This window comes from Engystomops pustulosus, chromosome 9 (assembly GCF_040894005.1).
Source record: "Engystomops pustulosus chromosome 9, aEngPut4.maternal, whole genome shotgun sequence".
Taxonomy (NCBI): Eukaryota; Metazoa; Chordata; class Amphibia; order Anura; family Leptodactylidae; genus Engystomops; species Engystomops pustulosus.
In genome coordinates this window covers 31,061,007-31,637,722 of record NC_092419.1, presented here as the reverse complement: position 1 = coordinate 31,637,722, position 576,716 = coordinate 31,061,007, and the positions used below count along the sequence as shown (strand labels likewise).

The 576,716-nt window shown below is 41.5% G+C and overlaps 2 protein-coding genes across 6 annotated transcripts; one reads left to right on the top strand and one right to left on the bottom strand.

The window, feature by feature from the left end:
* The first annotated feature begins 254 nt into the window (after positions 1-254).
* IL13RA2 (interleukin 13 receptor subunit alpha 2) lies at positions 255-18,448 on the top strand. The gene is made up of 10 exons (XM_072123229.1): positions 255-312; positions 3,123-3,264; positions 4,460-4,611; positions 6,809-6,962; positions 7,469-7,586; positions 9,613-9,797; positions 11,469-11,614; positions 12,537-12,681; positions 16,705-16,813; positions 17,788-18,448. Exons 2-10 carry the CDS (start codon positions 3,144-3,146, stop codon positions 17,864-17,866), a joined length of 1,209 nt encoding a protein of 402 aa, XP_071979330.1. The 5' UTR covers positions 255-312; positions 3,123-3,143; the 3' UTR covers positions 17,867-18,448.
* Positions 18,449-113,615: 95,167 nt separating this feature from the next.
* LOC140076866 (5-hydroxytryptamine receptor 2A-like) lies at positions 113,616-468,197 on the bottom strand. Of its 5 annotated transcripts, XM_072123626.1 has the most exons (7): positions 439,975-440,691; positions 380,821-380,884; positions 353,470-353,620; positions 288,598-288,718; positions 178,788-179,395; positions 129,562-129,762; positions 113,616-114,838 (listed from the first exon to the last, which is right to left on the bottom strand). In XM_072123626.1, the coding sequence occupies exons 5-7, from the start codon at positions 179,170-179,172 to the stop codon at positions 114,003-114,005; spliced, it is 1,422 nt and encodes a 473-aa protein (XP_071979727.1). In that variant the 5' UTR covers positions 179,173-179,395; positions 288,598-288,718; positions 353,470-353,620; positions 380,821-380,884; positions 439,975-440,691; the 3' UTR covers positions 113,616-114,002. The 5 variants fall into 5 exon arrangements, with proteins under 5 accessions (XP_071979727.1, XP_071979728.1, XP_071979726.1 ...); XM_072123627.1 differs by lacking the exons at positions 380,821-380,884; positions 439,975-440,691 and adding an exon at positions 467,825-468,197; XM_072123625.1 differs by lacking the exon at positions 380,821-380,884.
* Positions 468,198-576,716: the final 108,519 nt, after the last annotated feature.

The following is a 576,716-nucleotide window of genomic DNA, read 5'->3' as shown; positions in this document are numbered from 1 at the left end:
AATCATTTAAAATTATTATTATAAAATTTGTGGGCAAATATTTTGTTCCTTTGTCATCGGGAATCCAGCAATGTAGAAATGTGCATATTTGCAGAGGGATGTATGACTGATACTTGGAGCTGGTGATACAATGTGTGGGGCAGTATGTGCTCACACTCCCTGGCACCAGCTGAATGAATAGAATTTGTAAGTCTTGCCTGTGACTCAGGAGAGTGCTGCCCTCCTCTGACCACACCTTCTCACTGTCTATATTTATTCCGCTCTGTACATTGTAACAGCAAGAAGGACTGGATACTGATTCACAGCTAACTGGTGAGTTCTTAAATCTGGGATGAGTTATAGGAGCACCTCAGGTACTATATGTGCAACCATATGCAGAACAAGAATTTCCAATATTTTTGTATTTTTTTTTTTAATTTGGAAAGGAGTCAAATGGATTGGTTCAACAATTCACTGGGATATCTACTTTGCAAGAATGTGTGCAATTATATATATATATATATATATATATATATATATATATATATATATATATAGATAGATAAGTAGAGAGAGAGGTTTTTTTAATGTATTAATTATAATTTTAATTAATTGGCAAAATTGTATTTGTGTATCAATATAGTTTTTGAACTTTTTTGTTTAGTTGCTATTTTAATCAATTTTTAGAGAATAATGTATATACAGGCGGTCCCCTACTTAAGGACACCTGACTTACAGACAAACCCCTAGTTACAGACGGACCTTTCTGCCCCCTGTGACCTCTGGTGAAGCTCTCTGGATGTTACTATAGTCCCAGACTGCAATGATCAGCTGTAAGGCGTCTGTAATGAAGCTTTATTGATAATCCTTGGTCCCATTAAAGCAAAAAAATGTAAAAGTCCAATTGTCACTGGGACAATTTTTTTTTCTACTGGAGCTACAATTATAAAATATACAGACCAAAGAACAAACCTAAAGAACCGATCTTGTATGTAACCCGGGGACTGCCTGTATATTATAATATAATTGCTTTTTAATGTTTTAAAATTAAAATAATAAATAGAAATGAATGCAGTGCTAGCCCGCGGGCATAGGTTTTTTTTATGTCTTGCTGGTTTATTGGCATCCGGAACATTTGCAGTAGTTTCATCATGTTCTATGGTTGGTTTATTTGGTGATATTTGCATAACTGAAGTGATGCAATGCTTTACTTTTTATCAATTTTATTATTCCTACATCAATAGTTAACACTTGAAATTGAAGAAATATTCTATTTACTGCACAGATGATTCACGCTAATATTTGCAGACCTTATTGCCTTATGGGGGGATATTTATCAGGACTTCTGCGCCATGCCAAAGGTGTAGACACTTTTTTGCCATTTTGAAAAATATAAAAAAATCAATAAAAAGTGATCAAAAGGTTGCACAGTCCTAAAAATTATAGCAATGAAATTGCCATCAAATGTTGCAAAAAATGACACCAAACTCAGCTCCGGTCACCAAAGTATGAAAAAGTTATTGGCGCCAGAAGATGGCAAAAATTTTTTAAAATTTTTTGTACAGGAGGTTTACATTTTTGTATATGTATGAAAACATTAGAAAACCTATACAAATTTGTTATCCCTGTGATCGGACCGACCCAAAGAATAAAGTAGACATGTCATTTGTGGTGCGCAGGGAAAACTGTAAAATCCAAACCCGCAAGAATACGTCGCAAATGCGTCGGAATTTTTGCATTTGGAATTTTTTTCCCCCTTCCCAGTACACTGCATGGAATATTAAATACCATCAATAAGAAGTGCAATTATTTACGCAAAAAAAATAAGCCATCACAGAGCTCTTTATGTGAAAAAATAAAAAAAGTTATAGATTTTTGAAGGTGGTGAGTGAAAAATGGAAGTGAAAAAACTGAAAAGGGCCAAGTCGTTAAAGGGTTAAAATATTCATGAGCACTGGTAAAATGAGAGCTGTAATTAGTTGTCATGGGCAACTAGGAACACTGTGACTTTTAGACAGCTTGATAAATCTTCCCCATTGTCTGTAGAGTAAAACTGGCAGAGATTTTGATGCCTGGCTGCGGCACAAGGAGTGAGGTCATTCATTACTGATCTCTTATCAGTTCTTCTAGGATTCTTCCTACTTGAACTTAAGTGAACTTTGATTCTTGTGAAGTAAAAGGTAATCTCTTTCTTTTTTAAAATACTGAGATCCAAAGCTGCTATAAAGGGAAACTTATATGATTTTACATATTTGGCTAGGAGGAAGTGGTGCATTCCAAATGTTTCATCGGAAAAGCGGAAATCCATGATTTGGTGTAGTTTAGGGGAACTAAACTTGTTAAGATATTAAAAAAAACAAAACTTTGTGAATCAATATTAAAGGACACAAGTACAGGCAGTCCCCGGGTTACGTACAAGATAGGGTCCAGAGCTTTGTTCTTAAGTTGAATTTGTATATAATTCGAAACTGTATATTTTATAATTGATCCAGACAAAAAAAAAATTGGCCCCAGTGACAATTGGAGTTTAAACATTTTTTGCTGTAATGGGACCAAGGATTATCAATAAAGCTTCATTACAGACACCTTACAGCTGGTCATTGCAGTCTGGGACTATAGTAACATCCAGAGAGCTGCACCAGAGGTCAGAGAGACCTGTCTGTAACTATGGGTTGTCTGTAAGTCAGGTGTCCTTAAGTAGGGGACCGCCTGTATATAAGACTTGATCTAAAGTCCCTAAACAAGCAGAGAGATAAAGAGAAGCTCATGACATTTAGTTCCTTACAGGCATTAAAATAATTCAGGTACTTTAGATGAATACTATCCAGGTCTGTAAAGAAAGTCAGCTTTATCTTTAAACAGTCTTCAATAAAAATCATCCTCATTTTACACTGTAAAATTAGAATAATTGTAAAAGAAAGGAAGGAGGCCATGGATAACAAATATAAGAAGATAGATCCAGGCACTGTGACTGTGGTTATGAGTAAGTGTCCCTGGTTTATCATACTTGATTTTGATGGTAGATTTCAGGACAGGACCCCTATTTTACAAATACCAGTATTTGCAACCATAGCATTGGTCAAATCTTTTTGCTTATCTTAGAACCCCCCCATTTAATTTTTCACGTTTTTCCCCCTTTTTAGGTACATTTTTTGTACAACAAAATGTGGAACCTAAACCATTTATCTCTATATAATGTGAGAAGAGCTTGTCTTCAGTGGATAACAGGATTTGTTATATACTCCAACCTTTATGTTCAATGTACATCTTCAGTATACTTGACGGGTAACTATTATCTTTTTTATATGCTTATTAAATGTGTATCAACAATTTGTACCCCGAAAAGCCACAAGAGTTTACCCAAGAGTTTACCCTCTCTAACCTTACCTTAGGCAGCAGATTTCTTGTGTATGTTATAAGTATAGTATAGATGCATCTCCTCCCTGTAAGTCTATATTACGTATATACGGCCCCCATAGATGGCAATGTACGCATGGCGACGTTGGGAGCGGTACGGTGCAGCACACGTGTGGCACCATACCGTCCCGTAGCCTGGAGAGGGATAGGACATGTCCTATCTTTCCCCGGAATATGGCGTCGTGCGCCATATATCGCTGTGGAGAGGGGTAGGGGTTAGCAGTGCTATGGTATGGCAGGCACACAATTGGGGCACATTTACTTACCCGGTCCATTCGCGTTCAGGCGGCGGCTTCTCTGACGAGTGTTCGGGTCTTCCGGCGATTCATGAAGGTCCTGCGCCCGATGTCCACCAGGTGGCGCTGCTGCGCCGAAGTCCGCTGAGGTGCCCCGGAGTTCATCGTCTTCATCGTGGTGCATGTGAGTATGGCCCGTGCGACCAATTTTTTTTTTTTAAATGCGGCGGTTTTTCCAAATCCGTCGGGTTACCGATCGGCCACGCCCCCCGATTTCCGTCGCGTGCATGCCAGCGCCGATGCGCCACAATCCGATCGTGTGCGGGGCAATACAGGGAAATCGGCGCAAATCAGAAATATTCGGGTAACACGTCGGGAAAACGCGAATCGAGCCCTTAGTAAATGACCCCCATTGTGTGAATGTATCCAAAATATGAGAAAATCCTACTCTAAGCATAGTCTTGCAACCGTGTAGATGTGGCATGCACACCGCTTGCCATTCAAGTCTATTTAAGCCCCAAAAAGCCAGGGCACTCCCAAATACTTGGTAACAAGCATCCTCCATCTACCTTGTATGGCTGTCCTGGGTTAGGTGGACACAAAAGACCCGTATTTATGACATGAACTGTGAAAATGTCTGAGATACCCCCACTACATTTTGAGAAATGAGAAATTTAAATTTTCAGTTCCGGGTTCTAATCTCCTTATATTTATCCTTCTAATACCTTCAAAAAATGGTGTCCACCAGGCATTTATAACTAGAATATGACACATGGGATATCTCAATCTTCAAAAAGAATGATAATTTTAATGGTTTTTGCTTCTAGTTGACCCACCTACTAATATACAAGTTAAAGACCTTGGGACTTTGGGGATATTAGAAGTAACATGGCAGTCTCCAGCTTCTACGAATAAAACAAGCGAATGTACTCCAAGATATGAACTAACCCATCAAGTTGTCAATGAAGAAAGATGGAAGGTAAGGTAACAGGAATAGATTGACAAAGAAAGTGTAATCACAAGTTGATGTGAAGGTTCCTCCTAAACGAGTCGTCCGGGATCCTTCTGAAAATAGAGGCTTATCTGAAAAAAATTCAGAATTCAGTTCTATTCGAGTTGATGTAACAGCGTTAGGACTGTCCTATGTTTGGAGGACAAAACCATGTTTTTAGAATGTTGGACAACCCCTTTAAAGGGAACCTGTCAGCTTCCTGATCAAATATGAATACATATACCGTATGTCCATGTAGGTCATACTTACCTCCCAGCAATGAGTCCCAACAATGTGTAACTTCAAGGATATTCAAACTACTTGCTGTAGGCCTCATTCACGCGGCCCCCATAGACTTCACTGCTCCAGGTCACGGTGCGGTGAGTACACAGGGCAGGACTTGACCTATACTTTGCCAGATAGGTGGTATAGCCGTTCCTCTGCCTATGGTGGGGGAGGGGTGACGAGCGCTCACTCCTCCCCCTCCTCCTCCTATCGACTTTGTGCTTGTCCGGGATCCGGTCTAGGTGTGCACACGGCTGTGTGAATGAGCCCTTACTTCCTTTCTCTGCTTTCTGTAGAAGGCATTGAGATTTCTCTGAAATACAGGTTCTCCTTATTCTCCACTTCTTCCTATTGATGGAGCATGAGATAGGGGAAAGCATTTCTAGGAATCTGATTTTGCTGCAATAGCTTTGTACTGCCATAAAGAGTGATACATGTGATGAGTAAGCAGACTTGTAGAGATAGTGACCTGTGATTACATCAGTCTGGGCATAAATTATATTAGTGTCTATCAATGTACCAACAGAGGAGGAAGGGGAGACATGCCAAATACAATGCGAGTTATCAACCTCGTATGATCATGTGCAGTTAAAGTGACCATAACCAATGTACTGGGGGTCATTTACTAAGGGCCCGATTCGCGTTTTCCCGACGTGTTACCCGAATATTTCCGATTTGCGCCGATTTCCCCCGGGATTTTGGCTCACGCAATCGGATTGTGACGCATCGGCCCTGGCATGCACGCGACTGAACGAACGAAAACGTGGGGCGTGGACGAACGAAAACCAGACGGATTCGGAAAGACCGCCGCATTTAAAAAAAATGTGTCGGGGAGCTTGCACTTACCTTCACTCAGCCCGGCTCGGTTCATTCCAGTGCGTTCCAGGGAACTTCAGCGCATGAGCGCCACCTGGTGGACGTCAGAGGAACTGCCTTAATAATCCCGGCCTGACCCAAATCCAGCGCAGTGAAGCGCCGCTGGATCGCGCATGGACTGGGTAAGTAAATCTACCCCAATGAGTCCTCACGTAGTCATGACATCATTATTATCAAGGTCTCCTTATTCCATAAGGATTCAACATCTCTCCAGGGGCAGGTTTTAGACTTTGTACATAATCTAGACTTGTGGCAGCCATTTTATCACATACTGGGCTCCAGAATGGATAAATGGAGGAAACTGTTATAGAGCACAGGTTATAGCTGAAATCTGCACTAGGCCGGACCTGGTAAAGATTGCAATTCATTCTGAACCTTTAAGTAATTTCAGCATATCCCAAACCGTGCTGATTATTAAGACTGATGCACAATGTGCTGGGTCTACAGGGGTTGGCTACTGTTACAAAACTTTATCAGGGGGAGTTCAAGATCCTAATAGGGTTTCCCATAGTTCTTACCCTTATAATTGATATGCCCAGAGCAGAACTAAGGACTTCCTGTGATGTCCTATGTTTTGCTGCCTTCCATTGGATGGAGGGGGTTGTGCAGTCATTATTGTGCTATAATCACTCCCATATTCATGATTGGAGGGGCATATGAATGTACTTAGCACTCCCCTACTGAAGTGGTTATGACGGAGGGGGAGTGCTTACAGTAATGACTATACAACCTCCTCCATCCCCCAGAAACCGGGACATCACAGGAAGCCCAGAGTCCTGCTGCCTGTGGGTCACCTGACCTGCTGTCCCAGTGGCTTAACAAGAACTTTACCAGTGTAAGTGCTATGTGGGCGACACTATTAGGTTCTTGTACTTACCATAGTAATGTTTATACCCGTAATTATCTGACCTCAATGACACGTTACAGGTTCAAAAAGCGTCTTTACTAAAGAAATTATGGATGTTGATTTTTTTTCACTGTATGTACACTTTCCATTTTTTAATGTATTGTCTTTTTTACAAAGTCAGTTAGGATGAAACATTTAACATACAGAGGAACCTTCGACCTTGGTAAAAATGTTGTTGTAAAAATGAGAACATATTTGAAAGGCCCGTGTACAGAAGAAAATGAAGTATTGAGCGAATGGGTGGAAGTCATATATCCAGAATCCTCACAAGGTAAGAGAATGATGATAGGGTACCCCATATCTGTGCAGCATAATTTTACCTCATATATTTGTGGCATTTCATAGATCAAAATACCAAAAATCCCCCCTCCCCAAGTCACCACATTAGTCCTAGGCTGCAATGATCAGCTGTAAGGTGTCTGTAATGAAGCTTAATCGGTAATTCTTGTTCCTACGACAAACCAAATTTTTTAAAATCCAATTGTCACAGTAGAGCTACAATTATAAACTATATCTGTTCCAACTTACATAAAAATCCAACTTAAGTATAAAGAACTTATCCTGTACATTACCCGGGGACTGCCTTTGGATACTAGAACTAGGGACGAGGTTGGGGTTTCTGTAGTTCTCTGGATCCACACTGCAGGATTTTACATTGCACGTGATGGATCTCCTTCCATTTCCAACCTATGATACTTCTTTGATTCTGAAGGTTTTAGTTCAATTCTGAAATGGTCTCTAAACAGGCAACTTTACCATATTCCTTGTTACTTGCAGGATCTCTGGAATCAAAAGTAAAAAGTTTTCAATGCATCAATTTCAATTTTGTAAACTTAAGATGTGAATGGGAGGCAGGGGATCTTGGCAGAAACAGCAACTATGAGCTAGAGTACTGGTAAGTGCGTTATATCTACATCTAATTTGGATTGAAGGGATATTCCATTTGCAAATCATGTAAATTCTGGTTGAAATAAATATTTATATAAATTTCTCTTGGTTTAAAAGACCTTTGCATGCTTAACAATCAAGACTATTGCCCAGGTTAGTAAATAACTGCTCCTAGCTAAAACAGAATAGAAAGGGTTAACAAAAGAGATTTTATATCTATCTATTTCTGCCTTTGTCTGTCAATCTCTATCCATATTACCTCACACATAAGCTGTGTTATACTTACTGCTTATAGTAACCAATCAAAGCTCAGAGCTCATATTAATGACCTGTGGCAAATAGAATCTGAGCTGTGATTGGTTGCTAACTGCCACAGCAGCAGCAGACAATGGCTCCTGTATATGTTAGTTAATAAGTATATTTTGAAAAGCGAGAGGTGAAAATTTTCAACTTAAAACCTAGTCTATGATATTCCCTGAGTCACAGAGAACAACGCTGTGGGGATTTATATATTAGATTAAAATATTCCCTTAGAAATGTCTCTTCTCAAGACTAAATGCAATTAATTTATTTAAAGGGAACCTGTCATCAGAAATTGGCCTTATCTGTATTTTAACTTTGTATAAAAAAATAAAAATAAAGTATTTAATATAACCCTCCCAAAAAAAAAAAAAACTCGCCTAATGAACCACTGCAGCTGAACAGATTATAGATCATGTTTCTTTCATGTCCAAGATGGCTGGGATCATCCAGAAAATCAACTTTAGATCAAAGTGGGTTGGACTTGCTGCGGCGTGGTACCACCAGGTTGTTTCGCAGGTGCGACTTTGTCCGTGGTGGCAGCCAAGGTTAGGTACACAGACGTTAAGCAGGATCGTAGTCAGAGACAGGCAGGAGGTCAGGACAGGCAGCACAGGATTAGATTTGGGGACAATAACAATAGGTCAAGGCAAGCAGCAGAGGAGCGTAGTCAAGAAGGGAACCGGGGTCACAATGGGAATTCCCAAAAACAGCAAAGGGCATGAGACAAAGCTTTCTCTAAGGCACAAGGCAAGAAGATCCGGCAGGGTGTGCAGGGAGAGGCAAGTTTATATAGAATTCTGGGAAATGGCCAGCGCCAATTAATGGTGGGCTGGCCCTTTAAAGGAGACAGGGACGAGCACACACAGTCAGAGGACCGGGAACAGAAGTGGGGCAGGTAGGAAGCATGGGTGCTGCGTCAGAGGGGCATGGGTGAGCCATGACAAAAGTCAGGGAGGCCGAGAGCTTAACATTAAAGTCAAGCTTTCCTGTCTCTGAATACTTCCTCCCATGTGTTTACTGTGCATGCTGTCAGACGCAGGACCATCAATTATAGTGAAGGAGGCATTTTAAGGCAGGGAAAGCATGACTTCAGTGTTAAGCTCTCCGCCTCCTTGACTTCATAAAACTCAGCTGCTTGACAACACACTGCTATTGCTTTATTATCCTTTAAAGTGGTTTTATGAATTATTACATTTTTGAATATATTTTAAAAATTTTGCTTTAAAATAACATAAAGTTAAATTGTTTTTGCCTACAATCTAGGACCCCTAGCTCCAGCAGTGCTACCCCCCTGGATCACCAAGGGGAAAAACAAGCTTATAAAAACATGTTATTTTAGTAGCACTTACTAGCACTTGTCCTTTACAGAGTAGGTCATGGGGGTCAAAGTTCTTGTTCAAAAACCTGACAAAATTCTGCTTTGCACATTTCTTTAAGCTTTTACCTCATTATTTGCTCAACAGTTTGAACGGCTTTTACTCCTTGTTCAACATACGGAGAGATATTTCCAATTTATTGATGAGGAGGTCACATTAGACGTCTACAAAAATAGTATGACACATGTAAATGCTTTATGTGTATAGTCAGGTCCTGGTACAATAACCAAAAACTATTTAAGATGTGAAATATTGAAATTGATAGACATTGACTCATTTGTGCTTTGTTATGGATCACTTACTCTTCTGCAAACACTGAATTTCCAAAGTTCTTGATGACCTTTACTTTTTAAGGCAAGAAGGAATGTCTCAGATAAAGAGCTGTAAAAAGTACATGGCACCGAACGGAATAAACATCGGATGTGATTTTGGAAGAGAGAAATTTGAGCTTTTCTCGGACTTGTTTATTCGTGTCACTGGCGTTCCAGGCATGGACCCAATAAGACCGTCATACTTTATTTTCCAGCTGCAGAATATAGGTGAGCTAGAAATGAGCAATAATGTATAAAATGAGTATAAAGAGGGGAAAAACATGAAAACCATACTTCTTTGATAAGTCTACTCTCAAAGGGAATGAATGGGATTGGGTACCCATATCAGTATTTGCGCCAATTGGGAGTTTTATGCTATTAATGCACCCAACAAAACCGTAAGTTGAGGTTCAGTGTTGGAGCTCACTCCTGCCGGTGACAATGGGATCAGACATTGATAAATATGGTGCACTTTGCTTGTTTCTGGTTCTGTATCTATATAGTAAGGTGTAGTTTTTATGTAGTAGCCTTTGTTCTGGTAACAAATTATAATTTATTTATAATTTATTTAGTAACCTATTTATCTAGTAAATCAATTTAGTCATTGTTCTTTGTTCTTGCACTGTATCTGTATCGAAAGCTTGATTCTGATGCTGTATCTATGTAGTAAACTTGGCTCTGGTAACATATCTGTGTAGTAATCTTGGCTCTCATAAGATATTTTTTTAGTAATCAAGATTCTGGTAATCTTTCTATCTAGTAAGCTTAGTTCCTCCTCTAGATCGTGATTGGTTTTGGTTCTGTCCCTATTTAATACATTTAGTTTCGTTCTAATTTTTGCATAACTGTTTTTTGGCACTAAACCTGAGATGAAATACTTTAGACCACTGGGAGGCCACCATCTCTTTACAGCCCAGTGATAGTAAAATCCCAACCTCTGCCTGAAGTTCCAGCTGCTGGTAGTCCTGTGACTCACGGCTTCCCCTTCTGTCCAGTCCTCCACTGTAAGGAAAGTCATAAGAAAACCTCTTCTCCTCTTCTGCTGTTGAAGTTGCCGGAGAGGTTCAGATATTGTTCTTGCACACTTAGTACTGTTCGGCTCTTATATTTGTTATCCATGGCCTCCTTCTCTCAAAAGTCAACTTTCAAAATGATGCTCAGAAGTCACTAGGGTTCTTGGGGTTGTTATGAGAGCCCCTCAGTGCTGCAGCTTCACAGACTATTACACTGTGCAAGAGCTCTTCCCCGTCCACCTTGTGAGAATACAGCAGTCAGAGGGAGGGAGAATTGCGGCTGGTAGTCCTGTGACTCACGGCTTCCCCTTCTGTCCAGTCTTCCACTGTCAGGTGCAGACGTGCCCCATGCTCTCACCACAGATAAATCTGCAGGTGGCCTCTCTCAGACAATTCTTTTGTGATGTAACTAGTGCGATGCTGTAACAGCTGTGGGGCCCCTTTCTCCTGCGGGCCCAGTTGTGGTCGCACCCCCTGCAACCTCAATCAAAATGCCCCTTGTATATACAGTATTATTGCAATATTAGTTTATTAAATGTTTGGTACTTTTAAGGAAAATCAATAAGGAATATGGATCAAAAATACATTGAGTGAGACCTTGCAGGAGTGACATAAATGGAAGGAGGCACTTGCCAATTGTCTCGTATACTGAAAGCCTCGGCTTGTACTGCAAAAGCTGCTTTTGCTAAAAAAAACTCTGCACCCACAAAAATTGTAAGATTTAAAATATAAGACTGATTGGTATCATTTCATACAAATATTATTTAAAAATGTATTATAAATCTATATAATCATAAATTATGTTGGATGAAAGTTTCCATAATTTGCCATGTATAAGACCTAAGTGTAAAATACGGGAAGTTTCAGTTTGCGCTGTGTTTAATAGGTAAACCTGCTTCCCCGGAAAATCTGACCATGACGATGGATGCATCGGATGACATCATCTTTGAATGGAAGAAACCTAATAGCAAAATTCCTGCACATTGTTTTCAATATGAAATCCAGTCTAAAAACCCAATGAAAACGTGGCAGGTTCGTAACATGATGTGTATAGTGTTTAAAGGGAACCTGTTGCCCAGTAAAGAGTGAACCCAAAACCAAAGTGTTCGGATCACTGCCAAACCTTGCAGTTTCGAGCCTCCCAAACCCCGGGCTTCAGTCAGAAGTTTAGTTTGGGGTTCAGTCTTCTCCCCTTCCCTGCCATTTAACACCTGCTATCGGTGCTGGCAACTCTTTAAGCCCTTGTAATGCCCACCATTTTCCTGGAGGTTGTCACTCCCCAACGACATCACAGGGATCGATGATCCCCAGGAAAATGGTGGCGCACAGGCTTTGCCGGCAGCATATGAATCATGGAGTCATAAGTAAACCTCTTCCCCTTTTTTGCTGTTGCAGTTGCCGGAGAGATTCAGATATTGTTCATGAACACTTAGTACTGTTCGGCTCTTATATTTGTTATCCATGGCCTCCTTCACTCTAAAATCAACTTTCAAAATTATGCTAATAAGTGACTAGGTTTCTTGGGGATGTTATCAGAGCCCATCAGTGTTGCAGCTTCACAGACTGTTACACTGTGCAAGTGCTGTGGGATCAGGGGATATGGGGACAGGCCTAAAGATAATGTCCATTCATTAGCATAAATATAAAAGTTGATTTTAGAAGGAAGGAGGCCATGGATAACAAATATAAGAACATTTCACAGTCACACTGCCTGGATCTATGAGTAGATTTCCTTTAGACCAGTGAGGACCACAGAAGTATTTTGTTTAGCATATTCACTGCTGTCAGATTTAATTTTTCTTTTAATCCTGACCCACCCCTTTAATTACAACCTAAATAAAATTTAAATAGTCAACTTTACTTGTAACTACCAGTATCCTGCAGGTTAGCTTCAGGTTATGTTCTGTTTGATGTCCGACATCTAATTCCAACCTCGTTATTCTTATGTTTCTAGACTCTTTCCACGCAGAGAGAAAATAGATTTAGCTTTAACACATCTGAGACATCTAAACCTTGTATACGTGTCCGAGGAAAAATAAATATATATTGTGCGGCTGAAGGATATTGGAGCGAATGGAGTGAAGAAATGTGTTTGTCAGGTAATTACATGGACAGAGAAATATCGAGTAGTAGCAAAATATCTGACGTCAGTCATTGGTTTTGGCTATAATAAATTACAGACAGTGTTGGTTATGAGCTGTGTAACCATACTTTTATATGTGTAGTAAGTATCAGCAGGGCTGTGAAAGGCAAACTTTTAATCCAGATTCACAGGTGCTGCAAGTGCTCTGGGAGTGTCTTTCAGCCAAAAGAGCTTTTGACTCTTTGCAATGAACTGTTCCACAGCCCCTCCTCTCTGCTCTGAGTGACTGCTTTATCATGATTTTGGTTGGATACTTACAGCAGAGGGGAGGGACTATGGAACAAAGATCTTCAGGGTGAAAAATCTCCACCCAGAGCACTTGTAGGAGCTGCAGAGGTGGATTATAACTTAACTTTTCACAGGACTGTCTCTACTAACACCCAAAGACATGAATACAAACATCTCTAGGACCACTACCTTAAGCTATACTCACATGACCGTATGGGGGATGTATATATGGCCAACGTATATATGCCATATATACGTCCCTCATAGACGGCAATGGGGGAGCGTCATACGGGAGTGGTAAGGTGCAGCACCGTTCCGTAGCTGGGAGAAAGATAGGACATGTCCCATCTTTATCTGGAATACGGCACCTTGCACCATATATTACTATGGAGGGTTTTGCATGGTCAGAACTGCTGGTTCCCTTTAATACACAGCATTTTGAAAATGACTACCCTTTGATTCACAAGGCTATAGCTGTGCTCCAACTGCCCATGTGTAGGGAGTATAGGTCAATCACGGGCTATGGGATAGTTTGAGATTCAGTGATTGTCTCTCTGCAGCACTCCCATGCAATGCTTCCCCTATCTATGTTCATGGAGACATTGAAGATTGGGCTGAGACCCTTTACCAGGATTGTGCAAAATATTTTTTACATTAATCTGTACCATGTAGAAGGCCCATTGTCCACCCATTTCATACTGAGGGGCTTGGGCGACCTGCTGCTATTTAAAGCTTAGTATAAAAATTAGTCTGTGCCCTATGCTTGACAGAACTTTGTCCAGCCGGGCATCCAGCCGCTATACTGAGCTGAGTGGTTAAGATTCACTGCTGGATGTTATTTGATGCGGCAAACCAACTACTAGGAGAAGTGAAATAATAAAATATTATCTAAGAGGAATTTTGAAGTCCAACTTTAGCTCTAGGTTCTGCAGGTGAGGAGGGAGGTGGGACCAGTAAGGATTAAAATCATGCACTGATGCACCTGCAGGTCCCCAAACCCGAACCTAGACTTCAGCCAGAAGAGACGCCCATCAACCAGATTTTCACGCCCACGGCTAACACCTCTGATCAGTACTGGCACCAATCAGAGGTGCTAACCCTTGAAATTCTACTAGCAAAGCCACAGGGAGTGACTATCCTTTGTAAAATGGTGGCACACACAGTTATGCTGGCAGCATTTAAAGGGAAGGGTTGACACCCACAAACGGTGTGTTCGAGTTCGGGCTCGCTGAACCTAAACCAACTGGGTCCACACATCCCTACTGATGACTCCAAATTTTATTTTATGTTACTAAAGTGGATATAATATTTAAAGATGTATCATTGCAGTGGTGGCTTTGGGAGTTATTTATCATAGGTCTCTTGATGTATTCGATGGAGTCCTGCGCAGCATTTATCACTACGCCAGGCCCTGCCAGGTGCAGAAATAAAAATGAAAATTCATTTTATATATATATGAAAATTCGCCGGCTGCAGCAAGTGCATAGGAGCGGGGACATGAACGCCCGGCCGGTCCACTTCAAGCTGGCCTTGCCTCGCTCAGCCGGTTGTGCCCCCCCCCACTTTCACGCCCCGCTGACATGAAGGTGGTGGATTGGAGAAAATAATCGCAAATGCTAGCAATAAACTAACATTTGTGATTATTTCAGGGCTTTTACGCCTCTGACCAGGCGCAGAAGCACATATTCCCCAAGTCTAGATACAAGATCCTTGCTGCACCTTTAAAATTCACAAAAATGTAATTTTTACAAATAATTCAGAAATCCTCAGAGGTCATGTGAGGGGAATGATCATCAGTGGACCATAAAATATTTAATTGAAAAATTAAATTGAAAAATTAATATCTGGATTTTTTATTAAACCGTTGAACTGAAGAAGTCACGTTTCAGCGCACTAAAGACCAGATCTACTATGACAGATTTCCAATTCCACAATAAGAGAAGATCATGCACAGTGGGGACTAATATATTATATGTATATATTAGATTATATAGTGTATATTATACATAATATATAACCCTTGTAGAAGTCTACTTTCAATGCTGGATATTGCTTAGTTCTTCAGATACCTGGAAGGTCCAGTCCAAAGTTAGCTCCCATCCAGAGGATAGGGAGGGATAGGGGCTAACTTGCTGATCGATGGGGATCTCAGTGATGGAACCCCCATGGATCATGAGAACGGGAATCTCTTGTACACCTGTTGTACCACAAATGAACAGAACGTTACCCATACGCTGTTCTGCTCTATTCATTGCCCTGTACATGGAGTGGATGTGTGCACATGAGGCCTCCCACTTCATCATTTGGGGTGCGACAAGGGTGCAACAAACCCATTTTTGGTGATCTCTCTGGGTCACATCACCAGATTCCCTCCAATTAGCAAGTTAACCCTTATGCTATTTGATTTCAATTTTGATTTCCAAAAAGTTGTACGGTATTTATGCCACCAAAATATAGGTCTAAGTAGCACAACTATAGACTTACAATGTTTCACACTGTATATAGTGTCTTGGTGTAAAGTAGGAGAACTATTGATTTAACGATCACCTTTTTCCATCATTTAGTAGATGTGTTACCGCTAATTTATTTCTTTAGTAGTCAGGACCGGCGGCAGCCCTGGGCATACCTGGGCAAGTGCCGGGGCCCAGGGCTGCTGGGGGAGTCCACATAAGGTTATACATAAGGAATCCATAGGGGTGAGGGGGTTTTATATAAAATAACCATGAGGGGGCAATTTGTTTTAATAAACTAGGGAATATTTTATGGAACAAGGGACTGTTTAAGCTTCTAAATTTTTAATGCCGCCATGTGAATTCACTACAAAGGGGCCCACTAATGCTCTGACGTCCAGGGGCCTACTGAAACCTGAAGCTAACCCTGTTAGTAGTCACCCATATCTACAGCTCTTTACTTTCAGATGAGCAGTGGCAGGGTGATAGCTCCAGCACAGAAGTTCCCATCTGCCAGTAGAGTAAGATAGTAGGGTACTCGGACTGAAACTATATACTAACTATTCTGCCAGGTGGGTGATATTGGGCAAGAGAGAGATGAAAATATTCTCACTGATTGCTCAGGAATGGTGGAGATTGAAAAATTTCAACTATGTCGGAATCAGTGGTGCAAAATCTAATAAAGTAAGGGAAAAGTCGGAGATGATGGAGGTGGTGAGAGGTCCTCTTCAGGACACTTCCAAGTAACTTAGTACCTAGCATGGTTTTCATAAGAAAGGAATCTGTTAGTTTCAAAATCATTTAAGTAAATAAAATGAATCCTTTCTGGAATGTTTCCTATAAACAGACTCCATCAGATGTGATCCAGGACATGGAGCGAGTGATATGTCATTGAAACATAAAGTAACTAACTACTTGGCTGTTTGCCTATCAATGGCATTTTTTACACCTTGCCGACACACAGTATTCCCTGCTATGTATCTATATCATAATGTGTATGTTGGCCCATTGCCGTTCCCCCAGGCTCTGACTAATTCAAATTTTTTCTGCAGAAAAGCCCAACACACGGAAAATAAATGAATCTTAACTCGGTCACAAACTCTAGAAACGTTTTGAACTTTTTCAGAATTTAATACTATAAAAATGTTGAACTGCTCGCTATCAAGCTTAGAATATATTTTCTCATGGGAAATGGGACGATAATGACACTAAATACCATGTACCTTTTCTTCTTGACTCGTTCTTAATCATCTTCCTCTAAAGCCCTGATCCTGCAAATAACTTTTTCTTCGTAATTTCAGAACCTTCTTTTGAATTTGACCTCAAGTGGTTATATTGTGTTGTCGCTGCCATTATAATATTGATGGGTTTTTGTGTTGCCACCATCATGTACACGGTCATAAAGAGAAGGTAAGGTCCTTAACATCCACATTACGGTATATATCAGCTCTTTAGTCCATTAATGTCGCTTTAAAGTTGCAAATACCAATTATCAAAAGATATTTAGAGATTAGCAAACCAGAACTTTAGGTTCAAGTCCATCCCGTGCAACCCGGACATATTGCCAGATTAACGGCAGTGCAACGAATCAGGCAAAATGGAAAATTAATGCCCCTACCTATCGGCAACGGCTGTGATTGGGCAGGGGTGACCCCCCCTGGTCAATCACAGCTATGGTTAGTAGGTAGGGGCATCAAATTTGCCGGATTGGGTAGTAGGCCCCATGGGAGGCAGCCAAAGCTAAACCTAAAACCTAAAAATCGATTCTACTCATCTCTAGATATGTAGAAAGTTTTTTGTAGGCACTTGTACAACTAACAAATGAAAAGTATGTTGAAAAGTCAGCATGACATACAGTGGGGGGGGATTTACTAATTGTGGCGCAAGCACGTCTGTCGGCATTGGAGATCAGTCTCCGCAAAGCACAGCCCGATGTATTTAAGTGGGGCAAGGCTGTTAGTAATTAATGGGTTGACGGAACTGATCAGTCGGGCGCCATAAAATGCCGACATCAATGAGATGTGCACCAAAATCTTACATGGACTGCGCCTTCATTTTGCTATCTGACCAATTTTTTTTCTGGTCTATCGTGTGCCAAAAATTGCGACTAAAAATGTAGACAAAATACACATAAATATGGAGGATAATGTGGAAATGTTAGGCCACGCCCACTTGCGCCAAAAAAAGACTGAGGTGTCGGGGTAGTCAGAAACATCTGTTCGTTCTGGCGCAAACTCATTATAAATGATCCGCAACATGTGCCCCAATGGTGAGACATTTATGCAACACATTTCACAGCAGGTTCTGTCCTGTAGGTGAACTGATGTTGCTGTTCTCTGACAATTACGAGTGTTCTTAAAGTGAACTTTTTTCTTCTTTTTTAGACAATGGTCAAAGAAATTACAGTACGAGGCACGAGAGCTGGTGTATGATATCCATCCTGTACAAAACCCTAAATGCTAATTTTAATAAACCTTCATTGCTGCTATAGAACATTTAGTAACTGCATGTGCTCAAGTTGCAACGGAAGAATCCAGCAGGAACTGCAGTCTAAAAATCCTGGTCCAAAATTGTGCCCACAACCACCGGATACATTTTATGTATTGTAAGGCTGTATCTATATCCATACTACTGAAGATATGCAACAAATACTACTGAATGATTTAGTAGTACATCAAGTCCACCAAAGAATCACTGCCTGGCTTTGTCTATATGGAGATCAGGACACCAACATTTCCAACCCCACCCGGATGTCCGTATACTATAATATGGGATATGGGGACAATGTTGGAGCAACGTCTTTAAAACATTTTTTAAGAAAGAAATTGTATGTATATGTTTCTATGGCTCCTAAGGACACTTATATGAGACAAACATTACAGGTGATTTGTGTTGTCATATTCACGAGGGAAATCCCAATCTCCAGTATGATAGTTGTATGTATAAATACATTGTACGTTTTTCTTTTTCAGTAAAATATTTTTTGTTTGTTTATATATAGTTTTATCAAATGTACTTTATTTTTAAATAAAAAAGTTAAAACCATCTTGTCAAGTTTACATAATGGGGCTCATTTACTAAGGGTCCGCACAGCGCATTTCCGACGGGTTTCCCAACTATTTCCGATTTGCACCGCATTTAAGAGGAGATTTTGGCGCACGCGATTGGATTTTGGCGCAATTATGCGAATTTCATGCAACACAAATCGGGGACCATGGCCGTCAGAAAACCCGACGGATTTAAAATTCAAATGGTGTCACAAGACATGCACTTACATGCACTGGGACGAAAAAGGCGGACCTGAGCGGGGAAGCGACACATGAAGGATATTGGGCACACGATCTTAGTGAATCGCTCCGGATTTCATCCTCGTCGGACAATGCACCTAGGGGATCTCCACAGGATCGGGTAAGTAAATGTTCCCCATTATGTGTTATGTCTCTAATCTGCATAACCTTTTCCCAGAATGGCATGGCCTTTAAGACATCTAATGCTTCATGGTCTCCTTAAGGAGGAAGATAAACTTCCATTGGAGGCTAATCAGGAGCTGCAGAATTAAAGTTTTAACATCCAATTCTCCTAACAGCCTTAAAAGAGTTTCTCAGGAATTCTAAAAAATCTTGTGTGGGGCAGGGATGGCAAAAAGGACAAATGTCTACTTACCCTGCTTCAGCTTCATACGTTAAGCTGGTCTTCCGGTCTTCGGCACTGATGGTTTGGCCAGAAGTACTGGGAACACAAGACCTACTGGGGCCAATCAGTTGAATACTTGGACCACAAGATATTACTTTCCCTTACATGACAGTGGCATCCAAGTTGTACTGTTGTTGCTATAGAATGAAAGACCAGAAAAAATTGTGACATGAAATGGACTTTGATGTGTTCCAAGCCATTATGACAACTATGGTCTGGAAACATAGAAATGAAAGACTCTTTCATATTCTGGCTGTGCTGAAGAGGCGTAAGCAATTCAAATCTGAGTGCACACCGGCGTCTTGCTTTGAGCAACATAAACAAGATGTTGTTTATTATGGTCTGGAGTGCTAAGTCCCTTCTAAAATAAGGTCCTCCCAATTTCTAGATATTTTTAAAGGGCATACCCATCCTAATCTAGAATACTCTAAAGTGGGCAGAACATCATCTGAGAGTGAATAGTGACACATATCTAGACAGGCAACCCCCTACCTTCTATGAGTCTTAAAATACATGGTAAAACCGCCAAGAGATTTAGAACTAATCAACACAATCATATCTGGTGAGGGACCTTGTTTGTGTGCATTGACAACCCTTAGAAGGCAAGCTTTGGGGAAAATACCCAATAACAGTAGGGCTGTGAAAAGGCCAGCAGGATCAAGATTTTTCAGTTAGATAGACCTTCCTTAGAATGGCCAATAGATCCTCAGGACACCTTATAGAGAATGTTCTACACCAGAGTATTAGATTATTAGGAGAAGCCAGAAAAAGCTTCAGCACATAGAGTGAAGGGCTTGGGACTGTGTACAAAGATGTACATGGCTCCTCCACTTATGAAAGACTGTAACTGTCAAGTAAAGTTTTCCACAAGCTTCCTGCCAACAGAGGAACCACGTTCCATCGTCCTACCCCAGACAGGGTGCTTACCATCCCTATTACATGTAGTTATGGATAGAGGACCAGCTGTAGCCCACTACCCATTGTTATAGGTGCATAAAAGCCCATCTGTGAAGATGAAATGAGAGATGACAGAATAGAGATTGTACACTACATTTGGTTTTGATGTTCTATCTTCTTTCTAGGAGACCTCCGTGTAACCTCTGATTAAGTCCTTGGAGAAATGGACCTCATCTCCTTCAGTCTTATCTTATCAACCCCAGGAGCATGCATCTACATTTTGGCATTCTTGAGGCTTCCTGATTATATTGGAGTCTTTTGGCTCCTCTTGTTTAGCTTCCTCTAACCTTTGAAATTACCTGGAAAAATAAAAGGCTGAGAACGACATCTGGTCAATTCATTAGTGTAATACATGGAGCCGATACATTTCCCTTCATTGAACTCATCTAACAATGTCTTTAATTCTATGAATAGGAACATAGTTCTAGCCTATGACTGGCCCAGTGGTCATGCACCTCCGATGCGGGAAAATGCCTGTTCAGCTGAAAGCTATTTCTCTTGCTCCCCAAAAACATATCCTTATTTGGCTCAGACAAGTGTGCATGTGCTCTGGATAGGTATAGTGTAGTAAGAGTAAGCTGTATTTGATTAATTCCTCTAGCACACTTGTAGATTTTGGCATTCATCTTTAAAATTTACTGTAAAAAAGGCTGAGACCAACATTTGGTCATTGTTTTAGTGGGATACAAGGGGCACTGGACAAGCTTGGCATCATTGAACTAATATAGACTATGACTAGGGGCATGTTCTTGGCTACCTATATAATAGGGGCATGTTCTTGGCTACCTATATAATGGGGGCATGTGCTGGGCTACCTATATAAGGGGGGCATGTTCTGGGCTTCATACATATTGGGTTATTGTGCTATGTAATTAATGAGAAGCTGCTGGTGTTAAATATGAATTAATGTTGGGGACAGTATACAGTAATGTAATGACAGAATACGAACAGGACTGTGAGCTCTAATACTGCGTCCTTCAAGCTGTTTCCTGCCTACTTAATGTGCCCACCCTAAGCGGTGGACAATAACTGGGTGCTGAGAGTGCACACACAAAACAGGACAAACAAAAAGAACACAATATGGGGTGGTAAACACTCTGGAGTTTCAACAGACAGATCAAGAGCCAATTTGCCAAAACAAGAGAATAGTCAGTATACACAGAGCCAATGCCAAAAAAAAACAGAAGAAGCAAAACACAAATATCAGAATATATCACAGAGCTGGGAAGACTAACTGTGTGACCATCAAGGAAAGCTGGCACGCGCAGCCGAAAGAGAGGCAGAACTTTGAATGTGTGCAAGGCTTAAAGGGGTTGTCCACTTTCTGTATTAATTCCTCACAATTTTCTACATCTCTGCTTGCTGTCCCGCTATAGAAAGCTATTATGTTTACTTCCAGTGGAAAGAAATCTGTCCATGGTCACACAGGTGCACGAACCGTTATCAAAGAGTAATCAGAGCTGTGTGATAAAAACGTCTCGAGCTCCTGCATGTCAATCAATCAATAATCAATTTCTATTCACTGGAAGTAAACACAGAAGCTTTCTGTAGAAGGACAGAAAGCAGAGATCTAGAAAACTTTTGGGTATACATTTATATGTTTAGTATTATCGCTGTATGGACATATTTTTCTGTTGGTGCTACATTTACTACTGGTAGTAGTAATTGTAGATGATCCCATGGAAGTTGGCCTCTTAGATTTTTTTATTATGATTTCTTATAGGGATGGAGCAATTTTATTTTACCCCTCAGGATCGGCCCTGATCCTGCCAATTTTATAGAGGAATGGGGGCTCAATTTTGTTTGTATGCTTAGAGCACCAAAATGCCTTGTCCCAGCTCTGCCCCCAACTGGGTGAGGGCTGGAGCATATATATGAGGAGTTCCTGGATGCCTCCCCAGCAGCTGATAGGTATGAGTTGAGTGATGGAACCTGACACAAACACTCAGCTCCAAAATGAAACCACCCAGCTTTCCCACAACACACTCCAAGCTCAGCCAAGGGAACTGCAGAGAATGCTGTCAATTACAGACCCAAGCCGAGCAACCCAGGGGGTGGTACACAAGCTCAGAACCCTACAGACAGAACCCGATCAGAAAGTTATGGCAGGAGCACAAATATAAGTGGAGGAATGTATGTGTATAGATTTTGCTGCATTTTTTAGACCACTCCTTGCCTTACAGATAAAAGCTCTTAGCTTGCATTACTTGCTACTTGCACAGCCCTAGATATTACAACCACATTAGATATATTTTGCTTTTGGCCTGGAAGGAAAATTCCTCTGGTCATGTTGTCCTGTCTATTGGCAGCGATCCATTCAATTACACAGTTGAGAAATATAATCCTGTTTTACACTGTAACAATGTCCAGAACATGAAGAATCCAATTACTCAGCAATTTTCACTCTACTTCAACATCAGCCAGGAGCAAACTTACAAAAAGAAAAAGGTGCGCTACAGGACAACTCTTAAAGGGGTCACACACTCCACTGCCCTGGAAGGTAGCATTTATCATATTATTACATGGTACTTTTTAAAGCCATGTATTTATAGTATATTTAGTATTTTGTATATTTGGAATATTTTTGGTATTTGGTTTATTTTTTCTGGTCCTGCAGAAAAGTCCTAAATTTACTAGAAAAGAAAACAGAATTTATATTGCCATAACACATAGGCTCTGCCCCTTGCCTGACAAGCAGGGGACAGAACTAATTTTATTGGAGAGCAGCACTGTTCATAAATCACAATGTGGGGAGAATGACTGAGCATGTGCGTCCACCAGCACTCAGTCCAGTAGAAGGGCATGCACATTGTTATGCACTTTAACCACCAGGTGGCACCATACAGTGTGAATCATTATCATAAGAATTCACTGAATTATTTTTCATGTATGTTATTGGAAAACAATGGTTATTCCCCTATGCAATTGATGTCAAAACCTGATTCTGAGAAGACACATTTATCAGGATTGTAATAAGCAATAATACAAGTGATTGTTTTTACTTCCCAAAGCATGTTCTCAGAAGGAAAAGATGTGGTTAATATAGGAAGAGAAGGTTTTGTAATACGTGAATTACAAGAACACAGTTGAGTGATAGAATCTGACAAGATAAAGTCTGACATTTCTCAAGCACAAAGTCTCCAACAACCTTTTTTTTGCGAAAAACAGCAATGACTTATGAAACAACCAAACAAAATCAAAACCCAAAAAAACACAACTTCACTACAAAACCTGGATAGAACAAAGGATTCAAAATAAAATTCAAAGAGAATAACAAATTCTGATATTTTAAGATTATAATTTAGTTGGGGTGAATGTAGGTGCAGTGGGGCAAATTTATCAAGTGTCTGAAAGTCAGAATATTTCCAGTTGCCCATGGCAACCAATCACAGCTCAGATTTCATGTTGCCAGTGCTCATGAATATTTTAAAGGCGAGCTGTGATTGGTTGCCATGGGCAACTGGAAATATTCTGACTTTAAGACACTTGATAAATCTGCCCCATTGTGTTGGTCAGTGGATGTGTCTACCCTGGTGTGCCTCAATACATTGTTATTTTATTTTTATTGAGGCACACCAGGGTACAACCTTTAGCGAGAGGAGGAGATAGATCCAGGGTACGTGTATAGAGTAAAAGCGTTGCGGGCACCGCCAGCCTAATAACGGGTCTTGTCAGTCAATGGGAGCAGTGGACGGGTATGTGCGGAGATAATGGCTATTCACAGCGGTTGTGCTCTATCTCCTTAGAGTAGACCAGCACGACAAGCAAAAACGAAGAAACGGAGTGGCACTCACCGTTCGTGAAAGCAAAACTTCTTTATTCTTGGTTCATGTGAGAGGTACACAGGGGGGCACGCAGTGCCGCAAAGCCGACGGGCCGTTTCGCCTAGATAGATCCAGGGAGTTGCGTGATCACAAAGCATTTTGGATCTTTCGCCTGGATACGAGATACCTAAAATGTCTTAATGACGAGAAATTATGTTTCATTATTGAATACTGTTATATACTACTGGGTGTCCATGTCTCTTCTGTGGATGTAAGGGGATCCAGTCGTTGTAATCGCTTAATTTTTTGAACCTGTTTTCCAGTATATGAGGGGTGTGAACGGAGACCTTGTTTTATACACGGTCTGTGATCTTACCTCTCAGCCCTCCTGTTGTTATGCTGATGGTTTTCTTCTACCATGTCGGTTTGATTGTGCTCCCTAATATTTAATCTTAGCATCCAAACTTGCCATGACTAGTGCCGGAGTATCAAACCCCGGACTGGAAGATATGTCATAACTGTTTCTTTGGATATACTCGATACTATATGTATATGTATGCAGCTTGAGACAAACATGTGTAGCTTTGATCCAAAAGATGGGACTACCTTTTTGATTTTTTAACGTTTTCTCATTATAGCTTTTAAGTATGTATTATGTGAGATTTGTATCAATTGTATTATGTGCAGTGCTGGCATCTGCTCCGCTCTTTTGCTTATACCCGGGTCAGATGACAGGGGTGTTGCTCTGGAGTGGTATATTATCCTGCACATTCAATGAGAGATCAGCCATTACTAAGGGTGCATAGTGCCCCAGAAACGCGTAGGCTTTGTACTTTCTGGGATTATGCTTGCTGTGTTTTAAATGGATGTATTCTAAGTAAGGGTGCTTCACAAAAAAAGAAAACATACACCAGTACAGAGTTTCGTTTTCCTCTTTCCTGTGGTTCAAGTTACACAAACTTTTTGTAACTTGTATGCCAGACAAATTGGGGTCAAGGCATGATAAAAGTCTCCAGTGTGTGCGTATCATAAGGCATATTATTGTGTTTTTACAAAAATTATAAATACCATCTTTAGATTCACATTATTGGTATGGGCACAAAATGTATTAATGTTTAGAAAACTCCTTAAAGGGGTTTTCTAGCACAGAAGGTAGAATGGTCCCATCACCTCTCTCCCCTGTGAGACCTGTCTAGCCATAGCGGTCATCAAGACATTAACAGTAAAGCCAGAGGTGTCACCAAGACAAGAGTAGACCACACTACAGGGCCAGATCTCCACATCGTAACAGAGTACCAGAGTAGGGAATGGGCATCCAATCGCAGCATGTCAATTTATTGCAGCAGATTCTGGGTGCCAAATTTGAAGGTTGATCCCCCACCATTTAGGTATAAATACATCTTAAAACTGTGATAGAAACCAATCAATTTTGTAATGGCTAAAGTCTGGAGTTATTTTGGACTGTATGCAATAATCAAGGGTCGATGTCCTTCACATGGCCCAACCAATAGTGATTTTCAAATATAGGTGGGTTGGCCGCTAGCCCGGGGTCCAAGAATTCCAGGGGGGCCCATGGCCACCCAAATCACCCACCATTTATAGGCTAAGAAGGATCTTCACCAATGAAATCCTTGTACATTTTTTCCTGCTCTTAATACACATATACATAAAAGCCATTTCAGGACAATAGAAGGTCCTCCAAAGGTCCTGAAACTGCAGTTTGAAAGCAGACAGGGGCACATCCTTCATTCACAATAAAGCTTGATTCAAGTACCATATGTAGGAAGCGATTCCAGACTTGTAGGGGATATAATATTCATACAGCCCAGAGCTCATGGTAGTCTAAATCCGCCCCTGGGCCCCACCTATATTGATCTTAAAAATATAAAAATACAAATCCCCATATTCTGTAGAAAAAAAAAACCCTGAAAATTCTTTTTGCAGTGGAGCCACCCATACAACAACAACAAAAATTTTTTTGTGATTATAAGATGTACCTCGGATTTGGACATCAAAAATAGAGAACAAATATGTGACACTAAAAATTCCCAGGTTGTCACACACACATCTCTACAATGGTTCCCAGACACAGACATCTCTCAGTCTGCAAAATATGGTAAATTGTAAAAATATAAAAACAATAAATTGCATAGTTAATGGTGTATAAAAATACAGATCTAAAAATTTTTGGAAACAGCTTTTTATCCAATACCGGAATTTTTCCTAGTTTTTCCCAACCCATTGTACAAAACATTACTTGGTGCCTTTAGGAGGTTAATCTTCTGTGCTGAAAGCAAGTCCTCATGTAGCTCTATAAAAAGAGAATTACAAAAGTTATGGTTTTTGGAAAGCGAGGTGTGAAATTCTATTTTTAAAGTAAAGGGCTGCAGGGTTAATGGCTGACAGTAACACATTCTCTGTCAGTAGCTGTCATTTCTGTTATACTGTTTTATGGCAATTCTGTGTAATTTTCTTACTTTTCCTCAGAAAATGAACAGCATAACATAGCTTCATAATTTAGATACCTTCATAATTCAGAAGATAAGACATCAGCGTACATCTCTATAGTACAGACTGCGCAGAGCTGTGGTGCGCATGAGCCCTAGGGGGCGTTTCCATAGTTTTGTAAATTACATGCGAATTCTGGAAGATATCATACAACAATCACAAGGGGTCATGAGTCGCTGTGTTAATTAATCTTAGGAATGAAAATAATTTTAATTGAAAAACACAAAAAAAATATAAAATATAAAAAGTGTAGCCTACAGTCACATCATGTTTTTGTACACCCTCAGTATACATGGAGCATATAAGCCAGGAAAGCTCCAGATGTAAACCATCAGCTGAGGTAATTGGAGGCAATGGGGGACGGATGCAATGTATTGCATCAATCCCCTGGCCTCTGCTGATCGTACACTCTGAGAGTTCTCCAATGATGTAACCGTCCATATAAGTTCAGTGACATGAACATTGACAGCAGCCAATCACTGACTGCTGTCACTGTTTACTCCTCCTCCTTTTTTCAGAGGGGAGGGGGAGGAACAGAATTACATATCCCAATTTATTTGCATACAATGGGATAACTCCTAAGCCTCCATTGTAAGGACTTATTGGAAAATCTCTCCATTTATCCTTATAACGCGGGGCCAAAACCTGATGTATATGCAGCTTAACCTTCATTCGATGAGCTAGGAAAATTTTAGTTTGGTCTGTGTACCTTATCAGTAAGGCATACGGATGTATATGGACGAAAGGCGTCCAGCATACGGCTGCCATGGAAGTGCATTGTGCACGGCACTGTAGGGTGAGCATGTTACTGTGCCATCACGGACAAAAAGATTGAGTGAGCATGCTTTATCTTTCGCCAATAATACAGCACGGCTGGAAGGCACCCTATGGAGGGGGAGGGATGGGGTCCCTGGTCCGGGCATAACTTTGTACTTCCCAATCCAGATAATTAGCAAGGGTCTCCTATGTCAGATCTATGTCAGATGAAAAGTACCTTGTAGTTAGGTCATCAATATCCTTACCCTGGAAAACCACAATATTTGTGGAACAACCCTTTAAGTCCCCAATATTGCAGAGGTACTACTGTGGACTCTTTCTATATAAAGCAATTAGGAAGCAATCAGAGTGCCTCTAATTACAGAGATGAATTAAAAATGATTCATGTATAAGCCACATGAATAAGCCCATAGCACAGGTGAGACATTATCCTCCTGCGGTAGATTTATTGTACCTTCTTGCTGGTTCGTCATCTGTGATTTCAGGCCATGCCGAGAGGAAACAGACGCATTGCATTACGGATGCTGAGACAGCAGTCAATCTTCTGCCACAGTTTAGAAAAAAAGTTTGCAAACAATGCCCTGAGCCGTTAGGTAAAATTATCCAGGAACTAAGAGTAATGAAAGAAGACGGCAGATAATACATTGAAGGGGATGTTGTTTTTGGTTGCAATGCTCAAGATTAAAAATTTCTCAGGGTCGTTATCATAAATTTACTGAAGCATCAATATGGGGTCAAATTGGCCATCGCACCTTCTATTTCAATAATAGTCAGTGTAGGTAATAGGGTAATTCACATACATTTACTCCCAAAAAAACGTATCATGTATGGGCACCATGATGTGTTTAAAGGAAACCTTCCGTGAGGAATCTATCAGAAATAGATGTAATGGTACATTCCTCCTGCTGCCTCTGCCCAAATCTGTAATTTAATAATCCTGGAACCTAATTTGTTTAAGCAAATTAACTGCAGAGGCTACTGGGGCGTGTACTAACCCGGCCAGGTATTGTGAGATAAGGCTACTCCACGCCCCAGTAGCCTCTGCAGGTAATTTACATATTAATAATATAAAGTTTTTTAACAAGTTAGGTTCCAGGATTACTACATTATAGATTAGGGCAGAGGGAGGCAGGAGGAATATAGCATCAGATCTACTTCTCATAGTAGATTCCTCATGGTAGGTTTCCTTTAAGGGCATCTACAATATTGTCCTCTTGAACATCAGATGTTCATGCTTGAAGAAAAGGACTGGCGGGAAAGAGCTACAATCTAATTGAGTGCATACTTAATTTATCACTTTTTTAGGCTGAATGGTCTGGGTTGGGACCCCTTTAACACAATGGGTCCCAGAGCAGCTACTATTGCTGCTCCAATGGTAGTTACATTTTTTAAAAAATGGACACTATAAGATATCTTACAATTTTCTGACCCAAATAAAACTTTTTTATTTGCTCATTAATGTACTCTCTTTACAGAGAAAAAACAGAAATGTAGAATTTTTTGCGAATGTATTAACCCCTTAGTGACACAGCCTGAAAAGGCTCTATTGACCAGACTATTAATATTTTTTGTGCATGTGTGTTTTTATTTTACCGTATATACTCGAGTATAAGCCGAGTTTTTCAGCACAAAAATTGTGCTGAAAAACCTCACCTCAGCTTATACTCGAGTCAAGAAAAATAACCCAGTGTACTCAATTCTGACGTTCCCCCAGGCAGGTCCTCTTCTTTAAAGCGATGCTCTGGCATCAGCTCCATGTTCCCGCACTGCCCATTCCATTGATCGTGATGTCAGTCACTCGATGACAGCCAGCATTGGTACACACTGGGACACATTTACTTACCCGGTCCAGTCGCAATCCAGTGGCGCATTCTCCGACATTGATTCGGGTCTGCCGGGATTCAGTAAGGTCCATGTGCCCGATATCCACCAGGTGTCGCTGCTGCGCCGAGGTCCGCCGGAGTTCACCTTCTTCTTCCCGGTGCATGTGAGTGCTTGATCTAGCGACACAAATTCTTTTTTAAATTCCGCAGTTTTTCCCGAATCCGTCGGGTTGTCCGACGGCTACGTCCCCTGATTTCTGCTTTGTGAAAGCTGGCGCAGATGCACCAAAATCCGATCGCGTGCTGCAAAATTCCGGGCAATTTGGCGCAAATCCGAAATCGCCGGGAAACCCGACGGAAGTGCGCGATTCGGACCCTTAGTAAATGAGCCCCACTGTGATGTCAGCAAGTGGCGGACATCATGGTGCCTGCAATGGACAGCGCCTGAACACGGAGCCGATGCTAAAAACATCGCTGTATAGAACTATATACTATATATAGTATATATATTTATATATACGACAAGGGGCTTGCAGGCTATATACTACAAGGGGCTGGCAGGCTATAAACTACAGGTGGCTGGCAGGCTATATACTGGGGGGGGGGCTGGCAGGGGGGGTCTGACCATGAGTAAGAACTAATATTTACGTTTTAAACGCGTAGGTCTAATGGACTATGCACTATGACCACCTTGTTTGATTTTTATGGATTTTTGAATAAAGAAGATTAAGATTTTAGCCAGCCTGGAGTGCCGGTCTCTACCTTTTCCTGTTCTGTGATTGCTTCAGGGCGTTCCGACAAGCCCATTTGGGATACGTGCACCGGACTCCACAGAGGTGTTTCCTACGGCTCTTCAAGGTCCACTTGAGTGAGCGGCTTGCTCAAAGTGTTGTTGTATACTGTGACAGTAGCTATGACTGGGCTGTTGCTATAGATCAGTGATGGCTAACCTATGGCACTGGTGCCAGAGGTGGCACTCAGAGCCCTTTCTGTGGGCACTCAGGCCATCACCAGAGATGACTCCAGGTATGTTTCTGCAGTCCCAGAGAGCCCAGGACTTGCTGTGCACAGAGCTATTTTAAAGTGACAGCTCTACCAGGGACTATTTTCTGCTTTATTGGTGTCCTCAGGTGCTGGTATCACTGAAAGCTGTGACAGAGAAGGGAGTATAAACCACAAATTAAATTTCTGTGTTGGCACTTTGCGATAAATTAGTGGGTCTTTGTTGTAGTTTGGGCACTCAGTCTCTAAAAGGTTCGCCATCGCTGCTATAGATGGTTATAGTCTTTTTAGAAAGGATCGTATAAATAAAAAAGGGGGAGGGGTTTGTTTGTATGTGAATTTTTGCCTCAAGCCCGTCCTGCGAGATGACATCAGTAACGCAAATGTGGAGTCCCTATGGGTGGAGATAAGGGGAGGGAAAAAGAATAATAAAATATTACTAGGGGTTTGTTATAAGGCTCCAAATATAATGGAGGCAGCAGAGGAAATGCTGATAAGTGAAATGGATGCGGCTTCAAAGCATGGTGAAGTACTTATCATGGGGGACTTCAATTACCCAGATATTGACTGGGGGGCAGAAACATGCAGGTCCTTCAAAGGCAGTAGGTTCTTGTCAACAAATAAAGACAATTACCTGTCGCAACTAGTCCTGGAGCCAACAAGAGGGGGGGCACTGCTGGACCTTATCCTTACCAACAGACCTGATAGGGCAGTGGTGGCGAACCTATGGTACGGGTGCCAGAGGCGGCACTCAGAGCCCTTTCTGTGGGCACCCGGGCCATCGCCCCAGCACACCAGACAGGACTCAAAGAATCTTCCTGCAGTTCCAAGCAACTTAAAACATGCTGCTTTCAGAAAGAAGCTAACATTTTCCATCTTTCTACTGTGTTGTTGTCCTCAGGAGGCCGGTATGATTGAAAGTTGTTGAAGAACAAGGAGCAATAAGTTACTGCTTTAATTTTTGGTTGGCACCTCGTAATAAATTAGGGGGGTTTGGGGTTGCTTTTTGGGCACTCGGCTGCTAAAAGGTTCGCCATCACTGTGATAGGGTATCAAAACTACAGGTTGGGGGGAACCTGGGGAATAGTGATCATAATATCATTGATTTTGTATTACGCTTTACTAAGAGCGCTAGGGAAGCGTCAACCAACACTCTAAACTTCAGGAGGGCAAATTTTAAGCAACTAAGGGAAGACCTTAAAGGCATAGACTGGGATAATGTTCTCAAAGACAACCCCCCCCCCCAAAAAAAAAATGGGATTTTTTCTCATATATTCTAAAAAAGTCTTGTGAGAAACACATACCTTATGGGAAAAAGCATAAGAGGAACAAGAAACAGCCTATGTGGCTAAGTAGTCTTGTAAGGAAAGCAATAAGCGAGAAACATAAGGCGTTTAAGGTGCTAAAACATGAAGGTACTGATGAGGCATTACAGGATTATAAAGAGAAAAATAAATCCTGTAAAAAGCAGATAAAGATAAAGGCTGCAAAAATAGAGACTGAGAGAAATATTGCCAGGGAGAGCAAAAATAATCCCAAATTATTTTTCAAGTACATAATTAGTATTATAAGAATGATAAGAAACTAAAAACTGAGAGTGTGGGTCCCCTTAAGAATAACATGGGGGTCATGGTGGAAGGAGATGAGGAAAGGGCCAATCTACTGAATGTCGCCTTCTCAACTGTCTTTACCCAGGAAAATCCCCTGGTGGAAGACACAATGAGGAATAATGTTAATTCTTTTTTGGATGTCAACAGTTTAACCCAGGAAGAGGTACGGCGCCGCCTCACAACCACTAAGATAGATAAATCAAGGGGGCCAGATGGCATACACCCCCGGGTTCTGCATGAACTATGTACGGTGATAGACAGACCGTTATTTTTAATATTTGAAGATTCACTGAGGACTGTTTATGTTCCACAGGACTGGCGCATAGCAAATGTGGTACCAATATACAAAAAAGGATCAAAAAGTGATCCTGGAAACTACAGACCTGTGAGTCTAACTGCTGTGGTGGGGAAAATATTTGAGGGGTTTATCAGAGATGCTATCCTGGAGTATCTCACTGTGCACAACCTTATAACCCAGTGTCAGCATGGGTTTATGAGAGATCGGTCCTGTCAGACTAATCTGATTGGTTTCTACGAGGAGGTAAGTTCAAGACTGGATCTGGGGGACGCTGTGGATGTTGTATAACTGGACTTTTCAAAGGCATTTGACACCGTGCCACATAAAAGGTTGGTATATAAAATGAGACTGCTGGGAATAGGAGAAAATCTGTGTATTTGGGTAAGTAATTGGCTTAGTGATAGAAAACAGAGGGTGGTCATTAATGGCACTTTCTCAGATTGGGTTGACGTTACCAGTGGACTGCCACAGGGGTCAGTATTGGGGCCACTTCTTTTTAATATTTTTATTAATGACCTTGTAGTGGGTTTACACAGTCAAGTTTCAATATTTGCAGATGATACTAAGCTGTCTAAAGTAATAAATACTGAGGTCAATAGTTTAGCATTACAGAGGGATTTGTGGAAGGACGGATAAGTAAAGTGATGCACTTGGGCCATGGAGACAAAAAGTATAATTATGTTCTAAACAGTCAATTACTTGGTAAAACTGGAGCTGAAAAGGACTTGGGGGTATTGGTGGATGGAAAACTTCATTTTAGTGACAAGAGCCAGGCGGCTGCTGCTAAAGCAAATAAAATTATGGGATGTATCAAGAGAGGAATAGATTCTCATGATAAAGACATAGTTTTGCCCTTATACAAATCCCTGGTCAGACCACACATGGAATATTGTGTACAGTTTTTTTGCTGTCATAATGTGGTATTATATATTAATGGGCAAAAATAAAGAACTTGTTTGAACTCATCAATTGGCTGCAATAAAGCAAAAGCAAAAGAGTAAAAAATGTCAAGGGGTCTGAACAGTTTCTCTACCAGATGTAAATGCGTGGTATCAAAAAAATGACTCCTCCATTATCAGCTGTTTCTTGAGGGATTTAGAGGTTAGTAGTTTTATGAGTTTTTTTGTGGTTTATGTGGAAATCTTAGTAATAAGAGGAATTCTTCATAATCATAGGAATATGAGAAACTCTCACCAGCATCATCAGAATCCAAACTATTTGAGATAATTTGGGGTTAGATCATAGGCCACAGATCACTGTACAGCATCACTTTGTTGGATTGTAGTCATAGCCTTAGATAACAGGATATGACTCTCTTAACGTAAATACAAAGTAAAGTAATACAGTTGCAAAATTCTGTAATTTTACAGAAAAAGATAACGACACTTTTACGTCTTATGATAACGGTATCAGTAAGGGATATGTCTCATGCGGATGAGGAAACTTCCAGTAGTCTGTGAACAACCATTGAAAGGTGTACAAACCCCATAGTAACAAATGTTCTGCAATCCAAACATCACATACAGAACCAGAGATATTGGCAGGTAAAGTCATGGTTGGAAATGCAAGCTGTCATATTGGGGCAGATTTACTTACCCGGTCCATTCGCGATCCAGCGGCGTGTTCTCTGCGCTGGATTCGGGTCCGGACGGGATTTATTAAGGCAGTTCCTCCAACGTCCACCAGGTGGCGCTGTGGCACTGAAAAGCATCGGAACGCGCTCAAGTTCACCGGCCTATTCCTAGTGAAGGTAAGTGCAAGCTCTGCGACACATTTTTTGTTTTAAATGCGGCGGTTTTTCCAAATCCGTTGGGTTTTCGTTCGGCCATGCCCCCGATTTCCGTTGCGTGCATGCCAGCGCCGATGCCCCACAATCTGGTCGCGTGCGCCAAAATCCCAGGGGAATTCAGGGGAAATCTGCGCAAATCGGAAATATTCAGGTAACACGTCGGGAAAACGCGAATCGGGCCCTTAGTAAATGACCCCCATTGTGCCAAAGATAAGTCGGGCTCAGAGGTTGGATGGTCACATTAGATACAAGCAGCAGGAACTAGGTCTGGTTCTGTAGCTCACAGAACTACAAGTCTTATGCAATTTGAAAGATGTGATTCTCTTTTTTTTTTTATCAGAACTGAGATTCTGGTTTCTATGGAACCTAAGATATCGGTGTCCAAGGGGACCCTCCAGCCTCTGAATCCAACTCATCTTTGGCAAAATATGACAGATTTATTTTCATTTCACATGACTTTGCAAGAGATTTTTTTTATAGGGAAAAGGGCAAAATTTCACATAAAAGAGAAAATTCTAGAGAGGACATTACGACCCCTACCTGAGGGGGGCTAGCTCAGTAGAGTAAAACCCACTGACAGTTTGAGCAGGCTCAGATAAACCCTTGTAGACACCGAACCCAAGAAACCCAATCCAACACTCAATTATTCAGGTGCCCACCCTTCATCCATTAATGCATAGAAAACAGAACTGAGTAGCCTCCAAACCGCTAGAAGCCATTATTGCTTTGGCTACCAGATGATCCTTATTTCTCTGGTGGGCAAGTCAGACACTATTCTTGTCTCAGACCAGACTCTCCCTCCAGGAAACACCTGCCCAAATGAAAAGGTTCAGGAAACTATCATTGCTGGTAACCTACAGTAGTTATGTGTTGGTTACATGATGTCATCACTATACACAGGTAACCAAAGCCCAGTCAGCTTAGTGAGCAAAAGAGTAGACTTAAAAACCTTTAAGTCTCAAAGAAAACCCCATTTAGCTTCATGTTCTAAATGAGTTATCATTATTCTTATTTACTAGAATCAGTCTCTATTGGATCTAAGGGTGTTATATTTGAGTAACAATTGTCAGTCAAGGTCAACACGTGTGGAAAGGGTCATCAAATTATAACAAATTAATTATCTGAAAAAGGAATTTCCCAAAAGTTATCAGGCATCAACTTTGTTGGCACATGTTGAATATCTGTAGAGTTGTAGGAAATCTATTCATGATAAAGGGGAGTCTTACACCCAACAAGCCCCGCCAATGTAAAGAGGGACTGTCTCTGCCATGTTCCTCTTTGTCCTGTGGGTTTGGAAGTCTAATGTGTTCTGCTTGTACCTTCTGGGGTCTCCTTTTCTTCTGATGGTTTCAGCACTCCGGAGACTACAGTACATTGGTTATGGAACATTGAGAGAGAGCTCTCTTACATTTCGAATAGCGATTTTCCGTATTTTCAGAATTGACTATTTTGGGGATAAATACTGTTTGAAATTAAATTTTACATATTTAGCATCAAAAACCCCCTATATAACCAACCCATTTTCAAATCTGCACCCCACAAACTATCAGAAACAGCATTTACAAAGATTGTTAACCCCTTGAGATCTTCATAGTAATTGAATCAAAATGGCGGTGAAATTTAGAATGGTCAAATTTTGTCGGTTATATGTTCATTTAGCCCTAAAATTTACACATTTCCAAAAGATAAAAAGAGAAAACCCACCATAAAATTTGTTCCACAATTTCTCCTGAGTGCAGCGACCCCCCACATGTGGATATTACTTGTGTTATGGGAACACAGCGAGGCGCAGAAGGGAAGGAGCACCCTGCAGCTGCCAGGATTTTAGTTTTCTCATTGCCCCCTTTTGAAGGCTATAAAATTTTCGCTTTTCCGTTATTTGGGCCATTTGACGGCATTTTTTTTGCGCGATGAGATGCTTTTTCAAGTGTTACCATTTTGGGGGGTTGGTATCACCTATTGTTGAAAATTTTGGAACTTTTTTTGAGGTCATGAGTAGAAAAGCATCAATTCTGTACTGGATTTTTTACTTTTTTTTTTTTCGTGTTCACCGTATATCCTAATAATCCTGTTATCTTTATTCTATGGGTCGATACGATTACGGAGATACCAGACATGAACATTTTTTCTTATGTTTTACTAAATTTGCCAAATAAAACCCTAATGTGGGGAAAAATCTATCATTTTTGCATCGCCGTCTTCCAAGTGGCATAACATTGTTAAGTTTTTGGCTACAGAGCTGGTTGATGGCTTGTTATTTGCGAGACATGTTGTTCTTTGCAACAGTATCATTCTGGAGTACATATGTTTTGTTGATCACTTTTTATTGCATTTTTAGTGGGATATAATTGGTAAAAATCATAATTTTTGGCGGGTTTTTAGTTTTTTTTACGGCGTTCATCATATGGGTTCAATAGTTATTTAGTTTTATTCTATGGATTGTTACGGACGTGGTGATACTATATATGTGGGGTTTGTGTTATGATTTAGACTTTTTTGAGCGTTATATGTCTCTTTATATGTTTTGGGGCTTATGGGCATTTTTAGTGATTTATAAAGTTATTTTTTATTGAAAAACATTTTTTTTACATGTTTTACTTGATCCACCATGGGATATGAACAAGCAATCATCTGATTGCTTGTTCATGATAATACTCTGCAATACTGATGTATTGCAGGGTATTAGCAGTGCCAGCCTGTGCAGATGCATAGGCTGACACTTTGCCTTTAAGATGACGTCACAGACGCCATCTTAAAGGCACTGCCTTCAGGCTTCTCTGGGGTCCCGATCGGACCCCAGAGGTGCCATAGCAGTGATCAAACCCCCCCGAAAACAGCGCGGGAGGGGGGGGCCCATCGTGGGGTAAAGACCCCCGGAAGGCATGTTAAATGCCGCGGTCGTGTTGACCGCGGCATTTAAAGGGATAAACGCTATGCAGCGCTGAACCGGCATCGTCTCTGCGCAGTAGCTGTACTGCTCTGAACGCTATTCGCGGGACTCAGCGCAGTACAGCTACGGCGCAGAGCGCTAAGGTGTTAATATTGTTTGCAGCACCTATAGGTCCAGCACTTTTACCTTTTTATATTAGGAGTAGAGATTTGCTGGAATTACACATACAGTGGGTACGAAAAGTATTCAGACCCCTATAAAATTTTTCATTCATGGTTTCATTGCATCCAATTGGTAATATCAAACCAGTTCTTTTTGCTCATTAATGTATACCCTGCACCGCATCTTGAAAGAAAAAAAAAAACAAATGTAGATATGTTTGCTAATTAATTAAACAAAAAAACTGAAATATAACATGGTTATAAGTATTCAGACCCTTTGCTGTGACACTTACATTTAACTCACATGCTGTACATGTTGGGATGATGGGGTGATTGTCACTATGGCGCACACTGGTAGTCAAAATTGATTCGGAGAGTGTATCCAATAAACAGATTTGTTGTGAAGTACTCTTCGAATCAATTTTGACTACCAGTGTGCGCCATAGTGACAATCACCCCATCATCCCATGCATCTGATCCAGACCGGTGTGGCTACTGCGCTACAAAACAGAGGCTTCAGAACATCTCTGTGACCATTCCTGACTGGCCCTGGAGAGACTTGAAAATGGCTTCCACCAATGTTCACCACCCAACCTGAGGTTGCTGGAGAGGATCTGCAGGGAAGAGGGAGAGGACCCCAAATCCAGGTATGAAGAACTTGTTGCATCTTCCCAAGAAGACTCCTGGCTGTACTAGCTCCAAAGCTGCTTCTACTCAACGCTGAGCACAGGGGCTGAATACTCCACTGAAAGAACAGTATCAGATAATAGATTATTTAAGAACAATTTTAATGCATGTCCCAGTTAAACCTTTATCTTATCTTTGCCATCTTAGTATTAAAAATGTTAAAATCAAAGTATTGCTTTTATAGAGAATTTAGCTAATTTCTATGAGCTGAATGTTTTCAGGCTCTTTGTGAACAGTGCTTGATGCCATCTAGTGTCTCATTGCAGATGCGCTGCCAGCACATGGATTGTATCCTATACAAAGGGGATTTCTTTTTTGGTGTAGGGTAGAAGTTCTCCTTGAAGTCACCATACAGCAGCACTAATCGGGAGTGATAAAAATATCATGGGGTATTTATAAGCAGGTAACAAAAAATCAGAAGACAGAACATCCATGTTCCTTTAAAATTACTGATTCTGAAATATACACATGGGGAAGATCCGTGTGCCGGAGTCCCACCTCCTGCTGCCAAAGCTTAGACCTCATTTTGTATTCACCAGCCATGCTGGCTGGTGAGCAAACTACACCATGTATGATCTGGCGTAGTTTGAAGGAATAACGCCCCATTAGCCCACTCCGCTGACAGATACGCCCCTTCAGGCCCCCTGGAAAGGGCGTGGTTGCCACAATCATAAAACTTTGGTAGAAGCACTGAAATCTCCCCCATGGATTTTCAATTTAGGGAACCTGTCACCTCAAAACTCCATTATAAACCTCAGACAATACCTGACAGATTACAGTCTATTCAAGCTTCTGTTGTGAGCTAAAAATTGCTTTTATTCCTTTTATTCCTCTGTATCCAGTCACGGAGGAGAGAGAGCTCTCAGATCCAGTCAAGCTCCCCCCCTCCTCTTTTACGCCGTATAGCTCCCTAAATCCACCCCTCCGCCCTGCCCTCTTCCCCATGTCACTTAACTCCTATTCGTAATGGCAGCGCATGCGTGGCGTGCCTGTAAATTTGGAGCTAGATCCAAGATCTCTCGCTGAATTCCTGATTGGATGCACAAATTAAATAAAGAAGAATAAAAGCCGTTTTTAGTGCACAGCAGAAATGTACAGAAACCCAATACAACTGTCTGTAAGGTATTGTGTTTATAACGGAGGTTCCCTCTAAGATTCCTGGAAAACCCTATGGATAAGCAATAGAGATGAGCGAACATGCTCGTCCGAGCTTGATGCTCGGTCGAGCATTAGGGTACTCGAAACTGCTCGTTGCTCGGACGAATACTTCGCCCGCTCGAGAAAATGGCAGCTCCCGCCGTTTTGCTTTTTGGCGGCCAGAAACAGAGCCAATCACAAGCCAGGAGACTCTGCACTCCACCCAGCATGACGTGGTACCCTTACACGTCGATAGCAGTGGTTGGCTGGCCAGATCAGGTGACCCTGGGATAGACTAGCCGCTGCCCGTGCTGCTCGGATCATTCTGTGTCTGGATGCCGCTAGGGAGAGAGCTGCTGCTGGTCAGGGAAAGCGTTAGGGTGTTCTATTAGCTTACTGTTAGGCAGGAGTGATTCTCAAAGAACCCAACAGCCCTTCTTAGGGCTACAATAACGTTCTACTTTTTTAATTTAATTTGCATCTAGTACCATTTTGTGAGGAATTAGCAGGGGGACTTGCTACCGTTGTGTTTAGCTCTTAGTGGCACACATATCCATAGCAAAGACCGAAGTGGGAAAATTTAGTAGGGGTTGGATTTCAATTAGGCACTAACTCAGTGTCATCTCATCTGGCATAGTAGTGTGCTTTGATACTTGGCTAGAAAATAGCCATAGGAGAATACAAAGAGCTTACTTACGCATACAGTAGCGTTCTATATATTTGATTTCTGGTTGATCTGCTGGTGGCTGTACTTTCTGCAGTGCATGTACTAGCCAATTCTGAGCAATTTGTAGTGAGACTTGCGACCGCTGTGTTCTGCGCTTAGTGACGCACATATCCATAGCAAAGACCGAAGTGGGAAAATTTAGTAGGGGTTGGATTTCAATTAGGCACTAACTCAGTGTCATCTCATCTGGCATAGTAGTGTGCTTTGATACTTGGCTAGAAAATAGCCATAGGAGAATACAAAGAGCTTACTTACGCATACAGTAGCGTTCTATATATTTGATTTCTGGTTGATCTGCTGGTGGCTGTACTTTCTGCAGTGCATGTACTAGCCAATTCTGAGCAATTTGTAGTGAGACTTGCGACCGCTGTGTTCTGCGCTTAGTGACGCACATATCCATAGCAAAGTTCGAAGTGGGAAAATTTAGTAGGGGTTGGATTTCAATTAGGCACTAACTCAGTGTCATCTCATCTGGCATAGTAGTGTGCTTTGATACTTGGCTAGAAAATAGCCATAGGAGAATACAAAGAGCTTACTTACGCATACAGTAGCGTTCTATATATTTGATTTCTGGTTGATCTGCTGGTGGCTGTACTTTCTGCAGTGCATGTACTTGCCAATTCTGAGCAATTTGTAGTGAGACTTGCGACCGCTGTGTTCTGCGCTTAGTGACGCACATATCCATAGCAAAGACCGAAGTGGGAAAATTTAGTAGGGGTTGGATTTCAATTAGGCACTAACTCAGTGTCATCTCATCTGGCATAGTAGTGTGCTTTGATACTTGGCTAGAAAATAGCCATAGGAGAATACAAAGAGCTTACTTACGCATACAGTAGCGTTCTATATATTTGATTTCTGGTTGATCTGCTGGTGGCTGTACTTTCTGCAGTGCATGTACTAGCCAATTCTGAGCAATTTGTAGTGAGACTTGCGACCGCTGTGTTCTGCGCTTAGTGACGCACATATCCATAGCAAAGACCGAAGTGGGAAAATTTAGTAGGGGTTGGATTTCAATTAGGCACTAACTCAGTGTCATCTCATCTGGCATAGTAGTGTGCTTTGATACTTGGCTAGAAAATAGCCATAGCAATAGGATAGCATTGTTTGGTTTTAAAAACTCAAAAAAAAACAAAAAACACAAAAAAAAAACAAAAAAAAGTTAAAAAAAAAATAAAGTTATAACTCTCATTTTAAAAATGTTTAACCCGAGGGCTAGGGGTAGAGGACGAGGGCGGGGACGTGGGCGTCCAACTACTGCAGGGGTCAGAGGCCGTGGTCCTGGGCGGGGTGAGACACCACCTGCTGATGAGGGAGCAGGGGAACGCCGCAGAGCTACACTCCCTAGGTTCATGTCTGAAGTTACTGGGACTCGTGGTAGAGCACTGTTGAGGCCAGAACAGTGCGAACAGGTGATGTCGTGGATTGCTGACAATGCTTCGAGCAATTTGTCCACCACCAGTCAGTCTTCCACGCAGTCCACCCATGTCACCGAAATCGCCACTCCTCCTGCTCCTGCACCTCAGCCTCCTCCCCCCCAGTCTGCCCCCTCCCAGGAAAATTTGGCATTTGAACCGGCATACTCTGAGGAACTGTTTTCTGGACCCTTCCCACAGTCACAAACCACTTGTCCGGTTGCTGCTGAGCAATTTTCCGATGCCCAGGTTTTCCACCAGTCACAGTCTGTGGGTGATGATGACCTTCTTGACGTAGTGGAAGTGTGTAAAGAGGTGTCCGACGATGAGGAGACACGGTTGTCAGACAGTGGGGAAGTTGTTGTCAGGGCAGGAAGTCCGAGGGGGGAGCAGACTGAGGGATCGGAGGATGATGAGGTGACAGACCCAAGCTGGGTTGAGAGGCCGGGTGAACACAGTGCTTCTGAGACGGAGGAGAGTCCTCGACCAGAACAGGTTGGAAGAGGCAGTGGTGGGGCCAGACGGAGAGGCAGGGCCAGAGCTGGTGCATCAGCGCCAAATGTGTCAACTAGTGAAGCTCCCGTGGCGAGGGCTCTTGCGGCGAGGGCTAGATCTTCAGAAGTCTGGAGGTTCTTTAAGGAAACACCGGATGACCGACAGACTGTGATGTGCAACATTTGCCAAACCAGGCTCAGCAGGGGTTCCACCACTACTAGCTTAACTACCACCAGTATGCGCAGGCATATGAATGCTAAACACCCCACTCAGTGGCAACAAGCCCGTTCACCTCCGGCCGTGCACACCACTGCTCCTTCCCCTGTGTCAGCTGCTAGTCAGCCCCCTGCCCAGGACCCTGCCACAAAAACCCCATCGTCGCCTCCACGATCCTCCACAGCATCCACCAGCGTTCAGCTCTCCATACCCCAGACGCTGGAGCGGAAACGCAAATATAGTGCAACCCACCCGCACGCCCAAGCCCTTAATGTGCACATTTCCAGATTGCTAAGCCTGGAGATGCTGCCCTATAGGCTAGTAGAGACCGAGGCCTTTCGCAGCCTCATGGCGGCGGCCGCCCCTCGGTATTCGGTCCCCAGCCGCCACTACTTTTCCCGATGTGCCGTCCCAGCCCTGCACCAGCACGTGTCAGACAACATAATCCGTGCCCTGACCAACGCCGTTTCTGACAAGGTCCACCTGACCACGGACACGTGGACGAGTGCTGCCGGGCAGGGCCACTATATATCTCTGACGGCACATTGGGTTAACTTGGTGGAGGCTGGGACCGAGTCTGACCCTGGGGCTGCTCATATACTGCCGACGCCGAGGATTGCGGGGCCTACCTCGGTCCAGGTGTTTCAGGCCTACTATGCCTCCTCCTCCTCCCACCCCTCCTCCACCTCCTCCTCCGAACTACCATCCGTGGGCACGGCGCCATCAGTCGGTAGCTCTAGGCACAGCAGCAGTGCCGTCGCTAAGCGACAGCAGGCGGTGCTCAAACTGCTGAGCCTAGGCGACAAAAGGCACACCGCCCAAGAGCTATTACAGGGCATCACGGCGCAGACTGATCTGTGGCTGGCACCGCTGAACCTCAAGCCGGGAATGGTTGTGTGTGACAACGGCCGTAACCTGGTGGCGGCTCTGCAACTCGGCAGACTGACACATGTGCCATGCCTGGCCCATGTGTTAAATCTGATAGTTCAGCGTTTCCTCAAGACATACCCCAATCTGTCTGATTTGCTCACGAAGGTGCGCCGCATCTGTGCGCATTTCAGGAAGTCCAGCCCAGATGCTGCCACTCTCAGGGCAGCGCAGCGCCGCCTCCAACTGCCCGCTCACCGACTGTTGTGCGACGTGCCCACGAGGTGGAATTCAACACTGACCATGTTATCCAGAGTTTACCAGCAGCGCAGAGCGATTGTAGACTGCCAGATGTCAACTTCCACCAGAACTGGTAGTCAGGTCAGTCAGCTTCCTCAAGTCTACAATGAGGAGTGGACGTGGATGTCTGATATCTGTCAGGTGCTGAGTAACTTTGAGGAGTCAACACAGATGGTCAGTGGCGATGCCGCCATCATCAGCCTCACCATCCCGCTGCTTGGCCTGTTGAAAAACTCTCTGGTCAGCATGAAGTCGGAAGCTTTGCGCTCGTCACAAGAGACAGGGGAAGAATATTCCCTTGTTGATAGCCAAAGCACCCTCAGGTCTGTTTCTCAGCGCATATCGGAGGAGGTGGAGGTGGAGGAGGATGAGGAGGAAGAGGAGGAGAATGTTGGCGAGACACAAGAGGGGACCATTGTTGAGTCCTTTACTGTTCAGCGTGTATGGGCAGAAGAAGAGGAGTTGGAGGAGTTGGAGGAGGAGGAAATGGACAGTCAGGCCAGTGAGGGGAGTGAATTCTTACGCGTTGGTACTCTGGCGCATATGGCAGATTTCATGCTAGGCTGCCTATCCCGTGACCCTCGCGTTCAAAGAATTTATTCCAGCACCGATTACTGGGTGTTCACTCTCCTGGACCCACGGTACAAGCAAAATCTTTCCACTCTCATCCCTGCAGAGGAAAGGAGTGTGAGAATGCATGAATACCAGCAGGCCCTGGTGCACAAGCTGAAACAGTATTTCCCTTCTGACAGCGCTAGCGGCAGAGTGCGTAGTTCTGCGGGACAAGTAGCGAGGGAGAGTAGGCGAGCAGGCAGCTTGTCCAGCACTGGCAAGGGTACGCTTTACAAGGCTTTTGCCAGCTTTATGTCACCCCAGCAAGACACTGTCACCTGTCCCCAGTCTCGGCAGAGTAGGGCTGATCTTTACAGAAAGATGGTGAGGGAGTACGTAGCTGACCATACCATCGTCCTAAATGATCACACAGCTCCCTACAACTACTGGGTTTCAAAGCTGGACATGTGGCACGAACTGGCGCTGTACGCCTTGGAGGTTCTTGCCTGCCCTGCCGCTAGCGTCTTGTCCGAGCGGGTTTTCAGTGCAGCTGGTGGCATCATCACCGATAAGCGTACACGCCTGTCGACTGACAGCGCTGACAGGCTGACGCTTATTAAAATGAATAAAGGCTGGATTTCTCAGAATTTCCAATCTCCACCAGGTGAAGGAAGCTCAACCTGAATAATTGATCCACTCCTCCTCCTCCTCATTTTCCTCCTTCTCCTCCTCTTTGTACAGTAAAGCAGAGGAAAATGGCTATTTTTTGACAGGGCCCACTGGCTCTTGCTATAGTACTTCATGCATTTAATTTTTCTGGAGGGCCACCTACCCGGTCCTCTGTTTGAAACAATTTTTGTGAGTGCCACATACAGGCACTCAATCTATTCCATTTTACTGCAGGGCCACCTACCTGCTCCTCTGGTTTGAAACATTTTTGGGACTGCCACATACAGGCACTCAATCTATTCCATTTTACTGGAGGGCCACCTACCTGCTCCTCTGGTTTGAAACATTTTTGGGACTGCCACATACAGGCACTCAATCTATTCCATTTTACTGCAGGGCCACCTACCTGCTCCTCTGGTTTGAAACATTTTTGGGACTGCCACATACAGGCACTCAATCTATTCCATTTTACTGGAGGGCCACCTACCTGCTCCTCTGGTTTGAAAAATTTTTGGGACTGCCACATACAGGCACTCAATCTATTCCATTTTACTGCAGGGCCACCTACCTGCTCCTCTGGTTTGAAACATTTTTGGGACTGCCACATACAGGCACTCAATCTATTCCATTTTACTGCAGGGCCACCTACCTGCTCCTCTGGTTTGAAACATTTTTGGGACTGCCACATACAGGCACTCAATCTATTCCATTTTACTGGAGGGCCACCTACCTGCTCCTCTGGTTTGAAAAATTTTTGGGACTGCCACATACAGGCACTCAATCTATTCCATTTTACTGCAGGGCCACCTACCTGCTCCTCTGGTTTGAAAAATGTTTGGGACTGCCACATACAGGCACTATCCAAATTGAATTGTCTCCATAGCAGCCTCCACACGTTGTCTCCATTGCTACCTCCAAAAGTCGTCCATATAGCTGCCTCCATACATCGTCCCTTTATCAAACGAGGTGTGTCAGGCAGAAATTTGGGTTGTTTTCATGGATTCCACATCAAAGTTGTTAACTTTGTCGCCACCCTGCTGTGTTATCCACAAAATATACTGGCAAACTTTTACCATTTAGGGATATTATTTCAGCGCTTCTTGCGCATCTGTTTACATTCCCCTCACCCGGCATATCCTAAACTTATAAGAACGCTACTACACTTGATCTTATACAAAAGGTTCTTAGAAGTGCTGTTTGGGGAGTAGCCTAGAGACAGGGGCTTGAATTGGCGAAAGCTCGCCTGGCAGCGGAGCGCCAGCTCCATGCGCATCATGCGCTTCTTGCGCATCTGTTTACATTCCCCTCACCCGCCATATCCCAAACTTATAAGAACGCTACTACACTTAACTTGGTGCAGGCTGGGACCGAGTCTGACCCTGGGGCTGGTCATATACTGCCGACGCAGAGAATTGCGGGGCCTACCTCGGTCCAGGTCTCAAAGGCCTACTATACCTCCTCCCACCCCTCCTCCACCTCCTCCTCCTCCGAATTACCATCCGTGGGCATGGCGCCATCAGTCGGTAGTTCTAGGCACAGCAGCAGTGCCGTCGCTAAGCGACAGCAGGCGGTGCTGAAACTGCTGAGCCTAGGCGATAAAAGGCACACCGCCCAAGAGCTATTACAGGGCATTCCACATCAAAGTTGTTAACTTTGTCGCCACCCTGCTGTGTAATCCACAAAATATACTTGCAAACTTTTACCATTTAGGGATATTATTTCAGCGCTTCTTGCGCATCTGTTTACATTCCCCTCACCCGCCATATCCTAAACTTATAAGAACGCTACTACACTTGATCTTATACAAAAGGTTCTTAGAAGTGCTGTTTGGGGAGTAGCCTAGAGACAGGGGCTTGGATTGGCAAAAGCTCGCCTGGCTGCAGAGCGCCAGCTCCATCCCAAGATCCAACTAACATAGTTGCAGCACCTTTAATCTACTACTAGTTCACTGCCTCCATAATAATAATAATAATAATCTTTATTTATATAGCGTCATCATATTCTGTAGCGCTTTACAAATCATAGGAAACAAATACAAATGTAATGTAACAGAGCACAACATTTGTATGGAACAACAGGAGTGAGGTCCCTGCTCGCCAGAGCTCTGTCAGGCAGAATTTTGGGTTGTTTTCATGGCTTCCATGTTAACTTTGTCGCCACCCTGCTGTGTAATCCACAAAATATACTGGCAAACTTTTATCATGTACCGATATTATTTGAGCGCTTCTTGCTCACCTCCTTTGGTTCCTCTCTGACACCCATTGGTTTGAAGCCTGAGTCCAATTAGGGTATGTCGCCATGCCACTCTCTAGCCTGCTGCCGCTGCCTCTGCCTCTGCATGCCGTCCCCTATAGTGTCAGGGTCAATTATTGGATGTTTTACATGCTATCTAGCTTCATTCTGTCACTCTGTCATGGCCATGCTGTTGCCCATAATTTTGGCATAATGGTGCGATTAAGCAGCCTCAGAGGCATCCATGCATGCTGCCCCTGCTGTTTCCTGTCCATTTCCGTGGTGTTTCCATCCTTTTCTGAGGTTCCCAGGTGTTTGGCCAAGCTTCCCTGTGCAGAGCCTTGGTCCCCTTGAAAAATGCTCGAGTCTCCCATTGACTTCAATGGGGTTCGTTATTCGAGACGAGCACTCGAGCATCGGGAAAAGTTCGTCTCGAATAACGAGTACCCGAGCATTTTAGTGTTCGCTCATCTCTAATAAGCAACAACAAAATTACTTGTACTTATTGAAGCTTTGTTTACATTTTTCAAAAGATTTGGTTCTGATTCTACTCAAATCTTTCCGAAATGATGTTGTTCCAATTGATCCAGGTTAGTTGGAGAAACATCACTTCCGGCCAAAGCAAATCAGATAAAATTGGGAGAAAATATTTGTACCAAATCTACAAATCACCTCATCGATTCGCCCATCTCTAGTTACTGAACTCTTCTCCGGCTTCAGGGTTGAGGCAGCTGAACGTTCCTTCTGCACCAGCACTGACTTTACAACTTTACTATTTCGGGAATGCGTCAACAGACATGAAGTAAGGTAAGAAAAAGTTTGTGATCCTAAACTCCAGCTTTATGAAGGGGACACAATCCTAATGACAGCTTCCCTTTAAAAATAGAAGAAATTTACATAAGATACTAAAACACATTGGGGCACATTTACTTACCCGTTCTGTCGCGATCCCCGGCGTGTGTTGTCCGACGAGGATTCGGGTTCTGCCGCGATTCACTAAGATTGTGCGTCCAATTTCCTGCATGTGTCGCTTCCCCCGCTCAGGTCCGCCGGAGTTCACCTTCTTCTTCCCGGTGCATGTAAGCCGGCGCCGATGCGACACAATCCGATCACATGCGAAAAAAAAAACGGGGCAATTCATGGCAAAATGGAAAAAAATTGCAAAACCCAACGGAAATGCGTCCGACGGACCCTTAGCAATTGAGCCCCTTTAAGTTACCTGTTTCATAGCCCAGAGCTGGATGTTATCAGGCTTTCCAGATACTTCCCAGAATCCCTTACCATCTTGAAGTAGCATTGATTTTTTTTTTGAACAACATTCGGAGTGGTGTGGTCTTTACAGCCGAGAGTGTACAGCAAACTGAAAAACTGTAAGTTAATATATTATGTTAGCTCTGCCATCTGCTGGTCCATGGCTGGCACATTTCTGGCAACTGAAAGGTTCGCGCTAATTTTTGTAAATTGACTATAATGATGTGATAAATATTTATTTAGCATGTAAATGAGACTCAGCCACTCACATAGAATTTTACACGACAGTTGTAATTAGCTATTGGCCCACTAGGTGGCAGTACACGATCATCCAAATAATTGTGAAGTTTGGGTTTATTAGTTTTGAAACTATTTCCTATATAATTAGACTTTACTTCTGGACTGACATGAGCAAAAATAATGAATGTGTTTCCACAGTCTTTATAGCACAAAAATTCACCATCTTTCTGTGGGTTATATTTAGATTATGTATAGACACCATTTATAATACACAATTATAGAAATCAATTATTGCAGTTTGTACCTTTGCGGTTAAGGATTGTAGAATTAGTTCCAATCCAATTCATGTAAATTAAATTGATGGAATTAGCTTAGGTTTTTCTCAGGTTATTTATATAACATGATGTGATGGAGTTTTTCCACCTTATATTATGTGTCCCTTGAATAGGAGAAGTCATAAGCACTGAATGGGAGATGTGATGCAGTGAAATCCACATAATGGGCCACCTCTTTGAGAAGACCGTAATCATAAGACCAATTTGATCCCGCAAATCTACATATAGTCAAGACTTTGTATAGTCATAGCTACAGGTTATATCCACTTTCCCATAATCAAATATCATTTAGAGTGTCAGCAATCATAACAAATGGCAGCTACAACTCTCCGAAGTTCCCCAGGTAAATGCAACCTCGATGACCTGTTCTCCATTACGATATCACTTATATCGGGATGACTTAGCGGTCTTGAAATTACCATAAGTGAATAGAGTACAGCTCTGGCAGGCAGCATCAACACATTTACTTACCTGTCCGAGTCGGGATCCCCAAGGTGCGTTCCCCAACGATCCTGCACTGTGCCGTGATCCACATAGATCCTGCGCCCGATATCCTGTATGTGTCTCTCACCGCTCAGGTCCGGCGGAGTTCACCTTCTTCTTCCCGGTGCATGTAAGTGCTTGGCTTACAAAACAAATTTGAATGTTAAATCCCGTGCTTAGTACGAATCCGTCTGATTGTCCGACAGCCCGCCCCTTTTTGTCGCATGAAAGCCAGCGTCGAGGCGACAAAATCCGATCACATGCGACAAAAACCCCTTCTAAATGTGGTACACATGGGAAATCATTGGATATTCGGACGATAGTGCGGTCCGCGGATCCTTAGTAAATGAGCCCCTCTATTTCAATTTGGCCTCTCAGGGGATCTGCCGGCCCCCGCTCTCTAAGCAGTTGGGTCCAGTGACCATACACTTGTATGGGGGTGGATACAGACATTCAGGAATCCTGGACTGTATAAAAATGGTCAAGTCTAATTTGTTAATAACGATCACTTCATATGGAACTAGAATCAAACTACTTTGATTTGAAAGGAGGTGGTCCACTTTCTGTACACTTGTAGTTCTACAGTTTGAGGACCTTCAAAGGTCCTGGAAGTACCCTTGTATAAGTATACATTAATATTAAACTTTATGATTGATTCAAATGGCTATAGGCCCCCTAGAAGCCTTGGGACCCAAGCGGTCACTCAAACTGCCTTTATTAAGAATAACAAAAAACAGCTCACCCGCTCCTGGTAGCCAAATGGAAGGATGGTGTACAGATCCAAAGAGGTACAACTTCAAACATAGATAGAAAAAAAAAAACAGCTTCACGTCCTCCGGCAAACTTTATTTCAGCATACTGCTTGTATTAAAATCGCCTATATTACTTACAATCCACTTACAATCCATGTAAGTGTAAATTTTTGGGCAAAATCCCTTTAAATTGCATATAGATATACATTTTTGCCCTCTCAATTGTCCCATTGTGTATCAGTTTTCCCCTATGCAGGCTTGGTCTGTCATTTCCGGTTGTCTCGGAGGTGAGGAATGGAGACTAGCTGCTATAATGTCTCCCATACACTACACAAAGAAAGTTGGGATCAATCTTCTCATTACTCTGTGCTGGAGCACATTTCCCCCATTCCTCTACCAGCTGCAATTTCACAGAGTGGGAGGGGGAGTGCTCCAGCACAGTGTAACAGCCTGTGAAACTGCACCACAGAGGTTCTCTGATAACACATAATTAGCTTAATTTTAAAGGTTGATTTTAGAACAAAGGAGGCCATGGTTAATAAATATAAGAAGATTACCACAGTCACGGTGCCTGGATCTATGAGTAAGTGTCCCTAATTTATCATGATGGATTTTGAGGGTAGATTTCCTTTGGTGAGAGTAAACTTTCCTACTAGGCTCAAGCTGCATCAGTCTGTCCTATGGGGGAGATTTATCAAGACTCTGCCTAAAAGACTTTGCTTAGTTGTCCTGCAACCAATTACAGCTCCCCTTTAAAATATTAATGAGCACTGGTAAAATAAAAGATGAGCTGTGATTGGTTGTTATGGGCAAATAAGCACATTCTTACTCCTAGGCAGCTTTGTAAATCTCCCCCTATGTTCCTACACTCTTGATTCCTACTAATTTCTGTCCCTTCTCTTAAATCTTCTATAGAATTTGCCAGGTTCATCAGAGATTTTAGAATTTTGGCTTATGAGGGAGTCATGGGGAAAATATCCAGATAAGGGGGAGCTGGGGGCGGAACGCATTTCTCCTTGATTTTCCTAACTTTCACTTGTGCAGCGGATTTATGCACCAATTGTAGTGACCACTTACATGTAACCTGCCAGGGGATTGGGGACATCAATTTTCTTTATGGACCAGTGGGTTAGTGTCACAAATGGTTGGTGTCCAAGGTCAAATTGTGAAGAAAAGCAAATACACTTATCGGATTCATCTCTATGAATTCTTTATTGTTTCAAAGCAGCCCCCAGAACGCACTCATATTAGGCAAAACTGGAAAACTGAACCACTAGTCCCTTATGATTTGGTGCCCAAATTCACCAATCAGGTTCCCTATAAGTACAGATAAGGAAACTACATTATCTACATTCCCATAGTCCCAAGTTTGGCAAATAGATGATCTGTAGGATATACATAAGGACAGATATCCTGACAGAGATACCCTTTAGAGTGACATCATGCGTCATTGATGTGGAATATAAAGGAGGGTGTTAACACTGGAGAAAAGACACAGCTAGTATAAATAGCATAAATTCAGCACCATATATGTCAATTTGGCTCTAAACTGTTAGGTAGGTGGTCGTGGGATGAAGAAGATAGCCTGGCACCGCCCATCTGACAGCAAAGATCCAAAAATGATGACATTTCTTGGGAAAGAAAATGTTATCTATGCCAGAATCAATGGAAATATGTTAACTGCAGCTTGAAAAAAGTTGGGATTGCGGAAAGTTTCCTTTTAAAAACCTGTCATCAGCAAGTGACCTTATAAACCACTACCAGAGTATTGTTAAGCATTGTAACACCTTCCAGTTATTGTTTCTTTCATGGTCCTGTGTGGTGGCATAATCCACAAAATCAACTTTGAAGTGAGCTGTAAATAGGTTGTATAAAGTCAAGGAGGCGGAGAGTTTAATGCTGAAGTCAAGCTGGGGAGCTCTGAACGCCTCCTCCTCTGTCATTGACATCATGCATCAGACTTCAGAAGATCTGGTTATTGATGATTCTTGATGCAGGACCATACATTACAATGACGGTGGCTTTCTGAGGAAGAGAGCTTGACTTCAGTGTTAAAATCTCCGCCTCCTTGACTTTATACAACCAATTTACACCTCGCATCAAAGTAGATTTTCTGGATGATGCCACCACAAAGAAAGAAACATGATCTGGAAGGTGTTCAGCTGCTTGACAATGTACGGGTAGTGGTCTACTAGGTTAATTTCTGCTGACAGGTTCCCTTTAATTACAAATCCAGAACATTACAGACAAATCATAGATTTATTTAATTACTATACATTCATAATATTCTAAAAATAAGAAAATAAAATTGTGGTATTTAAGTTTAAGCTTTTCACATCAAAAATAAGGACACATCCTGGTTTTTCAAGCGGAGCGTCTCAAATCCATTAGCGAGAAGTATATTTATAAATATACAGTCACGATGCGCCATGTCTGAGTCAGTGATCAAGGTAAAAGGAGAAAATACTGAAAACGGGAAGGAAAATGAGAAGGAAATGAAGTGATGTTAACTCTTCCAGTCTCAACTTTCTCGGGAGCACAAATGTCTCCTTTTCTTTCTCAATCGTTATAATGTATTGATCATATAAGAGTAAAGGTGAGTGAGTTTACACCCATCACATGACAGATCCAGCACTGGTCATTACTTTTGATGAGCGATCCTGTTAAGATTTGTGTTCGGCCGAGTTCGTCCAAACCCAAATTTTACAAATCTGTTCGGGTTCGTTTTTTGGTACCTGCACTCAAAACAGTAACACCCGCAATCCTGTAAGAACTGTTTAAATGCCACGTTAACGACAGGGAGTCGTCCCCGAAATTCTAATGGGTCCGGGGGACCCAAACCCGACACTCATCATGACTTCAGTAATGTGTGAGAATAGGCCACATCATATAATTCCTACATCCTTCCCGGTGGCCTTATAATCCTGTAGTGTATAATATCTAGAACATTTTGGCATCTATAGTGATGAAGACGCCTTAACTGACATCCGTTTTTCATAGTGATCGAGGGTGGTTATCGAATAATATCTAATATTCTAGGATTTTCAGGGTGGTTTAGTAGTTAACACTTATGGTCCATGCATAGAGAATGGGAAATATTGCATTGAGACGGTAAAGAAACTTAAACAAGATCAATGTTCTCCATGGGGTTAGGGTCAAACATTTTTTGAGTATGACACAAATGTCCAATATGGGCAGTACCCTTTAAATTATTGGAACATTGTGAGTGTAAATCCAATGATTTGGCAAAAGCTTTCAAAATAACTCTGTGCCTTTGGATTGGATGACTTGACCACATGTGCCTTTAGGAGGCAGTTAGCTCATGTGTTGCGGTCATAACCTACTCGTGCTAGAGTCTGCCACAAGGCAGAGGAGAAAGTCAATGCCCAGGAGAAGATAAGTTTTGAGTACACATTAGTACATTACATAATGGGGCAAATTTACTTACCCGGTCCTGTTGCGATCCCCGATTCGGATGGTCTGATGACGATGAAGTCTGGCACGATTCATGAAGATCGTGTATCCAATTTCCTGCATCCGTCGCTTCCCCGTCGAGGTCCGCTGGAGTTCACCTTCTTTTTCCTGGTGCTTGTAAGTGCATGTCTTGCGACACAATTTTAAATGTTAAATCCCGCGTGTGGTCCGAATCCATTGGGTTGTCCGATGGCCCGCCCCCCGATCTCTGTCGCGTGCAAGCCGGCGCCGATGCGCCAATATCCAATCGCGTGCACAAAAAAACCTGTTAAATGCGGCGCAAAGCGGACCCTTAGTAAATGAGCCCCATTGTGGTCAAGTTGCTTAAGCCCGATAAGCACTTCATGGTGACCTTGTATGAGTGGGTTGCAACTCTATTTGGTGAGGACACCTAGTGCTACTTCAACACAGCACCGGGAGGGAGTATGATGCGTCCAGACAAAGTGGTACTATATTGCGTCTGTTGTATTGCATCTCTAGGGAGTTGAGGCCCAAGGAAACGGGGGCTAAACCTAGCAGCAGGGGTGCCATTGGGTCTCTCTCTCTGCAGGTTGTGGTGTTTTAAGAAGATGCCATGTGGTATTGCATACAGACCCACCAATACGTCTTTGCAATTTGTGCAAAATGTCTACTAAGAACGTTGTGTTTAAATCCATTAATTTCGAGCTTTCGGCAACAGATGATTGTAGATTATGTGGATGAGCGGTCTCCATCCAGGCTCTTTTATGTTGGACGATCATCACTACACTTTCCCTGAAATGCCAAACCATTCAAGAGTCAATAGTAGCTGTTAATAATGCAGAAGTCTGTCCGTGATCTGGGTAACCTGAAAGTGCCAAGAGTTGCCCTTTAATTAAAGAAGCACTTGAAAGGAAAGGAACAAACTCAGTAATAAGTTTCTACTAATAACCGAAAGAAGAAAGTTTGGAGTTGGAGATAAGATACAGTAAACAGTAGAGAGCCGCATTGATCTATGACTCAGAAATAATTGAACTATTAATTAGTCAGTGACTGCAACATAATAAAAGGCTCAATCGGTTGCTGTTAGCGAAGCAGTCATCCACCCATCTCGGCTTAATATAGTCCTTTTAGTTAAATCTCTGTTTTTCCTTAGGATACGACTTAAAAGTGGATTTTAAAGGATATGCCAGGCTTGCAGAAAATAGGTCTTTCAATTATTAAATGTTAATTATAGGAAGAAAGAATAAAATATCACCAGGAAGAAAAAAAAAGTGTTCTGTAATCACTTTCTACTTTTTTTCCAATGAAGGCAAAAGAAAAAAAAATGTAAAGTTTGCCGACTTGTTTTGCGAATCTTAATTAGCTTTCCTACAAAGGCAACTTATCCCCTATCCATAGGATTAGGTATAAGCTGTGGATCAGTGAGGGCTCTGACCATTGGGACACCATAAAGCACATGGGGTGCACTGCAGGAAATGGCACACAATGTCCAGTTGACCAATAGAGATGAAAGCGGGACAGTGAGGCTGTGTGAATATTGCTCCATTCAGGCTGTGGTACAAGGAACCATTCTCTTGATTGCTTTGGGCCCTGCTGGTACCCCAGAGACCCTCCCCCACACCACTGATCTACAATTTACTATAATGTAGAGCTGAGGATAATATAAGTCTGTAATATTCTTTAATCTGTTTCTGTGCCTTTCTTCCTTATCCAAGCAGTTTCTGTAAACCAACTCCATGTAAAGTAACTTGATAATGCGTCTACAAGACTTAAAGGGGTGTTCCCCTTTCAGCAAATAAATATCATTGTTTGTATAGTAAAAAATTATCCAATTTTCCAATATTCTTTCTGTATGCATTGTTCATGGTTTCTAGATCTCTGCTTGCTGTCATTCTACAGGAAGCTTTATTGTCATGTCATGTCCCACAGGTGCACTGTTTGTTATATCCCTGATAATGTGATGTCACACAGGTGCACACTTGTTATATCCCTGGTAATGTGATGTCACATCTTTGCACAGCTTGTTGTGACCTGGGTCATGTGATATCACACAGCTGCACGGCTCATGTAACCCTGGTCATGTGATGTCACACAGTTGCATGGATCGTTGTAACCCTGGTCATGTGTTTTCACACTGGTGCATGGCTCATTATATATTCCTGGTCATGTGATGTCACACAGGTGCACGGCTCATTATATATTCCTGGTCATGTGATGTCACACAGGTGCACCGCTCATTATATATTCCTGGTCATGTGATGTCACACAGTTGCATGGCTAGATATATCTCTGGTCATGTGATGTCACATGGGTGCATGGCTCGTTGTAACCTTGGTCATGTGATATTACACAGTTGCATGGCTAGTTGTAACCCTGGTCATGTGATGTCACACAGTTGCACGGCTCGTTATATATTCCAGGACATTAGTAAATTCAGGTCCCTGAGCTTTAACATTAGAACACAATGGGGGTCATTTACTAAGGGCCCGATTCACGTTTTCCCGACGTGTTACCCGAATATTTCCGATTTGCTCCGAATTTCCCTGAATTGCCACGCGATTTTGTCGCACGCGATCGGTTTTTGGCACATTGGCGCTGGCATGCACGCGACGGAAATTGGGGGGCGTGGCCGAACGGTAACCTGGCGGATTCGGAAAAACCGGAGCATTTAAAAAAAAAAATTGGTCGCACGGGCATGCACCACGATGAAGAGGATGAACTCCAGGGCACCTCGGCGGACTTCGGCGCAGCAGCGCGAGCTGGTGGGCATCGGGCGCAGGAGCTTCATGAATCGCCGGAAGACCCGAACGCTAGTCAGAGAAGCCGCCACTGGAACGCGAATGGACCGGGTAAGTAAATGTGCCCCAATGTCCTAATAATTGAATAAACTAAAACGCACAATACACAAAACATCTTGGGAAATCCTATTTGTCAATAACAGCCGTCCCTATTTCTGATGCATAAGAATCAAGGCCACCTATTAAGCACCAGTCAAACATTAACTTTCTACTCATTTTTTTCCCCTTCAGCCTTTTATTACTCATGAATTTTAATGGATATATTATACCGGGTTATCGGCTGGAAATAAGTCCTTACCTCCAACTTTTTATATCAATCAGTCTACGATAGCGAATTGCAGACATTCACTTAGTATGGAGGAAAATTATTCTGGCTTCGACATAAAAAGTGGTGTTTGTTTTTATGCAGCTACTTATCAAGTCTGACTAATAAAACATGCAGAGCTAGATTTGTTTTACAAGTAACCTGCAATCATACGAGAAAGCTGAATACTTACAAACAATCGCTCTAATCCCGCTATTGTGTTGTAGATTGGCATCCGCTGATGTTAAGAGCCACGCAGCCGTGATTTCCCTGGATGGGCCAATATAACAAATTTTTGTCTTCTTTTTGAGAGGTTTACATTTGTCAGTCATCACACATCACAAAAGTGTACCTAATGTGTAATGTCCTACAGAAAAAGTAATAACAAAATAGGGTTTCACCAATCCAAGATACAAAGTCTTGACTGGTTTTGCATACAGATCTAAAAAAAGTTTAAAAGTTTTTAGGTACAATTTACAAGAAATTTCTCTTGGATCCCATCCAAGCTGTAGGCACTACTGATGCTCATCAGGCAACCTGAGTTTGTCCTCCACCTTGAGCTAAGACCCGTGGTCTTCTTTACGAAGGCAGAAGTTGATCCTCCCCACCAGAGTATCAGAGAGGAGCCTCCAGTTGGCCCAGACCCTAACCCAATACTGGACATCATAATTTGGAGGTTGGTAGAGTTTATTTTATGATGAAAGGTGGGTTCACAGTACAATTTTATCTGGTGGACACCAGGAGCTCCGATCTCCAAGCTCTTTGTGTGATATTTTTTGAGTAGCATGTAAAAATCCTAACAGGAATTAGTTTTTTTACATCACAATTTTTTTTATTCAATCAATGGTGTGTAGAAAAAGTTCTTTAAATATGTTAAAAAATGTTTTTGCTGCCATTTTTTTTGCTGCCATTTTTGAATTTTTTCATTCTATTTTATTAAGTGACAAAATAAACAGCAACTTTGATGCTGTATTTTGTTTTTTTATGGCATTCCCTCTGTGGGAGATAGAGTTGGTTGTTATGATTGTGATTTTTCTTTTTGTGTGATAAAAGAATAGAAAAATGGAAAGAGCTGATATGGTGAAGTATCCTCTCTATATCTTCTAATATACTTCTCACGTAGACTTTATCCACAGGGCAGCTTCAGATGACCCAAATCAATGGGTATTGTTTTGCATCTCTAACAGGGACTTGGGGCGAAATCTTGGGCCAAAAAAAACTCTGATTAGGACGCTTCAGTTCGTCGAAAGGTTTAAAGCCTTTAATTCATAAAATACATTTGCTTAAAGTGCGTTCTTCTTAAAAATATAAAATATGAACCATGAAACGCGTTTTGAGTCCTGGTCCGGGACAATTCTTGCATTTTGTAGTGCCACATTCCCTTTACACTGAAATTAAGATGCTGATAAAAAGTAACTTCGATTATCTCTGAGGAAACAAGTTGCAGTTGAGAAAGTTCTTGTATTGACTACATATTCTAATTTTATAACGATCTTGGGGTCTTTAAATATGATAAAAAATGTGATTATTAATGTGCATACTTTTTTCAATATTTGCAAGATTTTTGTAAAGTCAAACATTTTATATCATTCTAAACACCGAGTTGTTTTCCAACATATTGAAGTGATGGTGTAGATCGTCCCTGGGTAATTATACACTAATGATTATTAATGATACACAGATGGTTATGTTGCTGTCAATGAGATGCAAATACACCCTGTACAACCTGGAAGGCGGCCAATGAGAGTCCAGTAGCTATCTGAAGTCTACAATGCTTTAAATCCATGCTTCCCCGTCTCAGCTCATCATTATATCATCTCCCTAGTGCACTTAAGGTATAGAGATTCACAAGATGTACCCGTGGAAAGGCTTTGATCTGAAACCCACAATCAGCGGAATTATTGATGTCAGCTATTACCACATCGTACATCTAATCAACATAACAAGTGATACTTCTTATACATTTTTCTGCAGCAAGGGAATGAAGCCTATTTCAAAAAAGTTTTACGTTGAAGTTCTAGTTTGTAGATTACCATCTGAATAAATATCTTAGAGACTATAACAGAAAACTTAGGTCAGATCTAGTCTGAGCCTGAATCTACTGAGAGGCTAGAGCCTGGACTACCAAGGAGGTGGGGGAGGGGGGCGACTTTAAGACTGACGTGTCCGAATAAATTTCCCCCATGGTATTTTTGTACTGTAGACCACTTTTTAAAGGAAACCTACCACTTCTGAAGGTAGGTATGAGATGCAAACACCGGGCACCAGCTCAGGGTGAGCTGGTGCCGGTGCTTAGTCTCGTTAGTGTTAAAACCGCGGTATCGCGGTTTTAACACTTTTTAAACTTTATAGTAGAAACTGCTTCGGCGCTGCACGCTACCGTGCGCGTGCAACGCCTGCGGCATTTCCAATGTTGGCGCGCGCACGATCGCGCGTACGCAGCGCCGAAGCAGTTTCTGCTATAAAGTTTAAAAAGTGTTAAAACCGCGATACCGCGGTTTTAACACTAACGAGACTAAGCACCGGCACCAGCTCACCCTGAGCTGGTGCCCGGTGTTTGCATCTCATACCTACCTTCAGAAGTGGTAGGTTTCCTTTAATTTCTTAAAATGAGCAACCTTTTTTTCCCTTGTGCATGAACCTCTACTACAAGCTCCAGGAAATCCTCCTGCTCCCCTACATCAGTCATACCCTCTCCCCATTTCACAGCAGACAGCTAAGCCCAATACAGCAAGACCTTCTGTTTCCCTTTTTCAGCTATGACCCCTCCTCATCTCACAGCATATAGCTCAGTTTGATATAACAAGTCCTGCTGCTTGCCTCCCTCACTTACGACTCTCCCATTTCACAGCAGATACCTCAGCCTAAATCACAAGACCTCCTTCCTTCAGCCACACCCTCTACCAATCTCACAGCATACAACTCAGTCTGTCCTGCTGCTTCCTTCCCTAAGGCATCCTCTTTTCCCCTCCCATCTCACAGCAGACACCTCAGTGCTCCTGCTTCAATATCATTGTGGACATTGCCATAAATTGAGTATGTAATCAATAGTACACACAGTTCAAGGGAATGTTAAAAAGCAGTAAGAGAATGTATGTTTGCAGGGAAGCTTACAAGCCCCTAAAATCTATTTCTTGGCCCAGCTAACATCTGATATACCCAAATAGTAGCAACCTAATTGGTCAGGCTTATATGTTACTAACAAATCTCAGCTCAGTTCAGTATGGTGGTTGTATAGTCGTTTAGGTCTACTTGCGAGAAAATTCTTTAGGTCACTACCAAAATCTGATGTCTGTTTTGTTGCTCTGGCCGCACTTTGCCTTTGGCGTCATATTCTATTGTTTTTGCCCAAAAAGAATGTTTAGTGCCGCACATTGTCAGTGATTGTCCCAGGGGGTTGTGTTCAGGATTGCTAAAAAACAGGTGTTCAAAAGATGATTTCCAAATCATTTTACAGCCACATGTTTATGACAATTTATGTTTTGCACATGCAATATCAATCATGCCCAATACTCATTATCAGGGAGAGCGCAGGCGGCGGAGGATCTTCCTCCAATGTTATGTTGTCGGCTGCTGCTTAGACAAGCCTTTGTTTATTCCAGACCGTGACATGTATTCTCTGACATTAACCACCTGTTAGGTTTTCTTGGCCAAATATCCTGCTTCCGAGTTACTCTTCAAAATATGAGCTATATGAAAGATATCTGCGGAATGCCTTCATCAGTGTCTGATATAATACCTTAGGGTCTCTAGACCTTGTCCATCCCTCTTTAGGAATACGTTTAAGCTATTGTATTACCCCAGTACAAGCCATCATTTATATGTTAAAATGTTATTATTTTGAGTGTTCAAAAGCAAAGAACGGTGAGGGCTTACATTTTAATAATGAAAAGGATTTTGAAAATATCCTTTTTTTGAAGCATAATTTTAGAATTTACATTTTTATGGGTTTTTTCCTCTACCCAAGTCCCTTCATGTACAATATAGTCCATTTACGCTGATCCAATGCTTATTTGTTTATTGTAAATAAAGCTGCATTCACACAGCCGTATGGGGGACATATATATGTTCCCCATAGCTGGCAATGGGCGCACGGCACCCTATGGGAGCGGTACTGTAGAAAGAACAAGAAGAAGTGTCATAACGACCATGAATTGTTAACAATCTTTATTAGAATACATACACAGAACAAGAGACCAAAAAAATAGATAAAAACACTTAAAAAGTGTACTGGTATACACTGCAAAGACTCAGTGAGGTGAAAACAATATAATCACCATCACAAACCCCTCTGGCTGTAACAAATTCGCGAGGGATAATGAACGAGGGATAATCAACACCTAACTCAGCCAGGAGGTGTGAGAATTCACCCCACGCCGCGTTACGTCACACGAGGTGACTCCTCCTGATGATGGGTAGGCGGCTCTGACCCCCTCCTCTCGCTGGCGCCGATGTGTGCCCGCTGTGCTACGGTACGCCGGGCACAAGTCAGTGTGAATGTAACAGAAAACTTTCAGTTTTCAAATAATGACCTTCTTCAGACATGGTTTATAGATAAGGGTAGAGAAGTGGAAACTGTATATAGCACTGTATGTGGATAAAGAGGGGAGCACTTCCCTAACCAGCGACTAATGCTGCTTTACCCACACATTGCCAAACACTGCTTTATGCAGCTGCTACTCTTCTTCCATTATCTGTAATACTAATTCTAAACATGATTACTGAAAAGTAAATTCCAAAAAAAAGTTATTTCTGCTATTTTAAATAGGCCTGTTTGTAGCATTTTTTTTTTTCAAGCTACAGTATGCGGCCTGGATAATCTCCAGCTTTCTGTAGAGTCAATTAATAAGTATGTGAATGAAACAAGACAGATGTGTGCAGATTGCATCCGGCAGCGAGACCTGCATTTCACCTCCTGATCTTCAGGTAACGGTCTTCAAGACTGTAATTAATACTTTCACACTTCCAGGCTTGGCACAAGTGTAAGGGGGGACTGTGACCTCTAATGTAGGAGACAAAACGTTTTATATAAATTATATCTATCTAGAAAATACAGGCGGTCCCTTACTTAAGAACACTCGACTTACATACGACCCCTAGTTACAAACGGACCTCTGGATATTGGTAATTTATTGTACTTTAGTCCTAGGCTACAATGATCAGCAATGAAGCTTTAGTGATAATATTGATTCTTATGACAACACAACATTTTTAAAAACCAATTGTCACAGAGACCAAAAAAGTTCTGGCTGGGATTACACTGATAAAATATACAGTTCCGACTTACATACAAACTCAACTTAAGAACAAACCTACAGACCCTATCTTGTATGTAACCCGGGGACTGCCTGTAGTGGGAAAATTACAGCACTCCAATGAAGTAAACAATCGGGAGGGTTCCCGTGGTTTTGTTAACTTGGGTTAGAGGTCCATAACAATCCAAATAGTAATAGAAAACTGCAGAACTTCACATGTTCAGGTGATAAACCACTGAGCATTATTTATTCACCAAAATGCAACGTTTCAACGTTATATACATTTTTGTCAAACATCAACAATGAGGCATGTAGTGCTTGAAAAAGGCGTCTGTTGTGTTGAAACGTTGTCTGTTGGTGAATAACTAATTTATCACCTGAACTTGTGAAATGCAGAAGTTTCCTATTACTATTTGGATTTCCATGCATCCATCTTCTAGGCACAAAGGGGGGGGGGGTGTTATTAGGGCTTGTACACCAGTTTTCTGATTTACAAATCCTGAAATAGCCATACGCCAGGAGTTGCGCACATTTCCCATGTGCCATGGAAAAGTGTGAAGGAGCCATTACCACCAGACGTCTGCTCACTACCTATAGCCAGGTCCAGGGATTTGATGCAGACTTTAGCGCAGTTGAACTCCAGGCCGGTCGTGCCGTAGAACTGCCCTGTCACACACCAGATGCTAGATTTATCTGATGGCTTGATATATCCGGCTCATGCAGGCCGTGGAGGTGGACATCACATGTTGGCTGCAGTTTTTAATGCCAGTCTATCTTTGAACTATCAGGCCAAGCATTTATGGATTTATTTTTATTCTACATGTTGTTATGATTGTAGTGATAAAAAAATATGTAGAAACAGATAGCGAGACTGACAGAGACAGACAGAGAGTCTGTCCGGGCCCATCTCTTCACAACCTATGCAAATACCCACTATGGGTGCTATGGTGGTGGTTTTGCTGTCGCTATAGAATATCCTTCACACTGCGGCACGAATAACAAAGGGCAACAGTCATTCAGTCTTAGCACCAGATCAGTAGAAAAGTTAGAAGAATAGACTATCTGAGGTCGTAGGAGCGGCGTCTGAGGGCAAGCGACAACTGCAACTCATAAGGAACATGAATACACTACAAATGAGCAATGTGAAACTGGCTACATAATAGATGTACCGCAGAGCTCATACCGGAGGTGATCATAGCAGGTGCCCATGAATAGTCTCGCTGACTTCTTCAAGGTGTTGCAGTATTTCGGATAAAGATGTTGTATGTACTATAGAAATAGTAAGAAAGTTAGCTTTTATATACATTTATATATTGGGGGAATTTATCACGGCTTGTATTCCTGAAAAAAAGCCACTAATTAGTTGCAGGAAACTGCCTCAAATCCAAAATTTAGAGTATTGTCCACTCCTGTATATAACCTCTCATGTGGCTTGTGTCCTCTCCTGTATATAACCCCCTCACATGGCTTGTATCCTCTCCTGTATATAATCCCTCACATGGCTTGTATCCTCTCCTGTATATAACCCCCTCACATGGCTTGTATCCTCTCCTGTATATAACCCCCTCACATGGCTTGTATCCTCTCCTGTATATAAACCCTCACATGGCTTGTATCCTCTCCTGTATATAACCCCCTCACATGGCTTGTATCCTCTCCTGAATATAACCCCTCACATGGCTTGTATCCTCTCCTGTATATAACCCCCTCACATGGCTTGTATCCTCTCCTGTATATAACCTCTCGTGTGGCTTGTGTCCTCTCCTGTATATAACCCCCTCACATGGCTTGTGTCCTCTCCTGTATATAAACCCTCACATGGCTTGTATCCTCTCCTGTATATAAACCCTCACATGGCTTGTATCCTCTCCTCTATATGAACCCTCACATGGGTGGTGTCTTGTCCTGTATGTAACCCCTCACATGGCTTGTATCCTCTCCTGTATATAACCCCCTCACATGTTTTGTGTCCTCTCCTGTATAAAACCCCCTCACGTGGCTTGTATCCTCTCCTGTATATAACCCTCTCACATGGCTTGTATCCTCTCCTGTATATAACTCCCTCACATGGCTTGTGTCCTCTCATGTATATAACCCTCTCACATGGCTTGTATCCTCTCCTGTATATAACCCTCTCACATGGCTTGTGTCCTCTCCTGTATATAAGCCCCTCACATGGCTTGTATCCCCTCCTGTATATAACCCCTCACATGGCTTGTATCCTCTCCTGTATATAACCCCCTCACATGGCTTGTGTCCTCTCCTGTATATAACCCCCTCACATGGCTTGTATATTATCCTGTATATAACCCCCTCACATGGCTTGTATCCTCTCCTGTATATAACCCTCTCACATGGCTTGTATCCTCTCCTGTATATAACCCCTCACATGCCTTGTGTCCTGTCCTGTATGTAACCCCTCACATGGCTTGTATCCTCTCCTGTATATAACCCCCTCACATGGCTTGTGTCCTCTCCTGTATATAGCCCCCTCACATGGCTTGTATCCTCTCCTCTATATAAACCCTCACATGCCTTGTGTCGTGTCCTGTCCTGTATATAACCCTCTCACATGGCTTGTATCCTCTCCTGTATATAACCCCTCACATGCCTTGTGTCCTGTCCTGTATGTAACCCCTCACATGGCTTGTATCCTCTCCTGTATATAACCCCCTCACATGGCTTGTATCCTCTCCTGTATATAGCCCCCTCACATGGCTTGTATCCTCTCCTGTATATAACCCTCTCACATGGCTTGTATCCTCTCCTGTATATAACCCCCTCACATGACTTGTGTCCTCTCCTGTATATAACCCCCTCACATGGCTTGTGTCCTCTCCTGTATATAACCCCTCACATGCCTTGTATCCTGTCCTGTATGTAACCCCTCACATGGCTTGTATCCTCTCCCGTATATAAACCCTCACATGCCTTGTGTCCTGTCCTGTATGTAACCCCTCACATGGCTTGTGCCCTCTCTTGTATATAACCCCCTCACATGGCTTGTGTCCTCTCCTGTATATAGCCCCCTCACATGGCTTGTATCCTCTCCTGTATATAACCCCCTCACATGGTTTGTATCCTCTCCTGTATATAACCCCCTCACATGACTTGTGTCCTCTCCTGTATATAACCCCCTCACATGCCTTGTGTCCTCTCCTGTATATAACCCCTCACATGCCTTGTATCCTGTCCTGTATGTAACCCCTCACATGGCTTGTATCCTCTCCTGTATATAACCCCCTCACATGGCTTGTGTCCTCTCCTGTATATATCCCCCTCACATGGCTTTTATCCTCTTCTGTATATAACCTATCACATGGCTTGTGTCCTCTCCTGTATATAACCGCCTCACATGGCTTGTATCCTCTCCTGTATATAAACCCTCACATGCCTTGTGTCCTGTCCTGTATGTAACCCCTCACATGGCTTGTATCCTCTCCTGTATATAACCCCCTCACATGGCTTGTATCCTCTCCTGTATATAAACCCTCACATGCCTTGTGTCCTGTCCTGTATGTAACCCCTCACATGGCTTGTGTCCTCTCCTGTATATAACCCCTCACATGCCTTGTGTCCTGTCCTGTATATATCCCCCTCACATGGCTTGCGCCCTCTCTTGTATATAACCCCCTCACAAGGCTTGTGTCCTCTCCTGTATATAGCCCCCTCACATGGCTTGTGTCCTCTCCTGTATATAGCCCCCTCACATGGCTTGTGTCCTCTCCTGTATATAACCCCCTCACATGGCTTGTGTCCTCTCCTGTATGTAACCCCTCACATGGTTTGTATCCTCTCCTGTATATAACCCCCTCACATGGCTTGTGTCCTCTCCTGTATATATCCCCCTCACATGGCTTGTATCCTCTTCTGTATATAACCTATCACATGGCTTGTGTCCTCTCCTGTATATAACCCCCTCACATGGCTTGTATCCTCTCCTGTATATAAACCCTCACATGCCTTGTGTCCTGTCCTGTATGTAACCCCTCACATGGCTTGTATCCTCTCCTGTATATAACCCCCTCACATGGCTTGTATCCTCTCCTGTATATAAACCCTCACATGCCTTGTGTCCTGTCCTGTATGTAACCCCTCACATGGCTTGTGTCCTCTCCTGTATATAACCCCTCACATGCCTTGTGTCCTGTCCTGTATATATCCCCCTCACATGGCTTGTGCCCTCTCTTGTATATAACCCCCTCACATGGCTTGTGTCCTCTCCTGTATATAGCCCCCTCACATTGCTTGTGTCCTCTCCTGTATATAACCCCCTCACATGGCTTGTGTCCTCTCCTGTATATAACCCCTCCCATGGCTTGTGTCCTCTCCTGTATATAACCCCTCACATGGCTTGTGCCCACGTGGATTTGAGACATTTGCTACAAAAAATCTCAAAAAGAAGCCAAAAGTTGCGCCTGTCAGGATAGGAAAAACTGAACATGTATCACAAGTAAAAAGACATGATCATACATAAGGCACCAAATGTCTCAATTATACACCAAATGAAAAAAAAAAAACTAAGATACATGCCCCCCAATGAGTGTAGAACTTTATGGGGCTCATTTACTAAGGGCCCCTCGAACCGCACTTTCATCGGACATCCCGACAATTTCTGTTTTGCGCCGCTGGGACAGGGATTTAAAAGGGGTTTTTGGCGAGTGGATTTTGGCACAATCGTGCCGGCTTTCAAGCAACACAAATCGGGGGCAGGCCATTGGACGATCTGACGGATTCCGACAAACTGTGGGATTTAACTTAAAAATTGTGTCGCAAACCAAGCACTCACATACACCGAGAGGAAGATGGTAAACTCCGGCGGACCTGAGTGGGGAAGCGACACATGCAGGATATCGGGTGCACGATGGACAGTCGGGGATCGCACAGGGACCAGGTAAGTTATTGTGCCCCTATGTGTGTATTAGTGTAGAAATTTGTGTAGTTGTATAAACATGTGTGAGTGTACAAATATGTATATATATTTTTTAAGGAAATGGTGGGCGCCATGCAGGAGCCTACATACTCATGTGATCTCTTGTTAGTTCCCCAACATGTTTGAAACAACCTCTCTGCTGTGTGCAAGTCCATCTTGAAGATATGCAAAGCCTATTCTATAAAGTCATTCTCACCATTGCAGCCTGCCTAAAACTTCTGCACAGCACCGCATGTGTGATAGGAAACATTTCACGAGTCTAGTTTACCTTGTATAACATTTGATGTTTCCTGGTGACATCTTTGAAATGCCACGCTACGACACATGAACAAGGTCTCTTCAATATTTTGTCAGCGAGTGGTATTCTCAGCGGGCACAATGAAAGCGTTTCGAGAATCTCCTGTGTTAGGAATCCTCGCTATAAAAGACACATTAACAACTAGAGATTAAGGGTTGATTGATCAAGAGACGTCACCAGGAGATCAGACCACAAACATTATATTCTACAACGTCTGTTGTGCGTCGGGTAAGATATTAGAAGTTATCCGGTGCCGTCTCCATCAGCTACTAAACATGCTATGTTAATGAGAGTATAATAGTCTCGTCATTTGTTATCACAGAGGCAACATCGAGCAAAAAGCCCAATTCTATCACTCCCCTGACAGAGCCTATGATAAGGCTAATAGCCTCTCACCACATAGATCAGATATGTCGAATTAAAGGAAATGAAACACATTCCGGAAACAGATTTCGAGTTTGTTAAAGCCAAAATTAAAATTTTAGGCTAAACATCTCCACTCTGGGTATTTCACCCTCCTATTTTTTTGTATATAAGATTGACATTCTTCTATATATTCTGCAAGATATTCTACTTTGACAAGAGGCGCAGATTTGGATTCACTACTGAGGACTATGCGGGGATGGAAGGGAACGCAGAGCTACTTCTGCAAAGGACTGTGTCTCTCAAATCAAGAGGAGATCCTATGCCTTTTTTTTTTCTTCATCAAGAACTGTGCCCAGACATTGGACTTGTATCTGAGCTCTCTGAGAGACTGATAGTCGCTACACTGTAAGGAAAAAGTTTATTGATATGCACTTTATGCGTTCCCTTTCAGGTAAAAAGGGCTCTCATTGAATACTATTGTTTGTTATCAATATTATGTCTCCTTTTAAAGAAAAGGACATTTCTATTGATACTAATAGTAGCCATACTGTGTAACGTAGGGACAGCAGGGACAGCAGAGAGCTCAGGAGCAGAGTACAGCAGAGACAGCAGAGAGCTCAGGAGCAGAGTACAGCAGAGACAGTAGAGAGCTCAGGAGCAGAGTACAGCAGAGACAGCAGAAAGCTCAGGAGCAGAGCACAGCAGCGACAGCAGAGAGCTCAGGAGCAGAGCACAGCAGGGACAGCAGAGAGCAGAGGAGCAGAGAACAGCAGGGACAGCAGAGAGCTCAGGAGCAGAGCACAGCAGGGACAGCAGAGAGATCAGGAGCAGAGCACAGCAGGGACAGCAGAGAGCTCAGGAGCAGAGCACAGCAGGGACAGCAGAGAGCTCGGGAGCAGATCACAGCAGGGACAGCAGAGAGCTCGTGATCAGAGCACATCAGGGACAGCAGAGAGCTCGTGAGCAGAGCACAGTAGGGATGGCAGAGAGCTCGGGAGCAGAGCACAGCAGGGACCGCAGAGAGCTCGGGAGCAGAGCACAGCAGGGACAGCAGAGAGCTCGGGAGCAGAGAACAGCAGGGACCGCAGAGGGCTCAGGAGCAGAGCACAGCAGGGACCGCAGAGAGCTCAGGAGCAGAGCACAGCAGGGACTGCAGAGAGCTCAGGCGCTGGTCAAAGTAGGGACAGCAGAGAGCACAGGCGCTGGTCACAGCAGGGACAGCAGAGAGCTCAGGCGCTGGTCACAGCAGGGACAGCAGAGAGCTCAGGAGCACAGCACAGCAGGGACAGCAAAGAGCTCAGGAGCAGAGCACAGCAGGGACAGCAGAGAGCTCAAGCGCTTTTCACAGCAGGGACAGCAGAGAGCTCAGGCACTGGTCACAGCAAGGACAGCAGAGAGCTCAGGCGCTGGTCACAGCAGGGACAGCAGAGAGCTCAGGCGCTGGTAAAAGTAGGGACAGCAGAGAGCTCAGGCACTGGTCACAGCAGGGACAGTAGAGAGCTCAGGCGCTGGTCACAGCAGGGACAGCAGAGAGCTCAGGAGCAGAGCACAGCAGGGACAGCAGAGAGCTCAGGAGCAGAGCACAGCAGGGACAGCAGAGAGCTCGGGAGCAGAGCACAGCAGGGACAGCGGAGAGCTCGTGATCAGAGCACATCAGGGACAGCAGAGAGCTCGTTAGCAGAGCACAGTAGGGATGGCAGAGAGCTCGGGAGCAGAGCACAGCAGGGACCGCAGAGAGCTCAGGCGCTGGTCAAAGTAGGGACAGCAGAGAGCTCAGGCGCTGGTCACAGCAGGGACAGCAGAGAGCTCAGGAGCACAGCACAGCAGGGACAGCAAACAGCTCAGGAGCACAGCACAGCAGGGACAGCAGAGAGCTCAGGCGCTGGTCACAGCAGGGACAGCAGAGAGCTCAGGCACTGGTCACAGCAGGGACAGCAGAGAGCTCTGGCGCTGGTCACAGCAGGGACAGCAGAGAGCTCAGGCGCTGGTCAAAGTAGGGACAGCAGAGAGCTCAGGCACTGGTCACAGCAGGGACAGCAGAGAGCTCAGGCGCTGGTCACAGCAGGGACAGCAGAGAGCTCAGGTCGTGGTCACAGCAGGGACAGCAGAGAGCTCAGGAGCAGAGCACAGCAGGGACAGCAGAGAGCTCAGGCGCTGGTCACAGCAGGGACAGCCGAGAGCTCAGGCGCTGGTCACAGCAGGGACAGCAGAGAGCTCAGGCGCTGGTCACAGCAGGGACAGCAGAGAGCTCAGGAGCACAGCACAGCAGGGACAGCAAAGAGCTCAGGCGCAGGTCACAGCAGGGACAGCAGAGAGCTCAGGCGCAGGTCACAGCAGGAACAGCAGAGAGCTCAGGTGCTGGTCACAGCAGGGACAGCAGAGAGCTTCAAGAAGGGTCTAGATGCCTTTTTACACCTAAATAACATTGATGGTTATGTTATATAGAATTGTTTTCTCTAAATCCCTTCCTCATCAAATCCCTTCCCTTCCTTGGTTGGATGTACAAGTGTCTTTTTTCCACCGTATAAATGACGGTTTTTTGATCCCTTTTTATTGCATTTGATATGGGACAAAATAGATAAAAATCATAATTTTTGGTGGGTTTTTAAAAAATTTTTTACGGTGCTTATTGTGCGGGTTTAATAATGATTTTGTTTAACCGGTTAAGGACCGGGCCCTTTCCTGTTTTTTCATGTCCATTTTTCACTCCCCACCTTCAAAAATCTATAACTTTTTTATTTTTACACGTAAAGAGCTGTGTGACAGCTTGTTTTCTGCGTAACAAATTGTACTTCATAATGATGGTATTAAATATTCCATGCCATGTACTCGGAAGCGGGAAAAAAATTCCAAATGTAATGAAAATGGTGAAAAAACGCATTTGCGCCATTTTCTTGTGGGCTTGGATATTACGTCTTTCACTGAGCGCCCTAAATGACATGTCTACTTTATTCTTTGGGTCGGTACGATTAAGGGGATACCAAATTTGTATAGGTTTTATAATGTTTTCATACATTTACAAAAATTAAAACCTCCTGTACAAAAATAATTTTTTTGATTTTGCCAACTTCTGGCGCTAATAACTTTTTTATACTTTGGTGTACGGAGCTGTGCGTGGTGTAATTTTTTGCAAAATTTGATAATATTTTCAATGATATAATTTTTAGGACTGTACGACCTTTTGATCACTTTTTATAGATTTTTTTAGATTTTTCAAAATAGCAAAAAAGTGCCATTTTCGACTTTGGGCGCTATTTTCCGTTACGGGGTTAAACGCATTGAAAAACCGTTATCATATTTTGATAGATCGGGCATTTTCGGACGCGTCGATACCTGATGTGTTTATGATTTTTACTGTTTATTTATATTTATGTCAGTTCTAGGGAAAGGGGGGTGATTTGAAATTTTAGGTTTTTTTATTATAATTTTTTTTTTTTAAACTTTTTTTTATTTTTATTTATACTATTTTTCAGACTCCCTAGGGTACTTTAACCCTAGGTTGTCTGATCGATCCTATCATATACTGCCATACTACAGTATGGCAGTATATGGGGATTTTCTTCCTCATTCATTACAATGTGCTATCAGCACATTGTAATGAAGGGGTTAAAACGAAATAGCCTCGGGTATTAGCACAGGGTATGACAGGATCTTACAGGCATTTACTATGGACAGCTCTGGGGTCTTAGCTCAGACCCCAGGTTTGCCATATCAACGATTGTCTCCCCCCGAAAAAGCTTTGGGGGTCACTGATCAAGCATGGAATCTCTGGCCCTGGGTGTTACACAGGGATGTTACACATGGCTGTCAACTTTTATAATTAGAAAGGGTGCCAATTTTGTAAAAAAAAACACAGGTTAGTGTGTGCGCGCTGCCCCTTTAGCTAGAATGGAGAGATGGACTCTAAATAGTAGAAAGTATTTTATTTTTTTTCAATAGCGGAAGACGCGTTTCAAGGACGTATCGTCCTCTTCATCAGGTCCTTTAACATAATACACTGGATGCAAATATGGTCTAGGCGTATGTTGTTGAGATAGCAGGGAGATGGAATAATGATGATACCTGCTACGGTGGTAGAGCCAGAGCACGGGGCAACGTCCCTTGTAATTAATGGGGGATCAGCGTCACTGGCAATTGGTGAGAGAATCAATGCCAGCTGGCCGGAGGTAGTGTTGCTCATGCTGCACGCCAGACTACACTCTGGCGCGCAGCGCGAGCAACACTACCACCGGCTATCTCCCTGCTATCTCAACAACATACGCCTAGACCATATTTGCATCCAGTGTATTATGTTAAAGGACCCGATGAAGAGGACGATACGTCCTTGAAACGCGTCTTCCGCTATTGAAAAAATAATAAAATACTTTCTACTCCCTGTCTCTCTTTGTACTTGACTGTCTCTCTCTGTACTTGACTGTCTCACTCACTCTCTCTCTGTATCTCACTGTCTCTCTTTATCCATATTACCTCACACATAAGCGTTTCAGAGCTCATATTAATGACCTGTGGCAGAACAGTAACCAATCACAGCTCAGCTTCTAACTGCCCCAGCAGCAGCAGCAGCAGCAGCAGACAATGGCTCCTGTATATGGTGGAGAATGAGTGGATTTTGGAAAGCGCAGGGTTGAAAATTTTGAATCAAAATCCGAGTCTCGGAGAGCGACGGTACAGATTCCTTTACCGGACATATAAACACATACATACACATACATACATATACATACACACACCCACATACCTACAGGTACATACACACACCCACATACATACATGAGTGCAAAGTATGGTTGGGAAACCAACGGAAAAAAACTGGTACGGCGCTATTGAAAGGGTAGTCTTCACGTAGGGTAACAGGTTTATTATTTCCAAAGTAAACGCGTTTCGGGCAAACTGCCCTTCTTCAAGTACAATATGGAAGGGGATTTAGTGGTTGGGCTCCGGGGTCGGGAAATGTTTGAGCGCCAACACATGTGTTGGCGCTCAAACATTTCCCGACCCCGGAGCCCAACCACTAAATCCCCTTCCATATTGTACTTGAAGAAGGGCAGTTTGCCCGAAACGCGTTTACTTTGGAAATAATAAACCTGTTACCCTACGTGAAGACTACCCTTTCAATAGCGCCGTACCAGTTTTTTTCCGTTGGTTTCCCAACCATACTTTGCACTCAACTATACCGGTGAACCGTTCCTCCAGACGGACTACACCGGCTACCTGATGGGCAGCTATTGATGTAACTCTATGCGCTTTTTTAGCGCACTAAGGTGAGCATAACATATAGGGGGGGTGTTATTTACACCCTCCCACAGAACGACTTTGACGCCTATTGATATTTCCTCCTACCCCACAATAATACACGAGGCGCCGTCCTCTTGTTTTGCCTTCTTCTCCCCCCTTTTTTCTGTCTGTTGTTCTAGCACATACATACATGTACATACACACACCCACATATATACATATAGATACACACACCCACATACATACACACATGTACATACACACACCCACATATATACATATAGATACACACACCCACATACATACACACATGTACATACACACACCCACATATATACATATAGATACCCACACCCACATACATACACACATATACATACACACACACACAATTCCCCCCTCCCCATTATCTCCAATCACTGAACATTCTCTATGATGTATTTCTATTACTGTGCTGCCACCTGCTGTCAGCGAGGGGTAATACACTGTATAATATAATCCCAGCCTGTAGTGAGGTATATGATGGAACACTTCGGTATCACTGATAGGACAAGATAGCCCACATTTATCAAAAACAGTGCAGTGTGTACTGTATGTGCAGGGGGGTGTACTATGTGCAGGGGGCGTACGGGTTGTGCTGTGTACTTTAGTCAGACTGTGCACCTTTTTTCGGGGCTAAACCGTCTTGCACAGGTATAATAAGTGTGTGCGCTGGGATTGTGTCGCACGTGACACTTGTGGCGCAGCTGCCATGTGACACAAACTAGGGGGGGAGCTGTCGGGCAATTTAACTGATTCGGACTGAGCGCAGGATTTAACTTTTGAATGGTGTCGCCAGGGGCGTCGCTAGGTCAAAAGATCCGGGGCTCGTGCCCCGGATCTTTTGCCCGGTGCCCCGGATCTCCCTGCCTGGGCAACCTCCTCCCTCTTATCACGATCCATGTCCTCTGGACATACACTCACCGGCCACTTTATTAGGTACACCTGTCCAACTGCTCGTTAACACTTAATTTCTAATTAGCCAATCACATGGCGGCAACTCAGTGCATTTAGGCATGTAGACATGGTCAAGACAATCTCCTGCAGTTCAAACCGGGCATCAGTATGGGGAAGAAAGGTGATTTGAGTGCCTTTGAACGTGGCATAGTTGTTGGTGCCAGAAGGGCTGGTCTGAGTATTTCAGAAAATGCTGATCTACTGGGATTTTCACGCACAACCATCTCTAGGGTTTACAGAGAATGGTCCGAAAAAGAAAAAACATCCAGTGAGCGGCAGTTCTGTGGGCGGAAATGCCTTGTTGATGCCAGAGGTGAGAGGAGAATGGGCAGACTGGTTCGAGCTGATAGAAAGGCAACAGTGACTCAAATCGCCACCCGTTACAACCAAGGTAGGCAGAAGAGCATCTCTGAACGCACAGTACGTCGAACTTTGAGGCAGATGGGCTACAGCAGCAGAAGACCACACCGGGTGCCACTCCTTTCAGCTAAGAACAGGAAACTGAGGCTACAATTTGCACAAGCTCATCGAAATTGGACAGTAGAAGATTGGAAAAACGTTGCCTGGTCTGATGAGTCTCGATTTCTGCTGCGACATTCGGATGGTAGAGTCAGAATTTGTCGTCAACAACATGAAAGCATGGATCCATCCTGCCTTGTATCAACGGTTCAGGCTGGTGGTGGTGGTGTCATGGTGTGGGGAATATTTTCTTGGCACTCTTTGGGCCCCTTGGTACCAATTGAGCATCGTTGCAATGCCACAGCCTACCTGAGTATTGTTGCTGACCATGTCCATCCCTTTATGACCACAATGTACCCAACATCTGATGGCTACATTCAGCAGGATAATGCGCCATGTCATAAAGCTGGAATCATCTCAGACTGGTTTCTTGAACATGACAATGAGGTCACTGGACACAAATGGCCTCCACAGTCACCAGATCTCAATCCAATAGAGCATCTTTGGGATGTGGTGGAACGGGAGATTCGCATCATGGATGTGCAGCCGACAAATCTGCGGCAACTGTGTGATTCCATCATGTCAATATGGACCAAAATCTCTGAGGAGCTTCCAGCACCTTGTTGAATCTATGCCACGAAGAATTGAGGCAGTTCTGAAGGCAAAAGGGGGTCCAACCCGTTACTAGCATGGTGTACCTAATAAAGTGGCCGGTGAGTGTATATACTGTATAGACACCCTGACACCATGCACACACTACATATATACTGTATACACACCCTGACACCAAGCACACACTACATATATACTGTATAGACACCCTGACACCAAGCACACACTACATATATACTGTATAGACACCCTGACACCAAGCACACACTACATATATACTGTATAGACACCCTGACACCAAGCACACACTACATATATACTGTATAGACACCCTGACACCAAGCACACACTACATATATACTGTATAGACACCCTGACACCATGCACACACTACATATATACTGTATAGACACCCTGACACCATGCACACACTACATATATACTGTATAGACACCCTGACACCAAGCACACACTACATATATACTGTATAGACACCCTGACACCAAGCACACACTACATATATACTGTATAGACACCCTGACACCATGCACACACTACATATATACTGTATAGACACCCTGACACCATGCACACACTACATATATACTGTATAGACACCCTGACACCATGCACACACTACATATATACTGTATAGACACCCTGACACCATGCACACACTACATATATACTGTATAGACACCCTGACACCATGCACACACTACATATATACTGTATACACACCCTGACACCATGCACACACTACATATATACTGTATAGACACCCTGACACCATGCACACACTACATATATACTGTATAGACACCCTGACACCAAGCACACACTACATATATACTGTATAGACACCCTGACACCATGCACACACTACATATATACTGTATACACACCCTGACACCATGCACACACTACATATATACTGTATACACACCCTGACACCATGCACACACTACATATATACTGTATAGACACCCTGACACCATGCACACACTACATATATACTGTATACACACCCTGACACCATGCACACACTACATATATACTGTATACACACCCTGACACCATGCACACACTACATATATACTGTATACACACACTGACACCATGCACACACTACATATATACTGTATACACACCCTGACACCATGCACACACTACATATATACTGTATAGACACCCTGACACCAAGCACACACTACATATATACTGTATAGACACCCTGACACCATGCACACACTACATATATACTGTATAGACACCCTGCACACACTACATATATACTGTATAGACACCCTGACACCATGCACACACTACATATATACTGTATAGACACCCTGACACCATGCACACACTACATATATACTGTATAGACACCCTGACACCATGCACACACTACATATATACTGTATACACACCCTGACACCATGCACACACTACATATATACTGTATACACACCCTGACACCATGCACACACTACATTTATACTGTATACACCCTGACACCATGCACACACTACATATATACTGTATACATACCCAGACACCATGCACACTTACATATATACTGTAAACACACACATAGATTAACAAACAGTACATATATACTCACCTATGTCCAGGAACAGATGTCTTGACCCTCAGCACCCAGGGCAGATATGTGCAGGGTAGTAGGGGATGAAAGCACAGGCAGGAGCTCACAGCTCTCCTTACCATGTGCTTTTCTAGCTCCGGGATGTGCCCTCCCCCTCCTCTGACAGCTCCAGGGGTGAACTTATGTTGAAGATAGGAGAGATAAGGTCATATTAAGATCAGACCTTGATGTTCCCCCCGCAGTCTGCCGAATGAGCTGCTCCTTTCATTTACAGCAGCTGCAACAAACTAAGGTTGCTTTTCAGCAGCTCCAAAAAGTGCCGCTCTGCTCCTGTACGGACCTCTCATCCAGCAGCCTGGAGGTGCCACGGTAAGCACGCCCTGGCTGCTTGGAGCATAAAAACAAGATGCCGGCGGAGGCTCAGTGGTGCGCCCCTGACCAAAACACATATTTGGTGATTAGGGCAGCCATGTGTCCACCCGATTCACCCACACTTGGTGGGGGCCCCTTTAAAGGCAAAGTGGTGGGGGCCCGGGGCTCGAGCCACTGGAGCCCCCCCTATGATCCGGCCCTGGTACCATGTACAGTGTCCTCCCTCCTGTGCAGTCTGTGCTATGTGGAGTGTCCGCCCTCCTGTGTAGTCTATACTATGTGCAGTGTCCTCCCTTCTGTGCAGTCTGTACTATGTGCAGTGTCCTCCCTCCTGTGCAGTCTGTACTATGTGCAGTGTCCTTCCTCCTGTGCAGTCTGTACTATGTGCAGTGTCCTCCCTCCTGTGCAGTCTGTACTATGTGCAGTGTCCTGCCTCCTGTGCAGTCTGTACTATGTGCATTGTCCTCCCTCCTGTGCAGTCTGTACTATGTGCAGTCTTCTCCTTCCTTTGCAGTCTGTACTATGTGCAGTGTCCTCTCTCCTGTGCAGTTTGTACTATGTGCAGTGTCCTCCCTCCTGTGCAGTCTGTACTATGTGCAGTGTCCTCCCTTCTGTGCAGTCTGTACTATGTGCAGTGTCCTCCCTCCTGTGCAGTCTGTACTATGTGCAGTGTCCTTCCTCCTGTGCAGTCTGTACTATGTGCAGTGTCCTCCCTCCTGTGCAGTCTGTACTATGTGCAGTGTCCTGCCTCCTGTGCAGTCTGTACTATGTGCATTGTCCTCCCTCCTGTGCAGTCTGTACTATGTGCAGTGTCCTCTCTCCTGTGCAGTCTGTACTATGTGCAGTGTCCTCCCTCCTGTGCAGTCTGTACTATGTGCAGTGTCCTCCCTCCTGTGCAGTCTGTACTATGTGCAGTGTCCTCCCTTCTGTGCAGTCTGTACTATGTGCAGTGTCCTCCCTCCTGTGCAGGTTGTACTATGTGCAGTGTCCTCCCTCCTGTGCAGTCTGTACTATGTGCAGTGTCCTCCCTCCTGTGCAGTCTGTACTATGTGCAGTGTCCTCCCTCCTGTGCAGTCTATACTATGTGGAGTGTTCGCCCTCCTGTGTAGTCTATACTATGTGCAGTGTCCTGCCTCCTGTGCAGTCTGTACTATGTGCAGTGTCCTCCCTCCTGTGCAGTCTGTACTATGTGCAGTGTCCTCCCTCCTGTGCAGTCTATACTATGTGGAGTGTTCGCCCTCCTGTGTAGTCTATACTATGTGCAGTGTCCTCCCTCCTGTGCAGTCTGTACTATGTGCAGTGTCCTCCCTCCTGTGCAGTCTGTACTATGTGCAGTGTCCTCCCTCCTGTGCAGTCTATACTATGTGGAGTGTTCGCCCTCCTGTGTAGTCTATACTATGTGCAGTGTCCTCCCTCCTGTGCAGTCTGTACTATGTGCAGTGTCCTCCCTCCTGTGCAGTCTGTACTATGTGCAGTGTCCTCCCTCCTGTGCAGTCTGTACTATGTGCAGTGTCCTCCCTCCTGTGCAGTCTGTACTATGTGCAGTGTCCTCCCTCCTGTGCAGTCTGTACTATGTGCAGTGTCCTCCCTCCTGTGCAGTCTGTACTATGTGCATTGTCCTCCCTCCTGTGCAGTCTGTACTATGTGCAGTGTCCTCCCTCCTGTGCAGTCTGTACTATGTGCAGTGTCCTCCCTCCTGTGCAGTCTGTACTATGTGCAGTGTCCTGCCTCCTGTGCAGTCTGTACTATGTGACTTGTCCTCCCTCCTGTGCAGTCTGTACTATGTGCATTGTCCTCCCTCCTGTGCAGTCTGTACTATGTGCAGTGTCCTCCCTCCTGTACAGTCTGTACTATGTGCAGTGTCCTCCCTCCTGTGCAGTCTGTACTATGTGCAGTGTCCTCCCTCCTGTGCAGTCTGTACTATGTGCAGTGTCCTCCCTCCTGTGCAGTCTATACTATGTGGAGTGTTCGCCCTCCTGTGTAGTCTATACTATGTGCAGTGTCCTCTCTCCTGTGCAGTCTGTACTATGTGCAGTGTCCTCTCTCCTGTGCAGTCTGTACTATGTGCATTGTCCTCCCTCCTGTGCAGTCTGTACTATGCACAGTGTCCTCCCTCCTGTGCAGTCTGTACTATGCACAGTGTCCTCCCTCCTGTGCAGTCTGTACTATGTGCAGTGTCCTCTCTCCTGTGCAGTCTGTACTATGTGCAGTGTCCTCTCTCCTGTGCAGTCTGTACTATGTGCAGTGTCCTCTCTCCTGTGCAGTCTGTACTATGTGCATTGTCCTCCCTCCTGTGCAGTCTGTACTATGCACAGTGTCCTCCCTCCTGTGCAGTCTGTACTATGCACAGTGTCCTCCCTCCTGTGCAGTCTGTACTATGTGCAGTGTCCTCTCTCCTGTGCAGTCTGTACTATGTGCAGTGTCCTCTCTCCTGTGCAGTCTGTACTATGTGCAGTGTCCTCTCTCCTGTGCAGTCTGTACTATGTGCATTGTCCTCTCTCCTGTGCAGTCTGTACTATGTGCATTGTTCTCCCTCCTGTGCAGTCTGTACTATGCACAGTGTCCTCCCTCCTGTGCAGTCTGTACTATGCACAGTGTCCTCCCTCCTGTGTAGTCTGTACTATGCACAGTGTCCTCCCCCCTGTGCAGTCTGTAATATGCACAGTGTTCTCCTTCCTGTGCAGTCATCTCCTTCCTGTGCAGTCTTCTCCTTCCTGTGCAATCTGTACTATGTGCAGTCTTCTCCTCCCTGTGCAGTCTTCTCCTCCCTGTGCAGTCTTCTCCTTCCTGTGCAGTCTGTACTATGTGCAGTCTTCTCCTTCCTGTGCAGTCTGTACTATGTGCTGTGTCCTCCCTGCTGTGCAGTCTGTACTGTGTGCAATGTCCTCCCCCTGTGCAGCCTGTACTATGTGCCGTGCACCTGTGTGACCATGGACAGATTTTTCTCCAAGCAGAGATCTGGAAATGATACAGAAAGTATATTGGAAAATTGTATAACTTTCTCATAAAAGGAATGACATTAATTATTTTCCTGGGACATTCTCTGTTTTGCTCTTGTATAACTTCCAGGTTCTTCAGGTCCTCCAGGTTCTCCAGTCCAGGTTGTGCAGGACTCCATATATGAATTGTGTTCCTATTTTGGTGACGACCCCAGCCGCACCTGACTTTGAGGCTGCCAGTCCATACCCTTGGCTTCCCTGAAGCTTGTCTCGCTTGGCCTGTCTCTGGCTTAGTCCTCTGCCTGATCCCCTGGTGCTTCGTGAATACTGGACTTTATACTGCTCTGGGATGGCCGTATTCCTGGACTTCTCCAAGTGGTGAAGGCCTAGTGGTCCCTTCACAGTTCATAGTAATAGGATGAATCCCAATAGGAACAATTATATTTACTTGGGGGGGAAGCCAAAAGTCAAAGCATTTAGGTGGCACAGTGTCACGTACAGCCAGTGTCACGTACAGCCAGTGTCTTCTACAACCAGCGCCTCGTACAACCAGCGCCTCGTACAACCAGCGCCTCGTACAACCAGCGCCTCGTACAACCAGCATCTTGTAAACAAACATCATAACTTCAGACCCATAGTTCTGCTAGAAGATTTGTTACTGAGACAGGTACTGTTCTCCTCCATTGTCTACATAGCTATCCTCATCGTCCTGACTGAACTACCACTCTCATCAGGAAGAGTCTTTGTGCGGAGACGTTCAGACATCACTGACTGCAGCATGAAATGTCCTCAAGCAGATGGCATCCTGACGCTCTCCAAAGAGTGTGGACATCAAGAGATGGATCTTATATCTCTCTGGTGTCATCGTCTCCATATCCAGAATAAATATGAGCCCAGACTCCACCTGGACACGAGCAGCGGGTGCTGGAACCTGACAGACGCCAGGAAGGACGACTCATGTGTGTATAACGTCACATTTCACAGGAAGCAAGAGACTTCCCTACACTCCATAGACATCACTGTACTAGGTAAGAGACTTCCCTACACTCCATAGACATCACTGTACTAGGTAAGAGACTTCCCCACACTCCATAGACATCACTGTACTAGGTAAGAGACTTGCCTTCACCCCATAGACATCACTGTACTGGTTAGAGACTTCCCTACACTCCATAGACATCACTGTACTAGGTAAGAGACTTCTCTACACTCCATAGACATCACTGTACTAGGTAAGAGACTTCCCTACACTCCATAGACATCACAGTACTAGGTAAGAAACTTCCCTACACTCCATAGACATTACTGTACTAGAAAAAAATAAAGACAAAAAACAGAGACAACGGAGGGCGGCGCCTCGGGTGATATCGTAAGGCAATTAGTGAATGTAAAGAAAGTCCCAAATTGGGTGCTCACCATTAGCCACCTTGGCTAGTATGCATCAAGCCCTTTAACAGGGTAGCAAGGGAATGGACGCGGTCCCGGTCTGCTGCTCCTCTAGCCCAAAAACGAAGACGCCAATTCCAAGAAGCGGAGTCAGCGGTATACAATATATAAGGATGGGTTGGCTAGATTCTAGGGGCGCTGACCACCGACTGAGAGTATCAGCGAATGTATCACTGGTTACAAATCCAAATAATTTATTGATAAAACCAGAATGGTAAAACAAAAGTACAGGAATGTATAGTATATCCTCCTAACGCGTTTCGGGTCGAACGACCCTTTCTCAAAGATAGGAATTTCTATCTTTGAGAAAGGGTCGTCCGATCCGAAACGCGTTAGGAGGATATACTATACATTCCTGTACTTTTGTTTTACCATTCTGGTTTTATCAATAAATTATTTGGATTTGTAACCAGTGATACATTCGCTGATACTCTCAGTCGGTGGTCAGCGCCCGTAGAATCTAGCCAACCCATCCTTATATATTACTGTACTAGGTAAGAGACTGACTCGGACTGCAGAACTAGCGCTCTATACCCAGGACCTAGACTAGACAAGATGATGTCACATGACTGATAGTGACCAAACTTCTTCTTATACTTCCAGAGCCAGTTCTAATCTGCAACATAACCAGAACCTCCATCATTCTGGGTAGGACATTGCTGTGAGCATCCAGTTCTCTGGAGTGGAGGCGACTGTGACCTGGGATGTGGTCGGGGGTCGTCTCCCTGACTGGTACCGATATATGATAGATGACAATAGGACAATGATTATCCCGAGCGCCCAGAGAGACGATGCCGGGTGGCAATCAGTGAGGAGAAACGGGAATACCGGCTGAAGATTACAGGTAAGAGGGGTATTACTGGGTATTATACCCCATGTACTGGAGATTACAGGTAAGAGGGGTTTTACTGGGTATAAAGCCCCATGTACTGGAGATTACAGGTAAGAGGGGTTTTACTGGGTGTTATAGCCTATATAGTGGGGATTACAGGTAAGAGGGGTATTACTGGGTATTATACCCCATGTATTGGAGATTACAGGTAAGAGGGGTATTACTGGGAATTATACCCCATGTACTGGAGATTACAGGTAAGAGGGGTATTACTGGGTGTTATACCCCATGTATTGGAGATTACAGGTAAGAGGGGTATTACTGGGTGTTATACCCCATGTAGTGGAGATTACAGGTAAAAGGAATATTACTGGGTGTTATACCCCATGTAGTGGAGATTACAGGTAAGAGGGGTATTACTGGGTGTTATACCCCATGTAGTGGAGATTACAGGTAAGAGGGGTATTACTGGGTGTTACACCCCATGTACTGGAGATTACAGGTAAGTGGGGTTTTACTGGGTATTTTAGCCCATGTAGTGGAGATACAGTATATACAGCCACTACCCCACAGTAGATGATATATACAGCCACTACCCCACAGTAGATGATATATACAGCCACTACCCTGCAGTAGATGGTATATACAGCCACTACCTCCCAGTAGATGGTATATACAGCCACTACCTCCCAGTAGATGGTATATACAGCCGCTACTCCGCAGTAGATGGTATATACAGCCACTAACCCGCAGGAGATGGTATATACAGCCACTATCCCGCAGTAGATGGTATATACAGCCACTATCCCGCAGTAGATGGTATATACAGCTACTACCCCGCAGTAGATGGTATATACAGCTACTACCTCACAGTAGATGGTATATACAGCCACTATCCCGCAGTAGATGGTATATACAGCTACTACCCCGTATATTGGGGTGCAGATAGGTGGAGTGGAAGGACGTACCTGATCCCACTGATGACTCGCTCTGCTCCTCTCCTGTCCTCTCTGCTCGACTCCTCTCTGCACAGGTCGTCTCCGCACGGCTCTTCTCTGCTCCTCTCTACACCACTCCTCTCTGGTCTGCTCCTCTCTTTTTGCCGCTCCCTTACCTTAGGGCTCCGACATCTGCCGCCTGAGGCAAGATTCCCCTCTCGCCTCATGGCAGATGCGGCTCTGTTAACCAGAGCACTTAACCACAATCCCATTGCCTGGATCTATGAGTATCTTCTTATATTTGATATCCTTCATACCAAAATCAACCTTTATAAATATGTTAATGAGCATGAGCTACTGGGGTTGTTCCCTGAATCCCTCTGTGTTCGCCCCTTCCCTCTGCTGTCAATGATAAAAGTGATCTCAGGTGACTGTAACTCTTATAAGGGTTTGTCCAGGATAAGGAGATATGTACACTTTACTCTAGAAACAGCGCCCCCCCTGCCCATGGGTTGTATGTGGTATTACAGATCAGCTTTGTCTCCTGGTATTACCCTCCTATGTGTTGTCTCTGATCTGTAGGACGTCCAGGAACCTCTACAAAACAATGTCCCCCAAATGTGCAGCTCTGCCCAGGACTCGCCCCCATTACCTGATATATTATATGGGGAACTGACGCCCCCTTTACCTTAGAGGTGTGAGAACTCTACCCCTTCCCACCAATTATATTGACTTACATAATAACAAAACACATAAAGAATGTCATCAAATTTTTTTTTTTAATTTTAATTTTTTTGTCATGTCCGGTAAAAAGTCTATGACTGTGCGGTGTGTAGGGAACAGCCAGCAAGTCATGTTTGGTAATAAGAAGGTGCGGTTGCAGCCTTCATGTCATGTTTGGTAATAAGAAGGTGCGGGTGCAGCCTTCATGTCATGTTTGGTAATAAGAAGGTGCGGGTGCAGCCTTCATGTCATATTTGGTAATGAGAAGGTGCGGGTACAGCCCTCATGTCATATTTGGTAATAAGAAGGTGCGGGTGCAGCCTTCATGTCATATTTGGTAATAAGAAGGTGCGGGTGCAGCCTTCATGTCATATTTGGTAATAAGAAGGTGCGGGTGCAGCCTTCATGTCATATTTGGTAATAAGAAGGTGCGGGTGCAGCATTCTAACAATCAACGCTAGTCACAGAAGGCACAAGACGCAACCTTTCTGTAACCATGGCTTCTGCCTAAAGGCGCAAGATGCAACACTTTAGGTGAGTCATACGTGATTGATTAAGTCTTTGGCCATTTACTGAAGCCGCAAGACGCTGCTCTCCAGTATATAGCCAACGGCGGAGGGTGAAGCAACTGCATGAAGGTGCATGAGGCGACACTTCATGAGCCACTTCTTGGGTAAAGTCTTATGAGCGTCTGCACTGGTGATGAAGATCAGGAGCCGGGGACACAGCAGGAGACTTCTTACTTCTGGGGAGACCATCTGCTGAAGGTCCTGCTCATCCAGTTCTATCACTTGGTGACCTTGTTGGCCCTGTGGACTTCTGCATAGTAATCCTGTGACCAAACAGGAGACACAAAGCTGATATTATTGAACATTTCCTCTCAGTATAGTCCAGTGTCTCCTTCACTTTCATGTCTACGGCAATGCTGGTCAGAACGGCCGGTGGGGTGACTCTTGTGGCCTCAATGGCTTTCCAGTTCAGCTCACGAAAGAACTGGTGCGTCCTGACTGTCTCTCTTACAAGGCGCTTAAAGGGGTTTTTGTGCAGAAGTCCTTGGAGGAGGCAGACGGCCTCTGCAGTGAGGGAGTCTGGGTAAACCGGACAGGATTACTCCAATAGCGAAGTAGTCTACAGCTCGTCCATGGGGCATACCCAAAATCTCAGGAGGAGCATATCCTGATGTTCCTCTGCAAGGGTCTCTAGTGAACTCGGAGACACCACCTACAGCAAGTCCAAAATCAGAGATTTTTACATGTCCATCACCTGTCAGCAAAATGTTCTCTGGCTTTAGATCCCTATGCAGAATCTCGTGCAGATGGAGAAAGTCTGTTCCCAGGAAAATCTCCGCGGTCAGGAATTTAATAGCCGCAATATCCAAAGGAAAACTCTGCAACATGAGGTCAAAAAGACCCCCCCTGGTTGCCAGCTCCAGCACATAATATATATTATTAAGGCTGTGGAAGGCGGCCAGGCCCTGGATCAGAAAGGGGCTCCTGTATGAGATCCTCAGTACGTTGTTCTCAATGAAGCGGAGTCCATGATCTGTATGGTCTCTCTTATCCACCACTTTTAGAGCCACTCGCTCCTTCCTCTTCGTCGGAAGCCAAATAAACTTTTGCAAAACTTCCGGAACCCAGGAGTTGGTGGAAGTTGAAGCAGTCCAGAGTAAGCAGCTCTGTGGAGGTGGAGGCTCCTGCAGCAGTGGGTCCTGGCATCAGACTGGTCCTTGGCACTGGGCACTGCTCTGCAGCATCGCCTATGGAGAAGCCAGTACATATAATATCAGTGACTGGACATGGCATATTATAGCGCTAAATAACACAATTAGGCAAAAGAAGGATGAAGATGATGAGTTTAACCCCTAATACAACAGCCTTCAAACTTGATAAAGTTCCTTTAATGCAATTAAAATGTTGATTGTATTTTTTCACACTGTACAGATACTTTATACTAAATGGCATTGCACTGGACTAAGGGCACGTTGCCCAATTTCTTAAATGTTATCTTTTTATTTACTTTTCCTACAATCCATCAACAAGACACCGAGACACAATAATGGCATTTTGGAAGGCAAACAAGATGACATTTCTCAGTTTTGAGTGTATTGATGTATTTATCGAGCACTTCAGCCTTTTTTTTGCTAAGTAATATTAAGCGAGCGATGGTAATGAATGATACGGTGTGTATGTGGCCTTGTCTTTATGTCCCATCAATACACATTGACAAGTGGTATAATTAACCGTTTTATCATTACTTCTTGGCTTCATCTAAATATTGAATTTCGTTAATATTTTTCATTATATTATAATGGCGTCGCCCATTAATTACCAACATAGGTTCACATTTCATGAAAATGAATGCGCCACAATATATAATGGAATCTATTATTCTGAGCTTCAAATGATAAACTCGTCATTATTCCTATAAACACAGATTTTTGAAAATCAACATTACTAAAATGAAGTTGTGTCCAGACATTGCTTTTAGTGAACAACTGAGCGAGATTGAAGTTTGGTGTTGCCCTTTTAAGGGTGGTTACAATATAAAGCAGTGTATACCATGACAAATCCTATACCTAATCCTATATCTACAGGCCTGTGTTAGGCCATGATACCAACGGGTCAACCTTAATTTAACACCCTTGAATTATCTTAGTGCAACACAATATCCATCCACTTGTGCTTCTAATATCTTAACATCCATATCACTCCACTTATGGCTAAAAAGTTGTATTAGATAATTTTTTTCTGAATTCTTCCGTTTTGCGCCGAATTCCACCGGGACTTTGGCGCACGCAATCAGATTTTGGCGCAATCACGCCGGCTTTCACGCAACAGAAATCGTGGGGCGTGGCCTTCAGACAACATGACGGATTTGGAAAAACCGTGGAATGTAAAAAACAAAATGTGTCGCAAGATCAAGCACTTACATGCACCAGGAAGAAGAAGGTGAACTCCAGCGGACCACGGCGCAACAGCGACTCCTTCTGGATATCGGGCGCACGTCCTTAGTGAATCCCGGCAGAACCTGAATCCACACCGGACAACGCGCCGCGGGATCGTGACAGGACCGGGTAAGTAAATGAGCCCCAGTGTCTCCTTCTGCAGGTAACATTTGTCTCTCAGTTGTCTCTAACATCATATCCTCTCTCGGCTTAATCTTTCTAAAACTGAATTTCTTGTATTTCCACCATTTAATAATCTCCACTTCCATTGGAGGTACCACCTGATATCCAAGTAAGCAAGACTGCTGTCTCCTGGCTCTGACCTTTTGTTTGCGCCATACATAGAATTACTTGCACGCTCCTGCCACACCCACCTAAAACACATTTCCGGAATCTGTAACTAAACGCTAATCATCTCTAGGACTGTGACTAATCAGTCTTCCAACTACTAAACTCTCTCCTTTATAGTCTATTCTTAACACAGTAGCCGGAATGGTCTATCAATCCTGATGTGAAATGAATGCCACTACTCTGTGTCAGTCAAGTGACACGCATTACCTGAGGTATTCAATTCAAATTAATCACCCTCATCCAAAAAGCTCTGCACAGTGCTGCATCCCGCTACCTCTTCTCTGTCCATATCTCAGTCTGTCACCCAGCTGTGCCTTATGATCCTCCAGTGATCTGTAATTACCTTCTTCCTTAATTTGAGCGTACCACTGACGACTTCTCCTGAGTTGCACCTAATCCCTGGAATGTATTCCTATTCTAAGAACTTCCAGGGCTGTGGAATATGATAGTTATAATTATTTCATTATTTATAATTATTACTATTATTATTACCTACAGAGAAACCCAATCAAATTCTTGGGGCCCCAGATATTATTTATAGTATATAAATTAGTCCCCATTTTGCATGGACTTCGTCGATCTACATAGGAAGATCTTTTCTCTTGATTCTCTGTGTTTTGGAATTTAGATACAGTCACTATTAGAGCAACACAACCTCAAAACCATTTAGCTTTAATTGTCTTGCCGTTGCCTTGCTGTGTAATTGCATTAACACATCTCTTGAGTCCAGTGCAATTATTCAAAAGATATTCCATGGGAAGAGAATGCCCTTATCTATGCACCACTGGATTCTTTTTAATAGTAAGAGTTTTCTTCCAAATAGCTCTTTTTTCTTAGTACAACAATACCTTAGTACTGGCTAGCTTAAAAAAGTTTCTATTGTAAAAATTCATAGAAACCTTATATTCAGATTAATCTTTGTGTAAGGGTCAAACACAATAATTTGTGTGTCTGTAGCCAACAACACATATAATATACTGCCTCTGATGGTGGAGTGCTGATTAATAACAGTGCCTTCAGAGGGTGCTGGTTATTGCAGTCCCACTCCTTGTCCTTGCTTTGCTATATCTTTGCAATTCTGTGTCTGACCTCAGCTATGTTTATTCAACCATTCTCTCTGTATACATTTCTGTGCCTTGATGCCATCTTGGTTTTGACAAGGTTTTGTCTGACTATTATGTGTTGTTTGTCCCGCTGTGTCTTGTCCCTCCTGTGGTGACAATGTTTTCCCTGACTCAGACTTGTTTTTGGTTATTGCCTTATCACATTTCTGTGTGGTTGTGTGAATACTGACCTGTTACCTGTCTGCTCCCCCAACCAACTGCTGCCAGATGAAGTAAGTTCCCCTCTCACCTTTCAGGGTCTCTAAAGGTGTGTTACCAGGTTCCTGATAGTGGGTTCAACCTCATCAGGGCGGTATTATCTGCTGTAAGCAGGGCCCGGGTCCTCAGGGACGTCACAAGGTTAGTTCGCCACCACTTACCCAGTCTGACAACTGGTGCCAAGTCTGTGGTTGCCATGTTTGCTGGATAGGTTCGTGACAGCAGCACTCCAACTTTGAAAGTTGGAAGTGAAAACGTGAAGTTTTATTCACCCATATAATGACATTTCAGTTGAGCAATACAAACTTTTTCAAGCTTTGAGAAAGATTGTGTTTCTCAACCAAAATGTCATTATATGGGTGAATAAACCTTCAAGTTTTTACTTTTTCAAAGTGAGAGTGCTGGCTATTTTTGTTTTATTTCAAGTGGACCTGTTTTATCATGTCCTAGTATAACACCCACCATTCCTATAGATATGCTACTTTCAATTTTTTGTATAATTTATCTGTGGATATGTCATAAATAATATAGATTGAAAAACCCCTTTCATTCCTTTTTTTGGTTGATAGTGTCCTCAACTTTATGGCTTTTTTGGCCCTGTTACTTGGACACTAGATAGGCATGATATGGTTGTCAGTACATGGTTTGTATGAGACGCCTGGTAAATATTTAAGTATAAGCATCTTCATATGAATGGGGATGACAGAAAGATGCACTATGAAAAACCATTCAACCAAAATCTGGCTCTAAATGTAACCAGGTTATGGGCCATCATCAATCTTTAGAATTTGGGCACCACTGGCAGTTCTGTACTGCATCTCTTCTTTTTGGAAACCCCCTAAGGACTGGGGCAGGTATAAACAAAAATAATGTTTACCTTGCTCCCGCATCTAAATCCGAAAGAAAACCAATTCTCCACTCACCCCTCCACATGACGACATGCAAGGAAGCTCCCGAGACCCAGGAAGAGGTTCCCAATGGAAAACCAATGTTCAGCAACTTCCAAAGTGGGTAAAAGTCTCTTCTTTATTATTAAAACTTCTTAAATACAGGCATAAAAAATACTTGTAGTACAATTGAAAAAAGGTTGACGCGTTTCAGCCCCTTCAGCCTTTACTCATCATGCTCCATCTCCTGGTTCCTGTATTTCCTTAACCTGGACTAGAGTACAAGGTGTAACTAGAGATGAGCGAGCACTAAAATGCTCGGGTACTCGTTATTCGAGACAAACTTTTCCCGATGCTCGAGTGCTCGTTTCGAGTAACGAGCCCCATTGAAGTCAATGGGAGACTCGAGCATTTTTCAAGGGGACCAAGGCTCTGCACAGGGAAGTGTTAGGATTGGGTACACAAAAGACAGGGGATAGTGTGCCCTGAGCTTGCCCCAGCCTCTGTCCCTTCCTATAGCCCCCCCACACTAAACCGTGGGGCGACTACTTGAAGACTCGGAATACTCTGGTTTAAAGGGAACCTACCACCACAAATCTACCTATAAAGGTAGATTGGGTGGTAGGTGGATCATTGGGACGTGAGGATAGCCCTTTTAAGGGCTAATCCTCACGTCCCTGCACTTTTTTGAGAACTTTAATTTGATATTTATTCAAATGTACTTATGTGGCTACCGGGGCGTGGAGTAGCCGCTTATGAGATTACACGAGGCGGCTACTCCACGCCCCGGTAGCCACTTTACTCCTCCTACTCACCCATCTTCGGCGCGCAGCTCCGCGTAGCTGCGCGCCCTCGTCCAGCGAGCCTGCCGTCTGCGCATGCGCAGAAGAGCAGGCCCGCGCCTGCGCGGTCACAACTCCGAAACAGGCGCGGGCCTGCTCTTCTGCGCATGCGCAGACGGCAGGCTCGCCGGACGAGGGCGCGCAGCTACGCGGAGCTGCGCGCCGAAGATGGGTGAGTAGGAGGAGTAAAGTGGCTACCGGGGCGTGGAGTAGCCGCCTCGTGTAATCTCATAAGCGGCTACTCCACGCCCCGGTAGCCACATAAGTACATTTGAATAAATATCAAATTAAAGTTCTCAAAAAAGTGCAGGGACGTGAGGATTAGCCCTTAAAAGGGCTATCCTCACGTCCCAATGATCCACCTACCACCCAATCTACCTTTATAGGTAGATTTGTGGTGGTAGGTGCCCTTTAAGTGCGGGAAGGGAAATACAAACAGACTGACGAACATAAAACACAAAAGAATCGTAAACTAGCCGGAGTCACAACGGGAGGGTACGTCAATAGCAAAGTCAGTAAGCAAATAGTCAATGTCAAAAACTAGCCGAGGTAACAACAATACAGATACCGAGCAATACAACCTAGTGCAGCAAGCAAGTGGAGAAAGAGATTTCAAACACTGGCACAGGTGACTAGTGAAGCTGCAATTTATGCAGCCAGAACTCCACCTCCAGAACCTGATAGGAGCTGGACAGCATCTGGGAATTAACCCCTAACGGTGCAGAACAACAGGCACCAAGCAGAGGTTCAAAGTCCCAGCCACTCCTAGACAGCGCGAGATCTTAGCAGCCGCTGCCCAGGACGAGAGGTGGAGTTTGCGCGGACACGCGCCGGGGTTCGGAGAACGCTGCTGCCACCACCAGAAGTCCCAGCATTCTCCCTAGCGAACCTGACAGGAAGCTTGGCCAAACACCTGGGAACCTCAGAAAAGGATGGAAACACCACGGAAATGGACAGGAAACAGCAGGGGCAGCATGCATGGATGCCTCTGAGGCTGCTTAAATGCACCATTATGCCAAAATTATGGGCAACAGCATGGCCATGACAGAGTGACAGAATGAAGCTAGATAGCATCTAAAACATCCAATAATTGACCCTGACACTATAGGGGACGGCATGCAGAGTCAGCGGCAGCAGCGGAAGGCTAGAGAGTGGCATGGCGACATACCCTAAATGGACTCAGGCTTCAAACCAATGGGTAGCAGAGAGGAACCAAAGGAGGTGAGCAAGAAGCGCTCAAATAATATCGGTACATGATAAAAGTTTGCCAGTATATTTTGTGGATTACACAGCAGGGTGGCGACAAAGTTAACATGGAAGCCATGAAAACAATCCAAAATTCAGCCTGACACAGCTCGTTTGATAAGGGGACGATGTATGGAGGCAGTGAACTAGTAGTAGATTAAAGGTGCTGCAGTTAAAACTATGTTAGTTGTTTCTTGGCATGGAGCTGGCGCTCCGCTGCCAGGCGAGCTTTCGCCAATCCAAGCCCCTGTCTCTAGGCTACTCCCCAAACAGCACTTCTAAGAACCTTTCGGATAAGATCAAGTGTAGTAGCGTTCTTATAAGTTTGGGATATGGCGGGTGAGGGGAATGTAAACATCTGCGCAAGAAGCGCTGAAATAATATCCGTAAATGAAAAAAGTTTTCCAGTATATTTTGTGGCTTACACAGCAGGGTGGCGACAAAGTTAACAAGTTTGATGTGGAATGCCCTGCAATAGCTCTTGGGCGGTGTGCCTTTTATCACCTAGGCTCAGCAGTTTGAGCACCGCCTGCTGTCGCTTAGCGACGGCACTGCTGCTGTGCCTAGAGCTACCGACTGATGGCGCCATGCCCACGGATGGTAATTCGGAGGAGGAGGAGGTGGAGGAGGGGTGGGAGGATTTGGAGGTATAGTAGGCCTTTGAGACCTGGACCGAGGTAGGCCCCGCAATCCTCTGCGTCAGCAGTATATGACCAGCCCCAGGGTCAGACTCGGTCCCAGCCTGCACCAAGTTAAGTGTAGTAGCGTTCTTATAAGTTTGGGATATGGCGGGTGAGGGGGATGTAAACAGATGCGCAAGAAGCGCTGAAATAATATCCGTAAATGGTAAAAGTTTGCCAGTATATTTTGTGGATTACACAGCAGGGTGGCGACAAAGTTAACAAGTTTGTTGTGGAAGCCATGAAAACAACCCAAAATTCTGCCTGACACAGCACGTTTGATAAGGCGGGCATGTATGGAGGCAGTGAACTAGTAGTAGATTAAAGGTGCTGCAGTTAAAACTATGTTAGTTGGTTCTTGGCATGGAGCTGCCGCTCCGCTGCCAGGCGAGCTTTCGCCAATCCAAGCCCCTGTCTCTAGGCTACTCCCCAAACAGCACTTCTAAGAACCTTTTGTATAAGATCAAGTGTAGTAGCGTTCTTATAAGTTTGGGATATGGCGGGTGAGGGGAATGTAAACAGATGCGCAAGAAGCGCTGAAATAATATCCGTAAATGGTAAAAGTTTGCCAGTATATTTTGTGGATTACACAGCAGGGTGGCGACAAAGTTAACAAGTTTGTTGTGGAAGCCATGAAAACAACCCAAAATTCTGCCTGACACAGCACGTTTGATAAGGCGGGCATGTATGGAGGCAGTGAACTAGTAGTAGATTAAAGGTGCTGCAGTTAAAACTATGTTAGTTGGTTCTTGGCATGGAGCTGGCGCTCCGCTGCCAGGCGAGCTTTCGCCAATCCAAGCCCCTGTCTCTAGGCTACTCCCCAAACAGCACTTCTAAGAACCTTTTGTATAAGATCAAGTGTAGTAGCGTTCTTATAAGTTTGGGATATGGCGGGTGAGGGGAATGTAAACAGATGCGCAAGAAGCGCTGAAATAATATCCGTAAATGGTAAAAGTTTGCCAGTGTATTTTGTGGATAACACAGCAGGGTGGCGACAAAGTTAACAACTTCGATGTGGAATCCATGAAAACAACCCAAATTTCGGCCTGACAAACCTCGTTTGATAAAGGGACGATGTATGGAGGCAGCTATATGGACGACTTTTGGAGGTAGCAATGGAGACAACATGTGGAGGCTGCTATGGAGACAATTCAATTTGGATAGTGCCTGTATGTGGCAGTCCAAAAAATTTTTCAAACCAGAGGAGCAGGTAGGTGGCCCTCCAGAAAAATGGAATAGATTGAGTGCCTGTATGTGGCAGTCCAAAAAAGTTTTTAAACCAGAGGAGCAGGTAGGTGGCCCTCCAGAAAAATGGAATAGATTGAGTGCCTGTATGTGGCAGTCCAAAAAAGTTTTTAAACCAGAGGAGCAGGTAGGTGGCCCTCCAGAAAAATGGAATAGATTGAGTGCCTGTATGTGGCAGTCCAAAAAAGTTTTTAAACCAGAGGAGCAGGTAGGTGGCCCTCCAGAAAAATTGAATAGATTGAGTGCCTGTATGTGGCAGTCCAAAAAAGTTTTCAAACCAGAGGAGCAGGTAGGTGGCCCTCCAGAAAAATTGAATAGATTGAGTGCCTGTATGTGGCAGTCCAAAAAAGTTTTCAAACCAGAGGAGCAGGTAGGTGGAGCTCCAGAAAAATTGAATAGATTGAGTGCCTGTATGTGGCACTCCCAAAAATTGTTTAAAACAGAGGACCGGGTCGGTGGCCCTCCAGAAAAATTAAATGCATAAAGTACTATAGGTAGAGCCAGTGGGCCCTGTCAAAAAATAGCCAGTTTCCTCTGCTTTACTGTACAAAGAGCAGGAGAAGGAGGAAAATGAGGAGGAGGAGGAGGAGGAGTGGATAAATTATTCAGGTTGAGCTTCCTTCACCTGCTGGAGATTGGAAATTAGGAGAAATCCATGCTTTATTCATCTTGATAAGCGTCAGCCTGTCAGCGCTGTCAGTCGACAGGCGTGTACGCTTATCGGTGATGATGCCACCAGCTGCACTGAAAACCCGCTCGGACAAGACGCTAGCGGCAGGGCAGGCAAGAACCTCCAAGGCGTACAGCGCCAGTTCGTGCCACATGTCCAGCTTTGAAACCCAGTAGTTGTAGGGAGCTGTGTGATCATTTAGGACGATGGTATGGTCAGCTACGTACTCCCTCACCATCTTTCTGTAAAGATCAGCCCTACTCTGCCGAGACTGGGGACAGGTGACAGTGTCTTGCTGGGGTGACATAAAGCTGGCAAAAGCCTTGTAAAGCGTACCCTTGCCAGTGCTGGACAAGCTGCCTGCTCGCCTACTCTCCCTCGCTACTTGTCCCGCAGAACTACGCACTCTGCCGCTAGCGCTGTCAGAAGGGAAATACTGTTTCAGCTTGTGCACCAGGGCCTGCTGGTATTCATGCATTCTCACACTCCTTTCCTCTCCAGGGATGAGAGTGGAAAGATTTTGCTTGTACCGTGGGTCCAGGAGAGTGAACACCCAGTAATCGGTGCTGGAATAAATTCTTTGAACGCGAGGGTCACGGGATAGGCAGCCTAGCATGAAATCTGCCATATGCGCCAGAGTACCAACGCGTAAGAATTCGCTCCCCTCACTGGCCTGACTGTCCATTTCCTCCTCCTCCAACTCCTCCAATTCCTCTTCTTCTGCCCATACACGCTCAACAGTGAAGGACTCAACAATGGTCCCCTCTTGTGTCTCGCCAACATTCTCCTCCTCTTCCTCCTCATCCTCCTCCACCTCCACCTCCTCCGATATGCGCTGAGAAACAGACCTAAGGGTGCTTTGGCTATCAACAAGGGAATCTTCTTCCCCCGTCTCTTGTGAGGAGCGCAAAGCTTCCGACTTCATGCTGTTTTTCAACAGGCCAAGCAGCGGGATGGTGAGGCTGATGATGGCGGCATCGCCACTGACCATCTGTGTTGACTCCTCAAAGTTACTCAGCACCTGACAGATATCAGACATCCACGTCCACTCCTCATTGTAGACTTGAGGAAGCTGACTGACCTGACTACCAGTTCTGGTGGAAGTTGACATCTGGCAGTCTACAATCGCTCTGCGCTGCTGGTAAACTCTGGATAACATGGTCAGTGTTGAATTCCACCTCGTGGGCACGTCGCACAACAGTCGGTGAGCGGGCAGTTGGAGGCGGCGCTGCGCTGCCCTGAGAGTGGCAGCATCTGTGCTGGACTTCCTGAAATGCGCACAGATGCGGCGCACCTTCGTGAGCAAATCAGACAGATTGGGGTATGTCTTGAGGAAACGCTGAACTATCAGATTTAACACATGGGCCAGGCATGGCACATGTGTCAGTCTGCCGAGTTGCAGAGCCGCCACCAGGTTACGGCCGTTGTCACACACAACCATGCCTGGCTTCAGGTTCAGCGGTGCCAGCCACAGATCAGTCTGCGCCGTGATGCCCTGTAATAGTTCTTGGGCGGTGTGCCTTTTATCGCCTAGGCTCAGCAGTTTGAGCACCGCCTGCTGTCGCTTAGCGACGGCACTGCTGCTGTGCCTAGAGCTACCGACTGATGGCGCCATGCCCACGGATGGTCGTTCGGAGGAGGAGGTGGAGGAGGGGTGGGAGGAGGAGGAGGCATAGTAGGCCTGAAACACCTGGACCGAGGTAGGCCCCGCAATCCTCGGCGTCGGCAGTATATGACCAGCCGCAGGGTCAGACTCGGTTCCAGCCTCCACCAAGTTAACCCAATGTGCCGTCAGCGATATATAGTGGCCCTGCCCGGCAGCACTCGTCCACGTGTCCGTGGTCAGGTGGACCTTGTCAGAAACGGCGTTGGTCAGGGCACGGATTATGTTGTCTGACACGTGCTGGTGCAGGGCTGGGACGGCACATCGGGAAAAGTAGTGGCGGCTGGGGACCGAATACCGAGGGGCGGCCGCCGCCATGAGGCTGCGAAAGGCCTCGGTCTCTACTAGCCTATAGGGCAGCATCTCCAGGCTTAGCAATCTGGAGATGTGCACATTAAGGGCTTGGGCGTGCGGGTGGGTTGCACTATATTTGCGTTTCCGCTCCAGCATCTGGGGTATGGAGAGCTGAACGCTGGTGGATGCTGTGGAGGATCGTGGAGGCGACGATGGGGTTTTTGTGGCAGGGTCCTGGGCAGGGGGCTGACTAGCAGCTGACACAGGGGAAGGAGCAGTGGTGTGCACGGCCGGAGGTGAACGCGCTTGTTGCCACTGAGTGGGGTGTTTAGCATTCATATGCCTGCGCATACTGGTGGTAGTTAAGCTAGTAGTGGTGGAACCCCTGCTGATCCTGGTTTGGCAAATGTGGCACACCACAGTCCGTCGGTCATCCGGTGTTTCCTTAAAGAACCTCCAGACTTCTGAAAATCTAGCCCTCGCCGCAGGAGCCCTCGCCACGGGAGCTTCACTAGTTGACACATTTGGCGCTGATGCACCAGCTCTGGCCCTGCCTCTCCGTCTAGCCCCACCACTGCCTCTTCCAACCTGTTCTGGTCGAGGACTCTCCTCCGTCTCAGAAGCACTGTGTTCACCTGGCCTCTCAATCCAGCTTGGGTCTGTCACCTCATCATCCTCCGATCCCTCAGTCTGCTCCCCCCTTGGACTTCCTGCCCTGACAACAACTTCCCCACTGTCTGACAACTGTGTCTCCTCATCGTCGGACACCTCTTTACACACTTCTTCCAGTACGTCAACAAGGTCATCATCACCCACAGACTGCGACTGGTGGAAAACCTGGGCATCGGAAAATTGCTCATCAGCAACTGGACAAGTGGTTTGTGACTGTGGGAATGGTCCAGAAAACAGTTCCTCAGAGTATGCCGGTTCAAATGGCAAATTTTGCTGGGAGGGGGCAGACTGGGGGGGGAGGAGGCTGAGGTGCAGGAGCTGGAGGAGTGCCGATTTCGGTGACATGGGTGGACTGCGTGGAAGACTGACTGGTGGACAAATTGCTCGAAGCATTGTCGGCAATCCACGACATCACCTGTTCGCACTGTTCTGGCCTCAACAGTGCTCTACCACGAGTCCCAGTAACTTCAGACATGAACCTAGGGAGTGTAGCTCTGCGGCGTTCCCCTGCTCCCTCATAAGCAGGTGGTGTCTCACCCCGCCCAGGACCACGGCCTCTGACCCCTGCAGTAGTTGGACGCCCACGTCCCCGCCCTCGTCCTCTACCCCTAGCCCTCGGGTTAAACATTTTGAAAATGAGAGTTATAACTTGAATTTTTTTTTTAACTTTTTTTGGTTTTTTTTGTTTTTTTTTGTGTTTTTTAGTTTTTAAAACCAAACGATGCTATCCTATTGCTATGGCTATTTTATAGCCAAGTATGAAAGCACACTGCTATGCCAGATGAGATGACGCTGAGTTATGAAAAAAATAAACGTAAAATAAAAAAGGAAATGGCAGACTGTGCCTAATTGAAATACAACCCCGGGCCCTAATAAATTTTCCCACTTCGGTCTTTGCGATGGATATGTGCGTCACTAAGCGCAAAACACAGTGGTCGCAAGTCTGACTCCAAATTGCTCACAATTTGCTAGTAGATGCACTGCAACAACTACAGCCACCAGCAGATCAACCAGAAATCAAATATATATAACGGTACTGTAGGCGTAATTAAGCCGTTTGTATTCTCCTATGGCTATTTTCTAGCCAAGTATTACAGCACACTACTATGCCAGATGAGATGACGCTGAGTTATGAAAAAAATAAACGTAAAATAAGAAAGGAAATGGCAGGCTGTGCCTAATTGAAATACAACCCCGGGCCCTAATAAATTTTCCCACTTCGGTCTTTGCGATGGATATGTGCGTCACTAAAACACAGTGGTCGCAAGTCCGACTCCAAATTGCTCACAATTTACTAGTAGATGCACTGCAACAACTACAGCCACCAGCAGATCAACCAGAAATCAAATATATATAACGCTACTGTAGGCGTAATTAAGCCGTTTGTATTCTCCTATGGCTATTTTCTAGCCAAGTATTACAGCACACTACTATGCCAGATGAGATGACGCTGAGTTATGAAAAAAATAAACGTAAAATAAAAAAGGAAATGGCAGACTGTGCCTAATTGAAATACAACCCCGGGCCCTAATAAATTTTCCCACTTCGGTCTTTGCGATGGATATGTGCGTCACTAAAACACAGTGGTCGCAAGTCTGACTCCAAATTGCTCACAATTTACTAGTAGATGCACTGCAGCAAGTACAGCCACCAGCAGATCAACCAGAAATCAAATATATATAACGCTACTGTAGGCGTAAGTAAGCCGTTTGTATTCTCCTATGGCTATTTTCTAGCCAAGTATTACAGCACACTACTATGCCAGATGAGATGACGCTGAGTTATTAAAACAATAAACTTAAAATAAAAAGAAACTGGCAGACTGTGCCTAATTCTACTCAGACCCCTAATAAATTTTCCCACTTTGGTGTTTGAGGTGGATATGTGTGTCACTAAGAGCTAAACACAACGGTAGCAAGTCCCCCTGCTAATTCCTCACAATATGGTACTAGCTGCAAATAAAAAAAAAAAAAAATTATAACGTTATTGTAGCCCTAAGAAGGGCTGTTGGGTTCTTTTAGAATCACTCCTGCCTAACGTTAAGCTAATAGAACACCCTAACGCTTTCCCTGACCAGCAGCAGCTCTCTCCCTAGCGGCATCCAGACACAGAATGATCCGAGCAGCGCGGGCAGCGGCTAGTCTATCCCAGGGTCACCTGATCTGGCCAGCCAACCACTGCTATCTACGTGTAAGGGTACCACGTCATGCTGGGTGGAGTGCAGAGTCTCCTGGCTTGTGATTGGCTCTGTTTCTGGCCGCCAAAAAGCAAAACGGCGGGAGCTGCCATTTTCTCGAGCGGGCGAAATACTCATCCGAGCAACGAGCAGTTACGAGTACACTAATGCTCGATCGAGCATCAAGCTCGGACGAGTATGTTCGCTCATCTCTAGGTGTAACCCATCTGGTGATTTCACCCACACGGTGATGCTTCTGATTTTACCAGTCCCCAGGGAATGGACTCCCCTCCCCCCGAAATTATGCCATTTCCAGGTTAATAATTTTTAATAAAGCACAGACAACCAATTTTTTACATTTATATGGGAAACTCGAACTACATTCATTACTGAATTACAGGACCATCTGAGCCGCCTTCTCACTGTTTGTTAGCGATTCTTTCTGAGTTAGCAAACGTTGCAGGATAACACTGGATTATCATCCGCCATCTGTTGAGAATTCTTTCCTTACATAATAACAATTCAACACATAGCCTTATAATGAATGAGTTATAAAAGGCAATTAGCTAAAAAGAATTGATTTCTTTTTCCCAGTAAAGATAAAACGGAGTTGTCTGCATGCAGAGATTGTGCTGTCTCCAAGTGATTGAAGAAATTAAGTTTATCTCAGTAAGTTAAAAAAAAAAAATAAAAAAATTTAAGAGCGTCTCATAAAAGGCAGATGGGTCCATTCTGAATTGTTACATTTAGATTTTCAGCTGGTTTTGGATTCCATCAATTCATTCTAAGAAGAATAAAACTTTATGTAAAATGCAGACACTTTTTCTTCTTGTGTGAATTTAAGAGGTTGTTATTTCTATTTTCAGAATTTTTTTTCTTTATATTATGGGGCATCTTACCTGGCGCTGGGATTGTTGATTGTAAAAATGCTTTTGTCTGGATTCTGAATCACCTCAGTACTTTCTAAAATTTTATTTCCCATTACAGGCGGTCCCCTACTTAAGGACATCCGACTTACAGACAACCCATAGTTACAGACAGACCCCTCTGACCTTTGGTGAAGCTTTCTGAATGCTTTACTATAGCCCCAGACTGCAATGATCAGCTGTAAGGTGTAATGAAGCTTTATTGATAATCCTTGGTCCCATTACAGCAAAAAATGTCTAAACTCCAATTGTCACTGGGGCCAAAATTTTTTTTGTCTGGATCTACAAATATAAAATATACAGTTTCGACTTACATACAAATTCAACTAAAGAACAAACCTCCTTGTACGTAACCCGGGGACTGCCTGTACTTGGCTTCCTGCAACATGTAGTGAGTCCTGGGGGAGGGGCAGCTGAAGCCTGTGTGACTGTATCTCAGTCTCCTTATGCAATTAAAAAATGCCTTTGTCACCATTCTTATTACTGCCACATTTTTATACCACTAGAGGGTAAAGACAGCGGAGGTTCCTTGTAGAGGCTCTATAACGCCACTTGTTGTCTGTACAGACAGTCCCCGGGTTACGTACCAGATGAATAAAGCTGAATTTGTATGTAATTCGGAACTGCATATTTTATAACTGTAACCCCAGCCAAAATTTTTTGGGTCTCTGTGACAAATGTTGGGTTTTCATCAGAACCAGGATTAACAATAAAGCTTCATTACAGACACCTTTTATAACTGCTACAGCTGATCATTGTAGCCTAAGGCCAATGCTAATGTACAGTAAATTACCAACACCCAGAGGTCCGTTTGTAACTAGGGGTCGTCTGTAAGTCGGGTGTTCTTTAGTAGGGGACCGCCTGTATGTCTAATAATCTTTTTGGACTTGTTGGCCAATGAAATCCATTAGCTCAGATATGTGCAGCACATACAATAAAACAGACAGAAGAAACAATTGACCTCCTAACATACTTGGCCCCTGTGCATCTGCTCCTATGTTATATCTGCCCCTGCTTCATGTGTTTGTACATGCATGGGTAAGAGCGCCATTTCTGGTGTTGATAGGTGTTTGATTAAATATTGTGGTATACGAAAACAACAATTCTTGTACAATTACATTTTTGCCACTCAATTAAAGGGGATCTTAAATCGTAATTTATGGCCTCAGGGTCGACCATTAATAGGATAGATGACACCTATTTTCCACACCTTCATCTGTTCAGGCCTTGACTAATACAGGACAAAGTATGGTTGTAGGTGTCAGAAGTGCAGTCTTGGCTCCCACTCAAGTAGGTTGTGTTGCCTGGCTGTGAGTATTAGATATTAGCTATGGCGTAACTCAGATCATGAAGAAGTAGAAGTCCCTTTGCTTTGAGTAGAGGCCGGATTCCATTACTGCGATCTTTGCTCCACTTGAAGTGAATAGCATGTGCCCCTGCAGTTACACCTCCTGGCCACTACAAAGAGTGTGGAGTACATACACTGCTTCTTTGTACTTTATTGTATCATGCACTAATCAAAATTCACCTTGATAAGGGGCACTTACTCATAGATCCAGGCACTATGACCTTGGTAATCTTCTTATGTTAATGAATCAGAAGGGCCATGCTACAATCTCATAGGCTGTTACACTGTCTCAACCTCTACCCTGCTCATTCTGCACTTCCCCACTCCCTCTGCCTGCTGAATCTTCCTGCAGCAGAGGAAGTTCCATCACACAGTGGGAGGGGCAAAGTGCTTCTTTCACACTGTAAAAGCCTATGAAGCACAGAGGAGTTCTTGTGACACCTACTTTAGCATAATTTTAAAAGTTGATTTAGAAGGAAGAAGGCCATGGATAACACATATAAGATGATTACCACAGTCATTGTGTCTGGATCTATGAGTAAGTGCCCCTGGTTTATCATGATGGATTTTATGGTATATTTCCTTTAATGTTGTTCTGCTAAAATTGGGAATAATGGTAGTAAATAAGATCACATTGAAGATAATGGGGCAGATTTACTTACCCGGTCCATTGGCGATCCAGTGGCGCGTTCTCTGCGGTGGATTCGGGTCTTCCGGCGATTCACTAAGGCAGTTCCTCCGACGTCCACCAGGTGTCGCTGCTGCGCTGAAGTCCGCCGAGGTCCGCCAGAGTTCACGATCCGTTGCTGGGTGCAGGTAAGTGCGTGTCCAGCGACCCTTTTTTTTTAAATGCGGCGGTTTCTCCGAATCCGTCAAGTTTTCGTTCGGCCACGCCCCCCCCCCCATTTCCATCGCGTGCACGCTGGCGTCGATGTGCCACAATCCGATCGCGTGCGCCAAAAACCCGGGGCAATTCAGGGAAAATCGTAGCAAAACTGAAAAATTTGGGTAACCCGCCGTAAAAAACACGATTCGGGTCCTTAGTAAATGACCTCCAATGGCTATGTATAATGCATGCTGCAAAGTAAAGGTAAATAATCTTCACTATTGTAGTGAAATATAGTTTCCATAGAACAATTGTAATATGGCCAAATTTGATGTGTAGCACCAAAAGTTTTGAGTGTGAATTCGGTGAAAGAGGCGTCAGATAAGAGGAGATTCTAAGAAAATTCCTTATTCTAGGCTTGTCCTATTGTTTTGTTTAATGGAAAAATAGAGATGAAGCAGCAGTTCCTCTTTTACATGTAGACCATAGTGTAAGCTGAAGATCCAGATTGTGACACAGCAAATACCATATCCTCCTGGACAACTTCAAGCCTCGGTCTGTCTTCATGTGCCATAGCCATCGTCTGTCACCGCAGAGCCCTGTCTGACAAGTTATTTGTCTCATGACAGGACAGAAAATGTCAGAGTCTCCTGCCGCTGTTGTCAAGACAAAATGTACTAAATCATCACGAGTTACAAATAACGGGAATCTTTTTTTTACTTTGATGACACAAATGCCTTTGTAGACAGAAATCTCAGTTATATTAATCATAAAACATTTTTCTGAATTAGAAAAATAAGATCCAACGTTCCTTTTTTCATGCATATATTTTTGAATTTCAAGCCTAGACATTTAAAACAATGGAAGAATAAAACAATAAGGTCCACTTTAGATGATGTTTTGTTGCCAACGTCTTCTGCTCACGTCACGGATCACAGCACTGAAATGGTTAGAGGGTAAAACCCTTCTTTCTTCAACTCACCCAGTCTTAGGGTTGTCATGATACCCGGGAGGACAAACAATGGCCTCAAGGCTGCCAGCTAGGTAGATGCCTAGTAGACCCTAGTATGGTGGTGGTGGACCTATGCCATGGGAGCCAGAGGTGGCATTCAAAGTTCCCTCTGTGGGCGCCTAGAACATCATAACCATGACAGAGTTTGCGAGAACGGACACACGGCCTCCTAGTGGAGCCCTTCGCATCCCTAGACCTTCTATGCTCAGTGTGGCTTTAAAGCAACATATACTTGGCTTCATAAGATTGCAGGTAGAGGAGGGTCTGGCGAGGGCTGGATTATTTTTTGCTCTCCTGTTCCAGGCCCTATGATTCTTCCTGACAAGGACGACCCTAGAGGGATGCTTTAATGATGCTCTGAATTTACCCTCCTTTTTTTAACATATTGGTGTCCTCAGGGCACTTATGTCATCTAAAGCTAAGGCAGTAAAGTTCAAAACAAGTTACTGCTCAAAAGTGCCATGTCGGCATTTTACAATAAGTTAGTTTTGTTTGAAGTTCGAGCACTTGGGCTCTAAAAGGTTTGCCATTTGTCCAATAAACTGGACCCAACGGCAATATGTATCTGTTATGATATGCAATAAAGTGCAATACAGAAGTATAATAGCTATTGTACATTGTATATGAAAGCAAAGCTCATAGGTTCTAAATCTATTGTTTCAACTGACGACTATTTTATTACCTTGTAACATCTTATTTTGTTTGTACTGTATATTCAACCCATGATCTATAAAACGCAATACAAATAAAGTTTTATTATAACCAAGTGATTGCATATAAAAGTCCCCGTTTTTTGTTAGTTTAACATATATTTGTAAATAAATAAAAAAAATTAAAAATTGCCCTTTTCCCAAGTTTTGTATGAATGAAATAAAACACAATTAGCATCAAAAAAGAAATAAGAGTAATATAAGAAAATTAACATATTTTCTGGTCACTTGAACCGAAAAGAAAAGAGATAAAAAAGGGATCAATTAGTCATAAGTAGAAGAAAATGAGATAAATAAAAACTACAGCTTAACCCCCACGTTGCTGCTTTCCTAGGAATTAATAGAGAAAGTGACCTTCTTGGACAAATAACACATCTGAGGGCCAATAGGGACTGGATGAGTAAAGGAATTTTTTTGGGGACTGGTACTTTATAAGGGTTGTTAGGATTAGAACATTTTATAAATGTGATTTGGGGGGGGGGGGTGTAAAAGTAACAAAGAGCTGGTAGTCAACTTCTCTGTTGCGCCTTTTCAGCTGTGGCACCGCATGTTACTACCAGTCTCTATTTATGTCCAGAAGCTGAAGGTGATGTCACATCGACAGTGCATGGGCCTGCCACATCCTGCTACTGCTGCTGTAGCAGTTGCATGGATGTTGACATCATGTCACTGTATACAAACAAAGGATGGTAACGGGAAGTGCTGCAGCTAAACGTGAGCGACACAGAAGATGTGTATTAGCTATTTATTATCACCCGTACCCAGAACCACTTACATAACAGTTTCTTAGTCAAACATTCCCTTTAAAAGATACATATCATCAGGACACACCTAATGTCAAGTTCCCATATTCTACTATTTCCCAATTTGCTTTTATAACTAACATTAATGCTAATGTTTACCTGGCTCCCTGCCAGCACACTGCATCGAGCTACAGAGGTATTGGACTCTCTGCTGTCATCATCATTATCTCCTCTCTGCTGTGCTACATCTCCCTCCATGCTCCCTTCCTCTCCCTTCATGTAAGCTGAAAAAAATTAGCTTGGAGCATGGGGTCAGCTAACAGCTGCATTGGAAACAAAAAAGAGGGAGGAAGGAGGAAGAGCAAAGAGAAGATAATGATGATGATGATTACAGCGTTGTAACAGCCCCCATCAAGGAGCCAGTGATGTTAGCAGCAATGGAATCAGTAATGTTATTTATTAAACCAGATTGGGAATTGGTATTAAATGATGATGGGAACCTATCATTAGGTGAAACTTTGTGCCTGATGACATGTTCCCTTTAAGTATCCTATGTTGTATCTTATAACTGACGGTTGTTTTGGAAGCCATAAAGTTCATGCACAAATATAGATCATTGTGTACAACCCCCAACAAGACAAATACTGATGGTTATCAGATGCCGTGTTGTTTTGCAATTATCGCTACATTGAAACAGGAAGTTTTGATAAATATTTCACATCTCTAATGACCCATCTTTATTTCAGACTTGCCATAAACTGCGCTTTCCACAGGCAAAATAATTTCATTCTCATAAATATTTGCAGAGCTGCAAAATCTCTGTCTTTGATTTTGACAGGACAGAAAGGATGAAGAAAAATGACTTCAATTAAGTCTCTTTAATAAATTACAGCAATGTCGGCAGCTAAAAACCCTATTTGTTTGATGGCCTGGAATTTGCGCAGTTGAACATTTGGAGAATGATATATGGGAAATAAATGGTTGCGAGAAATTAATTAAATTATCATCTTTTGTATTAAGTGAAAGCAGCGCACCACCAGAATCCTTGGGCTAAATATATATTGGGTTGATACTTATCAATGTAACATCTTGCAGAATGGGGATGTTACAGTTAGGGGTGATTTATGGGATGGACCAACGAGCAACACTAATAAGCCATCATCTACGGTATTATATTTAATAACACAAGTATTTAATATAACAAAATATACTTTGGATGAAAGGAAACAGACAGCTCCATTCACAGTGTAGTGGCAGAACACAGTCATTGCAGCCTGGCTGCCATTTAAAATAAATAGGAGGTAATCTGCAGTAACCTTATCTGACCACTACTCAGGGGATGGAGCTGTCTGCCGCCTCTTTTATTTTCTGATTACCCCCAGCTTCAAATTGCTGATCTGCAGGCGTGCTGGGTAGTGGACCTCAAACGAAATTGACATGGAGGACATGATCTATGAATGGGTTATCTATATGCAGTAGCAGATAGTTGCACATGATCATAAAATGTTTGGGGCAGATTTATCTACTGTTTATAACAGAATACTAGCATAATCATAATTTTCTCTAAAAACCCCTTAATTGCCAGGCCCAAAATGGTTGTAATGACCAGAGCATTTTCAGTGAATTTTCATGCATATTACTTTATGAAACACAAAGCATGTAATATTATGGCCCAAAATCAAGGACGTTTTTGCCTCTGGTTCACTCAATATTCAAAATTTATCAGCATGGCTGCGAACTAAAACTTATATTTTTATTAGATATACCTTAAAATATACAAAGGTCACAGGTTGTGAATTCTAAAAACAACAACAAAAATCCGTACTATAGACGCCGACCTAGGCGACTATACTGATCACCACAACCCCCAACGGTTGTGGATCAAACAATGGGGATACCACGTACCTGCAAATCACGGTGCCATGCACCATACCATCCAAAAAATACCTTGCAAAGAGGAAATAAAAGATGGTTCTTACCACAACTGGTAATGGTCTGTAGTTGTGTCCAGTGGTCAGCTGTGCTGTTTCCAAAGTACGTGTATTGACGGGAGCATTAAGATGGTAAAGGACATACCTGTATATGTTAGATCCAAAAACGTCACGAACTGTAACAAGGCTACAACTGTCCCTGTCCCCAGGTGTGATTAGCTCCCGCCCTGACAAGGGCAGTCCCAATAACTTGCCCTAGTTTAGAAAAAAACACCCTGCATTCCCCTTCCCTGACGCGTTTCTTCCTGCTGTAGGTTCTTCAGAGGGATTGCGGTGGAATCAATAAAACATGGGGTCTCCAATGTAGAGGAGCATCCCTTGGGGTGTAGTAAATAGTCTGATAAACCCAAGTGTAGGGTCATCTACTGGGTCCCTGGTGTGGAGCCCCAGGCGTTGATCCCTATCTGATGGTGTAGGGATAACTGTCCCCATCAACTGACGGATAATATATACTCTCCTTAGTACATCCCCCTGTGGATCACTCACCAATCGGGGATCCTATCACACACATGTCCGTCTGTGGTGCCAGCTGCGTTCTGTAATTACCACACGAGCTGCCCTCACATGCCGGCGGAACTTCCGGTCACATGATACCGTCACGTGATCACCAGTCACGTGATCCGGTCACATGACCGCTCGGGGTGTATCTAATGTGGTTGTCATGAGTGCATGACGCTGTCATCTGTGAGAGCATCAGCTCTCTACTGATGATCCTTACACAGTTTAAAATGGCTAGTAAAACTTAGCGACCAGATCGGCTGAGCAACAAGTGTCTGAATAAGTGAATTTTTTTTTTTTTTTTTTTTTTTTTTTTTCTCCCTTCTTTATTTAAAAAAAAAAAAAACAAATAAACAAAAAAAAAAAAAAAAGAGATTTATTCCTTTGTTTACTAATACAATTTACTAATACAAATTAGTCATAAGGTATTTTTACTAGGATTATTGGGCTGGTGGTTAATCTCGGCGCTGTTGAGGGGTAGCTCGTGTGGTAATTACAGAACGCAGCTGGCACCACAGACGGACATGTGTGTGATAGGATCCCCGATTGGTGAGTGATCCACAGGGGGATGTACTAAGGAGAGTATATATTATCCGTCAGTTGATGGGGACAGTTATCCCTACACCATCAGATAGGGATCAACGCCTGGGGCTCCACACCAGGGACCCAGTAGATGACCCTACACTTGGGTTTATCAGACTATTTACTACACCCCAAGGGATGCTCCTCTACATTGGAGACCCCATGTTTTATTGATTCCACCGCAATCCCTCTGAAGAACCTACAGCAGGAAGAAACGCGTCAGGGAAGGGGAATGCAGGGTGTTTTTTTCTAAACTAGGGCAAGTTATTGGGACTGCCCTTGTCAGGGCGGGAGCTAATCACACCTGGGGACAGGGACAGTTGTAGCCTTGTTACAGTTCGTGACGTTTTTGGATCTAACATATACAGGTATGTCCTTTACCATCTTAATGCTCCCGTCAATACACGTACTTTGGAAACAGCACAGCTGACCACTGGACACAACTACAGACCATTACCAGTTGTGGTAAGAACCATCTTTTATTTCCTCTTTGCAAGGTATTTTTTGGATGGTATGGTGCATGGCACCGTGATTTGCAGGTACGTGGTATCCCCATTGTTTGATCCACAACCGTTGGGGGTTGTGGTGATCAGTATAGTCGCCTAGGTCGGCGTCTATAGTACGGATTTTTGTTGTTGTTTTTAGAATTCACAACCTGTGACCTTTGTATATTTTAAGGTATATCTAATAAAAATATAAGTTTTAGTTCGCAGCCATGCTGATAAATTTTCATATTACTTTATGCCATAACATTTTTATGCATGCTGCCGTAAACATTTGTGGCATTTTTTGGACTTTGTTAGGGTTTATTATAAAAAAAAAAAGTTAAAGGATATTTTTTACATTTTTAATATTTTGGGTTACAAAAAAGCAACAAAAGTGGGAAAAAATACTTTTTTTTTATATAATATATATATTTTTTAATTTTCAAATTAACTCAAATGATTGTTTTGATATATAATATGTACAGGCAGTACAAGGTTCTGCAGGTTTTTTCTTAACTTGAATTTGTATGTAAGTTGGAATAGTATACTTTATTATTGTAACCCCAGTCAAAATTTTTTTGGTCTCTGTGACAATTGGATTTTAAAAATGTTGGGTTGTCATAAGAATTAGGATGAACAATAAAGCTTAATTGCAGACACCTGTGATAACTGTTATAGGGGATCATTGTAGCCTAGGACTAAAGTACAGTAAACTACCAATTACCAGAGGTCTGTTTTTTGTATAATGTAGCAAGGAATTAAAAAAAAAAAGTTTATTGGAAAATATTCATGTATATTTCTATATAATTATTCATACTTTGTGTGCACATGATTTTTACTGTAATTACCCCCCATATGGTCATAAAAGACCCCTGGTTGAGATTGTTACAGTATTTATTTATTTCCTTACAAGTTTTCCAGGGCAACCTCATATATCTATCAGTCCTATCTGTAAAGTCATCTCAGTTTCTCCTGAAGTGGGTGGGCACATCCTAGTTATGATAACAGCTGAGGGCACTGAGGCCAGAGCACTGGGACATTCACGTGAATGTGCACAGGCAGCGCAGCCAATCAGGACACAGAACCAGCTACTGTAGAGATCCAGTGCAGAGCAAAGTAGGGAAGGCACAGAGCTGACAGCACAGAACACTGGATCTCTGCATCAAAGTAAGGAATGATCATACAGTAATCTAAAAAGATATATTAAAACATGAAAAACAGGAATGTAGAGATAAAAACAGGGCAACGTCACAGTATATAAACATGGAAAACTCTACAGAAGACTGAGAGAACCCCACTGTAAGAAACAGTTTTTGTTATTCAATTACTGATTTTTTATTTTTATTGTTTTATTCTTTATTACAGACCACCCCTTTCCTGTGCAAAGAGATCTTCTCAAAGGGAAACCTGACCTCTGTCTTTATTTAAACTTTCACACATTTACAATTTTGCTGCATGTATATTTTCAAACACATCCAGCTCTGCTACATACAATTTCAGGCACAGTATGCAAAGACTTCTGTGAAGACTGTAGCTTGTTTGTAATTGGATGACCTGAAGCATGTGATCAATTACATGCTTGTGATATCACTCAAGGTGAGAGTTTTTTACATGCTGCCATAGTGAGGACTGATATTCTCCTGCATCCAACAGCTTAAAGGAAACCTATCATTTGATTTATTGCATTATGAAGCAAACAGACCTTTAAAATGCTGTAGCTACACTGATGCAGGATTATATATTGGTTAATCCCTGTGCTGAATGATTTTTGCTGAAAAAACAGATATAACATTATGATAATGAATCTCTGTCGCTTCTATGGCTCATTTAACGCTTGGTTCAGCACTTGTCCTAACAGGTGAGTTTTTCTATGCAGGAGATGATGATGCAATCACTTTTCTCCCTGCCAGACAGAATAATCAATTGCTGCACCATCCCCCAGCTGCTGTGTATGAGTGATCCAGCTCAGGTTGATTAGTCATGCTTGACTAACCTCTATTTGTAATTACAAGCTCAGTATCTAATGTGTTGATCTAGGCAGCCAGCCTGACCCAGCTTTCCCAAGGTCCTGAATGTTATAATTGTTTTTTCAGCAAAACCATTCTGCTCAGTGGTTAACCAAGATATAATCCTGCATCAGTGTAGCTACAGCATTCTCAATGTATGTTTGCTTTATAATGCATCAAACCAAATGGTAGATTTTCTTTAAGATCATCTCCTAGTGCCCTTCCTAACACAATCCACCCACCCTCTTCTCATCTCCAGTGTACAGCTATGGATTCCCATGTCAACTAAGCAAAACAAAGGCAGGAAGAGCAGCCAGGGGGATGAGGTAAAACCCCCGCTAGCAGCTTTTGTGGAGGTCTGAGTAGCATTAGGAGATTATAGATCTGGTATTGGTCTATGTGGGATTGGAGGTGTGTAGACTGCCCCTTCATTCCCCTGAGGTAACTCACATTAGTTCTGTTTCTCCTTGGTGGTGGTTGCTCTTCTATTTTAGAGTGTGAAGTTTAATTTTTATGACCCTTTCCTTCAATTTACTGAGCAATTTGTGACACAACCATACTATTGAATGTAGGGACAAGACAAGCATATCTTCCCCTTAGTAAGAACGGTATCCCCGTTCTCTGAATTTCATGACTGATGGGGGTCCCAACAATCGGACCCTCATCAATCTACTTTTTCAGGTATAAGTTGGCACAACCCCTTTAAAGCTAAGTTTTACTTGACAATTGGTGTTGACTTGTCTAAAATTTTTCTGATTTTTTTCGAGCTGTCATTAAACAAGGGACACAAATAAAACACGTAAATAAATACATTAATCACTAATCAATTACTTATTATAGTTAGCAAATTATGATGTGTGTTCTATAAAAGCAAAAAAGTTTGAAAAATGACTTGTCTTATGTTTTTTTTAATGACATATTTATAGGTTTTCTAGAAACATGAGTCATTATAGAATCTGAATGTCAAAATACTGGTTTGGGTCGTGATTGCAGATTGTTTATATACTGTAAATCTGACACGAACATCATCAGAAATGCCTGGCAGGAGATTAGCGATCCAGGGGTCAAGAGATGGTAATTTTCCTTGACAGGGCAGTCTACATTTCTAACAATATATGGCTACGTTTAATAACCGCAGACACATTTATTTTTATTTTAGGCTTCTTAAAATTATGACAAAAAGTGCTTTATAATAATGTTATTTTCTGACATGTCAGTCATATATTCCGCAAGGACATTGGATGTGTTTATTAACATTGACTAGAATTCTCTCAAGTATTTTGTTCAAGAAAATGAGAAATAATTATATAGGAAATGTATTCATCATGTAATGTTCTATTTGATTCCATATGTTGGCACAGAAAGAACTTTTATGAATCAGGAATTAAACAGATGTTCAAGATGGTCTCTAGAGCCTAAGGTGTTCAACATCCCGGGTAACTACTCTGTATTTTCTGCTCTTAATTTCCTGGGATTTTGTTTAGTGGTTGACCAGGAAGTACTATTGATGGTCTATCCTCAGTATCGAGATTGGCCACTGATAATTAACTGGTGGGGGGTCTATACCTGTCCAACTTACCGACCAACGGTTCATTGCTTGTGAAACATGCTACATGGAGCCAGAATGATGGCTTGCCTGTAGTGGCTGAAAGCTTCAAGAACAGTGAATTATAGAATGTGTTATTTTGTTATCCTGAGTATATTTAAGATTCTTGTTTTTGTGGGAATACCCCTTTAAGTCTCTGAATTGGCCACCAGTCAACCCAACCAATGAGTCCAGCTGACCAACCAATCAAACTTTCTCATCAGTAGGCCATTTAAAGTGCTCTATTGAAACTTCTTATTGTACTGGTCCTGTGAAAGTTATATTCTATAGGTCCTGGTGTGCAATAAGTAACTTTCTCTTTATCTACCAGGAACATGACCCTTGTTTGGTTTTCATTTTTTAAGTTTAGTGGTGTGTTTGTAGGGATCTGGTTGTGCGATGACCTGGCCCGCTTGTCATTGTTAGCATTAGTTGTGATAGAGAAGAAGTCTACCTTAACTATGGACCACAGCTAGTCAGTGCTCAATGCTTTCAGGACCATGATATCTTAAATAGGGCAAACACCAGTAGACGTGTAATTAAAAAAAAAGAGTGGAAATAAAATTGCTGAAAACAATAACTCCAATCCTACAGCTAATGTGAATTAAGAGGTGGGCCTTGTTTTTCATAAGTTGCTAATGTGCCTTTTCTGCCTTAATAATAATTCCTGAATGTTCATCAAGGGATTTAGCATTCCTGATACTTACTTTATTGTTATCCACAAACTCTCTGTGGATCTGTATTTACATGTCTGAGCTCTGATGAATAGGAGAAGCCTACACACAGAGATTATGGCTCATTCTGTTCCCTCCCACTCCTCTCTTCCTGTGTCATTAGGTGAGAGGGACAGTGAAAGAAAGAGGCACAGTGGGTGACGCGATGAGGACGGACTGAAGGAGTGAGAAACAGGAAGTTGTGTATATATGCAGAGGACAGCATGGTGAGAACAGTGAAAGGCTAAAGCTTTCAAAGGAGGCAAAGGTACACATAAAATATACATGTAGAGACATGTCTAATGGAACATATTTATTGTAAAGTGGCCAGTCCCTTTAATGACTTCAGCGTAAAGAAGTAAAGTTTGGTGCATCATATAGAAAATATACTTGGGAAAAATAATAAGAAAAATTATGTAGTGGACCTACTTATACTCCATGTAACAATTACAATATGAAATGGTATTAATCCAATGAATGTATGAAGCTATATTAAAAAGACATTTAAACATTTTTTAAAATTAAAAATAAAAGTCTCCTTGATCTCCGTAGTACACAGAACATAGAGACAAGACTAAAAACATAATAATAAACATGGAACATATTAATGGGGGAGGGGATTTTTACAATGTATATCTAAGAGACCATGAATTTCCCTTTGAAGAAGGGGTATGAAAGGGTTAATGGTAGCCATAGTTGAGATTGCAGTACCCAGAGAATCAAAAATAGAATTTGTAATGTTATGTGATGGTTTCCTGGTTCCAGTCCAGGTTCCTGGTTCAGTTTCTTGGTATCACACATAAAGCAAAGCACTTACCTCTTTGTTGATGACCTCCATGAAGAGATACTAATTGTTTCTTTTGTCTTAAAATCCAAGGAAATATTTTTACACTAATACTCATTAATGGGATTCTCGTTGGTATTTTTATCTGTGATTCAGGGGCGTTACTACAGGGGTAATAGCATTAACAGCTGCTATGGGGCCTACGGTGTCAGGGGCCCCCGGCATCTGTGGTATTGGGTTTGTTTGCTGTATATCTGTATATGGTATTGTATTTTTGTATATATGTGATGTGTATGTGTATATTATATACTCTGTGTAAATACTACACAGAGAGTGAAACCTCTTAATGATGACATCCAAAATTCCATTAACTAGTATTCCTTCTGAATGCTGTACCCAGTATGCTTAATAACTCATGAAACAGAAAATCTGTCACAGGATATTTGTTCAATATGAATATGGTCTTCTAAAAGAGTGGGTCACACTGTGTGCCAAAAACCTAAATACCTTAGGCCTATTACAAAATTGGAATAAAATTCCCATGGCTCCCATAAGCAGTAAAGAAATCACATGACTATGCTTTTAAGGTCTTGGGAAATTGATACAGTGAAAAAATTGTAACCCAGCACCAACCTTGATAGACAATTTTAAACATAGCTTATAGCTTTTGTTTATTGATAAAACATTAAAAAATAAATGATGAAAATGATGAAAGTTCTCAAACCTACGCATTTCAAGCGCTATTCTGTGCCCTTATTCATGGTTATCTAAAAGCCGTGTTTTAAATTGTCTATCAAGTCTAGTTCTGGATTACCCTTTTTCTTGCTGTTGATGTGCTCCATGTATCCAGGGGAAATCTGTGGTACATGCCGACGATGCTAGAGGCTAAGCTGTTACAATTTGTTCTTGTACTAAGAATTTTCTGGTGAGGATCTAATCTGTCAAGTTCCTATATGCCTAAACGGAGGGACAGATGTGCATTTTAGTCTCTATTGTTCTTTAAGGTATTGGCCAAAATAGTGAAGTAGCTGGAGCTGCATAGACATGCTAGTCCACAGAGATGAACGGGATGATCTCGAGATAAATAGAGGCCACCATGTATGGGGTTCAAACATCTCAGACACTTATTTCCATCACTTGCATACCTTATGCATTATAAGTGCTTCTATTGAAGTGGTGGTGAACCTATGGCACAGGTGCCAGCGGTGGCACTCCGAGCCCCCTCAATAGGCACCCAGGCCATTACTCCAATTCCAGAGCTTGAGAAACAAAAGACAAGGTCTCCTCCATCCCAGGACTTTCGATGCTCAGTGATGTTTTGAAGCAACACATGCTTGGCTTCTGAGACTGCAGGAAGAGTGCGAAAGTTTTGGGAAGGCTGGATTATGTTTGGATCTCTTATTTCCAGGCCTTGGGACTCTTCATGTCAAAGGCCACCCTGTTGGGATAGTTTAATGATATTCTGAAATTCCCCTTCCTTCTTTCAATGTGTTGTTGTCTTCAGGGCGCTTATAAAAAGTTGGCCGTCTAGTTGAACAGCCCATTATGGTTGTGTACACACTAAAGGGTTAGTCATGCACTGTAGAACTACTCTACCTTATCTTCTATACCAAATCATGAGAATACTGTAGGTAGCATGCATAGATATTTCCTTTTTTGGATGCAGATCTCACATTGAAACCATGACTAAATCTGGAATGGGGCCTTATTGTTTTTGAAATATATGACAGATCAGACTTTGCATTGAAGATTAACAGCAACAACCCACATTCCCGGTTCCTAAAAATTATTAAACTAGAAAAGAAAAGGAAATCAGACATAGTCTTAGTAGCGATTGGTACTTGGAATGATTCTCCTTTTTAATGAATCACTTTGCGTATGCAGCTGTTTATTATATTTTGCATATCAACCTATGATTTATTCGAAGCAGATTTATCATGCAGTTAAAGAGATGGCCGTCACATTCTGCCAATCATTTAACCAAAATAATTACTATTTTGTCTGTTCTGTTCGAGAATGAGCCATTACATGGATCATTGGACTGAAGCACTGGACTGCAGAAACGTCTTTAAAAAAATGTTTTTTTGTTTTTTTTTATGAAGAAATATTTACATTATTATCATTATTCTGATGTTGACATAACATATAATATAGTTTTCTTTACATTTTAATTTAACACAAACAATTGAAACTGACCTAAGAGTGAAGGTTCATTGGACCTTCCTTCAAACACAACTAACTCGTTCACTTACGACATTAGAACTGTTTAATGATATTTCTGAAGTCCCGATTTGCATCTCTATCGCCTCCTCCGTCTCATCCATCTCCATGCTAGTAAGTTCATTGCCATTCCTGTAATGGTTTAAATTAAGGTCCTTGCCATATATGACCGTCGAGGCTGGGTTATGATGGCATTGGTTCTGTTGAATCACTGTCTTTTTGTTTTTGTAATACCGGCAGCGAATGTAGTTGGAAAAAGCTCTCCGATATGTTCTATTAAAAAGTGTGTAGACTAGTGGGTTGATTCCCGAAGAAACATAACCAACCCAGACAAATACATTCAACAGTTCTACCATGAGGTCTTTATCGCAGGCTTCTTTACAAAGTACAGACATGATGTTTGTAATGAAAAATGGGCACCACATAATGAGAAATAAGAAGAAGACTATGCCCAGGACTTTCGAAGCCCTACGTTCATTGTTTATGGATTGCATGGTTCCCTTTCGAAACAGCGCCCCTTCTTTGTTGACCGGTGAGTTTAGGTGAGATGCTGCCTCGTGATTTTGGATCATTGAAATATTTTCTGTGTTGTTGTCTTTTTTTATGCCACTAGTGCTGTTCTTTCGCTGCTTTGGCACTTCCTCGTACATGAAAACAGTAGCCTGTTTTTGAAGAACCTGAATGGTCAAGCAGTAGGTAAACACCATGATAATAAGTGGAATAAAAAATGCCACAAAAGATCCCAGGAGTACAAAATTTTCATCATTCAACACACAACTCCCATTCACAAAAACTCTGGAGTCATCCTGAAGGCCAATGACTGGAATTGGCATTGAGATACCTGGAGCGGAAGAAGAGAGGAAAAAGATTATTTATAGTCAAATAAAAGTTCAAAAAGTTTACCCCCTTAAAGACCAGGCACTTTTTCATTTTTGTGGTTTTATTTTTTACTCCCCACCTTCATAAATCCAACTTTTAAATTTTCCATGTAAAGAACTGTGTGTTTATTTTCTGTGTAACAAATTGCATTTCATAGTGACAGTATTTAATATTCCATGCCGTGTAATGGGAAAGGGCCCAAAAAAACCAAAATGCTGTGAAATTGGTGAAAAAATTGATTTGCGCCATTTTCTTGTGGGCTTGGAATTTACAGCTCTCACTGTGTGCCCCAAATGACATATCTACTTTATTCTTTGGGTTGGTGAGATCATGGGGATAACCAATTTATATAAGTTTTCAAATCTTTTCATACATTTACAAAAATTAAAACCTACTGTACAAAAGAAAATTCTTCATTTTGCCTTTCGGGTGCGGAGCTCTGGGTGGTGTAATTTTTTGCGACTCTTGATGATGTTTTCAATGCCACCAATTTGACGACTGTATGAACTTTTGATTACTTTTTATAGAATTTTTATATTTTTAAAATTGGCAAAAAGTAGCTTTTTTGACTTTTGGCGCCATTTTCCGTTACGGGATTAAACGTTGGGAATAACAGATATTATATTTTGATAGATCGGACGTTTTGTCTTTGTGTGACCCGAGGCTGTCATAGCAACAAATCCCTGCTCTCCGATGATGTCACAGGGAGCAACAACCTTAGCCAACACGGCAGCGCCCACGTGCCATAGGCTTTTTAATTCTTTGCCAGCTGCGATATGCCACAAACTCTCACCGGCTATGGAGAGGGCTTAGTCCTTGAGCCCCCTCCAATCACCAGCAGCCGACGTAATACGACTTTAATATGCCACGGATTGTTAAGGAATTAAATAATTGAAAGCATCTTTCAAAATCACAAATCAATGATTTGCATTGACTATTTAGGGACCCATCCAGGCAGGTTGCCGAGGCCAAGCCTGCTCCTAACAAGTTTGTTTAGATTCCATTACCCAAACACTCATCCCCTGGGGTCCTGACACTGATGGCAGGTGTTGCCCTTTAATTGCTGCCGTCAAAGCTGACGCCATTATTCCTAGGATCGTTGCTCTGCATGACATAATTGAGGAGTGCATTTCTCCATCTTGCATATGATCATGCAGTTTATACATGTAAAGAACAATGGCAAATAATACCTAATTAAGAGCACCATACAGTACTTTATATAAAAGCATTGCATTACATTGGCTAAATAATATTTCCGTACACCTCCCTAAATGACACTAGGAGACTGAGACTGCTGCAGCTCCCACTTAACCCGGGATTCACCATACTCTGCTGGCAGGGAGCCAGGTAATGTGAAATAAAGTTTAATAAAGTAGTGAAATCAATCAGAAGGCTCAGAAAGGTATTTTTAAAATCAGCATAGCATAGGCTATGGGAACCTGTCACCAGCTAAAAATGGCATTCCTGGTGCCAGGTTCTCTTTAATCCTTACTCCCATGACAACCCCAAATCCATGGAACCTATCACCAGGAGCCCTTTTAATGGCTCCCCCATGTCCCCATAGTGTAGACGTTGTCAAAGTGTTTTTATAATCAAAGCTTTTCCCAATAAAAGTTTACCTTTAGATGAAACTTTACCATTCTCTCTGCAGAGCAGTGTCCCATGGGAGGGCCAGTGAGAGGCAGTTTCACCCCCATCCTTGGGAAACTGCTCCGTCATATATCTATTTGAAATAGGAGATTATGGATGTTTTGAAATAGACACATGACGGAATGGTGTCCCGACGGTGGCAGTGACCACTTCTCACTGCCCACTCCCATGGGACACAGGTCACTCCTCTGCAGCGAGAAAGGTAAACTTTCATCTAACTTTTTTTTTTTTATCGAAAAAGACAGTTTTCTTATAAAAACACTTAGGCAAAGTACACACTGGGGCTTATTTACTAAGGTCCCGCGGCCACATTTTCGTCTGGTTTCCCATCATTTTTGGGGATTGTGCTGGGAATTGCGTCGCACGTGATTGGACACAAATCGGGGGGAAGGCCGACGAACGATCCGACCGATTCAGAGAATGCGCGGGATTTAACATTTAAAACTGTGTCGTAAGCCAAGCACCGGGAAGAAGGTGAACTCCGGTGGACCTGATCGGGGAAGCGACAGATGCAGGATATTGGGCGCACGCTGGTAGTGAATCCCGTCAGACTTCATCCTCGTCCGACATTCAGGATCGGGGATTGCGGGGGGATTGCGGGGGGCTCAGGGGCTCTTGATGACAGGTTCCCTTTAGCAAAATTGTACAGTGTACAAAATATACCTGTTCTGACTTACATACAAATTAAACTTAAGAACAAAGCTACCGGATCTTGTACTTAAACTGGAGGCTGCCTGTATTAACCATCCCATTAATATTAATTGGTATGAGCAAATTATTTATATAGAAATAGTTACATGTTATATATAATTATATTATGAATTTCATAAAAAAAGAAACCTCAACCTATATAAAAGCTTTGACACCAGTCATGCTGTTTTCTCTCTTGTTCCTGGAAGGATTAGGAAATGTCTTGACCCCTAAGTGATTTTCACTCTGTTATCAGGTTCCCTTTCTTTCCTCTTGCAGTATGCAGACTCAGATCCGTATCATTTTCAGCTTATTTCTCTAAGATGCTGATTACTCTTTTTCAAGGAAATGTCTTCTAAGAGCCCTTGAGTTTTGAATTCCAGACACTTTTAAGACTATTTGCCTTCCATGGAGAGGGGCTAAACCATAGCTTACATAGGGGGTCATAGGGGGTTTCCACTTTAGAGGAGAGTGTTGCGGAGGACAGAAAATGAAGTATGTCCCTCTTCTGCTGCTGTAGAGCTATAATGACAGAACTCCTTACATCCAAATAATATTGATTCTTGCTATAAAATGAGTGGCAGAGTAATTTGGAGCCAAATTATTGGAGCCAAAGTGCTGGAGTCTAGATTTTCACGTAACTAAACCAATCCCCTTTCCAGTCCAACTCCAACTTTTAAGCAGATTCAGCCTAATGCTTCCAGGTTATACCCCTACTGTTCCAGAGCCACCAGTGCAGTTAGTTCTCATGCCCAATATACCTTTTAGGCCCTCTCCTGTCAGATGGGCTGTGCCACGTTTGGTGCTCTATCCCAGGCCCACCCACTTGACAATCAAAGTCTAAATAAAATATTTCATACTGAAACCCACTCATTGCTCCAGAATATTGGGGGCTCGAAGAACTGGAGAAAATATTAAAGATCGTGGTTAAACATTTAATTTTTTTTTAATCCACTAAAAATCTTTATGCTCCATAGAATACATGTGTATTTGACGCATTTCGGGCAAACGTAAGAAACCCAATAAAGCCCTAAGTCTTGACCAAGACTTGACTTTTCCCATATTTGGACTTTCCTGCAACCCAAGGCTTCATGCCGCTGCATAGTGGGGACCACCGCCATCTGTGATCAAACATGAATCAAACAACAAGGAAGGGTGAGATGTACTGGTTTTCCTTTTCTGGCTGTACTGGAATCTATGGAGCATGATCTATTAAAATGTGCAAAGAGTTGATGTTAGGAGAATTGGTAGAGGGTCCTCTTGACTAAAAAGAGAGCTACAAAGAAGAATCCTTTAAAGAAATCTACCAGTAAAATCCATCATGGTAAACCAGGGACAATTACTCATATATCCAGGCACAGTGATTGTGGTAATCTTTTTATATGTCTTGAATATGGCCTCCTTCCTTCCAAAATCAACTTTTAAAATTATGCTAATGAGTCAGAAGGGCTGTAAGGGCCTTTACCAGAGTTTTGTGCTTTAGCTTTACAGGATGTTACATAGGAGGTTGTCTCCTACTCCCACTGCAGCCCCCTTCTCATGTTTTATGTAATCTCATGCAGTCAGAGTGGGGAAGTGCTCCTGCACAGTGTAACAGCCTGTGAAGCTGCAGCACGGAGTGGCTCTAGTAATGCTCACCCAGAGACCTTCTTGTCCATTTACATTATTTTAAAAGTTAACTTTAAAGAGGCCATGGATAGCAAATAGAAGAAGATTACCACAGTCATGGTGCCTGGATCTATGAGTTAGTGTCCCTGGTTTATCAAGATGGATTTTCATGGTAGATATCGATTAACACATCTACTACAAGGATCAAGGATTGTAAACCAAGCACAGTTGCATGCATGTGTGTGTCCCCTCTGGCAGGATCCAGTCTTTTTTTTAGCTTCTTGTACCCTTGTTTTATTTTTATTTTTTTTAAGTTTTAAAAATTATGCAAAAAACATGCAAATGAGCATCGGGGGCTCCCAGCTCAATTAACAGCTATGGAACCCAGAGCCCCTCGGGTTAATTTAAATATTTGTAAAAGCCTTTTTTTGAATATCGAGGGCATAAGTAGCTAAAAGAAGAGCAGATGCTGCCAGAGGGGGCACACACCAGTATATCAGTGTGCTTGGTTTACAATCCTTCATCCTGGTGGTAGATTTCCTTTACATAAAAAGTGAATTAACATAAATTATCATGTGTGCCAGATGTCATTTTCATAAATAGGAAACCTGGCTTTGATATACTGTACCCCCCAGTGGTTTGATGTTTATGTGGGTTCTACATACTGTAAGTCCTGGCTGATGTTGACTTGTAGACAATTTAATCTGGAAAGTATATATAGCATTATTCCCAGTGTACATAAATTAAGTATAGAGAATGTGTATATCTCTCACAATGAATTATTCATAGTGTTCCTACTGGTGTAAGGAGTGGTGGTTCACATTACATATGTATGTAGCTGAAAACGTTAATAAAATTTGTTCGGCCAAATATATGTTTCTGTATTTCAGTATATCAGGATAACAAAAAATAATTTGCACGGCTTGGTCTTGTGAATTAGCATTGTTCTCAATAGAAAGTCAGAGTAAACAAATTTGCAAACTCTATTACAGTACAGGCAGTGCCTGAGTGAGATAGGTTCTTTAGGTTTGTTCTTAAATTTAATATATATAATTGTAATTTTTTTGACCCTGTAAAAAAATCGGATCTTCAAAATGTTGTGCCGTCATGGGCACAAGGATGATAAAAAATAATTACAGACACCTTAAAGCTTATCATTGCAGCCCAGGACTAATGTAAAGCATCCAGAGAGAGATCCATCCATCTGAAACTAGGGGTTGTCTGTAAGTTGGGTTTCCTTAAGTCGGGAACTTCCTGTATTAGGTACGACTTCAAGCTTTGTTCCGGTCCTGCATCTGTGAGGCTGAAACTAAATATTTTTATAGTTTTACCCCAAAAGATAAAAGTGGAACCTAAAGCCTGTAGTTACTTGGCTTAAACAGTCATTCATGGTAATGGTGGGCGTCATTACGAAAATTTGTAATCTCAGGAATTAAAAAAAAAAATAGTACAAAGATCTGTTCTTTCTTTTCTGCAATCACAGAGTTAAAGTGAACCTGCAGTTTCTACTGCAGCAACTGAGAGCAGGATATCATAGTGGAACCTGTGAGCTAAGCTTGGCATATTGGCATGATTTTTACAGGTGCCTTCAAGCTACACACAAGCCTTAATAAATTTTATTCTAAAAGTAAGGGGCATAACTTAAAGTGCAACTGTAACTTTTTTTTCACATTTTTTTCTTTGGAAGTAGAAAAACTTTGCCTATTATCGTTGTTGCCTATATCCAGCAGTTTCTTTGCTATCCTCCTCAGTTTAGCCTGGCTCTGTAGTAGCTGAGTCTCCTGCTATTTTTGGTTGCGCATATGAACCGTATATTTGTAAAAAAAAAAAAAAGTGTGGAAGACGGTAGGAGCTGCAAGGTCATGTGACAGTGCTAAGGGCAGTGCGCCAGTTTTCTGTCAGACTTTGCACGTTCTTTTCTGTGCAAAATGCTTACACATGTACTTGAGAAGTATCTGCGCCACATTGTGTTGCACGCCACCCTTTTGTGACGCGAATGCACTATTCTTTACGCAACATAATTTTCTGCACTGTAGGGGTGCTAAGTCAGACCGTGTGCCACAATTAACATGCAAAGTCCGACAGAAGTGTGCCCCACGCCCCATATTAAAGGTGCACCAAAAAAAAAGTGGTGCACTCTGTCGGAGCAGTGTAGAGGGTGCCAGAAATGTATGAACTACGGGTGCCAGAAAAACTGCACATAGTGCAGAACTTTTTTGATCTTACCAATTGGCTGCAATGAAACAAAGAGTGAAAAATGGAACGGGGTCTGAATACTTTCTTTACCTACTGTACACAATGCAGTGTTCAGATGATTTACCTGTAGGAATGTTACTGGATTTCCCCCTAAATTACTCAAGGTATCATCGGAACTATGTTCAGAATTAATTGGACAAGGGGAAAATAGTCTCCACCCACTTATACTACCGATAAGAATTATCATTGACAAGCACTTTAAGAACAGAAAATGCCATAACAGGACAGGCAGCACAATATGGGCATTGTTCTGTTTATTTAAAAATGGGGAATCACATGTGACAATTTGGCAAAATTGTTGGAGTTTGCTTGAAGGGGGTACAGAGGGTTTGTATAGATCCAGGCCAATGGGGTCCTGTCAGGTGGGCCTTCTCCCTCCATGAGGAGACCAGTGCTGTATGATACATTATACTGTGGGTCCTGGTACAGAGTTTGCATTGGGGCACAGCATCATTATTTTATTACTCTGGTAAAAGTGCTTAATAATCAGTTCATAGCAATCTGGATTGTAAAAGAACAAGGTAGCTCATAATCACACTCCACATAAACCATACCATTACTATAAAATAATTAACTTTCTGCAAAATCGTAAAATAATTGGCTTCTATTACAAGAATTAATATCACATAGAATATAGAATGATTCATGAGCAGTAATACAAATGGATTCTTATTTTGCCTATAAAGCAGAATGAATAAGTATTTCCTTTATTCCTCCTCGCTGAATCTAGAAGAGTTTACAAGAAGAAACGTCTACACGAGCAACCAATCACAGTGCTGCTTTCATTTAAATTCTTCTGTTAAAAAATGGTAGATGTGCGGCCCGGTGTGTCTTTTTTACGGATATTTTTCAATTTTTAAAACCTCTTTTTTGGTGCAAATGAATGAATAATAAATGAATATGTTTCAAACTAACAATTTTTGGAGGTAACTAAAATATATAGTAAGGATTTGACTAGAAAATTGTTAACATATTAAGAGTTTCCTTGTATCTTTATACTCATTGTGGAGGGGGTAACCTTTTTTTAAATGCCTTTTTATTGTTTTTTTTGTGTGTAATATTTTATCACGCAATTAAACACTTGCCCCAGTCAGCGCTACCAGATCCAAAATCCAGAGAATTATAACAAACAGACAAATATACAAGATAGGCATATAGTAAGCACAATAAATGTTGTGGGCTTTGACCACAAGAAAAGATTTCAGATCTATAGGGGAAGGTGTGTGGAGGTCGGGATGAACCAGTAAAGAAACATTGGGAATGGGGTAAGAGGGGTATGAGAGAGGTAGAGGATGGACACACTCAATGACGGGAGAGGATGGACACTCTCAATGACGGGAGAGGATGGACACTCTCAATGATGGGAGAGGATGGACACTCTCAATGACGGGAGAGGATGGACACTCTCAATGATGGGAGAGGATGGACACTCTCAACAATGGGAAAGGATGGAAGCTCTCTATGATGGGAGAGAAAGGACAATCTCAACAATGGAAGAGGATGGAAACTTTCAACGATAGGAGAGGATGGACACTCTCAATGACGGGAGAGGATGGACACTCTCAATTATGGGAGAGGATGGACACTCTCCCTGATGGTCAATGATGGAAGAGGGTGGACACTCTCGATGATGGGAGAGGAACGACACTCTCAATGATGGGAGAGGAACGACACTCTCAATGATGGGAGAGGATGGACACTCTCAATGATGGTAGAGGATGGACACTCTCAACAATGGGTAAGGATGGAAGCTCTCTATGATGGGACAGAAAGGACAATCTCAACAATGGAAGAGGATGGAAACTCTCAACGATAGGAGAGGATGGACACTCAATGATGGGAGAGGATGGACACTCAATGATGGGAGAGGATGGACACTCTAAACAATGGGAGAGGATGAAAACTCTCAATGATGGGGGAGGATAAACTCTCTCAACGATGGGAGAGGATGGAAACTCTCAATCATGGGAGAGAATAGGCACTCTCAATGATGGACACTATCAATGATAACAAGTGGTAGTGGTTGGGTGTATAATGGTGAGTGTTTAGATTAGCACCATAGAGCTGGTTAAGTTTGAGTAATCTTGCAGGCAGCATATTATGGAGTAGGACGGGATGCTCAGATTGTACATAGTGTCCTATCTGCAGGCAGAATCGTGTAGAACAAGGGGAGCTGAGTAGACTGTACATAGTGTCCAGTCTGCAGGCAGCATGTTATAGATCAGGAGGGGTTGAGCAGATTGTACATAGTGTCCTATCTGCAGGCAGCATGTTATAAAGTAGGAGGAGATGATCAGATTGTACATAGTGTCTCGTCTGCAGTCAGTCTGTTATATAGCAGGAAGAGCTGAACATATTGTACTTAGTGTCCTGTATGTAGGCAGCATGTTACAGTTCAGGCAGTGTTGAACAGATTGTATACTGTACAGTGTCCTATCTGGAGGCAGCATAACTGCAACCCCACCCTCTGTATAAAAAAATCACTTTTTCAAACATGTACAAAGGTAAAATAGAGTGTATCATGCCGTCCAAAGGATGTTTTATATCTGTTTAAAGGAAAGCTATACTACGACTTATATGGCTACCATTGCCTCCTATAATATCACTTACCTGCCTACTCATGGTACAGTATATCCCCAGTCCATTATCACTGTATGAGCAGAAAGGGTTCTAACAAAAATGAGCTGGAACCATTTGCAATGACTGTAAATGTGATTATTTAGGATCATTACCATCACATTACATCCTTGTAAGGCTGATTCTATTCTAAAACCACAGAAACCCAAAGGCCTTAATTTATTTTCTGTGGTGTATCGGAGGCCGATACTCCTACACAGATTCATTAAACATGCGGCTATACCGATAGCCTGAGGCTTTTCAGTGTACGGCCATTAATAACGCTTTGTGTCTAGTTAATTGTATACAATTGTAATGGAAAAACTTCACTGTACAGTTTAGAAAATGAATAGAATCAAACACTTACAAATGACTACAAGCGGGTCTGGGGACACCGTCACAATCAACATAATTCAGGACAAAGGTTTTTATTATAAGAAAAGATCTGCTACAGATTTACAATTAATAGACTAGAAAAGTTGATTACATTCATACGTGTTCAATAAAATGTTAAAATTTATGTGATGTAGCATTAGGTAAATGTTCTTTGCTTCTTATAACCAATTCTGAAAAATTGTATTATTTTTTCATCCAATTTTAGGTACATAAGGAAAATATATATGGAAAAATTACAGTCAGAAATTAGTTTTTCAGATTCTGGGCCATATGGGGGCCTCCAAGTTTCCCTTATAGGGAGACTACTTAAAGGGAACGTGTCATGAGCATTTGGTCTAATAAACCACAACCAGAATATTGGCAAGCAGCGTAACACCTTCTAGTGTTTGTTTCTTTCATGGTCCAGTTTGATGGCATCATCCAGAAAATCAACTTTGAAGTGAGCTATAAAGTCAAAAAGCTGTGAGTCATGGAGGCGGAAAGTTTAACACTGAAGTCAAGGTGGGAAGCTCTGAACGCCTCCTCCTCTGTGGTTGACATCATGCATCAGACTTCAGGAGATCTTGTTAGTGATGTCTCTGGATGTAGGACCATTAGTAACAGTGAAGGAAGAAAAAACTTGACTTCAGTGTTAAAATCTCTGTATCCTTGACTTTATACAACCAATTTGCATGTCACTTAAAATAGATTCCTCCCATACTGGGCCATGAAAGAAACATGATCTGGAAGGTGGCATGCTTGACACATGCTGGTAGTGGTTTATAAGGTCAATTTCTGATGACAGGTTCCTTTTAAAATACAGCTACAATGCTGAAAATTACAGCTGGAAATCTGGAAATGATATTTCATACCCTTCTTGAGGTGGACTGGTAGTTTACAGCTGAAAATGCTGATGACAAAGTCCTGTTTACAGAATAATTCTAGTAGACATTTTTGGCAGTAATTCAGAAACTGGAATTTGAATCCACAGTAGAAAAGCTATGACCCCTACCAGTAAGGTTCTAGATCTGAGCAGTGAAGGAAGTATCCTGTTGTCTAGAACCTGACGAGTAGGGTGGGAAAAGCTGCGGCTACCCACCAAAATGGATGAGTAACAGAGATTCAACTCTAAGAGACGGAGAAAGCCACAGCCGGTACAGTTCAGTTCCAAGAAATCTTTGTTGTAACATCATCCAAGCATAAAAACTGCAATGTTTCGATTCCAGTTGAATCTTTCTCAAGCATAGACATCATTACTAAGATTAACACATATATATAAAATAGTGATGGTGACATCATTTCCTGTGTAGCGTGGTCATCCAATAGAATTCATTATCAGTGTTCAAGTTTACAATATATATATAAGCGAAGATATAAAATATACAATACACATCTTAAAACACCTAGTGCCCCATAAAAATATATAGTATCTAATGAGAAGGATAAAATGCACTAACATAAACAACCAACTCCGTGTGCCTCGGCCCCACAAGTGTGTATTGTTAAAATTGTCGTTGTTATGGCAGTCGAGTCATCCAATTGGATTCAGAGGGCTCCAATTGGATGACTCGACTGCCATAACAACGACAATAGCTACGCAAACGCAGTAGGGCTCTCGGACCTCTGACGATAGGACGGGCCAATTATTTTAACAATACACGTGTGGGGCCGAGGCACACGGAGTTGGTTGTTTATGTTAGTGCATGATGTGTATTGTATATTTTATATCTTCTCTTATATATATATTGTAAACTTGAACACTGATAATGAATTCTATTGGATGGCCACGCTACACAGGAAATGATGTCACCATCACTTTTTTCTATATATGTGTTAATCTTAGTAATGATGTCTATGCTTGAGAAAGATTCAACTGGAATCGAAACGTTGCAATTTTTATGCTTGGATGATGTTACAATAAAGATTTCTTGGAACTGAACCGTACCGGGTGCTGTGGCTTTCTCCATCTCTTATGCTGACTATGGAACTCTAAACACCGGACTCCAACTGCGAGCACCACTCAATCGTAATTGGAGTCTAGGATTGCTGTCTTCTCTTCCTCCTTTAGAGATTTTACTCTAATTATAAAGGTTTTTAACATTATGATATACAATCCTAATCACAGGCTGTAATGTTTTCTTTAGAATCATGGCTGGTTCCTTCAGATGGATCCCATATGTTATATCATGCACAGCCCATGCACAAAGGAAGGGCCTTTTATGAACAAAATTCACCTAACTTTTTAAAGCCTTATCCAATTGCTCAACTATATTTAAAACATTTGTAAAACATGTATTCCAGACGCACAACTATACTATTACATTTTCAGTGCCACCATTAAAGGGGTTTTCCCATTAAAAAAAGTTCTCAAATTTTAATGCCCTAGCGATGTTTACATAATAATAATAATAATAGTTTTTAACCCCTTACTTTACAATTGTATTCGGTTTTGTTGCTGTTTTAGCTTCTGTCACTCAGTGATGGTCAGTGTAAGATTCCAGAGATACTCTAAGCAGACACTTCTCGATTCCTCTGTGCTGTGAGATGCTGTGTGCTGACAATGTGCTTAGATTATCAGGGTATAGGTTTATCTACACTTTAATTTAGTTTATGAACATTGTACTAGCATCTGACACATAGAAAGAGAGATGAGACAGATCAGAGATGAGATGATGAGATCCATGAGATGCATATAACATGTAATGACATACTGATCTCTGCTATATCTCAGCCATAACATACTCTGTCAGCTCTACTGTGCCTCCCTCCCCTGGATAAAGACCCTATCTGTCTGTGGCTTGCAGATTTACTCTCCTCACGCTGCTGTTTGCCAGCAGTAAGTGTCTGTGTGTCAGCTCATCTTGGAATGCAAGGGGGGAGGAGCAGAGAAGAGCTCACTGCAGCATCAGAGAACAACAATATATCCTGCCTGACCCTAAACTGCTGATTTACTGTCAGATCCCAGGGCTACCGAAATTGTAAACACCAGGACTGATAGAGACAGGCTGGAATTATATCTGTGAAATGCTGTATTTTTGTTAATAACAGTGAATTAGAGAATGTAATATTTTGTTATCCGGAGTATATTTAAGAATCTTGTCTTCCTTGGAATACCCCTATAAGTTTAATATCTAAGCGAATTACTTGAATTAAAAGAGCAGTATTCACCACACCACACCGCCAGCCAGATCGCCAGCCATATACTGAATGCTAAATGAAGTTACAACTAGAAAACACTATTCCCTAAATAGGAATCATTTGAGTGAACTCTGCTCCGACAACATCTGCTTGAGAAATATAAACTGAAAATCGATATATATTTTCATTTACCAATTAAGTCACATAAAATATGGATCTTGTCTTTCAGCCATAGGTAACTGAGGTCAGGAGGACTGTGAGCCCTGCAGAAATGCTTGGACAGGTTTTCTTTCATTTTTACAAATTACTTGTTCAGATATTTGTTATGTATCTAGCAGATACTAGAGGGAAGATAGTGTATACTCTGTTGGGAATTGTTTATGGAAAATCGTAAAGTGCAGACCATAAGAATACCTGACTTGTTGATGCCAAACAACATGGAGCATGAAATAATGTTTTTTAAAGCTGTTCAGCGCATAAACCTTATTTCAAAGTATGTTAAAGGGCATCTACCACTACCAATATCACCTCGTAAGATATACAAGTTTGCACTTTGTAGAGCACTTTTTAAGCTAGACACACTTTTCAAGTTTTCAAGCAACCCAAATAAACAGGCAACACATTCCCTTTAACTTGATCCCAACTTCTCACATTAGGGCTTATGTACTAAGGGTCCTGCGGCCGCATTTCTGTCGGGTTTTCCGACGTTTTCGGGCATCACACCACTGGGACAGGTATTTAGAAGGGGATCGTGTCGCATGCGATCGGATTTTGGCGCATCGGCACCGGCTTTCATGCAACAGAAATCGGAGAATAGGCTGTCGGACGATCCGACGGATTCAGACTCAGCAAGGAGTTTAACAGTAAAATTGTGTCGCAAGACAATGCGCTCACGTACACCGGGAAGAAGAAGGTGAACTCCAGCTGACCTGATCGGGGAAGCAACGCATGCAGGAAAACAGGCGCACGATCTTTGTGAATCGCGGCAGAGTTCATTCTCACTGCACACTCCGGATCTGGAAATGCACAGGGACGGGTAAGTAAATGTGCCCCATTATTTTGATCCCATCTTTTGGCGTCACTGCTCTTCCGGTCCCACTTACATTGCAGGAGCTGGACTGCATCTCCAACTGTCAGAAACAGCCAGACACTGTGATTGTCTGCCCTCAAAGAGTTAATCAGAGATGCCGGCCGAGTATAGCCCTGATCAGTACATCCGTCAACCCCAGGAGGCTGTTTCACCCTGTAAGTGTGGCTCTTTTAAGAAAATTGATTTTACAAAGAATAATTAAAAACTATGAAAATGACCTCATGGGGGACAGAAACACATAAATTCAATCAATATATAAAGAAATACATATTAATATTTCCCAATAAAATAAAAAAATGACATTCACATATATGGGAAATACTTCATTTATAATGTTCTTTTTCTGTAGAAAAAATCCTTTAACATTTATTCATTTTTAACTAGCTCGGGTGTCATGAAAAAATGTGCCAAAAAGGTAACACCCAAAAAAATTAAATTAGGGCCCTTGAAGGGAATTTTTAGCTTGGGACAGGTTCCCATCGAAACAGTACTGTATATTCCACACATTTCCAAAAAACTGTACATAATATGGTTATTGAAATAAACTTTATCAAACTTTACCTGGATCCCTGCCAAATTCTGGATCCTGGGGTGAAGCATTTCGAATCCTAACGTTCGTCTGCTCCTGGATTTCTCCTCCAAACTTCCTTGTTTGTTAATCCACCTCCTTCCACATGGTCTCTTTGCTCCTCCCTCCCCTTGATGATGTCGGCTCACCACGGCAAGCTATTCTTGTGATTGCCTGGTAATCCCTCTTCCTCCGGCATGTGCACTGAGAAGTCAAGCCAGTTTGTCCTTGACCTGACGCATGCACAATCTGAATGGAGATACAGGGAGCATGCCGAAGGGAGAGGAGTCACAACGCAAGCACGAGACTAGCTTGCCGTGGTGAGCCAACATCATCAGTGGGAGGGATAAAGAGAGAGAGGATGTGAGAGTGGGTGTGGGACCAAGGAGCACCAATCGATGATCATGAGAGAAGAGATCAAGGAGCAGAGGTACGTTAGGATTTGAAATGCCCCCTCTCCTTCCCCAGGGCTGAAGAACCTAGAAGGGAGCCAAGCAAAGTTTCATATAGTTAATGTCAATAAACGTATAACGCACAGCTTTTTAATAATCTTTTGTGGAATATACAGTACTGTTTCTTTGGGAAAATGGACCTCTGGGAACAGGTTCCCTTTAAACAACTGTGTCTGAAAGTGCACAAAAAATGCATGGCCAATTGATGCCCACTGTTAAATAAAGAAAACTATAAGGCTTACCCATCGATATGGTCCACACAGCGGCGATCTTCATCATAGCTTTAGTGCGGGAATTGAAGCGGCTGTGCTCTATGGGGTTACGTATTGCTACATACCGATCAAGAGAGATAGCACAGAGATGCATGATAGAAGCAGTGGAAAATAACACATCCAAGGAGATCCATACAGGACACAGCTTCTGTGGCAGAGGCCAGACATAATCTGCAGGAATACATTAAATTGCAAAGTCAAAGAAAATACAACTCTAAATCAATCATCCCCATGCTCTTACCCAGTGCATCAAAGTTACAATAATTCACATTGTGAGTTTATATAAGAAGTGTAGCCATTTTTCAAAAAAAGAATTAGACTTTGTCTAAATTGAAAATCTAAATGGAATTTAGCCTGGATAGCTAGTGGTAGGAGAAAAACTATTATGTAAATTTCATGTAATTTGAGTAAAAATAACCCAAATTGACATTCCATAATTCCAACTATATACATTTCTTTCATATACTGTGGAAGTAGATTGTGATCACTAAACCCCATCCTCAGATAAGCACGGTTGCCAGAAAAACAACAGGTAGTAATAAAACTGGAAGTCTAGCTCCGCTTTCTGTGTAGTGGTCATCACTGGAAACTGCAGCTCAGTTCCCACTCAGTTGAATAGGCGCTCAGCTGCACTGACTGCAGCTGCCATGGATAGGTCATCAATCTCACAATCCTGGAAAACACCTCTCATTAAATTCTGTATAACAGAAAAAAAAATAAAAGGTACCCAGGAATTTACGATATTAAGATATATGTAAAAAATTGAGTCACATAATTATTCAAAAAGCTTCAGTTTAGCATTTTTGTCCATAAAATGTAGATTAAAAGATTAGAAATTAGTGTACACAGTTTAATCAGTAAATCCCCATCTTTGAGGCTGGGCCAGAATCCTACTGTAATACCGTATTGGCCTCTTGAGTTCTGCAGAGGTTAAGTATTAGGTCCTACAGGGAGAAGATGTTTTTGATAACATGGAGCTTCCAAGCTGTTTTTAATAAGCCAAATTTAAAATCCTGTAATTCAGATGAAAGCAATTTTGCCAGGTCAGACATTTCGATGCATTTCAGTAAGATAAAGGGTAAATGATTATGAAAGCCATGAATTAGAAAACTTGTCACACAGTAGGGTTGAGTTGTTCCCAAGGGTGTTGTTTTGTTATTTGTTTTCCCTGTACACGGATCTGGATTTTGCTCCAACAAGGAGACTAAGCCGGTAACTCTTAGAGTAGTCTTGGTGTAAGGCCTCATGCACACTAATGTGTGCAGGTTACAGGCTACAAATAAGGGCTCTGTGGTCAGTGGCGTAACTAGAAGCTGATGGGCCCCAGTGCAAAGTCTGTGCCAGGCCCCCGACTATAATGTATGTTTATAGTAATAGTCTTCTCATATGGGAAAGTAATACCAAAAGGGCCCCCTAAACCTCTTGGGCCCAGGTTCACCCGCAAACTCTGCACCCCCTCAAGTAATTTGCATGCGAGGGTCACTCACACAGCAGAAAGGTCTCCCGCAGCTACAACCTTGAGCAGGAATAGAACCTACTCTGTGTTTTGTGGCTTGGGCAGTTGGTTCATGCATGGGTCATTGGAAATAATTGAAATCATACATAGTACTGTGATATCTATTGAAACGACAGCTAGCAGATGTCACCAAACAACGTTTGTATATATGAGTCAGTTGAACGAGGCGGGTCAGGAGATACCAAGGCAGGATACCAAAGTAACAGGCTGAGATGTGGCCCATAAGCAACCCAAGTTCAGGGCAGCAAGAGCAGATACATAAACATAACAGTAACTAAAGATATATCAAATTAATAATACAGAACAATCCATTGGGATACATTTGCTGATTCTAGTTCTCTTAATTTAAGACAACATTACATTCTTTAACAAAATGATTATTTTTCTTATATGTTGAAGCTTCTGTATATTATGTCATTTCTATAAACTTCCTTGAGGCTGCCATCTTTGAAATGCAATGGAAAGGTTTTCTGTAGGTTTGTTCTTAAGTTGAATTTGTATGTAAGTCAGAACTGTAAATTTTATAATTGTCACTCCGGACAAATTTATTTGGTCTCTGGGACATTTGGATTTTAAAAATGTTGGATTGTCATAAGAACCAGGATTAACAATAGAGCTTACTTGCAGACACCATTAATAACTGTTATAGCTGTATATTATAACCTAGGGCTAAAGTATAGTAAATTACCAATTACCAGAGGTCTGTTTGTAACTAGGGGTCATCTGTAAGTAGGTTGTTCTTAAGTAGGGGACCGCCTGTATACTTGTTCAACTTCAATCCCACATCATGGCATTAGGCTTCTTGAAAGTCATGCTTGATGATGAGGGATTTGCCTTTTAAGCTAGCAAAAAGAGGCATTGTCTTCCTTTTCTCATCCTGGAAAATGCATATAGCATATTTCCCAGAATCCCCTAATGGAACATCAAGTCTCTGTAAAGAGAACTCTTACTTCCTGAACATATGGAATGTAAGCCTCACCAATCGAGCATCAACTAAATATCATTTAAAGAATACAAATGAATAACCCATTTGATGGCTGGCTGTATACTATAGAGGGCTGGCTCTACACTACTGGGGGCTGGCTGGCTATATACTACTGGGGGCTGGCTATATACTACAGCGGGCTTGCTGGGTATATACCGGAGGCTGTAACCATTGCATTCCCCATCCTCGGCTTATACTCAAGTCAATATGTTTTCCCAGTTTTTGGTGATAAAATTAGGGGTCTCGGCTTATACTCGGGTGGGCTTATACTTGAGTATATACGGTTATTAGGTCTGACATTATTTTTGAAAAACAACTGCCGTGACAACTTTTTTAAATCAATTTTTCTTCTATGGGAATGTAATGTGAAAAGAAGACTACAAATCTGTTGCGTTTGTTTCTTACCTGCAAGAGTTACTGATCAAGAAAATCATGATATATTGTAGAAGACTGCACGGAAAATGTGATATTTTACCTGGATCTGCCCTGTGGTGGCCTCTAGTCTTCGGCAAAAATTCATAAGGTCAGTAAATTCAAATCCTTGGTTTACTCGCTTGTTAAATGAATGTTATTTTTCTATGTATGTCGGACATTTCAGGCTTTTCAATCAGTAAGAAGCCGTGCACAGAACATTCTTTTCTATCACTCTGAGATTTGTCAAGCTATTGTTTTCTTTTCTTTCAATCCTTCCAAGCTACCAAATCACTTCATTTATAGTCAAGTCACTTGCCAGGACAGTATATTTATTCTGCTTTTATACACTAGATGAAATTAGGTTAGTCTGGGAGTACCATTTATACTTCATGTGGGCTCCGGAGCCTCTTATCATGGAAGGTTCTAGATGGTTGATGTAGTGTGTAATTTGTCACTAACCGTTTTTTTAAATTCCAAATAACATAAGTATTTTTTTGGACTTAATGGCCACACAAAATTTTCCAGTTTTTAGTACTGCCCCGTTCCATACAGTTATATACAGTGTATTTACCCAATGCATTTGTATTACATTTATTTTTTAAAACATTTTGCAAATATTAGTTACATGGTTATTGGAGACAAAAAGTAGCTTTTTTTTTTATTCTACGTTTATTTTTTTTCTAACTCCCTTATACTCATTGACCGATATGTACACCTGTTATGGTTGTATGGTAAAATCTCACGGGGTGAGCCCACTTCATACCGACATGGAGTTTGCTGCATATTGCAGCTAGCACCGATCGCAGGTGTAAACCCCTTGATTGCTTCTTTGCCAGCGTCATTTAAAAGACGATTGAGATCTTGGTTGAGATTGTGTTGTTATCGGGGAGCAGTGATCGGTTGCCATGACAGCCTTGGGTCTTTGCTGTATGGTTCATGCAGATTTGTTACAATGTGCCAGTTGTACATTGTAATGTAACCTATCTTATGAATGCAACAGTATTATATGGAATATGGTATATGGTAGGAGCAATCAGACTATCTAGGATTAAAGCACAGCAGTGGGGCTAAAAGATGAAAAAAAAATTTTTAAAGTTTAAAAAAAAAAAATTATAAAAAAGAACAAAATCAACACGTCCCAAAATGCCCAATCTATCAAAATATAAAAACTGTTATTGCCTGCTGTGAACCGTATAATGTAAGATAGTGCCCAAATGTCCAAAACGCTACTTTTATACCATTTTACATTTACTGTATATACTCGAGTATAAGCCGACCCAAGTATAAGCCGAGGCCCCTAATTTTACCACAAAAACCTGGCAAAACCGATATTTTTTTTACTCGAGTATAAGCCGAGTTTGGGGTTTCAGCACAATTTTTTGTGCTGAAAAACTAGGCTTATACTCGAGAATATATGGTAATTTAATAAAAACTTTTTTTTTCATACACATTGTTTTAATTTTTGAAATATATTAAAACACAATGAAACCAACACAATGAAACCTATATAAATTTGGTATCACTGTGATCGTACCGAACCAAAGAATAAAGCAGAGGTGTTATTTAAAGAGCACAGTCAAAGTTGTAAAACCTGAGCTCATAAGAAAGTGACCAAATGCGTTTTTTTTGCCAATTTCACCATACTCCAGTTTTTTTTTCAGTTATGGATTTTCAGAGGTAGAGAGCAAAACATTTACGGAAAAATTCTGCAACGCTTAGGGGTTAAAATGGTCTCCTGGTGGGTCATAATGTCTGGTGACAGTATTTAAAAAAAAAATTTCAAACCCTTTTTTCCACACTGACATATGGGCGAACTGTGCACTGTGTCACTGAGGACACTGACTAACAAAGTGCAACAGGCTGATACTTTTTTTAAAAGAACAATATAAGGCAAATTCAGCCAATGAGCTGTGGATAACACATCACCTGGTCAGATGAATTTATATCTCTGTTGCATCATTCTTATAGGACAGTGATGGCTCAAACTGCAACCCTAAACCTATTTATTTATCACAAAGTGACAACATGGCAATTTAAAGGAGTTGTCTGGGGATTTAAAAACAAGGCAGTTCTTTTTCCAAAAACAGTGCCACACTTGACCTTGGTTTGTGCTGGTATTTCAGGTGTGGTGGTCTATTTGGAATAAAGCAAACCCCCAGAAAATCCCTTTAAGTAGTAACTAATTGCTTTCTTATTGCTTCCAGCTCTGCTATAAATTTTAATGGTATCAGTGACTTGAGGACAACCCTATGGTTGAAACAATTAGGGGAAATGTGGATTATCATTGAACGTTCCTTCTATTGTCACTAAACAGGAAGAATCATGGCATAGAGCAGGAGTTCCAATAGCTCCCATGGTAATTGTAATCTGTGTAGACCTTCTTATTATCCCTGCAAGTCCAGGTGCCCATGATCTGTCCCTTTAAATTAGCACTGGGCCAATTAAACTTCTGGGGCTGGGACTTTAGGAGGATGCCTTGAATCCTCTATGGCCAACTATGTGCTGGGGGAGCATTGTGCACGATCATAGAAAGGGCATTGAGTGCCACCTCTGGTACCCATGCTATAGGTTCACCACCACCGAATGTCAGGATATTGGGTAATCCGTCTGGTCTTATAATATTATGTGGAAGGTTTTCTTGGCACATCCCGTTTTTTCTACAGTAATAGCTAAGATGGACTGTTGAAAAGCAGGTCAACAAAGCTCATCCCTTCACGGCAGCTTGCCCAATGGCAAGAAGACCATTTTAGTAGGACATTGCCCTATGCCCCATTGGTTATGAAATTGTTCCCCAAACATATAAGTACACATTGCATCCTTCCACAACCTTCACCGTCACCATCCCACATCTCGATCCTATAAAATCTCACCGGGAAGAAAAAGAAGCTCTCCAGAGCATGGCAGTAGCTCCATCTAATATGTTCCAGCTGCAAGAAACTATGCGCACAGGCCATCATACAGTAGAGAATCATTTCAATATTTAGTGGAGCATCATAAGTAGAATAGGGGTGTTCTAATTTTCAGTCCTACCCCTCTATATTCACACAGGAGTAGTGTATTATAGATTATATATGTATGGCTAGAACTTAATTACATTACATAATATTACAATGTGATCTTATGAGCAGCTATGAGCAGCTACAGTAACCGAAATTGTTCTTTGCTATGGAACCCCTATAAAAAGGTAGTAAGAACTGTGCTGTAAAAAAAAAAATTAGACTTTTCCTTTTTTTTGATGAATTTCACGCTGATATCTCTAATTAACCACCTCCCGCTGTCATAAAGCGCGGCGTGTCTCTTACAACAAACAGTGCAATTACATTACTTTATCAACTGAGCCAAGCACGTACAGTAGAATTACAATTAACATAGGTTTAGCTTATAATGGTAATTATTTACCGTATTGGGCACATACGCATAGATTATTGCTCTGTTGTCCTTGGGTTGTACATGGTATTCTAGTTAATGGTACTAAGGCTAAGTTCACACTTATGTTCGGCAGGTCCCTTTGCACATTCCATTTTTATAAGCAGGATTGGTCTTTTTACAGTTATAAATAAGTGTTTCACAACAGAAGGTAACGGAAAGTTTATGGGAAATGGGACTGGGTAACTGGAAGACCTTCTGTTTTTAGTTTCCATTATGCTCTGTTAAATGGAGAGTGTAATGGATAGACCAGATACTGGTGGGAACTGCGTCTGAGCTGCAATACCAGCCTATTGACAAGAGTGACACTTTAAGAAATTGACTATATTTTCTTTGCACGTACAAAGTTATAATAGTACCTCGGTGTGACAAGGGGTTGAATGGAGAGGTTTCTCGGGTTGAGCCCTTCCTATACAGACCAGCTGTTTGCTGCATATTGTACTAAACACCCACCGTCAACACTTAGCTGCCGTCAACATGTCACAGCCAGAGGCAGAGGCATTCCCATCTTAGCTGTGATTGTGCTCCCCATGATGTCACCAGGGAGCAATGATCCATCACCGTGACAGCCTCGGGTCTCCTGGCAAATTGTAACAAATCATGTACAAAAAATCCTATACTGTAGTATGGCAGTATTTGGTAGGATCTGGTGGGTCTAAAAAATAGTAAATTTTTTTCCCTAGAACTGATATAAAAATACATAAACAATAAAAATCACCCAAATGTTAGATATTGCCACATCCCAAAAGTCACGAACTATCAATATGTAAAAACTGTTATTCCCAGCAGTGAACCCCAAAACAGTTCTGAAATGTCACATTTTTAAAATATTATTTATTGTGTGTAGTCTTTTCCTGAGCCCCGGAAGGAAATGAAGTCTTCTACTATTGTAAAGACTTGTTCTACAATCCATCAGACATTCAGCAATAACATCCAATGTTGTATTTAAAAGACTGTAACTTTTTAATTGCCCCCGAACAGTTCTGGTGTACACCTACATTGTCCTTAGTTATTTTATGTCTTCACGATTTTAACGTGTGAGAATTGACATTGATCTACTGCAGCTTGTAGTACGAGCCTCGGATAACATTACCTTCTTTCCACAGGAGGCGACTCATTAAAGTAGAAAGTTGCAGAAGCTGGCAATAATAGGGCTGAAGCCGCCAATCACCACGGTAGGACATGTCACCAAAATGAATGTCTCCTCAGATAATTTCTCAACTTTTAAGTGAAAAAAGTCTCTTAAACACCTGCTCTTTTCAGATTGTCTCTTTGCTGGTCATCACACAGAGAAGATTTCTATTCAATGTGTCATATATAAGAGCGCTTTCAAATGTGGCATTTTTTGGAAAAACTCCAATGCAGTTCTTGAACCAAAACAAAAACCGGCTCTAAGAAAAAAGTAAGACTGACAATATTTTCCTTTTCTTTAAATTGACGTATAGCATTAGTTTAGAAGACTGAAACTCGAGAAACACAACTATCCTGGTTAAGAAAAACAAACAAAAGAAAATTTAAAGGAAAACTACCACTGGATTCTATCTTTATTAACTATTCAGCTCCCTATTCAGGGAGGTTTTATCTGCTGTAGGCAGGGCCATAGCCTGCAGGGACACTGCAGGGAAATGTCTCCACCACTTACCCAGTCTGGCAGCTAGCGCCAAGTCTGGTTGTGGTTACACTGTTGTCCCTGTGACAACAAGCACTTTATTCATTCTTCCTCAGCTTTTCCTATATCCTCAAGATAGATACTGGTCCAACTGTTTGTGACATGGAAACTAATGACCCATATGACCAGGCTAAATGGAGAGTTTACATGTCCCATATTCATTCAGGTTCATGGAAGTGCCGAAAATAGTCCACCTAATTGGTCCCCAAGCACTTGAATAGAGGACAGCATCATGTATGATTTCCAGCAAATATATCATAAATTCCCAAGGTTGGAAAACCCTTTGAAAGCAAATGACTGGCCCCACAGAATCAATATGAAATCATGATCTACTGTGAGATCTACGGGACCCATCTTTATGCCAATGCCTGGGTCCTCCTCTGAAAATACCTGTCTATCGTAAAACCAGTATACAGAACAGAATAACTAAGATTGCCATAATTTGTGTCACTTTAGTTTGCACATTTATATTCTCAATTTTAATATGTAATTAAATGTCCACATACAGTAAATAGTGAGCAATTAACTGCAAAATCAGGCAGGAAACATGGAAGCTGAGAACTAATAGGGGTCAATAGATGGGAAATGATCTACGTGAAGGGATGGTGGAGGCTTGGCCCCTTCTAATCATGTAACAGTGTGGTGTTCAATGGGTGCAGGGAGGTTACGAGACTGGAAATCTAGAACTAATTAGATGTTTGCCAGAGACATTAAAAGACTGGGAATTCATGGAATTTCTTTCCTCTAGATGAGTAATACTTGTTGAAACTCTTCTCATAATTAATTATCTCTCAAGCATTTGGCATAAACCAGTAGTGGTCCTCAGTGTGTGTGTGTCCTATAAAATGGTCACATATTCACGTTTGTTCGTAGGGTACATTATAAGCTTCGGGAGGTTGGTGAATAGTATCCAATGGGGGTTATTTGTCTTCTTAGGACAGTTCTATATCTATTTTTGGAATCTCATGAATTCTAAAAATAGGTAGAGTCTCAGTGGTAAGACTCCAGAATTGTAGCCTCTTGAAGTGTTATAGTGTATGCCCTCACACTGCTTAGCTTTTAGATGTCTCCATTAAGCTGTTTTCAGATGACTGTTGTAGTATCAGAAAACTGCTACAGCTTTTACTCAGAGCAGAGGAGAAAAACTATAGCATAGCTCATTACCTTCAATCTAGATCTAAAAGTAGAGTACAGCAGTGTGTGAACACACAAACATACACATCAATTGAGTACTTGCTACTCACAAGATTCATAAAGGTATGATTAAACATCTCACATAGTGATATTACAATTAAAGGTAGACATCTAAATTAGACTAAGAAGTTTTCCACAATTTCTCTGACGGTTAAAATATTTGTGGCAAACAAAGAGACACTGCACTTGCTCTGTTCTGTCTCCCGTGTCTTGTCTATTCTTCCAGTTTTTGACACTGATGGCTCAGTCAGGAGAGATGGGATCAGCTTCAGCTAATCAGACATCACTCATGACATAAGAATAAGTATCAAAATGAAATAAATAATTAAAATTAATAAGGGGCCTCCAATTGTCTGAGGAGGCTACTGATTAAAGGGGTTGTCCCACGAACCAAGTTAGATCCTATCCACAGGATAAAGCCTAACTTGCTGATCGTTGGGGGTCTCAGAGATTAGACCCCCACAGATAAAGAGAACGAGGGGTCCGATTGGGTCCCAGGTACCTTAGTCGGACCCCTCGCTGCTCCATGAGAGAAATGGAGCAGAGGACCATGCATGACCGTTCTGCTCCATACATCTCAATAGAGCTGATGAAAATTGCAGAATGCCGAGCTTGGATAGGGCCTGGATAGGTTCATGGGACAACCCCTTTGATCCTCAATACTTCCGGTGAAACCATCAGTGCTGAAGACTGGCACGAATACAAGAGTTGGGATTCCTTAAAAACCCCTTAAGTGGATGTCAGTATACTGCTATCACATATCAGATGTGGAATATAATTACTGTGATGTTAAGGATCTCTATGTATAAACTATATTAAAATGAATTATAAATAATATTTTGTTGCATTATTGCATTTTATAGTGATGATATAATCACGTAGGATGTGCATGATATAGTTACTCTTAGGCATCTTGATTAGATTTAGTGCTGATTAGAGATGAGTGAACACACTCGTTCGAGCATTAGCGTACTCGAAACTGCTCGTTGCTTGGACAAGTATTTCGCCAGATCGAGAAAATGGCATCTCCCGCCGTTGTGATTTTTGGCGGCCAGAAACTCCACCCAGCATGACGTGGTACCCTTACACGTCGATAGCAGTGGTTGGCTGGCCTGATCAGGTGACCCTGGAATAGACCAGCCCCTGCCCGCGCTGCTCGGATCATTCTCTGTCTGGATGCCGCTAGGGAGAGAGCTGCTGCTGGTCCGGGAAAGCGTTAGGCTGTTCTATTAGAATAGTGTTAGGCAGGAGTGAGTCTACAAGAACCCAACAGTCCTTCTTAGGGCTACAATAACGTTATATATATTTTTTTTATTTGCTTTTGGCTGTGCTTGCTGGCACTAGTAGTGCAGCTAGTACCATATTGTGAGGAATTTTCAGGGAGACTTGCGACCGTTGTGTTTAGCTCTTAGTGACACACATATCCACCTCAAACACCGAAGTGGGACAATTTATTAAGGGTTTGATTTGAATTAGGCACAGTCTGCTGATTTATTTTTTTTTACATTTATTTACTTTTATAACTCAAAGTCATCAGGCACAGCACAAAATCCAGTTGTGTGCTGTCAGTGTAGGTTAGAAACTAGCCATAGCAATAGGATAGCATTGTTTTGTTTAATTAAAAAAAAAAAAAAAAATTACAGTTTACACTTTAATTTTGAAAATGTTTAACCCGAGGGCTAGGGGTAGAGGACGAGGGCATGGACGTGGGAGTCCAACTACTGCAGGGGTCAGAGGCCGTGGTCCTGTGCGGGGTGAGACACCACCTGCTGATGAGGGAGCAGGGGAACGCCGCAGAGCTACACTCCCTAGGTTCATCATGTCTCAAGTTACTGGGACTCATGGTAGAGCACTGTTGAAGCACTGTTGAGCCTCAAAAAATTTGCGCAGCACAAACCAGCACAAACATAGCAGAATTGTTCGGCACCAGTTTTGTTTGATTTGGGCAATGTGTGGGGGCTGGTTGACCTCTGATGACCTCTGGAAACTTTCATTAAAATCTCGAAAACGATGGCGGCACAAACAAAAATTTCTGCTGCACAAACCAGCACAAAAGTAGCACAAACGTTTGATTCCAATTTTGTTTGATTTGAACAAGGTGGTGGGGCCAACTTCACTCAGGTCGTCCACCAATGTCTCCATGCGCAACTTTCAACTCTCTATACCCCAGACGCTGGAGCACGAGAAGATATGCAGCACATCATCCCCTTATCAAACGAGCTGTGTCAGGCAGAATTTTCAGGTGTTTCACCAGATACATAGTGGAACTCGGCCCATCTGTCGCCGCCATGCTGGAGACCTGAAGTTGCAATCATAGCAGCGCAATATGGATGCCCCATACTGTCGCTCTTAATCATGGAAGTCGTCTCCATGGCTGCCTCCACATGTCGTCCCTTTATCAAAAGAGCTGTGTCAGGCTCATTTTTCGGGTGTTTCACCAGATACATTATGGAACTTGGTCACTATGTCGCCACCATGCTGTGTTATCGACTAAATATACCGTCAACCTTTTGTTCACATAGGAAATCATTTCAGCGCTACTTGCTCACCTCGTTTGGTTCCTCTCTGCCACCCATTGGTTTGAAGCCTGAGTCCATTTAGGGTATGTCGCCATGACACTCTCTAGCCTGCCACTGCTGCCGCTGCCTCTGCATGCCGTCCCCTATAGTGTCAGGGTCAATTATTGCATGTTTTAGATGCTATCTAGCCTCATTCGGTCACTCTGTCATGGCCATGCTGTTGCCCATAATTTTGGCATAATGGTACGATTAAGCAGCCTCAGAGGCATCCATGCATGCTGCCCCTGCTGTTTCCTGTCCATTTCCGTGGTGTTTCCATCCTTTTCTGAGGTTCCCAGGTGTTTGGCCAAGTTTCCCTGTGCAGAGCCTTGGTCCCCTTGAAAAATGCTTGAGTCTCCCATTGACTTCAATGGGGCTCGTTATTCGAGACGAGCACTCGAGCATCGGGAAAAGTTCGTCTCGAATAACGAGCACCCGAGCATTTTAGTGCTCGCTCATCTCTAGTGCTGATCCTTGGTTATATAGGCAAGATTCTGTACAAGACATCACATTTCCTTTCAAGCAACTCACCGACTTCCTCACTCCAATACACCTGGGCCTTTTTAGCCCCATCGCTATCTCTACCCCCCCCCCCCCCAGTGATGTGTGAGCATGGCCCATGTTCCCGATGACGCGTTCGGGCGTGTACAGTTGCTTCTTGAGAGCTTGGGTGGTTTTGGCGATCATGTGGGGTGTCTCAGTGTGCGTTGGCTTGGTGCCTACGGGAAGTGGGGCAAAGTGGGTCAAGTGATTTCTTCAGGACACAGCATTAAAAAGTAGGTTGGTTTTCTCTAAAGTGTATCAATGTTTGTATAAATGTATAAATGCGATTTGTTGATTGTGCATGGACACTTGCATATACATACAAAATGTATTTCTTTTTGCACTGCCCCATATTAATAGGATGTATATGTACATGGTTATTGTAAAGGAAGTGTCTATTCATATACATAGATATTTGTAATATATATATATATATATATATATATATCCCTCTGTCATATTCCTTTCCCCTGGGAAAGAGCACACCCGCTGTCTTACTCAGGATGTACTGAGGGCCTTTGGCAACTGGATGTCAACCCTCTTTATTATGGGAAAGTCATTCAAACTCCTCAGGGTCAGTTATTCGGAGACAATTTATATCTCTATATCTGGATGGGAATCCAGGCCCTTTTGTCTCTAAAGTTGTTTAACTACCCAGGGCCAGTTGTTCGGAGACTATATGTCTAGATGGGAATCTAGGGTCTTTTGTCATTTCCCACCCGAGGGGGGCTGAATGGGTGACCAAATTGATATACAAGATATGAAGGGTAAACATCTGTTGTCCACCATCTTAGGGGAAGGGACAGAGGACAGACTTATAAGGGGATGATAGTGGAGGATAGGGAGAAGAAATCTTCCATGGAGACCAGCTAGGAAAGGAAGAGGAAAATCTTCCCTGGAGACCAACTAGGAAAGGAAGAAGGAATCTGCCCTGAATACCAGCGAGGAAGGGAGAAGGAGCTAGGACAGTGATGGCAAACCTTTTAGAGACCGAGTGCCCAAACTACAACAAAGATCCGCTTATTTATCGCAAAGTGCCAACACAGAAATTTAATTTGTGATTTATACTCCCTTCTCTGTCACAGTTTTCATTGATACCAGCACCCTAAGGACACCAATAAAGCAGGAAATAGTCCAAGGTACAGCTGTCACTTTAAAATAGCTCTGTGCACAGCAAGTCCTGGGCTGTCTGGGACTGCAGGAAGATACCTGGAGTCATCTCTGGTGATGGCCTGAGTGCCCACAGAAAGGGCTCTGAGTGCCACCTCTGGCACCAGTGCCATAGGTTAGCCATCACTGAGCTAGGAGAATCACCCCACAGACTATATCACCTTCCCGGATTGGGCTGAGTATCTCTATCTCTGTACCCCGGCTCCCCTGTTCTCTATCTCTGTACCCCTGCTTCCCTGTTTACCTATACCTACCTCTATACCCCTGCTTTCCTGTTAATCTCCCTGTCCCCCTTTGTTCTCTGTAATAATAGGGATAGTTAGGTGTAAAGATCATTATATGTGTGTGTGTGTGTTTATATGCATTGTTGTGGGTTGGATTCTGTGGGTTTGTGGGTATTGTGATTAACATTGTATACTTCTAGTGTGTTAATAAATATTATTGGTATTAACCCTGAGTGTGGTAAATTATAGTGTACAATATAACACAGAAACAGAAGGTATAGAATATAGTAAACAGTACAACGAGGAAGGTAGTGATATTAATCGTCATATTGCATAACAATTTATAGAACTACCAGCGTCCTATTACAGTTATCATGCAATAGGTCTAATAGCAACACAATGGGGCTTCTTTAATAAGAGTTGCGGATCCTACTTTCGCGAGTTTGTTCGCTGTTTTTGTGATTTGCGCATCGTTGACAGGTATTTTACAGGGGTTTACGCTGGGATTGTGTCACACGCGATTGGATTGTGACGCACCTGCACTGGCTTGCATGCGACAGAAATGGAGGGGCTGCCGTCGGACGATCTGACTGATTCGGACTGAGTGCGGGATTTAAGTTTCAAATTTTGTCGCAAGATAAAGCACTTACATACACCAGGAAGAAGATGGTGAACTCTGTCGGACCTGAGCAGGGAAGCAACACATGCAGGATCTTAGTGAATCACGGCACAGTGCATTCTGGTCAGACAATGCACTTTTGGGGAACGCATCAGGGCGGGTAAGTAAATGTGCCCCAATAATTTTTTGGAGTCACCTTGTATTCAAACATTTTTTGATATTGTGTGTTATATGTGGTTTTTAGACATGTATTCAATAAACTGCATTTTTTAAGACCTGATGACTCCCACTGTTTGAGCTTTGTAAGAATTGGGAGAGGTAGCAGGGCAGGTAAACTTTTTGTTGTTTTCCAGGATTCCTTGAAATGTCCATCATTTTTCAAGTAATTAACATGAGTGGCATGCTTTGTCTTGTAGTGTAGGTTGGTGGAACAAATTGGATGGCGCAAGTCTTTGTTCCCAGCCAAATATCATACATTCAGTTCCTTCTCTTTACTCTGTTACATTCCCCGCTGTTATTTCAGTATGCGTAAAAGAGACACTGGAATGCAAATGAATAAAATATTCAGGCACACATCTCACATTAGCCAAAAGCGCATTTCTCTCTTCGAGAGCAGAGACAACATTTTCCTTTGTATTCAAAGTTTTTTTTTTTTTAGTTTCCAAACCAGCAAACATTTTTTTTCAAAACATTTTAATGAGCCTGGCATCATTTTCCATGGCCATGAAGGGTCTAATTTAATATATGCGGGGGGAGACAAAACAGAGGCTCCGACTACCGATGTGTCCTGACCTCGACAACGTAAGGTTGACAAATGGAGCAGATGAAAACAGCGGTAAACAATTTGATTATTTGATTACAAGCTTAGAATTTACCATTCGGACCTGAATTGTGTGCGGCTTGATAACCTTCAAAGAGTTTCAAGTGTCAAATAAATCAAATCATTTTAGTAAATGTAAGAGCCAGCGTGGAAATTGTCCCTGGTTTATAATGTGCCGCGTGTTGGAGAGCGCTGGTTATGAAAAGCAGGAGTAGGTTTGATTTTCTATTCATCTTCTACTAATACGTCTGCCTGAGGGTCACTGCCCACGTAGCAAAAGTAAGAAATAACTCACAGGGCCACGCAAATTATCGCCACACAGACAGGCGGATTAAGGCTTGAAATGCATCTCGGACATTCATCTCTTATATTGGTATCTTTACAAAGGACAAAATATCGGAAGGGAATATTTGCACATCACTCATCGTAAATGTCTTGTCTTCTAGAAGGAAGGTGGATAAAACATCAGCATTTGGATTGTTTAATAGAACTCAAGAGAACATAATATAAAACATGTATAGCGCCACATAATATGATCTCTCGCTACAATTTCAAGGCTTCACATAAATGTAAATGGCACAAATCACTCTGTGGATACTTGTGGATGAAACAGCCCTGTACTAGAAGATATAATAGACCTGATGAGTGTATAGATATGAATATACACACAGGGGGTGCATGTGTAACACTAGCGAATAGTTCCTGGTGCCTTAGGGCAGCTAAAGACCTCTCTGCAATAGAAGCCTTAAAGGGGTACTCCGGACTAAACAAAAGTACCTGTTGTATTACTTGCTGTATATCACATTGTTATGGTTGCTTACAATTACCATGTTGCAGGTGACACATTGGAGCAGATTTACTTACCAGTTCCAGGCGCGATCCCGCGGTGCGTTGTCCGACGAGGATTCGCGTGCGAAGTCCAAGTTCCCGCAAGTGTCGCTTCTGCACCGAGGTCTGCTGGAGTTCACCTGCTTCTTCCTGGTGCATGTGAGTGCTTGATCTTGCAACACATTTCCTTTTTTAAATTCCGCGGTTTGTCCGAAAGAAATTAAAAATGTTGCAAACATTTCTTTCCAAAAGTTATATCTGCCTCAAACTTAATTAGGATCTTGCTTTGTTATGAGGGGTCTATAGATCTGTGTAAGTGGTCAAACCACACATCTGTTGTCATATTCTGCTCTTGTGTGTAGGCGGAATATCAGTTTTCTTTCAAGTTCAAAGTAGAAAAATAAAACACGTAGAAAGCACATAGTGGCTATTTTATGTCAAAGAGGAAAGACGTACAAGCAGAAAATGCTACATAAACTTTTTAATAGGAAGCAGAGTGGTGTAAAAAGTCTTAGAAAGATTGTGACCAAAACAGGTAAAACAGAAGGCAGGACATCAATCAACATGTACGTCAAGCTTCCTCCCTGGACACATTTGTGAGTTAAGTTAATTTGCCTAAGTATTCATAAGGGGGAATGGGAAGGAATTGTAATTCAGGCAGGAAGCCAGGCAATGCAGCACCAAGAAGTCATTTTATTAAAACTGAATACAAGACTGGTAATGCATAACTATCTCCCAAATTACCCCGGTGTTATCAAAGATTTTCAGGAACGCTCATTTCCCCTGACTCCAAGCCATAAACAATATTCTTCATTTCAGCAATTTCAGACTTTTGTGAACCTGACGTATAGTACAACTGAGGCAGATCTGAGAATTTCCATCAGCATTGTCATTCCTAGTATAGCAGAACTAAAAATCGGGGAATTACTGGAGAACCACAATTGTTCAGGTATAGGACGTAAGATCATTTAGTAATGCTGACTTTCACTATTTCACTCTAGTGATAGAACTGTAGCTGTCTAGTTCCTTGCCTAACCCTTGAAACTCAAGTGTGTAAGCATGTTCAACCTCAGAGAAACAAGTAGGGTGTTGTATTTACAGGCCTGTTGGTATAAAGGAGAAGAAGGTGAGAAGATTGTATGTAATGTCCTATCTTATAGAGCAGAAAGAGATGATCAGATTGTTAATAGTGTCCTATCTGCAGGTAGAAGGAACAGGAGGATCTGGAGGAGTTGATCAAATTGTTCATTGTGTCCTATCTGCAGGCAGAATGTTATCGAGCAGGAGGGGCGGACCAGATTGTACTTAGTGTCCTATCTGCAAGCAGAATACTATAGAGCAGGAGGAGCTCAGCAGATTGTCCATTGTATTGTAACCATAAATACTTACCGGTCAGCGTTTTTATTCAGATGTGGGATCTTCATTAGTCCTAGAACCTTGTCATTTCGCCATAAAATTTATTTTAAAATTATGCTATTTAGTCTCCAGTGCTCCTGTGTATGTCACACAAGGTGCTCGGCAATCCATCTTCTCATAATTATGCCTCCTACGTGGTCCCTCTTTAACCAATCCCTTACATTCCCTTGCCCGGGAGCCTTTTGATGTCAGGGGGATGGGAGGGAGTGGATGGAGAGGGAGCACAATTATCAGCAGAGGGAGCACCTGGCTCTCGGCAGGGGAATGGGCAGGAGTGGGTGGTGAGGGAGCACAATTATTAGCAGAGGGAGCACCTGGCTCTCAGGCAGGGGAATGGGCAGCAGTGGGTGGGGAGGGAGCACAATTATCAGCAGAGCGAGCACCCGTGTCTCGGGCAGGTTAATGGGCAGCAGTGTGTGGAGAGAGAGCACAATTATTAGCAGAGGGAGCACCCAGCTCTAAGGCAGGGGAATGGGCGAGAGTGTGTGGAGAGGGAGCACAATTATTAGCAGAGGGAGCACCCGGCTCTCAGGCAGGGGAATGGGCGACTGTGGGTGGAGTGGGAGCACAATTATTAGCAGAGGGATTACCCGGCTTTTGGGCAGGGGAATGGGCGGGAGTGTGTGGAGAGGGAGTCCGCAGGAGGCAATATTAAGAGCAGTCATAGAAGCACCAGAGAATAATTAGCATAATTTTCAAAGAAGTATTTTAGCAAAAGGTTTTAGGACTAATGAAGATCTGATCCAGCATCTGGATGAAAACGCCGACCCTTAAGTATGAATGGTTACAATACTGGATATCCAAATGGTTGATGTAAAGATTTTTTTGTCGGTTGCATTCATGGCAAACTCAATCTGATTTTGCCTGATGAGGTGTTATTCTTGATAACTTGTCACATTATTATTACTTCTTTTTTCATTAGAAACTTTATTGCTTACTGTAATCTATAAAACCTTTCTTATGACCTTGTTACATCTGCGTATAAAATCTATGATCTTAATTTCACAGCAGCAACAATTATCTTCTTCCACTTCTACAAAGTCATTTTAGAGTTACACAGTTCATCAGTGGAAGTAGATGCAGATCTAGTAACGAGCTTCATCAGCGACATGCTATAACTTTATAAATTGCTTTACCAATAGGGAAGAGCAGCATAAAGTGAAGATTTGACTTTTGCTAACTCTTGCATCCTGCCTGCCAAATTCAGCTCCTCCATTAATCATAAGAAATATACTGATTACATTCTCAGTAAGAGTGAAGATGGAAAGCAGCAGGAGTTCATTTGTTTAGTACTGTAAACTTCTAATAAGAAATGAGCAGGTATTAAACTGGACTGAACAGATTTTATTGGTATTTTATTTGGATCATTTTTTTTTTTGTATGGTCATAAACAAAAATAAGAGTTTTTACAAATGTATTTACAACTTTGTCTTATTAGAACTCTAGGCAATCACTTAAAATTTACTGGGTGGGGAAATACCAAATATGTTAATTAAATGTTTCCTATTCCTATAGTTTCCATAGTTATATAGAGTTGTATAGACAATGCATACTGCTGCCATGTCCACAGTACACAACACAGTACACAGGACACAACATGTGATTTACCTATATGACCAGATTTCTTGGTTGCTCAGAACATGGTGCCTCCAAAATTAAGAGGTGTCAGTACTTGATACATTTTAATGCCTAGCCTAAAAAGATAAGGATAATTTAAAGTTTTCATAGTAGGGCACTCTGTAATCTACGTCAGCTCCATAGAGATGAATGTAGCAGAACAGTCATGCACGGCCATCTGCTCCATTAATCTCACTGAGCGACGAGGGGTCTGACGGAGGTACCTGGGACCACGGTCGGGTCCCCCGTTCTCATCAATGAGACCCCCACCGATCAACAAGTTAGGCCTTATACTGTGGTAAGGGCATAACTTGCTTGGTGGGAAAACCCCTTTAAAGCCCAATAGGTGGGACTTTAAACTCCAGCATTCATTGTCCCCCCAAGCCAGTATACCACATGCCGGATTTACCAAAAGGCTCTGGCCTATAAGTAAACTTGAAAGGGCAGTCCGTCGCTCTCCCCTGATTTCCAACAAGTCAAACCTGGTCTATGAATCAGGAGCTGTTTCTGCCATTTTCTGGTAGAAACTTAGGGAAATTCAGTGGGACGGGGCTCTGCTCTGCTCCTCTCCCCACCTGTGTGGTGTCCAGGGTGTAAGTGTTTTAAATTAGGTGAAATGCTGTTTTTAATAAGCCTTGTTGACCAGTAAATCCCCCCTGAATGCAAGACTAAGTAACCCCCCAATGTGTTGTTGTCTACAAGTGTTGCCCTGTTTCACAATACGATATAGTTTATCACAAGGACATCACAAATCTCTGGACCTAACTACAAAGCAAAGGTATGGATTGCATATTTAGGAGCCCCCCATCTTACTACAAACCCTCTGTAAGGAAAATCCATGAAGACATTTCACATCCATTGCATTAATACACATTTTGTATTGTATGTATGTTGACCAGGAGGTTTGGGTTAAAATAGGGGCATGTGCTCAAAGACTGCAAATAAATAAGTAGAAATATAAGTGGATGAGGTAGGTTATCCTGTCCCAGAGATTTTAGATGCTGACCATTCAAAGTCAGCATTCTGATGTCTCTGGTTGTCAGACCACCTGAACTCAGAGCATCAATGTGCTTCTAGTAGGTTGTCCTTGGAGTAGCCTGCATAGACATAGGCCTTAGTCTTCTTGTATTAAATAGTCAATGATTTTCCACTTAATTCCAACCTTGTCACCTACATCACTGAGTTTAAAGGGCACCTACCACCAGGATTAAGCCTACAGGCAGTCCCCGGGTTACGTATAAGATAGGTTCCATAGGATTGTTCTTAAGTTGAATTTAAAATTTATAATTGTAGCTCCAGACAACATTTTTCTGACCCCTGTGACAATTGAATTTTAAAAATGTTGGATTGTCATAAGAGCAAGGATTAATAATAAAGTTTACAGACACCTCTGATAACTGTTATAGCTGTTTATTGTAAAGTATAGTAAATTACCAAAATCCAGAGGTCCGTTTGTAACTGTAAGTCAAGTGTTCTAAAATAGGGGACCGCTTGTATATGCAAATGGGCCTGAGGGGCTCCATGTGTTAATAGAACCTGGAGCCTCTCAGGCTCATCTGCATACAGTTGTTTATCCCTGTGTCCTGGTATTCATCATGTACCTTGATGCCCCCTAAAACTTACATCTGTAGAACCACAGTTTCTCTATTTTAACTGATGAATGTAAGAAAGTCAGTAACCTCTAAATGCAATTTATAAATACCTAAAGTATAATTTTTTGGGGTGCACCTGTTCTAGATAGCAAAACTTTTGAATTGCATAGTTGACTATTGGGGGCAGCAAGACAATACATAAGAAAGTATTTGAAGTGATAAAAAACCTAAAACAAATAACCTTTCCTCCCATAAAAGTAAAAAAAAAATCATGATAAATCCTCACTCTCAGGGGGAAAGTAATCAGCAAATAACAAGAAGCTAAATGCTGACACAGCTGAAACTGTAATAACACCCGTTTAATACATATTACTTATCAAGCAAAATTGAGTTTTTAATGTTTCCTTAAAATAGATTTTCTGATATGCATAATTGAATAGCTGACAAAATGTAATGTTTAACTCCCTTGACATATTATTGGCCTAGATTGTTAAACATGTTCTGTACTGGTATTGACATATGGTGTTTTAATATTCCAGAACTGAACCGCTCTGGCAGATTTTGACACCTGTTGTGTTTCTTCTATTTGATCCTGTAGGAAATCTTAATGTATAAACAGATGTATAAATCATTTTGCAATGTTAGTGATGTAGACGTTGAAAATATATTATGGTGACAGTCAGGAACCTTTACAACTAAAAAGATGGGATTTAAAGGGCTGTTATGCCCTATATTACCACAAGTTGCGGAACTTTAACAAATTAAAGGGAACCTGTCATCAGGAGCCCTTTTTCTGATGCCCCCATGTCCCCATAGAGAATACTGTACACATTGTAAAAGAGTTTTTTTTTACAGTAAGCTGCATTTTTCTGAGAAAAAAATAAGTTAGATGAAAGTTTAAGAGTGGTAAGTGAGGCATGCCCCCCCCTCTCTGGAAACCGCTCGGCCATGCATTGATTTCAAAACTCCCATGCCCCCATAAATCTCCTCCCTCCTTTGCTTCTCCCTCAGGGAATCGTACATGTCTGCCCCATTCTTCACTGGCCACTCCCAGGGGACTAGGGACACAGCTCTACACTATTCTCTATGGGGACATGGTGGGAAGAAAAGGGCTCCTGGTGACAGGTTCCCTTTAAATTTCTAAGTTGTCCTCTTCTAGGCTTCATCGGTAGCCTATTCGTCTATTTGCAGAATCTGGCAATTTTGAGGCACCAAATTGAATCAGAATATATTCTTATTCTCTTAAGATAAATCTTGTAAATTCGATAATAACAAAAATCTAACTGATCCTTTAAATGTCCATTGATATCAATAGACTTTTTGGAGGTTTTTGTTATTTTTCTCAGTTTGCACGAGGTCCAATGGGCTTCTGTTACTATTGTTTTAATAAAAATTTAAATCAATGATACAAATTAATGAAATGAGAGAGAACCCCTATAAAAACCTGCCCGATGAAATAGATTTGAACTCAAATTAAGTCTTAGGAAAAATTTTGTTAAGTTTCACTGAAGCAAATCTCCAATGATTCACTCATCTCTAGTTATCTAGTTAAAGGGGTATTCTCGTTTCAGCAAATTAATGTTATTATCTGTATGAAAAAAAATTATACAATTTTCCAATATTCGTTCTGTATCAATTCCTCACGGTTTTCGAGATCTCTGCTTGCTGTCATTCTATAGAAAGCTTCTATGTTTACCTCCAGTGGATAGAAATCTGACCATGGTCACACAGGTTATATCACAAGAGTAATCGGAGCTGTGTGATATAACGAGCCGTGCACCTGTGTGACCATGGTCAGATTTCTGTCAGATTTCTGTTGTAATTGGCAATTGCTTCCTTCTGCATTGTTCTTACTATAATGACCTATTATTATAACAATATACGAAGACTATTCCAAAAAAGACCAATGATGCTTGAACGCAACCAAATAAACCACATATTGTTGTAACCAAAATGACTACCCCTAACAAATGTTGAGGGCGGGTTTGATGCCGCTGTAGGAGAATGGTCTGGATGTACTGAAGGGACGGATATAAACCTTAAGCACTAAGACCTTCTCCCAGCCGTCCCTACCTAATTGCCCAGCTGTCCCTAAGAATTAGGAGACAATTAGTTGTTGTTTCCTTCCTGCAGAGCCTTCCTACGTGCAGACACAGAAACAAAGACTGGACAATACAAACAGAGAAGAGTAGTCCCCAAAGTCAAGAGGACAATGCAGCACAAAATCAATGCAGTACAATGGATAGTCAGAAAATCAGACAAAGGGTCAAAGATATCAGAATATAGACGTTAAAATGAATGCTAGCTAGCTGAGTACAAGACTATAGCAGGCAAAGAGCCCTGTTCCACAAAACCTTATGTAGATATCATAGCTGTGGTCCAAAAGATGATTAAATCAAGTTTCTGGCATGAGATAGGGCAGCAATGAGAGTGGGTAGAGATTCTTTTCATCACAGTCAATTAACTGTTAGTGAACCAGAGCAGAGTTCACAGGAGACATATCAGTGTAATGCAAATCAATTAAGGCTGCTAGGCAGCAAAGGCAGAATGGAACAAAATAAAGCCTATCAGTTCATCCTCAACTGTACTTTACAGACAGAGGATGGGGCAGAAGTCCAAATGAGCACAAATGTTACAGCATGAGATTTGAAGACAATTGAAAAGTTCTATTGAAGTACTCATCTAAAGCATGAGAACAACAATATCTATGGTTCTCAAGATAACTGTAGGTCCTATATGCCCACATGTGTCATGGAGTCATATCTCCAGTGTGAGATTGGGGATCCTTCTGCCCACCAAATTAAATTATTTTTGGGTCCATCATCTCCTTGGAGAAGGTTGTCTTCTGCTGGTCTCCTTAGAGCTTATACCCATCAGAGGATCCTCTGCTTCTCTGGTGGGCCAATTTAACCCTGCATGAAGCTTATTTGCTTAGTTAGTTTTCCAAATTTAGTATAAATAGTACAGAAAATACAATTTATAATGGTAAAGATTTGCAATGAAGAACCAGTGTACGCCATGACATAAATTATGATATGCGCTTAACATTTATTAGATTCCAGGCGTAATTGGTTATTTTTTTGTTTTTACTTTTGACAACATTTATTATTCTTGGCATATTTTTAATAAAGATGTATGAGCACAGGCAGATAGGAGACACTGCAGACCATATGTCATGTCTTAAAATTGATCTTGTTAAGGAATTCTGGGCCCATCTATCAACGTCACTTGTGGATCTTTGAACTCTGTTTTTATAAATTAAAAGTTGGGTTGATATTTTAAAATTGCTGCTTTTCATATACAACCTACGTTTATATAAAGTTCTTGAAACTATTGATATAGTTCAATCAAAATAAATTTGGTCAATAAATTCGAATTGAGAAATCTATCGCAAAGTTCTTAATCGGATACATGCAAGTAAGGTAACATTCACATTTTATTTCTCACGTCGTATATGCTGATTGTATCCATAGATATATACTAGCAAAAGGGGTATCCTTTTTGCCTCCATCTACTCAGTATATATTGCACCTGTATGGAGGGTGGCAAGGGGCACAGGAGGATAAACAGGACAGTGTGCCCTGAACTGAGCCCCCCAAGCTGTCACCTGCCTACTTACTGACCTCATACTATGCGGTGGGCAGTAACTGGGCACCAATTCCTCCCTAAGCTACAGTGTAGACACGAAACAAGACTGGCAAACAAACAACACAAAGAGATCAGGGGTCCAGGTCACAACGAGATAGTAAGTACAGTACAAAATCGGAGACCAAAGGAGGTAATCAATAGTACAAAGCAGAGATCAGAAAACCAGAGTAAGAAATGGAATACAAAAACATGACCGAAAAACAAAGCTGAGAAATATAGTATAACCAGCAATGTTTGGTGGGACTGTGGGGGCATATAAAGCAGATCCTGGACATGCCTCCAGCAGCAGATGTCCATTAGATTAGTAGCCTCTGCTGGACATAGCTGAACTGCAGAGAGCTGGATGTGGCTCAATGAACCCAAAGCACAACAAAGGCTGAGTCACAGTTCATACACCGGAAACACAAACGGGCGTTAAAACCACCTAATCTGACAAATTCAGATTGCGGGATGTTTTGGCACTGAAGTTACAGAACCCAAACGGAAATATTGGATAAAAGAACAGAAAGATGCAATTTTTTCATCCTGCTTCCTGCTAGAGAGTGCAGTATATGCTAAGTGGGGGCAATAATAGCCTCTAGGAGGAAGATGCAACGTATTGCATCAACTCCCAGCCTCCGTTGAGTGTATGCTCCGGGAGACCTCTAGTGATGTAACTGTCCATATAAGGACAGTTATGTGTCTCGGGATACAACCTTAATATTGATGTTCACCCCTCCACCAGGTTTCAAAGGTGAGAGGTCCAATAGGAAAAGGTATCACACTGTGGGGAAGATTCAACAATGTGTCTCAGGTTCTGCCAGTTTCTAGCTAGAAAACACAAGTCTTTTGCTGCGCCAGATTTATCACTGTGATGATGAAACCTGGTGCAGGTTGAAACCTGGTAAGATTGTCGGTACCTATTTTAGACCTACTTTCAGTTGGTCTAAACTGTGCGCCAGAATTTTAGGCGCACAAACGATTTTCCACAAGCCATGCCCATTTCCTGAGAGATCACTCTATGCCAGTGGCCACGCCCCTTAATCAGACAAGTCGGGAAAATGGCAAAAAAACCCTAATTTTAACAAAATACTGGGTCCCAGTACTTGGTAGGGATCATGTTGATAAGGGATAAATGTCTTATCTACGTAAACCACTTTACAAACATGTGAATCAGGCCTAATTTTATACACTCAATATTAATGCCTAAAAAATTCCATATGAAGAATTATTATTGGGCAGCAGAAGACATCATGTGATTGACTATTGTCAATGACATTGGTTTCCGTCTACAATGAAGCTGTACTGGTTTGAATGATCACTAGTAGATGTTTAATGCATATTGATTTTCAATAACAGAATTGCGTTACATGACAGGGGTAAACACATAAAGCATTAGTCTTGCCAATGACATACGCCCGTCAGATTAGTGCTTTTGCAATTTAACCCATTATTTTTCTGCTCCAAGCTTCACCATCAATAAATAAATTTTAAAATGTTTTTATATGCCTAAATTGTTCGCATAATGAATTTGCATTCTCTGTGCATTGAATTGGAAGTTTTTAGTTTTTCAGTATGAAATACAACATTTTATATGGAAACCACAATCGGTCAGGTACCTTGATGGGTGTGACAGGTTGATAGTCTAGGCACAATCTGGGCACTGTTAGTTCTGTGTCTTGTGCAGTAGCCGAACCTGTAACTACAAGCATAGCACCCATTGTAGTTATAGCTTTCGGCCACTATACATGATACAGAGCCAAATGATTCCTGTTTTTTCCCAATGTCTATGATGGACATTGGTGCAGGACTGGGTTTTGCACAACAACATTGAATTCCAGCTACTATAATTTAAAGTGAACTTCAAAAATAGACTTCATCAGGTTGAATTGTAGTGAAGGTTATTGTTCATATTGTAAAAATTAAAATCTTTGTAGCTATTCATGTAACATTAAAAACGATTTCAAGCAACCATAAATGCAGAAGTTTATATATATATTTTTCAGTTTCTTTTGTACATACTGTATACTGTCCTCAACAATGCTAAATCTAGCTACAGTATGGAATGTATTCAGGCCCCGTCACATTTTTCACTCTTTGCTTCATTGCAGACAATTGGTAAGATCAGAGAAGTTCTTTTTTGCTCATTAATGTACACTCTGCACATCTTTACAGAAAAAACAGAAATGTAGATGTTTTTGCTAATTAGTAGAAAAACTGAAATATCACATTGTCATAAGTATTCAGACCCTTTGCTATGACACTCCTATTTAACTCACATGCCATCCATTTCCTTCTTATTCTCCTTGAGATGGTTCTACTCCTTCATTGGAGTCTTGCTGTGTTAAATTAAACTGATTGGACTTGATTAGGAAAGGCACACACCTATATGAGACCTCACAGTTCATATCAGAGCACATGAGAATCATGAGGTCTAAAGAACTAACCAAGGAGCTCAGAGAAGGAATTTTGGCAAGGCACAGATCTGGCAAAGGTTACAAAAGAATTTATGCAGCACTCACGGGTTCCTAAGAGCACAGTGGCCTCCATAATCCTTAAACGGAAGAAGTTTGGGACGACCGCAACTCTTCCTTGACCTGGCCATCCGGCCAAACTAAGCAATCATGGGAGAAGATCCTTGGTGAGAGAGGTAAAGAAGATCCCCAAGATCACTGTGGCAGAGCTCCAAAGATGCAGTAGGGAAATGGGAGAAAGTTCCACAAATTCAACTATCATTACAGACTCCACAAGTAAGAGCTTAGACGTACATGCAGTGTGCAAAAAAAACACATAAAGGACTCCTAGACTAAGAGAAATAAGATTCTCTGGTTTGAGAAAACGAAGATTGCACACTTTGGTGTTAATTCTAAGCGGTGGAGAAAACCAGGCGCTGCTCATCACCAGCCAAATACAATCCCAGCAGTGACACATGGTGGTGGCAGCATCAGGCTATGGGGGCAGGGACAGGATGACTGGCTGTAATTGAAGTAAAGATGAATGCAACCAAGTACAGAGATGATGAAAACCTCTTCCAGATGCTCTGGACCTCAGACTGGGCCGAAGGTTCACCTAACAACAAGACAATGACCCTAAGCACACAGCTAAATTACCAAAGCAGGGGCTTCAGAACATATCTGTGACCATTCCTGACTGGTCCAGCCAGAGCCCGGATAGAGGATCTCTAGAGAGACTTGAAAATAGATTCCACTAACGTTCACCATCCAACCTGATGGAACTGGAGAAGATCTACTCAATACTGAGCAAAGGGCTGAATACTTATGACCATGTGATATTTTCAGTTTTCGAGATGGGGGCAGAGTGTACAAAATAAAATACATTTTTTGATGTTACCAACAAAACAAAGAGTGAAAAATGTAAAGGGGTCTGAATGCTTTCTGTACCCATTGTACATATTCAGCTTAGTGTAAGCATCAGATGACCTTGATGCCGCATCCTCTGATTAAACTGATAAATATCCACAGAGCTGATGGCTGGCAACACACCAACAATATGACCTCTTAGGAACTCTGCTCTCCGCTGCCTTATGCTGCCTCTAAGAGTCACAAATCAAACTAAACCTAAGTGCTTATCATTATTATTGCTGGGTAGCTGCCGGAATTAAATGTATGCAGTGTATGTGATTTATCAGTATATATATTTCTATACAAATATACATATATATATATACACACACATACATACCTATATACACATCAATCAGCCATACAAAGTAAAAGAAATTGCTGATATTCCTATTATCATTCCATCTGTTCAGGAGCAGCCCTTGCACTTGATATATTGAAAACAGGATCATGGAGGGATGGTGATGAAAAAACCTGAACAAAAGTTTGGGTTCGGCGTTCACCATTCACAGGTATTTACCACTGGCACGCAACATGGGTGTTAAGTTTTTAAAAGCAAATTCTTTATATGAATAACTCTTTAAATGCCACAGAAAAATCTGGCTGATCACAGGTGTTAACTCTTTAAATGATGCACGAGCGATGATCCTTGGAAAATTGGCACAGCTTTTAAAGGGTTAACACCTGTGATCAATGCCAGCACCGATCACTGGGTTTACAAGTGTGCTTTCAGTACTCGAACCTGAGCAGAACTTACAGGACCTAAAAGGGTCCACTGGGGACTTTTGGATCATTCTTCTTATTATTATTATTATAATAAGTATTATACATTATTATAATTATGTATAAGTATTATATATATAAAGATATAGATATGTATAGATAGAGATAGAGATTATACATATATATATATATATATATATATATATATATATATATATATATATATATATTATACAATATCTAGCGGGTTCAAACACCTTCATACACCAAAACGTTCTCACCTCTTATTTTGAAATTTGAATCACGGAGTGCTTCCCGCTTTGTACTTTATTTATCTACAAGAAGATCAAGCCGGAACCTTTGGGGACACCTCACCCCTCCTTATTAGGAGTCTATAAGATTGTGCTGGCCTGGACTTTACTATATGTATATAGTAAAGCAGCACAGTCCTTTAGAAGATGGAGATATGGGTGCTATCCTACACTCTCACCAGTCAGAGTCCATTGGATAACAAGAGTAAGAAAAAATGCAGCACTCCAAATAGTGAAAAACAGACGTGGTCTTTTATTCCACCTCGTGCAATGTTTCGGCTGTATTATTATTGTTTCCGATATATATACAGGACAGGGACCTAACAGATGGATTTCTTTTCTCTTCAACCACTATTTTATATCTTACTAGTCAAGAAGAAATGATAAGATTTCGGGAGTTATGCAGGGAACTGACTCACACAGCCCCTTGTGGGTGACTTCCAAACAAAACCTTTACAATTCATTAAGCTAGTAAATTCTGCAGAAAACCACAAAATCTGTTATTTTGTGATTGAAAAACATTATATTCCAGCAGGAATACTGTTAGCTCTTGGTCGAAAGGTTGCAGTAAGCAGAGCATCCAGTTTCTTGCTCATACATTATACACGGGTTACTGTGATTATATTATTACACTGTACTTATGTCACACAATAAGACGAATCACTTAAAGATCTGTTCTTTTTATACAAATTTATGGGATTTCCACAAATCTTGTAAATTATATCCCCAGAATGTAGGCAGAGGAAGAGAAAAAGTAATTATCTGCATAAAGATCAGGGGTGTAACTACAGTGGTAGCAGTCATAGCAGCTGCTATGGGGCCCAGAGTGTCAGGGGGCCACGGTATCCGGCCCCACAGACTAAAGAATGGAGGATACATGTTATGCTGCACAGTGTATAGTATAATATGTACACGCACCGGCCACTTTATTAGCTACACCTGTCCAACTGCTCGTTAACACTTAATTTCTAATCAGCCAATCACATGGCGGCAACTCAGTGCATTTAGGCATGTAGACATGGTCAAGACAATCTCCTGCAGTTCAAACCGAGCATCAGTATGGGGAAGAAAGGTGATTTGAGTGCCTTTGAACGTGGCATGGTTTTTGGTGCCAGAAGGGCTGGTCTGAGTATTTCAGAAACTGCTGATCTACTGGGATTTTCACGCACAACCATCTCTAGGGTTTACAGAGAATGGTCCGAAAAAGAAAAAACATCCAGTGAGCGGCAGTTCTGTGGGCGGAAATGCCTTGTTGATGCCAGAGGTCAGAGGAGAATGGGCAGACTGGTTCGAGCTGATAGAAAGGCAACAGTGACTCAAATCACCACCCGCTATAACCAAGGTAGGCAGAAGAGCATCTCTGAACGCGCAGTACGTCGAACTTTGAGGCAGATGGGCTACAGCAGCAGAAGACCACACCGGGTGCCACTCCTTTCAGCTAAGAACAGGAAACTGAGGCTACAATTTGCACAAGCTCATCGAAATTGGACAGTAGAAGATTGGAAAAACGTTGCCTGGTCTGATGAGTCTCGATTTCTGCTGCGACATTCGGATGGTAGGGTCAGAATTTAGCGTCAACAACATGAAAGCATGGATCCATCCTGCCTTGTATCAACGGTTCAGGCTGGTGGTGATGGTGTCATGGTGTGGGGAATATTTTCTTGGCACTCTTTGGGCCCCTTGGTACCAATTGAGCATTGTTGCAACGCCACAGCCTAACTGAGTATTGTTGCTGACCATGTCCATCCCTTTATGAGCACAATGTACCCTGTAACATCTGATGGCTACTTTCAGCAGGATAATGCGCCATGTCATAAAGCTGGAATCATCTCAGACTGGTTTCTTGAACATGACAATGAGTTCACTGTACTCAAATGGCCTCCACAGTCACCAGATCTCAATCCAATAGAGCATCTTTGGGATGTGGTGGAACGGGAGATTCGCATCATGGATGTGCAGCCGACAAATCTGCAGCAACTGTGTGATGCCATCATGTCAATATGGACCAAAATCTCTGAGGAGCTTCCAGCACCTTGTTGAATCTATGCCACGAAGAATTGAGGCAGTTCTGAAGGCAAAAGGGGGTCCAACCCGTTACTAGCATGGTGTACCTAATAAAGTGGCCGGTGAGTGTATTTAACAGGGCACATCTTCTACATTACACAGAATGTATCGACAGCACAGATAAGAAATGTAGGGGGAGGAGGCAGTAGAATGACAGGACAGGAATCGCTTATCTTTACTTCCTGCTGTCTTTGTGTGTATATATGCTGTATGACTGTATATGGTACTGTATATATATCTGTATGTTTAAATGTTTTGTGTATATATTAGTGTATAAATGTGTGTATTGTAATTCCTGTGTGAGTATACTAATATGTATTTTTGTAAGGGGGCTGCATATAGAATTTTACTGTATACACTGTATTGTCTTCTGTACAGGACCCGGCACAGCTATGAAGTGAATATCCAACCTTAACACTATGATGCCTATAGGTCAAATATTTTATTTTGACTCATTTTTAATAATTTTTTTTCTACCAATACAGATCTCAGGAAACCACAGGAGAAAACAGAACAACAGTATTTCTCTTTGCATGTTATGTTCTCCTGAATAAGTTGAGATAAATTAGAATATATGGAATTAGGGAGACCAAGCACTGAGCTCCTTATTTATAACACTAAGGCCTCGTTCACATGAATGTCTCCAGTCCTGTATTTCTGTGCTATGTGAACCCATTATATACAGTACGTGATGATATTCATCTGCATGTGCTCGTATGTCACTGTATCCGTACTGTATCATTGTAAAATACAATGGACTAGCAAATGATGGATGGCTGATTATTGGTTGGCTGACAGAATGCACCTCCCACTAGTTCTGGTCTCCCTGGATACTGCACGTAATTACGGCAGCTTAATGTGCAAAACCGTATGCAGCATGTATGTAACCCATGTTCCCATATTCTTTTCCGCTCCTCATACGGAATGGAAATACTGGAGAAAACAGGACATGCTCTATATTTTTTACTTTTCTGACACGGCACGGTATGGTACAGTATTGTCCATTGAAATTAATGTGGCTGTATGCTGCCCATATGAAAACGGTACAATAGGCCTAGGGTACGGCCATTTTCATACATTTGTGTGAAAGAGGCCTAAAAGTCATATTTCAAAGGTCCCTTATCTAAACCACTTTTAGACCCAGGTCTCTTTTTTCTCATCTTAGAGCTTGGTATTCGTTTCAGGTGCAGTTTAGTGATGCATGGGCAAACCGATCAGCAGCCGAGGTGACATCCAGGAACTCCACATATACCTACTTCTCATTTCACTCCGGAGCTGCTTAAACTGGTCTCCTGATACTTGTTGTACAATTACTCTATTGCTATTGACATGTTATCTAACCTTTGTACATTTCTGACTATTTTTTGCCTCACGATTCTGTACCACGTTGCCATCTTGGTGTTGACCTTGTTATCCTGACTAATCTTGTGTCTTTGCCTTTCTCCTTTTGTTTGTCATCTGTTCTAAGCACGTACTCAGAGCAGGAGGAAACATCAACCAGTTTCTAGCAGTGGTTTATTGCAGAGCCTGACAAGTAGGCAGGGGCAGAGGTTGAGGGTAAGTTCAGGTCCTGCACCTCTTCCATTTCTTGACATCTACATTGCCTTTCTGGCTCTATCAGCAATCTATGTTAAATTGAGTTTTACATGCTAGTCTACATATGATGCACATCAATGATCAAAATCACAGAAGACAGTAAGCAATGGCAATTTTTTTTAGGGGAGCATTTGTAATTTGGACCATTATCTGAGGGACTGATGGGAATTTTAGTCCATTAAATTAGTAATAATATCCACTTTAGGCCTTACAACATCAAAACAAAGGTGCTACACAAACAAGTTCAACATAAGAAAACAGAAAAGTGGCTTCATCTAGGGATTAGGGTTGTCTTGTTTACTTTTATTATAGCACAGAAAACAGAAGAAAATTGCAGGCAACTACGTCTTTTTCACATGTAAGATCCACCTTAACAACTGCTGGGTCTGCAAATTCACTGGGTGGTGCACTCCGGGTGAGGTATGACAACCACAGTACGTAGGACAAATCCAAATAATGAAGAAGAGACGGGTCACTCACCACAACGTGAAGGTTTATTTCAGCCGGTTGAAGCAGGTAGAGAGGTACCGGACACGCCACAAACGACGGACCGTTTCGCGCTAAGAGCGCTTTTTCAGGTCTGTGACATCATATGGTGGGCAGGACCTCTGTTTATAAGCGAGTTCCGGCTCAGTCACCATGGATACTGTAAACATTACTACCACCATAGATTAAAATCAACAAGTAACTACGTACACATCAATACAAATAGTCTTGTTAAACTAATTATTTAGACAAGTTTTGGTTTCAACACAATATTGATTAAAGGAATACATTTAACTCATTCCGGTCATTTAACCCTATTGGCCCCATGGCTCTTGTGCGGATGATCCATTTTGCTTCGCGTTTGAGGAGCTCTTTATTTCTATCTCCTCCCGCTGGGTTAATATTAACCTGTTCAATGCCTGCAAATCTCAATACTTCAGGATTACCTGAATGAGCATTTCTTACATGCTCAATTAGTCTCGGTGAGCCATGTCCCGTTCTTATCGAACTGAGATGTTCACGAAAGCGAGTATGTAGGTGTCTAATAGTTTTTCCTATATAAAATTTACGGCACGGGCAAGTTATCACATATACAACATATTGTGATTTACAATTAATAAATTGTTTTAAAGTATGTTTTATGCCTCCCATGGTAATTTTCTTTGTGCCAAGATTAAAATTGCAATAGTTACATTGCCCACATTTGAAATTACCCTGCGGGATTTGTCGTTCAAGCCAAGTGTCCTCTCTGTCGTGGAATCTACTATGCACTAATTCACTCCTCAACGTTTTACTGCGTCTGAAGGAGACCAGAGGTCTAGTCTCCATCGTATTTTGTAATTGTGGGTCTGCAGCTAGTAGATGCCAATTTTTTAAAATTGCCGACCTAATAATATTTTCTTGTGCATTATAGGTGAACGTGAACGTAAATCTCTGTCTTTGTGTGTCTTTTTTATTTTGCCAAATGGAATTTTTCCGTTTAAAAAGGAGATCTGATCTTTTTATCTTCATAACTTTTGAACGAGCCTTTTTTAGTACATGTTGGGGATAGCCTCGCATTTTCAGGCGATTTTCAAGTTCATCTGCCTGAGAATTAAAGGTATCCTCTTCACTGTTGATCCTTCGTAATCGCAACAATTGACTGTAGGGAATGCCATCTTTTGTATGGAGAGGGTGAAAGCTGTTATAATGTAAGATTGAGTTAGTGGCTGTCTGCTTTCTATACCCTTCTGTGGATAACCCTTTTTCTCCAATAACTACTTTGACATCTAAAAATTCTAGCGATTCTTTACTGAATTTTGAGGTAAATTTCATGTTCATGTTATTCCCATTCAGGTATGTGACGAAGCTATTAAATTCGACTTCGGGACCCTCCCAAATTAAAAAGACATCGTCCACATACCTGAAAAAGGATTTAATGGAACTGACATATGGATTGTTGGTTGTGAAAACGTATCTCTCTTCAAAAACCGCCAAAAAAATATTTGCCAGGGTACAGGCGACCGGAGTCCCCATAGCGGTTCCGACCAGCTGTAGGAACCACTTGCCATTGAATTCGAAAGCATTGTGTGACAGTATGAATGTTAGAGAATCACAGACAAAGTCTATAAATGACTCGCTTTTTTCAGTATTAATTAATACGTCTCGCACTGCCATTACCGCAGTATTTTGAGGAATGCGAGTATACAAACTTTCAACATCTATAGATGCAATGCTGTAACTCTCCAACCATTCAATTGTTTCAAGACTCTTTAAAAAGGAATTTGTATCTTTTAAGTATGACGTAATATCCTGTAGTAATGGTCGGAGGAGCCAATCAATGTATTTAGAAAGAGGTTCTGTGAGGGACCCTATACCGGCCACGATCGGACGGCCGGGGGGATTTGTTAAAGATTTGTGTATCTTGGGAATAAAATACCAACTTGGTTTACGTGGAAATTGTGGTAAAAGTTTAGTGGCACGTTGTTCCGACAAGACTCCCCTCTCTACATATTTTCTAAGATGGGTTTGGAGTCTATCTTTAAATTTTTGTATAGGGTTTTTATCTAAAGTTCTGTATGTAGTGGTGTCGAATAACTGCCGGTGGGCTTCTTGGATGTAATAACTTTTATCCATGATTACCGTATTTCCCCCCTTGTCCGCAGGCTTCACTATTATGTTCTTATTAGAACGGAGAGTCAGAAGTGCTGTTCTCTCCTGAGTAGTAATATTGCCCTTCGCACGGGGGTAAATTTGTGCATGTACATCTCTCAAGACTTGATTGTAGAAGACTGCCAGTGGGGTGCCTGCGGGCAAGGGGGGAGAAAAGGTGGATTGGATGCCACCTGAGAAATTTTCAATTTCTATAGTCTCAGACTCTGCTGAGTTATCATCCTCCAATGATAACAGTGTGGTGAGGACCTCTCTGTCCTCTCGGGAGGGGGGAGTGTTGGCAATGAAGCCCAGTGGCCCTACAACTGCAGGTATTTCTCCTGCTTTTATTTCCCTTGGTTGTGAAGGATTGCTTTTAAACCACTTAAACAAATTAATTTTTCTTACTGCTTTATATAAATCTATTTCAAAGTCCACTTCGTCAAAGTTCTGCACTAGTGCAAAGCTGAGTCCTTTAGACAAAAGGTCAATACAATCTTGTGACAACGGTGAGTTAGATAGATTCACCACTACCCCGGGCTCCCTCAGTTCAGTATTCCTGGTTTCTCCTTCACTTATTGTTTTCTCCACGATACTTGCTTGCGTTTCGTTGCCAAATTTCTTTTCCGATTTTCTACTGTGACGTCCTCTTCTGATTTTTCGTCTAAAGGGGATGCGTTTTTTGTAATCTCTGAGTTGTCTTTGTTTTTGGATGCACTTGGGTTTACCAGCAAAGTTGTTTCTGCGGTTCCAATGTCTTCCGAAGTGCTAGTATCGGATTCCGTCATCCAGTACTCTGACGGTCTTCTTTTTGTATTTTTGTTCTTCGGTTGATTTTTCTTATGAGAAGTGTTTCTTTTTTTGGTTTTTGTGTTCCATACAAAGATTTGCTTTTCTTCATAATCTGATTTATCGCGTAGAAATTTGTCTCGTTTTTTTTCCTTAATTTCTGTTTGGATAGCAACGGTTCTTTTTTCCAATTTTTTGAGAAAAAGTTGTAATTGAGATTCGTTTAGTCGGGTTCTTAGTTCTGTTTTTGCTTTGCATAGATCGGTGACAATTTTTTCATATTCCAATTCATTACGTTGTAACACTAATGACATCAAACTCAATGAGTGTTGGTGATGTAGTCTTTTCCACTCTTGGACAAATTGGGAATCAGTTTGATATATCGAGGGTTCCTTATACACTCTTAGTCCTCTGGGGACACGGCAATTTATCTGATATGACTTTAAGGACTCAATAGTCCAAAACAGGCGAACTTCTTTTTCAGAAAGAGTTTGTATTTTTAATTCCAAATTTTTAGTGCTTAAGACTTGTAGTGTGTCTCGCAAATTACAAAGTTCAAAAAACGTGCCGGCATTCTCTCTACCTGCATGTATTGCAGTTTCAACCATATCAGGGCTTGATGCAGATTCCGCTCCCGACTCCATGTTTTGGGAGATGCAAACGGGAGGTAACGATTTCTAGATGTCTCGCAGGTGTGCGTTTCAATGTGGACGTGTGCTCATGCAGTGATGAAGAATATTTACTATAGCACAGAAAACAGAAGAAAATTGCAGGCAACTACGTCTTTTTCACATGTAAGATCCACCTTAACAACTGCTGGGTCTGCAAATTCACTGGGTGGTGCACTCCGGGTGAGGTATGACAACCACAGTACGTAGGACAAATCCAAATAATGAAGAAGAGACGGGTCACTCACCACAACGTTTACTTTTATGAACCCCTTTAATTTGGAGTTAATGTACTTGTATATGTGTTTGAGCTTTGTCCTAGACTCTATCAACAATGAAAGAAAGAGTAACATAAACCCTACACATCAGTCATTTATTCCTACACAGGAGCTGCATAATATATCCTGCCAGCTTATAAATAAATGATAACAGCGTATCAAGGATAAGTCAGTATAAAACACTGAATCGGGACTAAACAACCTAGAAACAATTATAGCCCAAAGATATTTTGACTTGTTCAGCTGCTTAAGAAGGGAAAAAAATCAATTCGACAAAACTGTGTAAAGTTTTGTAAGTAAAACTGTATAAATATAGGTCTGCACTTTTTCACAATTCCCTGTAAAGATAACAGATTTGCCAGAAACTTGTTATTTTCCAACCTGTTCCATCCCTGTGGCAGGCACACACGCTCTGCCTTATTAATTCCATGGGCCATATGCATAAACTGCTTAAAGTTATCACTGTGGGACATTAACTGAGCTGATTGAATAGAATAATACAGATTTCGGCACACTGAATGCTTTATTCATTTCATTTTCCAGTGACTTTATCAGTTTAGTGGAAGACTTGGGATACAAAAATAGCATTATACTAATTAGAGGTTTGATAAAGTACGAGCGGATTTACAATAACACAAATACCTTAGGGAAATAAGCAGTTTGGTTCGATATAGAGAAAACACATCTGTTTCTTGTTTATAATTTGAAAAGTTTTTATTTATGGGCAAAGATTTACATTTCTTTAGATACTTCCTGGTGATTTGGGTGTACCCTTATGTGGATAGGAAGCACCGGTCTCCGTAAACTTCCTCCAATGGGTAGTAGTATGAGCAGACCCATCAGAATTTAGGGTCTGGTGGGTTTGTGAACCCGGACCCAAATCTGAACACCTGTGATCGGAGCTTGCTCTTACCCTTTGAATGGGTCCGCTCACCCACAGGTAACACCCGCGTTTGGTGTTCCCAGCCATATTGGCTGGGATCACCCACTTGATGTCAAGGCGGCTCAGCTGAATCTGTCTGGCCAAATACTGATGGTTCGGCTCATCACTAGTTTTGAGTTAATATATTTTTAGTTTTTTGCTGTTTTGCTCAAGTCAATTGGGGCATCTGTGGTGGAGTGTGATGTGGTGACATGATAGTTGTAGTTGCAGCTCCACTGACTCCTACATCCAGGGTAGGCTCCAGGTTTCAGTAGGCCACTTGGCGACAGAGCTTTAGTGGTCCTTTTGCAGTGAACTCATGTGACGGCATTAAAAATGCAGGAACTAAAACACTCTCCTGTTCCCTAAAATATTTCCTAGCTTATCATATCAAAGAGCCCCCTCGTGGTTATTCTATATAAACTGTCCTCATACCCTATGTATTCAATAGATACAGCCCCCACCCCTATGTATTCCTTATGTACAGCCTTTTGTGCCCCCCCCCAGCAGCTTTGGGCCTGACACTTGCCCAGGTCCGCCCAGTGCTGGCGCTGGCCCTGCACACCATATAAAAATGTACAGCACATATATTTAATGCCGCATCACGTCATAAGGCTTCCTGAAGGTCATGCTTAATGTCAAGAGAGTTGCCTAACAAGGTAGCTAAAAGAGGTGTGGTTTTCTTTATCCCAACCTGGAAAACTTTGCATATTTTCCCAAAATCCCCTAGTGGAGCAACCATAGATATGAGACTCCACATACCTATACGACGGCCTTAATTTGCTAATTCTCAGTGAGGAGAAATCTTACTTCCCAGCATATATACACATATGCAGTATATATACCATACACATATACAGATCACAGATATACAGCATATACATCACACATATTTTATATACATATTATGATGTACAATATGTAGCATAATATGTATATAATGGTGCACAACCCCCACTCTTTCGTTTTTGTCAGGTCAGATCCTGGGGCCCCCTGATGCTACAGGCCCCATAGCAGCTGCTATGGCTGCTACCACTGTAGTTATGCCCCTGTGCCTTACTGTTTGAGTAAGGACATGGCTGTACAGAAAATGAGGTATAGCTATAGCTATATAACTTAAATGGTAAAACAATGTGAACCAATGTGCAAACTTTGGTTGTAAACTAAGCCAACCAATGGGTATCATTAAAGGTATCAAAAATTGATTGTAGTGGCCACATTCACCCTATTTAAATCTCAGAAAAGAAAAGTGACTCTGCTGCAATGTATCTTACATCCAGGTTCTTTATTATCATTCTAAGTCTGCCTTTCTCGGACATGCTGCTGTTTTGTTGCAGAGTATTACTCTGCTGTGCTGCAGTTAGCAGAATCTTCCTTAAAAGATTCAGATCCTGTCAATCATCGCTGACAGCATCAGCTGTTGCCCGGACAGAGATTCTGAGGCACAGCTCAGTGGGAGGCCTGAGCAGAATACATTAAAAAGCAAAGAGTAAGATAGTGAGATAACCGAAAGAATCTAAACAAGGTGTTGGTGTAAAAGCTCAGGATAAGAAATGACAAGATAAAAATGATGAGCAGATACATGGAAAACGTAAAAACCCACCACACAATGCAATGTTTTTCTCCGATTTATCCTGAAAATTCGGTAACTTCAAGTTATTAAAGGGGAACTATTTCAAAATAATGAAATGAATTTCCAGCTACAATTATTGATTAGAATTAATGATGTTACTAAGTGAAAACCCATTCATTTTTGGGCTAGTTTTTAGCAATTGAAACCATAGCACCTACATTAGGCTACACATCTCATCTCCACAATTATTACCATTAGAGCCATCACTCTCCGGAATGGAAGGATATCTTGATATGTAGACATAGGATATGCTCATCAGACAACTAGTTCATTTACAGAGGACACTTGGGTTAAATAGTCTCTGAGTGTCTATATGGCCAATTCATTCCCTATTTAAATTAATTCCCTATAATTAAAGGTGATACTTTGAATGAGTGAAAACCCCCTTTAAAATCCTTAAAGGAAATCTATAATTTTATCATTTTCATGCATTGTGATCCAAACATACATTGTGAATGCTTTAGCTACACCGATGCAGAAACATATATTTTTTAATGCCTGTGCTTATTGGTTTTGCTGAAAAAACTATTATAAAATTATGATAATGAGGCTCTGTCCCTCCTGTGCCTGTCTCTGGTGCTTTTCCTCTCACAATAAGTATGCACTGCTCCAGAGAATGATGTGATCACTGTGTTGTGTCTGACAGGCTGAAGTAATCAATCGCTGCACCATCCCCCAGTTGCTTTGTATGAGTCATCCAGCTCAGGTTGATTAGTCCTGTCTGGACAGTTCCGTGTGACGTGTTTATCAACGACAGGCTGAAGCAACTCAGCTTTCCCAAGGTCCTGAATGTTATAATTGTTTTTTGTTAGCAAAACCACTCATCTCAGGGTTTAAACAAGAAATGTTTCTGCATGAGTGTAGCTACAGTATTCTTAAGGTATGTTTGGTCCATAATACATGAAATTAAATGGTAGATTTCCTTTAAAGGCTCCAACACCCTTCAGGATGTACAAAGATACATGGTCAGACTGGACCACTAGAATCACAGTACGATCCTCTGATGGGTCAAGATTTGACACAACACATGGTCCGAATGGTGTAGCGACTTATTATTTGGAGCAGATTTTAGTGTCATTTGGGTCAGTTAATATGATATTTGTGTGATATAGTGATGACAACAAAGATTGTTTTGACCACCACATGTGTATTATGAATAAAATGAAGAGCTCAGAATAATTTTTTCTGGTGTATCTAGGGCAGATCGTCTATTGTTCCAAAGGTCTTGAGGGATCTTTGCCAGAGCTCATTGAAAAATAGATGCCAACAGGTTGGAGAATTGTGTTTAGGTTATGGGGCATCAATTTCCATCATTATACAATTTCTAAGGAACGCTGCATGAGGATTCTCAACTATAGACATATTACATAGTAAATTGTGGTTTTCCAATATGAATGCTAACTATATCAGCTGGCAATGATTATTTGATATGTTGCCCAGAAAAAAAGAAATAATTACGTTGGCAATTCTTATCAATAGAAATTTATTCCAACATTGAATTTTATTCAGTAATTGATGTGCCATTCATTATAGATAACACAGTCCTGGCAGATGTAAGATATGAAAATATTGTATTTTTTGGACTATAAAATGCACTTTTTAGCAAGAAAAAATCTTGCCTGCGTCTTATAGACCGAAGATCAGGAGGATCCAGCACTGCCAGACCCTCCTGACTGCTGTAATGGAGATCGGATATGCCCTGATATAGATCTGCACCCGATCTCCCAGAGAGCAGAGCCTCTGCAATGCTTTACCATTCCTCTTTGGTCTATGGGTCCAACCCTATGGATCAAAATGGTCCCCCCTATGTGATGGATTGGAGATAACATTTCTTTACTTGAAAATTCACTAAAATGATTGTTATAATTATTGGCATATTTATGGTGCACAGTATCCTACAGCAACCATAGTACATTTTCCATCTCACAATCCACCATAGAACAATAGCTATTTTTATGGGAAATCAAAACACACATATATCACTATAATGAAACTAGGATACGCTTAGTATTCAAGATTTAACTATGCCATAGAACTTGGAAGGGTTGAGACAAAGGTTGAACTAAATACCAGAATACATGAGGCCCAATAGTTCCAGGCTCTGATACAATAATGGACCACTGATAAGACAGATCTTACAAATTTTGGAAGACCATCAAAATTTGAAGGTCATTTTGGAGCCAATGAGCACATATTGAATTAGACCTTGCTAGCCAGTTTTGGTGGGCTCAATAAACCTCTGTTCAAGGGTAGGTAAGGCAGTGGGTATAAGGGTCTAAGATGCTCTCCATTAAAAGGCAGTTTATGCAACTTGCCTAAATCTAGTCACTCTTTTTATCAATGCAATGCATTCCTGTAGCCCATTCTGATGGATGTTCTGTATGCTTCTTAATAGTGATGAGCGCACCCGTTACAATTTAAAAAATCTGATTGGTACCTGGACCCAAACCCCCACCAGTAGTGGGTGTCAACTGTTTAAATCTAAATTACTGGAGCTGCGCCGACACAAACATGGCAACTGCGCAACGTCATTTGGGGATGGTCGCTCCTCCTGATGATGTCTTTGGGGAGCGACAATCTTCTCATAGTAGTGTCGGTAGTGATTTAACTGTTTCTAGTGACTTTTCCAGTAGCATTTAAAGAGCTAACAACCTTGAGATTGGTGCCACTACCAATTGCAGGTGTTAACGGTGGTTGTGGTTGGGTTTCAGCCAAACCCAGACCAGAACGTCTAATGCAGCCCCTCAACACTCCTTAGCAATTTCTATTTGATGTGCAACCAAAGCTCCAAGGACTCATCTGTAGCAAATCTTTACCAAATAATCTCCAGGTGTGGGTTTTACCACCATGGACTAAAATGCCTTATATTTCCCATTCAGCTGTAGTTTCTATGACAGTCTACTCAATCTACTTCTACGTTGGTTCTTACCACCTAATTACTAACCTGTAAAAGCCAACCAAGGCTAGGGCCCATTCTCCCAGACTAGTCATGGTTATGAAGACGACAGAACTTTAAAGGAAATCTACCACCAGGATCAAGGATTGTAAACCAAGCACACTGACACACTGGTGTGTGCTCCCTCTGGCAGCATCTGCTCTTCTTTTAGCATCTTATGCCCTTGTTTTTACATTAAAAGTCTTTACATATTATGCAAATGAGCCTGGGGCTCCAGGTTCCATTAACATCTATAGATAGAGGAGCCCCTCAGGCTCATTTGCATAATTTTTAAAGCCTTTTTATGTAAAAACAGGGGCATAAGAACCTAAAAGCAGAGCAGATCCTGCCAGAGGGGACACACACCAGTATGTCAGTGTGCTTGGTTTACAATCCTTGATCGTAACGGTAGATTTCCTTTAACTTTAAGCAGGAGTAAGACAATTTAATGCATATTGGTCGGCAGATCAGTGTAAACACTGGAGATTGAGGTTTACATGACCTTTTCTGAGTGTACGGAAAATACGATGACCATCTATCTGTTAAGCTTTTAAAGCTTCTTGACAAAAAAATCATGAAATAAAACTTCACTTCAGTGAGCTCCTCTAAAAATCCCAGCTTCCCAAGAGGTGACTTCTGACACTTTCCAGTATGTGTACTACTTACAGATTACTTCTCTGATTGCCAGAGACTGCAGACTTGCTTAGTCGTTAACTCCTTAGGCGATTTATTACCGGTCCTTTAAGCCGGAGGATTTTTACAATGTGTCCAGTGTGTGTTATTAATATGCAGTGGGCATTTTCTGCTGAATTACAACCTGTCTGAGTAAAGTAGCATTTGAATGATTTCCAGGCTTATGAATAAGGCTTAAAGCAATGCTTAAAAAGATATATTGACGACAAAACAGAGAGGAAGTCATCTACATTTGCACAGCTTAGGATGTGCTTTAAAAATTACTCACAGGCCGTAACATCCTGACCTCTCAGAAGGAACATCACTGAAATAATTTAACAAACACTTTAGCTTCATGTTCACTCTTTCATTACTACCGAGACTCGGAGTACATTATTTCAAAATCTTGCCTATGGGTATATCGTCTGGCTCTTATCAGCTGGAAATTGAAGTAGAGGAAAAGGCACATAAACCAAGGGTTAATTGATCATCAGGCTCAAAGGAAAAATCATTACAGTGTGTTTCAATTTGCTCTACGGTTATCTCTAATATGCATTTTAATCAATTGCAAAAAGACTTCGAGCCTTTCAAGTTCCACCGAGGAGAAATGTATAACCTGATACACGTGAAGCCCTTACATTAGAAGCTGCTGATAGAATTTGTCATTGCTTCGTAGTCATTTGTAACTCTGATGGTTGCTTAAATTTAATTTCAATATAACACACAGATAGATACCAAAAAAAACACTCTATCTACCTAAAGTTAAAAAAAGTGTAGACAGCACTCCAAAAATTGGAGTGATGTTTATTGAAACAGTGGCGATGTTTCGGTGTGAACCACCTTCATCAAGATTTTTGGAGTGCTTTACTACTGAAGGATCTTCCCAGGATCCATGGAGACTCCGCACCCCCTCTATTGAGGCCTTTCTCAACTATGCGGACTTGGTTTTCTTTTTTGTATCTATTTATCTGTCTATCTATTTAAGAGAAAAGCAGCACTCCTAAGGAATCCAGGTAATGGTGAAAAAAAGTGGTAATTTTTAATCCATAACAAGTTACAGTGACCTTTCGGCGCTATCTGAGCCTTTTTCAAGGAGAAAGGCTCAGATAAAGCCTAAACGTTGCTGTAACTTGTGGAATAAAAAAACCCCACTTTTTTAACCATTACCTAGATTTCTTGGGAGTGCTGCTTTTCTCTTGAATATATGAGGACCTGACGCCTGGCCCCATTAAGCGTTCACCCACTATTTACTCTTGTTGTGCTCCTTTCACTCTCCTTATGTATTAATTTATCTATATCTATATCTACTTATGTATGTATTCCTCTATTTATCTATCTATCTATCTATCTATCTATCTATCTATCTATCTATCTATTCATCTATATTATATCTACCTACATACATTTCTATCAATTCATTCATTTCATATCTATCTCTTTTTGCCATCTTAGCATCATGGGCAAATATCTGTATTAATATTGTCCGAATACTTAAACCCTTTGGGATTAATTTAATGCTATTTTATACCTCATTATGGTGGCGTATGGACGTTGTGGGTGGCCATTGTCGCAGCGACACACACTATCTGGTCCATCCCCATGTAAATGGTCTGGTGTCTAATGCATAAGAGTGAATTGCTGCTAACCGCGACTGTCTGTGTGATACGGATTGCCGACAGTTTTGCTTAGACATGGTACCACAGATACTATCCTATGGGTTGTACCGAGAATACAAAACCAAGATTAATTTAGAATTATTGTTTATATCATATGTACATTGAGAAATAGGGATATAATATTATTCTAGTGATTTATGCATAGTAGCCCTTTTCAAAGATGGCTTTCTGATACCCCTGTCTTCATTGCGCATGCGCAAGGTGATTTCCAGACATGCGCATTACAATGTGGGAGATTCAGATTCTTGTGTTTTACCACAGATACAGACAGATTTTCAAATGAATGTGTTATCATTCGTTAGGTACCTGTTCATATACATTTACATGATGTTCAATAAGAAGTATGCAAACACTGTTTTCACTTTTCATATTATGTAAGATATTTTATGCACTATCTACATAGATAACAACAAATAATCTATCATCTCATATCTATCTGTCTATCTATCTCATATCTATCATCTCATATCTATCTATCTGTCTATCTATCTCATATCTATCATCTCATATCTATCTATCTGGCTATCTATCTCATATCTATCATCTCATATCTATCTATCTGGCTATCTATCTCATATCTATCATCTCATATCTATCTATCTGGCTATCTATCTATCTTGTTTACTCTCTGAGTTATTCTTCATGAAGAGTATCCTAGTAGGCTTTCAAGGTCAGAGTAATGATGCCGTAGTTTATATGATCTTATTACAAGCTCCAGGAATCATAAAAACGAGAACCTTGTAAAATCACCTATGTGTCTTGTTAAACCACATACAGTGCAGTGATATATCTACTCATTTCCCTCCATACTACTGTAACATAAAGCATCAGCTCAGATAATTATTTGGGGTTAATATGTAGCTTCACCACGGAATTTATGATCTCATGACTTCAATTATGAACTAAGTATCCAAATAAGATTTTCCCTTGATATTATAGATATGCAGATGATGCATTAACCAATTCATTCTTTATCTATGAAGTCATTCATGAGAGACAAATAAATCTGAAATGAGGCCATGTTACGTTAATATATAGCTATATATAGCTAGTGATTAGCGGACTTTTTTGGCGAATATCTGCCGTATCCAAAACTTAAAAATCTGTTCAGGCCCAGGTACCAGTAACACCCGCTATCAGTGCTAGTACTGATCATAGGTGTTAACTGTTTAAATACCACCGGCAAAGTCACAAATAGCATATTCGATATTTTGGCAGACCCAATTTTATTGTTCTTTTACTGTACATTGATCGCATGCTTTAACGTGGGGGGTTGAGCCGAACTCGAATGACCCAAACTCCAATGTTTGGTACAAACCTGAACTTTAAGGCTTGGGTCCGCTCAGCACAATACATAACCTATTGCCCTGCTTTGTTTGTGACAAAATTCAACTGATACAAATAATACATAATAATTTTAGCCTAGATGTCATCTTTAAATTTATTGGGAGATTCATCGGTGTCGATGTACCATGTCTTGTGCAACAGCTTTTGGTGTACAAAACAGAATTAAAGCTTTTATGCTGTGCGCAATGCAGGCCACTTAAACAAAAGGGGACACGGTGAGCCAGGACAAGGTTCGCCCTGCCCAGCCCAATTGTTACCTGCCCCCAAAAAACTGGGACATGTTATAACTGCAATCTATCCCAGGTCAGGCCTAGATTTTGATTCCACCACAGAGTTAAAAGAGTTCGGAACCGCTTAGTAATTCCAGCATGTTGTGGAGTCTCTGAGCCCTAACCCCTTTTTGTTTGAGAGAAGATCCTTAAAATGATGAATATTGTAATTATTTTCTGAAAGAAAAAATGAAATGATGTTTTATTATATTGAAATTACCCCTGTCTAGAGATCATTTGCGTTCAGGTGTGGAGTTCGGCTGCATGACCCGAGCATTTGCCAGACTGCCTAAAATATTATTTTGCCATGACGTATTTATAATTTTAGAATGCCTTCTTTGTTAAGGAGGCCTAACCTAATCATAGGTGCCCCCAGAAGTTTTCTTACTATTTCCCATTCAGTTTTTATTATAAAAATCCATAGCTCATGTATTTATTGAATACATTCAAAGAAAGGAGCACCTTGCCAGGAGACTCACCAAGTACCCAAGGGGCATGTTTTATCCTCTGTTGAATTAATTAATTTAAAGTCTCCCTCGACTCCCCCCTTATTCCTGATGTAGGGGAAGTGAGGGAGATGTCGGAGAACAGAAAACACACCCCTTCTGACTCCTGTGCCAGCTACTTTTTTTTTTTTTGATTTAACAAAGATGTGAGCTATGGATTTTAATTATAAAAACTAAATGAGAAACAATGAGAAAACTTGTAATTTAATTTATTTTTTATTTTTATGTATTACAGGCAGTCCCCGGGTTACATACAAGATAGGGTCTGTAGGTTTGTTCTTAAGTTGAGTTTGTATGTAAGTCGGAACTGTATATTTTATCATTGTAATCCCAGCCAGAACTTTTTTGGTCTCTGTGACAATTGGATTTTAAAAATGTTGGGTTGTCATAAGAATCAATATTAATACTAAAGCTTCATTACAGACACCTGTGATAACTGTTACAGCTGATTATTGTAGCCTAGGACTAAAGTACAGTAAATTACCAATATCCAGAGGTCCGTTTGTAACTAGGGGTCGTATGTAAGTCGAGTGTTCTTAAGTAGGGGACCGCCTGTATTCCCAATAACAAAATATTAAGTTATACATAACATTACAGAATATCCACATTTCTTACATTAAAATCTAATAGAATACATTAGCAGTATATTAAATTTTCATTATATTTAATGGTGAATCTGGGTGCCTACTGAGAAATGTAAACCATCTCGGGGTTTTGGCTAATAAATCATTATTTTTATAAATAAATAGATAACAGCTAGAATTATCGTACAAGGCTTTGTATCGTAGTTTCCCTGCCCTGTCATCTCTAATCACTTCAAAGAACTTCTCTTTTCTTCAATACTCATGTGATTCATTGGCAGTAACCTTTTAGGAAATTGTCTTAAATGATAGATGAGCTCACGCGAAAACTACAGCAGGTGAAATCAATCCAAATTCCGATAAAAAAATATTTACGCTGTAATTCATAAAGCATAAAGTATGGGATAAATGGAAAAGATGGTAAATGATTGATGTATTGTGATTTTATTATGATTGGTAATATTAATAAGAACTTTACTAACACAATTGAACAATCACCTGTTAATTGAAAAAATACTGAACCCAATTGTAATTATAGATATTAGAATGTAAATGTCCTACAATTAAATAAAAACTTGTACATCACCAAAATAAAATGTTTCTTGACTAATCTTTTATTAGTGTTTAGCTGTCTTACCTGAAAATACAGAGACTGTTCTATAATAGGTTTTAAGTTGACGGACAACTTAAGGAAGCGGACTCTTGGAGTATTAACCGGCCTAAGTTGAGTCCAAGGTTCTGGTTGAATGTAGAAGTATTAATATACATGTTCTAACCTTACTAACCATAATAATTGATAACCAGCACAATTACATATGTAACAGTGATAGACGTGTAAACTGCTTATTATTTATTGCTGTATGTATGACTTCTTTCATTACTACCAATAAAAAAAAATTAAAACTAAAAAAAAAAAAAAAATGTACAGTAGGTGCCCCTCTAACAAAGGTATAGTAAATATTATAGTGTAGTTCTTTGTAATATCTTTACATATAATAGGGTGGTACCAAAGATGCTCGTTGTCTGGGTTGCCAGGATCCCCATTGTTCATGAGAACGGAGAATCAATGTTCTATATTATATCAAAGGTACATTTCACGCTGTCTTTTCAGTCTCTATAGCACTGACTGGAATAGCTAAATACAGTGCTCGGAAATCTTCAACAGATGATGTGGTAGATGTGCAGTCAATCAAATGTGGGGCATGGGACTCTTATTCTCCTGAATGGTGGGTATTTTGGTGGTGAAGCTTCTAGTTATAAAACACAGTGAATTAATTAAATTTATTAAACACTTGACACTAGAACCCTATTGGATAAACATGGATTGAGATAGACTATCAGTACTTAAAGGGGTTTTCCAGAAATCATGGAAAACCCATTTAGGGGTCCGAGCACAGGTGACAAAAAAGAGAATCTATACTGTCCTGCTGCAACTCCTGTTTCCTACTTTGCTCCAAATTTCCAATTTTCAGCACTTCTGGTCCACCCTAAATTGCAGGAGCCACAGGATACACAACCAATGGCTTCCTCAGAGAGTGGGACATCTTTTTTGGATGTCACAAATAAAGTCCCTTGGTCTGAGGAGGCCACTGATCACTTACGTTACTGTCACCCCAGTTACTTGCAGCCTTTCCGAAGATTCCTTAGACTGTAGCAACAAATGAACTAAGAATTCCCCAAGTGATATTCAATGTTTTTGCTTTTTGCAAACTTCTTACTGGATGTCCCTTATCGAGAATATGTGACACTTATTCTACAGATAACTCAGTGGTATAAAAACTGTAAATTCGAAAGCATATAAAAGCCTGGATACTTAACTCAACTACCGAAAAATCAGACATTTCCAGCAGAGTAGGAAAATACCTGCCAGCAAGGTTCCTTGTGATTGGTTTTGCTTGAGAAGTCATCGCCAATCACTTGAAATCCATGTGTTTTTCCTGTTTCTTCTAATCATAGAGCATAATATTCCATACAGTGCTGGAAAATGTTGTATATTCCATTCACGTAACATATTGTGAGTGTTAACTTACCATAGAGAATTGTTATAAGCGAAACTGGCATGACTAAGATTCCCACCAACATATCTGCCACCGCCAGAGACATGAGGAAGAAGTTGGTCGCGTTTTGAAGTTTCTTTTCCAAAGACACAGCCATGATGACAAGAATATTTCCTCCGATTGTCAATATAATGATGATCAATGTCAAAAGGGCAGACCAGTTCTTGTCAAGTGATGGGTAGGATGGTCCTTCCTCTTCAGATGCATTTGTGGGATGCAATGTGGGCATACTTTGATTTAAAGTCACATTGCTGTTAATGTGCCAGGCCATCAGTCCATTGTGTATACTGATATCTAGAGTGACGGACACTGTTGTCAGGCTGATTAACATCCCTGTGCCACTAACAGTACTCATCATCTAAAGATAGCTATTTGGATTGTGCTTTTGGAGAATAGTTAACTTCTGATGAAGACATGGGGGCAGCAATGCTAAGTCTTGTTCCCTGAAGACGGACCAAAAAATTGGATTTTCCATGTTGTTCCACATCTTATTGCTGGGATGGTAGTTTGATGATAACTGATTTTTGACCCAGAAGGACAAAAGTGTCTGCTGCGTCCACTTCATTCTCTGGTCAAGCATCCTGCAAAATGTAAAACGGATAATTATTATTCTTAAATTTATACCATAGTGTCAATTATTTATAATTAATTATAATTTTATAAAAAAAGATCATTAATAATATCCTTAATAATCTGAATATAGTCACATTATTATAACGTGAGTATTAATCTACTAAGAATTATTTGCTCAGAAAATAGCAACCTGGAAAAGTGACCACTATGCACTATTCATCTTGAAATGAGTATGCAAATTGATTTTATTTTATCATAAATCTGCCAAAAATAAGATGATGCAGAAAAGGAAAAAAAAACGGGGAGGTTTTGGAGACGGGGTACATCCACTAGTGAACCGTTTAAGATTATTGAATGTTTTATTGGTAAAATAGGACAACGCGTTTCAACATCAGGTTTGGCATCTTCATCAGCTCAAATATACAAAGACTGGTATGGAGAGGCAGTCAATGTAGGTTCACTGGTAGCAACTAGCACACACAGCTAGAGGTTGGGAATCCATTGACCATCCTTCCAGCTTGGGGTCAGACGCTGCAACAATACTCTTGCCAGGCCCCTTCTTTTGCAATATCTGTGTACCTAACCAGGCGCCGGGCTCGACAAACTTACAAATAAGATAAATGTTCCAAAAATGTAAAGGTTTTTTTTATCAGGATTAAGTTTTGTTGATATGATTTATTGGGGCTTTCAATCTGCTGCTTAAAGCGCCACCATTGCTTTCTGTTTCACCGGTCTGTGAGGTCACCTTCATGTTAATAGGTATGAACTGCAACACTGAGCATAGCCACTAATAGATATACGGTTGGCAACTCATTGACTGAAGCAGTCATCTGAATGCTGGGAAGAAATACATGATTGTCTCAAAATATCAATGTGTTTGAGAGTGTTCAGTACCCAATAAAAAGGTAAAGAGACCTCTTTTTTATTTTTACTGTTTTTGCCGGGTTAACGTTACAAAAAAATTGAGAAGAATATATGTTTTTTTTTGTAATGTATAGTATATATTTTAACTCAAAATTGTGATTAGCAATTAATTCCCTAGTGAGTGACGTTTTAATATGTATATTCTATATATGTATAGTCTGGGGCAAATGGGGCGACTATGGCAATGTTCTTTATAGTGTATCGAGGGATTTTTCAATTTTATTGGGGAATATTAATTTTAAAATATTCATTAATATGTGATGTGTGTGTTTTAACGTTATATGTCCCGTATGAGGTCATAAAAGACCACTGGGGAACACTTACACATTTTTCTTTTTTTAATTTTTTTTTTAAATGTTATTTAATTCTCAGTTTCACCTATAACTGGGGCACCTGTAAGAGACCCAGTTAAAAGGGGAAATGTCCCCATGTAGAGACAGAAGGTGGATCAGAGCTGGACTGGGTCTGATCAGACCCAACAGCTCTGATTAACCTGTACAGGCTCAGGGGGTCAGTGCCGGCTCTGCTCCTCTCTACATCGCGCTACTTCAGTGTGATGCAGTAAGGAGTGGAGAAGTAAGAAGTGGTATTAAAGTCTGCCAGCGACAGACAGAGACCCGGTCCTGCTACCGCTATTGGTGCTGGAGCAGAAGAAAGCTGCAGAAAAACGTCACTACAGACTCGGGACCCACACCCCCTGACCTCTATTGTCAGTGGGTGGTCAGGAACGAGTTAAAATCCAGATATCGACCTATCAAAAAGTCGTAATTTGGGGGCAAATCACAGTAAAATGGTGCAATTTTGAAGCCAATAAATTCCAGTACTAGGCAGGCATAGGCAAAAGTTAAGAAGGGGGTTGCAGAAGAATTTGGGACCTTGTACGACTTTTTCACATTCACTACCTGATATATCACTCTCTAAGATAAATGAATTTCAAAAACCAGAAAAAGAAAAAAAGACCCCCACAAATGTCTTCACTAAACATAAATAACCCCCTACTAAATAGGGTATTTGATATAAATTCAGACCTACATCTAGAGGTTTTGGCGTCCGGCAGGACCTGGGATACAATTGCGCTATAACCTCTTCCAGTTTCTGGGGGGACTATATCTAGAGATCTTGTGCCCTGCGCTGGAACATTTTGTGGCTGGAGAAGCCCCCATTCATGGCCTGTCATATCCACTCGCCGCAAAGGTGGCTTAATGGCGTCAATATAAAGGGGGACGACTATTTCAATGCTTATACACCAAAAAAAAAAAAAGAACTCTAATAAATTCCTGTGTTTTTTATGCTTAATATTCTATTTTACTTTAAAGTCTCATTATCTCGTTCTCTTTTTATGTGTTACTTAGTAGACGTTATCCTTAATACCAACCACATTTTTGAAGGTCTATAATTTATCTAAAATATGTACCATTTAATTAAGTAGAATAATTATACTTTTTAATGTTATAACACCTGGTTTTTGCTCTGCTGGTCCTGATTTCATTCTCCCTGAATTCTAAGCATCTAGTGCAGATGTTTGTCACACGGGCCCCCAGGGCTTAAAGTAGTAAATTAGGCAGAATTGATTTTCTGCTTCCTATCAAGGATTTATACAGTATTTTCTATTGTTTAAGTGCAAACCTTCATAAGGAGTTTAAAAGAAATGCCTGTACACACAAGCATAAATTATCATTGCACGTGGGGTGTAAGATTTTGAGGAACAGTGCTATTTTTTTTTTTTTAAATCTACAAAAACAAACAATCGCATTACAAGTGAGGCTTACAATTTAGCCCCAGTATGTTTTCTACATTGAATCTGCAATGTTGGGTTTTCTCTCTAGCCGTCATCTTTTCTCTACCTGTCCCATGGTTCCCCTAGAGCAGTGATGGCAAATCTTTTAGGGACCAAGTGCCGGAAGTACAACCAAAAGCCACATATTTTCACCAAGTGCTATAGATTCACAGGTTTTTAACCTATTGGCTCCCTGAGGACACCAATACAGCAGAAAGAAGGAGAAATTCAGATTATTATTGTAGTTTCCCTCTAAGGTCCTCTTAACAGGATGAATCATAGGTCCGGAGAAGGGTCTACAATCATAATCCAGCTCTGTCCACACCTCCCTACTCCTGCACTTTAAGTCACTTTAAAATAACGCTGAACGTGGCACATCCTGGGCAGCCTGTGACTGCAGGAGGAGGTCTTGAGTCCTGAATAGTGAACTTTGTGCTGGGTGATGGCCTGGGCGCCCACAGAGAGGGCTCCAAGTGCCACCTCTGGCACCCGTGCCATAGGTTCGCCACCACTGCCCTAAAGGTTGGTGCTTTGTACCCGTCTCTGTCAATAGGGAACACTGATCCTTTAAGAATTTAAAAATCTGCTTTATGCTCCCAGATAATCTCTTGTGTCAGTGGGTTATATAAAGACGCTACTCACAGGGAACTATCTCTGCAAATTTTTTTGCCCTGCTTGTTTCTGCTATTCTTGGTTTTGTTGCTTGATTTTTTAGTTGTTTTTTGCCCTGACCCGTACCTGTAAATACCTGACTTTGTATCAGTGCCATTTGATTTGATTTGTGCATTGTTACCTGCATCCCTATATACCTGTTACAGTACCCAGCAATCACAAGAATGGGGGCCTCTGCAATCTGGAGAATAGCGGTCCTAGTGTGTCATTCAACTGTATGGGAGTGACAGAAATAGCCACTCACTGCGCCCAGCTATCTCCGAATGGAGATTGCTGGTTGTCCCAATCTTGTGATAAGTTGGGGTCCCAGCAGTTACACCCTGCATGATCAACTTGTTATCCCAGATTTTCTTTTCTAGTATATAGGCAGTTAAAGTTAGCTAGTAATATTTCTCCTGCACAGGGCCGGCATTAGGGGACAGCAAACTGGGCATCTACTTCCTATCTATTATCTATCCATGTATCTTTTATCTCTCATATCTATCTATCTTCTATCATCTATCTAGCTATCTATATATAATCTACTGTGTCTATCATATCATCCGTCTATTTCCTTTAAGATTCTCCTACAGCCCCATATTACACAATGGGGCAGATTTACTTACCCGGTCCATTCGCGATCCAGCGGCGCGTTCTCTGCGGTGGATTCGGGTCTGGCCGGGATTCATTAAGGCAGTTCCTCCGACGTCCACCAGGTGGCGCTGCTGTGCTGAAGAGCATCGGAACACACTCAAGTTCACCGGCCTATTCCTAGTGAAGGTAAGTGCAAGCTCCGCAACACTTTTTTTTAAAAATGCGGTGGTTTTTCCGAATCCGTCGGGCTTTCGTTAAGCCACGTCGGGAAAACGCGAGTCGCCCTTAATAAATGACCCCCATTGTGTTACCATACTACTGTGTGTAACTACAAAGTGTTATTATTGTGCAGGGATAAAGGAGCCTCTTACTGGCTATGACTGCCCAGAAAATATTTCTATGTTGGGCCCCACTTTTAGCTTTGCCCAGGGCCCCACATTGCCTATAACCGTCCCTGCTCCTGTGATGAGTCTATTCCTACTTAGAACAGTATTCCATGCAGTTACTATTCTCCGGTTTTAGCTCCACTTTTTAAAACTATCAGACCAGAAATATTTTGCAGGAAACTGAGAGTTATGAAAGTGAGTGAGAAGCTAATAAACTAGATTAGTAACTCCATGACTGTCACAACTGTGAATCTTCTGTGCTAAACAGCAATATGGGTACTCCGCAGGTAACAGTCCTCGCCCTTTTCTGTGCTCATTATATGAAGGAGACCACCGATGTTGTACTCATAGCTGTCACATATAGCGTTTCAGTGATGACCCAGTGAATGTAGGGAGAGAGGACGATGTAGGAGACCTTATCGCAAGGAATTTGACAAGTTTGTTGTTCTGTGCAAAGGTAACGGTTCACCTCTTAATATAAAAAAGCATGGAACTAATAGTAACATTGGGTAGATACATGAAAGATATCTTGACAATAGTATCGCTCTATAGCTGGAAGCCTCCCACCCCTGCTGACCTCCAAACTGTCCAGATTTAGACCTTTGGCCACCACTAGAGCTTGAATGTGTTCACTTGCTTGCACTATATTGTGATTACCATTTTTTAGAGGATCATGTATACCAGTGGTGGCGAACCTATGGCATGGGTGCCAGAGGAGGCACTCAGCGCCCTCTATATGGGCACTCTTGCCATCACCCCAGGGTAGAATTTGCCAAACAGGACTAGAGGCCTTTTGTAGTCCCAGGCAGCCCAGGACCCTAAAAGGATGCTACAATGATAATCCAAACTTCTTTTACTTCTTTATACTGTATTGTGTATCCTCAGGTGCCTATACAATTTGAACCTGTGAAAGAGCAGGGAGTAATAAGTAAATGCTTAAATTGTCGCATTGGCACTTTGCGAAACATACACGGGGTTTGGTTGTAGTTTGGGCACTCTGTGTCTAAAAGGTTTGCCATCACTGATGTATACAATTTCATTAGGGCTGCATTGGGTCGATAGGTTTAGGAGGCATTTGTGTACATCCTGATCTCCTTGTATACTGGGCCACATGTAGTTTTTGATTGTTTGCACATAGGCATGTTGTGTAGGGCACTGGTTACCTTTTTTCAGACAGGTGGAGTTGGATTAGGAGATTTACACCTTGACCCTCTAAGTCATGGGGCTTTTTGTGCTCTGGTACATTTTAAATAGCTTTTAGTCTCCATATTGTATGTTTGTACTTGTGTAATTACAATAAAGATTTTCTTTTTTGTATTGTGACGGTTCACCTTTCATTAGACACCTCTTCTCACACCTTTTCTCTTGAATAACTGATTGGATTTGTGTGTTGGCTTTCTGGGCATCATTAAGGGGATACACATCCCCATTGATTAGCTGAGATATCTCACCAATTGTTATCAATAATGTTGAAGTGGAATCGGTAAACAATTCTTAGTACCTAGACATTCATATCAGTCATAGGGTACATTTACACAGCTGTATGCCTGCCCGGCCGCAGCCAGGGGGGCATACCGCTGTGCGTTGGAGTGGAGGAGGAGGTGACCCACAGGTGCCACACGGTGCTGCCATATCATCTATGGGGACGTATATGCGTCCGCAAATTTGAACATTTTTTTTAACTTTAATTTTAGACTCCCTAGGGTAGTTGAACCCAAGTGGTCTGATGAATTACACCATATATTGCAATACTACTGGATTGAAGTATATGTGGATTTTACAGTACATCTCTATCGGTCTGCTTCTCCCAAACCATTAAAGATAATGCTTGGATACAAGCCTGGGTTTAACTCCTGGTTGTCATGGCACCGATTGTCATGTTCTGATGACATTTAAATGCCCCCGACACCTTTGCCGACAACATTTACAGGGTTAATGATGTTATTGACAGGTGTTTTCTACATTATGCAGCAAACACTCTATTTATACTCCTTCTACTGCAATAGGATGTTCAGCAACATCCAATTGTGAGAAGGGGTTAATCATAGCATACCAAATTCCAGATTCATTTGCCATTAGGCTGCTCGTTACTCACTAATCCATGCAAATTAACATCGGTGTTAAGAACTATTCCCCCATGTCCGTGTGCAGTGACCAAGAGAAGGGAGATTAAGCTACTTCTAGAACAAGAGGGGGAGATCCTTCCACTGTGAAGGATTCAGGATGTGCCCCCAAATACATGAAATGATTAGCCAGTCCTACTGGAATCAATAGGTCCAGACATCATTATTATAATTGATTTAGAAATCCCTAGACCCAGCTAATTATTGCTGTTATATCTATGTAATACATTATGGACATTGACAATAAGAAAACCCTTTATCTTCTTGACGTTAAGCCTCAAATCAATTAAGTTGGATTTCATTATATAAGAAATCCTGTTTCTAGGTGTATAGATAATTACTCTCCTTGGGCATTTAAGCCTATACAGACAATATGAAAATATGAGCAAAGGATGTGAATGCAGTGTGAACAGTGAGAAGTGCTGATTATTTTCCGTACATGTTGTGCTCGACTTTGTTTGTCCTAGATTAATAAACTTTAAATCAAGTTTTACTTCTTCAGACTTTGAACAAATTTCTTAAAGGGCTCAGCAAAACTGGCGTCTTGGACAAAACACTCAAATCGATTTCAGTAACGTAACGAAATTTGTAGGATTCGGAATGAAAAAAAAACAAATAACATGTTATACAGATTGGTATACTGACAGCCCTGGAGCCTGGGGGGTTGTGTGGGATTTAAAAAATAAAAAGCTATAAATGAGTTGGGTAGGGCTATATACTTATCGCCTCTTGTACTCCTGTTCATCCATAGTGCTGTACAACACTACCAGATCTGTGTCAGTTTACAGAGGCGAGCGGTGCCCTCCTGACCACTGCTACCCACCTGCTACAGGATTCATTTTAATGTGTGTAGCACACGCCCTGCTGTCATATAGAGCTTTTTTTAAAATACTATATAATCCTTTAATGTCAACCTATATAGAAAGAGTTCATCCCTTGAGCCCTCACCAGAAAGCCTTATTGATGCCATTTTGCTGCATGTTATTTTCTATTTTATGTACAAAAAGTTGGGGACCCGCTTTTTCTAGCCTGACAATTTAACCCACCTCGTTCTATTGATTGACAGTTCAGTGTCTCTACAGATCTCAGCCTGGGCAGACAGGAAGTCCTCTTCATGTCCATTTCCTGTGCTTACTGGAATACTCTCCAATCAAGTGCCTTGTGATGGGCGGAGCAAATGGGGCGATGGGAGGAGGCAACGTAGACAAAGGTAGAATAAGTTTTGGCAGTGATTTAACTGGTGGGAGGAGGCAGATTTAAGCGCCTGCACTCCACTTTTCTACAAAAGCATAGTGGGGGTGGGTGAGTAGGTGTATTGTGCCTGTTTTCGAGGTTCCCTTTAAGTCACATTCAAGATAATGTAAGTCTGGACACATCTTTATATAAAAAGTTATTATCCAAACCAGTCATGCCTTTTATATTAAAATATACATCTAAATATACATCTAAAGTTTGTACTGTGACCTTGTAGTTTCGAGTCTCTGGAATAAGTAATAGTCTGGAGAGACATGTGCATGGGGTGTACATGAGTCTCTTCACATGCTTAGAAAACAGACTTAGGTTAATTGGCTTTCTATGAAATTGTTCTCTACATAAAAACACTGCAAAAGTAAAATTGGATTGTGAGCAAATCCTCAGAGGTCCTTCAGACTCTTACCTTCCCAGTTAAATATGCTAATTTTCACTTCTGCTTCTTAAATAGGAAGCAGCTATGGAGATTGAAGAAGCTGTTTTAAAAATACATATATGCTCATTAGCTTTTAGACAAAATGTCCTGATATGCATATAATAATATAGGCTCTAAATTTATAGAAATTCACACATTTTATGCTGAGAGATGGAAGCTAGAGTCAATAATTTACAAATTCCTTTGCATTTTTTCCCCACAGTGTATCAGTGATTTGCATGTGATTCTTCATTGCCTAAATTCATTGCCTTGAGAGGTTTAGTCGAGAAAATCCCTAAGGGATCACCAATTAATTTTCTCTCATCAACATATACATTAATTAAATTGTTGGATACTGTGCATAGTTCCTATGCATGTTGCTGTTATGGACAGACAATGTCCCACAGAAATCGCCAAGGTTGGAGATCGTCAGCACTATGACCGCCAGCAATCACTAGGATCAAAGCAATTGGACCCATTCAACTTAAATGTATTCACCACCAACAAATGCCTCCAGATTTATCTTGCTACACCACACCTACTTATATTTTGTCTTAAATTTACTGCTGCCTATAACATTTTGTTTGCTATTTGTGTGAGTTTTAATAATAATAATAATAATAATAATTCCTTTATTTATATAGTGCACACAGATTGCGCAGCGCTGCACAGAGCTTGCCAAATCGCTCTGTTCCCAATGGGGCTCACAATCTAGTCAACGTACCAGTATGCTTTGGAGCGTGGGAGGAAACTGGAAGACCCGGAGGAAACCCACACAAACATACAAACTCTTTGCAGATGTTGACCCTGGGACTTGAACCCAGGTCCCCAGTGCTGAAAGGCTGTAATGCTAACCACTGAGCCACCGTGAGTTTTTCCATTGTTAATTGTTTGGCATCTCATTTCTCTGTAGTCTCTATATGTGAATTTGAAGTTAACTGTGATCTGGTTAGAAATTTTACTGTTGTGACTCACATAGTTGTGACTGACATAGATATTCTATGTAATCTGATATAGATATTCTATGTAATCTGACATCTCAGTGGGTTTCTGTCTGTTGATAGCAAGACAGAATTGTTGTTTTTTCCGGTAAGATACATTACAAAGTTTCTTGTCACTTTAACTTCTGATTTATGGAAACTTAGTTGAAAAATTCCTGAGTATTTAATAGCTTAGCTGTTAAGTCAAACTTGGCTAAATCCGTACAAATTGGATATCTCCATGACACAGTGTCCTAAAATCCTATTTCCCCCAAAAGTGCATCCCCCATCCCCCAAAGACACATCCCGCCAATTATAGAGGTAAGTACAGACATTGTAATAGTATTACTATAGTATGTGTCTTTAAATAATGCATTAAAATCATAATTCCGTCTTCATCAAATATGTTGACAATTCTACAATATTTTTTGTTATACTGGCATGCACAAAATGCATTTTAATTACACACTAGAAGCCAAATTCATTTTATGAGAATGAAACTTGAATTTACTTTACCTTTTCGCTACCAATATCCACCAGAGATGCAGCCAACAGAGCAAACAATCTACTTACCTAAGTAATCCTCTGATATAAGAAACCTCTCCTCCAAAACTCAATTACTTTCTATAGGAAACTACAGTAGGCATTGTCATTTGTGAAATGATGGAATGACCCCAAACTCAACGATATATGTAAATCAGTCAATTCACTAATTAAAAAAAATAATTTAAAAAAAAGTCCATGGCTGTGCCAACCCTACATAAACCAAAGTGGCACTAGATTCCAGCCGTAAAATAATATTGTTTTATCATCTGACTGCTCCATTAACTGAAATCGAAACCACATGGATTTCCTGTAATTGAATTACAAGTTTATCGAACGCTCTAAGACATAAGTGCAACACATTTTAAAAACAATCCATATTCTGCAACAAATCTTAGTAAATGGTTTATTTAATGGAAACATTGTCCATGCATCGAAGGTGATGATACTAACGATCCTTAGAAAGTCATTAAGTAAACAGTTAAGCTCATGTGAACCTAATGTTCTGTAATGTGTGCATCGTAATAACTAGAGGGGGGTTCCGGTAACTGGAACGACAGATTACTGGATACATACTACTGGGAATATCAGAATTGTGATATGTGACGTGACCTGAACTGGAAACTGTGACCTTGATACTTCAGCCATTCCAGGACCTTTCACAGGACACCATAAAACTTTAGTAGTTCATTGGCTCTATAAATGAGGCTCAGGAACTTTTTCATTTCATTTTCATTTGACCATGAGAAGGAGAGGAGTGAGGGCTCTTTCGCATTGGTATTAGTGCTCAGCTTCAGTTGCGCATCCGTTGCGTTTGGTCTCCGCTGTGAAGTTGAGAACTGATGGTTTAACACTGCTTTGAAAACATCACATCTGTTTTTTCAACCTCATTAGTGAAAAAAAAAGGATGTTTCATCGTTTTTTTGCGGACCCACAGACTTCTATTGCCTTTCGTGATGCTCACCAATGAAAAAAATAGGACATGTTTCATCATTTATTCAGCGGACAACTGATCAGCGAAAATACAAGCCATGGTTAAAACACCCATAGAAATCAATGGCTCAGTGAGGCATTTGTGGAAATCGCTGAACCATGGACGTGAAAAACAACGCCAAAATGAAAGAGGCCTAAGTCCTAAGGTGGCAGGAGACAAAGGGATAAAATAAAATAAATACTTCTTTATGGGGAAGAATGGAATTATTGGAATAGGTTTACTTGCAGTATGATAATAAGGTAAATACGTAAATATTAGTATTAACAAAACAAATAAAAATAAGACATAGACATTCAATGAAATCCTAGCCTGATCTGCAAACAGTTTAATAGGAGAATCTACAATGCAGACCGTCAAGGCCATTGCCCACCATGGGGCACATTTACTAAGGGTCCGTTGGACGCATTTCTGTCGGGTTTAGCTAATTTTTCCGATTTGCCCTGAATTGACTTGGGTTTTGGCACACGCAATCGGATTGTGGCGCCGGCTTGCATGCGACACAAATCGGTGGGCGGGCCGTCGGACAAGCCGACTGATTCGGACAAACCGCGGAATTTAACTTTCAAAATTGTGTAGCAAGATCAGCACTTACATGCACTGGGAAGAAGAAGGTGAACTCCGACGGACCACAGCGGGGAAGCAACACATGCAGGAAATTGAACCGCGGCAGCTCCAAATCCTTGTTGGACATTCCGGATTGGCAGCGTCAACGGGATGGGTAAGTAAATGTGCCCCCATGTGTCCGCAGTTTAGTATTCCATAGGTTTTAGGCCTAATGCACCTGTGTGGCCCCATACATCACCACGACAAGAACTTGTCAACTGCCTGCAGTGCAAAATATAGAGCAGGTCCTACTCCTGGTCCTCTCTGTGGCCCGGGTAGTCACTTCCCAATGTAGATAGGGGTGTGAGCGGCATTGCTTGTGGACCGCAAAATCCACAAGTTACGATGCTTTAGGGATGGGGTGTGGGAGTGACTTTTAATGTGACTTGTAGAAAGAGGGACATGTATAAGTTTCTAAGAGGCTAGAGGATTAAACATTCTTCTAAAATATTTTAAATAATTTCTGCTTTCTGCGGTAAGAACACATTTTAAAATAAAAATGAAAAGGTACAATATCAGAAAATAATAATAAGAAGAAAAAAATCTGTCAACAGCGGATGTTGACAGTTTCCAGGCAGCGGTAAAACCAAAAATGTGAAAACAACAAAGAACGAGTTAGAAAGTATTTTACATTTACTGACTGTATAGCTAAGGTATTACAAAGGCTGATTTGCAACAGGAGGTCAAAAATGGATTTGACCTCGGGCTAAACCATTGACTAAAGTCTAAAGAATTGTGCACTCTGTACTCTCGATCCCTGAAAGGAGTTATTGACTTTCCTACAAAGAAACCCCATGGTCCCTGGAGTAGTCTCCATTGGCAACAGTAAACACGAAGAAACGTAAGACTGCCGTACAGAAAGCTGGCAATGTAGTTAGACACCTCAAAGGTCTAGATCAGGGGTAGGGAACCTATGGCTCGAGAGCCAGATGTGGCTCTTTTGTTGGCTGCATATGGCTCTCAGACAGATCTTTAATAAATAGTGATGGCTGATGTGTGTCTTAGACTGATCACTGGACACAGGCAGTGATGTTAACGCTGCCTACCACCTTTGTGCGACCCAGGTGCCATCGCTACCATCGTCTAAGCCTGGGTCAAAGAGAAGAGCATGCTGTGACTATCTATCTTCTGGGAAGCATGTGCTGTGGCTACCTATACTCTGGGGGGGGGGGCATGTGCTGTGGCTAGCTATCTACTTGGGGGCATGTGCTATAGATACCTATCTACTTAGGGGCATGTGCTGTGGCTACCTATCTACTGGGGGTATGTTCTAGGGCTACCTATCTACTGGGAGGCACGTGCTGGGGATACCTATCTACTGGGAGGCATGTGCATATTGTAGGGTTCTTACAAAATAACATTTTAAAATATGTGGTGTTCTTGGCTCTCTCAGCCAAAAAGGTTCCTGACCCCTGGTCTAGAAGGAACTTTTTCATATATTTAGCTTAATGATTGGTTAGGGGGGGCAGAGGATTGGAACAAATATAGAGCAAAGCAGTTTGATACCAAATGGTTTAAGATGTGGCGCAAAATCCCTAATTAGAGGACGACACAGATACCCAGCTAGAGGCAGAGCAACATTAACCCTTTAAGGACGCAGCCATTTTACAGTTTAAGGCTTAGCCCCATTTTTTGGATTCTGCCATGCGTCACTTTATATGGTTATAACTTTTGAACACTGTTACTTATCAAAGCGAGAATGTTTTTTTCCCCACATGTTGTACTTCATTTTAGTGGTAAATGTTGGCTGATAAGTTTTGCGTTTATTTTCCAAAAAAAGAAAAAATGATGAATCTTTTGAAAAATTTCACTTTTTTTAAATTCGAAATCATTACATTTTCGGGTAGATAGATTTACCATCTAAATAAGTTGCTGAATAACATTTTCCATATGTCTACTTTACATTTTCATAATTTTTGAAATGTCTGGATAATTTATTTTGACGTCACGCGGCTTACAAATCGAATAGCGATTTCCGTATTTTCAGAATTTACTCTTTTGCGGATAAATACTGTTTTGAATGAAATTTTACATATTTAGCATCAAAACCCCCTATATAATCACCCCATTTTCAAATCTGCACCCCTCAAGCTATCAGAAACAGCTTTTAGGAAGATCGTTAACCCCTTGAGATCTTCATAGTAATTGAATCAAAATGGCTTTGAAATTTAGAATGGTCAAATTTTGTCGGTTATACGTTCATTTAGCCCTAAAATTTACACATTTCCAAAAGATAAAAAGAGAAAACCCACCATAAAATTTTTTCTACAATTTCTCCTGAGTACAGCGACCCCCCACATGTGGCCATGACTTGTTTTATGGGTGCACAGTGAGGCGCAGAAGGGAAGGAGCACCCTGCAGCTGGCAGGATTTTATTTTTCTCGTTGCCTCCTTTTGTAGGCATTAAAATTTCTTTTCGTTATTGGGGCCATGTAACGGCATTTTGTTTTGCAGGATGAGATGCTTTTTCCAGTATTGCCATTTTGGGGTTGGTATCTCCTATTGTTGAAAATTTAGGAACTCGTGTTTGAGGGCAGGAGTAGAAAAGCATCAATTCTGTACTGGATTTTTGACTTTTTTTTTTTTCGTGTTCACCGCCTAGCCTAATAATCATGTTATCTTTATTCTATGGGTCGATACAATTATGGGGATACCAGACTTGAATATATATTTTTACATTTTACAAAATTTCTCAAATAAAACCGTAATGTGGGGAAAAATCTATCATTTTTGCATTGCCGTCTTCCAAGTGGCATAACATTGTTACTTTTTTGGCTACGGAGCTGGTTGATGGCTTCTTTTTTGCGGGACATGTTGTACTTTGCAGCAGTATCATTCTAGAGTACCTATGTTTTTTTGATCACTTTTTATTGCATTTTTGTAGGATTGAATAGACGCCATCTTACTAGCAATTCTTGCAGGCAGTGCTGGGGACCAGATCGGACCCCAGAGATGCCATAGCAATGATTGGCAGCCCCCCCCCCCCGAAAACAGTTCGGGGGGGCGATCCTGGGGAAAAGACCCCCCAGAGGCATGTTAGATGCCGTGGTCGCGGTTATATCCGCCACAGAGCGCTAAGGGGTTAAGGAAGAAAGAGGTAGGCAGGATGTCTTCATGAGACACCCCATTTGAAGGAGGAGTTTATTTCTATACAATTTTTTCTATATATTCAATTATATAATAAGTTCTACCAATTTCGATAAAACATCTCAGAAATGAATGATTCGGTAAATATTTTTGCATAACAAATTCTGTATTTTTGTTAAAAAACCAAACCATACTCAAACAAATGTTGCAAATTCAGCAATATTTACGTCTCCACATCTTGATATTTTTAATATAGTTAGATGGATGTCAGGAGTGTTGGATCCAATTAACACCTGTTTTTTTTGTCCTTTTTGGGCAGCATCTTCCTTCTGCTGTCATTTACTCCATGCTGTGTTTTGGAAGTATTTTGTGCACTGAAAGGTTCTAAAAGAAAACATTGTAATTGCTCTTGTCTTAAAATATGGAGTTGCCTTCTGCCAACAGTCTTACAACCTCCTCTGCAAAGTCTGTCCTGATATGCTCCGAAATGGCATTTTTCAGCACAACACTGGCATCTTGTGATAATTTGGTGTCCACACAGAAGATAAATCCACTTATGCTGAGTATCATAGGGCTACATTTCTCCAGTATCTCCAAGAAGTGCATCCAGTGTCTCAACCAAAGATCTCATTCATCACTCTACTCAGATTATTATACCAAAGAAGAACTTGACAGGAAAATGTACTCACCTGCTCAAAATCAGGACTGTATTAGACTTCATTTACTTTCAAATGGAAACTAGTTAAAAAAACCTTTCCTCAGTTACACAGAAAACATACATTAGTATATTTATATATATAAAAATATTATTAAAGGGTTTTTTACCGAAGTAATAATATGTTTTCCTATTGTATTGCATATACAGAAATTTTAACCGTGACCGTGACCCATCATTACATCACTCCTGACAATAGATGATGTCACAGCTTATCTCCTCCCCCGCCCTGTACAATGACCTCTATATAGATAACACTGACCCATTATTACATCACTACTGACAATAGATGATGTCACAGCTTATCTCCTCCTCCTCCCTGTACAATGACCTCTATATACATAACACTGACCCATCATTACATCACTACTGACAATATATGATGTCACATCTTATCTCCTCCCCCTCCCTGTACAATGACCTCTATATAGATAACACTGACCCATCATTACATCACTACTGACAATAGATGTCACAGCTTATCTCCTCCCCCTCCGTGTACAATGACCTCTATATAGATAATACTGACCCATCATTACATCACTACTGACAATAGATGATGTCACAGCTTATCTCCTCCCCCTCCCTGTACAAAGACCTCTATATAGATAACACTGATCCATTATTACATCACTACAGACAATAGATGATGTCACATCTTATCTCCTCCTCCTCCCTGTACAATGACCTCTATATAGATAACACTGACCCATCATTACATCACTACTGACAATAGATGATGTCACAACTTATCTCCTCCCCCTCCTGTACAATGACCTCTATATAGATAACACTGACCCATCATTACATCACTACTGACAATAGATGATGTCACAGCTTATCTCCTCCCCCTCCCTGTACAATGACCTCTATATAGATAACACTGACCCATCATTACATCACTACTGACAATAGATGATGTCACATCTTATCTTCTACTCTTCTATGCACATCACATGGCTAGAAAACTCTATAGACTGCAGTAAAGTATGGCACTAAATGCAATTTACAAAGCACCCGATGCCCCCCCTCCCCCCACCCTTGGCATAGACAGAAAATAGAAGATAAATTAATCACCCATTAGATTAGGAAAATAATTATAATTATACTAATTATACATTCCTTTTAAGCTTCTTTTCCACTTGTATTGACATGATTGGTTCCCATGTTCTTGACCATATTTACCCCCACTAATAACAATGCCTATTTACAGGATGGTAACTGTCCCTTTTGCTTTGAACCCTTTCTACAGCTTAGTTTTATTCTACAAGTTTTCCTTCCCTCCCTGACATAGTTTCTTGCATGTTTTACACTCTGCTTGCAGCATAAATGTCAGTCTGATCTAAACCAGCGAGACTTCCCGTTGAAGGTGTTTGTTAGCGGCCGCAGTAACAAGGATCTTATAGCTGCTTTTATTCTTTCCATTCTTATGCTGTGCAGGAAACCGAAATCCCTTAGAGAGACTAGAAAGTAGTTTGTGCTGAGAAAGCGCCATCGCTGACTTAAGCTTCCCCTTCACTAGCTGGAAACATAGAACATAACCCGGGCATATACATCAGGATAGAAGCGTTGGCCGTCAGTAATGCCGAAATATTATGAAATGTGCCCTAATCTGTAGCTTCTCATCCAAAGCCAAGTATTGTCAGGAGGCCATAGACTTAGCTCACAGTTTCTGAATGTCTTCAAAATGGTAGACTTATGGTTTTAGGGATAAATATATAGGAAATTAAGGACTTGGAGAATATACCAGGTATAATAGGAGAATGAAATATAAAGGCTTATATCCAGGTTTATGTTAAAGGAAAATCTACCTTCAAAATTCATCATGATAAACCGGAGACACTTACTCATAGATCCAGGCACCGTGACAGTGGTAATCTGATTTTATTTGTTGTCCATGGCCTCCTTCCTTCCAAAAGCAACTTTTAAAATTATGCTAATGTGCCAAAACGGCTCTGGGAGCATTATCAAAGCCCCTCCTTTTTGTAGCTTACAGGCTGTTGCATTGTGCAGGAGCACTTCCCCTCTCCCACTGTGTGCTGAAACTTCCATTGCTGTGGTGAGATTAAATGAAGAAGAGTGAAGAAATCAGTCGATACCTTTTTGAGGATGAGTATATTTGATGGTGAGCTTTCAAGAATACTAGTGTTCTCTTTGTCCGACATGATGTTAAATGAGGCAGAGGGAGAGGGAATGCTGAGCAGGAGCCGAGTGGGAGGGTGAGGCAGTCTAACAGCCTATGAAGCTGAAGCATGGAGGGGCTCTGGTAACACCCCCAAAGCCATTTTGGCTCATTAGCATAATTTTAAATTGGTTTAAGTAGGAAGGAGACCGTGAATAATAAATATAAGAAGATTACCTCAATCACGGTGCCTGCAACTATGAGTATGAGTGTTTATCATGATGAATTTTAATGATATATTTCCTTTAGCAATTTCTAGGTGATGTCCTGACCCGCCTGATAGATTGGAACTTAAAGGATTTTTCAAATCTTGTCCACAGAGTCCACAGGGTATGTCATAAATACATGATAGATGTAGGGCCCACCTCTGGAATCAAGATGACGTTATCGAAAAATATGGTTTGAGTGAAGGATTGTATGAAGTAGGGATAAATAAGTGTAATCAGACATTAAAAAATAAATGGAAGAAGATAGGTGGGAGAATGTGTCTGGCAGTTGGTGCTGGATCGGAGTGGGCAGAAAAGTTTTGGCTCAGTTATTTTAGCACAATGCTACATGGTGTTGAAACTTTACTACTCCTTTAAGGATGTTAAAATGAAAAAGTTTTCTGCTGCTCACAAGTTGTCCTTCATGTGCCCGATACCGCAACCCTGTGGCATCCATTTACTTTGATTTCTTTCTAATAGGCTTACATTATCCACTCAGATGAAGTGACACTGTGTACGACATTGATATATTGATTTATATTGACTAAGAAACATGATGCGGGTGTATATTCTGAACAGAATGGTAAGAAACAGTATAAATGGTAAAGACAATATCAAGAATACTTTAATGAAAAGAAAAAAAAACTGGTTTACCACCATCTGCTTATCACATGCCGGATTATACTGACATATGAGCTACAAAAAGTGGAAATGACAGCTTGTAACTTCTCTAGTAGTTTGTGTAAACACTTGAATATTCCAATAATTTTCCTTGTTTAAACCACCATGTGAGTACAAGCAGTCCCCGACTTAAAGGGGTTATGCCACGAAACAATTGACTGCAAAAAGCTGTCAAAGAGGTTAAAATATTTCAAAAATCTATTTATAAAGGTTACCTGGAATTAAAGATACCTTTCTATTTGTTATTATGATGCTTGTTCAGCCTCTATTCCGCTCCACACAGAAGCAGATGTGGGAGGGGCCTGGCCAGGTACATGCACAGCACTGACAGCGGCTGTTATTCCACAGAGTCTCCTTCCACCTGCTGTGCTCAAATAGTCCCTGCATTTACTGATCCAATAGAAGTCCAATAGAAATGTGTCACACGCCCCATGTTAAAAGTGCACCAAAAAAAGTTGGTGCAGTCTGTCAGAGCAGTGCAGGGGCACCAGATTCATGAAGAACGTGCGCCAGAAATCCTGAATCTAGCGCCCCCTGCACACTACACAGGACACTGCACATAGTACACATGTACTATGTATTCTCACAGCATCATGGTCGGTCAGGCTGACATGCATGGATGCATAGATAAATAGGTGACAGCTTCTCACATGTTACTGATGTTTAGCTACTTCCCTGCTAGTCAGGGACAGGACAGCAGTGTAACATGGAGGGACAGTGCATGGAGGAGAGTACAGGAGGAGGACTGCATCAGGAGAGGTCAGAGCTCAGCCTGTTACTTGTGTTATCTCTGCAGCCTCCTGTGTGACCTGACTAATGGTGGAGGGAGGAGAGGGCTGTTACATTGCTATGATCCATGTTAGGGGAGGACTCCTCTGAGCAGACATGTCTGGCTGCAGTTACCTTGTATCTGCTGCTGTAGTCTCCTGTAGAGCTGAGCACCACAGCACAATCTCTGCCCCTCCTCCTCTCTCACCTCCTATTGGCTGCAGTGTGTCAGGTGATCTCTCAGTGTGCAGAGGAACTGTGAGCCCTTGGAGTGATCTGTAGTGGAGAACAGCTGACTGACTCCCTGTGCGCAGACTCGGCCAGATCAGATGTTACTCAGGACGGGACACAGCTACCACCAGGGGGCGCCAGCAACCAGGACAAAAGGAGTTATCTCAGTAAGGCTGCAGATTTTGTAATAAGTGTAAATGGTGAAAGTACTTGTCACAATGCATTGGACCCAATTACAGCCATTTGCTATGGTGACACAACCCCTTTAAGAGGAACATAAAGGTCATATTTACTACAGACAAAATCATACTTACCATAAATGGGAGTTATGCTGCTTATAAAACAGCACAGAATTTAAAATCTAAAGTCTATGGATCTTTCCTTTTCCAATTCCCATCAAAAAGGACATAATAAAAGTGAATCAATGACAAATAGCAAAATATCACTTATGCTGAAAAAGTCGGACCTAGGTCCTAATAGGTCTAATTTAAAAAAAAAAGACAAAACAAAACCTAAATATGGATTTTATGTTACCATGAAAATTAAGTCTAATTTTTATACAGCAAGAAAAGCAAAGACAATAATGTCTGCAGGCAGCATGTTATAGAGCAAGAAGAGCTGAGTAGATTGTGCATAGTGTCCTATCTGCAGGCAGCATGTTATAGAGCAGGAGAAGCTGAGCAGATTTCACATAGTGTCCTATCCACAGACAGCATGTTATAGAGCAGGAGGGGCTGAGCAGATTGTATATACAGGCGGTCCCCTACTTAAGAACACCCGACTTACAGACGACCCCTAGTTACAAACGGACCTCTGGATTTTGGTAATTTACGGTACTTTAGTCCCAGGCTAAAATAAACAGCTGTAACAGTTATTAAAGGTGTCTGTAATTAAGATTTATTGTTAATCCCGATTCTTATGACAACCCAACATTTCTAAGATCCAATTGTCATAGAGGCCGAAAAATGTTTTGGCTAAGGTTACAATTATAAAGTATACAGTTACGACTTACATACAAATTCAACTTAAGAACAAGCCTGCAGAACCTATCTTGTACGTAACCTGGGGACTGCCTGTAGTGTCTTACCTGCAGTTAGAATGTTACAGAGCAGGAGGAGCTGAGCAGTTTGTGCATAGTGTCCTATTGTTAGGCAGCAAGTTATAGGGCTCATGACCCAATACTCTAAATTTTACCCACATTACTACTTTATTAGTAGTAATTTCCCCATTTCCAGCACTTTCTAGCTGGAAACATATGTATATAGTACATCCTAAAATTCTTTTAGTGTATAAAATAATAAGTGTAGTAGACTGTACATTTCTGCAGTGAGTCATCTTTACTTTGGAAATTAATATTTATGTTCATTCATAATCCTGAAAGATAAGAAAAAGATAAGTCCACAGGGAAAGATATTGGATAGGGAACCTGCTGAGATGTTTAAGCCTATTAATCTAAGTAGGAGCTAGTTTTATCTGTACAGGCTATACCTTTATCCTACCTAATCCTTGGATGATTTACTATATATTAATGTAAAAAAAACAATAGCTTTCAATTCATTATTTACTTATGGACTGTAATTTAATATTTTTTTTAGAAATAATAAAAAAATAGGTATTAAATTTGCGCTGCCTGTCTAGGTATAGAGATGAAGATACCATAGATAGATAGATATTAGATAGATAGATAGATAGATAGATAGACATGTCCTATATTTTGCTGCATTATAATTTTGCCACTTAGCTTTCATGTATACTTACCCAGGCCATACATTTATATGTACAAGGCCTAAGTCTGATGGTCTTTGACCATTTTAGTAAACATAACTCACTCACTGTTATTAAAGGAGAAGTACAAGACACATGCCTTTCCCTTTTGATTTCTTTAAATTCTCATCATGTACTCCGCCAAGAACCTGTATTAGACATATCTGACAGGATCAAAGGTAGTGGATCCTCTGTACCATCGCGGATGATGACGCAAGCCGACATCTGGCACCGGAGTCTAAGTGGTACCCAGTTTTCAACAGAGCCCGCCGCAAAGCAGGTAGCAATAGGTCAGGACAGGCAGCACAGGATTGGAGTCAGGAATGGAATCGAGGTCACAACGGGAAATCAGGATAATCACAGAGGGCTTGGAATACAGCAATAGATGCACAAAGACTCCTCAGGGGTCACAGGAAGAGGTTGAACATTTATAGGTTGTCAGATGGCCAGCGCCAATTAGCGGTGCGCTGACCCTTTAAATTTCAGACGGCCAGTGCGTGAATGCCCTAGGAGGCGGGAACACGCACGCTGAAGTGAGGAGACCATCGCTCTAGCGCGGCTAGGTAAGTGAGGCTGCTGTTGAGAGGGGGGAAACAGAGGCACACGGGTGCGCCTGCGACCCAAAACATAGGTCGCAGGAGCCCCCGTGACAATATCGTTGTCATTCTCAGTGGGATGTTCCTTCAAGTAATTTTAACTTGTATCTCCTCCTATGTGCTACAATCAGTATTGCCATCCGCAGTCATTCCCCATAAATACTATGTATTCTCACGGTCCGATAAATACAATTCATGAAAAATTGTAAGACGGTTAAAGTTACATTTTATACTCCTGTGCACACATTTTTAGATAGAGATAGAGACCGTACACCGAAGAGATTAATAGTTATTCTTCTTTCCTCCACCTGTGCACTTTTGACAGTTTTCATACATCTTTGGATCGGGAACTAAACTAAAATCTGACATGCTCTATTATACATTAAAAAATGTTCATACTGCACAGATCAAATAAAATCTATTATTAATTCATGAATGCTGAAGCTTGTCCAAAATGGAATATATTGCTCGGAACAGAATTCAATTTAACTTTCTCTGACTAATCTGGTGAAGTACAGAAATATTTCCTTAATATTGTACAGTGTGGCGGTTATACTTGTACCAATAAGTCATTGCAGCTGCCTCCGCTCCGTGTGAGTGATGTGCATGGATGTATACAATTAGATTTATAAAGCCCACATTGCAATGTATGAGCTGTTCTCTAATGTATATTAAACATCTGGGTACAATCCATTCATTTGCAAAGGTTAAGAGTTAAAGTCATTTCAATGGAATGTTTAATAAAGAATGGCCCATGTCTATTCCTGCAGGGAAAATGCTGTGTTCTGTTTTATGGCTTTGTGTAATGCACAAAAATGGCATAAATGATACATGTACGAATATCTGAATTACATTTTTCTTTTGGTATTTTTTTTAATTAATTGTAATTCAACATTTAACGAAATGTACCTTGAATTGAAAATATTTATAAGTTACCGTAACCCCTTAACAACTTGTTAAGGTTGCATTGGGGAGAATTAGGGGCTGAGTCTCTTTTATACAAGGCAGGTGTCTGCTGTATTAGACAGCGATTAGTGCTGCTTTATGCGGGTTTAGCATCAGCACCTATACAGTAATGACACTTGGGTGCCACCATATTGGCAATGATTGACAGCCGCTTCCACCGCATCTTATGGGGTAATGGCTATTGACTATCAATGGGTACAGCTACAAGGCGGGTGTCTGCTGTATTAGGTTATATTAACACAGCCATTTGGGGGATGTATATATGGCGTATCTTCTTTGGCCGTATATTTTTCCCCCATACGGCATGTGAATGTAGCCTAATACAGCAGACACCTGCCCTGTAGCCGTACCCATTGGTAGTCAATAGCCATTACCCCATGGTTGAATCTGGTTGAAGCGGTTGTCAATCATTGCCAAAATTGCAATTGCCAAGTGTCATCTCTGTATACGTGCTGAGGCTGACAGCAATGGGCGCACAGCGCCGTACAGGAGCAGTACGGAGGAGCACACATGCGGCACCATACTGTTCTGTACATGTCCTGGACATGTCCTATGTTTCCCTGTAATACGGCGATGTGCACCATACATTGCTATGGAGAGGGGAAGGGGTGAGCAGCGCTTATCCCCTCCTCCTCTCCCCGGGACCTACGTGTGCTCGCCGTTCTACGGTACGGCAGGCACATTGCTCGTGAGAAAGTAGCCTAAGACAGCAATTAGTGCTGCTTGGTGTGGGTTTAGCATCAGCACCTATAGAGAGATGACACATGGGTGCCACTCGGAGGCTCCTGTTGGGAGGGTGCAATAGGGAATAAGTATATTTGTCAGCACCTGTCCAGCAACCACGCAACCACAACCAGGCTTGACGCTAGCTTTCAGACTAGCTAAGTTGTGGCCCTGATTAAAGCAGATAAACCGAGGGCGGACCCACTATCAGGAACCTAACTGATGGTCCCTGAGTGACCCTACAAGATGACAGGGTTAACCTACTTTGTCTGGCAGCTGCTGGATGGTGAAGTGAACAGGTAACCGGAATACTGATATAGGTCAGTGATCACACTGGTAACATAAACCGACACAAGACAGACAGGAAGGTGGGGGTCACACTAGGAGATAAATGATACTGATGGACAAACAACAGATACAGACAGACAAATGGAGTCAAACAAACTGGGTCCAAACCAAAATGGCGGCAAATGTACAGAATTGTATAGCAAATAGAATGGTCAGTAGGCAAAGCAGAAGTCAGTACACAGAATAGCAAGAAACGCAATGGCAAGAGCACTAGATACACAGACTGAATAACCAGCAGCCAATGAAGGGTTGGGCAGAATATAAGGCAGTAATGGACACTACCTGGGTCAGCCGTCCATCACTCAAACCACAGCTGCAAACAAAATGAGTACAAAGACATTTCCAGCAAGAAGCCTGAAACCTGATCCCATCAGAACAATTTCCAAGTTCTGACAATACTCATAATATTTCAAAATATATTGATATTGCAGTAAGATTAGAGCCCCAGAGTACATCTTTCCTCCAGCTTGTTCACTTTGTCACCTGACAGTTTTCATACATCGTTGGTTTAGGGACTACACTAAAATCTGATCTGCTCTATTATACCTTACAAGTATGAATAAGCGGGCCCAGTTGTTTTTTGGTTAGGCAAGTTCCCTTTAATTATGTGTGCCACGAATTTTTCCTTTCATTTAAACACCTGTGACCCATTGTGGGGTTTACCTTTTCATCCTGAATCTGAACTTCTGGGAGTCATTTGGACATCATAATAAAAGCTATAAGATGTAGTCCAAAATGTATTTGTACAATTATTCCTGCAGAAGATAGGGGATAAGTAAGTTTGAGGGCAAGTAGGAAACATAAGGTTTGATGGGCCAAAACTAAACATTTTTGATCAAATAGCATAATGAATATACGGGAGATCAGCAAGGATCCTCCACCTGTTAGGCAAGCGGCAGCTCGGGAATATGACTCCCAGTCCTCCAAGTTGGTAGATTTCACGACTGAACTAGAGGTAAAAAAAATATGGCAATGTCTAAAGTGCAGGAAGTTTTCATTGTTTTGTTTTGTAAAATAAATAACTCTATACATCGAGTATAAGCTGACCCAATATAAGCCGAGGCCTCTAATTTTACCACAAAAACTGGGAAAACCTATTGACTCAAGTATAAGCCTAGGGTGTAAATGCATTAGTCACAGCCTCCCCCAAGTGCATCACTAACCAGACTCCTGTCCCCTAGTATATAGCTAGCCCCCCCGTATACAGACAGCCAGACATTCCCCTGTACATAGCCAGCTCCCTGCCCCCAATATATAGCCGGCCCCCTGCCTCCAGTATATAGCCTGTCCCCTGCCCCAGTATATGGCCAGTCACCCAGTCTCCTGTATATAGCCAGCCTTCTACATATAGCTAGCCACCTGCCCCCAGTGTATAGCCAGACAACTAGTCCTCTGTGTATAGTCAGCCAGCCCTCTTCCCCCAGTATATAGCCAAGTCCCTGTCCCATTATATAGCCAGCCAGTAGCCTGTGTATAGCCAGCCAGCCTCAGTATATAGCCAGCCTGTCCATCGTATATAGACAGCCAGCCCTAAAAATAATAAGCTCTGTACTCACCTTTCTGATGCCCCCCACAGGTCCTCTTCTTGATCCAGTCCTGACGGCAGTAGACTATGAGGTCAGTCCCTTACCAGGACTGGATTAAGAAGTGGACCTGCGAGGGGGCTTCAGAAAGATGAGTACGGAGCCTATTTTTTATGTACCCGAGTATAAGCTGAATGGGGCTTTTTCAGTACAAAAATTGTACTAAAGAACTCGACTTATACTTAAGTATATATGGTACTTGTTGAGAAATAGAACAAGAAACAGAAACAGTACCAATACATTACAGGTCTGTAATACAATAAATTGGATGCCAATCTGTTGATCTGTGGTGTAAATAAACTGTATGACACTATTTCAGTGTCTTCTATAACTTTAATTTTTGTAGACTTCCAGTAGTAAGAAATCAAAGTGCTCATTGAATAGACCTCCCAGTAGGAGGATATAACTTCTGCCATTCCTGGGACTCAACTTTTCAAAGAGCAGGTGGATTAGCAAGAATCCCATTACTTTTCTGTGTAGAACTGATTGCTTCAAGAAGTGACAGTGCCGGAATAGTGGCATTATGTTTCTTTAAGTGCTCTAAGGCTAATCATAACACACCAGGGGGACTTCTTCTTAGCTCTTGAAGTTTTCTGTTATAGAAGCAGTGAAATTATCACAATTTGCTAGTAAAATTGTGAATACACCACCTCCATGCCATGTGGACCTGGATGGGGCATAGAGGGCAGTGGCTGTTGCTGGACTCCTGTGTCTGCCTTCTAACCACCGTTAGTTTGCTGGTTGTCATGCAAAACTACGCTAGGCCTAAGCCTCTTGATTTATCTGGCAGGACGCAGGGGGGTGTGGCCATTAAATCTCCCCCCACTTACGAGTCAATCGTAATTTTTAAATATTTCAGTACCCGGTTTCCAAACTGCATTATTCTAGATGCATCAGGTCTCTACAACTTTATGAGTGTCTTTTACTTTTAGCAGAACATGTTAAAGGGAATCTGTTAGGCACATCTAGCCCCCATCCCCAATACTGTAGTGAGGTGCTTTGCACAATGATATTGAAAGCACTTAGTTGAACCCCCCAGTGTGCAGTGTAATCCTTTAAATTGAGTCAGCTGGGTTTTCCTGAGCTGATCTGAGTCATGCTGTAACATCCCCTTCCTCCTCTATCCTCTGGTACACACGCCCCCTGCCCGCCTCCTGCACACACCTCCTGTTAGGCTGCAGCACAGAAAGGGTTATGATTGATATGTGTAGGAGTGGTGCAGTGTTTTTTGTAATGTGCGGGGCACTGAGTGATGGCCCTGAATGAGATCATTGGCTTTTACCACGTCAGATACCATTCCTGCCCATAAAATGGTCTCGGATGGATGGTCATGTGATCTCTACCTGTCCGTGACACAATCTCCCTTTCAGGACCTTATAATAGCATTCATCAATACAATGTTAAGGTCCTGGACGGTTGATTGCTCATGGACAGTTTGATGACATGACCATTAGAGATGAGCGAACACTAAAATGCTCGGGTACTCGTTATTCGAGACGAACTTTTCCCGATGCTCGAGTGCTCGTCTCGAATAACGAACCCCATTGAAGTCAATGGGAGACTCGAGCATTTTTCAAGGGGACCAAGGCTCTGCACAGGGAAGCTTGGCCAAACACCTGGGAACCTCAGAAAAGGATGGAAACACCACGGAAATGGACAGGAAACAGCAGGGGCAGCATGCATGGATGCCTCTGAGGCTGCATAATCGCACCATTATGCCAAAATTATGGGCAACAGCATGGCCATGACAGAGTGACAGAATGAAGCTAGATAGCATCTAAAACATCCAATAATTGACCCTGACACTATAGGGGACGGCATGCAGAGGCAGCGGCAGCAGCGGCAGGCATGGCAACATACCCTAAATGGACTCAGGCTTCAAACCAATGGGTAGCAGAGAGGAACCAAAGGAGGTGAGCAAGAAGCGCTCAAATAATATCGGTACATGATAAAAGTTTGCCAGTATATTTTGTGGATTACACAGCAGGGTGGCGACAAAGTTAACATGGAAGCCATGAAAACAACCCAAAATTCTGCCTGACACAGCTCGTTTGATAAGGGGACCATGTATGGAGGCAGTGAACTAGTAGTAGATTAAAGGTGCTGCAGTTAAAACTATGTTAGTTGGATCTTGGCATGGAGCTGGCGCTCCGCTGCCAGGCGAGCTTTCGCCAATCCAAGCCCCTGTCTCTAGGCTACTCCCCAAACAGCACTTCTAAGAACCTTTTGTATAAGATCAAGTGTAGTAGCGTTCTTATAAGTTTAGGATATGCCGGGTGAGGGGAATGTAAACAGATGCGCAAGAAGCGCTGAAATAATATCCCTAAATGGTAAAAGTTTGCAAGTATATTTTGGGGATTACACAGCAGGGTGGCGACAAAGTTAACAACTTTGATGTGGAATGCCCTGTAATAGCTCTTGGGCGGTGTGCCTTTTATCGCCTAGGCTCAGCAGTTTCAGCACCGCCTGCTGTCGCTTAGCAACGGCACTGCTGCTGTGCCTAGAGCTACCGACTGATGGCGCCATGCCCACGGATGGTAATTCGGAGGAGGAGGAGGTGGAGGAGGGGTGGGAGGAGGTATAGTAGGCCTTTGAGACCTGGACCGAGGTAGGCCCCGCAATTCTCTGCGTCGGCAGTATATGACCAGCCCCAGGGTCAGACTCGGTCCCAGCCTGCACCAAGTTAAGTGTAGTAGCGTTCTCATAAGTTTGGGATATGGCGGGTGAGGGGAATGTAAACAGATGCGCAAGAAGCGCATGATGCGCATGGAGCTGGCGTTCCGCTGCCAGGCGAGCTTTCGCCAATCCAAGCCCCTGTCTCTAGGCTACTCCCCAAACAGCACTTCTAAGAACCTTTTGTATAAGATCAAGTGTAGTAGCGTTCTTATAAGTTTAGGATATGCCGGGTGAGGGGAATGTAAACAGATGCGCAAGAAGCGCTGAAATAATATCCCTAAATGGTAAAAGTTTGCCAGTATATTTTGGGGATTACACAGCAGGGTGGCGACAAAGTTAACAACTTTGATGTGGAATCCATGAAAACAACCCAAATTTCTGCCTGACACACCTCGTTTGATAAAGGGACGATGTATGGAGGCAGCTATATGGACGACTTTTGGAGGTAGCAATGGAGACAACGTGTGGAGGCTGCTATGGAGACAATTTAATTTGGATAGTGCCTGTATGTGGCAGTCCCAAACATTTTTCAAACCAGAGGAGCAGGTAGGTGGCCCTGCAGTAAAATGGAATAGATTGAGTGCCTGTATGTGGCAGTCCCAAAAATTGTTCAAACCAGAGGAGCAGGTAGGTGGCCCTGCAGTAAAATGGAATAGATTGAGTGCCTGTATGTGGCAGTCCCAAAAATGTTTCAAACCAGAGGAGCAGGTAGGTGGCCCTCCAGTAAAATGGAATAGATTGAGTGCCTGTATGTGGCAGTCCCAAAAATGTTTCAAACCAGAGGAGCAGGTAGGTGGCCCTGCAGTAAAATGGAATAGATTGAGTGCCTGTATGTGGCAGTCCCAAAAATGTTTCAAACCAGAGGAGCAGGTAGGTGGCCCTCCAGTAAAATGGAATAGATTGAGTGCCTGTATGTGGCAGTCCCAAAAATTTTTTAAAACAGAGGACCGGGTAGGTGGCCCTCCAGAAAAATGGAATAGATTGAGTGCCTGTATGTGGCACTCACAAAAATTGTTTCAAACAGAGGACCGGGTAGGTGGCCCTCCAGAAAAATTAAATGCATGAAGTACTATAGCAGGAGCCAGTGGGCCCTGTCAAAAAATAGCCATTTTCCTCTGCTTTACTGTACAAAGAGGAGGAGAAGGAGGAAAATGAGGAGGAGGAGGAGGAGTGGATCAATTATTCAGGTTGAGCTTCCTTCACCTGGTGGAGATTGGAAATTCTGAGAAATCCAGCCTTTATTCATTTTAATAAGCGTCAGCCTGTCAGCGCTGTCAGTCGACAGGCGTGTACGCTTATCGGTGATGATGCCACCAGCTGCACTGAAAACCCGCTCGGACAAGACGCTAGCGGCAGGGCAGGCAAGAACCTCCAAGGCGTACAGCGCCAGTTCGTGCCACATGTCCAGCTTTGAAACCCAGTAGTTGTAGGGAGCTGTGTGATCATTTAGGACGATGGTATGGTCAGCTACGTACTCCCTCACCATCTTTCTGTAAAGATCAGCCCTACTCTGCCGAGACTGGGGACAGGTGACAGTGTCTTGCTGGGGTGACATAAAGCTGGCAAAAGCCTTGTAAAGCGTACCCTTACCAGTGCTGGACAAGCTGCCTGCTCGCCTACTCTCCCTCGCTACTTGTCCCGCAGAACTACGCACTCTGCCGCTAGCGCTGTCAGAAGGGAAATACTGTTTCAGCTTGTGCACCAGGGCCTGCTGGTATTCATGCATTCTCACACTCCTTTCCTCTCCAGGGATGAGAGTGGGAAGATTTTGCTTGTACCGTGGGTCCAGGAGAGTGAACACCCAGTAATCGGTGCTGGAATAAATTCTTTGAACGCGAGGGTCACGGGATAGGCAGCCTAGCATGAAATCTGCCATATGCGCCAGAGTACCAACGCGTAAGAATTCACTCCCCTCACTGGCCTGACTGTCCATTTCCTCCTCCTCCAACTCCTCCAACTCCTCTTCTTCTGCCCATACACGCTGAACAGTGAAGGACTCAACAATGGTCCCCTCTTGTGTCTCGCCAACATTCTCCTCCTCTTCCTCCTCATCCTCCTCCACCTCCACCTCCTCCGATATGCGCTGAGAAACAGACCTCAGGGTGCTTTGGCTATCAACAAGGGAATATTCTTCCCCCGTCTCTTGTGACGAGCGCAAAGCTTCCGACTTCATGCTGACCAGAGAGTTTTTCAACAGGCCAAGCAGCGGGATGGTGAGGCTGATGATGGCGGCATCGCCACTGACCATCTGTGTTGACTCCTCAAAGTTACTCAGCACCTGACAGATATCAGACATCCACGTCCACTCCTCATTGTAGACTTGAGGAAGCTGACTGACCTGACTACCAGTTCTGGTGGAAGTTGACATCTGGCAGTCTACAATCGCTCTGCGCTGCTGGTAAACTCTGGATAACATGGTCAGTGTTGAATTCCACCTCGTGGGCACGTCGCACAACAGTCGGTGAGCGGGCAGTTGGAGGCGGCGCTGCGCTGCCCTGAGAGTGGCAGCATCTGGGCTGGACTTCCTGAAATGCGCACAGATGCGGCGCACCTTCGTGAGCAAATCAGACAGATTGGGGTATGTCTTGAGGAAACGCTGCACTATCAGATTTAACACATGGGCCAGGCATGGCACATGTGTCAGTCTGCCGAGTTGCAGAGCCGCCACCAGGTTACGGCCGTTGTCACACACAACCATTCCCGGCTTGAGGTTCAGCGGTGCCAGCCACAGATCAGTCTGCGCCGTGATGCCCTGTAATAGCTCTTGGGCGGTGTGCCTTTTGTCGCCTAGGCTCAGCAGTTTGAGCACCGCCTGCTGTCGCTTAGCGACGGCACTGCTGCTGTGCCTAGAGCTACCGACTGATGGCGCCGTGCCCACGGATGGTAGTTCGGAGGAGGAGGTGGAGGAGGGGTGGGAGGAGGAGGAGGCATAGTAGGCCTGAAACACCTGGACCGAGGTAGGCCCCGCAATCCTCGGCGTCGGCAGTATATGAGCAGCCCCAGGGTCAGACTCGGTCCCAGCCTCCACCAAGTTAACCCAATGTGCCGTCAGCGATATATAGTGGCCCTGCCCGGCAGCACTCGTCCACGTGTCCGTGGTCAGGTGGACCTTGTCAGAAACGGCGTTGGTCAGGGCACGGATGATGTTGTCTGACACGTGCTGGTGCAGGGCTGGGACGGCACATCGGGAAAAGTAGTGGCGGCTGGGGACCGAATACCGAGGGGCGGCCGCCGCCATGAGGTTGCGAAAGGCCTCGGTCTCTACTAGCCTATAGGGCAGCATCTCCAGGCTAAGCAATCTGGAGATGTGCACATTAAGGGCTTGGGCGTGCGGGTGGGTTGCACTATATTTGCGTTTCCGCTCCAGCGTCTGGGGTATGGAGAGCTGAACGCTGGTGGATGCTGTGGAGGATCGTGGAGGCGACGATGGGGTTTTTGTGGCAGGGTCCTGGGCAGGGGGCTGACTAGCAGCTGACACAGGGGAAGGAGCAGTGGTGTGCACGGCCGGAGGTGAACGGGCTTGTTGCCACTGAGTGGGGTGCTTAGCATTCATATGCCTGCGCATACTGGTGGTAGTTAAGCTAGTAGTGGTGGAACCCCTGCTGAGCCTGGTTTGGCAAATGTTGCACACCACAGTCCGTCGGTCATCCGGTGTTTCCTTAAAGAACCTCCACACTTCTGAAGATCTAGCCCTCGCCGCAAGAGCCCTCACCACGGGAGCTTCACTAGTTGACAGTGGCGCTGATGCACCAGCTCTGGCCCTGCCTCTCCGTCTGGCCCCACCACTGCCTCTTCCAACCTGTTCAGGTCGAGGACTCTCCTCCGTCTCAGAAGCACTGTGTTCACCCGGCCTCTCAACCCAGCTTGGGTCTGTCACCTCATCATCCTCCGATCCCTCAGTCTGCTCCCCCCTCGGACTTCCTGCCCTGACAACAACTTCCCCACTGTCTGACAACCGTGTCTCCTCATCGTCGGACACCTCTTTACACACTTCCACTACGTCAAGAAGGTCATCATCACCCACAGACTGTGACTGGTGGAAAACCTGGGCATCGGAAAATTGCTCAGCAGCAACCGGACAAGTGGTTTGTGACTGTGGGAAGGGTCCAGAAAACAGTTCCTCAGAGTATGCCGGTTCAAATGCCAAATTTTCCTGGGAGGGGGCAGACTGGGGGGGAGGAGGCTGAGGTGCAGGAGCTGGAGGAGTGGCGATTTCGGTGACATGGGTGGACTGCGTGGAAGACTGACTGGTGGTGGACAAATTGCTCGAAGCATTGTCAGCAATCCACGACATCACCTGTTCGCACTGTTCTGGCCTCAACAGTGCTCTACCACGAGTCCCAGTAACTTCAGACATGAACCTAGGGAGTGTAGCTCTGCGGCGTTCCCCTGCTCCCTCATCAGCAGGTGGTGTCTCACCCCGCCCAGGACCACGGCCTCTGACCCCTGCAGTAGTTGGACGCCCACGTCCCCGCCCTCGTCCTCTACCCCTAGCCCTCGGGTTAAACATTTTTAAAATGAGAGTTATAACTTTATTTTTTTTTTTACTTTTTTTTGTTTTTTTTTGTGTTTTTTTTTTTTTTTGTGTTTTTTGTTTTTTTTTGAGTTTTTAAAACCAAACAATGCTATCCTATTGCTATGGCTATTTTCTAGCCAAGTATCAAAGGAAGCACAGTACTATGCCAGATGAGATGACACTGAGTTATTGCCTAATAGAAATCCAACCCCTACTGAATTTTGCCACTTCAGCCTTTGCTATGGATATGTGCGCCACTAAGCGCAGAACACAGCGGTCGCAAGTCCCACTACAAATTGCTCAGAATTGGCAAGTACATGCACTGCAGAAACTACAGTCACCAGCAGATCAACCAGAAATCAAATATATAGAACGCTACTGTAGGCTTCAAGAAGCTGTTTGTATTCTCCTATGGCTATTTTCTAGCCAAGTATCAAAGGAAGCACAGTACTATGCCAGATGAGATGACACTGAGTTATTGCCTAATAGAAATCCAACCCCTACTGAATTTTGCCACTTCGGCCTTTGCTATGGATATGTGCGCCACTAAGCGCAGAACACAGCGGTCGCAAGTCCCACTACAAATTGCTCAGAATTGGCAAGTACATGCACTGCAGAAACTACAGTCACCAGCAGATCAACCAGAAATCAAATATATAGAACGCTACTGTAGGCTTCAAGAAGCTGTTTGTATTCTCCTATGGCTATTTTCTAGCCAAGTATCAAAGGAAGCACAGTACTATGCCAGATGAGATGACACTGAGTTATTGCCTAATAGAAATCCAACCCCTACTGAATTTTGCCACTTCAGCCTTTGCTATGGATATGTGCGCCACTAAGCGCAGAACACAGCGGTCGCAAGTCTCACTACAAATTGCTCAGAATTGGCAAGTACATGCACTGCAGAAACTACAGTCACCAGCAGATCAACCAGAAATCAAATATATAGAACGCTACTGTAGGCTTCAAGAAGCTGTTTGTATTCTCCTATGGCTATTTTCTAGCCAAGTATCAAAGGAAGCACAGTACTATGCCAGATGAGATGACACTGAGTTATTGCCTAATAGAAATCCAACCCCTACTGAATTTTGCCACTTCAGCCTTTGCTATGGATATGTGCGCCACTAAGCGCAGAACACAGCGGTCGCAAGTCCCACTACAAATTGCTCAGAATTGGCAAGTACATGCACTGCAGAAACTACAGTCACCAGCAGATCAACCAGAAATCAAATATATAGAACGCTACTGTAGGCTTCAAGAAGCTGTTTGTATTCTCCTATGGCTATTTTCTAGCCAAGTATCAAAGGAAGCACAGTACTATGCCAGATGAGATGACACTGAGTTATTGCCTAATAGAAATCCAACCCCTACTGAATTTTGCCACTTCAGCCTTTGCTATGGATATGTGCGCCACTAAGCGCAGAACACAGCGGTCGCAAGTCCCACTACAAATTGCTCAGAATTGGCAAGTACATGCACTGCAGAAACTACAGTCACCAGCAGATCAACCAGAAATCAAATATATAGAACGCTACTGTAGGCTTCAAGAAGCTGTTTGTATTCTCCTATGGCTATTTTCTAGCCAAGTATCAAAGGAAGCACAGTACTATGCCAGATGAGATGACACTGAGTTATTGCCTAATAGAAATCCAACCCCTACTGAATTTTGCCACTTCAGCCTTTGCTATGGATATGTGCGCCACTAAGCGCAGAACACAGCGGTCGCAAGTCCCACTACAAATTGCTCAGAATTGGCAAGTACATGCACTGCAGAAACTACAGTCACCAGCAGATCAACCAGAAATCAAATATATAGAACGCTACTGTAGGCTTCAAGAAGCTGTTTGTATTCTCCTATGGCTATTTTCTAGCCAAGTATCAAAGGAAGCACAGTACTATGCCAGATGAGATGACACTGAGTTATTGCCTAATAGAAATCCAACCCCTACTGAATTTTGCCACTTCAGCCTTTGCTATGGATATGTGCGCCACTAAGCGCAGAACACAGCGGTCGCAAGTCCCACTACAAATTGCTCAGAATTGGCAAGTACATGCACTGCAGAAACTACAGTCACCAGCAGATCAACCAGAAATCAAATATATAGAACGCTACTGTAGGCTTCAAGAAGCTGTTTGTATTCTCCTATGGCTATTTTCTAGCCAAGTATCAAAGGAAGCACAGTACTATGCCAGATGAGATGACACTGAGTTATTGCCTAATAGAAATCCAACCCCTACTGAATTTTCCCACTTCGGTCTTTGCTATGGATATGTGTGCCACTAAGAGCTAAACACAACGGTAGCAAGTCCCCCTGCTAATTCCTCACAAAATGGTAAAAGATGCAAATTAAAATAAAAAAAGTAGAACGTTATTGTAGCCCTAAGAAGGGCTGTTGGGTTCTTTGAGAATCACTCCTGCCTAACAGTAAGCTAATAGAACACCCTAACGCTTTCCCTGAGCAGCAGCAGCTCTCTCCCTAGCGGCATCCAGAGACAGAATGATCCGAGCAGCGCGGCCAGCGGCTAGTCTATCCCAGGGTCACCTGATCTGGCCAGCCAACCACTGCTATCGACGTGTAAGGGTACCACGTCATGCTGGGTGGAGTGCAGAGTCTCCTGGCTTGTGATTGGCTCTGTTTCTGGCCGCCAAAAAGCAAAACGGCGGGAGCTGCCATTTTCTCGAGCGGGCGAAGTATTCGTCCGAGTAACGAGCAGTTTCGAGTACCCTAATGCTCGACCGAGCATCAAGCTCGGACGAGCATGTTCGCTCATCTCTAATGACCATCCATCTCCATTCATTTTATGGACAGAAATAGAAGCTGAAGAGGTAAAAGATACAATTGAACCAGGTGGCATTAGACTTCAGAACTTTTAATAGATGTATATTAGTAAATTACATAATGTCCCACCCCTCACACTTACTCACATATTACAAAAAACTAGAGCTAAAGTGGCCAATCCCTTTCACGTTTTTTGGGTGATAGGAGCATGTATATTGAAAGAATGGGGGAAGGATGAAAAGTATGGTTCTTAAAGTAGATTCTTTTTATTGATTCGCTGTTGCTTTTAGATTGTCAGTCTATGGGGGCACATGTATCATAGTTTTTGGCTGGCACTTTTTCAAGTTTCCTTTATCTGGCCTACTTGATCATTGTGATATATCTTAAGTTTTCCTCTTTGTGATACATGTGATGAGTTGCTTGTTTAGTCTCGCTTTTGCGACTTTTTGTGGTGTGCAACTTTGTAGTTTCAAATAGTGGTTTACCAAAAGTAAGTCTGGTTCTAGCATGCCCTGTTTTGGGACTTAGGTGCAACAATGGGAATTTGAGAGCACAAAAATCGCACAAGTTCATCAAACATCTGGGCTACAAAGATAAATACGGCAATACAGCACTAAATCCTTAAAGGGAACCTGTCACCAGGAGACCCATTTTTAGCACTCCTCACAGAGCATAGTACATACACTGCCAAAGTGTTTTTGTATAAAAAAATAGGTTTTACAGAAAAAAAAGATATGTTATATTGTACCTTTCATTAGCATCTGCTGTGTGATTAGGCAGTTGCCAAAGGGGAGGGTCTGGAAAGGAGCAGTTCCCCCCCACCCTTGGGAAACATGTGACCTTTTCAAATATATGAATAACTCCCCTCACTCGGGATTGGCTTTAGAGAGCAGGGGGCGTCGCTAAGCCAAGTGATGGGTGTTTTCATATACAGGCAGTACAAGATAGGGTCCGGAGGTTTGTTCTTAAGCTGAATTTGTATGCAAGTCGAAACTGTATATTTTATAATTGTAATCCAGACAAAAAATTTTTTTGGCCCCAGTGACAATTGGAGTTTAAACATTTTTTGCTGTAATTGGACCAAGGATTATCAATAAAGCTTCATTACAGACACCTTACAGCTGATTATTGCAGTCTGGGGCTATAGCAAAGCATCCAAAGAGCTTCACCAGAGGTCAGAGGGGTCTGTCTGTAACTATGGGTTGTCTGTTAGTCGGGTGTCCTTTAGTAGGGGACCGCCTGTATTTGAAAAGGTCACATGGAGAACCAATTTCCCAAGGGTGGGGGGGAACTGCTCCTTTCCAGCCCCTCCCAATAGGCAACTGCCTAGTCACACAGCAGATGCCAATGAAAGGTACAATATAACATATCTTTTTTTCTGTAAAACCAATTTTTAATACAAAAACACTTTGGCAGCGTATGTACTATGCTCTGTGGGGACTGGGGGAGTGCTAAAAATGTGTCTCCTGGTGACAGGTTCCCTTTAAAGCAGCTAATTTGGGAACGAAGCGTGATTCTGCACCTAAAAAGTCTCAAAACTGCAAAAAGTCTCACAAAAAGTTGCACAAAAAAAAGAAAAAGAAGGCAATAGAAATTATATACGTCCCTCTGTGTCTTCCTGGTGCAGAACATATGCACAAACTCAGCTACATTATTAAATCATTGCCTGATCCGCTGCAAGAAGTGACAATAGAACTGATAATACTCAGGGTCGACCTTGACAGTCACATAAAGATACACATGTAAAAAACAATAATAAACTATAAATTCCTCTTTTCAGTCACAGGATAACAGGTAAACAGAAGACTATGCAATATTCTATTCCATTTATACTCGGATGTATTCAACCTTTTCATAAACAGAAGAGAAAGAATAAAAATGTCTATTTTTCAATTAAAACCATAATAAAGGTGTTCTAGGAGGTAGTTAATAATATCTACTCAAAAAAAACACAAAGACTGTATTAATTTATTGTAAATGAGGTTTGGAGTCAACACAATTACAGAAACCTTATGGGATGTGAAAAGGAATATTCTCTGCACAGCAAAATTAGAGCACAACACAATTTTACATTTCTGTTTTCTGTCTTGTTAGTGGTTTATATATTGGGTCTTAGTTATTTTCCATTAACTGCGAAGCACAAATGAGGAGAACATGAACTTAGTCCCAGGTTATTATTTACTAATAAAAGTATAAAAATAAAAGGTAAAGTCACTATATTCAGGTTTTTGTACAATTCCTCCAGGACTGGATGAAAAGGCTCCTCCTGTTCGTTGCGCTCTGCTTCTTCCCCTCTTCCCCCTCATTTCTTTGAGGCATATTAATTACTGTATAACTCTAGGTTTGTCTTCCCCTCTCACAGCATTTTTGGTCAAACCCAATAGGAGGGTAACTGTAGCATTTGTCCCCCTCCCTTCATCTCCTTTATGTATGCTACTTACTGTAATACTTTATACATAATGGAGGTAAACCATTAAGACTGCCATTTTGAACGCCAATCTTAATGTTCCCCCCAGTGGCGCTCCAGCGACCGTATACACTAAGAGGCCCCGGTTTCTTGGGAAATATTGGTACAAACTATATCAGTTCGGGCCTAAGATCAGGTCTTAACTGGCAGAGTTTTTTTCTATAGTTTCTGAGTTCACGCCACGGCCGCCCTGACACACCCAAAGTGGTGTGTGGGTCAGGGAAATAGCAAAACTGGTGGTGATGGGGAGATTCGAGTGCCCTTTCCACAAGAACGTGTGCCCTGCTCACACTACCAATGTCAATAGAAATTGACAATAGAAAGAGGTGCTAGCTTTTTTGCTGTTTACACAAGGCCCCCATTACATTCTATGTCCTGATGTCTATGGTTGTTATATGCACGACATTGTGGGCTGACCAACTGCACACATTTCAACTTATAAAGCAGGTCCTATTACAGGTGGTCCCCTACTTAAGAACACCTGACTTACAGACAACCCCTAGTTAAAGATGGACCCCTCTGGCCACTGTGACCTCTGGTGAAGCTTTCTGAATGCTTTTCTATAGTCCCAGGCTGCAATGATCAGCTGTAAGGTGTCTGTATTGAAGCTTTATTGATAATCTTTGGTCCAATTACAGCAAAATATTTTGAAACTACGATTGTCACTGGGGCAAAAAAGAATTTGTCTTTGTCTAAAATTATACAGTTTCGACTTATATATAAATTCAACTTAAGAACAAACCTATGGAACGTATCTTGTACGTAACCCGGGGACTGCCTGTACTGCTCTTTAATAGACCCATAATGCTCTATAACTTGTGGTGCGGGTAATCAGCTATCAGACAGAGTCACACATGCACCAGCTGTTGGCATGTACAAAAGTACTGAAACTGCAACTAGCGCACATCCCATTTACATGTTTGAGTGAATTTACATAAAGATACCAGGTAGGGAAAGGGGAAATGGCACAAAAACATTGTTGGAGTATTGGCAGGGCTGTGTGGCACCATCTTTGGATTTGTATAATACCATAGCAATAAATCTATTAATCTTATAGGATATGTATGCATCGATTGGGGTCCCAATGATCAGTGAAGCCCTAGTACAGTAGTGCAAATGATTCCTTTGGACTGGTTGTTTAAACAGTTAGTTTAAGGATATGGGGAGAAGCACCATGCTAACCCATATCCCTGTTCCTGGGTTCCAGAAATGCCAAACCTGCCCTTGACCACCCAGGATCAGTAACCGTCCAAAGTGCCATCAAATGCCATATTACAGAGGCATTTTCCCCTACAAATACTAAATTTAATGGATTTATCATCATATTAAATTATGTAGAGGAACAATTCCAATGCTCCGGTGTTGTGTTCCACAGACTCAATTTCATACTTTCCTCTAACCTGAAACAGTTTCTTGGTTTGATAACTAATAGAGATGAGCGAACATACTCGTCCGAGCTTGATGCTCGATCGAGCATTAGCGTACTCGTAACTGCTCGTTGCTCGGACGAGTATTTCGCCCGCTCGAGAAAATGGCAGCTCCCGCCGTTTTGCTTTTTGGCGGCCAGAAACAGAGCCAATCACAAGCCAGGAGACTCTGCACTCCACCCAGCATGACGTGGTACCCTTACACGTAGATAGCAGTGGTTGGCTGGCCAGATCAGGTGACCCTGGGATAGACTAGCCGCTGCCCGCGCTGCTCGGATCATTCTCTGTCTGGATGCCGCTAGGGAGAGAGCTGCTGCTGCTCAGGGAAAGCGTTAGGGTGTTCTATTAGCTTACTGTTAGGCAGGAGTGATTCTTAAAGAACCCAACAGCCCTTCTTAGGGCTACAATAACGTTATAATTTTTTTTTTTTTTTATTTGCAGCTAGTACCATATTGTGAGGAATTAGCAGGGGGACTTGCTACCGTTGTGTTTAGCTCTTAGTGACACACATATCCACCTCAAACACCAAAGTGGGAAAATTTATTAGGGGTTTGAGTAGAATTAGGCACAGTCTGCCAGTTTCTTTTTATTTTACGTTTATTTTTTTCATAACTCAGCGTCATCTCATCTGGCATAGTAGTGTGCTGTAATACTTGGCTAGAAAATAGCCATAGGAGAATACAAACATCTTAATTACGCCTACAGTAGCGTTATATATATTTGATTTCTGGTTGATCTGCTGGTGGCTGTACTTGCTGCAGTGCATCTACTATCAAATTGGGAGCAATTTGGAGTCAGACTTGCGACCACTGTGTTTTAGTGACGCACATATCCATCGCAAAGACCGAAGTGGGAAAATTTATTAGGGCCCGGGGTTGTATTTCAATTAGGCACAGTCTGCCAGTTTCTTTTTATTTTACGTTTATTTTTTTCATAACTCAGCGTCATCTCATCTGGCATAGTAGTGTGCTGTTATACTTGGCTAGAAAATAGCCATAGGAGAATACAAACGTCTTAATTACGCCTACAGTAGCGTTATATATATTTGATTTCTGGTTGATCTGCTGGTGGCTGTACTTGCTGCAGTGCATCTACTATCAAATTGGGAGCAATTTGGAGTCAGACTTGCGACCACTGTGTTTTAGTGACGCACATATCCATCGCAAAGACCGAAGTGGGAAAATTTATTAGGGCCCGGGGTTGTATTTCAATTAGGCACAGTCTGCCATTTCCTTTTTTATTTTACGTTTATTTTTTTCATAACTCAGCGTCATCTCATCTGGCATAGTAGTGTGCTGTAATACTTGGCTAGAAAATAGCCATAGCAATAGGATAGCATCGTTTGGTTTTAAAAACTAAAAAACACAAAAAAAAAAAAAAAAAAGTTAAAAAAAAAATACAAGTTATAACTCTCATTTTCAAAATGTTTAACCCGAGGGCTAGGGGTAGAGGACGAGGGCGGGGACGTGGGCGTCCAACTACTGCAGGGGTCAGAGGCCGTGGTCCTGGGCGGGGTGAGACACCACCTGCTTATGAGGGAGCAGGGGAACGCCGCAGAGCTACACTCCCTAGGTTCATGTCTGAAGTTACTGGGACTCGTGGTAGAGCACTGTTGAGGCCAGAACAGTGCGAACAGGTGATGTCGTGGATTGCCGACAATGCTTCGAGCAATTTGTCCACCAGTCAGTCTTCCACGCAGTCCACCCATGTCACCGAAATCGGCACTCCTCCAGCTCCTGCACCTCAGCCTCCTCCCCCCCAGTCTGCCCCCTCCCAGCAAAATTTGCCATTTGAACCGGCATACTCTGAGGAACTGTTTTCTGGACCCTTCCCACAGTCACAAACCACTTGTCCGGTTGCTGATGAGCAATTTTCCGATGCCCAGGTTTTCCACCAGTCGCAGTCTGTGGGTGATGATGACCTTGTTGACGTAGTGGAAGAAGTGTGTAAAGAGGTGTCCGACGATGAGGAGACACGGTTGTCAGACAGTGGGGAAGTTGTTGTCAGGGCAGGAAGTCCGAGGGGGGAGCAGACTGAGGGATCGGAGGATGATGAGGTGACAGACCCAAGCTGGGTTGAGAGGCCGGGTGAACACAGTGCTTCTGAGACGGAGGAGAGTCCTCGACCAGAACAGGTTGGAAGAGGCAGTGGTGGGGCCAGACGGAGAGGCAGGGCCAGAGCTGGTGCATCAGCGCCAAATGTGTCAACTAGTGAAGCTCCCGTGGCGAGGGCTCCTGCGGCGAGGGCTAGATTTTCAGAAGTCTGGAGGTTCTTTAAGGAAACACCGGATGACCGACGGACTGTGGTGTGCCACATTTGCCAAACCAGGATCAGCAGGGGTTCCACCACTACTAGCTTAACTACCACCAGTATGCGCAGGCATATGAATGCTAAACACCCCACTCAGTGGCAACAAGCGCGTTCACCTCCGGCCGTGCACACCACTGCTCCTTCCCCTGTGTCAGCTGATAGTCAGCCCCCTGCCCAGGACCCTGCCACAAAAACCCCATCGTCACCTCCACGATCCTCCACAGCATCCACCAGCGTTCAGCTCTCCATACCCCAGACGCTGGAGCGGAAACGCAAATATAGTGCAACCCACCCGCACGCCCAAGCCCTTAATGTGCACATTTCCAGATTGCTAAGCCTGGAGATGCTGCCCTATAGGCTAGTAGAGACCAAGGCCTTTCGCAGCCTCATGGCGGCGGCCGCCCCTCGGTATTCGGTCCCCAGCCGCCACTACTTTTCCCGATGTGCCGTCCCAGCCCTGCACCAGCACGTGTCAGACAACATAATCCGTGCCCTGACCAACGCCGTTTCTGACAAGGTCCACCTGACCACGGACACGTGGACGAGTGCTGCCGGGCAGGGCCACTATATATCTCTGACGGCACATTGGGTTAACTTGGTGGAGGCTGGGACCGAGTGTGACCCTGCGGCTGGTCATATACTGCCGACGCCGAGGATTGTGGGGCCTACTTCGGTCCAGGTGTTTGAGGCCTACTATGCCTCCTCCTCCTCCCACCCCTCCTCCACCTCCTCCTCCGAACGACCATCCGTGGGCATGGCGCCATCAGTCGGTAGCTCTAGGCACAGCAGCAGTGCCGTCGCTAAGCGACAGCAGGCGGTGCTCAAACTGCTGAGCCTAGGCGATAAAAGGCACACCGCCCAAGAACTATTACAGGGCATCACGGCGCAGACTGATCTGTGGCTGGCACCGCTGAACCTGAAGCCAGGCATGGTTGTGTGTGACAACGGCCGTAACCTGGTGGCGGCTCTGCAACTCGGCAGACTGACACATGTGCCATGCCTGGCCCATGTGTTAAATCTGATAGTTCAGCGTTTCCTCAAGACATACCCCAATCTGTCTGATTTGCTCACGAAGGTGCGCCGCATCTGTGCGCATTTCAGGAAGTCCAGCACAGATGCTGCCACTCTCAGGGCAGCGCAGCGCCGCCTCCAACTGCCCGCTCACCGACTGTTGTGCGACGTGCCCACGAGGTGGAATTCAACACTGACCATGTTATCCAGAGTTTACCAGCAGCGCCGAGCGATTGTAGACTGCCAGATGTCAACTTCCACCAGAACTGGTAGTCAGGTCAGTCAGCTTCCTCAAGTCTACAATGAGGAGTGGACGTGGATGTCTGATATCTGTCAGGTGCTTAGTAACTTTGAGGAGTCAACACAGATGGTCAGTGGCGATGCCGCCATCATCAGCCTCACCATCCCGCTGCTTGGCCTGTTGAAAAACTCTCTGGTCAGCATGAAGTCGGAAGCTTTGCGCTCCTCACAAGAGACAGGGGAAGAAGATTCCCTTGTTGATAGCCAAAGCACCCTTAGGTCTGTTTCTCAGCGCATATCGGAGGAGGTGGAGGTGGAGGAGGATGAGGAGGAAGAGGAGGAGAATGTTGGCGAGACACAAGAGGGGACCATTGTTGAGTCCTACACTGTTGAGCGTGTATGGGCAGAAGAAGAGGAGTTGGAGGAGTTGGAGGAGGAGGAAATGGACAGTCAGGCCAGTGAGGGGAGTGAATTCTTACGCGTTGGTACTCTGGCGCATATGGCAGATTTCATGCTAGGCTGCCTATCCCGTGACCCTCGCGTTCAAAGAATTTATTCCAGCACCGATTACTGGGTGTTCACTCTCCTGGACCCACGGTACAAGCAAAATCTTTCCACTCTCATCCCTGGAGAGGAAAGGAGTGTGAGAATGCATGAATACCAGCAGGCCCTGGTGCACAAGCTGAAACAGTATTTCCCTTCTGACAGCGCTAGCGGCAGAGTGCGTAGTTCTGCGGGACAAGTAGCGAGGGAGAGTAGGCGAGCAGGCAGCTTGTCCAGCACTGGCAAGGGTACGCTTTACAAGGCTTTTGCCAGCTTTATGTCACCCCAGCAAGACACTGTCACCTGTCCCCAGTCTCGGCAGAGTAGGGCTGATCTTTACAGAAAGATGGTGAGGGAGTACGTAGCTGACCATACCATCGTCCTAAATGATCACACAGCTCCCTACAACTACTGGGTTTCAAAGCTGGACATGTGGCACGAACTGGCGCTCTACGCCTTGGAGGTTCTTGCCTGCCCTGCCGCTAGCGTCTTGTCAGAGCGGGTTTTCAGTGCAGCTGGTGGCATCATCACCGATAAGCGTACACGCCTGTCGACTGACAGCGCTGACAGGCTGACGCTTATCAAGATGAATAAAGCATGGATTTCTCCTAATTTCAAATCTCCAGCAGGTAAAGGAAGCTCAACCTGAATAATTTATCCACTCCTCCTCCTCCTCATTTTCCTCCTTCTCCTCCTCTTTCTACAGTAAAGCAGAGGAAACTGGCTGTTTTTTGACAGGGCCCACTGGCTCTAGGTATAGTACTTTATGCATTTAATTTTTCTGGAGGGCCACCGACACGGTCCTCTGTTTTAAACAATTTTTGGGAGTGCCACATACAGGCACTCAATCTATTCAATTTTTCTGGAGGGCCACCTTTCCGGTCCTCTGTTTTAAACAATTTTTTGGGACTGCCACATACAGGCACTCAATCTATTCCATTTTTCTGGAGGGCCACCTACCTGCTCCTCTGGTTTAAAAACTTTTTTGGACTGCCACATACAGGCACTCAATCTATTCCATTTTTCTGGAGGGCCACCTACCTGCTCCTCTGGTTTAAAAACTTTTTTGGACTGCCACATACAGGCACTCAATCTATTCCATTTTTCTGGAGGGCCACCTACCTGCTCCTCTGGTTTGAAAAATTTTTTGGACTGCCACATACAGGCACTATCCAAATTGAATTGTCTCCATAGCAGCCTCCACACGTTGTCTCCATTGCTACCTCCAAAAGTCGTCCATATAGCTGCCTCCATACATCGTCCCTTTATCAAACGAGGTTTGTCAGGCCGAAATTTGGGTTGTTTTCATGGATTCCACATCAAAGTTGTTAACTTTGTCGCCACCCTGCTGTGTTATCCACAAAATACACTGGCAAACTTTTACCATTTACGGATATTATTTCAGCGCTTCTTGCGCATCTGTTTACATTCCCCTCACCCGCCATATCCTAAACTTATAAGAACGCTACTACACTTGATCTTATACAAAAGGTTCTTAGAAGTGCTGTTTGGGGAGTAGCCTAGAGACAGGGGCTTGGATTGGCGAAAGCTCGCCTGGCAGCGGAGCGCCAGCTCCATGCGCATCATGCGCTTCTTGCGCATCTGTTTACATTCCCCTCACCCGCCATATCCCAAACTTATAAGAACGCTACTACACTTAACTTGGTGCAGGCTGGGACCGAGTCTGACCCTGGGGCTGGTCATATACTGCCGACGCAGAGGATTGCGGGGCCTACCTCGGTCCAGGTCTCAAAGGCCTACTATACCTCCAAATCCTCCCACCCCTCCTCCACCTCCTCCTCCTCCGAATTACCATCCGTGGGCATGGCGCCATCAGTCGGTAGCTCTAGGCACAGCAGCAGTGCCGTTGCTAAGCGACAGCAGGCGGTGCTCAAACTGCTGAGCCTAGGTGATAAAAGGCACACCGCCCAAGAGCTATTGCAGGGCATTCCACATCAAACTTGTTAACTTTGTCGCCACCCTGCTGTGTAAGCCACAAAATATACTGGAAAACTTTTTTCATTTACGGATATTATTTCAGCGCTTCTTGCGCATCTGTTTACATTCCCCTCACCCGCCATATCCCAAACTTATAAGAACGCTACTACACTTGATCTTATCCGAAAGGTTCTTAGAAGTGCTGTTTGGGGAGTAGCCTAGAGACAGGGGCTTGGATTGGCGAAAGCTCGCCTGGCAGCGGAGCGCCAGCTCCATGCCAAGAACCAACTAACATAGTTTTAACTGCAGCACCTTTAATCTACTACTAGTTCACTGCCTCCATACATCGTCCCCTTATCAAACGAGCTGTGTCAGGCAGAATTTTGGATTGTTTTCATGGCTTCCATGTTAACTTTGTCGCCACCCTGCTGTGTAATCCACAAAATATACTGGCAAACTTTTATCATGTACCAATATTATTTGAGCGCTTCTTGCTCACCTCCTTTGGTTCCTCTCTGCTACCCATTGGTTTGAAGCCTGAGTCCATTTAGGGTATGTCGCCATGCCACTCTCTAGCCTTCCGCTGCTGCCGCTGCCTCTGCATGCCGTCCCCTATAGTGTCAGGGTCAATTATTGGATGTTTTAGATGCTATCTAGCTTCATTCTGTCACTCTGTCATGGCCATGCTGTTGGCCATAATTTTGGCATAATGGTGCATTTAAGCAGCCTCAGAGGCATCCATGCATGCTGCCCCTGCTGTTTCCTGTCCATTTCCGTGGTGTTTCCATCCTTTTCTGAGGTTCCCAGGTGTTTGGCCAAGCTTCCCTGTGTAGAGCCTTGGTCCCCTTGAAAATTGCTTGAGTCTCCCATTGACTTCAATGGGGCTCGTTACTCGAAACGAGCACTCGAGCATCGGGAAAAGTTCGTCTCGAATAACGAGTACCCGAGCATTTTAGTGCTCGCTCATCTCTAATAACTAACAATGAAAAGTAAAAATGTGTTTTGTGCTTTTGATGAATAGTCAACACATGGCTAAAGTGTTCAGACAAAGAATATTTTTTTTCATTGGGATAAATTAGTTTTGAGCTCTGGAATGCCCTTGGTATTTTAAGGTTAGAAAAACGTAACTTCTCATTTGCACCTAAGGTAACAAATAAATCACAAGCTTCTTGAAAGGGATATAAATTTAGTCTGGTGCTTTTAACTAGTGGGGTGAGACAAGTCTCAGGGGCTTAAGTGTTTCTAAACAAAATGATGAATTTTAGTCCTGTACAAGCCGGCGGTAAAACACAATGGCGCACAACCTCTTTTCTTAGAAATGGAGGTACTAGTTTTCTGTTCATAGACTTGGCTCAAAAAACAAATAAAAGTATGGAATGTTTTTACAAAACAGTTGACTTATCCTGATAAATTTGCCAAAATTTATTAGATACCGATGTGCTGTCCCTTAACTTAGTTCTGTCAACTCAATGCCCAAGAGCTGTACCACTGGGATAATACTCATTAGTAGAACCTTATGCCTCATTTTGACACTTACTAGAATTTAGCTAGGACCATCAACTAATGGCAGACCCATGTAGAGCATTCCTGTTCTAGAAGTTATAAAGCTTTCTTGGAATTTCTTCATAAGACAGAATTTTATAAGGCAGAAGCGTGAAGGCTGACATGATCTACAGCTTCAGAAAAGAGCTGTTTACAAGTTGTGATGGAGCCCGTTTTACAAATAGGACATATCTTCGTTTGCTGCCGTGCCGAGACAACTGTAAAACACAACATACAATTGGTAATGTGGTGTCCTAAACTCACTATTGTCTGAGGTTAGCAGAGGTGAGACAAGTACCTATCATAACAGAACAGAAATGATCTTCTCTCCACTTATTGAGCATTATCAACCCAACTAAATTTTACTGTACTTACGGTATGCAAGCCAAACATACGTACATATACTCTGTTTAAATCATTTGGAAATCCAATTCATCTCCCTAAATTATGTGATTACCTCGACAGATGGTTACAGAAAGCTTATTTACATAAAGCATTGCAAGCATTAAAGAAAATCTACCACCAGGATGAAAAACTTAAACCAAGCACATTGACATACTGGTGTGTGCCTCCTCTGGCAGTATCTGCTCTTATTCTTATTTCCCAGTTTTTATAAAAAAAAAAAGGACTTTAAAATTATGTGAATGAGCCACCGGGGCTCCAGGGACCATGGGGCCCTGATACTCATTTGCATAATTAATTCTAACAAATATGGGCATAAAAAGTTTACAAAGAGCAGATCCTGCCAAAGGAGGCACACACCAGTAGTCCTCCATCCTGGTGGTAGATGTCGGGATAAGTTGTAATGTGACCAATTTTTCTGGTTTACCAAATTATTTAATGAATTTAATGATTTTTGGCATTTCTTCCTACAGGGGTTTTCCAAAGTAACTTATCACCAAACCACAGCATAGCTGACAATTTTTCTAAGATCTTCACACTCAGGAGGCCAGGATGGCCGCATGGAAAGGCAATGGGTTGGAGATAGCAAAAAAAAAAAAATTAAAAACCTGTTAAATTGTTTGTCTAGTAGTTCTTTGAGTCCACCAGATAGAAGACATTTTTGACCCACACATTCTGAAAAATAGATTCTAGTAGACTCCAAATGTATTTAATCTTGACTCACCAGAGGATTCTTTGGTTATCTGATGGTCCAACTCTACAGTAAGATCAGCAGGTCCTAAATTTTTAAACACAAAATATGGAGCTAGACTATAGGAGGTATGGTTCAGGCAACTACGATCCCCGCATCATGACCAGACCAGCAACTCAAATCCTCCACAGTCAGCAAGACATATATTAAGATGTGGAAAAGTGGAATCTACACCTACATTTCTTCTTCTCTGGCTATGAAACTTCTATTATTTTGACTTTGCTTTACAGTCGGTCATGTGCCAGGCCAAATAGGGTTGTCATGTTGCTAAGCAACTGAAGAAGTTAGTAGGCGACACATCCGCTTCTATCGGCCTTTGCAAGGATCAGAATGTGCTAACAACATTCAATACAGGTGCCAGCAGAGCATATTGATGGTAATAAATTCTATGACCAATATATTTTAAAATAACTTTGCTAACGACAACAAAAATAAAAAGAAATCGTCCAACTTTTTTATATTATGGAATTTAAACAACACCTCTAAAGCGTGATGAAAGGAAAACAGTAACCAGCCATAAGTTCTGGACATTTGTCTTTGTGAACTTCTGTAAGTAGGCTGTCAGGGATCCTCTTTTCTAGGACATTGACAACAATATATCCTGCTGGGATTTTCAATAAGTCCTGTTATCTTCTCCCAGAAACAATCAATCAAGTAATTAACCAATGCAATAAACTTGGTGGAAAATTGCTTAAGATTCAAGCCATTGTGTTTGACTGTCCTATTTTAGTATAAGGGTTCATGAGCACCGGCACAGAGCCAGTAATGCAGTTATACCGGCTCCATTATTTTTCAGGTGTACAGAGAAAAACTTCACTAGACACAATGATTCAATTGGAGGTATCTCCCCTACCGTATTTGTGTCTGTGTGCGGCCTACCGTAATATCATGTTGTATTGAATTCACTTCATGAGATATTGAAGTTCTTTACCAAATTTAAACTAACTTAAAGGTGTTTTTTTAGCTCAATCATATTGATGAACTATCCATGAGATGGGTTATCAATATTAGGTTGTTGGATGTCTGGCACTTGGGACCTTCTCCGATAAGTTTAAACAGGAGGGCATTACATAAAGCAAAGAACCCTTCTTCTGCCTCCTTTGGTATATCAACTGATGTCTGTTAAAGGTTTTAATAGCATCTCACTATGTGTAGGTTCAGAAAATGGGGTCCTTAAAGGGAACCTACCACCACAAATCTACCTATAAAGGTAGATCGGGTGGTAGGTGGATCAATGGGACGTGAGGATAGCCCTTTTAAGGGATAATCCTCACGTCCCCACACTTTTTTAGCAACTTTTATTAGACTTTTATGCAAATTTTATTATGCGGCTACTGGGGCGTGGAGTAGCCGCATCTGAGGTTACATGGTGCGGCTACTCCACGCCCCGATAGCCTCTTTTCTCCTCCTACTCACCATCTTTGGCGCCCTCGTCCGACAATCCTGCAGTCTGCGCATGCGCAGAACAGCAGGCCCGCGTCTGTGCAGCCCCGGCTTCGGAGCAGTGACCGCTCCGCCCCAGTAGCCACATAATAAAATTTGCATAAAAGTCTAATAAAAGTTGCTAAAAAAGTGCGGGGACGTGAGCATTAGCCCTTAAAAGGGCTATCCTCACGTCCCATTAATCCACCTACCACCCGATCTACCTTTATAGGTAGATTTGTGGTGGTAGGTTCCCTTTAACAATTAAATAGAAGAAATGATCCTGTTGGCTTGTCACCTGAACGTTTCCATGTCAGTGACCCGCTATTAGCATTTTGAAGACATATCTCCTGGTCATTGACTGCTGGGATCCCTAGATGATGCTGCAAGCCTTGACCCACAGCTCATCTTCTGGATTCTGTCTGTTTGTCGGCTTCCCTAAACTTGGACTATCTCTGCCTCATCCCTGGTGCTTTACACTAGCATACACTTATGTATGTTACTGAATGTTATTTCCAATAAAACTGATCCAAGAGGAAGTGGCCATGAGTCCTTATCGCAGTTATCTGTACACTGGCGAAATAGTGAAATCTAACAGAGATTCTTGAATAACACCGATGAGATTAGCCCAAAGACAAACCGGTTAGATGGTAGGATGGGTCTAGGGCCCGCTGTATGCTATTGGTCTCCCTATTGCCTTACTTAACATCATGTAAGTGCTATATAATATACATCTATATATGGTCCCCTACTTAAGGACATCCTTCTTACAGACAACCCCTAGTTAAAGACAGACCCCTCTGCCCCCTGTGACCTCTGCTGAAGCTCACTGGATGCTTTACTATAGTCCTAGGCTGCAATGATCAGTTGTAAGGTGTCTGTAATGAAGCTTTATTGATAATCCTTGGTCCAATTACAGCAAAAAAATTTGCAATGTACAACAGAAATTTAATAAAATCCATTTAATCAAATTTAAATTAATAAAAAATAGAAAGAAAATTGTTTTCTCATCAGGAATTATGCTCTATCTATGACTTGGTTTTTGACGCTTTATGAATGGGAAAAATAATCCTCTTACTCGGTAATCAGGAAAAACGTGGCTATGATTAACCCATCACTGTTAATACTCCCCTGCCAGTATTATGTAGAGCTAAGTAGTGATTGAGGTTCACTATAGGATGTCTAAGGACATATCTACAGGGTTAACACAGTCATAAGAATCTGAGAATCAGAGATGAATGATAACCGTACTTTCACTCCATTGTTGTGATTTACAAGAGCAAGGACAACCAAACTCAGCGTGAATCCGTAGCAATGTACGAAGGAATCTAAAGTCTAGCACAATAATATATTCTCATGTTTCTCTTTTTACTTACCCATATATAGGACATCTTATCACCCAGACTCTACATAAAGGCAAATGAAAAAAGCACACTGTGGGAATAAAACACTCCATAAAGTCCCAAACCGTTAAACAATACCGATTTGCACAAACATTTTCAATGTTTTCTCCATTTTACTATAAAAGGAAGAATGCTTTATGATAATAATCTTCATTTATATAGCGCCATTTTATTCCATAGCACTTTACAAATCACAGTGGACATTTACAAATATAATACTACATTACAGAGTATAAACAGTGGGGTAGCACTTCCACAGCACAGGGGCTATTTTGCTCTGTACCATTCTAGTGTTTTTATCTTTTTATGTGTGACCTGCATTATTCCCTCTATTCATGTTGATTAAAATGTGTACTTTGACAAATTTCTGGGCCTTCTTTTCGCGTCCTCCATTTATCTTTGGTCTTGATAAGTGAAAAGTATCCGCAACAATTAGGAATAGTTTCATATTTTATAAGGTTGGAAAAGAGTCAATTCAATTCCAAACTATAAATCATACAGAATTGATCCAGAGAAAAGCAAAAACCCCTACAGGGCTGATAACAATTTACGGAAAAATTCCTTTTCAATTCCAATATAGAAGTTAGGCTTCATGCACAGGACTGTTTAAAAATATGGCCCCATGTACTCCAATGGGCAATACGGCCATCCACTTACATGGCTGTATTGTCCACCGTACCGTACTATAAGCGAGCCCTATAAAAATATAGACATGTCCTATTTTCTGTCGTATTTCCGTTTCCGTATCCAGAACCAGTGGGAGGTGCATTCTGTCAGCCGGCCAATAGTCAGCCATCCATCATCTGCCAGCCCACCGTATTTTATACGGATACGGTGCAAACCACTACCATACTGTTGCAATATGTCCTGTATTTACAGCCAGAATACAGCCACATATACAGAGCAGAAAAGACCATACATGTGCATGAGACCTTAGAGTTACTCCCCGGATCAACCTCAAATTAACAAAATGTTTTGTTCCCATAACATGTGATATCCCTTAGTCGCCTCTCGTTGGCCAATGCATATGCAAAGCCCCTGTCCCCACTTGTATGAAGGGAACGACAAGAAGGAGTTCAACGAGATTGGACAAAATAGAAAAAAAAACTATGAGCAGGAATTTGGCTGCAAATGCAATAAGTTGTAAATCATTGTGTTTGCTGTGGTAGACCAGCATTTTTTTTCAGATTTTAGAAAATTAATAAAAACGCTTCTTACTATATCTAATTTGTGAAAATTATGATGCCTGTCCATGAATGACACCTTTATTAATGTAGAAATGATAATAAGTACAGTGAAGTGATCAGACAAGCTCTTATCTCCCTCTCTTTTGCTGTGCCGGTAGGTAAATCTTACGTTCATCCCTATTGTGATAGATGCTTTTCCCATTACAAGACAACATGGAAGACAGCTCCAAAAAGATATGAAACTAATTTATTGTGGTGTTTACTGAGATGTTTGTCAGGTATACTCGGGAGAGCATTTAGCATATGAAGCCGGTAATATACCCTCAAGACTGGTTTGATTACATTTTCAATATGTTTCCTAACTTTCTTATTTTTCCTCCTGGGCAATTCCAACATAAATGAAAGAACTTTTCCAGGTCTCCAAAGATTCTACAACATTTCTGTTATAATCTTGGGTAATAATCTTTTCTTTACCCTGAATTTTATTACTTACATAACATAACAAGTAATGTAAGACAATGGAAGGAAATGAGGTACAGAATAAAAATTGAAGATAAAGGTAGCAGGAAGAATTTTTACCCATTGTCTGGTTGTTATAGTTTTTTTTAAAAAAACACTATAAAATTCTGCAGTAAACAACATTCAGTGGAAGTTACTCATGTGTAGAGATCACTGTTGAGACTAGGGATGGAACATGATTTAATAACAGCCGGATGGGTTCTGCGGGAGTGGGCATAAAGGTGCTCTCTCACGAGTAACTAAAGACAGTCTTTAACAGGGGAACAATGTGTTAAACTTCTTTATACACCTTATTCTCCCTCTGTCAAATTGAGGATTTCTTTCCAGGGAGGACAAAAAATATGGCTGTTGCCTCAAAGGTGGCACACCATTTAACAACAGCCAGATGGGTTCTACAGGCGCAGGCATGGAGCTGCAGAATCTGTGCTCTCAAGAGTAACTGAGGACTGGATAGTGGGATAATTATTGAACATGTTAAACTAATGTATACATCTAATTCTCTCTCTGCCAAATTAAAAATTTCTATGCATAGGGAGGACAAAAAATATAATTATTGCCCAAAAGAGCTTTTAAATGAGTCAAGGTGCAAAACCAGAGTGTTCATGAACAAGAAAGGATAAAGCAGTTTTTTTCACCTGTACAAAAGCTGTTTTTTAAAATCCGGGAAACCCTGTAATAGTTCCATAAACTGCCTAATGTCAGACATTGTTTTCTTTTCATCTACAGAGAGAGAAAGTGCTCAATTTCCATTTTTGGAAGCATTTTTAAATCTATTTGTGGCCCATCAAACAGGCCCACCAGTCAATAGTAGACGAAAACCGGTGTCAATATATGTATATACATTTTAAGTGGATGAAAGAGGGGTCAGAGAATCATTGCTTCTTATGAAAGTAGGAAACTTCAAATGGCTTATGAAGAACATAGAAAACTACTCTATCAGCCTCAATTGCTTATATATAGAGTACAGATGGCTAAGTGGTATTTCTCATAAGGATATTCATAAGAAGAGTAACACTTAGCACAAATGACGGAGATGCATTTGCTCATTTGAAATAGAATCCTAGCTACACAGTTACTGAAAAATGTTACGACTTTCTCGAGTAACAATTTTTCATACAAAATTCTTCTAAAAGAGATTGGTAACCTACGTTGATAAGCAAAGCGTGTGACAAACCCGGAGCTCACATGAGTCATCTCACCTGGCATTGTCAAAGGTTTCAGAGACATTTAATGATAACAATCTCATTTCCAAAGAGAATATTGAAAATGTTGTACCTACAGCCGACAGAATATTATCAAGTGTTAGAAAACCTTTTGCATTGAAATGAGAAAAAAGTATAATTTTCCTACTTTTTGAAGTGCTGATAAAAGTCTTAACTTGAATAGCTAATTGAGTTTTCTGCATAAGCTGAAATAAAAGGGGAACAGGTGTACTTGATTGGAAGGAGAAATGCAATGAATGACAACTAATTTAGTAGGTGGTAAGTTCTAAGACATATAAAAGAACATAAGAATAGACAAACTTGACAAGACAAAAAGTCCTCTGAGTATACCCCTCCCTTATCTCGAAATATTTAATACCTACAATGCCTCGCAAAAGTATTCAGCCCCCTTAAACTTTTCTGCCTTTTGCCACATTTCAGGCTTCAAACATAAAGATATTAAATTGTAATTTTTTAGTGAAGAACAAGTGGGACACAATTGTAAAATGGAACAAAATTTATTGGATGTTTTAAACTTTTGTAAAACATAATAAACTGAAAAGTGGGGCGTGTAATATTTAAGGCCAGATTTGGATACAAAAAGGTTTCACAAACAATCCCATGGAGCCCTGTGCAAGCATCATATTGAAATGGAAGGACTATCAGACCACTGAAAACCTACCAAGACCCATCTATCCTGCTAATCTTTCATCTTAAACAAGAAAAGACTGATCAGAGATGCAGCCAAGGAGGCCCATGATCCCTCTGGATGAACTGCAGAGATCTATAGCTGAGGTGGGAGAGTCTGTCCATAGGACAACAATCAGTCATACACTGCACAAATCTGGCCGTTATGGAAGAGTGGCAAGAAGAAAACCATTTCTCAAAGATATTCATAAAAAGTCTTGCCATAAACCACCTGGGAGACACCAAACATGTGGAAGAAGGTGCTCTGGTCAGAGGAAACCGAAATCCAACTTTTTGGTCACAATCCCAAACGTTATGTTTGGAGTAAGAGCAACATAGCTCATCACCCTGAACACACCATCCCCACTGTCACACATGTTGGTTTTAGCATCCCTACCGTCACACATGGTGGCGGCAGCATCATGGTTTGGGCCTGATTTTTTTCAGTAGGAACAGGGAAGATGGATGCCGCCAAATACAAGACCGTTTTGGAAGAAAACCTGTTGGAGTCTGCAAAAGACCAGAGACTGGGACAGAGATTTATATATTTTCTATACAGGTCTACCAGAGATTCTGCTAGCTTCTCACATACATTAAAGCTAATCTTATCAATCTATGCAATCACTGCTTTTGATTAAAGAAAGGTCCAACAACAAATATACCCAAAATTGGACTGCTACTCCACAGCCTTGTAAACCTATTGTAAAAAAGCCCCTTAGGGTATCTATAAGTCTGATACAAATATTAATATAATATAAATAGTTCCAAACTAAAGCATCCCTTGCCCTCCCATATTGATGATACAGATACAATTAAGTGCAGCAGACCTTGCCATGATCATATTACATTGTCTATGCCTGGTTGCTTACATTAAAGGAACTCCCATATGTTGTTTACCCTGGGAGTAATGTATTTCTCTTGATGAATCACTAGCTCATGGGTTTGCAAACTTGAACTAGTGACATATATCTGTTAGAGCAAGCAATATATATTCTAGTCATAGGATTTCTTGGAAGTTCATTTAATTTCAGCAGAAGAGTTAAAGAGAAGGACTGGAGGGTATCATATCTCCAACTCCTTTAGGACAATTTAAAAGGTTTTAAAAGATGAAACATGTCTAGTCTGGAAGTAAAGCTAAAGTTGAGAGAACACAGACGATGAGAGACCCTGCAAGGTGTGAGGAAAACTTACTTTATCTGGTAGTTTCTGATTGGTGGAACGGACAGGTAACGGGACGTTAGAGACAGACTAGTGTTCCCACAATGATTCAGAAATGTGACAAGGCAATAACTGAATACAGGTCAGGAAAAGCCGGGCCACACCAGGAGAGATGACAAGACACAAAATGACAACCAACAGACAAGGCACAGAATATGCAGACAAGGCACAGAATTGAATAGCAAAAGAGTGGTCAAATAAACATAGCAGAAGTTGGATACACAGAATAGCAAAGCAATAGCAAGACATACAAAGTGCTAAAGGACTGCAATAAAAAGCAACCAGTATTGAGAACTGGGCAAGAACTGAGTTCTTGGATCCTGCCCCCTGCAGCCAACTTGTTCATCGCTTGTCCCGATCCACAGAACACAAACTTATGCATAATAACTATATAAAGTGCAAAAAATTACAATGTCCCATACAGTGCAATACGGTATGCTTCAGTTGTACATAATTGAAAAGCTCTGTAATTTAAAATTAAGAAAGAATTCCCAATCATACCCTAAACAGTAGGTGACAACTGGTCAACATTTTCTTTCTGCTCCAAAGTGAAATACAAGAAAAAAATAGGACAAAACAAACACACAAGAATAATCATACAAATATTTGTCAAAACCAAGAAGACAATGCAGAATCAATGAGACAAGGATGGTCAAAAGTCAGGAAAGGGTAAAAAAAAAATGGAGGTCAAGAAATTGCTAGCAAGCCCAAGGAATACTTATAGCAAGCACTGGGAAGTAGACAGACAAATTATGAGATACTAGAGACCTAGTCCAGAGAGTGAGTGGACCAACCCCCTAACATTTAGACAAACAAGTCTAGCAGAGAGGAATGTAAGTAAAGAAAGCCTCTCTCCATCATAGCCCATCTGCAGCACACATCAAATTTGGCAAGATGTGGTAGACATACCACATGTATTGCCCTATTTAAAGTTACCATGCTCACGGAGGTATATCTTGTATACAGGCAGTCCCCGGGTTACATTCAAGATAGGGTCTGTAGGTTTGTTCTTAAGTTGAATTTGTATGTAAGTCGGAACTGAATACTTTATATAGGGGTCATCTCTAAGTCGGGTGTTCTTAAGTAGGGGACCCCCTGTATTGCTCATGTATGTGCAATTTTATACTGTCACCAAAAGACACAAGTTTTGCGTCGCAATTGTTCCATCCATATTTTGTGTTATCTAGTAGCTGATTGTATTGTTCATTTGGCTTATAATGTCTAAACATAATCCATAAAGAGACTTTTCAAGCTTTTTAGACCCTTGGGCACTTTTAAGACATTTGTGCCATGTGTAAACAGAAACTCAATTATTACATAAAAGAAGCCTTTGTGGTAATACAATATTCTTATAACACATACTCTGAATCCAGAGATCTGAAACCAGATCTAAAAGTTGCTACTTTTTTAAAAAGTCGCAAATTTTGGTGCAAATCTTAGGCTGACCAAACATAGAAATTAGCTTAGATTTTATTACAACTTTTGGAGACTTTTTTTTGACTCTTGTTTTAAAAGTTGCAGATTCATTACAGACCAGACGCCACATTTGTCAATAAGGAAAACTGGTAAGATACGTCTGACCTGAAGAAAATCCATGATACATGTGTTCCAGTGACTTCCTAAAATTATTAAATATAATATATATATATATATATATATATATATATATATATCAGGCAGTCCCCTACATAAGAACACTTGACTTACATACGACCCCTAGTTACCAACGTACCTCTGGATATTGGTAATTTATTGTACTTTAATCCTTGGCTAAAGCTATCAAATGTGTCTGCAATGAAGCTTTATTGTTAATCCTGATTCTTATGACAACCCAACATTTTTAAAATCCAATTGTCACAGAGACCAAAAAAGTTCTGGCTGGGATTACAATGATAAAATATACAGTTCCGACTTACATACAAATTCAATTTAAGAACAAACCTACAGACCTACAGATCTTGTATGTAACCCGGGGATTGCCTGTACATATTGGCCCGCATTTACTAAAAACAGTGCAATTTGCCTGGGTAGTGTGCAGGGGGCGCCAGATTCAGGATTTCTGGCACACGTTCTTCGTGAATCTGGCGCTCCCAGTTTTCACTGTGCTCCCCAAATGATATGTCTACTTTATTCTTTGGGTCTGTGTGATTACGGGGATACCAAATTTGTATAGGTTTTATGATGTTTTCATACATTTACAAAAATAATAACCTCTACTGGCACTAATAAATACTGGCACTAATAACTTTTTCATACTTTGTTGTATGGAGCTGTGGGTGGTGTCTTTTTTTGCAACTTTTGATTACATTTGCAATGATATCATTATTAGGACTTAGAGATGAGCGAGCACTAAAATGCTCGGGTACTCGTTATTCGAGACGAACTTTTCCCGATGCTCGAGTGCTCGTCTCGAATAACGAGCCCCATTGAAGTCAATGGGAGACTCGAGCATTTTTCAAGGGGACCAAGGCTCTGCACAGGGAAGCTTGGCCAAACACCTGGGAACCTCAGAAAAGGATGGAAACACCACGGAAATGGACAGGAAACAGCAGGGGCAGCATGCATGGATGCCTCTGAGGCTGCTTAATCGCACCATTATGCCAAAATTATGGGCAACAGCATGGCCATGACAGAGTGACAGAATGAAGCTAGATAGCATCTAAAACATCCAATAATTGACCCTGACACTATAGGGGACTTCATGCAGAGGCAGCGGCAGCAGCGGCAGGCTAGAGAGTGGCATGGCGACATACCCTAAATGGACTCAGGCTTCAAACCAATGGGTGGCAGAGAGGAACCAAAGGAGGTGAGCAAGAAGCGCTCAAATAATATCGGTACATGATAAAAGTTTGCCAGTATATTTTGTGGATTACACAGCAGGGTGGCGACAAAGTTAATATGGAAGCCATGAAAACAACCCAAAATTCTGCCTGACACAGCTCGTTTGATAAGGGGACCATGTATGGAGGCAGTGAACTAGTAGTAGATTAAAGGTGCTGCAGTTAAAACTATGTTAGTTGGATCTTGGCATGGAGCTGGCGCTCCGCTGCCAGGCGAGCTTTCGCCAATCCAAGCCCGTGTCTCTAGGCTACTCCCCAAACAGCACTTCTAAGAACCTTTTGTATAAGATCAAGTGTAGTAGCGTTCTTATAAGTTTAGGATATGGCGGGTGAGGGGAATGTAAACAGAAGCGCAAGAAGCGCTGAAATAATATTGGTAAATGATAAAAGTTTGCCAGTAAATTTTGTGGATAACACAGCTGGGTGGCGACAAAGTTAACAACTTTGATGTGGAATCCATGAAAACAACCCAAATTTCTGCCTGACACAACTCGTTTGATAAAGGGACGATGTATGGAGGCAGCTATATGGACGACTTTTGGAGGTAGCAATGGAGACAACGTGTGGAGGCTGCTATGGAGACAATTTAATTTGGATAGTGCCTGTATGTGGCAGTCCAAAAAAGTTTTCAAACCAGAGGAGCAGGTAGGTGGCCCTCCAGAAAAATGGAATAGATTGAGTGCCTGTATGTGGCAGTCCAAAAAAGTTTTCAAACCAGAGGAGCAGGTTTGAAATTTAATTTGGATAGTGCCTGTATGTGGCAGTCCAAAAAAGTTTTCAAACCAGAGGAGCAGGTAGGTGGCCCTCCAGAAAAATTTAATAGATTGAGTGCCTGTATGTGGCACTCCCAAAAATTGTTTAAAACAGAGGACCGGGTCGGTGGCCCTCCAGAAAAATTAAATGCATAAAGTACTATAACTAGAGCCAGTGGGCCCTGTCAAAAAATAGCCAGTTTCCTCTGCTTTACTGTACAAAGAGGAGGAGAAGGAGGAAAATGAGGAGGAGGAGGAGTGGATAAATTATTCAGGTTGAGCTTCCTTCACCTGCTGGAGATTGGAAATTATGAGAAATCCAGGCTTTATTCATCTTAATAAGCGTCAGCCTGTCAGCGCTGTCAGTCGACAGGCGTGTACGCTTATCGGTGATGATGCCACCAGCTGCACTGAAAACCCGCTCGGACAAGACGCTAGCGGCAGGGCAGGCAAGAACCTCCAAGGCGTACAGCGCCAGTTCGTGCCACATGTCCAGCTTTGAAACCCAGTAGTTGTAGGGAGCTGTGTGATCATTTAGGACGATGGTATGGTCAGCTACGTAGTCCCTCACCATCTTTCTGTAAAGATCAGCCCTACTCTGCCGAGACTGGGGACAGGTGACAGTGTCTTGCTGGGGTGACATAAAGCTGGCAAAAGCCTTGTAAAGCGTACCCTTGCCAGTGCTGGACAAGCTGCCTGCTCGCCTACTCTCCCTCGCTACTTGTCCCGCAGAACTACGCACTCTGCCGCTAGCGCTGTCAGAAGGGAAATACTGTTTCAGCTTGTGCACCAGGGCCTGCTGGTATTCATGCATTCTCACACTCCTTTCCTCTCCAGGGATGAGAGTGGAAAGATTTTGCTTGTACCGTGGGTCCAGGAGAGTGAACACCCAGTAATCGGTGCTGGAATAAATTCTTTGAACGCGAGGGTCACGGGATAGGCAGCCTAGCATGAAATCTGCCATATGCGCCAGAGTACCAACGCGTAAGAATTCACTCCCCTCACTGGCCTGACTGTCCATTTCCTCCTCCTCCAACTCCTCCAACTCCTCTTCTTCTGCCCATACACGCTGAACAGAGAAGGACTCAACAATGGTCCCCTCTTGTGTCTCGCCAACATTCTCCTCCTCTTCCTCCTCATCCTCCTCCACCTCCACCTCCTCCGATATGCGCTGAGAAACAGACCTAAGGGTGCTTTGGCTATCAACAAGGGAATCTTCTTCCCCCGTCTCTTGTGACGAGCGCAAAGCTTCCGACTTCATGCTGATCAGAGATTTTTTCAACAGGCCAAGCAGCGGGATGGCGAGGCTGATGATGGCGGCATCGCCACTGACCATCTGTGTTGACTCCTCAAAGTTACTCAGCACCTGACAGATATCAGACATCCACGTCCACTCCTCATTGTAGACTTGAGGAAGCTGACTGACCTGACTACCAGTTCTGGTGGAAGTTGACATCTGGCAGTCTACAATCGCTCGGTGCTGCTGGTAAACTCTGGATAACATGGTCAGTGTTGAATTCCACCTCGTGGGCACGTCGCACAACAGTCGGTGAGCGGGCAGTTGGAGGCGGCGCTGCGCTGCCCTGAGAGTGGCAGCATCTGTGCTGGACTTCCTGAAATGCGCACAGATGCGGCGCACCTTCGTGAGCAAATCAGACAGATTGGGGTATGTCTTGAGGAAACGCTGAACTATCAGATTTAACACATGGGCCAGGCATGGCACATGTGTCAGTCTGCCGAGTTGCAGAGCCGCCACCAGGTTACGGCCGTTGTCACACACAACCATGCCTGGCTTCAGGTTCAGCGGTGCCAGCCACAGATCAGTCTGCGCCGTGATGCCCTGTAATAGTTCTTGGGCGGTGTGCCTTTTATCGCCTAGGCTCAGCAGTTTGAGCACCGCCTGCTGTCGCTTAGCGACGGCACTGCTGCTGTGCCTAGAGATACCGACTGATGGCGCCATGCCCACGGATGGTAGTTCGGAGGAGGAGGTGGAGGAGGGGTGGGAGGAGGAGGAGGCATAGTAGGCCTGAAACACCTGGACCGAGGTAGGCCCCGCAATCCTTGGCGTCGGCAGCATATGACCAGCCGCAGGGTCAGACTCGGTCCCAGCCTCCACCAAGTTAACCCAATGTGCCGTCAGCGACATATAGTGGCCCTGCCCGGCAGCACTCGTCCACGTGTCCGTGGTCAGGTGGACCTTGTCAGAAACGGCGTTGGTCAGGGCACGGATGATGTTGTCTGACACGTGCTGGTGCAGGGCTGGGACGGCACATCGGGAAAAGTAGTGGCGGCTGGGGACCGAATACCGAGGGGCGGCCGCCGCCATGAGGTTGCGAAAGGCCTCGGTCTCTACTAGCCTATAGGGCAGCATCTCCAGGCTGAGCAATCTGGAGATGTGGACATTAAGGGCTTGGGCGTGCGGGTGGGTTGCACTATATTTGCGTTTCCGCTCCAGCGTCTGGGGTATGGAGAGCTGAACGCTGGTGGATGCTGTGGAGGATCGTGGAGGCGACGATGGGGTTTTTGTGCCAGGGTCCTGGGCAGGGGGCTGACTATCAGCTGACACAGGGGAAGGAGCAGTGGTGTGCACGGCCGGAGGTGAACGGGCTTGTTGCCACTGAGTGGGGTGTTTAGCATTCATATGCCTGCGCATACTGGTGGTAGTTAAGCTATTAGTGGTGGAACCCCTGCTGATCCTGGTTTGGCAAATGTTGCACACCACAGTCCGTCGGTCATCCGGTGTTTCCTTAAAGAACCTCCAGACTTCTGAAAATCTAGCCCTCGCCGCAGGAGCCCTTGCCACGGGAGCTTCACTAGTTGACACATTTGGCGCTGATGCACCAGGTCTGGCCCTGCCTCTCCGTCTGGCCCCACCACTGCCTCTTCCAACCTGTTCTGGTCGAGGACTCTACTCCGTCTCAGAAGCACTGTGTTCACCCGGCCTATCAACCCAGCTTGGGTCTGTCACCTCATCATCCTCCGATCCCTCAGTCTGCTCCCCCCTCGGACTTCCTGCCCTGACAACAACTTCCCCACTGTCTGACAACCGTGTCTCCTCATCGTCGGACACCTCTTTACACACTTCTTCCACTACGTCAAGAAGGTCATCATCACCCACAGACTGCGACTGGTGGAAAACCTGGGCATCGGAAAATTGCTCAGCAGCAACCGGACAAGTGGTTTGTGACTGTGGGAAGGGTCCAGAAAACAGTTCCTCAGAGTATGCCGGTTCAAATGCCAAATTTTCCTGGGAGGGGGCAGACTGGGGGGGAGGAGGCTGAGGTGCAGGAGCTGGAGGAGTGCCGATTTCGGTGACATGGGTGGACTGCGTGGAAGACTGACTGGTGGACAAATTGCTCGAAGCATTGTCGGCAATCCACGACATCACCTGTTCGCACTGTTCTGGCCTCAACAGTGCTCTACCACGAGTCCCAGTAACTTCAGACATGAACCTAGGGAGTGTAGCTCTGCGGCGTTCCCCTGCTCCCTCATAAGCAGGTGGTGTCTCACCCCGCCCAGGACCACGGCCTCTGACCCCTGCAGTAGTTGGACGCCCACGTCCCCGCCCTCGTCCTCTACCCCTAGCCCTCGGGTTAAACATTTTGAAAATGAGAGTTATAACTTGAATTTTTTTTTAAACTTTTTTTGTTTTTTTTGTTTTTTTTTGTGTTTTTAAAACCAAACGATGCTATCCTATTGCTATGGCTATTTTCTAGCCAAGTATGAAAGCACACTGCTATGCCAGATGAGATGACGCTGAGTTATGAAAAAAATAAACGTAAAATAAAAAAGGAAATGGCAAACTGTGCCTAATAAATTTTCCCACTTCGGTCTTTGCGATGGATATGTGCGTCACTAAGCGCAAAACACATTGGTTGCAAGTCTCACTCCAAATTGCTCACAATTTGCTAGTAGATGCACTGCAGCAAGTACAGCCACCAGCAGATCAACCAGAAATCAAATATATATAACGCTACTGTAGGCGTAAGTAAGCCGTTTGGATTCTCCTATGGCTATTTTCTAGCCAAGTATGAAAGCACACTACTATGCCAGATGATATGACGCTGAGTTATGAAAAAAATAAACGTAAAATAAAAAAGTAAATGGCAGACTGTGCCTAATTGAAATACAACCCCGGGCCCTAATAAATTTTCCCACTTCGGTCTTTGCGATGGATATGTGCGTCACTAAGCGCAAAACACAGCGGTCGCAAGTCTCACTCCAAATTGCTCACAATTTGCTAGTAGATGCACTGCAGCAAGTACAGCCACCAGCAGATCAACCAGAAATCAAATATATATAACGCTACTGTAGGCGTAAGTAAGCCGTTTGGATTCTCCTATGGCTATTTTCTAGCCAAGTATGAAAGCACACTACTATGCCAGATGAGATGACGCTGAGTTATGAAAAAAATAAACGTAAAATAAAAAAGTAAATGGCAGACTGTGCCTAATTGAAATACAACCCCGGGCCCTAATAAATTTTCCCACTTCGGTCTTTGCGATGGATATGTGCGTCACTAAGCGCAAAACACAGCGGTCGCAAGTCTCACTCCAAATTGCTCACAATTTGCTAGTAGATGCACTGCAGCAAGTACAGCCACCAGCAGATCAACCAGAAATCAAATATATATAACGCTACTGTAGGCGTAAGTAAGCCGTTTGGATTCTCCTATGGCTATTTTCTAGCCAAGTATGAAAGCACACTGCTATGCCAGATGAGATGACGCTGAGTTATGAAAAAAATAAACGTAAAATAAAAAAGTAAATGGCAGACTGTGCCTAATTGAAATACAACCCCGGGCCCTAATAAATTTTCCCACTTCGGTCTTTGCGATGGATATGTGCGTCACTAAGCGCAAAACACAGCGGTCGCAAGTCTCACTCCAAATTGCTCACAATTTGCTAGTAGATGCACTGCAGCAAGTACAGCCACCAGCAGATCAACCAGAAATCAAATATATGTAACGCTATTGTAGACGTAAGTAAGCCGTTTGGATTCTCCTATGGCTATTTTCTAGCCAAGTATGAAAGCACACTACTATGCCAGATGAGATGACGCTGAGTTATGAAAAAAATAAACGTAAAATAAAAAAGGAAATGGCAGACTGTGCCTAATTGAAATACAACCCCGGGCCTAATAAATTTTCCCACTTCGGTCTTTGCGATGGATATGTGCGTCACTAAGCGCAAAACACAGCGGTCGCAAGTCTCACTCCAAATTGCTCACAATTTGCTAGTAGATGCACTGCAGCAAGTACAGCCACCAGCAGATCAACCAGAAATCAAATATATATAACGCTACTGTAGGCGTAAGTAAGCCGTTTGGATTCTCCTATGGCTATTTTCTAGCCAAGTATGAAAGCACACTACTATGCAAGATGAGATGACACTGAGTTATTAAAAAAATAAACGTAAAATAAAAAGAAACTGGCAGACTGTGCCTAATTGAAATCAAACCCCTAATAAATTTTCCCACTTTGGTGTTTGAGGTGGATATGTGTGTCACTAAGAGCTAAACACAACGGTAGCAAGTCCCCCTGCAAATTCCTCACAATATGGTACTAGCTGCACTACTAGTGCCAGCAAGCCCAGCCACAAGCAAATAAAAAAAAAGTATAACGTTATTGTAGCCCTAAGAAGGGCTGTTGGGTTGTTGTAGAATCACTCCTGCCTAACAATAAGCTAATAGAACACCCTAACGCTTTCCCTGACCAGCAGCAGCTCTCTCCCTAGCGGCATCCAGACAGAGAATGATCCGAGCAGCGCGGGCAGCGGCTAGTCTATCCCAGGGTCACCTGATCTGGCCAGCCAACCACTGCTATCTACGTGTAAGGGTACCACGTCATGCTGGGTGGAGTGCAGAGTCTCCTGGCTTGTGATTGGCTCTGTTTCTGGCCGCCAAAAAGCAAAACGGCGGGAGCTGCCATTTTCTCGAGCGGGCGAAGTATTCGTCCGAGCAACGAGCAGTTACGAGTACGCTAATGCTCGATCGAGCATCAAGCTCGGACGAGTATGTTCGCTCATCTCTATTAGGACTGTATGACCTTTTTATCACTTTTTATTGATTTTTTTTATATTTTTCAAAATGTCAAAAAAGTGGCATTCTTGACTTTGGGCGCTATTTTTAATTACAGGGTTAAATGCAGTAAAAAAAGTTATTATATTTTGATAGATTGGGCATTTTCAAACGCGGTGATACCTAATGTGTTCATGATTTTTACTGTTTTTAATATTTATATCAGTTCTAGGGAAAGGGGGGTGATTTGAATTTTTAATTTTTTTTTAATTATAGTTTATTTTAACTTTTTTTTATTTTTCCTTTTAATATTTTTCAGACTCCCTAGGGTACCTTAACCCTAGGTTGTATGATTGATTCTATCATATACTGCCATATACATACATGGCAGTATATGGGGATTTTACTCCTCATTGTAATGAAAGGGTAAAAACGAGACAGACTCGGGTCTTCGGAAGACCTGACGCTGTTATGGTGATGAATCGCTGCTCCCCGATGACGTCACTGGGATTGACAATCTTTGCCATCTTCACCCGCGATCGGTGCTAGCAAAGACTTATCGGCTATGGAGAGGGCTCAGCCTGTGAGCCCTCTCCATGCACCGGGACCCGATGTGTGCCATGAATACACGGAAGGCGGTCAGGAACCAGTTAAATACCTGTGCAAGTAGTTTGCACTGAAAAGAACGTGCAGAGACCTTAGTAAATATGGGCCGTTGTCTCTAGACAAAGGTGAGAACACAAGAAAAGAACAAATAATGACATTTAAAAGTTTTGGAAGGGCGCTCAACCGGGGAAATAAATATCCTCAGAGAAGTTCATCTCTAAGTTCATCTAAGGTCAAAAATAAAAAATCTGCTAGAAATAGAAACTATACAATACAATTGTTACAGAAGACCTTAGGATAAAACTTCTGTAAAAAGACAACTTTTTGGAAAATCTGTATTGGGGCATATACAATCCACATTGGCCCCCTATAAATATTTTATGGGCCATTTAAAGTACCCTCAGCAGACCCTTAAAGTTACATCCTTTCAGGTTTCAACAGAATCGTTTATTTTACCAAAGAGTCATCCATTCCTAAGTAGTTCAGGGCATTTGAAGGGTTTGTACTGAATTTTAATGCGATAATATATCGATAGCATCCAATATAAAGGATAACAAGGGTAATAATTGGGGTTCAACTACTCGGAACCCCAACAATCATGATGATGGTGAAACCCTCTCACTAAATTTCCAAATATATCATTCAGGTATATGCTTCACCACCATGAGAATTATGGAGACTGCTGGGGATATTTATCAGGGCTTGTATGCCAGTTTTCTGCTGTTCAAGCCCTGAAATAATCGCATTGCATAGGGGAGCAGCAGGCATTACGATTATTATCCTCCATTTGCCACTTCCATGACAAAGGTCCGTGGACAGACATAGCCAGTGGTTGGGTATTTGCCCTGTGGAAACCCACTTGCTACAGCCAAAGACCATTCAAACTGAATGTTTGCTAGATGATAGCACAAATCTATGCCAGACAGGTCTTGTTTGTACACTGCCCTGCCTGTCCGCCGGAGACTCCTAATGTAGCCAGATGTGCCGTATGGACGTGACCTTCGTCCACCACCATGCTGGACCTGACACTCCTGTCCTACAATCATAGGTTAGACCTTCACCATTCAGTTTTCTATGGACAGGGAATAACAATAAAGATTAAGAAATTTATATTGGAGAGATTTATAGTGACATCCTTGTTGGTGTAGGAAAGGAAGGGATTTACACTTAGGTGATACATTCAACATAGTGCCCACATAACATTGCTCATATGTGTATAATCTTCAGATTCTGGCATCATAATAACCTGTTGAATAATATTCAGATAGTCATAGTCAACAGCGTTGACATGTAACATTTTCTTTGTGGGTGTATTTCATTTCCACCACTTTTACATAACGGGTTCATTTTTTTATAGCGGTAATACGGTAGATTTGGCAGTAAATGACTTGAAATGCTAATTCCTAAATTCTTAATCGTCTGCCTCTTTATTAACACATCAAAACTGAGCAGGTCCTACAGTGTCTGATGAAGATGTCAACAGGTATCATCCCATCCCCCATCCCTCTTTGGTCTTGCACACCGTAATTGTTAACAACATGGAATCAAAGAAAGATTTAATTAGTTTTTTTTTTAACACCGATCAACAGAAAAAGGCACTCTACAGTCACTGTGACATTACAATTATGAAACAAGACATTACTGAATGCATAACTAATGAGCACTTCAAAGCGGCATTTAGTAGTGGCACCTTTGGCGGCAATTACTGAAGCTCAGACTGTTTGGATAGGTCTCTTTCAGATGAATATATGTGGACAATTTTATTTTTTGTTTTCACTAAATTGATCAATGGACCCGGAGAGCTTTGAAAAGACAAAAATCTTTAAATGCTGACATACTCTCCACACCATTAAAGGGGTTATCTGAGATTAAAGGGCTTGTAACAAGTTTGAATGTTATTTATCATCGACAGGATTGGGGATAACATTCTGATCGGTGGTCGTCTTGACTAGTGGGACCCTCACTGATCACTAGAAGGGAGGGTCCTATTCTTTTTAATTCATGAAGCAACCGGTTGAGCATGAAGCACTTCATTAGATTCTATTGGAGATTCAGACTTTGTAGTGGGTGGAATTGGGCTATCTCTGGCACAAAAGTTTTGTGATGGGTGGGTTTGTAGCAGTCAGACTTTCACGGATCAGACAATCCCCTATCCTGTGGATAAAGAATATCAACTTGGTAAAACCCTTTTTTAAGTAATTTTGGGGAACTACCAAGGGGTTTCATAACACAACAAAATAATTTACAGTTGCACACCCCCAATGCATTTGCATCCGTCACTTCCAGTCCGGTTGATATAGCTGCAGCCTCTATACTAACAGATACTTCACAAATAATTCAAATAATTATGACCTGGATTGGAACAAAGAAGTTTCTTTTATTATTTTATAACTTGTCCAAAAAATGTGTTGATCTCAACAACCCCTTCAACTATTCTGTTTTAACCGAATCCTACAAATCCTGTTCAGATTTGTCTTCAAGATATATTAATGTGTTGGTCTGTAGACTAGTGCAGAGTAGAACTAGACAGTCTGATGTTGGATGATTAATCTGGTGCAGTATAGACTGCTGGGTCATTCTTTGCACCTCCTATTAGTTGGTCTAGTTTGCCACGCTACAGTATTGAATTTTCTGGCACATGGGCTATTTTCCGTCCTGTCACGCACCCTAGTTTCCAAAAACATACCCATTTTTTTGGATGAGTCAGAAAACTGCCTTAAAATGGGTTAAAACCTTCAATAAAGGTACATGGCATTTCAGGTACAAATAACTCCAGTTTTCTTGTGTAGACAGATTGATCTCCCCCAATATCTATTGTCAGGATAAATCTGTGCAGAGCCAACCTCCTCGAGGTTTGACAAAGCACTATACGCGTGAAACAGGCTGTTACCTCGTGGACCCCGGCGTCCTCAGATGTCTGATGTTTTAACGCTTGAATAAAGGAATCGTGGATTGAGAAATCTGTTCTTGGACTTTCCACTACTGGCTTCTATTCTATTGGGAACAGAGCACCACAATAGATCCCATTACACCAGCGATTGGAGAAGGTACCGTCCCATGCTATTGGGGAGAGTTCACACTGTGTTCACAGTATGGAGATACTTGGGTAACGCCTGTTCTTCTGCATCTTTCTATATCTCCTCTCCAACCTTAAAATATGTTTCATAAAAAATATGTTCTTTTTGCTCTGTGAGAATTTAGAAAACTTGCTGATCTTTTATGTCCACTGGAATATACTGAATTAATTTGCAATGTTTATTGAAAATAGACAAATTATTGCGCGTCATATAAATGGATTATGCTGAGAATAGTAAAATTCCTTTTACTACCACAGATTTATTTACTCATCAACTTTTTGGCTCATACAAATATTATAGTAGAAGGATCTGTAAACACAAATGTCCATTTAGCTGAATATGGATAACGAGTGTGGACATAGAAACTGATTTGAAAATTATCTTTGTAAACACAGTTATGTACATGAGGCTAGATCCAAGGGATTGTACTTGTGGCACAAATTTAAGAGCTGCCATTATTTTCAGTGTCTGGGAGCTGGCAGAGTTTAGGTTCCAGATTTGGGGTAAGTGCCCCAACCAACTAAAGGTGCTTGGTACAAATAACAAAAGTTTAAAACAATGTCTAAATAGGGTCACGCATATTGTTTTTACCCTGATAAACTTTCCCCTTTTTTCTGTTGAAGTCCCTGGTCTTGTGACTCTCCGGTAGCCACTTTTAAGACTTCCTGGGATGTCCTGTGTCCACTTCCCATGGATAGAGGGGGTAGTACATTCATTACTGAATACATATCCCTACCATGAATACTGACAGGACTTGAACCAGCGGACTCAGACTGCAGCTCTACCGACTGAGCTATACAATTCTCTGGACAGCCCCAGTGCTGATCCTTGGCCTAGTTCTTGATCTTACAGTTCCTAGTTCCTGTTTCCCGGCCTTGCTCCACCCCTTCCTTGATTGGAGTTCCTATTTAAAGCCAGCTTTGCCTATACTTCCTTGCAAAATTATTGAGCCTGTAGTCTAGCTTGTCTCTTTCTGTCCTGCGATTGACTTCTTTATATTTTGAAAAGAACATTCCAGATAAACAGCTATATAATGCCCAATGCAGGTTCTAGAGAATGCCACATGAGATTCAGACACTGCACTGGGCACTCGCCAATCTATTGTTGCAAATTGTAGCCAATTGTTTTTGCTTAATTTGAAATTTTGTTGAATTGTTTTAGTGAAAATCAGATTTTGAGTTAAATGGGTTAAAAGCCCAACCATTTGTATATTTTTGAACCCAAATGTTTAACTCATCTCATAGTTTTCCACTTAATTCCCTAACTGTCAAGACAGGGGAGAGGAGCAAACCTACTTGAATGCACTGTGCCATTCCAAGGGTAACAACTGCACGACAGTCTGTACTCTTGGTATGTGCACAGAACAGATAATCAAACAGACTAAAAAAGCAAAGTCAGGATAATCGAGTCAATACTAAGATGGCAGTGAGGTACAGAATTGTGTACAAGGAGTAGAAGGAGGCTTGTCTAACTAGCAATGCATGGAGTGAGGAGTGAGCATAATCAGAGCTCATCAACGCTACTCAGCAGCTAGTACAACCGTCAATCCCTCCAACTACACCTGAGACATCCTCAGCTAAAGATGTAGCACCTGGGTGTGGTAGTGCCATGAGAATTTTCATACTGCAGTTGTGATGCTTTCTGTCGCTTTCTTTGCTGCTTTATACTTCCTGGTCCATGGATGATGCCCCAATATGGGGGTTGGTCATCACTGCAACCAAACCCTGACTGTAATAGTGTATATAATGTCAGGACATCACTGCTGGACCAGAAAGTACAGAGCGGGGTATCCAAGAAGTCAAAAATAAAAAAAATGAATCTATTCACATTTAGTTGGGTCTTTTTATATGTAATTTATTTAAATGGAAGATATGCTTCAGTGACACATTTGCAGTCATAATTAAATTTTCCCAAGGAGGACAAAAAAATAACAACACTATTTTGTAATAAATTATGGGTTATGATGCACGCTCTTTACCAGTTAAGTGTTGATGGGAACTCACCTTTGCCTTATAAGATAGCGTAATTAGAACCTGTTCCTTAGACAAACTGCCCCCCACCCTCTGTGTTTCCCCTGTCCCATGAATAGCAAATGTAAATTGATAGAGATTAGGCGACTCCAGCTTACACGTGTTTTCCATGTCTCTTAATATGACTGCTGGAGAGTATGGCAAAATGATACTTCAAAGGAAACTTGGCCAAATAAATCAAATATTTCAATTTTTGGCCAACGAATGTGTGATCAGCATCCTCTGATATTCTTGGAGTGCTGAGCACCAAGAATTTCGGATTTGGGGAGCCAAGAAGTTATAGTTATTAGACCATTGGGCCAACATTTCATAAGTATAACATGTTTGGTATTGTTGGATTTGTTCATGTCTTGTTCTCAGGAGACCCATGGAATCAGATGTGACATAGTTAGGAAATATGTCTCCAACTTTCCATCTTGATTCAGGTGTAGCCACACCCCTCTCACATGACAAAAGGGGCGGATTAGGTGGTTATTCAAAACATCAATTCATGGTTAGTTTCAAGGAGATGCAAGCAGCTTTGTGGAGCTGTCCAGGGTTTCAACGTTTCTCCCCCGAGGATCTCTATGTCAATCTAATTCATAAGAGATCTGCTTTTCTTTATTTTGGCCCTTTTTATTTTACTGTTTTTCTTTTTCATGTATGTCTATTTCACCATTTTTGTAACCTTACAAGCTTTGTGCCTTTTTGCATATTAAAGTACAGGCGGTCCCCTACTTAAGGACACCAAACTTACAGACAACCCATAGTTACAGACAGACCCCTCTGCCTACTGTGACCTCTGGTGACCTCTCTGGATGTTACTATAGTCCCAGACTGCACTGATCAGCTGTAAGGTGTCTGTAATGAAGCTTTATTGCTAATCCTTGGTCCAATTACAGCAAAAATTTTGAAACTCCAGTTGTCACTGGGACAAAAGAAAAAAATTTGTCTAGAACTTCAATTATAAAATATACAGTTTCGACTTACATACAAATTCAACTTAAGAACAAACCTCCGGATCCTATCTTGTACGTAACCCGGGGACTGCCTGTAGTAGAAATGAGCCAATTTCCAAGTAGGTTGGAAATTAAGGGCTAATTTGTAGGACTCCATGACACCGTGATTGAACTCGAGAGTGGGGATCACAAATGCGAACAAAAATTATACCACAGCAAAAAAGAATATAAAAAACTCATATCATTTGAGAAGAAATGTCTGAAAATCCCTTACTAAAATTCAGTCCCAGCAATGACACTTTGTTACACCGTACTTGTAATTGTATTCCGGTCACACACACCATTGATACCTAGGGTTGTTTTATATTCCTTTTGTGTCCTAATGCATTGCTGTAGTTTACACCCATTTGTTTGATGATTAATTCTGTAGTTAAATTTCTCTTTTCTCAAGGGCAATTCCACATATCATGTTGTGGAACAGCTGCGCGTGCATAATAAAACATCACTGGGACCCATGACTAGATTGGCATCACTAATATTACCAGATGACATTTTTCTATTATGAATAAATGACACATTCTTATTCTTTACTGTATCGCTTTCACACCTGATAAAGGGCATCTCTTCTCTCCTGACTCGCACTGGACCAGAGGGAAGTCTCATATTTCACTATAATATTGTACCGGACCTTAGAAATAATGTATGGTACTGTGTTAATGAGCGCTTGGAAGATTTCTAGTAACATCATTGTATTGAGTAATTCATAGTTAGCACTGCTTTTCATGAGTTGAATTTGCTATTTTTGCTGGTTTTGCTCAGATTTTTTATTTTGTTTATTTTTTTAAGAAATGCTCAATATTTTAATGTGTCTAATTCATAATATAGCTGTCAAAGATAGAGAAGGAGTTGCAGCTCCCCCCAGGCTCACCCACAACCCATCACTTAAAAAGCCTCGCAAACCCTATTGGTTAGGGACTTCTGGTCAACAATCCCTACACTGACTGAATGCACAGGAAACTGACCAAACACAGAGGGACAGACAACAGAAAACAGACAGACAAGAGAAGTCAGATCCAGGTCAAATCCAAGATGGTGGTGAAGCACAGAATCAGATAACAAGAGAATGGTCAAATAACGAAGCAGAGGTCAGATGCACAGTATAGCAAAGCAGAAATAGGGAAAGGTATCATGAGACCAGTAAAACCAGCAAGATGGAATAGAACTGGAAAGATATGTAAAGGAGTTCCTGGACACTGCCCCCAGCAGCTGACGGGGTCAGCCATCCACCTTATTAGTTAAGCGTTGCTTTATCGAGCTGAGCTGCATAGGAATCAGGGGTAGTTAAATCGGTACCAATACAGAAGCAACCTTCTGAACATAGTTCACACAAAAAACACAGAGGGAGAGCAACACTTTCTAAGCCAGACAGAAGACAATGTTGGCACAGATCTAACAGTAGCAATACTCAGAACCCTTTTTTCTACACATTAGGGGCATATTTATCTTAAGGTTTGACAAGACGAAGAGACACAGACTGATTTATCAAAGTGTCTGATTTCTGATAAATTTGCAGTAGTTTAAAGGAAATCCATCACCACGATTTACTTTCCTTCCTAACTGTTATGTAGACTATGTTATGTAGACATATGCAACTGTCAGCTTTCTTTTTATTGTCCACCTGCTCCTTCAATGCCAAAAACTAATATACAATGAATATACAAATTAGCTTGATGTGTTTAGTGTTTGTAGAGACTGCTGCACGGCAATATCTTTGCCCTTCAGCTTAGTTACTCCTGGGTCCAGCAGTTGGGACTTCAGAGCTCTGAAATAAGGCAGTCAAAAAGCATTTTATCTTGATTTGCATATTCCTAAACTGATGTTTTGCCATGAAAGCAGCAGCTGGACCACAAAACTAATGATATGGGGAGGCATGTGTGGGCATAACATAATAGATAGTTTGTGTATGTAAATAATGAAAATGGACAATCCAATCTAGCGTAGTACCGTTTATTAGTTGACACTTGAATATTTTTTGAGTTATGCTCCTAATCTGGCAAATGTTTTAGTTATTGTTTAGATCTTCAGACCCCATTATAAAATCACTTCTAGGCACCAGACAATGGAAGTAGAGATGAGCAACCAACAAAGATTTCATTTGTTGAAGTTTTGCAGATTTAGTTTGTTTCTGAATCTATAAGGTCCATATCAATGTCACTCAAATTGTCTTGGAAATAGTTACATAAGTCCCTCTTATCCTCTAAAACACTACTTTTAAAAATAAATCTCATATTCATGTTTCTTAATAGTAGAAAAGTGGACTAGAGGATATAGGGGAACACAAAGAGCAGGAGACTCAAGTGCAGGTGATAAATTATTGGACATCAGAAAGTAACATGCTCACCTTCTGATCTGGGCTATATAAGCATATAATAGATGGTGTCTTCTTCACGAGGAAGAGCAGCTTGCAGTGGCTGTGTAGTCACGGGGTAACCACGTCCAAAGGTGAGACCTGTTTAATAGTAGAATCCAATGTGCAGCAAGCGAGGACAGCCCATTCTAGAAGCGCATCTTCCCGAAGTCAAAACGTTCTTTATTTTTTTGTTACAAAAGGTATATAAAAGGTGTATAAAAACAACAAGTTTTGGCATTGGACTAAAGCCTTCATCAGGTTAAAAACCAATATAAATACCTTTTATACCTTTTTTTAACCTGATGAAGGCATTAGTCCAATGCCGAAACGCTTTGTTTTTATACACCTTTTATATACCTTTTGTAACAAAAAAATAAAGAACGTTTTGACTTCGGGAAGATGTGCTTCTAGAGTGGACTGTCCTCGCTTGCTGCAGATGTTTCTTAATGCATTTCTTTGGAACCAATTGCAGGTGTCAATGCTTTAAATGCCATTGGCGACGCCACTTTCGGGAGCGACGACCCTCCCCAAAATGGCAGTGTATAGCGCCTTCGTATGGTAGCACATACATGGCCGCAGTAATCAAGATACCGCTGGTGACTTTACCAGGTTAAACATTTAACAACTGCAATCGGTGCCAACACTTATTGCGATGTTAATGGTTGAGGTCCGGAACAGGTTTTTAAAAATTGAGTTTGACCAAACTTAACTGTATTCCAATTGTAATGGGTCTGCTCATAACTAGTTATTGAACAAAACAAATTTCAGTAAAATTTGTTGTAGAAAAAAGCTGAGTTTTTGCTGGACCTCCTTCACAAATTACATCATGACAGCCTGTGTTCAGTATTCATTGCCTGGAAATAACAAAGCGCTGTCAACGCCACCTGTGTATTCTATTCTTAGCTCCCGCAGAGGAAAATGTAGATTTCTTTTATTGCCATACAATCCTCTCTTTAGTTACATTTCGTGAAGAAAATGTAGAAACTCACATTAATTGAATTTCTCATTTTTAACCTGCATCTGCCCTTGCAACACCTTCCTTCCACGCTCTTTTATAAACAGTACAATTTGTAATATTTCTGCAATTTTTGTCAAATTTTTATATCATATTTTTCCTAATTACATTTTCCAAGTGCATGACTCTACTGTACTACGTCCGGTCTTCATTCTGGAAACAACACCCCTATGTACAAGGTTATTCTTTTTCGAAGCAGCCAACATTCTCTCCGCACGATGCCAAACATTTACCCATATAAATAAGTATAAATGGGAACATTTGCTGCGTGACATCATAAAATGAATTCCGTGTGCACGGCTCCAGTTTGCAATTTCCTTAATGACTCTTAGTGTCTGCATAATTCAAATACATGTAACCATCTGAAAACGCGGCAGAGACTAAAGTGTAGAGATAGTGGCTGCTTACGTTTATGAGCATTTTCACTTGATTGGCTGCATGAATTTGCAAACAAATTGGATATTTATCCTAAACAAATACCATTTTACGTTTTCCTCGCTGCATCTATTACATTTACGTTTCTTATGCGTGCTCTTCCTTCTATGTTATATTCACTGTACAGAATTTGATCATTATACATGATCTTGTTACATTCTCTCTGCGAACTGTGTACACTTATTACACGCTGCCTTCTATAAGTACACACTTACCACCAGGATTAGTTGGGCCTTTAATGTCATTTGATCTCATTTTCTGATTAGCTCTATTTTTTATAGAAAATTATGATTGTGCCTCATCATTAAGGTTCTTATAATGATGATTTAGATGCAATAATGACCAATTATTCTACATATTGTATTCATGTTGCCCGTCCAATGCATATTAGAGGTTAAAGAAGTGCATGTGTAATAGATATTCTAAGGGACAGCCTATATACATCATCAAGTTAGAGAGAACCTGTCATCAGGAGCACCTTTTCTGTCTCCCCCATGTCCTCATAGAGAATAGTCTACAAAGTAAGAATAGTGTGCAAAGAGTTTTTATAATAAAACTGACTTTTTACAAAAAAAAAGATATAACTTATCTTTTTTTTTCCAAAAAGCCAGTTTTACTATAAAAACTATTTGGCAATGTGTCACTATTGGGGAAGCCAGAAAAAGGGCTCCTGATGACAGGTTCCCTTTAAGGCTGTATGGAGAAGGTTGACATGGAGCCTTCTCCATATGGGGCAGATACATGCTGTATTATACACCAGACACTTGCCACAAACTGCCGTGACTAACTGCCTGCCGCATTAGCAACATTTAACTTGTTAGTCGGAAATTTCTCCTAAACAGTAACTTCATATGGGCACCACAATATTTCTACAAATCAGCATTGGTTGGCATGTTAAAGCCTTTGGGAGACTTCTATGACTGTTATTTAACACTCTCTATCACAGCCTGAAGGGGGCATGCCGTAATTAAAGAGCTTTATATATTAACAATATACTGCAATATAGTATTATTGCAGAATATAGTACAGAGTGATCAGACTCCCTAGGGTTCAAACACCCGAGGGGACCTAAGAAAGTAGTAAATAAAAAATGAAATAAAAGTGATTAAAAAATATTACAAGACTTTAAAATCACCCCACTTTCCATAGAATAGATAGAAAAAGAAATAAACAAATAAAATCATAAACATGTTGGGTATGTTTGTATCCCAAAATGTCCAGTCTATCATCATAAAAATAATCTCATCCTGCAAAAAATGACACTGTGTATGGAATATAAAAAAAGGAATGGGCATCAGAATGCTGTGATACAAATACAATATATTTTTTGAGCTATAAATATTTTTTTGAGCTGTTTAGATACTAAAATTTACTAAATGTAAATTTAAAGGCATAAATGCAAAGCCTGTTAGAAAATACTGCAACTGTGTTTTTGTCAATTCCACCACTAGCTTAGATTTTACAGATTATAAAATGGCGCCACCATTAAGTGCAATTTGTCCTGCAAATAATAGGCCCTCATACATCTCTCTAAATAGACAAATAAAAACGTCATGGCTTTTGGAATGTGGGAAGAGAATAATGTAAACACAAAAACTGAAAATGACCCGGTCCTTAAAGTAGTATTGAGCAGATCCCAACTGCAAAAGTTTGGGTATGTACCAAACTTTGTGGGTTCAGGTCCGGGATCAGATCCTGTACTTCATTTAGAAGTTTGGGCCTGGGATTGGCTCAACACCCCCTTCCAGGTTAACAAGTCTGAGTGGTCCTGATGTATCTGTCTAAATCCGTAGCTGTGCCAGCGCCCACTCATCCAGAGCAGGTTGCTGGAGGAACTTGTCAAAAGGTCCTTCTTGTGAAGCTACTGATGAAATGTGGCAGAAAAGAAAAAAGTTACAAGTGGCATCTATAAAGGAGCGCAGACAAAGCAGCTAGAGACGGACACGTTTTTTCAGCTACAGATTTACAGGTGGGGTTTTCGGGTCCAGGTTCGGCACCCCAACTCAAACAGTTTTTTTTTTAATTAAAATGGGTCCGCTCATCATTAGTTAAAAGGCATGATCCCCTTCAATCACCATTTGTTTATGTGGAACACAAAAATAAAGTCAGCTCACTGCTTAGAAGCTCTCCGTGTGCACTTGATCCATCAAGAGAGGAAAAGCAACAAGCCAGAAAAGCAAGGAAATCGATGCTTCACTCATGGAAAGGCTTGTGCTTTAACATGGTCAATCCTTTATAAGTAGAATAAAAAACAGAACTACATGGCGTGGTGGACAAAACACCTAGGAGTTTCAAACTTTGAGGTCTTAATCTTGGTCGGATTAATTGGTCAAATATCGAAATGTGTACGTCTTTTGTCCACCACGTCAAGTAATTCATTTTTTTGCTACTAATAAAGAATTGACCATTTTAAAGTAAAAACTTTTCATGAGTGCTCGTTTTCCTCGTTTTTCTAAACATTTATTTATGGTTTCATAGTAGATATGATGTAGTGGATAAGTCCATCAAGTCATACATATCATACAGTATTGATCCAGAGGAAAGCAAAAAAAAAAAAAACCCTACAAATCTGAAGCCAATCAGCCCAAATTAAGGGGAAATTCCTTCCTGACCCCAATATGGAAGTCAGAAAACTCTTTGGATTAGCAGCAAATTAAAAAATCATTTTGTTTCAATACCACATAATATTTTTGTTTTCAAGAAAGGCATCCAGGCTCTCCGGTAACGCTATCAAACACTGCAGTGGGGTACAATGTAATCACCGGACCGCTCGCAAACTGTCTGACGTATTCATGAGGGGGCGGGGTTGGGGTGCGGCTAGTGGTGGTGACTGCCGCCTGGCGTGCGGCAGTCACTGCCGGCCGGTGGAGCAAGCGGGGCGGTCCGGGAAGAGGCAGCGCTTCGGACCGCCCCCCTCGTGAATACATCGGATCGCTTTGCGAGCAGTCCGATGATTACATTGTACCCCGCCGCAGTGTTTGATAGCGCTACCGGAGGTTTCGGTAACGCTATCACTCTAACACTGCAGCGTTTGTTCAAGCACTAGGAGCTGCTTACTTTAGTAAACAGCTCATAGTGCTGAAAATTTGGGTGACAGGTCCTCTTTAAGGATTGACATAGGTTTACATATCTCCAATATAGATGTAATGTTTAGAAATAGTACAAGCGTTGGTTATCTATTTCCACATCTATCTAATTCCACCACCTGCATGTTCCTTTAGGCTCCCAGTTACGTCTTTGTACTCTTCAGCCTGATCTGTATGAGCAGAATATTATCAGACAGATAGAAGTTAATAGTTTATATGTCCTTGGGTTACTGAAAGGTTTTTATAGACCCGCCACTGTGACAATTTCCAGGCATCACCTTGGATATCCACCATCTGTCACATTTCATGTACGTACAAAAGATCTCAAGACACAATCTTATCTTCACATTTTGAGTGAGAGTCGGACAATTCTTCCCACCGGTTGGCGGTTTCTTCTCCTTTAGGCTCCTGCTGGTTATATTAGTTAGTGTGTAACAGGCTTCATGAGGGGTTGGGAGCTCCATCCACATTGAAATCTCTCATACAAAGGGTATCACTTGCATAAATTGATGCTCTTCTTCTCTCCACACAGGGGGGATGCCATTTGATATAACTGATCTCTTTTTTTTGGCACCAATTATTTATTTTTTTTCTTTTAATTAATCAGTCGCCAAATCAAAGCCTCATATGATTTCCGAGTAGATGCAAAGATAGTTCCCCCACGATGTTACTCCCCGCGAGGCAGATCTGTTTGATAATGTGATTCATTGTGAATCAATACCACGTCTTCCCTAATGCCTTAAGTTAGCGTATTGATTTTTAAAAAAAAAAAACTACTTATGAAAAACGTTTTTTATGGTTTAGGATTTTTAAATTCTCTTTATTAGCAATGTAGATGGAGATGGTTCAAAGCATAGGAGTGAAGATGAAGAGCAATAGTGGAAGGCAGAATCAAAGCCAATAACAATCTCAATGTCCTACCGCTGCTTTTAGAATACACAAATTATTTGCATTGCAGGCAATGGGTCAGGGCATTGACTGCTGAGGAAGATTCACAGCGGTGGGCTGCTGGATGATAGATGAAGTATAAAACTGCCATTAACCTGTGATTTTCTGGATAGAGCGGAAGCAGCAGATTTGGGGGGAAATTTCTTTAAAATGTCATGTATGATAATTCAGTGCTGTCATATTTTACAATATTGTATGTTTCTTAAAGGGAACCTGTCACCAGGTTTTTAGCCTATGCTGTGCTAATTTGAAAAAAAAAATGCATTTGTCAGCATTTGGAATCATTTCAGTAGTTTATATAAGTTTATTTCACATTACCTGACTCCCAGCTCATGCAAACTCATGCTGGAAGGGGTGTGTGGATGAGAGACTGTATATTTTTAAAGGAAACCTACCACTTGAAGTGGCAGGTTTCCGATGGCAATACCGGGCACCAGCTCAGGGTGAGCTGGTGCCAGAGTTTATTTTAGTTAGTGTTTTAAACCACGGTAACTTTATAGCCGGCGCAGGCAGGTACGCGCTCGGCGCTTACCGTGCGCGCGGCTACATAGGAAGTGAATGAGAGCCGCGCGCATGGTAAGCGCCGAGCGCGTACCTGCCTGCGCCGGCTATACAGTTTAAAAAGTGTTTTAAACCGCGATACCGCGGTTTAAAACACTAACTAAAATAAGCTCCGGCACCAGCTCACCCTGAGCTGGTGCCCGGTATTGCCATCGGAAACCTGCCACTTCAAGTGGTAGGTTTCCTTTAAGACTGCAGGCACACACAGGCTGCAGCTGCTTCTCCCTCCTTTCCCGAGACTCACTACTGGTAGGGAGCCAGGTAATGTAAATCAAACTATTATAAAGTACTGAAATGATTCAGAATGCTAACAAAGCCATCTGTATTAAACATAGAAAATCAGAATGATGTCAAACTATAACATAATAACATATTAACTTTTCTGCTGTCAGACCACACTGACATTGCCCCCACTGTGCTCCATACACAGCGTGACAGATACATTTCTTAGGTTTGACAGAACATAACTGATCCCCCTTCCCCTTCATTTACTGATAGCTATAGAAGGCTGTGCTATTCTATGTAATAACCCCCTGGAGCTTCCACAAGACACTGTCATAGCTGTCATAATCAAATGATCAAGAACAGTGCGGACGCGGGGACCCCTGCACGTCGAATCATTTCACCTCCTTCAATCTCATTCTATCTATGATCGCTCCCGGATGCCATCTACATAAATGGTATAAGAGAGCCAGATCTGAACACAAGAAAATATCCGATCAGATCATCTCTGCAAGACTTTTATCCCACAAAATAGACTGCAACGGAAAGTCCATCTGCAAATGGCGTAAGTTGTTGTCAATTGATTTCCACTCACATTTTGGATAGATTGACCTATCGTTACTGTGCATTAATCATGTTATATTGCAAGGCAATGATCTGAGAGCAAAAGGCTGAATGGCTCAGATTTCTATCGTGTTCCTCAGCCTCTTTGACTTCGAAGAAGAATTTTATAAAAACAGATAAAAAGCTACAAAATAAAATTAAAAAAAAACTGGATTGGAGGATTGGATTGGTCATCGCCATCCATGGCTTGTTCAAAGTTATGGTCATGGTGACCAAGATGTCTTTTATCTCCGCCAGTGACAATATTATATGTAAAATCCTGCTGAGGGAAATAAGACATGAATAATGGGGCAGAGGAAACAGGGTACAATGATGTTCATTCCAATGTAAATCACCGAATGCGCTGATACAGTGTCAAGCCATGTTCTCTAGCAGATGACTAGATTTTATGAACGTGACCAGTCTTAGGTTTTCAATGAGTGGCATCTGTTCTCCATGCTAAACTGCAGACAGTGGCCCACATTTATTAAAACGTTTGCATCAGTTTTCTGTTGGACTTTGCACTGAAAAGAACGTGCAAACTGCTGGCACATGTATTTATAGAGTCTGCGCCAATTTTGTGTCACGGCTGCTCTGTACCCGACAGGAAAGAAAAAACGGGAGTGTTAGTGCTTAGTTTGCACCACATTTATTATTGACGTCAGGGTTGGCACCTGCACTGGGCATGCCTGGGCAAGTGCCAGGGCCCAGAGCTACAGGGGGGGCCCACATTAGGATGTACATAAGGAATACATAGGGATGAGGGAGCTGTATATAATGCATCCATAAGACGTGAGGGGGGCTTGCATAAAATAACCATAGGGGGGGCTGTTTGGGATGATAAACTAGGGGATATTTTAGGGAACAGGAGAGTTTTTGTTGCTAAATTTTTAATGCCTCCTTGTGAGTTCACTGCAAAGGGGCCCTCTGAGGCTCTGTCGCCCAGGGGCCTACTGAAACTTAGAGCTGACCCTGATTGAAAAGTACCACAATTCTGCAACATGAACAAAGTGCACCAAAAAATTGGTGCACAATTCCCAATCAGTGCAGGGGGTGCCAGATTAATGAAGGCACCAGTTTTGAGTAATCAGCCGCACTCTGCACACTCCACAAGCACAGACTGCACTAGTTTTCATAAATGTGGTCTAATATTCAGCAGCAGTGTATGAACTAAACATACAGATGTAGCAAATTTTAAAGGGTTTGGCCACTTCACCTCATTTTTTCTTCTAATGTGTATGGGGGAGATGCTATTAGGTTATTTATCAATATACATGTATTAAAAGTTCTGCATAGATTTTTTTCAAATGTAAAGTAAAGACCCTGGTTCAGAAATGTCTTTTACCTCATCAATTTCCATTCCTGTCCATGAACTGTCTGGAGATGGAGGGTCATGGGCTCTTTAACTACCCATAACCAACCTGCCTTCCAGGACTTTACAATAGTATTCTTGAATACATGCTTAAGGTCCTGGAAGGTATATTGGTCATTGATAGGATCACATGACCCTCCAATATCATAAGGTAGAAGACATTTTTGGACCAGGGGATTATTCTTCTACATTTCAGGAAAGTGGTTCAGAACTATTAATAGACGTATATGGAAAAATTACCAAATTTTGCCTTCACAAAATACAAAATAAGTGACCACACTTCCGGTAAACAGATAACCAATAAGCAACTAGTGCCAGGCAGCTGCTGCCAAGGGAGGTCGGTCACATGATGTATCCAAAAAGGATGCAAAATACAAGAACCTGTGATCACTAGTCAGACCCCACATGGAGGATTTCTGGGCACCTGTGTCTTACAAACATTGATAGAGAGCAGCTGCCGAAAGTATCAACCATAGGAAACAGTGGCTTAACTAGAAGCTGATGGGCCCCAGTGCAAAGTCTGTGCCAGGCCCCCGACTACAATGTATGGTTTATAGTAATAGTCTTCTCATATGGGAAAGTGACACCATAAGGGCCCCCTAAACCTCTTGGGCCCGGTTGCGACCGCACCCTCTGCACCCCCTCAAGTTATGCCCCTGATAGGAAATAGGTGTAACTTCAAGCATAGAAAGAAAAATCCTGCTTCACATCCTCCTGACGTTTTAAGCATACAGCTTGTATTAAAATCGAATAGAATACATAAAGAGATTGACGCGTTTCGGCGTAAGCCTTAGTCTTGATCTACCAGGAAATAGGCGCATTGCAACTCACGTTTCTTGAAATTTTATTTATTATAGTCAGATTGTTTCCCAATTGAAGCCTTCTACAGTAGAAGAGCGATGATTGAGGTTTTAATACCCTACACTTTACAATATTCTACATTTTGCCAGTAATAAACCATACACAGTGCATAGAGATGACGATCTTGTGTCTGTATCATACCTGGTAAGATCAAATACACGAATCTTACCGCCACTCGTATAGGTTCTTCAAACAACCTGCTGTGATGTCCATTACCGTCGCTGAATTTCTTGACTTCAATTGATGCATTGATGAAACACAATTGAAGCTTTTAGATGCCGTCAAACAAAGAGCATCTCCCCATGTTCTACATTAAGCATGTTCCATATGAATATCTAATGCTTTGGGCTTGTGACACCTCATAGCCGATGTCTGAATAGTTACTGTCACTTCGAAACATAATTTATTTCCTCATTCTACTATTTCCTTGCAAATTTGTTGCTTGTGTTTTGATACAAAGGAATTTTTGATACAGTCATCCGTATGAGAAATTAAACAGCAAAAGCTATGTAAGGTAATAGATACAACAGAGGTGCAGTAATTATTCTGTCATTTTAATAAATCATAAATCATGGAATAAAATGTAGAGATTTTTACAATTATTCTGTATTCTAAAAATTAAAATAATTGTATTATATTACAGTCCTGGCAAAATGAGCAATTACTTTAACCGGAATGAGATCCAGTACATTATAAGGTAATGAATCTAGGTAAGGGGTATGATTATTGCAGCAGGTGAAAACTGAAAGAAGATATACTGGTAAAAAGCAGATAAAACAAGTTTTCAATATAGTTTCAGTATCAATTCCTCACTGTTTTCTAGATCTCTGCTTGCTGTCCTTCTGTAGAAAGCTTAATAAGTTAACATCCTGTCTCTAGTCATGTGATGTCACACAGGTGCCCGAGCCGTTATATCCCTGGTCATTTGATGTCAAACAGGAGCACGGCTCATTATATCCCTGGTCATGTGATGTCAAACAGGTGCACAGCTTGTTATATCCCTGGTCATGTGATGTCACACATGTGCACGGCTCATTATATCACACAGCTCTGATTACTTTCTGTGATATTCCGAACCGTGCACCTGTGAGACATCAAATTACCAGGGATATAAGGGCCATACACCTGTGTGACATCACATGACCAGGGATATAACAAGCCGTGCACCTGTGTGACATCCCATGACCAGGGATATAACAACCCGTTCACCTGTGTGACATCATAAGAACCAGGGATATACACTAACTACCCATGCACCTGTCCAAAACATCCCATGACCATGGATATAACGACTTATGCACCTGTGTGACATCACATAACCTGGAATAAAACGAGCTGCGCATCTGTGTGACATCAAATTACCAGGGATATAAGGGCCATACACCTGTGTGACATCACATGACCAGGGATTTAACAAGCCGTGCACCTGTGTGACATCCCATGACCAGGGATATAACAACCCGTTCACCTGTGTGACATCATAAGAACCAGGGATATACACTAACTACCCATGCACCTGTCCAAATTATCCCATGACCATGGATATAATGACTTGTGCACCTGTGTGACATCACATAACCTGGAATAAAACGAGCCCCGCACCTGTGTGACATCACGTGACCAGGGACTGGTTTTTATCCACAGGCAGTAAACAGTGAAGGGCCACATGTATCACTATTTTTTTCTGTTGTTTTTGCGCCTTTTCATTCAGGCGCACTGTTTTTGCGCCATTTTTGCGATTAAACGCCAAACTAGCCGTGCAGAAAAAATAACCAGCTTTCCCTCACCTTTCTTACCAATCCAGATGTTTTGCTGCGCCTAATGATATTCATCACTTGCAACGTTTTCATTTAGGCGCAAAAACGGGCGCAAAAACACTCCAGCCTGAAGGTGGCGTTATCTGAGAAGAAAGCACTGAGCCCCTTTGCAGAACAGCTCATTTCTAGCAGCAGAGCTCAGCCAGACACTAGAACATGTAATACAGATATGAGATACTCTGCAGACAGGAGTTGCAGACTCTATTTACAGTTCATCACCTTCTATTTACAAAACATTCTGCAAACTCCTGAGCTCAAAGCAAGAGAGAAGAGAAGTTTGCAGAAGTTTGCAGAATGTTGCAGATTCTATAGACAAGTGTCCCCCATGTAATTCTGCACAGTGTCTGAGGGGGATACTGTGCAGAATTACAGGGGTGCAGCAGGAGACCAGCACTGGGGGATCCCCTCCAGGAGAAGCCCCTGCTGAGGAGGTCACTGGGTGCAGGGTGTCACACACCTGGGTGCTGCTGTGGGTGTTATCTTCATTTTGGGCTGTGGGAGAAGCAGAGAGGAGCTTGTAGCAGGATCACATGTAAGTGCCCGAATCTAACATTGCGCCTAAACTGCGCCAAAATTGCGCCTAAACTGTTTTAAAGTAAAGTGATTAATAAGAGGCAGAAAATATACTTATCACAGATGGTAGCTTGCGATAATTCTGGCAAAACAGTGCGCCCGAATTTAGGCGTTTACAATGGGGGTTATTTATCTTTATTTTTCTTCTTTTTTCTGTCCTTTTTGAGACTTTTTTTGGCGCGTTGCAATTTTTGCGCCTTTTTGGGGACATTTTGAAATATCTGCTGGACATTTGTTTATTGTCATTAAGACAAATGACATTTGGCACAAAAATTACTCCAGACTAAACTATACTTAGGAAAAACTTAGAATAAAGAATAGCAGAATGAAAAACTAACCAAATCAAACAGAGATAAGATAAATGACCCCCTCGCTCATTCCGCAGACAAAAAATTCTGTTCCCAATGACGCCTTTCTGAAACAGGACACCCTAGTCACAGTCCACCAAGTGCCTTATGGCAAACGCAGACATGACCAGTCCTGATCATGTGACCCAGCCCCCGGTACTGGAGAGAAGAGTGAGTTGATACTGATCCTATTTAGCAGTCTAGTAAATGACTGAACTGTATGTAAAATATTTCCTCTTAGTTTATTGTATTTTCAAGACTTCTCGAGCCATTGTATGGCTGCGCGAGCCTCCGAGCCAAGCAAATCAACCTTGTCAGGATGTGAGCACCCACAGGCACAAGTGAGATGGAATGAAATGAAAATGCTGACCCATAATATAGGAGGGAAGTTGTGCTTTGCGTGAGGTTGATGACTGCAGCTCTGCCGCCTTGGATTACAGCGCGCAACGTGGGGACAGATTTGATTGTCCTTTCAGGTCCCTGCAGAATAAAATGTGTTCCTACTGCATATAAGGAGCCACTAATAAGTGTTAGACCTCCGTCACCCACCGTCCCATTCTGCAGACGCTATTACAATCCTGCCAAGAAAACACTAAGATATTGGGATTGTTTTCGAGAATCTGACGAAATTTTCTTGCTCCTATTCGACGCGTCTGACATAAAGCACGTAGTGAAAATGATGTTTTTCCTGCATTTTATAGCTGTAAATGGTTATGTGAGGCTGAGGGTTTACGAAGCTTAAAGAAATATGCAGGAGATGGAAAGTGGCATTATTACAGAAAAACCTTACAGTCGAGACAATGATGGAATAAATGTGATTTCTTATGAATTTTAGATATCAGGCTAAATTGGAAGGGGCTGTCGGCAATCAAATCCGCCTGAGCTTAAGGAGGAATTTCTAATAAGGAGGAAGCTGCTACATACATAAAGATATCAACTGGCGGGATACATAAAAATGTCAAATCCTGTAAAAATTAATATGTAACTGCACATAGAGCTTAACACGCAGCTAATAGAAAGGAGTTCTGAGGGGGGAAATAGTAAGAGTACTGCATTAACTGTTTCATATTTAGTTTTTGTCAGCCCCTTTAGCCATTCATGGTTTCATCTTTTTTGTTTTATTATCATTTTTTTTCATGTACAACTATCAAAGGGAACCTGTCATCTCACCAGTGCCACAAAACCTCCTATTAGCACCTTATTCTGGTGTTCTGGTGCCAAGAAATTTGGCACCGCACCATGACCGAGCCGGATGGCCACTGTGTAAAAGATGGGTTTTGCTGCAACTGAGGAGCTGAGGAGCATTCACCCCTTCTCCCTCCTCCTCCCAGCTGTGTACTTACCCAAGTTGCAGCCCAGTTGAGCACACGGCTAACTGCATGAGGCCTTTTTCTTATGAGTTCCACCATTGTTCCAAAATCAACTTTTATACCTCCGCCCATTAAGAAGTCAAGAAGGTAGAATTCTCAACCATGCACTGAAGCTCCCTCTGCCTCTTCAAGTCACATCGCCCATCAGTGCTGAAGTTCTTCTCTCCCTGTTGTGCACATGCGCAGTGCGGCTGTGACGTGTGCCGCAGTGAGAAGGCATCTTGACTGCATGGTTGGGCTCCCCTGTCTCCATGACTTTATGTTAGAGAAGCAAGAGAAGGAATAAAAGGTGATTTTGGAACAATGGTAAAACACAAAAGAATAAGAAAAATATGAACTGGACACAAATGACATATAGGGACACATTACTTACACATTCCAAGGAGTTTACTGAAAGTGCAATGTCCAACAATAATGCACTGTGCCGCGATTCACTAAGATTGTGCGCCCAATATCCTGCAGGTGTCTCTTCCCTGCTCAGGTCCGAAGACCAACAATTACATCCTTTGCCAAAAGTTGCCAGTAGTGTAGCAGAACATATCAAGGATGTGGAATATAGAACAACGATCAAACCAAAGAAACAAAAATTCCACCACAATAAGGTCACTTAAAGTAGTAAAAAATCAATTTTTATTTTCAATGTATCTAAAAATCATTAATGCAATTAGACAAATGCTCAGGGGACAATATCCCTGGCTCGAAACGGCGTGGGTACAAGTCAGACATCTATTACTATGTAATTTACAAGTGAAACAAGATATACTTAGTTGCTATATACAAATGGGAAGGGGAAAGGAAATGATACAGTAGTCAATTCACATGTATAGATGGAAAGCAGTGCAGTGCTGTTTGATTGGCACATAAGTCCTTACCCATGAATGGGAACCACACGCCGACCCCGACGTACGTTTCAGCCGTCAAGCCTTCATCTGGGGGTCACCTTCTTTTTCCTGGTGCATGTGAGTGCTTGATCTTGCGACACAATTTGAAAGTTAAATCCCACACTCAGTCTGAATCAGTCAGATCTTCCGACGGCATGCCCCACGATTTCTGACGCATAAAAGCAGCGCAGCTGCGCCATAATCTGATCGCGTGCGTCACAATCCCCTGTTAAATACCTGTCACAGCCAAGCAAAACTCGAAAACTATGGAAAGTCCGATGGAAGTGCGTTCACGGACCCATAGAGTAAGGTACTATTGAGGGGTTTATGTAACAGCTATTACTTATTTATGTCTACATTTTACAGAGCTGTATGGGGGCTTGCTTTTGTACTTCCTAGTGCAGTCGTGGGCAATTAATTTTTCCTTGGGGCCACATGAAAAAGTGGAATGGTTTTAGAGGGTCCTACTAATATACTTAGTTCCATCCAATAACTCATTGGGGCTCATTTACTAAGGGACCGAATTACCAGGTTTCCCGAATATTACCGTTTTGCGCCATTTGTCCCTGAATTGCCCTGGGTTTTTGGCGCACACAATAGGATTGTGTCGCATCGGCGCCGACTTGCATGCGACGGAAATCGGGGGTCATGGCCATTGGAAACCCAACGGTTTCAGAAAAACTGCGGTATTTAAAAAAGAATTTGTGCTGCTTGACATGCACTTACTGTACATGCGCCGGGAAGAGGAAGGTGAACTCCGGCAGACCTCGGGACAGCAGCGACACCTGCTGGATATGGGGAGCACAACCCTAGTGAATCCCGGCAGACCCGAATCCACGTCGGACAACGCGCCGTGGGATCACGATAGGACCGGGTAAGTAAATGAGCCCCAATATGTTCCCTTTTTATAATACCCCCTCTTAGTTTTCTGTGACTTGGGGTTCCTTCTCCTTCTTGGAGCCACCTGAACATAGTTTCACTAAACCCCCCTGATGGCGGCCCTGGGCCCATGTGACCACTCACCGTTGTAGGGGATGGGATTGTGGCAGGCAGTCAAGCGGCAGTCAAGTGGTCAGACACAGCGCATGCACAACAGAAGTCAATGAGGATGTAAATTAGCTGCCATTTTTGAAGCTTGCTCATGCACCAAAAACAGCCATGTGCATGTGACTAATTTTAAGCACAATCTTTCAGTATTAGGGGCTCAAACCACCCCTGCCCCTAAGACATAGGCAACATTTTCTACATTTATCCAAGTAGCCTTAAAACTTTAACATTTTTACTAATAAAAAGTTTTTAAAAATGAACTGTGAAAGCATCTGAAAGCGCAAACCATCTGATAGTACAAGATGTTCCTTATAATCGCCTGCAAATAAATAACTAAACACAAAAGATTAAAAGAAATCAATAGTCTCTGACAGCAAGTCTCAATTTTGTGAAACTATTTCTTTTTTTTTGTTTTCCAGACACCAATAAATCCCAGGAGTTCTCCTGATTCTCCACTGACCTTTCCAAGAAGACTTCAAAACCTTAGCAGATAAACATTCAAAACCTCCACATACACCCAAAATCTGCTGTATTTAGCCTCAATGTTGTCTTGAAAAAGACCTACCCATTCAAAAATGAGAAGTCAAAAGTCTTATTTCATTTGGTATTTCATGGGGTTAATTGTCACCAGAATGCCATAAAGTAAGAAAACTTTGATTTGAACACAATTTCACAATTTTGGTTTCTGCAGGTTGTGAAACCTTATAATAATAATAAAAAACTTTAGAAAAATAGACTCAAATCACACCAAAAAATCTAATGAGGATCCTGCATGATCATTACCTCTTCATCCAAATTTGAAGATTCTGATGGGACTGGGGGCGGATTTGGCTAGGACCCTAATGCTGAATTCCACCTGTTGGTGGCATTGTACTATCATTGTGCTATCCGGCACCACACTCCTTTTTTGTATCAATTTCTTCCCCGTTATCCAAGTGGTGAGAAGGGGAAGTGCGGCACATCACCGCACAGGAATCACGTCCTACATATGTTACTAGAATCGGCTTCTTGGGGAACGGAGGATATGTCCCTTCTGCTGCTTTCAATCTGTGGTTTCAGGACCTTTAGAGGAGCTTCAAAGGACCTGAAATGGCTCTTGTGTACATGTGTATGGAGAGCAGGAACAGATGTACAGGCAGTCCCCGGGTTACATACAAGATAGGGTCTGTAGGTTTGTTCTTAAGTTGAGTTTGTATGTAAGTCGGAACTGTATATTTTATCATTGTAATCCCAGCCAGAACTTTTTTGGTCTCTGTGACAATTGGATTTTAAAAATGTTGGGTTGTCATTAGAATCAATATTAACAATAAAGCTTCATTACAGACACCTGTGATAACTGTTACAGCTGATCATTGTAGCCTAGGACTAAAGTACAATAAATTACCAATATCCAGAGGTCCGTTTGTAACTAGGGGTCGTATGTAAGTCGAGTGTTCTTAAGTAGGGGAAGCCTGTATAAGGATTTCATGGGTGAAGGCCCTTTTGCGTATAAAACTTGGTGGGTGGTTTGGGTGGCTAAGGGCCCCAGGCTACTGCCCAAACAGCCTATATTATAATCCAATACTGGTGCAGGTTTGTGTATTGAGAGATATATGGAGTAAGAATGAAGAAATATATACCGTAGCTATTTATTGACATCACAGCAATTAATGGTGTACTGTAGGTCTTCCTTAAGTTCCCATCCTGATTTTTTTTTATTCCCTGTATGAGACTATGAACAAACTTTTCAGTTTTTCCTTCTCTAATATACTCCCAGATCGTGCACTGTACAATCGTTTCAGCTGCTCCTGTTCTATAACATCCTGCGTGCATAATCTGCTCAGCTCCTCCTGGTCTATAACATGCTGCCTGTAGATAGGACACTATATACAATCTGCTCTGCTCCTCCTGCTCTATAACATGCTGCCTGCAGATAGAACACTATGTACAATCTGCTCTGCTCCTCCTGCTCTATAACATGCTGCCTGCAGATAGGACACTATGTACAATCTGCTCTGCTCCTCCTGCTCTATAACATGCTGCCTGCAGATAGGACACTATGTACAATCTGGTCTGCACTGTCTGCACTGTTACATGCTGCCTGCAGATAGGACATTATGTACAATCTGCACAGCTCCTCCTGCTCTATAACATGCTGCCTGCAGATAGGACACTATGTACAATCTGCTCTGCTCCTCCTGGTGTATAACATGCTGCCTGTAGATAGGACACTATGTACAATTTGCTCTGCTCCTCCTGCTCTATAACATGCTGCCTGCAGATAGAACACTATATACAATCTGCTCAGCTCCTCCTGCTCTATAACATGCTGCCTGCAGATAGGACACTATGTATAATCTGCTCTGCTCCTCCTGGTCTATAACATGTTGCCTGTAGAAAGGACACTATGTACAATTTGCTCTGCTCCTCCTGCTCTATAACATGCTGCCTGCAGATAGGACACTATGTACAATCTGGTCTGCACTGTCTGCACTGTTACATGCTGCCTGCAGATAGGACACTATGTACAATCTGCTCAGCTCCTCCTGCTCTATAACATGCTGTCTGTAGATCAGACAACACTTGGTGACAGGTTTCCTTTAAGGTCATATAACCCTGAAAGTGACTTTAAGCTTGACATCTACAGCATTTGATGAGCTTTTTCTTAGAGATGAGGCTTACACTACATTATAAATTATTCTCATCTCTATTTGGGGAATGTTTTGTACATATCAGCAATGGGTGATATACACAGGACACTGGATTATTAATGGTGACAGGTCCGATAGTATTGTACTGGACCACCGGTATGGTTCTTGTAACCTGCTGCCAGTAAACCTTTGTCTCACTATTATTACTACTGACAAACTGATTCAGCATCACCTGCACCTTACCTGGGGTGCAAAACCTGAGCAGCGGGTGAGCTGGGAGTATATAACCTGCACCTGATTACTGCCAGGTGATGCAGAGCTGCAGCCATGCTATATGTGTTTGTATTCATTATGATTTGGTTACTTGTGTAGATTGTAAGCTCCTCTTTAATTTATTATACAAATTTGTGATGTATTATACATTATTTATGTGTAAAATGTATCTTATGTGTGATATTTGTTGTGAAAGGTGCAACCCAAAGGTGTATCCCTTTAAGACTCTAGAAGTCTGGGAATAGTTGGGTATTTAGTGCCATCTATGTGTACATAGAGTTGCTCTAGTTCATAGTGTCTGAGGCTGTTGACATACGTGTGCGTTTTGTCGTGTGGTTTTTACCATTTGAAACGCATTGAAAACACATTAGTTTGTAAAAACGCAATGCTTGATGTGTGCTAATTGCATGAAGTTGTGTCTCACGTGTGTTTTTGTTACCTTTTTTCATTGCGTTTTTGCATACTTGAAAAACGCATCATATTTGCATTTTGGCCTTTTCAATGGGTTTTAGGTTAAAGTGTCTTAACTTGGCATTTTCTCCCCTGCATTTTTTTTGTCTGCGTTTTTGAGGTGCATTTTCATTGCGCTTTTCAAAGTGGTTGCGTTTTTGAAAATGCAGGTGTTTATGCACCTTGAGAATGCCATAGCTACACTGATGCAGAAACATATCTTGTTTAGTCCCTGCTCAAAAAACAATATTAAAATTCAGGACCTTGAGAAAGCTGGGTGCCGTACATAAGAGTTGCCTGAACTGTTCAGACAGGACTAATCAACCTGAGCTGGGTGACTCGTACACAGCAGTTGGGGTATGGTGTAGCGATTGATTACTTCTGCCTGTCAGGGACAACACAGTGGTGACGTTTTCTCGTCTTATGCTGGGCAGGACAAGGCTGGAGCAGTGCATAATTGGATTAAGAGGAGAGCGCCGGGCATCCATAGGAGCCTCATTATTATAATGTTATAATTGTTTTTCCAGCAAAACCACTCAGCTCAGGGATTAAACAAGATGGGGCAGATTTATCAAGCAGTCTGAAAGTCAGAATATTTCCAATTGCCCATGGCAACCAATCACAGCTCCCCTTTAAAATATTCATGAGCTTTGGTGAAATGAAAGCTGAGCTGTGATTGGTTGCCATGGGCAACTGGAAATATTCTGACTTTCAGACTGCTTGATAAATCTGCCCCGATATGTTTTTGCATCAGTGTAGCTACAGCATTCTCAAGGTATGTTTGCTTCATAAGGCATAAAAGCAAATGGTTATTAACTTTTTAACAGTGGTACAAGATACCTTGTAATATATATTTATACCTTGTAATATATCTTTAGAATATATCTGTACAAGATACCTTCTAATATATCTTTATAAATTGTAATATATCTTTATTAGTGCTTTGTTCTCCACTTATATTAGTCCGGTAATGATAAAATTACTTTTAAGCTGCATTTACTACTGTAATCTGTCTTGATAGTGGGAGAGGAAGCACAGCAGCTAGATCTCCACCAGCTGTTCAGAGTTAACTTTATTTTCTAGCATACTTATCCTCTACAGCAGTGATGGTGAACCTTTTTGAGAACGAGTACCCAAACTGCAACATATAACCTATTTATTTATCTCAAAGTGCCAATAAGGCAGTTTAAACTGAAAACATAGGTTTAAGTATAGAGACAAAATTGTTGTATTTGGCACGCTTTTGTACAATGAAAGGGAAATAATCTGGAATTGCATCCTCTTTTTCCCCACAGTGTTTACCGCTGCAGCTAACCACGGCACATCACGGCTAGTAATGTACCAAGATCATGGCTGAGGACCAATCTTTGGAGCTTCACTTTGGGGCCCCCGAAACAGAACTGAACCTATCTACATACAAACAGCTACTATAATACTGCCTCCTATGTGCAGAAATATTACTACTATAATACTGCCCCCTATGTAAAAGAATATAACTACTATAATACTGCCCCCTATGTACAAGAATATAACTACTATAATAATACCCCTATGCACAGGAATATAACTACTATAATACTGCCCCCTATGTACAAGAATATAACTACTATAATACTGCCCCTATGTACTAGAATAGAACTACTATAATACTGCCCCCTATGTACAAGAATATAACTACTATAATACTGCCCACTATGTACAAGAATATAACTACTATAATACTGCCCCCTATGTACAAGAATATAACTACTATAATACTGCCCCCTATGTACAAGAATGTAACTACTATAATACTGCCCCCTATGTACAAGAATGTAACTACTATAATACTGCCCCTATGTACTAGAATAGAACTACTATAATACTGCCCCCTATGTACAAGAATATAACTACTATAATACTGCCCACTATGTACAAGAATATAACTACTGTAATACTGCCCCCTATGTACAAGAATATAACTACTATAATACTGCCCCCTATGTACAAGAATGTAACTACTATAATACTGCCCCCTATGTACAAGAATGTAACTACTATAATACTGCCCCTATGTACTAGAATATAACTACTATAATACTGCCCCCTATGTACAAGAATATAACTACTATAATACTGCTCCCTATGTACAAGAATATAACTACTATAATACTGCCCCCTATGTACAAGAATGTAACTACTATAATACTGCCCCTATGTACTAGAATATAACTACTATAATACTGCCCCTATGTACAAGAATATAACTACTATAATACTGCCCCCTATGTACAAGAATGTAACTACTATAATACTGCCCCCTATGTACAAGAATGTAACTACTATAATACTGCCCCTATGTACTAGAATATAACTACTATAATACTGCCCCCTATGTACAAGAATATAACTACTATAATACTGCTCCCTATGTACAAGAATATAACTACTATAATACTGCCCCTATGTACAAGAATATAACTACTATAATACTGCCCCTATGTACAAGAATATAACTACTATAATACTGCCCCCTATGTACAGGAATATAACTACTATAATACTGCCCCCTATGTACAAGAATATAACTACTATAATACTGCCTCCTTTGTACAGGAATATAACTACTATAATACTGCCCCCTATGTACAAGAATATAACTACTATAATACTGCCTTCTATGTACAGGAATATAACTACTATAATACTGCCCCCTATGTACAAGAATGTAACTACTATAATACTGCCCCCTATGTACAGGAATATAAATACTATAATACTGCCTTCTATGTACAGGAATATAACTACTATAATACTGCCCCCTATATAAAATAATATAACTACTATAATACTGCCCCCTATAACTGCTATTACAGGGAGGGGAGTGCGGCAATTGTATCTGCGTTTCTGAGGAAATGCATGTGATTGGTAACCAGCACAACATGTTTTGAATTGCTTTATATGGAAAACAGGCAGGGCTTGTTCCAGATCAATAATAGCTCCTCTCCAGTGATTTTAAAGCGTTTTAAAATGCTATTCAAACGGCACATGTGAATACACAAGCCTGCTGGAATCTATTGCTCCATAGTTTTTTTAGGACTGCTATATTTTCCTCCATGTGAGGGTGAGACAACAGTCCTATGTATATAAATTACATAGGACTGCTGCTTTTCCCACCATGCAAAATAGACAGTCCTGTGTCAGTAAGTACACTGTAAAGTAGTTCAGAACTATATACGGAGTGCTATGGATTGGGCTCCAGCAATGAGTAAATGATAGAGATGAGTGAGTATACTCGTCTGAGCTTGATGCTCGTTCGAGTATTAGCATACTCGAAACGGCTAGTGGCTCGGATAAGTATTTCGCCTGCTCGAGAATGAGCTTTCACTTAAGGAAACACAGTGAAGAACACAGGATCATTAAGGATCATATAAGTGAAGAACACAGTGAAGAACACATTGCAGATGTTTCCATAAATCTGCTAACTTATCAGAAGACATGAGTGCAGAAAGGTGTTCTTCACAATAGTAAGTGAAGAACAATATGTATGAAGAACACATTGCAGATGTTTAGCAATGGTCAATCTCCTTTTTGAAGTTCTATTTTAGTGCTCGCTCACCTCTAGTAAATAAGCATCAGGGCTGTTTATGGGGTCAGGTGATACAGGAGGCTAAATGGAAAGTTCACCCACCAGCTCAGATCAGCTCAGCTCACAGACTCCTGTCCTACATCTTCAGTACTTTCTCATGACATGTGGGAAGAAGGAAGAGATAAGGCAGGAGACGCTGTGAGAATGTCCAGCGTCAGTGACTCCTCCCACACACACAACCTCTGACCTCTGTGGCCGGCTCCGTTCTGCTGCCTGCTGAAGTGCATTGTCCACCCCTGCGATTCAGTAAGACCGTGCCCCCGTTATCCTGCATGTGTTGCTTCCCCGCTCAGGTCCGCCGGAGTTCACCATCTTCTTCCCGATGTATGTAAATGCATTGGATGCGACACAATTTGAATATTAAATCCCGCGCTCAGCCCAAATAAATTGGATTGTCCGAGAGTCCGCCCCTGGTTTTCTGTTGCCTGAAAGTCGGCGCCGCTGCGCCAAAACCAATTGCGTCCGACACAGCCCCCTTCTAAATCCCCGTCACAGCACCACAAATCCTGAAAATGTCGGGAAGTCCGACAGAAATGCAATCTGCAGACCCTTAGTAAATAAGCCCCAATGCATAGATATAGCTTGGTAAAGGACTATATATAGTCCTGTTTTTTTCAGCCATGTCTAAGAATGGCTAGTCCGTTCAAAATGCGTTGGCAAAGTTTACTTGCTATGGATTTTTATAACTTGCCTAAATAGAGAAATGGAGTTGTTCCTGACAAGGCTGGATACCCAAGTCTTTTTTACCGTTAATATTGCCCGAGCAGAGGGGCAATCCATACTAGAACACTCTCTATTGCTGGAAGGTGAGCTGGTCTTCATCTTATTATCAGTCCTGTTTTTTTTTACCTTTAGCACTTCCATTGCCTCACTAAGTAACTTTCCCAGCCCAGAGGCAGATGTCACAACCACCAAATTACCCTTTAACGTTACTTTTAAATATAACTTTTTTTTCCCAATATGCCCCACTCTCTGCCTCTATACAATTTGTCTCCTAAACCCAACTTGGTGCCGGAGCCGGGTCGGTACACTTTGATTCTTTATGGCACTCTTATCTGAGTTCGGAAAAGTTTTTCCAGAACACATAGACACATACAGCATAACTATCATGTTATTAGTCAAAGCTAATCATCCCTGGTTACTTATAGTCAGTTGAGCCAAAACAAAGTAGAGAAGACCTTATCTCTATAGTCTGTTCTCTATTAAATTCCTGAAACCTTTGAGGCCAAACTCTCAATCTACACTTTTGCCTAATCAATTTCTTGTACAGGAATTAAATAATGGATGCCGGGGCTTCACGCAGTTCCATATTTAAGAAATTCCTCACCAAAATCATCATTAGTTCTACTTTAATCAGAATTCAAAGCTAAATTAATTTGCTGTCCCAATTTCTGCCATACGGTGCGATAGCGTTTTATTATGCCATTGAACGTAACTGGCCCTTTGCAGGATAATTAGATTTTATTCCTCAACCACCAGTAGAGCATCTTCCTAGATATTACATGTATAATAAGACAATTAAAGGCTAATTAGACCATGAGGAAATCCTGCCCCTTTGAAGTGATAAGCAGTTCCGCACTTCAAGTCGGACTATTTTATATAATACATCCAATTGCAATTTGCATTTATGCTCAGTTTTGCTTTGAAAGCCTCAACCATATCAATCCATCCCTACAAATTAGGAAAAAGATTTCAGGACCTGATGTCAAAGGCACAACAATTATTATAAAGTTGTACTGGTTAGTTAAAGAAAGATCAAATACAGGACGCATGATGTTAAGATACAGGTGACGCACTGATACTCGGTTCAAATTATACAGATGATGAGTTCATATTTCTGTGCACCAGAAAATAATTTGTGGTATTAATTGTCACTTGCTAGTGATTACTTTAATTTATATAATTTTAGAGCAAAGTATTCATGAATTATTAAACAGGATCTTTTGCTGATCAATTTGTTAAAAAGTCTGAGTGGCCTAAAAAAACAAAGTCATTCGATTAACTGACACTATTGATTCCCTCTGGCTAGTCGGCTAGCCTCGCCCCCAGAACCTGCTTGAATTAAATGCTCCGCCTGTCTTAGAATGTGATTGGCTCTTAGGACCCTTCCTGTCTGTAGGAACCAGGAAGTTGATTGCAGCAGAAAATCTAAAAGTGTTGCAAAAGAAGCTGGGTTGCATTGATGAATATTATCATAATATCCTTTTGTTTTTGTTTTGTCTTATATTTTGTTTTCCTTTTATTTTAAGGATCAATCAAAATTACTCTTTAACAGCATGGGTTCAAGAATAACCAAAAGTTAATTAGTAAGTAGAAATTAAAGGGGTTTGCCCATGAAAGAAAGTTCTCAAATTTTAATTCCCTAGTGATGTTTACACAATAAAGATCATTTCTAACTCCTTACATTACAATTTTACTCAGTTTTATTGATGTTTTTGGTTCTATCAGTGATGATCAGTGTAAGATTTCAGAGTGTGGGCAGCAATTCGCTAAGCAGACACTTAATTATTTCTCTAGTGCTATGAGATGCTGTGTGCTGACAATGTGCTTAGGTACAGGGTTTAGCTACACTTTTATTTAGCTTTATTTAGAGAAACTAAAATAATCTACCGACCATAGTCAGAAGATTTACAGTCGGATCCAGGGACAACCAAATTGTAAACATCAGGACTGATAGAGATAGGTTGGAATTATATCTGTAAAACACTTTATTTTTGTTAATAATATTGAATTATAGAATGTGTTATTGTGTTATTATTATGTTATTATGAGTTTAACAATCGTGTCTTTGTGGAAATACCCCTTTGATAGCCCTTTTCATACTCTGTGTCTTGAAAGCCGTTTCTGAGTTTTTAAATAACCAACTGGAGACCCCCATCAGTAACAATTACAAAACATCTCAAGTATTTTAACATAATCTACTGGGATTTGGCTTAAAAATTTGTTGTAAATTCTGTTTGCATTTATGGAAAATAAAATCACTGCCATATTCCAAGGTAAATGGTAATACATGAGAATTACATATAGCAAGGCAAAACATAGACTCGAAAAAGGTGCATTGTGTACTTACACAAGTGCTACATACAGGGGATATATGTGAGTAACGCCAGAATGTCCACACACATGGATATCACCTCTAGATAAGATGGATGGGTACTCTTGCCACAACCAGTAATCATCCCAAACACTTTTATTCCAGGCTCCAGAAAGTCCAACCATGCCATATGTGGGTACTAACGACATTCAGTGAGCTTTAACTGAAAACCACTACTACTTTTGTATGGCAAGGAAAGGAGGAAGGGTCTGAAAGTGTCTATTCAGAGAGTGAGAGACCTAAGCAGCCATTAGATTAGACCAACACATTATATTATTTCCTAAAGGAATATAAATTGAGTACTACAAGGAATCAGAGGACATGGATTGCGAGTCCCCCCCCCATTTATGTAGAAGTTCAGGGGTTTTGAACCACATCAATAACAATTTATAATGAGTTTTCTGCAGTCTAATACACCTTGAAAGCCCATAGGATTGACGGGGGACTCAGGTTTTCTCACAATCAGATGATCATGATGACAAGAAAAGAGGTGGGGAATAAGAGAGCGATGTCAAAATTTGGTGGCAAAGAGGGGTGCGGCAGCCGGTGGAGTGGGCGGGCATGGAGCATTCTTTTGAAAAATCAGCAAATGAAAGTCGGACCTGGTGTAGTTTTTCCCCATAGCCTCCAGATATATCAAGAGGCCCCTGGATACATCAAGAGGCCTAAGCCTCTTCATGTATCTGAGCAACAAGGGGAGCGTGTCGCAATCATACGTATGCTAAATATTTCCCTAAATATTTGTCTGGTTTAAGATACCCTACTAGGAAATGTTTAGGATTTCAGGACTGGCATCTCCATTAATTATTTACAGGGAATATCTTCATCACTGAAACAGCCTAAATGTTCTCTGCAGTGCATCAGCTGCTGTCAAAAGAAATGCTTGCTTATGATTTCCTTCAGAGAATACAACTGATGGGTGGGGGCACTTAAAATTTTGCAGGGCAGTTGCAATCTATTATAAATCAGGCTATATCTTTATTGGCATAAGACAACGGGTATGCAGCTGGTAGACAAAGTACAGGCGGTTCCCTACTTAAGGACACCCAACTTACAGATGACCCCTAGTTAAAGACGGGCCCCTCTTCCCCCTATGACCTATGGTGAAGCTCTTTGGATGCTTTACTATAGTCCTATATTGCAATAATAAGCTGTAAGGTGTCTGTAATCAAGCTTTTATAATAATTCTTGGTCCCATTAAAGCTAAAAAATTTGAAACTCCAATTGTCACTGCAGCCAAAAAAAAAAATTGTCTAGAACTACAATTATAAAATATACAGTTTCGACTTACATACAAATTCAACTTAAGAACAAACCTTTGGACCCTATCTTAATTACCCAGGGACTGCCTGTACTCATCTCTCACATAATAGAAGGATCTGACAGTAGATATTAGTAAAAGGGGGTTGTTATTTTCCATGTTAGGTAGTTATTTGATTCTATTGACTACAGATGAAAACATTTACATTTCTAAGTTAACCTTATGTAAAAATTAACTCTGTCCAGGTGCTTCCAAAACTCACCTGACACTACATATCCCACAAACACATTGCATGACATCAATTATACTGAATTATTCTTTATTGCTTGTAATTATTTGGAGGATCAATAACATATGGATCTAATGTCAGTCTTAAAATAACATTTTTGCATAAAATACAGCCTAGTCAATAGCTGCATCTGTGCCCAAAGTCAACATTTTGCCTTTGATTAGTAAGGTCACAACGAAAGATTGATTGCCATAACTGTCTGTGCTAACCATCCTACAAACTTCTAAAATACATCAAAAACTAAAGAGTGTAAACTATAAAATATAAATTGGCTTTAAGACTCGCTTACTGTGCTTCCAGAAAATAAGTGGCTACTATCAATCCAGCTAGTGGTTTATCAGCCATCCCTATGAAGGTAGTGGTTTATGTGAAATCCCTTTAAAGCTAGTGGTTTAGTAGACAACCCTGTTGAGCTGAAGTTTTAGTAGACACTTCTGTAGAGCTAGTGGTCTAGTAGAGATCCCTTTAAAGTTTATGGTTTATTAAACAACTCTGTGAAGCTAGTGGTATAGTAGACACCCCAATGTGGCTAATGGCATGGTAGATATACCTGAAGACTATTGGTTTAGAAGATATCTGTTTGAAGCTAGTGGTCTACAAGACACCCCTCATACTTCATGACGTAGACACCCCCATGGAGCTAATGGTTTAGTAGACATACCTGTGGAAATAGTGGTTTGGTAGACATCCCTATGTAGCTAGTGGTTTATTAGATATCAGTTTGAAGCTAGTAGTCTACTAGACACCCCTCATACTAAGTGATGTAGTAGACACCCCTGTGAAGCTTGTGGTTTAGTAGATACCCCCATGGAGCTAGTGGTTGAGTACACAATCCTGTGGGAATACTGGTTAGGTAGAAATCACTTTGTAGCTAGTGGTTTAGTAGTAGATACCTATGTGGACCTGGTGGTTTGTAGACAACCCCATGGAGCTAATTGTGTTAGTTAGTTTAGTATGTACAAGGAAAATAGCTGCAATGTTTCGGGTCAGTATGAGCCTTTCTCAAGGCCATACCAAGCCAAAATGTTGCCACTTATCACGGAGACATCACCTTTTTACCTCACATCTACCTGCATAGGAATGCAGATTTTTTTCCTTGTAAATATTTTGGAGGACCCGTTTGCCTAGTCCTGGTAGCTTGAACCCGCCATTTTTTTTGCAATTGTGCTTCTGAGATCTTTCCTCCAGTAGTTGGTTTAGTAGATACCCCTACAAAACGAGTGGTCTAGTAGACATTGTTACTCCCCACTGGTGAAACTCGTAATTGTTGCCAACACCAATTGCAACACTTGAAATGCTGATGGCAAAGGTATGCATGCCTTCATTTTCCCTAGGATCACCCCTCATAGGGATAAGTGCAGTCAACGATGATAGCACCAATTGCAGGGTGGGGTTGAGCGTTCGGAAAGTGAACTTTCGGGTCCAGTTCAGCCGAACATGGCAAATCCGAACCTGAAAAGGTCTGCTCATCCCTAGTATAGTGGTTTAGTAGAAACACCGTTGTGTAGCTAGTTGTTTAGTTGACAACCCTATGAAGCTTCTGGTGTAGTAGACATCTCGGTGAACCTTGTGGTTAATAGATAACCAGGTAACTAGTCATTTAGTAATAATTCAATAAGTCATTTAGGATCTGTGAAGACCAAGTAACCACTCATTAAAGGAAACCTACCACCTAAAGTGGCAGGTTTCTGATGGAAATACCGGGCACCAGCTCAGGGTGAGCTGGTGCCGGAGCTTATTTTTGTTAGTGTTTTAAACCGCGGTATCGCGGTTTAAAACACTTTTTAAACCTTATAGCCGGCGCAGGGAGGTACGCGCTCGGCGCTTACCATGCGCGCGGCTCTCCTTCACTTCCTATGTAGCCGCGCGCACGGTCGCGCGCATGGTAAGCGCCGAGCGCGTACCTCCCTGCGCCGGCTATAAAGTTTAAAAAGTGTTTTAAACCGCGATACCGCGGTTTAAAACACTAGCAAAAATAAGCTCCGGCACCAGCTAACCCTGAGCTGGTGCCCGGTATTTCCATCTGAAACCTGCCACTTCAAGTGGTAGGTTTCCTTTAATCCAGTTGTTATTTCCATTTTTAGATAAAGAATCTCCTATATCACATCTGAATTCTAAACAAAGTTTTATTTTGCTAAACCAGTAAATTCTTCTGAGATCCCCATGTAATATTCAAGGAACTGACTGCTCTCTGTGATTTTATATAAATACAATACAAGTTTGATCAGCATTTTACCTAGAGCAATATCCACTTGCATCCATGTTAAATGTTAATGAGATTTCTGTTTGAAGATGTTTTTTTTCATTTTTTTGTTTGTCTATATTGGTCTGATGTATTCACCAGCTAAGCAAGATTTTGTCCCTAATGAATAGCGCTGTTTATTGTGATAAAAGAAATAATAATTTGCACATATATAGCATTTTTTTCCCCAACACACAAAATTAATCATTTTTTTTTTAAATTACACATCAAAGGCGAAAACTTGACACAAACTTATCTCCTGAATTAACATAACTTCTTTCAATGCCAAAATATTTCTGCTGAATGTGTAGAACAGTTCCCAGAAGATTTACATCATGTAGAGAATTGTTCTCCCTTCAAGCAAGACTGCTAGTATACTGCAGCAATGACTTTGATGGCTGGCCGCATAGGTAGTGGAGGAATAGATAATGGAGATACAGTATATCCTTTACTGTATTCTCGCTGAATAAGTGTAAAGCAAAATTACGCTGACTGGATCACATCTCAATGTCAAATAGTGTAAGTTCTAGTTAGTTTGGAAAGCTGGAAATGTAAAGGCAATTCCGTAACTTTTGTGTATGACTTTTCTATCTAGTAATTAGTTATTACATAAAAACAAAATGTAACATTCATTTTACATGGTTTTCAACTTCTTTTCATTAATGGAAATCTAACATCCTAATCAAGCATGATAAACCAGGGACACGAAGGCCCCTTCCACACTAGCGAGTGTGATGCGATGAACTCGCATCACACTCGCAACGCAAGCTGCCGGGAACGCACGGCCCGAACGCTGCACCGCGGGAGTGAACTGACATGCTGAGTTCACTCCCGCGGTGCAGCGTTCGGGCCGTGCGTTCCCGGCAGCTTGCGTTGCGAGTGTGATGCGAGTTCATCGCATCACACTCGCTAGTGTGGAAGGGGCCTTACTCATAGATCCAGGTACCAAAACTGCGCGGATCTTCTTATCCATGGCCTCCTACATTCTAAAATCAACTTTCAAAAGTATGCTAATGAGTTTGAAGGGCTTTCGCAGTGTTACCAGAGCCCCGCCCGTGCTGCAGGTAACTAAATACATTCTTCAAACACATTAATAATGCACACACATATATAGGGCGTAGAAGCCCTGAAATAATTGCAAATGCTAGCTTATTGATAGCACTTGTAATTAATTAGCTCAATCCACCAACTTCACGCCAATGGTACGTGATGGGGGGCGTGGTCAGCTGAGCGGAGAGTGAGGCTGGCCGGCGACTTTTCACTTGTGAAAATTTACCGGCTGCGTTTAATTCTTTGCGCGTAGAAATAAATGCTGCACGAGACTCCGCCTCTTGATTTATCACACTGTGCAAGAGCAGCGGCGCGGCTATGATAAATATCCCCCTTACGGGCAAGCAGTCCTACAAAAATACATGCATTAGATAAAGTGCTTTGCTTCATGAATATTATCTTGGCTCATTTGTTTTGTAACTTTAAGGCTGATTTCATTCCAGAAAAATTGATTGTTTTATGTGGGAGTCAAGTCTGTTCTGTCAACTTCATTTTTATTTTAAATTGCATTTGATTTTATTTTTGTGGGTTATATAACAGCTGATTCCCTACTTTTTTTAAGCTTGTCATAAGAAACTTTTGGTTTTGGATTTGTACTTTTCTTTTTTCCATTTGTAAAGACGAGGGTTAAAGTACCCTAGAGGGTCAAAAAAATTATAATAAAAAAAAAATTAAATCACCCCCTTTCCCTAGAACTGATATAAAACTAAATAAACAGCAAAAATCCCAAACATGTTAGGTACCGCTATCTTCTACAGTACAATTATACATTATTTAGCCATTTATACATTTACACAGATTTGTCCCCGTAGCTGCTGACCACATGGGGGAAGTACAAGGCAAGTATTGGAGATGAGAGATCCCTACTCCTGTCATTCTACTGTTCCCTCCTCCTACATTTCTTACCTAAGCTGCTGACTAGGTGTGTACTGTGGAAGATGTGCACTGTTATATACATATTATGCTGTACACTGTGCAGTATTATATATATAATGGTGCTCATCCTCTATTCTTTAGTGTGTCATGTTGGATGCCTGGGCCTCCTGACACTGCGGGCCCCATGGCAGCTGGTATGGCTGCTTCCACTGTAGTTACATCCCTGAATGAGACCAAAATCAAACTTGAGGTATAATATCCACTCGCCATGTTTTGAAAAAGAAGGAGGATGAGTACTACTTGAACAACACTGGTTCAGCTGTGAAGCATGGGGGTAAAAACTTTAAACTTTAGGGGGGTTCTGCAAAGGGAACAGGACAACTGCACCATATTAAAGGGAATATGAATGGGCCCATGTTTTTCATAAATCTGGCCAACAACCTCCTTCTTTCAGTAAGAGCAATGGAGATGGGTTATGGCTGTATTTCCCAGCATGACAATGACCCAAACACAAAGTCAGGGCAACTAGGTAGCGGTTCTGTGAGAAGCATTTCAAGGTCCTGGAGCGGCCTGGCCAGTCTCCGGAACTGATCTTTGGAGGGAGCAGAAACTCAATGTTACCCAGTGACTGCTCCTCAAACTGAAAGATCTGGAGAAGATCTGTATGGAGGACTGGGCCAAAATCTCTGCTGAGGTTTATAAAGAACTATAGAACTGTCTGACCTCTGTAATTGCAAACAAAGGTTTCTGTACCTGTTCTGTTTTTATATTGTATTCTTATTTCATGTAAAAGAAATTACAAATGGATTATTTAAACATCATTCAATGTGATTTTCTGGATTTTTTTTAGATTCTTTCTCGTTTAGTTAAAGTGAATCTACAATTACTATTATAGACCGCTCCAATATTTGTCGATGAGAAAACTGGCGAATTCTGCAGTGGATAGAACACTTATTTTCCTCACTGTATATAATAATACAGGATGTTATATTTACAGGCGGTCCCCTACTTAAGGACACCCAACTTACAGACGACCCCTAGTTAAATACGGACCCCTTTGCCCACTGTGATCTCAGGTGAAGCTCTCTGGATGTTACTATAGTCCCTGACTGCAATAATCAGCTACACGGTGTCTGTAATTAAGCTTTATTCATAATCCTTGGTCCCATTACAGCAAAAAATTTTGAAACTCCAATTGTCAGTGGGTCAAAAAAAAATGTTGTCTGGATCTACAATTATAAAATATACAGTTTCGACTTACACACAAATTCAACTTAAGAACAAACCAATGGAATCTATTTTGTACATAACCCAGGGACTGCCTGTATGATTTTTTTTTTTTCCCTTTATATTTTAACATTTTATGATCTAATATAATTATCATAAACTAATAGTAATTATATTCAATATTAACAGCCAAATAAATCAAATAAATAGCATGCATTACTTTATTTCCCTTCGTTTTAATACATAATTCCCAACCTAACATTAAAGCAAGAACCTCTAATTACCCGAGCCTGGATATATTCTGCCGTAAGAACTGTAATATCGCTCTACTTCTGCTTGAAGTTATATTTGGCAAATGCAATTCTATACAAGAACATTTTGCTATTATTCATTCCAGCAAAGCTTTATAGATACATTGCTGACATCAAACAAAACTCGAGGTCTTTCTTTTTATAAAACCCATTTTTTCCTAAATTTAGTAGCCCACAATCGATGCGTCATAGGAAATGATATCAGAACCAAGGTTTATTCCAGGTAAAATCTCTTATTAGTTGTACTTGTCTTCATACAGATTTATGAGACAGATGTAAAAAAGTAAAATCCATTCTTTCTATTATTTTAATAGTTTCTGTGAAAATCAGTTACCCATTTGTTTTAATAGTCACTTAATCCCTATGACAAAGTATAAGGTGAAATCACGGGATGTACTAGTGGACCGGCCCATAGGTTCAAGGGAATTTATTTATGACAAAGTCCCGGTTCCCCCCTTTGTTGTCTCCTTATTAATATATACCGTATATTCCGGCGTATAAGACGGAATTATATGTCTTGTCTGGGGTCGTCTTATACGCTGGTAATCGCGACCGCCCGCCGTGTATTCACGGCGACGGTCGGGTCGCGCTGCATGGAGAGGGCTCACAGGCCGAGCCCTCTCCATAGCCGATAAGTCTTTGCTGCATATTGCAGCAAAGGCTTACCGGTAACACCCGGGATCGGTGCTGGCACCGATTGCGGGAGTTTTCACAGCGATGGCTGCCGGCAAAGCTGCCGGCAGCCTCAAAAAGATAGCGCCGCCATCTTGACGTCATCGGGGGCGGCGATCCTTCTCCATGGTAGCCTCGGGTCTTCCGAAGACCCGAGGCTATTTAGTTTTAACCCCTTCATTACAGTGTGCTGATAGCACATTGTAATGAATGAGGAGGAAAATCCCCATATACTGCCATACTGTAGTATGGCAGTATATGATAGGATCGATCAGACAACCTAGGGTTAAAGTACCCTAGGGAGTCTGAAAAATAGTATAAATAAAAATTAAAAAAAGTTTTAAAAAAAAAATTATAATAAAAAACCCTAAAATTTCAAATCACCCCCCTTTCCCTAGAACTGACATAAATATAAATAAACAGTAAAAATCATAAACACATCAGGTATCGACGCGTCCGAAAATGCCCAATCTATTAAAATATGATAACGGTTTTTTAATGCATTTAACCCCGTAACGGAAAATAGCGCCCAAATTAAAAAAAATGGCACTTTTTTGCCATTTTGAAAAATATAAAAAAATCTATAAAAAGTGATGAAAAGGTCGTACAGTCCTAAAAATGATATCATTGAAAATATTATCAAATTTTGCAAAAAATGACACCACCTTCAGCTCCGTACACCAAAGTATAAAAGAGTTATTAGCACCAGAAGTTGGCAAAATCAAAAAAAAAAAATTTGTACAGGAGGTTTTCATTTTTGTAAATGTATGAAAACATTATAAAACCTATACAAATTTGGTATCCCCTTAATCGTACCGACCCAAAGAATAAAGTAGACATGTCATTTGGGGCGCTCAGTGAAAGACGTAATATCCAAGCCCACAAGAAAATGGCGCAAATGCGTTTTTTCACCATTTTCATTGCATTTGGAATTTTTTTCCCGCTTCTGAGTACATGGCATGGAATATTTAATAAAATAAAAATTTAAGGTACAGTATGGTAACATTTACAGTAAAATGGACGATGGTAATGTTGTTGTTGTATGCCTTATGTTTATGAGCGACAGTTTTCCTGCTATATACCTGCATGTCATAAGAATTTAAATAAAAAAAAGGACCATGTTAAATTCATTAATTAATTTTTACCGGTGTTTTGTATGCGTTGGAAAAGGGGTAGTCTTATACGGCGAATATATCTTAAACTCTATATTTTAAACAGGAAAATAGGGGGGTCGTCTTATACACCAGGTCGTCTTATACCCCGGAATATACGATATATATATATAATACATATTCTATTAAAATAATCTTTTAATATCAGATAGTAAGATGGCAGAGTTTGGAGGTAATACATGTTTGAAGAGACTGTCACATTAAAACAAATGCTATAGTTTACCAAACACAGCGCCACACATTGCGTAGTGGCTTGTTTGAAACTGTGAGTGACTCATAAAATTTTTTTCTAAAATCTGCGAATTACCAAACCCCTTTGTGATCTGGTTTTGCAAACTTTTACACTTTCTCACCCTCCCCCCTGCCACCTCATCGCTAATGAAAGGGGGGAATCCGAGAGACAACGTACTGGCCTGTAAAGGCAGAATACGGATGGGCTAAGGTAGCCCCTCAGGCTCATTAGCATAATTTTAAAAGTTGAAGGAGCAGATGGAAGGAGCAGATGGATAACAAGTATACATCCTGTCATCATGCCTGGATCTATCAGTAAGTGCCCTTGGTTTATTGTGCTTGATTTTGATGGTAGATTTCCTGTAAACAAGGAATAGCTTACAATGTTTGAAATCTGGACTTCTCTCAATACTTGTGTAACCTAAGCCATGAGAAGGGTATTAAAGGATAAATGTGTAAGGACTACTCAGGCCAAAGACAAGTAGAGAAGAGCCTCTAGCAATGAATGTTAATCAACCTACCGACCATTGAGAATAAAGTGAGAATCTTTTATATTATTCCTCTCATTTATTATTTCTCTTATTCTTATACCTTTATCCCAGATTGTACAACTTTATATTTTTACTTTTAAGTATTAAAATAAATGAAGAACCAAAGTCTTACCTTAATGAGGATCTTCTTATTCTATTTTGTCCTTGTTGCTCGGTGCCCTCCCGATGGCCAATTCTCTTTATATTCCATCAAGAATTGCAGCATCTTTGAAACCAGCAATCCTGTTAACCTCCTTGAAAGCAATCATATAAAGTAATATTATTTCTAAACTATTTATTGTCCTCTATTTTTCCTGCAATCCTGAACAGAAACGGAACAAACACCATAAACAAAAGAAAGAAGAGCTTCGAGGACTGACTGTATTGGCAAGTTACAAAAGATTCCATTTTATACCCTTTTATATTTCGAAAGTGGAATTTCGCCTAATCTTTTGACAAGTCATAGTGATATGTAAGAGGATAACTTATGGGATTCCTTAGATAGGGCCAAAACAAAAGACAGGCAATTCTCTGCAAAGCAGCCGAAACCCTTCACAGCTACTCCAAGATGTCAATCACATTGAATTGTAGACATTGCACAACCAATTCAATCTTATTAAAATCAAGCACCGTTGCACTTTAAGAGACTCAGGACTGATAAAATAAAGTTTTAACCTGTCACACACTGCAATGGCAAGAGTCCCCTGACTATTCCCTGACATTGGAGAGTCCTGCAGTCACAAAATCCCCCAAATCTCTCATTTTATCATGAGTGATGGCTTCTCTGTCTCTTGGATGGATTGATGTCGAGAGCCATCACCAAAGAGATGAGAGGACAGGTGGACATTTACTGCAGATATTTTACAATACATATCTGTTAGGAAATACATAGTGAACACAGATCATCATGTAAGGTGGCAGATTAAACTTTTTCCTCATCATGTTTTTAATTAAAAAAAATATCATCAGAGAGTTAGTTAAACTGGTTTATCTACTTATGATGGAAAATAAGAAATTTCCCCCGGATTAACAATTGACTCGATGGGGCAGCACTATGGAGAGGTTTTTAATGTTTTTTTTATTTGTACTTTGTATCATACACCATAACTGGGGGGGGGATCTTCTCTAATGGCTTTTTTATGTTACTTCTTTCTCCTGTGGTGAGCAGAGTCTCTAAATTCTTATATACAGCATAGGCTGAGGGAAATGAGTCTAAAGATCAACTCTAGTTCCGAATTATTAGGAACATCATCAGGTTCCTCATCTGATCCACTGTCAGCGGTGTACTGTCAGGAGCTGATTTACAAAAATGACTTAGATAAGGAAGAAAAGCAGAGGAGAAAGGAACACAGGAACAAATTAGTTTAAGAAAGTATATTACATAATAAGCGGCACCGTTGTTTTTTATATATTTTATTTAAAGTTAGTTATAGTTTAAGTGTGCCCATACACAGAAGCTCCTGGCTGTGTTAAACAGATGTTAAAGGGCATCTACAGGGTGAAGATTTTATCCAAATGAGCCCGAGTGGCTCCAAGCTCCATAGGTGTTATTAGAGCCTGGAACCCCCTAGAATCATTTGCATACAGTCTTTCATCCTGGTGGTAGATATTCTTTAAATACCATCTATATCTCTTACCATGATGTGCCTGATGTTTAGACAATGAATACGGGTGCTGCCTGGCAACTTGTGGTTTTTTTTTTTATATGACTTTACCTCTACAAGGACACATCATTTATGGGAAAGCTAATGTGTTAAATATCCAAAATGTTGTCTTCTCAGATGATAGAAGAGGACTGTGGAGGAAGCTCTGTATATAACAATCTGATAATCCTTTAATTAGCACAATTGTGTTCATTCTAGTCTTGACTGCCATATCTCCGTAACACCATAGGCTCCCCAGAAGCCCCTATAACTGCTCTAGTATTGGATGACAGGAAAATGAACCTCAAACCTCATTTCTACAACATTTAGTATATGTTCGAACATGTTTGTCTTTGGTAATAAAAAGCTACGATCCCCCTACCCAAGATGTCCCCTCAACTGATGATGGTGAGCTTTCAAGAATATTGACATAATGTCTCTAGTATTCTCGAAAGTTCACCATCAAGTGGCATTGCCTGATTTCTTCACTCTTCTCCTGCTCTCACTTGATATTAGAATAATTGATATCAGAGTTTTAATAAAGTCACACAATTGGGTTTATCCCCATGTGGCCATATGCAGTTTCAGTGGAAACTGATCAGCTATGGTGGTCATTTATTTCATGTATGAGATGTAATTGCAAAATAATTTAGGAAGAGACCAATGGGGATGCTAGAGCTACAGAAGTATCATAAGGTGGGTATAGTTTTTTTTGCACTTGGCTAGAATAATTGTAAATCCCTTTCAGAAAACTTGAAAGTGATTTTCTTACACACTGCAACAACTCAGATTTCTCCATTAGGTAATAATTTATAGATTACATCTGTTCTCTGCGTTTCGGGAAGACATTAAGGTAGTTGAATTCAGTCTAATTTCATAAGTTGCAGGAATGAGGAGGGCTCCGTGGAATTCAGAGGAAGTTGAAGAGCTGCAATTACTATAATCTAGTCTGGTGTTCGTGGAAACTCAGGGGCTTTCATGAAACATTGTTATCTCGACAACGAGAAAAGGCTGTAAGTTATGCGTCCGAAACTTTTTGGAAGCAATAAAGCCATTATTTGAGAGTGAAGGGATTAATTCAGAATGACTGAACAACCCGATTCCCCCAAAGTATGGAAAAAATAAATGATAAATCTCTGCATCCATGGAAAGTCTATAAATTTCAACCTGTATTATGTTACAAAGTATTTCTTGCATTGGCTCTGAATCCAGACATTCTGCTCAGTGTTAGTCCTTGAGGCATTATGGAGCATAACTTTGTAATTCTGGGAAATATTTGTCTTGACATTGTTTTTACAACCTCAGTTTTCGGGCCGACATTGTAACAGTGCAGACCGGCTTTTTATTTGAATTGCAAAACAATCTGTCATTCATCTTGGTAGAAAGCAAGAATTTTGGTGTTTTACTTAAAAACAATGCGGTTGCTTCATTTACATATGAGGTGGAAAGTTGAAGTCTATGTTTTCGCTTTCAGGCAGTTTATCTGGTGATGTGTGTGTGCAATAGGGTCACCAGAGGAGAGCAGGAATATATCCAGATGATATTTTAATATAGAAGAGTCACTGTATATCCCAGGAACATTGTAAGCTATTCCACGTTTAAAAACAAATATATTAACCTCACTCAAATTTTTGTGAGTCGTCTTTGGGATTTTAAAGGGAATACATTATCAGTGAATCACTTATTTTTGAACCAGATATTAAGCCCTTAAAGAGGAGGTTTCCGATAATGCTAGCAGTGTAACACTTCTGCATCTGTTTTAGCACTAGGAACTGTTCCAATTTGTTCCAATTTCTATATGCTATGTGGAGTGGGGGTGCTTAAAGGGGGTGTGGGTAACATAGGAGTTGGTCAGCTCCCTCCTGAAAGTTTGATCAATTGTGTTTAATAATTCAAATTTAAAATATAAAAAAAAGTAAATTCCATCAATATGCCTTATGACCAGCTATGTAAACACAGTTTGTTAAAATAGTATATCTAAAATATTTAGTAAATGGAATGGCAGACAAAGAATATAAATAAACCACATAAGCTTAATGGTAGACCAGTACACCCAATTGACAGCAGCCAAAATGGTAATAATAATCATATGACTAATTACTAAAAATAAATTAATTAGATAAGGGTTACTAGCCTGATGGACAGTTTCCCCAGTGTGCTGCTGGAGGCGTGTCTGGGAACTGCCTTATTTACCTGCCTATTCCCATCATACCTTGCTGGTTATTTTCTAGTCTTAACTCTGTATCTAGTGCTCTTACTATCTTGTTTGATATTCTGTGTTTTGTATTTGATTCTGTACCTTTGCAGCCATCTTGGTTTTGACCTGGTTTGTTTGTCTCCGCTTGTCTGCCTGTATATAACCCACTAGATCTTGACCTGACCTGTATATAACCCGCTTGATCTTGACCTGACCTGTGTATATCCCGCCTGTCTTCCTGTATCTGTTGTCTGTCCCTGAGTATCAATTACCTCCTAGTGTTCTCCTGCTTTCCCTGTCTGTCTTGTGTCGGTTTCTGTGCTCCAGCGTGAACACTGGTCTATTCCTGTATTCCGGTTACCTGTCCACTCCACCATCCAGTAGCTGCCACACAAAGTAAGTTTCCCCTGTCATCTTGTAGGGTCACTCAGGGACTGTCAGTTCCTGATGGTGGGTTTGCCCTTATCAGGGCGGTTCATCTGCTTTAGGCAGGGCCTTAGCCCGCAGGGACGTTGCAGGGTGAGTTCGCCACCACTTACCTAGTCTGACAGCTAGCGCCAAGCCTGGTTGTGGTTGGGCGGTTTGCTGGACAGGTGCTGAAAACATGCTTTTTCAATGTTTTTTTTTTGGTTTTGAATATATATTTAGAATACTTTATGTAAATTTAGGATGCACAGTCATCACACATTATTGGGGGTTTGTGTTATTCTGTATGATTTAATAGAAATCTTCTGCTAGAAACTCTTTTTGATGGACACTATAGAATACAATTTCTGATAGATGCAACACCTATAATGAAACACCTTGCCGAGCTCTACATGTATAAACAGGGGTCTTATCTACAAAAAGATATTGTATTAAAATACATCATTCCTGCTTTAGGATAGGATTTTTAAGTGTCTGAAGAAACCAGAAAGTCAATGGGAGGAGGGGGGGGGTTGTATCATGTGTCCGGGACTGTTCTAGTTTCACATGGCAACCAATTTGAGCTCATCTTTGATTTTATAAGCTGCTGTGGGAAAATAAAAGCTGAGCTCTCATTGGTTGCCATGAGAAACTAGAAAAGCTTTGCTCCCATACACTTTAAGACTATTTACAAGAGGTTCTATTTCTTTGGTCTGCAAAAAGTTTATCTTCCCAGGAAGTGGGTGTAAAGTCATGGGAGGTTCATACGGTGAGTATGATTTAGATTTTGATTTTTTGTAAAACATTCAGAGCAGGAGCTGTACTTTTTAATGATAATTCTATCTTTAATCTGATCTTTAAAATTTATAGTTAATTTTATCGAAAGGATGTCCAGTTGGTAGGTAGGGATTCATCAAAATGTTCCATTGAAATAAAATGGACATCATTTGTAAAGGCGATTACCATTGCCTTATATTATTCTGATTTATAATAACAATTACCATCCAACTGTGCTGTGGGCTACATGCTGATATTCATATTAAAGGAAATCTATCATCAAAATCATAGATCCAGGCATTAGGACTGTGGTAATCTTCCTATAATTGTTATCTTGAAGGGCTCTAAGGTTGTTACTAGAGCCCCTCCATGCTCTAGCTTCACAGGCATTTCAGCCCTCTAACTAAAACTTCCTCTACTGCAATGAGATTACATGGGACAGAGGGAGAGGGTAAGTGGTGAAGGAATAAGTTGGAGGGGGAGAGTGTCCCTGGCTTATCCTGCTTGGTTTTGATGGCAGATTTCCTTTAAAGCGGACCCTGCAAATTAATATGGAGCTAACCCACCATCAGATTTGTTTAGCCTTTGGCTTCTCCTAGTTATCAGTGAAAGTTCAGCCTTTTTTTCACCATCACTAACCTTCCTGATCTCACTGAGATAATTTGAAACCCCCAGAGCTGGAAGTCTACAAACAGTTTTATCAGTGAGTCTGTTGTGATAGGCAGCCTGCAGCTGCTGTCTCCCTTCAAAGAGATACCTTTTGCCTGTGTCCCTAATTCCAAACCACATAATACTACCTAATCAGCCTTAGCTATTATCCAGCCCCTAACTACCAGACCAAGGGTGAGGTATTATCCCAAGTCTGGCTACAGATCCACCCAATCATTACCAACCCTGCAGAGAGGAACAAATACAGCTTGTTACCTACTGCTACATTGGACTGCCTGTCCAATGAAGATCTTGTGAGTTTGCTTATCATCCCTCTATCTTTGTATGATCCCTGGCTGGCCTCCCCTTCACCATCCCCCCTTCCCTCCCCTTCACCATCCCCCCTTCACCCACATTGGGAGTGTCCCTGGGGAAACCCTTCACTAAATTGAGGCCTCCCCCTCTTCTCCCATCCCCTCGCTGGTGCTAATGGGCATAGATAAAGCTTTTTCACCTGCACCAGGCTACCTGTGGCATAACACTGGCACTAGGCCACACTACAAGCCAGCCTCTTAAGTCCAATGGAATCCAGCTGCCCCCACAATGCAGCCAAGCCCCTGTAGGTGGATGTTGCAAGTTGCTGTGGGGTCGAGAGAAATAGATGCCAGCCAGTGATCTGTTTAACTCCTTAAGGACACTGCCATTTTACAGCTTAAAGGAAACCTACCATTTAGAATGGTAGGGGTAAGCTGTAAGTACCGAGCACCAGCTCAGGGTGAGCTGGTGCCAGTACTTACTTTCGTTAGTGTTATAAACCGCGGTATCGCAGTTTTAACACTTTTGAAACTTTAGAGCAGAAGAGGCTTCGGCGCTGCGTGCGCCTACATAGGAAATAGCGGATATGCTGCACGCGCACGGTCGCGCGCAGCGCCGAAGCCCCTTCTGCTCTAAAGTTTAAAAAGTGTTAAAACCGCGATACCACGGTTTATAACACTAACGAAAGTAAGTACCGGCACCAGCTCACCCTGAGCTGGTGCTCGGTACTTACAGCTTACCCCTACCATTCTAACTGGTAGGTTTCCTTTAAGGCTCAGTCCCATTTTTTGGATTCTGACTTGCGTCGCTTTATATAGTTATAACTTTTGAACGCTGTTACTTATCAAAACGATTCTGGATTGTTTTTTCCCCACATGTTCTACTTCATTTTAGTGGTAAATTTTGGCTGATAAGTTTTGGCTGAAAATATGATGAATTTTTTGACAAATTTGCCATTTTTGAAATTCAAAATCATTGCGTTTTCCGGCAGTTAAATTTACCACCTAAATAAGTAGCTGAATAACATTTCCCATTTGTCTACTTTACATTTTCACCATTTTTGAAATATCTGGATAATTTATTTTGATGTCAGGCGGCTTACAAGTCGAATAGCGCTTTTCCGGATTTTCAGAATTGACTATTTTGGGGATAAATGCAGTTTTGAATGAAATTTTACATATTTAGCATCAAAACCCCCTATATAACCAACCCATTTTCAAATCTGCACCCCTCAAGCTATCAGAAACAGATTTTACGAAGATTGTTAACCCCTTGAGATCTTCATAGTAATTACTTCAAAATGGAGGCGAAATTTAGAATGGTCAAATTGTGCTGGTTATACGTTCATTTAGCTCTAAAATTTACACATTTCCAAAAGATAAAAATACAAAACCCACCATACAATTTATTCTACAATTTCTCCTGAGTACAGAGACCCCCCACATGTGGCCGTGACTTGTTTTATTGGGGCACAGCGAGGCGCAGAAGGGAAGGAGGGACCTACAGCTGCCAGGATTTTACTGTCCTCATTGGCCCCTTTTGGAGGCTATAAAATGTTTGCTTTTGCGTTATTGGGGCCATGTGATGGCCTTTTTCTTGCGGGACGAGATGCTTTTTCCAGTTATACCATTTTGGGGTTGGTATCCCCTATTGTTGAAAATTTAGGAACTTCTTTTTGAGAGCAGGAGTAGAAAAGCATCAATTCTCTACTGGTTTTTTTACTTTTTTTTTTGGTGTTCCCCGTATAGAGTAATAATCATGTTATCTTTATTCTATGGGTCCATATGATTACGGGGATACCAAACATGAATATATTTTCTTACATTTTACTAAATTTGTCAAATAAAACCCTAATGTGGGGAAAAATCTATCATTTTTGTATTGCCGTCTTCCAAGTGGCATAACATTGTTATGTTTTTGGCTACGGAGCTGGTTGATGGCTTGTTTTTTGCGGGACATGTTGTACTTTGCACCAGTATCATTCTAGAGTACATATGTTTTTTTGATCACTTTTTATAGCATTTTTTGTGGGATTGAATAGGTAAAAATCATAATTTTTGGAGGGTTTATAACAGTTTTCTTTTACGGCGTTCATCATGAGGGTTCAATAATTATTTAGTTTTATTCTACGGATTGTTACGGACGCGGTGATACTATGTATGTGGGGTTTGTGTTATGATTTAGACTTTTTTTTTGAGTTGTATGTCTCTTTATATGTTTTGGGGCTTTTGGCCATTTTTAGTGATTTATTACTTTATTTTTTTATTGAATAATTTATTTTTTTACTTTTTCAATTATTTTACCATGGGACATGAACAAGCAATCATCTGATTGCCTCTTCATGATAATACTCTGCAATACTTATGTATTGCAGGGCATTAGCAGTGTCAGCCTATGCACTTGCAAAGGCTGGCACTCTGCCAGTAAGATGACGTCACAGAGGCCATCTTACCGGCAGTTCCTGCAGGTAACACTGGGGTCCAGATCGGACCTCAGTGATGCCGTAGCAATGATCGGTGCCCCCCAAAAACTATTCGTGGGGGGCAATCATGGGGGAAAGACCCCCCCAGATGCATGCTGACCGCGGCATTTAACGGGTTAAGCACCCGCGATCGGAGACAACTCCGATCATGGGTGTTACACTGGGGTGCCGGCTATCAGTCACAGCCGGCACCCAGTGTTTCCTGATGCCGGTTCGGCTCAAATCTATATCGGACGCTGAGCGCTAAGTCACTGAGCTCAGTGTCCGATATATTGGACGCTGAGCGTTAACAGGTTAATGCACCTCTATACGGCCAGCCTAATTCTGTTTTTCTTTTGGTAAATCTAATCCTTACTACATTTCCTGCAATAGTCAACCAATTATTAAAGTAACTAAAATGAGACCGTATAAAGTTCTTCTGTATAAAGTCTTCATTTCTCTGTGCTCTGTAGTCAATACTATGAATTGGCTTAATACATGTTTGTCTTTCCCAAGAGCTTGCAGTCTAGACTATCTAATGAACAAAGTAAAACAGTTGTTAAAATGCATTGATTAAAGTTGTCTATAATACTTCCCTTTCTATGGCTAGTAAACAAACATGAGACTAAGCTATGCTCTTTATCATCCTTGGAAATACACTATGCGGGAGGAAAACAACACAATAGATTAATTGGTGTACCAGTCAATAAAATATCTGCAAAAATAAAGCAGCCTGGGGGTCAGACTAATCTATGAAAGTTCAAGTATTTGTAACATTTTACACAAACAATTCTAAATAATGGCGCAGAAAAGGTTTTATTTTGTGTCTAGAATATTTATCCCAGGATAGAATTGGGGTTCAATTTCTGATTGCAAAGAGTCTCACTAATGGTGAGTCTATCAGGGAAGTGTGAATCACAAGTCCCCGTAAACTGCCTTATGGAGACTAGGACTTTCATTATTGAATGCTGGGTAATTAGGGATGAATGGAACTGAACTGCAATGTTCAAGACTGTGCCGAAAATTGCGTTAGAAGTCCCTGATCTCACAACTGGACTTCAGTCAAAAACCCGGCGTTCGGGTTCATCCGTCGATCAAAAATCACTCCAGCACCATTGCCCCAGTAGATGCAAAAATTAAAAAACCCAAAGGAAATATAGAAATCAGTATTTCTATATAGATATATAATATAGAAATCAGTAATATTTCTAATTATTTGTGAATGAAACATTGAATTGCTGATCATATAGATAGCCCAGTGATTGGATGTTACAAATAAATGAAATAGTCATGTTATTGGTAAGTCTGCTTTTGTCTATGACTGACTTAACATTTTATTATAAGAGCCCCAATAATATAATTTTCATTTATTTTCCTACTTCTGAAACTGACTTCAATCATTCCGTCATCTGTGCAGTAGTATGTGTTGAGTTTTTCTGCAGCACCACCATAGGAGAAATCGGGTATTACACAATGTCCATTCCATTCAATGGGTTGTACTGAATAATAATAACAATTAATAATTAACAATTTGTTATCCCCCCAACAGAGGAAAAGAGAGTTGTCACAAAAGGCTGAAAAACACAATTTAAATACATTAAAATAGACTAATCTAAAAACCCAGAAATTATTCGCTGGATGTGTACAGTCCTCCAGATGTTGAGACTGGTTCTAAGTTTAAGATCCCATTATGTACTACTTCAGGACACCCTGATATGATATCCTAGCATAAATGTTCTTCCTATGCCACTTAAAAATCAATTACCATATATACCATACCATACCATATATACTCAAGTATAAGCCTAGTTTTTCAGCACAAAAAAATGTAAAGTAAAAACAAATATAGCAAAACTCACCTTTATGGCTTCCCCCGCTGCTAGCTATATACTGGGGCAGGGGGCTGGCTATATACTGGGGCAGGGTCTGGCAGGCTATATACTGGGGAGGCTGTGACCAATGCATTTCCCACCCTCAGCTTATACTTGAGTCAATAGGTTTTCCCAGGTTTTTGTGGTAAAATTAGGGGCCTTGGCTTATACTTGGGTCGGCTTATACTCGAGTATATACTGTATATTATGTAGAATATAATAATCCTATATTAGTAAATGTATTATAATTGTGGTTACAATAATGATAGTAAAAATAATTTCTATGATTCATGATACTTTCCTATAGAGCCATTTGACAACTTTTTTAATGGTCCGTATTTTGAAAGCTTTTTTTTTTGGACAATGTGTATCCGATTCCCTGCTACTTTATTCCTTCCTCAAAGCTGTTAGACAAGTCGTGTAGAGAGATAAGATGAACAGAGATTTAGCTTTATGGTCCCAAAACCATTTTAACGTCTTTAGAAAAGGGACTTGTAAAGCTAAAGATGTGATGACTCAGATGACTTATCTAAGGAAGAAAATCTTGTAAAAAATGTTTTATAGAAGGACAAATGGCCCAGATGGCAGTGCTAATAACTAAGAAAGCACACATTGCTCTCAAAATACTTCATTTCATCCATATGGTTCCTTTCATGTGGAGTCTCATTCCCACAGGTTTTTCTTGGTGGATTGAAAATATCATTATGATATTCATACATTTATGTTAAAAGGATCAGACCTAGTCTAAGGAAGGGAGTAAATCAATTACATTAAAGGGGTTGTCCGAGTTTTGAAAAAAAAATATATGTGGCCGAGAGCGGGCTGCCTAAAACAATAAAGCTGTACTTACCTTCCGGTGCCCTCCGGTATCCAGCTCTGTTGTTGCTCCGGTCCGGGCGCCATGTAAACAAACATGGCCGCCGGAGCAGCGCTGCATTCTGCTTCTGGCCGGACCCGACAACCTTCCGGCCCCCATACACAATGCTGTGTATAGGGACGGATGGGCGTACCCGGCCATTATCTGCTCCGGCGGCCATATTTGTTAACATGGCGCCCGGACCGGAGCGACAGCAGCGCTGGATACCGGAGGGCACCGGAAGGTAAGTATGCATGATGTCAATCAGAGGAGGAGGGGGCATTCATTGACTTCAATGTTAAGATTACTGAGGTAGAGGTTGAGCGCTTCTTCCATTGTTTAGTGGCCATTAAGGCGCATCTCTTGTTGCATACTATTAGACATGGATGTTAAATTATAACATGTACAGGCCTTTTATGTGGATACAAACAGAACCTGGCTGGCAAATATGGACTTCTGAATAATCCCGTCCTATGCATTCAACTCTAAGTAGGATATATCTATGAAATTCAGCATTGTACAAATAAAATAATCATTTAAAATTCATAAAGGCAATTCTTTAATATGAAATAAAGGCCTGAAAATCTAAATTTACAGTGCATCAATACATTTAGAAAATATAATAGCCATGTTATTTTTCTAAACGCTGTCAGACAGTACTTTTGATCTTGTATTTAGCCAATATTGTGTTGTAGATTTTATAGCTTGGAATAAAGAGCCCTTAAAACAGAAATACACTGAATAGAAGAAAATCTCAAACAAAAGCAGAAACATCAATGCAAGACACAACAGGGTCTTATTCAGAATCATAACACTAGTCCAACAATTTATAATAAACTGATGGGGGTTATTTATTAAATGATGGTGCATGGTGCACAAGTGTATGATGTACCTCCGCCCCTCCTGCACAGCAGGTATATCAGGAGGCTCCAGCTACCTGATGTATCCAGCAGCCATCAGCCATTGTACTGTAGGTCTTGTCTGGTGTAGAATTTCACTTTAATCTGAGCCCATTCATGCCCTAGTGCCTATTCAAGCTATAGCTAGAGATCAAGCATGGGGACAGGAATGCCCCATGCCCCCCCCCCCCTTTACACCTCTCCAAACTTGGTGTGAAGGTGGCTTGAAGGGAGAAATACTGGATTATTTTAAGCTGATCAACAATTCTCAATGTCAAGCAGCAGCTCCAAAAGCAAAGCTGTTTGGGTGCAGGGAAGAACATGTTGGGTTTTAACATAATAGTTCTTAAGTTGTGATTAAGCCACCACCATGGGTGTCCTGGAGTTGCTTACTCCCATGATGAGACACTTTGTTCAGCATTGCTTGCAGCAGTACCATACACAGATTGGAGCCGGAAGGCCCTGTAGTGGAGCAGCAGGACGCTCAGGTGTCACTTTTATAGATGGGAAACCACCTGAGTTGTGCCAGAACAGCTAATGCACTATGGACCTGGGGTGGTTTGCTTCCACTTCTTTCCATTGTGTGAAGCATCTGATCAATGGGGGTGTGGGCAGTAAGCATGTTCCTGGTGCGGTGAGGTGCAATTCATGCACTGTACCTCACTGAACCAGAAATGCGACCAATAGAAGGCTATGGGGTCATGAGTAAGCCACACTTTGTGTAGTTAGCTCGCAGCCAATCCACACAATTATGTGTATGAGGCCTAGTGCAGGATACAATCAAAGACTGTAACCGATGCCATCTAATGAGATAACAACCCTGATGAGCCAATATCTACCCACAGAGGCTGGCAGTGACGGGAGGTGCCACACGGGACTGAAGCTGAGGACAAAAGTAAGTATTTGTTTTTTATAATTTTTACACAATCTGCACAATAGTATTTAAAAAACCTTAACAACCCCTTAATATTTTGAAATATGGAAAATCCCTTTAATCTTTTAAAAAAGATAGCATTTTTTTGCAATTTTCTGAGTTTTTAGCCGGTAAGAGTTGTCTACTTGATACTGTCAGGTCCGTATTTATAGTCTGTGATGGGTTACATTTTGCACAAGCTGCAGAGTACATTTTCCCTCTGCTATTACTTCAGATTGATGGGCTCCTCTTAAATGAACATCCCATTTCAATTGCAGCAATAATACACATAGCTGAAAAATGCCGTCCTAAGCAGCTTTGTGCAATATGTAATGATTTGCCTTTCACTTATTACTAAAGATAAGTCTAGCATTATAATTACCACTGCTTTATAAAATGTATACATTAGCATTTGTGTATGAGGAAGTGTCACTCAGGAAATAGTTAGTTATTCCGCACTTGTCATGCCGGGATTGTTTATAATTCACTCACTAGGGTTGGATTATAGGAGAAATGATTTCAATAAAGATTTATGATATTCTTAGTCAAGTTTCACATTACTATGAAAAAAAGCAGCGGGTTCTCCAGGTTTTTTTTAAATTTCCTTTTAATTATTTAATTTATTTCATAAACAGATTATATTCAGTCATAATAGTATATAAGAGTATTGAGAGTCTATGTATAGATAAATAGCAGGTAGGTAACACAAATAATGATAGATTTTGATGCCATTAGGAAACGTGTCATGAACATTTAGGCCACTTCCCTTCACAAACTTTTCTAGTAAGATGACAGATAGAAAAATAGATCGGGATCGATGGACTTGTAGATCAGGTTAGTCCATGTCAAGAACCTCAAAATTCTGTTTGGGGTCTGGTCCAAGTACAGAACTCCTCCAGTAGCACCAGTGATCACTGCTGGCTCTTTAAATGCAACCGGCAAATCGCTAACGCCACAGGGAGTCATGATCCTGGACAAAATGGAGGCATGGACATACAAAAAGACTTTATGCAACATCTATACTTTAATGCCACTGTATCCTTCATCCAGTGATCACGGTTGTAAAATGGCAGGGGTGAAATGAACCCAGACTGAAGCTCAGACTTCTTATTGAGTCAAAAGGTCAAAGGGACTCAAACTCACAATGTTTGCCAAGACTTAACTATAGATAGATCTTTTTAGTTTTGGGTCAAAACCTGACGGGAGAAATTTTACTTGCCTTGCCTTGCCCTTGACAGATTTCTGGCATATAAAAAGGCAAATTTAGAAAGACCCATCACTGGCATTTTTGACAGTTTTCCACCACGCACTCCATGATAGAGCGGAGAGACCTGGCAGAGTATATCCGGTGTGCAGTAGAACACCGGATATACTAATAACCCGGAGCCTCTTAGTAAATATGACGTGTGGTGCATCGACGGAGCAGGGAAATTAAGGGTTCAGATGCAGTATTTGATGTCCAAACCAGGAGTGGAATGAAAAATGAGGAAGAACAGATTCTTTTGGTGATATGTTCTCACTTATTATGATCCACACCTGTTTTTGGCATCTGAAAAACTGAACATGTGAACCCACCCTAATCAATACGCCAGAATTAATTAATTCCTCCCGATGTATCAGGAGTAGTGAATCTTTTATCATTGTATCCAAATATGCTATAACAGTTTTAGATGTTTTGGATGTTCCCTTATGTGTCAACATTTAATAGGCCTAAACGAAGAAAGTAAATGTAGACAACTTCCTACTTACATCGTAGAAAACTAGAAGTATAAACTGTGTCTTTTTATAATAATTTTGGTCTCCAAATTGTAAATCTTCATATTTAATTGATGGCATGGAGGTATGGAGGTTACTAAGATAATAATTTCTTTTAGTTAATTATCCTATAAATTACCTGATGCCCCTTTATTCTCTATGTTCCAGAAAGGTTTTATCATTGTACAAATACATCACATATTACACTAAATTATTTGGTGTCTTTCTCTCCTGTAAATTATTGTATTGTTCGTTTGAAGACTTTTATTACTGCCAGTATGTCTCCCGAGGCTTTGCGTTTCACATATGAGATTTCATATTATATGTGGAACGTTCTCACAAATGTCTGCAATAATACATGTACCCCTTAAGAATGTAATAAAATTGATTAAAAAGTAAAAAAAAAAAACAGGTTTCCTGAAAGTTTTTGGAGAAAAGAAAGTTTATCTTTATTATAATTTACTAATTCATCTTTATGATAGGAAGTTTGATTTGTATGTGAATATTTACAGCTTTTTTTTATTTCAGCGGATGGATAAAGAGGCTTAGAAATACACACTTTGCTGATGCTTCACAAAATGTTTCAAAAGATTTGGTTCAATTCCGAATCTCTTCAATCAGAACCAATGTTGCTCCAGTTGTTGTGGAAAGCGACACATAACCCCCTCTAGCCCTCTAAAACACAAAGCTCCCATCTTGTTTCGTTAACTTCAAGCATTTTTTCATTTCCCCAAGCTTTTGAATTCCCAAGCTTTGGGATGAAAACAGCAAAATTTTAAAAAGTCCAAAGTAAAGCAGCAAAGATTTGGATTTGATTTGGGGCTTGAAATATGGCAGATTTGTACCGATACATGTGCCAACAAATATAATTGTTTGTCTACACACAGTCTAATGATTGCAAAAATTTCTAAACAGCAAATATGTAGAATTAAAGGCAAAGTGTCATTTATGTGTCTATTCAAAAAAAATCTTGAGATATTCCAGTTTTTACACTGGAAACAAGAATCACTCGTCACCAGTTTTCACTTTGGCCACAACATTGAACCAACGCTTTTCCTTAGCTCACTTGCTGAATATTGTAGTCTGGGACAAAGTGCAAAGCTGACTTCAATACAGATACCAATATTTTAAGACCTCATGCACATGGCTGGAGGGAGGAGGAGTGAGTGTTCTTCAATCCTCCCCTCTCCATAGAAGGCCAGGTCTTGTGTGCTCACCGCATCATGACCTGGTGCCATGGACCTCTATGGGCGCCATTACACAGCCCCCCAATATGCTCATGTGTATGTTTTCTCCATTGAAGATAATCCTAGTAGTAGATTCTTTAATCATTTTGGCCCCAAAGCATCCCCTAAATCAAACGCCAGATTAGACAAAAATATTCATATCCCAGATCAGACCCCAAAATGAAACAAAAGCAAGACTACCTACATTGATTTGAGTCTCTAGACGAAACGCTGAAATGTAATGAAACCTAGTATATAAATATAGGGCTTCTAATGTACTGCTGAACCAGTAGAGGTGCTGGTGTTAAAGGTGCACCAAAAAAATTGATGCACTCTGTCAGAGCAGTGCAGGGGGCGCCCAATTCATGAATCTGGTGCCCTCTGCACACTACACAGGCAAACTGCACCTAGTAGATGCTGCACTGTTTTTATTGAATGTGCCCCTATATGTAGAAAATAAATTTGTGTGCCCTAGTCACGGCCAAATCAGCAAAGTTTGTTTCAACTAATTTGCTAAAATAAAATAAGAAACTCGTTAATTTTCAAGAGACTTGTCTCTGTTTAAATACAAAATGAAACTGTATTAGAGATGAGCGAGCACTAAAATGCTCGGGTACTCGTTATTCGAGACGAACTTTTCCCGATGCTCGAGTGCTCGTTTCGAGTAACGAGCCCCATTGAAGTCAATGGGAGACTCGAGCATTTTTCAAGGGGACCAAGGCTCTGCACAGGGAAGCTTGGCCAAACTCCTGGGAACCTCAGAAAAGGATGGAAACACCACGGAAATGGACAGGAAACAGCAGGGGCAGCATGCATGGATGCCTCTGAGGCTGCTTAATCGCACCATTATGCCAAAATTATGGGCAACAGCATGGCCATGACAGAGTGACCGAATGAGGCTAGATAGCATCTAAAACATCCAATAATTGACCCTGACACTATAGGGGATGGCATGCAGAGGCAGCGGCAGCGGCAGCAGCGGCAGGCTAGAGAGTGTCATGGCAACATACCCTAAATGGACTCAGGCTTCAAACCAATGGGAACCAAAGGAACCAAAGGAGGTGAGCAAGAAGCGCTCAAATAATATCGGTACATGATAAAAGTTTGCCAGTATATTTTGTGGATTACACAGCAGGGTGGCGACAAAGTTAACATGGAAGCCATGAAAACAATCCAAAATTCTGCCTGACACAGCTCGTTTGATAAGGGGACCATGTATGGAGGCAGTGAACTAGTAGTAGATTAAAGGTGCTGCAGTTAAAACTATGTTAGTTGGACCTTGGCATGGAGCTAGCGCTCCGCTGCCAGGCAAGCTTTTGCCAATCCAAGCCCCTGTCTCTAGGCTACTCCCCAAACAGCACTTCTAAGAACCTTTTGTATAAGATCAAGTGTAGTAGCGTTCTTATAAGTTTGGGATATGGCGGGTGAGGGGAATGTAAACAGATGCGCAAGAAGCGCTGAAATAATATCCGTAAATGATAAAAGTTTGCCAGTATATTTTGTGGATTACACAGCAGGGTGGCGACAAAGTTAACAAGTTTGATGTGGAATGCCCTGTAATAGCTCTTGGGCGGTGTGCCTTTTATCGCCTAGGCTCAGCAGTTTGAGCACCGCCTGCTGTCGCTTAGCGACGGCACTGCTGCTGTGCCTAGAGCTACCGACTGATGGCGCCATGCCCACGGATGGTAATTCGGAGGAGGAGGAGGAGGTGGAGGAGGGGTGGGAGGAGGAAGAGGTATAGTAGGCCTTTTTTAGACCTGGACCGAGGTAGGCCCCGCAATCCTCTGCGTCGGCAGTATATGACCAGCCCCAGGGTCAGACTCGGTCCCAGCCTGCACCAAGTTAAGTGTAGTAGCGTTCTTATAAGTTTGGGATATGGCGGGTGAAGGGAATGTAAACAGATGCGCAAGAAGCGCATGATGCGCATGGAGCTGGCGCTCCGCTGCCAGGCGAGCTTTCGCCAATCCAAGCCCCTGTCTCTAGGCTACTCCCCAAACAGCACTTCTAAGAACCTTTTGTATAAGATCAAGTGTAGTAGCGTTCTTATAAGTTTGGGATATGGCGGTGAGGGGAATGTAAACAGATGCGCAAGAAGCGCATGATGCGCATGGAGCTGGCGCTCCGCTGCCAGGCGAGCTTTCGCCAATCCAAGCCCCTGTCTCTAGGCTACTCCCCAAACAGCACTCCTAAGAACCTTTTGTATAAGATCAAGTGTAGTAGCGTTCTTATAAGTTTGGGATATGGCGGGTGAGGGGAATGTAAACAGATGCGCAAGAAGCGCATGATGCGCATGGAGCTGGCGCTCCGCTGCCAGGCGAGCTTTCGCCAATCCAAGCCCCTGTCTCTAGGCTACTCCCCAAACAGCACTCCTAAGAACCTTTTGTATAAGATCAAGTGTAGTAGCGTTCTTATAAGTTTGGGATATGGCGGGTGAGGGGAATGTAAACAGATGCGCAAGAAGCGCATGATGCGCATGGAGCTGGCGCTCCGCTGCCAGGCGAGCTTTCGCCAATCCAAGCCCCTGTCTCTAGGCCACTCCCCAAACAGCACTTCTAAGAACCTTTTGTATAAGATCAAGTGTAGTAGCGTTCTTATAAGTTTGGGATATGGCGGGTGAGGGGAATGTAAACAGATGCGCAAGAAGCGCATGATGCGCATGGAGCTGGCGCTCCGCTGCCAGGCGAGCTTTCGCCAATCCAAGCCCCTGTCTCTAGGCTACTCCCCAAACAGCACTTCTAAGAACCTTTTGTATAAGATCAAGTGTAGTAGCGTTCTTATAAGTTTAGGATATGGCGGGTGAGGGGAATGTAAACAGATGCGCAAGAAGCGCATGATGCGCATGGAGCTGGCGCTCCGCTGCCAGGCGAGCTTTCGCCAATCCAAGCCCCTGTCTCTAGGCTACTCCCCAAACAGCACTCCTAAGAACCTTTTGTATAAGATCAAGTGTAGTAGCGTTCTTATAAGTTTGGGATATGGCGGGTGAGGGGAATGTAAACAGATGCGCAAGAAGCGCATGATGCGCATGGAGCTGGCGCTCCGCTGCCAGGCGAGCTTTCGCCAATCCAAGCCCCTGTCTCTAGGCCACTCCCCAAACAGCACTTCTAAGAACCTTTTGTATAAGATCAAGTGTAGTAGCGTTCTTATAAGTTTGGGATATGGCGGGTGAGGGGAATGTAAACAGATGCGCAAGAAGCGCATGATGCGCATGGAGCTGGCGCTCCGCTGCCAGGCGAGCTTTCGCCAATCCAAGCCCCTGTCTCTAGGCTACTCCCCAAACAGCACTTCTAAGAACCTTTTGTATAAGATCAAGTGTAGTAGCGTTCTTATAAGTTTAGGATATGGCGGGTGAGGGGAATGTAAACAGATGCGCAAGAAGCGCTGAAATAATATCCGTAAATGGTAAAAGTTTGCCAGTGTATTTTGTGGATAACACAGCAGGGTGGCGACAAGGTTAACAACTTTGATGTGGAATCCATGAAAACAACCCAAATTTCGGCCTGACACACCTCGTTTGATAAAGGGACGATGTATGGAGGCAGCTATATAAACGACTTTTGGAGGTAGCAATGGAGACAACGTGTGGAGGCTGCTATGGAGACAATTCAATTTGGATAGTGCCTGTATGTGGCAGTCCAAAAAAGTTTTCAAACCAGAGGAGCAGGTAGGTGGCCCTCCAGAAAAATGGAATAGATTGAGTGCCTGTATGTGGCAGTCCAAAAAAGTTTTCAAACCAGAGGAGCAGGTAGGTGGCCCTCCAGAAAAATGGAATAGATTGAGTGCCTGTATGTGGCAGTCCAAAAAAGTTTTCAAACCAGAGGAGCAGGTAGGTGGCCCTCCAGAAAAATGGAATAGATTGAGTGCCTGTATGTGGCAGTCCAAAAAAGTTTTCAAACCAGAGGAGCAGGTAGGTGGTCCTCCAGAAAAATTGAATAGATTGAGTGCCTGTATGTGGCACTCCCAAAAATTGTTGAAAACAGAGGACCGGGTCGGTGGCCCTCCAGAAAAATTACATGCATAAAGTACTATAGCTAGAGCCAGTGGGCCCTGTCAAAAAATAGCCAGTTTCCTCTGCTTTACTGTACAAAGAGGAGGAGAAGGAGGAAAATGAGGAGGAGGAGGAGTGGATAAATTATTCAGGTTGAGCTTCCTTCACCTGGTGGAGATTGGAAATTATGAGAAATCCAGGCTTTATTCATTTTGATAAGCGTCAGCCTGTCAGCGCTGTCAGTCGACAGGCGTGTACGCTTATCGGTGATGATGCCACCAGCTGCACTGAAAACCCGCTCGGACAAGACGCTAGCGGCAGGGCAGGCAAGAACCTCCAAGGCGTACAGCGCCAGTTCGTGCCACATGTCCAGCTTTGAAACCCAGTAGTTGTAGGGAGCTGTGTGATCATTTAGGACGATGGTATGGTCAGCTACGTACTCCCTCACCATCTTTCTGTAAAGATCAGCCCTACTCTGCCGAGACTGGGGACAGGTGACAGTGTCTTGCTGGGGTGACATAAAGCTGGCAAAAGCCTTGTAAAGCGTACCCTTGCCAGTGCTGGACAAGCTGCCTGCTCGCCTACTCTCCCTCGCTACTTGTCCCGCAGAACTACGCACTCTGCCGCTAGCGCTGTCAGAAGGGAAATACTGTTTCAGCTTGTGCACCAGGGCCTGCTGGTATTCATGCATTCTCACACTCCTTTCCTCTCCAGGGATGAGAGTGGAAAGATTTTGCTTGTACCGTGGGTCCAGGAGAGTGAACACCCAGTAATCGGTGCTGGAATAAATTCTTTGAACGCGAGGGTCACGGGATAGGCAGCCTAGCATGAAATCTGCCATATGCGCCAGAGTCCCAACTCTCAAGAATTCACTCCCCTCACTGGCCTGACTGTCCATCTCCTCCTCCTCCAACTCCTCCAACTCCTCTTCTTCTGCCCATACACGCTGAACAGTGAAGGTCTGAGCAATGGTCCCCTCTTGTGTCTCGCCAACATTCTCCTCCTCTTCCTCCTCATCCTCCTCCACCTCCTCCGATATGCGCTGAGAAACAGACCTAAGGGTGCTTTGGCTATCAACAAGGGAATCTTCTTCCCCCGTCTCTTGTGAGGAGCGCAAAGCTTCCGACTTCATGCTGACCAGAGAGTTTTTCAACAGGCCAAGCAGCGGGATGGTGAGGCTGATGATGGCGGCATCGCCACTGACCATCTGTGTTGACTCCTCAAAGTTACTCAGCACCTGACAGATATCAGACATCCACGTCCACTCCTCATTGTAGACTTGAGGAAGCTGACTGACCTGACTACCAGTTCTGGTGGAAGTTGACATCTGGCAGTCTACAATCGCTCGGCGCTGCTGGTAAACTCTGGATAACATGGTCAGTGTTGAATTCCACCTCGTGGGCACGTCGCACAACAGTCGGTGAGCGGGCAGTTGGAGGCGGCGCTGCGCTGCCCTGAGAGTGGCAGCATCTGTGCTGGACTTCCTGAAATGCGCACAGATGCGGCGCACCTTCGTGAGCAAATCAGACAGATTGGGGTATGTCTTGAGGAAACGCTGAACTATCAGATTTAACACATGGGCCAGGCATGGCACATGTGTCAGTCTGCCGAGTTGCAGAGCCGCCACCAGGTTACGGCCGTTGTCACACACAACCATGCCTGGCTTCAGGTTCAGCGGTGCCAGCCACAGATCAGTCTGCGCCGTGATGCCCTGTAATAGTTCTTGGGCGGTGTGCCTTTTATCGCCTAGGCTCAGCAGTTTCAGCACCGCCTGCTGTCGCTTAGCAACGGCACTGCTGCTGTGCCTAGAGCTAGCGACTGATGGCGCCATGCCCACGGATGGTCGTTCGGAGGAGGAGGTGGAGGAGGGGTGGGAGGAGGAGGAGGCATAGTAGGCCTGAAACACCTGGACCGAGGTAGGCCCCGCAATCCTCGGCGTCGGCAGTATATGACCAGCCGCAGGGTCAGACTCGGTCCCAGCCTCCACCAAGTTAACCCAATGTGCCGTCAGCGATATATAGTGGCCCTGCCCGGCAGCACTCGTCCACGTGTCCGTGGTCAGGTGGACCTTGTCAGAAACGGCGTTGGTCAGGGCACGGATTATGTTGTCTGACACGTGCTGGTGCAGGGCTGGGACGGCACATCGGGAAAAGTAGTGGCGGCTGGGGACCGAATACCGAGGGGCGGCCGCCGCCATGAGGCTGCGAAAGGCCTCGGTCTCTACTAGCCTATAGGGCAGCATCTCCAGGCTTAGCAATCTTGAGATGTGCACATTAAGGGCTTGGGCGTGCGGGTGGGTTGCACTATATTTGCGTTTCCGCTCCAGCGTCTGGGGTATGGAGAGCTGAACGCTGGTGGATGCTGTGGAGGATCGTGGAGGCGACGATGGGGTTTTTGTGGCAGGGTCCTGGGCAGGGGGCTGACTATCAGCTGACACAGGGGAAGGAGCAGTGGTGTGCACGGCCGGAGGTGAACGCGCTTGTTGCCACTGAGTGGGGTGTTTAGCATTCATATGCCTGCGCATACTGGTGGTAGTTAAGCTATTAGTGGTGGAACCCCTGCTGATCCTGGTTTGGCAAATTTGGCACACCACAGTCCGTCGGTCATCCGGTGTTTCCTTAAAGAACCTCCAGACTTCTGAAAATCTAGCCCTCGCCGCAGGAGCCCTCGCCACGGGAGCTTCACTAGTTGACACATTTGGCGCTGATGCACCAGCTCTGGCCCTGCCTCTCCGTCTGGCCCCACCACTGCCTCTTCCAACCTGTTCTGGTCGAGGACTCTCCTCCGTCTCAGAAGCACTGTGTTCACCCGGCCTCTCAACCCAGCTTGGGTCTGTCACCTCATCATCCTCCGATCCCTCAGTCTGCTCCCCCCTCGGACTTCCTGCCCTGACAACAACTTCCCCACTGTCTGACAACCGTGTCTCATCATCGTCGGACACCTCTTTACACACTTCTTCCACTACGTCAAGAAGGTCATCATCACCCACAGACTGCGACTGGTGGAAAACCTGGGCATCGGAAAATTGCTCAGCAGCAGCAGGACTAGTGGTTTGTGACTGTGGGAAGGGTCCAGAAAACAGTTCCTCAGAGTATGCCGGTTCAAATGGCAAATTTTGCTGGGAGGGGGCAGACTGGGGGGGAGGAGGCTGAGGTGCAGGAGCTGGAGGAGTGCCGATTTCGGTGACATGGGTGGACTGCGTGGAAGACTGACTGGTGGACAAATTGCTCGAAGCATTGTCGGCAATCCACGACATCACCTGTTCGCACTGTTCTGGCCTCAACAGTGCTCTACCACGAGTCCCAGTAACTTCAGACATGAACCTAGGGAGTGTAGCTCTGCGGCGTTCCCCTGCTCCTTCATCATCAGCAGGTGGTGTCTCACCCCGCCCAGGACCACGGCCTCTGACCCCTGCAGTAGTTGGACGCCCACGTCCCCGCCCTCGTCCTCTACCCCTAGCCCTCGGGTTAAACATTTTGAAAATGAGAGTTATAACTTTAATTTTTTTTTTAACGTTTTTTTGTTTTTGTTTTTTTTTATTTGTGTGTTTTTTAGTTTTTAAAACCAAACGATGCTATCCTATTGCTACGGCTATTTTCTAGCCAAGTATAAAAGCACACTGCTATGCCAGATGAGATGACGCTGAGTTATGAAAAAAATAAACGTAAAATAAAAAAGGAAATGGCAGACTGTGCCTAATTGAAATCCAACCCCGGGCCCTAATAAATTTTCCCACTTCGGTCTTTGCGATGGATATGTGCGTCACTAAGCGCAAAACACAGTGGTCGCAAGTCTCACTCCAAATTGCTCACAATTTGCTAGTAGATGCACTGCAACAACTACAGCCACCAGCAGATCAACCAGAAATCAAATATATGTAACGCTATTGTAGACGTAAGTAAGCCTTTTGGATTCTCCTATGGCTATTTTCTAGCCAAGTATGAAAGCACACTACTATGCCAGATGAGATGACGCTGAGTTATGAAAAAAATAAACGTAAAATAAAAAAGGAAATGGCAGACTGTGCCTAATTGAAATACAACCCCGGGCCCTAATAAATTTTCCCACTTCGGTCTTTGCGATGGATATGTGCGTCACTAAGCGCAAAACACAGTGGTCGCAAGTCTCACTCCAAATTGCTCACAATTTGCTAGTAGATGCACTGCAACAACTACAGCCACCAGCAGATCAACCAGAAATCAAATATATGTAACGCTATTGTAGACGTAAGTAAGCCTTTTGGATTCTCCTATGGCTATTTTCTAGCCAAGTATGAAAGCACACTACTATGCCAGATGAGATGACGCTGAGTTATGAAAAAAATAAACGTAAAATAAAAAAGGAAATGGCAGACTGTGCCTAATTGAAATACAACCCCGGGCCCTAATAAATTTTCCCACTTCGGTCTTTGCGATGGATATGTGCGTCACTAAGCGCAAAACACAGTGGTCGCAAGTCTCACTCCAAATTGCTCACAATTTGCTAGTAGATGCACTGCAACAACTACAGCCACCAGCAGATCAACCAGAAATCAAATATATGTAACGCTATTGTAGACGTAAGTAAGCCTTTTGGATTCTCCTATGGCTATTTTCTAGCCAAGTATGAAAGCACACTACTATGCCAGATGAGATGACGCTGAGTTATGAAAAAAATAAACGTAAAATAAAAAAGGAAATGGCAGACTGTGCCTAATTGAAATACAACCCCGGGCCCTAATAAATTTTCCCACTTCGGTCTTTGCGATGGATATGTGCGTCACTAAGCGCAAAACACAGTGGTCGCAAGTCTCACTCCAAATTGCTCACAATTTGCTAGTAGATGCACTGCAACAACTACAGCCACCAGCAGATCAACCAGAAATCAAATATATGTAACGCTATTGTAGACGTAAGTAAGCCTTTTGGATTCTCCTATGGCTATTTTCTAGCCAAGTATGAAAGCACACTACTATGCCAGATGAGATGACGCTGAGTTATGAAAAAAATAAACGTAAAATAAAAAAGGAAATGGCAGACTGTGCCTAATTGAAATACAACCCCGGGCCCTAATAAATTTTCCCACTTCGGTCTTTGCGATGGATATGTGCGTCACTAAGCGCAAAACACAGTGGTCGCAAGTCTCACTCCAAATTGCTCACAATTTGCTAGTAGATGCACTGCAACAACTACAGCCACCAGCAGATCAACCAGAAATCAAATATATGTAACGCTATTGTAGACGTAAGTAAGCCTTTTGGATTCTCCTATGGCTATTTTCTAGCCGAGTATGAAAGCACACTACTATGCCAGATGAGATGACGCTGAGTTATGAAAAAAATAAACGTAAAATAAAAAAGGAAATGGCAGACTGTGCCTAATTGAAATACAACCCCGGGCCCTAATAAATTTTCCCACTTCGGTCTTTGCGATGGATATGTGCGTCACTAAGCGCAAAACACAGTGGTCGCAAGTCTCACTCCAAATTGCTCACAATTTGCTAGTAGATGCACTGCAACAACTACAGCCACCAGCAGATCAACCAGAAATCAAATATATGTAACGCTATTGTAGACGTAAGTAAGCCTTTTGGATTCTCCTATGGCTATTTTCTAGCCAAGTATGAAAGCACACTACTATGCCAGATGAGATGACGCTGAGTTATGAAAAAAATAAACGTAAAATAAAAAAGGAAATGGCAGACTGTGCCTAATTGAAATACAACCCCGGGCCCTAATAAATTTTCCCACTTCGGTCTTTGCGATGGATATGTGCGTCACTAAGCGCAAAACACAGTGGTCGCAAGTCTCACTCCAAATTGCTCACAATTTGCTAGTAGATGCACTGCAACAACTACAGCCACCAGCAGATCAACCAGAAATCAAATATATGTAACGCTATTGTAGACGTAAGTAAGCCTTTTGGATTCTCCTATGGCTATTTTCTAGCCAAGTATGAAAGCACACTACTATGCCAGATGAGATGACGCTGAGTTATGAAAAAAATAAACGTAAAATAAAAAAGGAAATGGCAGACTGTGCCTAATTGAAATACAACCCCGGGCCCTAATAAATTTTCCCACTTCGGTCTTTGCGATGGATATGTGCGTCACTAAGCGCAAAACACAGTGGTCGCAAGTCTCACTCCAAATTGCTCACAATTTGCTAGTAGATGCACTGCAACAACTACAGCCACCAGCAGATCAACCAGAAATCAAATATATATAACGCTATTGTAGACGTAAGTAAGCCTTTTGGATTCTCCTATGGCTATTTTCTAGCCAAGTATGAAAGCACACTACTATGCCAGATGAGATGACGCTGAGTTATGAAAAAATAAATGTAAAATAAAAAGAAACTGCCAGACTGTGCCTAATTGAAATCAAACCCCTAATAAATTTTCCCACTTTGGTGTTTGAGGTGGATATGTGTGTCACTAAGAGCTAAACACAACGGTAGCAAGTCCCCCTGCTAATTCCTCACAATATGGTACTAGCTGCACTACTAGTGCCAGCAAGCCCAGCCACAAGCAAATAAAAAAAAAAGGATAACGTTATTGTAGCCCTAAGAAGGGCTGTTGGGTTGTTGTAGAATCACTCCTGCCTAACAGTAAGCTAATAGAACACCCTAACGCTTTCCCTGACCAGCAGCAGCTCTCTCCCTAGCGGCATCCAGACAGAGAATGATCCGAGCAGCGCGGGCAGCGGCTAGTCTATCCCAGGGTCACCTGATCTGGCCAGCCAACCACTGCTATCGACGTGTGAGGGTACCACGTCATGCTGGGTGGAGTGCAGAGTCTCCTGGCTTGTGATTGGCTCTGTTTCTGGCCGCCAAAAAGCAAAACGGCGGGAGCTGCCATTTTCTCGAGCAGGCGAAATACTCGTCCGAGCAACGAGCAGTTTCGAGTACGCTAATGCTCGAACGAGCATCAAGCTCGGACGAGTATGTTCGCTCATCTCTAAACTGTATACATTAGACATTCCCTCTGAATGTTTAGTGATGATCATATTCCATATTTGCCCCAAATAAAGATCCAATTCCTGCCAATTCCCATTTAACTGTTTATATCTTTGTTTCTATACACAACCATTACTGTGGCAAAGATTCTTACCTCAACAATGACACCAAAATCATATGTTTTTGGAAATATTCGGATGTCCTGTGAAATTATAATCATGAGTCCAGGGGCGTAGCTACAGTGGTAGCACAGCTAAGAAAAAATATCTTGGGGGCGGGGACAACAGAATTATAGGCTTGTAATCTCTAAACTCTACTTTCTGCAGTCTACAATGTACACTTTGCATGTGTGTGTGTGACAACATGTCAATCAAACTGACATGCATGGGCAGTGTTAGGCAGCGAAACACAATTGCATTCTTGGAAATGCCCAGGGTACCACTTAGAAGTCCATTTTTTTTACTCAGTATGAATTTTCCTACATGACCCTGTACTGTATGTAATCTAAGAGTTAATTCCGGATGACAGATTTCCTTTACATGATTCTGACTACCTGTAGTACTGACAAAAGGGCCCCTTATGAGTTTATTACATTGTTTTACAGAAGTGCTTACTCTTAATTTAGCTCTCATTTTGTTGCAGGCTCAAAATCAACTTCAATACAATATCTTGTATACTCTTGTTCTAGACAACTTGATCAGTTGCAATTCACATTATAGCCACTGATTGGCCACACATGGACACGTATAAGCCAGATACAGTATAATGGCGTTAGTGTATCGCTAGTGTAATAGTAAATAAGGTTAGAAAAGACATGACAGAGTCATGTCCAACCTATTAAATTATATCATGTTGATCCAGAAGAAGGCAACAACCTGCAAGGCTGAAGCTAATGGCCCAAAGCAGAGAAAAAATCCTTCCCGACCCCTAATATGGTGGTCAGTATAAGTCCCTGCTAATCCAAAGTAACAAAGGGTTGCGGCACTTCTTAAAAAGCAATATATTCTTTATTTCTTTATTTTAAAATTGCAGGAGACATGGCAGAGGTTTTGTCTACTCGTTTCGAACGTTAGGTGCTCTTAGTCCCTGCTAAATGACCTAAAGCAGAGAAAAAATCCTTCCTGACCCCTAATATGGTGGTCAGTGTAAGTCACTGCTTAATGACCCAAAGTAGAGAAAAAATCCTTCACGACTGCTAATATATTTATACAATAATAAAATTACATTCAGCTCCTTTAAGCCAACTATGAGGCTCATGTGTACCCCAGGAAAAATGAGTATAACACCCCAAGTCAAACCAAGTCAAATAAAGGATCATGGGTTCAGCGTTCTCTGACGTTTCTGGACCCCTGAAACGTATGCAAGGTCAACTTGTTATCTTGTTTTTAGACACTCCTTGAATGCATGGGTTCTGGGAGGCAAAGGAAGTGAGTTAAAGTCCACACAACCTCTGGTATGGCCCACAACCCTAAACGGCTGAAAGACCTCTTTACTAGCTGCAATGAAACAGGGCCCTATCAGCATAGTAAGCCACCACCAGCTTCTTGTTTAATATAAGCCTGGCCTTTAACAGGATTATATTGGGTAAGGAGCTAACCCAATAGCATGTTTATAACCAAAACACAGACATAGGAATTTGTGGATCATGATAAAAGAGCAACACAGGTAAAAATGTATATTTTATTGTCTTGAGGGGACACTAGACAAACACTACACACAATAATATATATAAATATAGTTTAGCAGAGTACAAATACAAGTGTAGGACTAAAACTCATTTGGACTCATTGGGGAAAGAGGTTTATCCGCACTTGATGATCTTTCAACAAGTTCCTCCAGGCAGAAGATAATGGACACAAGGGTGCAAATACACCCCTTCACACACATAGAATGGCTCTAGAAACCCTCCTACCTTGGATCAGATCCAGGACCTTAGAGGAGTTCTAGCTTCTCAATGGGAAGTCATAGGGTCGGAGTTCTGGTCTCATTGGATCCATATGAATCCCTGGATTACATTGAGACCAGACATGATCCACTTACTATGTTCCTATTGAGTTATTTGTATTTCTGTGTCCATGAATTCTAGAGCAAATTGAGACACATGCATGTATGTCCATTGCCATCCAGATTCCAAATATGCATTTAGCCTTGGGCTACAATGGATCATATAACTCCATAATTGTATCTAACTGAAATATTGGTCATACAAGCACATGGGATTTTTATTATCCACTGTCTAAAAAGTTGAGGTAACTCTAAGATTTTGTTGTTTGATGGCTGTCCCCCACAAAGCCAGAGTCGCTCTCCAGGTCTAGCAGAGAGTTCATCAGTTATTCCACATAAGGCTAAGCGGAAGTGAAGGACCTATGGGATGCACTGATGAACAAGTCAAAATTTGGCATGTGACTTCCGCTCCTTGTGCATATATATTCCTGTATTTCAGGTTACATTTAGTAGCAAGGGCAATATATACATTTCTCATTTAACTGTATGTCTATAGAGCAGGTTTAGGATGGAGGTTAGACCTATCCACCTAAAGGGTTAAGATAAGTATCAATAAATAGCAGATCTCTAGGTGATTTAGTATTCTGCATTTGATGTGTTACTATTTAATTCAACATCGCTTTTGGATAAAATGGAAATGAACAGCATGTACTCAGCACGTAATTTGCTTTTCATACAGAAAATAGGACTTTGAATGATTTGGAACAATGTTGGCTTAAGATGCTATGCTTTCACTAGGGTTTTCAGCTGAATGGTGTCATCTGCTGCAGGATTTGACAATTCATAAAGTTTATAAATTAACTTGTCAAAGGAAAAGAAAAGAGATCTGCGGTGGCTCCTTATACTGCTTTAAAAGCTTTAAGCAGTAGTTTTATTAAATTCTGTCCAAGACTCTTTTAAAATAAAAGACTTCCCCGCTTCCCATCTGTCTCGTCATTTTCAGGGGATTGAAGAGTCTACAAGGTAAATTGCAAGACTGACTTAAGATTGTGAAATTTCTACCGGCTACAGAAGCGGAGATTCGTTTTCTAATCATCTGTTCTTAAATTACGGAGAAAGACCAAAATACAAATAATGAAGGTGGATCAAGTGCGCTCTCCAGAAGTCTTACAATTACTTGATGGCTACACTTGTAATGTAATCTAAAATCGGAGAACATACAAGATTAGTGAACTTTATGGCCATCATTTATCAAAACTAGTGCAGTTTGCCTGTGTAGTGTGCAGGGGGGCCCTGCACTGCTCGGGAAGTGTGCACCATTTTTTTTCCAGTAACCGACTATGCAGAAAAATGGAAATGGGCGGCACTCTTAGTAAGCCACACCGTTACTGTGTTAAGAAAGCTTCATCCTTTATTTCATTCCATTTAGGATGCACCACAGGAGCAGCAAAATCAGCAATCAACGCGTTTCGACGCATTTTGACGCTAGTGCGTCTTATTCTTGGAGGTTCATGAGTAAGATGCACTAGCGTCGAAAGGCGTTGATTGCTGATTTTGCTGTTCCTGTGTTGCACCTGAAATAGAATGAAATAAAGGATGATACTTTCTTAACACAGTACCTGTGTGGCTTACTAAGAGTGCCGTCCATTTCCATTTTTCTGCGTAGTCAGTTACTGGAGTTGAAGACCTGCAGATGTGCACCGCCACATGGAGATACTGCTGGAGGCTGTTTAAAGGTGATTGGTTGAGCGAACCAGAGTTACTTTGTTTTTCACCATTTTTTGTGGTGCACTTTGTTCTTGCTGCAGAATTGTGGCATAGACAGAATTGGGGGACACGTCAGTAATAAATGTGACACAAGCTCCATCCGAGGGTACATTCACAAGCTGATATGCTGGAGTGTGCTGGAGAGGAGGAGGAGTTGACCCCTCCATAGAAAACAGTTGTGCCCGGCCCCACACACGAGCATGCTCTATCTTTTCCCGCTGTACAGTGTGGCCCCATTCCACCTCCAAGCCGCCATTGCCATCTATGGGGACGTACATGCGGCATATGATTGATAGCATCTGCTGAACAGCCTGGCTGACACATCCATCATAGCAAGTTGTGTGTATAGTAGTTATAAGGATGCACTAGATTATAGGTCTTAAATATTAAAGGTGAGTAATAGTCTCTGTGCGAGAGCTGTTATTGGTAGAAAGGAAATCTCACCCTTATGGAAGCTGCTCAGGCCTCAGTGCCCTCAGCTGATGTCACAACCAGGAAAGCTGAAGATGATCTTATAAGAATGGCTGATATATCAGGATGGATCTCAGTTTAAGATGAAGCCAGCAGCCTGATATAGTATCATAGTATCATCATAAATAAGATTAGAAAAAGACATCAGTCCATCACGTACAACCTAGAAAAGAAGACAACAAGAAAAAACCCCTGTAAGGTTTATGCCAATTGGCCCAAAACAGGGAAAATTCCTCCCTGATCTCTGATATGGCAGAAAACCTCCCTGGGTGATCAGAAACTACGTACAGAGGTATAGGTACCATTGGAATTGTTATCAAAGGCTCTTTCCAGCTGTGCTAAAAATATTTTTTGCCAGGTGACTTCATAATTATGTTTTAAATAGGAATTGAGGACATGAATAGAGAAGATGATCTGTCAGCTAAGAAAGGGTTGCTTGAATAACCTTATGAATATGGTCCTGAACTTTACCACTCGCCGTTTTAAATACATGACAGGGGTTTAAAGCATCTGCTCCTACAATCTTATAGAGACAGCTGGGGACCCAGAGAGAAGACAGATGTGGTTTCCAACTGCTCCTATTTACTTCTGCCTATGCTATAATTGTGCTCAATGAGCACATAAAGGGAATAGATCATTTGATCTTAGAAATGTAGCAGAGCTAATGAGGCCTATTAGATTCGGATCAGCTCTGCCATTGGCTATTGTTTCTATATTGGGTCGATTTCTACTTAAAGGGGTATTCCAGGAATAAACATACTACAAATTCAAATGGGCCATTAAAATATGAGCTAATATGTAATTAGTTGTTATTTATTCCTTCATACTGGACATACTGTAATGAAGAATTATAATGCTACTAGCCCTTTAATCAGTCCATTGATGTTGTTCCTGTGGAGGAGACACAGGACAGAAGATGGCCGCTGGTCACATGTCCACATCATATGTCCTGCACCCGCCTGGGCGGGTCATGTGATCACCACTGTGCTTGGCTGTAGTTGGTTGGTTGCGGTGCATCCTCTATGGCAGGTTTTGTGGTGACACCCATCTTAGTAAGGTAATGTGCCGTTGTGGCAGTTACATATATTGGGGGGAGTTTTATCATATGCTTCCTGTGACAGCATTTAATTGTGGCCACCGGCACGCCGTACAATAGGCGGCCACCAGGCAAAACGATGCCAGTCCGACCTGAAGTAGCTTTGTGTGAAAACAAGTGAGCAAAAGAAGAACCCAGTCATGGGGTGGAAACGCCCTGTGCCCGCCCAATCCACCGACTGACACGCCCCACAATTTCCTGCACAGCATAAGAATTTACAATTATTTCACTGCTTCTATGCAAGAAAAGTGCTGTAGAAGCAGTGATAAATCTCCCCCATCATTACTATAGAGCAGGACTTTCTGTTAGAGCATCACTGGGAGCAGAGCGTAGCAGGGAGGAACTGTTACTGAGAACTGAAGGATCATAGGAGATGTAGTTGTAGATGTCGGCCATCTTTGAGATAACTCTGCCTACTTTAGGAAGCCCATAAAATTTTGTAAACCATAAATGCAAACTATTTAAGCTCCATTGAGTTTTGTTATAGTCATTTATTTATAGTTTTATTGCTTTTTGTATCAGAAGTTCATATTCCCGGAAGACTCAGTGAAACTTGAACACTTATTTGAAGTTTAAAGAATTTAAAAATGCACCTCTACTGCCACCACTATATCTGCCATTGATACATAAGACAACATATAGATCACCACAACAAGCAAACACGGAATCAGGAGACAAAGCAGGGTTAGTATGTGTTATTTATTTTCCCCAGGCCAGCACCATTCATATAGGGGAATTCTAAATTCCTGGAAAACCCTAAAAAAGATGTTCAGAACCTGGGATGGGCACAAACAGTATACCTTACGTTTTTATAAAATAAAAATCTTTTAGTTTGCTTCCCCATAATATACATAGTTCAGTTCATCAAATACCCAGGAAGGGAAACGCAGCTCAAGGCTGTAACGGATTTTCCTCTCCTATCCCCTTAAAATCCCCTTTTATTTCCCAGAAATAATGTAAACAAATTCCGTTTTTTTTGCCATAGCTAAATGAAGAATATATTTTTTTTGTTTTTACTTCTACATAACTTTCCAAGTCAACTTTATTTTCTTTGACAATAAATAACTTTTTGAGACAATAATAAATTCTAATAAATTCACAGACATTTTGCTTTGAGCTTTTAGGCCTTTCTTCTTGATCTCAGATTTAATAATATACAGTGTCAGGTATGGAGGGCAATCCTCATTGTGAAGCCCATGAATATGAATATCTGGTGTATTCTGGGGTCAGCGAACGGGTTGGTTTTTAATTTTACTGTATCAAGGAGATGATGTTGGTGAATAGAAATTTCATCTTTCAGAAAGGAAGAAGTGTAAGTGGTTCTCTATGACCTACCATAACCTATCTTGGGAAATGGCCTACAGAGAGCACGGAGAGATCTCCACTAAACTTCCCATTCTGGTACAACTGCATGTACATTGGATACTCCCACTTAATCATGTTGGGATATGAGCAGTTCCTCAACAGCCTATTGTGCCCATTGTGGGGGTTCCATATTTAATATGGCATCAATGGTGATCAAATATTAGTACTCTTGTAAAGTACAGCAGAAGGTAAGTCAAAGGAGTTCATCAGTAAGTGGTTAACAAGGGATTACAATGAATGGCCTATCAAAAGCAGTGGACTTCGCTCTTTCTTTACTGGCCACAAAGCCATAAAATGACATCAATGGAAGCCAATTTATAATTAATATGCATGCACTTAAAACATTTTAATTCAAATAGTTTTTTTGTATTTCTTTAGATCAGATTTTTGTATTTGTTCCATGTCTTTAGGAATATGCATATGACATTGTTATAGTCATGCAACATGTTATTATGTTCCACTCTTTTGCTTTTATATTTTTGTGTATGTAGATGTTTTAGCTATCCCTTATGATTTTATAACATTTGGGATCACTTCCATGAAGGGCTTGTTGGACTAACCAGGGATTAATTCCTTTGGTGTTAGGATTCCCCCTTACCTGGCACCGCTCCAAGCAATGACGTCTAAGGTGGGTTTTATAAATGTTTGAAGCTTCGTGTACACATTAGATCATGAATAAGATGCTATGCATCAAAACGCGTTGATCTTTTTCTGTATGTGCATGTCTATTGTTGTCCTCTATTCAATATTCAATAAAGCTCCATCGGATCTTTGTGAAATGTATGCGCTGGACATCTACTACAAACCATCCTTTTCTACTGAAAACATTCGTACAACTACATTTTTCATCATTGCAAAATGTTTCTTAGTGACTCTGATGATCAGCCACGTTCTGTACAAATTATCCAGACTCTCTATCTATCTATCAATGTCTATTAGTATTCCACAAGCTTATGTCAGGAAATTTAGATCTAATTCCTGCTGTCTGGTGGATATTAGTCCCACGATGTGTGTTTGTACATGCTGGATAACAGAAGGATGCATAAAATGTGTAATACATAAAACATGCCACTGCATTCATAAACAATCGCATTTGACTAATAGCACATTACCATAAATTGTTTGAAGTATTATGATTCTAATCTATCGTATCTATCATTTGCAGCTTACACATTTCCTTCCGCGTGGGAGGAGAGTTTCACCTCTATAGCATCCAAGTCTATAGACATTAGCAGTGAAGGTGAACCTTTTAGAGACTAAGTGCCCAAACTGCAACACAAACCCACTTACAGGGCATTGCGAAAGTATCCAGCCCCCTTGAACTTTTCTGCCTTTTGCCACATTTCAGGCTTCAAAACATAAAGATATTAAATTGTAATTTTTGGTGAAGAAAAGAGATCAGCGAGTATACCGATCCGAGCTTGATGCTCGTTCGAGTATTAGCGTACTCGAAACGGCTTATTGCTCGGACGAGTATTTCCCCTGCTCGAGATCGAGCATTTACTTAGAAAACACAGTGAAGAACAGTGAAGAATACAATGAAAACAGTGAACACAGGATCATTTAAGTGAAGAACACAGTGAAGAACACAGTGCAGATGCTTGCGTACATCTGCTAACTTATCCGAAGACACGCGCGCCGAACGGTGTTCTTCACAATAGTATGCGAAGAACAATATGTGTGAAGAACACATTACAGATGTATGGAAACAATATTATTCAGCCCCCTTAAGTTAATACTTTGTAGCGCCACCTTTTGCTTTGATTACAGCTGCAAGCGCTTGGGGTATAAGGTCTCTATCAGTTTTGCACATTGAGAGGCTGAAATTCTTGCCCATTCTTCCGTGGAAAACAGCTGGAGCTCAGTGAGGTTGGATGGAGAACGTTTGTGAACAGCAGTTTTCAGCTCTTTCCACATATTCTTGATTGGATTCAGGACTGTACTGTGACTCCGCCATTCTAACAACCGGATGTGTTTATTTGGTAACCATTGCTTTGTAGATTTGCCAATATGGTATATGGAATTCTTATTGCCGCCTGTGCTATCGCAGCTTTCAACGTTCCAAAGGAAACCAGTGGTGGGGACAGAAGGAGAAATTTGAGTTGCTATTGAAGCCTCCCTTGAGAGCCCCCCAGGAAGAATTGGTGGGGCCCAGAGCTAAGGGATTAATGGAACCAATGATAATCTGCCCTGTCCACTCCTTTTCTCTCTTCCTGCAGTCTCAGGTAGACCAGGATGCTTCCATTTAAAATAATAATGAGCATAGCACATCCCAGGCTACCTGGAACCGCAGGACCTTTTGTGTAAACCCTGTACTGGAACAACAACCTGAGTGCCTACTCAGAGGACTCTGAGTAGCACCTCTGGTTCCTGTAACATAGGTTCTCCACCAAGGGCTATAGTATATAAAGCTGCAAAGTTAGATTATTATATATTATAACTGTATGCCAGGAGATGCTTATTCCTCTGCATTAGATGATGTCTAAGGTTTGTATCCCTGACTCTGTACAGGAAGTGAGAGTCAGACATTTTTAAGAATCGTGAACGTGATTGTAGATGTAGATTTTGTACAACGTACAGTGATGATTTTGCACAAGATGATATTTTACAGTTGTAGATTCATTTCAATCCATCTACTCAACGAGCAAGATCCATGTATCTGATATAAAACAATAATTGACAATACAATAGTGTAAGTGACATGTCCTGAAATTGAGTTTTTTAAAGATTCTTACCTAGACTTATGCACACAGTAATACGGACATCATTTTTGCTTACTCCATGTATTTCTATAGGGTCATACACATAGCTGAGGATTCATCAGGTCCGCGCTGTCTCTGAGCCTAGTGCCCCTGAGGAAAACTCAGAGAGGATCCTATTTTGGTCGTGTTTGCACCTTGGCCAGTCCCTCGAAAGTCAATTGGACGCGATCAGTACACAATTGTGTTACCTTTGTGGCTCAGTAGTTAGGTTTCACATCATGTGACTCTCCAAGCGGTTGACACAAATCAGTGAAATAAATCTCCAGCCTTACATTTATTTAAACCTCAAAACATACAGTTGACCGCCCGTGATAGATTGCAGCCATATGGCCCAGAATCAGGTTAAATACTGTAGATACAAGGCCCAAAAAAGAGACCAAGAGACCCTTATTTTCGTCCATAGGAATAATCTGTTTGAGTACAGGAGGCTTATAGGGGTATAGGAACGTCTGATACAAAAGCCCATAATGCTATAAATAAATGAATGTAACACAAAATGGAGCTTAAATTGTTTGATTTTATGATTCACAAAATGTTTTTGCCTGTCTAAAGTTATCACCAAGATGGCTGCCACTGGAAACTACAAGTTACAAGATCCTTTAGTTCTCAGTAACTCCAACTCTTATGCTCTGCTCCCAGTGATGATGTAACAGGTTTTCTTGCTCTGTTACCATAGTAATGATGTGTAACTGCCATCACCAAAACACCGGCCATACTTGATTCACTGCAACCAACCGACCACAGCCAAACTTCTCCTGCTCTATAACATATTGGTTGCCCATAGGATATTATAAACAATGGGGCACATTTACTTACCTGGACGAGGAGTTCACAGAAAGTGCATTGTCCGTCGATAATGCCCTGTGCCGCGATTCACTAAGATTGTGCGCCCGATAGCCTGCGTGTGTCGGTTTACCACTCATGTCCGACAGAATTCACCATCTTTTAAGTGGTGCATCTAAATGCTAGGGCATGCATCAGAATTTGAAAGTTAAATCCTGCGCTCAGTCCAAATCAGTCAGATTGTCCGACGGAACATCCCCGAAATTGTGGAAGCCAGTGCAGCCGTACCAAAAAAAGATTGTATGCGACACAATCCCAGCACAGACACTTGTAAAATGCCTGTACAAACTGTGCAATCCCCGAAAAAGGTACACAATCCGACGAAAGTGAGCAACGCGACCCTTAGTAAATGAGCGGCAATCTGTTCGGCTCCTCGTGCTCTATAACATATTGCCTTTTGATAGGACTCTATTAACAATTTATGCAGCTCCTCCTACTCCTTAACATTCTAGAATCTGTGAGGGGGAGAAATATACTTCCTAGGCTAAGATCAGGGATTTTACAATTTTATGACCCATCTTAAGGATAGCGTATCACCATGGGGACATTTTCCAAGCATTCAAGCAGATGAATGTGCCAGGAGTTGCACCTCCAATAATCTGATAATAATGTCCAATTCATTGCATATTGTCTAACTGCCTCCAAAATTTACGGTTTAGGTTGACCTTCAAGTATATTGTCACTTAACATTCTAAGTAAGGATACATGGACACGTCCTCATATTTTCTTTTCTTTTATATTGTCTTCGGAAATGTGTTATAAGAGCTCATTTGCATATCATAATTAAGATTTCAGGGTACGGAGATCCTGAAGCATTACAAATGTAATGTCACCAAAAATTCTATGAAGTGCTTCATTTCTCAAAGACATCCAAATAATAGTGTTTCTAATCATCTTGTTTTATTTCTCTTGGAGAGAATATATTGAAATCCTCATGTTACAGAGATCAGACAGGGAAAAGTTTGAAAAGAAACTTATTAATTATATTTATGAATGTACCAGACATGAATATTAGGATTAAGTAGAAATTTTTAAATTACTTTAGATGTCAAATCCTTACTAAACACGTCAATTCTGTGTGTTTATACTTTTTAAATATTTTTGGTGTTATTTAAAGTGAGAGCAGATGGAATTTTTGTGCAGCCGAATATTCATCCCCACAACGTTTGTGTGCATCGGTTCTAGGTTTTAGGAGTTTAGGCTGCTGGAGCCGGGGGATGGGGGGATGATACTGAGCGTGTGCCTAGATGACGCTATTCTGCAACTATTCTGATCATATCTCAGTCCAGATACCGGATCTTGATGCTTTTATACAGATTCTTGGTATTGACACGTCTGATTCTTACAACCAGACCACAGATCCATGTTTCAATCTGGGCCTAAACATCATTACACATTTCCCTGTTAAACCTGTGTATTTTCATTATGATGAAGGGCATGGTCCATCTCCGAAACGCGTAGTGCCTTACCACTAACTCCGTTACTACTAACTTCAAAAAAACTTTTTTCTTTCTAAATGATCCACACATCCACATGTCATGTCTTTCTGGAGCAGCGCATTCAAAATCAACCTGGTTTTCTCCATGAGCCATATATTTATCTGTACCTATACTGCACCGATTTACGTGATGGCATCCAGGGAATGGAGCAGCCCACTCACTTGTGATTCATACTAATACCACCTCACAACAGGGGGGGGGGGACGACATGTGTATCTATACAAACCAGGAAAACACTTGATCCGCTTGTTTGGGAAACCATTGGTTGAATTTAATGCTCTGGTCACTGATTGGCTATGTAGACATCTCCATGCATTTTGTGTGTCTCAGAATGGTATTGTATACATTACTGCCGCCACTTATATGACAAATGTGATAACCTTTAAGGATATAGGTTATAGGTTTCTGTGTTTGTATTTTCATGGTTAACTCCCCCACCTTTCAAAATTTCTATAACTCTGTCAAGTTTTATTAACTTTAAATAAATATTATTTTTGTGAATTTCTTTTTTAAGTAAGGCATCGTTTTTTCCAGAATCACCTGACATTTTTATTGAAACCAATTTGAAAACTTACTGGTAACAATTTTTCTTTTTACCCATTTGGGTTTGACTGCGACACTTAAAAGGTAAAAATTTATCAGAAAGTTGTGTAAGATGTCTAAGTTTACAGGTCTTAATAGTTCTTAGTTTGGAGCAATGGAATGCATCATGCAGTAATTAGCTAAGACCTTATTGTTGATTTTTTAAAACATTTTTAAATGTCTACTATTTATCTACAATAACTTTGTGTCAAAAGAGGTGGAAATGTCCTTGTTTACCAAAACAACATCCTGTAATTAAAAAAAAAAAAAATACTTAAATCTGCAGATTTTCTCAATAGAGAAGACCGGTGGCATCAGCCGCAGGCGGAGAAACTGGAGTTGTTAAGGCAGTGAACTTTCAATGCTCCAGAGGCAGCACAGAATTAATTATTTATGGCACGCCAATACTGAAATGAAAAGTTTAGATGCCCTTTATCTCAGGCCATAAAATAGAAATATGCATTTAGAAAGAAGGTCTGAAAATGGTTTCAACTGTTCAAGACATGATTAGAACTTTATAGAATTATCGTACTCTATATGATGTGTGGGAGTATCGGAATTGTGTCAGGTAGAAGTCTTATGTGCCTGTGTATCATCTGCCTACAGATATTTTATTGTGCATTATAAAATCAGCTGAAGTAACAAAAAATATATTTTATATAATTTTTTTAAAAATGAGATTCATATTTTCCATAAATTTACAGAATATGAAAAGAAATACATGCAGTTCCTTGATACAGGAGTTTAGGGTTCAATGTAGAAGCAGGGGTATCGGCGCTGTGTAATTTTGTAATTATGTATCATAAATCTGAGGAGATGGCATTGATTTGACTAATAGGGGAAGGACAGAAGCCTTGCTATGACTATAGTAAGAAATATAGTACAGACAGTCCCCTACTTAAGGACATTCAACTTAGAGACGACCCTAGTTGCAGATGCACAGTTGCAGATGCAGTCTCAGTCTACAATAATCCGCTGTAAGGTGTCTGTAATGCAGCTTTATTGATGATCCTTGGTTGGGCCGTAGTTTGGGGACCCACGGGCCGTAGTTTGGGGACCCCTGAAGTATAGTATTTACTGCAGCCATGTTTAAAAAATGAATGGCACATGAATAATTTGTGCATTTGTGTGGAAGGTCCTATTTCAGCCCATGTGTCCGTCTTTGGCCTTCCCACAGAAAGTCTATCCACCTTCATGCCAGTGGGGTGTGAAAAGGCATGAGGAGGGGTGCTGCCGGCCGAGGGAGTGAAGGAATTGGGCCAGCGCGGGGCATTATGGCGCACTCACGTAGAATAAACTCTGTGCAGCCTCTGGCCCCAAAACATCAAGAGTGGGGCAAGCGCCAGCGTATGATAAATGTCCCCCAATGGACTGCAAAAAATGGGCAAGAGAACCATAGTTTGCCTCCCAAGAGGAGCACAAATTTGTGTGCATGTAGCCTAAGAGAAGATTTCCTCCCGTGAATGTTAGGAAAAAGAAGTAGATGCGACCAGTTGTTAAAATTATAGAAGAAATGTTGAATGTTGATGAGAAATTGGGATTTTGGGGGGGAAACAACCTGGTAAAGATGGCTGCTATTATTTTTTGAGTAACACCTACAATACGAACAAAGTTGTCCATTATGTATTATATTTTGATTCCTATTTTTTATATAGGAATGAGAACCGATGCAGCACCCCCATCGGTTCTGGCTTGGTCCTCTTGTAGATAAAAAAGATAAAAAGTGGGCAGCACTCTGTGGTTCCAGATTAAAAAAGAAAGGTGAACTTTATTGAACAAGTGGCGACGTTGCGTTGTGCAACACCTTCATCAAGCCTTCATCAAGAAAGGATGGTATCCATCCTTTCCGTTTCACAGGTCAAACCAAAAGGAACGTATAAAACATACCTTAAAAACTATGGATCTCTCTAATGTCCTCTCTAAATACTCCAGCACGTAATGGGTGAGGTTGTCAATCTTTTAGACCATGTCCAGAACATGGCCACCATCTTCTGGAAGTTGGTCATGTTGCATATCAAAGAAGACCAGAATTGTCTCAGAAATCATTTGCCTCAATGTGATTTGTACTACCTCTTGTGGTTCCAAATTTACCAACACAGGAAGTTTCAACATAGGATCCATCCCCTATGTGAAGGGGGAGGATCAAATTGTTATGAACCCACATGAGAATCTATTGAGAATCATTGTGTTCATAATTTTAGCACAACTAAGGCCCTTTACACCTGATTTTGATGCATCCAACTCCCATCACGCTTGCAGAGGGAACTGGATGGAACGTTTTGTGCAAACGATGAGCAAACATAACTGAACTCAGGATGTCGGTCGAGCTCCAGTTGGTCAGCATCCTGGCCAGACTTCCTGGCCAGCACACTTTGCTAATGTAATGCGAGTTAGACTTACTAACTCGCTTATGTGTGAGGTCCTATGGATTGTTCTGGGACTTTATGGCTGCTGAATTGTCTCTTGAGTTATAAGGTTACTATTCTGTACCTTATGTAATTGACTCATTTATAATTAGTGCTATGGGAAATCCCAGCAAAATAGTTAATATATTTCATCTGAAATAAGGAAAGAACAAGTGAATCACCTGCATTCTTCCATAGCCGTTGGCAGTGATGACAAGTGCTGAATACATATATATCTGTCAAAGTGTTTTCTAGATTTTTTTTAAACCCAATGAAATGTCAAGTGATGTGCTGCTTGTTGCTAAGAGCAGAATTATTTTTTCATCTGTCTGATGTTTTCTATACAGCAATTTTAGGAAAATAATAGGACAAGGAGGATTTAAGTTTATTTTATAAAATATGCAGATGAAGCATTGCTGAAAATATCATTTAACCAAATTTGCCTCAATGGTGCAGATCATAGGGCAGACAGAGAAGAGGGCATGTTGGGTCTCTTTAGTTGCTCATCAGGGGCACTAAATTGACAATATAGGTTGACAGAAGGTTAAAGAGTTATAATATTTCATAAAATTTCATCCAGTTCTAATGGATGAGCACATTTCTTCTTTGTTTTTTTATGCTGATTATGGTGTGATTTCTAGACAAAATGGTTAATTTACTTTATTAAGATTAGTTTTTTCCCATATTTTCATTAGTTTAATCAAAAGTGAGAACATCTACGCTAAACATGATAAAGGTAGTGGTGGACTCGCCTCAAGAGGGCCCAGGTGCTCACACAATACTTAACTCCACAGAAGTAGGAGAAGACAACCCCAAATGGGGTCCTTTTTTTCCAGGGATTGATAGAGATCAGGTCCTAAAAATTGTATTAGTTGGTGGGCTCGAAGAGTCCCTGGTCCCACACTGGACACCACTCATATTAACACATTATCATAATTTCCAAATAGCAGCCTCATCTGCAATTTTGGCTATGGAGAGTTCCCTAGCACTGCTATGTTAGCAGCTGTCTTTTTGTATTTCACACATACAAGAACTCTTTTCTTCTTTCCTTTTCCATTCACACTATATTGTTCACAATGCCAGGAGAATCTGCTCTCTCCTTTATGATAAACTGATATGCAGACATGGAAACAGACATTTATCATAAGACAGTGTCATTTATCTACTTACAATGCTGGACGTGGTAGAGGAAAAACTGAGCAGTGAGTGAGAGTTACACGGAAGGCAACGGGGTGGCATTTGTGGAGAAGGATGTAGCAAGTTTGAGCTGTATCAGACTGAACTGGCTGCTCTGAGATGGGAGTGGGCGTGGATATGGGAAGCAGCAGATTGTGCTGTCTGCTGTGAGATGAGAGTGCTGCTGACCTGCAGTACATGCTAGAACTTGTGGCAGAGGCTTGTACGTGAGATAGGATGTTGACAGTCTTCGATGGATTTTAGTGACAGATAAGCAGGAGAACTATGATGTGCACATTCATTCATACAAGCTGCCTGGCACAAAGGGCAGGACATTTTTCATGCATCCTTACTGATGATGCATCAATCTCTATCAATCTCTATAAATACAATAGGAAGAAAAGAAAAATAAATGAGCAAAGATGTACATAGCCTTTAAATGTATATATGCGGACAATTTGTCTGTCAACAGCTACGTTAAAACAATAGATCACTGTAAATTGAGCTTAATAATTCCTTTATTTTATAGCATACACAGATTACGCAGTGCTGCAGAGATCTTGCCAAATCGGTCTCTGTCCCCAATGGGGCTCACAATGTAATCTACCTACCAGTATTTTTTGGAGTGTGGGAGGACCCGGAAGAAAGCCACGCAAACACGGAGAGAACATACAAACTCTTTAAAGTTTTCAACCCTGGGACATGAACCCAGGTCTACAGCGCTGCAAGGCTGAAGTGCTAACCACTAAGACACCGTGCTGCCCTATTCAGGAATCCCTTCATCCCTTGCACCCTCCCGGGTTGCAATCTTTCAGAGTGGTAGGTCACTGTGCTGGCACGGGATATCTTCTTCAGATTATTTTGTTTTATTATGCAAATGTATGTTAATGGAGCACTTGGAAATAATCTGGCATGATAAATAATTCATTTAGAGTAGGTAAAAGTAAACTAGGTTAAAAGGATAGAGGTTCTGCGATAAATAGGAAGGATTTTTTGAGTATAAATCAGAAAACATCCTGATAGGACTCCTAAGAGAGACCATAGGAGTCCTGAGGACCCGCCTACATCCAGTGATTGACAGTTTGCACACACTGACAAGGGAGAAGTTATCAATCATTGTATGGTAGAACGTAGGTTGTCACAGTCTCTGCTAGAAGCTCCATAAGGATTTACAAAATCCACAAGACAGGTTCTCATCTTGATTTTAATCATTGCATGCAAAACAGAAAGTTTCCACTAACTTATAGCAAACAAAGGTATTTGGAATTGGGAATAATTGATAAATAATCTACATAAATAAATGCAGAATATATCAATGTAATTATCATTGCTAATACATCAGGGATAATTTGCATTTGCAGATAAGTTTTTTTTTAATTCAGTTCCTCTTTCTCTTATCTAATTGTTTGTGTTCTTTATGATTTGATAGATTGTAATTGGATTGGGAATTCACAATTCATGTTCCTTTGTATTGCTTATATTGCTATTAACACCTAAATATATTTTTATTTCTAGACGATAAGGAATCATTTGCTTAATTTCAATTTGGAAATAATGTATCACTTCATTAACTCTCAATATCAATGAGTAAATTAAAATTTTACAAGACCGGCATAAGGATGAGTAACACAGATCCCTTGAGTAGAAGATGTGTACAGTATATTAAAATATGATCTATGTTTTTAGTAAATACAGTTCCTATTAAAATCTTCAGCCTGTGCTGCATTAAAACGATGGAGAGAATTCTTTCAATCCATTAAAAATCTTATTAGATTGGTGTAAAGTAAATTTTCTAAAGAGGAGAGATAGGAAAGTTGTCTTGTTTTCAAAATGGCAAAATATATAAAAAAAATATATTTAATATCTTCTCATTTTAAATCTGACTGTCAAACCTAAAGCAGATTAGACTAGTTATTGATTTAACCTCATTAAAGGGATATTCACTGAATAGGTAATGAATGTTAGATTGATAAGCCAAGTGACACACAACCATGGCCCGAATATGACTCACCGATGGTGCACTGCTTTGATTTCACACACCAACCACAGTGAAGAGGATAGGACTCCGAGCATCATAGTGATACAAGGAGTGTATTCTTTACTGCTAAGCAGCAGCACCACCAAACTGTAATCATGATTGTTTAAGCATGGACTCCATGCATCAAGTCCTGTGCTCTTCACTGTGGTTGGCCCATGAAATCTAGCCATGATTCATGAATTGTCCCCGGTTGTGTGCTTTTAGCCAGTGTCTGAATACTGGGACTTCCTACTAATTGTAGGTGAGTGGGGGGACACAGTTGACCTACCCAGCTGCAAGGCTTGACATGATAAAGCAGCAGACAAGTATGCATCCTGATTATTTGTTTTAAAACTATGAGGCACATTTACCATAACTAGTGTTTCTTATGGCAGCCTTGATCTCCATGGGCTTCTAATCCTCCCCTTGCCTTCTTGGAAGTATGCTGTGATTTTATGTGATCAGATACATGCATGTGGTACAGTTTGCAAATCTTAGGAGGCAAAATGACCTTAGATGATGTCACTCTGGTCACATGTCATAACTTTCTGAAGGCTGAGAAGGCATGGAGAGGAGCTGCTGGATTCAGCTCGAGATGGCCACTTCCCCTCGACTCACTTTAGATCTGGCTATACACAAGGCAAGATTACAAAGTATATTTTATGGGGATTTGAAGGAAACAATTCTTAGCTAAAAGAACGGGGTCATTTAGTTAATAGGGCTCTATGAGACCTTGCCACTAGCTTTATGTGTGAAAAATGTGGTTACAGGTTCAATTTAATAAATTTGGCACAGCCACTGAAACTCAAATTTATGTCAGCCCCACTTTCAGGCATAAATTAAGGTAAATCTGTCAGAAGGTGGAGGCCCTGCTCCTTTAGTTAAACATGCCCCCACCATATCAAAGTGGCATGCAACACACAGAGGCAATAAAAATAGCAAGTTTAGGAATCAACAGTACTATGCCTAAACCAGCAGAAATGGACCCAACAAACCAGTGGCATCATTCAGAAAATCACCTTTGAATTGAAATGTAAATTGGTTGAATAAAGTTCTGGAGGTGGAGAGTTTACAACTGTTGTCAAGCTCTCCCTGGCTCAGAATGTCCCTTTGCTATGATTTGTATCCCTGTGCCCCAGGACATAGACAACCTGCTCTCCTGGAGTATCCTAAATTATGTACATCACAGCAAAGGGTTGTCCTAAGGCAGGAAGGGCTAGACTTCAGCGCCCAACTCTTCTTAAGAACTTGACTGCAGTGTCTAACTCTGCATGAACAAATACAACCAATTTACATTTCACTTCAAAGTTGATTTTGCAGATGAGGCTACCACAATAGACCATGAAAAACCTGTAACTTGGAGATATTAACCTCTTTGACAAACATACTGGAAGTGAGTTATTAGGTACATTTTTTGTTCCAGGTTCATTTTATGGCAGAAACTAGTGTCTAATAGAGAATAAAGGTCCCATTAAGAATCAGGTTAAAATACACAATTAAACAGCTACCGTATATACTCGAGTATAAGCCAACCCGCGTATAAGCAGAGACCCCAAATTTTACCACCAAAAAACTAGGAAAACCTATTGACTCGAGTATAAGCTGAGGGTGGGAAATGCATTAATCACAGACCCCCCCCCCCCCAGTATATTGCAAGTCTGCCCCCAGTAGTATACAGCCAGCCCAGCCTGCCCCCAGTAGTATACAGCCAGCCCATTCTGCCCCCTTAAGTATACACCCAGCCCATTCTGCCCCCATTATATAAAGCCAGCCCGGCCTGCCCCCTTAAGTATACAGCCAGCCCAGCCTGCCCCCTTATGTATACAGCCAGCCCAGCCTGCCCCCTTAAGTATACAGCCAGCCCAGCCTGCCCCCTTATGTATACAGCCAGCCCAGCCTGCCCCCTTATGTATACAGCCAGCCCAGCCTGCCCCCTTAAGTATACAGCCAGCCCAGCCTGCCCCCTTATGTATACAGCCAGCCCAGCCTGCCCCCTTATGTATACATCCAGCCAAGACTGCCCCCTTAAGTATACATCCAGCCCAGCCTGCCCCCTTATGTATACAGCCAGCCCAGCCTGCCCCCTTACGTATACAGCCAGCCTAGCAGTAAAAAAAAAAAACTTATATACTCACCCTCCGGTGGCCCCGATGTCCGTGCTGCTCCTCCGATGTCCGTGCTGCTCCTCTTCTGTCTTCTATCTTCTTCTGTCTTCCGCAGCGCGCCGCCATGTCCTTCTCCCGGCCGTCGCATAGTATGACGTCAGCAGCGGCCTCGTCATACTATGCGCCTGCCGCCCGGGAAACATGGCGGCGCTCTGAGGAAGACAAAAGACAGAAGAGGACCCGCGCGGACATCAGGGGAGCATCGGGGCCACCGGAAGGTGAGTATACAATTTTTTTTTTAAGTGCTGGGAAAGCTATTGACTTGTGTATAAGCCGAGTTGAGGAATTTTCAGCACATTTTTAGTGCTGAAAAACTCGGCTTATACACGAGTATATAAGGTACTTTAATCCTCAAAGAAACAGAGTTGTTTAACTTTTTTATCACTCTTTTAAGAGACTCAATTTTCCCATGTACATAGCTATATCAAGGACTTTTGATCTCTTGCATTTTTTTGTGTGCAAGATCGGTTCTTTAGTTTTGCCCCAGGGACAATTGGATTTTTCAAAATGTTTTTGCTGTAATGGGACCAAGGATTATAAATAAAACTTCATTACAGACGCCTTACAGCTGATCATTGCAATCTGGAACTATAGTAACATCCAGAGAGCTTCACCAGAGGTCACAGGGGCAGAGAGGTCCTTCTGTAACTAGGTTTCGTCTGTAAGTCGGGTGTCCTTCTTTTTTGTTAATTTGACTACAAAAATATTACAAATATACATTTTGGGTATTTACTATGTCACCTTGTTGACCTTGCTGTCTCTCCTAAAAGTAGTAAAAATTGATTGACACTGTTTCTTCTACCTACTCCTATTGTCTTCAAACCCTCTCGCTTTGCTTGCTCTCTACACATTCAGAGGGGTCCTTTTTGAGCAATGAAGCAAAACTAATATTTGAAACCAAGCCAAGAAATAGAACTAAAATTTATTTTAAACTGAACCAGACTTTAAAGAGAATTTTTGTTATAGGCATAAGCATTTATAGTAAAATCACGAGTAAGGAGAAAATATGTGAATTTATAAAATATAGATAAGTATTTACTTCCTGTGAGAATTACAGAAATGTGTCTGAGATTTATAAATACCGTATATTCCAGCGTATAAGACGACTTTTGAAGACAGAAAAATCTTCTGTCTTCTCTGGGGTCGTCTTATACGCCAGTAATCCCGACCACCTGTCGTGTATTCACGGCGGTGGTCGGGTCCCGCTGCATGGAGAGGGCTCACAGGCTGAGCCCTCTCCATAGCCGGTAAGTCTTTGCTGCATATTGCAGCAAAGGCTTACCGGTAACACCCGCGATCGGTGCTAGCACCGATCACGGGTGTTTTCACAGCGATGGCTGCTGGCAGCCTCAAAAAGCTGCCGGCAGCCTCAAAAAGACATCGGGGCGCATACTCACCCTCCGTTGGCCCCGATGTCTGCGCGGCTCGTCTTTAGTCTTCCGCACCGTCTTCTTTCTTCTGCTGGAAAGAAGAAGACGGCGCGGAACCCTGAAGACGAGCCGCGCAGACATCGGGGGAGCAGCGCAGCACATCGGGGCCACCGGAGGGTGAGTATATAAGTTTATTTTTTTTTAATGCTGGGCTGGGCTGTATACTACTGGGGGCTGTGCTGTATACTACTGGGGGCTGTGCTGTATACTACTGGGGGCTGTGCTGTATACTACTGGGGGCTGTGCTGTACACTACTCGGGGCAGTGCTGTATACTACTGGGGGCTGTGCTGTATACTACTGGGGGCTGTGCTGTATACTACTGGGGGCTGTGCTGTATACTACTGGGGGCTGTGCTGTAATGGTAATGTTGTTGTTGTATGCCTTATGTTTATGAGCGACAGTTTTCCTGCTATATACCTGCATGTCATAAGAATTTAAATTAAAAAAAGGACCATGTTAAATTCAAATCTGTTTTTTTTTTAATTTTTACCAGTGTTTTGTATGCGTTGGAAAAGGGGTAGTCTTTTACCAGTGTTTTGTATGCGTTGGCACCAGGTCGTCTTATACGCCGGAATATACGGTACATTTACAAATTAGGTAACAGAACAATTTATATACTTCAAATGGACATGGTACTTTGCTATTCAGAATTAAGGGGAGTATTCTAGCTTATCTAACACCTTATATTTATAACCTATTTGCCTATATTTTTCATATTTCCATCTACCTGTTCTGGGTGTGTCTATGGGCGTAATATAAAAATTAATGGTTATCTCCTATTTGGCAATTAGTAGCTAATTTACATGTAAACTTCCATTTTTCGCTTTCAATAGAAAAAAAACAGCTCCTATCAAATCGTGGCCACAGCACCAAGTACATAGAGTTCAACATTTTGCCCTTGGTGGCAGGCATCTAAATGAAAAGAGGTCATTGAGGATCGACAGGTGAATTAATTATTTTTTCTTTTAATTATTTAATGTACATAAATGGCATAAGGAGTAAATGTGATCAATTTTTTATTTTTTGGTTAGCTATTTCATCTTTTTATCCTGTGTAAATCCTGGTAATACATTATGTAAACATACAGCATGAAAAGGGTTTTATCACTCTCCTTCTGATTGGCTGCAAGACGATGTAGATCAACATGGAAACTAATTATCCATCCCCAGAGTTGTTAATTAGAGACATAGGACTGATGAGAAGCACTTAGCTCTAATGTGTTGATGTGTACATAGGAGGATGATGATATTTAGATTACTTAGTTTGCTTAAGTTTATATCAAACAGGATATGCAAATTACAGTTAAATCATTGAACATACAGAAATACCAGAGCATGTTATGTAGTATATAAGATATGTCACATTACACAAGGCAGTTGTAGTGAACAAATGGGGTTTAAAGGGTTTGACCAAGATTGATTGCTACCTCTTTCCGCATTATCTACCAATCACAAGAACAGAGGGTCCGGTTCTCACTAATTTAACGGAGCAACTGGTGAATTATGTGTCCTGCTGCTTTTTCCAACTCTATGGGAGCATCTGGAATTGATGAGTCCTCAGTTATCTATAGCACTCCCATCTATGAGAGTGCCGGAGATAGCCAATAACTGTACACATACATTGAGGTAAGATATATAACAATGCCAGATAGTGTTACAATAAAACTACTTTGCATAGATATCACAACATTATACCATAGAGAAGGCAAAATATGAAAGAGTTCAATAATACTCTAAAGAGTCCGTGTTGCAGGTTGGGATGTTTGGGAAGACTGGCTGACAACCAATATGGCTACCTAAACAGCTACTATAGGAGTTGTCACCCAGCTCTCCCAAACTCCTTGTAATGGCAGGATATAAACAAGGACAGTGAGCCCCCCAATCTTTCCCTGCCTGATTATTGGGTCTCCCCTATACTGGGAGACCAATAACTGGTTGGCGTTCCCTCCCTGGGTAAAGTGTGAACTTGTAACAAGACAGACAGACTAAACACAATAAGGCAGGGTAGACTATCTGGGTCGGCAAAAGCAGGAATTAACAATGTCCAAATCACAATCCAATAAGAGTAGTCCAAAATACAAGCAAGTGATCAGAAACCAAGAGACAAAAGAGACAGAGCTAGTGTGAACACGACTTGACAGCTGCTTGACCAGTGATGGCTTAGCTCCACACTTATAGGGAGAGTAGGCCCTGCCACAGGTGTGAAGGAGTAAGCAATTACAAGTCCATAGGCTTAACTCTTGGAAGACAGAAGCAGAGTGCAGAGGGGTATGGCAGAAATTAGGTCAGTCAGCCACTAGAGCCCAATTCAGACTGCCGGATGAAAAGAAACACAACTTCTCCTAAACCTTCCAGCATGGACAGAGGAGGGCGTTGACACAGACGTTACCCTCCATACTGGAAAATCTATCTTGTAGTGATTGTCCTCTTAGAAGCATTGACATGAAAAAAGTGTGATGGTGCCACTGTATAACCGAAGATCTAGAGTATGTTCTGGATATAGCAAGCACTGGTAACAAAGAGAGTGAAATTTAGAGAAGTTTATAAAATGACACTATCCTTTTTATCCATTTTTCTAGGATATTTGTAAAAAATTGCCATATTTTTCAGACTATAAGGCGCACCGGACTATAAGGCACACCATCTATAAATGCCTGCTAAAACGTCTAGGTTCATATATAAGGGCACCTAATTATAAGTATAAATGAGCAGCAGGGGGCAGACCTGTGCACAGTTCAAGGCAGCTGTTGTCTGTAAGTACGGTTCATATATAAGGCGCACTGGACTATAAGGCGCACCTTTGATTCCTGAGAAAATCAAAGGATTTTTTTGTGCGCCTTATAGTCTGAAAAATACGGTATATGAAAATCAAACAAATGAAATTAGTTGGGATGTATGAGCTCAGAACTGGTGAACATGGAAAATAAATAGATGCATAAACCTTTTAACAGTTAAGGATTTCCTTCACAGTATGCTACGATGTGTTTTACATAATTTTATCACTAAAAGTTTTCTAGTGCCCTAAGTAAGTGAAATAACATTTTTGTTATATTACGACTGCAGCATCTAGTAGGCGCTGGGATTGACTGGGATTGGTTTTTAAATTCTGACCCCCCTGGCCAATCACAGCCATGGCTAGTAGGTAGGAGTTGCCGGATTGGCAGCACGGCTGCCAATCCTGCAATATGTACGGGTCGCTTGGGACACACCCAAACCCTGGACCCGAACCTAAAGTCTGGGTCTGCTCATCTCTAGCAGGCACAATAAAAAACAAGAAACTGATGTAGAAGTTCATAAATCGATCATAGAGCAAGCAAATTATTTTCACAGTAAAATCTACGGCCACATGTATATTTTCTTACAGCATAACCTTGAACTTTCATTGTTCTCACTCACCTATCTCCAGCAATCCTATAAAATAAAAAGTATGCAGTCTTCCTTTATGACCTTCCACTCATTTCATATAAAAGACACGGGTCTCAGTAGTTAGTTAATCACCAAATTCTGCACAAATAATTATTATGCAATCCAAACCAGGGACTGCGCAAAAAAAAAAAATAATAATAATATCAAATGGCTACCAGTGAAAATCAGTACCATTAATGGAAAACTAAAAAAGTTATTGTTCTCAAACCAGGGATAAACAAAACCAAATTATTTTATTCTAAAAAAAGTTTTTTTTCTTGTCTTTAACATGAAAAAATTATACATATTGGGTATTTTAATAATTGTACTATAGGGAAAGAAAGCCATTTCTAAACGCCGCACAGAATATATGAAGCAGAAAGTAGTATGAATATTTTTTTTACATACTCTTCCCTTTAATTAAAAAAAGGAATACATGTAAAAAAAAGCCATATTTAGCATAAAATGGACTCAACAAAAACTGCTTAAAAATAAACCCTTACATAATAACTTTACAGACAAAAAAGTTGTGACTCTTGGAAAAAATGTCCTCCCCGTTCCTGCTTCTATGACTGTTGAGAACCGCTTCTGTGAATTGATTGGCTGGGGTAGTCACGTGACCAGAGACAACACTAGAATAAACTAGGAGAATATATGCCAAAGGGGGAACGGGATCAAATATGTTCTTTACATTACCTATCAGCATAATGGGTCATAACTTGATGATTGTGGGAGTCCAACAAATGGAACCCCCTTTGATTGTGAGACGCTGGTGCTCCATTTATGGAAGGGACAGAGCCCCATTCTCAGGATCGATAATGGTCTCTGTAGTTGGACCTCCCCAGAATTAACAAGTTATGAACTATCATGTAGCCCCTTTAATAAGGCATGTTGACTTTATGAACGACGACTTTAAATCGTTATTTGCCATGAAATACACATCTCTACAGTTTAACATACATACATCACATAAAGAAAATGTTAAAAGGACATCTACCACCAGGATGAAGCATTGTAAACCAAGCACACTGACATGGTGTGTGCCCCTTCTGGCAGGATATGTTCTTCTTTTAGCTTCTTATTTCTATTTTTTGTTTTTTTTTAAAAAAAGCTTTTAACATTCTGCAAAGGAGCCTGAGGGGCTCTAGGCTCCATAGGTGTTACTGGAGCCCCTTAGGTTCATTTGCATCATTTTTAAACCCTTTTTGTCTTAAATACAAGGGCATTAGAAGCTAAAAGAAGAGGAGATCCTGCCAGAGGGGGCACACACCAGTATGTCAGTGTGCTTGGTTTACAATCCTTCATCCTGGTGATAGATGCCCTTTAAATGTAAAAAGTAAAATATTAACAAAAATGTCCAATTCTTTTAATCTAAATATTCTCAACCATAATGTAATTCATACTTCATTCTCCTAGATATGCAAACACAGAACATTTCTATCTCCTCTTTTGCTGCTGACATATTTTAGCTGAATGTACATGACAGGCCTTGCATCGTAACATTCAGGATGGTAACATCTATTTTATGATAAAACCTAAGTTCATACATATTTATAGTCAAAGACTTCTACTTTTCTCACCTAAGTTTTTTTTTATCTTTTGCTATTTCTGACTGTAATAAATGAAAGGGCCAAGTAAGGGGCCAGGGACTTTTATAAAAACTTAAATGCAAGACCCCAGTGGTTTGTCAAAAGTCTACAAAAAGTAACGCTTTAGAATTTTTTTTCCATTTGACCTTTTAAAGCAGTTTATGGGAAACAAAATATCTAAAAAAAAAAACGTAAATCTAGATTAAACCTAAAAGGGTGGTGGTCAATGCCCTAAATGTTACAAAAATGGTGCAAAAATGTCTTTAGTTGCACACATTATTAAAGGCCACAATGTTTTGTTAACCAATAAAAAGCGTCTAGTCTTTAGGCCCTTGCAGACCTTGTTGATAAAACTCTGTAGCACTCAATTAGTGACACTAATTCAAAAAAGTTACAGCCCTGGAGGACCTGTGGCATGTAGGGTCCATTTGGCTCAACTTTTTTTTACATGTTAAAGACTCCTGTGTGCTTTAATGGGATTTTTCCATGAGAAATATGTAGGACATATGCAATAGAAAGACCAGCCCCCTATATCAAGAACAAGCCTTTGTCCTGAGACAGGATATTTACAGTGCTCCCATAGGCTTTAATATAGAGTGACCATTTATGCTCAGCCATATGACAATAGGGACAATGAATCTCATTTCTTGAGATAGGTGTGTGTCGTAGAGGTGGGACCCATATCTCTCAAGTATTTTTTGATGCATACAGTTTATGAGAAAACCCCTTTAAAGTTATCCCAGGACCGCCAGACAGATGATGCAGTTGTTAACATGATTGACAGAATATTACTGGAGGGGGCTAAAATAATTCATACTGAACAGTAAATTATTGGGGGGGGGGCTGGAATAATGGCTCATGGACAGTATATTATTGCTAATTTATTACACATACCATTTTTGCACCATGAAGCTTTCAGGGGAACTCTATGGGTATTATTCTTAACCTATAGTTGAGACTTTGACCAAAGTTTACACCATCATTTTTCCCATAAACTGTGGGGTAGGATCAAGCTAGACCCCTAGAAATATCAAGACTGGATCCAATTGTTGTGGAGGTTTAATAAAGCTTTAAGCAGTTTCTCAGGTTCTTCTTGTTCCACCATCTCCATCAATGGGGAGGATGCATACCCAATAGTTGATGTCCAGCAGTGGGATTTCTCCAAAGAAAACTACATAGAAAAATTTTCCACATTTTCTGATGAACTTGTTTATCTTGTTTTGTTTAACGTAATGGACTTCGTAGTAGCTCTTGACATTCAATATGTCCACATTGCATGCGCTGTGTAAGTGATGCTGATACACACAGCATGTACAATGAGGACAACGTGAAGTCATGTTCGGTTTCCATAGAGACAGTTTCAAATGATTTTTTTACATTTTATCTGGTAAAACATATTTGCATTTTAAGCAAAACTGTAGCCTATACCATTCCATATTTGGTTGCAAGCTGCATCCACCTTTACCACCTATTTCAGGTATTGGCCTGCAGGTTTTCCTTAAAGATGGCCATGAACTGTTGGTAGAATGCTCCTTTGGATGAGTATTATTGCTCCTGAAAATAGAAAAAATAGGGCAGCAATCCACAACAGTTCCTCCTAGGGGTTGGTGCTCGCAGCTGAAAGATCTGGTGTTCAAAACTTCAAATAGTGGAAGGAGAGAGCCACAGCACCGAAGAATAAAATTCGAAGAAGTCTTTATTGGTACATCATCCAGGCATAAAAAGGAACGTTTCGATTCCAATTTGAATCTTTCTCTTTCCTTCCACTATTATTACTCCTGGCCATCCATAAAAACATCCACTCAGCTCGGTTTGGCATTCAGTTAAGAGAAGGGAATTCTAATGAAACATACCCAGGGCCGACTCCAGGTTTCAGTAGGCCCCTTTGTAGTGAACTCACATGGCAGCATTAAAAATTCTGAAACTGCTCCTGTTCCGTAAAATATTCCCTAGTTTATAATCCCAAACAGATCCCTTATGGTTATTTTACATAAAGCCCCCCTCACCCCACTATGGATTCATTAAATATAGCCCCTCACTCCCATGTATTCATTATGTACAGCCTTATGTGGGGCCCCACACCCAAGCAACTCTGGGCCCTGGCACTTGCACAGGTATGCCCAGTGCTGGCGCTGGCCCTTAACGTACCTTTGATATTAGCTTATCACCTCTCAGAACAAAAGGATCACCCATATTGAAATACAGGAAAAGTAAGGTCCCTTATACATTAGATTGTTGGAGTCAGAGGAATCAATAGTTAAATATGGCCTTTTGCGTGACAGTCTAATGCTGTTTTTAACATCCACCCCTTATAATTTGCAAATGATATCTAGTCTGCCAATTCCTTAAATTTGGAAAATTTGTAATCCTTTTTACTAAATATGAAAACAATTACAATAGCAACAAACTGACATTTAATGAATCTAAACAATTTGTTGGGTTACTTGAGCGAAGCAATTATAAGTGTGGATCCACAGGTGACTCACAACACATGATAAAAGACTAAATACAATGAACAGTCCTAAAATATGCAATGAAAATAAGTTGTTTACAAGTTAATGAGACAGCAAACAATTATGAGGAGAAGATCGGAAGTTTGGCTAATTGAAACTGATTGCTTCCAATTTAAAAATAGAAGCTAAAAACTTTCGCACAATTAACGGGAAAATAAAAATGTTGTCGAACAACTTAATCTAAATATCACTGTCAGTCTCATTATCTAATTGGTGAGGAAACTGTAGGGTGGCTCTTCCAATCCCTAGAATGAAGATACCCAAGCAGTGAAATAGTTAAGTAGTTAAAATGTAAACAAGATTCTTTTAATAGGGTTGTCTACATTCAGCAAATAATTGATAATGTTAGTAAATGAAAAGTTTTGCAACTTTCCAATCTACTTTCTGTATCAATTCCTCACAGTATTCTAGATCTCTGCTTGCTCTTACTCTAAAGGAAGTTTCATTGTTTACTTCCTATGGATAAAAACCTGTCCCTGGTCATGTTATGGTTCAACTCATTATATATCTGGTCATGTGATGTCACAATGGTACACAACTCATTATATACCTGGTCATGTGATGTCACAAAGGTGCACAGCTCATATACCTGGTCATGTGATGTCACAAAGGTGCACGGCTCATTATAGCCCTGTCCATGTGATGTCACACAGGTGCACAGCTTGTTATATTCCTGGTCATGTGATGTCACACAGGTGCTCAACTCATTATATACCTGGTCATATGATGTCACAAAGATGCACGGCTCATTATAACCCTGGCCACGTGATGTTACAAAGGTGCACGGCTTATTATATTCCTGGTCATGTGCTGTCACACAGATGCACATCTGATAATATCCCTGGTCATGTGATTAGGTGCACAGTCCTTATAACACACAGCTCTGATTACTCTCTGTGATAACAATGAGCTAACAATGAGATTACTCTACAGGAAGTAAATATTGATAGAATGTCAGCATCCTATCAATCGCGAAGATCCACGAGGAGACGTCCTGTTCTGGAAGGCGCTGCCACACTCAGAGAATAGACCGGGATGGTATATCCATAAAAGCAATTTTAATAAAAAGTAAAGGGTTTTACCCTTCACCCTTTACTTTTTATTAAAATTACTTTTTACTTTTTATTAAAATAGCTTTTATTTAAATTTACTTTTTATTAAAATAGTTTTTATTAAAATTGCTTTTATGGATATACCATCACGGTCTATTCTCTGAGTGTGGCAGCGCCTTCCAGAACGGGACGTCTCCTCGTGGATCTTTGGTACACAGCCAAGTCTGTCAACACTGGTTTGCCCGGACCTGAGTCCCGGCAGTAGTCCCTCAATCTATTTTATGACACGCTCTATTTTTCACTGAACCAGGTGAGAGATATTCTATTATATATTTTTTTAATTACACAAACAATATCAATCATTTTTTAAAGTCGAAAAACTCTAAGTATAATTTAAGAAGTTTTAAAAAGTTTCAAGCATAACAGCTAAATCATTCACAGTAATGTTTCCAAAATGAGTAAAGACTAAATTAGTATAAAAGAAACTTTTTTTAAATTCAAGACCTGAACTAAAATTTAAATAGTTTTACTTGATTTCCACAATACAGAATTTTGATAAAATAGTTGATAAAAATGGTTTTAGGAGCATATGGTCTGGAGAATATTGACGGCCACTTAACATTGACGGATCACTTAATTGTACCTGTTTTTTAGGAAGAGCTGTCATATGTGTATATGTGTGGAATGATCTGCCGTTTCTAGAAATTTTCCTCTTCTGTAGTCTCTAATTCTAAGTTGTCCAGGAAATAGTAGGTGGAGACTATGAGGCTTATTTACTAAGGGTCGCAGATCGCACTTTCGTCAGACTGTTCACGGTTTTCGGGATTTGCGCAGCTTTGGCAGGTATTTAACAGGGGTTTGCGCTGGGATTGTGTCGCATGCAGTCAGATTTTGGAGCAGCTGCACTGGCTTTCATGTGATCAGGCGGCCGTCACATGATCCGACTGATTCGGACTGAGCGCGGGATTTAAGATTCAAATTGTGTCGCAAGACAATGCACTGACAATTACCAGGAAAAAGAAGGTGAACTCTGTCGGACCTGAGCAGGGAAGCGACATATGCAGGATATCGGGCGCACAATCTTAGTGAATCGCGGCAGAGGGCATTATACACGGACAATGCACTTTCATGAATTTCGTGGGGTCGGGTAAGTAAAGGTGCCCCTATTTGTTCCGATGGTTTTTTATACTGGAATTTTATATTGCATTTATACATTGGCGTAGTATAATTGCTTCCAACTTGAATCTATGACACATTATGAATATTCTCCATTTGGTTTCCAGCAGTTTCATTGATTTCATCCCTGATCTTCCTAACAGCTCAATATAATTACATTTCAGCAGACTTTTACCATGATATTTATTAGTGACATTGATGCCATCTTACAAGGCGCACTGTCTGGTTAGATGAAGACAAAATATATGAAAGCATTAAATGAGATGAAAGTCTTGGAGAACTCTTTCACCTTCATATACATTTTCTTCTAATGAGAACAATCATAAAGATGATCAATCAAACTTTTTGTTAACTTGCAAATGTTTTTCTTTCATTTCTTACAAATATTTCCTGATTTTCTTTTTATTGAGTCTGTGAAAGAGGTTTCTTCTGTCCATGTTCTTGTCTTTGACCTTTGATATACAAAAAAACTACTTCATTTCTTATTTTTGAAATACAATGACAGGTATCTGGTAAGATCCAACAAACCCCCATATAAAAGTGGAGTCCATAGGGCACAACCAGTCTTACACTACAATTCCAAATTTCTCACTTCTAAGTGGTATAAATTGTACCCACCATCCATAGATATAATTTTAGGGGTATTAAAAGCTTTGTTAGGTTTCGACTATTGACCCTTTTACAGAAAGAACCAATAGATTCTATGGGGCAGATGTATAATAATAACTTCTGCTTCAGTTTTTTGACGTACTAAGAATAATAAAGTGCAATTTCTGGCTGACAACATGGAAATTATAAACTTCTAGGCCTTTAACTTAAAAAAAAAAAGTGTAACAGGGAACAGAGCGATTCGCGGCAAGTGCACCCTGGCCAGTCAAATTTTGTAAAATCTGGTGCATCTTATAGCTTAAATATATGTTACTCCGGTGCTGGCATAGAGGTAAATTCCAGCACTTGAGTGCATCGACAGAATTTCTAAGAGTTCCAAACTTCTGGCTAATTCTGGCTTGTCACGTGTTGGATGTGCTGAACATTAAGACTGGAGCAGAAAAACGTCATTCTTAATAATGCAGCCCATTAATATTTTATAATAATGTAGAATAAAAATGTTTATTTCAAATAACAGAAAATAGAGCACCAAAGCCAAAAATACCACTCTTTTACCATTTTTAAAAATATAAAAAAAATCAATAAAAAGTAATCAAAAGGTAATACTTTCCTCAAAGTGGTAGCTTGAAAACATCATCAACGGTTGCAAAAAATTACACCGCACACAGCTCCGTACACTGAAGTATGAAAATTTTATTAGCACCAGTAGATGGCAAAATGTATTTATTTTTTTGTACAGGAGTTGTGTTGCAGGGAAGCGACACATGCAGGATATCGGCCACACGATCTTAGTGGATTGCAGTACAGTGCATTATTGTCGGACAATGCACTTTCGTGAACTCCGCGGGACCGGGTAAGTAAATGTGACCCTATGACTTTAACCCCTTACCGATATGTGACGTAATAGAACGTCACATGTCGGGTCCCGGTGCATGGAGAGGGCTTGTGGGCCAAGCCCTCTCCAAAGCCGGTAAATCTTTGCTGCACATTGCAGCAAAGGCTTACCGGTAACAACCGCAATCGGTGCCGGCACCGACCGCTAGTGTTTTCCTGCTGATCTCCGCAGGGAAAGGATCGTCGCTCCCCATGACGTCATCGAAGACCCGAAGCTACTTTGGGTTAACCCATTCATTACAATGTGCTATCAGCACATTGTAATGTGTGAGTAGTAAAATATACATATACTGCCATACTGTAGTGATATATGTGATAGGATCGTACAGACACCCTAGGGTTAAAGTAAAAATAATAATAAAAAAAAGTTAAAAGAAATTATAATAAAAACATCCCAAAATTCAAATCTCCCCCCTTTCCCTAGAACTGATATAAATATAAATAAACAGTAAAAATCACAAACACATTAGGTATCGCCGTGTACAAAAATGCCCGATCTATCAAAATATGATAACGTTTTTTCACTGTGTTTAACCCCGTAACGGAAAATCGTGCCCAAAGTCAAAAATTGCACTTTTTTGCCATTTTTAAAAAAATAAAAAATTCTATAAAAAGTGATCAAAAGGTTGTACAGTTCTACACGTGATAACATTGTAAACTTCATCAAAATCTGCGAAAAACAACACCACCCATATCTCCATAAACCAAAGTATGAAAAAGTTATTAGCACCAGAAGATGGCAATATCCCCCCAAAAATTTTTGTACAGGAGGTTTTAATTTTTTTTAAATGTATGAAAACATTATAAAACCTATACAAATTTGGTATCCCCGTAATCGTACCAACCCAAAGAATAAAGTAGATATGTCATTTGGGACGCTCAGTGAAATCCGTAAAATCCAAGCCCACAAGCCCACGGCACAAATGCGTTTTTTTTTTTACCAATTTCACTGCATTTGGAATTTTTTTCCCGCTTCCCAGTACACGGCATGGAATATTAAATACCACCATTTTGAAGTGTAATTTGTTATGCAGAAAATAAGCTCTGTACATGGAAAAATAAAAAAAGTTACAGATTTTTGTATGTGGAGAGTGAAAAATGAAAACGCAAATACAAAAAAGGGCTGCGGCGGAAAGGGGTTAACATTACAATTGGACCTAGAGGCTGCCATAGTACTGATTAGTGCCCCTAAAGACGGCATGAGGGGGGATTGTGGGGAAGAGAAGGAAATTTAAATGCTGCGGTCGCTCTGACTGCGGCATTTAACAGGTTAAACACCAGCGATCGGAGCTCACTCTGACTGTTAGTTACAGCTGAATCCCAGTGTATACTGATGCCGGCCCAGCTCTGATTTGAGCTGAGCCGGCATCAACTGAGCGTTAAGTGCTAATGCTCAGAGACAGATATATCTGCCTCTGAGTCGCACCTGCTTTCAAGTGTACCACAATGGTGGCTGAGACCCTCCTTCATTTTTTACATTTGCCTTGTATAATTGCTTCCAACTTGAAGCTTTGACACATTATAAATATTCTCTATCTTTGGTTCCGAGCAATTCCATTGATTTTATTGCTGATCTCCTGAACAACCAATATATTTAAATTTCAGCAGACTTTTACCATGGTATTTGTGATAAGTGACATTGATGCCATCTTATAAAGCGTCTGGTTACTAGTAGTTTGGAGCCTGAAGAAGCACAGAGCTGTGAAACGGCCAACACTCCTACACATGGGAGGGGTTAGTTCTCTCCTCCCTCCACCAACATCCTTTTAAGGATGGGAAATGTGACTATTATCTGACTAGATCTTGGTGAGAGTTACTTATTGCTAGCAGCCATGTAGAATTTTTCCCCTTCCTATGAATCAATACTATAGTACAGTGATGGCAAACCTTTTACACACCGAGTGCCCAAAGTACAATCCCCAATACAGTAGAAAGAAGGAGAAAAAGTTTTGATTATCATTGTAGCTTCCTCCTAGGGTCCTCGGCTGCCTGGGACTGCAACAGGTCTCGAGTCCTGTTTGGCAAACCCTGCCCTGGGGTGATGGCAGGGGTGCCCATACAGAGGGTTCTGAGTGCCACCTCTGGCACCCGTGCCATAGGTTCACCACCACTGCTATAGTATTTATAGGTTTGACTTTATGGAACAATGTCCATATATATAAATATTATGCATAGTGCATTCGATCTCCTCGAATCACGCATCTCTTCTATCTGCATTGCATCAATTATTGGAGGATTGAAGAAAAATTATTCAATTTCGAGTCATTTCTATGTGTCTTTTATTGTATTACTGTCAGTAGAACAGATTTTTGGAGTATTTCCTGATGTTAATTTTTTTTTCTAATTTAAGTCAATTCTCCAGTTTACTGTCTTTGTGACCTTTAAACAGCAAAACACAAACCAAACTGCTGCTATTCTATGTGACAATACCATTGTGAACTTTTCATTTTACTATTGGTCAACATTTAATAATTGTGTGTATGTTGGTGGCAGTTTGGCAATGGGGGGCTGCTGGCTCTGTCGGCAGCCATGACCTTTTCATTGTAACTTGTCTTCCTTGAACAGTAACTATAGTCACATGCACGGAAGGTTCGCTATTATCAATGTGTCAATTTTCAGAATAAACACGAAGCTCCAGTGAAATTCATGGCTGCTTTATAACAGGTAATTCTTCTGTATCTAGAAATTAGCATACGGAGAACAGGGTTTATGATTGTTATATAGGGCTAAAAATAAACCCTAAAAGGCCTGTGAATAATAAGGTGTAAAAACATCACAGAGATGGTCAAATTCTTAATTTAAAGGGGTTGTCTGTATGTTGAAAAACATTATTACTTTTTTCCAAAAACAGCACCAACCCTGACCACAGTTTGTATCGATATTGCAACTCATCTGTATAGAAATGAAAGGAGCTAAGTTACAAGACCGCCACAAGCCATGATGTGTTGTGCTACTTTTGGAAGAAAGCAGCCATATTTTTCAACCTCTAGACAACCCTATTAAAAGATCACTTAAAGGGTAACTTAAATATAGTGATAAGTGTCTAATTGCAAGGGGTCTGATAATAATACCTTTATTTATATAGAGCCTACAGATTACGCAGCGCTGCACAAAGCATGACAAGTTGATCCCTGTCCCCGTGGGGCTCACAGGTCAACAGTATGTCTTGGAGTGTGCAAAAACACAGAGAAAACAGATGCAGATGTTGACCTGGGTGGGACTTGAACCCAGGACTCCGGCTCTGCAAGGCAGAAGTGCAGTAATGCCGGGACCTCCTGTTTTGGCGAGTCCCCTCAATGCTTGAAGACTTACAAAATTGGCTCATCTAAGCTACAAGCAATCAATGGACTACAGACATGGCTTACTGCACAAGACAATACAAGGGGTGTCAATACAGGAGAGCTGAGGGGTACTTGCCGCCCCTTCTTCTGCTGATTGTAGGGCTCCTGTAGCATAATCCCCTGCAATAAGACATTTACCCCCCTTTGCTGAATCCAGAATCCTAATTTTATGGGAAACCAAGTATTTTCTTTAACAGACATGTGAGGAGACTCCTCTTTGACTTTTAAAGAGTCCCTTCAGACATTTTTCCCTATATCGTCTAACATAGGTTACAATGAAAGTATGACACAGAGGCTTTTGTGTATGCTGTGTACAAACCTATTTTAGTTGTTTCTCTACTTATTGGTTGGCTGCCATATTGGCTTATTTTATTCCTCTGATAAAGTTTACATTTATTTTTATGTTTTGAACTTACTGGAGACATAGGCAGACCTTGTAGAACTCCTGTACTCATGTTAGTATTTCTTATATAATGCATTTTCATCCCTGATTAATCTGCCCTGATTAATGTTGAGTGGATCCAAACTGCAAAGTTCATATTCGTACTGAGTTACCTGAACCTGAACTGATTCTGGTTTCAGCTCAACACTTCCTCAACCCCACATCATTAATGCCTGAGAACAGTGCTGGCACCAATCGTGGGCACTAACTCTTTCAAAGTTGCCAGCGGCATTTAAATCTCAATGGCACTAACCTGCTATTTTGGAGAGGATCGTCGTTTTCCCAATGATGTCATGCTAGTGCGGCCACAGAAATTTAAATGCTTCTTGCGACTTTAAACAGTCAATGCCAGGTGCCTATGCCGAACCCAGACCTGAATAGGTCTTTACAATTCAGGTTTGGCTTCTCCATACTCATATCAACTACTGGTCATATGTTTCTCCCGGTCAGCTCTTGCAAGCAGGAGGCGGACCAGATTAATGTAAATCTGTATCTCTAAGAATACATTGGAGATTTGTTACAAAGTAGACATAGTTGCCAGACTAAAACCAAAAACATATTTAGAATACGGTTGGTGAATAAGAATTATCTGAATATTTTGTATTTTATCCTATTTGCTCAGCTTTAATGAAAATAAAAAGTTTTTGGTCTGGAAACAAATCATTGGCTTAGGAAATATTAAATCAAGGGGTTAGATTACTGTCATCCAAACAAGTGCAATGTGTTTACAATATGGTTTCTTTCCTTATCAGTTTGTTTCATGTCACCATTTCGACATAGAAAGCGGTCTTCTCCATGCTGAGGACTTTTCTACCTCTAACAGATAATCCATGGAGTAGCAGCCTATTACCAACACAACCTCTTTACATTTAGTCCTGTTATTGCAATGGTGTGTTCACAGCAAACAATCAGGGGCCTCCTGTTAACAAACTTCTGACCAGCAACCAGTAGAGAATCAACAGTTAGGTTAAGGCCACGTTTTGATACTACGCCTAAAATATTGAAAACTGGATTTTCAGCTCCCATGAATTTTACTTTTTGTGTAAGAAAAAAGTGTGAACCTATTTCTTATATGAATCTATTTGTAAGCTTAGACCTCTTGATGCATTTGTTGGGTGGTCAGGCTCTGCCGTCGGGTAAGTAAAACTTTTAGATAAAGCACAGACAGGGGGCATGAACTGACCTGCTCTGCTGGTGGCCGTGCTCCTTCACGGCGTGGAGGTGGCGTATTCGCAAGGATAATAACAATTCCTTGCAGTGGGAAGAAATTGTGGATATTTTAGTGGTTCTACGGCAGACACAGGCGTCGGAGTACTGATAAATTTCCCCCATGATGTGATTTTATCCAGATTTAGAGACATCCATTGTGAACACCCATTACTTGGGGTTTTGAAGTATAAAATATGATGAATATTTCATCAATGAACTCACATATAAAATATATTCCTATAATGTATATAATCTTTCCAGTATTTCATATATGGAATCAGATTTTTTTAAAAACATGTCAAGAACAAGCAAAATGAGAAAACATCAGATACAAGTAGTACTTGTAATTTTTTTTCCAATTACTTACAGTTGACAGGATCTTGAATGAAGAAAGGACCGCTACATGACATATACAGAATTCAGGAACTCAGGACAATACATAGGAATTCTTTGATAGACGGTCATTAAATATTGATGGAATAACTCGACGCATCATGAAAACATGCCCCCACATTCACCTGGAGAGATAAGAAAAACAGAACCCTTAACGATAGAAATCAGCACAACCTTCGTATAACCATTTTGTCCTAAAAAGTCACCAGATACATTAAATTATTATATATTAAAAGGAGACAGCATGGCAAGTTAGGATAGGGAATCAAGACTTTCACACTCTGCCATAAGATCCCTCTTATGTAAATCTCAAGAGACTAATTGCAACATATTGATAAGGGGGTATATGGTGCCAGCAAGGCTACACTTGATTTTCCCAATACGTGTGACTCATGTTGGTGTTGTGGAGCCTTTGGGGGAGCTGTCCTAATTTGCGACCATATTTGTCAATTTATAGATTTGCATGAATCTGGCGATTTTAAGACACTGGGGGTCATTTACTAAGGGCCCGATTCGCGTTTTCCAGACGTGCTACCCGAATATTTCCGATTTGCGACGATTTCCCCTGTATTGCCCAGGGATTTTGGCGCACGCAATCGAATTGTGGCGCATCGCCGCCGGCATGCACGCAACGGAAATCGGGGGGCGTGGCCGAGCGAAAACCCGACGGATTCGGAAAAGCCGCTGCATTTAAAAAAAGAAATGTGACGCTTGGGACACGCTTACCTTCACTTGGTCCGGCCCGGTGAACTCGAGTGCGTTCAGATGCTTTTCAGCGCAGCAGCACCACCTGGTGGACGGCGGAGGAACTACCTTGATGAATCCCGGCCGGACCCGAATCCAGCGCAGAGAACGGACCGGGTAAGTAAATCTGCCCCACTGAATCAAATCCGAATACTGTATTTCCTTATTCTCTTCAGAAAAATGGAATTTATTTTAATGGATATTTGATAGTTTCATTTGCTGTCTGTATGCACCAATTCTATTAGGCTTCCGCTATTATCAGTTTGTTTAAAAAGATAGAATGTAGAAATCAACAAAACAAGATAGAACGTCCTAATAAATAAAAAACAAAACCTGTGTTTTAGCGGACTAGATGGGGTTATATACAAATTTCCAGGGCAATTAATTGGGGACCAAATAGATTCAGATACCAATGGAATCTTACCAAAAATTCTATGGAGTTTCAGTGAGTCTTGAATTATTTGTTCATCTCTAATAGTAATATACCCTGGTCACGGGAATGGAAACAATAGGCTAGTATTCTTGTCTGCTGCTTCTCACTTATCTGCTTTGCTCTATAGAATGGTAGTTATAAGCATGAGAGTATCCTACATTCATTATGAGGACAACAATTTCAGAAGTCCATGTTCCATTAATGAAGTAGTAGTGTCAGGGGCAGTTCACATCAGTTTTTCTGTGCCAAAACCAGGTTATGGCAAATAAAGAGATATTTGGCATAATGAAAAGATTTTCACTGTACTATGAGCTGACCACTGTCACTGTCACAATAACTAATGAGCCAAAAAAAACCCTGAGATTTGAACTGTGATTAAGTGTAGTCTATTATATTGGAACAGAAACGCAACACAGACAATGACAGTGGGTCTTAAGACTAAATCCCTTTCCCCGCGTTTTCTGCCTGATTGCCTCGCTAACCCTAAGTGGTAAGAGACAACTGGTTGCCGTAAGTGCAGAACAAGGAGATGAAGATAAGAAAATAAAAACAAATAATATTCTCCAGAGGCTTGTTATAATTATTCCCATAATACATGACATATTCATGGAAGACATAGGCACAGATGTAACATCTGATTAATAAAACTAAATAAAATGTATAAGATATTCATTTTAATCCAGGATTAAATACATTTTACTGTACAGTACATCAACAGAATTGTATGTCTATACACTAAGCCATATTAATCATTGCTATTTGCTTAATAGATGGTTTATTTGCCGGAGGAGAACCTTGTCGTTAATTTCATCTTTATTTTCGGCAATGTACACTTTTTAGTATTAACTACAAAGAACAACGTGGTAATATTTCTGTTAAGATTCAGTGGAAACGGCAAGGCAGGACTGTGAAGTGGAGATTTATGGAAGAACATTTCATTTGTATTTAAATGCCGAGTTCTTAAGCTGCTCAGAGAATGTGATAAATGAAATCTCCCGTTGTTTTGAAGATTACTTTTAAACCTTCTGTTAAAAAATGGATTTTCATCATTTTTTTTTTCTAATCACCATATTTTCATATGAAAACTGGAGTCAAGCATAAGTACAGTACAATGAAAAGGGAAATAGTTTGCAATTGTTTGTTTTGCAGCTAAACGAATGACCTCCGCGGAGCGACTGCACGGCAAGGAAGACAATGCTGATCGGTACATTCAGTAGTCCTTCAATTTCAATATATAAGAAGAGCTTCAAACATAACAAATACAAGGACTTAACATAATCAAGTAATTAGGTCACAAACTGCTTAAAATCTATATGGACAAATTATTGTGACAGAGGTATACAGAGGTATAATTTCATAGTTAGTATAGCTAAAAAAAACATAACATAAACATAAACAACAAGTTCAACCAAGGAAGAAAAGGGAAGAGAAACAATTCTATATTATAAACATAAACATTATTTTGATGTAAAAAGGCATCTAGTCCCTGTTTGAAGCTCTCTGCTGCCCCTGCTGTGACTAGTGCCAGAGGCAGGCTATTCTACAGATTTACAGTAAAGAAACTTTGTTACCTCTGCAGATTAAACCTTGTTTTCTCCAGAAGGAGACAGTGCCCCTTGTCTTCTGATGTGATTTAACCTGCAGCAGCTTTGCACCATATTTCTTGTATTTATATAAACTAATCTTGTCATCCCTTAGTCTCCTCTTTTTTGAGACAAAATCTAATTATTTTACTTATTCCTCATAACTGAGACCTCCATGCATCCTTTTTATTGACTGGTGCCCAGAACTGAAGAAGTAACGGATTTCGACAAAATACATTTATCCCCCACCAATGATTAGCAACTGCTGGGGATCTGCTAGGATCTACAATGTCCGTGAAAATACGTGCATCTGTCCCTTAGTGCTATGTGTGAGTGAAGCACTGGTACCGTTTTCCTACTGTTCTCTATTCACTTCTGTTAGACTTACAGTACTGTTATCACCTGCAGTCTTAACAAGTGGTCATACTTGTTCTGGACAGGTGGTTGTAGAATTTTGAACTGCTGCATGCGTGATTAAAATCCAAGAATTTTTATTATAAATTTTTTGCGCTGATTATGTTCATAATGTAATTTATGTTTTCAGGGGAGTTTGTTTTGTTATTGTTAGCATGTCTTTGTAATGGTGGTGGTCCATGCTTGTCATTTTACCTTACAGGGTGTGCATGGCCCCCAATGTTCTTCTGTTTATGCTCATGCTACTCGCTGGCTTGGTTGTAGTGTATGATACGGTATGCCACATTCTTCCTACTGCCATCCAGTCATGTGGGTGTGTCATGGTCAGAGATTTAAGTTCATATGCAAATTAGTGTATGATAAAAGGCTCCTTCCTCCTATGGGAGAATTAAGGTGAAAATTCCTGCAACAGTTAGTATTTCTGTGATTCTGAAAAGCAAACTCATTCAGAAGTTGAAGGCCCAGAGTGGTTCAACCCCCAAGCCTCACTGTTAATAACACTTGGCCGGCGGCATTTAGTAGTGCATTGTGTGCGCACCGGAACTTACATGCCAGTGATGTGTGTATGCTCCAAGTTTGGGAAGGATTTTCACTCCCTGGTGACATCACCCAAACATACCTGGGATTTAACGGTAACCTCATGCAATTGAAGCCTGCACCAACACAGGGTGCTACTGATGTTACCTGAACTTTCTCAGGTTTGCTCATCAATAATCGTGATCCATTTCTCTCTGTCCTGATCTTGGCTCATATGGCTCTTGGCTCTTCGCTGACTGATACAACCTTGAACTGTCTTTGACTATTCTCTACATCTTGCATGGAGCTCCGCACTAGTAACCTTTGACCAGCCCAGGCATTTTTGTGGCCTTGTGTCTTATTCACAGGACAGTTCATATTCCTGAAAGTAGGGTACACAGCCCCCTATCTTACCACGATTTCTTTCTACTGACATTATTTTACTAGTTGGGCAAGTTGTCGCCTACGCTGCCACTATTCTTAGAGGAAGCAGCCTTGTGTATTTGTCCAAGTAAAGTCCAGACAAAGACTCTTGGATGACGCCATTGAGATTAACCTAAAGCCAAATTAGTTAGGGGATGGGAAATCCACTTCCCTCTGATTATTACAGACATGCTATTGTTTTGCATGGTTGCATGAGAAATTCAAGTTAAGGCTGGACACATATACAATGAAGTTAAAAGGGCGACCATCAGTATGAGTCAGTAAGATTTCAGAAGTGATATATATATTTGATATTTATCATAGAAAAGGCTATATTCTTTCTCTTTGAAGGTCTTATTTCAATGTGATTCTAGACACATGAAAACACAAGTATCGCCACTTCATCTCTCACACTCCAAAAACATATTAATAGCGTAATGTGGAATTGTGTATATGGTTGATGTGATTTATGATTCTCTTTGTGCATCATTGCTGAATATACTGTTTTGATATAAAAAATAAGATCTAGTCTTCAATCCATGGCCTGAAGTGAATCTAAACAAGCACCATTAGAAGCCAATACTGGTGGCACATAATGATAATTGTTGGATGTTTTTCCCGCTCGCTTTTCATCCCATGTTCTCTTTCTGAATGAAGTAAACACTATTTCTTCCCTTTTAGTTGGTAATGACAGTCACTAGATATGACAAGAGATGTAATCTCTGAACAGAAGGGAAAATACAAGTATGCAGGATCTGATGATGAGGATGGGCATACATATTATTACTTGACACTTCTTTTGTCTGCAATCAAAATAGATTGTGTTTTGCATGAAATCCTTCTGAAATCCCTCACAACAACTGAAAAGCTAAATACAACTAGGATTTACATGAAATCTCTCAACTATAAATATTACAATGTGTGCAAATGTCTAGATCCACTCCTGGCCGCACCAGCTCCAAAGCTGCTTCTACTGAATACTGAGCAAAGGAGCCGAATACTTAAGTCCATGTGATATTTTTCTTGTTTAATTAATTAGCAAAAATATCTACATTTCTGTTTTTTTTCTGTCAAGATCGGGTGCAAATGAGCAAGAAAAAAGAACTTTTTTGATCTTACCAATTGGCTGCAATGAAACAAAGAGTATCAAAGTAAAGGTGTTAAATACTTTCCGTAACCACTATATAATATGCATATGGTTTGATCATTTGGCCATCTGTTATCCCTACAAAGTACCTCCCCTCTCACTACTAAAAAAATGCAGGATGCCACATATCTTTGTACAGGAGCCGTATACCCACTTGTAGGACAGATTCATCTATAAAGTCTATTTACAAAATTGCTTAATTTTGTGCACTGGAGTAATAGGAAAAATAATGGCTAATGTTTTTTGACTGCTATCCAAAGCATATTATCGTTACATTTCGGTAATTTTAGGTTCTTAATGGAAATAAAGTGATCGCAATCTCACTTGTAAGACGGATCTGTTTCCATCTTAACATATGGCCTGGATGCTGATAGGAATGAATGGGCTACAAAATCCATCCTTGCATTTAACAGGATTTTTCACTGTCAGTTAACTGTGGTGATGAGCGATCCTGGAGTAAAGCCCTGCACGTTACATCTTCATATTGATAGCGGTTCTGCTGTCTAGACGTGTTAGGGCCATCTGTTAAAGCCTTATAGTAGCCAATGGGACTGCTATTGTGCCAGGCTGATAGGGCCAGCAAATGTCATTTAGAGTTGCTCGTAATTACCCCTGTGACAGGAAGGCAGCGCTTGTCTACTGGTTTCTTCTTTTTATCTTTTTATAGATTCCAAGAAGATATTAGAATGTTTTATTGCACAGTAAAATTAAATGATGAGACTGCAAGTGGAAGATCTCTGGGATAGGAGCCTGCGGATACACAACGATTTACTGTAATCTCGTAGGCAGGAAAATGAAAACAAGTCCTCGTAACTAGAGAACCAGAAGAAAAATAATGTCATTACAGCCATAGTTAAATCATTCTCAGTTATTTTAATATTTCATCATCTATAAGTGAGTGGGGGGTTTCATATCTTATACTGTATAAAAAGATGATTTCTTGTTTTTTTTCCTGCCCTGCTTGTGTTTTTTTTATGTCAGGAGCATACAATGTCATGAATTATGTATCTTCTATGTTCCCTGGAAGAAAAAGGAAATCAAAGAAATTGGAATGATAGGGTTGTGTCCAGTGTCATGAAGAAGAAATCAAAATAACCATTAAAATGTGCCCAAAACGATACATTCCGGCCCATGTCCTGGTCATGGTACAAGGAGAACATTGAAAACAAAATAAATGAAATAGAATGAATAGATGAATGAAACAAGAACAGAACTTTTAGGTTCAGCTGGCAGTTGTAGATTATAATATAGGCCCGAAATACAAACCTTCTAGGGGGCACAAACCACCCACCAAATGTTATACTAAGAAAAACCTTCACCCGTGAAATCCACATACAAATGTTCTTTTAGTAGACATGACCAGAAGAGCCATATCAGGACCTGTGAAGGTCCTCCAAAGGTCCTGAAACCACAGATTAAAAGCAGGGAGAAGAGACACATCCTCCATTCTCCGAAAAGCTTGATTCTGGTATTATATGTAGGAAATGAATTACAGACTTGTAATGGCTATAATATTCAGATGGCCTGAGGCCAATGGCAGTCTTAATCCACTGCTGAAAACTGAAGTAACGTCGCTTATGACCAATGCAATTAAAATACCCCAATTGAATATTCAGAAAAATTTGTCATAACTTCAGCAAAACAACTCCTGTAGCATTTGATCATCTCTAATCCCAGCTGTTTAACCCCCTAGATACTGTTATCAATAGTAACTGTGCCATCAGTGTTTGGCAGAGCTCTCCTTCTGTCAGCCTTTGGAGACCTAAATTCTTTTGATCCCTAATGCCAATGACCATAATAATGCCTCTTCAGGTTCCTTTACAGTTATAGTTTCAGTTATTCTATCCTCCTTTATTCCTCAAACAGTACACAGGTGCACATTTATTGAGAACAGTGCGGTCTGCAGTTTGCCTGTGTAGTGTGCAGGGGGCGCCAGATTCAGAATTTCTGGTGCTAGTTCTTCATGAATCTGGCGCCTCCTACACTGCTTCGACAGAGTGCACCAAATTTTCTGTTGGTGCACCTTTAACATAGGGCAATTTCTGTCGGACTTTGTATGTTCAATCTCCCGCACAGTCCGTCTGAGCAACGGAACGGCCCCTAATTTGTGTTTCATGAAGTGAAATAGTGTTGTAGCGCCACAAAACTGTTGTGCTCGACAAATATGTGGTGCAGACACTTCTTAAATACCTGTGCAAGCAGTTTGTACTAGAAAGAACACACAAAGACAAAAAAATGGCACAAGGGTTTTAGGCAAAGATTGGTTATTAAATTTATAGAAAAACAGGGAAGTTACAACACAAAAAATGGAAATGTTAGAACGAATATTTCATACCCCATGTGGTGGGAATATTGCTTTAGTGGAGAAAAAACTGGTGACAGGTTCCCTTTAAAAGGTCCAGATGTATTTTATCATATCCTGATATGTAAAAAAATAGAATACAAAGTGAATGTACTTTCTATTTCTCATGACTGTGTATAAACTATATGTTGTGTATTACATCCATCATGACAGTTTTAGCATTTTGTACTTTACATCATTTTGCAAAAGAGCAGAAGCTTTACTGCAATTTAAAACGGATGCAAATCACCAAAAAAGGGAAAATCATGACATTGAGATATGCAAGATATTGTAGAGCAGCAGATGTGAGAACAAGATTATACAGAGATGTTACAGAACACTACGGCTCTGCTGACTATCTATGGATTTGCTTTTTATACAGTATTCTAAACCATCTGTATTGATTCCGCGTTCCTCGGCATAGATGAATGAATCCTGTTTAAGTTTCTTGGGAGCGTTTTACTAGAACACCATTTCCTATCATGTCAGACACGTTATTTAAACTACAGTATCTGTCAAGGATCACTTTCTGGTTATAGCATGCTTAGATATATTTATTATAGAGTATATATTTGTATACTATAATTTTATATTACTGTATATACCTGTGTATAAGCCGAGACTTTCAGCACAAAAAAATGCGCTGAAAAAAATCAACTGCTATGGCAAGAGACGGGATGCAAGCTCTAAACTAACCCACCATGCCTGTCACATATCTATAAAGTCTTGCGTCCCTTAGTGCAGGTTAGGGACTTTGAGTTGAAGTTCTCTGTATTAACTGGGTGTCCATTAAAAATTACAAACACAAAAGACAAAACAATATAGGAAACAGAACAAGGCAAAACCAGGTCAAAGCCAAGATGGTGTCACAGCACAAAAACGAGAGTCAGGGGAATAGTCGAGTGAATAAGCAGAAGTCAGATACACAGAAAAGCAAAAAAGTAGCAGTAGCAGTAGCAAATACACAAGTGTCAGAAGACTGAGAATTAACTAGCATTATCTGGTTAACTGAGCAGAAAATAATGGGAGTAATGTACGCTCACCCCAGCAGCTGACTCAAGCACACAAAACGAACTCATACTCACACCTAGCTTTCCCCAAGGAAAAGTTCCTAAAAGGCAGCTAGCAATCAGCAGCCCTGGTGGGGTTTTCAAGCACAGAAGCCTGAAACCTTATCTCATTCAGAATACTGCAGAACAGTTCAGTGAGTTCTAAAGCATTATATATAACTTAATCTTCTGTGCAACTTTTTGAATTTTCTTTTTCTTGTCCATCTAGGCCTATGCCATCAGGTTCTACTGAGTTTACTGAATACCCTACATTTTTTTTTTGGCCACTGCAACTCAAATACAGAAATTCTGTAATTCTTGTTTCCCTTTTTTGTCACATTAAATAATTTCATTATTATTATGTTATTTTTTTTATGTATGATAGAGGGGAGCATACTCTGTTGAACAATCACTTTAAAATATGGAGCTTCTCTGGCTCATTTACATTGCAGGTAAGAGCATCCTAATAAAATAATGTAGTCGCATAATAATCATTCATGAACTGTATCGTAATCTTTGTGTCTTTATTACTGTATCCAGTGAAGGGATCACCGGGTTAAATCCAGGTGTGAAATAAATGTCTAATTAGATTCTAAGACTTTTAATTACCATCATTAGTAACCACATCAGCCACATTAGCTGACAGCAACGAAGCTTTATGTCCTGTATTTTCTGGCTACTTGATGGAACATAGATTGGTCGGAGCGGCATACTGAAGGGCATGATGCGGAACATATTGCAAAGGTCAATGTACTGCAGAGAAGACACGAGCTGGAATACAATATTTAGGTAGTGCATTGCGGCTCGCAAGACACTGAACTTGTAATAGAAGGTCAGATCATGGAAGTCAGATCACATAAACTTTACTTCTCGGTGAGTGATCATGGAAAAGAAAAAATTTATGTTACTTCATTACATAGCAGGGAGGTGGGTGTATTTAAGGTTATGGATTTGGGTTAAAAATCGAACAATTTTTTTTTTATATTTTATTTACATAGTTTTAAAAAAAATGTATTCCATAGAACGGATCAAACACTTTCTCTTTTTTCATTTAAAAAATTCTCACAATAACAGTCCAGCGGGAACTCCCTGTGGAAGCACATTAGCTATATGTGCTCTTAGTATATCTGGCACGACGTGCAAGGAAGGGGAAGCCTCAAGAATGAGCCAGCAGTTGATATATTTTCTCAAATATGCACAAAATTTGCATCATTTTTTGCTACTTTTTGCCAACCCATTTTTCTTTTTTTCACAAACAAAATACTCCAGCTTTATCATGTGACTTCAATAATAGACACATTTACGGTGTCTGCCTTTTGAAAAGTGCGTATGCAATATAAAAACTGGTTGTGATTTATTTGTCCAAAAGTCTCAAATCAATTCCAGATGTTAACATCCCGTGTGCGAAAATAAAACCTCACAACAAATCTGATGTACAAAAATACACCAAAGGATGTAAAAAAAAACCAATATAACATAAAGGAGTAAGATACATTCCTTATGCCAGCGTCTTAACTACAGCGGTAAAAGTCATAAAGGCTGCTATGGGGCCAGCAGTGTCAGGGGGCCCCGGCATCCAACCAGACACACTACAGAATGGAGGATTTGCACCATTATATACATATTATGCTGCACATTGTACAGCATAATATGTATATAACAGCACATATCATCCACAGTAGACATCATGAATCGGCCGCTCAGATAAGAAATGTCAGGGAAGAGAGGGGACAGCAGAATGACAGGACAAGGGATCACTCATCTTTAATTCCTGCCATCTACTTCCCCCATGTAGTCAACAGATACTGGGATAGATCTGTGTAAATGTATATATAAGTGCATAAATGTGTGTAAAAGGGTGAGGATACAAATATGTATATTTTTGAGGGGGGAGGGGGCCCCATTCAGAAATTGGTATGGGGCTTTTACTAGGAATTCTATAGCCTGCTGTAGAATGTATACAGTTTTCTGTAATGTATTGAATAGAAAAGACACACCCATTATATATATATCCAGATGCTGCATCTTCAACTTCTTCTGAGAATCCTGAATTATGTCTAACCATTGGCAAATCAATGTATTTTGACATCTAATCCAAGAATGCTGAACTTTGCCCAGAGTTTTAAGCCTTCACACATGAATTGCATAAACCTCATGAAATCCAATAGTTTATGAGAGCAAGAGTATGGAAAAACATGTTCTTCTGCATGCATATCCCAAATAATATACAAGGTGATGGTGAAGACTTTCCTTATGAACAGATCGGAAGTGATCAAAGAACACATTTTTTAATTTTAAGATAATTTTAAAAAAAAAGAAGAAGTTAATATTTGAAAGTCTTTTTGATTGTATTGTTTTTGGTTTTATATCACAGCCAATGTACTCTGACCACAGTACCTTTCCATTTCACAGATTATGCGATTTCACCTTTTCAAGACGTCCAAGGTTAAACTGTTTGGTTATAAGACAAGTTGCCAGTTTCATTTAAACGTTATATTTCAAGAAGTTACGGGAGCATAGCGAGGACAAGACAACGGCTATCGGGATATTTCAGGCAATTCGAGATCACATCATAGGTTCACCTTTAATTATAGTACACAGCTATAGCTTTCACTCACATAGCGTTTTAGGAGACAATAGGCACAGTTATTTAATAAAAGAAATAGTTTGTTGAGCATAATAACTGGTATATTCATTATGTGGAATTGTTTAGTTTTTCAAAGTTTGAGTCAAGTTTATAGTCATGTGATTATAAATTATAAATTTTAATATAATTTAATATATCTTGTGAAAAGAAGTTTCATAAGAATGAAAGTACCCCACTTCTTTACATGGTGTGGGTGCAAAATCGACCATTGTCCTGTTTATTTAAATTTATATGGGCTGCAAATTTAGATATAAGTAATGGGCAGGTGGAATATTATTTCCAGAAGGAGGCAGCTATGTCTATGTATTTATATATTATAAACTGGGAGAAAAGAGTTTCATATGATGCATAAAAAGACATTGAAGAAATGCACTTTCCACAACCACTGTCCCTGCCTATTTGCCTGCACTGCAGCAAACTGCAGGAGACAACTTGGCAGTTGTCCCAAAAATGGTAAGTGCACAGAACAGACAGACAGAAAACCCAGGAAAAGTCAGACAAACCATGTCAGAACCAAGATGGTGCCAGGTACAAAATCGTAATGCACAATTCTACTCTGAAGAATCAGTTTCTTGTGGTTCAACCAAAGGAACTCCCTATGAAACAAGAATGGAGATCCAGTGCGCATGGTTGACCAACACTCTATTACCTGCCTTACAGTAGATTGAGTACTAGTCAAACCAGGGCCTCATTCACTTTATATTCACCTTTGGTCCCCCAGTTTGGTAATTGCTCCCAGTAGTCAGATTCAGCTGAATGGGAGTAAGTTACTTTCCTAAAGGCAAATTATTCAGAAAGAAGAGTATTTTAGAAAAAAAAACGTTCACATTTTGCTAAGTTACTGATTCCAAGCACAGTGGGTGTCCCAAAAATCAACTGTGGTGGAGATAAGCAGATTTCAAATACCTCATTCTCCACTTTGGTCAAGAATTATAATAGTGACCTTAAGCCACAACATTTTATGATGGACATTTAGATGATTTGATATCTTTTCATTATTTCATGTCTCTTGATATCAGTCAATTATAATTTTCAGTTTCAGCTTTATACACTCTACCTCTACCTCAACTTGCTTCATTGTCCAAAAATGATCAATACAATATAAAAAAAAACTTAGAAAAACTAATAATTTCTCTTTTACTTGTAATAAATAAAACTACAATAAAATGCACAAAACGTTCCTTTTTTATGTTCGTATTCATTGTATAATAGTAGGACATTTGTTGTTACAAGGTTGTTTATAAATTCGAAAATGATAAATTATTCTACAACAATTACATTTTTCTTTTTGTATTTTTTATACCAAGTTTACCATCAAACAATGAAATTCCCGTCTGTTGACAAAACCATCTTTGTTGCTGTTAATTGAATGTATAAATGGATCACCTCAATAATAATGATGCCTCTAGACGGCTCTGCCTTTGCCATAATAGTAGAGCAATTTCCCTTGCTGTTTCCCTAAATTAATTAAATTCTTTTATACATCTGTTATCGTTTGGAGATATAATGCATTTACCCCTGATTAATATTATCTGTGTTTTTGTCACTGTGCCACCGAATCCGAGTTGTTTATTTACAAGGAAGGCAGAAATCTCTGATTTTACATAATATTAATATGCTGTAATTTTGTTATGCCGAAGACAAGATGGTACTTTAGAAGCCAAATGCTTCCGATAATGAGACAGTTGGTGGTTCACGGCTGAAGTTGTTCCCGATTAGACGTTAGAGAGAAAATTTTCAATATTGTTGGAAATTTGACAAGTTTTAGTCAACAGGGAATTGAAAAGTCACCATATATGTTGCTATTGAATAATATACTAGTGAATGTACACAAATTTTTGCACAGCCTATTATATCTGGATAATGTAAGGTCACGTTCATATCTGCTTTGGGCATCATTTTTGGTTTGTTTTGTCAAATTCAGGGGACATTTATAAAGATACACCTATCTTGATACCCCCTGTGCTAAAGGTGCCAAGAAGGCATCTAATTCATGAGAAGGGACATGTCTCATTATAAATGACGTGGCAACTTTTAATTGGTGTAGATTTCTATCCTTGTTTAGAAAAGAAAAGATTAGCTGTGGAGATTAGCAGACGCAAATTTTAGGTTCAGCGTCCTCTGTTTGGCAGCTCCACATAACTCAAACATGTTGTTTGATAGGAGGGATGCAGAGCAGCCAATCAGGCAGCTTTACACACTTAACAACTAGGCATGGCTGTGATTGGCCAGGTGGACACCTGGTGGGCAGATCTGCCCTGGTGAAGGAGCCCCAGCCTTCCAGGTGTGGAAGTGTGACTGCTTTAAGACAGTGGGGCACATTTACTAGGGGTCCGAACAGCGCATTTTCGCTGGGTTTCGCGTTTTTAATCTGTTTTGCGCTGAATTGCCCCAGGTTTTTGGTGCAAGCGCTCGGATTGTGGCATATCGGCACCGGCTTGCACGTGACACAAATCGAGGGCGTGGACGTCGGACGTTGGACAAACCGCGGAATTTAAAAAGCAAATTGTGTCACAAGATCAGCACTCACATGCACCGGGAAGAAGAAGGTGAACTCCGGCAGACCTCAGCGGGGGAAGTGACAGATGCAGGAAATTGGACGCACGATCTTAGTGAATCACGGCAGACCCGAATCCCTGTCGGACAACGTACGGCGAGGAACACGATGTGACGGGTAAGTAAATGTGCCCCAGTATCTCTAGAAAACCAGGAGGAATTGATACAGAAGTTATATTGGAAACTTGTATAATTTTACATTACAAAAAAAATGTGTAATGCTGTAATGTGCTTAAAGTGGTCAACCCCTTTAAGGATGTTTTTGTGTCCGAATTTGAGGTAATAAATGACTCAAAGTATTCTTCAAAATACTCTGTGTAAAAATACCCTAACTATAGACAACATCCTAAGGCAAAACTAACCTGCCTAGGTATGAAAAATGATGAGAACAAGGATTACCAAACAAGCAACATTAAAGGTCACCTGTCATCAGGTCTGTGTCACTTGTCCTGTCACCTCTACTTGTTGGAGCAGATCACAAGGATCCCATCCCAGCCTTTATCTAGTTATTTCATACATTAATCATTGTAAAACCATCTATTTTTTATCATGTAAATGAGGCTGGTCACATGGTCAGAGGCAGCGATGTCACCCCTGTTACCCCTCCCCTCTCCTCCCCTTGCTCATGTCTGTGTGTAATGTATAGTAAAGCATGGCTAGTGTGTGTGCTGCATCTGCTGACATGCTGCATCCTCCTAATATACAGGTGAGAGACACAGACATCAGCTACACATGTATCTGACATGTTCTGCTGTAACATGGCTGCCTGGAGCTGCTGTATCTCTCCTAAACACACACACACATGCACACACAGGCTGCAGGGGGCGTGGCCACCAGCACCAGGAAGCACATCATTATACAGCCTCACATCATTATACAGGCTGTCAGTCATGCACTGGGGGTGTGGCTGTGCCTCCCACTCATGAATAGAGTGGACAGCTTGAATATGCTAATGCTTCATTGGACATTTCACAGGTCATTTGCATACAGCTTTAGGACCTCATTGCTTAGGTTTACAGGCATGTGGAGGGACAATGAAGGGATAGAGGCAATGCTCTCTAATGGCAGTTTATGAAAATATATTTAGTTTAGGGGGGTTATTTTGCATGACGGGTTCTCTTTAAAACCGGTAAAGGCCCAAAAAAGACCAAGAACTGGGTGTTGACAGCAGAACAAGGTCCTCAGCAAAGCCCAATAGACAATGATCAGAATGTATTCTTAATACAGTAGAGGTGATAGGAAGATGACACCTTAACTTTGTATTCTTCCAAAAACTATCATGACTTCTTCCAAAAAAAAATTGCTAATAGCGCAAGTTCCTTCCAAAGTGAGCGGATACATAGCATTCTGACTGTCATCTGAGATGTATGCATAACGTTAGCCTGACAGTTTCTCACTATTCTTCTAGAATGCCAGAACGTTTTCTCCCTATTTTTATGTCCAAACTGTCTGATCATTTTTGTATTTCTAATCACCATTGGGGTCCTATGGACAATAGAAAGGTCACATCTAGCCCCCCATAAACAGTAATGGTATAAAACAAATGTTGATTGCCAGATGGAAGAGAATATAATAAAATATGAAATAATTGGTCCCGCATGCAGTGAAGTGAAATCACTGAGAGCTTGCCTAGGGCTACTGTACATAGCTTTAAGGCTTTTATTCGGCTCAATGACAATCAAAGGTAAATTATAATATTCAGCATTTAGAGATAAATACACATCTTCTATTATAATGTGCAAAATCCCAGTTTTGACACTTCAGTTCACATGAAAGGCTCTCTGACCAACATAAATATTCAGTTTTCTGAGAAAGACAAAAACATTCCTGCTTTTGTTGGCAGAGTTGAATCTTGTGATTATTATTTTTCCCCTTTTTTAACAGCGACAAAGTGACGATGTTTAAATAGCTGTAAATAGACCCAGCTTTGTACCATTTACAGCTGTCAGAGAAAATCTACAGTACCGTATCCAAGATGTAATTCCATGCATAATAATAAAGTTTAAGCTGCAAGAAGCAGCATGAAAATAGATGTGATAAAAAATAACTTGGATTTAAGAATCTATTGCTGTAGAGGTTAGTTTTTAGGTTAATATCACATAAAAATATCAACAAATAATGGATTTTTTTGGTAAGTTAAAAAAGTATTGTCACCTTTTCTCTATTTAAGTAGTTATTTATTTTTTATTTAATGGTAATTATGGATGCTTTTGACGCGCAGAACTTGCATTGCACTTTGTCCCATTGTTTCCAATGGGCTTGTCCTTATTTTTTTTCACGCACGTGCGTTTGTTTTGGCGCGCATCAAAATCACAGCATGCTCTACTTTTGGGTTTTTATGTGCGTTTTTCACGCCCCATTCAAGTCTATGGAGATGCGAGTGCAATGCGTTTAAACGGATGGGTTGCCAGGTGATATGAAACAAAGTCATGAAGTACCAATTTAAGAAGGATGTGATTTAAAAAACGAGCATGAAAAACGCACCGAAAACGCAAGAAAAACGCAAACAACACGCGCATGAAAAAGCAAAAATGCTAATGACTCCAAGGAAAAAAGGACCAAAAATGCAGCAAAAAACGTCAGTTTTTCACGCATTGCACCCTGACGTGAACTGCAATGCTAGTGTGGAAGGGGCCTTATTGTGCCATGAAAAATCTGGACATTTACTACTAAAAATGTTCAATCAGTTCTAGTTAGGAACTCAGAATCCTTAAAGGACATCTACCTTTAGTTTAGTGATGGTAGATGTGTCCTAGTAAGGCCCCATTCACAATACCGTATGGGGGCCTTAAATACGTCCCCCATAGATGGATATGGCCGCATGGACCGCTCCCTACACAGGGAAAAGATAGAGGCAACCCCCCCCCCTCCTCTCCATGGCACCAGACATATGCCTGCCCGGACGTATGTCGGTGTGAATGCGCCCTAAGAAGTTCAATGTTCCTCAGGACTTATAACTGTATATCCTGCGATTATGGAAATATAGTTAGAAAAGTTATGCTTATTACCCTGGAGCCTCAGGGTGCCTATTATTTTAATGTATGCACCAGGTTCCAACTCCTCACCCACCCGGAACACATAGATAGTTGACGGGTGGGGCTGCTAGGACTATGGGGTGTGCTTATATTAAAATACTAGGCTCCTTGAGGCGCACAGGTGAAGTAGCCTGAGCCCCCCAAGCTAACTTGTATAATTCTATATTTTTACAATCATGGGATATACTGTTATAGTAAAAGAAGTCCTCATGAACTTCTTACTAGGACACGTCTACCATCACTAAATGTCCTTTAACACGGAGAAAGGTACCACCCAGTTGTCATTTTGTTAATGAAAGGGAACATCTCACCAGTGCCAAGTGCCCAAATGATATGGACCGTTTGATAGTCCGCATAGTGCCTCCCATTTCCCATCACTCATCCACATCTTGATCTCATGAGTTCAGGTTCCTTATTAGAGTTGAACAAATAATCAAAGATTTGATTTGTGGAAGCTATGCCGAATTTTCAGTTCGGGTCCGAATGTATTAGTTCTGAACCAATGTTGATCAATTTGTCGTGGAAAAAAGAGTTGGATTCAATTTGGTTCCTAAAAAAACTGGATATGCACCAAATCTATGAATCGTCGATACATGGTGGCAGATTTATCAATTGTCTGAAAGTCAGAATATTTCCAGTTGCCCATGGCAACCAATCACGGCTCAGCTTTCATTTCACCAGTGCTCATGAATATTTTAAAGGGGAGCTGTGATTGGTTGCCATGGGCAACTGGAAATATTCTGACTTTCAGATACCTGATAAATCTGCCCCACGGTGTGATCTGGAGTGAACTTGTGGGTTCAGGCTTTTTGGGATGAAAGGGACGTAGGGAGAAACAAGGAGCTACAAGAGGAAAGATAAAAGGGGCAGAGGAGTCTTGTATCTAATTTATAGTAGAATTTAATGGCTGAACAGGGTTTATAGCCTTATAATCCCTTGACAGATCTGGATTGAATTTGCACCAGAATGATGGCGATGGCATCTGTCATGTCAGATAAGGTATGCTATTTAAGTACTTGGTGATGGTGAAAGGTCATCCTTAACATAGCGAAGAAACAGTGTATGCAAAAAGAAAAATCCACCTAGAGCAAATCTGGATCAGAGATACAAAATCAGTAGTGAAATTGAAGAGATCTAGCAAAAACATAATCCATTAACTTTATTCAAGAAGCAGAGCAAAATTTAATCCAAAAATATATATAGTATATATAAAGTTATAAGATTGTATTTCCTGATTCTTGATATCCATGAAAGTCTTGGTGCTGTGTTGGCCTCTCCTTTGCACCGTATATTCAATCTCTTGCTCACTCTTGCGGGATGCATCTCAGAAACATCTCCAGAATACGCCCATTTCTGACAATTGAAACTTCTAAAATGCTAATTGTTGCGCTGATTCGTTCTCGACTAGACTACTGTAACGCCCTACTAATCGGTCTTCCACTCACTGAACTCTCTTCTCTATAATTTATTCTTAATGCAGCAGCCAGGCTCATCTTTCAGACCAAACACTACACAGATGCCTCCATGTTGTGCCAATCACTGCACTGGCCGCCTTTCTCCTCTCGGATTCAGTCTAAAATAATAACCCTCATCCGTAAAGCTCTGAATAATGCTGCACCTCCCTATCTCTCTTCTCTCATCTCAGTGATATTAGATTAATCTCTACCTATATTTGCACCTCTCATGCATGTCTACAGTACTTCTCCAGAGTTGCACCAATTCTCTGGAATGTCCTTCCCCGGACACTTAGACTCACCCTGCAAAGTTTCATACAGGCTCTTAAAACCCATCTTTTTAGGCAGGCCTTTCACACCTGCTAACTGCATGCTAACTCTCTCTTTACTAATCTATGTCCTCCTCCCTCCTCCTCTGTTATCTGGCAAACACCACAGTCACTTTCACCTTGGACTTTGTATATAAGATGGTGGCTGATAGCTCGTTCAAGCAGCATTTTTATTTATTAAATTATTTTATACTGTTCCCTTATAAAGAATGTCTGGACCATTATACAAGCTCTTACACCTCTTGTGTCTCCCCCTCATCCTCATATAACAGTGGGGGCGAACCTTTGGCACGGGTGCCAGAGGTGGCACTCAGAGCCATTTCTGTGGGCACTCAGGCCTTCACCCCAGGACAGAGTTCACCAAATAGGATCAAATCCACCAAATCTTCTTGCAGTCCCAGGCAACTTAAGAAATGCTGTTCTCAGCGCTATTTTACAGCGACACCTTGCTGATGGGAACTACAGGAAAAGTGAGAACTGTTGAAAGAACTGCAATATCTTTGGAGGTTCTCCTGCTGGACCAACCATTCTTCCTCTACAGAGAGGAAAGGCTAATACAATTGAAATATGTTGAAGAACAGGTAGCAATAAGTTTCTAATTAAAATGCCATGTTGACATTTCACAGTAAATCATGGAATTTGTCTGTAGTTTGGGCACTCGGTCTCAAAAAGGTTTGCCATCACTGTCATATAATGTAAGCTCTTGGGTGCAGGGCCCTCACTCTAATTCTTCCATATGACTGTTTGTACTTTGTAATGTATTATATGTGTATGTTTTCCCTATGATTTGTAAAGCGCTGCAGAATTTGATGGTGCTATATAAATGAAGATTATTATTGTTAAAGTTCCATAAACCTGGTTATGGTCTTACCTGATGCTGCTGCTCAATTGAATTGGACTTAACTCCAGTACCAATTAGAACTTTCACTGTACAGGTCTGCTCAAATGGGTTGTAACACATACTGGAGGACTGCACTTCCTTAACCCATTAATTGGGACAAGAATAGGCCTCCAACATTCAGTTATTGATAGACAACCTAAAAATCACTTGGAGAGTTTTGGTAGATAGTAAATTGGAAGCAAATACAAAATAAGGAGATTGTCCCTGTACATCATGTTTTGGGATCACTTACCTTCACAGAACAAGGCATACTGGAAGGGCACATCCCAGGCCAACCTTGATACTGAGCATTTGCTCTGTACTACAAATAATAGCCACAATACATATCTTAAGTTTTCTGAGCTACTGGAAAGTAGAAACATTTAGCAGAACAGGGTTATATTGAGTATGTATTTTGGTAAAGTCATTACCCATAATGTGGAAAATTCAACTCTAAAACAAGTAAGGCATCCCTGTTCTGCTATGTGTTATTGCTCATGGTCAATCAAGAGATGAGAGAGAGTGTGGCTGAGGCTAAGGGTTTGATGTTTTCTATTGAGTATTGTCCTGCTCTGGGCTTCGAAAGTCCCAATCTCAAACGATGATAAGGGTTACATCTAAACAAAGCTCCCTAGTGCTACAGAGCAGCAGCGCTAGGCCTTGGGCCATATTCTGCTTTCATAAGGTTAACTACTTTAATTCTGTGGAAGAATTATAAGCTTGAAAAAAAAAATAAAAAACATCCCATCAGATGTAAAAACCCAGATCCACTTCGCAACCATAATTGAGTTCTATTTCTAGATCGACACTTGTTGATTAGCTAATTGATAATTTACTCTTAAAATAAGACCGTCACCAAACCACAGTTTCTTAAAGTTAGTCTAATAACCCCCTTCCTTAAATAAACAATACAAGTAAAATTTGGCACATTTTACTAACTTCATTCTTATGTGTATAGACTTGCTGTCATTTAAATGGTCGATACTTGGAAGATTGATAACCAGTCCTGGCAAGAATCGGGAGGCTTACCCAACTTTGCTCTCATGTCAATTTAGATCTGGTCTCCTTCACTTTACCTTGTTTGTCTCCTGCCCATCTACAGTAGTCTTATTGTTATAGTTTGCAACTAGTACAATCTAGCGTACCACAAAAAACATTTAACTTTCTCTTAAATTTTTATTTTCTTTTTGCTGTGGATATCCTATACACAAGTGTTAGCTTGGAATTGAGCTTGTGCTGTGATCTTCCCAATAATTACCAAATAAAGAGCCTGATAGTGGATTCATAATGACCTCTTTAATCTGAAAACAAGTTCCTAATAGCGGTGTTAATTAATACAAGCGCAGGATATGGAAAAAATGCTTAAGGATGAGTTTTCTCTTCGAGCCGAGCAGATGGTAACCTTTAATAATTGATTATGGGATAGATCGCTGACTGATAATTATTCAGTAGTTCTGGAAAACCAGAATTTCCATTTGTGTGATAGATAGATTTCCTGTCCGGACACGAAAAGTAAAATTATAGTTATCTGTTCAAGTGCTAAGTCATCAATATCAACTAAGATTACATTATAAAGTATTAGCTATTGACCATTCCTAAGAAATTCAAGTCCATGGTTGTCCCATTAGTTAAAGTAGAACAATTTATTTCATGTGGAAATGACTGAATAAATGTATTTAGCTTTAAGTCTGAAAATTTGCATAGGTTGGCCTTAAAGGGGTTCTCCAGGGGTTTGTATCAAGTCAGTGCCAAGGAAAACACAGCAAAATCTTTTTTCAAAGGACGCAAATCAGCCAGTCAACTGGGGAATAATTTGAGGGGGTGTAAATAGTGCAGTTGCTACCGGGCTTAAGTGGCCTAGGGGCCATATGATGTACCTTTCCTATATGAGAAGACTAGTACTATAAATAATACATTATATTTGGGAGGGCTGGCCCACATTTTACATGGGATCCAGCAGTTTAAAGTTAGGCCACTGCCCATCAACCAGCTTTTCTAGGTGAACATAGAGCCTGAACTTCTGACCGAAGTCCAGGTTTGGATTTACTCATCAGTTATTATGATATAGACAAAGAAAGACAGACATTTAACTATTTTGAATACTTGGTTGATCCGTCAAAATCATTGAAACTGAAGCATAGGTACAGTACAGGTCTATAGGGGGTCTATGAGAGTCATGCAGCACAGGTCTATAGCAGTCTACGAGTGTCATGTAGTACTAGACTATAGTGGTCTATGCATGTCATGAAGTACTGGTCAATGTATAAGAAATAGAGGTTTATTTATTTGCTTACTGTTGCAATTTTATACATTTGCTTTGGGAATAGTAATGGTTGGAGAATCCACATGCCCATCCAGTCTGTTGAAGATGTTATAGAGCTCTCTGATGTACTTGGTGTATTCCGGTGTGGATGTAACAGGCATTGCTTCCATATGGTGCCTTGTTTAATTAACATATGCTTACATTTATCAATGCAATTTTAAAGGGCTTATTCAGGGGTAAGTGATTTGCTTTTAATGATAACATATTTAAAGTAAGTTTTTGCATAGGGCTAAAATGTGATCATGATAGTTGAAACAAGCCTGCACTTTAATGATTCATCCCTGATAGCCTCATGTCATGCTTATCGCAGAACTACAAGAAAGAGCAGGGAAAGACGACAGTCACCAATCCAACCGTAAATAATAAGTCTAGGGCCGGGCAGAACAGATTGTTCTCCTGTCTGACACTACAGAGAGCTCTCTGTATTGCCCACCCCCCCCCTCCCTTGCATTCCAAGACAAGATCATACAGAGACTTCCTGAGGCAAACAGTGTGAGGAGAGTAAATCTACAAGCTACAGGCAGATAAGGTCTTTATCCAGGGGAGGGAGGCACAGTAGAGCTGACAGTATATGTTATCACTGAGATAGTAGAGCTGAAAATGTCATTGTATGTTTTATGCATCTCATGGATCTCATCATCTCTCACCTCTGATCTGTCTCATCTCTCTTTTTCTATGTGTCAGATACTTGTGAATGTTCAGAAGCTAAATGAAAGTGTAGATAAACCTGGACCCCGATAGTCTAACCACATTGTCAGCACACAGCATCTCACAGCACAGGGGAATTATAAAGTGTCTGGTTAGAGAGTCTCCGTCCACTTCCTGGAATTTTATACTGACCATCCTAGGAAGTGATAGGAGCGAAAACAGCAATAAGGTGTTGAAAAGTATATTAAAAAAAATAAATATAAAAAATATATAAAGTACAATGTGAATTCACATTTCACAACATGTGCATGAGTTTTATAATCAAATGTGTACTACTGCTTCATATATACTGTACATCTATCATGTTACATATATGGTACGTTATACAACTTCTAAAACATGTGCAATTTTTAACACAAGCTTCTTAAGGTTCTGGAGCCTCTTGGATCTTTAAAGTTAATGAACCTTTATTTGACAACCTAAGCTCTTTTATTTTAATGAGTAAGAAGAATGTGCTTCCTATTCATTAACATGAGTCTCTATGGGAAGTTTAAAGTACTGTAAATGCCGTACTGGAAGATGATCACAAACACATTCTCAGATCTCATAGACTAATGTAATGCTAATAGAAACACGCAAGCTATACATTACTCACTATCATGGCTATGAATCTAATGATATACTTGAAATAAAAAAAATAGTTCTACAGAATATATATTAGAAATTTAGACAGCCAATTAGATGACAGAATAGATGACTTTATTATATAGTCAATTAGGCAGCTTAGTAGCTGTTGTTGCCCCCCCCCCCCCCTCAATATTTGTCCCACTTTATGTTTCTGGAACTGGGAAATTAGATTGTGGGATTATTCTGGAATATGTTTGTGCTATAAAAGCAATAGTAATATACATGGGCACTAGAGATTAAAGACCTGATGGTCGGGTTCGCCTTTTGTGTTTGGCCATCTGAATTGGACATATTACCTACTTGGTTGTCGAACAGCCAATCTGGCAAGTTGATATCCCTAGCAACTTGCCAGATTCGCTCTTCACCTATTGTCAGGCACTGACGTGTGCCTCTTAGTAATGAGAAAATCTGATGGTCAAGTTTGAGTGTCCCCCTGGCTATGATTAGCCAGGGGGACATTCAAACTTGACCATCGGGTTCTCTCATTACTAGAAGGCACACATCAGTGCCTAACAATAGGAGAAGAGTGGATTACACACTTTATGAAGTGTTTTCCTAATAGAGGTGTGTTCTAAATGGACGGACTCTTCAGATGACCAGTCATTATGATGGGATAACCTCTATGAGGATACTTTGTAATATAATTATCCATGGAAGTTCCACTCCATACCAAGGTCAAGGTTATCTAACCCAGTGCAAAAAAATGTATAATTAAAAATGAGTACCTGAATTTTTATATGAAATTCATAGAACACATATACTGTACTTTAATGCTCATCAACTTCAATATACGATCCAATCCATCAATTTTTGGATAAAACATTAGTTTGTGTTGAATGTGGATTTGCTAAGGGTCATTTATTTTGACTGGACACATTGGGGCAGATTTACTTACCCGGTCCATTCGCGATCCAGCGGCGCGTTCTCTGCACAGGATTCGGGTCCGGCCGGGATTTATGAAGGCAGTTCCTCTCAAATCATCTCAACGCGCCGGAATACACCACCTCGGACCAGGTGAAGGTAAGCGCTTCCCAAGCGACACTTTTTCGGTTTTTAAATGCGGGGGGTTTTCCGAATACGTCGGGTTTTCGTTCGGCCACGCCCCCCGATTTCCGTCGCGCGCAAGCCGGCGCCGATGCGCCACAATTCGATCGCGTGCGCCAAAATCCCGGGGAAAATCGGCGCAAATCTGAAATATTCGGGTAACACGCCGGGAAAACGCGAATCGGGCCCTTAGTAAATGACCCCCATTGGGTACTAGCCGTGACGTTTTCCCTGATCAGCCCATGTGTGGCTATTGTACTAATAAGGGTATATCAGAAATGCAATTGAACTGAGTGCAGGCTATAGTAATTGCACTGGAATGGAACCTACCCACCCTTCCAGTTTCACTCCTTGGTGGGAGGTTGGCGAAGGAGGAACAACATTTTTGGATTTAGATTTTTAGTAAGTTTCTAACAGGAACATCCCAGGCCATAACAGAACTTCCTCCGTGTGCTTGACAACTCAACTGGCACCATAGGATTCAGACCTCAAGCTCCAAAAGAATATTCTCATCTGGTTCCTCTGTTGATAAGGTGACAATAAGGTCTAGATAGTCTTTCGTGCTACAACACGTACCACTTTCTAACATGACCATGTCCTGTTTGGAAAACACATATGCAGATAAATTTGGCCTCCTGTTTTATGGTCATTCATGATTGTCCAGGTAATGTTCAATTTCCTATGTTCTTGCTTTGAGCGGATCTTTTAAGGGTATACAAAGCTCATATCTAACAGTATTCTGAGTTTCACTTTTCATTTTTATACAAATATCACAAAGATCCTTGAACTGGTTCTTGAAGTGAAATACAAATTATTAACTTGGATAAAAACAGTAATTCTGTGATGATGAATAGTCAGGGATAAAGCAGCAGAACCCTAGATCACAGTAAATCATGTGATAATAACAGTGGTTGGAGGAAGACGGTATGCATCTTGGCAAATAATGGACACAGAGATGTGAGAACCAGATTTATGGGTTCAGCTAAACCTCAAATATGTATTGTTGAGTCAAACCTGATGTTAAAAACAATCTAGATTGTATTATAGCATAGTAATGTGTGCAAGGATGTTATATAAAGCATGGGATAGCATAGCACAGTCCTTGGGTTACGTACAGGATAGGTTCTATAGGTTCGTTCTTAAGTTGAATTTGTATGTAAGTCGGAACTGTGTACTTTATCATTGTAACCCCAGCCAAATTTATTTTGGTCTCTGTAACAAATGGATTTTTAAAAATGTTGGATTGTCATACGAACCCGGATTAGCAATAAATCTTAATTGCAGACACCTTTGATAACTGTTACAGCTGTTTATTGTAGCCCAAGGCTAAAGTACAGTAAATTACCAACATCCAGAGGTCCGTTTGTAACTAGGGGTCATCTGTAAGTCAGGTGTTCTTAAGTAGAGGACCGTCTGTATAATAAAGCATAGTATGGCAGTACAAAGTATGCAATCTAATCTGAAGAGTTATAGGATTACTAAAATAAACTCTAACATGAAAATCTTTTACGTAGTTAAACATGTAATTAAAATAAACACTTTTGTATAAACATTTCAACAACATGCAAAAATGCATTTAAGTTTAGAGATACCACAATACAAGGTCACATGAGACTGTGGTAGAATGTAAAGACTTTTATTCTGCACCATTGTTACCTTAAATAGGTTGAATTACATAATTCTCTACATTATCCGTCTACTGTGACCTCAATGTGTTAACCATTCCTCTACTATAACATCTCTGTGATTGTTATCAAGGGTGCAACTACAGCGGCAGCAGCCATAGCAGCTGCTATGGGGCCCGCAGTGTCGGCATCCGACCTGACACCCTAAGAATGGAGTATGTGCATCATTATATACATTACACTACACATTGTACAGAATAATATGTATATAATATGTGCACATCTTACACAGTAGACAACGTGAATCGTAGCTCAGATAAGAAAAGTCGGGGAGAGTTAGGGGAAAGCAGAACAACAGGACTAGGGATCTCTCATTTCTAATGTTCTGTATTATTTCTGTACTGTGACATCGCTGTGTGCATTATTCCTGTACTGTGGCATCACTGTGTGTATTAGCTCTGTACTGTCACATGGGGCAGCATGGTGGCTGAGTGAGTAGCACTTCTGCCTTGCAGCACTGGAGTCCTGGGTTCTAGTCCCACCCAGGTCAACATCTGCAGAGAGCTTGTATGTTCTCTCTGTGTTTGTGTGGGTTTCCTCCGGGTACTCCGGTTTCCTCCCACACTCTAAAAACATACTGGTAGGTTTAGATTGTTAGCCCCATGGGGACAGGGACCAATTTGTCATGCTTTGTGCAACGCTGCGTAATCTGTAGGCACTATATAAATAAAGAATAATTATTATATAAATAAAGAATTATTATTATTATTATTATTACATCCCTGCAGATAATTTAATAAAAATCTGGAAAAAAAAATCTGTTTGTACACACTGTATAGTAAGCTATAATTATGTGGAGATGTGCAGGAGCAGGAGAGATTAGAATTAGAAATCGGAAGTGAAATGGTTATGCAAAGTGTATAGTCCTTGCTGTGTAAGTACATTATCAGGAAAGCAGGGGATGGAGCTTCATTGAAGTGAAAGAGTATGTGGCATAGTCTGAGCTTGAAAGAGAAGAATACATAAAAGTTTCACTAGATCACAGACGGCAATGGAGGAGTGATGGGAAACAATGGAAGTAAAGAAAGTTTAATATTACATGTTCTCCCCCTCCCTCTCCTGCAGCTTCTGCCAAAACTCAAAGTGGTTCAACATGACAAGGGAAATTGACTTGTTAAAAAATCTTATTACTGGTTTTTATCTTTGGGAAGGGAAGCATAGCAAGTAGACCTCCTTAGCTTCTATACCTAATAGTTGAAAAATGGGAAATGTCTAGTGGCAACTATGTATTTCTATCTCTTTTAAAGAAACAACAAAAAGGTATAACTTTTTTTCTAATTCCTATTTTGATAAGTTTCTCTATTTGTCATGAAATTTCCCATAAAGTCCATCCAACTCCAACTCACTGGCTTTGTAGGTTAGCAAATAAAAAAAACTTCACAATTACCTTGGTTAACCTTCTGTCCTTGTTTTATGACCAAAGAGATTAAGGGACACTCTCAATCTGATTGCTAGAAAGGGACAAAAAAAAAAGATTAAAGTGATAAAGCTCAGATAATAATGGTGTATTGTAAATTCCATTTTTCAAGGGTATGTTGAAGATTCCAATCATTTATGAATTATGAGTCAGGCAGAGGTAAAAAGCATGACCAACCGAACAAGCCAGACCTTGGGCTGAACTCGTATGAAAAGTTAATAAACTGCTCCATCTAAAATATAGGATGTCGTTTTTTATTAAAAAGAAAGGATTACGGCACATACACATTTATAGCTTAGCAAAATGAGGGAGATGTGACAATAGGGGGGCATTTTGGGTACATCCTACTTTACGTTAGGTCAAGAGATCTCCAACTTGTGACTACAAGATTCTCAGCCTGCATCCTAGAGGTTTACAACTGGTTTAGGGCCACACGCTTGAGACAACTTGACTAAACTAGTAATTAAAGGGAATCCATAATAAAAAAAAAAAACAACCTTATCTTAAAGAAGTTTTCCAGGAATTCTGAAAAATCCTTTGGGGGGGCTAGAAGTGGCAAAGAACTTAGATGTTCCAGCTACGGGTTCCCGTTTTGTGTCAGTACTTCACCATTTCAGATCTGGTTGGAAATGCTTGGAGTCATTGAACCCACTTTAGTCAATAGATGGACTTTTAGGACCACAGGACACCACTTGTGCCATAAGAGGGATATGTTGAAAATTGGTAGAACTGACATGGCACAGGAACCAAGCATACACGTTCCCCAGCCCCCACAGAGTTTCCAAAATGCCTGGAAAATCTTTTTGGATTATGGGATAATAAACTGATTACACTCCAAGAGAACGTATGACTCTTCCAGTGGAAGCCATGGTCAACCAGTGATCATCCCTGCAAGAAGCATTACCTGATGACCTATTGGATCAATTGCCAATTTTGAGATGTATATTGTAGTTGACATTCCTACAGAGAACATTTAACTTAGGCTCAAAGAGGAGGGAACTGAGCAAGAGTCCTCTTCACGATGTTCATATTACTTAGTAGGGTAGACAAACATGGTTTTCTTAATCATACAACCTACAGTAGAGTGCCCATTTGAGTGTCTGCTATATTATCAGATGTTCTCCATTTACATAGAGGTTTTTATTAGTGATGAGTGACCCTTTAAGGTTCGATTTCAAATATATATATATATATATATATATATATTATATATATATATATACATATGGTTCTCTTTCCCTTATTCAAAGCTTCTCTACAAAGCATATATACAATAAGTTGGATTGTTTTTTAATGAATTTTGGTGCCCTCATTTCTAGTTTTCAGAATTATCTAATAAGGCACAAAAGTGTATGAAATAAAAAAACAAGTCTGTACTATATAGGGTAAGTTTTTTTTTGCTTTTTGCAAATTGCATCAAATTTTTGTGCAATTACGGTAGTTAAATTATTTCCCTCAAACTGAAAAATTAACAAAAATCCCTTACATGGTCCCAGTGTTCCATAAATCTATTCAGCAACCCAACTAGAAGTAGACCCAAGAAGTAGACCCAAGAACTGGACCCCAGTTGTACTCAGTCTCGCCTTTCTTATTTTTTTGCAATGTTTTCCTGTCTATCAAAATGCTTCTAGACAAATAGTCAAATGTTGATTTTAGAGAAAAAAACTAAACAAATGAGTGCAATTTGATGTCTTGAAATTGGCCTTAATTTCAGATTCGCGGAAATATTTTGAACGAAGGGAAATGCGCAATAGGAAATTCTATTTGTTCCCTAAAAGCCGTAATCCCATCTATGTTTCCCTCTGACAGGCCATCACTCAGTTCTATTAAATGACCCTTTGTCCTTTAAACTCTATATGATTTTTATTATAATGAGAAAACAAGATATACTGCTCAGTCTAATCGCATTTAGCGACTTAAGGCTTGCGCTCAATGGCAGATGATCCAGTGTTTTTGGAGTTAATACATTTCTGGAAATGACACTGCAGCTGTTCCAGAAGGTCGTGTTTGCTTTCCATTTCATAAGCTCTTTATGGTCTGGTAAGTGTCTGGTTTAGATAAACAGCATGGTACAAAGAGGAATGTACAGTGCTCTGTACTATAGAAATGTATATAGATTTACCCAAAACCTGTAGAATAACCTAGATTAAGCAGTCACTAATTTGTATACAGGCAGTCCCCGGGTTACGTACAAGATGGGTTCCATAGGTTTGTTCTTAAGTTGAATTTGTATGTAAATCGAAACTGTATATTTTATAACTGTAGATCCAGACAATTTTTTTTTTGCCCAGTGACAATTGGAGTTTCAAAATTTTTTACTGTAATTGGACCAAGGATTATAAATAAAGCTTCAATACAGACACCTTACAGCTGATCGTTGCAGTCTTGGACTAAAGTAAAGCATCCAGAGAGTTTCACCAGGGGTCACAGTGGGGAGAGGGTTCCGTCTTTAACTAGGGGTCGTCTGTAAGTAGGGTACTGCCTGTATATTAACATTTGCTGCATTCTGTGTAGTCATTGATGCCTTCTGAAGCACAGGTGAAGGCGATGTCGGGATGTAGAGTCTAGAAGATATAAACTTTCTTAGAGTCTACTGACATATGTATATGTCTACTGCGCTGCTGATACAATTGTATCACGCAGAAGAAGCATGTGGGTTGTATGTATCAGCGACTAACGAGAGTGGCAGGGGTTACATGTTGTGGGATTTTGGTGGATGCCGTCTTACTACGTCTGCTCTAACAATTGTACAATAGGAAGAATGCAGATGCTAACGTGCGATTTTTGATGTATTCTAATTTTTAGATCTATGGAGAAATAAAGCTTGGAAGACTTTTAAGTTGAATAAATGGGATAAATTCTTTCTTATCCTATTCAGATGTGTCTACTCCTAATGGGATTGCCCCAGCACAGAACCCCATTCCCAATACGCAAGAGGGGAATTTTCAGTGGTAGACTTTCAATTGATAGGGAGTGTCTGTGGTCGGATAACCCCATTAAGGATCAATAACATACCGCCGCTGTATATCAGACATGTGCAAGCAGCTCAGCTTCTCCTGCTCTATAACAGCCCACCAGTAGATAGGACACTATGTGAAATATTCTCAGCTCCTCCGGCTCTATAACATCTTGCTTTCAGATAGAGCACTAACTACAATCTGCTCATCTCCTCCTCTCTACAACAGGTAGAACACTATGGGGCACATGTATGATACATCCGGCTTTGTCCAATCGTTTTTTGGGGACTTTTTGGGGGGGGGTTTCTGCTGGTCGGATGTATCTTAGCGTTTTTTTTCCTTATTGATACATGTAGCGTTTGGTCTGTAGTGAATTTGCAACTTTTTAAAACAGAAGTCGCAAAAGGTCACAATCGGTTACAAGATAATTTCAGCGCCTAGTCAGGGGAAGGCGGGGATTTGCGGCAAAATTTGCAACTTTGACATCTGGATTCAGGTGCTAACTCAGGGAACACTGCAGATAACTAGACAATGGCACACTTTGATAGGAGACTGTCTTAGGTGAAAAAAGTCGCAAGTGAGCACAAGCACAATGAAAAGTCTTAAAAATGAAAGAAAAGGAGAGCCAAAAGTTTGATACATCAGCCCCATTATGTACTATCTACTCATCTCCTACTGTTTTACAACAAGCTGCCTGCATCTAGGAAACTATGTACAATCCGTTCTGCTCCTCCTGCTCTATAACATGCTGTCTGCAGATAGGACTTTATGTACAATCTGCTCAGCTCCTCCTGTTTTATAACAAGCTGCCTGTAGATATGACACTACATACAATCTGCTCAGCTTCTCCTGCTCTATAACATGCTGCCTGCAGATAAGACACTATTTGCAATCTGATCAGCTTCTCCTGCTCTATAACATGCTGCTTGTAGATAGGACACTTTATACAATCTGCTCGGCTCCTCCTGCTCTATAAAAAGCTGCCTGTAGATAGGACACTATATACAATCTGCTCGGCTCCTCCTGCTCTATAAAAAGCTGCCTGTAGATAGGGCACTATATACAATCTGCTCAGCTCCTCCTGCTCTATAACATGCTGCCTGTAGATAGGACACTGTGTACAATCTGCTCAGCTCCTCCAGCTCTTTAACATGCTACCTGCAGATTGGAAACTATGTCTGATCTGTTTAGCCCCTCCTGCTATATAATATGCTGCCTGCAGATAAGAGGCTAAGTACTATCTGCTCAGCTCCTCTTGCTCTATAACATGCTGGCTGCATAACAGATACCATCCTGATCAGGGGCATAACTTGAGGGGATGCAGAGGTTGCGGTCGCACCCAGGCCCACGAGGTTTAGGGGGGCCTTATAGTCGGGGGACTGGCACAGACTTTGCACTGGGGCCCATCAGCTTCTAGTTACGCCACTGATACCGATCATGAGAGAATCCCTGTAAATTAGATTCCCGCGTTGCACAAAAGTGCAGAGTTATTAATACTTAGGCATTTCACAGTATATCCTCTCCTTATGTTGTCACAAGGATCTGTATCTCTCCAGACTCCTCTGTTATATCCAGTTTGTTCCTAGAACGAAGCATAAAGCAGCAGATTACAGAAGGTCGGTTACAATCCGACCCTGTGTCTGATATTCTGCACGAGGACGTCTATTGAAGACTTGGGAATTGAAGACCTGGCAATTTATTCAGCATCGTACAATCTGCCATTTAGTCCAGATCTCCTTTTCTATCATTACATTACATCTGTACAAATTCCATTACAATGAATTAATTCAGCAGTCGCAGCTCCGAGAATTTGCCTTTTGTTGCCGCTGATGTGCCGGCATCGTGTGGGACTGTTGAAATATTTTCTGCCGCTTAATGACATTTTTTTTTGTTACAATAGACTTATTTTTGCAGAACTTTTCATATTTTTCTGTCCTTAAAGTAAAAAAAAATCTTTTTATACCATTGTATTTTATGCATTGTCAGATGTAGACGGAGCAAGAGAATGTTTCTATGTAGTAATTGTAGCCATAGTGTGAGCAAAATATGTCTAAAAACGAACGAAATAGAGGACACTTAGGTTTCTGAATACATCAATACTGTGATACAAAATGACACTATGGATTAGACACTCAGAACATAGAGGATGTCACATTTTATCTCCCCCCCCCACTGTACAATGACCTCTTTATAGATAATACTGACCCATCATTACATCACTACTGACAATAGATGATGTCACAGCTTATCTCCTCCCCCTCCCTGTACAATGACCTCTATATAGATAACAATGACCCATCATTACATGACTACTGACAATAGATGATGTCACAGCTTATCTCCTCCCCCTCCCTGTACAATGACCTCTATATAGATAACAATGACCCATCATTACATGACTACTGACAATAGATGATGTCACAGCTTATCTCCTCCCCCTCCCTGTACAATGACCTCTATATAGATAACACTGACCCAGTATTACATCACTACTGACAATAGATGTCACAGCTTATCTCCTTCTCCCTGTACAATGTCCTCTATATAGATAACACTGACCCATCATTACATCACTACTGACAATAGATGATGTTACAGCTTATCTCCTCCTCCTCCCTGTACAATGACCTTTATATAGATAACAGTGACCTATCATTACATCACTACTGACAATAGATGATGTCACAGCTTATCTCCCCCTCCCTGTACAATGACCTCTTTATAGATAATACTGACCCATCATTACATCACTACTGACAATAGATGATGTCACAGCTTATCTCCTCCCCCTCCCTGTACAATGACCTCTATATAGATAACAATGACCCATCATTACATCACTACTGACAATAGATGATGTCACAGCTTATCTCCTCCCCCTCCCTGTACAATGACCTCTATATAGATAACACTGACCCATCATTACATCACTACTGACAACAGATGATGCCACAGCTTATCTCCTCCTCCTCCCTGTACAATGACCTCTATATAGATAACACTGACCCATCATTACATCACTACTGACAATAGATGTCACAGCTTATCTCCTCCCCTCCTTGTACAATGACCTCTATATAGATAACACTGACCCATCATTACATCACTACTGACAATAGATGTCACAGCTTATCTCCTCCTCCTCCCTGTACAATGACCTCTATATAGATAACACTGACCCATCATTACATCACTACTGACAATAGATGATGTCACAGCTCATCTCCTCCTCCCTGTACAATGACCTCTATATAGATAACACTGACCATCAATGCATCACTACTGACAATAGATGGCACTCACTGGCCACTTTATTAGGTACACCTGTCCAACTGCACGTTAACACTTAGTTTCTAATCAGCCAATCACATGGCGGCAACTCAGTCAAGACAATCTCCTGCAGTTCAAACCGAGCATCAGTATGGGGAAGAAAGGTGATTTGAGTGCCTTTGAATGTGGCATGGTTGTTGGTGCCAGAAGGGCTGGTCTGAGTATTTCAGAAACTGCTGATCTACTGGGATTTTCACGCACAACCATCTCTAGGGTTTACAGAGAATGGTCCGAAAAAGAAAAAACATCCAGTGAGCAGCAGTTCTGTGGGCAGAAAGGCCTTGTTGATGCCAGAGGTCAGAGGAGAATGGGCAGACTGGTTCGAGCTGATAGAAAGGCAACAGTGACTCAAATCGCCTTGTTGATGTTGATGTTGATGATCAATCGCCTTGTTGATGTTGATGATAGAAAGGCAACAGTGACTCAAATCGCCTTGTTGATGCCAGAGGTCAGAGGAGAATGGGCAGACTGGTTCGAGCTGATAGAAAGGCAACAGTGACTCAAATCGCCACCCGTTACAACCAAGGTAGGCAGAAGAGCATCTCTGAACGCACAGTACGTCGAACTTTGAGGCAGATGGGCTACAGCAGCAGAAGACCACACCGGGTGCCACTCCTTTCAGCTAAGAACAGGAAACTGAGGCTACAATTTGTACAAGCTCATCGAAATTGGACAGTAGAAGATTGGAAAAACGTTGCCTGGTCTGATGAGTCTCGATTTCTGCTGCGACATTCGGATGGTAGGGTCAGAATTTGGCGTCAACAACATGAAAGCATGGATCCATACTGCCTTGTATCAACGGTTCAGGCTGGTGGTGGTGGTGTCATGGTGTGAGGAATATTTTCTTGGCACTCTTTGGGCCCCTTGGTACCAATTGAGCATCGTTGCAACGCCACAGCCTACCTGAGTATTGTTGCTGACCATGTCCATCCCTTTATGACCACAATGAACCCAACATCTGATGGCTACTTTCAGCAGGATAATGCACCATGTCATAAAGCTGGAATCATCTCATACTGGTTTCTTGAACATGACAATGAGGTCACTGTACTCAAATGGCCTCCACAGTCACCAGATCTCAATCCAATAGAGCATCTTTGGGATGTGGTGGAACGGGAGATTCGCATCATGGATGTGCAGCCGACAAATCTGCAGCAACTGTGTGATGCCATCATGTCAATATGGACCCAAATCTCTGAGGAATGCTTCCAGCACCTTGTTGAATCTATGCCACGAAGAATTGAGGCAGTTCTGAAGGCAAAAGGGGGTCCCACCCTTTACTAGCATGGTGTACCTAATAAAGTGGCCGGTGAGTGTAGATAACAATGACCCATCATTACATCACTACTGACAATAGATGATGTCACAGCTTATCTCCTCCCCCTCCCTGTACAATGACCTCTATATAGATAACAATGACCCATCATTACATCACTACTGACAATAGATGATGTCACAGCTTATTTCCCCCCTCTCCCTGTTCAATGAGAGGAGTAAATAAGCAATAGAAATCCCGGCAAACAGAAATCTTGTAAGCTCCTTTTATTCGTGATACAGCAGAAAGTAGGACACGTTTCGGCTCGCCCACAAGCCTTTTTCAACACAGTACAGGATCGCAAGGCAGAAGTAAAGTCTGAATACAGTAGAAATTAAAGACACCAGAGTGATAAATACAGGAATACGGGATACCAGGAGCTAACTTTAAAGGAGATCTATAGCCAACTCTGTACTGAGTATGAGCATATGATTAATGTGAAGCCAGAGTCCCGACCCCAGGAACGATTGGAGCAGAGCTCTGTCAGTCACAGTGGCTTAACTGTTAATGACCCAGATCAGCTGCAGAAGGTTATGAGTATGGTGCAATTAATTCCAAACAGCCAGGAAAACCTAAGCCAGTGTTCAAACTGACAATATACAAGAGAGACCTGATGAGATAGTCAGCGCATCCTCAGCCACACTCCACAGACCGAGGAGAATATTGACACAGATGTATACACAAGTATCAGACTGAGGTTCCTTGGGCCCATCAGATATATTATGCCTCCATCAGCTTCTAGAAAATAGACTGTAGTAGCCTCCAAATTAGGTTGTATTCTGCTGCACCTCTGGGGTCCAATACTGGTTCAGAGCCTGGACCCTCCGGAGGATCCTCTGGTACTCTGGTGGGCCTGTCCCACACCACACTAATGTGTCTTTGGTCCAAGTGGATATTTGCACAAACAACTAAAAATGGCTTCTCCCATAATCATGTACAGAAAATAGAACTTGAAACACCAACAATTAAATAATAAAAGTAAATAAGACACAAGAACATGTAATGGATGTATTTAGTAAGTAGATATGGCTATGACCATGCGGGGGGTTTGGAGCCCTGTAGGATCTCTGACAGCTCTAAAGGTATAATTACAAATTAATCAGCATAGAATTAGGATGTAATTAGACTTGATGCCATATTATTTGAATATTCTTCCCTTGAAGCAATGTTTAATATATGACATCATATAAAAGCAACATAGGAACACACACCGAGTTGCCACATTTTGCAATTTATTGCTGGCAGCCATTAGCTTACCATTTACTAATACCACCTTAAGACATTCATAGTTATGCAACAAAGAAAAAGTCATTTGACACAGTCATTAGTCTCTTTACACAGACTCCTTACATTTCCCTAATTGTTCATAAGATGTTTTAGCTATTATGAGAGCACATTATCAACCACTTTAGGCTCTAACAGTTTTCTATTACAATTGCAGTTCTATTGTGATTTGTAAATAGGCATTTTAGAGGAAATTCTATGCATTTGGGAAAATTGCGCTACCGCTTTCAGAAATACTCAGCAGGGTTCTGATGGACAGACACGGCAGAGCTGAACCTGACTTTTGATCGGAACTCATTAAGATATTATGATGTATCCAGGGTCATAGCTAAAACCTCTGCTTGTGAAAGTTTAGCTTAGTTTCTCAATACAACTTTTCCAGTTACAGACCATGGTCTATTCCTTTCGGTATCTTCATACGACCCATAATTCAGCACTAACGGTCAGGTTCCTTTCAACCATCTTTCAAAATAAAGGCCACTGTCTTAGACAGTCAATGAAAACCAGAGTCAGAGAGAGTCAGAGACAGACAGAGACAGTGAGAAAAAAATTGAATTATAGACAGTCAATAACAGCCAGAAATAGTCAGAGACAGACAGAGATAATCAGGGATAGACAGAGACAGTCAGAGACAGAAAGAGAACGTCAAAGACAGAGAGAGTCAGAAACAGTCAGAGACAAAAAAACATTATATATGTATCTATCTGTTGCTCTGACAGTCTCTCTCTCTCTCTCTCTCTCTCTCTCTGACTGTCTCTCTGTCTCTGACTGTCTGTCTTGGTCTGTCTGTGTCTTTCTCTCACTATCTCTGGCTGTCTATGACTGTTTCTGTCTCTGAGTGGCTTTGTCTGTTTCTGACTGTCTGTCTGTTTCTGACTTTCTCTGTCTTTGACTGTCTCTGTCTCTGACTGTCTCTGTCTCCATTTTTCTCTGTCTGTCTCTGACTGCCTGTTTCTGACTCTGACTGTCTCTGTATTTGTCTCTGATTGTCTCTGACTGTCACTTTGTCTGTGGAATGATTTATCAGAAGTGTCTTGCCCATAGCAACCAATCAACCAATCAATTGTTTTAATTTTCCACAACTGTTTATAAAATTACATCTGCTCTCTGATTGGTTTCAGTGTGCAACTGGAACAGTTTTACCTCAGAAATTTCTGATAAATCTCCCCCATAGATATCTCTGTATCCCTATCCATCATGAGCTGTATTTTACTTATTGCCTATAGTAACCAATCCAAGCTCAGAGCTCATATTAATGATCTGTGGCAAAATAGCAATGAATCACGATTCGGCTTCTAACTGCCACAGCAGCAGCAGACAATGGCTCCTGTATATGTTGGGTTGCCTCAAAACCTTGTCTAAGACATTCCCTGAGTCACAGAGAGCGGCTGTGATTGGTGATTGTAAACACGCCACGGTACGGACATACATGCACACACACACACTCAGCTTTATATATTAGATATATATTTCACAGCTTAGATACAGAAAGTCAACTACTCCATAAGTTTGGTAGCTACCTCTACAACACTCACATGAGATGCGTCATGTTTAGTGGTTGCAGGTGCCGTGTCATTTCAGAAGCCCTTATCTTTGATTCTATAGCACCTAAAAATATTATTTTGTGTCACATTAAAGATAAGAATATCATCTTTCAGAGCTTTAAGATAAGCCGATGGTACTGAGAAGTACAAAAATGAACTTACAGGCAGTTCAAAATGATGTAGGAACTGGATCTTTTCCTGGAGCTTGCATTTCCAACTATCTATTCAGCTGCTTGTATGTGTGGATCTGTAGCTCACCTTATGCGATCTGAAACATGTGATTGGTATCTTTAATATAACACAAAAATGTTTTTAGTTGGTATAGAACAGAATATAGGGGCTTCGGAAGTGATACTTCCTCTACAACCATTAAACTTGACTCATCTCATGTAACAAATGAGATGAGAAGAGTCAGATTTGCCTGACTTTGAGAAGATTTTTTTATAGGTAAAAGAGGGAAATGTCTTCTACAAAGGACATTTCATACCCGACCTGAGGGAACCGATAGTTTAGTGGGGCAAAGCCTGGTGACAGGTTCCCTTTAATAGTTTTTATAGGTAAAAGAGTGAGATTTCACTTAAATTCTACAAAGGAAATTTCATACCCTACCTGAGGGTGCTAGTAGTTCAGTGAGGTAAAACCTGGCGATAGGTCCTATTTACGAACATTAGAGAAGTCATGTGAGATATTAGCCATACCACTGAGTCTTTTCCAAAACAGGCCCCCAACTGTAGCTCTATTGCTTTTTACACCATTGAAACTTATTTTTTATGTTCCCAACTGAGCAATGTAATGTGTACAGACATGTACTGTAAACCTTGTAGTTCCATTTTTCTCCACAGCCTCCATTACTTGACTATATACTGACCAACTACTACTTCAGACACTTTAATATCCTAAAAGGGGAAGTGGTAGCATTGTGTGTGTGTGTGTCGAAAATCTCCACGCAGAGGAAAAGATCTGGATTTAGGATAGGATGTAGCTGGTAAGATCGCCAAAGTTAGGCCACTGGATATGTTATCCCCGGGTCCTACAGACATAGTCACCTCCAAGTTTCATTAGGCCCCTGGGCGACAGAGCCTCAGTAGGCCCCTTTGCAGTGAAATCACATGGCGGCATTAAAAATTCAAAATACTAAAACAGTCCGCTGTTCCCTAAAATATTCCCTAGTTTATCATACCAAACAGCCCGCTCATGATTATTTTATATAAATCCCCTTCACATCTGCAACATCTCCCACCGGGGCCTAGCCTTTTCTCGGGGCCTGGAGTCAGCCGGGGCCCGCAGTACCTGAGTGGCTGGCGGTTGCGGCCTAGGCACGCTAGTGTCACGGTGCTTGGTATGGGGAACCGGAGGGCTGTCTGTAACGGGTCACACAGACAACGGAACTAAAAGTCTCTATGGGAAGAGTCCGGAGGGAGGAGTCTGTGGACCAGTGGACCCTCTGGACCACCGCAGGAGATGGTATGAGGCCCGCGGTGGCAGCCAAGGTACAGGGATGTGCAGGAAACAGTCCAAGCCTGGGATGACAGCAGCAACACAGAGGAACACTGGTGACACTGGCACGGACTGCAGACACCGCTGGACTGGAACCCTGGGAGGCACAGCAGGAAGCGTATGGAAACGCTGGAGACGGGAGACACGGCGGTGTCTGGAAACGCTGGAAGACAGGACACACCAGGAGCGTATGGGAACGCTGGAGAACACAGGAAAGCGTCTGGAAACACTAAGGGGCCTTCTCTTCACAGGAACGGCTTAGGGAAGCCTGACATGGAAACCATAGGAATCCTAGGAGAAGATCCAGCAGGGATAGAAGGGAGGTTTACAAGGGCGAGCCGGATTAGCAGCAGCCAATCAGGAGGACGCTGGCCCTTTAAGGCTTGAGAAGTCCGCGCACGCGCCCTCTAGTGGTGAGAGCATGCGACTGCAGGCAAGGAGGCCTGCAGCCTACACGCCGTGAGCTGGAGCACAGACAGGAGCCAGGAGAGGTAAGTGAGGGCTGGGGGAGAGGGGACCGCGGCAGCAGAGCATGGGTGTACCCGCGATCCGTGACATGGATCGCAGGAGCACCCGTGACACTGTCCTACAGCCTGGCAGGTCTCCAGCAGGGTGGTGTTGGCAAGAAATGATAAGGGAGAGGCTGCTATAGCGGATCTCCCTGGGGCAACCCTTTCGTGTCTAGAGTATGAGTCTCTGTGTGGTGGACAGGGTGCCTGTGATGATGGCAGCCGTAGTAGCAGGGACCAGACGGAGGCAGAGGTTGAACGAAAACAACTTACAGTTCTTTATTGGAACCGGCAGGAACCGCAGCAATGTGCCTTTAACAGAATGGTGGAGTACTGAGATGCAGTTGGAGGAAGCCACAGGAGGTAGATCGCCAGCCTGGATGCAGAGGGCAGGCTGGGAGGTAGCTGTGTCCTAATAGGAAGCTTCAGCTTGTCCTGGAGTGCTTCAGGTATCACCCTTGAAGGTAGAATGATACCCCTTTCCTCACTAACTCTTATCTATTAGCTCCACTCTTCAGAGGCAGGGGCTAGGCTCTTCCTGCTCTGGTATGGTATGCTGGCTGAATAGAGTCTGGACTGGGATAACCCAGTCTGCTTCTTCTGATCTGAGCTAGGCTAAAACTAGTCTCTAGCTGTTCTGATCTGAGCTGAGCTCAGACTAAGCTGTTCTCTTCTCTCTCCTGAGAGAGACTGCTCTCTAGAACATTCCTGGCCAGGGGTTTTGTAACTCCCCTGGTCAGGTGGTGGCTGCTCCTCCAATTACATCTCAGCTTACATTAGACAGAATGCAATACAAGTGATTGGACGACAGATCTTGAATCATACAAAACACTTAACTCCTGCCCTGCCAGGCAGGAGCTACCACTGCAATGTCCCCTGTGTGATGACATGCTGTGGGACGTATTCGCAAGCACTCCTTCGCCTTGCATCGGCGAGGGTGTTGCACATCCTATAAATTCATTAGATACAGCCTCCTCACCCCATGGATTACTTATGTACAGCCTTATGTGCCCCCCCCCAGCAGCTCGGGGCCCCCAGCACTTGCCCTGTTATACCCAGTGCTAGCGCCGGCCCTGTCTACAGGTACATCTTCTGCCCCTGAATTCAGACTATTATGACATTGTAGCCACTAAGGCTTCCATCTTTGCAATACTTTACATCTGGCCTTGTATATTCAGCAGCGCAGTAAACCTTTGCTGCACCACTGGCAATTATTATATGTCATAGTCTGCTTTAATGAAAGTAATTCATAACTGTGTAACACATCGCATAACCATTGTAAAGAATATTACCGCCATTTACATCCAGACCTGTAGGATGGCTCTGTAATCTATACTAATGTCAGCTAAATTATTAACCTGCCACAGGCCTTAACATTTCCATTATCTCTGTACAGTCCACAGCTTTATGGCATTCTCAAGTCACTTTATCCTGAGAATCAAAAATGACAAATGTGTAACGACCTTCTACTCTGCACCGTCCTCTGCCGGCAATATCCAGGGAAATGACTACTCCTGACGCTATGTGATGATTTATGGGTAATAGGACAGATTAGCATGCAGTAAAATGCTTACCTACAGTGAGTAACCCCTTTAATACCAATGTGAATTTGTATAGTTTGATATATACTGTAGATGTAGCAAGTCCCATTTGTACAAAAGTTACAAAACTACAGTGTACTTGAGTGTCATCCCACAGAGTACAGTATTCGTGGCATCGTGGCAGAAGATAGCGTGCCCTATGTACTCTATAGGATAAAGTAATGAAAACTTGTGGGGAGATTCATTAGAAGTGTCTAAGAGCATAACTGTACTAGTTGCCCATGGTAACCAATCAGAGCTCAGCTTTCATTTTCCCACAGCTGTTTTTAAATTTAAAGCTGAGCTCTGATTGGTTTCCATGGGCAACTAGAAATTTTTTACCTCAGACACTTCTGATAAGTCTCCCCCTTGGACTTCACCAATTTCATTTTATTTTTGACTGGAGGTGGTGACATTGGGGCACATTTACTAAGGGTCCATTGGACGCATTTCTGTCGGGTTTCCCGAATATTTCCGATTTGCCCTGAATTGCACAGGGGTTTTTGCCATACGCGATCAGATTTTGGTGCACCGGCTTTCATGCAACACAATTCGGGGGCGTGGCCGTCGGACAACCCGACTGAGTCGGACAAACCACAGAATTTAACTTTCAAAATTGTGTCGCAATACACACACTTACATGCACCGGGAAGAAGATGGTGAACGGGGAAGCAACACATGCAAGAAATTGGACGCACGATCTTAGTGAATCGCGGCAGCTCTGAATCCTCGTCGGACATTCCAGATCTGCGGACACCACGGGACCGGTAAGTAAATGTGTCCAATTTTGTAAGTAGCGAAGAGTTGTGTTAGAGGTCCTGAACAACAAATTTTTGGTTTGTACCAAACCTTGCGGTTTCAGTTCCCCAGTCCCCAAATTTCATTAGAAGTTCTGGGCCGGGACTGGGTTGGGTGCAAACTTCACCCTGTGGTTAATGCCCTCGATCAGTGCTGGCACTGATCAAATGTGTTAACTTTTTAAAATAGCTCTGTTCGCTCACCGATAACGAGAAGTATCTAGAAAATGAGGGATACAAATCTCCTGGTATCTAGAAACTGTTCTATTCCTCATGGACTAATGATTTCTCTGACCCTTTTTAAAATATGGAGGTTCAAGTGACCCCAATCCTTATTATTCTTGGGAGCCCAAGTTATCAGACCCAACTCTTCGGAATCAAAAGAGGATATGATATCTTTTAGTAAAACCATTTGAAAGAATTACATACATTATCTAGGATATAATTAAGATGTCTTGGATATTAAAGACATTTCTTTCGAGTTTCTCTACTGTTTAGCCATCACTGCAGATAGATTCTCCGCGCCTTTGTTCTCTACTTCTCATCTCTACAATTGCACTCATTAGTCTTATGAAGTTTTACACAGGAAACCATTTTCTAAAAGAGATGTTGCAATGGAAATATCAGTGAAACATATGGATAATAATAATTATGGTTTTTCATTTCTTTTGAAGCTGAAGGTGAAAATTGCACATTTTTATGGGGTTTCCCAACTGCTGGGTCAGTCATGAAGGATTTCAATTGTTATAGAAGCAGTAAAAATAATTTAAACCTTCACTTATCTGGAATGTGTGAAAAATTATTTAATTTTATAGATTTCCAGCTTTTCGTAGAAAAGTAGAAACATAGTAAACTTGTAAGTGTAGAAAATGCTCAATAAGAGGGCACAAATCCGACAAAAAGAGGGATTGTCCAGTGACAACAGGTTAGCCGCTATCTACCGAGTAGGGCCTAACTTGCTGATCGGCACACCCAAAATAATGCTCCATTCACTTTCTATGGAACTAATGGAGATAGCCCGCCTTAGATACTCAGCTACCTCCTTCAGGGCCACAGAGATGAATAGAGCAGCGGGGAATCTGGGGTACAACAGAGGTCCAACTTTCACGTGATCCATGGGTGCCCCATCATGAGACCGACCCACCAATCAGCTAACGTTATCACTGGACAAACCCTTTATAATACATCGACATCTATAGAACATGCTGCTTAGCCTTTATGTAGATGTTTTTTAGAATGTATGTTAGGATTTTTCTTGTGTGTGTGTTTTACAATGTGCTTCAATTAATTATTTTGGCAAAAATGAGAGTGGGCTCTAGTCTATATAAGGGCTGTCTCACCATAGGCCAATCACAGTTTAGTCAGATCTGCAGCTCAGTTAGAGTCTACATGGGAGGACTGAGAGAAAAAGATCTAACAGGTTGCCCCCATACCACAGGAAAACCAATTAAAAGATCTTCTCAAACCTAACAGTTACCCACCCAGAGAGAACCTGTAGTCTGAGTTATGCGAGCCAGAAGGGGTGAAAGATCAGAATAGACACACTATTCCATGCCGGTAGTAAATCAGGAGAGGAGTGATACTCTTCATAAGACTGTGTGCTGCAAAGTAAAGTACACCAATACTTGTGTAAAATACTGTATATTATCGAGTATAGGCCAAGACCCCTAATTTTAACACATAAAACTGGAAAAACCTATTGACTTGAGTATAAGCAGATGGTGGGAAATGCATTGGTCACAGTCCCCCCAGTACATAGCCTGCCAGTCCCTGTAGTTTATAGCCTGCCAGATCCTGTAGTATATAGCCTGCCAGCCCCTGTAGTATATAGCCAGCCAGCCCCCTGTAGTATATAGCCTGCCAGCCCCCTGTAGTATATAGCTAGCCAGCCCCCTGTAATATATAGTCAGTCAGCCATTGTAGTATATAGCCAGCCAGCCCCTGTAGTATATAGCCTGCCAGCCCCAAGTGTACTAAGCTTCCAATCCCCCCACCCCCAGCAGGTCCTCTTCTATCCAACATGGCTATGGCATTGGCTCTGTGTCCCTGCGATCCGTCGCAAGCTCACTCACACCATAGTGTGTGCCGATGCTGGCGCACATAGTAGTGTCAGCGTGCAGCTGACATCACGATGCCTACGACGGACCGCGGGGATACGGAGCCGGTGCCGGATCCATGATGGGCAGAAGAGGACCGCCCGGAGGGGGCCTCGGTAGGTGAATACACATTTTGTATTTTTCTTTATTTGAGTATATGCCGAGTTAGGCAGCGTTTTTTGTTCTGAAAGACTTGGCTTATTCTCAAGTATATATATGGTAACTATGTAACTATGTGCTGAATGATAGGCCAACTCTTTTTCCACAGGCAAGTGCAAAAAGTCCTGACACCGCTGTGATTTTAGCTCCCTGTATTGAACTACTCCACAACCCGTCCCCCCTCCTATAAGTAAATGAAGCAACATCCTATATCATTTATTTCACCACTCTGGGAGACTACAGTGCACAGTACTAAGAGCACAGCAGTGTCAGGACATACCTCTGATGCATTTAGAAAATCTGAAATATAAACCCCTGCTCACCGGTTGTACTTGGTATTGAAATTCACTTCTATTAAAGTGCAGGGTAACAGGTTGAATATATGTTTTGACTTCACAAATTTCTGTAAATTTTTGGCAGTCCTCCTTTAAAATAGGTTGTGACTCGTATGCGTCACACAATACAACCCTAAATATATACAAAATGTTTGGACCGAGGTGAACATATTTCTCATATCGATGTCATAAAAGCAAAGAAAAAAAGAATAAAGTGGGAGAGAAGAAGGCAACACGGAAAGCTGAACAGACTCCAGAACTGAGAAAGTCTACTGAGGACATGCTGGAAATAGAAGCGCATTACACAACACGGAGGAACTTCTTCATTTACAGAAGAGAAGTTTAATGTATTGCAAGGGTGTTAAAGCAACAAAAATACTTTCATGTCTGATCACTTACAACATACTGAATGTTCTCAGAAGAAGAAAGAGCACATTCATTTATGTGAAATAGACTTTAAATTGAACACAAATCAGCAACTATTAAGCCAATATAGAAAATCTTATTAGAATCCATCAACTAATGAATTATATTGGTTCCTATATACAGACCATAAAGACTATAGTGGTTATTTATCAGTGCTTGTATGTGAGGAATTGTGATTATTTCCTCCTCTCTGCCACCTCCATGAAGGCAGCACAGTGGTCCAGCACAGGGCATTCCTGCTCTAGGCTAAGGTGCAATTTTATGTCAGGCAGGACCTGTAGAATTGTATCCATCACCCACAGCTGTAACGTCCTGATATATCTGGGGTGATGGGAGGGCAGAGGTAACATTGTACGGTGAGGGTGAACATTTGGTTTTAGAACTCGGACTGAACTTCTAGCTGAAATTGAATGTGTTCGCTCCTCCCTACCCTTGCTCATCATAGCAGTATTCAAGATGCCAGTCTCTGCCAGGATGCCATGATCTAGTGCCCAAAATAACTTCTATAGACTTGAATAGAGAGTGGGCATACATTTGTGGCAAACTCTTTAGTCTGCTCAGAAGATTAGTGTTAGGATCAGTGGTAGTGGATCCTCTGGACCACCGTGGACGATGACTTAACCCGACACCTGTGACCGGAGTCTAAGTGGCACCCAGTTTTTACCAGAGCCTGCCGCAAAGTGGGTTGGACTTTCTGCGGCGTGGCACCACCCGGTTGTCCCACAGGTGCGACTATGTCTGCGGTGGAGGCCACGGCGAGGTACAGAATTGTCAGGCAGCCGTGTGGTTGGGGACAGGCAGGAGGTCAAGACAGGCAGCACAGGAATGTAGCGGAAGATCAGGATGGGCAGCACAGAAGCGAGGTCAGGAACGGAATCACACCGTGAATTCAGAATAATCGCACAAGGCATCAGGAACAAGCTTTCTCTAAGGCTTTTAAAGGTAAGTTCCCGGCTTGGGCACACAGAGGTACACTGGTGCGCTTGCGACCCGCAATATAGGTCGCAGGGGTACCCGTCACAATTAGAAGGTCAACTGTTTCCTTTCTTGTGATAGATGTATGCCCAAGAGGTGGGATCCCCATCTATCATGCATTTATGACATTTTCTGTTGATGTCTCATTAGGATTAAACATATGAATACCTCATTAACTCATTATCCAGACATGATGTAGTCAGTAGAGTTACTGAATAAAGGGGACATATCTATGTGTTTAAGGGGATGTGGAGAACTTTATAAGTAAAGATGCATTTGAATTTTTTTTTTTTCTTTAGGATAAGTATTTACTAGAACAGACATGTCTGGAGGAGTGACAAGTAATTTGAAAAAACATTGGAATGATGTACAGTAAATACTAAAATGCTCAGGCATTATGTGAATCGCTATATAGAGAAGAAATAGAAGTAATGGCAAGGAGAGGCTCCTAAGGAAACAGTAAATAAAGACCACAATGAAGTTTGTATTGTCTTTCTCAAACAGTCGGCTGCGGGTGCTACAGTATAATCCTACAGTAGATATTCTACAGACTCAACCAATAAAGTCTCATCTAAGAAGTTGACAATAGCTAGAAGTATATAGACTTTCTTGTGAGATCAATAACTAATTTTACTAGAGGAATTTTTACTAGTTTTGGTATACTTCAATGTGTTTGAGTAAATACAATACCTTTACTTTAACATAAAAAAATCTACCGCCAGGAATAAGGATTGTAAATCAAGTACACTGGCATACTGGTGTGTGCCCCCTCTGGAGGATCCACTCTAACTTTAGCTTCTTATGCCCTCGTTTTTTAAAGACGTTAAAAAAAATCATGCAAATGAGCCCAAGGGGCTCTGGGCTCTTTTAACACCCATGGAGCTCAGAGCCCCTTGGGCTCATTTGCATAATTTTTAAAGCCTTTTTTTTCTTAAAAACAAGGACATACTATTCGAAAAGAAGAGCAGATCCTACCAGAGGGGGCACACACCAGTATGTCAGTGTGCTTGGTTTACAATCCTTCATCCTGGTGGTAGATGTCCTTTATAGATTGGTATATGTCAGTAATAAGAAAATTTAACAGGTTAAGGTCTCTGGCACGTGACCATCATGGGAGCCGTGAACTAGCAGCAAAATTTGTGGCCAGATCACAGCCCCGTAGAGGTCTATGACACCCGGTCACGGTGCGGTGAGACGGGCAGCCATGTCAAATATGGAAACACAAGATTCCAGTCTTCAGATAAGTGGTGGTCCTTGTTTTTAATCGTGCAACTCCCTTGATGGACTTCTTCAGCTTCATAGTGTAGACTGTTCAATATCCCAATAGACAACATGTGAAATATCCTAACGAGCAATGTTTCCCTGAACGTTCTGTCATCATGTCTGTTCTTCTTATCCTCTATTTATAGCTCATGGATTCTTCAGTTTACACATAAAAATGTCTTCTATCATAATCCAGGACTTTCCTAAACGCTTTAACATTGCACAATATTAATGATTCATGAACAGGGATCTACAGGATTTTAACATTCAGCTTATAAACACACGCTTTATTATACTACAGTACTATAAAAGGACTTGTGTGTAGATTTAAAGTAAAAATGTTATATGTGGCCCCTAATGTTTATACTGCAGAGCATCTCGACCTATGGAAGCCCGGAGTATGATTGATAGCTCTGTTCTCCATCTGTGGGTTACAGCAGTCATGTAAGGAGATCACTAAAAAGAGCCGGCAGTACTGTAAAATAAAATTCTTTACCACTGATATACATCTATAAATACACAAGAGTATGAGTGCAAAAATAACATAATAAACTAGATAGTAAAAAATAACATACTGCTGATATATGGACCATGTATATAAACTATTATCCAAATCAAAAAAATTACTTTTATACATATTTATTAGAGTTGAGCGATCATCCAAGATTTGAGTCATAGAACCTTTGGTTTGGGTCCCAATTGAAACGGTCCAAACCTTATATTGCCCCCTCTAGTCCTCTAAAGCAGACATTTTATTTTTTATTAAAAAAAACTGTGTTCTCATTTTGTTAATTTTTTAGGAATTTATTTTAGCTGTTTCTCGCCCATCTCCATCCCTAAACTCTGGGATGAAGACAGTGTTAGTTTGCCATCTTTTTGAAAGAATCGTTCAAAGCAAATCCGTAAAGATTGGTGGGAAAATCTAAAAAAAACTGCAATGCTGTAGCGTTGTACTATATGTAGTAAAAATACAAGGTAAAAAGGTAAAAAATTTAAAAATACCTCTTTCAAATCCCTTTCTTTTCGTGAAACTGACATGAAAATAAACAAATAAGCCATAAACATGTTAGGTATCGTTGTCATAAAAAGTGATCAAAAGGTTGTACAGTCCCCAAAATGGTAGTAATTAAAATATCATCTCACCCTGCAAAAAATGACGCCTTACACAACTCTGTACCGTATGAAAAATTATTAGCCTCAGAATGTGATGAAATGAAGACTTTCAAGACTTTTGAAGACTTTACCCCTACCATGGTGTGTAACATTGTGACATTATAACAATGCAAGGGGTTCTCCTGATGATAATACACTTACATGCTGCAATTCTCCGCCCCCCTATGGCAGTTGGGCAGGGAGGGGGTGGTGCCAGGCCGTACAGTGGGTCTGAGTGGGCGTTCCAGCCCCGCACCTGTGCTCTTCCTATAGCCTGTGCCCGTTCAGACACCGGCTAGGGAGCACTTCTATGCAGCCTCCCGATAGATTTGGCATGTACCAGGCTGCACCATCATACAATGGATCTCTTAGTGCCAGTGTATGATAATTGTGTCCCAATATTTTCATAGTTCCTCTCTTGCATATAAATGTTGGTCTAGACATATGCAGTATGTCTTAAAACTTCACATACAAACGACAAAACAAACCAAATAAATACAATCTGTCTAAACATACAAAAGGCAAAAGGAAGCAAATAAATACAATCTGTTGCTTTTACAATCTGTGAGCGACCTGTTTCTCTGCAGGTATTCTATAGTCTGGAGTTTACACCACATTTAATATCACAGCTTGTAGAGAAGACACAACAAAACTTCCCGAACAAGAAGACCAATAACGCTGCCGCTTACCAGGGTCAAAGGTAAATCGTGTGAAAAGGCTGCCTTATATCTACAGAGGAAGGAAGATGATTTCATTATTCTTGTATGACCTTGACATTCACCTTTGGTCCCCTTAAAAACCCAAACTTTATATATTAAACCGGTATCAGCATTATTATATTTGTATCACAAACTCACTTACCATCAGAACATAATAGAAATAAGACTAGATTTTTTTAAATGTATCTACATTTTGGATCCTCATCTCCTCTGGTGTTGTCTAAGAGGCTCATTTACTCCGTTTACCTACCCTACACTGCCCCTATACTGTGACTTTCAGAGACCCTATGTTGTGACCTTAAGAGACAAAGAGCTGGCATCAGCAAGGGAGGGGGGTGCTTAGAGATAATTGGGGGACATTTATCTTAAGTGTCTGAGTTAAAACTATTCTAGTTGCCCATGGGAACCAATCAGAGTTCAGCTTTAATTTTATAAAAAGCTGTGGGGAAATAAAAACTGAGCTGTGATTGGTTCCCTTGGGAAACTAGAACAGTTCTGCTCTCAGACACTTCTGATAAATCTCCCCCAATATGCATACATAGAGCAGAGCAATGTCCAAAAGATATTGGGGGAGATTTAACACTATCACTTGGGTTACAATGTGACACCCCAAGATCACAGGAAGCAGGGTCGGCACCAGCACCAGGCATACCTGGGCAAGTGCCGGGTCCCAGAGCTGCTGGGGGGGCCCACATGGACGAATCTCAGGCCCTAGAAGCCTGGCAGTGCCTGATAAGGGATGATGGGGGGCTTTATTTTATTAAACTATGAGGGGGCTATATATAAAATAACCATTACAGGGCTGTTTGAGAATGACAAGATCAGGAATATTTTAGTTTCTGAATTTCTAATGCCATCACATGAGTTCACTGCAAAGGGGCCCATTGAGGTTCTGTTGCCCATTGGCTTACTGAAACCTGGAGCAGACACTGACAGTAAGGCTACATTTACACAGGCGTGAGCCCGCTCGGCCGCAGCAAGGCAGGCACACCCCGGCACGCTTGAGCAGAGGAGGAGGGGTGAGCCATCCTCTCTCCATAGAGATGCACGGCGTACGGCAGTGCACACGGGGATAGGATGGAAGATAGGATGTGTCCTATTTTTTTCCCGTGCATGAAGCAGTGTGCTATCTATGGGGGGCGTATGTACGGCCGCAAACTTGGGGCCGTACATAGGTCCCCCATGCATCCACGTAAATGAACCTTGAGCCTGTTTAGAGGTATGGAAGGTATAGTCGTACTAGTAGATCACAGGCTAATGGCGATCTATTTACTATTTATTATGTATATTTAGTTGTTTACTTGACATTTGGTGGATTTTTTCTGTGTATGTTGTCTTTTTAAATGAATTTGTTTCAACATTTTGGTTTTGGTTTCCTCTTTTTAGTGGTGTTATTTGATTTTGGGAGCAATCTGTTTGATCTGGTGGGTGTACATTGTGTCTGTGCCCCCTATTACTTGTATCCGTGTAAAAAAAAAAGAAAAAGAGGCAGCAGTGCAGCTCCATATTCTCAATAGTAGCTAGTTCCTGAAACTGCATTTCCAAATCGGACTTCTTGTGTTTTTTGTACTCCACAGGTTACCAAGATCATAGATCCCCAGCGATCTGATATGAATGACTTTTCCTGTGGATATGCGATCAAAATCACAAACCTGGAAAACCCTCAAATCTACAGTAGATTTCATTTTGGTGCAGAGAGTTCATAAAATGAATTTTTTCCAGTCCGTAATTTGCATACTAAATGGTTGGTTGGTTTTCCTTCCCCACATTTGCCTTTTGATAACCAATATAAAATAAGATAGACATACTTATTCCATCAGCACAGTTCACATTTCTTAAGTAGAAATCCAAATAGTCATCGCTACTTGGCCATATTACTGCGAGCTATAGGATTAGCAAAGATATATAAAATACTTCATTTTCTAACCCAGTCATGTAGCCCCAGTAACATGAGTGCATCAGATGATGGAAAGAAGTTATTTAAAGTTAATTAAATATGCTAAGAGCATCTTCAAGAGAAGTTCAGTCTAAAACAATGCACTCAGTGAATGCCCTACAAATTACAGATTATTAATGTTATTATTATGGTAATAAGCAACTTAAACCGACCATGAAATAAGCAGCTGATAAGTGATGGATTCTCGGCGAAATGCAAAGCAAATTAAAATAAATAATTAAACCAAAGATTGTGGTCTTCAAATGGGAAACAAAGTGGAATACGCAAGAAATTGAAGACTTTTATTCAGGTACTAAAAATTACATTACACTACAAAACAAGTAACTCCGAAAATGTATATCTATATTCTAACTACAAGCTATATAGATATATTCAGACTCCTAATGCTTTTTCCACTATCAAACTGGAATCATTTCCTCCATGTTTTCTATAGTAATAATCTATGTCAGGAATTCTCCACTTTCATGGAGCCACAGTCTGCCGTCTGCAAGACTGCGGGCCCCTGTTATCCTATGTGGGCCCAGGCGCGGTCGCACCCCCTTCAACTGCGATCATTATGACCCAGTAAAGCTTCCTGTCCATTGTGTTCCCATAAATAGGAATCCACATGATATATCCAAAGGATTTGTCATAAATATATGATATCTTAAGGGGATGGACCTGTATTCACATCAACAATGCTGTGCACTGATGATTTCCCTTCTTGCGGGCAGAGACTGTGCTGTACATGCACAGCCACCATCCATTCAGGTCTTTACAAGCACCAAAATATTCAACTCCTACACACATGCTTAATTTAATTGGATGGAGAGTGCCGAAACACACACACAAAGCTCTGTATTCAGCCCCAAGGTGGGAAGGGGGTTGACGGAGACCATTCTTGAGAAGTAGGACCAACCTCAATCGTGTATTTATACCCTGTAGAAATAACCCTTGTAAAGAGTTTTCCCACCATTGACATCAGTGTCTAATTGCAGGGCTCCAACTACTAGAACCACCAGTGTTCAGGTGAATTGGACTCGGAAGTCCACCTAATCCTCTATATGAATCAAATTCTGGTGGTCAACTTCAAGGAAAGTTCCTGGACAACTATGTCTTATTTTGGTGCAATTGCGCTTTCATGCGACACAAATCGGGGGGCGTGGCCATTGGACAACCCGACTGATTCGGACTGAGCGCGGGATTTATAATTCAAATTGTGTTGCAAGACATGCACTCACATACACCAGGAAGAAGAAGGTGAACTCCGGCGGACCTGAGCGGGGAAGCGACACATGCAGGATATCGGGCGCTCGATCTTAGTGATTGGCACCGGACTTCATCCTCGTCGGACAATGCACCTCGGGGATCGCGACAGGACCGGGTAAGTTAATGTTCCCCATTGTATCAGGATTGCTGTAAAGAATAGAGGATCACATGCATAACTAAATATTGTTCTATTTTTGTCAATATCCTCCTGCAATCTATTCAGCCCCGGAGTGTGATCATATGGTGTTTGGCCATTCAACAGCCAAAGAAAAGATTGTGGAGTATTATTCAGCATATTTTCCTCTATTCAAGTGTGATGCAGCTTTTACTTCAAATGTTACAATGGAGACTTGAATTAGGGAAAAGCTGTCACACAAAATATTTTTCAAAGCAGGCAGTGTATGCTCACAGTCCCACAGACGGCATTTGTCGGAAATAGATTGTGCATGGTGCATTCATCATTCATTGGACTATTGAGAGCAGTAATAGAGTCATCAGACATAGACTCTGGAACAACAGAATTTGCATTGCATGATCGCATAGTTCTGTATATAGCAGTCATGTTATTTCCTGTTACTGTATCATCTGTGTTCTTTTACACAACTATTGTACCTTTATCACTTATGTCTGTCTTTTTATAAGGCAATGGCAGAATTCGTGGCTATCAAGCTATAAGCACATAAAGAGAGGATGGTAGTTCCTGTAGAAGAGGTAGAAATCCCAGTAGCTCCCCATGTATTTTTTTTTTATTTATGTTCAGTTTTGGGCTACAGATTCTCGGATCTTCTGGAGAAACTCAGTTCCCACCGTTCATCTACACAAAACACGTGCATGTCCATTGTCAAGAGATGAGCATGTATCTGCACAAACCATCATTATCACAGAGAGTAATAGGAGTTGTATGATCCTAACAGCTCATGCACCTGCATGTCCATCACATCACATGGACAGATTTCTATCCACTAGGAGTAAAAATAGAAGCTTTTATAGCATGACAGCAAGCAGAGATGTAGAAAACTGTGATACAGAAAGTATATTGGAAAATTGGATAACTTTTCCTTACACAAACCATATCAAATGTTTGCTGAAAGTGAACAATCCCTTTAGGTCAGCATTCCGAAGGTGTCGTTGCGTTATTTAGGAACAATATAACTTCTTTATAATCATTTATTCAAACTTAACTGGCTTCCAGGAAGGAGGAGGCAGCAAAAGGCCTCCCTCCCACATGTTCTCTCCTGCTCTCTCCCACATGTTCTCTCCTGCTCCCTCCCACATGTTCTCTCCTGCTCCCTCCCACATGTTCTCTCCTGCTCCCTCCCACATGTTCTCTCCTGCTCCCTCCCACATGTTCTCTCCTGCTCCCTCCCACATGTTCTCTCCTGCTCCCTCCCACATATTCTCTCCTGCTCCCCCCCACATGTTCTCTCCTTCTCCCTCCCACATGTTCTCTCCTTCTCCCTCCCACATGTTCTCTCCTGCTTCCTCCCACGTGTTCTGTCCTGCTCCCTTCCACATGTTCACTCCTGCTCCCTCCCACATATTCTCTACTGCGTCTCCCACATATTCTCTCCTGCTCCCTCCCACATTTTCTCTCCTTCTCCCTCCCACATGTTCTCTCCTGCTTCCTCCCACGTGTTCTGTCCTGCTTCCTTCCACATGTTCACTCCTGCTCCCTCCCACATATTCTCTACTGCGTCTCCCACATATTCTCTCCTGCTCCCTCCCACATTTTCTCTCCTTCTCCCTCCCACATGTTCTCTCCTGCTTCCTCCCACATGTTCTCTCCTGCTTCCTCCCACGTGTTCTGTCCTGCTCCCTTCCACATGTTCACTCCTGCTCCCTCCCACATATTCTCTACTGCGTCTCCCACATATTCTCTCCTGCTCCCTCCCACATTTTCTCTCCTTCTCCCTCCCACATGTTCTCTCCTGCTTCCTCCCACATGTTCTCTCCTGCTTCCTCCCACGTGTTCTGTCCTGCTCCCTTCCACATGTTCACTCCTGCTCCCTCCCACATATTCTCTACTGCGTCTCCCACATATTCTCTCCTGCTCCCTCCCACATGTTATCTAATGTGTCTCCCACATGTTCTCTCCTGCTCCCTCCCACATGTTCTCTCCTGCTCCCTCCTGTTGCAGACGCCAGCTCACCAAAACAAGCAATTCTCAAAAAGGGAAGACGAGTCGCCCCATCTCCACTCTCAGTGTGCATGCGTTGTGCCGCTCAACCGGTTGCTAGGCAGTGAGGAGCAGGCAGAAGGCAAACTATGGAGTCAGCTAGCAACCTAATGATCGACACAAGAGTGGAGTTGGGGCGACCACTTTGCACCCTGATATAGGATCTGTCCTTGCAATACCTTGTTATGGTCTCCTTTCCCTAAAAATGATGCTTAAAAATAAAATATGCTAATTAGCTTTAAGTGCTCCGTGAGGAGTTTTATTGCTATTGGTTATCTTTTTTTTGTAGGAATAGGAGACCGTACAAGTTATTACAAGGCCTGATCCCGCAACACGGTGCAAAGTGGGTGCAGTCAGTTTGGCTGCTTTATAAGCTGTGAATCAGACGGTAGATTTCCTTTTAATGAACATTAGCTTCACCTTTTACAAATAATAGTAAATTAATCCAAATCTTTTTCATGGGTTCCTCAGCTTGTCCTAATTGAAAGAGGTCCTCGTACTTTACTCACCGAAGTATGACGCTCATTACTACTGTATTGATTTTCCAATTTCTTAATACGCATTAAGGCTGAAAGGTAATTAGCTGTATTATAAGAAAATCAAGGTGTAGGTATAGGTGGTGAAGAGGAGCAGTCACATCTAAGTGCTGGTGCCCAGGAGCTCAGGCCCCTCATATTATCAAGAGATAGAACCCTTCCACCACAATAATGGGTGCTAGCATAAACATATGCATCTTCCAACCTTCATGAAATACAATATATCTTAAAGGAAATCTGCCATAAAAATCAGGGACATTACTCATAGATCCAGGCACTGTGACTGCAGTAATCTTCTTATATTCGTTATCCATGGCATCCTTCCTTCTAAAACTTTTAAAATTATTCTAATAAGCCTGAAGGGCTCCAGGGCAACGTTACCAGAGCCCTTCCAGGCTGTTACACTGTGTAGGAGCACTTCCTCCTCCCACTCTGTAAGATTACATCAGGCAATGGGAGAGAAGAAGTGTTAAGGGTAAGACTTGCTTCTGCACAGTGTAACAATCTGTGGAGCTTCCGCATGGAGGGGCTTTGGTAATGCCCCCTAGAGCCCTTATGTCTCATTTATATATTTTGAAAACTTTATTTTAAAAGGAAGGAGGCCAAGGATAATAGATATAAAAAGATTACCATAGTCACAGTGTTTGTGTCTATGAGTGTCTCTGGTTTATCATGATGGTGGATTTCCTTTAAACTGCTCTTAAAAACTACCCAACATGTGGTCTGGGGTCAATCATGTGTATGGGAGCTGAATCCTACTTTGGTAACAGACTTTGTAAAGGGTAAAAGACTCAATTAAAATATTGAAACAGAATACTCTTGGTGACACTTGGCAGGGGGGGATTTACTTTTACATTGAGGCTTAGCAGCTTTAAACTTTGCTCCATTTAGGAAACTCCCTTAAGCAAAAAACAAGACTTTGTAATAGCATAATTACAATACAACGGGATTTATTTATCAGGGCTGCTACGCCAGAAAACTGGCCTGGAAGCCCTGAAAATAATAGTGATTTTCTAGCACTTCTATGGGGACGTGAAGAGGAGGCGTTGAAGAAGTTGAAAAGAGATGACTAAGAAGGGACGTGATTTATTTATATAAACATTCGAATGCTCCATAAAAAAAAATATGGCAGAGGCGAAAGGGCTTTTTTACTATGAGAACTGTAAATCTGTGGAGTAGCCTGCCTCAGGGGCTGGTCACAGTAGGGACAGCAGAGAGCTTCAAGAAGGGTCTAGATTCCTTTTAAAATAAAATCTAAGTAACATTGATGGTTATGTTATATAGAATTGTTTCCCCTAAATCCCTTCCTGATCCAATCCCTTCCCTTCCTTGGTTGAACTTGATGGACAAGTGTCTTTTTTTCAATTGTATAAACTATTTAACTTTCAATAGTGAAAATTGGAATGCTGTGGACTATTTCCAAGCCAGGTAGGACCTGGAGTAGAAATAAATGTTGTGTAGTCGGACACCTGATGCATCAAAAGGGTGGAGCCTCTTGATGTTTTGGGCTGCGCAGAAAGGGCTGCGAAAATTGTTTGGGAATAACACCAAGAAGATATAACACCCCCCTGGCATAGGATAAACCCAACAAATCAACTTTTTGAGTAGTTGTTAAAATCAGACAGTCCCTTTGTAGTGGCTAAAGTGAGGCACTGCAGGTTAGGTTTAATTCAAATAAATAGGAGCTGATCTGCAGTCACCCCGTCTGACCACTACACAAGAGATGGAGCTGTCTGCTTACTCTTTCATCTTTGTATATCAGATGCTTAGAGATGTGACTGTATGTATGAGGACATCAGTGATCTGTAGTGCGCCACCAGGGAAAGTAATCATAAATTTATATCTCCCACACAATTGTGCAACCTCCTGTAGCAATGTCGGAAATTAATATTTTAGATAAGACAATTGCTTGCCTCTCCATCAAATCATGAAGTTGAAGGATTAATGGGGGCCATATGCCACACTGGGTAAGCCAGTCATATTACATTTTATATCTCTTCCTAAATCTGTAGCAGTGGGAGGATTCGGCATTATTCTGCCAAGAGAATGTCTTTGTGTGTTAAATAAATTGCAGCACAATATTGCACGCTGCGAAAATGACTGCATAGCTTTCACTAGATTAATCATTTTACTTTTGCCTTGTTTATGCCAATGGTTTAGAAAAGGAAAATGTCGGGTCTATCCTGTGATATAGAGCCGGGAGTCCATTGCCATTGTGATATCTTGCCATGGTGCAGATTCACTGTGTACATTTCTATTATGGGATAAGATGGGATATACAGTATATTGATGGCGACCTACTGTTGGGAGACCCTAACAGGTCTTACGCTGGATCTATGGCCACTTTGTGTATGGGCACCACCTGGAGAAGAAGTCGTAAGTGTCATAGTTACCAACAGTGATACAAGGAGCAACTCTGATACAAATTCTAATATGTTCTGTGGGAACAGGTGAGAGCCAAAATTGGGTCTCGTGGTGACACGTTCCCTTTAAAGGAAACCTACCAGTTAGAATGGCAGGGGTAAGCAGTAAGTACCGAGCACCAGCTCAGGGTGAGCTGGTGTCGGTGCTTAGTTTCGTTAGTGTTAATAACCGCTGTATTGCGGTTTTAACACTGTTTAAACTTTAGAGCAGAAGAGGCTTCGGCGCTGTGCACACGATCCTATGTAGGCGCGCACACGATCGTGCGCACGCAGCGCCGAAGCCTCTTCTGCTCTAAACAGTGTTAAAACCACGATACGGCGGTTATTAACACTAACTAAACTAAGCACCGGCACCAGCTCACCCTGAGCTGGTGCTCGATACTTACTGCTTACCCCTGCCATTCTACCTGGTAGGTTACCTTTAATGAAGGCACACAGCTTTCAGTAAGGCTTCACGCACACTTCAAGCACACAAGGCCTGGTGCTTGCGGCCCATCTGACATCTACAGTGCCGCTGCGCCAGCCAATGTCCACAGGAAGTGACTGGCCAAGCCACAAAGCTGTACATGAACAGGACCTTTCCCATCTTTTGCCGTATAAGTAGTTGGCACGTTCATGGTGTGGTGACCAATAACAATCAATGGGGCCCTGAACAAGCTGCTGTTTGTTTGGCTATCTCATGGCCAAAGCACACAGGTGAACATAGGGTGTTAATTCAACAGGAATAAGTCCATAATGCTATAATTTACAGGGCTAGCATCTATTTCCTACCTATGTTGTAGCATAAATCTTTTACTATACTGTTTGTTGCTGGTGGTATCATGGTGTAGCCTCACACCACTCCAGCCTATCATAGAATTTTGAATGTGACCTTGACCAACCCAATCCTGCAGCCTTGGCTTGTGAAGATAAGGTATACATCACACATTCATGTCCATATCAATGATAGCAGCCGGTATAGGTCATATGATTAGAATACTATAGACACATGACATTATTTGCAACGCCCCTTTCCCCAGTGACGTAATTATCATGTGATGATCAAGTTCATGATCCATGACAAAGGTGTGAACAATGTATATTTTTAAACAGATGAAATAAACATAGTTTTTATTGAATTTGACGCCTGGACTGAATAACTAGCTGGATGGTGGGGAATAATTATCATGAATTAACTGCTGCTGCTTCGTGTCCCTAGTTGCTGGAGTCTACTTTTTTCATTACTACATCACATATACAATACATGACTTTACGCCTCGGTACTTGAGCCTTTCCATACAAAATGGCTGCCCTCCCAACTATATCTTTACACATGGGGGAAGTGAGCACAGCAGCTTCATGTACAAGAACATTAAAGTACTGATTTATGAAAAGTTTGCTGGATGTTTGGGAATGCTTTATAAAGAGGAAAATAAATGTGAAAAAACAGAATAGTACTACTGTTGATGATCCGTAGTGGATAAAACAGAGGTAGTCCCATTTTGAGAGGACATCTGATCACCATCTCCATGGCCATTTTTAGTGGAGAGTTTATGTGACCCACCTCCAACAACAGAGAACCAGCATCTAATCGGGATTCATGGCATAACCGATGGATAAACACGGCCAACCAGGATCGGGATATCACTTTGATTATAGCAGGTGATATTCTAGACCAACTGCTGGATATGATGCATAAAGAACTGAGTTTGTAGTTTTGCCATCTATGGGACCTGCTAAAACTGCTGAAATAAAAGAATAGAATTCTTGAGTAATAGAATCCAACAAATATAGGGTATAATTTTAAAAATATAGGAATGCAAGATAACGTTTCGCTGCCACACATGACAGCACTTCTCTAACATTCAATCTAGTTTTCAATAGACAAAATGCATCAAGCTTGACGTTTTACATGCGGTGGTTATGTCTTACAGCAGATTGAAATGAGCAGCACCATGAAAGCCTAAATCAGGACCTTGTCACCGATGCATCTACCATTGTAGCATCACCATCAGCCTTTTCTACTGAGATTAGTACAAGATGACATATTGGTCTAAACACAGAAATACAGTTGACATTTCCCTTCTCAGAAAATAAACATGCACTTTCTATGCGCCGGATGATTGTATTTCTGTGTTTGCTGTTATAGAGAATATGCAGCATGAACTTCTCGCATACAGCCTAAGACATGAACAAATACTATTGGTGTAGTGACCTTCTGTAGACCCCAGTTGCAGAATACTGATGCCAGATCATAGTTTTTTTTGTCTCATTTGTCATTTTATGAAAAGACCTAAGAGCAATGATGACAACTTGCATGTTTAGAAGGTTGTAATTGCGCAGATGAATGTAGATCTCCACCACCGGAGTCTTACCTGCCTACGGCTTTCCATGTAGAGCTTAAAAAGGTTCTCCTTGTCTACGACCTCTAGAAAATAGCACATTAATCTCTTGTAGGCCCAAATGGTGTGAAAATTACCATCAACGTGTGGATTTAAGCTGCTTCAAACTTTTTGGGAAAATCACCTTTGAAGTTTTGATGCAATTTTTCTTTAAATTAATGGAGAACATTTCCATTCTATGGGGCACATGTATCATAGTTTTCGGCTGCCAGTTTTTCAAGTTTCCTGAAGTTGGCCTACTTAATCATTGCAATGTATACGTTTTTTTGTGATGAGTTGCCTGTTTAGTCTCACTTTTGCAACTTTTGTGGTGTGAGACTTTTTAGTCCCAAATATTAGCTCCCAAAAGTAAGTCTGGGGGACACATGTATCATAGTTTTTCGGCTACTGCTTTTTCAATTTTCCTGAAGTTGGCCTACTTAATGATTGCAATGTATGTTAAGTTTTTTCCCTTTGTTATACATGTGATGAGTTGCCTGTTTAGTCTCACTTTTGCGACTTTTTGTGGTGTGAGACTTTTTAGTCCCAAACAGTAGTTTACCAAAAGTCTGGGTCTAGCATGCTCTGTTTTGGGACTTATTAGGTGCAAGAATGAGACAATTCCAAGCCCAAAAGTGTCACAAGTTGAATAAACATCTGGGCTACAAAGATAAATATGGCACACTGCACTAAATCCTACAGGCAGCTAACTTTGGAACGCTGCTTCAATCTGCACCTAAAAAGTCTCTAACTTTTAGTCACATAAATTTGCACAAAAACAAGAGAAACAAAGCAATAGGAGTGATACATGTGCCCCTGTGCTCTGTTTGGGGATTTATTAGGTACAAGAATGGGACAATTTCAGAACCCAAAAGTCTCACAAGTTGAAAAAACATCTGTGCTACAAAGATAAATACAGGGCACTTCATTAAATCCTTGAGGCAGCTAACTTTCGTACGCTGCTTGATTCTGCACCTAAGTCTCAAAATGTGAAAAGTCTCACAAAAAGTTGCACAAGCAAAAGAAAGCAATAAGAGTGATAAATGCTCCCCCTACGATCGGTCTGGGTGATCGGTGTAAAGATGGGTTGTAAGAAGTTACAACCTCTATAGGACCACCATGTATAACAACGACAATGACAATGAGGTTGACCATCCATGATGCACCTTAACGTAGGCCCTTCAGCTTTAATGGTTTAGAGGCAGCGAAGTAGGGGGCAGGGACCTGCGAAATGATTCAGATCTTTGATGCTAGAAAGAATAACTTTATTTTCTTCCAATAACAACTTTTTACAAATTATTGACAGTCAACTGTACGGTACTCTAAAAGGTCCACTAGAGTTGGGTTGCACGCAGACTGGGTATTGACTTTTGCGAGTTGAGCTACTGGATTCTCGAAGACTGCGCTACGTAACATGTCAACAATAAATCTTCAAAATGAAACGTACAATTTTACATGAGAGGGTGAAGTTGTGGATGATACCTCTTCTAGATGACTGCCCTTGCTGTAAACTAAAATACTCAACTTTACCGAAGTTACTTTCAACTGTGTTGTTCAAAAATTATTTAGTTTTACTTTTCTTGACACAAAAGTTTTATCCTCCTCCATTATAGGACAAAATAAATATAGATTCATAGTAGAGCGTCTGTGAGAAGTCTTTTTATGGCTGATGACTAATTTCTTGACCTTGAGATATACACGTTCTGGATATCTATAACAAATTGTTACGTGGATATAATCGGTCAACATAGTGAATGGTAAATTTGAGATTTTCTTTAATGATTTTTTTTCTTTTCTTCTTCCCTTAGTAGGGTTGAAGGAACCTGAACCACACTGTCTGGCATAAGGTGTAGAAGGTCCAACCTACAATCATTGTTTGTAGATAAATGTATGAGGTGAATGTCAACTCATCATATTCCTCCATATGGGTAAAAATATGGCCAATCCGAAAAATTTCTGCATCAACAATTCCATTTACATAAAGCTAATGGATATAACTTTAAATGAGACACATCCAGGTTCTTAACACTTTATCCTATGTATGAGCCCTGTTTTATAGTGCAGAAGAAACTGAACAAAGAGCGGGGAGTATATACACTTTATATTACTTTCTGTTCTTAAGTTGCCCCATTAAGCTAATTTAAAGCTAATCCCTTTAATTGCTCTCGAGACTCAGGCCAAAATATATTTTATAGTGTGTCTGGCCGAAAATTCTCCCCGAGATTTCCAATAAAGAGACTGCCAAAGCAGGAGCCAAGCAGATTGTAGGAGGTCAAATGGATCCCAACAAATCCTTATGGACTTCATTAATATCTTAGGGGGAGATTTATCATCAAGTTTCTAAAACTGGTCTCGTTGCCCCTGAAAACCAATCAGAGCTCAGCTTTAATTTAATAAACAGCTGTGGGTAAAATAAAAGCTGAGCTCTGATTGGTTGCTATGGGCAAGAGACTTATGATAAATCTCCCCCATAGAGTCCACTAGGTTTCCTTGGATTTGAGTGTTTTTTGGCAACAAGAAAAGTCAAACGTAGTGAATATAAAGGGACACATTTACTAAGGGCCCTGCACTAGTTTTCTGTCGGACTTTGCACGTTTTTTTTAGGTGCACACTGCTTGCAGAGGTATTTTAGAAGTGTCTGCGCCATATTTTTGGTGTGGCTGCACTAGTCATTATGCGACACAAATTTCTGCACTGAAATTTTTGTTCTGGTGCTCATTTATCATGCAAAGTCTGACAGAAATGTGTGGCACACCCCATGTTAAAGGTGCACCAAAAAAAAAGTTTGTGCACTCCGTCGGAGCAGTGCAGGGGGCGCTAGATTCATGATGAATGGGCATCAGAAATCCTGAATCTGGCGCCCTCTGCACACTACACAGGTAATTGCACATATTACAGACTGTACTGTTTTTGGTACATGTGGGGAAGTGTTGAGTTCTTCTTTTAATATTCGGATATATGTTAGTAATATATGTACAATGTCCTCCTCACCCTGGTATATATGTTAGTAATATATGTACCATGCCCCCCCCCACCCTGGAATATATGTTAGTAATATATGTACAATGCCCTCCCACCCCGACTTAATTCCCACATGTCACAAGTTGTCTTTCAAGACCAAAACATATCAAAGCAGAAAGAAGACTAGTATAACCCAGGCTTTTAAGATAACTGATACAGAAATGGCAGAAAATAAAAGAAAATCCAGCTTCCCAGAGGAAAAGAGTAATACAGATTGTCACTACAATGATTCATTCCTGGCCACTGGCCTCAGTGAGGTCATTGGTTCTCAAATCCTTTTTATGTTCTTGTGATTAGACTACAAATTGTATTCTTTAAAGCTGAGGGGGGTGTATGGATGTGTAAGAGTTTCTTGCGATGATATAGTACCACCATGGGGGGACATCTCCAGAGTCTATTGTGTGGCTGAATGCCATTTACTTAAAATGAGGCTTGCTTGGGTTGTTAAGAATAATTAATTAAGTAAATTGTTGCTATAGAGGCGCTTACTAGTAATGTCACTGTGATAGAGGCTAGTGCCTGCAACTGCTGCTGTAGCAGATCTGTAGTTGTGGATGCTGTTACACTGCTGAGCCTTTGTACACAAACAGAGGCCGGCAGTGATGAGAGACACAATGCTGTACCAGAGGACTAGAGAGAATCTATTACTTTTTTAATACTGGGACCTATATTCAAATAAAAAATTTAGATCCTGGACAACCCATCTGATGGATTGGTAAGGATTGGAAACAGAGAATGGAGATGTACTTCTGTCTCTGTTCTGTATGTCCTCAATCACATGGCCCTGTTATCAACATCAAAAAGCTGGATAACCCCTTTAAGTATATAGCGATTTCATCAATTTTATCCTAGGCTGTAGTTTATACTGATATAAATCAGATAAACGCAATCAGATTGCGGAAACGCAATCTAGTAATCCTACCATACAATTGCCAGGACAAGACAACCATCCATCTAGCACCACCTTAATCGGCCTTCTCAGTTTCCCACTTATCAGCCCAAATTTTACCAAACATTGGACCAAACCTATAACAACCTTTGTGAACCGCGTGACATTTTCTGCACGCAAGGTCTTCATCAAGTTCTCAACAATTTACAGCATTGCCATGGTAGATGATCAATATTTAATTTCTCTCTACCACCTGACGATATCTACTTGTTAATTTGAGATACAATCTCTCGTTACGCCTCTAATCCGTGTCTTAAGTTATTTATTAGAAGCCGGTGAATTGTGTCTCATAATAATATAGATTGTATATAAACCTATAACATTTTTTCCAAAAATTTAATTTACCCTATAAGGCAATGTGAGCTGTTACATGATTCACCTGTGATTTTATAATCAAGATGAAATATCTTTAAAGTCGAGTTTCAATTAAAAACTACTATGTCATCTTAGTTAAAGGCATTTTTTTTACATGTTTGCTGATCAAAGTAACACACCTTATCAAAAATTTGTTGCACTTTTTTGGGACATCTGGGATTTTCGTGTACCAGACACTACTGTTAAGTCATTTTCTTTCAAATCAAGGCCTAAAGACACATTTTAATAATCCATTTCTATACTTGACTTGTACTAAATGGGAGTAATAAGCAGGCATCACCTATGATATCTGAATGGGTGCTAATATATCATTTTAGTAATCAAGCCAAATGTGCTGTGTAAAAAAGAGGCATCATAAACAGCCTGTAATAGCAAGAGAATGTGTTAAAGGGACAAGGCAATGTTTCTTTAGTGGTTATTTAAAACGTTATTAGATAAATGTTGGTGACATACACTGTAATAAAGAATTAAAATGCTACTGGCCCTTTAAAAAGCCCATTGATTTTCTCCACACGCAGAAGATGGCCGCTGGTCACATGTCCACATCACATGTCCTCCATCTGCAGATCATTTGATCATCACTATGTTTGGCTGTAGCCGGTGTGGAAGATTTGGCCCGGTAGAGACCGTGGTAGCGGGGTGCTGTGATGCAGTTCAAGACAGTGACACCAAGGTACAGTCCAAACAGGTCTCGCCTGCGTTTATTGCAGCAAAAATAAACCAGCCTTTACATTCAGGTATTTGAATAAACAAAAAAAACCTACCCGTCAGGGTGCTAACTATACAAATAGTCCACTAACTCACACTATACAAAGATCACGTGGCTGCTCCAGGCACAGAGGTCAGGGCTGCGTCCTTTCAGCCTCCTTCCACAGAGAGACAACACACTCAACTCTGCTGAGTGATTTTATGCAGGCTCATTAGTCTGCACCCATCACCTGTGTCCAAGGTGCTGGACAAACCCACCTCAGCACTAAGGCCTTGCATAGAAGCAAAACCTAGGGGAAACATACCGCCCATCCACAGTTAACCCCTTCAGTGTCTCACACCGGTTGGTTGCCAAGGTTTAACATGGGTTTTTAATGGTTTGAGCTGTGCCTTTTTTGTGCTGAACCACTCGGTTTATACTGGAGCCTATAAAAGTAAAGTACTCCTAACCCCCGGCGTCCCCTTCTCCCTGAAGCAACTCTTTGGGTTCTTCTGGTTCCAGGCAGCACCAGCAGATGGACGTCTATCCAAACTGCCGACACAGAAACCATGACACGGCAGGGTAGCTTCTTGCTGACGTCATAGTTTCTGTGCCGACGGATCGCATAGATGTGCATCTGCTGGCCAGGAACCCGAAGAGGTGCTCTACAGAGAAGAGGACACTGGGTGCCTCCGTCAGTGTCGGAGGGTGAGTACCAACTTTATTTTTTTATGGAGCACACTGCTGCACATTACACTTATGAGGGCACTCTGTTGGACATATTATTAATGGGGGCTACCTTCTGGACATTATATTAATTGGATGAGCTGCTGTTGACATTTCAATCATGAGGGGAGACTGCTGGACATTTTTTTAGAGAGCCGCACCTGCATTTGCCATCCTAGGCTTATACTCGAGTCAATACGTTTTCCCAGTTTGTTGTGGTAAAAGTAGGTACGTCGGCTTATACTCGAGTATATACGGTAGATCAATTTTTTTCCAATTATATTTTCCATTACATTTCGAGGATATGTATATGAGACTTTCCTTTGTAGAACAAATGTATCTGCTGACCTTCTAATTGACTTTAGTGATACCTTCTTTTCTAGGCACATACCTTGCAGTATTTCAGGTTGAACCTTACAATGCTTGGCACCTGTGGGTCCCATATTAAATAAGTTTTTCAATATGTGAAATCCCACGAGGCTTCCTACCAGAATGATCATCAATATAACGACTTTTATAAGGAGAATAGAGCAGAATGGAGCCTATACCATGTTTCTACTTTCATTCTCCTGCTTTTCATTCCTCCGGATTCTGAATCCACAAATGTTCACTTCCTGTTAAGAGGTGAGAGGTTTGTAAGCATATTTATAGCCATTGTCAAAATATGAGTATATTGATTTTTAGTACCAGGACACCTTGAGCTTTTAAACATGACTCTAATAATGGTAATTTTCTTATTTTCTTAGGGCTATGAATCATGACATTCATATAATTGATGTAGAAATAATTACATACATTGATTGAAATTGTGTATTTATAAACAAGATACTATGTGATCTAAGCTGAACCGCATTAAGCCAAATCCAGACAATCTTGGGATTTGTTAATCTAAAGCTTGTATTGATGCATGCAGAATCATTACTGCTCACAAAATACTTACAACTTATTCCAGATAAATGATGAAATAAACACACATTTAATTTGTTATTGTATCCCTGGTGCATTAGGGGGATGCCAAATTTCCCATGAAAAGAGAGCACAATACACATTTGTTTTTCAAGTGTAAAATGGCTTGCAGATAAATTGTGTTTGGAGCTACTCATTAGACCGGTTACTGTGTAACCCTTTGATGTATGGTAGGATGCTCACAGTTCTATTCTAAACACTGGATATATCGCCGGTGATCCAAAAAAAAGGGAACTTATCCGGCCTGAAATGAGTTATAATTAGAGATGAGAATATATTTCAAGAGACTACATAGGGCCAAATCAGTAGAAACTGTGATTTCTAATCTTATAATGTCAACTTTAACATAGAATTTATGATAATAGTGTTCATGGTATCGAGTCCAGTAGACTCGCCCATTGGACCACCCATGGATAAGTGGTTAGTTACCCCTTGACAATTTCAATGATTATTAATGGCTCTTAGTGGTTTGCCTTATTTATCTACCCATCAGCCCTCTTGAAGAAGGTATAAACCTACTATTCCCCGATATATAGTTCTTCCCTGTTGCCTCATGTGGCACTACCGACCATACTACTTTAGGCCTCTTTTCTTTATATATGACAATAAATATGGGACATATTGCACCCAATGGCACCATATCCGTATAAATTATGGTGGACTGGCAAATGATGGATGGTTGACTACTGGCTGGCTGACAGAATGCACCTCCCACTGGTTCCGGATACTGCCCATATTTACAGCAGCATATGGTGCACATCCGTACGCAGCACATATTTACCCCAGATTTTATACACTCCCATTGACATTTATGGGCCCTATAGAATGGAAATATGGTGGAAAATAGGACATGTCTATATTTTTATACATCCCGCTCACCTTACGGTACGGTACAATGGACAATACGGCCATCTACATGGATGGCTGTATTGCCCAACGGAATGCATGGGGCCATAAATACGACCACTTTAATACGTTCTCTACATGTTCGTGTGCATGGGGCCTTAATCTTACTATGGTTATGGAACCACACCACTGGGACTTACTATAGATCACATTTAGACTTCACATTCCTGTGCTGTAATAATGCTGCCTCTTGATACCTCCTGCTTCTGACATTGACCTATTCCTAGACCCCGTCCCTGGTTCTGAACCTTTAATTCTGGATCACTATTATCGCCTAAAGCAAGATATTTGTTTTATAGCAGCCATGCTATTTATCCTCTTGTGCCAGTTCTGGTTTGTTTCTGGTCGCCCTTCATGGTCCATCCATGGCCTACAATATTACTGGTGTCTTTTTTTCTGTTTTTAGCTCCTCCCAGCCTGTTCCTGGTGGCACGGTGGAAAAATGTTCTTTTCAATCTCCATATATCTTTTGCTAAAAACTGTGCAGGAACTTACCACATGGTTATTGATGCATTCATTCCTTTTTAGCCTCATACTCTACATGCCAAGTGATTCATATTGGTAGGTTGCATTACAAATTGCCATTTAGTAAAATGGAGTTATGCTTGGAAGGGTATTAATATTTAATTTTTGCTACTTATAGTCACTTTATTCTTTCTTAGGTTATAGGATACGTGATAAATAGACAAGACCACTCCAAATACAACTTATAGTATATTCACGCTGATGGAAGCACCAACTGTAAATCCGTCCTGCTCACTTTATTCTTAAGTGATAGCCTGAAAGTATAGCAAGATATAAAAACAAATCCAGTCCCCAAATGTTAACCTTTTAAATGATACATGTGCCCCAATGAGTATATTTTATTTTTTAAAATGACTCCAATAATGCACAATTTTTTTTTTCTGGTGAACCTGGAATTGCCATGAACTGATCCCCAGTTTACTCCACAAATGTAATTTCATCAAAAGCACTTGAATACTATCTTTTTCAATCTCTTGATTTAACCTGTCAAATTGTGTCGCAAGACATGCACTCACATGCACTGGGAAGCAACACATGCAGGATCTCGGGCGCACAATCTTGGTGAATCGCGCCTGACTTCATCCTCGTTGGACAGTCCGGAATCGGGGATCGTGACAGGACCGGGTGAGTAAATGTGCCCCATTGTGTTTCAATATTATTGAGTGGCCCCATCATTGTTTTGTTTTCATAGTTTCCTATATGACTGAAATAATTTGCAGCTTTACTTAATGGAATATTTCAGCTGCTGGACAGCTCCCCCTGCCCGATCCCGATTGCTAGATTTTTGCAGATTTCTTCAGTTTTTCCTACTGCATTCCTTACAGTCTACTCGTTGACCCCCCTCCCCACCCCGATCCTCTCATATTGACGTCCCATCTCCATACATAATCTTGTTATTTTTCAGTAAGCCTGTTCCTGACCCTTTAATACTTACTGTTCTGTGGAATTATGGAGAATTAGTTACTTCTAAGTTCATAGTTCTCACATTATTGATAATATTTCTTGCTGATCAATTCCTTATTGCAAGTTAGAATGAACATCTTTTCCCTGGTGACTAAACTAATCTTAGAAATGAGTTAAAGGGAAGACAATGTATTAACACAGTAGAGTACATTGCATAGTTTCCTGGCTACTGCAGCCATGGTTGAACTGACCCGGCAGAGTATCTGAGGAACCTCTGATGAGCTCCATTTATCTCTATGGTCCTTTTGCTTCTTTGTACTGTAGTAGTCTTACAATAGTGAATGGAGCAGCACAGGCTTAAGTGGAGTCTAGGCTTAAGTGGAGTCTACCAACTCTCAAATCACCTCACAAACAAAACCAACCCATGACCCACATTATTTTAATGCAAATTACCTTCTCAAAGCACAATCAGGCATGGCCACACCCTTACTGCACCAAGAAGATCTTTTGCATAAAGTTAAATGCTTAAAGAGAACCTTTCAGCACAAATTGACCCAATAAGCCACTAGAAGTATGTTGTCAAGAAGCTGAACAGCTTCCAGTTCATGTTTCTTTCTTGACCCAGTGCGGTGACATCATCCAGAAAATCACCTTTGAAGTGAGATGTAAACTGGTTGTATAAAGTCAAGGAGGCGGAGAGTTTATGACACTGAAACAGTATACCAATCTCTCTCTTCCTCACAAAGCCCCTTCACTGTAATTTATGGCCGTGCACTCAGAGACATCACTAACCAGATTGTCTGATGTGTGATTTCTATCACAGCGGAAGAGGCGTTCAGAGCTCCCCCTTGACATCAGTGTTATAATCTCCGCCTACTTGACTTTATAAAACCTTATCTATTTTGTTTAGAAACCTACAATTAAACATTAACTTCCATACATTAAGTTGCAGCTTGATGCATCAGTTTTTTAAGTGTTTTTTGGCTTCTCATGTAAAGACTGACTTGTGTATTACCATATAGTTATCTATCATCCTCAGTGTTATACAGCCCTTCCTTTCTGAATTATGATAGTAGTTATTTAGGATTTTGTATCTGCACTTTGTACTAAATTACAGTAAACATTTGCAGAATATGTCCAAATGATTTCATCTCTGGCAGAGCATCAAAATAACATTTTATGACATAACGACAAGTATCATCTTTTATCATTCAGGACACATAATAATGCAGACCAATACTTTTATGGTGTTCTAACAAATGTTTCTTTTTAAAGTTTTGTTCTTACAAAATGATAGTGATCAAAATAACAGAGTAATTAAGTAATAATTAGAGTTATAAGTAAATAAGAGTAATTTCAATTATGTGATATGGGAGGTTTAGGTAGAAAGTGGCAAACTTACTTGTAGGGGGACATGCTAAATAATGGGTTCTTATTGTTGACCTATAATTAGGAATGAGCCCAGTCATCTTTTTTAGAAAAGTTTTTATGTAATTCTTCAGCTTCCCTGTGGTGGAGCTACTAAGAAACAATCCCTAAGAAACAAAACCATCAAATGACCACACAAAGTGATAGCACTTTATAATACAATGGGGCAAATTTATGTAAATTTATGTAATCTCAGATGTAAATTAGAAATGTTTGAGAAATTTCCAAGTTAAAAGGGTTATCTGGTTATAAAAATTGGGGAGGGCTATTTAAAAATAATAAACATGTACTTACCTTGTCCGGCGCTGCTGATGTCCCACATCGCGGTCCGTCTCATCTGTGTGCCGGTTTGTTTACAAGGGTGCACCAGGAGCTTCCTGCTGGCTGGAAGATCCCATCCGACACCATCTCCCAGCGCTTACAATGCTGAAAGATAGGGATGGATGGGTGGCTTCTGTGCCCCTGTAAACAAACAGGGGCACGGACCACACGTACCGCGGCGCGGGACATCGGCGGCGCCGGAGGAGGTATGTAGACGTTTATTGTTTTTAAATAGCCCGCCCCAGCCCTGCCGTAAGTAATTTTTTATAACTGGATAACCCCTTTAACTTTAGTGAAAATAGACACGTTTATCAGAAAACTGTCATGTTACTTATACATGTACCCAATTATGATTGAAAATACCATGCACTAACATTGTTACATATGTCTTAAACTATGTATCGTGAAACGAAATAAAAACAATATAATCTTTATACCACTTACTATGAAGACAAGTCTTTGGAATCGTATTAAAGCTGCGGCTGCTTACCAAACAGTTTAGTAATAAATTATGAAGGATTCGGAGACCATGGAAAGTCATACTTATATACTGTGAGCCTATAAAAGAAATTAATGAATTTTTTCTATCATGAACAAATTTTGGATTGGGGGTTTTTCACATTGGCTGATTAAAAATGATGGCTCAATTAGATAATTAACATGTTACAGAGCAAGAAGAGCTGTGCAGTTTTATACATTACTATTGATATAACCATGCCTGATGAAGGGACCTTAGCTTGCTTGTAACATCTTCTATTTTAGCTAGACATTAAAGGGGTTATCCGGGTTTAAAATTTTTTTATGGCCGGGCTGGGGAGGGCTATTTAAACATAATAAACATGTACTTACCTCCTCCGGTGCTGCCGATGTCCCGCGCCGCGGCCCGTCTTCTCCGGGCGCCGGTTTCAGTACAAGGGCACACAGGGAGCTTCCGGCCGGCCGGAAGCTCCCATGCGCACCATCTCCCAGCGCTTACAACGCTGAGAGATAGGGACGGATGGGAGGAGCCGTCCACAACGCGGACCGGAAGCTCCCTGTGCGCGGCTTCCGTGCCCCTGTTTGTTTACAGGGGCACGGATCGAAGTGACCGCGGCGTGGGACATCGGCGGCGCCGGAGGAGGTAAGTCCATGTTTATTATGTTTAACTAGCCCTCCCCAGCCCGGCCATAAAAAATTTTTTAAACCCGGATAACCCCTTTAAAAGGTATCAGAATCTCAAGAATGTTATTTTATTTGATCTATCTGTGAAGTGAATGGAGCACTGGGCTTCCATATGGTAGATGGAAGTCCACATAATTCCAGTTTATCCTTTCCAAAATGCTCAGGATGATATGCAACCAAATTAACAAGGAAAGTCAAGCTTCCTTAGGCCCATATTTATAGAGTGGTAGATTTGTGTTTGCCTTCTTTAATTCTATTTGTTTCTCTTACAGTCAGTGAGTTCTCCGAACTTTTTTAGATCGCCCCTTTAGGCATTTCTCTACCCACATGAACAATGAAAAATCCTTAAAGTCTATAGCAGTGTAGATAGCGGCTAATTAAAAGATATATTTAACCACAAGAGAAGCATTTACCTACTCAATAAAGCTAAACTGTCTTAAAATGTGTATATATAGTCATGGGCACATAATGCCAACATAATAATTTGCCTAGCATGAGACTAAAGGTTACTATTCCTTTACTTGGCTCTTGTGTGTGCAGCTTTTGAATACAAACCAAGTAAAGTATACAGTATTAGATGCCTTCTCAGGGGTGTACCTAGACTTCATAAAGCTCCATAGCAAAACACAACCTCTGCACATCCGGCTAACAACAAACCTATAGTTAGTAATGCAACCAGCAGTACAACGACAATACATGAGCACAAGACCAGATCAAATGCGGAGGAGACCTCTCACACTTAACACTTTCCCATCCATATTTGACCAAGTGACCATGTGAATCAGTATTGGAAGCAGGTAGATAATTATTACTAAAAAATGAAATACTCTGATCCTTACCAATGTCTACTAGTTAATGTTTTTTGCATGTTAGGACATATTAGACTTGGTTATCTGATTTGGAGATAAAGGTAAATCCCTTATGTCTTGTTAAGTTGTAAATTAAAAACAAAGTCATCGCCATCTTTGTCTTGGGTTTTTTTCCCCCAGTGGACCAATCTATATTTGTCTTCTATGATTGTTTTAACACCCAAAATGGTCAAAATGGAGAGGATCATGACAAGACAAAATGATCGGACGGTTAAATTCCAAGTTGACCGATCCTTATATCCCCCAACAGCTGCCATCATGGGAGAGTTGGGAGACTCCATGCATCTTAGATGGACAGATTCATGGCTTCCTTGACCTGGAAAACTTACTAAATTCATCAAACTTGATTATTAGAGATGAGCAGACCCAAACTATCGGGTATGGGATTCGGGTGTGTCCTGCACGACCTGGACATATTACCAGATTGGAGGTTGTGCAGTCTACCAGCCATGGCTATGATTGGCCAGGGGGGACACAAAGCCATGGATAGTAGGTAGGGCCATTAATTTGCTGAATTGGATGCATATGGTTGCCAATTCACCATTATGTCTGGGTTCCACGGGAGGCAACCAAACCCCCGGACCTGAACTTAAAAAGCAATCCTGCTCATCTCTATTGATTATATCTTACATGCGATTTAAACTACATCAGCTACTAGATTTGACCTCCTAGTACTTGGAGGTTGTGGGATGCACTAAATTAATAGGAGTCATAAATTAGGCACATCTCATTGAAGTACTCAGTAGCTCATTGTATCGAAAACCAATATTGAAGAATTTCTCCATTGTCAATACATGTGGCACCAAAAACAAGAAAATGTATCAAGCCATGAACAAGATTAAGAATCAGGGTTGGTTGGTGCAGTACTTGTATTTTTTGGTTAGTTGGAGTTATATAAAATGAAAGAACGAATATACCGTGGGATTTGGAAATAAAAATCTCTACTACATTCTCCAAAAAATTGATAATATTGTATGTATGGATAAGGAAATACCGGAACGACAAGTCACAACATGTAGGCACAGATACAAGAGGATAAGTACTTGTGCTGAACCCATTCTTCATCTTACTATTTGATGAGAATTACACTCCTAGAAAAAGTTTGGCTACTTATTGTATACATAGCAAGTGGTTTCACAGAATAATTGTACATTTTTATACTGACCACCAGCTTGGAAACACTATGGGGCAGAGTTATCAAGCTGTCTGAAAGTCAGAATATTTCTAGTTGCCCATGGCAACCAATCACAGCTCAGCTTTCATTTTACCAGTGCTCATGAATATTTTAAAGGGGAGCTGTGATTGGTTACCATGGGCAACTGGATATATTCTGACTTTCAGACAGCTTGATAAATCTGCTCCTATATATCAAAAGAAGATCCTGTCATTTCCAATGTTGGTTTTGCCTAAACTTTGGCAAAATGTGTTGATCTAATGGATTTTTTGAATTAGCCAAGTAACAATATCTAGTAAATCAATATTTAATGCCCAGTCTAGTACATCCTCCAGGTAGAGAACTACCTCTCATACCCCATACATTAGGCTCCAGTTTCTCCCAGCAAATATAGGTCATTGTGGGCCTATCAGTCATTTTGCTTAAGAATCTAATGGCAGCTATGACCTCAAAAGTCAAGTGTAAAAGAAACATTATTCATTTTAACAAATGATACAGTCACGACCCTACTTTTCCATTGTGCTACTAATCCTAAGGACCTACTATGACTTATCAATATATTTGAAAAATTCATATGAAATGCAAATAGACACATATTATTATGCTGCACTTTTATACTGTGAACCTTGGTCTATGGATTGCCAGCTTGAATATACTCTATAATGTAAGAAGATCCTTCCAGTTTCTAATGTGAGTTTTGCCTGAGCCTTGGCAAAATTTGTTGACAATATCTAGTAAATCCACATATATTGTCCCAAATCTACTATGTCCTTGAGTAGAGTACTATTCACCATACACAGGTCTCCAGTTTGTCCTAGAAAAAAAGAGGTCATTATGGGCCTATCATTCACGTCCCTTTTAGGCTCTAATGGCAGCTATGACCTCAAGAGTCAAGTCGAAGTGAAATATTATTCATTTTGAAAGATGATACAGTTTTGACCCCATTTTTCCATTATGCTACTAAACCTAAGGTCCTCTTTACTATAACTTGTAACGGTTAAAGCTGGAATATGTTAGATTCAGTTCCTAGTACTCTAATTTGGTTCTCTACAATCTAGTGGATGGATCTTGGCTGAAGCGGGCAGCCAGAGATTGCTCACCTGATTGTGGAGAGACATATTTGTATAAAATATGGTACTGATTACTTTGGAACAGAGGTGGCTAGTAAAAAAATGTGCCAATTAAGGTGCCATTATTTGAGCACCACAAAATAAAAGATGTAAAAAATTTGGAGTTAGCAGGGGATCCTCTCAAAAGAAAATTAATGGGTTTGTACCAACTTTGATAGTTGGATATTGGGATAACAATCTGACCATTGGGGGTCTGACTCCCATGGCCACCACCGATCAATAGAATTGACCTACACAGTTCACAAAAAATGAGGTTTTTCACTAAAGTATGGGGCAAGCGCTGTGCTTGAATATCTAAGGCGCTATGAGTGAATCACATGGCAAGACAAATTCTCAACCTACCACTACCCCCATTCTCGAGAATTGCGATGATCCATTTAGGTCCACCAGATGGGATGTATTATTTTTAGAATGTTTTTTCATATTGCGAGGAACAAGAACCTTTAGTTCATCTATTTAAGATGTTATTTTTTAAAATATTTTTTTAAAACACTCCTATATTTGTTCTTTTTTAATTTTAATACTGTATTAGTAGTGGTATAAACAGAAAAATATACACACAAAATAAGTAGAAAATACAAATATACACTTTAAATATCAAATGATGTTCCTGTTTCATTCCCACAAAGTGGTTTTCTATTTGTTTATAAAGGTTTAGGCAATGAAACGCCGATCCTCGCTACGGTGGCATCCCATCAATTTCAATACTAAAGTAATGACATTGTTTATTGTTCATTGTCAGGGAGACGAGCCCCCGTACCGCAAACACAGATTTATTGATGAGAATTTACAAATGTTAAAATATTCATAAAATAAGCCAGGCTTCTAATTCACCTTAATGGCTGTGCTATATGCAAGCCTTGTATTGATGAATGGGCCAGCGCGGAATCCCACAGATAAACAGACCTTCATTACAATTCATGGCAAATGTAACAAAAGTTCTCTCGTTAATTAGAATCTGGATCTCCTGAACAATGGAAGCATGATACCTGGAGAGCTGCCACAGAATTTATCATGCCTGGTGTTGGGTTCCTCAACAGTTTATGATCTCTAATTACACAGCCCATGGCATCTACCTACAGGTTACTGTGTGAAATTGATCTGGATTCAGGATTTATATTAATTAAAATCCATACAAAATAAAGAATGGAATGACATTTGCATAGTACTAAAACGAGAAAGAAATATCAATTTCTCAACTTTGTCGCTAAAAATCTTTGGACAGAACCTAAATGTTTTGTGAAAGTCTATCTTTACCAGTAGTATGATATAAAGCATTAAATTACAAACTTTTCATATAAGAAGAGATTACCACAGTCACTGTGCCTGGATCTATGAGTAAGTGTCCCTGGTTTATTATAAGGAATTTTGGTGGTAGATTTCCTGTTACCTCTTGGTGCTCCGCCAATAGCACTCCATGCTATTAACATTGTGGAGCCGATGCTGGTTCAGTTCTTCATCGGAGCTGAACCGGCATAGGGAAATACAGGGTGTCAGTGCTAAACTACTGCTGACATCCCCGTGAGTGAGCTCTGATTGTGGGTGTTAACGCTTTAAATGCCATGATCAAGGCAACAGTAGCATGTAAAGGAAACCTACCATCACGGATCTACCTAATAAGATGGATTTGGTAGCAGGTACATTTAATGTATTGAAGCCATATCCCTTTTTCCCTAATCCTTTAGTGGCCCAGAACATTTCATATCTTTTATCTAATCTATATGCATATTTTCTTAAGAAGCTACTGAAGGCGTGGAGCAAGAGCTACGGCTACTCCAAGCCTCAGTAGCCTCTTTGAATCCCACCTACCCTCCAGTCTCGGCTTTGGAGACTAGACCATAGAAACTTTGGTTCTCAGAAGAGCGCTGAAGACAAGAGGGGTAGGAGAGATTCAAAGAGGCTACCGGGGCATGTAGACGTAGAATCTGCCACCACATCTACTTTATTAGGTAGATCTATGATGGTAGGTCTCCTTTACATGCCTGCAGGGGGGTTCCCTGTCTGATTAGTGCCCCCCGAAAATGCTGCCAATGTTACTATGGCTACACTATATGTTAAGACCACAGGGCTTAATATGAAGATCTTAAAGGTTTAACAATCTTCCTAAAAGCTATTTCTGATTTCAAATCTCATTAAAAACAAAAATGATCCTCAAAAATGTCAATTTTGAAATCTCCTTGAAAATACGAAAAAATGATGTTCCATTTGTAAGTTGTGTGACATCAAAATAAAGTATCCAGAAGTTTTAAAAATGATGAAAAGATAAAGAAAACTTATTGGAAACGTTGCATAATAACTAATTTCGGTGGTGCAAAAAATCTGTCTGAAAACAAGATAATATTGAATTTAAAAAAAAAATGCAAAACTTATCAGCCAAAATGTACCAATAACGTGAAGTACAGAATGTGAAGGGAAAAGTATCTCAAAATTACTTTGATAAGTTAAAGTGTTCAAAGGTTATAACCATATAAAGCAACGCAAGTCAGATTACAAAAAATGGGGCTGAGCCTTCAGCTATAAAATGTCTGCGTAATGAAGGGGTTAATGGAATTAAAATAGACATTACTAGTTGTCAGAGACTTTGTAGAAAACAGGTAGGAGACTTAAAGGTGTTTCCCCAGATTGCAAATTTTTTTGTACTGGCTCAAGTTGGGTTAAAATTCCAAAAGCACTGACTGTATACTTACCGTATATACTTGAGTATAAGCCGACCCAAGCATAAGCCGAGGCCCCTAATTTTACCACAAAAACCTGGTAAAACCTATATTTTTTTTACTCAAGTATAAGCCGAGTTTGGGTTTTCAGTACATTTTTTTGTGCTGAGAAACTTCAACAACAGCATCCAACTACACAAAGTTTTGTAATCTGTAACCATGAAAATACCTGGGGCTGCATAAGAGCTGTAGAAAAGTAATAGGAAATGATGGATCTCAAACTTTATTACCTTTAGATTTTAAATGCATTGGAGCAATACATCTATCAAGTCTCTATAAGGAGCACTCTTACTTCTCAACTGTAGTCAAAAGCTAAACCAGTTCCCTACACTGTACTGAAGAGACCCAACCACATCGATTCACTGCTCTCTACAGTTGGGAACCTTTCCTTCTGGAATAGATATATTGGTTTGGCTTTAATCGTGCATTATGTCATTAGGCATCCTGAAAGTCATGCTTGATGGTAAGGAAGCTGCCCTACATGGTAGCAAAAGAGGTGTGGTTTTCCTTGTCCCATCCTGGAAAACATATTTCCATATTTCCCTTGGAGCAATACAAAAAGTTTTACTTAGCCTTAAAGCCAACCAAAGTTGATCCGGTGGCAGGTTCCTGTAATGTCACCGTAGCTGTAGGACCTCATCTGAGAAGCCAGAGCTACTGCGAATGGCCAGTGCTCCGAGATCTCAAACAAGACAATAGCACAAAGGCTACTGGGGGGTGGAGTAGCCATAGCTCCTGCTCCATGACGTGGATACTTCACGCCCCAGTACCCTCTTAAGAACTTCTGCATATGCAACACCCTCGCCGATGCAATGCAATGGCGAAGGAGTGTTTGCGAATACGTCCCACCTGCATGTAACCACATCACACTACATGGTCCTGATAGGACATAGGGGATATTGCAGAGGTGAATCCTGCCTGGCAAGGCAGGAGTTAATCTGTGTATGATGTAAAATCTATCATCCAATGTCTTGTGTCACATCCTGTCCTCTGTAAGCTGAGATGTGATTGGAGGAGCAGCCACCACCTGACCAGAGGGGAAGTAATAAAACCCCTGGCCAGGAATGTTCTAGGGGAATTCTAGTATGTCTTTCTAGGAGCTTAGAATCCTAGAGATTCAGTGAGTGAGTGAGTAATCTCAGTCTAGCCCATACCAGAGCAGGATGAGCCTAGCCCCTGCCTCTGAAGAGTGGAGTATAAGACTAGAGTTAGTATAGTGAGGAAAAGGGGTATCATCTTACCTTTAAAGGTGATACCTGAAGCCCTACAGGACAAGCTGAAGCTTCCTACCAGGACACAGCTGCCTCCCAGCCTGCCCTCTACATCCAGGCTGGTGAACTATCTCCTGAGGCTCCCTCCAAAAGCATCTCAGCACTCCACCTACTTGTTAAAGGCACGTTGCTGCGGTTCCTGCCGGTTCAAATAAAGAACTGTAAGTTGTTTTCTTCAACTTCTGTCTCCGTCTGGTCCCTGCTAATACGGCTGCCTTCATCGCAGGCACCCTGTCCATCACACAGAGACTCACACTCGGGACATTAAGGGGTTGCCCCAGGGAGATCCGCTATAGCAGCCTCTCTCTCATCATTTCTTGCCAACACCACCCTGCTGGAGACCTGCCAGGCTGTAGGACAGCCCTCCGGTTCCCCATACCAAGCACCGTGACAATAGCGTGCTTAGGCCGCAACCGCCAGCCACTCCGGTACCGCGGGCCCCGGCTGACTCCAGGCCCCGAGAAAAGGCTAGGCCCCGGTGGGGGATGTTGCACATATATGTTATGTAAAAGTTTTCTGAAGATCTGCTGGGCAAACAGTTTTAATAAATAAAGGATTAGACAAGAATACATTACAGGAACCTGCCAACGGTTCTACCGTGATAAGACTAGACATGCAACTCTTTGCAGCATTGCTTATTGATTTTGTTTCATATCAAAAATTGTATTGAATTGTATGCAGTATAGTTCCTCAATAGTTAAAATGAAGCAGTATTAGCCGAAAAAGAGGGTTGGATACAACAAGGCTCGTACTGAAGTATAAGCCTTGATAATGTCAAAATTCCAGGTTTACATCCAGGAATTGTACTTTCCGCCCCTTATTCCATTACTGCACCTACATAATTAGTGGGCCTGAAGGTCGGGTGCCAGATATATCAAGATGTTGGATCCAAAAAGCGATGATGCCTGATTCGCCGGGGCTTGTGCATAATAAATCTCCCCCATTGTGTACTTACAGCTGACGCTTGATGCTGACAGTTTTGGTGTCACTATGTAAATTAAGAATACATGATACAAACCCAACGGAGTCATTACACTGCTTAGAATTTTTTGACAGTAACTTTTCACTTTATATCAAATTCTTTTGAGACTGTCCTGTACTTTCCATCATGTGCAGTGTCTAAGTGTCAGCAAAATGATGGATAGATGAACACTTATTTTATGTACATATTCAGTCAATTCGAACATTTTTCGGCTTCAGAGAGTTTAGAAAATATTTTAAGATATTTTTAGAATCAATAAAAGTTTGTTATTCTTCGTTTCCTTTAGACAAGTGTTATGTATTAAAGGGACACTCCAGTCTAAGCTTATTCATTGAGTAATACATGGTGCAGGGCCTGAGGGGAGGAGCAGGACTCATTATCATCATATTCCTAGAACCTGGAGTCCTGCTCCTCCCTTCCGGTCCTACACAAGGTATAATTCCATGTATCAGCTGTGACTGGATTGTTCCATTAACAGATCTCAAATTGTCATTGACCTCTCAAAATAGTCATAGTCTACAATTGTACAACTACAATATACAGTTTTCTTAAAACGATATTTCTTTTTCATATCAAAAATTAAATTGAGTTGTATGGAATGTAAATATTCATCACTTGCAGCCATTATTCCAACAACTGCTGCTTCGGAGTCTAGAAAATGTTGTAACAATAATCCTCACAACCGGTTCTGGCCTGTCTAAAAAATGTTTTAAACCAAATTGTTCTCTAGCAATAATTTGGCATTAATTTCTGCCCTCCATTCTAACCATTTTAAGACCCAGGGTAAATGTTTTTTAAACGGCTCAAATTTTTTGCAAATTCTGGTAGTGACAAAATTTTTGCAGGATTTTGTTTGTGAGAAATACAGGATACTTATTTTATATATTTTTTTATCAGAATTTTTACTTTTAAATAGTAAAATGTTTAATTGAAATAGTTTTTTTTAACATTGTAGCTCCTTTTTTCTGACTTTTATAAAGCCGTACCCTAAAACATACGTTATAATATTGTAAAAATTTTTATGCTGCAAATTTTAATATTTTACATTTCTTTTTTTAGGGTAACTGGACTGGATGGGCAAATTGTTTAGGTGTATTTTTTACTTTTTGAAATATTTTTATGTTTTTTTACATATTTATTTTTATGGGAATAAACCATTACAAACTTATTTTGTCATCTTCTTTTTTTTATACTTTTAACTTTTCCACTGTAACTGGGGCTGCAGCCTTACAGCGATAATTGTTCAGTCACGTGATCCCATCATGCATAGAGGCAGAAGACAATCCACTGCCTCTATTCTCTGCACAACCCTTGGTCAAGCCTAATGTATGAGGGAAGGAGAAGATAGACCCACTAAGTACTGCTTCTGCCTTCTCCCCTAGTGTCCGCTCTAGCTGCCGGAAGCAGAAAACTCAACATTCGGATGCCCAATCGCTAGGGCAGCCATAAATATGTTGTGTCGAAGGCTTTAGATAACTAGGCCATCTCCTCGGGTGCAGTCAGGAACCAATTAAAATTAATCTCTTAACTGTCAGGTGGGCGGTCCTGGATGGATCGGATGTCATGTCACCGTCATTTTAAAGAAAGTAACCAGAGAATTGATTGCCAAATCTAACAACGCTCGTTGTTTGGGAACTGTGCCATCTAGAAAAAACAATTCCAGTTGTTACATAGTGAGTGGCTTCACATCTAGCAAAGTCTACAAAAATGTGAAGTTGACTGAACTGGTAAAAGGCTTTCTTAAATGTATAGAAGAAAATAAGAATAATTGCTGTCAAGCCTATTTACAGTAACCTCTTGTAGTCCTTTTACATTTTTGCGGTTCCGTTTTTTTTTTCCCCTCCTCCCATAAGCCAAAACTTTTATTTTTCCATTTAAAGAGCTGTAAGAGAGCCTGTTATCTGTGTAACAAATTGTACCTTCTAATGGCTCCATTTAATACTTCATGCCACGTACTGAGAAGCTTGAAAAACATTTCAAATAGAGAGAAATGCATTTGTGGTATTTTCCTGTGGGCTCTGTTTTTATGTACATACAACCTTTATTTTCTGCTGGTGTAATCACAGAGATTCCAGGTTTATATACGTTTTATTATGTTTTAACACATTTAAAAAAATGATAAAGGGAACCTTTCAGCAGAAATTGACCTGATAAACCACTACCAGTATGTTGCAAGCAGCTGAACACCTTTCCGGATCATGTTTCGTTCATGACCCAGTGTGGTGGTCTCATCTAGTAAATCAACTTTGAAGTGAGATGTAAACTGGAGGAACTGGAGGAAGGATTGGATGTGCGAGATGTTCTTGAGATGAAGGCAGCAAGTTGTAGTAAGGGACTGGTGAGGATTAAATAATAAGACAAAGTCAAAGATGACTTCAAGGCAGCGGACCAGGGGCCAGGGAGAATGTGGAGCCATGAATTGTGACCATTAGGTCTGGTGGGAGGGATGTGTTAGATGGAGGAAAGATTATGTGACTATGTGGGGAGTCAATGAGAAGATTCTGTGTAATTGCCATATTTGCACAATTATGCATCATTGCTTGGTTGATCTTGATGGATATGTGTAGTTTTTCAACCATATGAACTATGATACTATCATACATTAATGGAGTGTTACATGTGCACAGGTGGTGGTGTTAAATCCTTCAGAATTCTGGGAAACTCATGACATAACTATAATGGACACTGCTTACTGGTATTAAAGTGTCCTTAGTAAATCTATTGTTTGTCCTGTATAATGACTCCAGGTATATTACACGTAGTCTCCTGTGCGGCACTGACTGTTGCTCGATTTATTAGGACATACATGTAAAGAACTCTCCTGACTATTCTACCTATTGGAGATATTGGCTGTGAGACAACATGACCAGAGGTGTCATTGACAAAGATTAGGGGGATTAGTCTGAAAGTCTGTGTAAACTTGAAAAAAATATAGTATAGATCTAACTGCAGCACAAAGCACCATTTGGGCCAGGATGAAAACAAATGGAAGATATTTTAAGATTAACAATGTTAGCATGCTGGGGCTCTGCAATGGGAGGGGTCAGATCATGCAGACAGTATGTTATAGAGCAGGAGGAGCTGAGCAGATTGTATATAGTGTCCTATATGCAGGCAGCATGTTATAGAGCAGGAGGAGCTGAGCAGATTGTATATAGTGTCCTATCTGCAGGCAGCATGTTATAAAACAGGGGGAGCTGAGCAGATTGTATATAGTGTCCTATCTGCACGCAGCATGTTATAGAGCAGGAGGAGCTGAGCAGATTGTATATAGTGTCCTATCTGCACGCAGCATGTTATAGAGCAGGAGAAGATGAGCAGATTGTATATAGTGTCCTATCTGCAGGCAGCATGTTATAGAGCAGGAGGAGCTGAGCAGATTGTGCATAGTGTCCTATCTGCAGGCAGCACGTTATAGAGCAGGAGGAGCTGAGCAGATTGTGCATAGTGTCCTATCTGCAGGCAGCATGTTATAGAGCAGAGGGAGCTGAGCAGATTGTATATAGTGTCCTATCTGCATGCAGCATGTTATAGAGCAGGAGGAGATGAGCAGATTGTATATAGTGTCCTATCTGCACGCAGCATGTTATAGAGCAGGAGGAGCTGAGCAGATTGTGCATAGTGTCCTATCTGCAGGCAGCATCTTATAGAGCAGGAGGAGCTGAGCAGATTGAACATTGTGTTCTATCTGCGGGCAGCATGTTATAGAGAAGGAGGAGCTGAGCAGATTGTGCATAGTGTCCTATTTGCAGGCAGCATGATATATGGCAGGAAGAGCTAAGTAGATAGTACATAGAGTCCTATCTGCAGGCAGCATGTTCTAGAGCAGGAGGAGCTGAGTAGAAAGTACATAATATCCTATCTTCAGGTAGCAAGTTATAGAGCAAGAAAAGTGGAGCAGACTGTAAATCTTGTCCTATCCTCAGGGAGCATGTTATAGAGCAAGAAAAGCGGAGCAGACAGTAAATTGTGTCCTATCTTCAGGTAGCATATTATAGAGCAGGAGAAGCTGAGCAGATTGTACATAGTGCTTTATCAGAAGGCAGCATGTTATGAAGTTATGCAGATACTAAAGCATCCATTCTGCCTATTAGGCATCTGTTTCCTACAAATAGAACACCAAGGGGCACATTTACTTACCCGGTTGTCCGATGAGGATTTGGGTCTGCCAGGATTCATTAAGGTCGTGCACTCGATATCCTGCAGGTGTCACGGCTGAGCCGAGGTCCGCCGGAGTTCACCTTCTTCTTCCTGGTGCATATAGGTGCTGATTTAGCGACACAAATCGTTTTTTTAATTCCGCAGTTTTTCCGAATCCGTCGGGTTGTCCAACTGCCACACCCCCCGATTTCTGTCGTGTGAAAGCCGGCGCTGATGTGCCACAATCCGATCGCGTGTGCCAAAAAACCGAGGCAATTCGGCACAACACGGAAATATTCAGGAAACCCGACGAAAGTGCGGTGTTTGGACCCTTAGTAAATGAGCCCCCATGTATAATGTGCTGAGCTTCTCCTACTGTATACCTGTGTTTGGCAGTCTACTTGCAGGACTACATAGTCGTAAACTTCACACAGTGTTCTTGCTGTGGCTTATCCACTGCAAGAACAAAGGATCGTTATATTCCAGTATAAACATCTTCCTTCTCTCTGATGTCAGGAAGAATCTGACAATCCATCTGAAATTGGTAATTTTGCCTGACTTTTATGTACTGTGCACCTCCAGATAAAGACACAATAGAAACACCATGGCAGGGAGTGTAGCAGCCGGTATGATGGGAGCACAGGGTATATAAGATCCATGGACTGTGAGTGCAGACCGATGTTTAATTTGTGATTTTATTTTCTATTTTTCTTAAAAATAACAAATAATATTTAGAATTTTTTTTTTGGCCATCCTTGCACTGTTATATATGTTTTTTTTCCTCTGTTCCCTGCTCTGCAGTTAGGAAGTAGCCCCCTCTGTAAAACAATAATCTGTGGTGCTGCAATCCCACATCCGCAGAGTCACTTCTATTACCTACAGCATGAGCAGCACAGAAGCGTCTGACTCCCTCTACTGTCACTGCTGTGTGCTGCTGAGCCTGGCAGGCAGGTATCACCATGCACACAGGGATGCTTCCATTGTTAGGAACAGTATTCACATCCTAATTCAGAGGAACTTTATTACATCTAAGATTCTAAATGAAATTAACTACATTTCAATCTGCATAGACAATCCCCAATGATACTACAATGTATAATGTGACACATCTGCTCTCATCATCAGTCACAGACAAGACTCCCTCACCATCCTGACACATTGCACCGCAGCTTCACCAATGCCATCACTGTGCATGATCCTTCCCTCCTCCCCTTAGAAGATATGGTTAAATTACCTGTGCGACTGATAAAATGCAGCAGTAGTCTATAACAGATGTAGCAGTGCTGAGATGGTCAGGTGTACAGAGTTTGTCACTTGGCATAGATCATGGTGACATCACTGAGTGAACCTTACCTTAGGAAATAGTTATCAGCTAGTATAAATTATGGAGCTTTAAAGAGTTAAAGGACAGGTTCAACCCTGCTACATCTTCTTATTCTATATGGGATAACAGTAGTTAACTGGAACATTAAGCTGAGGTTGAAAGTCAACTGGTTAGGCTGGATCATAATATAAGGGGCAACATGATCTAACAAGTGTATAAGCTTCTGCAAGTTTGAGTGTAGATAGATAGGTATGAGATAGATAGATAGATTGATATATATGAGATAGATAGATAGATAGATAGATAGATAGGAGATAGATAGATAGATAGATAGATAGATAGACAGATAGATAGGAGATAGATAGATAGATAGATAGATAGATAGATAGATAGATAGAAGATAGATTGATATATATGAGATAGATAGATAGATAGATAGATAGATAGATAGATAGATAGATAGATTGATATATATGAGATAGATAGATAAATAGATATATATGAGATAGATAGATAGATAGATAGATAGATAGATAGATAGATAGATAGATAGATACATAGATAGATTGATTAACCATAACATCTCTTTATATCATATGTACCAAATAACAAAGCAAGTCTGCTACATCGTATCAGCTCAACCCCATCAGCTCTGCTACATCTATATAATGCAGAATAACTGCTTACACACATACTACAAAGACAACTTCACCCAATGAGATGATATACAATGTGTCAGACATGGGATGTGCACAATAGGCACGATGTCCTTTGCTATAGGTAAGGCTAGTGCCAGTTCCGTAGCTACTATTATGGGATGTCCTGTATAATGCCCCCCACACATCCATCACCCTCTATAGCAGCTGCAGTGAGCTGGATAGATACATATTCTTTCCAGGAAAGCCTTTCTTACCTGTTCTGCAGACATCCAGAAAGTGAGTGAGACATTCATCCATTCATTACTCCTGCCCCTTGATCCTGGCTGTGAATGGAGTCAATTGGTGAGTTCTCCAAAGCTTCCAGTGCTTCTTGTAATACAGTGCAGACTGTAATCCCTCTGAGAGCAGCCCAGTCTGTAATCCTGTATCCTACACAGAGAAATACCAGGATCTCATCATCTCCCATTCACATAAGCAACCTCTGCTCTATTGTGAATTTTCATTTTAATGGGAGAGAAAGGTTTCCTCTGCAAGCTGCAAAAAAACTGTAGGGGGCTAGAGCATTCATAGTGCCAACCAAAGTGCCACCTCCTGCTAAGAGCTGCTGCACATGGATCTCTGCAGACATGGGCTGCCCAGCATCCCCCCACCAGCAGCCAGGTACACCTGCACCTCCTCTGACATGTACACTGCACAGGGTACACTGTCCAACTGCTTCTGTATGCAATCAATGGTGATAAATATTAATGTCACATTTCCTCTGGTTCCTCATATCACTACTAGCTGTGATCCTACAGCAATTCCAAGACTCACTTGGCTTGGGTACTGTCCAAAACTAGCCCTGACAGCTAAGAGAGTTACAGCCATGGTGGAGCACAGAGCTTCCATAAATAATAGGAGAGGAGCTGAAACATCCAAGACAATTCCAGGATAACACTTTCTGGAGAACTCTGGAGAACATGTCTGGATTCCTTCAGATGAGGAAAGACAGATGGATACTACTGCACCACAGACACAGACACAGCAGAGAGAAAGAAATCTGATGGTATAGGGCTAGGAAATGTATCACACCTTATATACAAATATATATGGCAAATATTGTGTATCTGTCTCTTGTAATATTTAATTATTCCAATATAGATGTCATAATATTATTCATTGCATTATTATTATTCATTATTTATTTATGCATTATTATTATTATTATTATATTACATTATTATTATTTGTAGTAGTAGTACTGTTGTTGTTGTTATTATTATTATCTTATTATTATAAGTAGTAGTAAAATTATTATTATTAATTGCATTATTATTAATTATTTATTTATTTATGTAATTCTTATTATTCATGATTTATTTATGCATTATTATTTTATTACATTATTATTATTTGTAGTAGTAGTATTGTTGTTGTTGTTGTTATTATTATTATTTTATTATTATAAGTCGTAGTAAAATTATTATTATTTATTGCATTATTATTTATTATTTATTTATTTATGTAATTCTTATTATTCATGATTTATTCATGTATTATTGCTATTATTATTATTAGTAGTAAAATTATTATTAATAATAATATTATCCATTGCATGATTATTATTTTTATCAGTAGTAGAAAGAGTAAAATTATTATCATTATTATTATTATTATTATTATTATTATTATTATTATTATTATTATTATTGTAGCTCTAATCATTGTGTTTTTTAATCATTTTAGCAGCATAACACACAGATAATATATTTCTTTCATTTTTTTAGTATTTTCTACGATCTTTTGTTAACCAGTGGCATCAGTTGTACATTTTGCAGAGCATATATTTCTCTATACAGTATATATACACAATCTGTGGCATTCACTACAGCATCAACATACATACAATATATAACAATGTAATACAGTACAGGATGATTTGGGGTCCTCTAAAGGGATTTAAATTCAGGTCTGGTTACAAAGCTGAGAAAACACATACTAAGTGTGATGTCTCATGGAGAGAATTTGTTGTAGACAGTCCACAATGGGGCTTGCAGGAAATTGTGCTCTTGTTTAACTCATTTTAAGTCAGAAAATTTTATGCAGCAAATCTGCCACGTGGGAATTTGCCCTAGTCTATTACTATCTTTTACAACTGACCCCCACTGTAGTAAATGAGCTGAGAACATACAGGGTGGGTGTGCAACTAAGGGAATAACTACCAATAAAGCAGCCAGAACAGATTCTATGGGGCCCAGAAGCAGCCAAGATAGTATTTCTACTTGGAGAGGGGCCCTAACGCAATTTTGCTATGGGGCCAATGTTATGCCACTCTTTACCCTACATGTTGGCATTCCCGTCCACTACAAGGACCTCTTAAAGGACATGTACCACCAGGATGCAGGATTGTAAACTAAGTACACTTACATACTGGTGTGTGCTCCCTCTGGCAGGATTCACTCTTCTGTTAGCTTCCTATGCCCTGGTTTTTACAAAAAAAAAGGCTTTTGCAATTATGCAAATGAACCTGAGGGGCTCCGTCCCCATAGGTTAATAGAGCCTTTTCTCTCAAAAACCAGGGAATAGCAAGCTTAAAGAAGATCAAATCCTGCCAGAGGGGGTGCACACCAGTATGTCAGTGTGCTTGGTGTACAATCCTTCATCCTGGTGGTAGATGTCCTTTAAATGTCCTCTAAATTTCTAGAGGACCCTTCATCTCCTTAACCAATCTCTACTCTGCATCTTACTACATGTTGCTCTATTGATTCCTGCTCTTTTGATCCCCTCCTTTCCCAACAGTTACTGATCAATCAGTTCTATTAGCTAATTGGATACATTAAAGAAAGTCCACCAAAATCCATCATGATAAACCAGGGACACTTACTCATAGATCCAGACAGTGTGACTGTGGTAATCTTCTTATTTTTGTTAGCCACTGCCTTCTTCTTTCTAAAATAAACTAACAATTATGCTAATGAGCCGGAGGGCTCTGGGGGTGTTACTACTCACAATGAGTAGAAAATGTCTTACCCTCCACTTGCTCTCTCCCCTGCTCTGCTCAATGTAACAGCCTGTGAATCCACAGAACTAAAGGGCTCTGAAAATCAGAGCCCCTCAGGCGCATTAGGATAATTATAAAAGGAAGGCAGCCATGGATAACATATAAATTTAGGTTACCAGTAGAGATGAGCGAGTATACTCGTCCAAGTATACTGCTCGGTCGAGTATTAGCATACTCGGACCGGCTCGTTACTCGGACGAGTATCTCGCCGGCTCGAGATCGAGCAGTAAATTAATAAAATAAATTGAATAAAAGTATTTTTATTGTAAAAAAAAAATATTACACATGTTTGCAGATGTTTTACTTGTAAGAACACATTGAAATAACACTATTCTTCACTTTGCAGGTGTTCGCGCGTGTCTCCCGCTAGGTTCGGAGATGTTCGGAACATCTGGAATGTGAAGAATATTGTTCTTCAATGTGTTCTGCACTTAAATGGTCCTGTGTTCACTGTTTTCACTGTTTTAATTCTATTCTTCACTTTGCAGCTCTGCGCGCGTATCTCCGAACCTATTGGGAGACACACGCGCACATCTGCAATGTGAAGAATAGAATTAAAACATTAAAAACAGTGAACACAGGACCATTTAAGTGCAGAACACATTGAAAGAACAATATTCTTCACATTCCAGATGTTCGTGAACATCTCCTAACTTAGCGGGAGACACGCGCGCACACCTGTTTGCAGATGTTTTACTTGTAAGAACACATTGAAATAACACTATTCTTCACTTTGCAGGTGTTCGCGCGTGTCTCCCGCTAGGTTCGGAGATGTTCGGAACATCTGGAATGTGAAGAATATTGTTCTTCAATGTGTTCTGCACTTAAATGGTCCTGTGTTCACTGTTTTCACTGTTTTAATTCTATTCTTCACTTTGCAGCTCTGCGCGCGTATCTCCGAACCTATTGGGAGACACACGCGCACATCTGCAATGTGAAGAATAGAATTAAAACATTAAAAACAGTGAACACAGGACCATTTAAGTGCAGAACACATTGAAAGAACAATATTCTTCACATTCCAGATGTTCGTGAACATCTCCTAACTTAGCGGGAGACACGCGCGCACACCTGCAAAGTGAAGAATAGTGTTATTTCAATGTGTTCTTACAAGTAAAACATCTGCAAACATTTGGATTTTTTTTTTTTTAGCACTGTTCTTTTACTGTTCAGTTTTATTTAAAAAATGCTCGGGTCTCCCATTGACTTCAATGGGGCTCATTATTCGAGACGAGCACTCGAGCATCTGGAAAAGTTTGTCTCAAATAACGAGCACCCGAGCATTTTAGTGCTCGCTCATCTCTAGTTACCACAGTCCCGGTGCCTGGATCTATGAGTAAGTGTCCCTGGTTTATCATGATGGATTCTGATGGTAGATTTCCTTCTTTCTCTCCTATTGTCAGGTGAGAGTTCTCTAGGAACCGTGTCTTTCTGTAGTGTTCTGGGCTTGTAATCACACAAAGGTTTATTCTATGCTTGAGGATGTGATTGGAAACCTAGCTGCATCTCTGAGTTGGGGAAGGGGGTGTCACAAGTGCCTGTTAGAGTGACAGGCAGCCAAACCAATTGGCTGCTGGGGTGACTTATAGGCACTCCACTTAAAGTCACCTATGATATGACTTCATTCAGACTTCTGGTTCTTGGTTCTTGATGATTCATATAGTCTCCTGTGCTTTTGCTGTAATTCTGACCTTTTAAAAACTTCTAGTGCCTTAAGATTTTGAACCTTGCTGCAATCCTAGTTCTGACCTGGTTTGTTTGGCCTAGCTCATTAACTCTCTGTGTTTGTTGTCTGTATCTGTTTTGTGTTCACTACTGTTTCTGTGCAATTATCACTTTAGTGACCATTGCCCAGTTGTTGTCAGCAGTTTAGAGCATGTCTGGCAGTTAGGCAGGGGCAGAGGTGGACAGCTTTTCACCCCTGTTGTGACAAGCTCTTACCATTCGGGATTGTGAAGGGATTGGTACAAATAAATCAATAAAACTCATGGTTTTTACCACAAACACAGTCTTTTTTTAAAAAACCGATACAGATGCACAGAGTTGGAGATGGTGGTGAAAGATCCTCATTAAATTAAAAAAAATGTGTTTTTACAGTATCTACAGAGTTCTTGCTAAAAACTAGTCAGAAAACAGCCTATTGAAATATAAACCAGAGTCACACATGCAGATGTCAATGTCCAAGAAAGAGGGAGGAATCATGTACATTGTTCCCATTACCTCTTGTACATGGTTTTATCAATTTAATTTAAGAAATTCCGTAAAGTGTTATATAAAACCATGTTTGACATAAAGAATCAATTTCTTATAAAATTTCTGGACAGTGAAGCACAATTGTAATACCAGATATCTCTCTAGGATTAGTCTTCAAGCACCAAGTCCTATAAGGCCAAGCAAGCATCGAATTCCCCCAATCCAATGTTTATCAATCTGACTTTTCTTGTTACATATTATAACCTTTAGAATAATAAATTGGCCCTTCATATTTTACTATCTATCAATAATTTACGTCTGCATGAGGATTTCTCGAAATACCATTAGGCTCAGATAATAGTTTGAGCTTGAATGTTGTGGAAATTGTTAAAATTGAGATTCATGTGTTATGATAAATCAGCTGTATTGCTTAATGAATTGGAAAGACAAGGGAAATTATCACTGCTGAATATATACAGCATTTTTGGACTATAAGATGCACTTTTTAGTAAGAAAAATCTTGTTAATAAGTGTCTGTGCTTTATAGTCTGAAGGTCAGGAGGATCCAGCATTGTAAGACTCTCCTGACCATTGTCCTGGAGATCGGGTGAAGTGCTGACAAAGCATTTCACCCAATCTCACAGAGAGCAGAGCCTCTGCATCTCTGCCGGTCCAAACATGACTAATACTGCAGAACCTACAGTGACGTCACAAGCATGTGACTGATGACGTGTTTCCTGCTTCAATGCAAGATGTTTAACCCTTTCAGGTTGAAATGGGACCGTAGTAGAAGTCACAGGTATGAAGAAGAGCTAAGGCATGTGTGAGAGTAAGTGTATGGATGTGGCAGAGTTGGGTGTAAAGAGACCAGATGAAGCAGTAAATTGTGCAAACCTTCTGGCTTCCTGCACAACCCTGTGTATTTACAGTTTATGATATCAGAATAATCTGTGTCCTTTCACAGTAACGGTCTGTCGACTCACCGTAGTGTATGAAGGCGACGCTATCTACACAATCAACATATGTCATTTGAAATAAACAAGATACTTGTAAGATGTCATATCCCATTTCCATCAGTCTTCTTAACAGACACACAGAGGACAAGCTACTAAACTACACAACACAATTGATGAAACCCCTTCAGATTAAAAGGCAAACTTTATTTTGCAGAGCAGGTGAAGGGGGGGCATGTGTTCTTTATGCATTATATGTCTTTTTATTTTAAAAAAACAAACAAAATAAACAAAAATTTGTGCAGCCATTATCACACTTAATCTGCAGTTACCAACCTCATGGTTGTACAAGAGCAGTATAAGTGTCTTATATGATCACTCCCTTAATCATTGTAAGCAATCCTATTACATGATTAAAGGGAACCTGTCATCAGCAATTAGCCTAATAAATCATTACCAGTATATTGTTAAACAGCGTAATACCTTCTAGTTTTTGTTCCTTTCATAGCCCAGTGTGGTGACATCATCCATAAATCAACTTTTAAGTGAAATGTAAATTGGTTGTATAAAGTCATGGAGGAGGAGATTTTAACACTGAAGTCAAGGTGGGGAGCTCAGAACGCCTCCTCCTTTGTGATAGACATCATCCATTGGACTTCAGGAGATCTGGTTAGTGATGTCTCTCGGATGCAGGACCATCAATTACAGTAAAGGAGCTTTCTGATAAAAGAGTATGTCTTCAGTGTTAAAATCTCCGCCTCCTTGACTTTATACAACCAGTTTACGGCTCACTTTCAAAGTTGATTTTCTAGATAAGACCACCACATTGGGTCAAGAAAAAACATGATCTGCTTAGCAAGATATTAGTAGTGATTATTAGGTCAACCATGATGCCTTTTAACTAGTGATGAGTGGACCTCATCGGTTTTGGTTCCGCTTCAAAATTATGTATAGTGTTGGGTCCCAACATTGGTGGATCCTTGCTCCCTGATGACAATGACCTCTGGGAAAATGACGTAATGCTAGCTCCATCTGCATTTATATGCCCCTGTCGTCTTTTCTGGGGGCATGTAAAGTGTTCACAACCGAGATCAGTGCTGTTTTTAAATGATGGGGGGCCAGTTGGGGGAGCCCAACCACAACCTGAACCTGCACTTCTGACTGAAGTCTGAACTTGGGTTCGCGGAGCCCACACCCGTGATCTTTGTCATGGATCAAAACATTGTTGGTTTAGGTCAGCTCATCACTACTATAAACCTGATCCACTAATGTAGGGAAAAATTATTTCCATGGGATCTGGAGAGCTGGGACATCGGTGGCATACATCAATAGCAGAAGTGAACAAAAGAAGCTTTGAAATACATATTTCCAGATGCCCACTTTGTTGTCCTTCTCTCCTATTCTGCTTTTCACTTTGCAATTTTTGGAAAATTCCCTCTTGTTTGTAAAACTGACCGAAGATCACTAAGGTGTCTGATTATATAGAGATTCTCTGCAGAGGCGAGAGTGAGCAGTAAGTAATAGCAGGTAGGTGTCCGACCAAAAGTTCTGAGACAGGTGCAAGTTTACAGACAGAGAATATAGAGGACTTCAGATTTTACAATTGTTATTAAAAAGCTGACACAATTTTTTACGTAAAAAGCTCAGTATAGTGTGAGATGATAAATAGGGATGAGCTGACCCGTTCAGGTACGAGTTCGCTGAGTTCAGCTCATCCCCACCGGTGCCACTTAAATGATGGTGGCACATACATACCACCATTTCCTTAGGAGTGTCACACCAGGCTTTGCTCCTGCACCAATTGCGGTTGTTACCAGCGTTGCTGAGACCGAATGCTGAACCCAGTGCCCCGAATGAAGTTTGGGTTCGGGGACCGAACCTGCAAAGTTCATCACGGACCTGAACGTAGCGGGTTCAAGTCCAATCATCCCTAATGATGAATGCTAAAACTTGTAATTAAGAACGTGATTTTATTTTAATTGGAACATAGAGAACCCTACAATACATGCAAACTGAGAAGAAGGAACTGGCTCCAGGAGGCAAAGAGCAGGTTAAGAATTAGGTACATGTTAAAAACTTTTCAGACACCTAGACAAAGGAACAATACAATTTTAATTGAGGTCTGAGTTCTCGGAGACACTTGCTAAGGAATTATTAATTATGTGTGCATGTATTAGGTGAAATTTGTCTTCCATTTATTGAAACTTAAAAAACTTTAAGGGGGATTATCTTTTTCCATCCCTGTTAATTACATTTTTCTCTTTGTCATTGAAGAGAAGAAGGTTTAAGGTGGATCCATCAGGTCAACAAAGGGAAATAGTTCCTGTTTCTACGTCAGTGAATAGGATCGCTTTAAGATTGGTTTTATACATACCTACGTGCAATTTTCTTTATTGTTAATTAGAAAACACAAAAAGAACATAAATGATGAGTAAGACATCTCATGAAAAATGTGTGCAATAATGATAAACATATCAAATTATATTTAGAATTTGTTATTCATCTTGCGCATGTTTCCCATTCCAGTTGGGCAACCCTTTCCTGATCCAGCTAAGCCCATCTTTCCATAAATCTCTGCTTTCACCTACTGCCCTTGTTGCTATGCAAATGACCAGTCGATGATCTTGGATGTCTACTTTGGCTCACTGAAGTCCATGTCTGTCTTCCTCATTGAAGTTTTGGCCTGATACCTGGTGTACTTCTCCTGGTTTGGGTTCCTGGCCTATTCTCTTACTCTGGCTCTTGTCACTTTGTCACTAAGTTTCATAGTATATAAGGTTGGGAAAAGGTCCATAAAATGAAACCTTTAAGAATTAAACAAATGTTTTCCCCATAACCCGTGATATTTTTGCTCTCCAGAAAGGCATCCGGGCCTCTCTTGAACATGAACATAGAGACCGCTATAACAACCCCCTGCAGCAGAGAGTTCCATAATCTACCTGCTCTTACAGTATAGAATTCCCATCTATGGTGATGGTAGAACTGCCTCTCCTCTAGGCCTATAGGATTCCCCCGTCTATAGTGATAGTAGAATCACCTCTCCTCTAGGTGTAGAGGATGCCCCCTTCTCCTGGTCACAGGCCTAGGTATAAAAAGATCTCTGGAGAGACCCTTGTACGCACCATTCAGATATTTGTACATGGAAATGATGTCTCCCCATTTGCCATCTTTTTTCTAAATTGAATAACCCCAAATTTTCTAATCTGTCATTGTATTCTAATCCCCCCATTCCACTAATAATCTTGGTTGCTCTCCTCTGCACCTGTTCCAGTTCTACCATGTTTATTTTATACACTGTTGCCCAAAACTGTACTCAATATTCCATGTGTGGTCTGACCAGTGATTTGTATAAGTGGGAAAACTATCTCATCATGAAAATCTTAAGTTTACCATCCAGCAGTCCAATCTATGCTTTACAGCTTCAGTTTTACCCAAAAATTAACTGTTAATAACATAACTGCACTTTTTGTTTCCATAACCCAAGTGCATAAACTTAGATTTATCTACGTTAAACCTCATCAGCCCTTTCTCCGCCCATTCCTCCTGCTCTTACAAATCCCTCTTTAATATTATACCATCGGCCTTAGTATTAATTACTTTACAGGGCTAAGTATTGTCACGGGTGTCCCCGCGATCCCTGCGGCCACTGTCCCGCTCCCTGGCCCGGACTCACCTCCCCACTCTCCTGGCTGTGCTCCTGCCTCCTGACTAGGCCATGCGCTCCTGCTCTTACTGCTCTTCAAGATTTACAGGGCCAGCGTCCAGCTAATTGGAGCTCGTTTATCCGGCTCGCTCTGGTGAAGACCAGGTGCCACTCGACTAGTACAATCTTCATCTCCCGCAGTGGTCCAGAGGGTCCAACGGTCCAACTCCTCCTTCCGGACTCTTCCCAAAGAGACTTTTGTCCCGTGTCTGTGTACCGTTACAAGTATCATCTGCAAGTATTGAAACTCTACTGTATAAACCCTCGGAGGTAATTAATAAAACATTTAAAAGAAGGGGGCCCAATACTGACCCCTGTGGCCCCCTGTGTTAATGTCAACCCAGTATGAGAATGTGCCATTAATGGCGACCCTCTGTTTTATATCAGTAAGCCCAATACTTACCCAAATACACAGAATTTTCCTAGTCCCCACAGTTTTAAACTATTAAAGGAAATCTAGTATGTATAGCTCATAGATCCAGGCACCATTACTGTGGTTATCATCTTATACAGTATTTGTTATCTATGGCCTCCTTCCTTCTAAAATCAGCTTTTATTATTTTCCCAATAAGCCACAAGGGCTCAGGGGTTACCAGAGCTATTTTTGCTGTAGCTTCACAAGCTGTTACTGTGGGGTGGGGTTCACTCCCCCCACTATGTAAGATTCCAGTAGGCCAGCAGAGAAGGGGGAAGGGTGAGACATGTTCCTACACAGCGTAAGCCTGTACCAGAGTCTCTGGTAAAATCCCCCAGAGCACTTCTATGTCATTAGCGTAATTTTATACGTTGATTTTAAAAGGAAAGAGGAAGCAGATTTTTTTAAGGCCTTTGATTAACTACCAACACTATAAATATAGAGCCAGAGCCGGTGACAACACTGGGCATACCTGGGCAAGTTCCGGGGCCCAGAGGTTCTGGGGGGGATCTATATAAGGCTGTACATAAGGAATCCATCAGGGTGAGTGGAGCTTGTATTTAATGAATCCACAAATGGGTGAGGGGAGTCTTTATTTAAAATACCCACGAGGGGGCTGTTTGCGATGATAAACTAGGGAATATTTTAGGGAACAGAAGATTGAATGCTGCCATGTGAGTTCACTGCAAAGGGGCCCACTGAGGCTCTGTCCCCCAGGGGCCTACTGAAACCTGGAGCCGACCCTGCCAGGTACTGTAGAAAACTGAAGCAAATATTTTTACCTAAATGTCTTAATCCAACCAAAAACCTGGTCAGGCAGATACAGATACCCTTCATAAAATTCAGTGGGACTATTTTAAATGGTCACATGTTCACATTCAGCTGTTTTCATAATCATAATGTTTTCACTCAACCGGGAAAATAATTTTTTTAGTGGCCAACCCCTTTCAAATTTTCATTTTTTCCCACTTTTAAAGATGAATCTTCTCATAGATTGTAATGAAATTGTCTAAATATGCTTAGCTTGTAATTCATTTACTGACGTCATATGACAGAGTATAGTGGCCTTGTTATTGGAACTGTGAAATTATTAGTTTTTTAGAATTAATTTACCTTCACTACTGAATGAAATCTGAAGAGAGAGAGAGACAGAGAAAGGAGACACTTAATGAAGAATACATTACCATTAATGACGCCACTTTAAGACTTGTACATTGTGTGGTTTATTTTGGCTCCATCATTGCGTCTACCCAAAAGTGAACATATTGACCTTAAATGTGAGTGCTAAATCGTAAAATACTTACAATGGATAATTTACACTCCTGATGGATTCTTAATGTGAGCATTGGTGTCTCTTAAAGCTCCAACACCCTCATTCTTATACAAATTCGCCCATCCATTATCTGCCATTTTTCAAAGTTATTATGGTTATGAAAACAATTTAATGTTTAATGTTTAGTGGAGGGAGCGAAAACAATTGGTTATTGTTGACTGAGAGGAAAATGCAGTGGGTACATGAATCGCGGCAGAGTTCATCCTCGTCAGACAGTCCGGATCAGGGATCGCACAAGTTCATATAAGACCTCACAGAACATGTCAGAGCAAATGAGAATCGTGAGGTCTAAGGAACTGCCCAAGGAGCTAAGACACAGAATTGTGGCAAGACACAGATCCAGCCAAGGTTACAAAACAACTTTTACAACACTCAAGGTTCCTAAGAGCACAGTGACCTCTATAATCCATAAATGGAAGAAGTTTGCAATGACCACAACTCTCCCTAGACCTGGCCATTGCAGCCAAATAAAGCAATCATGGGAGAAAACCCTACGTGAGGGAGATAAAGAAGAACCTCAAGATCACTGTAGCTGAAATCCAAAGATGCATTATGGAGATGGGAGAAAGTTCCATATCACTGCAGCCTCCAATAGTCAGGGATTTTATGCAGAGTGTGTCGACAGAAGCCTCTCCTCGGTGCAAGACATATGAATTCCCACATACATTTTGCAAATAAACACATGAAGGCCTCCCAGACTATGAGAAATAAGATTGTCTGGACTGATGAGGTGAAGACTGAACTTTTTGGTGTTATTTCTAAGCGGTGGAGAAAACCAGACGCCGCTCATCACCTGCCAAATACAATCCCAGCAGTGACACACTGTGGAAGCAGCATCATGCTATGGGGGGCAGGGACAGGACCACTGGATTGGAAGGAAAGATGAATGTGGAAGGAAAGATGAATGTGGCCAAGTACAGAGATGTCCTGGATTAAAACCTCTTCCAGATGCTTTGGACCTCAGACTGGGCTGAAGGTTCACCTTCCAACAAGACAATGGGGGACATGTATCTTTATTTCTGCTAGTTAAATTGTCTCATTTTTGTCGATTTAGTGACTTTTCACTGCAACTTTTGCTGTAGTTTTTCAAGTACGCCTCGGTCCGCACCTTGTGCCTTATTTATCTTTATTTTCCAAATGTTAAGTGCGACTTTTCACTTATGTATCGCTTTTTTTTGTTTATTTTTAGGACCAAATCTGCACCTGGTCCAGGGCAGGTACAAAGGAAGATTTTTTTTCATGGACCCTGTTTAACCCCTTAAGGACCAGGCCCTTTTTCGTTTTTGCGTTTTTATTTTTCACTCCCCACCTTCAAAAATCTATAACTTTTTTATTTTTCCATGTACAGAGCTGTGTGATGTCTTATTTTCTGCGTAACAAATTGCACTTCGTAGTGATGGTATTAAATATTCCATGCCATGTACTGGGAAGCGGAAAAAAAATTCTAAATGCAGTGAAAATGATGAAAAAACACATTTGCGCCATTTCTTGTAGGCTTGGTTTGTACAGCTTTCACTGTGCGCCCCAAATGACATGTCTTCTTCATTCATTGGGTCAATACGATCACGGGGATACCAAATTTGTATAGGTTTTATAATGTTTTCATACATTTACAAAAATTAAAACCTCCTGTACAGAAAAAAAATTCTTCATTTTACAGTGTTCTTGCGCTAATAACTTTTTCATACTTTAGTGTACAGAGCTGTGGGTGGTGTCATTTTTTGCGACTTCTGATGACATTTTCAACGCTTTTATTTTTAGGACTGTGCGACCTTTTGATCACTTTTTATAGAATTTTTTCTATTTTTCAAAATGGCAAAAAAATGCAATTTGCGACTTCGGGCGCTATTTTCCGCTACGGGGTAAAACGCAGTGAAATACGGTTATTATATTTTGATAGATCGGGCATTTTCGGACGCGGTGATACCTAATGTGTTTAGGATTTTTACTGTTTATTCATATTTATATCAGTTCTAGGGAAAGGGGGGTGATTTGAATTTTTATGTTTTTTTAATATAATTTTTTTTTTTTAACTTTTTTTTATTTATTTTTTTTACTATTTTTCAGACTCCCTAGGGTACTTTAACCCTAGGTTGTCTGATTGATCCTATCATATACTGCCATACTGCAGTATGGCAGTATATGGGGATTTTACATACCATCTATTACAATGTGCAGATCGCATATTGTAATAGATAGCCGAGATCATGACAGCCTCGGATCTTGATGTGATCCGGGGCTGTCATGACAACGGATCGTCACTCCCCGGTGACGTCACGGGGAGTGACGATCGGAGCCAAGATGGCGGCGCCCACGCGCTGCCGGCTCTTTAATGCCGCCGGCAACTTTGCCGGCGGCAATCAAAGGGTTAACAAGCACCGATCGCGGGTGTTAGCGACGGGCATTTGCTTCATCATGAAGCAAATGCCCGGTGAGTATGAAGACGGCTCAGCCCGTGAGCCCTCTTCATACTCCCCCATGCGCAGCAAGACGTAAGGGTACGTCTTATTGCGCTATGGGGTTAAACATGTAAATTGGAATTATTTCACATGCTTTAAATGTTTACATTTTGCACATTAACCTGTTCTCTCTTTAAATTCATTAATTTTTGCATTTACATTTTTTTTAAAATGGTTGGTAAGGGTGAGGTCACACGCAGCGTTTTGGTTGCATTTTGAAACACATTGGGGCAGATTTATCAAGCAGTCTGAAAGTCAGAATATTTCCAGTTGCCCATGGCAACCAATCACAGCTCAGCTTTCATTTCACCAGTGCTCATGAATATTTTAAAGGGGAGCTGTGATTGGTTGCCATGGGCAATTGGAAATATTCTGACTTTCAGACTGCTTGATAAATCTGCCCCATTGTTACAGCTAAGGAGAGGTGATTTGCCTAATTACTTTACTGTTAACATTTGTGTTTACAAAATGCAATGAAGACACAATGTTAACAGACTTGTAAACACAGCATTAACACATGTGTTAACAATATGATTTGATAGATGATTGCAGCTGTGCATGTAACTGGGGTATATAATGGCAAAGTTAAGACTGCAGCTCTGGAAGTGACTGGAGTATCACAGATGATATAAGTATAGGAATAGAGGATGTATTATCTCATGTTACCTCACATATTACCTCATATGACCTCACACATTACCTCACATATTACCTCACAGATAACCTCACTTATTACCACACTTCACCTCACATATAACCTCACACATCAGTGTCTAATACTCTTTGTCTTAAGTAACCAAAGAAAACTCAGAGCTCATATTAATAATCTGTGGCAAAATGGAAACTGAGCTGTGATTGGTTGCTAGAAGCTGATCTGTAATAGGTTGCTAACTGACAATGGATTCTGTATATGGTGGTTAATAAGTGTATTTCAGAAAGTACGGGGTGAAAATTTCAACTGAAAACCGAGTCTGGCAGAGAGTGGCTGTGCAAAATTTGGTCATTATAAACGTGACGTTGCACACACATACACTCAGCTTTATATATGAGATTACATTTGGTAAGAAAGATCTTTTATACTGCTCGCTACACATTCTTGGGTTAAGGTATATGGCAATGATGGTGCTCTGCTGACGTATTTGAGCCATAGGAGGTCTGATTGCTCATAAAATATACCACCATACTACTGAATTGCTGTACAGCCGATTTCAGATCCTGTTTAGTTACAGGTTATTACAGATACTGCTTAATGACAGACCTGGGAATCTCAGACTTTCATCTACAATGGAGTGGGTCCCCACCTATCCGTTTTGTTCGAAGATGGTGGCTTGCATTTGCCGGAAGAAGCTATGTCTTTGGCCTTTTAGCGGACCAAAGATAAGTTCAGCAGACATCCGGGATGTATGGAGAGGGTTCAGCTGATAAATCCAATGCCTCATCATTACATAATAATCCCTAATTTTGCCCTAGGGGTTAATAGAGAATTCTTTGACTCCCATAAATGAGTATTCTCCAATAGTATGCCCCAATATTTTCAATGTGTAGTGGCCAGCATTGGGAACTGAGGCCCCTGGATGCCCCAGTTCACATCTGCATTTGGACTTAGGCTACTAACATCCATCACAACAATCATAATAACATGATTGGTTCTTGTCCAACATACCTGTAAGTTGTGCGCTGCTCTGAATCCCTGTGTTACTGGCACCACAATTATTTAACCAGAATTTTTTCATTACCTTTTAAAATGATTATGATGTAAATATTCCCCCATTTCCATTTATAAATTATGGATTTCCATTATCCTGTCACTTCCTATTAGTGCTTACATATTAATAAAAGCGACAAGGAGGCTTTAATGTCACCAACAACCTCTTCCTAATGTGGTCATGACAGATCGCAGTCCATTAATTGTTCTTTTCCGTAGAACGCGTTGGCTGTCGTATTATGTATGACACGCTATACCATATGTCCACTTCAACGCATACTTAAGCACATTTGAATAACCCTTTTGAGAACATAAAAATTAATTATTTAGTTTCATGTATTTTAAGTTATTTCAGCCAACACTTTGTTGTAAGTAAATAATAAAACGAGGAGCAAAATATGTAGAAAATGTTGCAAGATGGCGGTGGTCAATTGTGGACAGCGATGCATGGTCTTTTAATGGGTAAGGTTATCCAACAATATTTGTGTGATGTTCCATGATTGTCACAATCCAGATGCCAGACCTTCATGGAGAGTTTTTGATGTTTTTATTTGGAGTCAGACCAGGGATGACACTAATGAATGTCTCCTATTCCTCTTCTGTAACTACCACGGACACTTACAAGCCACAGTGGGCATGTGGCACCTCACTGTAAAGTGCAGGGCCATGAATGAGAAGACGAAGTGCAATGAGTGACCGTTAATTTTTTTTATTACTACTTCTCTGGCCCCAGCCGTATGCCCGCCCAGCTGCATCCTACTGTGCGCTGGACCCCTCCATAGAGAAAAGTAGCCCACGGGCCGCACACATGGGGAAATATAAAGCATGCCGTATATGGCGCAGATCCGTGCCACACATTTGTGGCACCGTACCACTGCTGTAACTAGGGGCCATCTGTAAGTTGGGTGTCCTTAAAGAGGCACTCTGATGCCACCTCAGATGTAGGAGTGTTACACTGATAGCTTTTACTGATAGCTGATAGGAACCCTCCGATGAAGCTAGCAGACACTGCCGCGCAGTACAATAGGAATGCCGGACCGAGCTTACAGTGTCCGGCGTATTCATGGGGGGGCAGGATTAGGAGGTGGTGTCTGCCGCATGAAGCCCGGCAGTCACCACTGGCCTATGGAGTTGAAGGGGTGGTCCAGGGAAGAAGCAGCACCTTGCCCCGCCCCCTCATTTGTCTGCTAGCTTTATTGGAGGGTTCTGATAAAGCTAGCAGTGTAACATTGCTACATGGGATAGCCTTGTAGCAGTAGCCTACATGGGGATAGCCTTTTTATGGGTGACAGCTCCTCTTTAAGTAGGGGGCCATCTGTATATTATTAGATTATGTAGATTATTTTTTTATTACTATTGATTTTTTGTGCTCATTTTAATACATACACCTCCGTTTATCATACATGTGACATACGTGTTCTTTTGATGTGTAGTGTGGTATTCCTTTGTGGTGTCAGCCCATCTTTTTGTTGTTCAGTTTCACCTTTCATCAATTTAGTAATTTGAAGGAGAAATAACAGAAGAGCAGCACAACACAGAGGTATAAGAAAAGATGCTGCGGAATGTAATGAAGAATATAAATATTTACTGAAGTAGACACGGCATGAAAGCTGATGACAGATTCTCTTTAAATAACTGTCAAACCCATAAAAAATTACATTCAGTGAGTGCGATTCTCATAAATATAACAATCTTTAGAACAAAGTAAGGGTATGAAGGCTGAGTTATTGAAAAATTTCTAAATTACGGTTTACTTGAAGCAAAAACTAACACTTATCCTTGGATTCTGAAGGCTGGGGCCTCACAGTGGGAGCGCTAAAGAATAAAATTAAGAATTAAATGAAACACTATCCCCTTCGCTTTGATCACCGATCTGGGGGTCGCACAAACATAGCGCATGGAGCCAGAAGCACTTGGCTTGTTTTTGTGACTGCTACTGCTCTGTTGACCTTCATTCGGATGAGCAACTGCAATAATGGTGGCCAACCACTACAGAGACATGGAACCAACTGCTACCAACTAACTATGTGTTCGCCATTATGTGGCACTGAACAGCTTACAGTTCCTCCTACAATCCAATTATTGGTGACCCAACCTGAGCACAATCCATCAACTTTAATTTCTGGCCATCCCCTTTAAGAGGTTCAGAATACAAGGCATGCTTTATTTTCAGAGGACCTTTCATTTCTGACTAGAAATGAGTGGACAGAAACTTCTCGTTTAGGCCTGTGAATCAGATACTTCCTACACGACCCTTAAATATTGGTGGTCGTGCAGCCAAATTGGCAAATTTACACCTTTGCTCCTAGCTATGACTGTAATTGGCCTCGTAGCTGGATTGGTTACACGGTCAGCTATACGGCAACATGTACGGAATGCGCAGAATGTACCCGAATCCCAGGCCCAAGCTTAAAGTTTCAGTCCACTCTTCAAATTCTGATAGGTCGGTTTTAGTTAATACTTGTATTTTCATGAACTAAAAATTTGTTTCCTTTTAAGAAAAAAAATTGTATCATCTCATACGGGGAATGGTGACTCCCGGCTGTCAATAGATTCATAGATTTCTAAGAGGAATGGCACAGCAAAGAATTCTAAGGGAAGATGCTCCGGAATTGTAATATTATGGGAAGTAGGAAAAGGAAAAGTGACAGGTCCCCTTTAAAACTTAAGGAGAATTTATTAAGACTGGCGTACTGAACTTCAGTCCTAATCTTCTCACCGCCAGCGTACTGAATGCCAGATTTAGGCCCCTACTACATTTGGCATGATGGCAATAGGCGTCCAGTAGTGGTACGGTGAGTATACACATGTGGCACCGTACTGTGCACGGGGAAAATATAGATCATGCGTTATCTTTCCCCTGCTTTACAGCTGGGCTCACCCCTCCTCTTCTCCAGAGCGCTGCCGTATGCTCGCCCGGCTATGGTTGGGCATAGATCCGGAAGTGTGATCCGCTGGCCTCTGCCTGGCTAGACTGGGTCAGAACAGACAGAGATCTCAGCCATAGTCTCTGACAGTTTTCTGTCCATATTTTAAATTCGGTGGGACAGGACGCTCAAGTCTCCTCCTGGATCAATTTTGGAAATGGGGAAAATGGCAGCCAAGCCAAAGTAAATATCCCTCATCATTGTCACCTTTGAGATGTGGATGTAAACATACATCACGAGAGAATGATGCAGATTTGCTTCAAAACCTACAATCGTATTGTGTGACATTATCCTAAATAAAACATTTGCCTTGCCTTTTAATAATTCAGCAGATTATTTTTATCTGTCCCAATTTATTTAGTCACATTCTGAATATTTTATTTGCATATGATTTTTATGTAAAAATAAATTTTTTTTTATAATATGTTTTCATTATAACACAATGTTGAATATTTATTTATTTTTATGTAAAATCCATGTAATAGATGAGATGAGGGAATCATTGAGTTTTCTCTCGGGAGAATTGATTTTATGTTGAAAGTGTCATTAGACATCCAATGTTGTCAATCTGAACTCACAATGACAGAAGCAATGGGACAACATCTTATTTAGTGTCCACAAAGGCTTAAAGGGCATCTACCACCAGGATGAAGGGTTGTAAACCAAGCACACTGACATACTGGGGTGTGCCCCCTCTAGCAGGATTGGTTCTTCTTTTATCTTTTTATACCCTTGTTTTTACAAAAAAAAGGCTTTTCAAATTACGCAAATGAGCCTGAGGGGCTCTGGGCTCCATAGATGTTAATAAAGTCTGAAGCCCCTCAGGCACATTTTCATATTTTCAAAGAAAGGCACTAGACACTAAAAGAAGAGCAGATGCTGCCAGAGGGGGCACACGCCAGTATGTTAGTGTGCCTGGTTTACAGTCCTTCATCCTGGTGGTAGATTTCCTTTAAGTATGTACAGTATTATAATAACTTGTCTCTGTTTCTGCCAATTAAAACTCTTTCTAGTTGGATGAAAACACAAACAAGGGAAACTCGTATCTCCAAATAAATGTTGCAGACAATACAAGTACTTCATCAATAATTAATCCCTATTATTAGACTTGCCAGCAATTGACACAAGTAAAAGATATTGGCTGCTTAGATCTTGGAAATTTAGTCGCTGAATCGTTTGGAGATACAGTAAAATGTTTCCGGCAAAACAAGTGGCATCACTATTGTGCATGCAGTATTTTTGTAACTCTCCTCGGTTTAAAAAGTTCCTTGGGGGGATATGAAGAGAATAGAAATGATTTGTGATACTGTAAGTACAAGTCAGAAAGTTTCAGGTTAAAAATTCTATAAACATGTAAATTAAATCTACCATCAAAATCCATCATGATAAACCAGGGACATTTACTTATAGATCCATGCACCAGGACTGTGGAAATCTAATTATATTTCTTATCCATGGCCTTTTTTTTTAAAATCAACTGGTAAAATTATGAGTGCTCTGGGGGGGCTTTACTAGAGCCCCTCGGTGCTGAAGATTCACAGGCTGTTACATTGTGCACAAGAAGATCCACCTTTCACTATGTGCTGAAACATCATCTGCCACCAAGAGATGATATAAGGCAGAGCAGGGGGAGTGTGAGATAGTCTAACAGTGTGTGAAGCTACTGCAGAGATTAACAACCCTCAGGCTCATTAGCATAACATTTAAAAGTTTATTTTTGAATGAAGGAGGTCATGGATCACGAATATAAGAAAATTTCCACTGTCACAGTGACAGGAACTATGAGTAATGTCCCTGGTTTATCATGATGGATTTTGATGGTAGATTTTCTTTAAAGGGGTTGTCTCAAATTTTCAAGTCCCCCTATCCATGAGTGGAATGGCAGGCTGAGCATTCAGTTCTATTTTGAGTGTTAGAAGTTGCTGAGCATAGTGCTTGGTTATCTCTGGCACTCCTATAGTAACTTGGCAGATACATTACTTCCATATTCTCTTTCTTTTTTACGAGATGATATATGAAAGTAACATTTATGTTTAATGATCTAATTTGATGAAGCCGGAAGGAAAGTCTGTATACGTGTATATGCATATATATATATATATATATATATATATATATATATATATATTCACACCAAGATTTCATTGCATTAACATACAAAATGGATATGCAATAAAAATAGATTTTAAACATGTATATAAGGAATGTGACAACACTCCAAAATGATGAAAAAGTTTACTTTATATATTCCCCCATATGTTTACATGCAACATTTTAGCTCATTACATGGATAATTTTACAGTAATGAGCTGAAACATTGCATGGAGACATATGGGGAGAGCTGAAGTTCACTGTTCATCATTGGAGTGCTGCCACATTCTTTATAGTGGATTTTAGGAAGATTTAAATGGTGTGGACCCACCATATGGATAGATTTCCTGGAAAGGTGGGTTCTATGCCAATGATGTAAAGTTAAGAGGCAGTCAATGGCGGTATGGTGGGGATCTACCATCCTCTACATTAATCATACAGAAAATACTCAAGATCTACTGATATACTGCAAACTAGCTCTCAAAAATGTGAAGCTAAAAACAGCACTTTATGATAGATTGGGGTACATTTACTAAGGATCCGTTGGACACATTTCCGTCGGGTTTCCCGACTATTTCTGATTTGCGCTGAATTGCTCTGGGTTTTTGGCACACGTAATCAGATTGTGCCGCATGGGGGCTCGTTTTTTTATGTGGCACAAATCAGAGGGGGTGGCCGTCGGACAACCGGACTAATTCGGACAAACCGCAGAATTTAAAATTCAAATTGTGTCACAAGACAAAGCACTCACATGCACTGGGAAGGAGATGGTGAACTCCGGCGGAGCTGAGTTGGGAAGCGACACATGCAGGAAATTGGGCGCACGATCTTAGTGAATCGCGGCAGCTCCGAATCCCCGTCAGACATTCCGGATCGGGGATCGCGACAGGACGGGTAAGTAAATGTGCCCCACAGTGTCTAATGGTTGTATAACAAATCTGTCCAGCAACAGTGCAACTACAAGTAGACTTGGCACTAGCTGTCAGACTAACTAACCAGGCAAACTAACCCTGCAACAGATAAAATGACCCTGATAAGGGTGGACCACACTAGAAATACCCACAGAAAAGTGTCAAGCCAATAACAAACAAGTTTGAGACAGGAAAACAGGGTCACACCAGTAGATACAGGATGCTGAGGGACAAACAACAGATACAGACAGATAAGCGGAGTTGGAGCAAACCAGGACAAAAACCGAAATGGTGTCAAATGTGCAGAATCGAACAGCGATAGGATGGTTAGTACTGAAGTTACATACACAGAATAGAAAAGGCAGCAAAAGCACAAGCCAGGAGGATTACAATGACCAAGACCCTCTGAAACAAAAGAGCGGAATAGAGTAATGGACACTGCCCCCAGCACTCACTGGTTCATCCATCCATCACGCAAGCCAGAGATGCACACAAAAAAAGCTCAAACTCACACCCAGCTTCCCCTAAGGAAAGGGAGCTGTCAATTACAGGCAGCTCTGGATATGGTTTTCAAGCACAGAAGCCTGAAACCTGATCCAATAGCAAAAAACGAGTTCAGACTATGATAAATCTGTTGTAGTTTAAGACTGTCTAGTCGTACTTGGCACCTGTTATTAATTGTCTCACTTTACGCTAGAAAACTAGGACGAAACTCTGTCGGGTCAGCAGTATTTTTGGCGTATGGACCTTTTTTGGCGTGAAACCACGCCCCTTTTCATAGACCACACCCATTTAGTCAAACTAGTCATAGGAGTGCCAGAAAACTGTCTAAAACCCCTTATAAATGTGGTGCAGACATTTTTTACATCATAATTCTTAGACATTAAAAAGTATCTCCCACTATAGTCATATAATATGTGCAAATATCAGCAGCTGTACTTTTATAGTTTTTATATTTTTACTTTTGTTTTAGGTCTATAATAAAGGTTTACGCCGCGTAACAATTCTTTCTTCTTCCCTATGAAATGCTCTGCACTCTGAATAGAGAGCAAGACGGAGGTGAGGGAGCTGAGATAACGCAATATGTCATGCTTTAAACATAAGTTGCATGATTTTATATATGCTTGGTGGAGTTTCAAATTTAATCCTAAAACACACACTGTGAGCAGAACTGTCGTAAATGCCAAGAGACAGGTAATGTGAACAGCTTCTGACAAGACCCGGTATAACAAAGGAAAAAACAACTGATGCAATCACAGACCTGATACAACAATCACTTCTAAATAGAAAGGAAATCAGCAGGTCTTCAATGTATTCAACACATGCGGGTAATAGGTAGCCATGTATTCACTTGAGCAGAAGCCCTTAAGTCATGCAGATGTTGCAAAAGGAAATTTTATTTTCCTTTATCTTCGGGGATACATTTAAATTTCCACTGGGTAACCATAGTAACAGTCACAGGGGTCCCAAAGGGGCTGCATTCTAATTACGAGAGGATATGAACGTAGCTTGGCCAGTAGTGTAGGGTTGCCTTGGCCGTTATTATGTCGGCATCGCAAGGGATTTGGACTCTACCTTCAATGACAAGGAAGGAGCACATTTATGTTACATGGAACATAAACTGAGGTCACCTAAAACAAATATATGACCTGCTACATCTTGTGATGCTTGTGATGCAGATTACATGGTGGCTATAGACAACCTAACTCTTTGTGCCAACAGTCAGTAAAATAGTCAGTAAAATTTGTCCAAGTAAAAATTTTTACTACTAATACAATACAAGTGGTCCCCTACTTAAGAACACCTGACTTACAAATGACCCCTAGTTACAAACGGCCCTCTGGATGTTGATAATTTACTGTACTTTAGCCTTAGGCTACAATGACCAGCTCTAAGGGTTATCAAAGGTTTATGCAACTAAGATTTATTGTTGATCCTGGTTCTTATAATAACCCAAAAGTTTTAAAATCCAATCACAGAGACCAAAAAAAATTTATGTCAAGCTACAATTGTAAAATGTACAGATCCGACTTACATACAAATTCAACTTAAGAACAAACCTACAGGACCTATCCTGTACATAACCCGGAGACTGCTTGTACGTAACCTGCTTGTACAAACCACCCTATAGGAACATTTAAGGCATCTTCTCCAGATGCAAAAATTCTACGCTTCCCCGGAAACCATCAATGGAGACCGGAAATTTTTACATTCAAGTGTTTTGATTTCTCAAATCAAAGTCTTTAATCTTTGATCCAATTTTACATTTTTTGGACAAATTTAGATTATTTTTCAGTCCTCAAAAGTAGAACTACTTGAAAATACCCTGAAAAATGTTGTGCCAACGCCATGCTTTCCGAAAAACTAAACATTATGATACTTATAGATGCACTCTAGTGTTTTTTTTTAATTATTGCCAAATTACCTCAATTGCAAAAATTTACAGGAAGTTTTTCTATTTGATAATTATTTTCAGCTAGATCATTGTGATCCTTAAAGAATTACGGTACATGCTTTTCGGTTCGCTTAAACGGGTCAGTGTCTAGGGCAACAGGATTGATGTATGAAGAAAGTACATCCCCATAGATATATGTTGGTGAGCTATTCAGTCTAGGTATGACCACCGATTGTCTCTTTTTGACACTTTAAGACAGCTTATACTTCTAGTGTATTAGAAATTAGAAATTAGTGTTTGGAGTCAGAAAGGGGTTTAAAGGGGTTGTCTAGATTTGAAAAGTTCATCACCTTTCTGTAGGATAGGTGATCAATTTTATTATTCATTTTGGGGGTGGTCTGTTAAACCACACGGCTGTGGAAAGAAGACATCGAGCTCCTGTTAGTTCCCATTTCGGCTTCACAGGACAGTGATGTCATCTTTAAATTTTAACGCAGCTAGTTTGCTGCTTAGTCCCTTTCATTTGAATGTATGGTGGCGTGCTTAGACGGACCACGGTGCTCTCAATCTCCCCAATCCAAGAAATTCCAAAATACAACCCACAGCTCCGTACACTGAAGTAAGCAAAAGTTATTAGCGCCAGAAGATGGCAAAATAAAGAATTTTTTGTACAGTAGGTAATTTTTGTAAATGTATGAAAAAATTATAAAACCTATACAAATTTGGTAGACCTGTGATTGCACTGACCCAAAGCATAGAGGAGACATGTCATTTGGGACACACAAGGAAAGTTGGAAAATTCAATCCCAACAAGAAAATTGCGCAAATCCATTTTTTCACCAATTTCACCGCATTTGGAATTTTTTTCTGCTTCCAAGTACACAGCGGGGAATATTAAATACCGTCACTATGAAGTGCAATTTGTTACGCAGAAAACAAGTCATCACACAGCTCTGTACATGGAAATTTTTTTTTTAAGTTGTTGATTTTTGAATGTGGTGAAAAGTTAAAACTCAAAAATGAAAAAGGGCCTCGTCATTAAGGGTTAAAAGCAAATGGTTTTATTTGCCAAATCATCTGTGTAATAAAGTCAGAAAGGTTCGTCCATGTCGAGTCTGATAAGTAGAATAAATTCAGAATATTGATTTATACATAACAATAAACCTGTTTCTCCGGACTAATTTATGATGTTTAGATATTTTGTAATATAAATTAGAATCAGGATATGATCGGCCTTGACAAAGATTTTAGAGATCACCTTCTTTAGGTTTATAGCGTTGTCTCATTAAAGGAACACCCCAGGCTATACTGATAGTGTTACACCAAGTGCGGAGCCTGAGAGGATGGAGGATGACTTTGGTGCTCATTTCAGAGTCATGTTCAACACCCTCAGGGCTTGTACCAGGCAAAGTATCAATATAATATCAGTTTGCCTGGAGGGTTCTTTTGTCAAATTTTGCTCTTACAGCAAAGCCTTTGTCTGTATATTCATGGGGTGAGAAGATACCAAAATAGGGAGGGCGAGTGCGTTGTATCATCAATCTAGACCATAAATGGTCAGTCAAAAACAGAAGTGTGTCTCAAAAACCTGAAGTTCCCTTTTTTCCCAAAACAGAAATCCGGAAAGAATGGATACCGAGCTCGGGGGGAGATTGGGGGGATATCCATTCTGGTCTCTTCTTTCATTTTGACCTGATGAGAACTTAACATTCCAGAAATTTGTTGTTCTAATAAAAACTACAAGTTTTTAAGTATCTTTTGTCTTGGATTGGTGGCAGAAACCAACCCTCCATGATTTGGTTTGCTCCCATTCCATAAACTTACTTGCAGTTGGGGATTTATTTATTAGGTGATTTGGTGGTTGCCCAGGGTCCAAGGCCACCAAAACCACACATGTGATACAGCTCCATTGATATGTCAATGTAAGAGGCTCCTGCAGAGCACTTCTTATACATGTGTACTGGATTGGGACATAATTGTACAGTATGCAAGTAGCCCTTTAAAGACTTTCTAAGGTGCTAAGGTGCTTAAAGGGAACTTGTCATCAGAAATCGGTCTAATAAATTATTACCATTATATTGTCAAGCAGCCCTGCATGGCTCCATCATCCACAAAATCAACTTTGTAGTGAGATATAAATTGTAGTCAAGCAGGCGGAGAGTTTAACATGGAAGTCAAGCTATCCCTGCATCAGAACACCTCCTTTCCTGTGATTGGCGTCATGCACAGGACTTCATGAGATCTGATTGTTAGTGATTTCACTGGGTGCAGAACCATCAATTACAGCAGAACCATCAACTTGGATTCAGTGTTAAAATCTCCGCCTCTGTGACTTTATTCAACTAATTTATACTCACTTCATAGTTGATTTTCTGGATGATGCCATCACCCTGGGTCACGAAAGAAACCTGATCTAGAAGGTGTTCAGCTCCTGGACAACATAATGGTAATGATCAATTTGGTCATTTTCTGCTGACAGGTTCTCTTTAAGTTTCAGAACTGAAAGCTGAAACTAGGGATTTCCTCTTCCCTTTCTCGAAAAGCTTGGTTCTGGTACCATTTGTAGGCAGTAAAGGTAAATCCATTACAAAAATAAACTTGTGGTCCCTATTTTTTCATACATCCTAGGGCCAATGGGAATGGGGGTCTCTTGCTTGCCTTCATACCAATCCAGGGTACTGGAGGATGCTGTAGCTGGTCTTCTGCATTCATTTCTACTTTTAGCACTAGGTGTGTATTGTCGGCTGTAGCCCAACCCCTATGAGTTGCGCGTTTGTTTCATTTTTATTTTTACTGGTCTGTATGCGACTTGATATTATAATTTTTTTTAATGTGTTATTCCATTAATTGAATTTCCTATAAATTATTTATTGAAGTCTTCCTAAAAATGCTCCAAAATCCTACGTTCTTCACCTGTCATAATAAATGCTTCTTCTGCCAAGTCAAATACTGCCGGTCTATCCCAGATATCCTGCTCTAAAGTTATTGCTTACTGTTGTAATTCATTTGCATTCCATTGCCATCTCTATGCAGTGGTTGAAACAAATCTTTCCTGCAACCATCGCTGTGTTAATATTTCATCGTCTGCCATACAATCAATAGCGAGAATTCCTGGTCAAAATACAACAAGTGGTGGAGTAGCTCCAGGATAATACATTTTAGTAATGATGATGCCAGATGCTTATCTATAAAACACAAACGGCGCGCACACAATTCCATCCTCTCCCTTTTTCTGTGTTATATTGGCAGGCTTAGGAGGCAAGATCTCTCCAACTATTCCTCTGCCAAGCTGCAGCTCAATCATTTGATCAATTACAACACGGGGGGTGAAGCTGAGATTATGTGCCGAGAATGGAGGCAAAAGCAAAAGAATCAAAATGTTTTTCAATTTTACATCAAGAAATAAAATATTCTCTCATTACTGTATTTCTCCTCTATATGACTCCTAAGCCTCTTTTATACAAATATGTTGGGATATTCTGTGTTGTAGGTTACAATTTGATCAAGAGAATGATTGGGAAATTTAAGGTATTGATCGGGCACTCAGACCTCATTCACACTGCATAGTACATTCACTATGGTTTACTGTACATCAGCACAGAAATATGGGTGAGTAATGTATTAGGAAAGTGAGATTTAAAATCTAGAGAAGGTCTTAAAATTAGGTGAACTACACACGAAATGTTACACTGTATCTTTATTTTTTTAATTATTTATTAATAGGTCGTAATTAGAGATGAGCGAGTATACTCGTCCGAGCTTGATGCTCGTTCGAGTATTAGAGTACTCGGAACGGCTCGTTGCTCGGACGAGTATTTCCCCTGCTCGAGATCGAGCATTTAATTAAGAAAAGACAGTGAAGAACAGTGAAGAATACAATTAAAACAGTGAACACAGTGAACACAGGATCATTTAAGTGAAGAACACAGTGAAAAACACAGTGAAGAATAGATTACAGATGTTCCGAACATCTGCTTACTTAGCTGAAGACACGAGCGCAGACGAAGGATCAGGCATGCAGGAGCGGAGGCTGATGTGGAGCGGAGCGGGGCTGGAGTGGGCATCACCGAGCAGGTATGGAGGAGCGGAGCGAGCGGCCATGGAGGATCGGAGCAGGCCAGGAGGAGCGGGCATCACGGAGTGGAGCGGGCATCACGGAATGGAGCGGGGCTGGAGCGGGCATCACGGAGCGGAGCGGCATCACGGAACTGAGCAGGGCTTGGAGCGGGCATCACGGAAAGGAGCGGGGCTGGAGAAGGCATCACGGAGAGGAGCGGGGCTGGAGCGGGCATCACGGAGTTGAGCGGGGCTGGAGCGGAGCGGGGCTGGCGCTGGCATGGAGAATCGGAGCAGGCATCACAGAGCGGAGTGGGCATCACGGAATGGGGCTGGAGCGGGCATCAAGAAACGGAGCGGGGATGGAGCAGGCATCACGGAGCAGAGCGGGCATCACGGAACGGAGCGGGGATGGGGCGGGCACCACGGAGTGGAGTGGGGCTGGAGCGGGCATCACGGAGTTGAGCGGGGCTGGCGCTGGCATGGAGAATCGGAGCGGGCATCACGGAGCGGAGTGGGCATCACGGAACGGGGCTGGAGCGGGCATCAAGGAACGGAGCGGGGATGGAGCAGGCATCACGGAGCAGAGCGGGCATCACGGAACGGAGCGGGAATGGGGCGGGCATCACGAAGTGGAGTGGGGCTGGAGCGGGCATCACGGAGTTGAGCGGGGCTGGAGCGGAGCGGGGCTGGCGCTGGCATGGAGAATCGGAGCGGGCATCACAGAGCGGAGTGGGCATCACGGAACGGGGCTGGAGCGGGCATCAAGAAACGGAGCGGGGATGGAGCAGGCATCACGGAGCAGAGCGGGCATCACGGAACGGAGCGGGGATGGGGCGGGCACCACGGAGTGGAGTGGGGCTGGAGCGGGCATCACGGAGTTGAGCGGGGCTGGCGCTGGCATGGAGAATCGGAGCGGGCATCACGGAGCGGAGTGGGCATCACGGAACGGGGCTGGAGCGGGCATCAAGGAACGGAGCGGGGATGGAGCAGGCATCACGGAGCAGAGCGGGCATCACGGAACGGAGCGGGAATGGGGCGGGCATCACGAAGTGGAGTGGGGCTGGAGCGGGCATCACGGAGTTGAGCGGGGCTGGCGCTGGCATGGAGAATCGGAGCGGGCATCACGGAGCGGAGTGGGCATCACGGAACGGGGCTGGAGCGGGCATCAAGGAACGGAGCGGGGATGGAGCAGGCATCACGGAGCAGAGCGGGCATCACGGAACGGAGCGGGAATGGGGCGGGCATCACGAAGTGGAGTGGGGCTGGAGCGGGCATCACGGAGTTGAGCGGGGCTGGAGCGGAGCAGGGCTGGAGCATGCATGGAGAATCGGAGCGGGCATGGAGGAGCGGGCATCGCGGAGCGGGCATCACGGAACGGACCCAGTAACAAGAACAAGTTATGAACAATATGTGTGAAGAACAACTTGCAGATGTTTGGAAACATCTGCAAGTTGTTCTTCACACATATTGTTCTTCAAATACTATTGCGGAGAACACCGATCTGCACGCGTGTCTCCGGAACAGATCGCAGATGTTCATGAACATCTGCAATCTGTTCTGCACTGTGTTCTTTCACTGTGTTCTTTCAGTGGAAACATCTGCACTGAACAGTGCCTCGTTCAGTTTGTAATTTTACTGAAAAATGCTCGGGTCTCCCATTGATTTCAATGGGGCTCGTTACTCGAAACGAGCACTCGAGCATCGGGAAATGTTCGGCTCGAGTAACGAGCACCCGAGCATTTTAGTGCTCGCTCATCTCTAGTCGTAATGCAAAAGCAGTGACTGATAATTAAAGTGATATTCTCGTCTGGGAATTCACATTCAGTTTCATTAATTTGCCACATATAAACATTTTTTCAAATAGATGTTATTAAAAAAAATGTTCCTGTGTGAAGATAATTTCTCATAAATGTAGTCATAATGTCCCTTAGTAACAAGACTGTGTCCTTGGATACGGCCACCTCTGCTGGAGGGATTGCACAGGGAAGCAAAAAGTTTCTGAATATTAAATGTCCGAGGAGTTACTGCATGTCCCACAACCATCCAACACTGAATCCAGGAGGTCAAGCATTGCTCAATAGCGCATGTCTGGCCTCCGCTGCCAAAATGTGAGGTGGTCGTAAATCTCGTTCCTAAGGGTCAACATGGCAACATTTATGAGAAATTATCTTCACACAGGAATTTTTTTTAATAAGATCCAATTGAATAAATATTTACATATGGCAAATGAATGTAATTAAATGTGCATGCCCAGATGGGAAAACTCCTTTAAGAGAATGGGTCTCATTTACTAAAGGTCGCGGATCTCTCTTTCGTTGGACTATTTGCTGGTTTCAGGATTTGCGCAGCTTTGTCAGGTATTTAACAGGGGTTTGCGCTGGGATTGTGTAGCATGAGATTTTGTGAACTTCATGGGATCGGCTAAGTAAATGTGCCCCAATAAGTTAGGTGCATATAACCATATCCCGTTATTGATCATCAGCAACTGTGACCATCTATATAAAAGCAGAAGTTATAGGAATCACTGTGTACGAGATACCATGGGTAAAGGCCACTCCCCCTTTTTGTGTAGGTTTAACTCTTGCAGAAACTTGTAACTTGAGTCCATCTTTTTATGGTGGGCATTTGGATGAGACACAATCCAGGGGGTGGATTTAGCGGTTTGCTCTAGTGCGTTATCTTCCGCCTGCCCTTTTGCTCATGCCGGATTTATTAAGAGGCTCGGTCTCTTAGCATATCCAACAGGGCAGCTTCTGCTATCTTACAGTACCGGTATTCACCTTTCAATTGATGGCTTGGGGTGGGTTTATATAAACTGGTATAAACCTGGTGACTTCACTGATGATTTCTGGCTGCGTGAGAACTTAATGCCCCCTAGGCAGGGATACTGGTATCACAGCTTTAGCCTAGCAGCCTGAAACTGACAGCGAAGTGTGACCCAGTGCTCTGATTCTGGATGGAACTGGAATGGGGTGGATCTACACATGTATTCCCAAAAATCTACCTGCTTTGGAAAATAAAGTCCAGTATAGTGTAGGTTTTGAACTCCATATAGCAGTGACAGTGCCCAGAGATGTTGGGGGGCCGACAAAAGCCTGTACATAAGGAATCCATGGGGTTGAGGGGTCTTTATATAACATAGCCATGAGGGGGCTGTTAGGGATGATAAACTAGGGATTATTTTAGGGAACAGGAGACTGTTAGTTTCTGAATTTTTAATGCCGCCATGTGCAAAGGGGCCTACTGAGGCTCTGTCACCCAGGGGCCTATTGAAACGTGCAGCCGACCTTGAGCAGTGACATATTCTCCTTCTATCACCTGTATACCTTAAACAATAGCCACGGCAGACCCTGTATAATGGATCCACCTACTGTTTTTCAACTTTTTATTTTACCTAAATGTATCTTTTTACACCCATACAGTAATAATTCAACTGTGTGACATGAAACTTCAATCCCCTTCATCTTACATTACACTTTGTTTCAGTATCATAAAGCACATAGTGTGACAAATGTGCTGTAATAGGGGACATGTGCTGGGGGACAAATACTTCTTCACAGCGTTGTAATCATTTTCATTTATTCCATTATCCATATCTCCACATTACCAGTCTTCCTTTTAACTTTACATTACACGTATGGGAAGCTGTGCTAATTGTACAGTATGTGAAATGCAAATGAAGGCGTAATGAGAGAAGCGACGCGCTGTAGCTAAGTGATCTGTTCCCACAATAAAGTGCATTCACACCACCGTCAAATCAGATTCATTTACTGAATTACATGGACCTTTCTTTCTTTTTATTACTTTTTTTTTAATATTTCATGAAGTTATCTAAGATTAAAAATAAATCAATGTAATTATTTTTTTAAAAAACTTTACTTTTATCCATTCACACCTACATTGTTCTTTAAATGGGTTTTCCCACCAAGCAAGTTAGGCCCTATCCACAGTATGGATAACGTCGATGATCGCACTGTTGGACTGTTCGTCATTTTTGGGGATTAAACGGCTTGCACAGGTATTTGTCTGTGCATGTGTCTGCACTGGGATTGTGTCAGACGCGGACATTTTTTGGTGCTGCGCTGGCTTCCATGCAACACGAATTGGGGACGATCCGACTGATTCGGACTGAGCGTGGGATTTAACTTTCAAATTGTGTCGCAAGACAATGCACTTACATGCACCAGGAAGAAGAAGGTGAACTCTGTCGGACCTGAGGGGAGAAGTGACACATGCAGGCAGGGCCTGCGCCAGCACCCGGCAGACCCGGGCAAGTGCCGGGGCCCAAAGCTGCTTGGGAGGGCCCACTTGTGGCCACATCTCATTCCCCAGCAGCCGGGCCATGCTGGGTGCTGGCACCGTAAAGCGGCGCTCCGCTTGCCGCAAGACGCTGCCGTGCGGTGAAACCCCATCCCAAGCAGCCTGGCCTTGTCGGATGCTTGCACCGTAAATTGGCGCTCTGTGTGCTGCAGGGCACTGTGTGGCTGCCTGCAGGAGGAGGAAGACGACAAAGGGGAAGCTCTGGACCTGAGCACAAGAATCGGGTGAGTAGTATTTTTTATTTTGAATTGTCGCATTTACTAGTCCATGGGGGGATGAGGAGGTGACTGTATATAATGAATGGGGGGGGGTGAGAATGGTACTGTATATAATGAATGGGGGGGATGAGAAGGGGACTGTACATAATGAATGGGGGAATGAGGAGGGGGCTCTATATAATGAATGGGGGATGAGGACGGGCTGTATATAATGAATGGGGGATGAGGAGGGGCTGTATATAATGAGTAGGGGATGAGGTGGGACTGTATATAATGAATGGGGGGATGAGGAGGGGACTGTATATAATGAATGGGGGGTGCGTGCAGGGGGCTGTATAGAATGTTTGGGGGGAGAGGAGGGGGCTGCATATAATGGGCGGTGAGGGGGATGCATATAATCCATGTGGGGGAGGGGGCTGCATACAATTAAACTATGGGTGGTGAGGGGGGCCTGTAGGGGCTGCATATGTAGGGGCTGCATATAATTAATTTATAGGGGTGAGGAGGCTGTATAAAATGAATCCATGACACTACGCCAGTTTACTGCAAAGGGGCCCACTGAGGCTCTGTCGCCTAAGGGCCCACTGAAACCTGGAGCCAGCCCTGCAAGCAGGATATCGGGCGCACGATCTTAGTGAATCGTGGCAGAGTGCATTATAGCCGGACAATGCACTTTCTGTGAACTCCAGTGGACGGGTAAGTAAATGTGCCCCAATAGAGTTCACAGAAGTGCATTGTTTGACGATAATGCACTGTGCGGTGATGCACTGTGCATATGTTGCTTCCCTGCTCAGGCGAAGCCAAAGCAGCCACGCCAAAATCAAATCACATGCGACACAATCCCAGCGCAGACCCCTGTTAAATACCAGTCACAGCAGTGCAAATCCCAAAAACGGCAAACAGACCGACAAAAGTGCGATCCGTGACCATTAGTAAATAAGCCCCAATGTGTCAGAAATGTGTCTCCTCCTTGTTCGGGTGGGTCCTGCGTAACCTGTACATATTGCCGAATTGGCGGGCTAACAGCCAATCCAGCAAATTTATGTCCCTATAGCCAAGGCTAGTTCATTAGGGAGGGTCAATTTGCCGGATTAATGTCTGGGTCACGCATGATGCACCCAAACCCTAACAGAAAATTTAGGTCTGCTCATCTCTAACCACCGCACCACTGACTGACACGATTCAGCAACCTTATATTGATCATCTGCCCTAAAGTCATTGATATTGAAAAACCTTTTAAGGAAGTGTTTGGATGACTCTTATGCCTCCTATGTCCCTGAGCTTCATAACTACCAAAGACATTCTGTGCAGATGGTGGTAAAGATAGACTATACAGGCAGTCCCCGGGTTCTGCAGGTACAAGACAGGTTCTGCAGGTTTGTTCTTAAGTTGAATTTGTATGTAAGTTGGATCTGTATATTTTATAATTGTAGTTCCAGACAATTTTTTTTGGCCTCTGTGACAATTGAATTTTAAAAATGTTGGATTGTCATAAGAATCCAAGAATGTATATATATATATAAAACAATTGTAGCACATACCACACTTAACTCTCTCTCGACCGCATTCCTCAGAACCGAGCTGATAATATCCCCTGGTAAAGTTTATTTATCGAGATGTGTGAATGAGTAACAATGTCAATAAGGGATCGATGTAAAGAAAAAGCTTCCCCGCAGGGAGATGCCTTTGTTTTTCTGCTTGAATGAAGACTTTCAGGATTTCAGTTCTTATATTTTACGATTAGTGTTCATAGTAATGATGGAACAAACCAACACACCGGCAGGAAGAAAGCATTCAAAGGATTCTTAATTCCCTGTGCAGCCCCATTCATTCTTCATGGAGGATTTCCTGGTCCCACCGGTGGGGGATGAACCAAACTACCAAGATACGTCTATTTTTGAAGCTGTGGTCTGTCTTTTATTGTCAGTCAGATGCTGAATGGCATGAATAATACATCTAGTCTCAGATGATTATTAAGGCAGAAGCGTCTGGAAGACAATTGCTTTTGTTTAAGGCAGGAAAATAGAATCGAATTTTCAGAAAAGTTGTATTTTTTGTTAGGATTCAGCGCCTCCTATTTACTGTCATAAAGCTCTATAACACAATGTTCTGTTGTAATAAGATCTCTCCAGCTTCTTCTTCCTATCAGGAGAGTAATGCACTGATGCACCAGAAATAAATTGCTACTATTCCGCTACGTGTTCTCCAAAGTGGGCTTTAAATAGTTAAAGGGAACTTGGTAAATTAAGAAAGCTGTCTGATCTTCTGGTGGCTTGTTATAGAGCAAGGAGGGCTCCTTATTTAGCTCTGTGGGACAAGATTCAGTTTAACCTGTGTTTTATTCATTTAAGCCTTTGCTCTTTCTTAAATCCATTAGTAAATATGACCCAACACTGGACTCTTTGGTTTACAAAGGGCAGACAATAAAATCATCTTTACACGTAAATTCACAGTATGTATTAACCTACTTGGCCCCCCTTGTTACATGATACCAGCAGATAGGCCAACATGTACTTTCTGCTCAGCTCCTCCTGCTCTATAACATGCTGCCCGCAGATAGGACACTATGTACAATCTGCTCAGCTCCTACTGCTCTATAATATGCTGCCTGCAGATAGGACACTATGTACAATCTGCTCAGCTCCTACTGCTCTATAGCATGCTGCCTGCAGATAGGACACTATGTACAATCTGCTCAGCTACTCCTGCTCTATAACATGCTGCCTGCAGATAGGACACTATGCACAATCTGCTCAGCTCCTACTGCTCTATAACATGCTGCCTGCAGATAGGACACTATGCACAATCTGCTCAGCTCCTACTGCTCTATAACATGCTGCCTGCAGATAGGACACTATGTACAATCTGCTCAGCTCCTACTGCTCTATAACATGCTGCCTGCAGATAGGACACTATGCACAATCTGCTCAGCTCCTACTGCTCTTCCACACTGTAAAATTTGAACAAAATCTAAACTTCTCTACATTCTGTTCCAGTGCTTTCAGCAGTTGAAACTTTTAGGGAAATTTGCCATTAAAAGCATGCTAAACCAAAGACATTTTCTCAAAGATTATCTCAAAGGAAACGTGACTGTGATAATCTTCTTATATTTGTTTTTCATGGTGTCTTTCTTTCTAAAACCAACTTTTAAAATGATGCTTGTGAATCTGAAAGGCTGTGGTGGGTGTTTCCAGAGCCCACTGTGCAGAACAGGTCTCCCCTGCACTTCCTGCTGTTGCTCAAATCCATCAGGCTGAGGGAGAGAGAAGGGGGTTGGGTGAGACATGTTTTGCTAATTATAAAAGCGTGTGTAGCTACAGCATAGAGGGGCTATGGTAACACCACAGAGCCCTTTGGGCACCTTAGCATAATTTAACAGTTGATTTTAGAAAAAGTGAGGCCATGGATAACAAATATAAGAAGATTATTACAGTTACAGAGCCTGGATCTATAAGTAAGTGTCCCTGGTTTATCATGATGTATTCTGATGGTAGACTTTCTATAACCCCTTTACGACCCGGGTGCGGGTACATGGAGAGGGCTCACAGGCTGAAAATTGCGGCAAAGGTGCCGGTGGCTTCAAAAAGATGGCAGTGCATGGGCAACGCCATCTTGCCGAGTATCGTCGCTCCATGTGACGTCATCGAGGAGCGGCGATCCGTCGGTATGACAGCCTCGGGTCTTTACGGGTCCATCACAGAGCTCTTTACGCGTAAAAATAAAAAAGTTATTAATTTTTGAAGGTGGGGAGTGAAAAATAGAAATGAAAAACAAAAAAGGGCCAGGTCGTTAAGGGGTAAAATACGCAGGGCTTATCCTCAGTTTCTTCTTGCTTTGTTTACAAAACTTGGAGAATAGTTAGTAGCACAATGGGTTCTACAATATAAAATGGGATGATCTGGGTTTCCCTATTTTTCGGGGCTTCCTGATTCTCCTAATTTGTCATGAATTCCTTTGCAAAGGGAGAAATCCACAGTGAATTATAGACACAATTGTAATATAATCTAACCTGATAGGGACACATTTTTGCAGCGTCATTGCACATAGGTATCAAACAATGGATCCGTGGTCTTCTTGGTCCATATGTGGTCTGCATGGTCCTTACACCACCTGTATATTAACTTTGCCAAACCGTATGTCAGTATGTAATCCGGATGTCATCTGTTTTTGAAGATCCACCTTAACATTCATGGGTCCTTTGAAATTAATGTAAAAAAAGCATGATAAACCAGGGACTCTTACCGTACTCATAGATCCGGGCACCGTGACTATGAAAATCTTCTTATATTTGTTATCCATGGCCTCCTTCCTTCTAAAATCAACTTTCAAATTATGCTAATGAACCCCTACATGCTGTGGTTTCATAGGTTATTATATTACACAGTAGAACTACCCCCTCTCGCTGTGTCAGATTAGAGCAGGCAGAGGGCGGTGGAGGTACTGAGGGGGAGAAGCCAGAGCTCAGAGGGGCTCTGGTAACAACTCCAGAGCCCTCCTGGCATATAAGCATATTTTTAAAGTTGGTTGATGGTTGATCTTAGAAATCAAATATGAGAAGCTTACCCCAGTCACGGTGCCTGGATCTATGAGAAAGTGTCCCTGGTTCATCATGTTTGTCTTTGGTGGTAGATTTTCTTAAAAAGAGAATTCAAGATAAAGTTTCTTTTAACTGTTTATCTAACTTTGCTACACTTGTAGCTGTGGACATATTCCCAGTGTGTGAATGTGATTGATTAAAATCTCATCCATTTTGCTGCAGCTGTAATCTCCATTCCCAAATCTGGATAGAAAATCCATAGCATTTCCCGCATGTGTAATAAAGTGTTATCACTGCGGCATGGAGCCTCAGTGCGGCGTTGGCTATCGGTCCTGTATATCAATATATGTCATCCCAAGTGGAACAAAGGGTGAATGCCGGTTGTTTACACCACCCATAAAAAAAAAACGCTCCTTTTATTACACGAATTCATTACATCTATATTGTTCTCCGCATTTTATGTAACGTTAAAGAATATTTCTATTATAAACAATTTAAAAGCCTGCGCTACTCCAGTAGCGGCTCCTGCTCACATCTGGGCTAATTTCCAAGACAGCAATATAATCAGTAAAGTCAAGATTATTTAATATAGCCGCTGCGAACTTGGATAGGAGCCTGGCTTAAGTACTACAAGAAATTAACTCCAACCCAAACACTCCGGGGCCGATGACAGTGCTCAAAAAACGTAGCTGGATGCGATATGGACTCTACAGCCCTCTCCAGAGATGAATGTCCTTTCGCCAAATTTTGCATTTCTGACCCGTATAACGTCGCCTTTCTAATTCTTTCAAATATCTTCAGATGATGTGAACATTGCAGATCAAAGCACACGGAAAATGATATGTCACACTGCGCTAAAGCCAATGATCCTACACTTGAAAACCATTAGACTTTGTAGTTTCATAATGAGCTAATCTTGTAACGCTGCATCTATCTCCTTCATTTTCCTTTGAACTTACTTGAAAATCATATACATGGCTAACACAGACTTTGCCGTATTTAACCATTTGTTATCTACGGATCTTATGGATGGATACTAAAGAAGGAGCGTCGTGAACACAATCACATCCAAAAAAATGTGCAGTGGTGCTAAATAGTGTCACCTGGACATGTTGGGATAGACTGTAGTATGTCAGTATTGTCTCGATATACGGTGTCATCTCTAAGGTCTTATGTGGCCTTCAGTGGTTATGTTGTAAGTTGAAGTTCAAGGGCTTCATGAGAAATTCTTATTGAAATTGGAGCTAAGTCAAGGGTGAGCATTTTAGTTTCGAGTTTATTATGTATGGGAAATACAGGGCCGGATTAAAGGAGGTGGGGGCCCCTGGGCGCAAACTGGTGGGGGCCCTTCCAACAATGTTTTTGGAGGTATATAGCCTGCCAGCCCCCTGTAGTATGTAGCTTGCCAGTCCCCTGTAGAAAATGGCGATCTTGGCGATCTCCCCCAGCGAAGGCAGCTGTGTCTCACTGACACAGCTGACATCCTAGAACCCTATGTGCATTGCGGGCGGCCACGGGCCACTGCACCTTGAACACAAAGAAAGTCAACGCTGAGCTGAGTCGCTGACTGTCGAAAACTGGTGGGGGCTCCTTAAAAAGTGAAAGTGCCCCAGGAGCCCGTCCTTTAATCCGGCCCTGGGAAAATATATAATCACTTTGAACCCCACCATTCCCTAAATTAGGGCCCAAGGTGTTAAAAGAGCAGTGGTTAGAAACCATAAAATGAAAGAGAATAGTATGATATGCACAGGGTTATCTTCTGCCTTCAAAGAGTTGAAGCACTCAATTCCAATCTCCACTGTATTCATACCATGGGCATAGGACCCTCAATCTCATGACTGGTTTAGATTAACCTATGGTGTACGTATGTCGTATGTAGCTTTGAGACGACCTGAAAGTTCAGGTCTGTGCTGAAATTTCGTGGTTTGGATCTCCCAGAACTGACCCCAAACTTCATCAGAAGTGTAGGCTTGGGATCTGGTTGGGGTCTGCACCCACAGGCAGTGCTGGCATCAGTGCTGATTCTGCGTGTTAACAGTTTTACTGCACTTAAAGGACATCTACCACCAGGATGAAAGACTGTATGCAAATTAGCCTAAGGGGCTCAGCCGGGAGGCCCTGAGGTTCATTTCCTTACAGTCTTTCATCCTGTTGGTAGATGTCCTTTAAATTAAGCCATCATGTGTGCACCGTTATTTAAAGGAAAACTACCACTTAGCCATGATATAAACTAAATATATTTATAGCTCAGGCTTTTCTTCTTTATAACGGACCATGCCTTTACTAGGTTTTAAATGCCGGTAGCTGAAATAAAATGACTTTTAAAAATATGCTAATTAAAAACTGGGCGCTCCTGTGCACCTCACACAGGCTGCTGGCACTTCTTTTGCTCTTTTGCAACTTGCACGACTGTATGTGATACATGTAAAAGAGGCCTACTTTGTGGAATCTTCTATGAGCAGTAGATGTGATGGTAGATTCCCCCTGCCTGCCTCTGCCCTAATCTGTAATTTAATAACACTGGAACGTAACTTGTTAAAAACTTTATATTAGTAATATGTAAAGTAACTGCAGTTCATTTACATATTATTAAAATAAAGTGTTTAACAAGTTAGGTTCCAGGATTATTAAATTACTGATTAGGGAAGAGGCAGCAGGAGGAATCTACCTTTACATCTACTTCTGTGAAAGGTTCCTCATGGTAGGTTTCCTTTAATTCCAGCATATTGATGCTCATTCACAACGGGAAAAAAAATAAAACTTGTGCTACACCTAGTTTTTTGCCCTCAAAGACTTTTCCCAGGAATAGACTTTCATACTATTAAAGGGGTTGACTGTATAATTTCATGTTTTTTGTAATGTGTGTGTAGAGGGGCTGGAATTTAGGTAATTTACCTATATATATACATATATATATATATATATATATATATATATATATATATATATATATATATATTAGTTCCACTTTCTTGAAATGTCAATCGAAGCCTCCTGTCTTTTTCCTCATCAGCCAGACATTCCTGACCATAAAATGGCCGCAGATGGAGGGTCATGTGATCTCTATCTGTTCATGAACAATCGCCCTGCAGGGTCACGACAGATCACGTGACCCTCCATATGGAGCCTTATGAACCCCTTTAAGAATTATTTCCGATATGTTGCTCGTTGAATGATGTGTAACGCTATGTCATCTTGGGTATTCGTGTAGTGTAGGATATTGGATTATGCTAAAATATTCTCTAAGCTTCTGGTCATTCCACCAGCCCTTGATCCTTAGACAGCCTCCAGGATTGAAAAATAAGTTGCAGTGGGCTTTCGATATACTACATCTAGCATAACCTTTATTGTTTTAGTTGAGTAAACAACAGTAAAGTATCTATTCATCCATATCTATTGTATGTTCCCTAGCCGATCCTAGGGTACGTTTTCCAATTATCCGGGCATTCTGAAGCACGGCACTGCTGGTCAATGGTCATTCAGCAATGGTCATTAGGTCTTCTTGGCCAATATCAGTAAAAGAGACTGATGCCAAGTGTAACGAATGACCCTGTTAGCCAAGTTTCACTTTCTTCACTCAAAACACATCAGTCATTTAGAAGCCAACGACCTTTATCTCAGCCTTGATATCATAGAGATATACTGGCTTATAACAATTTTATTCTTAGAAGGAAGAAAAAGGGGGGGGGGGAAATAAATAAACGTTTTGCCGATAACCGATAGAAGACGGTATTCTTAGAATATGACATTTTCGTAAATGAAAAGAAAAACATATTTACTTGTGTTTTCTAGTGACCGTCAAATATTTCAAGTCGAATTGAGGTTTATTGATCTGCTGTCAAAGTAAAATTGCTCTTTGTTGGCAAAGCACTTTTTGTGATTCCGTCGATGTACTTTGTAATGCGCTTTCTGCTTACCCCTGAAGACTTTGCTGTCTCTAGAACAAAAATGCAGCTGTTACTCACATCCATAATTATGACTCTCTTCGTCTGGTAGATAGATGCTGAATTTCATAATGTACGCTGTCATTATTTGTCATACAGAAAAGAATCCCTGTTACAAGGATATATTTATAATCACTTGCAGAGCTGTAATAACCCAGTACAGGGGCTCAAATGTCTTGTTGAGAAGACGTGCACCTATATCGTATATGCAGCTGTTTTCATGATTTCATCTATGGCTCACTAAATCAAGACCGTCAAGAATGTGTAGGTGTTACCTTAACTGATTGAAAGACTCGGGAGGATGAAGATGTTGATAGATGAATGCCGTCGGAGTGCCTGAATCTCAGCCAGGATACGGCTGGCTTTTGTGTTTACTTAAAGGGAACATGTGAGGGTCATTTGGGACACAAGACCACCTACCTTATGGACCAGTGGGTTAGTGTCTCTAATTGCCCTATTTTATTTCTGCTATTAAAAAAAATGGATACTTACGGTGATGGGACATAACCTATTGTCTTCGAACTCTATGGGCATGTATTTTTTTAGGAAACTTGTCCATATATTATTAGGGGGAAGCAGATACAGTGTCCTGGGAGATTGCACTGGTAGACATAGTGGAGTCGCTCCTCTGTGGAGTAGCTAGAGGAGTAGAGGACATAATTCATCCTTTGGGGGAGAGTGTTAAAGCATGGCTGCTCATTATGTATTCCTCAACCCGTCCATAGGCTGGTTAGCAGAGTAAGAAGTTCTGAGTGTTGTGTTATAGTGATTTGGCTAGGAAGAAGTTGCTGAGATGATTGTGTCTTGGAAGGAGCTAGTATCTGACGTAGCGTCCAGATCCTGAGGCTATGGTGAAGATGAGACACTACTAGCAGAAGAATGTAAGGACTTTCTGGTTCGGTAGCTGAGCTGAGGCCATCTCCTGTGATATCTTTGTATATTTGGACTACAAATAAAAAAACTAGGCTGCGCGTGGATGGTCTGGCTACTGTCTTAAGAACCCTTGAATTGTACCACCTCTTACTTATCTTGGTCTCCACCTTTGTGGTCATTCATTCATCTTGACTTCACTGTGCATGTGCCATAGATTTGGTGCATGCACATTAAACCCAGGGTGTACTATTTGAGATGCATTGAAGCTATGGGCAGGTGCAGGGTGCCATGGAACGATATGATAAGAGCCAATTTGGGCTACTAAACCACCACATTGACCTATAGTTGATTTAGTTTCCAAATTAGTTCTCACGGTTTCCCTTTAATACAACTTTGCCTTCTTTAGTTTTGTCACATTTATTACTGTGCTTTGACAGAATTGTCTACAATTCTCTGAGGGACATTTACTATGGCTTTTTCCGCCTACTCCGACTCTTCTCTGAAAAGGGGCATGGCTTTGGCGGAGTGGAAACTCCAACAGAATAATATGTGCTGTAGCCATTTTTGGGCGCTGGAAACTGGCGAATGCAGACCAAAAAAATTTTTGTCTAGCAGAGACAGAGAACCATGCTATTGCACTTAGCTTACACTGGTATACCCAGACTGCAGGGAACTTGCTTTTGAAAAGTGGAGTTTAAAATCAAATTGGGTTCTACTGCAATTGTTATCGTAGATTTTGGTTTAATTGTACGACGGTCTATAAAAGGTAGATGGCCGTTGGGATGCCGGAGGCAAAATACTAACCACATTAGGATGTCGGCTACATGTCCTTTTGGCATCTAATTCTGACTGGTTGAGCTGTCGGACGAGGTCAGCCACTGATGCATTGCCGCAGCCTCCATTGCTCCAGGGCAGGACTCATTTCTGGAGCTCAGGACAGATTTTGGTCCCAGGGGCAGTAAATAGTCTTGACGCCAGAAATGCATCTGCACAGCTACACAATATTAAATATATATCTCTTTTCCGAGAGTCAGTTGGTAACCGAGCCAGTGCAGCCAACGACACTTTATGTAAATCTCCCCCTCTATATTAAAGGTGCACAAAAAAAAGTTGGTGCAACCTCTCCATTACACTCAGCACACCTTCTGCCAGTTCTGTGTTGGTAGGTGGGGATCTCCCCTCTTAGTAGCGTTTCTATGTAATCTGACACTTAGGGGTAAATAGAACAGTGCCTCCTCCACCCAAACCATGAGTTATATATTTGGTTATTTTTTTAGTTATCCATGCAGTATCTTACATCTATGCAGACATCGGATGTTAAGAGACAATGGGGCACATTTACTTACCCGTCCTGACATGTTCCCCGAAAGTCCATTGTCTGACCTGCACTCCTGCTAGTCACGCTTGCCCCCACAGGTCCACCAGAGTTCACCTTCTTCTTCCCGGTGTATGTAAGTGTTTGACACAATTTGAAAGTTAAAACCCGCACTCATTCCGAGTCAGTCGGATCATCCGACGCCCCGACCCCCGATTTCTGTCATATGAAAGCCAGCACAGCTTTGTCAAAATCTGCTCACGTGTGACACAATACACTTTTAAGTACCTATCACAGCAGCGCAAATCCCAAAAACATTGGGAAAATCCCATGAAAGTGCGGCCGTGGTCCCTTAGTAAATAAGCCTCAATATTCTTATCAAGTCCTGCTTTGTAGTAGGTGACAGTGCTCCCAATGCTGCCCCCCATTTTGCTACAGGTGGTGCTGCCTAAGGCAAGAGAATCAGCTCGCCTCATGGCTGGCGCACCCCTACTGACACCATAGTGAGCATCTGTCCATCTTGCTAGGATGACAGAATTTAGCAAAGAATTCAGAGCTATAGTCAGTTTATCTGGATGGGAGGGAGAATAACAGCTGTTTCTTGAAATGGGACGAGCATTTTACTAATATAAAATTATTGCTTTTACCTTTGCTTATATGCCCTTAATTATATTTCCTACTGAATTCAAGTACCCAACTGAAGACCCTATATCCCAGCTCAGCAGCAGGTCTGATTACCTCAATATAGATGGTGGTAGATTAGACATAGACCACAACATAGATTAGTTTGGTTCGTTATGGCTTCCGGCAGGTTAAATGTTATTAACCTCAGGTTTGAACAGAATTATTATTGACAGGTTTGGGATGCTAAAGATGCTCGTAGTCCTAAGCCTTGAGACAGGTTCCTTATAATCTGTCGACGAGGGAAATATTTAGTTTTCTCAACAGTTTTTATTAGTCTTTTTAACCAATTGCAAAGCACCCAAGCCGTGAACTCAACATATGACTATGTAAACAGGAGCGGTATTGATGAATGCAGCGTCAATATAAAACGCACATCAATATGCAATATTCACATCTGTAACAGCAAGTGAAGGTTAAAGTGATAAAATTAGCAACCCAGTGATTTCAGAGCAATAAATAACCGACCCTGCTGTGGAAATTGTAGTGGAGCAAACAATTCCAGATTTACTGAGCAAAATATTTTCCCCTGTAAATCAGATATAAATATTTCTACTTTATTTGAACAAACTTGTAATATAAAGCAGATGGGCTGGAAGACTATAAAAGCTAATGCTGACAATAACGGGAATGGAAACCGAGCTGGTTGTAATATATACTATAAGGAATATGCAAATAGGTTTCTAAGGATAGGAAAAGGAAGACTATGCCTCCAGTGCTGGCATAAATATGGTATCTTCCTCTACTTTAATGTCTGACTTTAAGGAAGCTTATCAACATGATGTGGGATAATAACCAAATCAGAAGGAATAGAGAACCAAATGTACGGTAGTTTTGATGTTAGAACACCTTGTACGTACAAAACTTATTTGCATATTCATGACCCAGAATCTTAAAGCTAGATATGCATGTTCTTTAAGACTCTATGTACCTGAAAAGGTAAAGGCACCCTCCGCAAGAGGAAGGATTCCTTCCTGAACTACATCCATACTACATTAATACTGATAATGCAACAGCATCAAAACAGGGATATCGATAGTTGTTTGTTAATATCTTTAGAAATAGACTTACAAGTTTGTCTGTTATCCCACATCATGTTCCTAGGTTTTTTGAAAGACAGACATTGATGAAGAGGCAGCTGCCTTATTTAGCCATAGTTTTCCTTTTCCCATACTGGAAAATTTGCATAATCCTTACCTAGAATCCCCAGATTTAGGCCATAAGACACATGGTCATGAGATTCTGTACACCTGCAAAGGTAATATCCATAAGAAGAATGAATTACTTATACAGTATAAGGGTACATTTAGACGGCTGTCTGCGGAAATGTATATTGGGCCATAAATTTGCAGCCGCATATACGTCCCCATAGACGGCAATGGCGGTACGGCGACGGTACGGTGCTATATATGTCTGGCACTGTTCCACACCTTACACAGGGAAAAGCTAGAGCATGGGGAGGGGACAGCGGGTGGGTATACGGCTGTGTAAATGTACCCCAAGCATGATGACACTATCTTGATATATTTTATTAGTGCGTGTAAAAGTTTGTTAATGTTTGGAAAAGTAAAAGTCTATATGCACAGACTATTTTTTTATACTTCCCTATAAGACTTAAACAAATGTATCTTACAAATATCTACCAATATGAGAGAAGGTACAAAAAAAGTGGTATTTACAAACCAGTTGGATCTTAATGACCTTCTATGTATGGGGGGGGGGGGGGGGGAAGCCAAACTGTGTCCCAAATTTTTAACTCTAGCCATTCTGATATTGATGAACAAAGCTAAGGAAAGGTTATGAGAAAAAAAAAATCCTGGAATAGACAATTAAATTTATTATGCCACAGTTTTGTGTTAAGTCTTTTGGCTGTTGCCTGAAGACATTTTTAGCAATTATGCAAAAATATAATTTCTGCCTTTATTGGACACAATAAAGTATATTTACAAGTAATTAATATCCAGGTGCTGCGCCTTTTCATTTATTTTGAATTACAATTACTTTCTACAGCCTTAGAGAAAATGGGGAGGGGGTTTAGTAATACCAGCATTAAATGCATTAGTCTAAATCTAAATCCAGATAACATCAGATGCACCCCGATATTTGATAGGTGTGTTGCTCTTAAAAAAATATTGGACCATTGAACAGTATACATTTCATTAATAATTGACTTTTTTTCAGGTGTGAATTGTGATATCCATAGTATGATGATTCCCCTGTGTCTGCACTCACTGGCACTGTATGAATATGGCCAGTCACTGGTCTTGTGCGGATCCGAGTTGCATTTAGAGGCACCCTTTACATATTTTTGGGGGGTTAGCATTGCCCCTTTTTTAGAAGCTTGCTTTGTGATAAATGTCCCAGTTGTGGAGGTTTGGCCCCGTCTATTCTCTGCCCAGTCTATGCTCTGCCCATTCTATGCTCTGCTACGTCTATGCTCTGCCCAGTCTATGTGCTGCCCAGTCTATGTGCTGCCCAGTCTATGCTCTGTCCATTCTATGCTCTGCACCGTTTATGCTGTGCACAGTCTATGTGCTGCCAAGTCTATGCGCTTCCCAGTCCATGTATTCCATAGTCTATGCTCTGCACAGTCTAAGTATTCCATAGTCTATGTTCTGCCAAGTCTATGCTCTGCCCATTCTTAGTATCCATAGTTCATGCTCTACTCAGTATATTCTCTACCCAGTATATGCCCTGCCCAGTCTATGCCCTGTCCAGTCTATGCTCTGCACAGTCTGTTTTGCCCAGTTTATGTTCTCCATAGTTTATGCTCTGCCCAGTCTATGCTCTGCCCTGTCTATATATTGTCAAATCTATGCTCTGCCCAGTCTATGCTCTGCACAGTCTATGCTCTGCCCTGTCTATATATTGCTCAGTCTATGATCTGCCCAGTCTATATATTGTCAAATCTATGCTCTGTCCAGTCTATGCTCTGCCCAGTCTATATATTGCCCAGTCTATCTACTCCATAGTTTATGCTCTGCCCAATCTATATATTGCCCAGTCGATGCTCTGTCCTGTCTATATATTGCTCAGTCTATGATCTGCCCAGTCTATATATTGTCAAATCTATGCTCTGCCCAGTCTATGCTCTGCCCAGTCTATGCTCTGCCCTGTCTATATATTGCTCAGTCTATGATCTGCCCAGTCTATATATTGTCAAATCTATGCTCTGTCCAGTCTATGCTCTGCCCAGTCTATATATTGCCCAGTCTATCTACTCCATAGTTTATGCTCTGCCCAATCTATATATTGCCCAGTCGATGCTCTGTCCTGTCTATATATTGCCCATTCTATGTACTCCACAGTTTATGCTCTGCCCTATCTATGCTCTGCCCTGTCTATATATTGCCCAGTTTATGCTTTGCCCTGTCTATTAATTGCCTAGTCTATGTACTCCACAGTTTATGCTCTGCCCAGTCTATGCTCTGCCCAGTCTATATATTGCCCAGTCTATGCTCTGCCCTGTCTATATATTGCCCAGTCTATATATTACCCAGTCTATGCCCTTCACAGTCTATTTTGCCCACTCTTTGTACTCCATAATTTATGCTCTGCCCAGTCTATGCTCTGCCCAGTCTATATATTGTCCTGTCTATATATTGCCCAGTCTATGCTCTGCCCTGTCTATATATTGCCCAGTCTATGCTCTGCCCTGTCTATATATTGCCCAGTCTATGCTCTTCCCTGTCTATATATTGCCCAGTCTATGCTCTGCCCTGTCTATATATTGCCCAGTCTATGCTCTGCCCTTTCTATATATTGCCCAGTCTATATATTACCCAGTCTATGCCCTTCAGTCTATTTTGCCCAGTCTTTGTACTCCATAATTTATGCTCTGCCCTGTCTATGCTCTGCCCTGTCAATGCTCTGCCCTGTCTTTATATTGCCCTGTCTATATATTGCCCAGTCTATATATTGCCCAGTCTATGCTCTGCCCTGTCTATATATTGCCCAGTCTATATATTACCCAGTCTATGCCCTTCACAGTCTATTTTGCCCAGTCTTTGTACTCTATAATTTATGCTCTGCCCTGTCTTTGCTCTGCCCTGTCAATGCTCTGCCCTGTCTATATATTGCCCAGTCTATATATTGCCCAGTCTATGCTCTGCCCTGTCTATATATTGCCCAGTCTATATATTACCCAGTCTATGCCCTTCACAGTCTATTTTGCCCAGTCTTTGTACTCCATAATTTATGCTCTGCCCAGTCTATGCTCTGCCCAGTCTATGCTCTGCCCTGTCTATGCCCAATGAGGTAAGTGCCCATTGAAGTAACAGAGCTCTCACTCAATGTTCAATATAACAGAATATCATAGCCCTGAGACCTGTCAATCAGGAACAAGGAGGCGGGGCAATGCAAGTAAATTTTAATATGTAGGACTCAATTAGTGTGAATTAGTGTGAGTTGCAGATAAGTAAATAAAAAAAATATTTTTTTGTAACATTGCAGCCAAGGAAATGAACCATTTGCAGGTAAGGGCAATGCTTTTTTATCATAGTTTTTAATGAAGTCTTTATTTTGGGTGGGTAACTTTTCCTGGCAGGTTCTCTTTAAGAGTGATTTCTCCTCGGTTACCGTCCAGTGGTGCAGGGGGAGCAGCTTCTTTTCAGATGATGGCACAGACCACTGGACCTACTGTAACAGCATAATAGCCTTGTCACATGTGATTTAGTCACAAAGGATCCCTAATAAATCACCTGCCAAGAAAAAACCTGTGTTTTCTGTTGTAATAGAATATTTACAAAAGTGTAGGAATTTAGATCACTGAATAAATCGTAATAATTAATGTATAGAAATAGATGTAGAAATATTAATTAATATTAATACAGGCGGTCCCCTACTTAAGGACACTCGACTTACAGACAAACCATAGTTACAGACAGACCCCTCTGACCTCTGGTGAAGCTTTCTGGATGCTTTACTATAGTCCCAGATTGCAATGATCAGGTGTAAGGTGTCTGTAATGAAGCTTTATTGATAATCCTTGGTCCCATTACAGCAAAAAATGTTTAAACTCCAATTGTCACTGGGGCCAAATTTTTTTTTTGTATGGATCTACAATTATAAAATATACAGTTTCAACTTACATACAAATTCAACTCAAGAACAAACCTCCAGACCCTATCTTGTACGTAACCCGGGGACTGCCTGTATTACATAAATGTAATAAGAGAAATACAGTAAAATGATGGTTATGATGATGAAATTACTGGGGCAGATTTACTAATAAAGCGCACAAAATGTTTTTTAGTATTACTTTGGAAACTAATTTAATCTCTGGTTTAACTGGTTTAAACCTTTCGCGAAAGTAGTAATACGTCCACTGGCGGTAGGGACTTCCCGCAACTTGTCATACTACTATGTCCCGCTTCTGGAAATGGCTGCTAAACAGAGCCGGTGCTAGAAGCTGCAGGTATTAGCCAGGTGTTAACCCCTTACACGCTGTGTAAGGGGCTTGTGAAGTGAATTGGATCCCCCAGGGGGGTTTACCAAAGGGGATCTGATCCGTTGATGGCAGCCCCGGGGCTGCCTGATGTCCCTGGGAGCTGGCCCTGCCTCCTGGCTGCACATGCTCAGTGTGTTTCATAACACAGTATAATACATCTGTAGTACACTGTGTTATTTATTTAAGAGCTTGAACAACTGATCAGCTTTAAAAAACATAAAGAGCATATACTTACCTCTTTCCCTGTTCCTGCTCAGCTACAGTGCCGGTCGTCACACTGCAGAGTCATATAACTCCTATAACAGATACAGGACATGTCATAGTAGTAAAGTGAAGTGGCTTAAAGATTTAGTAGGAGTATTCCGCATGCTTGCTCCTTCTCTTTTCCACATTTATGGGATCTTCATAAAAATACTTCATAAGTCAACTGTTGTACTCGAAAATACGTTTCAGGCATGACCAATAGTCTATTCCAACAGGCTACTTGAGACTTCCAATGGATTCCAAGCAGTTGGATATAACAGGACCTTACAGGGTTCTAAGGTAGATAACTATGTTTGCAGAAAACTGGTTCTATGGCGACACGATGTGGCTCAAAGAGGATGTTACCAGCTTGGCTGCTAATGATTCCATAGGTGGGTCATCAGAGGGTGGCATTCAAGTAAAAGGCAATGTTGTGGGGTTGGTTATGCTGTAGATATAAGTTGGTTGGCTTATCCATTTCTAGGATCTGAAATGGTGGGAAGATCCTTCAGCCACAGTGAAAAAGTGAATTAGTTAACAGAAGAGTGTGAAGACTGCATGGTCAAGGTGTTAAGTTCAGGTCTTCTCCTGGGACACTCAGCAGAGAAAATCAATTTGGGGGCCCACTCTTCATTATTCCCTAGGAAATATACTCTAGCAGCCTCGAAATTGTGGTGTTTTCTGATGGACCTCTGGAGTTCAGTATTGGGTTGAGCCAGGGCCCACCGGAGGATCCTCTGGTACTCTGGTGGGCCAGTCTGACACTGGATATCAGAGTAATTTCCAATGGTAAAGCAAGTAGCTGAGCTCCACCTGGTTTATCTTTCTGCTCTATGAGGGAACTTCTAACTATCTCTCACCGCACTTGGTCTTATCTGGTAGGGCACATATTTCTTGATACAACAGGGCACATAGGGGGACATTAATCATAGTGGGTCTCAGGTTCGCCGATTTTTGCGCCGGGTTTGCTCTTTTTTTTGGCTTGAGATCTATAATGGAACTAGTTCTGCCTTAGTAAATGCACTTTGGAATTGTCTCATGTCCGATTCATTTGCGCCTAAATTTACGCCAAATTTGTCTCAAATTGTTAGATCTCATTTGTGAGCAATAATGAAAGGAGACAGAAAATGTGACAGAACGTTCAGGGCTTCATCTCTGCACAAAAAAAACTATCATTGTGATGCAAATGCAGGGACTAAAAGTTACAGATATGTAAAAAAAATAAAATAAAATTCTTGCAGAAATGAGTCTTATAATGTACAGAAAATGGAGACTGATAATATTCTCAGATCTGTACAATAAGACAATAATCACTCACAGAGATGATCCTATAGAACATGATGAAGTTGTTACTGTAGAAATTTTACATTTTAAAACTTCTCCGAAGTATTTTCCATGTTGCATAGAGGGAATTTTTCATTTTGGAACCTAAAAGTTATGTTTTTAGTAATGAAAAGTGATTTTTCTTTTTTTGCAAGTGGACCTGCTCAGAGCAGGTGCATTTTTGCGCCTAATTTGCGCTTTTTTAGTCGCAAATTTGTGATAGATCCCGTGCAAATATCTGTATAGGAGGCTCTCACTATGTCAGATAAGGCGCACTATGACACAATGTCAAGATAAGGCTTTTATATTCATTCTTTATTCTCTAAATCCATCTCTTACATATGCATTACACATCTTGACAGTGACATCCGTCAGAATATTCAGGGATTCGGGAATATGATTATAAGCATCTCACTAATGTTGTTTGAGAACGGTGAAATCATGTAGAATGTGTAAATTAGATTACAAGCTATATTTAATGTAGTCCAATTTAGGATCAGTCCCCTGAATGCAGTTGTGGGAAAAAGCTGCAATGACTTTGATGCATTTACAAGTCAGATTTTTCCATTCCGGCCTGATTTCTCTATAGTCAATATCACCCATGGAGAATACTAAAAGAAAGACATGCAAACGAAATAAAGTAAGTCGGGGACAAAGACAGAATTCCACAGAATAGGATGAGAAATGTGGGAAAGTGTATTTCCATCCAAACCTGATATCAATGGACAGATCCTGCATTGTGAACAGTGTCTGAATGGCAAATAATCGCAAAATCACAACAGTCACAAGGACTGGATATCTAACTGTCTGTAACGTTTGACTCCAAATTTTTTAGTACAAGATTAAAGTTTGCACAAGCCTATGACCTTGAGAAAGTCTATAACCTTGCGAAACCGCCCGTCGCCTGCTGTGGTTGGCGTCCTCATGGAACAATAAAGTTCCATAAACTGCCACATGGAACAATAAAGTTTACTTATCTTTCATCTGACCGGTGAGTGCCACTGCTTTTTCCTTTGTTATGTGCATTTGTATCTCTCTGTACAGCACCACCCAGGATTCTTTACATATTGACCAGCTACTTCTCTGTTTTTGTCCTTTGATGCCTTCTACTGGTGGATCCTTTGGAACTGTTGTTTTGTGATTCTGCTGTGCCTCATAGACTTTCTCTTTTGAATAGATTAAAGTTTATTTTGGCAGCAGTCGCATCTGTGAATTGGGCAAAAATTAGATGCAACTCCCGATGGTAGATTTCCTTTAATGCATCGGCTACCCAGTGCGTTATAGTTGTAGGTTAGCTATAGAATTCCAAAAATAGAGAAAAAGGTCAGCTCACCTGGACGTTGAAAACATGCGGTTCTTGTGTGGAAATCATGAGCAACAGAAACCTCGGCTCCGAGTATACTTGTACAAGATCAGCTTCAAACGAAATCCACGTAGGATAAAAAATATTCACATTTATTTAGAAGCCTTAAAATTAGTTGTATATACAACCTGGAAGCATGGAGATTTGCATGGGATAGTGGGGAGACCAATAGTCGCCTACGCGTTTTGGAAATTTCTTTCCTTATTCATGGCTATAAGAAATAAGGAAAACAATTTCCAAACCCCATGGGCAACTATTGGGCTCCTCACTACCCCATGCAAGTATCCATGCTCCATCCAGGTTGTATGTACAACTAATTTTAAGGCTTCTTGGCTATGGAATGGTGTACAGCTAATGAGCAGCAATTTACAGTCACAGCAAAGAGGATGATTTTTACAAATCCCAACATCTCCACACAAATCTACATTTCCACATCTCTTTATACCTACAGTACATCTACCGGTAGCAATATTTTGTACCTGCACTGAGGAAAATGTATGAAGCTCTTAAGCTTATTACTTATTCTATTACAGTTGCATACTGCCTCTTATACAAAGGGTCAGGAGCTCAAGTCTCCTTTGAGGCCCATTGTAAAACTTGCCTGTACAGACGGTCCCCTACTTAAGAACACCCGACTTACAGACGACCCCTAGTTACAAACAGACCTCTGGTAATTGGTAATTTACTGTACTTTAGCCCCAGGCTACAATAAACAGCTATAACAGTTATCAGAGGTGTCTGCAATGAAGCTTTATTATTGATCCTGGTTCTTATGACTACATTTTTTAAATACAATTGTCACAAGGAACAAAAAAAATTTGTCTGGAACTACAATTATAAAATATACAGTTCCGACTTACATACAAATTCAACTTAAGCACAAATCTACCAAATCTTAGACGTAACTCGGGGACTGCCCGTAATATTGCAAGGCTTTTTGCCACTGCTGAGGGGAGGAGCATTCTGTACACAGTGTCAGAGATACATTTAATATATTTTTAATATTTTGATAACATTTTTAGCAAACTTTTTTTTTCTTTTATAGCAGATCCTTCTTCTATTTTCAATCCTTCTTAATGCATCTCACCACATTGCAAGGTACTTAAAGCATGTTTCTTGTTCAATCGCCTGACCTTTAACAACTCCTGAAGTAGCTTCATCCCGCTTCCTCTGTACATCAAACATTATTTGTTTAGATTTTTCTTGCATTTCATAGTAACCCTTTCTCCCCACAAAATCATTTATTACATTCTTGTACTAATCTTCAACATTATCTACTGAATCTACTGAATCATACCACTGAATCATCTGAAAATGGTTGTTATTTGTATAATTCAAAACAATTTGCGATGAAAAGTTAGGATCCCTGAGAACCAGCTCTATTTAACCCCTTAAAGGGAACCTGTCAGGGCGATTTTGGATGCTAAACCATCTACAGGACCTTATGGACGGGAGGTTTAGTGTCCAAATTTGCCCTATTTGAGTTTTAGTGCACACTGTATAGTGGGATTCCACACTACCATTTGATTTGTTGCATTATGAACCCAACATCCCTAGAAAATGCTGAAGCTACACTGATGCATTGATCTAAACACAGATCTTGTTTATTCCCTGAGCTTAGTGATTTTGCAAAAAAAAAAAACAATTATAAAATTATGATAATGAGGCTCTGTTGCTTCTGTGCCTGGCTCCTGCGCTTCTCCTCTTACATTAAGTATGCACTGCTCTGGAAAATTAATAATAGTTCCTTTATTTATATAGCGCACACAGATTACGCAGCACTGCACAGAGCTTGCAAAATTATGTAATTAATCACTGTGTTGTCCCTGACAGACAGAAGTAATCAATCGCTGCACCATCCCCCAGCTGCTGTGTATGAGTCATCCAGCTCAGGTTTATTAGTCCTGTCTGGACAGTTAAGTAAGCTCCGTGTAATGTGTTTAAGAATGGCAGGCTGGCAATCCAGCTTACTCAAGGTCCTGAGTGTTATAATTGTTTTCTCAGCAAAACCACTTAATTTAGGAATGAAACAAGATATATTTCTGCATCAGTGTAGCTACAACATTCTCAAGGTATGTTTGGTTCATAATGCATTAAATCAAACAGTAAATTTCCTTTAAGTATATGTAGCACTTTATTAAAATTTTCGGGATTTCACTTTTCCCTATATCAAGCAGAATTGTTTTTTGTAAACAAACAAAAGGCCAGATTTGTGCAGTGTACGACTAATTGTTGTCCTATGGACAAACTCTCCCATGTCAGCTGCAGATCTCTGCAGTTTATCCTGCTGATCATGGGCCTCTTGGCTGCATCTTTGATCAATCTCCTCCTTGTTTGAGATGAAAGATTAGCGGGACGGCCGGGTCTGATTTGCAGTGGTCTGATATTCCTTCCATTTCAATATGAGGCTTGCACACGGCTCCTTGGGATTGTTTGTGAAACCTATTTGTATCCAAATCCAGCCTTAAATTTCTCCACAACAGTATTACAGACCTGCCTGGTGTGTTCCTTGGTCTTCATGATGCAGAACCCTGAGACTATCACAGAGCAGGTGTATTTATACAGAGACTTGATTACACACCGTTTTTTGTAAGGAGCCACCTAGCCCAATCCAGTCCCACTTTTAACAATCACACAAAATGGCTGTTTCCTGGGTTGGAACTTTTGTATTGTCTCTCTTTAATGAAAAACTGACATCACAGCTAAACCAATATTGATTGGTTGAGAGGTACCTGCCTATCATTATGGCAAATCCATGCTTTGTTCAAGAAATGCACAAAGAAAAAGTGCTGCAAATATATGGCCCAAAATAATATATATCAAACAGAGTAAATTTATTCATAAATTCAAGGACACACACAAGATAAAAACACTAAAAAGTGCCACAATAAGGCACACAGTCCCCCAAACAAAGAGGGGGAAAGGGGACACCTAGTCCCTATTCCAGGGACCACCCACACCCAACCTCAAAAACCCTCTGATGACCCCCAGACAGTTATGTATAAATAAACATTCAAGTGGAACAGCCCTGCAGGTATGAACAATGGCACATAAAGGATAGAATACCTCCAATGGTGGGGAGGGAGGGCTGGAGTGTGGGGAAAGACCCCACGCGTTCCGTCACGTTGTCGAGACTTCCTCAGGGTGATCACTTTTTTGCATCACTTTTTCTTTGTGCATTTCTTGAACATGTTTTGGATGCATTTGGCCCCTATATACATATTTATTTAACATGCTGTGCCGTTCCGTTTCCTTTGATTAAATCCATCCTTTGTAGCATCACTTGATGCCATCCAGTTTTATTCATTTTCTGAAATGGACCTCAAAACTCCATAGTTCTCCGAGCCTTAATCTTTTTTGGAGCTCTTTCTTTTTTACAAACAAACTCTAAGTATACAATATTGACAAAACTTTTAGGGTTAGACAAGTTTTGTCAAGTTAGGGTTTAATTCTGTGTTTATTTCCCAAAACATTCCCTATGATATTTTGCTTATAGGGACTTCATTAGAATAACCAGGGAGCAGCTATTTTCAGACTCTTGCAAATGAATGCATAGTGTCAAGGATACAACCTTTTAACTTTAATTGAAAAGTACAGACTTTCTACAAAAATGATTATGAACCAGACATTTTTTATACAGGCAGTATACCAGAAAAGCCATACGGATGTACGGCATGAAAATCTGATAATTGATCTGTTTATATAGAGCACTATGTTGTCAGTGACGGCGTGGAAATATTGCCACCATATATACCACAGTACATGAATGTATATATAAGATGCATCATTTTACATAAAGTCTCCAATAAAAGGAAGAGGACAAACTAATAAAACAAAACCAAATAGTTCTAATTAAAATGACCACACCAAGATTTAGGCTTATCCTGCTGCATCTCAAAGCTGAGTGAGTGAGTGACGGAGAGCCACACCAATCAGCCGATGGGGCGACGTCCATGCACTCCATTTAAACTTACGTGTAAGACTCTATTCAGTGCATGATAAGCAGGTCTTTTAGCTCCTTCAGATTTTACTTTGAATCTGCTGTGTTTTCCTCTTTCCCACAATTCTGTACCTCGGTGCCACCTTGGTTTTGACCCTTTTGTTTGACTTTGCCTAGTTGTTTGTTTTGGGTCTCCTTGTCTTTTTATTTTTCAGTGCACTAACTAAGGCTATGTACTGTCGCCCAGTTTTTGGCTATGATATGCGCAAGCATCAAGCAGGCTGGGGTAGGGTAGGGGTTGTGGGAAGCAAAGGGTTTTTCACTTATTGCTTTTCTTAACAATGAGATAAGAAATCAGATGATTTTAGAGTTACTACTTCTCTAAGTCAATTACACTTCAGTGACAGCTCAAGGCATTAGTAATGTGATTTGTTTTTCACGGTCACAACAGTAATAATCATAACAACAACCACACACAGTGACAACTGCTTCATCACGCTCAGTGTGACAGTCATATCCTAGTGACTTAATTTACTTTAAGATAATTGTTCTTTTCTTTGCTAAATGGTGGAAATTAACTACATAGAAGTAAATGGGAGTCTGAATGTTTCAGTAAATTTGTTAATTTCTACAGTGAATAATTTGTGCGCCATGTTACATCACTGTTCGCTACTTTATTTAACATTCTTCCCCAATGTGTTGCCTACAGTGATCACGAGTGCTGAAAGATATAGGGGCAAATTTACTTACCCGGTCCATTCGCGTTCCAGCGGCGGCTTCTCCGCTCTGGATTCGGGTCCGGCCGGGATTTAATAAGGTAGTTCTTCCGCCGTCCACCAGGTGGCGCTGCTGCGCTGAAAGTAAACTCATCGCGCCGGAATGCACCGAGCTGGACCAGGTGAAGGTAAGCGGTCCTTATGCGACACATTTTCGGTTTTTAAATGCGGCGGTTTTTCCGAATACGTCGGGTTTTCGTTCGGCCACGCCCCCCGATTTCCGTCGCGCGCATGCCAGCGCCGATGCGCCACAATCCGATCGCGTGCGCCAAAATCCCGGGGCAATTTAAGTACAAGCGGCGCAAAACGGAAATATTCGGGTAACACGTCGGGAAAACGCGAATCGGGCCCTTAATAAATGACCCCCATAGTTTTGAAACCAATTTAGAATCCAACTTTGGAAACCACTTCCTTAGATAGTCAATTTATTCTGGATCAAAAAGCTCAGAACCCGCTTAATAGGTTCTTGCAGCAGAGTGGGCTGCTGTCTTTGAAATTTTATTGATATCTTGGCCTGCAGAGTCAGTTCTTTTGGCCGAGTTGGGTGTATGTTCTGTGGAAAGTTGGGTGATTACATGTTGTTTCTGAGCTGGGGGTTGTCTGGTGTAGTTTGAGCAACGGATGGCCAAACCAATTGGTGGCCATAGTGCCGTTAAGAATTGACAAAATATCTAATCCTGAGTTCACTCAGTGCTGGTTATACTAGTGTCTAGCTACTTGTAGATGTTGCCACTTGATATTGTATACTTCCCCCACCATCTTGGAATTTACCCGATTATTCTTGCTTTACTTATATCTATCTATTTATCTGTCTGTTGTGTTACCCAAGGCTCTTTTATGACACTAGAGAGACATATTGCAAACATGGTAAAAAATATAGCAGAGTTTTGTACAGTAGACGTACAAATATAACAGTTATAGGTCCTAGTCCCAATTACTCTGCCTATTGATGAAATAATCATAACCACAAGAGGGAAACTTATGAAAACTGTCAAAACCAAAAATAATGTCCTTGTTACCCATAATAATCAAACACAGCGCTACGTCTATTTCTTATAATGTCTTTATAAAAGGAAAGCTGCAATCTGGTTGCTATTGGTCCCAAAGAGATTGTCACTTTTTGACTATTTACATAATTCTGCCTCGAGTCTTCATTCACTTACAGTGAGAAGAAATTATTAAAAGCAGAAATACAGTACACATGAAAAAAGTGATAAACTGACATTTTAATTGTACTGATAACATCATGACATAAACCTGTAAATTCCAATTTGCAATAGACAAGCGCAAAGAAATAGTAATAATTGAAACGTGTCAAGATTCTGAAATACTGCTCACAATCACGGTGATTTGTATATCATCCATCTTCGTGATTTCCCAATCCTGACCAGCCGTTGATGACAAACAACGGGGAGAGCTGACTTAGGCCTGTCTAGACAACTGAAGTTGATGGGGACACATTATGAGAAATTCAACTTTAATTTCTTTATGCATTCATTTTTTGCGTTTGAGTTATTGCGACTGGTGTCTTCTAGATCTGATTTATTGTATCCAAAACTTTTACTTATGTACATGTTAGCTCAGTAATCAAGATTACATATTAAGAACTGGGATCATAGGTTCAAATAAACAGCAAAACATAAAGTCTAATCTTAAAGGGGTGTTCCTACAAAGACAAGATTCATAAATATACTCAGGATAACAAAATAACACATTCTCTAATTCACAGCTATTAACAAAAATACACCATTTCACAGATATAATTCCAACCTGCTCTATTAGTCCTGATGTATACAATTTTGGTTGTCTCTGGATAAGACCATAAATCTTCTTTAAGGAGGGTGGCAAGGGGGTGCAGGATGACAGACAGGACAGTGAGCCCTAAGCTGAGCCACCCAAAACTGTCACCTACCTACTTGCCTCACGTGTCCAAAAGGTGGCAGGGGGCAACCCATAGGACAATCCCTCCCTAAGCCACTGTTCAGACACAAAATAAGACAAATAAGATAGAAGAATCACAAACGATCCGGGTCACAACAAGATTGCAGGTATAGTACACAATCAGAGTCCAGAAAGGGATAGTCGAGGGTACAATAGCCGAAATCAATATCGAGAATACACGATAGATAAGCTGTAGAACACATGAGGGAAACGGAGCTGAGGTATAACCTATTATCAGAAAGGTCTAATGGGAGTGGGCAGGTATATAAGGGAACTCCTGGACACACCACCCGCAGAAGAGTAGAGAAGCTGTTCATCACACTAGTAACCCTTTGTTAGACAGCACTAAGCTACAGGGGGCCGGGTGTGACTGGATAAGCAAAAGGCTAGACCACAATTCACACATGGGAAACATGAACAGACATTAACGACTTCTTAGCCACATTCTGTGGACAGAGGATGATGACAGCATGGATATTACAAATTCTGACTATGGTCAGATTCTTCTCATGACTAGCTTCTCTTGTCTGCACACTGCAGTGCTCTCTGCATTCAGAGGAATTATGAAGTGTCTGCTTAGAGAGTCCATGCCCACACACTGGAATCTTACATTGATCATCACTGAGTGATAGGAGCTAAAACATCAATAAAATTGAATAAAATTGTAAATTAAGGGGGTTAAAAAAATCTTCATTGTGTAATATCACTAGGGAAATAAAACTTGAGTAAACTCCTTTATTTTGGGAGGACCACGTTAATATTTTAATTTTTTTTTTTCCCATCTAATCCAGGGTGCAGTATTTACAAATTTCCCTTAAAAGGGAACACTGATCCCCAAGCTTCATTTATAATAATAAAGTGCCTCTCACTAGTGATGAGCGGAACCATTAAACCCAGCCAAGCACAAATTTTAAATATCTGTTCCATTGTATATACCAAACCCAGACTCGAATCCCCACAAGTAACTCACCAATCATAGGTGTTAACTATTTAAATGCCACTGGCAAAGTCGCCAACAGCATTTGAATTGCTATTGTCATATGTCAGCCATTCACCATAATTTTGGGTTGGATGCATATGCGTATTGCGACAGTGAAGATGTAAATTCTCCACACTGTTTACTACATATGGGGGAACAAGGAAGATAACTAACACCCATAACTAACGCTGAGGTCTGCTGGAGTACACCTTCTTCTTCCCGGTGTATGTGAGTGCATTGTCTTGCAACACAATTTGAATTGTAAATCCTGCGCTTAATCCGAATCAGTCGAGTTGTCCGTCGGCCATGCTCCCTGATTTGTGTCACATGCAAGTCAGCGCGATTGTGCCAAAATCCATTTGCGTGTGCCAAAAACCCCATTTAAATGCGGCGCAAATCGGAAATAGTGGGGGAAACACGTAAATGTGCCCCAATTACTCAAGGTAAGTAAATACTGTCAGATTAAACTGGGCCAGGAACCAGGGGAAGTTTGTAGCCGGTTGGAGATGGGAGGAGTGAGCAATTCTAACCCCTCCCATCTCCATATGAGCACTAAGATGCTCCCCGCATGCATAATACAAGTCAATGGAGGCCTTATCAAAGGGGTGGGGCTTAACAATATTTTGTCCTACCCCCAGGCAGATAAAAAATATTTATCTACATATAAATTGTAGTATGTGTAACAAGACCAAGTGAAGGGTAGACACAAAGGAAGTGGTGTTATATTGTATATGTATTGTATTATTTGTTTTTAATTTTTTCTCCTAAATAAAAAGTTTTTTTATTAAACCAAATGCAATCACCCCTTAAATTTTGAGTATTATAATATTTTGATGTACAACTACAAGCAGATATTGAAATGTAATGTCCATGGAATGTCCTTTGCCCCAGGTCACCTTGCTTCTTAGTGTAATTACATTGAAATATTCACTTTTATTCTTCCATTTGGAATTCCTGCGCATCATCCAAATATATAAAAATGTTAAATTGCAACGTGAGAAATAAACCCAGTTCTGAGGATAGCCGGGGAGATTGAAATTCCACTTTAGTACAATGCAGACCAATTTGTTTTATATGTTTCTCAGATATAGTCCGTAGACTCTCTTCAAAGATAAACAAACTCCATGACCTCAATTATGTTAAATTGGTTTAACCAGCAGAGAATGGATCTGAATTTAAATAACCCATTCAAGTCACTAAAAATGTTTAACCACTTGAAATAAAATCTAAATTTAGAGCTTTGTTTTCATCAGGAAATAGAGTCGATCTCCCATTTGCTATAGATGCATCTGCTGTGGGATATATGAGATGGTGAGCCCTTCAATGTTCCACTAATTTAATGGACTTTCACCTAAATAAGTCTTAGTCATCTAGAAATGACTCTAGTGAATTATTCTGTTACAGCTCAGGAGCACTAATGGAATCCACATAGTATAATTTACTCTAAGTATTAACTATTTAGAATCTATGTCCCTGAGTTTCCATGGTGTATTCTGTGTGGTGCCTTCTTCAGGTTTCCTGTCAATCAGTTTTTAATCTTTCTGGATGACCACTATTTCAGCACATGGACTAAGCTCTACTCAAAGTTTACTCACAGAAAGAACTGTATAAGAAAGAAGTTGTATTATACATGTGTATTAAGAAGAGGTCTTGGAGAAGACTCAAACAAAAGATTGTTTGGAATTGCCGATTTAGAAAGCCAAATGCAAGGGTGCAAGTTACTATTAGGCTAAATTCACAAATTAACAATCTGATCAATGTGGGTCGGCTGCTGGAACCGCTCACAGGGGGGAGGGGGGGCATCTCTAACTAATTGAATGAAGTGTCATGACAGTGCGGGATGAGGCATTTTGGTGCCCTAGGCAGACGAGCCCCCCGAAAAAAAAAAAATGTGGCCAAATTAGGCACATATAATATCCTGAACTTATAAATATAGACCAAAAATTAATTTACTACACACATCAGTATGTACCAGCATTACATGTCCTGCAGATCTGGGCTGCACTCAGGCACAGATAACACTTACTGTAAGGCTGCCGCTGCCTCCTTCTATGTCTGTGTCGGTCTCGTCCACCCCGCTCTTCTTCCTGTAGTCTCCTCATTGTTGCCAATCCTTCTCCATCAGGTAGAGAACATCATGGAAATTCCTCGGCCGTGACTTACTGCAGAATTTGCCACCTGGCTAACTGTGGCCTCTGGAGAACATCTCCATACTCCATCCCTAAAAAAATGAGTCAATATAATGATAAGTGCTAAGTGCCCCCTGCATATACAGATAATACACTGCGACCCATCAATGTATTATATCATATAGTATACAGGAATATAGGTAGCCCATTCCCTCAGTATATACTCAACCAATATATATCCAGCCCCCATAAATAGCCAGCCAGTCCCCTGCCCCCCAAGTATATATTCAGCCCCCCAGTAGTATATAGCCAGCCTGACCCCCAGTATATATGGAGCCAGCCCCCCTGTAGTATATAGCCAGCCTGCCACCCCCTGTAGTATATAGCTAGCCTTCCCCCTGTAGTATATAACCAGCCTGCCACCCCTGTAGTATATAGCCAGCCTGCCCTCCCTGTAGTAAATAGCCAGCAGTAGTATATAGCCAGCTCCCCTGTAGTATATAGCCAGCCCCCTGTAGTATATAGCCAGCCTGAGCCCCCTGAAGTATATAGCCAGACTGCAACCCTCAGTAATATATAGCTAGCCTGCTCTCCCTGTAGTATATAGACAGCCCCCAGTAGTATATAGCCAGTATGCCCTAAAGTATCTAGCCAGCGCTCTATGTACTATATAGTCATGCAAAAAAAAAAAAAATAATGCTTACCAATCTGCGCTCCCTGGAACTGCATGGTCTCTCCTGTGGCGCAGGCGTCTTCTCACTCTATGACCCAGGAGGCGCTGGTGGATGAGCAATGATGTCGGAAGCCACGCGTCTGAGTCCTAGATACCAGTGATATGTGTATTTTAAAGATACACATATCGATAATCACTATTGAGGGCAGCGACTGCACCCCCAGAGTGGGAGGCGAGCGTAGCCATTAAAATAAGCATTTGCATCTGTGAAACAGTACAAAGACCTAACACAATGTAAAAAAAAACACTTACCTTCTGTCAGGCTTATGTTATTTAAAAAAATATATATAATGAAAGAAGAAATAAAGAAAGAGGAAATTTAACAAAAAAGTAACCAATAGATAACAATGAAAGATATTAACAAATTTATAGAAGATTACAGAAGATTATAGAAGATTACAGAAGATTATAGAAGATTACAGAAGATTATAGAAGATTACAGCTCACATAATAAAACACAATTGCTATTATTATATATAATCCACAAATGTTTACAAGAAAATAGTTAGTGGTTTGATTAATTGGGAATACCTTTTATTGTGGTCAGCAGTTAGGGTCACATGTTTCAATGCCAAATTGGTGTCTTAATTTTGGCATCGAAACTTGGAGCCCTACCTGTCGACCCCAATAAAAGGTTCAAAACAATGACTCTCCACGATTCGTCTATACACTTGATAGTATTTTCATTTGCTTTGTCTTACAAAAAAATTGGTGTAGAAAAAGGCATCCAGCACCGATCTTTTTGTGTGTTTTTTTTTCTTTCCAAAAAGAGGGTTGGGGAGGAGGAAATATTGAGACATAGGGGCAGATTTACTTACCCGGCCCATTCGCAATCCAGCGGCGCGTTCTCTGAACAGGATTCGGGTCCGGACGGGATTTATGAAGGTAGTTCCTCCGCCGTCCACCAGGTGGCACTGCTGCGCTGAAAATCATCTGAACGCGCCGGAATACACCGAGCTGGACCAGGTGAAGGTAAGCGCTTCCCAAGCGACACATTTTCGGTTTTTAAATGCGGCGGTTTTTCCGAATACGTCGTGTTCTCATTCGGCCACGCCCCCCGATTTCCGTCGCGTGCATGCCAGCGCCGATGCGCCACAATCCGATCGCGTGCGCCAAAATCCCGGGGCAATTCAGGTACAATCGGCGCAAATCGGAAATATTCGGGTAACACGTCGGGAAAACGCGAATCGGGCCCTTAGTAAATGACCCCCATAGAGTTCCAATTCACAAACTTTCATGCTAGAACACTGTTCTTGAATCTTTATACACAACTCCTGATATGGTCAGTTCTATAAGAAGCTTTAAAAATAAATTCAACTTTTTGTATTGAGCTAATAGATGGCTTCAGATTTTTTCTTTATTTTAAAAATAACTTTATTAAGCTGAACACCAATTACATCCAATGTCATACGGACAACATCCATAGATTTAAAAATATACAATACTTAAAAAAAAGAAAATACAAGACTTTAAATTTAACAGGGATTTTCAAAAGTATATTATGCTTTGTGCTTTCTTACAAAAATCATTCAATGTAAAATGTATCTAATTATTCAAAAACTTTTTATTAGATATGAGCATATCTGAACTTCCGGGTTCTGGTGCGCCCGGCCTATTGCAGAATTGGCTTCCCTTTGGATCTGCTCATCTCTACTCTTTATCATGCAGTTATGGCTCTGACTTGTTCTAGGCAATAAAATCAGACATCATTCACACACATAGAAAATAAACTTTAACTTTAATATGTCTTGTACTCTAGAAGAAGAGTAGCTACAAAACATTGTGAGACACCAAATGAACATTTTTTTTGTTTCTTAAGTAGTTTTTTAGTACCGTATTTTTTGCCCTATAGGGCGCACCGGACTATAAGGCGCGGGGTCCGGGGGCGTGGCGGAGGTCCGGGGGCGTGGCGGAGACCCGACGTGACGCGGCGACGGGACGCGGCGACGCGACGCCGAGACGCGACGGGGAACGCGGGGAAGGTGAGCGGGGAAGGTGAGGGGGAGGTGGAGGAGGGCAGCGGACCATACTTACATAGGTCCCCGCTACCGGAGATCTCCAGCGGGAGATCTGCTGTCTCCGGTAGCGGGGACCTATGTAAGTATGGTCCGCTGCCCTGTGCCCAGCGCCATACATAGGGCGCACCGGACTATAAGGCGCACTTTGGATTTCCACGGAAATCCAATGCTTTTAAGTGCGCCTTATAGTCCGGAAAATACGGTATGTAATGTTGCAAAACCCAGTGTCATCTAAGCATTAGACTATGACCATCTTTCCCTATAAAATGGACCCTCCCGTCTCGTCCTGAAATTCATAAACAAATATTTCATAATAATGAATGGACCGGCAGCAGACTGTGATACAGCAGGCTGATGCCTTGCTGTGTGACTCCATCAGTTTCAGCAGATAAATGAAAGTGTCGCAGGTTCAGCCTGGATGGATAGCTGCAGTTTTTCAGGCAGAAAATAGTTTAATAGTGTATGAAATATCAAAGGCAAGAAATTACTGTCAAAAAGTTACGTAATTACACTGCGAACTGCAATGTGGCCTACACATCTTCTTATAATTTAGTATTACAGAGTTAATATTTCTATCTTGTGACAGCAGGAATTATTTAGGGTTTTTGTATTATGATGACTTTGGAATTTTAACTTTAAAGGGATCCTGTCATCATAAATTGACCTAATAAACTCCAACCAGTATGTTGTCGAGCATCTACTTTGAAGTGAGATGTTGTATAAAGTCAGGGAGGCGGAGATTTTAACACTGAAGTCAAGCTCTCTCTTCCTCAGAAAGCCCTTTCACTGTAACTGAAGGTCCTGCATCCAGAGACATCACTAACCGATTTACTTCTCACTTCAAAGTAGATTTTCTGGATGATGCCACCAAACTGGACTACCGAACAATATAGTATACTAACAATTTTTCCAGTAAATTTCTGATTTTAGGATGTTTGGTTTTGAATTTGCTGAACTGAGCCCAAATTTTGCATACAGCCGTTAACAGAATAACATAAATAACATACAGTAAGATATAAATCGGTTGCATAAAGTCATGGAGGTGTTGAACGGACCTGTTAAAATTCAGAATTTTGAAAACCTGTTTGACAGCGACAGTTAAATTTCTGTGTCCATGGGCCCCCGCTAGCATGCCAGTGGTGCCATTTTGGAGTGGTTCGTCAATAGGGAGTGGTGATCCATCCAGTGAGATTGAAATGCCACTGGCAACATGCCTGGAGCCTTTAATCTGTTAACAGTGGGGGGTTGAGATGAACCTGGACTGCGAATGAGCTTTTAATAAGGTTTGGGTTGGGTTCAGGGGATCCAAACCCACAAAGTTTGGTGGAAATTTTGCAGTTGGGCCAATCAACATTACTTACTATTGAAATGACACTTTGCTGTTGTTGCATTATCTGGGACTGTTATGGTATTATCTAGAACCCATACTGTACATTTGTAAAAAAAAATATTGAATCCTAAGGTAATAGGTTATAATCCCCTTAACCACACAATGGCCAAGTTAAAAAGAGTTAAAAATGTTGAAAAGTTTTTGAAAAGTTGTATTTGATAATTCCAGTAAATATCATCTTTCCAGACTAAGCTTTTGGCATTAGTAAGATGTTCTCCTTGCTTCTGGAGAGAAATTATATTGCATATATTTGCCTAGGAAGCATTGATCTTAGACCAGGGGTCCCCAAACTACGGCCCGTTTCTATCCGGCCCCCATCGCATTGAGCACTTGGAGCGCACATTGAGCCCCCGGGTCCGGATTTATTATTTGGGGACCCCCGGGCTAGCGCTCCAAAAGCGTCAATAATTAGGCCGCGGTAGTCGGGCAGGGGCCTCCGTCCGTCCGGACAGGAAGCTCCTGCCCGTCACTGAATGGTGCTCGATGCGGCCGGAAACGGCCGCTCGAGCACTATTACAGCAGGTGGAGCGATGTGGCCGGAAGACAACCCCGGCGCACATCGCTCCTTGAACCTGGATGCGCGGCCGCGTGATGACGTCATCATGCGGCCGCGCACCCCTTGCTGTCCGGCAGCAGCCAGAAGAAAGAAGACGCTGGAGCCAGAGGTGAGTATAGGATTTTTTTTTTTTTTTAAACAGCCGTAAAAAGATTGTGGCAGCCGGGGGCCCAATATATGAAATAATTAATTATGGGGGCATTATAGAAAATAATTAATGGTGGAGGGGGAGTATAGGGAATAATTCATGGTGGAGGGGCAGTATAGGGAATAATTCATGGTGGAGGGGCAATATAGGGAATAATTCATGGTGGAGGGGCAATATAGGGAATAATTCATGGTGGAGGGGCAGTATAGGGAATAATTCATGGTGGAGGGGCAATATAGGGAATAATTCATGGTGGAGGGGCAGTATAGGGAATAATTTATGGTGTGGGGCAGTATAGGGAATAATTTATGGTGTGGGGCAGTATAGGAAATAATTTATGGTGGGGGGCAGTATAGGAAATAATTAATGGTGGGGGCAGTCTAGTAATTAATGGAGGAGAGGGCAGCACACATAATTAGTGCAGAGGGGTTAATTGGGCCAATATATAAAATAGTTCACAAGGGGTGCAGTATATTAAATAATTACTTTGGGGGGACCCAGTGTATTACGGATACGGATGTATTACGCTAACGCTGTGTTTTCAAGGCAGTTCTTTTTTTTTTTTTAATTTTTAAACTTTAGCCCAGCCCTCCAACTGTCTGAGGGGGACGGTAAACGGCCCCCTATGTAAAAAGTTTGGGGACCCCTGTCTTAGACTATCTTCCAGTTGTAGCTCTGTAACCACATCAGCGGAGCACTTTCCCCCCATGCCAAACAATTTCCACATGTAAATGACACTAGATGAGCATGTGCGGCAAACCAAGAAGGAAACAAAGTCCAGCAGCAGTAGAGATCTTCTGAAGTTCAATTGTTTTACTTTCTTATATAAATGCCATACAGATAAGTAGGTAACAAGTTGACGCGTTTCGGACAAAAGTCCTTACTCATAACAATGTTGTAATAATATAGAAACAAAACCCTTAGAGGGTTGTATCAAATATTCACAGGATAAGTGATAGATGCATGATTTTGTTTGGGTCTGACTGACAAGACCCCCACAATGTTGGGCTTTTGTCCGAAACGCGTCTACATGTTACCTACTTATCTGTATGGAAAGTACAGAAATTGAACTTCAGAAGATCTCTGCTGCTGTACTTTGTCTTCCTTCTTTAAGTTAAAGGTCTGTACATCTGTATTCATGCCAAATTTTCGATGCACTTGAAAATGTACTGCAACATCTCTCTCCTGAAGCGAAACAATCTCATTTTAGCAACACCATACATCTTACCTGAATACAGAAGGTTTAGAATTTGCAAGATGATAACATAGACAATAGAGTCATTTCAGAAATCTATCGCCATGTCAAGAAAGCAGCACTTTATAATATGATCCTCACAAACACATAATAACTTGTCTGGTGGAGAGCTAAGCAGATAAATTGCTTCTCCGAGAAACTTCTTAAGAAGTCTGTAACCAGAGAGTGTAAATAAGTACGGATAATGCAACTCAGTTTAGTAGAACACTTTCCATAGTCATATCATAAATTGTACCCTTGGTGTTCTGGCTTCATTTTGGTTGAGACATTTAAAGTTTTTGTAATACCCATAAGTCATTGCTAACAGGGAATCTACAAACATCCATAAATTGCCGTTGCTTTCCCGTGCCATTAGGGACTGGTAGTTTAGTTGGATGCCGCATATCTATTCTTCTAAAATTCACTGTAATTCTAAAGAGATCATAATAACAAACAAGGGGCAGTATAATTTTTATTAATTTGATTATTTATATAATAAAACTGTACATTTAAAGGAAATTTGTTGAAAAGACTGTTATTAGGACTCAGGGCACCCCCAACGATCAGCTGCCTAGAGGGGCTTGGGCATTTCATTCAGCAATCTTAAAGGGGTTTTCCCCATGAAGACAAGTCAGGCCCTATCCACGGGATAGGGCCTAACTTGCTGATCAGTGCGGTCTTAGTGCTGAGACCCCCACAGATCATAAAAACGAGGAGTCCCACCCCTTAATTTCGCGACCCTTTGTCGCTCCTCAGACTAATGGAGTAGACGGCCACACATGACCGTTGGTCCATTGGACACCTCGTTTTCGAGATCTGCGGGGGTTTCAGTGCAGACCCCACTAATCAGTAAGTTAGGAAAAACCCCTTTAACATTGGTCCTTCTATCTGCTTAGTAGTTCTTTAGTGTTCTGGAAATAATCTCGTCATGGAGATTCCATCTATCTGTTGTATCTTGTTGCCACCATTTCTTGATGGGCTCCAATGAAGTGTCGTACATAAATAAATGGGTTGTATTCTCCAATATCCAAACATTCCCACTCATGTATTAATTTGGAGAGAGACAATGGGGCAGATTTACTTACCCAGTCCATTCGCGATCCAGCGGCGCGTTCTCTGCGCTGGATTCGGGTCCAGCCGGGATTTATTAAGGTAGTTCCTCCGACGTCCACCAGGTGGCACTGCTGCGCTGAAAAGCATCGGAACGCGCCGGAGTTCACCGAGCCAGGCTGAGTAAAGGTAAGTGCAAGCTCCGTGACACTTTTTTTTTTTAAAAATGCAGCGGTTTTTCCGAATCCGTCGGATTTTCGTTCGGCCACGCTCCCCGATTTCCGTCGTGTGCAATTCAGGGGAAATTGGCGCAAATCGGAAATATTCGGATAACACGTCAGGAAAATGTGAATCGGGCCCTTAGTAAATGACCCCCATTGAATCTCTTTATCAAGGGGTGATTCCGGAAAATAAAACAAATCTTAGGTGAAATATTCATTGTTATAACATCACTTCTTGTATCCAGCACAGGCTCCTTGTATTCAGCCTCACAATGGGGGATATTTATCAGGACCTCTGCCCACCGCCAGTGGCGCAGAGGCCCTGAAATAATCGCAAATGCTAGCTTATTGCTAGCTTTTGCGATTATTTTTCTCAATCCGCCACCTTCACGCCAGTGGGGCGTGAAGGGGGGGGCGCGGCCGGCCGAGCGGGGGGCGCGGCCGAACTGGAGTGGGCCGGCGCGGGGCGTTACTGTCCCCGCGCCTGCGCACTCGGTGCTGCCGGCGACTTTTCATACGTGCGCAACTGGCTGCCCGATACATCAAGAGGCAGAAGCCTCTTCATGTATCGGGCTGCGAATTTGAAGCGGCGGGGCTATCATACGCTGGCGCACGAGCGCCAGCGTATGATAAATATCCCCCAATGTCTTGAACCTTTCGAGGAGGAATTTTTGATTCAGTTCAATTGTTTTCACAGCTAAATACCACACACCTTCTGTAACCCACTGATAAGAAAATTAATTTCACAAATCCCTTCTCACAGTTAAAGGGACATTTATAGCCAAGACCTGGCGTTGTTTCATTCAGTTTATATATTTATGGATAAATCTGGGAAATTTTCTTTATAAATAAAGGATGTTTCTTTTGTAAATTATGTCATCTGTATGTGATGTCATCAGTGTGGACTGTTACCACCCTAATGCTGGAATTGCTCTAGATAACCAGGATCTTTTTTTTTTCTATCACCAAGTTAAAGGTCCTCAAACCACAGATTGAAGGCAAGCAAAAGGGAAACTTCCTCCATTCAAAAAGCTGATTCTAGTACCAGATGTAGGTAGTGATTTCAGACTTGTAGGGGCTATAATATTCACGCAGTCCAGGGACCGTGGCAGACTTAATTTGCAACTTATCACAGGCCTTAGCTGTAACAGGGACAATAATTGTATCATCAAATAGTTCCTCCCTTGTCACATGAGTCCAGTGATTGGTCACAGTGGTAACAAAAACCTTAGCATTTTCCGGCAGCCTCTAAACTTGATTCATCTCAGGAAATTCTAGAAAGAAAATTTCTTACCTTACCTCAGGGAGCTAGTACTTTAGTGGGGAAGAATCTGATGACAGGTTCCCTTTAAAGTAGAATTATATTAAGGTGCAAAATGGTTAATGGGCCACAGTTACTTACCTATCCTGTCGCGATCCCCGAAAGTGCATTTTCTGACTGGAATGCACTGTGCCGCAATTCACGAAGATCGTGCACCCAATACCCTGCATGTGTTGCTTCCCCGCTCAGGTCCTCTGGAGTTCACCTTCTTCTTCCTGGTGCATGCAGTGGAAGCCTGGGATCGAGGGACTGTGGGGGCAAGGCTCCAGGTCCCAGAAAGAATGACAGGAGGTAGAGACAAAGGAAGAGAGGCGCAGCTATCGTGTGATATCGTAATGGTCAATTAATGTAGAAGAGTAAGTGAAGACTCTCACCTTGATGAAGATGGTATAGGCATGTAATGAAATAGCTACCAGCAGCTGCCACTCCTGGGAGACCACGTTTGCCAAGGACCAGGATCCTGGAACGATGTGGAATGGAGGAAGAGCCCGACGAGAGGTTCAGGAAGGCGCTTGGTGCAAACAGCAGACGTAGAGATCCAATGGATAAAGGAATCTCTTTTATTATTGTTAAAAATATTTATCTCATAAAATGAGCATATGCATAACGTATTAAAAATACAGTGCGACGCGTTTCAGCTCTGGACTAGAGCTTTCATCAGGCATCATGAAAGCTCTAGTCCAGAGCTGAAACGCGTCGCACTGTATTTTTAATACGTTATGCATATGCTCATTTTATGAGATAAATATTTTTAACAATAATAAAAGAGATTCCTTTATCCATTGGATCTCTACGTCTGCTGTTTGCACCAAGCGCCTTCCTGAACCTCTCGTCGGGCTCTTCCTCCTTTCTTCCTGGTGCATGTAAGTGCATTGTCTTGTGACACAAATTAAATGTTAAATCCCATCAGTCCGAATAAGTCAGATTGTCTGACGGCCCGCCCCCTATTTCTGACGCATGAAAGCAGCGCAGCCGCACCACAATCCGATCGTGTGCAACACAATCCCAGCGCAGACACCTGTTAAATACCTGTCAAAGCTGCGCAAATCCCAAAACCGGCGAACAGTCCGACAAAAGTGCGATCCATGACCATTAGTAAATAAGCCCCAATGTATGTAATCTCTTATCCACAGGTGAATAAGTTGCAAAATGCCAGGGTTAAATACCTTGATACCGTACTTACCTAGGGGAATTAAAAGCCCCCCCTGTGGAGCGAGAACTGGTGTACACGGTGGACTTGGTGACTAGGTGAGTCCTATAGACGTGATTGGGGAATCAGTGCTTTATTCACATTGGAACTTTTAGTCCCAGCAATTGGACCTCTAATTTATGTTGCGTTCATGGGACAATCCCTTATGTATGGCCATGTTTTTGATCTCTGGTATTTTGCCCTTTTGTCTATAGTTAGGCTTCATTTGCAGAATTAATACAAAAATATAATGAATCATGGAAACTTGTAAGAGTCACTTCTTAATCACTAGTACGAGTTTAGTTATTAACACATTTCATGAAATATGGGTTTCAGAGCTTTATTATCAATGCTTGATTCCACCGCACATTTATAATTCTCTTATGATGGAAGATACAGCTTTCTCTGTATGAGACATTCAGATCCAGAACTGCTTTCGACTTTCTGCTCCGTGATGAGATTCATAATTCTTAATTAGTGGACGGACGATGAATTTTGCTTTAAGTGGGGAATTTTCTGGAACATGAATCTTGGCAAGGATCCAGTTGCTTTTCTTTAAAAGGTCACATTGCTGAAAAATGATCATAACTTACAAATTGCTGGAGTTTAACTATGAGATCTTATAGGCTGTCTGATTTTTTGGTAGTAGTCATTATTTGCAGTATAACAATATGAGTCTTATTATAAAACCATTTTTAAAACCTTTAATTCAGAGTCATAAAGCGACATTCAAACAGTATATTCTGGGCAATTTATGTACAGGAGAACTTATCGGACCTATTTCCAGACTGTAATATTCTTGCACTCCAGCGATATCAGTGGTTGTGATCAACAATGGAATTGTTGGCCAATAGCTTTTCCTATGATAGATCACTGGGACTCCCATATCTGGTGGCTGAAACTCATTGCAAATACAGGCAGTCCCCTACTTAAGAACACCCAACTTACAGACAACCCCTAGTTGCAAACGGCCCTCTGGATGTTGGTAATTTACTGTACTTTTGCCTTGGGCTACAATAAACAGCTGTAGTGGTTATCAAAGGTGTCTGTAATGAAGCTTTATTGTTATTCCTGGCTCTTCCAACATTTTTAAAATCCAATTGTCAAAGAGACCAAAAAAATTTCGTCTGGGGCTACAATTCTAAAATATAAAGTTCCAACTTACATACAAATTCAACTTAAGAACAAACCTACAGAACCTATCTAGTACGTAACCCTGTGACTGCCTGTAGTTTTCAATACCAAAGCAAACTGCGCCCTCAAATTTCTAGTTATTGGTCAACCATATTGGAATAAGTCCTCCTGAACTGAATCCTGAAGCTTTCCACCATAAACTCAGTGATAATTCATCTACCTTAATGATGTGCTCTCCTTTATAAATGTTATAAATTCCACTTGAAGGTCTGTAACTCAGTCATTGAGAATTGGCTGACAGTCAACTGTCTGTGGTAATGAATGGCAAGGGATGTTCCACTCAAGTTGGAACCTGTTGAGTCCTTATAATAGTCTGTAGCTGATTGATTATGTGAACAGAGTGTCACGGATTTCCCTGCGTTCCATGCCTAGGATCGCAGGCACACCTGTGCCCCTCTCCGTGGCGCTCCCCTGCCCTCACTTACCTCGCCATGCTCCTGCTCCCATCTTGGCTATGCCACATGTGCGTCCTCGTTCCCTAGGACGTGTGTGCACTCTAAAATTTAAAGACCGGCTGCTACCATCAACCCCTGCTGGATCTTTGAGATACTAGCCTTAGAGAAAGCTTCCTATGCATGCTCCGTTTGTTTCCTATTCTCCTGCGTTGATCTTCTGTTGTGACCCTGGATCAGACCCTTGACTTTCTTCTCTATTCCTGACTTTGCACCTCTGCCGCCTGCCCTGAACTTCTGCCTGCTCCTGACCACACGAGACTGCCTGCTGAATTGGTACTTCGACCTCGGCAGCCATCGCAGGCTAGTTGCACCTGTGGAACAACCTGGTGGCACGCCATAGCAAGGTCTTCCTGCATTACGGTGGGCTCTGGTGAACACCGGGTGCCACTTAGATTCTGGTCCCAGGTGTTGGCTAGTGTTATCTCCCGCGGTGGTTGGGGGTTCACTGACCCAGAGCCCTGACACAAAGGTTTACAGAATAGGTGCTGGATGTTAAAGTCTTTTAAATATGAGCAAATGTCTGTTGTATAGTGTTGTGACAGGCCATCGATACTTTATCAGCTGGAGGAACTCTCCATGCCCAGCCAAGTTTATTTTATCATTGGATATCATTGGTCTACTGGAAGAATACCCCTTTAAGTATCCATTTTCTTACAAATAGTTTAGACTATGTATGTTTCCATTCAGTGGTTAGAAAGACAGTGAGGCATAAGAGGCATAAATAACACTCCCCTGGTTGATGACATCAGTGGCTCGAAGAAGCACTTTGCAGGACGAAATGGCCCTTTTCCTCTGCCTTGGTCAACCTCACCCAACATTGCCAGACAGACTAAATATATATTTTCATGATTACCCTGGTGAATGCTGCTGTAATTCTCTACTTAACACATGTCTGTTTGTCTGAGCACCACCGGAGATTTTTAGGTTTTAATGCCTTGTCTACCTCCCCTAGTATTATTGGATAAGTCTAAATAACTTTTCGAAAGTAATTATTTAAAAACTAGTCAAGAATTCTCGGGTTCCTTCACATTTTTCCATTCTACGAGTCTCATCTTTATAAAGGTGCTTTTTATTGACTCAATAGGTGGTGCATGATAATATAATTTATTGTCACTTTTTGGGTCACCAATTGTTTACAAGTACATTGATTTCGGTGACGTGACCTCAGTTACAAGTGATGCGCTTTGATTGTAGCTTCCTTCAAAGCATTTTGTTTCATCATGGCTTATGTGATTCCATAATTTGCCTTTAGAATGACAGAAAGAGCGGATAATTTTCTGTATTCTGCATCTTTACTGTACATTGTATAGCATTGAATTATACATGGCAGCAGACAGAGTCTGATAAAAGGAGTCGTCATTATAAAGGCAGTAAGTACTTGGGGCGAAAAGATTGTTTGGCTGAAAGTTTGATTGATTAGTAATTCTTTTTTACACTGCTAAGACAACAAACAGTATCTATGATTGAATTTAATATTTACTTAATGAAAATTCTGATAGCATGCTAACAAGAATAAACAATATGCTGATGATTAGGTGGATAGAAGCAAAAATTATCCATTATTCATCAGACAAGAAAGACATTGATGCAGTATAAAAGTATCTGAAAAGTATTCACAAATCTGAGTTATTGTTTTAAAAAGTTTCTGTGTCACCTGAAGGCTCAATGATCAGAACAATAGACTAATAGATCAAATGAGGACTAACAGACAACATTAAAGGTAGAGGAGTCTAAGACTGAGCCTATGGGGCTCATTTACTAAGGGTCGCAGATGGCACAGCTTGCATAGGTAATTAAAAGGTGTCTACAGTGGGATTTTTTTTGGCACAGCTGCGCTGGCTTTCATGCAACAGGAATCGGGGGGCGGGCCGTCAGACGATCCAACTGATTCAGACTGAGCGTGGGATTTAACATTCAAATTGTGTCGCAAGCCCAAGCACTTACATGCACCACTACAAAGATGCCAAACTCTGTCGGACCTGAGCTGGGGAAGCGACACATGCAGGATATCAGGTGCACTTATATCTTATATCTTAGCATCACAGGAGAATGAGCAGATAACTTCTAAACAATCTGTGTATAAAATTGTTAGATATTAAAATAATATACAGCTGTAAAACAGTATACAGGCAGTCCCCGGGTTACGTACAAGTTAGGGTCCGGAGGTTGTTCTTAATGAATTTGTATGTGAATCGAAACTGTATATTTTATCATTGTAGATCCAGACAAAAAAAAATTTGGCCCCAGTGACAATTGGAGTTTAAACATTTTTTGCTGTAATAGGACCAAGGATTATCAATAAAGCTTCATTACAGACACCTTACAGCTGATTATTGCAGTCTGGGGCTATAGTAAAGCATTCAGAAAGCTTCACCAGAGGTCCGAGGGGTCTGTCTGTAACTATGGGTTGTCTGTAAGTCGGGTGTCCTTAAGTAGGGGACTGCCTGTAGATTATTATATTGGTGATTTTTGGAGGTGCTTGGAATTTTCATAACATTTAATGTTTATGTATGATCAACAGTCCAAATGGTGGTGATCTCTGATCACACATTTAAACAGACCTGCTCCACTCCCGGTGCGTGAACCTCCAGGAACGCCTTGCTTCTCTTTCAAATGCAGTTTAAAGATACAGATGAGGTTCGCACTCTTGCTTGTTCGTGATAAAAATCTTTAGCTTTATTCGTACATGGATACAGCAATTTACAAAGAAGAATGAAATCTGACGCGTTTCTGACCCTTTCGGTCCTTAGTCATAGATAAAAGTGAATGAGGTGAGAGAGACACTTGTATTCTGGATACTGGAAATAGTAAGGTAATTAACCAGGTGTGAGTGTCTCAATCTCATCTCCTACTAACTGGGTTTACATACATATTAGTGTTAAAAACATCATATTATATAGCAGACATCATACCACATAAAATACACACAATGACCTGACTATAGAGTTTAATAATTGACCAATAGATCGTTTCTCACATTGAATCCTTTAGGATATATGCAGTCTTTAGTAAGGATCCAAAAGCCCTCCCAGTTTAGGAGTTTTCTTCTCAGGTCACCACCCCTATTGTTTCGTTTAACCCTTTCCAAGCCACAAAAGGTAAATCCTGATAAAATGTCTCGCGGCGTTGGACGGATTCATGTAATCTGCATTAGTGACACCATTAAGGTGTTCTCTTATGCGTTCTTTTAGTGCCCTACTAGTGCAGCCTATGTAATCTTTGTTGCAAATGATGCACGTAATGCAGTAGACCACGTTTTTAGTATTACAGTTGATAAAATCACGTATAGTTATATCAATATTTTTATTTTTATCCAGCGTGGTTTTGCAGTTGCGCGCATATTTGCAGCTTTTACAGATTTTTGCCCCACATTTGAAAAATCCTTTTGTATTCAGCCAAGATTTAACATGAATATTTTTGTAAGTGTCACTAGGGGACAATATGCTTCCTATGGTGGGGGCTTTTCTGGTAGAAAAGGAAAAACCATTTTGTAAAAGTTGTCGCAAAATGTCATCCTGATACAGCATAGGTATATAAGTGTTAATGATATTTTTTATTGCTCTATATTCAACACTATATGTTGTAACAAAAGTAGGTTTGATGTTGTGAGTGGAAGACATAGAAGGTTTATGGGAGTCGGAAAGTAAATTTTCCCTTGGTCTATTTCGACTGATGTTTTTAGCTCTTTCTAGACTCCATTTGGTATAGCCTCTATTTTTTAATCTCTGTTCAATATTATTTACTTCATTTACAAATGCTGTATCCGTAGAGCAGTTTCTTTTTGCTCTCAGCATTTCTCCTACCGGAATACTTTTAATGGTGTGAACTGGGTGACATGAAGAGCTATGCAATATGGTGTTCCGGGCTGTGTCTTTGCAGTAAGTAGATGTGAAGATTTGATTTGAACAAAGATATGTGTCCAGTTGTAAATCCAAAAACGTGATATTATTTTTATGCCACTGGAATGTGAAATATAAGTTTAATGGATTGTTATTTAGAGACTCTATAAACTCTGAGGCGGACGTATCTTCACCATCCCAAATGATGATGACGTCATCTATATAACGGCCGTATCTGATCATTTGGGTACTAAACGGATTATTATCAGAAAAAATGTACATCTCCTCCCACCAGGCAACATATAGATTGGCCAGCGAGGGGGAAAACTTGGCCCCCATCGCCGCACCTGACTTTTTATTGAAAATAATTACTGTTCAATAGATATTGTACAACTTCCAGTATGTACATAATAAGATCTTTAGAGTAATTAGAATACTTACTGAGGTCATATGACAATGCTATAATGGCTAAAGGATGAGGTATGCTGGTATATAAAGCTTCTATGTCACATGTGAGCCATGAGTAATGGTCTTGCCAATTGGTTTGTTGTAAAACTTGTAATATATGTTTACTATCTTTCAAATAGCCATAACAACGTGTGACAAGGGGCTGTAGTAATGAATCTAGCCATGCTCCTGTGTGTTCATTTAAGGAGCCGATGCCAGCAACTATGGGGCGCATAGGTGGGGGAAATTTATCTTTGTGTATCTTTGGTGCACAGTGAAATATAGGAGTAATAGGGTTTTTGACATGCATATATTCTGCTTGTTTAGGTGTAAGAATACCTAAAGTGACTCCTTCTTCCAACAGTATGGTTAGACGTGTCAAAAAACATTTAGTAGGATTATATGTGAGTGGGGTGTAGTTGTTCTGATCCTCTAGTAACAATTTATACATTTTGTCATATAATCCAAGGTTCAGAAGAACTACTGCCCCTCCCTTGTCTGCTCTACGTATAGTTAGATCCATGTTGGATTTTAGAGAGTGAATGGCATGTTTCTCTCCATTAGTTAAATTAGATTTTAGGTTTCTAGATGTATTGATTTCACTATGTAGTTTTACAAGATCAGATTGAATAACCTCCTGAAATTTGTCCAAAACTGGAGGTTTAGATTGTACTGGGTAAAATAGTGGGTTCGGAGTCTTAAAATTAGTAGCCATATTAATGGTGTCATTTTCATTGAAAAAAGTACAACCCACTAGATTATCCAGTGTATCACATACAATAACATCCTGGACAGATGGAAAATTCTAATTTTTATCTGCTGGCTTAACATCATGTACAATGAATTCTTTAGAATCATCAGCATCACAATAATCTATATCTTCTGCTTTGTAAAAATGTTTTTTTACCGTTAGTAAACGAACAAAATTATTAACGTCCAGGATAGTTTTATATAAATCAAAATGATTAGTGGGAGCATAGTTAAGTCCTTTGGAAAGAAGAGACAGTTCAGAGTCATTAATGATATATGATGATAAATTTAAGACGCTTACTTTTTCTTCGCAGGCTTTGTGTTTCTCCTCGGATAATGTCTTTTTGTATTTTCTTCGCCCCCTCCTGGTACGTTTTTTGCTTTGTTTTGATGTTTAGTGGTTCTGTAGTAGCATGGAGGTCCCGTTGGAGTTGTGGGTTCTGATATGACGGAATCATCTGAATGGTATTCTGAACTTTCCGCCTCGGTGGAGCTAAAGGTGACCGCTTTTTTGTTGCCATTGTCTTCTTCAGTGTCATATGTGGAAGGTTTTTTCTTTAATATAGATTTGGGTATATATCTATTCCTTCTACCCCATTCATACACAGTGTTGGTCTGATAGTCCAGAAGGTCCCGTTGAAATTTATTTTTCTTGACAGTAGTGATTTGCTTTTCTAGGTCCGAGATATACTTCTTTAGTTTGTTGTCAAGGTCTGCAAACTGGGCATGTTGCATATGGGGTTGCAGGTGTTTTTGTGTGTTTTGTATTTCTGCTCGTACACTGTCTAACGCCATTTTTTCATGTTTTAAAATTAAGTCCATCAGGCGTAAAGAACAGGTAGTGAGTATCGAGTTCCAATTTGTAACGAATTCCTCTGAATACACGGTGGTAGGAATTTTTTTGAGGCGAAGACCTCGTGGAATCATATTCTTCTCTGCATATTGTTGTAGCGTTGAGAAGTCCCACCATGTGCGAGTTTCTTTAACGAGGAATTTTTCCAGGTCCCAGAACAATTTCTGTAAGTCCATATTTTGGGCGTTTTCTCCGGTTGACAAATTAAAAATGTTGTCCAGCATTGTATGTCTGGATGCGGAGTCGCAAAAATTGAAGACATTTGTAGTGTTCAAATCGGGTCCTGTTGCTGTGTTATCCATATTCTAGATTGTACACGTATATATCAAGCTGTTTAGGAGGAGCTCGGTCTGTTACAAAAGGCAAACAGTACACAGTCCAAATGGTGGTGATCTATGATCACACATTTAAACAGACCTGCTCCACTCCCGGTGCGTGAACCTCCAGGAACGCCTTGCTTCTCTTTCAAATGCAGTTTAAAGATACAGATGAGGTTCGCACTCTTGCTTGTTCGTGATAAAAATCTTTAGCTTTATTCGTACATGGATACAGCAATTTACAAAGAAGAATGAAATCTGACGATCTGATGATCAAGACAAACATTTCAGAGAGCATCGCACTTTACTTGGTGTTAAAAGTGGGTTTTCATGTGCAGGTACCTAAACTGAAATCACTACTCTCTACAGATAAAGTAGGTTTGCTCTATTCTTAAATGTAAATGGCAGCACTGAAATGGATCCCCCTTCCTTTCTTATCTATAAAATAAGGTTGGCTCTGGTACCATATCATTTTATTAACCTGCATATAAATCTTTCTTAGGCCTAAGCAGAAAAGAAGATATGCAAAATACAGTTTACAGTGCACAGTAAATAAACCTTAATGAATAATTAAATGCAATAACAAGTATACAAAAAATAAAACACAATTTATTTACATAGAGTGTATTCCAACCACCTATAAAAAACTAAGCAAATCAATTAACTAACAAACACATAAAAATAATGTTAACATAATTTCAGTCTTATTCTAACTCTACACTTCCCCACTAAGTATAAAATTAACACAGCCACAATTTTTTTCCAACTTTATTCGCGTTCTCAAAATAAAAGAGACATATAAAGACTGCGTAAAAATGATGAATACGTGCTTTGTTTCATACCACTTTATCTTACAAATTAATAAAAATATGATCAATTAACACCTAAAAAAGGAAAGTTGGTTATTTATCTCTTGCTAGCAACTACTCTAACACTTCAAATAAATAAAGTTGTTCATGAATTCTACCCAGTGCATTATAGTCAGACAATGCACTTTCTGTGAGCTCCTCTGGACAGGTAAGTAAATGTGCCCAAATGTGTCACAGTTGTGTTGGACTTCAAACATAAATGTAGCGGCCAGTGCGAATATGCATCGAAACGCCCTTTTATGTGCTCAGTATTATGTTGCGACATGCATAGTGAAACTATGACACAATAATAGCGCAAACATTTCATAAATACACATGCAAGCAGTTTGCACATGTATTTATATGCAATCTGTGCCAGAATACTGACACCGACTGCTTGATAAATGTGGGCCATTGACAGCAGTCTACTCCACCACCCCTCCAAAATACACATATTCATTATTTAATAAATTTATATTTATATAATAATAAAAAAATATATCAATTAATAAAAAATATTACTTAAAGTCAATGAATGTACATGTGTGCTTTAATGCTGCTGTTTGGAAAGAGACAATAAGATGAAAAGGGAAAGGACAGACATGGACAGTGAGCCCCAAAGCTAGACCCACCCAGCTGTCACTTTCTACTTACCTATTATAACCTAGACCAGTGATGGCGAACGTTTTGGGGACAGAGTGCTCAAGCAAAACCCACTTGTATCCCGCAAAGTGCCAACAGGACAATTAAAGCAGTAACTTATTGATCCCTGCTGTATCACAGATTTTAAACGTATCAGTGTCCTGAGTTCACCAATACAATAGAAAGATGGAGAAATTTGGATTGTAGCTCCCCCCCAGGGACCCCTGAAGAGGAAGAGTCAGGGGACCCAGAGCAGGAACTCCAATGACAATCCATCTCTATCCACACCTTCTGGCTCCTCCTGTAGTACTGGCAGCCAAGGATGTTGCTTTAAAATAGCGCTGAGCATGGTACATCCTGGGTTGTATTGGACCAACGGAGAAAGCCTTAAGTCGTATCTGGCAAACTTTGTGTTGGGGTGAGGGCTTGGGTGCCCACAGAAAGGGCTCTGAGTGCCACATCTGGCACCCGTGCCATAGGTTCGCCACCACTGCCCTAGACCATAGGTGATAACTGGTGACAGAGATAAAACAGGACAAATAACCACAAAAGAATAGTCATACACATTCAAGTCAAAACCAAGAGGATAAACCAGTACAGAATCAAGATGCAAACTGATTGTCAGAAAACAAGGGTCATGAGATCAAAAGACATGGAAGTCCAGAAAACTCTCCAAACAAGATTTATAGCAAGCCCTGGGGAGGGGGTTAACAATCCATTTAGAAGCTACCACTGTTCTGGTCCAGAGAGTGATTGGACCAGTCCCAGATATACAGACAAACTAGACTAACAGGGGAAGAATGTGAGCAGAGGAGGCATCTGTCCATCAAAGCCAGATGAACTGTCTGCAATCAGACAGATGGGTATGGTGGAAATAATTTAAAACAGCCAGGAGTGAGTGAAATAAGGCAATGTTCAGACTAGTGCAGGACAGAATGCAAACTAAGTACAAAATCACAGGCAGCAGTGCCTCTTTTGCTCTTGTATGGATGGAGGATGCCTCTGAAGCACAAACGGATGTAGAAGTTGCACATCCATTTATAAACATGTAAAAATAAATAAATAATGCAACTATATATAAACAATACCAATTCCTCCTAAAAAATGAAGTTAATTAACATACATGAACAAAAAAATAAACAATGCCAACATAAATTCACAGACTTCTACTAACTTCATCCTCCAGGAGGGTAACAAGCGGGCTTAGAGCTGAAGGGGGCACTCATCTGCCAGCTGGGAGGAGGCGGAATACATGTGTGCTACACAACACTAGTCATGTGTTCTTGTTTTTGTGTATATTAGATATTGGCGTTTTTTGAGGTCTGTATTTGTATTTTTGCTGAAAATAATGCTCGTTATTGCCAGTGTGGAAGAAGATACAGTTAGGCTTAGCCAAGAAATCGGTCACAAGGATAAATAAATCGACTGCCACTATTTTGAGTCCTCGGGGCACATGGCTCAGCCAGCCACTCCTCTATCTAAATCCACAGTCCTGTTTTGAAGCCTATGAACGCACCTTTGTGTATACATGCTTTGGGTCAGTTTCCAGTCACATCTTTCCATAATAGCAGATTACCTTTTAAGAAACGGGTTTGTTATGCCTTAATCTGATTTATTTCTTAGTTGATCTATTCTTGGAATTTCTTCAGTAACAAAATGTCCTGCGTAGTAAAGAAAGGAAATAGTAACAGCGTAATATAATCTAAGTGCCCAAATTCGGTTCCAACCTTCACCAGTAAATTCTGCAGCTATAAAATTCCTATTCTTCACATACAGAGGTAATGAGACAAGATGCATGGGAGGATGATCTAAGACAATCTCAGTGTCTTGGCTCCTATCCATTAGTCTATTTGTCATGTATGTGAACATGAGCAGATGATGCAATGGTTTCATCAATGTCAAATGTTACATACAAGGTGATTCAATGGTGCTGGATGGGAAGGAGTCGCGAGTCACATCACATATAAATATTCATATGGTTATACAAGGGGGATAAATGCCAAAGTCCATAAGGATCAACCTATAAAATAAACCAAAGCCTCAACAGCTTTTACACCATCATACCTGATATATACTTCATGCTTTTATTTGATAGGGTAACTTTGTACTGTGTACATACTTGTGCGTTACTACATTCCCTTTGCTTATGGTCACCATAGCTTAAGAGTTAAAATAAAATAATATTGTGATAATATAGGTGATTAGATCAAAGGGAGGAGTCCAATTTTATTATGATGTGTCACAAATTGATAACAGGGTAGGGTTCTAAATATGATGCAGATTAAGGTCCTGCACAATCTATGAGTGGAGATGTCAACCTACACTAAGGAACTGCACCGCTAGCCAGGATCGGCTTCAGGTTTCAGTAGGCCCCTGGGCGATAGAGAATCAGTAATCCTCAGGGGTGACAGAGCATCAGTAGGTCTATGGGGGACAGAACATCAGTAGGCCCATAGGCGCAGAATATCGGTAGGCCCCTGGGCGACAGAGCCTCAGTGGGCCCCTTTGCAGTGAACTCACATGGCAGCATAAAAAATTCAGAAATTAAAACATTCTCCTGTTCCCATAAATATTCCCTAGTTTAACAGCTCCTTCATGGTTATTTTATATAAGCCCCCTGACACACTGTAGATTAATTAGATACAGCCCCCCTCACCCCCATGGATTCCTTATGTACAGCCTTATGTGGGCCCCCAGCAGCTCTGGGCCCAGACACTTGCCGGCCCTGCCACCAGCTATCACAGAATGTCTCTGTAGACTAAGGACCTATACTTCACTCTGCCAAATGATGTATCTTGGGTGTGCATGGGAATGCATAACCCACGATCTTAACCTTTTTCTTTTTTGTGTTTTCAGATTTTTACCTCCATTTTCCAAAAGCTGCTGTCGATGCAGACTAAGGATCTGCCCATCTTCTCAAGATGTCACTGTAAATTAAAAACTTGCAGAGTCCACCCTCTTAAAGACTTGCTTGGGTCAACTCCCTAAAGATGTCACTATATATTAAAGACTTGCAAAGTCCACCCTCTTAAAGACTTGCTTGGGTCAACTCCCTAAAGATGTCACTATATATTAAAGACTTGCAAAGTCCACCCTCTTAAAGACTTGCTCGGGTCAACCCCCTAAAGATGTCACTATAAACTGAGGACCTGTACAGACCAACTTCTAAAGAAGTCACGTTACACTAAGGACCTGCTCAGTCAACTATTAAAGGCTATCACTGTAGACCAAGGATCGGCACAGTCCTCCCCCCAAAAGCTGTTACTATAGATTAGGCCCTGCACAGCTCAAATAGTGGTTGCTGGTGGTTGGGAAACTTAATTCAGCAAAGAAAGAGTTAAAAAGATAAGTTCATTTTCCCAGGTCCCTTGAGATTTAAGATCCTTCTTCCACTGCACAAATGTCATATTGCCTGATAATCACAGCGCAATAGCGGCATGAAATAATTCAGGTACCTGTTCACACCAGACCAAACTTGCAACCTTTGAAGGCAGTTAAAAAAAACTCTTTATTGACTGATGACATTTTTTTTAATAAGGCAACACATATGAATGTTCCCGATCTTCAAACAGCAAAGGTATTTTAGATTTTAAGATGTTTATGTATAAGTCATACAAAGTTCATATGTTTTGAACACAAGAGTTAACTGATTTAAAGAATGAAGGGAGGAGAGAATTTTACTGATTATTTTTACAAAAAATATAGTTTGGTGTAAATAAAGTATCTGTATTTTAAATATTAATTTTTTATTTGATAAAAAATATTTTCGTTTTTTTTTTTTGCCCACTTCACATTTCAGATTTGAGTACCGGTGCTGATCCATAGTGTTTATATGCATTGTACTAGTGGAAAAACTCAGTAGCAAGAGTTTTCAGATAAAAACTCACAGCAGAAGTCCTATTACATGACAACGGGTCCAATCCTGCCTCCTGCTGAACAAAGGTCAAAGCGGCTGATAATCACAGTCCAATACTAACATCAAGTGAATCAGGGAATGTAAGTGATCACCAGACCTTGCTCCTGACCTTTGACAAGAAGTTACTGAAATTACTGGTTGATAATTTTTTTTTTGTCATTTTTTAAAGCCCAATACAAGAAAGATCTAAGATCTAAGCATAAAAATAATTGTGTATGCAAAAGTTGCTCTTTGGAGAATGAATGAAGAAGAGATTTTATATATTCTCTTTGAAAAGTACAGTATATTATTTTATTTTGAAGCTAATACTTAATTTTGCCACAAATCTGTTCACATTTTTTTCGATTGGATAAAATTTTGTGTGCATCATTCAACTTTGACCTGTGCTATGAAAAAAAGATGTCACCAGAAATTGACTTATAATTTGACTATAAGTATAGTTTAATATATTTTCTTATACAGATGTTTTATTTTTTTTAATATATTGGATCCTATTGTTATTTTATAAATAATAAAGAACTATAAAAACAATTTCAATGTATAGAAATAGAATTTCCCATGTTAATGCTGAAGGCATGTTCTATTCAAAGGTTAACTAATTTAAAGAAATAATATGATTACATAGGAAGATAAAAACTCTAGCAATATCATCATTATTACATCACTACAGACAATAGATGATGTCACAGCTTATCTTCTCCCCTCCCTGTACAATGACCTCTATATAGATTACACTGACCCATTATTACATCACTACTGACAATAGATGATGTCACAGCTTATCTTCTCCCCTCCCTGTACAATAACCTCTATATAGATAACACTGACCCATCATTACATCACTACTGACAATAGATGATGTCACAGCTTATCTCCTCCCCTCCCTGTACAATGACCTCTATATAGATTACACTGACCCATTATTACATCACTACTGACAATAGATGATGTCACAGCTTATCTTCTCCCCTCCCTGTACAATAACCTCTATATAGATAACACTGACCCATCATTACATCACTACTGACAATAGATGATGTCATAGCTTATCTCCTCCCCCTCCCTGTACAATGACCTCTATATAGATTACACTGACCCATTATTACATCACTACTGACAATAGATGATGTCACAGCTTATCTTCTCCCCTCCCTGTACAATAACCTCTATATAGATAACACTGACCCATCATTACATCACTACTGACAATAGATGATGTCACAGCTTATCTCCTCCCCTCCCTGTACAATGACCTCTATATAGATTACACTGACCCATTATTACATCACTACTGACAATAGATGATGTCACAGCTTATCTTCTCCCCTCCCTGTACAATAACCTCTATATAGATAACACTGACCCATCATTACATCACTACTGACAATAGATGATTTCACAGCTTATCTCCTCCCCTCCCTGTACAATGACCTCTATATATTTTCTGGTGCTAATGACATTTTCATACTTTGATGTACAGATGTGTGTTGTAATTTTTTGTTACTTTTGATTATGTTTTCAAAGCTTTAATTTTTAGGACTGTACATCCTTTTCATCACATTTTATTGAGTTTTTTTTTTATAATTTTCAAAATGGCAAAAAAAGTGGTATTTTCGACTTTGGACGCTATTTTCCATTACGGGGTTAAACACATGGAATAACCGTTATTAAATTTTGATAGATTGGATACTTTGGGATGTGGCAATACCTATCATCTTTTTAATTTTTACTGTTTATTTATATGAGTTCTAGAGAAATGGAGGGTGGTTTGAATTTTTATGTTTTTATAATAGAATTTTTTTTAACTTTAAAAAAAAAAGTTAAACTTTTTTTCAGACCCCCATAGGGTATTTTAATCCTAGGTTGTATTATTGATCCCACCACATACTGCCATACTACAGTATGGCAGTATATTGGGATTTTGCTTATCATTCAATGCAATGTGAACATCGCAAATTGTAATGAATAGGTTAAAACCAGACAGCCTCGGGTCTTAGTATGACTTGAGGCTTGCATGAAAACCAATCACCGCCCCCGATGTCATCACAGGGGGCGGCAATGGCATCCAAGAAGTTGGTGCCCGCACCCAACTTGCAGCGATTTGCAGCAAATGTCCACCTTGTTTGGAGGGGGCACATGTCGGTAAGCGTTAAAGCATTAACGATTGGCAACCACATCTATTTTTTAATGTTTCCGTTTTATGTCTAGGCACTCCATTTTAACTGGTGACTAGAGATGAGCGAACATACTCGTCCGAGCTTGATGCTCGATCGAGCATTAGCGTACTCGTAACTGTTCGTTGCTCGGACGAGTATTTCGCCCGCTCGAGAAAATGGCAGCTCCCGCCGTTTTGCTTTTTGGCGGCCAGAAACAGAGCCAATCACAAGCCAGGAGACTCTGCACTCCACCCAGCATGACGTGGTACCCTTACACGTAGATAGCAGTGGTTGGCTGGCCAGATCAGGTGACCCTGGGATAGACTAGCGGCTGCCCGCGCTGCTCGGATCATTCTCTGTCTGGATGCCGCTAGGGAGAGAGCTGCTGCTGGTCAGGGAAAGCGTTAGGGTGTTCTATTAGCTTACTGTTAGGCAGGAGTGATTCTAAAAGAACCCAACAGCCCTTCTTAGGGCTACAATAACGTTATAATTTTTTTTTTTTTTTATTTGCAGCTAGTACCATATTGTGAGGAATTAGCAGGGGGACTTGCTACCGTTGTGTTTAGCTCTTAGTGACACACATATCCACCTCAAACACCAAAGTGGGAAAATTTATTAGGGGTTTGAGTAGAATTAGGCACAGTCTGCCAGTTTCTTTTTATTTTACGTTTATTTTTTTCATAACTCAGCGTCATCTCATCTGGCATAGTAGTGTGCTGTAATACTTGGCTAGAAAATAGCCATAGGAGAATACAAACGTCTTAATTACGCCTACAGTAGCGTTATATATATTTGATTTCTGGTTGATCTGCTGGTGGCTGTACTTGCTGCAGTGCATCTACTATCAAATTGGGAGCAATTTGGAGTCAGACTTGCGACCACTGTGTTTTAGTGACGCACATATCCATCGCAAAGACCGAAGTGGGAAAATTTATTAGGGCCCGGGGTTGTATTTCAATTAGGCACAGTCTGCCAGTTTCTTTTTATTTTACGTTTATTTTTTTCATAACTCAGCGTCATCTCATCTGGCATAGTAGTGTGCTGTAATACTTGGCTAGAAAATAGCCATAGGAGAATACAAACGTCTTACTTACGCCTACAGTAGCGTTATATATATTTGATTTCTGGTTGATCTGCTGGTGGCTGTACTTGCTGCAGTGCATCTACTATCAAATTGGGAGCAATTTGGAGTCAGACTTGCGACCACTGTGTTTTAGTGACGCACATATCCATCGCAAAGACCGAAGTGGGAAAATTTATTAGGGCCCGGGGTTGTATTTCAATTAGGCACAGTCTGCCAGTTTCTTTTTATTTTACGTTTATTTTTCTCATAACTCAGCGTCATCTCATCTGACATAGTAGTGTGCTGTAATACTTGGCTAGAAAATAGCCATAGGAGAATACAAACGTCTTAATTACGCCTACAGTAGCGTTATATATATTTGATTTCTGGTTGATCTGCTGGTGGCTGTACTTGCTGCAGTGCATCTACTATCAAATTGGGAGCAATTTGGAGTCAGACTTGCGACCACTGTGTTTTAGTGACGCACATATCCATCGCAAAGACCGAAGTGGGAAAATTTATTAGGGCCCGGGGTTGTATTTCAATTAGGCACAGTCTGCCAGTTTCTTTTTATTTTACGTTTATTTTTTTCATAACTCAGTGTCATCTCATCTGGCATAGTAGTGTGCTGTAATACTTGGCTAGAAAATAGCCATAGGAGAATACAAACGTCTTAATTACGCCTACAGTAGCGTTATATATATTTGATTTCTGGTTGATCTGCTGGTGGCTGTACTTGCTGCAGTGCATCTACTATCAAATTGGGAGCAATTTGGAGTCAGACTTGCGACCACTGTGTTTTAGTGACGCACATATCCATCGCAAAGACTGAAGTGGGAAAATTTATTAGGGCCCGGGGTTGTATTTCAATTAGGCACAGTCTGCCAGTTTCTTTTTATTTTACGTTTATTTTTTTCATAACTCAGCGTCATCTCATCTGGCATAGTAGTGTGCTGTAATACTTGGCTAGAAAATAGCCATAGGAGAATACAAACGTCTTAATTACGCCTACAGTAGCGTTATATATATTTGATTTCTGGTTGATCTGCTGGTGGCTGTACTTGCTGCAGTGCATCTACTATCAAATTGGGAGCAATTTGGAGTCAGACTTGCGACCACTGTGTTTTAGTGACGCACATATCCATCGCAAAGACCGAAGTGGGAAAATTTATTAGGGCCCGGGGTTGTATTTCAACTAGGCACAGTCTGCCATTTCCTTTTTTATTTTACGTTTATTTTTTTCATAACTCAGCGTCATCTCATCTGGCATAGTAGTGTGCTGTAATACTTGGCTAGAAAATAGCCATAGCAATAGGATAGCATCGTTTGGTTTTAAAAACTAAAAAACACAAAAAAAAAAAAACAAAAACAAAAAAAAAAAGTTAAAAAAAAAATACAAGTTATAACTCTCATTTTCAAAATGTTTAACCCGAGGGCTAGGGGTAGAGGACGAGGGCGGGGACGTGGGCGCCCAACTACTGCAGGGGTCAGAGGCCGTGGTCCTGGGCGGGGTGAGACACCACCTGCTTATGAGGGAGCAGGGGAACGCCGCAGAGCTACACTCCCTAGGTTCATGTCTGAAGTTACTGGGAATCGTGGTAGAGCACTGTTGAGGCCAGAACAGTGCGAACAGGTGATGTCTTGGATTGCCGACAATGCTTCGAGCAATTTGTCCACCAGTCAGTCTTCCACGCAGTCCACCCATGTCACCGAAATCGGCACTCCTCCAGCTCCTGCACCTCAGCCTCCTCCCCCCCAGTCTGCCCCCTCCCAGCAAAATTTGCCATTTGAACCGGCATACTCTGAGGAACTGTTTTCTGGACCTTTCCCACAGTCACAAACCACTTGTCCGGTTGCTGATGAGCAATTTTCCGATGCCCAGGTTTTCCACCAGTCGCAGTCTGTGGGTGATGATGACCTTGTTGACGTAGTGGAAGAAGTGTGTAAAGAGGTGTCCGACGATGAGGAGACACGGTTGTCAGACAGTGGGGAAGTTGTTGTCAGGGCAGGAAGTCCGAGGGGGGAGCAGACTGAGGGATCGGAGGATGATGAGGTGACAGACCCAAGCTGGGTTGAGAGGCCGGGTGAACACAGTGCTTCTGAGACGGAGGAGAGTCCTCGACCAGAACAGGTTGGAAGAGGCAGTGGTGGGGCCAGACGGAGAGGCAGGGCCAGAGCTGGTGCATCAGCGCCAAATGTGTCAACTAGTGAAGCTCCCATGGCGAGGGCTCCTGCGGCGAGGGCTAGATTTTCAGAAGTCTGGAGGTTCTTTAAGGAAACACCGGATGACCGACGGACTTTGGTGTGCCACATTTGCCAAACCAGGATCAGCAGGGGTTCCACCACTACTAGCTTAACTACCACCAGTATGCGCAGGCATATGAATGCTAAACACCCCACTCAGTGGCAACAAGCGCGTTCACCTCCGGCCGTGCACACCACTGCTCCTTCCCCTGTGTCAGCTGATAGTCAGCCCCCTGCCCAGGACCCTGCCACAAAAACCCCATCGTCACCTCCACGATCCTCCACAGCATCCACCAGCGTTCAGCTCTCCATACCCCAGACGCTGGAGCGGAAACGCAAATATAGTGCAACCCACCCGCACGCCCAAGCCCTTAATGTGCACATCTCCAGATTGCTAAGCCTGGAGATGCTGCCCTATAGGCTAGTAGAGACCGAGGCCTTTCGCAGCCTCATGGCGGCGGCCGCCCCTCGGTATTCGGTCCCCAGCCGCCACTACTTTTCCCGATGTGCCGTCCCAGCCCTGCACCAGCACGTGTCAGACAACATAATCCGTGCCCTGACCAACGCCGTTTCTGACAAGGTCCACCTGACCACGGACACGTGGATGAGTGCTGCCGGGCAGGGCCACTATATATCTCTGACGGCACATTGGGTTAACTTGGTGGAGGCTGGGACCGAGTGTGACCCTGCGGCTGGTCATATACTGCCGACGCCGAGGATTGCGGGGCCTACCTCGGTCCAGGTGTTTCAGGCCTACTATGCCTCCTCCTCCTCCCACCCCTCCTCCACCTCCTCCTCCGAACGACCATCCGTGGGCATGGCGCCATCAGTCGGTAGCTCTAGGCACAGCAGCAGTGCCGTCGCTAAGCGACAGCAGGCGGTGCTCAAACTGCTGAGCCTAGGCGATAAAAGGCACACCGCCCAAGAACTATTACAGGGCATCACGGCGCAGACTGATCTGTGGCTGGCACCGCTGAACCTGAAGCCAGGCATGGTTGTGTGTGACAACGGCCGTAACCTGGTGGCGGCTCTGCAACTCGGCAGACTGACACATGTGCCATGCCTGGCCCATGTGTTAAATCTGATAGTTCAGCGTTTCCTCAAGACATACCCCAATCTGTCTGATTTGCTCACGAAGGTGCGCCGCATCTGTGCGCATTTCAGGAAGTCCAGCACAGATGCTGCCACTCTCAGGGCAGCGCAGCGCCGCCTCCAACTGCCCGCTCACCGACTGTTGTGCGACGTGCCCACGAGGTGGAATTCAACACTGACCATGTTATCCAGAGTTTACCAGCAGCGCCGAGCGATTGTAGACTGCCAGATGTCAACTTCCACCAGAACTGGTAGTCAGGTCAGTCAGCTTCCTCAAGTCTACAATGAGGAGTGGACGTGGATGTCTGATATCTGTCAGGTGCTGAGTAACTTTGAGGAGTCAACACAGATGGTCAGTGGCGATGCCGCCATCATCAGCCTCACCATCCCGCTGCTTGGCCTGTTGAAAAACTCTCTGGTCAGCATGAAGTCGGAAGCTTTGCGCTCCTCACAAGAGACAGGGGAAGAAGATTCCCTTGTTGATAGCCAAAGCACCCTTAGGTCTGTTTCTCAGCGCATATCGGAGGAGGTGGAGGTGGAGGAGGATGAGGAGGAAGAGGAGGAGAATGTTGGCGAGACACAAGAGGGGACCATTGTTGAGTCCTACACTGTTGAGCGTGTATGGGCAGAAGAAGAGGAGTTGGAGGAGGAGGAAATGGACAGTCAGGCCAGTGAGGGGAGTGAATTCTTACGCGTTGGTACTCTGGCGCATATGGCAGATTTCATGCTAGGCTGCCTATCCCGTGACCCTCGCGTTCAAAGAATTTATTCCAGCACCGATTACTGGGTGTTCACTCTCCTGGACCCACGGTACAAGCAAAATCTTTCCACTCTCATCCCTGGAGAGGAAAGGAGTGTGAGAATGCATGAATACCAGCAGGCCCTGGTGCACAAGCTGAAACAGTATTTCCCTTCTGACAGCGCTAGCGGCAGAGTGCGTAGTTCTGCGGGACAAGTAGCGAGGGAGAGTAGGCGAGCAGGCAGCTTGTCCAGCACTGGCAAGGGTACGCTTTACAAGGCTTTTGCCAGCTTTATGTCACCCCAGCAAGACACTGTCACCTGTCCCCAGTCTCGGCAGAGTAGGGCTGATCTTTACAGAAAGATGGTGAGGGAGTACGTAGCTGACCATACCATCGTCCTAAATGATCACACAGCTCCCTACAACTACTGGGTTTCAAAGCTGGACATGTGGCACGAACTGGCGCTCTACGCCTTGGAGGTTCTTGCCTGCCCTGCCGCTAGCGTCTTGTCAGAGCGGGTTTTCAGTGCAGCTGGTGGCATCATCACCGATAAGCGTACACGCCTGTCGACTGACAGCGCTGACAGGCTGACGCTTATCAAGATGAATAAAGCATGGATTTCTCCTAATTTCAAATCTCCAGCAGGTGAAGGAAGCTCAACCTGAATAATTTATCCACTCCTCCTCCTCCTCATTTTCCTCCTTCTCCTCCTCTTTCTACAGTAAAGCAGAGGAAACTGGCTGTTTTTTGACAGGGCCCACTGGCTCTAGGTATAGTACTTTATGCATTTAATTTTTCTGGAGGGCCACCGACACGGTCCTCTGTTTTAAACAATTTTTGGTAGTGCCACATACAGGCACTCAATCTATTCAATTTTTCTGGAGGGCCACCTTTCCGGTCCTCTGTTTTAAACAATTTTTTGGGACTGCCACATACAGGCACTCAATCTATTCCATTTTTCTGGAGGGCCACCTACCTGCTCCTCTGGTTTAAAAACTTTTTTGGACTGCCACATACAGGCACTCAATCTATTCCATTTTTCTGGAGGGCCACCTACCTGCTCCTCTGGTTTAAAAACTTTTTTGGACTGCCACATACAGGCACTCAATCTATTCCATTTTTCTGGAGGGCCACCTACCTGCTCCTCTGGTTTGAAAACTTTTTTGGACTGCCACATACAGGCACTCAATCTATTCCATTTTTCTGGAGGGCCACCTACCTGCTCCTCTGGTTTGAAAAATTTTTTGGACTGCCACATACAGGCACTCAATCTATTCCATTTTTCTGGAGGGCCACCTACCTGCTCCTCTGGTTTGAAAAATTTTTTGGACTGCCACATACAGGCACTATCCAAATTGAATTGTCTCCATAGCAGCCTCCACACGTTGTCTCCATTGCTACCTCCAAAAGTCGTCCATATAGCTGCCTCCATACATCGTCCCTTTATCAAACGAGGTCTGTCAGGCCGAAATTTGGGTTGTTTTCATGGATTCCACATCAAAGTTGTTAACTTTGTCGCCACCCTGCTGTGTTATCCACAAAATACACTGGCAAACTTTTACCATTTACGGATATTATTTCAGCGCTTCTTGCGCATCTGTTTACATTCCCCTCACCCGCCATATCCTAAACTTATAAGAACGCTACTACACTTGATCTTATACAAAAGGTTCTTAGAAGTGCTGTTTGGGGAGTAGCCTAGAGACAGGGGCTTGGATTGGCGAAAGCTCGCCTAGCAGCGGAGCGCCAGCTCCATGCGCATCATGCGCTTCTTGCGCATCTGTTTACATTCCCCTCACCCGCCATATCCCAAACTTATAAGAACGCTACTACACTTAACTTGGTGCAGGCTGGGACCGAGTCTGACCCTGGGGCTGGTCATATACTGCCGACACAGAGGATTGCGGGGCCTACCTCGGTCCAGGTCTCAAAGGCCTACTATACCTCCAAATCCTCCCACCCCTCCTCCACCTCCTCCTCCTCCGAATTACCATCCGTGGGCATGGCGCCATCAGTTGGTAGCTCTAGGCACAGCAGCAGTGCCGTTGCTAAGCGACAGCAGGCGGTGCTCAAACTGCTGAGCCTAGGTGATAAAAGGCACACCGCCCAAGAGCTATTGCAGGGCATTCCACATCAAACTTGTTAACTTTGTCGCCACCCTGCTGTGTAAGCCACAAAATATACTGGAAAACTTTTTTCATTTACGGATATTATTTCAGCGCTTCTTGCGCAGATGTTTACATTCCCCTCACCCGCCATATCCCAAACTTATAAGAACGCTACTACACTTGATCTTATCCGAAAGGTTCTTAGAAGTGCTGTTTGGGGAGTAGCCTAGAGACAGGGGCTTGGATTGGCGAAAGCTCGCCTGGCAGCGGAGCGCCAGCTCCATGCCAAGAACCAACTAACATAGTTTTAACTGCAGCACCTTTAATCTACTACTAGTTCACTGCCTCCATACATCGTCCCCTTATCAAACGAGCTGTGTCAGGCAGAATTTTGGATTGTTTTCATGGCTTCCATGTTAACTTTGTCGCCACCCTGCTGTGTAATCCACAAAATATACTGGCAAACTTTTATCATGTACCAATATTATTTGAGCGCTTCTTGCTCACCTCCTTTGGTTCCTCTCTGCTACCCATTGGTTTGAAGCCTGAGTCCATTTAGGGTATGTCGCCATGCCACTCTCTAGCCTTCCGCTGCTGCCGCTGCCTCTGCATGCCGTCCCCTATAGTGTCAGGGTCAATTATTGGATGTTTTAGATGCTATCTAGCTTCATTCTGTCACTCTGTCATGGCCATGCTGTTGCCCATAATTTTGGCATAATGGTGCATTTAAGCAGCCTCAGAGGCATCCATGCATGCTGCCCCTGCTGTTTCCTGTCCATTTCCGTGGTGTTTCCATCCTTTTCTGAGGTTCCCAGGTGTTTGGCCAAGCTTCCCTGTGCAGAGCCTTGGTCCCCTTGAAAAATGCTCGAGTCTCCCATTGACTTCAATGGGGCTCGTTACTTGAAACGAGCACTCGAGCATCGGGAAAAGTTTGTCTCGAATAACGAGTACCCGAGCATTTTAGTGCTCGCTCATCTCTACTGGTGACTTTATTCAGCACATGCTAGAAAAGCCTTTTGGCTCTTGTTATCTCTCTAATACTCTCTGTGCTTTATCTGTATCTGACCCTTTGCATGCACTTTTAACTATGCTGGGCCTTAGGATATTGCACCTTGCTACCAACTGGGTTTACCTGATCCCGCTACATGTTCTGTCTGTCTTTTTTATTTATCTTTCTGTTCTGTTTACAAATTCAGAGCATGGACCTTCGCTCAGTTGTCGCACGCAATTTAGTACAGGGCCTGGCAATAGGCAGAGGTTGTGAGAAGCGCAGGGCTTGCACTTCCTTACAGTTTTGATAGGTATGGTACCAAGTGTAGTTGCAAATGTGGAAATGTAATATGTAAAATCATCAAATTTTGGCTCTACCCTTCAATAATTTTTATGATATTATAATATTGTACATGCAAATATGTTAAGGGATATTTATTTCTTTTTGCATTTGTTAGTATTGCTAAAATAATATCATATTAAAGGCTAAGGAGGTCAAGCACTAACACTTTCAATTGTATTGTGTTTAGCATAGTACAGGGTCCCCAACTATGTAATTATTGTGGCCCTAGGGGGGATTCAGATGGCCATGAGGATCGCAGGAGAGCACCGGGTCGGGAGGAGGAGGTGGGAAGGGTGACGGCTCTCCCCTCCTCCTTCCATAGGCAGATGAGTAGTATGCAAATATGTCAAAATGTAGGACATGCGGCACGGCCATCCAACTAGATCACACTGCAATGAGAGAGCCATCGACTGCTCTTGTGGACTCAATTGGTGCAGCCAGATCATGGCCACAATTGCGGCCATCTGAATAAACCCTTATCTCTAGAAAAAAACTGAAGCACATAATAAAGTTTAATTTCATTACTTGGTCTCACAATGATTATTGAAGAGCAGGTACTGTCAGTATACAGCTGTAGTACACAGGGCTTGTGAGCTCAGACTTTATAAGAGCTCTTAATATATTGTACTTAGAGGGAGTAATAATAATGCATCTCCAAGATTATGGTTATCCATTTCTAACCCTTACCCTAGACAATCTGTAAGTAACACAATGTAGCAATCATGCCTAATTATATAATCTATTTGTTTGGCACAAGCTTCCTCTGGACGCCTTCAATTCCTCCCACATTTCTAAAATCTAAATTATAATCAATTTAATTCTATGCTCTTTAAAAAGATTTTCACAAATGCAAAGATCCATAAAATAGCACGGATGTTTTTTCATATGGATGTATATGAAATACATTCAACACACTGTATTATGGAGGTATTCTAGCAAGATGGCACCACATTGGCAACACATTGAAGGAGGCATTTTATCTTGCCACGGTTGGCCTCCTACTGCCATGTATTTGCCCACCTAAATATATCACATTGATATTGATTGTTGAGTGCCACCTTGTCTTCTTCACTACATGTATATTGTCCTATGCCCAAGTTGAGCACCACAATCAAACCCAGTCGAGCACTACCACCTTAAATGCTTCCCGTGGCTAGATACCACTTGGGTTCCTAAAGCAGCCCTTTTGAATGTGATTCTGTGACTTTCTTCTTGCTATGGGACAATCCAAAAAGTACTTCTCCATCTTTATAGAACATTTCCAGTATCAGTGACCTATCCTTGTGTTTTTGGGTGTGACTTTATCAATGGAAAGACCCTGAGGTTCAAGGTACCATACCTTTTGGACTTTCCGAAGCACTGTTGCTCTTCTGCAGTGGCTGGTAAATCTTCTAGTGTGTCTGAATGCAGAGACACTTTTGGAGGATTCATCAAAATTTGTATGTCTTTAACCGCATCATTTTTTGGAAGCACAAAGGCACGTGTTCCAAAATTGCACCAATTTTTCAACAAAGATGACACAATTACAGGCATACAACATTTTGGACAAAAAGGCAGAAAAAATGTGTGAAAAATCACCTTCATTAACCAAATGATTATCTCAAAGCGAAGGGTAATGGCTTTTTAGATTCTGCATTGTGAAAGACAGTCCTGGAAAACTAGGGAAGCCAAATGAGTGTTGCGGACATGGTGGCGGGGAACTGTGACTGACGTTGCAAGGGTTCTATGACCGGCAGTGTGGGCAGAGGGCACCATGTGTGTATCACATCCCTTGCCTTTATTGTCATAGTATTATACATTGGAAGTCTATTGTAAAATTTTCTTTCTTTCCACTTTTATGCCCCTAATTATTAGTATGTCTAATGCTCAGGTGTGTCCTATATCCCAAAAAGGTACAGTAATAATTTTTGTAACACTCTGAATCAAACAGAAATTGGGTACTTACAGTTCAAGTTATATACAATCGTCAAATTTGTTAAGCTAATGTATAGTTACTTAACAATATGTTGTTGAATTACAGTAATACAAGCATAGGAACCTTTAGATCTATAATATGAAGAGTCACAATGTAGAGTCTGACTATACTATCAATTTATATTCTTTATTGGTGGATACACAGGGCTGATTCTAGCCTTTTTGCTGCCTGAGGCGAAAATTCAAATAGCGCCCCCCCCCCCCAACGCTGTATACACAGGCCTATTTAAATGTTTATTTCCACACTCTTTGTATATAGACAATCACTCACACAAATACCCATATGTATCAATTGTTTACCTCCTGAGATCAGTATTTTAAATCAAATTTTTGAACAAGTAGTTATAACACAAAAATGACTTAATATATAACATTCATCATATGTCTGCTTTGCGTTGGCAACATTTTTAAAAATTCTTTTGTATCTGTAGAATGACAGAAGGCTTTTTAAGTTTAGTAGATATTTTTATGAAAATTTCCAAATTCATTTTATTAAGGGCAATTTCAAATGATTTCAATGGACCTAAACAACAGATATAAACACATAAATTACACCATTTAAGAAACTACACCTTCAATTATTCAAAATGTCTTTAAGGAGCTTTATTAACCCTTTAGGTTTTCTTCAAAGTTAAATCAAAATGTAGAGGAGAGCACAGATGGGAGAGGTATGCAGCTGGGCAGTGAAGGGGTTAATTGTGTGTGGTGTGCAGGTGATTTATGGTGTGGAGGGTAACTGTAGGCATCTGATCTCCTTCCTTTGTGAAGGAAAATGAGGAGATAGGATACTGATAAGGTGAGCTCCGCCAGGGAATGCTACTTTCTTCTGGGATTTGTCTGTCTGTACTAAATGACCAGTCACAGCAATCGCTGCATATTGTCAGAGTGACAGAAGTCATGACGTTCCACAATGTCATGGTGTCTTTATGCACTGCTGCCCATAACATTGGGGAACGTCATAGTGGTTTGAGGAGTTAATTGGCTCCTAGCTAAAAGGATCCTAAGTAAATAGTATATGACCTGTGCAGGGGGGAGCAGAGAGCAGCCAGCAGGAACTTCTGCTGGGTGATAGATCAGGTCAGGAGCTGCCTCCTAAATCATCCAGGCTGTCATTCTGCCGCCTCTGATGTCCGCCGCCTGAAACAAGATTTTCATCCTGCCTCATGGCAGATGCGGCCCTGTGGATACATGTAGCATTACTTACACATAGGGACACATTTACTAAGGGTCCACGGACCGCTTTTCCGTCAGGTTTACTGACTATTTCCGATTTGCGCCGCATTTAACAAAGGTTGTTGCAACACAATTCGGGGGGCGTGGCCGTCGGACAACCCGACTGATTGGGACTAAGCGCGGGATTTAAAATTCAAATTGTATCACAAGACATGCACTCACATACACCGGGAAGAAGAAGGTGAACTCCGGCAGTCCTCAGCGGGGGAAGCAACACATGCAGGATATCGGGCGCACAATCTTGGTGAATCGCGCCGGACTTCATCCTCGTTGGACAGTCCGGATCGGGGATCGCGGCGGACTGGGTAAGTAAATGTGCCCTATTGTGCCCACTGAGTATTTCTGTATTTTTGGAGACTGGCATCTAACATTCGAAGTTTAGTTTGCTCTTATTTTGCCAATTGATTTTTTTGTATTCTCTTATTGTTCTAATTGGTATTTGTGTTACTTTTACATTCCACCTTATTATCTGTTTTTCAATATATGAAATTGATTTTGGTCGCTTTACATTTTACAAGTCCAACAGGACTGGATTTACTTGGGTTAATGGAAAAAAATCATTGTGTAGTCTACACGTTGGGTGTGACCTTAGACCTGAAGCAGTAACTGTGATTTATATAATGCACACACTCATGACGGGTCTTGCATTGATCCTTATCTGTATTAATTTGTGTCCTATCCATAACTACTTTGTGATTCCAGTGCTAGGCTTGTAAAAGTCAACTGGGCAGATCTAATCAATTTTATGCTCCATCCTAATGAAAATGAATAATATTCTAGGTTGTAAACATTATTGAACTGTTAGTCAATGCTCAGGATACTATGTTGACTCCAAGAACATCATCGTGACTTCTTCCAGAAAAACAAATAGGGCCATTGCATTGTTCAACGCTGACAAACATTAGTATACGCTGTGCTATATGAGAACTGGGGACTCAATTACACGCTATTCTATTTCCCTATAGAATTAAAGGATTCAGAGCTTTTTCTCCCTTAAGATAAGATACTATAATGAAGAATGAAAATGCTACTGGCCCTTTAATCAGTCTGTTGCCTCCGCGCGGAGCAGACACAGGACATATGATCACATGTCCACATCACATGTCTTGTACCTGCCAGGGCAGGTCATGTGATCATCACTATGTTTGGCTATGTTAGTCGGTTGGTTGCAGTACGTTCAATATGGCCTGTGTTGTGGTGAGACACATATCAGTGACATAATGTGCAGTGATGGCAGTTATACATCATTACAAAGGTAACAGAGCAAGAAAGTCTTTTATATCATCACTGGGGGCAGAACATGAGAGAGAGGAGCTGTTACTGAGAAGTTAAGGATCATGGGACTTGTAGTTTCCAGTGGCAGCCATCTTAGTGGTAACTCTGCATTGTGACTAATGACATTGATTTGTGTTATATTCATTTACTTATTGCATTATGGGTTTTTATATCAGACATTCATATTCCCGGAATAACCCTCTAACTCTTAAGCAAGCTTGCTGCGTTCACTGCCACTTGTGACACCACGTAGTAGTAATCTTAATAGAGCAATCGTAACTGGGCTCCTCAATCCCTTAACGCCACTTCCCTTTTTAGTTTTTGTGTTTCCATTTTTTGCTCCCTCAAACATCCATAACTTTTTATTTTTCATGTCGAGGCAAGAATAAAAGATACGGGGGAAAAAAGTGTTAAATGATACTAAAAATAGTTAATGACAACTATTTTACAATGATGATCAAGGTCAAGAGATTCTATAGAAATAGAGTATCTCAAGGATGGATAATGCAACCAGTGAACTTTTTGGCGCACTATGATGAAGAACATCGGAGACTGTCCCCATATCTGTCAAGTTTTTAGCACAGTTAGTCTTCATTGGCTGATTAGTATTGAGAAACATGTTAGTCATTGTTACCAACCGGTCAATACTAACTAAGCTATCGGTCAACGGTAATAGTTGCTCAGTATTAACAAACTGATTGATCAATAATAAAAGGAAATCAATGATGACATTAAGTCAAGAACAATAAGATGATATTGCTCTCATTTTATTGTCCACTGCTGATGTGTTGTTGGGCTACCTACAATAGAGCTTATCATTACGACCCAAGAAAATAAAATGACAGAATATGGGAAATATGAACCATAGAAACATGAATAGGAAAATCAGCATCTTAATTTTATGGGCTTGCACTTTCTTTAATGAAACATATCATTTAATAAGTGAATTAAGGACACAGATGGAGAATTAAACAGTGCTCGATGCTATACCGGTGGTGATAAATCTGCTTAAATTGTCCCTCACTGCACCGTTTTACAAAGACCTGGCCTCATTCCAGGTATATGCAGTGCAGGCCTTAACAATGAATTCCCTTTATGTATATTTGTATGCGGATCACTGAAGAGAGCGCTGTTCATACCGATTACTAAATAGCTTTCAGGAGGTAAGGATTTTCTGTCACTCTAAATCAACCAGTATGGAAAAGGTGAAGAAAATCCTAGTTTCGCCTTTTCACTTTTGCCTTTTTATTCCTGCTGTCACAACCCAAATGTTCTCCTAAATATATCATGATGCAGGGTTATTTTCTGCTAAGCTTTGCCAAAATGGAAACATTGAAAGTGCGAAATGAGACCTAAGTCTATCAAGAAAGAGAAAATAAGTTCAAGCTATTCCTCTCCAAGTCCACAGGAAAGACGAATGTGGGAGCTTGGATATTTTTGGAACAGACATGAGTCACATGAGCTTGTTAGGGGAGGATTTAAGATATCCTCTTTATAGTGTGTCAATTGTGTGTTTCAAATTATTAAATTATTGTATGTGTGAACGGTCATAAGGAAATGAATCAGACCACTGCTGATGCAAGACATTCTCATGCTATTGCCCGGGGCAAATCAGCACTGCCCAGGTTTATTTGGTTTCACGAGACTATATAGAAAAGTGGGGAAAAAGTAGAAAAGGAGGAGCCTACAAAGCATAGCATATGTTCTTGATTGGAGAGTTTTCTGCTGTCTCAAGCTGGCATCACCTTTAGGGCTTCCTGAAATTCTTCAGCCCCGAAGCTTTGGGTGCGGTCCACGATGCCAGCGCCATCTTAAAATGTATTCTCTGATACAGTACTTTTAGGAAAATAAGCAAGTAGAAATGACAGGATTTGATCTATCAGCTAGGTTTACCTTAACAAGCTGTGGCACCGGGTCAGGGTTTGGAAAATACCTGTGCTAAAAAAACAGAAGGAGCTATATCTTTTACATATTTATAGCGTATCATGTCAATATAATGTATGTTTTTGGGGTAAGCCAAAAAGTTGGACTCCATTAGACATGAGAGGCAGACATGAAGATGTTATCAGCAGATCCTTAAAGAAAGTCTACCATTTGCTTTTATGCATTGTGAACCAAACATACTTTGAGACTGTAGCTACACTGATACAGAAACATATCTTGTTTAATCCGTGAACCAAGTGGTTCTGGTCAAAAAACAATTATAAAATTCAGGGCCTTTGAAAATTTTGACGTCTACATAAACACATTACATGAAGTTGTCCAGACAGGACTAATGAACCTGAGCTGGATGACTCATACACAGCAGCTGGATGACTGGTGCAGCGATTGATTACTACTGCCTGTCAGGAACAACACAGCTATGATGTATTCTCTGCATATGCTGGGCAGGACAGGGCTGGAGCAGTGCATAATAAGGGTGAGGAGAGGTTCTGAGATAGCCAAAGGAACAAGAGAACCTTATTATCATAATTATATAATTGTTTTTTCAGCAAAACCACTCGTTTAAGGGATCAAATAAGATATGTTTCTGCATCAGTGTAGCTACAGCATTCTCAAGGTATGTTTGGTTCATAGTTCGTAGAATCAAATGGTACATTTCCCTTAAAGGGCACCTACCACCACAAATCTACCTATAAAGGTAGATTGGGTGGTAGGTGGATCAATGGGACGTGAGGATAGCCCTTTTAAGGGCTAATCCTCACGTCCCTGCACTTTTTTAATAACTTTAATTTGGTATTTATTCAAATTTACTTATGTGGCTACCGGGGCGTGGAGTAGCCGCATATGAGATTACAGGAGGCGGCTACTCCACGCCCCGGTAGCCATTTTACCCCTCCTACTCACCCATCTTCGGCGCGCAGCTCCGCGTAGCTGCGCGCCCTCGTCCGGCGATCCTGCCGTCTGCGCATGCGCAGAAGAGCAGGCCCGCGCCTGCGCGGTCACAACTCCGAAACAGGCGCGGGCCTGCTCTTCTGCGCATGCGCAGACGGCAGGATCGCCGGACGAGGGCGCGCAGCTACACGGAGCTGCGCGCCGAAGATGGGTGAGTAGGAGGGGTAAAATGGCTACCGGGGCGTGGAGTAGCCGCCTCGTGTAATCTCATATGCGGCTACTCCACGCCCCGGTAGCCACATAAGTAAATTTGAATAAATACCAAATTAAAGTTATTAAAAAAGTGCAGGGACGTGAGGATTAGCCCTTAAAAGGGCTATCCTCACGTCCCATTGATCCACCTACCACCCAATCTACCTTTATAGGTAGATTTGTGGTGGTAGGTTCCCTTTAAGCTTGTTAACTGTGACGTGGGAATCTATCATACTTGTTTTTATCAGCACATCTAACAAATCCCTGATCACATCTAGATCTGAAAGTTCGTAGATTTGATCTAGTACAAACCTTAAAGGGAACCTGTCACCAGGGGCTCATTTTTAGTCTCCTCAAATCAATCAGGGTTTTTTAAAGTTTACTTGTATCTCAGTCCTGCATCCAGGGGGTGCGTCTATTAAGTAGCACTTCCCACCCATCCTCGGGACCCCGCTCTGTTCTCAGCCATTTAAAAAAAAAAAATTATCGCCCTTATCCCTACTCCCCCTCTATTCTCTATCCTCTAGGGTACCACTAGGTACACGCCCTACGTGCCCGCTCCTTGTTAAGCTGTTGGCACCTATTGCCCATTCCAATGATACATAAGGGCAGCATTAGGATCTCCCTTATATTCTGATGATAGAATGCCTGGCTCTGTAAACAAACAGGGACATGGCACCAAGGGGAAGGTAAGTATAAGTTGTTTTTTTTATAGCCCCCCCCCAGGTCAGCAATATATTTTTTTAACACCCAAACAAGTTATACTTATTTTTTAAACAAACTACTCGTTTGTTTCCCTTGTGCAGCAGACGGCTCATTGTAATGATTTTTATATTTCTCTACATGGCCATTACAAGGGAAAAATCCAATTGTAAATACATTAGAAAGAACCAGTTAAGAAAGTTACATTGCAGTAGATGCTGAATATCACAATGTCCAATACATTTAGAGGAAATCATTATTCACCGAGGTCAGGACGGCGACAGCGAGCATTATTTCGGCGTGTTTTTTGCAATGTAGAAAAATGTGTATTATAATTTTAACATAATTATGAAAGATGGGTTTTATCATATTAGGATTACACATTTGCTGATGGAAGATGCAATTTGCTAACCACCTAAGGTCATCATTTGGTGGATACAGAAGGTTACATTTCTGCACAATAAATGGATATTATTTAAGGAAAATAAATTGCCATTTGGACAAAACAGAAATAGCAGCTGAAAATATCAGCTTAATGTATTAATGGAATGGACAATAGGTGCCATTTACTGAGCCCGAGAGCCACATAGCAACTTCATCATCAGACCCCTTGTGATGTTCCAGACCCCTTAGGGGTTTATCAAGGTCAATTTTTAATGGTTTTTATAGACCCTAAATGAATACACTGGTTCTGGGAGGCACAGGATGTGAGATACACAACCTCGGGTAGGGCACAACACTCGCTTACAATCTTGAACAGCTGAAAGTTCCCTTTCACAAGCTTTATTAGTACGGTAGACTGCCATCAGCTCTTGATTGATATAAACATGGTCTGTAGAGGGAATATATTGGGCCAGAAGCCAACCTAGGTAGTGTATATATAACTGAGACATGAACTTTGGTTCATGGATCGAGATCACCACAAATTGATGTATTTAATTGCCTAGACACACTAGACAAAACAATGCACACATAGGGGCATATCATAGCTTATTGCTAGCACTTGCAATTATTTAGCCCCCTCCTCCACGAAGGGGGGGGGGGGGCGCGGGCAGCCAGGAGTGGACTAGTGCGGGACGTTACTGTTCCTGAGCCTGCACACTCACTGAAACCGGTGACTTTTCACATGTGATAAGTCGCCGGCTGCATTTATTTCCACTTCAACCACTTGATGTATCACGCTACGAAAAAAAGCAGTGGTAGGGCTATCATTCACTGGTGCACAAGTACAGTTACAGGTGGATTACAACAAAAATAAGCAATCAAGAAATGTCAAATACATTGTGCTGAACCAATGAAGATCAAGATGGCCAGCACTTGAAGAAGGAAAAAACAATGGTCAAAAGGGGTGACTTACTTTAATTGGAGCTGTAGATCCACCCCTCCTGACCCTAGGTGGGTTCCAGAAAACCTCCTACCTGGCTCAGACCCAGGACTTTGCATGAGTTCTATCTTCTCAATAGGAGGTCATATAATTAAGATTCTGGTGCGATCAAACCCAACCACATCTCCACTATCAATTTGAGACAAAACATGACCCACTTACTATGTTCCCATTGAGAGTTCTGTGTATCTCTTCATCTAAGACCTCCAGAATAGAGTAAGATCCCTTGTGCAGGATTGTCCCGTTGCCTCGATCCCATAAATGTACCTGGTACCAGGCTGGAATGGACCGTAGATCCACAACAGGAAAATTTATGAATACTTTTGGTGCCAATATGTTGTCTGAGGTGTAACCTGGCTCATACCCCCCTGGGAGTTAATGATAGTTTCCAACTTGTATTGGCCAGGCATAGTTCCGTTTAGTGTAATGCACTAAAGCACATGAAAAGACCAGACAAGTGCCCCCCACCTTCTATATATTTCTATGTTTTTCATCATCCCCCTTCCCCATGGTGTTGGCTCCTTATTTTTATCCATTACTTCAAATAATCATATTGTGTGTTACGAGGTGACAATAAAATGTTCTATCCTTAGAAAGGGGGAATTGAATTCCTGATATCACCCCTTCAATGACCTGAATTTGGCAGGTTAATTACTATAGGCCCATTCAATCCGAAGCGCTTGTTTTATAGAAAATGGAATCATGTTACCGAGCAATTCCACCAAATAATACAAATTGTTTTAGCTTGTTTCCAAGATTCAGAAAATTGGGAGTCCTGGAAAGTTGCCAAGACTTCCACAATCTAAAGTTGTACAAGACTTGTGTCAGGGAATTCAGATAAATATTTATTCTGTAGCGTCAAATAATTATGCAGACATATGAGTATCAGGGAACAGGCATGGACATAGGGCACAAGCTCAAGAACAGGGTGCTGGCCACAAAATGCAGTTGAGAGCACAGATCAGGACTTGGGACTTGGGGTTCAGGGTTACCACATCAGGACAGGATACAGGGTGCCTGGTCAGGTCATGATACAAGATTCTGGATCGAGACAGGATACATGGCTAGGGATCAGGTCAGTATACTGGGTACGGAAAAGGTCAAGATACAGGTCTCCAGATCAGGTTAATAAACAGGGCCCTGAATTGGGTCAAGACACAGGGTCCCAGATACAGGTTCAGGATATAGGCTTTCAATACAGGTTCAGGATTCAGGTTACCGGTTTAGGCTGGCCCAGATACCGGTTCAGCTCACACTGGAATTAAAGACATGGTTCAGACTGGAGTATGCAGGTCTCTTCATCACCACAGCCAAACCCTCAGATTTGAATGTGTTCAGCAATGTGTACGGGATACTACAGGTTGATGGAAGACAAGCAATGGGCAGTCTAATGTTCAATCCTTTGGTTCTCTGACAGAGTTGTCTGGTGATAACTTTAACTATACTTCCATTCATTACACATGTACTGCCCACTTTGTTTGTAAAAAAAAAAACTGGATGCAACCCCCTCCCAAAGTAAAAGCTTTTATCTGTCTGTTGATAGGTAGATCCATAATCCCGCCAATAAATATGCTGAAATAAAGATCACCTTATTAACAGGCAGATACAATTTGTTAGTAAGGTGGAACATTGCAGCCTTTTTCTTTTTTACGAAGCAGAATTTCATAATGTTCATAACAAATCCCTGACACAATAATAAAAAAAATCTAAAACAAAAGTTACTCTTTAATAGTGATGAGCAGACCCAAAATTTGTACAGAATATTGTATGTTTGTTTTCCTGGACCTGGACTTCAGTCAGAGGTTCAGGTTTAACCTGCATTTAGTCTGTAATAACCACAGCCGTGCCCTCTTTGGCATGCCTGTGATTGGCCAGGCAGGTCATGTGACCCTGCTATATAAGATGCAGTGAGAGGCTGCAGCTGGAGGTACAGGACACAGTTGGGTTGTAACAATTTAATAATTACCCTATTGAGAGAAAATAGGAAGGTTAGAAGAGAGGTCTGTGAGGGACAAATAAAGATTTGAAATAATTGCCCTTTTCAGGGCATTCTAAAGAACTGATAACTAAATGATAACTGCATCCATATATTCCTAAAGTGCAGTGTCAGTGAATACTGCATGTGAGAAGAAGGGTATGTGGTTTTCCCATTGCTTCTAAATCTGCAGTGAAAATAACGGCATACTTACAACATCCTATAGTGCAGTTACATAAAAAACAGCATTTTATTTGTTTTTAACTCAATGCCGAAAGACCACTGACAAAAGACGTCAGCTGGTTCGGTGCTTGAGTCTACAGTGACTTCTGTCAACACCACTGCAGTTTATTCTGCTCCCGAGCTAATTGCGGAAGCAGGCTTGGATCTTCAGATGTGAAAGACAGACAAAAACTTAGGCCTTTAAATATGCCCCTTAACACCGAGGCCCTTTTTCGTTTTTGTGTTTCCATTTCTTACTCTCCACCTTCAAAAATCTATAATTTTATTATTTTTCCATGTGAAGAGCTGTGTGACGGCTTGTTTTCTGAATAACAAATTTAATTTCATAATGATGGTATTTAAAATTTCATGCCATGTACTGGGAAGTGGGAAAAAATGTTCAAATGCAGTGAAAATTGTGAAAAAATGCATTTGCACCATTTCTTGTGGCTTCGTTTTGCCATCTTATGGCGCTAATACATTTTTCATTCTTCGGTATACGGAGCTGTGGGTGGTGTCATTTGTGCAACTTTTGATGATGTTTTCAATACTGCCATTTAAGAACTGTACCAACTTTACGTTATGGGTTAAATGCCCGGAAATAACCGTTATATATTTTGATAGATTGGAGATTTCGGTCTGATACGATACTTAACATGTTAATGATTTTTACTGTTTATTTATATTTATATGAATTCCAGGGAAAGCAGTGTGATTTGAATTTTTAGGTTTTTTGTATAAAAAATGTTTGTTTTTTTTTTCCTATTTCTCAAACCCCCTAGGTTACTTTCACCCTACTGTACTGCACTCATCATTCATTACACATTGCAAATTGCACAATTTACATGGTTAACATCGGCGATCAGTGACAGCAAACACCCACCTTGAAAGTAGAGGGTTCGGCCCGTGAGCCCTCTTCATACACCCAAAGCTGGCTTGTGACGTAATGTTGGTAAGAGTTTAACCCCTTCCCGACGCACGCCGTACTAGTACGGCGCGCGCCGGGTCCCGGTGCATGGAGAGGGCTCGCGGGCCGAGCCCTCTCCATAGCCTGTAAGTCTTTGCTGCATATTGGTCCCCGATGACGTCATGGGGAGTGGTGATCCGTTGCCAAGAGAGCTTCGGGTCTCACAAAGGCCCGAAGCTGTCTCGTTTTAACCCATCCATTACAATGTGCTATCAGTATGGCAGTATATGGTAGGATCGATCAGACAACCTAGGGTTAAAGTTTTAAAAAAAAGTAAAAAAAAAACAAATTATAATAAAAAAACCTAAAAATTCTAATCACCCCCCTTTCCCTAGATCTGATATTGAAATTAATAAACAGTAAAATCATAAACACATTAGGTATCGCCGCGTCCGAAAATGTCCGATCTATCAAAATATAATAATGTTTTTTCACTGCGTTTAACCCCGTAACGGAAAATAGCGTCCAAAGTCAAAAATGACATTTTTTTGCCATTTTGGAAAATATAAAAAAATGAATAAAAACTTATCAAAAGGTCGCACAGTCCTAAAAATGATAGCAATGAAAACGCCATCAAAAGTCGCAAAAAATGACACTACCCACAGCTCTGTACACCAAAGTATGAAAAAGTTATTGCCGCCAGAAGATGGCAAAATCAAAAAAAAAATTTTTGTACAGGAGGTTTTAATTTTTTTAAATGTATGAAAACATTATAAAACCTATACAAATTTGGTATCCACGTAATCGTAGCAACCAAAGCAATAAAGTAGACATGTCATTTGGGGAACACAGTGAAAGCTGTAAAATCCAAGCCCACAAGAAAATGTCGCAAATGTGTTTTTTCACCATTTTCACTGCATTTGGAATTTTTTTCCCGCTTCTCAGTACGCGCCATGGAATATTAAACACTGTCACTACGAAGTGCAATTTGTTATGCAGAAAATAAGCCATAACAGAGCTCTTTATGTGGAAAAATAAAAAAGTTATAGATTTTTGAAGGTGGGGAGTGAAAAATGGAAGTGAAAAAACAAATAAAGGCCAAGTCGTTAAGGGATTAAAACCTTTTCAGGCCTCATCATTAAGAGGTTCATTTTTTTTTTTTAATCTTATGTTATTATTTTAAGTAGTTTCCCGAGCCCATTTTTGTCCTGGAAAACTGCCCTGTTATTAACCCCACTTAGCCATCCTCTATCCCTTCCTAACCCCATTTTTGGGTATTATACTTTACTGGGGTTCGGGGTCAAGTTTGGATTAATTCCAGGAACCCAAACCAAACTCATCAAACCTGAACTTTGACGGATCATTACTGTTTAACATAGCTGGAGAATTTATTAGACTAGCATTATGTCATTTTTGATCTGTTGTGTGCTAGAGTGAGATGTTAGTGAGTGCCATGAGAGGTCACGCCCTGTCCACATCTGTATACTAGTAGCACATTTTTTGCAACCTTAAAAAATCCACCAATATGTTTCAGACATTGACTATTCACATCACCATAGAAAGTCATAAAAAGAACAAAACAGATTAAATCTGATAATACTATTATTATTGTCTTGAGAACAGTTTGTATACCCCAGTAAATTAAGATAAACTGTTATCATGCCTGCGCTGATGTGCTGATAGAAACACCCCACACTATTGGTGGGGAAGCAGGTAATGTGAAATAAATTTTTATAAAGTACTGAAATGATTCAGAATGCTGAAAAAGGCATTTTTAAAATCAGCATAGCACAAGTTATTGGAACCTAAAAATGATATTCCTGGTGAAAGGTTTGCTTTAGTCTAGAGTCATAGTTTTTGTTTTTACGTTTTGTAATTTATATTATTATTTATGTCTATCCATAGAAGATTTGCCAAGTAGAGATGATCAAAGCTGTTGGTTGCTTCGTTCTTTTTTAAAAAATATTCTTAAAAAAAAAAAATTTCTTCTAGAGAACTAGAAGAGATTAAATATGAATTGCAAGGACAATCAAATCAACATTGTTTCGGACTGCTTTGATTTTTCTGTTCAGCTCTCACTCTCTCTGGCTCTATGTCTGTCTCTTTCTGTCTTTTTGTCTCACTCTCTCTCTCTCTCTGTCTTTTTTTCTGTCTGTCTCTGCTTTTCTCTCTGTCTATCTCTTACTATCTCTGTCCCTCTGTGTGTCTCCCTCTGTCTGTCTCTATCCATCTTACCTCACACATAAGCATCTTATACTCATTGCCTTTAGTAACCAATCAAAGCTCAGAGCTCATATTAATGACCTGTAGCAAAATATAAGCTGACCTGTGATTGGTTGCTAACTGGCACAGCAGCCAGTAGACAATGACCCACATTTATTAAAGTGTTTGCACCAGTTTTTTGTCTGACTTTGCTTTGAAAAAAATGTGCAAATTGCTTGCATATACAGTATCTGCGCCCGTTTTGTGTCGCGGCTGCACTGTTTTAGACAAGACAGTCAAAAATGAGCCCCTAAAGTTCCTGTTACTGCTTAGTCTGAGTTTGTTACACATTTACTACTGATGTGCGGTACAATTCTGCAGCATGAACAAAAGTGCAAAAAAAAAATGGTGCACACTTCCAAAGCAGTGCAGGGGGCACCAGATTCATGAAGGCCGTGCGCCCGCTGAACACTCCGCAGATTCAAATTGTGTCACAAGATCAAGCACTTACATGCACCAGGAATAAGAAGGTGAACTCCGGCGGACCTGAGCAGGGTAGCGACATATGCAGGACATCGCGCCAGAGTGCATTCCGGTCAGACAATGCACTTTTGGTGGGCTCCTCCGGACGGGAAAGTAAATGTGCCCCACAGTGTTTTACAAACTGCTTCATGACTGGTCTCAATGGTGATTTTGCTCAAATGACGTGTGACTCGCTGGCCTCAGAAATCAATGCTAATTTACATGGATATGGGATGAAAGCAAATAAAAACTCCCATAAAACAAGTAATTTCATGCAGTCATCTACCCTTGAGTAAAATAAACTCTATATACAGTATATTATGAGGCCAACACATAAATGCAACGAGGCCACATAAAGAAATGGATTTACACAACTGGAATATTAGAATTTTTTCTCTTCTGCAAATAACCTTCATCTTATTATAGAAACAAACATTCACCATTCACATAATAGAGCAATTGACTCTCACATAAATATTCCAGGCATAATGCAGCAGAAGAGAAGGCTTCGTTTTTGTAGCTCTGATAAAAGATTTTCAGTCCATTCCTATATTCATCATTAAAAGATTTAGAAATTACATTGACACAGAAGAAAAGGCCATTCTACGACATCAATATGTAACGCAGCAACTCTGCTTCTAAAAATGAAATCTGACCATATCTACGGGTCACATATTAGTAATTGTGCAAGTTTCCGAGTGGCGGAGAGATCAACTTCCTATCTGTGTCTGTGTTTTTCGGAGATTACGAAATGTCCATTTTCTATCACTTCTCAACAATGCGTGAGAAAACCTTCTGCATTCACTGAATTACCATTTGTGCCTCAGGCACTTTCATTCATGTTAGTTAAAAATAGTCCTGCTATGTAACATCAATGAAACATAGATGGCAAGGCATCTGAAAAACAAATAAAATCTGACTGTGCATTGTGGAGTCTTGTAGCTTTCCTAAAACAACGTTCCCATTTTACATACAGATGCAAACTTACTTACTCGTAGATCCAGGCACCGGATTGTGGTCTCCTTCCTTCTAAAATCAATGTTTAAAATTATACTAATATGACATAGTCATAGTGCCTGGATCTATGAATAAGTGTCTCTACTATATCATGCTTGATTTTGATGGTTCCAGAGTGAAACCTGACCACAGGACCTAAACAGTTTGACATCAATGGGGAGTGCCAATAGGTTGCCAAAACAATGGAGATGCCCTGAAGTCTGTTGTTTTGAAATCCTTATATTTTGCCATTTTTACACCCATAAAAATTTGGATAAAAATTAGTTGAAAATGTCATCAATTAAAATGTTGGCTTGTCCAACGAAAAATTACAAATTATACAGCTCTGTATACCAAAGTATGAAAAAGGTACATATGTGGAGACTGGAGATACAATAACAATTTTTATGTGAAAGCTTTTCATTTTTTTACAGGTATTATAAATAAAATATAACAAAAAACTATTATAACACTATACATTATAAAAACAATATAAATTTGGTGCCTCAATGGGCCTATTGACCCAAAAATTTTCCTTTAAGACCTTTACTCTCTCCCTGCTTATATCAGTTAAGTAGAAACATATCATGTAAATGTAGTGAGGAAATGGATGAACAATGTACACAAACACTTATATTAGCAGGTGGGAATTCAGAAACAAATGGTAGAAGCCCCAGCCCCAACTTGACTCTCCCCACACATGAGATCCCACCCAGCCAGCCTGCGTCTTGTGGAACCTACCTACAGTCTCACTGATTGCATAGAGCGTGTTCCATAGCAAACAGCATCATAGATACACAACATGGCTAATGGTACCTTTCCCAGTACAGCCTCTCTAAGCAGCAAATCCAGAACTTGTTTACGCAACAACTGGAGACTGGTCTCAGCTGAAAGAAGGTGCTCAAGTACACAGCGATAGACGTTAAGTGTCTCTATGGACTACTCCTCTGTACCTACAGAGCCAAATCTCAAAAGTCACTCTTGTGACAAAGTGGTTTTAAACGCTGAGTAATCTAAATGGGGGGGGGGGGATTTACCGCGACTGGACGGATCAAGCAGAAGTTGTGATATACCCCTTTAGGCACACTATGCACCCAATGTACTAAGAGGTCATGGCAGAGACTGGTGGAGAATTTTGTTATAGTCTACACAATGATCTTGGTGCAACCTATACTAAATGTGTCCATGCCTGACCATGCCCACTCCCTGCACTTCCACGACCCTTCCCTTCCCCAATGTCATGAGGGATCAAAAACTGCCTTGAATGGCTTGTACACCAGAAATCTGCTATGTTAAATTCCCCCATTATTCTATTGGAAAAGTGCAGTATTATTACTCAACCTGAGAGGCTCAAAAGGAGGAGAGGTGCACAAAGATACTACAGAGTACATTTCTTCTTTGCTTACAGCCTTTACACCTTTAAGTTTGGACCCACTTGCCTATGAAACACGCATTGGGGCACATTTACTAAGAATGTGGGAAACTGCACTAAAAGTGCTCTGCCTGTGCATAATGCTCATTAGGTTCAGACAAATTCATTATGAACATGTGCCAGAAATCATGAATGTGTCGCTTCCCTGCACTGGCCCAAAAAAGTTCACCAACTTTTTAGTGGTGCACCTTTAACATAGGATGTGCGGCTGACTTGGCATGTTAAATCTGAGTGATCACCGGAACGCCCCCTACTTTGTGTCGAAAGGTGCGCCACGAAAAGGTTGCATGTGACACAATGTGGACGGCCCCTTTTCTAATACCTGTACAAGGCGTTTACACCTAAAATAGGTACAAAGCCCTTAGTAAATGTGCCCCATCATCAAGAAAGATGATGGACACAAAGGGGGTCATTTACTAAGGGCCCGATTCGCGTTTTCCCGACGTGTTACCCGAATATTTCCGATTTGCGCCGATTTTCCCTGTATTGCCTCTGGACCTTGGCACACCGGCGTTGGCATGCACGCGACAGAAATCGGGGGGGGGGGGGGGGGTGTCCGAACAAAAACCGACGGATTCGGAAAAACCGCATTTAAAAAACAAAAAGTGTCGTGGAGCTTGCACTTACCTTCACTCAGCCTGGCTCGGTGTACTTGAGTGCGTTCCGATGCTCTTCAGTGCAGCAGCGCCACCTGGTGGACGTCGGAGGAACTGCCTTAGTGATTCCCGCCCGGACCCGAATCCACCGCAGAGAACGCGCTGCTGGATCGCGAATGGGCCGGGTAAGTAAATCTTCCCCACAATATCTGTTCAGTAGGACAACACTGGATTTCCCTTTTTTCAGACCTGAAGCCATTAGCTTCAAAGAACCCAGTGATGTAAAACCCAGGGCAGCAAAGTGAGGCTGGTAGGTGGACTCTACAGAAACATGACATAACAACATACAAATAATTCCTTTAATTTTATTTATATAGCGCTCACAAATTCCGCATCACTGCAGAGAGCCTCCCAAGTCAATCCCTGTCCACAATCGGGCTCACAATCTAATCAACCTACCAGTATGTTTTTGGGTGTGGGAGGAAACCAAAGGACCTGGAGGAAACCCACGCAAACACGAAGAGAACATACAAAACATTATACATTATAAAAACAATATAAATTTGGTGCTTCAGTGGTCGTACTGACCCAAATAATAAAGGGGATGTTTCATCAGTAAAAGATGCAAAAAACAACGCTCATAATAAAATGGCACAACTGTGTTTTTTTTATCAACTCCACCTCATTTAGAATTTTTATCCATCTTTCCAGTACACTGCATGGAGTAGTTAGAAAGTACAACTCTTACCACAGATAACAAGCCTGTATATAACTCTGAAAATGAAAATATAAAAAATGTTCACAGAAAAATAGAAAAAAAATGAAACGTAAAAATGGAAAAGAGCGTGATCTTTAATGAAAAGCTAAAAGCTGATTGCTAAGAGTTCTGAGCAGTGGGACATCCTGTATTCAGCTTATTGTCAGGGGACCCTTCTAGCAAGAATGTTCTGTCCAAAGAGAAGAACCTATTTCACAGGATTTCAACATAACAGTCAACATTTTGTCTAGTACGGTACAACTATATATCATTGACGTTTTTTTAAATATTGTCTCAAACAGACTTTTAAATTGCAAAAAAAGTTTCTAAATGTCACCATTAAACACAAAATTATGATTTTACAATTCTTATTTTAGATACATACAGTCTTATTACATAAACATAAAAGACACAAATGATGTTTTTCTCACTATCTGACATGAAATTAGAATAAACCTTTCCCGTTTTAGGTAGATTATGATTAACAAAATTGTTTATCTTTGCCAAATGCCAGAATAATGAATTAGAGAATTGTTTTAAGGCATTTTTAGGTGTGCTGTAAAAATACATCCTAGGTGGTGTCTCTAATAAATTCAGATGTTGCCAATAAACCTGTGAGAAGCTTCCAAGGACATGACATCATCATACGGGCTGTCCCAAATTGTTGAAAGGAAACCTACCACTGGTGGCAGGTTCCTCTTATGTATAGTAGTATTTTTAGGGCTAATTATTTCATGGCCCAGAACTTTTATAAATTTTAATTCCCCTAATATGCAAATTTCCTAAAGAGGCTACTCTGGCGTGGAGTAGCCAGAGCTGAGGCTACACGGCGCGCCTACTCCACGCTCCAGTAGCCTCTTGCGTTCCGCCTTCCAATCCATCTTCAGCGTGTAGCTACTAGGAGCTCCATGCACTTGTCTGTGCATGCAGTCTCAGCTCTGAAGTTGGAGCCACTGCGCATGTGCAGAACCCAGCTTCGCAGACGAGTGCATGCAACTCCTTGTAGCTGCGCGCTGAAGATGCTTTAGTAGGAGAAATGCAAGAGGCTACTGGGGCGTGGAGTAGCCGCGCCGTGTAGCCTCAGCTCCGGCTACTCCACTCCCCAGTAACCTCTTTAGGAAATTTGCATATTGGGGGAATTAAAATTTATAAAAGTTCTGGGCCATGAAAGAATTAGCCCTAAAAGGGGCTATACTACTATACATTAGAGGAACCTGCCACCGGATCTACCTTAGGTAAATCCATAGTGGTAGGTTTCCTTTAAAGGTGTAGTAATGTTAGTGTATAGAAACTTTTGACTTTGCAGGAAGTAATAAAAATGCCTTAAAACATCCTCTCTCTCATTATTCTGGCATTTGGCAAATATAAATAAGTTTGGTAATTTAATACAATTCACCTAATCTAATCTAATTCACCCAAAAAGGGAAAGGTATATTCTGATTTCATGTCAGATTCTGAGAAAAAACATTGTAGGTGTCTTTTTATGCATTACGCAGAAAAGATCAAAGAAAAAATCAGCTCCCCCTTTTGTTGTAAATTCACGGTATTTTGTTGTTTGTAAGATTACATATAAAAAGCAGAAAAGACCAGCGAAATTTCGGACGTTAAACATTTTGTCCTTAGTCATGATCATGACCAGTCTAAGGACAAAATGTTAAATGTCCGAAACGCGTAGGTTTTTTATGCTTTTTCTATGCACGCTTACATTTTTTCACATGTTATATTTTTCGATTTTAATGGATCAATATTAAAGACAATGGATTTTTATCGATAAACACGAGTGTTGGATATCCGATATATTTCTACTTTGGTCTTTTTATGTAGTCTAAGTAAACTTCTGGTTTCAACTCTCTATATGTTTCTTTATAAAACTTACACTGGGTGCATCCTTCCTTCTGCTCTGCATCACTTATAGAACAAGTTATAGAACATGACAAGCAATGAAACCTGATGTCAATCACGTAGTGAGATCTGTCAGCACCCAGATGATTTTACACAGCACCGGATAATGAAAATGCGCAGTGCCAGCGCCAGATACCATAAGGGACACAAAGGCAGGACTTTTTTTCGGCTTCCCAAGTAAAAGAATTTTGTGGATTCTTGTAAAATTTTCGCATCTCTGCACCAGTAACGATAGCAATTGTTAACTTGGGAGGTGGGCTGCAGTTGGAATCTGGGGTCCTGAAACCAAGATGTTCATCGTGGATCCAAAAATTGCAGCTTCGGGTCCACTCATCGATAATAGAGAGTTCTGGCTAAATATAGTGGGGCACATCTACTAAAAGTCTGCGGACCGCATTTTCGCCGGGTTTCCCAACTTTTTCCGTTTTACGCCGCATTTAACTATGGTTTTTGGTGCACACAATTGGAAATCGCGCCGACTTTCATGCAACACAAATGGCCGTTGGACAACCCGACTGATTCGGACTAAGCGCGAGATTTAACATTCAAAATTGTGTTGCAAGCCAAGCACTTACATGCACCGGAAAGAAGAAGGTGAACTCCTGCGGACCTCAGCAGGGGAAGCGACTAGAGATGAGCGAACATACTCATCCGAGCTTGATGCTCGATCGAGCATTAGTGTACTCGTAACTGCTCGTTGCTCGGACGAGTATTTCGCCCGCTCGAGAAAATGGCAGCTCCCGCCGTTTTGCTTTTTGGCGGCCAGAAACAGAGCCAATCACAAGCCAGGAGACTCTGCACTCCACCCAGCATGACGTGGTACCATTACACGTAGATAGCAGTGGTTGGCTGGCCAGATCAGGTGACCCTGGGATAGACTAGCCGCTGCCCGCGCTGCTCGGATCATTCTCTGTCTGGATGCCGCTAGGGAGAGAGCTGCTGCTGGTCAGGGAAAGCGTTAGGGTGTTCTATTAGCTTACTGTTAGGCAGGAGTGATTCTACAACAACCCAACAGCCCTTCTTAGGGCTACAATAACGTTATAATTTTTTTTTTTTTTTATTTGCAGCTAGTACCATATTGTGAGGAATTAGCAGGGGGACTTGCTACCGTTGTGTTTAGCTCTTAGTGACACACATATCCACCTCAAACACCAAAGTGGGAAAATTTATTAGGGGTTTGAGTAGAATTAGGCACAGTCTGCCAGTTTCTTTTTATTTTACGTTTATTGTTTTAATAACTCAGTGTCATCTCATCTTGCATAGTAGTGTGCTGTAATACTTGGCTAGAAAATAGCCATAGGAGAATACAAACGGCTTAATTACGCCTACAGTAGCGTTATATATATTTGATTTCTGGTTGATCTGCTGGTGGCTGTAGTTGTTGCAGTGCATCTACTAGTAAATTGTGAGCAATTTGGAGTCAGACTTGCGACCACTGTGTTTTAGTGACGCACATATCCATCGCAAAGACCGAAGTGGGAAAATTTATTAGGGGCCGGGGTTGTATTTCAATTAGGCACAGTCTGCCATTTCCTTTTTTATTTTACGTTTATTTTTTTCATAACTCAGCGTCATCTCATCTGGCATAGTAGTGTGCTGTAATACTTGGCTAGAAAATAGCCATAGGAGAATACAAACGGCTTAATTACGCCTACAGTAGCGTTATATATATTTGATTTCTGGTTGATCTGCTGGTGGCTGTAGTTGTTGCAGTGCATCTACTAGCAAATTGTGAGCAATTTGGAGTCAGACTTGCGACCACTGTGTTTTGCGCTTAGTGACGCACATATCCATCGCAAAGACCGAAGTGGGAAAATTTATTAGGGCCCGGGGTTGTATTTCAATTAGGCACAGTCTGCCATTTCCTTTTTTATTTTACGTTTTTTTTTTTCATAACTCAGCGTCATCTCATCTGGCATAGCAGTGTGCTTTCATACTTGGCTATAAAATAGCCATAGCAATAGGATAGCATCGTTTGGTTTTAAAAACTAAAAAACACAAAAAAAAAAAAAAAAAAGTTAAAAAAAAAATTCAAGTTATAACTCTCATTTTCAAAATGTTTAACCCGAGGGCTAGGGGTAGAGGACGAGGGCGGGGACATGGGCGTCCAACTACTGCAGGGGTCAGAGGCCGTGGTCCTGGGCAGGGTGAGACACCACCTGCTTATGAGGGAGCAGGGGAACGCCGCAGAGCTACACTCCCTAGGTTCATGTCTGAAGTTACTGGGAATCGTGGTAGAGCACTGTTGAGGCCAGAACAGTGCGAACAGGTGATGTCGTGGATTGCCGACAATGCTTCGAGCAATTTGTCCACCAGTCAGTCTTCCACGCAGTCCACCCATGTCACCGAAATCGGCACTCCTCCAGCTCCTGCACCTCAGCCTCCTCCCCCCCAGTCTGCCCCCTCCCAGCAAAATTTGCCATTTGAACCGGCATACTCTGAGGAACTGTTTTCTGGACCATTCCCACAGTCACAAACCACTTGTCCGGTTGCTGATGAGCAATTTTCCGATGCCCAGGTTTTCCACCAGTCGCAGTCTGTGGGTGATGATGACCTTGTTGACGTACTGGAAGAAGTGTGTAAAGAGGTGTCCGACGATGAGGAGACACGGTTGTCAGACAGTGGGGAAGTTGTTGTCAGGGCAGGAAGTCCGAGGGGGGAGCAGACTGAGGGATCGGAGGATGATGAGGTGACAGACCCAAGCTGGGTTGAGAGGCCGGGTGAACACAGTGCTTCTGAGACGGAGGAGAGTCCTCGACCAGAACAGGTTGGAAGAGGCAGTGGTGGGGCCAGACGGAGAGGCAGGGCCAGAGCTGGTGCATCAGCGCCAAATGTGTCAACTAGTGAAGCTCCCGTGGCAAGGGCTCCTGCGGTGAGGGCTAGATTTTCAGAAGTCTGGAGGTTCTTTAAGGAAACACCGGATGACCGACGGACTGTGGTGTGCCACATTTGCCAAACCAGGATCAGCAGGGGTTCCACCACTACTAGCTTAACTACCACCAGTATGCGCAGGCATATGAATGCTAAACACCCCACTCAGTGGCAACAAGCGCGTTCACCTCCGGCCGTGCACACCATTGCTCCTTCCCCTGTGTCAGCTGATAGTCAGCCCCCTGCCCAGGACCCTGCCACAAAAACCCCATCGTCACCTCCACGATCCTCCACAGCATCCACCAGCGTTCAGCTCTCCATACCCCAGACGCTGGAGCGGAAACGCAAATATAGTGCAACCCACCCGCACGCCCAAGCCCTTAATGTGCACATCTCCAGATTGCTAAGCCTGGAGATGCTGCCCTATAGGCTAGTAGAGACCGAGGCCTTTCGCAGCCTCATGGCGGCGGCCGCCCCTCGGTATTCGGTCCCCAGCCGCCACTACTTTTCCCGATGTGCCGTCCCAGCCCTGCACCAGCACGTGTCAGACAACATAATCCGTGCCCTGACCAACGCCGTTTCTGACAAGGTCCACCTGACCACGGACACGTGGACGAGTGCTGCCGGGCAGGGCCACTATATATCTCTGATGGCACATTGGGTTAACTTGGTGGAGGCTGGGACCGAGTGTGACCCTGCGGCTGGTCATATACTGCCGACGCCGAGGATTGCGGGGCCTACCTCGGTCCAGGTGTTTGAGGCCTACTATGCCTCCTCCTCCTCCCACCCCTCCTCCACCTCCTCCTCCGAACGACCATCCGTGGGCATGGCGCCATCAGTCGGTAGCTCTAGGCACAGCAGCAGTGCCGTCGCTAAGCGACAGCAGGCGGTGCTCAAACTGCTGAGCCTAGGCGATAAAAGGCACACCGCCCAAGAACTATTACAGGGCATCACGGCGCAGACTGATCTGTGGCTGGCACCGCTGAACCTGAAGCCAGGCATGGTTGTGTGTGACAACGGCCGTAACCTGGTGGCGGCTCTGCAACTCGGCAGACTGACACATGTGCCATGCCTGGCCCATGTGTTAAATCTGATAGTTCAGCGTTTCCTCAAGACATACCCCAATCTGTCTCATTTGCTCACGAAGGTGCGCCGCATCTGTGCGCATTTCAGGAAGTCCAGCACAGATGCTGCCACTCTCAGGGCAGCGCAGCGCCGCCTCCAACTGCCCGCTCACCGACTGTTGTGCGACGTGCCCACGAGGTGGAATTCAACACTGACCATGTTATCCAGAGTTTACCAGCAGCGCCGAGCGATTGTAGACTGCCAGATGTCAACTTCCACCAGAACTGGTAGTCAGGTCAGTCAGCTTCCTCAAGTCTACAATGAGGAGTGGACGTGGATGTCTGATATCTGTCAGGTGCTGAGTAACTTTGAGGAGTCAACACAGATGGTCAGTGGTGATGCCGCCATCATCAGCCTCACCATCCCGCTGCTTGGCCTGTTGAAAAACTCTCTGGTCAGCATGAAGTCGGAAGCTTTGCGCTCCTCACAAGAGACGGGGGAAGAAGATTCCCTTGTTGATAGCCAAAGCACCCTTAGGTCTGTTTCTCAGCGCATATCGGAGGAGGTGGAGGTGGAGGAGGATGAGGAGGAAGAGGAGGAGAATGTTGGCGAGACACAAGAGGGGACCATTGTTGAGTCCTTCACTGTTGAGCGTGTATGGGCAGAAGAAGAGGAATTGGAGGAGTTGGAGGAGGAGGAAATGGACAGTCAGGCCAGTGAGGGGAGCGACTTCTTACGCGTTGGTACTCTGGCGCATATGGTAGATTTCATGCTAGGCTGCCTATCCCGTGACCCTCGCGTTCAAAGAATTTATTCCAGCACCGATTACTGGGTGTTCACTCTCCTGGACCCACGGTACAAGCAAAATCTTTCCACTCTCATCCCTGGAGAGGAAAGGAGTGTGAGAATGCATGAATACCAGCAGGCCCTGGTGCACAAGCTGAAACAGTATTTCCCTTCTGACAGCGCTAGCGGCAGAGTGCGTAGTTCTGCGGGACAAGTAGCGAGGGAGAGTAGGCGAGCAGGCAGCTTGTCCAGCACTGGCAAGGGTACGCTTTACAAGGCTTTTGCCAGCTTTATGTCACCCCAGCAAGACACTGTCACCTGTCCCCAGTCTCGGCAGAGTAGGGCTGATCTTTACAGAAAGATGGTGAGGGAGTACGTAGCTGACCATACCATCGTCCTAAATGATCACACAGCTCCCTACAACTACTGGGTTTCAAAGCTGGACATGTGGCACGAACTGGCGCTCTACGCCTTGGAGGTTCTTGCCTGCCCTGCCGCTAGCGTCTTGTCCGAGCGGGTTTTCAGTGCAGCTGGTGGCATCATCACCGATAAGCGTACACGCCTGTCGACTGACAGCGCTGACAGGCTGACGTTTATCAAGATGAATAAAGCATGGATTTCTCCTAATTTCCAATCTCCAGCAGGTGAAGGAAGCTCAACCTGAATAATTTATCCACTCCTCCTCCTCCTCCTCATTTTCCTCCTTCTCCTGCTCTTTGTACAGTAAAGCAGAGGAAACTGGCTATTTTTTGACAGGGCCCACTGGCTCTACCTATAGTACTTTATGCATTTAATTTTTCTGGAGGGCCACCGACCCGGTCCTCTGTTTTAAACAATTTTTGGGAGTGCCACATACAGGCACTCAATCTATTCAATTTTTCTGGAGCTCCACCTACCTGCTCCTCTGGTTTGAAAAATTTTTTGGACTGCCACATACAGGCACTCAATCTATTCCATTTTTCTGGAGGGCCACCTACCTGCTCCTCTGGTTTGAAAACTTTTTTGGACTGCCACATACAGGCACTCAATCTATTCAATTTTTCTGGAGGGCCACCTACCTGCTCCTCTGGTTTAAAAACTTTTTTGGACTGCCACATACAGGCACTCAATCTATTCCATTTTTCTGGAGGGCCACCTACCTGCTCCTCTGGTTTAAAAACTTTTTTGGACTGCCACATACAGGCACTCAATCTATTCCATTTTTCTGGAGGGCCACCTACCTGCTCCTCTGGTTTGAAAACTTTTTTGGACTGCCACATACAGGCACTCAATCTATTCAATTTTTCTGGAGGGCCACCTACCTGCTCCTCTGGTTTAAAAACTTTTTTGGACTGCCACATACAGGCACTCAATCTATTCAATTTTTCTGGAGGGCCACCTACCTGCTCCTCTGGTTTAAAAACTTTTTTGGACTGTCACATACAGGCACTCAATCTATTCCATTTTTCTGGAGGGCCACCTACCTGCTCCTCTGGTTTAAAAACTTTTTTGGACTGCCACATACAGGCACTCAATCTATTCAATTTTTCTGGAGGGCCACCTACCTGCTCCTCTGGTTTAAAAACTTTTTTGGACTGCCACATACAGGCACTCAATCTATTCCATTTTTCTGGAGGGCCACCTACCTGCTCCTCTGGTTTGAAAAATTTTTTGGACTGCCACATACAGGCACTATCCAAATTGAATTGTCTCCATAGCAGCCTCCACACGTTGTCTCCATTGCTACCTCCAAAAGTCGTCCATATAGCTGCCTCCATACATCGTCCCTTTATCAAACGAGGTTTGTCAGGCCGAAATTTGGGTTGTTTTCATGGATTCCACATCAAAGTTGTTAACTTTGTCGCCACCCTGCTGTGTTATCCACAAAATACACTGGCAAACTTTTACCATTTACGGATATTATTTCAGCGCTTCTTGCGCATCTGTTTACATTCCCCTCACCCGCCATATCCCAAACTTATAAGAACGCTACTACACTTGATCTTATACAAAAGGTTCTTAGAAGTGCTGTTTGGGGAGTAGCCTAGAGACAGGGGCTTGGATTGGCGAAAGCTCGCCTGGCAGCGGAGCGCCAGCTCCATGCCAAGAACCAACTAACATAGTTTTAACTGCAGCACCTTTAATCTACTACTAGTTCACTGCCTCCATACATGCCCGCCTTATCAAACGTGCTGTGTCAGGCAGAATTTTGGGTTGTTTTCATGGCTTCCACAACAAACTTGTTAACTTTGTCGCCACCCTGCTGTGTAATCCACAAAATATACTGGCAAACTTTTACCATTTACGGATATTATTTCAGCGCTTCTTGCGCATCTGTTTACATTCCCCTCACCCGCCATATCCTAAACTTATAAGAACGCTACTACACTTGATCTTATACAAAAGGTTCTTAGAAGTGCTGTTTGGGGAGTAGCCTAGAGACAGGGGCTTGAATTTGGCGAAAGCACGCCTGGCAGCGGAGCGGCAGCTCCATGCCAAGAACCAACTAACATAGTTTTAACTGCAGCACCTTTAATCTACTACTAGTTCACTGCCTCCATACATGCCCGCCTTATCAAACGTGCTGTGTCAGGCAGAATTTTGGGTTGTTTTCATGGCTTCCACAACAAACTTGTTAACTTTGTCGCCACCCTGCTGTGTAATCCACAAAATATACTGGCAAACTTTTACCATTTACGGATATTATTTCAGCGCTTCTTGCGCATCTGTTTACATCCCCCTCACCCGCCATATCCCAAACTTATAAGAACGCTACTACACTTAACTTGGTGCAGGCTGGGACCGAGTCTGACCCTGGGGCTGGTCATATACTGCCGACGCAGAGGATTGCGGGGCCTACCTCGGTCCAGGTCTCAAAGGCCTACTATTAGAGATGAGCGAACATACTCGTCCGAGCTTGATGCTCGATCGAGCATTAGCGTACTCGTAACTGCTCGTTGCTCGGACGAGTATTTCGCCCGCTCGAGAAAATGGCAGCTCCCGCCGTTTTGCTTTTTGGCGGCCAGAAACAGAGCCAATCACAAGCCAGGAGACTCTGCACTCCACCCAGCATGACGTGGTACCCTTACACGTAGATAGCAGTGGTTGGCTGGCCAGATCAGGTGACCCTGGGTTAGACTAGCCGCTGCCCGCGCTGCTCGGATCATTCTCTGTCTGGATGCCGCTAGGGAGAGAGCTGCTGCTGCTCAGGGAAAGCGTTAGGGTGTTCTATTAGCTTACTGTTAGGCAGGAGTGATTCTTAAAGAACCCAACAGCCCTTCTTAGGGCTACAATAACGTTATAATTTTTTTTTTTTTTTATTTGCAGCTAGTACCATATTGTGAGGAATTAGCAGGGGGACTTGCTACCGTTGTGTTTAGCTCTTAGTGACACACATATCCACCTCAAACACCAAAGTGGGAAAATTTATTAGGGGTTTGAGTAGAATTAGGCACAGTCTGCCAGTTTCTTTTTATTTTACGTTTATTTTTTTCATAACTCAGCGTCATCTCATCTGGCATAGTAGTGTGCTGTAATACTTGGCTAGAAAATAGCCATAGGAGAATACAAACGTCTTAATTACGCCTACAGTAGCGTTATATATATTTGATTTCTGGTTGATCTGCTGGTGGCTGTACTTGCTGCAGTGCATCTACTATCAAATTGGGAGCAATTTGGAGTCAGACTTGCGACCACTGTGTTTTAGTGACGCACATATCCATCGCAAAGACCGAAGTGGGAAAATTTATTAGGGCCCGGGGTTGTATTTCAATTAGGCACAGTCTGCCAGTTTCTTTTTATTTTACGTTTATTTTTTTCATAACTCAGCGTCATCTCATCTGGCATAGTAGTGTGCTGTAATACTTGGCTAGAAAATAGCCATAGGAGAATACAAACGTCTTAATTACGCCTACAGTAGCGTTATATATATTTGATTTCTGGTTGATCTGCTGGTGGCTGTACTTGCTGCAGTGCATCTACTATCAAATTGGGAGCAATTTGGAGTCAGACTTGCGACCACTGTGTTTTAGTGACGCACATATCCATCGCAAAGACCGAAGTGGGAAAATTTATTAGGGCCCGGGGTTGTATTTCAATTAGGCACAGTCTGCCAGTTTCTTTTTATTTTACGTTTATTTTTTTCATAACTCAGCGTCATCTCATCTGGCATAGTAGTGTGCTGTAATACTTGGCTAGAAAATAGCCATAGGAGAATACAAACGTCTTAATTACGCCTACAGTAGCGTTATATATATTTGATTTCTGGTTGATCTGCTGGTGGCTGTACTTGCTGCAGTGCATCTACTATCAAATTGGGAGCAATTTGGAGTCAGACTTGCGACCACTGTGTTTTAGTGACGCACATATCCATCGCAAAGACCGAAGTGGGAAAATTTATTAGGGCCCGGGGTTGTATTTCAATTAGGCACAGTCTGCCAGTTTCTTTTTATTTTACGTTTATTTTTTTCATAACTCAGCGTCATCTCATCTGGCATAGTAGTGTGCTGTAATACTTGGCTAGAAAATAGCCATAGGAGAATACAAACGTCTTAATTACGCCTACAGTAGCGTTATATATATTTGATTTCTGGTTGATCTGCTGGTGGCTGTACTTGCTGCAGTGCATCTACTATCAAATTGGGAGCAATTTGGAGTCAGACTTGCGACCACTGTGTTTTAGTGACGCACATATCCATCGCAAAGACCGAAGTGGGAAAATTTATTAGGGCCCGGGGTTGTATTTCAACTAGGCACAGTCTGCCATTTCCTTTTTTATTTTACGTTTATTTTTTTCATAACTCAGCGTCATCTCATCTGGCATAGTAGTGTGCTGTAATACTTGGCTAGAAAATAGCCATAGGAGAATACAAACGTCTTAATTACGCCTACAGTAGCGTTATATATATTTGATTTCTGGTTGATCTGCTGGTGGCTGTACTTGCTGCAATGCATCTACTATCAAATTGGGAGCAATTTGGAGTCAGACTTGCGACCACTGTGTTTTAGTGACGCACATATCCATCGCAAAGACCGAAGTGGGAAAATTTATTAGGGCCCGGGGTTGTATTTCAACTAGGCACAGTCTGCCATTTCCTTTTTTATTTTACGTTTATTTTTTTCATAACTCAGCGTCATCTCATCTGGCATAGTAGTGTGCTGTAATACTTGGCTAGAAAATAGCCATAGCAATAGGATAGCATCGTTTGGTTTTAAAAACTAAAAAACACAAAAAAAAAAAAAAAAAAGTTAAAAAAAAAATACAAGTTATAACTCTCATTTTCAAAATGTTTAACCCGAGGGCTAGGGGTAGAGGACGAGGGCGGGGACGTGGGCGTCCAACTACTGCAGGGGTCAGAGGCCGTGGTCCTGGGCGGGGTGAGACACCACCTGCTTATGAGGGAGCAGGGGAACGCCGCAGAGCTACACTCCCTAGGTTCATGTCTGAAGTTACTGGGACTCGTGGTAGAGCACTGTTGAGGCCAGAACAGTGCGAACAGGTGATGTCGTGGATTGCCGACAATGCTTCGAGCAATTTGTCCACCAGTCAGTCTTCCACGCAGTCCACCCATGTCACCGAAATCGGCACTCCTCCAGCTCCTGCACCTCAGCCTCCTCCCCCCCAGTCTGCCCCCTCCCAGCAAAATTTGCCATTTGAACCGGCATACTCTGAGGAACTGTTTTCTGGACCCTTCCCACAGTTACAAACCACTTGTCCGGTTGCTGATGAGCAATTTTTCGATGCCCAGGTTTTCCACCAGTCGCAGTCTGTGGGTGATGATGACCTTGTTGACGTAGTGGAAGAAGTGTGTAAAGAGGTGTCCGACGATGAGGAGACACGGTTGTCAGACAGTGGGGAAGTTGTTGTCAGGGCAGGAAGTCCGAGGGGGGAGCAGACTGAGGGATCGGAGGATGATGAGGTGACAGACCCAAGCTGGGTTGAGAGGCCGGGTGAACACAGTGCTTCTGAGACGGAGGAGAGTCCTCGACCAGAACAGGTTGGAAGAGGCAGTGGTGGGGCCAGACGGAGAGGCAGGGCCAGAGCTGGTGCATCAGCGCCAAATGTGTCAACTAGTGAAGCTCCCGTGGCGAGGGCTCCTGCGGCGAGGGCTAGATTTTCAGAAGTCTGGAGGTTCTTTAAGGAAACACCGGATGACCGACGGACTGTGGTGTGCCACATTTGCCAAACCAGGATCAGCAGGGGTTCCACCACTACTAGCTTAACTACCACCAGTATGCGCAGGCATATGAATGCTAAACACCCCACTCAGTGGCAACAAGCGCGTTCACCTCCGGCCGTGCACACCACTGCTCCTTCCCCTGTGTCAGCTGATAGTCAGCCCCCTGCCCAGGACCCTGCCACAAAAACCCCATGGTCACCTCCCCGATCCTCCACAGCATCCACCAGCGTTCAGCTGTCCATACCCCAGACGCTGGAGCAGAAACGCAAATATAGTGCAACCCACCCGCACGCCCAAGCCCTTAATGTGCACATTTCCAGATTGCTAAGCCTGGAGATGCTGCCCTATAGGCTAGTAGAGACCGAGGCCTTTCGCAGCCTCATGGCGGCGGCCGCCCCTCGGTATTCGGTCCCCAGCCGCCACTACTTTTCCCGATGTGCCGTCCCAGCCCTGCACCAGCACGTGTCAGACAACATAATCCGTGCCCTGACCAACGCCGTTTCTGACAAGGTCCACCTGACCACGGACACGTGGACGAGTGCTGCCGGGCAGGGCCACTATATATCTCTGACGGCACATTGGGTTAACTTGGTGGAGGCTGGGACCGAGTGTGACCCTGCGGCTGGTCATATACTGCCGACGCCGAGGATTGCGGGGCCTACCTCGGTCCAGGTGTTTGAGGCCTACTATGCCTCCTCCTCCTCCCACCCCTCCTCCACCTCCTCCTCCGAACGACCATCCGTGGGCATGGCGCCATCAGTCGGTAGCTCTAGGCACAGCAGCAGTGCCGTCGCTAAGCGACAGCAGGCGGTGCTCAAACTGCTGAGCCTAGGTGATAAAAGGCACACCGCCCAAGAGCTATTGCAGGGCATTCCACATCAAACTTGTTAACTTTGTCGCCACCCTGCTGTGTAAGCCACAAAATATACTGGAAAACTTTTTTCATTTACGGATATTATTTCAGCGCTTCTTGCGCAGATGTTTACATTCCCCTCACCCGCCATATCCCAAACTTATAAGAACGCTACTACACTTGATCTTATCCGAAAGGTTCTTAGAAGTGCTGTTTGGGGAGTAGCCTAGAGACAGGGGCTTGGATTGGCGAAAGCTCGCCTGGCAGCGGAGCGCCAGCTCCATGCCAAGAACCAACTAACATAGTTTTAACTGCAGCACCTTTAATCTACTACTAGTTCACTGCCTCCATACATCGTCCCCTTATCAAACGAGCTGTGTCAGGCAGAATTTTGGATTGTTTTCATGGCTTCCATGTTAACTTTGTCGCCACCCTGCTGTGTAATCCACAAAATATACTGGCAAACTTTTATCATGTACCAATATTATTTGAGCGCTTCTTGCTCACCTCCTTTGGTTCCTCTCTGCTACTCATTGGTTTGAAGCCTGAGTCCATTTAGGGTATGTCGCCATGCCACTCTCTAGCCTTCCGCTGCTGCCGCTGCCTCTGCATGCCGTCCCCTATAGTGTCAGGGTCAATTATTGGATGTTTTAGATGCTATCTAGCTTCATTCTGTCACTCTGTCATGGCCATGCTGTTGCCCATAATTTTGGCATAATGGTGCATTTAAGCAGCCTCAGAGGCATCCATGCATGCTGCCCCTGCTGTTTCCTGTCCATTTCCGTGGTGTTTCCATCCTTTTCTGAGGTTCCCAGGTGTTTGGCCAAGCTTCCCTGTGCAGAGCCTTGGTCCCCTTGAAAAATGCTCGAGTCTCCCATTGACTTCAATGGGGCTCGTTACTCGAAACGAGCACTCGAGCATCGGGAAAAGTTCGTCTCGAATAACGAGTACCCGAGCATTTTAGTGCTCGCTCATCTCTACCTACTATACCTCCAAATCCTCCCACCCCTCCTCCACCTCCTCCTACTCCGAATTACCATCCGTGGGCATGGCGCCATCAGTCGGTAGCTCTAGGCACAGCAGCAGTGCCGTCGCTAAGCGACAGCAGGCGGTGCTCAAACTGCTGAGCCTAGGTGATAAAAGGCACACCGCCCAAGAGCTATTGCAGGGCATTCCACATCAAACTTGTTAACTTTGTCGCCACCCTGCTGTGTAAGCCACAAAATATACTGGAAAACTTTTTTCATTTACGGATATTATTTCAGCGCTTCTTGCGCAGATGTTTACATTCCCCTCACCCGCCATATCCCAAACTTATAAGAACGCTACTACACTTGATCTTATCCGAAAGGTTCTTAGAAGTGCTGTTTGGGGAGTAGCCTAGAGACAGGGGCTTGGATTGGCGAAAGCTCGCCTGGCAGCGGAGCGCCAGCTCCATGCCAAGAACCAACTAACATAGTTTTAACTGCAGCACCTTTAATCTACTACTAGTTCACTGCCTCCATACATCGTCCCCTTACCAAACGAGCTGTGTCAGGCAGAATTTTGGATTGTTTTCATGGCTTCCATGTTAACTTTGTCGCCACCCTGCTGTGTAATCCACAAAATATACTGGCAAACTTTTATCATGTACCAATATTATTTGAGCGCTTCTTGCTCACCTCCTTTGGTTCCTCTCTGCTACCCATTGGTTTGAAGCCTGAGTCCATTTAGGGTATGTCGCCATGCCACTCTCTAGCCTTCCGCTGCTGCCGCTGCCTCTGCATGCCGTCCCCTATAGTGTCAGGGTCAATTATTGGATGTTTTAGATGCTATCTAGCTTCATTCTGTCACTCTGTCATGGCCATGCTGTTGCCCATAATTTTGGCATAATGGTGCATTTAAGCAGCCTCAGAGGCATCCATGCATGCTGCCCCTGCTGTTTCCTGTCCATTTCCGTGGTGTTTCCATCCTTTTCTGAGGTTCCCAGGTGTTTGGCCAAGCTTCCCTGTGCAGAGCCTTGGTCCCCTTGAAAAATGCTTGAGTCTCCCATTGACTTCAATGGGGCTCGTTACTCGAAACGAGCACTCGAGCATCGGGAAAAGTTCGTCTCGAATAACGAGTACCCGAGCATTTTAGTGCTCGCTCATCTCTAGAAGCGACACATGCAGGATATCGGACGCACGATCTTAGTGAATAGCGGTAGCGACGGAACGGGTAGGTAAATGTGCCTTTGCACACAAACACTGAGCTTTCTGCACACATCACACACATTTTTGTGTTTTGGGAACTTTATTTTGTTTTGCTTTTGAATTTCCTCAATTGCTGAATACTTTTTTATTGTTTATTTTTTTGCTGTGTTATTTTATTTCTTTTTAAGACTTTGTAACATTTTTAATTTTGGTGCTAATTAAACCTTTTTTTATTCAACTAAAAACTCTTATATTATATCTGAATTCAGCATTTCTTACAAAATCAAAAAGTGTCAGAAATATTCAACAGAATAGTAACCTGTACTTATACTCTTATCTACTGGTTCCCCAAATTACCTTGTTCAAGCTCCTCTGCACCAACTCTAGTTCATCTATGTCTTTATGATACACTGGTTCCCATATTATAAACTGGTTCCAACACTTTCTTCTCTTTAAAGGCAATCTATAATACCAGTACAGGCAGTCCCCGGGTTACATACAAGATATGTTCTGTAGGTTAGTTCTTAAGTTGAATTTGTATGTAAGTCAGACTTATTTTTTATATATTTTAGAATTGTAACCCCAGACAGAAATTTTTGGTCTCTGTGACAATTGAATTTTAAAAATGTTGGATTGTCATAAGAACCAGGATTAACAATAAAGCTTCATAGCACACACCTTTGATAACTGTTACAGTTGCTCATTGTAGGCTGGGACTAAAATACAGTAAATTACCAACATCCAGAGGTCCGTTTGTAACTAGGGGTCGTCTGTAAGTCCGGTGTTCTTAAGTAGGTGACCGCCTGTATTGTCTTCAGATCTTAGATAACCCTTGCTATTTCTGCTCCTCGCGAGGCATCTAAAAGGGAGAAGGTTTTCCATCTCTTTATTCTGATGTCGCCTACTATATTCTTAAAAATACTTTTCCTACTCCTTATAAATATATTTCCTATGTCATAATTCCCTTTTGTACCACTCAAATATTTATACTCTGTACTTGAAGATCTGCTCTGTGTATCATAGTCTCAGCAGACCCAATAATATACCTTAAGTAATGTTGAACTTACTGACACCCCTCATAAGAGAATAGACTAATATAAGAACGAGAGATGAAAGTGAAGATGTAAATGGATATAAGGAAGCTAAGAGAATATATAATATACCGAGCGTATGAATATATGTATCTCCTAGATCCGCAAAGGTTTCCCGTCTGTTTAAAAGACTAATACTACATCAATCTGAAATGAAGTGAAGCGAAGTCTGACTATAATCTATAAAATATGCCAAGAAACTAGACATGTACCTGCCACTGAATTTAACATCATACACTTCCAGAAAGGAGAAAATCAATACAACTTCTTAGATGGTACCAAAGCAGGAATACATTCATTATAAAGGATACATGTAGTTCAGACATTTACTTTTTGGGGCGAAACCACAAAGTTCTTTCATTTCGTCTTGTTGTGGAATGTAACCTTTTTTTCTGTAACAAGATAACAACATAACTAGGTGTGAAATAAGAGTTCCCCATGGGATAATAGGGAAGGGTTATGCCGCAGGCTGTGAGAAATTGGGATTAGACTCTTCTCTTGTTGCTAGATGACAATATTACGTTCTCTCGCAAGTTTCCAAATGACTTCTTTGATGGGATGCACTCCCTCGAATTAGAATGAGACATCTTCGTGGAAGAAATATACACTTCCCAAAAATTGAAGGTCCAGAACTATTATCTATCTTTAGGAGAATTTCTAGACAGTATGGATAGTAAAAATTTAATAATTAATGTATACATAAAAGTATAACGGTAAAGTTACTGACACTGACAAAAAAGCAGTTTTAGCACAGCTGGAGGGAGCCTTTGATAACAATTGAAATGATACTGCTACTGGCTTCTTCCTAGCCTGTAATTGGCTGATCTGAATCATGTGATGAGTCACATGCTTGTGACATCACTGAAGGTCCTATTCATCACACTAACCACTTTCAAATGATGTAGGACAACTTGTTTGTAATTGACCGAACTGAAGCTTGTGATAAGTCACATGCTTGTGACATCACTACAGGTCCTACAGCCCCTCTCAACAAGCCCCCTTTCATCTTTAGCTGTAATATACAGTTTCCCATGGCAGCCAGAAAACATGGCAAATGGAGATTAGCCTGGAGGGGGGGGGGGCTAGATAAAACCTCTGCTAGCTGCTAAACATCTGTAAATAGTTAATTATAGTAAATTAGAGAATTGCTCATTTTTGCTTAGTGCAGAGTTTGGCAAAAGTTTGGCCCACTATATATGTTATTTTTCAGCTTTTTAGGTTCCGATAGACTCTCCTATGCTGATGGTAAAATGCCTTTGTCAAAATTCCGAATAATTTGAGTATTTTCAGTACTCATCCAGTGGAAGAGTACATGAGAAGACGGAGACACAGGCACACACAGGCTGCAGCTTCATCCCCCCCCCCCCCTCCAGAGACACACACAAACACACACACCTGGCGCTTACCAAACACTGCTGGCAGCGTGCCAGGTAAAATTAAAAAAAAAACGTATATAAAATGCTGAAGCATTTTTGAATCCGCATAGCATAGATATTAGAGCCTGCCACCTGCTAAAATTACAGTCCTGTTGACAGGTTCACGTTAAGGGTCTTATAGTCTATCAGCTCCAAGGGATTAGACACTATTTGTGTTGTCTCTTGCTGAATGTCTGGATATGTCTGGATATCTATGGTCTGGATTTTGCCTTAAATAAAGTCTAACAGTTCCCAAATAACATAACAAGTAAAAGTACCATTATCTAAAGCCCTTTAAGCCCTCTTTTACTTATTAGTAGTGTGTTCTCTTTGGTTTATATTTTAATGCAAATAGAATTGACTCCATTGACAAACTTCCTCTGTGCTCAGAGAACCATCAGAAGCCTAGCAACACTTAAAAAATCCACAACAAGAACTCCAGATAAGAACATAAGAAGCCTTTACTTTATTTGTCCTTATTAAAAGTCCATAGTAAAGGCAGCTTTGTATCACACCCAATCACAGTGCTGCAAACCGACACATTTCGTCCAATTAGGACTTAATCGTTGGTAATCATGGGAAGACCCTGTCCTGCCCCTTATGCACCAAAAAGAAAAATGTAAAAACTTAATTTTGTCTGAAATTACAGTTTGGTGCAACACAGGAAAGGTATATCAACAGTCCTTAAAAAGAGTCCAGCACAATACTGTTTTTAATTGAACGGTGATGTGGGAACTGGCAGTCCCTATGTGGTTATCACATATTAATAACTTACTGTAAGAGGTAGGTGTCTGGTACTAGTAGTGTATTCGAGGGGACCAGCAATCACAAGAATGGAGTCCACAAGGATGCCTAAGTTCATCATAGAAAGTATCAGTAGTCCAGTACTCCCTTGACTTCTTTGGGACTTCTGGCACATCTAATACAGTCCGATATATGGGAATGGAGCACCAGTCACGTAAATCTGCAGAAGTCGAGTACTAGCTCATAGGTCATATCTGCAAGTCTATAAGACCTCTAGATTTTCGGTGATAGCTAACACAGTCCTATATATAAAATGGAGCACCGGTCACGTGAATCTGCAGAAGTTGAATATCAGCTCATAGGTCAAATCTGCAAGTCTATAAGACCTCAAGATTTTCGGTGACAGCTAACACAGTCCTATATATGGGAATGGAGCACCGGTCACGTGAATCTGCAGAAGTTGAGTTCCAGCTCATAGGTCATATCTGCAAGTCTATAAGACCTCTAGATTTTCGGTGACAGCTAACACAGTCCTATATATGGGAATGGAGCACCGGTCTCGTGATTCTGTGGCAGTGGAGTACCAGCTCATAGGTCGTATCTGCAAGTCTATAAGACCTCGAGATTTTCGGTGACAGCTAATACAGTCCTATATATGGGAATGGAGTACCGGTCACGTGAATCTGCAAGTCTATCATAGGTCGTATCTGCAAGTCTATAAGACCTCTAGATTTTCGGTGATATTGTAAGACGTCAGCCTAGATCCCCCTTCTAACAGATCGTCTTCACAGCTGCTTGTTAACTTCTCCCTACGTTTGTTGGTTCCTCACCATCTGTTCCACATAAAAATAGACAACAGTCAGGAATTTTGGTGACTTCTTTCAGGATGAAACATTAACAGCAATTTATACACAATTATTATCAAAATTATTATGAAAAGACCAATGTCTGTCTTCTATTTTCATACATTACCTCAAGTCAGCAGCCAAAACACTCCCACACCTAGAATCACACCTAACTTTAGAAACTGAACTTGGATGCAGTGGCTGCTGTTTTTAGAAAATTTTATGCAAAATAACTAAAGTAGCTTAATGGCAGCCTGGATAGAAAATGATTCTCTATGACAGAAGTGTCTTACAGGCTCTGTCACAAGCTTTTCACCCTCAGATAAGAGATGAAATATCTTTTCTAGTATTCTAAATTCTATTTTAACCCCTTAAGGACGCAGCCATTTTACAGCTTAAGGCTCAGCCCGATTTTTTGGATTCTGACTTGCTTCGCTTTATATGGTTATAACTTTTGAACACTGTTACTTATCAAAACGATTCTGAGATTGTTTTTTCCCCACATGTTGTACTTCATTTTAGTGGTAAATTTTGGCAGATAAGTTTTGCGTTTATTTACAAAAAAAAGAAAATGTGATGAATTTTTTGAAAAATTTGCCATTTTCGAAATTCTAAATCATCACGTTTTCAGGCAGATAGATTTACCAGCTAAATAAGTTGCTGAATAACATTTCCCATTTGTCTACTTTACATTTTCATAATTTCTGAAATATCTGGATAATTTATTTTGACGTCACGCGGCTTGCAAATAGAATATCGCTTTTCCGGATTTTCAGAATTGACTATTTTGGGGATAAATACAGTTTTGAATGAAATTTTACATATTTAGCATCAAAACCCCCTATATAACCAACCCATTTTCAAATCTGCACCCCTCAAGCTATCAGAAACAGCTTTTACGAAGATTGTTAACCCCTTGAGATCTTCATAGTAATTGAATCAAAATGGAGGTGAAATTTAGAATGGTCATATTGTTCCCTTATACGTTCATTTAGCACCAAAATTTACACATTTCCAAAATATAAAAAGAGAAAACCCACCATACAATTTGTTCTGCAATTTCTCCTGAGTACAAAGACCCCCCACATGTGGCCGTTACTTGTTTTATGGGGGCACAGCGAGGCGCAGAAGGGAAGGAGGGCGCTGCAGCTGCCAGGAATTTAGTTTCCTCATTGGCCCCTTTTGAAGGCTATAAAATTTTCGCTTTTTCGTTATTGGGGCCATGTGACGGCATTTTTTTTGCGGGATGAGATGCTTTTTCCATTGTTACCATTTTGGGGTTGGTATCACCTATTGTTGAAAATTTAGGAACTTTTTTTGAGGGCAGGAGTAGAAAAGCATCAATTCTGTACTGGATTTTTGACTTTTTTTTTTTTGGTGTTCACCGTATAGACTAATAGTCATGTTATCTTTATTCTATGGGTTGATACGATTACGGGGATACCAGACATGAATATATTTTCTTACGTTTTACTAAATTTGTCAAACAAAACCCTAATGTGGGGAAAAATCTATAATTTTTGTATTGCCATCTTCCAAGTGGCATAACTTTGTTACGTTTTTGGCTACGGAGCTGGTTGATGGCTTGTTTTTTGCGGGACTTTGCACCAGTATCATGTCTGAGTACATATGGTTTTTTGGTCGCATTTTATATCATTTTTTGTGGGATTGAAAAGGTAAAAATCATAATTTTTGGAGGGTTTATAACAGTTTTTTTTACGGCGTTTATCGTGGGGGTTCAATAATGATTTACTTTTAT

What these genes read in the sequence shown, in the direction of transcription:
- IL13RA2 (XM_072123229.1), top strand. Translation starts at nt 3,144, where the DNA reads ATGTGGAACCTAAACCATTTATCTCTATATAATGTGAGAAGAGCTTGT. An exon ending in ATCTTCAGTATACTTGACGG is followed by an intron (nt 3,265 to 4,459) that starts GTAACTATTATC and finishes TTTTGCTTCTAG; the next exon opens with TTGACCCACCTACTAATATA. An exon ending in ACCCAATGAAAACGTGGCAG is followed by an intron (nt 11,615 to 12,536) that starts GTTCGTAACATG and finishes TTATGTTTCTAG; the next exon opens with ACTCTTTCCACGCAGAGAGA.
- LOC140076866 (XM_072123627.1), bottom strand. Translation starts at nt 179,172, where the DNA reads ATGATGAGTACTGTTAGTGGCACAGGGATGTTAATCAGCCTGACAACA. An exon ending in GCTTATAACAATTCTCTATG is followed by an intron (nt 129,763 to 178,787) that starts GTAAGTTAACAC and finishes GTATTCCTGCAG; the next exon opens with ATTATGTCTGGCCTCTGCCA. An exon ending in TGTGTGGACCATATCGATGG is followed by an intron (nt 114,839 to 129,561) that starts GTAAGCCTTATA and finishes CTTCCGCTCCAG; the next exon opens with GTATCTCAATGCCAATTCCA.